Source organism: Periplaneta americana, chromosome 17, assembly GCF_040183065.1.
Source record: "Periplaneta americana isolate PAMFEO1 chromosome 17, P.americana_PAMFEO1_priV1, whole genome shotgun sequence".
NCBI classification, from domain to species: domain Eukaryota; kingdom Metazoa; phylum Arthropoda; class Insecta; order Blattodea; family Blattidae; genus Periplaneta; species Periplaneta americana.
Genome location: NC_091133.1, coordinates 77,863,913 through 78,440,628, shown reverse-complemented (window position 1 = coordinate 78,440,628; position 576,716 = coordinate 77,863,913). Strand labels below are relative to the sequence as shown.

Here is a 576,716-nt window from a genome sequence, read left to right as displayed (position 1 = left end):
GCCTGGAGAGAAATAAAAAATAGGTTGCAGCTGCCAAATTATTCTTCAAGGAACGACCACTCATATAAATTGAGGGAAAGAAGGCAGAGGACGGACACTGGAAAGTTTTCTTTTCTCAATCGTACTATCAGGGCCTGGAATGCTTTACCTGCAGACTTACTAAAGGCTTTACCAACAACCAAAAATGCATTTAAAAATAGTCTTAAGGACCTTACTAATAGACGGTAATTATACACAGTATTTAAAGGGTGTAAACGATATGTTGTTATTGATGTGTTGTGTCAGTGAAGTGTGTTGTATCAGTGAAGAAGTATGTCGTGTCAGTGAAGTGTGCTGTGTAAGTGAAACGTGTTCCTGTCAGTGAAGCTTTACAGTTTATAGCGGCAGTGCAAAGAATTTGAACAGTGAAATGTTTTTGAAGTGTTAGTGAAATCAGGATAGAATCAGTGAAATGTGTCGTAGTTCCAGTGCAGTGAGTGAGTTGACAGCGAAATGAGTGTAATGTTGAAAGGTACTTGTGCAGATATGAACATATATTCGTGGGTTTTAGTTCGATCTTAGTTTTAAGATACAAATTAGAATATTTCAAATGTTATTTTAAGTGATCGTTTCATTTAATTTAGTATATTCCCTGTTGTTGTTGTTATTATTATTATTATTATTATTATTAATTATTAGTATTATTATTAATTGTATTTTTAATTAATAAGTTTATTATTGTCATTATTGAGTGTAATTAGTTACCACTGCCACCGGGTATATACCTATTGCAGTGTGAATAAATACATACATACATACATAAATGTTATAAATTTTCCTGTTTCATTACAATGAGATTATTACTCTTCATGATGATATTATGAAATTTAGCACGGCCAAAATGATTATAGCTTTTTATTACTAATTTTTCGAGAAATTGAACACCATTATGAACTTCAGCTGGTCAGAAGAGGAAGAATAAATCAAGTTTTATTTATCATTGGGATCCACTTCGATTTCGTGACCAACTTACAAATTATTTAAAATTACATTAAATTTTCTGCTTCGAACAAACCTGATCTACGAATTCAGTTTGGTAGTAGGGAAGCATGTGGTCATTTAGCGTTCAAAATATTACTGTTTTTACATTACATACTAGTCGTACGTGCTTGTTCCATCATACTAGTCTTGCGTACATGTTACAAAGTACCACTATGCACTTGTGTACCGTTATTTCGGAACTGTTATTTGGAAGCTAGTATTTTCAATGAAGTGGAAGAGTTGGAATTGTTTCGAGAAATAAATCCATATTTTAAATAACTGTAAAATCACTTACTTCTTCTTCTTCTTCTTCATCATCATCATCATCATCATTATCATCACGAGTTCTACTCTTTCAGGGGCGAGCTAATATTTTTCTGTATATATTATATTTTATGTTACAATTATTAGCAAAATAAATAAATAAATAAATAAATAAATAAAATAAATCATCATAATCAACCATTCAAGTAGTAGGCCTACGACCTGTTACGGTCTCCTTCCATCTTTTTAAGGGCCGACCAAAAAATCTTTTCCCTCGAGGTACAATACGTATCTGAGGATCTGTCTAAGCAATCTGGAACTGTCCATCCTGTTGACATGCTGGAGCCAATTCTGTCTGTAATTTTTGAAGTTTTCGTGAATGGAGGCTAAGTTTAATTCTTGTTATTAGGTCATTTATTTTATGATCTGGAAGAGTGTAGCCGGCAGTTCTTAAAAATTCCATTTCAGCTGTTGTTAGGCATTGCATATCTTCATTTCCGATCATCCAAGTCTCACTGCTGTACATAATTGTGGGTCTTGCCAACACTTTATATGCTTTCAGTGTGGTATGTTTCTGTACTTTATATTTTGTTATTAAAATCATTTATTATTTACCGATTTACTGTATGTAGACTCCTCACTTCATTTTGTTACAAATGTTTTCATTTTTCGTTGAAAATTTACGAAAAATAATTCACAAATAATTTTTCTGAGAGAGGTCGCACTAACTAAACGGCGACATCTCAGCACTGAAATTAAAGATTGGGAAATTTCGATTAAAGTTCACGTCGCAATCTCGAAAACAATTCTCTGACTCCTGTTCCGCCTCTTTTACAACAAGCACGGGTAAAGAGGCTGCGAAAGGAATTTTCAAAATTTTAATGTGTCAAGAACTTTGTGGGTGTGGTGTGTGCGACAAGTCGAAACTCACACTCATCGATCTCTTCAAATAATTCCATTTCAAGACGTAGTTTTTAAGACAATTAAGCAGTTGGAACTAGCCGCTCATATTATTATTATTATTATTATTATTATTATTATTATTATTATTATTGTTGTTTTCCAATTAGTCGCGAGGTAATAGCCTAAATAATTTTTTACGTTCGACTAAAAAGTTATACAAACACTGATCACAGTATCTTTTGTGAAACCTGGTGCCAGGAAGATGTTTTATCAACCACTTTATACTTGTTCTCCCTGATGTTTAAACTTAGGTTTCTGCCGTGTAAATGCCATGCATAATCAGTTTTAGTAACATAGTGTCCACCTTTCCTCACACCAACTAAAAAAACTGGACGAATATCAGTATGGGGTTGATAGGACTAGAAGTGGTGGTAACAGGAAGGTAATATTGAATGCGTTACCGATTGTAGATATGCACATGTGGTGGTGTTCGAATGTAAAGCAAAAGTCGGATATGATTAATAACGCCATCCATCATTCTCTGAAAGCGATCGTATTTGCTGTGAAATCCCTCTCGTGTTCCTCCCTACGTCACACCGTCAGCAGAGCTGAGCTGTGTTTGTTTATCGACGTTATATTAATGACACAGATTCATAAGGTCGATTCCAGTTACTGAAGGGCGAGCCGCGTATAAAATTTCTATTGTGAAATTTATTTAAGATTAGACCAGTTGCTATGTCTTTCATCAGTTCGTCACATTATTTTAAAGTTTTGTATTCAGTGTGTAAAAGCTAGGCTTTAACGTAGCCCGGAAGCCACAGTGGACAGTTGGAAACTCGCGTTGTGGGCCTGTATGGATGTTTTGAGATTTGCGACACTAACAGTATTGAGTTGTGAACGAAATTTTTTTATCTTAACGTACAATATTTCCTTGTTCATACTGCGTATTCTCAGATGTGTTAACGAAATTAGACGAGATTAGAAACTACTGGTCTGAGGGAAATAATAGAGATAACAAAATAAACCAAAATTGCACTTTAGACCAGCGGTGACCAAAACGGGTGTCGTGATTATATCGTGTAATCACAGACATTCAGACGGGTATGAGGAGTTTCCTGTACATTGCTGTGTGTTTCATTCACTTAATGAAGGCAAACATTGGCGGTACCATATTGCTCTACAAACTCTGTCTCTACAAGCAGTAAGAGGTGGTTTCGTAAAGAATGAGGAGGAGAACTTTTTTGTTGTTCTGTTGGACAAACTGTAATACGTTTACTTTACTCAACGGTTCAATTAGAAACATTAATTGCCATGCTGAATAATGTATTATTATTATTATTATTATTATTACTACTATTGCTGCTACTGGTAATGCTATTAGTATTGTTATTATTATTATTATTATTGATTTAATAATAATAATAATAATAATAATAATAATAACAACAATAACAATACTGATAGCATTACCAGTAGCAGCATTGTAGTAGTAGTAGTGATAATAGTAATAATAATAATAATAATAATAATAATAATAATAATAATAATAATAATAATAATAATATAGAGAAGCTGATTGAATATTACGTGCTGGTGTAGTAATGAAACGAGTTATTCAACTCCAAGAGCTGAAATCAACCATAAATGATCGTCATGAAGAGAAAGATGACATAAGTAAAATGTAGGGAAGCCAGCTATCTAGTGGCGAACGAAATACTTTAGCTCGTTTTCTTAAGCCTTCCAACGGAGGAGATTTTTTAAAAGCGTAATGATCAAGGTGGCTGAAATAATTTGTCCAATGAAAGTTGTTAATTAATTTTGGAAAACTGCGCTTTCTCGACTAAATATCCAGAAGAGAATTCAGGAGATTTCCGATTGTGTTCGTGAGGAATATTAAAAAAAAAAACACAAGAAAAAAAATATTTTATTGGCTCTTGATGACAATAGTGACATTACTAATACAGCATAGCTTGCGATTTTTATTAGCGGGTTGATGAAGAACTCAATGCTAGTGCACGAACCACCACTGGTTGTAGTTTTCATGCCAAGTACCTCTCCCCCGTACCTTTACTTCTTAGACTGTCTCTCGCGTGTAATCACTGCCGTTCTAGTTTTGGTCACCGCTGCTATAGACGAATGTTTCTCACACGCGCGGTCTTAGCGATGAGTTAGCGCTGTAGAAGTGTTGTAGATACGGTAGAGGTGGCAAGACTGTCGTGTGACCTTATCGTTTGTCCTCGCCTGTATCACGAATGGTATGGAAAAGGAAGATAGGTTTTAGTCTGAGATGAATTTACGTGCCGGTGTAGCTCGCGCAAGAACGATTACCGAAAAACAGTGGTGGCGTTACTGTCTGTTTTGACTTGTGTATGTAGGCACGCCGAGGGGGCGAGAAGAGCGAGCCGATGAAAGTATTGCCTGTTCCAAGAAGATGAACAGATGGGGACATTGCCTGTGGAAATTAAGAACGTAGCAAAAGAAAAATACGAAGCGAATTAAACGTGCAACAGTATGTTTACGAATAAAATAATGATACACTGCGAGGGGAACTCTCCATAGCTACATAATAAAATAAACTCACTTGGAACTGCGCATGCACTGAAATTGAAACTAAAACCGTAATGTAACTATCACAATGCAATACTGACTCTATCGATGTCGTTTCTGTCCCGACTGTACTCTTGAATATCATTCAAGTTATCTCATGACCTTTCCTGTCGCCTGCTCTTCCTTATCGAATTGTTTCGTTCGCATTCCAGTCGTCGGTAATCCCTGCTTGCGAGGCCTATAGAATCTTGTAATATTTACCATCATAAAGCATACTCTCTTTCTGATAGTTAATTCTTTCCTTTAACGCACAGCTCACATGCCAAGTGTTGCATCCTCTCCTGTAGCAATAGTAAAGAGGGAGAAAAGGTTGCGTCACACGTCAGTAAACGGCAGTAACTTCTTAACGACACGGCTTACAACTTTCGTTTTGTCACACGGATGCACAAAGTTTTCTTTTCCTTTTTATTTTAAGAAAACTTTAATCATGTACTTAATAACTATGATTAAATGAAAAATAAAATTATTAAGTAAGACAAAATTGTAGGCCTATCCTTAAAGTGAAGAATCGGTAGAACTGAGATAAATTCTCTCCGGCATCGGGACTCGAACAAGGGTTTCCACCTTTACGTGCTGGCGCTTAATCCAGTAAGCCGCACCGGATTCAAGCTCCGATGCCGGATTGAATCCCTTTGTTGACCTACCCTCGTGTACCGTGCCACAGTATACGTGACAGACACCGTTCTGCCGATTCTTCACCATTATGGAAACGCAGAATTACTGCAGTGAAACTCCATATTATGTACTTCGGTACATCATAGTAATATAAAGATAAAGCATAAGTAATCACTTTGTGATTCAAGACGGCGCCATGTTCCGTCGGACCCCGACTATTCAGTCACTCGTAATGAGTGCACCTCTGTACTTGTGGTTGGACATTGTGTCTTCTGTCGCATATACTGTGACACGGTACACGAGGGTAGGTCAACAAAGGGGAACACAGTAGGTAGAACTTAAAAATGGGAGGGATTCAATCCAGTCTCGGAACTTGAATCCGGTGTGGCTTAGTGGATAAAGCACCACCACGTGTAGCTGGAAACCCGGGTTCTAGTCCCGGTGCCGGAGAGAATTTTTCTCCGTTCTACCGATTATTCACCATATGGAAATTCAGAGTTACTGCACTGAATCTCCATATGTACAGTACTTCGATACATCGTAAAGATAAACGGCAATAAAATTAAGATATATTCACGCTGTTATCGGGATATTGTGGTTATGCAGTCATTTTTTTAGCCGTAACTTTTCGTTAATCGTAATAGAGTTAGTTAAAGTGTTTTGCGTAACCGATTACTAGGGTTGTAATGTTGAATATCGATAGGCTGCATTACGGTGGTTTCAAGTTGACTATCCGTTCACCAGTCAGTACTCTAGCATGATAAACAGTGTACCTGCAGAATACTCCGTTCGCCAATCACTACTGTAGCATGCGTAAACAGTGTACTGCTGAATAATAATGCCGAAGGTTGAAGGTTCTCAGGCGCATATTTTTGCAGCGGAATTTGGTGAGTGTTTTGAAGTGAATAACGGGAACATTACATGTAAATTATGTAATACAAACATACAAGTGACAAGCGATATTATATCCAGATACATTGTAACGCAAGAAAAGAAAGGAGGAAACTCAAACCCAAGAATAATTGTATGATAATTCTTCTGCGCATAACGAGAGGTACATAAAAATATATCTTTGTAATGCTGTATAGCGTATACAGAATTTACTTTTAGAGCTGTCCATATTCATGTGCACCTTGTTATTCGCGTAATTGATCCCAAATCCAAGTCGATGTCCTCGTACTTGCTCAGGTACCCAGCCTATGTACCATGCTGCGTCTAGTTGTGTAAACGGTGCCCAACATTTTAAGCCTACTCATTACTATTAACCGTACTCTACATGTGTGTAACGCACGGTAGAACCAATGACAATATGGTTGTCAATGACAAAGATGTGACAGTAAATTATTTCGTTCTTTTTTATGCTCATCACTCTCTAAACGAGGACTGATCGTAAAGAAAGGAAGAGGAAATTCTTTTTGACTAACTTCTCTACAACGACAGAGAATTCTATAGAATCACTCTATCGAAGGATACGTGATTAGATCTCTGTAGTTACTGCAATGTATGTGGCCGAAAAAATTCATCCAGTGCTTATCATCATCTAGTGTTTTGTTTTTATCTTAACATCCGAATACAAAATTTGAACAGTAATCATAGCCTATCTAACTTACATTTAAGTTATTCTTAGCAGTTTCCGTAGCTTGAATAAAAGTTGAAGAAAAGGAAAAGTTTGTCTGTGGAATAAACGTCGACCACAGAACATAAAGTATTACAACAGTTTATATTCTTTGAAACATTGTCTATAATAACTAGTCCGTTATCTTCATTAACTTGGTAACTTCATATCTCATCATCATTTGCTTTTTACTTGCAATTGTTTTATCTCGCGCGTACATGACACTTCTCTAAATATCCGGAGGATATGAATTGGAAAAATTATCTCTACGTAGTTATATGTCGTCCCCCAGACCATTTCCTTTCCTTTTGTTGAACTAATTTTGTCGTGAGAAGTATAAAAATGACTGAAATAATAAAAAAGAAGTAGCGCCAGCCGACACAGCAAAATTGTCACAGAGAGAAAGCAAAAAAGGATGAAAAAAGCAATCACTGCTTCAGAATGAAAGGGGACGGGAGAGAGAGCGAGCTGGAGAAAGAAAACTTGTTGGTCACGCAATTAGAAGAAAAATGAAAGAAAAGGAAACCAGAGAAAAAAGAATTGAGAGTGGAATAATACAGAAATAGAGATAGAAAGGCAAGAGTAAAGAAGCGGCATTGAATTGAGAGTGAAAAGAAATTAAAACGAAGAGAAAAAACATCGAGAAAAATAGCAAAGAGAATAAAAAATATGTTAAGAAAGAGGCAAAGAAGGAAAATACAAAAAATTGAGATAAAAGATGTATATGAAGAAAATAGAAACAGGGAAGTTTAGAAGGAGTGAGAAAATTAAAATTAATATCTGGAATCGATAAGGAAAGAAATGGAAAGAGGAGAAAGATTATGACAAAGAACAGGAAAAATATTAGTGAATGGAGTAATGCTAGAGTCAGAAATAGATTAAAATAAAGTATAAGAGAAAAAATAACCTATTAATAAAGATGAAATATGTAACAACAATAAAAATGTTAAAAGAGAAAGAAGTACAAAATAGGCAATAATTTAATAGGAAAAGACCGAGAAGTAATGAAGGAAGGACACGAATGAAAAGGATTTGTAATAAACGAAAGAAGAAAACTTAAAAGTCAATGAAGAGGAAGCTAAAGGAAAGGAACTTGAGGGAAAAAATGAGAAAGTCTTCACTTTGCAAACAGTACACAATCGTGGAGCGCTAAAGTATACGACAGAATATGAGGAAATGACGTCGTTGTTATGTTTCCATGGTTACCAAGTATCTTTGCGGTTATGTTTATGTTTCCATCGTGAATGTTCTTGATTTTACCGTAATGTTTACATTTTTAAGTTAACGCTTACTTTATGTTTAATTTTAATTGTGAATGAGCCTTAATTCACAGTCAAAGTTACGGATAATAAATCCAGACGTAGGTAATTTTAATTTCGATAAATTTATGAATAAAATTAAACGGACTGTTTAGTACTCATGTCCTTTTCCTTTTTTCTTCATATCATTTTCATTCATTCAGATTTATATTCAGTTCTTGATTTTACTTTGTTTTTTTTTTATCTTAGTAGTTACTGTTTCATAATTATTGTATTAAACTGTGTGTAATTGTACAGGGTGCGTCAGAAAGAACGGATGGATTTCACAGGGCAAGAAAATTGTAAGGATTCATGAAATCAAAATTTTATTGTTATCAACGGACTCACCAATACATGCAGTTTATTTGTGAAATACAACATCATCCATATGATGTCCTTGGCTTCCGATATAGGCATCGAGGCGTTTTCTGAAGTTCGCCATCACTTTCACAGTCATAGCTGGTGGGATTTCCGCGATTTCTTTGCGAATCTCCGTCTTTAGTTCGTCCAGTGTATGTGGTCGATGTTTAAAAACTCCCGCCTTCCAATGGCCCAGGGCGCGAGATCTGGCGAACATGCAGGCCAAGAAATGTCGCCACGATGCGAGATGTGCCCCGAAAAGAGCTCTTGTAGGAGATTTATTGTTTGACGCGCGGTGAAACCAAATATCCTCAGCATCAACAGTAAGCTTGTTCAAACTTGGTTGCAGAAAAATTTTTAACGTATCGAGCACCTGTAATGGTTACTGTACGATCGTCGTCATCCTAAAAAAGTAAGGCCCCCAAACACTAAATTATGCTACAGCACACCAAACCATTACTCCCTCACTGTGACGAGATTTTTCATGCAATTCATTAGGATTGGTTCCTGCCCAATAACGGAAATTCTGTTTATTGACACAGAAGGAGAGGTGAAAATGGGCTTAGTCACTGGTCAACAGAACGGTGGTAGGAGTCACGTTCGATGATACGCAAACAATAATCAACACCGTTCTTCCAATCTCCTGCATTAAATTGTTGCACAGTTGTCATCTTTAAAAATTGTGAAAATTAAGGTCTAGATGCAAATGCGTCTTACCGTAGTATCGAACAATCTCAGTGCAATAGCATGTTTGCGAGTTGATCGTTGAGGTGACCGGACAACCGACTGTCTTACTGTCTCCACATTTGCAGGTGTACACTCGCCCCGTGCTCGTCTAGGTGATTTATTCTTTAATGTTGAATCTGTGGTACGAAATGAATGCGCTCACTTCAAAATTGTATTCCGAGTTGGAATCCTAGTGTAATGTTCTGAGTGGCGGTCACAGACTCTCCATTTAAAAAAAAAATGTCTCTGTGATGAACGCATGTCGTACGCAAGACCACTCCATGTTCTCAACTGAAATTGCATTCTCTTGCTGACCTAATAGTCGCGTCCCGTCCATTCTATCCCTCCCATCGCTGAGTATCGATAGTTTTAAATCCATCCGTTCTTTCTGACGCACCCTTTATTACATTTTTGTTACTTTTTGGTGTAAAAATGTTATGTATAGCAAATGCCCGCAGACACGAGCTTAGACTAGTGTGCGCTATGTTTATTTCTTGTATTCATTTTGTATTGTAGTATGTAACAATAAAACAATAACAAATAAATAATCATTTGTATAAATTTAAGCATTACTTAACGTTGAGTTCATATTCGTTACAGTGTTTCAGCATCCAATTTACATTCATATATAATAAATTACATTTTGTCTACTATTCAATACGTTCAACGTATGGATGAAACATGTGCCTTTCTCTCCTAAGAGGATAATAAGAAGATGTATTTTCAGCTGTAAAGAGAAATGACTGCGTCTCTAATTGGATCGCCGCGCAGGTCGAAATGAAAGCAATGTAGCGGCAGTTTTTTATTCGCTGCCACCAGAGTCTTGGAGCGATGTTACTTTTTTGTACTTAATCCTCCAATTTCACGGCTTGTCCAGGGCTCCATCTTCTCAACGGACCCTTCCAATTTGTTGTGTATTTTTTGTACGTGTAGTTAGCTCCGGGTAGACCATGGACCCGGTTATCTTCCACGGGCGGGCTATCATTCTGAAATGTTAATGAAGTGTAGAGAGGGACTGGGAATTAACAACATCCACACAATGACGTGTAAAGTGAGATTAAAATATAACAGCAGTCTAAAAGATAGTAAAAAATGTAAAAAAAATAGAAATGAAGATACGGATCCTCTTTAGTCAATGTTGCATAAATTACTTTTGTTTCCAACAATTTCACAACAAAAGTTTCTTTTTAACACACTCAGAGTATGATGTATATTATGCTATATTTTTTTCTGGTGTATAAACATTAATGCAATACAAAGAACATACACTTTTTGTATAATGCAACAACAATATAGTCCTATGTATGGTCTCGGTACGCATAATCTAAATTTTTACAGTTTTATGGCTAAGTCAAACAAATGACTTTATCAATAATTACCTCTAAATATATTTAAATAAAGAAATTTTGAAATTCACTATGTTAATATTGAACTAGGCTATGATGGCATTTTACCGTAATGGGATAGTTTCGACGTGGTTTACGTCATAATTTGAAATGTAGTGAGGTCCCGCTCTTTCGTCCGTTTTCCTGTTGGTAATTGTGGTTTGTATTTATTTGAAATATTGCGTTGAAGAAATTGTTTTGTTTTAGAATTCATTTGAGGGCCGGAGGGACATAGAAAAAAATGCAGTCAATTAAAAATATTTTACAATTAATGTAATTTTAACTGTAATGAGTTGCAATTTTGCATACTAATTAAAAATGGTTATATCCTACATACTGAATTCTTTCCGGTCACTTTTTCAACATAAAGAGTACTTTTGATGTTGTTACATTTTGTTATACACATAAGTCAGGCATAATTTCTCCAAAATTTTTTAAGGTAGATACTTGAATTATTTTATACTAATTCCCCTTCTATATATATATATATATAATACTTAGAAGGTCGAAATACAACAGTGTTTATAAGTTAAGATTTAAAATAATGGAGATAATTATTACAGTTGTCTGAACACTATTTATTAATAAAATAAATAAATTGGTTAGGACTGTCAGTCATCTTTAAGATTACGACACGCGGTAGAACATCTATACCGTAGTCGTGGTACAACCACTGATGATGGGGGAGCACAGCCCCCGAAACATGTATGGTTTCTAATCAATTTATTTATTTTATTATTTTATCAATAAATAGTGTTCAGAAAACTGTAATAATTATCTCCATTATTTTAAATATATATATTTCTGGAAAATAGTTTTTAACGACTACTGCCTACACCGTTAACCAACCTACATTGAAACCTATTTTTGAAACACTCAAATTCAGTGTCTGCTGCATTGAAATATGGAGTCTTCTTATTGTAAAGGAGAAATTATATAGGTATACGTTAAATTTAATTGAATTTACTTTAAATTTTTCTGTGAAACACGAATAATTTGTTTCGACAGTAATCAGCATATTTACAGATTTTCCTCTTCTTTTAGTGAAATAAATACAATTCCATTAGAACTTGAATTTATTTCTAAAACAAAACATTGTCATGTGATTATTATTTTTTCGTTGGATAAAGCCATTGTGAATATATGCTACATTTGATAATTGATGTAACATACTAGGTAAAAGCTTTCTGTTTAAAAGCAAAATAATGCAATTTATATATATCTTGTATCAAAATCGTATCTACTCTGAAGTGAATTCAATCAGTCACATATGTTCGTGTTTGATATAAACATTGGTCATTAATTGAGATACATTACTCTGTAAAACGTAAATTCTAACAATATTGATGTCAGTACATATGCCGATTGACTGGTAGCTATTGGATTAAATATAAATATTCTTTAAACTCTCTTTTATAGACAGATGTGTATTTCCACATGCAATGAAATCAGTTTCAGCATGTTAACATACTCATATATCTTTTTACCCAGAATATACTCTTGTTTCCGAATTAGCTGGACGTCGGTAGTTGAGTTCATACTTAACAACTAAACGATATTAAATTTAACATTCCGTGCCATATTTCAAATATAAACTGAAAAACGAATAACCTATGTGATATTCCTATTGCATTTTTTGCAAATTATATCATGATTTACAAAAAAAAAAATGAAATTTATTTGTTATGTCACCTATATTAAGGATTGGAAAAAAGTATTTACAGGAACTCACGTTATCAATTTAGCAAGTGCATTATGGACTTGTTCCAGGTATAAGTTTGGCATCCTGTTTCCGACAGGAGTATACGAGCATATTTATTTTCCAAAACGACGTTCCGGTGTGTTTCGGCACAACTAAACCTTTGATCTTCACACTTCAAAGTTATGATACTATGGGCGGAAAATGTTTAAACATTGGCGAATTGCTATAAACTTTGAAAAATCTAACCCTGTAACTTTCCCCAGAGAAAGGAAACCGAAGGATTTTATTCAACATCGCAATATTCCACATTCAAACATTGTGAAATACTTATACATGAATTTAGATCGCAAAATAAATTGAAGGCAACACATTTATTATGTCACTGACAAAACACTTGAAGCCGTTCAAATCATATTCGCTAATACAATCACATTTTCTTAGTTTGCAGTAAAAAGTAATTCTATACAAATTGATTAACTTATTTTAACACATATATTCTGCTATATGCAATCCAAGCGTAGATTTGATTCTAAAACGAATATTATGAAACTTCTGATTCAACAAATTAATGTAGCTTGTTTTATTTCAGCAGTGATATCCTGTTAGTAATGTTCAGATATCTTGTGGACTTGAACTTTCCACCAGTAATACAAATAGTCCAGTAGTTGGCTAGAGAGACAATTAATGCGCGCTCAAGTAAAATTGCTCTCATTCATGACAGTGTTCTTTCCTCATTCATGAAGAGAATTCTCAGCCTTAAGAGAACATATATCTAATATAAGACCATCCTTCACACCGAGGACTTCAAATTAAATCAATATTCAATTTTCGACATCTTTAAGTTTACAAATTGTTGTATGAGGCACTCAGCGCACAAATGGCCCAGCCCACAAAATTATATTTTCACTTTACCTCTTTGTAACAGTGAGCGAAATGCGATACACAAACGAAAACTGTGTTGAAATCTCATGGAAAAACTTGGAATGAGGATTAGTTCGATTTATACTTTGAAGGGAATAATATGAGGAGGCTTTTAAAGCAATAAATTTAATATGCAAATTTTGTAAGTTGAGACATTTGTGCGCTGAGCGCCTAATATTTCAGAGTGAATAGGAAGTAATATTAATTATTTTGGTGGATGGTAATTATTTTGATTAAAAAAGTTAATATTATAGGCTAAACATATGTCCAAATTTGAATAGATACGGAATGTTTGAATGTTAGGCATAATAAACGTTACAATTGACAAGAAGGAAGGACAAATTTTATTTATTTATTTTGCTAATAATTGTAACGTAAAATATAATATATACAGAAAAACTTTCGCTCGTCCCTGAAAGAGTAGAACTCGTGCTCGGGCGGATACCTGAATTGAAATTAAGAAGTATATAATACAATTTGTCTTATGTCTACTACGCAATAAGAATATATAAATCTAAATGTACGATTTTTCAATTTTTTTTTAAAATCCATACATAACTTTTTAAATTTAATACTAGTACTATTAGAATTGAAAAGATTAGGATATTTAAATATAAATTTGTTTTATATTGTTGGACCTAAATTACTGCTATGATTAAATACTATACCAGTGTTACATTTTGGTTCAAACAATCTCAATGATTACATTCATTGCTTAAATACATAGTATCAATGTATTTCAACAGTTCAGAATAAAGATTCAAATATTCCACCACCAGCTTCCATGCACTTTTCTACTCTGTTGACGACAGGAAGTGTTGTACTTCTTCTGAGATCATCTTGTCATTCTCAGCGCTATTCATAATGCAGGCGACCAATCTTTGTACCTTGTCTTTAATTTGTTATGTAAAGTTCGCCTTTCATCCGTTCTAACAGACAAAAATATGAGTAGATAGGAATAAAATTTGGGGACATTGGTGAACATTGCTCTTGACCACAGTGACTGATCCATCTTTTCGAAATGTGAGATTTAGATGATGTGTCGCCTGACTGCCAAAAATGCACAGAGGCTCTGTCATGTTGGAAGAACATGCACGTACAAAGATGTGCGGCATTGTTTGGGAACTATTTTGTAATATCTAACAGAGTAAGAAGACAACAGAAGTGACATGTTATTCAGAGTGCTGAGTGCTTGTCATCTGTTTCAGCGACACGTAATGCTACTTTGTAGATAATAATACCTAGTCATTTGAATTTCCTTCTTGCCACTTACAATGCTTGTTATCCTTAACATTCTCCATACCCCTTGAAAACTGGAAACTAGAATAATTTCAAGGGAAAAATAGTTCCGGGGCCGGGTATCCAACCCGGGGCCTTTGACTGAACGCGCCAACGTCCTACCGACTGACCTACCCAGGAACTGTACCATACACCAGCTCAATTTTTCTCTTTATGTCCACATACTTCATGTGGGCTGACAAGACGTCACACAAACTCAGTGTGGCTTGGTTCCTGTGTAGCTCAGTCAGTAGAGTATTGGCGTGTTCGATACACGGCCCCGAAACAATTTTTCTCTTGAAATTATTCAAGTTAGCTTCACAGGGAACTATATCCGAAAGCTAGATTTGCGTCATATATGTCACTATTCATTAACAGAAAACCACAATTCAAGTCAGAAAGAGTTTGTCTGCACTCAGTGTAGGGCTTTTACGTCTTGTCAGCCCACTTGAGATATGTGGGTATAAAGGGAAAAAATTCAGACTGTGTCTGGCACAGTTCCTGGGAAGCTCAGTCGGTAGAGCTTTGACGCACCCACCCAAAGGCCCCGGGTTCGATACCCGGCCAGGGAACGGTTTTCCTCTTGAATTTATTGAAGTCAGGTTCAAAAGAAACCAGATTTGCACTACTGGAAGCTTGTTTATATAATTTTCTTTTTACTTAGAATAGACTATACTACCACTCCCTGAAATATTTACTATTCCTTCTAAATCATCCTGTATGTATCTCTTTTATTCTGGTTTCAGAGAAGTAAGGCAAGACTCACGAAGGCCATTGTAACACTATTCAAATTCTACATAGGCGAAAAGGCATGAGTCTCACATCTATGTACAAGGTCATACAGTGAAAGGAAAAACAACATTCATACTTTTCCATGCCGAATCCTCCAACTCTCTTTTCATAAATTTCACCTCGCTATAACCAATTCCATCGATATTAAATAACCTCGAAGTAGATGGATTCATTGAATAACTAATTACAAAATTTATTGTCACTTTTAGCTAAAAGGAGTTTTAAGTTAGTGGCAGAAATAAATTCGAACTGCGAGGAAAATTCTTCTTAAGCAATAAGTGTAAAAGTTTGTGAAAAATCGACTTTATATGAGACCGCATTACAAGTACAAATATCATATTAGTAATTAATGATTTTATGAATTCTATGCTTTTTTATTTCAGGTCCTAATATGAAACTACTTCGCAGCTGTGTCCATCAAAGAAAGTCTGAAAATTCCATTTGTAAAATTTTAAGATTTTAAATATTTTCTACAGCTACTGTATCACCTCCTGTTGCCTCGAATTTCAACGGAAATTCTTCAGCTTCTTAGCTTCCATAAATATTTCGTAGTAGACGACATGATATCTCAATACTCAAGATGCGAGATGGTGATAGCTTCAATGAATTAAGTGTAAAAATATATGAATGTTAATTTTTTTAAATATGAAAAGTGTCACATCTGTAAATTTTCTGTAAACAATAAGAAACGGCTATCGAAACCGAATCGGATATTTTATTCCAACTAAGAAAATTTTGTGAATGAAAGAAATTTATTTACGTACTTGAATATATTCCTCAAAATTACGTACATAATACTGTAAAATTACTGTTTTCATATTTATATATTTAGACGGAATATGAATATTATTATTTATTATTTTTTTTTCGAAATTATTGTATATTTGCTTAGTCTTGGCCACAATAATTTAAAGATTGTAATGGCAATCGATATTCACAAATAGTGGTATTCCTCCGCAATATTATCGTCATTTAACTTAAAACCACACAGAATAATCTCAATACTACTGTATTTCAAAATTTAAAGGATTATAAATATTCACTTCCTACCGGGATCAGAACATGGCTCCAGTAGATTTGTAGCCGAAAAAACAGCGAAAGTTTATTTCTTTCAGTTTTTTTTGTGCGTGGGAGGGTTTAGGGTTACCAGGTTTTTTTCTGCAAGACCGATAATTACTGTGTTCTTTGCAGTAACAAAAGTAAACAGCATTTTCTGGCGTTACACAATATTTCCAAGGGATAACAATGACGATGTCATTACGCGCGTCTCTGGAGATAATGTTGAAACACAATCCCTTCATGCTGCTTAAATTCCAGCAGTCAGTGCCATGCCTTTTTGTGCTCTTCACATGAATCACACTAAAATACAAAAGAAGAGAAAATAACAGTGCACGTTACCATCTTTTATTCTAGTATTGCTGCCCTCACTTCTCAAATATGTCGGCGGTGTTTATATCTCACACATTATGAATGTTATCAGCTAACCCCACACACAAGCAAACTGAATGTTCCCATATGCACCTTCCTATCTTTGTGAAAGAAAAGCTCAACCCCTATATTTGGATTACTCAATAAAATTACTTCAAGGGGACACTCCATTAAAAATGACAACCGTTTTCCTAATTATTTTAAACCAAATTTTAAGAGCATGTTTACTATGTAAAGGACTAATAAAATTCAAACTTTGAACTCCCAAATGTTTTTGGCTTTTGATTTTTTTCTATTATTTTTAGAAATATTTACAAACCCTAGTTTTTAGTAGATCATCTCAATTTCTAAGCTTCGTCTTTTTTTTTGTTACATTCACACAAGGCATAGAGAAATATTTCTATGCATTAATTTTGTGAAATATATTATTTATTCAATTTGAAAAAAATGTTTTGAAATTTAAAAAAAGTTATTATTTCTATAATTAATGGAAAAAAAAAGTTAACAAAATAAACTAGCAGCATTTCTCACAAACTAAATGCATAGAAACATGCAGATACCTGATAAATACTTGCAGGAAACATTTAATCAAGATTAATAAATATTTGGCATAAAAAGTTTGTGTTGAATCAAGAAAAATAAACCTAGGAAAAATGGATTTGAAAGTAAAATGAATATTGAAGTAAATTACAATTCTCCACCGCAACATTCACCTAGTAACTTCAGGGAGTCAACTTTATAACGAAAGTTACTAGATTTGTAATCAGAAATTTGTAAGGAAGAATTCTTTGATGAAAAAAATAATTTTGACAGCTCATTAAATGTCAAGTTCCATTCCAGCCTTAGTTAAAAAAAAAAAAAACTTTAAACATATTTGTAATCAGAATTGACCTAAATCGATTTGGGGCATGAAAATATACATTCTAAAGAAGTGAAAAGTCAATATATTTTTTGAAAAAAAAAATTATTTTCAGTGGAGTTTTCCCATTCATTGCTTTTTAACTCTTATTTATAGAATAAATTATATGCCTTCATTTGTGTTCCGTTTGTTTAAAGTTTTGTATATGAACTAAAATTAAGAGGATGCCGTTTTCACAATATCACTCAAATCCATGTTCTTGTATTTGATCTTGTTTCTATAGTTTGATAAGTAAAGTCTTAATTTTATTAGTTTACTTCTTAATCCTTTCTGGCTTCTGTTAATTTGTTCAGAATTATTTAATTATCAGTATTGTGAGTATTATAATTCTCATCCTTTCCTTGCCGTTTCGGCTAATTTATATTTCATTTTTTATTTCATTTCTTTGTGCATTCTCTAATTAATTTCGTACTGTTTCTTAATTGTACTTTTACTTCTTATTTAGTACAAGTATGCAACTATTATATTTATTTTATCGCCTAAATATTTTCATTTCCTTCTTTCTTACTTTGTTTATTCTTAATTTTTTAAGAGATTACGTCTTTACCCAATTAACTATTGTGAACGTTCACATTTAAATACATTTATTTTAACATTATTTCCGTTCTCGTTTTCATTGCCGTTTCCGCTCCCAGTTTATTGTGAACCAGCCTTTATTCCTCAAACATTATTATTCCACAGCATATTTGTTATGTCATAACAATCTTTCGTTTGTCAGTAAGGCGTATCAGTATTGAACGTCATTGGTCAATTATACACATATAACGTTAGAATACGTAATATCGACTTTACATATCGTTATTGACATACATATCGATATGCATAGCCTTTTCCGTTCTCGGTTTATTGCGAATAAAAAATCTTCACTTTCACGTCCTCCGTTTCCAATTGTCTTTCTGGTTCTGGCTCGCGGTTTATTATGGATCAGCCTTAACTCGTTCCTAAACATGTCTGCCGCGGTATCGAAATTCCAACCTATGTCTCAACAGCAGCGAACTCGCAAGGTTCTTGTCTGTGCCCCAAGTTTTCTTGTCTATACCCCATGGGAGCGAATTTTCGAGTGTCAATGTCTAAGAATATACGTAACAAGAAAACTACTTCCCATCTCCTCGTGTACCCATGATTCTTTGCTGCTTTGACGTATGGAAATATCAGGAGTGCCAAGTGAAAAAGTTGGCGCTGACAGACGGAGCGCAACTTCGCCGACGGAGCCGGCGTACACGGCTCACCATCCACCCTGTATGTTATATAATAGTAATTTGTGTTATTATACTCATTTAATTACATGTTTATTCTCGAAGTAGTTGTAGAACTAATACGACATTTTAATTTTCCAGCTATAAATAAAATTTATTTGCTACCAAAATATCTCTTAAGTTTTTCGGTGAAATTAAAACCCTTGGTGGTATTACTTCTGATATAACTGTTTTCACAAAAATAAAAATGGTAAATAGCATCAAAATATATTTTTAATGACATGACACGTAACTCTTTTCGCTTTTATTTTTCTTGCTATTGTTTTGATTTCCCTATTTATTTCCTGTTTGAGTGTTATTTCTACTTGTTTCGTCATTGACAGAACAATTAGAAAATATGTGTATATATGAGATAGACATGTATTCTACTCTTCATTCCCACCAATTTGCGAAAGCATTGGATTTTTTTCCACTAATTGAACTAATTTAGTGATGTGTCCATCATTGGCTGTGGTAACGGTACTTTTCACTGGATAATTAATGGATCTCTCTCTGCCTGAACACAGTAAATATAATCTCCCGTGTTTTTAATGTCCGTATAGCTCTATCTGTAATTATAACCAACGTAAAGTTCCAGAACAGAATTTTGCTATTCCCGAAGTTTCAGTAATTAGTCATCGTACGTGTCTAGGTGACAGCATAGAAGACAAAATCGCATCGCTTTTAGGGAATGACAAATCAATGTAGCCCTCAATTCAAACGTACAGAGTTGTAATTTAGATGTATCTGCAAAAATGCAGATGAAACTCAGAGTTGTGTTATTTGACCACCTTTCACAAAAGGTGACGAATAATTCGTTCCACACATTCCAGGACAGCAGACAACAGGAATAAAATGAAGAATTGATAATTGAAACCTCTGTAATCCCGAGCTCATGTTCTGTCCATTATCATAATAAATAGCCTACCTATGGATATAAAAGATCAAATTCAAAACATAAGATTATTTAGGACCGAATTAAAGAAGTACCGAATTTCTCACGCCTTCTATTCTGTAGGTGATTTATGACATGCAACAACGCATTTCAGTGACCTTTAAGAAGTATATTCATATGTTTTTATTAATTCTCTATTCTCCATTCACTAAAAAGATTGTATCATTATCCATCTAAATTAAAACAGACGCTGGTACAGATACTCATCCTATCTCACTTCGATTATTGCGACGTTGTGATTCCGCTCAGAAACTACAGCGTGCTCATAACGCGTGCGTCCGCTTCATTTGTAATGTTCGATACTATGATCATGTCTCACCTTCGAGAAGTTATCATGGCTTAGGTTACATGAGAGGAGAAATCTGTACTCACTTTCTCTCTTATATCGAATTATGCACACTTCATCCCCCTATTATTTATTCGCTCGTTTTCATACTCTCTCTCGCTATCATAATATTAATACTCGATCACAACGCGATAACACGCTAGAAATTCATTGGCCGAATATGGAATGACGTCATACAAACGAAATAGTCATAGTAAAACTCTCTTTTAAATAGACTGAGAATGTTGGGAATTCAATCAATGGCTTTCCCAGAACACGCTATAATAATGTGATAAGTAGGCGTCGAATTTTTAGGTATTAAAAGCTAATATTCCAACTAGCTATATAGGCATACCTATAAAAGTGCAAGCTATACTCCTACTCTCGGTAAAAAAAAATAATAATAATATCGCTGGGTTTTAAAACAGTCGCGTATTGTAGAGAATGATGAACCTTCGTGTTCGCAATTTAATTTACGTAGTTCACGCCATTACAAACAAGTGGCTACAAGTTCCGTCCACATACATTTGTACATAACTTCAATAGGTGGTGCTCGCTTTTCAAATGAAAGTTAAATTGAATGTTCTCAGTCGTTTAAAAATAGCAAGCTAGCTTCTCTAGATTCATTCTCCAGTCTTTGTGACTCAACTCTCCTTTGTTAAATTTCAGAGTGTTATGAACAAGGCTTCGTACAGGTTATAACCTACTCCATGTATACTCGGTGTCATTTTGACATTTTATTGTTTAAAAATTTGGTCCCTAATAAGTACGTTTACATTTCTCATAGATCGTGTTCGATAACTTGTTTGTTCATAATGGAATTTCTGGTATATAATGCAGACGTTTCGGATGGATATTTTTGGGCTTTCCTATTTCCATTTTCCATTATACCAACACTTTCCACCTCTCCCTCACTTCATCTATCATCTGCAATATTATGCTGGGGTTAAGTTTTGGTGTATTACGATTCTCTGATGCTGATATACGATTTAAAGAGACTTGAAGTTAAAGCTCTGGGGCTTAAACAGGTACTAGTCTCATCATGAAGCCTGGACGGTCAGGGCTGAGTCAGGATGGCTTTCCAGCAGCATCGGATTTCCGAATACCAACAAGGTCACCTGTCGGACATGGAACAGTTATTTTCGCATATAGAGCACACAGTGGCCCAATGTGAGTCTAAGTGGATTGATCCATCCCGGTTCCAGCCCTTCAAAAGCTAGCCATTTTTGTACAATAATTTTGAGATATAATTAATTAATTTGGAAAGTCAGTTTTTCACAAGTTTTCTCAAGATAATACCACAGTCTAATATATACAGTCACGAAGCTCAATACATAGGGAATATGTATCCATACATAGTTGCTAACCACTAGGATCGCTGCTGTCGCCTCATCACAGAAAATAGGGGAGACCCGGGCAAAAAGAATAACCCGGGCAAAGAGAATAAAGCCTATTTCTTTCAAACGCCAACAGATAGCGCTTTCTGCCACGTTGGGGAAGAATCCCAACCAGATTTTACTGCTGGAAGTAACTTGTCGTCATTCTAGCTAGTGAGAGAAGGAGTCAGCGTGCGTTTGAAGAAAATTGACTGTTTTCTTAAAATATTTCAAGGTAAGATAAATGTAAGTACAACATACAACGCTGCAGAAACTCTTTGTTATGTGATATTAATATATAGGCGATACGATTACTTCTAAAGTGCTGTACTTACGAAGAAGGTTATTGACGTTTATGTTTGTATAACCTTAAATGAAAAGCGAAATGGCGTCTGCGGGCAAAGTGAATAGGACTTATCCGCTTTGCCCTGCCACCTTTATTTGACTACATAAGTGTTAACTGTATTTTTATATGTATTTCTCTATTGTAATAAAGCGTGTTAGATCATTTTACATAGTGGAGGCATTACTTCACACTAATTAAATTATAAATCAGCAACATTGATCTTAATTTTTACTTGAAAAGGTCGTAATGTGTTTTTAGATGGTTCAGTTTTTCAAACGGAAGACGGAACAAGCCAAATGGTCTGAAGAAGCCATGAAGAAAGCACTTGAAGAAATAGAATGTTCCAATCATTGGTTCTGCTATCTGGCCATACAACCATAATGTGTTTGTTGATGAAGATTTTGCTCCAGATCAACTTACAGATCGTACACTTGACACAGAAATAAGCGAAACGACAGTTGGCTGAGATTTAACAAATTCTGCGATGCCAGCTTCTTCAGCGGCTGAAGACACAGTTAATGCTCACCTCTGTGATGTCGGCATCTTCAGAGATTGAAGAAATATTCAATACATCAATTACACTCAGATTTTCCGGGCAAAGCGAATAATTAACTGTATTTTCTTTTTCATATCATATCACTGTCCGTAGGTACGGGAAACGAATTGCTGTTTTTTAGATATTTGGACAACATGTGTCACAACCATTGTCATGAAGTTTTTAGTTCGGGAGCACCAAAATATAGCCTGTGACATTGTTTATTCTTAACTTATCCGCTTTTCCCGGGTTTCCCCTACGAAATAGTACCGCCACAGTCTATTGTTTCTAGTACCCTCATAACTCAAGCTTCGTGGCTGCATATACTAGACTGTGATATTACCACAGTCTAGTATATACAGTCACGAAGCTCAATACGTACGGAATATGCATCCATAGATAGTTGCTAACCACTAGGATCGCCACTATCGCCTCATCACATACAATGTGAAACATTACCGGCACAGTCCATTGTTCCTAGTACCCTCATCAACTCTAGTTTCGTGACTGTATATAATAGACTGTGGTAATACTGTACCTCTTGTTATCATTTCACTATTATTCTACTTAACACGAACCATAATATAAGACTGATGGATGCTATAAAGATTCTTTTATGCGCTGTTTCATTCTCAAAATAGAAAATAATGCGCAAAATTGCATTTTTTAGAAATCCTTTAAGTCACAAAATATAAAGCTTTGGGAAACACAAAGAAATGTATGAGTTAACAATTGGAATATTTGAAGTTGGAAATGTTGGTAAACACATAACGAATATTTTTGTATGCATAATAAGATTTTTAAATAGAATGTGACTCTATTCATGTTTGAAAATGTTTTGACTTTTTTTTTTATCAACATCTGGTAATGATTTAACAAAGTGCTTTCTTTATTTAATGAAATAATTGAAAATTTGGTTAAAAATAATATGAGTTTGATTCTCAAAACCCGTATTCAGAAGTAGGCTTCTTAATTTTTTATCCATGAGAATAAATTTTACTCTAACCTGTGTAAATGTCAGTAAGGACATAATAATAAAGTTTTGCATGAAATAACCTAATTATTCTAACAAAAGCAAACTTCGGACACAAAATAATTAATTTGCCAAACATAAAAGCTTAGGGTATAATTTTGTTCATTTTGTTTCAGCGTTGTCACTGACTTATGGGCCTTCTCCACAAAACCTAATTTTTCAAGAGCACATGCCACAACGTTTTATTTGTGGTATTTTCCTTAAAGAAATTATATATCTATCCCTATAGAACAAGTATTGGCAATAAACTCAATTTTGTTAAAATTTTACTTGTGGGTTTTCTAAAAAAATCGATTCAATTGTACCATGTGTCAGAATTTTCTTTTCTTTTATTCTGTTCAAAGTTTATATTATTTGGTCGTGCCACCTTATGTCATATGATACTTATTTTTAAGTAAATTGTTTGATGTGAAGGTAAAGGAAAGGTGAAATGAATAGTGTTGTTTGAGTGACATTTCCAAAGCATGGGAAGCTGAAAAACTCTGTCTTTAGATTTTGTCCATCGAACCCATGTACAGTATTGGCAAAAAAACCGGACCGACCCATGTAGCTGATTTCAGAGCCTTGTTCACTCCAAAGCACGATAGACTGGTAACTAAGACTTTCGTGGTTCGAATCCTGCCTACGAAGGAAACTTTTTTTGTTCCTTATTCAAATTTATTCCCAATACTTTTAGATTGCTGGTAAATTCATGTTCTGGGAATAATAAGTTAATTAAGTAGTAAAATATCGCTGCAATTAAAAGTATTGGGAATAAATTTGAATAAGGAACAAAAAAAAGTTTCCTTCCCAGGCAGGATTCGAACCACGAAAGTCTTAGTTACCAGTCTATCGTGCTCTGGAGTGAACAAGGCTCTAGAATCAGCTACAAGGGTCGGTCCGTTTTTTTTTTTTTTTGCCACTGCTGTACAAGAAATGATGTCTTATGACGTAATACAGAACAATGGAAGGTACTTAGGTTTAATATATTTTTATATCACTTGATGAATAAAAAGTTTAATAAAAAATAAATACATATTAATACATCTTCTAAAATGTCTGGAAATTTTCGTCAAGTTTTTCTCTTTTAACTGATATCTTACCACAGCTGCGGTAACATTCCTCTTATCTAACGTAGATAGTTGTCCCCAACAGCTTCTGTATTTCCTTAAATTTCTCCTTGAATTAATTTTATGTCACAGACATTTCACTTTATTTCCTGCGACACTACAATAAATTTCCCGGTTGAGAATGGCGTCACTCCCACTTTGCAGTGTGACATCTATACAAACAGTTGAAAGAGGATTATTTCCATTGTGTGCCTAATCAAACAAGCTGATTTTGTAGTTCGTACGTTTTTAATTGAATAACAAAATCAAGTAAAGGTACATTAAGTGTAAGTGTAAATCTAATTCAAATTGAAACTGTTACCAAAAGGCTATTGATAATACAGACATAATGGATAAATGACAGAATAACAGTGGTATAAGATATCGAGGCACTGTGAGAAACTTACCTCACACTCGCTTTAGTAGGTTTAGTATTACTGCTAGGTACGTGTCAGATTCAGAGCAACTGTCTAGAGTTAATTTCTGGAATTTGGAAATCGACTAGAGTCTGTGCACGAAACTCACGTTGAGGAATGTGGCTTCAGTGTAATTTATCTCCTAAGTACGTGAGACTATTAGCACATTAGACTGCCAGGTGACTGCGTATTTGTACCAAAATAACTTTGACTTGTATTAATATTATTCGGTTTTCAAGGTCGAAAGCTGTTCATTATTTTTGTAGTAGCAATATTTCATTAACTAATATGTAATTAAGCCATTAACATAATCCTAAATTGGTAACTTAAGTCAAAATTGAATACCTCAGAATGATAAGTAGATAAATACCAATGCAGTAGTTTTGAGATAATCGAGAAAAACTATTTTCATAATTTTTTTTCGTCATTCAGTAAATGTCTTAATAGTCGTTGAAAAATGTCCGATATTGTTTAACTTTATATACAATTAAAGTAAATATTAGTGGAATCTCCAATGAATTATTAATAATAAATGACAATGAATTATCCAGTTCTCACGCTCAATAAAAATTCTGAATTTCTTTCAATACAAAATGATTAAAATATGAACTTAAAATACTATCTGCCTTAATAACTTTACTCGAAATGTGTTTTAGCATAAAGAAAATAATCATTTCATGGCATTATGTTATTAAAATTAACAAATTCCCTTTATATTATTTTTAACAAATATAAGCAATAAACGTATCTAGTTCTCACACTCAAAGAAAGAACTCAAATTACTTCAAGACAACATGTATATAAAAATATAAATCGTCGTTGTTCCTGCAATAACTCCTATGTGCAAAATATAAAATTTTTCACTAGGAAGAAAACACACATTTAGTATTCATCCTATGGCAGCCGTACATAGGAGACTGTGAATTCTTACATTTTCGAAACAAAGAAATATAATTACATATAGGAGATTTTATTATTTGCTGTATCACTATTTAAGTTATTTAATAGAGCAAAAATCTGAAAATCAAAAAATATGTTACATAGGAGTTATTGCAGTAACAACGACGAAATACTATTTACCAAAATATTAATATCTGCTGTGAGGAAACATATCATATTCATATGCTACTATTGTCACTCTGAGTCCATATCTATGTCTTTTTCTTCACTATCTACACTTACTTCACAAATATGAACATACCATTGCTTATACACTGGAGGAATAAACTTCTCAAGCTTAAAAATATCACCCAGTTTATTCTGACTTATTGGCAATAGCGTACCGCACAGATTTCCAGCTAAATCAAAATTAATTTCATCAACATGCACTCCTTTCTTCACAGCAACAAAAGTATCAGACACCAGCATGTGTGTGTCACGCTGAGAGTGAGATTAGGATAAGTCTGGTGTTTGTCCACTTATCCTTCTCAACAAAAGTGAAAATATAAAAAATCATAACATTCAGAGTTATCTAGTTCTCTTTTTATGAAGCATTTGACTACTATTTCACACCGATAGATGGAGTAAGAGCTATAGTTGCGTTTCACATTAAAATCTCAATTTCATAAAAATGGCCTTTATCCACTTATCATTCTCAGGCCTTCAATTGTAACTTCTAAGGCTTTGGAATATTTTACTCCATCGTTCTTTAGTTATCAAAAGTGTGTACTTTGTACAGTAAAAGGTGTATTTTACATTAGTGATATACAGGGTGTTTCCGGGCTGGTGTTACAAACTTTCAGGGATGATGGGTAAGGGCACATGTATCAATTTGAGATAAGGAACCCTGGTCCGGAAATGACTGAGTCGAAAATTATAAGCAAAAATAGTTGTTTGGAAATGAAATTGTAATTTCGCATACGTGCCCTCCTTCTCTTAATCTTTGGAACAGTCGTGGAAAGATGGTATGGGGCGGATGTCTCCTACGTGGGTACTTGCCCTGATACAATATGTGAGCTTGTCTACTGTTCCCATTGGCTCATCCGTATTCGAAAATCAGGTCTGCTTATTCCGCTCCATTTCACTAGGACTGATCGACTGGACACTGCAACTTGTACACACACACTGCTGTCTACAGACGTGCATATCAGGACCGACCATGTCCGTTACACATTACGCTATTTGCATTGCTTTAGTGTAGTTTCCTGTCCCGACCCCTCAGACAGAGCACTGAACGGAATACTGTAAGTAGGCAACGTAAACAACGTCAGATGAATACAGTATGTGTAAGATGTACAGATAAAAACACATAAATAAGGTATAGAGAGGAATAAAATTATTTCATTTCCACACAACTATTTTTGCTTGTAACTCAGTAATTTCCGAACCAGGGCTCCTTAACTCAAATTGATACATGTGCCCTTCCCCATCATCCGTGAAAGTTTTTAACACTAGCCCGGAAACACTCTGTATAGTATAATTTCTTATAATCAAAAGCGAATACATTCGTTCGCAAATATACCAAAACTGCATTTTCATTTGCGTCAAATGTTCCTTATGCGCCCTCTTATTCTCAAAATACAAAAGAATGTGTAAATTATACAACGTACCAGAATTTAATTTTCATATTTTCTCTCCAAAAAATTATATTATTTGGTCGCTTCTATGCTAACGAACTGGCATATCATGATAATTTTTAATTTATTTCCCTGGTCTAATATCGTAAATAAACTCGGTTTGTGTGTATGAGAACTTGATGTCGATATTCCGTCATTCTCAACATATCAGTATGTCAGTTCATTTGATACATTTATATTTACTTTCTGTTATTGACATTGTATATTAGTCTTCTATAAAATCCGTGTTCCTCTTTGGGTATCTAAGATTGTAGCCTTTTAATATCGTATTATTGTTATGTACTGAATTACATATGATATGCGTAAATAATCACTTAGTGATTTAAAACGGCGCTCATTCCGTCGGATCCCGGCCACTTAGTCATTCGTAATTAGTGTACCTCTTCACATTGAACATTGTGCCACTGCCACACATCTGTGACACAGTGCATGAGGGATGGCACTATAGGGAAACTAAAAGGTGGAACTTAAACTGAGAGGATTCAATCCGGCATAGGAATTGGATTCCGGTGTGGCTTAGTGGATAAAGCGTCAGCACGTAGAGCTGAAAACCCAGGTTCGAGTCCCGGTGTCGGAGAGAATTTTTCTCCGCTCTAACCATCCTTCCTCTTAATATCGGCGTATTGGCCTATCACTATACAGTTTTACCACCGTGTGTGAGGTCTGGTAGCAGCACCATTTTATATAATTTCTTTTGGAAGTACCACAAATATTATGAAGTATATTGGTATTGATATTAATATGCTTTATCTTCAGTATGCTAATTTAATACTAAAAGATTTAAACTTGACACTTCTTCAATATTATGCTCATCTACCATGATTTTGCATTTTACTTAAACAATTTTTTAATATTGACATCATTCCTTACATAATAATTTTTTTAGTCGGTTATTTAACGATGCTGTCAACTACGAATACCATTTTGAACGGCAACCCACAGGCAAATCTCCTCGTTTATGGGCGAAAAGTATTTATAAAGAGCCCTTTTATGCACTTGTTTTGTATCGCGCCACATACGACTGCTAAGTGTCGTACATTCTTTAAATTAACTGGAATAAATGGACCAGTTTATGCATTCTCGGGCGTCCAAGTTGTTTTGTTCTGAAATATGTGCCGTCGTTCCTAGAGAACGCCAGCGGTAAAAAAATCGCGGCAACCTTTCTAAATACATGGCATTTTATTGGTCAGTTGCGCCACTTGTCTTCCGGCCGCTGCCTAGACATCAGCGCTGCCATCAGTGTTGCCAATTTAGCGGTATTCCCGCTAGATTCGTCGTTTTTCTATGTTTAGCCGGTAAAATTTATGAAAATTATATTGCTGATATAGGGATTTAGCGGGTATTTTAGCACTCACAGCGGTAAAGTGATTCCACTTTATATTTACAATATAACAATTTAGCAGTTTCTTCAGTGTTTCATAGCGTGTTTTTAAGAATCTATTTTGCAACACTGGCTGCCATTCACTCTGTCGAATCATTTCAATCCAGTCGCATGAAATTTCTATTCAAGTGGGATTGTTGTGTGGGTTGAAGTTTATTTATTACATACACATCTTTGGCGCCGTCCCTAGTTTAATTATTATCAGTAATTAATATTCCACTGTTTCATAGTTAAAATTTATCAATACAGTAATTTAAACTTCATATTAAATTTGAAAGAAATTTATAAAATTGATATAAAGTTACAGAAATCAAAGTAATAGCCCTTATGATAGGAGCCAGAGGATCTGTTCCTCATTTTGTAAAATTATTTTGTCAACACACATAATCTAAAAATCCATATATTGAAATTTATTGTGTTATTAGCATCTAAGGATTCATATCAGTTCTAAGAAACCGTTATAACTTACAGCTGCAAATGTCTATATTTCTGTATTTGTATATTGTAAAAATCCTTGTAACGCTCTTTTATTAGTTTTACGAGTAGATAAGCTTATATGAAGGGTTCAGAACCATAGTGGGCCAAGCGCCATTTACTAAAACCGTAGAAAACAAGGGTTAAAATGAAGTTATTACCATAATTCAATGGAAACATATAGCAAGCAATATAAAGTATACACATTAAAACTAAATTATATATCAATCTTCATTAAACTATGGTATTCACTTAAATTTAACTCTTGCTTTCTCCGTTTTTAATAAATGGCGCTTGGCCCACTATGGCTCTGAACCCTTCATATAATGTAATATTAATTTTCTTCTATACAATCAAATAAACTGCTAGAGTACACTTTGTCCTCGTGACAATTCTCTAATGAGACAAGTCTCTAATAAAGAAAAAAAGAATGTAGGGTGCATTGTCTTTCAGCTGTACCAGTTTTAATAAAAAATATATAGAACAGGTAACCAGAACAGAAGCGATGCTCTTGATCCCACATTGCATACCAATTAAAATAATGAAGCGATTTATGTTTAGAAAAAGTAAAAAAGTAAATGCACAATTATTAATGATGCTATATATACTGTACATTAAAAATATCCATTTGTATCACATAAGAGGGTTTGTCTTATAAATAATATAATATTGAAATCTGAGATAAATTTATCTTTCTTTGGTACATCGTCTCTACATAACTCTGGCAAACCATTCAGCTAAAATTTTAGTCAATTAAGTCACCGCAGTAACTTCGATAAAATTGGTGAACGACTTTAACTTGGTAAAGCGGTATGCCTAGCTGCTCACTGATTTCATCAACGTTGCCTGAAAAGAAATGCAAATGGAATTACATAAAGTGAATTTTAAAAGACAAGCGACAGCCCATTTTCTCGTTTGACTGTAGAAGTTTCTGAATATACATTCTTAAATTCGCACCTTTGTTTCTTTCTAAGAAGATTATGGACAGCTATTGAAATATTAAACGGAATTTTATATTTAAATTATTAAAACAGATATTTCTTTTAATTTACAAGACAGGAACACTTTTCCGATTTTATTAGTATCTATGAATCATCGATATCTCAGAAAATTGTCGTCGTGAAGATTATCCAAATTTTCAATATATATATATATATATATATATATATATATATATTTCTTCTACTTTATTCTGAATTTTAATGTTTCAAGGAACTCTTTTTAATTAATAGTAATTCATTTACAAAATTTTGGCTGAGAATTGATCAGTACTTATGCATTTTCCTGTTTGAATAACTTCAAGGAAAAATTGTTCCGGGGCCGGGTATCGATCCCGGGACCCTTCGCTTAGCGCGCGAACGCTCTACCGACTGAGCTACCCCAGGAACTATACACGACCCCGTCACAATTTTTCCTTTGTATCCACACAACTCAAATGAGCTGACAAGACGCCAGAACTGAACTATGAGCGCATACAATACTGTGCGACTTAAATTGTGGCTTTCTATTAACGTACCTCCAGTAACGAATCTATTATGCAAATCTGGCTTTCAGGTAGTAGCTCCCTGTAAAGCAGGTTTGAATAATTTCAAGGAAAAATTGTTCCGGGGCCGGGTATCGATCCCGGGAGGTACGGTGTCGTGTATAGTTCCTGGGGTAGCTCAGTCGGGAGAGCGTTCGCACGCTAAGCGAAGGGTCCCGGGATCGATACCCGGCCCCGGAACAATTTTTCCTTGAAATTATTCAAACCTGCTTTACAGGGAGCTACTACCTGAAAGCCAGATTTGCATAACATTTTCCTGTTATTTTCTAATTATTATTCTTGCCTAAAATATTTGTAATGTTTTCGTGAACACAGAGATAAAAAAGTTTTTTACTTGCCTCTTGGAAAAATATTTCTCTTCAATTATTTTTATAATGAAATTATTATTTAAAAATTTTACGACCAATTTAATTAAAATAAAAAAAATACTAGAACAAAAATTGGAGTGTATCTAGTTAAGATGTTAAAGATAACTAAGCAAGTAAAATGTGACTGATATATCTCAAAATGTATCAAGTTGTTATAAAAAATAATACGGTTTTTAAAGTTTAGGAAAACGAGCGACAAAGAGGAAATTTAAAGAATAGAATATATATATATATATATATATATATATATATATATATATATATATATATATATATATATATGTTTTATTTAACGACGCTCGCAACTGCAGAGGTTATATCAGCGTCGCCGGATGTGCCGGAATTTTGTCCCGCAGGAGTTCTTTTACATGCCAGTAAATCTACTGACATGAGCCTGTCACATTTAAGTACACTTAAATGCCATCGACCTGGCCCGGGATCGAACCCGCAACCTTGGGCATAGAAGGCCAGCGCTATACCAACTCGCCAACCAGGTTGACTAAAGAATAGAGAAGTGATATTTGCGATAATTGAAGAGCATATCTCAAATACTATTAGTGATGTCCAAGATATCTATCACCACCGGAAAGGGAAAAGTTTCTGTCTAAAGAAACAATTTAACTGAAAAATAACCTCTTTCACCTTGGATAGATGGATCTTCTCCTCAAGCATTTTAGTACAAAAACTGTGACACACACTGATTGTTACTGTTATGCTGCACAGTTTGTGTTTTGTACAATTTAAACAAAGCAACGTCAAACGATATAGACAATCACGTTTATTGTGATAATGTGCATGGATATTTTACTCGTACAAATATGAACAGTTCGTTTCACAAAATGTTGGAAAACAAAACCTAACACTGGAAATTTTTACTTCCCGGTGCATAATTAGGAGGCAGGGGAAAAATAAACACCTTTACATATAGTTGCAATGAATGAATTCTATTGGGAACAGTGGAAACAACCGTTCTTGGGTAAAACGTTTAATACACTCTTAAATAAACTGTAATTTTGTGTGGAAATGACAGGAGAGATTTTTCAAGAACAAAAAGTGGCATAATAAACGAGAGTCAGTACATACGGGTATTGGAAAGGAAGTGCATAAATCTATCCATGTACAGACATGACTCTGAATTTGTAGAATGAATTTTTTACACAAATCTTGTTACAAAGATAATATGTTTTATTGATTGTGTAATAGTAATAATAATAATAATAATAATAATAATAATAATAATAATAATAATAATAATATAAATTAATAATAATAATAATAATAATAATAATAATATATCCTCAGATTGAGGTTCTGGCTGATGTGTACATGTATTATCAGGCAGTACATCTCACTTGACGGTACGTGGCAGAGAAGAACAATTGTTTGTATGCATTGTCAGTCTTATTAGTGTAATATGTAGCTAATCGGAGATGTATGCAATGGAGAGGGAAAGGAGCTGGCTACACTACCCAATTATCTCCTAGCCTAGTTGCCTCATAAATGGTACCTTCTTGGTGTCATTTGTGGGGTTCAGACCTGTCTTCGGACAGTTGACTAAACAACAGCAATAATATAATATAAGCATAAATAAGAACTTATTAGAAAATATTGATGCAAAGTAGACATCTTCTTCTCAGTGGAAGAGATACAATGTAATGTAATTTAATGCTTTATATCCCAGTACCTTTGAGTCTTGATAAAATGAAATTTGGCTGACTTACAATACATCTCTTTTCCTCTAGTCTGCATTTTAAATATTTGAAAGACATTTTTCTAAGTAACAGTAATCTATTTCCAGATGTTTGTATGGATATTGTGCAATCATCATAAAATATTTCCATACTATTTTCCGCATGTGTATGAATATTTCAATCATTCTCATTTAAAAATGTTCATAGAACCTATACTAAGAGAATCATATAAAATCTTCTAATTATCTTTTTAAGTTTTTATGAATTTTTGTATTACAGTTGGTTAATACTTTAAACATTTTCAAAGTAAATATTGTCTCTTAAGAGTAATAGAGAGAAAGTGCTAGAATAATTATTTTAATTCGTGTTTTATTTTATTTTATTGGATTATTTTACGACGCTGTATCAACATCTAGGTTATTTAGCGTCTGAATGATATGAAGGTGATAATGCCGGTGAAATGAGTCCGGGGTCCAGCACCTAAAGTTACCCAGCAAATTCGTGTTTTTAAAAGTCAAGAACACATAAACTAGTAAAGTTTCATTAAAATATCTCAGAAACGTTTAGTTACCAGGCAAAAATGAACTGTAAAATTAAAAATTTCGGTGAAAAAGAATTTAATTTCACACACGACTAACGATATTCGTATATATGTTAAATGACATACCTCAGACACTAAGCCACCGGCGTGGCTCAGTCGGTTAAGGCGCTTGCCTGCCGGTCTGAAGTTGCGTTCGGGCGCGGGTTTGATCCCCGCTTGGGCTGATTGTCTGGTTGGATTTTTTTCCGAGGTTTTCCCCAACCGTAATTTGAATGCAAGGTAATCTATGACGAATCCTCGGCCTCATTTCGCCAAAATATAATCTCGCTATCACCAATCTCATCGACGCTAAATAACCTAGTAGTTGATACAGCGTCGTTAAATAACCAACTAAAGTAAAAAAAAACTCAGACACTATCAGAGATATATGATAAATTGTTTCACCTCAAGAAAGATAACAATTTAAATTATAAATTGAAATGATATTATTTTCTGACTCACGAAAGTTTATAACCTTCCTTAAGTTTGCAAGTTACAAAATCAACTCCTGTAATTGTGTCATAATATCCACTTCGATAATGTGATCTTACTCTTCTTCCTCCATTTTCCTTTTCCTGGTATCCATCTCTTTCCAATCTTGTACTTTACTACTCGTACGTTTTTTCTCGACTTTCTGTATTTCTATCGAAGTTTTTACACTCTTTTTCTTACTCCTGTTCTACCTTCAATCCATTTGATCTTTTCTTTTTCTTGTTCCTCATCTATTTCTTCTCGCCTTACTTTCTTGTCTCTTAATAAAATATATTCAGTGATTTCAAGTATATTTTAGGAGACTTTTACGCGAACACATTGAAATAATAATAAATTTGCTAATATTTATACTCCAAATGCAAACATTTTGCAAATTTAACATAATTCATTAATTAACATCAATTTAAAAGATATTTGTATTTAATTTCACAGTTAAAATCACGTGAAATTGATTCACATGCATTAGCTTTTAACGCTGCATCTTTGTATGACTTCAGTTTCTTGTCATACAAACAGGGATGTGTATGGTAAATAGCAACAAATCGACGCCATTGTGTAACTGAGAATAGCAGTGCGTTCTGATTGGCTGATTTCTTATGTTTCGCATAACCGTAAACGCAGGAGCTTGTAGCTTTCAAAGTTTATGTTTATGTTTACGTGTTTCATTGTGAACGGTTCTATTACATTAAATAGCGTCTAGCTTTTATGTTCACGTTACGTTTAATTTTCATTGTGAATTTCTCTTTACGGCCAGATAACCTCTAGCACAAGAGTTAGTTGTGTTGCATATTCATAAAATTTGGCTATATAATCTCAAAAGGGATTATTTTGAAAACTGTTTGTACCTCTGCACCATTGACCTAGATGTGTCGGAATCTACGCTCCTAAATCTACAACTTGGAATGAGTTTCATTCAAGCACCGCGTTCTGAGATCCAGACCTCTTGTTAGAGGCCCCGGCTTCATCATAACGTACTGTATTTCATTGTAATGACGGAAAGGTGTAAACACTATCTCTGCAGATTATCATAATGACTGCAGTGACAGCGACGAAGTTGATGACAGGGATGATTGAGAAGGACTGTGCTTGTGATATTACAATCGTCTGATCCTCTTGTGCAGGTCCACCCACCCCTGGGCGCTACGTATCGTGTAATGAAGTGGAAGAAGCAAATTACCTCGATGCAAATCGTGCGGTCAGGGTGCAGGAGGGTGGGAAATGGGGGATGGATACGCTCGGCCCATTAGCAAAGGGGTACAAATCCCTCCCCCATATTGTCGGTTATCAAGAGGGATCACGAGGGTAAGCCAGAAACCGGACTGAGTAGGCTTTACGTTTGCTGCGAGGGTAATTTCCACCCTCCCTCCAGTCCGCGGTTCTTCAATGGAGTAGTCCATTGTCGACTAACATTCCAGGGAGAAAAAAGTACATTTGTGATCTATATAAGTAACGAAGATCGTATGAGTTTTATTATGTTTGTTTTAATTTGTATGTATATATTTACGTAGGCTTATGTTGGATCATCCTACTGCCCCCATGCTTACTAGTAGAGTCTAGTATAACATGATTAAACACAGTAAATAAATATGGCTGTGGAGAATGAGTACTAAGCATTATTCCACCCTGCATCAAAGAGAAGTTGGTTGTTTTTTTATGTTCCGTACACTTGGCAGCCTTAAGGCGGCTTCACAATTGCCCGGGAATGGCAACTAGAACGAGAAGGGAAAGCCGAGGAATGAGAACGGGAATACTAATATTCACAACTGAACGGAAAGCTGAAGCGTCTGCGTTATTCTAATGTTTCAAGATGGACGACGACGAGTTAGTCACATATTTTGTACTTATTTTAATATGTGTTTCAGTCGCTCAGAGCACTAAAAGAAGGTAAATATTACTCCCTATAATAAAATAAAAAGTCATTTAATGTCTTACACAAATTTAATACGTATGAAAGTGGAAAATGAGAACTTCATTGTACTACGTTTCTTAATAAGGTTATGTGCTACTATCTAGTTGACATCATGATGTTCGTTACATTGTATTCCTTATTTTCAGATGGTGGGTTCGACCAATGAACCAACAAAGAAATGAGCGTGGAGCATTTGTGAATATATTCAAATATATAAAGGTACATGATCATGAGGCGTTTTATAAATATACAAGAATGGAACCCCAGCATTTCGAAAAAAATATTATCATTAGTGAAACACAAGCTACTCAAGAGGAGTAGGCGAGAATGTTTGAGCCCAGAAATTCGGTTGGCAATGACTCTAAAGTATCTGGCTCATGGTGGTTCATTTTTAAATCTGAGTTGGGAATTCAGGGTTGGGCATTCTACCGTTTCGAAAGTGATCGCTGAAACCTGTGATGTGTTATGGGAAGTACTTTATCCTTTATATTTTCCGTTTCCCACCAAAGAAGAGTGGTATAATATAAGCGAACGTTTCCTAGAGAGGTGGGACTTTCCCAATACTCTAGGTGCCATTGATGGGAAACATGTCCAAATCCAGTGCCCTTTAAGATCCGGTAGTATATTACAATTATAAACACACTTTCAGTTTAATATTAATGGCATGCTGCGATGCAGACTATAAGTTTATATGGGCTGACATTGGAGCATATGGCGCTGAAAGCGATGGTGGTGTATTTAGAAGAAGTAAAATAGGAAAAAAATTGGAGAATGGATCTGCAGAACTACCCGAACCTCGCACTCTACCAGGCAGTAATATTTTAATGCCATATTTCTTTGTAGCAGATGAGGCTTTTCCTCTAAAGCAGTATATTATGCGACCTTATCCTGGTAAATATTTAGGAGAGAAAAAAACTATTTTTAATTTTAGACTGTCTAGGGCTAGGAGAAATATCGAAAACAGTTTCGGTATACTCGCAAGTAGATGGAGAGTTTACAGACAACCATTGTTATGTTCAGTGAAGACTGCAGAATCAATAATTAAAGCCACATTATGTTTACATAACTATTTGAGAACAGAAGCTTGCAGCCAGCACCCATCTCAAAATTTGGGAAACTGGAGAGAAATCACAAGAAATGACACAAATTTCAGATCAGTTGGTCGAATGGGATCTAATATTGCTGCTCAGGCAATTTATAAATTACGGGATAATTTAGCGGATTATTTGGTTTCAGATGCTGGAGCAATATCCTACCAACATGGATATGTAAACAATGGGAGATAGAAGTATGTCAATGTTACTATATTTCAATTGAATTATGGAAAGTATTTATTGAACACAAAAATAGGAACACAGAGTATTTGATTATTTACAAGTATCCAATAAAATATTACAGAAATTTGTATTTTTTTAAATTTATGAATACACTTATACCAACATCTAAAATAACTTGTCTCAGTTTATGGAATATATTTTTCTAACAGGTCCAACACCTCCTCCTTAAATTTAAATTTATCTTTGTGTGGGATCATTTTCATGTCTTCAAGTACAGATTTCATGAAATTGAGGTCACTTGGTCCTGAATATTCCCTCGTTGCCACAAAAGACGTAAAAGAATCAACAACTTTAGAGAGGGTATCGTGCAGGTTGGCTCTCTTAGGGCGAAATTCCTCTTGGAAACTTCCACCTAAGGAACTTTCCTGCATGGGAGCTGGTGATTCTGTACTCGTACTGGCTTCATCGGAAAGGTGCATTGCTTCTGATGTAGCCTCAACACTTGTGCTCGGGGTGACATCTAGTGAGCTTACAGTTGAAGTCATTCTAAGCAAACAACAACGTCATAAGTTACAGACATATTATCCGTAAAATATACATAAGATTATAAAAATTTCAGTGAATTTTTTTAGTACAATAATAATGTAATCCAACATGTGTTGGAAAAAGGTTAATAGAATTATCAGTTAACAATGAAGATTAATTAATTTTAATTTGAGTGGCATTTAATAATTTAGATTTTCAATTGTAATAAATTGTAAATTGTTTAACAGACACTTAAAACAGATTGTTAATTGCTGATTGTAATTTCTAATGAATTCAGCAATTAATAATGAATAGAAACCAGATTGTATATTAGGAAAACATTTTTAAAAGCAAAATCAGAATGAACACATGTTTAATCCAACTTATCTTTTCAGATAGTAATAAAATATTATCTGCTTCAAATTGGAATTGACCTATAGATTGTAAAGATACTGTCAATAATATTTCCAACATTGTTTAGATCATATAGGCCTAAATGCAGCTCAGAAGTCAGAACTCTAAAAATGTGGAGAAATAGCATTCTTTTGTATTTCTTTTGTGCATTGAACATTTTTTCTCCTTTATTGTGATTCTCTTTTAAGTATCTTGATACTTTTAAATTACAGTCCTTCCTTGTTGTTGTTGTTGGGCAATTGGTTACACCCTCTCTGATCTATCAAATCTATCTGGAAATGAACAAATGCCAGAATCTGAAATACCTCCCAAAGTGCAAGATGTACATTATAGCTGTTACTACAGGGTATGTCTGTACCCTCAAAATCAAATCTAATCAATAACTAACACTTGAGATTAATGATATTACTTACTGACGGTTCACTCTGTATGTATGAGTGTACAAACACACACAATCTATTACAAACTATAGTTATATACAGAATGAACAGTAAGTAATGTCATTACTTTCAAGGGATTATTCTTTGATAAATTTCAAAGAAAAACGTTTAATACATTTTTGCTCCTTTTTTAGCTTCCTTTTCGAGAAAAAAATTATTTTATATGAATCATTTCATAGCATATTTTGTGAAAGCTACTGAATTAATTCCCTATATGCTCAGTCAATTTAAGAGAGCAATGTATTATGGTCATAAATGACTGAAATAATTTTAGTTTGTCCTCTGAATGTGCAGAAATTTGATCCGAACAAATGTATGTTTTCGTTCTGAGAAGTAATTTTAATACGTAGTGCAGTGTGAGAACGTTGTGAAGGTTATTGCTGCCTGCAGAGAGGCAAATATATGTTGTCGTAGGCCAGGTACCTGAACAGCTGGCGTGTTCGAGACGACGGTTGAGAAGCGAAAAATATAAACATATCACATACGATTGATTTTAAAGACGTCTCGGGAAATTTGATTTGTTGTATAAGTTCACCAGTTATTACTTTAAAATGAAAGTGGGAGGGAACTATAATTTCTAATTGCCGGAAGAAAATGTTTGCGTATAACAAATTGAGTTTCTTTTTTAATAAGTTGATTTGTGTAACTTAAAAATAAGCTTTTCGTATTGCCTGTGTTCACCGATAGTATAGTTAAAATTAAATTGAAAGAGTTTACAAATGAATATTATTTTAAATTTATTTTCGTTTAATGTAAAATAGCATAATATCGTATTTTTATCTTTGCCTGTGGAGTTTTAAATGTTTCAAAATCTTGTTTTTATAATGTGAACTAAGCATCATTATTGTTTTAGTTCTTTAGCTTATTTAATTGAAATGAGAGTGTAGAAATATTTCTTAATGTTTTAAATTTATTTTGAAATAAGCGTATCTTATGGACTATATTCTCTGAATATTTCGTTAAAATTAGGTTGTAGAATTTATTTCCAATTTTTCAAGTTTTGTTTAACATGAAGTGAGCAGTGTTCATTCTCCGTTCTCTAATACAGTAGGTATAACATCAGCTGTATTTTTTATGAGTTAAAACCAAGGTACGTGACAGTGACCTTCAACTTCAGAACAAGCCAGGTGAAGGGGTTGTTCAGAACAACAGAGACTTATGTGCACTCCCCACTGATTACACAGCGTTGCACAATCTCGTAAAATCGTAAACCATGTATTTTGAAATGCACATTTTTCTGGAAAACTATTCACAACACAGCAAAATGGTATTTGACTTTTTTGTTGCTCTTTACTAAAGAAATCATACACTAGAATTAATGACATTACTTACGGTTCACAAACTATACTACATAGGAAATTAACAATGCCATAAGAAATGCATGTATAAAAAATTTAAAGTGGAATTTAATGTAATGTGTAGGCCTAATAATTTAGTAGGCCATGTGGAAAAGAAGACTATTTACATGATCCTTTGTTAACGTAAGATTTAAGTTAGGTTTTATTGGTCATGGTATCAATATTAATGCCATCAAACAGAAATTTAGTTGGAACTATAGTTTGAAATACATAGCTTACTGATATATATATATATATATATATATATATATATATATATACATACATACGAGAATCTTAAATTTAATTCGCTTTCAGCTAGAATAGTGGGTGCCAAAAATATTCATACTTACTTCCTCTTCCTAATCTAAGGTGCCAACCACAACATAGAATTATAAAGGGAGAAATTATTTTTCTTCTGTTGAGCCCCAGAACCAGAAGGGGGGATAGCTGTAGAATCCGTCAAGGCTGTCACAAATCTGTCCCTGAGGCTGTCCCACTTCTTCTTAACAGTTTCGGCTAAAAATAATGCAATATATTAATATTTTCTCGCCTTTCCGAAAGTAAAATATATAACTAGAATTAATTTATCATCAAATTAACATTAAACGTTGAGTGTATGCATTTTATATGAACATTGATAAATAATATCAACATATAAAATGAAATGAAAGGAAATGTACAGTTTCACAAAATCAGAAGAAAAATGTTGTAATATTGCCAACTTACCATCACTATTCAGGATCTCTGCGATTGTACACCAAGCATTTTCTTTTATTCTTACATTTTTGAATTGAACATTTGTCTTGTCATATAAGAATTCTTTTTCTTGCACATACAAAATTAATAATTCTTCAAACTCCGTAGCTGCCATGATAATCTCGACGAACAATCGACAATCGGAATTGAATAAATTACTGATTTGACATGCGCAGAAGAATCCCGGGAATGGAAATGTTAAAACTTCGTGAAGTTTTGTTTCTCATTCCAGGGCCTACCGTTCCCAGAAAGCAATTGTGTATCCATACATTAAAAAATAAAGCTTCCAAGATTTTTCTCGATTCCGTTCTCGTTCTAGTTGCCATTCCCGGGCAATTGTGAAGCCGCCTTTAAGCCTTATTCTGCTTGTCGGTGATAGACTGCATTTGGTGAAATAAATCCAAGGATTTGCCATAGAATTACCCGACACACGCCTTACATTTATGAGAAGAAATGGAATGGTTGCCTGGAATAACGTTGTAAATCAGTTTTTACAGTTTGTCAGGAAATTGAAAATAGGTTTATTGCGTGCTAACGTTATTAAATATTACAAAATTATGACAGTGTGAGGTCTGTATTAATACTTCAGTAAGTTCTCACACTATTTATATGTATGTATTGCCTTTATCTTCCAAATTACACAACTTTTCGAACATTTACTGTAGAAAAACGTTGTATGTCAATCCAGGGGAACAACGTTGTAAAGCAAAGAAATTTAAATACTTTCCATATTTCCTGGTAAATTCGTTATAGTTGTTACATTTGAGTACATTAAGTAAATAATAATAATAATAATCATCATCATCATGACAAATTAATATCATAAGTACTTGAAACAAATTACACAACTTAAATTATATGTTTAGGCACACAATAGCAATATTACACACACAAGAATCCTTTTTTTCTTTATTCTGTTATTAGGCCATGGTAGAATTCAGAGTAACCATGACCAAAAGGAAGATAACTTGACATTGCAATCAGATCATTTTTTTCTCTTTTGTGATTGGAATAGGGCCATGATAAAGACGAGGGGAGTTATCATGTGAAATATGATTTACTATTTTTTTTTTTTAGAGAATACATTGTCCATGGTAACATTATATCTTGGAATTTCCTCTATTTCAGAGACATGGAATCATCAGAACTGAACTGAAACCAAGCAGCTGTTGTTGTCTTGAGGTCTGGATCCCTCTTTATTGTTTGCTCTGTTAGCCCTATATCCCTGAAGTATTCCTGTTGCATATGAACAACCTCAAATGGTTTGCTTGGCCTTGCTTTGGCAATAACCTCTATCGGTGTGACACGCTACAAGTATGATTGTCCGCCATTTTATTTGCGTTACAACGTTATTCAGCTCAGCAACACAATCAAAATACTACAGCTCTCGAAGTAGTGTGAATATCAGCAAGATTCAAGATGTGCTATACAGCATTTTCAGCCGAAAACTCAGTTTGGTCAAAAACGGACTTAGAACGTTATTCTAGGCAGCCATTCAATTGAAAAAAAAAATCATTCAAATAAACAGTCCAAGTGGGATTGGAACTCACGCTCGAGAGCAGGTTCAGATATCTACAGATATCCAATCCGACTCAAACCATCAGGTGACCAAAACTTGGAACTCATATCGCCCGCTTTCATATTCTCTCTCACTACCATCACATCAATACTCATGACGAGATAAAACGCACCAACGGAATTAAGCACCAACCTAAATACTAAGCCCTATGTATTTTATTACGTCCTTGAGGACTGGCTCGTTCTCTGTTAGAGACAATAGAGTGTGACGGTAAAGAGATGTGAGAATTATTATTTATTACTACGCGTCGCTCTCTTGTCACTTTCATATCTCGTCGCTATGATACGGGCCGATATACATTCACTGAATATTTTATAAGCCACCCCATCTGTCGAGAATAACAAATGAGCGCAGAATTCCGCAGCCTCTACAGAAATGCTTCAAGAAACAGTTCTTTATTAAAAGAAGCGTTTAATCTTTGAAGTGGCAAAGATCAGATACTTCCGTATATATTATTTCTCACCACTTTTCGTTGACAAATGCGCACATCATCATGCAACCGCTTGTTTAATTTGTATATAAACATGAAAATTTGTTTAAGTTATTCCCATGTAAGCGTTTTTATGCATGTATCCTCCATTTATATGTATACTTGATTTATTGTCTCTACGAAAGGAATCCCGAAAATAAAAGGCGATGATATACTGTAGAGTAGACCATGCCTGCACAAGGTTTGCGATCTCCGAGCCGGCTCACAGCTCATGAGCGGAATGCAGATATTAGCTGCGCTTTTCAATTTTCGACGACCAAAAGTCGTCTCATTCCTTTTTTGGGGAACTGTACGTAGAGACTGGCATTTAACAGGTATTTTTTTCTAACATAAAGATTAGTTACTTACATAGGCTAACTAATGCTACATAATAATCCTAATTAACCTTCTGAAGGTTCATATACTCTAAAATATGGAATTGGAGTTCTTTCTGTATGTATATCCCAATATTACAAAGTGCTGTGCGTAAGTTTATAAGGTAAAAGCACATTACCAGTGTTACGTGTTAAACATTAGATGGCGCTTAAATTGTAGTTCACTGTGTTGAGTCTTAAACGAGAGTACAAAGCCATTGTTAATTGTGTGCTTGGGAGCTTTATGGGTAATTAGTAGAAGAACATTATCTTGCGTCTTTACTGAAGAAAACGGGTAAGCCAGTAAGCCGCTAGCAATCCTTCTTGATTTCAAAGAAACCGTATCAATCTTACCTACAATAAACACTTGTGGTACAACATAATGAATTTCCACAAATAATAGCAAATGTATCGCTTTAAACCGAGACTTAAAATAATTGTTTTATATTTATTACAGTGGAAAATAATTCTTTTTAACGTGATTTGTGTAATATAATTTCTTTGCATTTTCTCAGATAGAAATTCAATCGCATTGTAAATTTTACTACTCATATCCTGTCTAGTAAAAATAATGACATTTCCCTACTTTTCACAAATCTGAATACTATTTCTCACGAGGTTTCCTTCAACGTCAGCTTTTTAATACGAATAATGTGTAAGAAAGCTTCTTTTCTTCATTCTTTACGTGTTTCGTTTTCAGTTAAATTTCTTTGCTGACAATCGGACAACTTCTAAATGTTTATTCAACACGTATACCTGCCTAGAGAATTCCGATAATATCGATGTTTGCAGAGCAATCTGTCAATTTGTAACTACTTTCTATCAAGTTTTCTTTTTGAGACAGGTAGAGGTAGAGAGACTCTCTGATACACATCTGACAGTTTTCATACAATAGCTGAAATAAGTGACTCATTATGGCAAATAAGACAGCCATTTGTACAGTAGGTATTCACGCGACAGATTTCATTTAGAACAATTTTCAGTAAAATAGCTCTTCCCATCTTCATTATCGTTGTCGTTAGTAATATCATTAGAAATTGTTAGCTATTATAATTTAAATGTCGGTACGATGAATTTTGTTTTTTGCTTCCTTAGGTGACTTTTTTTACTTTATTTTCATTTGGAAATTCTTTTGTAAGTATATAGGTATTTATCTATATTAATTAAATTATGATTTTTTACTTTCTATCTTAGCAGTTACAGTAATTTCTTTGTTGTTAATGTCTATCATACAATTTATTTCTTCTTGCACATTTTCTGCTTACAAAGTGTGTGTATTAAGATTTTAATATATTTTATTGTTTCATGTTTACTAAAATTTATAAAATATTTATCTTGTTTTTCTTGGAGAATTTTGTTTTATTTTACACAAATTCCCCTATTAAAGTTTGAGCCAAGATGGCAAAATATAGAAAAGACTAGTAATAACATACAAGTTAATAACAAGTATAAATATTAATGAAGAAAATGTAAGGAAAAATTACAATTATTAACTCACTATGACAAGAAACGAATAAGATGTAACTAAGATATTGAGGTATAGAATTATAAAATAGGCAAACAAATAAAAACTTAATAACTAAAAACAATTAATGACGAGGATATATAAAACAATTTGGAATGTATTATTAACGCATAATAACAGGAAACAGTTAACAAGACATGAAAAATATATTTAAAAATTACAAATATTAACAACTTAAAACACCGTAATATAAAACTTAATTAATTGTTAATAAAATCCTCATATCAATGAAATTAATTAATGGCTATATAAATCGTTTCGTAAAATTGAATAGAACCTCTAAGGGAGGCTGTCGTCATATCTTTCACAATATGTTTCTTAAGGCCAATGGAAGTCCAAAAATTAAAAAACAGTGTGAGCCTCACAACATAGTGTCGTATTCATTTGATGGTCTAAAGGCAATTAAATCATTTCTTCTGGTAATATCATTGGTCACCAAGCCACACACCTTCCCAAACAACGTGAAACCTGTCTCACTGACTGCCTGAGCAATGTTCTTCCTGATATTATGGTGATTGCTGATTCTAAGCAATTCTCAGAATGCACAGAAGCCCAATACGTGTCCAAGAGCTTCCTTTTCTCTGTGACAGCACCGACAGAGATTGTAGTCCTAGGATGTGCGCGGTTCGAATCTAAAAACTAAGACGTTGGCTATCATTTTGATGTCGTCCTTCCACTCCGAACACGAAAAAAGAATAGTTTCTACCCAAGGACAAGTCCTTCACTTCGAATCGAGCATTATTAAATCTTCTCTCTTTTCCGTCTTCCTAGTTCTAATCACGTCAGGATTTATTTAAGTGTTTAAGGATCAAAAGCGTCCTAAGCTAAATCCAGTGATGTTGAATCTCATTTTGAAATAGTTCTAACTGAAGTTCTGTACACGTCTCAATGACCCTGTATAGGCCCGCACTTTAAAGGTGACGTAACTTTTAATTCCTGAATTATATCAAATTATCCACCCTCTTGTTTTCATACAGGATGTCACGTTGTCTTCATAGATTTTTTCATACGCGATTGGTCTCCTAGTCTTCACTATTAGCCTATATGTCAATATAGTCCTTCCAGTGTTCAGTGAGTGCTTCTCTTTCGTCATTTTTGATTTATTTATAATCTTAGCCGAAGAACATGCAAACAATTTAAAACCACTATGCAGGTATTAAATAAAATATAATAAAATCTCTAATTTAAATGTTCCCGGTGAAAATAAGATGAAGCTTATTTTCATTAGAGAGATATTCCTACAAAAATTGTTGTTTTCCTCAACTTTCCGAAGATCTTCGCGTCCTGTCCTAGGGTATTTGCTATTGAGAATGCACTGTTTACTTCATAGGAAGAAAGTTAAACTTATTCCCAGTCCTGGGATATATTTTTCACCGATGGAGTTGCAGGAAGTGAGGTTAATATGAAATTCTAGTCCATTAATCATACAGGCTTCTCTCATTGTAATTTGCATAATCTGCGATAAGGCGTGGCAAAGGAGCGGAACGTCCCATTTTTATGACAAAGTGAAGTTTTCCCTTCTTTGTGTGCTCATTTTCAAGTGTCTGCTAGATATACGCTCCTCCGTTTCGAACCCTGATCCCGCGAACTCGAATTTCGATGTATTCAATTATTTATCAATAGCAAATATGACACCGATGTGTAAGCATGGCATAAACTTTATATGCGTGCACATTTAAGACATAATATGTAGCAATATAAGAACCAAAAATATACATAAATACGAAATTAAATGAGTATGTTGTTATAGAACAGCACATCTATTGTATAAAGTATTAGGCTATATAAATACATTATATCGAATGAAACATGAAGACAGAATAAATGTGACACAAAGAAAAGAAAATAATTTGCAATTATATTTTCAGAGCAGTTATGTTTTGAACATAAGCAGATTTAGCAACAAGTTTATTAGATCAGTCAGAAGTAAATATAAGACAGAATTGAATTTCGGAGAGAAGTAAAGCATTGCAGAAGAAGAGGCATTTATAAAAACGATATTTCATCAGAGTTATATTAGTCACTATAAGAAGAAAAGCAGTAGGCTAGAAATGAGTTTTCCCTCGAAATTCTTACGAAAGAGGGCCTATTGGCGTAGCTTAGAGATTACCGCCTTTGACCCTGAACTAACTCGTTGAATTCGGACGTGGGTTCGAATCTCGTACGTACGGAGTAAAATATATTTCAAAATTAGACGAAAATAGTGCTCGTTTTACTTATGGGATTAAAAGTAGTCGGGCGGAAAGAATCGCCGTAACTGCTGTTCATTTTGTGTGAGAGTTCAATCAATGTAGATAAGGAAAATATATAATTTCTATAGGTTTAATAACGAACAACTGCAGCACACTCTTTAATCTATTCACACTGTGATATTATTATTGTGTTGTCGAACATTTCGCATAAGGCACGAAAATATCTCTTGGAAGGCATGTAAGGATGTTTTCTACACAAGTGTCGTAAATAAATATTCGATGAGCTACAGACAGAGGAAAATGTATCAAACAAACACTAAAACAAAACAGAAATGCGTACAAAATCGGATATTATTGTTAGCTAGTGTGAGTCAGTTCAGCCGAAGTTGAAGACGCCTGGAAAGCAGTTCAACTACTTTCCACTGATTTGTATTAACTTAGCCAGTGGACACACAATAGATTTATATCACAGTCTACTATATACAGTCACGAAGCTTGAGTTTTGAGGGTGCAAGAAACAATAGACTGTGACGGTTCTATTTTGCATTGCCTGTAATGAGGCGATATTAGCGATCCTAGTGGTGAGCAACTATCTAATGTTTACATATTTACTACGTATTGAGCTTCGCGACTGTAATTACTAGACTGTGTTTATATTTTGTAAATGAGAAAGGCGAATGAAGTGATATGAATTTCAAAATGTCTTTATATGATTTTTTACTATATGTCGTCTACAAACCTCTACAAAATTGCACTCAAATAAATGAAGCAATATTTACAGAAGCTCAAGAACTGAAGAAAAGATCTGCAGTTTATGTATTACCAGATGTAGAACTTACTGATATAACAATAACGGGGTAGCAACAAGGATTGACGAGTTCCCAGACAAATTCCAGAAGTTGTCTCGATTATTTCTCTTTCAGCCTTAATAATCTACGACCTTTACTAAGATTTCTTCATCCACAGCTGTATGGCGTCCTTCATCACAACCCATAAAAAAAATCGACCTGCGTCAAAATAATGTGGCTAGCCACAAGCATGTTTCATAAATGCTTCTTTAAAAGTGATGCATGACGACAAATGTCATAAATTGTTGACTAAGACTAAAAGCTGTAATACTTATCATTTTATTATGATTATATAATTTTGCTTTGTTCGACACAATTTCCAACTTTAACTTTCATAAAAAGTGTCTTTGAAGCCGGGTTTTCCTGACGTTTGTCTTCTTGTAGATTGTGTTGCTAGTTCCAGTAGCCTTTCTTTTCCCAAATTAGATTTTAAGAAATGTGCTACTTATTTATTCCAAAACTGTAATGATGATGTTTTCCGAATGAAGACTGGGAAATAATATTTGAAAAATATATTTAGCTCTGGGAATTTATTTGTATATTGCTATAAAATTTTAATGGCTTCCTCTCAATCCACGTACATGGCTGAACGTGTTTCAGAGGATGACGTCGTTTGAAAGTAATTATAAAATTAATCAAGGCATATTTCATTACGTGACAAGAGCGGAATTTGCTGGAGGAGAGAGCTTCAAGACGACAAGAAGTGGAGTTTTACTTCGCAGACAAATGAGGGCGTGAGGCAGAGATAAGTTCAATTCAGCTTCTGTAAGAGACCCTCTCCATGCACTTCACGTAAACTGCAGACAAAACGACGAACGCCAGGGAATTCCCAACCACAATACAATCACGTGACATCACACACGAAATAAAGTTCTTATGTGCCTGGGATGGTAAGAGAATCTATTTATCACGGACTGTATAGGGATAGCAACCGTCACTAACAAATCGGACTGGGTCAAAAGCTTTTACGATATCAAATAATATTTTAAGATGTTTATTATAGAATTATTTGTGTATTATTTGTACGTTTCCGCACATAATATGTCGCACCCAATTGTTTAATATCAACAATTTATTGTTTTTATACACAGAAATATAAGTTAAAAGTCAGGATTTTAATATCTCAAATAGACTGATGGAAGTGTACCCGATTCTCTGTGGAAAGTTTGTTTTTAACATAATGTTTTGAAGTGTTAATAATTGATTTGAATATTAGCGATTACGCTGCGATGAACCTCTGCATCGTAGTATGCCAAGAATATCACTATAATATTAAATGTAGGCCTACATGAAACTATGGAAAGTTTCGAATAAGATGAAACAATGAATCGGAAAAATGGAAAAGAAAACATAGATACTGATAAATGTGTTCACAAAAATAAAGTAATAAAAGCGGAGGAAACAAGACACGAATGTAAGTGGATATAAGAATTGGAGTGGAAGTCAAAGGAAACATAACCATTATGAACAAAGGAAAAGAAAATATAGGTAGACTACAAAAAAGTGGCTAAAAGAAAGGAATTCGGTATTGTAAGATACAGAATTTAAGAAGTATTATAAAAAAGGTAGGTAAGAAAGAATCAATAAATAAGGTAATGTAATTCAAGTGAAGAAGATTACAAACATGCAGAATTAGTTTGGGATGACATTAAACAAAGTGCAAGATTTAGAGAGGATGAAAATACACTGCTTCGCCGATTTAGTGGATTGCGTTTGAGTCTAAAGAAAGCAGAAAATAGTACTACATGGTCTGTTGTGACAAGAATCCACACAGATTAATATGAAAATGGTACAAAACCTAACATACAAAGACGCATAAAAGTGTATAATTCAAAAGTCAGTTCGTATCATAAACTTCAACAGCTGATGTTCTAAGCACGCTGTCTCGCTTTCAAGAGGAACAATCCAGTCTTTTGTTCTCATTCTCTATTCCGTATGAGGTCAAAACATGCAAGCGAACCCCTATTCCGACTTAGTATCAAGGGTGATGGATACAATTGAAAAAATAAATGAAGTATATGAGATAGGGAAGAAGTAAACTCAAGAGTTTAAAAGTAAATGAACCGCAGAGAACAAGAAGAGAAACCTAGACAATAATGAAATAAATAGGAAAGTGATAATCTTAAAAGAGAAGAAGACTAAAGAGGAACTGTAAAATAAAAGGTGGAGTTACTCTACGGAAGCGAATCATGCGCAGTTACAAATAAACTGAAAAGCAGAATACAAGGTTACGACAATAATATCAGAAGATTGTATCAGATCAGATCTTATATTAAATTAGGACATAAGAACGGAATGAAATATTTATCCTATAAATGACAAAATAAAAGAATACTAAAATCAGTGGTTACAACATATACAAATAATGGTTTATTATTATTATTATTATTATTATTATTATTATTATTATTATTATTATTATTATTGGGTTATTTTACGACGATGTATCAAGTCTCAGATTATTTAGCGTCTGAATGAATTGAAGGTGATAATGCCGGTGAAATGCGCCCAGGGTCCAGCATCGAAAGTTCCCCAGCATTTTCTAGTATTGGGTTGAGGGAAAACCCCGTAAAAACCTCAACCAGGTAACTTGCCCCAACCTGGACCACCTGGTTTCGCGGTCTTACTCGCTAACCGTTATTCCAAAGACGTGGACCAAATATGGATTAGAACGAGAGTACCCAAAGCACCATTCCACTACAAACAACGAGGAAATAGAGACTTGGGAAGGCCAAAATGATATGAAGAGAGCAACTGTGACATAGAACCGGCATACTGCCTACTTCCATGAAGTGAAGAAGAAGAAGAAGCAGTAGAAGAAGAAATGTTAGAAAGAGAAAAGTACAAGTCAATAAGGATGCATAACAAGGAATACAAGGAAAGAAAGAAAAGAAAAAAAAACATGATTTTCACTATTTTAAAGAGATTACAACTGTAGGCCTACATTATGTTATTGAGATAAGAGGCTGTAATTATTCTGAATTCTGGCATAAATTTTATTTGGTGTGCATTCAGTTTGCTTTTGTTGGGGCTACACTCATTTTTTGTGTCGAGACTTTTAAGAGAGATAGCAACGTTGCGAAGCAAAAGAACTCGGTAGCTGTCATACAGGCCGCCATTTCGCTCAACAGACTTTTATTTAAATTGAATCAACATGTTAACAAAACGCCATAATCTTAATTTACAGCTCACATGTAATTTCGCCCTCATCTATGTGACGTGAACTTTTCCGCATTAATGTAATCTTTAAATATTTTAAGCAAGATGAAAAGTTTCCTTTAAATGGGTCTGATTTCAGTATTTGTAGCACCATTAATCGAAGGGTTACAACGTCGGATTCCCACGTCGATGGTCCGAGTTAAAATCCCGATTAGTCCAAGTGCAATTATTACAAGCTCACTATAAGAATTCTTGACTTTTGTCACTGTACCATAATTCAATTCACCATATTCCGTTCTGTCGTACTGACGCAGTGATGTGATTGAATATGATAGATCGGTAGTAGATAAAACGATTAGTGGGTAGAGGTGGGAGAGAAACTCATGTTTCATTACGGTCCGCCTTCCACAAAGAAAAATATTCCATGTAATGTAAGGTAAGAAGATATTTACATTTAACATTTTCTTCACAAGAATCTTATTTTCAGAAAAATGCCGAGTTATATATACTACCGGTCAAAAGTTTTCGATCACCTATCATAACTATGAATGTATGGTTCAAACAGGGATTTCGTTTTGAATATTCTATCATATCATAATGCTAGAGAGAGAAAAGATTTATTTTCTTGGTTTATTTAGTTTTTCAATATGTGTTTGTATATTGAAATAAAGTATAAAGTTGTTTTCATTGCTGATCAAAAACTTTTGACCGGTATATTGTTGTTGTTATTGTTTAGTCAATTGTCCGAAGACAGGTCTGAACTTCACAAGTGATACCAACTAGGCACCACTTATGAGGCAACTACGCAAGAAAACAATGGGGTACGATGACCAGTTCCTTTCTCCCTCCATTGCACACTTCGCAAATTAGCTACATATTATATTAATCATAATCAGACTTCAGATGCATACAAACAATTTGTTCTTCCTCTGACACATCGGTATTTTTTAATTGGGTCATTTTACGACGCTGTGTCAACATCTAGGTTATTTAGCGTCTGAATGAAATGAAAGTGATAATGTCGTGAAATGAGTCCGGGGCCCAGAACCGAAAGTTACCCAGCATTTGCTGGTATTGGGTTGAGGGAAAACCCCGGAAAAAACCTCAACCAGGTAACTTGCCCCGACCGGGATTCGAACCCGGGGCATCGGTATTATATTATATTAAATATAATATATATAAATATACATTAAATATAATATATAAACATTATATTTAATATATATGTATATATTTATATAACAACAATATGTGTCAGAGAAAGAACAATTATTTGTATGCATATATATATATAATTATATGTTAACTTAATTTTTCTTTCCCTTGTTAAAAACACTGAACCTATTAATTTTAATCTTAATCTTCAAATTTGTTGCAAACTTATTATATTATATTATTGCGTTCTGGATCCTTGTGGTGGAGGACAGACGGTTTTTTTTTTAATTTCTCTCTCTCTCTCTGTGTGCGCTTGCGTGTGAAACCTTCCGATGTTAGAGAAAACGGTCGAATTGTGATAATGAAAATGACGATGACATAGCGATAATGATCATGATGGTAATGATGGTGAGGACGAAGAATATTTTATGGGATTGTACCATTCGTAGATGTTCTTTGAAATCGTTGCAGACGGAAACTGTAGGTAATAGAAAAAGAGTAAATAAAATAGAAATTTATTGACCGAGAGTTTATTGCGGAAATAAAAGTCTCGTTTGTTTTACTAGGATTGCGTCCCGGTATTCTCTCTCTCCACGCTGACAGCTATTGATTCCAGGTCTGAAGTTGTGTATCATTCACTTAGCTGCATAAATGTTTTTCCAACGACGTTCACTTCTCCAGGTTTCTCGACTCGGTATCTCCGCTGTGTTTGCCTCCAAGAGTAACAAATATTTGAAAGTTTCCAGGCCTCCTTCAGTGACAACTCCACAGTAACCTGCGATCCCCGCTCTTCCTCTGTCGGAATAATCTCGGATGTAGACACAAGAGATCGCTGCAGTCGTCGGGGGTTTACATAAGTATACATAGAAAGAAGCCTTGTTCCTCAGGTTGTGGGTTGAGAGCTTCTTAACCTTTCTGCATAGTCTGCACAACTGATAACGAGGCAGAATGTTTAATCTAACTTGGTTTATGTGAACATACCACGTTGAGGATACCTTACCCTCGCCAAATTACACTAACTCGGAGTGTTTTAATTGGTCAAGTTTCATCCACGGTATGTCAGTTCTTTAGTTTTTATGTAGAAAGAGAAAGAAACGGAAGACTGGAAAAGGTGAAAAAAGAAAGTAGAGAGCATGATATGAATGGAGAACAATAAAAAGGGAATGGAAGGGAATGAAGGGAAAAGCATATTAAAATATAATTCCAAACATTGAAAGACAGAAAATTATAGGAAAACCAAATGTAAATGTGAATAAAATCTAAACAATAGAAAACTTAAGTAAATATAGGTAATAGACACAAACAGAGGAAACAAATTAAGGGGTTAGGTACAGCTTACAGCAGTAAAATGTTTGGATATATTCAACATTTTTTTCCTCCATTACTGTATCTTGTACAACAATAAAAATTAGTATGTGTAAAACACTGTCCTTCTGCTGTATGAAAAGAAATATATATTTTTATGATTTAAAAAAATTATATATATATATATTTTTTTTTTTCAAAATTCATAACGGTGGTAGTTCACTGTGCAGTGATGAAGTTTTTCCCTCATAACTCATAAAAGTGTTAAATTTTTCATGTTCTCTTTAATGAATTTATTTTCTATCAAACAATCTATGAAAGGTAGAGAAGTGATCTTGCAGCATATTGTAGATATGACATGCATAAATACACACACAAAATTTCATCACAGAATGTTGGATAGTTTTTGAGTTATGTGGGAAAAGCTTCAACCCTGCACAGTGAACTGAATTTTGAAAAAAAAAAAAAAAAAAAAAATGTAAATAATTTTTTTAAATCGTGAAAATATTTTTTTCATATAGCAGAAGGACTGTGTTTTACACATACTATTTTTTATTATTGTACAAGATACAGTAATGGAGGAAAAAGATGTTGAATATTTACAAAATTTTTCTGCTTTAAGCTGTACCTAACCCCTTAAAGTAGAAAAGGAAGAAATAACAGGTAAGTAAAGTGTGGATAGGTAGCAAAATAACAGGAAATGAAGTGATAAATGAATCACGGGAAGAAGATAACGAATGAAAGGAATTAAGATAAAAAAATATTAAAAGAGAAAACATTTTAATATTTTTATGATCTATAATATCATAAAGTTCAAATGCAATTTATCAGTCTTTATTGTGATTTTAATCCTTTTGTAATTATAATACAGGGTGATCCGTTTGGGAAGAAATAAAATAAAAATGTGATAAAATGATAACTGTTACTATTTATCGTTAAATAATATGTAAATGCATTCTAGATAAATGAGAGTTTGTCCTAATTAGACCTCAACATGCCCACCATTGCGAACATGACACAGTTAATATCTTGACGCTAATTCCTCTCGTGTGATCTAACATCTCAAGGGTAACTTCCTCAAAAGTTGAGAATATCTTTGGTCTGAGATCATGAATAAATATCGCTGGGTCGCTGTGCATACATATTATTAATCACGGAACCCCAGAGAAAGAAATCGAATGGTGTCAGGTTTGAGGAATTTTGAAGTCACATAATTGGCTCTCCTCGACCACACAAGTTGTTACCAAATGTGTCATCCAGATAACCATGGACGTCTGTTGCCCAATGAGGTGGTGCACCATGCTGTTGAAACACGATATCCATGTTGTATTTCTGTTGCAATTGTGGTTCGAAAAAGTTTTTCAGCTTGTCCAAGTATGGTCCTGATCGAACTGTTTCTTCTGAAATACAGATTATAGTAACTTATTGCTCACAAAACATTAACTTTATGACTAGCCCGTTCAAGTTCATATGATACAATCGGATTTTCACATTCCCGTATGGTTTCTTTATGGATATTCACTCGCCCACTGACATAGAAGGTTGCTTAGTCAGAAAATAAGCATCTATTCAAGAAGCATTTTGTTTATTCGGTTGTTGCTGAGTAACTTCTTTTGTTTCTTATGCAGTAACAATGATGATACAAAACTCCCGTGCTTCAGTATCACATTGAAACTGAAATGAATTCTACAGCATCCCATTATAAATTTTATAATCATTTACCTTCATGTCTCAGACTGTATTATAAAGTTCAAATGTAATTTTTAGAATGTTTAATATTAATAATGTGTATTTACAATTAAATGTTAAAGTCTTAAAACAGTCTTCCGAACACATCAGTTCTGAAGATTGCTGGTAAGCTGAATCTATTCAACTAGGTATTTGTAAACTTAGTTCAAAATTAACACATGAAAGTGGTCACCATGAATTATATTCTTAACTTCAAATTCATATGTTTAAGATCTAAGCCAATATTCCAAAATTCTCGGTTTCCTTTATCAGGATTCCAAAATCTCATAGCCCTAACTTATCAAGATAGGTCCACTGACATAGTGAATTATTTTGATCCTTAATTTTGAATTCTATAAGATATTATACAATATGTCCTACTTGTGACTTTTTGTTTAGATAAGTACCTATTTATTTGTCACAATTTTAAATGCCCGTCTGATTTTTAGGTTAGGTTCATCTACGACAAGAACACAGCGTTTCGAAACACTATTTATTATATACCAGGCGTTCACAGTTGATATGTTGATAACGTAAGAGAGTAGAAAATATATAGCCTACACACACACACACACACACACACACACACACACACACACACGTCAGTGGACCTATCTTGATTCACGAGGATTTACCGTCCGTTACGGAGTTTATTTCCGAAGACAATCTGAGCAAAAAATTTCATATAAACATGGGTCCTATTTTCAATATTTACAGAGTTACGTTTCGTTATTGGAACGCATTGCTGTGATCGCGTGATCTTGGTCAGCCTGCAGTCAGCAGCCAACGCGAGAGCTACGGAAATCAAAGATAGCCGTATGCAGTTACATAGCGCGACGAGTGCCGTTCACAATCGTGCGGCCAAGTCTACTCAAGCGGACGGCGACGTTTTTTAAAATGTGCTGTAAACTCTCCAAGACTGTAAATTAGGATGCAAAATTGAACTGCAAATAATGACGTCGGTGGAAGTGGTGTGATTTTTAATAATTGTTGCGATAAGTGCGTAAGAATAATGTAATTTTCTAGTTAAAAATAGAAAAAGATGTCTGTACGAAGCAACTAAAGAGTTCACAGCACATGTTTAGCTTCATAATACTTGCCAATTAAAGAAATGACACTTCTGAATGGTTCATTCACTATTTGTATTATTCTTTTACCTTCAGACTAAAGAAAAAACGTATTTTACAAACAATTTTAAATTAGTGTAACTCTGATCATATTGAGAATAGGAACTATGTTTATATAACATTTTTTGGTCAAAATGTCTTCAGAAATTGCTCCTCGTGAATCACTCAATATATATATATATATATATATATATATAAAGTCCTTCATAACATTTATACTCTTTAAAATAGAAAACAGAAAACTTCCTTCTGTAAGTAGAGAGATCTGTCATACTTGATGTCGATCATATAGCTTAATGTGACACCTGTGCAATTTTAATTAAAATGACAATTGACAGAGATAAATACCAAAGTTTGTAATAAACTGCCAGTTCCTTTATAACAATTTAAATTGAAGGTAACAAATGAACAGTGTTTCGATTTGGTTTACTTTTAATGTCCAAACGCTGTACGGTTGATTGTCGTGGTGCAGTGACAAGGTACACAGTAATGCTCATTAAATGTGCTCGATGTTGTAATTGAGTTTTGATGTTAATGCGGCCTAATACTCCACGATTGCTGGTATTTGGCATTCTATTATTATAAACCATGTGATATTACCCGGGGTAAGGAAGCTGGAATGGAGCGCAGAATTGATTTATGTTATGCCTGTTTTCCGATATATTCATTAGCGTGCTTATTTAGTATTACATGCCTGCGTGCCAAATGTATTTATAAAGTGGATACGGTAACTTATTTATTCATTAAACAAACACGACAGTGGTCTGGGAGTCCATAATTTAATATTGGCTATTAAAAATGCTGACGTCACAATACAGGTAGAGGCCAAAAGTTTTGAGGAACATTCAAGAACACGAGTTATAATTGGAGTTTTTTTAGTTTAATTTTTAAATTACTGTGTTTATTAACGTAGTTATATTAAGGCGATTTTTATTTGTGTTATTTAAGTCTGGATAGGAGAAATATTAGGTGGAAGTGGAATATTATGGACAGGAGTTACGACAAGAACGTCATTTATCACCTACCATGTTCGACATCTAACTTACAGGACTAAGTGAAGACATGTTTTCAGAGCATGGGAGAGGTAATAGTACCTGTAAGAATATAGTGCATAATATTTTCTGATGATAATATCGTCGTTTTACAAGCAAAATACATTAAGTCAAAAATATAATTTCTGAGAAAAACGCGCATATAATGTATCCTACATAATGAATGTGTATAAGCTTAGAATTTGAAAATAAAATATACATTAAAAGAAACAACTTGCTAAAAATAATATTTTTATGTTTCAGTTTTGTCAAGAACATTGAAGCGTCTTTTTCTCAGAAGTAATATATTTGACTTAATATCTTTTCTTTGTAATGTATTGTCAGCAGAAAGGGAGATGGTACTTAAGGGATGTGCAAATGGAACTAAATGACAGCTGTGAGCAGTATGCGATGAAAATAAGTGCACACAAGATGTAGACCATGGTTATCGGAAGAGAAATAAAGAAGGTAAACATATGAATTCGAAATGGGTCAGTACAACATGGGGACAGTTTTCTACTTGCGGTGTACTAAAAGCACTAACATGAGCTATTGCGAGGAAATCAAAAGGATGATAGCAACGGCAAAGGAAGTTTCTAGTAGAAAAAAGAGCATCTTTTGCAGAATTCTGGAAAAGAACTAAGGAAGAGACTAGTGAAGTGATTTGTGTAGAGTGTGGCATTGTATGGTGCATAAATATGGACATTACGTCGAAATGAAGAGAAATTACTTGAAGCATTTGAGATGTGGGTATGGAGAAAAATGGAACATGTGAAATGAACAGGCAGAATAAGGAACAAAGCTGTACTAGAAAGAGTGTGTGAAGAGAACATGTGGGCGAGCTTAGTGAATTATTAGGCTACGTAATAGGTCCGTATCTTCTTCGACACCGCTTAACTATTGCGGTGTGCACTGTGTTTTTGAGACAAAGACATACTCCGTGAGTTTTTGGGATAAGTTCCAATTTGATGTTTGTCGATGCATGTGGGTTCAACATGATGGGGCCCCAGATCATTTTGCAAATGGTGTTCGTGAATACCTTAATCAGGCTTAATCAGAAGTAGATAGGAAAAAAGTTTCTGTTTCTTGACTAGCTCGTTCGCCTCTTCTGACTCCAATTGATTTTTCTTGTGGGGTCAAGTAAAATATCTGGTCTATGTGAGACTTATGGACAATGAAGACGACCTCCTGAAAGGAGTCAGATCTGCCTGTGATATGACCGGAGGCGACAGAGCTTATTCCGACATTATCGTGCCTGCATCAAAGCTGCGGGACGCCAGTTTGAAATGTTGCAAATGTGTAATCTTGGTAGCTTGAGAATAATGCAATTATTTAATATACAAATATACAGGGTGTTTCCGAGGTGGTGATACAAACTTTCAGGGATGATGGCGAAGGGCACATGTATCAATTTGAGATAAGGAACCCTGGTCCGGAAATGATTGAGTCGAAAGTTTAATAGCAAAAATAGTTGTGTGGAAATGAAATAATTTTATTCCTCTGTACACCTTATTTATGTGTATTTATCTGTACATCTTACACATAATGTATTCATCTGACGTTGTTTACGTTGTCTACTTACAGTATTCCATTCAGTGCGCTGTCTGAGGGGTGGGGACAGGACACTACACTAAAGCAATGCAGATAGCGTAATGTGTAACGAACATGGTCGGTCCTGATATGCACGTCTGTAGACAGCAATGTATGTGTACATGTTACAGTGTCCAGTCGATCAGTCCTAGTGAAATGGAGGAGTACACGAGAAGGGAATAAGCAAACCTGATTTTCGAATAAGGATGAGCCAATGGGAACAGTAGACAAGCTCACAGATTGTATCGGGTCAAGTACCCTCGTAGCAGACATCCGGCTCATACTATTTTTCCACGACTGTTCCAAAGGTTAAGGGAAGGAGGACACGTGGTGCGAAATTACAATTCCATTTCCACACAACTATTTCGCTTATAACTTTCGACTTGGTCATTTCCGGACCATGATTCCTTATCTCAAATTGATACATGTGCTCTTCGCCATCATCCCTGAATGTTTGTAACACCACCTCGGAAACACCCTGTATATCATGTTTCCTTATTCCACTTACATGGGCATCCCAAAACGGTTTTGTTTTATAATTACTTTCGACTGAGCCGTTTCCGGACCGGAATTCGTTATCTCAAATTGATTCTTTACCATTCTCCATCACTTCTGAAAGTTTGTAACATCACCATGGAAACATTCTGTACTATGTAACGAAAGGTATTTAAGTAAGTTTGCCTACATTACAGTCGAGAAAACATTACTCTATTGGATTCAATTCTCTGGTTTTCTCTTTCAACGCACTAGCAAACTTTTTCCGGTCTCTCGCGACAGATTTTACATTCTTCAATTTATTTACATTTGTTTTACCCTGTAATGGAAATGACTTTTAAATGAATTAACGTTTTACAATATTTTTTCCTACATTCTAGTAGGCAGTTCTTTCCATTCAAAGTTCAGTTTTTCTCTTTGAATTGTGTTATTTTCTTTTGTTTCCTTGTTTGCAATGCGTTGAAACAATTTAGATCCGGTACTACGATTTCTACTTTTCAGAAAGATAATCAATATTGAGAGAACACTGAACAAATGTGAACCCCAAATAATTAAAATACTTTCCTGCCTTGATTAATTTAAAAACTGGATGGAGGCAGTTTTATATTGAAATTAATCAATTAATTGAAAGAAAAGTAGTTCTTTGTAAATATCTGTAATAAATTTATAAAATCATGACGTACTTACTGGCTTTTAAGAAACCCGGAGGTTCATTACCGCCCTCACATAAGCCCGCCATTGGTCCCTATCCTGAGCAAGATTAATCCAGTCTCTATCATCATATCCCACCTCCCTCAAATCCATTTTAATATTATCTTCCCATCAACGTCTCGGCCTCCCTAAAGGTATTTTTCCCTCCGGCCTCCCAACTAACACTCTATATGCATTTCTGGGTTCGCCCATACGTGCTACATGCCCTGCCCATCTCAAAAGTCTGGATTTAATGTTCCGAATGATGTTACGTGAAGAACACAATGCATGCAGTTCTGTGTTGTGTAACTTTCTCCATTTTCCTGAAACTTCATCCCTCTTAGCCCCAAATATTTTCCTAAGAACCTTATTCTCAAACACCTCTAATCTCTCTTCCGTTCTCAAAGTGAGAGTCCGAGTTTCACAACCATACAAAAGAACCGGTAATGTAACTATTTTATAAATTCTAACTTTCAGTCTTTTTGACAGCAAACTAGATGACAAAAGCTTCTCAACCGAATAATAACAGTCATTCCCCATAATTATTCTCAGTTTAATTTTGTCTCGAGTGTAATTTATATTTGTTACTGTTGCTCCAAGATATTTTAATTTTTCCACCTCTTCGAAGGATAAATCTCTAATTATGTGAGGGCGGCAATGAACCTGCGGGTTCTTTAAAAGGCATTTGTAAGTAAGTAAGTAAATCTGTAATGGAATACAATTTTCATAGGAGGTGTGCTTAATTGCGTACAAACCACACTACGTATAATTGGATTCTATTTTACTGCGAAATATTCTTTAAGCCACGCACAAAATGTTTTGCTTTCATTTGTGGAACAGCTTGTGGACTCCATAATCTGACGTCAATAATGTATGCCACTAAATTGCTAATGCGAAACTGACGAGTATATAAGAAACAAAAGAAGGTAATTTGACCACGTGCAGTCAGCCGCCTGATCGCATCATTGGGGTGCAAGTCACGTTTCACAGTCGGAATTAATCCCTTCTGCAGCGGGATAAAATGACTGGACGCCCACCCTCGCTTCTTCCAGGTGAAGCAGAGATGAGTAGCGGCGGCCTGCCTGTAGGGGAATGCGCCTCAGATTTCCTCCGTTGCCATGGGAGGGGGCAAACCATTAGACTGACGGACGATTCTGGAGTCTGTACATTAAATGTGTGACAGAAAAGCTTCATGCAGGCCAGCGTTATCTGCATCTAACGTATTTAAAATAAGAAATAATCATGAATTCTGGAGAACTCCATGAATAAAGTGAATGCAGCATACGAGGTATTATATGAGAGTCCATTAGATTCTCCGACTCACTTTTCTTCAAATTTGTGGTTTATACTCATTTTTTTTTTCATTTTTCATTCATTCATCATCTTTTCTTTGCTGTCTTCCCCTCTCTACGTCTTTTGTCTTTCCTCAGTTATTGTATATTTTCTCTGTATCATTATCTTCTCTCTCGAAACTCCCTTTGATAATTATGCTTACTTTTCTTGCCTTTATTTCCCCTGTCTATGCTGCATTCTTAAAACATTATTCATTTTTAATTATTATAATCTATTCTTCTGCAATTAGTGTATGAGAGCGGCACATTGACTAATATTTATTTTTTTATTTTATTGGGTTATTTTACGACGCTGTATCAACATCTAGGTTATTTAGCGTCTGAATGATATGAAGGTGATAATGCCGGTGAAATGAGTCCGGGGTCCAACACCGAAAGTTACCCAGTATTTGCTCGTATTGGGTTGAAGGAAAACTCCGAAAAAAACCTCAACCAGATAACTTGCTCCGACCGGGATTCGAACCCGGGCCACCTGGTTTCGCGGCCAGACGCGCTGACCGTTACTCCACAGATGTGGACCCATTGACTAATAAGGAGAGATGTTATTTATATTTTATTTTTTTTTATTTCTTTGTTTACTTATTTATTTGTGTACTACAATAGTCGGCATTTCATGACTCGCGATTCAACCCCTTAATACACAAGCAGTTCTGAGCGTTAAGGCTATGGATCTATGAAATGTCTAACTTCTACATTTTTACACCAATTAATCTGAAACCTTACCACATACTGTATTTCTTACAATATGGACATGCAAGACAAAAATTTTCACTTTTATATCCCAATTAGTTTACTTATAATTTTTTTGTTTATTTTTTAAATACCAAATTAGAACTTTCTCAAATTTTAAAGTTTACATAGTTGTTTTTTAATTTTATATTTGATTTATTTCTGATAGATATATGTAAAATATGACACATGCCCTTCAAAGTTTTACAATTACGTTTTGAGAAAAAAAATGTATTTATCCTTTTAGCTGTTAATTATTTAAAACGTACCACATGCTTAACACATGGTGATTTAAATACTTTCAACAGCACAAGAAAACGCATGTGACAGTTTACGTCACTTGCTTTTGTGGACTTCTGTGCAAACTTCTACATTTTTATACCAAATAATCTGAAACCTTACCAGATACTGTATTTGTTACAATGTGGACCTGCAGTACAAAAAATTTTCACTTTTATATTCCAATTAGTTTACTTATAATTTTTTTTATATTTTTAATACCAAATTATAACTTTCTCACATTTTAAAGTTTACATAATTATTTTTTAAATTTATATTTAATTTATTCCTGAAAGATATATGTAATATATGACACATGCCCTTCAAAGTTTTCCAATTACTTTTTGAGAAAAAATGTATTTACCCTTTTAGCTGTTAATTATTTAAAACTTACCACATGCTCAACACATGGTGATTTAAATACTTTCAATAGCACAAGAAAACGCATGTGTCAGTTTACTTCACTTGCTTCTGTTGACTTCTGTGCAGTATTTCACTGACGTTGGAGAAAAACTGCATTCATTAGAGCATTTAAAATGTTAAAAATGTTGAAAATTGGAAAATCGGAAAGCGAGTATCAAAGTACAGCATGTATATGATACACTATCGACATTCTTCCTTGCCATACAGGTATACCACACACATTTTTCTCCTACATAACACCGGGAAATATGGTCAGAATGAAAAGTAAAATTAGTTAAAATGAAGAATGAAGTCTGTCAGAATGACAGCTGAGTATCAGTTTAAAGGACTGCAGCTCCACGCACGCGCTGTTCTCTTTAAATTTGTCCTGAGGGGTTTTAAATTTTTATACGCCAAAGTAAGCACAGATTTAGAAAACTGAAACATTATTTTATTTTTAGAGTTAAAAACAAATTTTCCATTTCGTAACTGGTTTTTTTTTTACCGATCCATATCCTTAAGGCATGATTTCTCTCTCCTTAGCCATCACTTGTTCATTCAACGTTAAGCAGTCTGGATATCCTCCATCTTTCTACCTTTCCCTTTGCTGTGTATTGCAGGCTGCATTTTATATTACGTAATCTTTGCCGACCATTAGTGTACAGCAAAGCAAAGGCCTAATTAAAATATACAAGAAAAATTATGTTTACTTGTACCATGAAGATGAAAAAGAAATAAAAATTGAAAAAAGATATGTATAAATATAGATACAGATAAGATATATAAACATAAAAAGGAAAATTAAAGAGTAACAAATAGGTAACACTATTAGTTTAAACCGACTATGCTCAGTATTTTAATAATGAAGAATTTACAGTTGTTATAAGGTTTGCTCAGATAGAAATTCCATGTTATACAGGACTAATTAGATTTAGAACACGTTAATAACAATGATGAACTTTTATGTGATCAGGTGTTTCGTGTTTTGTAGTGTAATAATTGGCGTTTCCTTTAATTTGATGTTTGAGCGTTAATTTGGATTTGTGACAATTGCACTATTATCTATTAGACGGCTGAATATTTTACAGAATAAATGTTTCTCAGCAAGTAATCTGTGGTTGACAAGAGACGTTAAATTAAAATCATTAATTACGCTGTTGTACGAAATTTTGTTTTCGAAAGCGGAATATTGGTATTATTTTAAGTGAATGTTTTTCAAAAGCGTTCTGTTCTTAAATTTTTAAAATTTTATTTATGTGTAATTTAAAATGGAGGGTAAAGGAGCTGGCTACCCTACCCCATTTTCTCCTGCCTAGTTGCCTCATGAGTGGTGCCTTCTTGGTGTCACATGTGGGTCCAGACCTGTCTTCGGACAGTTAACTAAACAACAAAACAACTACTAATAAAGTAGGAATGAAGAAACATGAGCAAGTGGGATAGAAATACGCGTGAAAAAATCTATCTCACCTCCGTTGTGTGCTACAAATATCTTAGTATTCGTATTTTACGAGAACTGATCTATTTATTTGGTAGGGAGTTTGAAGCTAACTTGAGCTACAACTGAGAAGAATATTATGAATATTCTGTAGATTGGTTTTATCCTGTTATATGACATTTTAATTTAATTACTGATAATTAATTTTTATGTAACATTCATTAGTCTCGTCAGTGTATTCTTATGAGTAAATTTTGTTATTTAATTTTAGAATGAATGCAAAATATTGGTCGGAAATAAAATCGCCTACACTACATATTCACTTATATTCAGACAATTAAATCTCTCTTAAAATTTAATTTTCAATCAGACTGCTTTTTATGCTCACGAAAAGGATTTTTTTTTTATTTCTTCAAAAGAAGGTGAGAATTTAATATTATCAACGCACATTCAATTTGACGACTTTTTCTGAAGAGTAATTGGATTATTGTAGAACACACGCAGAAGCTAATCCTAACCCTCCTTTGCCCTGTATAAATAATACAGAAACAAGACTGGCGAAAGCTTTCCTAACAGGTTTACTGTGAACTAGAAGTCAAGAAGTGAATTTTCCCCTGGAAGTAGATGACCGGTAATGCTTCTCTCTTTCCTGAAAAAAGAGCTCCGAATTCACTTATCGTTTTTCACTAAGAGAGGGGAAAAAGAACAGAGAGAGAGAGAGAGAACGACTGGTATACCTTACTTGACCTTGCGTGGATATATGATGCTTGCTCGCAGTTAAACAACTTTCATGTTGCTCTTTCCGTATTGCAGAAACAGTTTCCAAGCTAGTAGCTGATAAGTTAATGGTGGCCAAATATAATTACACGTATTAAATGCTCGTGAGGAAAGAAGATAAGTACTTATTACAACAGCAAACACAATATCACATCACCTTATAATACTTTCTAATGGATTGCAATATGTTATGATAATGATAATAATAATGATAATAATAATGATGATAATAATAATAGTAATAATAATAGTAATAGTAATAATAAAGAGACTGTAATATGGTTATAAAACAGTAGTAATAGTACTAAGAATAAAGATACCATAATATGGTTATATAACAGTAGTAATAGTAATAACAATAAAGGTACCGCAATATGGTTATATAGCAGTAGTAATAACAATAAAGATACCGTAATATGGTTATATAACAGTAGTATTAGTAATAATAATAAAGAAACCGTAATATGGTAATAATAACAATAATAATAATAAATTAAGTACTATTTATTAACTACATACGGATTTCAACCCTAGAGGGAAAATAACGATATAATAAAGACCAGATATTTTGACAGAAAAAGTAAAGAATTACAGAGTATAAATAGGAAGAAAAGAAGTCGACGGCAGCAAATAATAATATAACGAACAAGAGAATAAATAATTAAAAGCTTAAAAAGACACAGTCTATTCTGTTGCACTATTATAGAGAGTAAACTGTAATGTCATTATTTTGAGGGTTGTATTCTTTGAGATATTTCAAACAAAAACGTTTCATAAAATGTTGCTAGATTTTACTTGCTTTTCATTATAAAAATTGTTTTATTTTAAATATTTCATAGCGTGTTTTGGGAAAGCCACAGATTTAATTCTCAATATGCTCAGTCAGTTTAAGAGAGCAGTGTATTATGATAATATATGATTGAAATAATTTTAGTTTTGTCCTTAAAATGTACAGAAATTTGATCCGAACAAATGTAACATTTAAATTTTTTTCAGAATGAAAAGTTTTTGAGGGAGTGTCTAACGACAAAAATTACGAAATAGCGACCAACCACTTTTCTGGAGTTTTTATTAATCATTTGGCCACAAATTTAGCGATTTTCACGTTTTGTCATTTTAATTGTTTTTAATAAAATGTGTTTTGAAACATTTTTAATTTGACAATATTTTGTCCTTTTTAATATTACTAATATAGAGAAAATATTTTCCTTCGTACATTTTCGAAACTTTATAAGAACAACTCTGCACAACCTATCATGACGTCTAGAGTAATCCCCGCATTATCTCTCCTTTGGCGAATTTTTGGCGTTATTAAATAGTGCAGTATAAATTGTTGGGTTGAGGTGTACCAGTTTAAATATTCTGCTGGGGATAACTCAAGTTTCTATGTTCGCTATGGCCGTACTTCCTTTTTTCTATTCTGAATGCTGAGGTAGAACGCTGTTCAGCCAATCTAACTTAGTGAAACCAAATCTATGCAACAGAATTCATATAAAAGCAACTAGTAGTATACCTCACGCCAGGAAAAGCTTGAGGATTTCGGGAAAAACGAGTTATAAATACCAAATTTCCTGAAAGAGTTCTGCGGGAGACTCGAAATACTGATGCGTATGTAAAATATACGATCCACTTCCGGTCTATATGAATCCTTGTTTTCCACGTCAGCAGCTAAATAGAAGAGAAGGATATTGATGATTTATATCTCCAAAAGTTAGGATACATTTTTACTATTGTTTATCTTACCCGTTTCTTTAAATACTTTTTTTTTTACTTGTAAATTGAATTTAGTGACTTTTTAGCGACTTTTGACATGTTAGGCTATTTGACGAATTTGAGGTGACGAATGTTGGCAAAACTGATTAGTATACATTATCTGCACTCATTACTCTATCACTTGAAATTACTGAACTTGCTCTGTAGCTGACTGAAATTTCATTACAAAAACAAGACATATACAGTACATTATAACTCATTGCACTTACAGTCCTAATAGACTTGCTAAGCGCTGCGCATTCACTATAACTCTCGCTTTCATAACTCATTACTTGGACAATATAATTTACTAAACTGGCTCTGTAGCTCACTGCACTTTCACTACAACACGCTGTAATACATTATAACTCATTGCACTGCGTACTCACTATAACTCAACTGCTTTCTCCATAAATTTAACAAATTGCGAGCATATTATACTACCGTATACTAGTTAAGTTCTTTACAATATTTTTGAAAACATTTGTGGGTATTGGTGAAGTTTGCAGGTACAGAATTCCAGTCTCTGGTTGTACGGTTGAGAAAAGAATGTCCTTCCGTCCTCTGAATGAATGAAAGGGGCAAAATGGGAAGAGAAACTTCAAAATATACGCGAAAACGCATCCTTACAAGGAAGTTTGGGTTGAGAAAAACTGGATATGTGAGCTCCAAACCTGTAGGCCACCTGTCTCACTCCGAGTTTCGCTGCTCCACTGAAGGAGCTCTAGAAAATTTTGAAGACGAAATTATCGAAAACGGACTAACCTAATAGCTACCACTTAAAGGAGGGAGATGGGAAGCAGTGGAGAAGCTGACTACAGGATCAGAAGAAGAAACGCCGAAAGGTGCAAGCCTGCACATTGAAAAGTACTTTGTCCTTTCGCAGTGCAAGTGGAGTAGAGTAAACTCGCTCATGTAACAGATGTGATGTTCGAATGCTAAGCCAAGGTCGCCGGAAAAAAACACCGGGAGTTTAAGTCTACACATAAAATTGTGAATAGTTAACATTTATTTACTAAATTCGTAAGTTAATATTGATATAATTATTTCATATATTCTTAGAAATTGAATCAAAAACTTTGTTAAAAGTATTTAGCGGCGACTCAGCACTTCAGCTTTTCACATTATCATCGCGTTGCGACTTATTACATATAATTTATTGGCTTACCTTATAGTAAGTGTTAAAACTGACGACTCCTATAAATGTAACACGATGCTTTCTGTACGATTTCTCCGTAAGGTACATACCATTAATGAAAATTCGCTGTTGTAACATGTAGTCTACTGCATTGCCAAGAACGAAACTAAAATTCACCGAATGTAAGTCAGCTGTATACCAATGGTCTTAAAATTAACTACCCTTCGACCTGTGTTATTTGTACACACTACTCAATATAAAACCTTTCCACACTCGATCCAGGGAAATGTATGTCGCGTTCGATCTACAACAAGGCCAGAGGCACTTACATGAACCAAACCTGATTTCCGGCCAACGTTCTGTATTACAGCATATGCATATTACCCAGGTATACAGCTGAGAAATGATACGAAGATTACACTTTCATATAGGAAGGCAATGCACTGCTGTTTTTGTCGGTAATGTAAAATTTGGTGGGACATTCTGAAGTTTCCAGTACAAAGCCAACGAGATAGCATAGAATTTTAGATTGATAAGTGTAGCTAAATTACAACAAATGATATTCCAGAGTGAATGTGAAGTTACATTTTTTTCCCTGTGTCTTATATTGCTGCTATTCATTAACCATTGAGTACACCACGGTCAGTTCATTGCCTTAATGTTTTCGAATGAACTGTAAAAAGTTTGCTTAAATTAAAATAACTTTCTCCCTTGAGAACTTTATCAATTGTCCCCAATCTCCGGGAAGTTGTCTGGACCTCCTTAATTAGATGGCTTTTCTTCCTTCCTTTCGATTACTGACCAGAATTTTTTGTACTAAGACTATAGTGCCCATTAAGCACAATTTCACATCTTCAAAGAAAAGCCAGTACTGTAGTCTGTGCGAAATGAATTGCTGGGGAAGAGAAAGAGAAGGAAATTTATCTTGTGTCTCGGGGAATATTGCCAAGGTCTGGTCGACTCTCTCTACTGCTATTGGAGCACACACAACACAAATCCCCCGCCATATTTCCTCGCCCGCTTCTCGAAAACGAAGGTCATTAATTCTACATTAAATTGGTGACATTGTAAGGCAATTTTTGTTGGGATATAAACTGTCACTGCCTCCGTCTGTAAGCAAGTAAGTAAATATATCATAAAGTGTATAACGATAGTATTTTATATGGAAAAACCGATAATTTTTTAGAACAAAGGAAATTTAACATCTCCAATATAGTTCTCCATTTCGTAATTTACATATAAGTTTTAGTTTATAAAAAACAGTGCACGTAATTATTAAATTAATTGAAGAATAATACGAGTACCTAGTTAATATGTAGTAAAAATAAAATTTATTTTAAAAATTCCTACAACTGTTTACTTTATGTATTAGATTCACAGTGAAATAGATTCGTATTATTATTATTATTATTATTATTATTATTATTATTATTATTATTATTATTATTATTATTATTATTATTAAGGTACCTAGAGGTATTAAGGCCCAACATGTTACAAGGCCCACTACCTAGTTTTGCTATTAGTTATACACTTTTGCAAAAGAGAGCAACAATTCTTAAGACCTATTTCTTCTTGCATTGGAGTGAGGTATAAAGAAATTAGATTCTCGTTCTTTTTGTAGGTGACTGGTGGTAACAAGTTATGTGTGATTATTTCTGCGTTCATTATAAAATTTTGCAAAATTTAAGTTGATATTTAATCGTTTTACTGTGTGTTATTAATGTAATATTAAATGCACGTTACTGTGTAAATATTAAGAAGTTTGGGGCTACCGTGAAACTTTCGCTAATGAGCTATGAGCACTCCATAAATTAAAATTGACGTGTACTAACAGAGCAGGAAGTAAGGCCTATGAAATAAATACGTGGAAACGCCCACAAGTTCATAGAATTCCCTGAACTATAAAGTTCAAACTCTGAAGCACAATCTTTTTTGCAAGAAATGAAACAAACGAAAGACTGACAATTCCTAATGCAGAAATAGCATTGGATGAACCATCAACTTCAAGATTTGTAAACATCCAGGGGACGCGGGTGTGTTCTGTCTGCGAAGAGAATTGTTGTAGATATACATGTGTGTGTCTTGTGAATGTTGGGTGAACGATGAATGTGTTAAGTCTCACTAAGGAAAAAACTGAAGACTTTGTATGCCCAAATTGTGTTCAATACTTATATTCTTTATTGCGGGCCTTATTATCTGTCACAGCAGGATATAAGGCCCAGTGCCATGATGTTAATTTTCATTGCTCACAGCATTTATGTGTCTGTTTGAATATTTACTTGAAGTAAAATATTATAGGATAACTGTAAAAGTAAGCTATTCCTTAGGTGGGCCTTATTACCCCCGGTTACCTTATTATTGTTATTATTATTATTATTATTATTATTATTATTATTATTATTATATTATTATTCCAAGCAATAAAAGTAATTAATTTACCATAATTAATCAATTTTTTGCATTTCGAGTCGGGGGACGTGTAAAGTAGCATACTATATTTTTCGTATTTTTTACTCATTTAAATGCATTGCTTTATAGTTTTCTGTCCAAAGGCAGATCTTTCACTGCAAACATAGCATTCTCCAATCTTTCCTATTTTCTGTCTTTGAGTCTCCGCATACGAATCACGTATTTTAATGTTATCTATTATCTGACATCGTCCTCTGTCCCAAACTTCTCTCTCATTCATTCCTTCCAGTGCAACCTTCAGTAGGCAGTTTCTTCTCAGCCAGTAACCCAGCTAATTTTTTTTTACTATACATATGTAAAATATGTTAAGCCACACGTTCTGCTTATTTGAAAGTTCATTAAGTATCAAAGTTATTTGTGTAACATTTTGTAATTTTACTCATATTTACATTAATACATAAAATCCAATAAAATAAGTTATAAATTCCTTACGATCAGTTTTTCTTAAGACTGATTGTAGGCTATGTGAGTTACCATCTTACACACCAGAATCCTTAAATGGTGACTAAACTTTGAGGTGAATGCGCAGAATTCGAATTCAATAAAAGACGTGTTGATCTCAAGCACGATATAATTATCGAAGCTTCTGCTCAAGAAACAGGTGGCCGGGAGGGATTGTTTATTATGGCAGGGTATATTGGAATATGCCTCCTCTATTCAGGGATTATCAGAAATTCTTGTCTTCGGCAGAATGCGAGAAGACTAGAATCTGAGTCAGATAGCAGATAGAAGAGGCAGTTTTGTAGAAAAGAGCATAGCAACACTCTGAATGGTGAATTATTCTATAGACTAAGTGTAAAGGTATTAAAGCTGGCCTCCTCCATTTCCAGTAATTTCGTGAAGTCTTGGATACTGTTTTGAAATAAGATACAATTTGAAAGAATATGAGGATGTGGCAATCGACGAATGTTCTATGTGGTGTATGTGTTATAGACCTTAGACAGTGCATGCGGTTGCCTTACTCATGGAAATATTAAGTAATTTCAAATTACTTTTAAGAAAAACATCTAGCGAAGAAGATTTAAAGGGCTATTTTTGTTTTTACGTGGCTTATTACTATCACGGATTCCGAGGTGGTTTTAATTCCAGAAAGGTTAATATTCTTTGCAGATTTGTTATACTTCAAAAGTTATCGGATGAGAGTTCATCGTCATTTATTGCTAGAAAGTCTCTGAATGTAGGGAAATCAATCTATTTTTCGATTGATAACTCAACGAGAACACAAGTTTCATTTTGATATCATTGCGTATATCTTATCCTGAAGAATTAACATAGCTCATGTTAGAATTAAAAGTATAATTAAAAATATCGGATCGGTATGCAACATTTGCAAGTCAAAAAAAGTCCCCCATTGGAATTAATTCCTTTTAAACTCTGTCTAAAACGTCTGAGATAAACAAAACATGCTCCAACACGATGATAAAAATCACAGAAGGTAATGAAGTTAAGCTTAGTTAAAATACAATTTGAAAAAAAAAAAACCTTGGTTTCTCGGACCTCTTTCTAAATACTCGCGGATTCCTGGGCTCCAGAAGTTAATATCCACCGTATGTATGATGAAATCTGAACACATGAGGGAGTCGCCCTGAGTGGCGCAGTCGGTATAGTACTGACCTCCTGTGTCCGAGGTTGCGAGTTCAATCCCGGCGCAAGTCGGTGGTATTTATAAGTGCGACAGGTCCATGTCAGCAGATTTAGTGTGATATAAAAGAACTCTTGCGGGATAAAATTCCGGCACACCGGCGACGCTGATATAACCTCGGCAGTTGCAACCGTCGTTAAATAAAACTTAATTTACAATTATAAACACATGGTGGAAAGCCCAAGTCTCTCTTTCTGGTATTATTCTTTAATTATTTTTTTTTTCAACAGTAGTCTCACTAGAGGTTTTGATTTTATCGATAAATTTGCGAGTGAAACACGAGCAGATTTATCTAAAGAAAATCAAAAGTCGAGTGGGATTTAATTGACTATTACACGATTAGAAGCAAGTATACAGTATAATAGAGAGAGAGATTAGAAGAAATAAAGTACTGTAATACAATAAAATATTAATTGACTTACTAAAATTCTATTTCATTAATGTTAGCTTGACCAAAACTTTTGAAGGGAGCCGCCATTTTTAGTTGACTATCTATGCGGGAAGGCATGTTTTATAGTACCGTGAAGAATTTGCAGTTTGAAATATTAGCAAACAAAGAAACAAATGGTAGGGAGGTGTTAAAAGCAAGCATGCTAGGGAAGTGATACAAATAAACAAATGCTAGGAAGTGATAAAATTGTAGCGATAAACAGCCATGATTGGTTGAAAGAAAATCTTTCGTACCGTTTTATAGGTCAGAAGTATTATGACGTAGTAAAATTAGTGTAATAGTCGCCTTAAATTTTACCTCTCTCACCTGATATAATTATTTTTTGACGAAAGGTATATATAATACACATAAGCTATTTAGGTATTTTTGTATTGTAGATATATAAAATATAGTTAATTATTCTTTTGTTACTTTTTGCTATTATTTAGTAATTTTCGCTTTTATTTTCTTTATTCTACTTATATTAAATTTGTTATGTTCGCATTTTTTAAACAATTTACTGACATAATCTATGGCAAGATTGCTTCAAACACAGCGTCTTCATGGGAACTGTTGGAGCAGTTTTCAAGTTCAAGTTGGGGTTCCGATTGTGATGTATGAGGGCACACTTAAATCTTGGGAATACTCGTCATATTGTCTGGCGCGCTTTGCGCGGCGTGTAGCCTACCTCGTACATTATCAGGGACTGCAGTTGGCGATGACACGGCGGTAAGACGCGACATGGATCCCCACCCCGCCCACTAAGTCGCGAGTAATGAGGAATCCGAAAATCAGAGAGCCGCAGTTCACAAGATAACTCGCCTGTATTCAACTATAGCAGCTAGCTGGATATAAGGGAGCAATGGTAGAATTAATACTGCAGAATCAGTTTACATTATAATGAAAATATACCTTACATCTAATATTTTATATAGGGTGTATCTTAATTAGACGGACAACTTTGAGAATGGTTAGAGATGTTATTTTTATGCAGCTTTTGTTAAAGAATCCACGGATTCTGACTTTTGTTTTAAAGCAATCTGATATCATGTAAATATTTATGTTAGTCGAATTAACAGGAAGGGATTAAGATTGTCATTTATTTGAAAATAAATTAGCTCCGCTCGCGTAGTCTGTGATAATTCTGGCAAAGATAGAGTCGTGAGTATCCTGCCACTTTGCAAATAGTCCTATTAAACCATTTGAGTCCCATGAACAGAACCAAATGCTTCTTATATCATGTATCTATCCACTAACTTGTTCAATCTGGAACGTTCCATGATGAATTTCAGTATACGTCCATGTGACCATAGTGCTTGAAATAATGATAACATACATAGGGAGTGAAGTAAGAGGGAAAAGAGCATGATGTCTAAAGTTCTAAGTTTCTGTATGAAAACGAGCAGCCAGCTCCCATCGTTCTGTACCAAAAAGTGTCTAGAAATATTTTCTATTCGATTCCAAAATTTTCCGACCTGATTAAGACAAATCTTACGCAACTATACAGAAACTCTGACAAATTAACGTGGCCACTAGAGTGTGATGCTGAAATAATAATGCCCTAAAAATTCACAACATGCCCTAGAAAGCCAGAATGCTGTGGGTATGAATCCCATAAATTGATCAAAATTTAATGAGGAAATTTCTTCCCTTATGAGGGCTCGAACCAGCTCATATTCCGTATAGCTATTTCAAGGCATAACGCTGCAGACTTGTAATGGGTAGATTCCTGTACTGAGTGTAGGAATGAATCGATGTAGCATACATATCTCATGCATGTGAAACCGGTTCTCAGCCGAAGCAGTATCATAACCAGAGCTAGGAAGTTGGTACCAAAACTTTTAAGTTATGTGAGCTTGAACTATATCCCTACCGAATGAAAAGTAATAGCGCATCTGTCAATGGGTAGTAAGAATAAAGCTTAAGCTCTTTCTCAAGGTTTATACTTATGAGTATGAACACTTCCTGTGATTATATATTCGTAACCACTAGAACATATTCATTTTCGTAAGAATAAAGACATTCTACCTAACGCGAATATATACTCATCTCTACAGCCTTCTTGATCGTTTAAAAGTTAGTATATACTCATGTTACTTATCCTCTTTGACCACATTGCACCGTGATGCTCAGTTTTAATATAGACTTTCACATGCTATCTGCATGTTGTAGTGGTTTATGTTTTGGTTTTTTGTAAATTTTAATAATGGATAAATAAATAAATAATTAATTAAGTAAATAAATAAAATGAATAATAAAATAAATTAATTAAATAATAAAATAAATTTAATAAATTAATAAAATAAATAAATAAAATAAATGTATTTAATTAATTAATTAAATAAATAAGTATATAAGTAATTAAATAAATTAATTACATAATTAAGTAAATAATAAAATAAAATAAATTAATTAAATAAATGAATAAGTAAATAAACATGAAAGAGAGAGTGAATCAGATAAGTGACGTTAATAAAGCAGGAAACAAGAAAATACTACTGGGAAATCGTCATTAAGGGATGTTGGGTAGAGAATACAATCCATTTCTAGAATTCCAGTTATTATGGAGCACTTATATATAATTTTAAAGTTACAAGTAATTGCATTTTGCAATTCAAATTTTACAAAATAAACTGTCATTGTTAATTATATTTAACAATACAATCTAACCTTATAATTTGATAGCCATTCATATTCTTATAGGTTATGTTTTTTATAAATAACAAATACGCGTTTAACCAATTTCACATTCACTTTTGTGAAGCGTTAAAGGCTTCTGAAGTTCGTCTTTTTCTATATTTTTCCATGAGGCACTAAATCGTTAATAAATTATGCAATTTCTTTTTAATTTAACTTTAAACTGAACACAAATCAACAAATACTCAGAATTGAGCCTGCTACAAACCATACTCAGAATAACATGAGAACGAACTTATAAATATGAGAATATACTAGCTTTTATTCTTATCAAGCATGAGTATATATTCTGTACAAGATGGACGCTTGAGTATATTCTACTATGCTTCCATGTTATGAGTATATAATCAAAAATGAGTAGGTACTCAAATGTTTTTATTCTTACTAACAAGAGTATTTACTAAAAAGTCCAGTATATTCTATGTACTCATGTTTATTCTTACCACCGAATGTTAGTGAACCAGAACTTCAAATATGTACAGCCGGGTGATAACCAGGCTTAGAGACTTTAGACCCGATAGAAGAAAACAGTGCGATTTCAAGTTGGAAATCAGGACGGCAGTGGGTGGGGGCAGTGAGGGTAGCGACCTACCTGTCGTCCCATGTGCTATATTTACTCAGTCATACTCGTAAGGCAGGGAGAGGAGGTACTGTTCTGATACTAAAAACAGTCCTGTATGTCTAGGTTACTTTTTCAGGAGAGAGGACAGGAGATAGTAGTCTAGTTTTGATCTATGCATGTGGTTATCTATTTGATTAGTCGTAAGAATATAATTAACAGTAAGTATGCTAAACGTGAAAGACTCTAAGACGCATTTATTTGTGCAGAAGTTCGGAAATGATTATTTTGAAGTTAATGTGGATCATGTTACATATAAATTGTGTCATGTCAAACTAAGGGGAGACAAAAAACGATACCTTGAGACCCACTGTAACTCCCGAAAACACATTTCACAGATAAACATTTTGTCTCTTTAAGGGGGAAGAAATTCCACCTGTGTCAGATTCACTTACAAATAAAGCATCCGAGTTATTCCTAGATCTATGTGAAATGATGAAGGAGAGGGATGAAGTTACAGGAGAATGGAGAAAGTTACATAACACAGAACTGCACGCATTGTATTATTCACCTGACATAATTAGGAACATTAAATCCAGACGTTTGAGATGGGCAGGGCATGTAGCACGTATGGGCGAATCCAGAAATGCATATAGAGTGATAGTTGGGAGGCCGGAGGGAAAAAGACTTTTGGGGAGGCCGAGACGTAGATGGGAAGACAATATTAAAATGGATTTGAGGGAGGTGGGATATGATGATAGAGACTGGATTAATCGCTCAGGATAGGGAGCGATGGCGGGCTTATGTGAGGGCGGGAATGTACCTCCGGGTTCCTTAAAAGCCAGTAAGTAAGTATTGCACATGTGCTTATGAAAGAAGCCGAAAGGAAATGCATATTAATTTATTTTGAAAATTTCACATTATAGGTTTTTATTTCATTCTACGTATAGATTTTTTTTGGTCCTACAGAATTTTTCTCCTCTAACATTAATTTCATTTTAATGTTTGATAAATTAGTTGTCTTTCTTTGGAACGTCACTGTGCAGCACCAGCAGACTGGACTGAACTTGGTTTCGTACACATGTCTCTCCTGCCGACTCCCATCCACCTCAAACACAGTGACAAAGCTGCCTATAGTATGGACTTAGTAAACTTATTCTATCGGGTCTAAAAATCTCGATGTCTGGTGATAACCAAACATATATGACTAAGCTTTACTTCAAATATAAACGCTTATAAATACACATACATAAGTTTATTTTATTCTGTTATTTTATGTAGTCTACGTCAGAAAACACGTAAATAATTTATTTTAGTTATTTTGCAAAGAGGGGAGATTCCGCTAAGAAGACTTCTGTATACCCAATGGTATTTTCTAAACTCCCAACGCTTTATAAACATATTGTCACTGACACTAAAAATCTCTGTTTATACGTGTATAGCCTACAACATTGATTATTTACGTAATTTAGTTCGCTTTGTAAGTGCTGCTATTGACATTTGTCGGCTACAGACTTCAGTCAGACGACGATAAGAGCACATACATATTTGACAACCTTCAAAACAATATGCACGAGTACAAATCACTCGGTGCACGCGGTGCAGATGAACACGAATACGCATAAATGCTTTAGATCAAGCGGTTTCTGCGCGGGATGAGCTACCTACATTAGAAGAGGGGGGAATTCCCATTTTCCTCCTAGTCAATCAATCCCTGGATTACCATGCTTATAATATCACGTATAACTCCACTTATCCTCCACAGTCTGAAGACACAGATGAATTACAAAAGAGCTAGTATTAATATATGAGATACTTCCTGCTCTTCAGATTTGTGATGTGATGTGTTATCCCTGGTGACTACGCGGTGCGTTACGTAGACAAAATAGGAAGTCCTGACGTTAATACGCATCCTGACTAGCTGAATTAATGATTAATCTGTCATTCTCTTGCGAAGAGTGCGTTCTTCCTGTTTGCCAATGAAAACATAGTTCTCACTTCTTCGAAAACATCTCGAGCTAAGTGACAAAACAGTTACACAACTGTCTTCTCTGCGTTATCTTCCTCAGTATTTTAGTAGTAGTAGTAGTAGTAGTAGTAGTAGTAGTAGTAATCATTACCATCATTATCATCATCGTCACTAACACCTTAATTATCACTGTATTCAACATACCCATAACAATCACCTTGATTATCGTCATCAATAGAATTACAATAGTCTCTATATAGCCTACTTCTTACTAATGGTTTTAGAGAACCCGGAGGTCCATTGCCGCCCTCCATCGGTCCCTATCCTCAGCAAGATTAATCCAGTCTCTACTATTATATCCCACACCCTCAAATCCATTTTAATATTATTCTCCTATCTATGTCTCGGCTTTTCCAAAAGGTCATTTTCCCTCCGGAATCCCAGCTAACACTCTATATGCATTTCTGTATTCACCCATACGTGGTCCACACTTGTGGAGTAAAGGTTAGCGCGTCTGGCCGCGAAACTAGGTGGCCCGGGTTCGATTCCTGGTTGGGGCAAGTTACCTGGTTGAGGTTTTCCCGGGGTTTTCCCTCAGCCCATTATGAGCAAATGGTGGGGAACTATCGGTGCTGGACCCCAGACTCATTTCACCGGCATTATCACCTTCATCTCATTCAGACGCTAAATAACCTAAGATGATGATAAAGCGTCGTAAAATAACCTACTAAAATAAACCCATACGTGCTACATGCCCTGCTCATCTCAAACGTCTTGATTTAATGTTCCTAATTATGTCAGGTGAAGAATACGATGCATGCAGTTCTGCATTTATATAGCCTATTATTAAATATATTTCATCTCTAGGACCCAATGCATTAAATTCAGTAACAATATAATCAATGCGTCCCACTTTTTATGTTAAACGACGTATTGAATTATTTAATTTTGGTTATAGCTCTTTTTTTTTCTCTCTTGCTGTGTCTGTATTTCTATGCGTCTCTCTACCGCTCAGACCTTTTGTGTACGGTATTTTCTGTCGCTCTGTTTTTGTTTCTGTCCATACATACTGTATGCTTTTCTGTTACTCTGTCTCGTTGTCTATCTGACAATGTGTGTCAAAGAGAGCTCCCGAGATAACTGGTGATAGGAATGCTTGACGCAACACTAGTAGTCGAACGTTACTGTCATGTGTGAGTACTATGCGTCCCGAAAATATCGATCATTTCACATATTACACAGAAGGTTGAGTGTAAGTGGCTTTTAACAGTTGAACTGTAAAGTAACTAATATTTATCACTACGAGAATCAGTTTTATGTTATTTTCAAACCTTTTTCATAATTCTAATTAATTTTCTTATAGTAGAATACTTATCTACACGCAAAAGTAATGTAGAATAATATATGGCATTATATATTATGCACCGGTATAAACAGTTATACGAAAATTCGGTTGCCTTTTATTTTAAGCACGTTTTTCTTCCCGCGAGTCCTCATAATACGCAAATATCTTTGTAAATATTTCTCGGGCTTAACTGTGCATCATTTATCATCTTTTCTCTTTGGCTCCATTGTTCTATACATTAAATATGAACTACACTTAATTATAATTATTAAAACACAAATATTTATGAACACTTTTGTGATATAAAATACGATATTACGCTTACAAATAACTTGTAGACAACGTTACAAAACGACTACAAGACGTTTTATGAATGATAAATACAGTTGAGTTATAATTATAGCAATGTATGTTAATACACAATATTTATGAACACTTGGTAAAATTAAAACGCAATCTTAGAACAATAGAAATATATAAGCATTTTTAAAAAATGACTCAAAATGGACCTTCTTTCTCTTCAAATTTGGTTGCTGCTGCTCGGTTATTGTTATATTACACCTTATGTAATAGGATGTTCTTAAAATATTTTGCTTGAAGAAATAGAAACCCGTCATTTTCAGATATTTATAGGAAAATACATTAAATTAAATATCCCTTGTGGAGTAACATTACGCTCTGCTATGAAATTGTTTTAACTAAAATAAATTATGATATAGTAGATATAAAATACGGGTTTCTCTTGATGAAACAACAGATGTTACTGACGCGGAAAAATTGCCACCTAATACAGTAGTATGAAAATAGAGGTATCTGATATTGTACATTTTCAGTTTCTACCAGTAACTTCTTGGAGAATGATTGACTTTTTACGACATACAAATATTGCGTCAAAAAATATTTCGTTCGAAACATTAAGATTTAACATATTTATTTAGCAATGCCATTCAATATGATTGTCAAGTTAATATAATTATAATTCAGTTTTTTTTTGTGACTTATAATTCTACAGAATTACTTACGAGGTTTAAATTTAATTTTAATTTCGATTTGTTATATATATTTTCATTGAAGCAATTTCCTTATAATTATATCCTACTGTATAGACTATAATAAAATATTTGGTATATCTAGCATTTAATGAAAGCATTATTTACAGTTTCACACAATTTACTGTGTCACCCGACTGTAGGCCTACCTGCATATGTGATACCGGTACACAAGAGAGGCGAAAGTACCTAGACTCACCTTCCGATTCTTTCCATATTCTTGGGTATATAGGCCTGGCCACAGCTTACCTAACTTGTGTTGCTTATGACCATACACTGTACTTTAATCATCACAATGTTACTGGTGATGATGTTACGTCTGGGGCCTGTTTCACAATGTTTACAATCTTTGTAAATTGTAAATTGTAAATTTCTGTTTCACAACCTTTGTTTGTAATGTTGAACTTTACAAAGGAAATCAAATCTTTACAAATTAAATTTTGCTCACTTTACAAGTATTCTGTTTCACAATGAAGAGTAATTTTACAAACGTGTAAATTTTACTTGTAAAATTAGCACATTTTCTACAATACCTCTGAGATGTGTAAAGTTTGATATCGCAACAAATGATGAATAAATACAATAAAGAAATACTTATTAAATTCATTTTTGAGTAACTGGATAATATTAAGAATTAAACTAAAGCAGTTGTTGATGTTATTAAGGAGTTATAATGACTCAGACGAATATATTGAATTTAGGCCTAATCAAACGAAGACGTATACGTAATTCTCCGGTTAAGAATTAATAACACGTTCGTATCATTGTATGAATTTAATGAAATGTTTCGAATGAGTCCCGCCCTATACTTAAGAATACCACGTAAGTATTTATATACGAAGACTGTATTTAATAAATACTCGCACTTAATAAAGAAGTTCCCTGCACCAAAAATAAATAATTCAATAATGCAATAGCGAGACTACTTACGTGGTATTCTGAAGTCGTTTCGAGTCCCGTTTCGCTGGAACCTCTCCTACAAGATATGGGACATCATATCCAACATCCAAAAGAGAAAAGTGATGCCCTAGCCCCTAACCTCAAAGCGAGAACTGCATTGTTTTGCATTGGATGCATACTAGCTGTCAGTTCCGTGGGTTAGCAGATAAGCACGGTTTTTTCTAAGATATCAGTGTGCAAAAGTGCCCACAGGGTAGTTGATGTTAAAAGAGTTAAATTCGGGGCAAGTTTTTGATCACCAAAATTTTATTTACTGTAGCACAGAATTTTTATGCTGCTGATGGGATCGCTAATGTTTATGAGGTTATGGATGCAACATTAATAAATACAGATGGATCAACACAAAAAAATTAACCTGATTTTGTGGTTAGACATCGTAATTATTTTATCAATTGCATATTTGTACGTGGACCAAATCTGTTATTTACTTATTTGACTGAATTTTGTGCTAACTTTGGTCATTTAAGTAATAGACGTATTGGTATACTCGACCGATCACATCACATGAAACTCCATTGTCGCCAATATATAAAAATCTAAATACTTTTAATTTTTTTTAACAATACTTTATATTTTCTGTTGTTGAAATATGAATCAGCAAGCTTAGAATAATCTATTTTAGTACAAAATATAAACATATGTATCGATAGTAGTAAAAATACAGCGACTTTATCTCTGATCCTTAGCGATTTTTGTAAACTGTCGTTGGCGATCGTGTGTAACCAATAATGCGTATTTGTAAATTTCTTTAGCTGATCTTGTAAAGTTCGTCAGACTTTACAAACTAATAAAATAGCATTGTGAAACACAATTTAGAAGCATTTGTAATCTTTTACTTGTTATTTGTAAAATGTTAATTAGTAATTTGTAAGGATTGTGAAACGGGCCCCTGGTGTAGGACATTGCGGTAGAGAGACTAGAAGGGATAACCTAGCAGCAGATTAATTATTCGTCCTACTGATTATAATGTCGTTGATATTGTCTCTGTTTAATTCCCGGCTAGAGACAGAAAAATAAATGAGCGATAAACCTAGCCAAAACAAGAGTTACAGATACAGACACTCGTTTGAACTAAGTTACAAGAACTAAGTGTCAAGTGACTTCAAATAATGGCCGACTTATATTATGAAAGTTTTACATTTGAAGCATTATTGAAGTCGTGTGTTTCGGTACAAATAACAGTTCAATAACTGTCTCAGAGCAGATGCTGCAGGGAGGGGCGGGATGTCACAGTAGCTGTTGCCAAAACAATAAACCAACGCAAAGAGGTTCATGTTCTGCGTGGGCGCCGCGATCCGGGACAAGTAATTGCGACGCAAAAAGTGGGCGGTTTAATCACCATCAAGCTGTGCTTTACTGCTCTGTTGAATATTGACTCCAGCAAAAAAACACACACTCATACGCCTCCAAGCCTACAGGCTCCTTTACGAAACAGACCTGTTACTTCACTACATGGAAGCATTATTCTCTGCTTGTGTTTACAAATTCAGAATTCCGTAAAATTTTCCAAATCTAAACGAGAGTTAGCTTGCATTTTCTTCGCCTTATTCTCCCATTTCATGCATTATTTATAGAGGTAGTTAATTCTGTGTTGTTTGGATAAAGGGAGATGTCATAAAAATGAATTTGGAGTTAAATGAAAATTAAATTTCGGATCCTTACTGCAAATAATTTTCCACACAAATAAAACACATCAACTGCAAGTATTCCTTTCATTTTTGCACACTCACTTGTATAATTTAACTTGTGTGTTCATCTGGGAGAGAAAATTCCTTCTGCACAAAAAATGGTTTATCCCCCTTTACCCAAACACTACAGAATTATCGCGGAAATCCGAAATTAACTCAAATGACGTCAAAATGACTAATTTTGTGCTTAAATCTTGTTAAGTATCATTAGTAATTCAGGGCCGTATTCATAGACATTTTTAGCGCGGGCTTCCGGTGGATGATCAGCGTTTTTCGTATTCATAAACCAGTCTTAGCGATAGGATATGATTTAAATTCTGTACTAGTAACCAGTGGATAGCCGGGGCTAGCTTAGTACGCTCGTAGCGCGTGCTGCGAAATGTCTATGAATACCACCCTAAGGCCCAATTGTATAAAACTCCCTGTCTAAAGATCAACTTTGATCGAAGATCGAAAAGTGAACCGAGTTCAGGCACTACTTCTATTGTATAAAACTTTTCTGTGATCAAATTACCTTGGTTCAAATGCAATCTAAGTTTACGTGAAAAGGAATTGGCAACATCTCATAAACAGGTGAAATACGTGATGCGCGGACAGGTTTGTTCAGTGTTGCCAATCTAGCAACTTTAACTTTTTTTCAACAACAATTTCTTTTAACTTTTATATTGTTTAAATAGGGATTTAGTGACCTTTTTAGCACCCCATAGTGACAAAATTTAATCTTTCTTTGTTGATAATGAGAAATCTAGCGACTTTACAACTACTTTTTGGCGACTTTCCGTACACTCTGTTGGAGACACTGGTTTTTTGTGCAATGTAAATAATGGCGGACAATAAGAAGGTTGACTGTTCTCCGAGTTATCATGTTATGGTGTTTGATACTGCTAAACATAATAAAGCTTTATAAAACGACAATTTTTGTTTAGTAATACAATTAATTGAAAATTTATGAATGTACCTATCATATCCATTAATAATTAATGGTTGTTATAAACATAATATAATTATAGGTTATGTTATTTGATACTGCTGAACACGATAGAGCCTTATAAAATATAAGAATGTTTGTGTATTAAGGCAAGAAATTGAAAGAAATATACATAAATGTACCTATCATATCTATTAATATTAATAATAATGGATATTTTATTTGCACAATCTGTCACTCATATATTTCAAACAGAAAAGAAATAACTGAACTTGGAAAATCTAACTTAATCGGAGAAATTTCTTCAGTCAAAGTTGACTTTAGTTTGAGACAAATTAATCTCAGATTAGACTTTATACAACACAAAATTCCAAGTTCAGCTGAAACAAGGATCAATTTAACCTCTGATCTAAGATTAAATGGTTTATACAATCGGGCCTTAGTGTTCTGCCCAAGTGCAGGTATTTCACTGCAAACCCAGCTTTCTCCAATCTTTCCTATTTTCTGCCTTCCTCCTTATCTCCTCATATGATCCATATACGTATCGTAATGTTTTATATCATCTGATATCTTCTTCTACTCCGAACTCTTCTCTCGTTCACCATTCCTTCCAGTAAATTATTCAGTAGGCAGTTTCTTCTCAATTTAATACCCATGTTGGATCCGATAAGCTGTGTTGATTTATCAATGTTTTTCACAAAGGGCCATCATAAACTCATCTAGTTTTTGACGTCATAGTACAATACTTTTATTTCATTTCATGACATTTAAACAGTCCCACTTCTTGCATAGTCGTACATTGATTTCAAAATTGTTCTCAATAGCAATCTTTAATACAACAAAAGTTTTACGTAATTTTCAGATTATAAGACCACGTGCCTCCAGGCGTTACGTACAGCTATAAGCATGATGCTGCATACATATTCTTCACATTTTCACACATTTATAACTGCATATTAACTTGTGGCTTGTAAATGCAGACATTATGACATTTATTATGTACAATAATTATAAGATACCTTTTCATATACTTGCAAAGAAGCGCATGCTGTATACTCCACATAATTATTTTCATATTAGACCTACCGCTTAATTTTAACATTTTAAAAATTTTAAATTTGTATATACATTTAATGTTTTATAATATCATTCCTTTGCATGATTTTACACTTTTAATATGATTTTGTTTTATGTAACCCATTGTCTCAGAATAAATATGGGAAATGAGTGTTATTATTCGGTTGAGAAGCTTTTGTCATCTAGTCTGCTGTCACAAAATTTGAAAGTTAGAATTTATAAAACAGTTATATTACCGGTTGTTCTTTATGGTTGTGAAACTTGGACTCTTATTTTCAGATAGGAACAGACATTAAGGGTGTTTGAGAATAAGGTGCTTAGGAAAATATTTGGGGCTAAGAGGGATGAAGTTACAGGAGAACGGAGAAAGTTACACAACGCAGAACTTCACGCATTGTATTCTTCACCTGACATAATTAGGAACATTAAATCCAGACGTTTGAGATGGGCAGGATATGTAGCACATATGTGCGAATCCAGAAATGCATATAGAGTATTAATTGGGAGGCTGGAGGGAAAAAGACCTTTGGGGAGGCCGAGACGTAGATGGGAGGATAATATTAAAATGGATTTGAGGGAGATGGGATATGATGATAGAGAGTCGATTAATCTTGCACAGGATAGGGACCGATGGCGGGCTTATGTGAGGGCGGCAATGAACCTTCGGGTTTCTTTTTGTAAGTAAATAAGCACGTAACCCATTGTCGTTCAATGTTTAGGCGTATATTGTAACTGTTCAACTTAAGAGTTAATGATGATCTAAGGATGGTTTAAAAAGAAAACGAAAAAGTTTATCATGAAATGAAATAAAAATATTGTACTATTACATCAAAACTAGATAAGTTTATGACGGACTTTTATGAAAAACATTGATAAAGTTTCTTCTCAGCTAGTGACCTAAGCAGTTCCTTTTCCTCTTCCCGATCAATTTCAGCATCATTCTTTCTTCATCCAATCTTTCCAACACAGCTTTGTATCTTATTCTGTCTGTCCACTTCACACGTTCCATTCTTCTCCATACCTACCTTTCAAATGCTTCTATTCGCTTTGTCGTAATGTCCATGTTTCTGCCCCATTCAATGCCATAGTCCAAGTTAAGTATATCACTGTATTTTTGAAATCCGCGATAAAATGAAAATTTGAGTACGAAATGCGAAATATTTGTGTTTCTGCGAAAAAAAAGATTGATATTACATTTTATGAGGTATGTCTGTTATTTGTAAGAAAAGAATCAAGATCTCGGCCATTTGCAACCCATTGTGTGCCGCGAATGATCAACTGTTGTGCCGTGAAAAAAATGAAAATAGTAAAGGTTGTCCTAGCAAAATTAGAAAAATAAAAGTGGAAACAGTAGTAAAAAAAGTGAGTCCACAAGAGTCAACTTCCAGCAACGCGGCAAAAGTCAACATTCAGTGAACACTGTACGTGTGTTAGTGGCAGAGAAGACAATGACTGTTATGCAGTCAGGGTTGCCAGATCGGTAACGATATAATATCGTACCAACCTTGAATTCAACTGAATTGAATTTTAACTTAAGGCAGGTGGCCATACGTCCCATGTGTCACCATCTGGCATTGCATGGGGAATTCTGTGAAATGATGACGGAATGGAGAAATGGTGACGGATGAATGTAGATGGAGAAAGTGGAGAACCCCGAATAACCCCCCCCCCCCCCACAACTGCGATCTTTTCCGCCATGAGTGTTACTATGCCACTATGAACAAAACGCTAAACATAATGAATTTTACTTGTTTCTACATAATATTGCTGATCCCTGTTTTTTCCGCTGTGGCCTCCGCTACCGCCTCCGTCTTCCCGGTTGCCGCCGCCGCTTCCTTCGCCGTTGTCTCCTCGATGCCTCCTCGTCATTTCTAGCTTCCACTGTCCTCTGCTGAAGACGCCACCCTTGCGAAGAGAGCCCCCCTTGCTGCCGCTCCTCGCTGGTTGAGATGTACGCCATCTCTGTTTTTTTATTATCCAATTTAATAAACCCTATTTCACCCTGAGGTATATTAGGGTTATAGTTGGCATCAAAATACATATTTTATAACCAATAAACAGTGGTAAAGTTATAATATAAAATAATGGTCACAGTTACATTTCACACGAATTATGTAGAAGAATGCACCTTAATGAAAAATGGATCCTGTTAAAGATTAATACAAAAGATGTACAAGAATGTCTATCCGTTTCAGAGTAAATACACGACCTAAAAAAATAATCAGTAGTAGATTAATATAACAAAGTTTGACTTTCACTTTCAAATTAATACTTAATTCATGAACAATGGAACAGTTAAGAGTAATAAAGGGATATTACAAGCAATGAATTACGGTTACAAGTTACATACATGATTCAGGAACAAGTACAATAATTAAAATAATAAGACAAGTAATGACTTACAATTAACGAATAATGAAATTCTTGAAGGGAAATATATAATAGTAGGGGTAATACAAAAGATTTAAAAACAAATGTAAACAGTAAAGGATTAGTAGAAAAATTGACTTAAAATTACAAGTTAAACACATTCTTTTTAAAGCAATAGGTAACAACAAAGAGATACTAATAACAATATACTGACTGTAGTTACAGATTTAACACATTATTTTAAAAGCAAACACACAAAGGATCAATAGCTATTTTCAGACACGGACCATGACTTTAATTCACATCTTCTTGACGATACTTCGTATATTATACGCCATCTCTTCCAAAGTCCTTGTTGTCCAGCCATGAGTTGGGATCCACAAATCGTGTACCTAGCCGTTCCGCCACCCATTCAAATGCCTCGTTCGCTAGCCCCACTTTCTTCCAACTCACATCCCATCGCCTGATAATTCCGCTGATGATCATCACCGCCGTTGGATACATATTTTTTGTTGCCGATACCAAGTCATGCATCACTTTCTTTCCGATTTCGTATCACTTTAATCTTTCCTTACTTTGCATGGTCTTTCTTCTTTTGTATCGCATTGTCTTGTTACGAATTGCTCTGCGTGATACTACAGTACAAATAATTCACTTTAAAACTTTACATTGATTTCGTCTGAACATAATGCACTCATGCTGAAACTATGACCACTTCGTAAGTTGTAAAGTTTTTATATTAAATAGTTATATTAATTTATAAACAACTACAGAAACCTTTGTCGTTGAGCAGGTTTGAATTCAAAATACTTGTAATTCCCCGACACATCCTGTTAAATTGGAGATCGTTTTTCCTGCTTTCGGGGCTGGCATGGGTTTATCTTTGACTGGAACGTGTATTTACACGTGCTTGCGCTTTTTACTGTAATTTCTATACGTCTTCAAACTTGTTAGCGTTTGTTTTGTTTCGAGTTCGCACCTCGATCCCCTGCAACAACTGAAGCGTTAATGCACACTTAGCTTTCTTGAAATGCGTTATAACCGGCGGGATTTTCGTTCCAGTGTTTTGAGCTCGGGTGTAAATACGCAGCGGAATTACGTGCTGCAAATATTAGGAGATAAGAGCGGAGTTGTAATGCGGCCTTATCCGAGTGTGAATAAGAGGTTACGTTAGCGGGGTCTGAACTCTGTATCGAGCGACACAAGTTAACATTCTGCGCTCTCAGAAAATTAAGCAAGGCTGATTTGGAAATAGAGTAACGTTAACGCTTTGAAATTGTGACCTCGTTTCGAAATCCACCTTGTATCTCCGGGGGCTTTCCTGCTTTTTAGAAGATTAAGCTATATTTCTATCAGCTCGAGGCTTTCGCAAAGAGACTGGGATTCGATACCTGGCAGATCCGGTAATATTTCTTGCAAAGAGATTGTATTTTGATACTTTTTGCCCTTGTATTTACACAGTAAATTATTCTTATACGAGTAATTCTCATTCCTTTATCGCTAGTTCGTCTTACTTACTCCTAAATAGCATCCACACTCGGAAAGAGGCGTTAAATAAACATTTACCAACCCTTCATTTTGGAGATATCAAATTGACAAGGGAAGCTTTACTGAGCTTATCTCGGAATATAGTCTCAAACTATACCTTGACCAAAACTACTTCCGGCTTGACAGCTTACAGAGAAGGGGGAGCAGTGTTGTCACGTTGCCCATCTTTCGTGTAAGCGAGCGCGCTGTCGATAGAGTGCAGTAATGAACGGCTGACATGAACACATACATTTCCCAACCAATTTGTTGAACACTAGGCATTAAAATTTGTGTACATTATTTTTTATTAGTCTATAATAATAATAATAATAATAATAATAATAATAATAATAATAATAATAATATAATAATAATAATAATAATTATTATTATTATTATTATTATTATTATTATTATTATTAGTCAATGTAATACCGTTAGAAAATGTCGAAAGGATTGTAAGCTGTAAAAGTAGGTTTAAATTTAATACGAAGCCATTACTTTTTTGAGTGCCGGTATTCTTCAATGTAATATTTTAGAAAGGCGTTGAAAAAATTGTAAACTGTAAAAATATTCATGATTAAAAATCTACACGGCCTTTTTATTTTCCAATATCTTTCATAGTGCTCTTATTAATTTTAACATTAGCAGCAGTTCTCGTTACGACTTGCGCCAAAGGTAAAAGAGGCCCGCCATTATCTTTTTGCCTTTGAAAATACTCTCTTACGTTACACACCATCTTCTTTAACGGGGCACCAGGTACTAATTCTTGTACAATATTCTTTGTTCTCCTCCTGTCTTTCCTGCCTTCCGACATTGCACCATTCACCTGTTTGTAAAATCTCGCAGAAACTAGAAGACACACACTAGTCATACACTCCACCAATAACAACGAAGATAATACGTCTAATATAATTTAAACACAATAATTATCGATACACTAAAACAATAATACAACTAAATATCTTTAATTCACAGAAAGCACGCGCTAACCAGCCAATTCAAAGTCATTACGGGCACTGTATTTACTACTAGGTCGTGGTATTCACGTGTAACTTGTAAATACAGACACGGCAACACCGTCCCATTACCATGGTTACGCGTCTCTCGTGATTGGTTGATTTCAATGGTTGCCATGGTAACATGCTAAAGGCGTCATTTGTCAGGTCGGAAGTAGTTTTGGACAGACCATAGGCGCATAGTAGATAGATAAATGTAAAAATAGAATAATAATAATAATAATAATAATAATAATAATAACAATAATAATGATAATAATAATAATAATAATTTATTTATTTAATCTGGCAGAGCTAAGGCCAGTAGGCCTTCTCTTCCGCCCAGCCAGACTCTAATTCTAATTAAATACATTTGCTTACATAGTTATTACATTTATATCTAGATCATAAAACAACATGAAAATAAATAATGAAAATTGGATAACTAATGTTAGTGTGACAATAATAAACATTGATAAGAAATAGTTATAATAATAATAATAATAATAATAATAATAATAATAATAATAATAATAGTAATAATAATAATGATGATGATGATAATTATAATAATAGTAATAATAATAGTAGTAATAATAATAATAGTAGTAATAATAATAATAATAGTAGTAATAATAATAATAGTAATAATAATAATAATGAGATAATTTAGATATTTATCTGTGATATATATAACCATTGAACATTGAGAAACCTAAAACAGCTATTATTGTTAACAAGAATTGTTAGAAAAATATCTCGTTAGCCTATTCTTAAATTGGTTTGATGTCTGACAGTCCCTGACATTACTCGGTAGGGAATTCCAACGTCGAGGAACACCCACAGTGAAAGAAGATGAATATGAGGATGTTCGGTGGGAGGGAATGGATAATATTGAGGAGTGTTCTGATCGTGTGTCGAGGTTATGATGGGTGGATAAATTTTGAAAACGAGACGCAAGATAGACAGGAGTGGAGAAATGCAATATGTGAAAGAGAAGGGAAAGACAGTGGATTTTCCTACGATCTTCTAGACGGAGCCAGGACAACATGTCGAGGGATGGTGTTACGTGATCAGCCCGGCGAATATTGCAGACGAAACGAACGCACATATTATGAACACGTTGTAGTCTCTGCGCCGAAGTAACGCTTAGGTCAGTAAGCAGAATATCACAGTAATCGAAGTGGGGCATCACGAGTGTTTGCACTAACATTTTTTTCATGGAAAAGGGTATAAAATTCTTCAATCGTCTAAACGAGTGGATTAATGAGAATACTTTTTTGCAGGTTTCTGCAACTTGAATGTTCCAATTTAAACTTTTATCCATATAAATACCTAGATTCTTTACTGATTCACTGAACGGAATTTCGGTGCCGTGTATTTTAATCGGGGACAAATTTGGTATGGTAATAGTGCTTAACAAACGTGAATGGCCCACAATGATTGACTGTGATTTTTCTGGATTTAGTTTAAGTCGGAATTTCCGTGTCCATGTCCAGATTGAGTCCAGATCGTCATTAATTTTAGTTATTGCATCATTTATTTCGTCAGTATGGAATAATAATAATAATAATAATAATAATAATAGTAATCCGTAGCGCTTCAGCTCTTTTATGGGGCCAGACCGATCAGCCGGCTGCTGGCCTCAGTCCCACATGCCGAAGGAGAAGTGGATGATCATTCTGTCAGAATGGAGCTATCATATGGTTAGTACGACGATCTCCCTCAGCCGTTATAGAAGGCTTTCGTAACCGGATTTCGATATAGAGAATTGTGAAGAGAGAGGAAGAAGAGAAGAAAATGTGAAGGGATTTAAAAATGGTGGAAGGAAAGAAAGAAGGATATAGCGAAAGAAAAGAGGTGAAGAATATGACAGGAGGGAAAAGAGAGGGCCTGGAAGTTAGAGAAGGAAAAGTGGAAGAAGAGGAAGATTTGAAGATGTGAAAGGATAGGCAGGAAAGATAGGAAAGGAATTAAGGAATGGAAAGATATATTACTCGTATATAATTGAAAGCGAGATGAAAGAAGCGAAGAAAGAATGACAAGTTTGAAAGGAAACGACGCTATATGAGTGAGCATTAAAACCAAACAACCCTCAGCAGTTGTCTTATCTGGTGCGTGCTCTGTGACGAGCAGGAGAGTTCTAAAGCTGGCTATCAGCTGTCAGTTTCTTCCTATATCCTTAAGAAAGAGCGGAGAAGAGATACAAGTGTTTGCGCATTGTCATCATCTTAATGTCTACTCCTTCCGCCTACCGCTCTGCTGCAGTAGTCGACTTGTTTAACGGTTGATCAAGCGATCGGATCCCTAGGGGCGCGCGCTCACTGTCAGTGTACTCACAAGTCCCTAGGGACTGCCTGTTCTGTTTGTTCGAGTTCCAGATAAAGTTACATCGAGAATCCACTCTTAGAACCACTGTCTGACGTCACAAGGGTCCACACGTCGCCCCGGGCCAACGACAAGTCTTGTGATCTGCCATCTGCACAATGGAAAGTGGGCTCAGAGAGCGCACACCTGTAGAGACAGGCCTTTGTATTTTATGAGCCGGGAAATTTACTACTTTTGTTTGGGCCGTTTGGTCTATAATCTGGTCTTGGAAAAGCTTTCTATGTGAAATTAAGTCACTGGAAGTATTAAATCCGTAGTTCGAAGATTCAAACTCGACTCAGAATATTCATTTTTTTTTAGAACCATACAAAATCATTAAGCTCAAGAATTGGATTTACGGATCCCATGTAGTGGCTGTGTATGCAATGAAACATTATGTGTAAATGAGACATAAATTTACTCTCATATTTCTGAGATCACCGCTTTGTAAATACATATTGAACCGTAAGTATATCACAAAAAAAATTAATTTCAGGGGGTTATTCTTTGAGATATTTCAAATAAAAAAGTTTAATACAATTTGAACCTTTTTGCTTCTTTTCGAGATAAATATTTTATATGAAATATTTCATAGCATATTTTGCGAAAGCCATTGATATAATTCCAAAACATGAGAACTCAGTTTAAGAGAGCAATGTATTATGATAACAAATGAATGAACAAATTTTTGTTTTGTTATTTAAATGTGCAGAAATTTGATCCGAGCAAATGTAACATTGTAAAATTCTTTTCAGAACGACAAGTTACATTTAGGATCAAATTTCTGCATATTAAAGAACAAAACTAATTTTTTTTCAATCACCTAGACTATTATCATATTACACTTTCTCTTAAATTGGCTGAACATATTGGGAATTAAATGAATGGGTTTCCCAAAATTCACTATTAAATATTTCATATAAAATAAACTTTATCTCGAAAAGAAAGCAAAAGTGAGCAAACAAAATTGTATTGAGGTCTGTGGAGAAACTTCGGGGCTTATACCGCATTGTCTTGGTGTTGGTGGCTGACGTTTCGACCGCTATATTGTGATCATCATCAGAGCAGTTTGATAAGGAAATAGTCTGTGAGCTTGTATATATACAGACCATGTACACCAGCTGCGGATGCCTACGTGAACAAAATTGTATTAAACTTTTTGTTTTGAAATGTCGGAAAGAATAACCCTCTGAAATTAATTATATTAATTTCGGTTCACTCTGTATATAGGGTCTATGTCTACATGACAGTTACATTGCATTTCTAATACTGCAATAATTACAGCATATAATACCGTAGTATTCTTGCAACCTTCTTATGGAGTAAGGACCAATCTACAATACTATAGATAAGAATAATCTAAGCTTACAAATAATATTATAAATACATATATATATATATATCTAACTCCTGATGTAATATGACTAATAATGTTCCCTTTAACCATTTACGATTTAAAGGAACTGGAATATTAATAATTATATTAATTATAACACTTTAATAGTACATTATGCAACGATCCTATAATGATAGTAATTAAGAAGCGAGTATGGATGTTTATGAAACGAGCGAAAGCGAGTTTCATAATTTTCATACGAGCTTCTTAATTACCATTATAGGCGAGTTTCATACGACTTTTTATGCTCGACCATATTTCTAACTTGAAATTATTCATTTTATTTGTATGTAACTTACCTTGAGCAATACCTCGTAAATTGTGAGATGTGCGCAGACGCGAAAGTATTGATTTTTTCCGAGGAACAGATGTCCACATTGACCTTGTAAAAGAACCTACAGAGTAAACTAAATATTAACTTTGATATAACGTTGAAATTAAATTAAACATTGAAAAACGAGATGACAAATTGAATTTATTTGAATATTATTTACAATTAACGCTAATTATTATAGTAACAGAACATAATCTTCTGCGACAGTACTGGATTTCCAGCCTCCGTGACTTTTCGCTAATTCTCTTTCGATTGCATATCCGAGAATAATCGATACTTGCGGTTTTATAACGGTACAAAGCTGACTTGTCATTGGCTGAACACCTGTAAGCTGACTTGTCATTGGCTGAACAGCTGTACCTTAATGAGTAGGTGTACTTTAATGACATGCATTAAAGGACTGCTACCAGGTGTATAATTACTACATTTCGGCATGGTCGAGCATAAAATATTTTATTGTGTTATATATTCCGTAGACCCATTATTTATATAGCACCCCTAGAATAATACTATCGTAACTTTCAAAACTGAATTTTGAGGTACTACAGGTAGTTTTGTAATCTTTATTTTAATCCTCTATCAAATAGTAGGACTGTCGTATCTCTAAGTCCAAGTACAAAGTCTGCAGGACTCATACTGATACTTGGTAGTCCTGATTTTTCATACGACTTTGAAATGTTTATCTTGAATTTACTTACAATTTACTTTTGATAGTTACGACAGTATTATTTTATGATTTGCAACATGTAAGCTTTACTTTTCAATTTTAAAACTCATATTTAGCTTTTAAGCACACACATATTTAAGATAAAATTATCAGATTCTGAGAAATACGGTATATAGTTGATTGTTACAGACTTTATTACCGATGTTAAACTAAATCTCGAAATAAATAATATTATGAAGAACTAATAAGATTACTTACTAGAAGTGAGTAAAACACAGAACGTTTCCATCAACATCAAAATTGAAAACGATAAAATATGACAATCACTTGTGTTACCTTGGAGCTTTCATTACGAATACATGTAATACCGGTACTAAGAGGAGAGGACAGTCGAAATTAAAAGAATTTCTTTGCCTGAACAAGCATTGATATGGAATGTTGCAAAATATGAATAAGTAATAAAGTTATAAAAGCCTAGTTTGTTTAATTGGGTTTGTTTTATGTTGGATCCTTACCCTCACCGCGGTCCCTCAACCCCGGACCCGTGAGTTACCATGAGTCGAGTGGAGACCCACGGTGCTACTACCACATATCCACGGGGTCCAAGTTTGGAGAGCGACTCTACACCGGAGCAAGCCCGAAATCTAAGAAAGAAACGGAAATAATGATGAAAATGGGAAGTGTAATTATGATGGCGAAATGAATCCGACCTCCAACGTCGAAAGCTACCCAGCAATTCTGTTTCGTTAGGTTTAGGGAAAACCTAGGATAAAACCTCAAGCAGTTAACTTGCCGCAACCAGGATTTAAATCCGGGCCTGCTCGTTTCACGGTCAAACGTTCTAACAGTTAAAGCTCATTCACAATGAAAATCAAACATAACATAAGCGTTAACTTAAAAATGTAAACGTTACGGTAAAATCAAGATGTCATACCATCATTCACGATGGGAACATAAACATAACCGCAGAGATACTTGGTAACCATGGAAACATAACTACGACATTTCCTCATATTCTGTCGTATACTTCAGTGCTCCACGATTGTGTTCTGTTTGCAGATCATGTAAGCATAAGCATGAAAGTTTGGAGTTCGCAAACTTTCATGGTAACATCTAACGGTAATGTTAATATCAGTGTTTATGTGAATCATTGTGAATGATCCCATTTGGTAGCCTGGGCGCAAACTTCTGTGTTTATGTTACGGTTGTGTTTAATTTTCATTGTGAATGGGCCTTTAGTCCACAGAGGTGGATATGTCTAACCTAAAATCAATTCAGCCCTATAAATGACTAAAGTGACTTTATAGAGAGGTCACTGCAACACTGTATACAGAGCCGTTGTTGTATTTATGAATGTTAAAGGTCACGGAACTGACAGGAAAGCTATACCTGACACTGACACGGAGATCAGTATGCCACAGTGTCGTCCTCAAGTGAAATACCATAAATTTATTAGGCCCATTTGAACTGAGTCATATTGTCGGAAAGCACGAGGCCGCATAATCTGCTCATCGTATAGCCGGTCATATTGGCCGTGCAGCCACCGTTGTGACATGGTATATGTACGAGTGGGTAGATGGAGATTATATGTCACTTCGGCCACCTGATGCACTACAGTTAGAGAACATTCGACTTGTAGTGTCACGAGGATCATCCATCAATGTTTGAATGAGATCGGACCACAGGTATCACGTACTCTCCGCCGTTTGTCTTTGACCCCTTAGCATCATTTGGCACGAATTCAGTGGTACAATGAACGTCACTTTTGAAGGCAGGAGTGTTAACAAATTTCTTTCTGATAAATCCCTATTTTTTCTGACCAGTCCCGCTTTAACTGTAGTGCTTATTATAGTCACGTCAGAATTTGGCACCACAGAGGACAACGCAACAATCCAGGATTTATTCGTTAGAGCTGTATTTCCCGAACAGCAGGTTTTATGATTTTGGTTGTCATCAGTTATTACTTCTGATTACGTCTCGTGATTGTTGAAGGGTCAGACACGGCACAGCAATATGTCAATTAGATTATGTCCACATGCCCTGTCATTTCTTCGAAGTATTCGCAGTGTCAGTTTGCTTTCAAATATTGCTCGTACCCATGCATCTTGCATCATCCAACAGGCTCTACGAGTTTGAAGGTAATATGAAATATATAGGTCAAACTAAAAGGAATTTTTTAACCAGGTTCAAAAAACACAAATCTGATTTCTTCAATAACAGAAACAAATCTAAATTTGCTACACATTTGATTAATACAGAACACGAACTTAACAATATTCATAACACGTTGAAAATTTTGAAAATAGTGAATGACCCGCAACTTATTAATACAGCAGAAGGGTATTTCATCGCTAACAAAATACACAATTACCTAATGAAGAGATTCCGAACTTTCAAAACGCCCTATAGGCCTAACGCATCATAGAATAACCTTTCATGGAGTAGTTTTGCCAAGCTACTTCCTTTCGCTTCCTGTCCACATCACATAAGACACACGTGATCAGTCACATTTGTAACGCAGCGATGAGATGGCATCAACATCTGGATACATCAGCCTCTTACGTGTTGCGAGTATTAATATAAACATTTCTTTCAAATTACAGCACATACAAACATCTTTTTGATTAATTTCAGATATTTTTGCAACTCATCGCTACGAGCGACTGTAAACATACGTACAATATCCACATCTCAAAGACTTTGCCTTTTTGAACATTGCATTACATATGGATACATTCCGTCGTTTTAAACTTTTAGATATTTAAAATTAATTTTAAATATTGGTACATAGTTTGTTATTAGTCACACAACATTTATGGAATTAATCCGAGTGCGTTCTTTTTTTACAAGGATTATTTTAACTCATTATATTGTATGCTGTTGTGGCTTAGAGCCACACCTATGCTCTTTCATAATGAGCATGTATGTTTTTTGTAATGCATATGTGTGTTCACTTATTGTATAGCCATCACCTGTGTTCAATTCTGTTTGCTTTTATTGTGTCACCTGAAGATGAGTTTTTATATAAATCGAAAATATTCGTGAAATATAACTTAATGTGATGTGTGAAATATATAATTCTGTGTGATGTGACAGAATTAATTCTGTACTTACACTTCGATAAGTTGCTGACTGAAATCATATAACTTTTTCTATTAGGCTCTACGAGGTTTTGCCACTCTTTCCTTAACCTGTGAGGCCGCCGATTTTTCTTCTGGAGGGCATGCTTTGGATTGGAAAGGACATCGTAGTCTTCGGCGTCAACTAAATACAGTAACAGTAGAGGTATCTTGGCGATCCGGGTTCGATAGCCGGTCAGTTCTGGGTGGAATCTGTAGTGGAAAAAATAGACGTTGCGGGAGTTCTCTTTGGTACTCCAGTTTCCTGTGTCATCGCACCAATTTTCCCTCATGTCGGTGGAATGTGATTTGAAGATTTTTCATTTCGTCGCTGGTACCGTCTTTGACTTTAGTTCCAAAATCACAGCTCCGAGATATCGCCATCTTTGACCCGATATGCGTCTCACAGCGATGGTCACTGCGGTACGTATGTGTGTCAGCTCCTGAGTCCAAACAACAGCAAGTCAGAAGATTAGAGGCTGGTTCACAATAAACCGGGAACGGAAACGACAACGAAAACGGAAATAATGTTGAAATAAATGTATTTAAATGTGAGCATTTACAATAGTTAATTGTGAATGCTCATATTTAAAAACATGTGTTTTAACAATATTTCCGTTCTCGTTCTCGTTCTCGTTCTCGTTGCCGTTTCCAATCCCGGTTTATTGTGAACCAGCCTTAACTGAAGAACAACATAACTGGGATCTATTTAATTATCGTCCCACTCAAAAAGTTAACGTCGCCAACTTTTTGATACGCTACGATGCACTCGGTATATTCCTCCACAAAAGATTCACCTGATCATTATTAAATATTCTTTGGGGGATATACGTAACCGCAAACAGTGATAAACAGAGCTCAGAGCGTGTTTGTTTTATACTTGTCGCGTTAATTTGTGTTGCTATAAAACATGGCTCCAATATATCAATCCGCAGAAAAGAGATAAACATAAACATCTGTCGGTTCTTGACGAGAAACATTCACAATTGCCAAGAATCATGGAAACACAAAACTCACACTGTGAGAGGAAGCGCTGTTATTTGTTACAGCGATTTCCGCAACTGTCACAGTTCGGAACTGTGATGAGGAAACGCAGTCCTTTACTCATTTCATCTATCATCTGTAATAGTGAAAATAGGCTGGGGTGATGTCTAGGAGTAGTTCCGGTTTACAATGCTGATCTCGGTTCTAAGGACTTGGGGCTCCGGTCTCTGAGTTCGGGCTCGTCAGTAGATGATGGGATCTTACCTGCAAGGCTCAGGAAAGCTGTACCGCCTGTTAGCGTCGGAATGCCACCCGCATCATTCACCGGACATAGTCAATAATCACGTCCAATGAGTCTAAACGCCTAAGTGTAAGGATCCATCCTGAATTCCGGATCCAGCCCTCGTGGAATCAATGAAATTAATCAACATAGGGGATGTTTTGCGTATGAATTTACCGAAGAAATGGTGCAGTATACCACGGGATATCATAAGAAATCTCTACGATGGAATGTCTCGTCGCATGGCTTCCTGTATGAAGGCCCATAGCCACAGAAGAGGATCCAATATGATTTTATATTCATATTTCGTATACTTACTTCTGAATGTCTATACAAAGCGGAAAGTTATTAATGACTTCTATTTAATACTAGCTGTACCCGTGCGCTCCGCTGCACCTGTTAGAAATAAATATAAAGTAATTACATAATTAAAATAGGACGTTTGATCCAGGGAACAACTTTTACAACAGCGCAAGATAATCTACTTCGCTCATTACCCAATTTTTTTGCATTGCATTTATTGCATATATATTTTATGTATTTTAACACGATTCAATTGAGCATAGTTAAAATTTGAATTATAAAATAATGGATTGCTAAGCTAACGTACTATTACTGCATACTAAATCAATACACTCTCGTTGTTCGTTGATTCTCCGAGATTAAAATGAGTGTACATAAATATTATTTTAAGAAATACAGAAAACGAATGTACAAAATAGCCTATCAAATTTTCTGTGAATAAGAAACTATTTTAATCTTACCTGTCCTCGATTTACCCAGACGTTACTGTAATAACATTATAGCATTATGTCCATCTAGAGAAACTACACTTTCCAATGGTGAAATAATAATTAATTATACAAATCGGTTAATTTAGCTTCTGATATTACTTCATACAAACAGAAACATTCTCTGTAGGCTATGTATAATAGCTTTCGATTGTTGATGTCCAAGGCCCCTGTTTCGATTGTTGTTGTCCAAGGCCCCTTATAGACGAAGTCATTTGTTCTTAATTCATTGCACCGTCTTAGATGGCGTTATTTTAATTTTAAAACTCATTTATCATATTAAATATCAGTCCTATCAAAATTTTGTAAAGAATAAAACTTATCGGAAATCATATTTAAAGAAACTTTTGTTATGTAACATTTTTCACTAAAATCAATAATAAGCGAGATATTTCGATTTATTTAATTCAGGCCCTCTTATAACCCCCCTTTTAAATAAAGTATTTTGAATGCCATATAGCCTAAAATCTAAGTTATAACGAACTTAATTTATATTCCAATTTTCATATAAATCGGTTCAGTCATTATCGCGTGAAAAGGTAACAAACATACAGACAGACATACAAACAAAAATTTCAAAAATGCGATTTTCGGTTTCAGGGTGGTTAATTATATATGTTAGGACCAATTATTTTTGGAAAATCGAAAATTACCAGAAAAATTTCGGCTACAGATTTATTATTAGTATAGATAAACTATTTATTATTAGTATAGATAAACTATCATTCTATAATGTTTTCATGGAGTTTATAGTCCTGATTTAAGTGTGGCAATTCTCGTATCCAGCGGTATATTAAATTTAAGACAGTGGTCTCTGTTATTGATAAGTTTAATTTCTGTAACGGAGATACAATAGGGAATGGCAGAAAGTTTTATGAGAAGATTTTATTTTTAAGAATTACACCTTTAATAATCCTTAGTAACTGTTCGCAGATGACCATGATATATTTGCAATTTCAGAAGATAATTTACAAAAGACAACCATTGAATTATACGGTTTTGTAGCGCATTTCAATCTTAAAATTTCTGATGAAAAACCAAAGTAGTGATCGTTACATGCACTTCACATATATGAACGAAAATAAAAAGACGGAAAAAATACCAACGATTTTTTTTTATTTTAGTAGGTTATTTTACAACGCTTTATCAACATCTTAGGTTATTTAGCGTTTGAATGAGATAAAGGTGATAATGCCGGTGAAATGAGTCCGGGGTCCAACACCGAAAGTTACCCAGCATTTTCTCATATTGGGTTGAGGGAAAACCCTGGAAAAACCTCGACCAGGTAACTTGCCCCGACCGAGAATCGAACCCGAGCCACCTGGTTTCGCGGCTAGACGCGCTAACCGTTACTTCACAGATGTGGACAATACCAAAGAATACATACATACATACATACATACATACATACATAGTATTCTGCCAAATGGCAGGCCCTTCACTGCAAATCCAGCATTCTCCAATCTTGCCTATTTTCTGCGTTCCTCTTTGTCTCCGCATATGATCCATATTGTCTTATTGTCATCTATAGCCTATATGGGTCTGAAATTCAGAAATTTAACAAGAAGCAAATGCAATAAATAGAAGCAGCAGAGATAAGATTACACCGACCTATAGCGGAAAGTAAACACATAAGAAACGATCTAGCAGTGAATAATACAATAGATGAAGTCGTACAATATAGTCCCAAGTAGTGTATACATTTCATATTATTAGAGTAAAACAATTTACAATAATACCAATACAAATGTGTAACATTATTATAAACCTGCTGAAAACATATTGGAAGAGTATAAAAAACGCTGGAGAGGAGAACTTTAAAATCACACAGAACTTTGTTACCGGAAATGTTACGGAGACCTAATTCGTGTAATTATTGATAATTATGATGTGTGAGTATTTAAATACGATACATAAATATTTATAATTTTAATGTATAGTTTGATTTAACTTACTAATCCTATTCAATTTGATATGGGTTGTATTACTGTTTCATTAAATATCATGATATATATAATACCATACATGTTAATTTATTGCGGAGTAGAAATGTTGTATATGTGACAAACTTAGCAATATTATACTTGTTTATTTACATGATTGGAATTCAGTAATCGTTTTAACTTTTAGGTGGTTTTACAAATCGTATTTAAAACCTCGTGTTTTTTTCTAATAATGAAAATATGGGTTTGTAATAATTTTAATAATACGGGAACACGTGTTATCTGTTAATTAATGAGGGACTCCGAATCAAATTGTTTAAATTGTACGCGCTGTAGCTATAAATGAAACTGTAATCTGTTACGATTTAGCATTACAGTGCATTAGGGTAACCGTAAATAAAAATAATCCTATTGTTTGTTAAAATGTTTGTAATAGATTGGGATTGCATCACGTATCGCCATTAATATGGCACAATGTCATGCACATGTTTTTTTTTTTCACAGCAGAAACTTTTTGTTAGCCGTTTACAAATGCAAATGGTGAGTTAACCTATGCTAATTCAATCAGTTTCAATTTCATTACATCAAAATATGAACACAATAATCCCATTTATGAAAGTTGAATAACGCAGGCACCTCATTCAGTGTACATTATTAAAACAAGGCATTTCATTTACTTGTGTGACCTGACCAGACAGTATTTGTTCGTCAACAATGAAAGTGCAACATCCGTTACGTCCTGTTTCAAAAGTATGTTAAAACCAGTAAGAGTAACCGGTCGTCAAAACGTTGACATATACAAAGGAAGCTAGTTAAAAACCCGCATTGTGATCATCGTAATCATTATAAGAGTTTCATATAGACATAGGCTATTACCGAAATACAAAATACGTATGGTACATATTTAAGAAATGAGAAGTTATAACTAGTCGTAGGAATTCGTAAGGTACACGTACCAAATAACGCTACCTTAACACCTCAGTCACTTCTGCTCTGGAAATAAGTTGTGTACAAACACGAAAATTATGAAATAGAAACTGTAATCTTATCTTTACAAAATAGCACAATGAAAATGGATATATTATATACCGATCAAGAATTAGAACTGAAATAGGAAAACTTTGTAAACTGGCGTTATTAGAAACAGGTTGTCCAATTAACGCCACCTATTTTCTAGTAACGTATACACTTATAATTATTAATGAATTATTTTTCCTAAGCAACACCAATTGAACTAAGCAACTAAATTTGAGTTTCTGCTAATAAAAGATACAAAATCACTCAATACTAATTAAAGATTATTGATCTGAAAGTGAAATACCAGATGGATTAGGAAAATATGTTTTCTAGTGACTCCTTACTTAAATAAAAAAAAAAAAGACAGTGTGACACAGAATGTTATTAAACACAAAAGCATTTACCTTCATTTAATATAAATATCTTCCAATAGGCTTAAGTAAAACAAAAAATTTAAGTTATGTAAAATAAAAAAAAATAATAGTTCGATAAGCAATTGAACCAATATCATCACTGCACTTTCTGAACATTTGTAAGTTAAAAGCTTAGTGATTTTCCTATGTTCTCACACTTATCATGTAAATACCGCGCACAATATGGACATAATGACATGTTCTCAACGCGATCTTCTTCACATATAAAACACACCCAACTAGTGCTTGCACTTTATCTATGGGTTGCAGCTAATGTGTTGTATTACTGGAAAGGCAATACAGTGTGATTCCGTAATTATCAGTGGCACTTGTAATATTTTCGTCCAGATGAGATGATGCTCCATCAAATATCAACACCAACTCTCCTGCCACATTATATCGGGCGAATTGATCAAGCCAACGGACGAATACAGCAGTTGTCATAGAGCCTTTGGCACTCGTGACAGTCTCTGTTCCAAGAGGCATATCTGTCTTCCACTCCGGCTACAAACGCTGGCTTTTGAAGATAACCATACGTGTACAAAGAGCATTAGCGCATGTAACAATAAATTTATTGTGGCATTTTCTGCGTGCTCAGATGCAACCAGATGCTCTTTCTTGCACTTTTCCTAGCCAGAACAGTCTGCTGATGCTGTACTGTCAGCCTTAGTACTAACATAACCTAAATATTTGCCACATGGCGTTAAAACGCTACTGAGTACTTGATAACATGACATGCCTGTTTCTCTAATATTTTCACATTTTATAGATAGCAAACACTTTCTATACATAGGAGAATGTTTAAGGATCACGAAAATATATAGTTTAATATAGTTATTATTTGCTGAACACACAAAATAAAATATTCCCTCTTACCTTGATATAAGAAGAGCCATTCACTATCAACACACAACACGAAAATGATGGAATATCATGTCACTCGTAAATGTCAGCGGACAGCTAGTAACTCATTTCATCACTAGATTGCAAGCGAATGCAGGCTACAGTAGTGCACTACCGAAAACTTGTGTCGTTAACAAAAATTAATAATGTGGCGTTAAAGGTGGCGTTATTTGGCTCAGGGACCTTAGTCCCTTAACTCAAAATGAAGGGAAATGGAGTTGTGCCGTACGGGTTGTGAAAGATGACGTCACAGAGTTCAGTGCACAAATTAATTAGAAAAATAGTGAAATTAGATTAGTAAATGAAGAATTAATCTTATTATATTCTAATCTAAAAAATGTTAAACAGAAAAATGAGAGTTACTTATACGAGATCGGACAATAAAGTAATGAAACTGATTTTTTCTCACTTGATGAGTCAACCCTGCAGCCTTCTACCAGAGATATGTTTGATCTTGGTCCTTCCTCCACCCGAACTCCAACTGGCACCACTCTGCAAGTCGTAAATTTGGAGTAATTGCTTGATTAGTGGAGTTGTGTGTTTGCTTCGCGTCAATACAATGAAATCGCATATTATATTACATCAGTATTCCATCTTGTTTTGTGTGTAACTCGGTCAAAATACCACTACAACAAATGGAGAGCTTCAGAAGACTTTTGGAAATGAAGAGATATAAAGAGGACAAGATGACATAAAATGTTTCCCGAAGAGAGGAACAACGTTGAAGGCAATGAAAATCCTAATTTCATTTATTACTTCAAATTTTTTACTAGATCATGAAAATGCAATGTTAATACAACACACCAAATTGTTTTGCTGTATAATACACCATTCTACGATATTAATTTTTAATTACATTTAATCGCTAATTTTATATTTCATCAATATGCACCATGCGATAAATTTAATATTTTTTCACAAGACCAATATAAACAAACTGATTTGAGGTTTTTAAGAAACTGTTGTTACTTTTCTATTAAACAATTTTTTAATATTGATATGATTTTCCTTTTCGCGTTTTATATTATCTGCCACAGATTTTTTAAAAATTATATGATCGTCATTAATAGTTGGAAAAAAAAGCCCAAATCAGATTTTTAGTTCAATATTTATACACAATTCCTAAAAATTTCAAGACAATTGCATGAAAACTTTATCGCGTAGTGGATTTTGAATACAGAATAAAAAGAAAAAGAAAAAAAAATGGAGAATAATTAATTTTAAAATTCAAATATGAAAAACTGTACATGACCATCATCCTGTTGCTCTAGAACTTTCTAGAGGAAAGCACCATGTTAAAATGGAAAGTTTATTAATAATAAAATACAGAAAAACTGAAGAAACATATTTTTACAACTTTTACCAAAATTTCTCTGATATATTGCCTAAAGATGAACACCAGCAACTGCAAGGACAGAAAACAACATTGCCAGGATGCGTGAATTTGTACGAAATGATAACGATTAACAGCTATAATGATAGTATAAAAATTAATCATGAATCGGTAAAATGTTCGCTTCATTCTAACTGAAGGTTTGGGCATGAGAAAAATTTGTACAAAAATGGTTCCAAAAAATCTCATCGGGAAACAGTGAGATGAACGGAGAAATGTGGCTGCTGATCTATTTCAACACTACCGCAGCCTTCATATTCATCCGGCCTTGCTCCATGCGACTTCTTATTTTTAAAATGAAAATCAGTTGTGCAAGTAGGCCATTTTCAAACAAGAGAAGACATTCGAAAGGCAGTAACCAAGACATTGAACAGTGTCTCAAAAGATGAGTTCCGAGCTGCTACCAGCAGTGACAGCAACGTTGAAAAAAGTGTACTACTTTGAAGATGATGATATTGTAGTTGATTAAAAATGTAAGTGAAAGTGCTTTTTTAACCAGTCTCATTACTTTATTCTCCGACCTCGTATATTGTCGTACTTATTATTAAGTTGTAATCATTGTATGGCGGCTGATGTCGGATAAAAAACTGGACTACATCTAATCCGCCATGACGTGAGTACAGAATGGTGCAGTAAATAAATAAATAACTGAAAAAGGAATAAATTAAAAAATCAACACATGAATATATAAACTAATTATTAAATAAACATCGACATTTCTATGTGGGCCTATTTATCAAGAAGACTGCGAGACACTATAAAATATATATGACATCTTGCAAAAGACAGCAAAGTTTTTACGAGAAACGTAGTCTACAAAATGTATTTTCTCCTTGAGGGAAGTTAGGGTAAATATTGTATCTATCTTTGCATAAGTTTGTTGGTTTCTTTATATAATAGATTTATGTCCAATATTCCGTTGATAGTCAACTGGCTACTTACTAATAACAAGAAGTTATAAATGCAGGGAAGAGAAATATATGAAGTCCAATAAAGAGATGGTATTCTTTACTTTTGAAGCCAAAACAGGCTATGGAGGTCTAATCCTTGACCTTGATGACGACGACGACGACGATGATGATGATGATGATGATGATGATGATACGTTTTCTGATTTGACCGGCACAGACCTTTGAAACCTGAATGTCTTTGCGAAAAATTAAAACCCGAAGAGAACTGACCGGAAAATTTCGCTTACTTCTGTCAATATTCGAAATATACTTTCTAAATACCGTAAACTTGGGACTTCTTTACTTCCCTTCTGGAAGAAGTCATGTTGAATCTTGTGTCAACTTCAAAAATCCATCGCTCTCAACAGAAAACCTCGTGCATTAGCAAATAATTGGTAACCACTTTGCCGCCGATGACGAGTAAAGCAATAATATTCCTCACATTCTGGCTGTACAACAGTCAGAGATAGGACTCTTGTGGTTCTCACGAGATCCAAGCTCCAGTTAATTCATCATGAAGCCAGAACCGCAAATCCCGTTCTGCGTGGGCTGTGATTAATTCATCTTCGATTCCGGCATTGCCTCTGTTGTGGTTATGACTTGCTACGCATTGAACAATACTGTCAGCACAACGCTGCCCGTGATACAGCTCTGAAGTTGCCATCAAGTATAAAGAGAAGGTTATGTTACTACTGCTTCACAAAAGTCGATTTCAAGATTTTGGTTGCAACACTCGTTTTCAGAAAGACTAATAGGTAATAAGTTGTTTTGGCCATGCTGTTGATTAGTCTGTCCGTTCGTCTGTGTACAGCAATTTCTCCAAAACTATAACAAGGACTTTGTTCATATCCAGTATCTAGGAGTAATAATGTATCCGGGAGTGACACGAATTAGTATGGTGTTGTTTGTAGTTCTTTAGTGTAATCTTTCTTATCCTGATTACGAGTAGCTGGGAGCTAAGTTGTCCGAATTAGGGACTTACACAAACCTTCGAGGGTAAAAAATAAATGTTTTATTTTTATTTATCAACTAGCTGAAAGCACCCGGCGTTGCTCGGGTTGTCCTTTTTGCTTTTTTTTTTTAAATTAAACTGGTTGTTAGACTTTTCGGAAGTCTCAGAAACTCAACTGTACAGTAGGCAACTAAAACGCATTTTATTTAATAAGCTTTCCTCGTCCATAAAAATGAATCTTTACATAGCGTCACTTACATGAATTAATGAACTTCTTAGCCAAATGTCTGAAAGAATTAACTCAATTTAAAAACAACTGCAGATCAGGCAACGAAAGAAACATTTGATCACGTGCCTTACTTTCAAATGTTTTTTTTTTTTAATTTGGATGTATGTATATGTATATATATGTACTATATATATATGTGTTTATTTATTTATTCTGGTATAGTTAAGGAAATCAGGCCTTCTCTTCCATATTACCAGAAATACAAATACAATTATAAAAAAACTCAAACTATAAATAAAGTAAAACCAAACATATATATGTTTCACACAAACTTTAAATGAATTGGCATTGTCTTGAAGTTCAGCAAAACAAAAACACACCCCTCGGTCCCTGTAGGCCTACTTAGCATGGTATCAATGTTATAAAGAACATACATTTTATCTCTGTCGGTGAGTGACTGTTAAGTTTCGAGTGGTTTATCTTAGTCTTAGGAGTCAACGTATTAAAAATCATTACAACCTTTCTCCCGTCTCCGTTCCTTCCCCACAAATATGACGTTGCCTAGAGGCAGAGATAAAATAATTATAAGATCTGTACATTGATCTGAAGCTGTACATTTCACGTAATTTCATGTCTGTGTTTGCTTTCACTTGAATTTCAGAGACAGCTGACGATAAACAGGGAATTCCCTTGTTCCTAGTCTAACCAGTTGGGGTGTCATCGAGAGCTAAACTTTATCTCTCCATCGGTCGTACCAAAGAATCAATATATACTACATTAGCAATATGACAAAAGTGTCATTGAATTGCTTCTTGACGTGTGTAAAATCTTGTTTTTTTCCTACTTTTTTGTATAAAATGTAGTCGAGAACGTGAGAAACACGGAGTTTTTAAGTTAATGTCTGCAACTTTGAGCGACTGTCCTTCAGATTAATTTTAATATGGCCATTACAAATGCTAGTCATACTGAAATAGCTGTTACTTAAAATCGAAAGGCATGTTAGTGGGTATCATAGAATGCATGGGATAAAAACATCTTCTCTTTTCGTTTTGACAGTTAATATTGTCACTTCTATTACTACGTTCTGAATGAGTTTTTCCACACCATTTCTTGTTACATTGCATAATTTTGGTACGTCACTATTTCACAATAGTACTATTGGTTACTCAATATTAAGTATTAAATTATATGGTAGCAATCCTTGTGGTTTCAAATAATTCAAGAATTTAGTTGGATAAAACACAGTCTGCTAACTGTGTACAACTGCATCGAGAAATTCATAATACGTTCCTAGACTGTATAAAGATATTTATTACATGAATTATCTAGTTTTAGTCTTCATGATGTGTATTAATAATGTTATTTTAATTTCGTGTTATAATTTCCATGGCCTCATGAAAGTCGATGTTGACTCAGAGCCTTCTTTAGTTACAAGCCGGAGCCATACGTCGGCAACACTGTAATTAACTGTCACCCGGAGGCCGACCATACAGGACAATTGTTTGTGCTAATGCCGATTTTCAATGTAAATTAATGTTACAATATAAGTGTGTGTCGATGGAATTATGTTCGCGGTCGTATCAAACATTAATTGTTGATGTATTATAAACTAAATGCGCGTTGGTGATAAAAGATAAGACAATAAATGAAAATAAAATGGTTGCAGTCTTTGAGAATTTTTACGGTTATTGATGACAAAGTAATTGACTATTCTACTAAATATTAAATATTGTATAACTACATTTTTATAGTCTTATTTGTGGTTTGTGCGTATCAGAATTCTAGTCAAATTGTTGGGTCTCGCCTGCTATATCAATAAAGTTACGTGGTTTTCAAATTCATTGTAAACAGCTTTTTTTTTGTGATCCCATAAATGTTGCAGTGTTGTTGAAGATTCGGAATGCCTGCTATACGTCAGAACTACCTATAATTTGTAGATGCATATAATCACTTTGTTGGTTTTCAAGATTTGTTTATTAATATTATTTATTTTGTAATAAATTAGTTATAAACATATTTCTTTTCACTTCGTATTTTTTTTTAGAGAATTTTAAGTTCACTGAGTTTTCGCTAATTGACACATGTACTTAATAGATAATGTTGCGTTTTGTAATGTATTATGTTGAAGGTATGTTTTTTCATTTTTTCATAGATTTTTTTACTTGGCTTAACTGTATTTACATCCTCACGCTTTCATTATAATAGGTATGTCAATAGTTTCTTCTGTTTACATTTTATTTTAGGCCTATTTACATAATTTACATTCTTAGCTTGTTTTCTGTAGTTATATTTATTTAAAATTATATTTTAAAAAGTTCATAACAAATAATTTAGGATAACAGTATTGTTATGGTGACTGGCCAGGTTCAAACTAAAACTGGCTTCCTGGACATCTGAAATATTTATAGAAAAGCACGACATAATCACATGAAATTAAAATGCATATGATATCCTACACCTTTCACGTCAGAGGTGAAACAACATTAAGCGGAAAAATATTGTCAATTTACTAGCCACAAATTTGTTAACTGGATGGAACTTAAGAATACTGCGTAGGAACTTACGTCTTTATTGCATTATTGATTTTATTATTTTCGGTGCAAGGAATATCTTATTTATTTATTTATTTATTTATTTATTTATTTATTTATTTATTTATTTATTTATTTATTTATTTACTTCGTACTATCAATAAAAGCATGATTTTTGTAATTACTTTAAGTGGCTGCCTTTGTATGTAAGTAGCCTACTTACGCCGTATTCTGAAGTGTAACTAATTGATATGCAATAAAACACTATTTTCGAACCCGTAATAATTTACATCACTACTCTGAATCTTGATCTTACCTTTGTGCATGAAGTAATATTGAAAAAATACGCGTTACGTATAACGAAAGCAATGAGCGAACACAATATCACTCTAAAATCTCCCGCCTCCACTCTGCGTTGCCAAACCTACCCATGCTCCGGCTTGTAACTAAAGAGGGTTCTGTGTTGACTACAACAGACAATAATAAAAAACAGTTGACTATAGAAGATTGCATTTTAATATTATACATGAATATTTGATTTTATTTATTTATATTTTTCATTTTTTAATCAATTTAACGTCCATTTGCACAATTTTAATGTAGCCTATGTTCTTCTCTGGGTTACAAAGGTTAAATGTGCAAACTTTGCCAAATATCGGTCAAAGAGTGTAGATTTGTATTGAGTAGATGCATACATACATACATACATACATACATACATACATACATACATACATACATACATACATACATACATACATACATACATACATACATACATACATACATACATACATAGCCACATTGACTTTTATATATAAGATTTATTATGAAGCCTTAGCTACATGTCTGCATATCAAATTTAAAATATCTATAAAATTAACATGGACTAAATTTTCTTCAATGTAAATACAATATCAACCAATAATATATATCCCTCACTCTTTCGAACATAAAACATAACACTTTCGAGAGTAAAAAAAAAAGAGAAGTGATTTCTCATATCTCTCATAAACATTTAGCAGGACCTTTTAGCTTTATACCTCTACAAGAAATTTTAAGATATCTATAAAACTGACCAACAAGCTGTAGCTCTGTATTTAACCAATCTTTATTACAAATTAAATACAGAAAAATGTAACATTCCTTAAAGATGTAAATACAGTATGTGATAAAAAACGTTTCTAACTCTTGCAATATAATTAATATTCTAACCCTTGAGCTAGGACTTGTAAGAATGAATATTATCTTTAAGAAAAAAGGAATTAGGCTACTGGAAATATTTGAAATCTTGAGAGTAACTTTTAAATAGAACTACCTGTTTGGTACAAATAATAAAATGAAAATTTAAAAAAATTTACAATTCTGAAACTTTTTATGTAGAAAAATGTTTTTCTATTAGAAAGAAGATAAATTTTCGGAAATGAAGCATATAAAATTTTATCAAAATATAGCTTAAGAATATGAAGGAAAAAAATGCATAAAACATACTCATTTTTAAAGATTGAAAGTTTGTGTAACCCTTAATAATCTAAAAGAACAAGAGAAGTGCATTATAACCATATTTAGAGCAAAAAAAAACTTATGTTTGGTGATGGTCTGCTCTACGTCAGAGATCGACCTAAATCTTAGGCCTATACTTTATCTCTCTGGTTTCGGAGATTCCGTTCCTCTATAGATCTCTAGTCTTTGAAATCCTACCAATATTGCCATATACCAACCAAGCTTTGGACGAACCACGAGGAACATTTGCGAAGGAGTACGGTCAACACAATCTCGAAAATACAAGTCGGTGCCCTATTTTCTCGAAACCGACATAATAGTCAAAAGAGAACTGTGGAGAATATTCGTGGATTGAAGAAGGGAAAAATGGGAAGATAGTGCATTTATTTATTCTTAATAAATACAAAGATATGTACCTACACAACAGACTTCGCACGAGCCTGTACGACCATTCGTGCTATACCGAGGAACTATACGTATAAACCACATCGTCGTTGTTTCTGCAATAACTCCTACGTGCAAAATATACAATTTTTCATTAAGAGGAAAAAACATATTTATTCATCCTATGGCAGCCGTACATAGGGGAATGTGACTTCTCACATTTTCTAAGTTATTTAATGGAACAAAACTCAGAAAATCGATAAATGTGTCATAAAGAAGTTACTTCAGGAACAGCGACGACATCTAGTTCTTTCTTGATTTTCGTGGCAAACGAAATTTAATTAAAGAGCGAAAAAGATAAAGGTATTAGTTATTTTTTATTTTCAGATAAATTTCAAGAGACAAGTGTTAGAATTCAGAAATATTTTCCAGGATATCAATGAAAATTTTGAACCATCCTTATTTTAAACATATTCAATGCACATCAAATAATAATTAGGAAAACTTATAATGTGTACGCATTCTCAATTAAGGTTAGTGGTAACAGTACTCACAATAGTAGGGAATACGAGTATAATAACAATAACAAACTGTAATGAGTAAAATATCGCGCTTAAGACACGTGATATAAATCAATAGTTCTCTGTTAATTAGTAAGAATTAAAGTTACTTCTCATACATTCTTTCTGAAGTATTTGACATGAATAGAGATCGGCACAATTAAAAAATTTGGCCAAAATATTACATTCATTTTGGGAAGAATATGAAAATATAACATTAATATACATTTATATACATAATTGTTTACGATATAAGTCTTTAGAGTTTAATAGTTTTGTCTATATCTAATATGCTACGAAATAAGATACAATGAATCTGCATAATATAACAGTATGTTAGCATAATCAAATGCAAGAAGAAAATAACACAATTTTTACACTAAAGAGAATAAAAAAATCTTACGTAGCTTGGACTCAAGACTGGTTACAATACAACGACAAGAAACTTTTCTATATCATCTAAAAAAAAAAAGATTACACCTTCTGACAATTAGTAATTATTTTTGTAAAAAGAGAAGTTGATTAAACAGAAAAATTGATGGTGAAAAAAATGTTAAAACACTAATTTACACGTATAAAAATAGACATGACAACATAGAAAAACTTTGACTGGATTCGAAGGAATGAGAAAATTTTTAATAGGAGCTACTTATTTTGTTTCGGCTTCTCAAACTCATTCATAGTACAAGCTCAGTTACTTTAAAGGGCAATTTGAAGATTTCTCTTGCCATTGGGAACCTTCCTAATGTTGGTGGAGTGGGTGGTTTATGTTTTTCAAGTGTTTCCTGAAAATAATTTGTATTGTCTCCTTATAATATCTGGACACCCCGGTTCAGTAGTGGTCACGGAAATATTAACAGCAGAGGAAAATAGTAAAAAATATATAAAATTTGAAGAATTGTATGAAATATGAACATTTTTTTAAATTTTATGATAGCCTATATGATTTCTGGCGCTAAATGCTTTCTACATATCATGAATCGTGAAAATATGTTGTCATACCGCCAGCAGGAATGGTTTAGAATATGCAAATTCATATTTTGCGTGTCTCCAAACAAATTATATTTAGTACACAGATTTATAACAAGAAAAGGGAGCGTAAGAATCAAAGCCAATAAGGAAAACTAGATGTTCATGGGGAAATTCTTTAAGATACGTGTTGTAATTTAATTCCTATGTCGTGAAACAGTTAAGTAACTAAGATACAGTAATTCACATCCTCGGATTTCTTCATGTGGGATTATGTAAGATCGTAAGATTGTAACATAGGCCTACATCACCTGAAAGAGATCGCCGACGGGATAGCTATCTTTAGGCTTGTCATTGAAGGAGAACCACGTACTATGGCAATGATATAATGTATGTAGAACTGCAAATGTTATTAAGAAAACTGAACGTCAAGAGTTTAGTACGAATTTTGTTTTTTAATTTCTTTTACATTATTTAGCAAGTTATTTGAGCACCAAATTTTGAAGATTCTGCATTATATACGGCTTCGTAGAATTTTTACGCTAGTCTTCTTCTGGGTGGTTAGTAGTCTGTAGACAGGAATTATTAATTCCCTACCCCTCTTTAAAGAAATAAGTATTCCATTGTTAAACCATGATTCTAACGCTGGTGTGATTTTACACACAAGACGTGAACCAGTAACGCCGACGTAATACCTAACGAGTTTCGCAGTATTAGCAAGTTGATGTAAATAAAAAGCGGTAGAAGTGCAGCAAAAAATTCTTGACTGTATTGTTATCCTCTTTTTGTGCCTGCGAGCATTACCTTTGTATGGTGGGCCTGCGAGTGATGTACACCTTCCTCTCTTCCTTTTACTGCAATGCTCTGGAGTGACTTTGTTGTGCCTGGATTCTTCATCCCATTCTCTTTTGATCTCCTCCTCTCCTTGCTTGTTTCCTACTCCAGCCGACATCCTTCTTTGTTAATGAGAAGACTGGGGTAGAGGTTTACGCCTCAAGCTCTATATTTATCCTTTCAGTAAAATGTTGCCCCTCCCCACTTCTTAGTTCTGCACTTTCGTCAAATTTTCACGACCCAAAGTGGCAATGTAGGAGTCAGCTATACTCTTTTGTTTACCAACAAGTCTTTCTTGGTATTAAAACTCGCACAGAGATAAAAATTACATCTTAAAATGTTGGTCTTGCTAAATGTGTGGTATATTTTGGATAGATAACAATTCAGAAACATAGTTCAACAAATTTTTCTGCATATTTTTTCAAGAATGACACCTATTTTTTCTTTTTTAATATTTCAACATTTTGTCGGTGTTCATAACAATGTATTCAGTACTCTCTTGTGATTCCTGGAATTATACTTAGGAAATACCACGGTACCCAAGTTTTCAGACCTCTTGGAATACCTCAGTTGACAGGCACGCTTGTATGCTGATTCTTAGAGCTGCACTAGAGCATGGGTTTAATTCCTTCTTGGGTTTTAACCGACGGACTTATCTCGCCATATTCTTTCCAGCCATCTCTTAATATCATTTCCACCGACGTGACGCCAATAAACATAGCATTTGATATAGCGTCGTTAAATTTCCAACTACAAGTTTTGAGCACATGTAATATCGAAAAAGTCGTCACAATGTAGTCCGTTTGACTACTAACGACTTTACTTTTGAATTATAATGTGTATTATATGGCTACCAAATGTTACGCTTACATACAGGGTGATTCGCGAGGATTTACCGTCACTTACGGAGCTTATTTCCTAAGACATTCTGAGCAAAAATGTCATATAAGCATTTGTCTTAATCTCAGTATTTTCAGAGTTACACTAATTTGAAATTGTTTGTAAAATACAATTTTTCTTTAGTTTTAAATGTAAAAGAATATTACAGATAAAGAATGGAACTATTCAGAAGTACCATTTTTTGAATTGACTAGTGTTCTGAAGCTAACAGTATTTCGTGAATTCCATAGTTGCTTAGTGCAGAAATTTTTTCGATTTTTAACTACAAAATTACATTTTTTACGCATTTACCACAAAAATTATTACAAATCATGCCACTCCTGTAAATTCTTCAAGATTGAACATTAGGATGCATAATTAAACCATAAAGAATCAAGTTCCTAAAGTTGTATGATTTGTAACAATTTATTTGATAAGTGCGTTAGAAGAATGTAATTTTTAGTTAAAAATTGAAAAAAAAAAATCTGTACAAAGCAATTAACATATTTTGCTTCAGAACACTTCTGAATAGTTCACTCTCTATTTATAACATTCTTTTATCCTTAAAACTAAAGAAAAAAGGTATTTTACTAACAAGTTAAAATTAATGTAACCCTGAAACTATTGCGATGAGGACAAATGCTTACATGACCTTTTTTGCTCAGAATGTCTTCGGAAATAAGCTCCGTAAGTGGCGATAAATCCTAGTGAATCACTCTGTATATATTTCAGAATAATAGGTACATACTAGCGATTTCCTTTCTTATCAAAGTTTGGAATGAAATTTACGGAGGGGGCACTATGGCCCAGATCTAATGCGCTAACCCTCTACTGGTGCATTCACAAACCCAAACCCGCTGACCACACTAAGGTTCTCTATGTACCCAAATCTCGAGCAGGCATCCTCACTCGTCCCTAGGTCACTACCCTCCTTGCTTTGCCAGCCGGCGATCGGGGAATGCTACGGAATTATAGCGAAATGGAGAAAATGTGACGGAATGATGTAAATGCCTAATGTGGGGAAAAACGGGAGAATCCCGAGAAAAACCCCAACTGCGATCTTGTCCGCCAGTTATCAAAGTTTAGTTGTGCTTTTGTTGCGTAATAGTTTCTTCTAAATGATTTTCGAGTATATTTAGCCGTTTTCGGATATTTGTGTTTCTGTTTTTGTCTAAACGGGTAACACCAGCTACTGCTCTCAAAAATATATAATTTCCGTACTTTCTATTCTTTTATCCTCTTTTTATTGTCCAGTTCCTCAGCTATACACCAGCATCGGAGCTGCTAAGACTTTATAGAATTTAATTTATATACTTTTTGTGTTTTTGTGTTAAAGATTATCTAATAGTCCTACATATTCTTCTAAATTTGTTTAGTTGAATATCTACATCTACACCGCAGTTTTGTGACATAGGCTATTGAAGCCTAAGTAGTTAAAATTCGAACCCTGTTCAATTGATTTATCATTAATAACTAATTTCCACCAGATAAGAGTTTTCCCCTGAAAGGCCATAACCTTAGTTTTAGTCGTTTAAAATTTTAGATTATATTCAGCCATAACCTTTTCAATATTGTATGTGTTTAGTTGTAGACTGTCTACTGATATTCCAAATGCCTCCTGATCATCGGAAAATAAAATTGTTTTTAAGATATTGTTATTAAGTAAAGGTATCCCATTTATAAAATTATATTTCCATTTATCTAGGTCTTCATCAATATAAATACAAATCAGAGCAGGGGAAATTAAACACTCATACTTAACTTCTACATTTATTAGTTCTTTGGTGTCACCTATTCATTGTCTACTACTATTTTTGTTTCCTTATAGGCTACATAGATTTTATCACATTTATTATATGACTGGGTATCGCTTTTTTCTCATTATGTCCCATAGTATGCTCTTTAGAAAACGATAAAATGCTTTTTCATAATCTACGAATAATATATATGTGGACAAATTAAATTCACTTCTCTTCTGTATAACTTTATCATAAATATGCAATCAGAACAAGATCTAACTTTTCTACAATCCCTCTGTTCTTCCCCTAATAATGGCCCACTTATGACATTTAATCCATAACTGTGTAGTAACGGTTAGCGCGTCTGGCCGCGAAACCAGGTGACTCGGGTTCGAATCCCGGTTGGGAAAAGTTACCTGGTTCAGGTTTTTTTTCCTGGTTTTCCCTCAATCCAATATGAGCAAATGCTGGGTAACTATCACTGCTGGACCCTAACCTTAGATGTTGATACGGAAAATAACCTACTAAAATGATATTTATTCTTCGGGTAATTATTTTTGCATACATTTTATATGGGGATAGTCAAGTATTCGAACATAGCCTACATTAATTAATGTTAAAACTCTATAAAATTTTATTTCTGCTGGCGCATATTATTTTATTAATTCTGAATTAATTCTACCACTTCCCGGGGACTTTTTATTTATTATTTTTTTAATTTCAAGTTCCGACATTTCTATATGACCTACATTCTCTATTGTAGTAATTAATTGAGCAATAGTTGCTATTTATATGGCGTATATACCTCCGTGAAATTTGTTCTCTAAGATCTGTGCTCTCCTTGAGCCAGATGGTCGGTTGCTAATATTATACCCCTTTACTCTGAGGCTTATTTGCAGCTCCGTGGAGTGGAAAAGATGTTAACATCGCAGCTGCTTTCAAAAGGGAGATGTAATGACAAAACTATACGGTTCGCAGAACCTTCAACAGGGAGAGAGAGACACATTTATATTGTATTGTAAACTGCTGTAGTGTATTCATCTTGTGAGAACGAAGCGACATCTTTGAGGTGATTGTGAGCTTAATATTCTCTTATTGGAAGTCTTTGTACGATGCGCAATTTGGAGGGCATATGTAAATAACTTTCCTTCCTCTCCGACTGTAGTTGTTATGATAACATACAAGGTATTAATTTGGTGCTAAGTTTTTCATTTAATCTGTCACTTGTTTATTTGTAACTGTTTAATATTTTTCTCTCTCCTTGTATTCTTTCTGCCTGCTTTTACGTAAATAAAATATTTTACCCTCATTGGGCTGGATAATGGTAACCCGTAACATAATATTTTAAATTCTGGGTTATTTTCGTTACAGCTCATTTCCCTAGATATCTCTGATATCCTGTGTATAAAAATCGGGTGTTGACGATCGCAAAGCAGTACCGTAAAGAATTTTCAGTTTGAAATTTTGGCAGAGAAAGAAACAAATGGCAGGAAGGTGATAAGAAAGTGTATAAAGATTAGAAGAAATAAAGTACTGTAATACAATGAAATAGACATTAATTGACTTATTAAAATTCTATTTCACTAATGTTACCTTCACCAAAACGTTTGAACGGAGCTGTCATTTTCAGTCAATGTCTATGAGGGAAACAAATGACGATCACAAAGCATTTTATATTATAATACCGTAAAGAATTGTTGGCAAACAAAGGAACAAATGCTAGGGAATTGATAAAAATAAACAAATGGTAGGGAAGCTATAAAATAAACAAATGCTAGGGGAGTGATTAAATTGTGCCATAAGCAGCCATAATTGGTTGAAAGGCGTCCTTTCGTACCATTTTATTGGTCAAAAGTAGTATGACGTAGTAAAAGTGTAATAGTCAACAATATTCTCACTAGAGGTTTTGATATATCTAGAGAAAATTAGAACTCGAGTGAGATTTAATTGACTGTTACGCGATTAGAAGAAAGTATATAAAGATTAGAAGAAATAATATACTCTAATAAAATAAAATTTTAATTGACATACTAAAATTCTATTTCAATAATGTTAGCTTCACCAAAACGTTTGAACGGAGGCACCATTTTCAGTTGACTGCCTATGCGGTAAACAAATGACTATCACAAAGCATGTTTTACAGTACCGTAAATAATTTGCAGTTTGTAACGTTTGCAAACAAAGAAGGAGGTGATAAAAACGTGATAAAAAGGAACAAATGCTAGGAAAGTGATAAAATTGTAACGATAAACAGCCATGATTGGTTTAAACACGTCCTTTCGTACCGTTTTATTGGTCATAAGTAATATCACGTAGTAAAAGTGTAATAGTCTTTAATAATTACTTTGCCGTTTATAAATGTTGTATTTCCTTGCTTTATCTTCTTTAGGCTGTACTTACATATTATCACCTTTTACCACACAAATCTTTTTGCTTCTAATGTTTATACATGTATTTGCCGTGAAATTCTCTGTGCCTGCTTCATTTGCCTAGATGAACAGAATTCGGTGCCAGTTTCCAGGAATTGAGTTACACTGGAACAAGGGCATACTCCATTCCGGGAATCTTCGTCTAATCTTTAGAACGTAGGTGGTGTTTAACGGCGTGTATAATGCAGTTGCAAGAGTTTTGATCCCGACTCTTTAACTGTTATTAGCTTGCAATGCCTGTTTTAAGTGCATTTCTTTCATGTAGCTGATTACACCAGTTCCCTTTTATCCATCTCCCTCTTAATCCTATAATCCCCTTTAATGAAGCCTATTTTTATCTTATTGATTTCAATTCCAGATGTAATCCCTTTGAAATTGCATGAATCAAAGACCGGGACAATGGCGTGTGTGAGTTTTTACATGCTACTAAATCCCGTGTACAAGCACTTCTATCTTCTATCCACGTTGAATTCGTTTCAGTATTGAAAAGTACGCAGTAGTGCAATCCAGTTGAACTATGTTAGAGCATTGCGGTCCATGAAAGTAATCAAGCTGGCACTTTCCACCGCTGTTAAGTAGTAACATCGAAGCTTCAGTATTTGCTCTCTCTCTCTCCCTTCTCTCTGTCTGCTTGCCTGCATGTCCGACCAGGGTTGCCAGATAGAGGAATCGAAACCGTCGTATTAACTTATGAAAATTGTCGTACTTCAGCATAAAATTGTCGTACATTTCGCAACTTCCTAATATATTTCTAGTCTACCGCTGCGTAGTAAAATCAAATCTTGGATGAGACGAGTTATCTGGTTGAGATTGTTTACGGGTTTTGCCTCAACCCATAAAGAGCAAATGATGGGTAACTTTCGGCGCTGGAGTCATTTCGCTGGCATTATCACCTTCATGTCATTACGCAGTTGATAAAGAATCGCAAAATATGTAGACTATATATACTGTATAATTTATGTCTACCAATAAATTTTAGTTCCAATTAAAAATACTAATTATTGTTCTCATCCACAATGACATTCAGTATTGAAAAAAATCACCACCCATTTCATCATCAACACTGTCATTGCAGTAAGGCGAGCACGATGACGCTTGGTTAGAAGCAACTTTGTTATATATGATATGATATAAAATGATCTTTGGCCGGCGCGGCGGCAGATAGGCCTATTTTAGTATCAGTAAATGCGGCGGCTGAAAATTATATCAAATTAATTCATCTATAGTCGACTCAAACCCGACATCTCTATAATGTCGGCGCGTTAGGATTTCTTAATGCTACTGCGGTACTATTTAATTGATAAAAGATTTTCTTTATCAAACAAACAAGGAAGTTAATAAAATTAAACTCGTATTACTTTGATATAACTGCGCCGTATACGTGAAACCTAGAGCTCAATATAACAAATTATGATTTGCATGGGAAGCATAGTTATCAGATCGATTTTCAAAGCATTTTCCCACCTTAAAAGCATGTTTTTTTTTCATATTAATCCAAGACATACTAAATGAAGAAAACTTGTCTAAAAGGGACGAATTAACCATCAATTTTGTTAATTATAAACCAACATTATAAATTCCCAATTATTTTTTCCCTTCGGTAAAATAGTCGTACAAAATTGAGTACGACATAGAGTGCGGTCGTACCTCGTACAATTGGTCAAAATAGTCGCAACCCTGTGTCCGACTCTGTATGTCTGTCTATCCGTCTCTCCGTCAGTCGTCTGCCTGGCCGGCTCTGACGTCGTGTATCACTGTGTCTGATTGTCCGTATGTTCGTCCGTCCTTCCCTCTTTGTGTACTTGTTGTATCTCATTGTTTTACTTGATTTTTTTTTTTCAAATATGATTCTACCTCTATTTCGCAAGCTGTTTCCTCTTTATCTACATTATACTCTTTTCTTGTTTTTGCTACAATAATCTTTTATATTTTATTTCATTCTCTCGTTTCATAATATTTAGTTCCTCATAATACATTCCTTCAAATTTTCATTACCCCCATATTTAAAAAAAAAATGTTCTCCCTTACTACCTTATATACTACAATCACATTCGGCTATGTATCGTTTTTCTTTCGAATTTATTCTCTCCTTCTGTTTTTTTTCTTTCTACTCGCAAAGTTTTATGTTCGACTTCTTTCATTTCATCAAATGTCTTCCTTCCCAAATTCGCTTTCTTTCGAAATTCATTCTTGTTATTTCTCAGCTTGACTGATTAATTTTGTAAGTTTCGATATCTAAGAATTTCTTTCGCTATCTAAGAATTTTTTTTGCTCTCTACGAGTTTATTTTTTTATTTGCGGGTTTATTTAGCCGTTTACGAGTTTATTTAGCCTTTTACGAGTTTATTTTAACTTTTACGAGTTTATTTTGCCTTTTATGAGTTTCTTTTGCCTTTTAAGAGTTTCTTGTACGAGTTTCTTTTGTCGTTTACGAATTCATTTTACCGTTTACGAGTTTATTTTGCCGTTTATGAGTTCCTTTTACGTTTACGAGTTTTTGCCTTGTACGAGTTTCTTTTGTCGTTTACGAGTTCATTTTACCGTTTACGAATTTATTCTGCCGTTTACGAATTTCTTTTGGCGTTTGAGAGTTTCTTTCGAGTTTGCGAGTTTCTTTCCCAGTTTACAAGCCTCTTGTCCCTTTTACTAGTTTGTTTTTCCTTTTACTAGTTTGTTTTTCCTTTTACTAGTTTCGTTTTCCTTTTATTAGTTTATTTTTCCGTTTACTAATTTATTTAGTAGTTTACGAAATTTTTTAGCCTATTACTGGTTTCTATCGCCGTTGACGAGTTTTTTTATAGCTATTTCCGAGCTTATTTCGACGTATACGAGATGCTTTCCATAGTTGCGAGTTTATTTTCCATTTTACGATTTTTTTCGCTTTTTACGAATATATTTCATTACATAAGAATTTATTTCACTATTTACAAGTTTCGTTTAGAATATTATTTAGACTTTCATTCGCTATTTACTAGTTTCATTAGCTATTTTGCAATTTATTTCGCTATTAATCAGTTTCTTTCGATATTTACGAGCATCCGCCGCTATTTAAGGTTAATTGCGCTATTTGAGTGATTCCTTCTTTATTTAAGATTTTATTTCACTCATCACGAATTTCTTTATCAGTTTAAGATTTACTGAGTTTCTTTCCCTATTTACGAGTTTTTTTTTCTCTCTTTAACATTTTATTTCTCCGTTTATGAGTTTTTTTTTTCTGTTTAAGAGTTTATTTCTCTGTTTAAGAGTTTCTTTCTTTCTTTATGAGTTTTTTCTGTGTTTACGAGTTCCTTTCCATGTTTACGAGTTTCTCCCTCTTTTTACTAGCTTCCTTGTCTGTTTATGGGTTTCTTTCTTTCTTTCTTTCTTTCTTTATGTTAATCATTCATTTGTTCTTTCTTCCTTATTTGTTCGTTTTATAATCTCTCTTTTCATATTCTACACTTTCCATTCATTTTAAATTTTTATTTCTGTTTCCTATTTTGTTCCTTGTTCGTTCATTTGAAATTTTATTTTTACTCATTATTATTATTATTACTATTATTATTATTATTATTATTATTATTATTATTATTATTATTATTATTATTCATGTTTTATATTTCATGTTCTGTGTTTAGATCTTTATTTCCGTCCTTATTTACTTCTCATTTATCTCTTCTTTTTATTACAGTATTATCATCTTTTCTTACTATTTCATGTCTTCATTTTAATTTTATTTATTTATTTATTTATTTATTTATTTATTTACATTCCTTTTGTGATTTCTTTCTATTCTTCGTTTTATATGTTCATTCGTGGTATGTATTTTTTTCTCACTCTTCAATCTTTCACGTCTTTCTTTCTTGTGTCTTCAATTCTTCCATTATTCCTTTGAGTATCGACGTTTTAAACATATGGTTATATACGGACCTTTTATTTACTTGTTCAATAACGTAGATTTCTCCATATCAAATATTTTTCAAACTTCCATTCTAGGATTCCGTATTATTGTGGTCTACAATTCTCATTTGTGTAGCTCTGGCATAAAAACTCATTTACTCACTTAACTGTTAAGAATGGCACAACAGCACAGTTACGTCATTAGGGACCACAGATCCGTTTAAATTCGAGGCAAAGAAAATAAAAAGCAAAACTTCTACTGCATAAAAATCACTGTGCTTTGCAACCACTTTCGTTGCCCATGCTCACTCTAATATTCTTCCAGAGTCCCAAATGAGAGTTGAACATTCGCTTATACAGTAGTTGCCATAACGACGTTCAGTATAGCAAGTCCTCTACCGTCATTTGTCTGGTAACGCAGAATGCTTACTTTCATGGGGTCGAGAGAGATGCTTGTTTGTTTCCGGTTTGTAATGAAAGCCCTGGGATTAATTATTGTACACAACTGTGGAGCACAACTGCATTAGACCTTGACCTGTTCTAACGAACACGCACTGAACTAAGTAGAGGATTTTTATAAACGTATTTACCTTCTCGGCAGTGTGTCTAGTGATTAACGTCTGATTTTGTAATCATAGAAGGAATAGGAGGATATTTTTTTCATTTGTTTTACTTACGCGATGCTATGATTAATCAATAATATTTCATTTTAAAAATTCCGAAACCATTGCTGTCATACGAAATCTGACTATAGATACCCGAGCATTTGCAGACGATGTAGTCAAACATTTTCCAATAACAGTGAAGTGCTTCAAAATTTGAATCAACAGGGTTATTTCCGATCTCTGATAACGAATTTGAATGACGTCATGTGCGTCAGGAATCATACCGACAGCTGAATTGCGGCGAGAGGTGACAGACCAGTAGTGAGTGATTTCATAATCAGAGTGCACGGTGTATCACAGCAGCAATGCCCAAGAAATTCGAGCCTTTTTGAGAAGGTTACATAACTCTTTTCGATGCCAAGTGCAGTTACATGAAAATCATAGGAGCCCTCAAAACACGTGGTTTCGTTATTTCGAAGAAATGCATCTTGTGTGTACCTAATAAGACTGGCAAAACTCGGATAGGATTAATTCCAGAGTGAGAAAAGCAAGCAAATCCACCCCCCGTCACAAGTCGCCGCACCTCACGAGATGATACAAATTAATTCCATTCGAGCTTTACCAATCTTATTAAGTACACAGAAGATACCTTTGTTGGAAATAACGAAACCTCGTTTATTGCAGGCTTCTTTTATTTTCACTTAACTGTACTTGGCATCGAAAAGGGTTGTTATGTTCTCCTCCCAAAAAGGTTCGATTTTCTTGGGAATTTCTGCTGAGAGTCGCCATGCACTTTGAGATCAGTCACTACTGGTTTGTCACCTCGCGCCACAGTTCAGCTGTCGTGTGACTCCTGACGCACATGATGCCATTCAAATTCGTTATCAGAGATCGGAAACAATACTGTACATTCATACAAAGGTGAACAAATGGGTGAATATATTACATTTGTTTCCGTCGTTACAAGGTCCTAAGTCTCCATGAGAGCTAGACGACTGACAGGATGAGGTCATGCAGTATAATGAAAAATAATTAGATTATTTCAAGATAATAAGTTCATGTTAAAGATAAATAACTCGATTTTTTAGTTCAACCTTGCACTCTGTTAAACGTACACATCTATCCACTATGTTATACAGATTGAATCTAAATTCAACCGGAAAACTTCCAGGAGTTGTACAGGACATCCAACTAAACAATTATAGATGAGAAACCAGTGAAGAGAAAACGATTGTTTACAAGGTACAGGGTGCTAATTATTTTTAATTGCAAATTCTTCCAAAATATCTATAGATACCAAAATAATAGGACCAAAAAATAAAGTTAGAAGACCTAAGCTACGTTGGCTTGATGATGTTCACGATGACATTATGGAACTCAAGGTTAAGAGATGGAGAATTAAAGCACGTGATCGGACAGAATGGAAGGCGAGGCCAAGGTTATACTCAAAGGACCATAGTGCCACAGAAGAAGAAGAAGAAGAAGAATCACCCTAAATCTTAAAGATTTCCTGCACATTATAGAATTTCATTTTTATCACTCAGATGATCTTAATTAAGAAAACACCATATACTGTACTAATTTTAAATAAAATCTTTTATTTATAACTGGTCAACAATGAAAATGTTTCTTGCTCAAAAATAGCAATTTCTTATGTATTTCCACCTGCTGAATTCAAAAATCACCATAAAAATGACAGATTAGCTCTTGCTTTGGAGATAAAGTGACATTTCAGTTTTTAGAGTCAACATTTTCAGTTTGGGGGAAATTTGGGGGAAATTTTGTTTTGCGAGTTGGCACACCTGTCAAATAACAAAAAAACAAATGTTCTTCAGCTGTTTGTAAGTTACAAACATAGATATTGTTGCTGTGACTGTGAATTTCATATTATTTCTGCTGTAATTAAGGCAGAATTTCTGGTTTGCAAGTGTTTTTAAAGTGTAAAATTTGTAAAAATGCCACGAAAATTATGTGTTTGAAGTAGAAAATGAAGACAGTGTGGAACAAGAAGAAGAACCCAACAAGCCTTCCACATCCCAAGACCCTGATTTTGAGGAAAAAAGATGATAAACCGCACAGACTGAGTCAAGCGGAATTGAGTGATATCATTAGAGACCTTGACCTGTCAAAGGAGAACGCAGAAATTCTAGGGTCTAGACTACAGCAATGGAATATTCTCGAACGTGATGTCAGGGTCTCACAGTACAGACAACGTCACAGGAATCTGCTTCCCCCCCCCTTTTTTTTTTTTTGAAGAAAAACAATCTTGTTTGCTGCGACATTAATGGCTTGATGAAATGTTTGAATTTGAAACCATGATCCAACTGAATGGAGGCTATTCATAGACTCCTCCAAGCTTAGTTTGAAAGCTGTATTACTTCACATTGGCAACCGTCTTCCTTCTATTCCTGTTGATCATGGAGTTCACATGAAGGAGACTTATGCAAATATGACAGCCCTCTTCGACTCAATCAAATATCATGAACACAAGTGAAAAATCTGTGGTGATCTAAAAGTCATTGCTGTACACTTAGGAATGCAACTGGGGTACACAAAATATTGCTGCTTTTTATGTATGTGGGACAGCAGGGATAGGAAATCACATTATATTCAAGCAGACTGGCCTGCAAGAAATCTTAACCCTAGTGAGAAAAATGTCGTTGCCGAGCCTCTTGTGGACCCAAAAGATATTCTTCTTCCACCCCTGCATATTAAGCTGGTTTTGATAAAAAAAATTTTGTCACAGGTATAAACCAAGAAGGACAGAGAGAAATTTCCGAAATTAAGTGATGCGAAAGTTAAGGAAGGTATTTTTGTCGGGCCACAAATTCGAGAAATTGTAAAGGATCCTGCATTTCACCAAGTTTTGGAGGGGAAAGGAAAGGAAGTTTGGGAAGCCTTACAAGAGAGTTATTCATGGATTTTTAGGCAACAAAAGAGATGATAACTACACTCGGTTGGTGACAGTGCTCCTGCAAAAATACCATCAGCTCGGATGCAACACGTCCCTTAAAATCCATTTCCTCCACTCCCACCTAGACTTTTTGCCTCCTAGTTGTGGAGCTTTCAGTGATGAACACGGAGGAAGGTTCCATCACGATATTTCTGTTATGGAACAAAGATATCAGGGCCGCTGGAATGAAACAATGCTTGTGGATTACTGCTCGTCTTTGCGTAGGGATGCTCCGGAACTCACTTACAAGAGGCAAGCTAAAAGACGACGATCTCATGAAGCCACACATGATTCTCTTCAGACCCAACCATCTGCCAGGTATTCTTCCATGAATTTAGAACTCATAGAATGTAACTGTCATTAAAAAAATGTAAATCTACTTTAAATGTTGTTGGGATATGCAATTGAAATGTATCATTTTCTCTTAATCCGTTAAACTGAAATACTTCCACCAATTGTGTATCACAGAAACTAGAGCTAAGAAATTTTTTTTGTCATAATCGTTTTTCTCAACCCAAAATTAGTAAGAATTGACTCATGGAGTGCAAGGAACATTCAAAAAAAAATTTTTTTTGTTGCCCAGTGATAATCTAATTTTAAGTTTATATTTTAAGATCTTATTTTACGAGTATAATTGATATGAACGGTGCTTAATTATTACAATTTATTTTAAGGAGAATATTCATCTTCAATATATTTATTATTTTTGCTATTACTTTTCGGATCCTCGTGGTCATCCTTAATTGTAAGACCGATTTTCTTTAACCTCTTCCCTTACTATATATTTTACCAGTTTTGTGAAAAAAGTGTCATATTTTTTTATTTTCGTAAAGAGGCCATTTAATATTGCAGAATCACTGTAAATCACTAATTTTCGTACGTACCTAAAAATCACTATGAAATAGACATACATTCATACCTGAATTATTGTCCCGAGTTATCTCGTGCACCTTGATTCCGGCTCTGGTAGTTGTCCCACTTTGATTTTCTCCTGAACTATTTACCAACTTGTGTTTTTTTTAATGGATTAATTTATGAGGTACAATACCAGTGCTGTTATCAAGGCGTTAAATGTTACTTGTCGTGTGATAGACTCGAAAGCAGGGTATTACGCACAGTGGCACAATGCATTCCGGACAGTAGTATCTGCTGTCCTATGTGAGAGCGTTTTGGGAAGAATGGTGTAGCAGTCATTGAATAGCCTATTTGTACCAGCACATCTGTTCTTCAGGTTTGTGAATAATGTTATGCAGTATCACTATGCCCGAAAGTACAAGTACTTCAGAGTCTGTAGTAGGCCGCCAGGAATTATTTTCAGCATTCTGTGAACACTTATTAGCATGCCAAATCGTCTCCTCGAATATAATGTTGATGAGGTCATTATTAAAGAATAATTTAAAAAATTGAGAATTATCGTTATCAGAAACAATCTTAAAATTTCAGGGAATGGGAACCTCGGTGCAGAAGAAATGGTGTCAGATGTCTTCTATTCAAACCACTGTCGAAAAGATGCGATATCAACTGATCTGAATTTGTTTGTTGGTCTATAACTTCGTCTTCTGATACCGATGTTTCATTTCCTAATCTTCTACAGGAATAAATTCCTGATCAAAAGTTTCGGAATCACTAACTTGATCCATCTATACACAAAACAGCACAAAAAACCACTAAACACAAACAGAAACCGCCAATACTAGCATCTACTCACTACTGTGTGTGAATGCTATATGAGCACAGAATTCCACTCGCAGGGAAGAAGTACAATATCGCTAACTTCTGTAGCCATCTAGTGAGGAAAAGGTTAATGAAAGAATGGAAACGTATATATACGGGATATAATCCTTAGCAGCGAAAATGGGACTCAAACGAGTTAACTCGGGTTAATAAATTTTGACACAAGTTGGGAGCCCGAGTTAACTCGGGTTAATCAGGGAAGTGGTTAAGTCTCTCTCTCTCTCTCTCTCTCTCTCTCTCTCTCTCTCTTGCAAAGTATGATCCTCCTGATTCGATAGAAGCTCCGTACCTCATAATCACTATCTCCTGACCATCGCAAACATATGAGAAATTTCTCGTCATGTCCTGCAGCAACGACTCATACCACAAGATCTTCGGCTGAAGCGACTGGAATACGATAAATTTCGGTCTTCATATGATCACACAAAAAAAAAGTCCAAAGAGCTTATATCAAGTTACCTAACAGACTAGGGACACCACGACCAATCCATGTATTAGGAAAATCATTGTCAAGGTATTCCAAGTACTGTTTGGGTAGGCGATTTGTAAACAGAGTGCCTTACGTCGCGGTCTGAGTTGAGGGACAGTGAGAACGAATACCTCCTACAGGAAGGAATTTTATTATTAAGATTCTTTTCTGAACGCTTTCGCGCCCTGTTGCTGAGAAATAAAAGGTTTCTGGAGTGTGGTTTACTACCTCAAAATACAAAACAATGATGCATCTTATTAGTCATCACAGTTTGTTGTTTAATTTAGATTCACTCTGTAGATATGGAAATGTTCAAAGTATCCTTATCTTTGGATAAATTTACTGTTTTAGACAGTAGCTCTTGGTAAGGTTTCTACCCCTGAAGGAGCCAGCAATTAAAAGAAAAAGGGAAATAGACTAACATATATATTTACATGTGTTGTTTTACTTGTTTTCAGATCCTCTGATGGACCTACCCTTGGGAAGAACACTATGTATGTATCTATCCATGCTCTAAATGTACCTCACGTATTAGTTAACACTCTGTATGTAGTTATTTCAAAGACCTGAGTAGTATCGAAGCCAGTACGTTTACTCAGAAATCTACCTGTGATACAAAAAACTGAGGACGGTAGAGGAAAGTGCTCTGAGAAAACATGTCCCACAGCCTCTTTGTTAATCACAAGTATCTTCAATTTACGTAAGAAACTTCTGCTAACTATTCTGAGACTCCTCTCAGAAAAGCGCAGGAAGTCTTCGGGCGTGTGATTTTGGTGTATCGCATCTCATCCATCATCCGGTTGCATTCCATTCCGCGCTTCTTATTGCAAGTGAGATGTCGTCTCCAGCACTCCACGTCAGTGCCAACTCTTGATTAATGTACCAGCAGCTGCGAGAAGTCTTGCTTTGTTTGGAAATCAGAGTAATTCGAGATGTTAAGACAAGCCTTCAGTCACAAGCCGACTCCGTTTTCATGCCAAGGTGATACAATGACAAGTAGTTCTCTCCATTCATTTTATTCTAACCGTTCTGTATTACAGTCGTGCAAAATTTTAACTGTTCTCCATCTCCATCCAATCACTTAAATCTACACAATGGTACGTTCGTTCTTACAATCACGCATACACCCACACTCGTACTGTTGTATATTATAGGTCGCTGGAGCTCATTATAATGATTTGTATCAGTGTTGTCTACTAGCAAGCCCTGATCATGCCATAATTCTACCTTTTAAACACAAACCTAGTAATATTATAGATATATTAATTTGTCCTACAGAATTTATCTGTAATATTGACAGTTAATATTTTAGGAGAAAAATTCGCTCCGGCGCAGGGGAACGAACCCAGGTCCTTGGTTCTACGTACCAAGCGCTCTGACCACTGAGCTACGCCGAATTCAATCCACAGCACCGGATCGAACTTTCCTCCTTCGATCTTTCCCTTTGTGGCCTGACTCCAATTTAGGCATATATACTGTTCTCCAACCAGGAGATCAACCGTGAAAGGAATGTGCTTAATATTGCGTCATCTATTGGAGCGAACTAGATAGATAATATTATCGTTATAACGTCAGTTTAAAAACCATGCGCCCTCCTGCATATGTTATTTCCTATATGGAGGGATTAGAAGACCAGGAGATTAATAGTGATCTAATTTTGTAACTAGGGTAGTATAAATATGTGTGTAACAATGTTATTGTTTGTGCTATGAGAGCGAGCCAATAGAGATACGAGTACCCACGTGTGTAACCTTATGACATCAACATTCATTCACAGCATTACCCCGCTCCGTTTCATTCCGGAAAGACTTTCTCGTGGTTGGAGCACAGTATGTTGACGTGTATCCAATGTCAACTGCCTCCTCGAAGGAGGAAAGTTCGATCCAGTGCTGTGGATTGAATTCGGCGTAGCTCAGTGGTCAGATTGCTTGGTACGTAGAACCAAGGACCCGGGTTCGATCCCCGGCGCCGGAGCGTGTTTTTCTCCTAAAATATTAATTACAAATCTAGTAAGCTCAGATCATGCGCTGTATGTTATAACTCGAACTTGGAAAATTCAGGTGGCCCAAAATTTGTTTCTGTCTCTCTACAAACTAGGACTTGAATTTAATAATAATATGAACAAAGTATTTTGTTTAAATGTTGCTTATTCTTAATGGAAGATCATTTCTACCAGGAACAGACAAAACTAAAAATATTTCAGGAGCCAGCCACATTATTTTTGGGAGCCAGCACATTTTGTCCATACATACAATGAGAAAACCATTGAAGATAAGAGAAATATACTTTTACTGAATATGTTAAACAATATTAAATATATAAGCAATATAACCACACGCTCTCAGAGGCGCTTTGGAGATATGTAGGATAATATATTGCGTTGCGCAACAAATGTAACAGTATTAATCTAATAAGCACATTCGAATTTCTTACTACAACCACTTTTGTTAACATTACGTATTAGTCGTAGTGACGTAGGAGAAATCGAAATCATAAAAAAAAATTGAACCCAATAAATAATTCAGACACTATAAAAATTTTTAGTCGCCATGACTACATACTGACCAGAATTTGCCTACTCCTGACTTTTTCAATCAGTAAAACACATTACGATACTTTCGATTTAATTAAAGTTTGGAATTAACAAAATATAAAAAAAAAAACAAAAAAAAAAAACAAAAAAAAAACATAAATGTCAGCACAAAAAAAAATCATGACTCCGTGCTTTATAGGTCTCTACACATTACAGTGAATGACTGTAAACAATTTAAGTGTTTCAAATGAAAAATATCTTCTTGTCAAAATACATGTTCTTCTTTCCCAATGAAGTTCTGGCTATCAAATTGTTCTATTATAGCACTAATCTCCAAGCTCTTGCTTTAGTTTTCGCATGTTCACTGAACTGTGTAATAGAGTTGGATGATGCCGATCTATACTCCATACATATAGCCTGCGTCACCGTTTTTGGCATATGAAATAAGTAATGAGAACCTTTAGTGCGAGTGTCTTACGTTTGTAGCAGTCTATGGGAGATAAAGCTGACAACTGTGATTGGCAGATTGTTGATGTGTCGTGTATTTAGGAGGAGGTACCGTTCTCAGTTGCAGTGGCAACAGAAACTCACTGACTGGACACTGTACTTAAGGAACGCTAGCGTAGGGAAATTGTCGCAGTTTTGGCAGTAAGACTGATAGTGTGGTTGGCATATGCTGACGTGACGTGTATAGGAGGTGGTACCATTCTCAGATACAGTATCAACAGATGCTCGCAGACTCAAAGACACTCGTCAGAGACGCTGGCGTCAGCAATACTTACACTGCTGCGGGTCGCTTGAAGGCTTAGGTAATCAAATGCAGGACTCTAGTTATACTAGCTATATCCAGTGGCGGCTGGTGCTTCAAAATTTTGGTCGTTTACTTTCTTACTACAAAATATTAAGCCTACCACGATACAGTTATAAAAATTTGCAAAACCTCACCTTTTAACTTTGTCGAGTTTTCGTGTTTTTAGAGCGATCCTGGAGATGCTGGAAACCACTAACACCGTTCTTTGTATACGCCTCTTTTCCGAACAAAACACAAGGCAAAGAGAATCAAAGATTTTCTTCTTTCACAGCCACATAACCACTGAAACTTCTCGTACGCGTTGCAAATACCGGCATAAATACTACTATTAATTTATTAAAACAACTTCTTACGCGCCACCACGTGCTCTCAACCAACTCAACTCAAGTAACTGCAGTGGACACGGAAAGCAAAAACGTCAATAAAATACCAGCTCACCCTCTAAAAAAACTTGTTTTTGCACCAAACTGCAGTCACGGGGCGGGCATGTTCTACCTCTCTTGACTCATTCGTTGCCACTCATCAGTAGCTCTGCCATCTGTTTCAATTTTTCAAAGCTCGTTTACCTCCTTGTTCGTTTATCAAGAACTTAAAATTCACACTGGACAACACCTCTCTCATCCCCTCGCCCCGAAGAGATACCCAAGATCAAGCCAGTCGCCATAAGAAGCACGGTCGTTTACTGTGGCAAGTCAACGATGAGGCTCCTACAAACGATTCTGGTTGGATGAGAAACTTACTACAGCTGATCATACCAATCGTGTACTTATAGACCACAATAATTTAACTTGTGAATTGTGTTAGGTGTAGCGCAAATTTGCTACAATCTTAAGGAGCCGCGCCTGGCTATATCATATATCATACCACACCATATAAAATTTGCATTGAATAGTCTTCGAAAATTATTGTAATGCAAAGAGTTGATAAGATTGTAATTTCCTATCGCACACTCCGTTGAAAGTTATGGCTAAATGAACTCACTGTACACTGATTGCAGTTAAAATACTCTAGGTCGATAAAATTTATGAATCGAGATTTTGTGTTTTATATATATATAGAGTTTTATTAGCGTTTGTAACTATATTTTCTGGATACAAATTTTAATGTTACAAACTAGTAGTTACTTTAATTTAATGAAAAGTAATTGTTCTGGCGAGTTTGGTGAAGGGAGAAAAGAAAAGCAGTCATATAGCTCTAATTGCCTTGAGTGAGGTTGTCACTTCGACAAGACATGAAGCCAAATTCCGCACTCAGCAACGTGCTGTGTTCTCTAAATGAACTGAATATTTATGGAGCTAGTTCCCCCAGTTTGCATATTCAAGGGGAGCTTTTGGAATCTATTTGAATGCGTTTATCAGACATAGTAATGTAGACAGGTGGTAGCCGGGTTTGCAGTAGTGTCTCTTTTTTCCTCTCCTCTCTCTCTTTGTCTTTCTCTGCCTTCCTCTCTCGACGCTTCAGTAATAGACTTCTGTTATTATGTGTTTTATTTGACGTGTCGTATCAAACTCCGGAACTCAAGAAAGATGACAGTTCAATTAAGTGAAACTTTGTACAGAATTTTATCCGTTCCTACCACGTAACGTGTTTTCGAAATGATCGAATTTTTTATAACACAGTTACCGAGATATTAATACCACTGTTGCCGAGATATGGCATTCTATAGTAGACCGGTATGTACAAAATGTAAGTCACGCAGCAGTTCGTGTTTACTCATTGTACAGGGACATCATTTTATTTTTACTTCAATTTTTATTGTACCTGAGTTTTTGAATGTACTTCACTCCCACCCCGTATCCTATTAAATTCCACCTGTCCTTCACATAGAACCAAGGCCGCGTATGTAGTCAAAATCGTTTTATGATAATAGTAAACAGTACTGAGTTAGTGAGTATAGTACGTTCCAGAATTATGTTCGCGTTTTCCAGTGACGAAAGTCCATTCAATATTGAATCATATTTTCGCACAGGTACTGTCGTCCGTTTACCTACGTCGCGTCTCGGTTTTCTCCACCCGCTTCTGCTTGCCCCTCTGTAAAGGCTAGTGGTTGGTTGTCTTAGCACTTTTCTGAAAATATTAATTTCTGTTAGAAATTGGACGCCTAAGTAATATTATACAACTGTTTAAAATAAATGAAATAAAAGGGCCTCGTTTAGTAATTAACAGTCACGTGATTTCCCCCCTTTTTACGACCCTGCGACATAACCACATGGACGGACAGTAGATAGCATTTCTGAGTAATTTTATCTTTTCCTGGTCTGGCAGAAGTGAATATTGAATTTACAGTACGTAAGGTACTCTGTTATAGAGTAGGTACAAAATTATATTAACATGAGTTACTAGTACGAAGGACGAAACTGATAAATGGAATTAGGTACAATAGTCTATAGTGCGATAATATTCACAAAAGAACTGAAGCCTGTATCGAAATCAACAGCCACCATTTAAAAAAAAAATGTGTTTAAATATCGATATTATGGTTATTTTTAAATTTAACATCTTTCTCTATATTGTACGCTAATGTGATGTAGACAGTATAATACTGTATACACTGCATAATAAATACGTCCGAATGGCTAACTCAGTTCGTGAGTAAAAACACTTATTGTTAATACATTACTGTATTTTGATTAAACTAAAACCTAATGAAAATTATGAAACTCGAAATTGCGACATTTTCTAGTTTACGTAAATTGATGAACCACTTTTCTTCCCTCCTATACCTAGTAAAGTGATTTGTTTGTATTTTACGCCAGTATCATCGAATTCCAGTCGTGGAAGGGGGTAACAAACGATGTTTCCAGTTCTCAACAGTTAATCCAAAGGTATAGCCAGGTTAATATTAAAAATATTACTTAATTACTCACTTACTGCCTTTTAAGGAACCCGGAGGTTCATTGCCGCCCTCACATAAGCCCGCCATTGGTCCCTATCCTGAGCAAGAATAATCCATTCTCTATCATCATATCCCATCTCCCTCAAATCCATTTTAATATTATCTTCCCACCTACGTCTCGGCCTCCATAAAGGTCTTTTTTCCTCCGGCCTCCAAACTAACACTCTATATGCATTTCTGGATTCGCCCATACGTGCTACATGCCCTGCCCATTTCAAACGTCTGGATTTAATGTTCCTAATTATCCCAGGTGAAGAATACAATGCGTTCAGTTCTGTGTTGTGTAACTTCCTCCATTCTCCTGTAACTTAATCCCTCTTAGCCCCAAATATTTTCCTAAGAATCTTATTCTCAAACACCCTTAATCCGTGTTCCTCTCTCAAAGTGAGAGTCCAAGTTTCACAACCAAACAGAACAACCGGTAATATAACTATTTTATAAATTCTAAGTTTCAGATTTTTCGACAGCAGACTTGATGATAAATGTTTCTCAACCGAATAATAACAGACTTTTCCCGTATTTACTCTGTGTTTAATTTCCTCCCGAATATAATTTATATTTCTTACTGTTGCTCCCAGATATTTGAACTTCTCCACCTCTTCAACTGATAAATTTCCAATTTTTATATTTCCATTTCGTACAATATTCCCGTCTGCCCTACTATACCTAGTAAAATGATTTGTTTGGATTTTACGCCAGTAGCATAGAATTTCAGTCGTGGAAGGAGGTAACAAACGATGTTTCCGGTTCTCAACCGTTAATCCAAAGGCATAGCGAGGTTAATATTAAAAATATTAGTAAAAATAAAATGATGTTCCTGTATAAGGAGTACATTTAAAGTGCGCTTGTAATGCACTGAATATATGTAGGGATTAGAGACCTAGACTCACACCTTGATGCTTAACTAGAGTACCCTCGAATTGGACATTGAGTAATTTCTAGTAGGTTGGACTTACAAAACATGAGCCTTAGTACAAATTCCTGTTAATTCATCGTGAATTTATAGCGAGTGTTGGGCGCGCCTATGATGCAGGCAACACTGGGTTTTTCTCTGGGTACTCGGATTACTTTGTAGCATTCCAGTAAGCTGTAAGCCGTTTCTTAAAGCTGGATTAGATCAACAGAGTGACTATATTGAAAATAACAATGGTGTTTATTAGGCGTGAATGAAGGAACATAAATTGTTATAACGTATGGCTATGACTTTTACCCAGAAACGATGTGCGAAAATACAGAATGCTAATCCAAAAACTGACGGAAAGAAAGAAGAAAAACTTTTTCATAAATACGAAAGGAAACTAATACCGATTTGACTCTACATTGCTAAGATGTCATTCACCAGCAACAGCTACACCACTTGCTGTAACTGTAACTGGAGCGTGTAGAGAGACAGTTCTCGAATGACTATAGGAACAAATTAATTGTTCGTGTAAGATCCGAACAACGCGAACCAGGCGCTTGGTTTTAGTGCACGATAAAGTGCCAACCAACTGAATAGAATCTCTGCAGGAGTTTATGGTCCGAGAGTAAGTCTCTGCACTAGCCAACATACCGTATTATCCAGATTTGGCGTCCTACAATTGCTTCCTATGTTCAGACGACGTCATGTCCATCAAAGACATCTTTAGATCTGTCTGATATGTTCCAAAATAAAAGTATCTCCACATATATTCTTTTCTTGTTTAATCCTATCAGTCGTTGTATTAAGGTCATTCATTTATTTATTGTTCTGCCCAAGGGCAGGTCTTTTACTGCAAACTCAGCTTTCTCCAAACTTCCTTTTTTTCTGCCTTCCTCTTTGTCTCCTCTTATAATCCATATATATTAATGTTGTCTAACATCTGATATCTCCCTCTGCCCCGAACTCTTTTCCGTTCACCATTCCTTCCAGTGCACCCTTCAGTAGGCAGTGACCCAACCAATTCCTTTTTTCTCTTCCTGATCAGTTTCAGCATCGTTCTTTCTTCACCCATTCTTTCCATCACAGCTTCATTTCTTATTCTGTCTGTCCACTTCACTCGTTCCATTCTTCTCCATATCCACAATTCAATTCTCTTCTCTTTACTTCGTCGTAATATCCATATTTCTGCCCAAAATAATGGCACACTCTATACAAAGCACTTTACTAGTCTCTTCTTTAGTTCCTTTTCCAGAGGTCCGCAGTAGATGCTACTTTTTCTATTAAAAGCTTCTTTGACCATTGCTATTCTCCTTTTGACTTCCTGGCAGCAGCTCATATTACTGTTTATAGTACATCCCAAGTATTTGAAGCTGTCCACTTGCTCTACTGCCTCATTAGAATTCGAAAATTTGTCTTCTGTGTTTTTCTTCCCATTGGGAGACTTACAAGAGATGGTTGGATACTGTAATAGACCGCTAGACCTACTACTTGAAAGGATTCCGAGGCACGACAGTCCATGAAGGACCATGACCGATCAGCCGGCTTATAGCCTCACGTTCACATGTCGAAGCAGAGGTGGAAGATCATCCAACCAGAACGGAGGTATCGTGTGGTTAGCACAATGATCCCCCTAGCAGTTATAGCTGGCTTTCGCACCCGGATTTCGCTACCTATCGTACCTCCCCAAATGCATCACTACGCTGGGTGGGCACCGGTCTCATACACTGGCTGAAATTTCATGAGAAAATTTCTTCCTCCATGAGGAATCAAACTAGCGCGCATTCCGTAAAGCTAGTCCTAGGCAGGATGCCTTAGACCATGACGCCACGGCGCGGGACACTTGAAAGGATTATATATATATATATATATATATATATATAACCTTTATTAAACGTTACTGGTAGCTTCTTCTTTCTATTATGTTCCACAGTTTATTACTTACAACTGTATCAAAGGCTTTTACGTAATCTATAAATAAAATGTGGTTTTCTGGAACAAATTTTCGTCCTTTTTCAATTATCTGTATTACAGAGCTTACACAGTCAAAACGTTAACGGAATTCCGTAAATGCATGTTGTTCTTGTAGTAGTACTTTACTTATTCTATCCACAAGTCAGTCGATTTTGTTGGATAGCTTGTTCACATGGTCGTAATTGGTGTTGAGTATACTTATAATAATTTATTTAAGATTGCTCCAAAAGTACGAATCAAATTGATTGGCGTCCGACAAGTGTGGACTGCAGAAAACAGATCCCCAACGACAAATCAAACATTTTGCTGTTGAAATGGTTATAAATGATTTGTTAGTAACCGAACAGACATAAAGAGGAGTGCAGTAGTGAATAAATAACATGCTGGAATTACGTCACTTGATACTTCGTCCTGCACCTCGTTTAAAATTTCCCTGAAATATGCAATATGATTCTCTCGTGAATTTCCAGGTAACAAGAAGTGTACAGAATGTATTGTCGATAATAATAAATTAATCCTACCTTAAGGAGGCTAGAGTCTGAAGTATGAAAATCCTACAAATTTAGTAAGTATGCTTTAAAAATGGTACCAGACACTAACAAAAGTATTTATATAATTATTAGTTTAATTTCTGTATTTATTTGTTTATATATATATATATATCCCCATAACATGGCAAAGTCGCAATTAAAGTAGAGAGTTAATTATGCCTTAAAACGAAAAAGAAAAAAGGACAAAAAGTTAAATACAGATTTAAATATAAGATAAGTCTGAGAGGAAGAACAGTTTATTATTTATATACATCTGAAGTCTGATTAGTGTAAGTAGGAAGTCGACATTGTATGCAATGGAGGTGGGAAAGGAACTGGCCACATACCCCGTTATCTCCTGGCTTAGTTGCATTATAATAGTTGCCTTGTTATAATACCTATCTTTTGTAAATATGTGAAATTTCTTTTAGTGAGAATGGTCGACAGTTTCAGCAAGTACTATAAGGATAGGAAATAAATTACTTCAGTAAAGTAATGTTATAAATTGGGAGATTTTGTTTCCGAGAGCTAAACGATGAATCACAGCCAAGCACGCTGTTACTTTCCCTTGTAAGCTTTCGAATAGAATCCAACTACGCAAATATATTTCCACGCTTACACATGCTAGAAGCCAATTACGAAAGACAAAGTCCGTTTATATTACAATATTATATTGAAATTCCGATTTCATAAGCGAATGTAACATAAGAAAAGTTTAATCAACATGGAACGCATACTGTAGTGAAGCTTTACAGTTTTTAAATTAATGAAGGGGTTTTGTGTAAAGTCAGTAATCGGAAATGTACCTGATTCTCTTGATGCATAATAAACTACTTCGTGGCTTATTTATGCATATCTTTTTAATGATGGTCAAAAAAGAAGCATAAAGAGTACGTAGTATTGGATCGAAATGATAAAGGAATTGGATTGAGTAAAGTAAATAATGTTGTTTATTTATTCAACAGTCCGAATACGGGTTCGAACCTCATAAGTGACACTAATAAGGCGTCACTCATGAGGCACCTAAGCCAGAAGATAATGAGTAGGCTGGCCAGTTCCTTTCTCCCTAAGCGAATAATAAGAAACTATAATATGTCATTGGCATGACACTCATTTCTAATAGGGACTGTGAAGAATAAATAATTAATAGCATATGTACAGAAAACGCAGTTTTATGCGATCTTTATTACTTTCTGTTTTATATCCGTACGCACACGGTATATGAACCACCAACTGAAAACTCTTTATTTGCTATCTCCTACCTGGACTTCAGTTGTGAAGTAGTGGAACCCTAGGGATCAGCTGAAAGATTCGAGGTGTATCATAATTTATTCGTAAGATAATATTTATTATGGGAAATTGGAATTACTTTAAATTCAAATTAGACTCCGTTCTTATAAACGTAAGGTACCCATAACTCATCTCTTAACTGATAGCAGAGAACAGAAAGAACCACGGAATCGAAAGTGCTGCCTGGAACAACGAACAGAACAGAATTCAAATACTCACAAATGCTGTTCTTTATACGATGATGATGATGTTGATGATATAGGTGAATAATAATAATAATAATAATAATAATAATGTTAATAATAATAATAATAATAATAATAATATACTAATAATTTTCTTCACAAGGACCTTAATTATATTTACTCTGTTCATCTACTGTATATCTCCCTCTTTAATCTATACACGATTTTTCGTTCCTCTACAATACATGTACTAAATTAATATATTTTTTTAATTATTTAACAACACTCTATCAACTACTAGGTTAATGAGAGTCTATGGAATTGGTGACAGCGAGATTGTATTTTCCGAGATGGGGCCGAGGATTCAATATAGATTACTTGAAAGTCGCCTTTTATTTGGGGAAAACCTCGAAATAAACCAACTAAGTAATCAGCCCAAGTGAGAATCGAACCCACGTCCAAACACAACTCCAGATCACCAAGTATAGGCGCTACCGTCTGAGATATAACGGCGGCCACGTGCACATTACTTAATACTAAATGTTAATAGAGGAACTTTTATATCCTGTACTTTCTTCTACCTTAGTATATCCCACCTTCAGTTTTATTCATTTCTCCCCGTCCATTGTGAACGATAAAATTTATTTCCGATACAAGTGTTAAGAATGACTGTATTTTGTGATTAGGGACGTTTGTCAAAAGAGGCCGGCAGGCCCTACGAACAAAATAAAGCCCTTTTTAGTGTTTTTATCATAAACTGTTGTTTAGACAACAGAGTTTCCTGCTTGAGTACAACTAATTTTCACAACTTCTCACCCACTGTAATAGTAAAGCTTCAACACAATACAACCAAGCGATGATATAACTCACTGGTAGGGCATTGGACCGCAGATCGAGTGGTGGGTAGGTGACCAGATCAAACTCGGTTGCCGTCTAATAGGCTATTCTATAAATACATTTAATTCTTAATTTCTTACCAATAAAATAGTTATGCAAAATTATTTAATTTGTGTACATTTTTTAACCAAAAACGGTTATTTTTAAAAGTTGGCCTGTAATTGGTTGAACCTCTTTATTAATAGCTGCCGTGTGACGTATTGTGGGAAAAATTGACGATTGGCGAAATTGGTTGAAACTCAGTGTTAAAAGTAGCTGCTTTACACATGATGTTGCATGCTTACCTAAAAAAATACTTAAATTCAATCAGTTACACATTTTTCCTAACCATTTTTATTTTCCTCCTATTTTAGAGCCGACAAGATGTATCTACTTAATTCCTTGTTATCATATTTTTTCTTTTTTTTTCCTCCTTGTGCTATTTCATCTTCTGTTTCATATCAGTTTCTCTTTCAGTGAAAGATAAGTATTTTCAGTGTCTGTCCTTGTTCTTTTTTCGGAAACATTTACGTCTGTTGGACTGTAATAGTAAAATATCTAATCAGCATTGCAATAAGTTTGTTTCGTGAATTTTTAAGTAAACATGTATGAAATATGTTTGAAAAATTATTAAATTATGTTTAATTTAACGACGCTTGCAACTGCAGAGGCTATATTAGCGTCGCCGGTGTTCCGCAATTTTGTCCCATAGGAGTTCTTTTACATGCCAGTAAATCCACTGACATGAGCCTGTCGCACACTTAAATGCCATCGACCTAGGCCGGGATCGAACCCGCAATCTCGAGCAGAGAAGGCCAGCGTTATACCAACTACGCTATCGGGGCGGACTATGTATTTATGTATGTGCATATGTGTACATGTATGTATTATGTAATAGCCTATACATAGGTAGATCAATGCATGCTGTAGGCTATGTATTTGTCTTAATTGAGGTACTACTGTATATTTCGAAAGTTCGCGTATTCATACGCAACTCTCTTCACATATACGAATTTTTACCTTTAGAATTTGCGAAGATTCACAATTTAGCAGCTCCTAAACTATTAATCACAGGAAATTCATTGTTTAATTGCTTATTTTACAACTCTTTATCAACTGTGAAAGTTACCTAACGTCTAAATGAAATGAAGGTGATAATGCCAGCGAAATGAGTCCAGTGTCCAACACCGAAAGTTGTCCAGCACTAATTGATTTTAATTAGTTGAGGGAAAGCTGAAAACATTTAGAACTACACCGTAGTTTGTATGTCCTTCAGTGCAGCTACAGACCAGTTCAGACATTATTCCGACGCACCATAATTTGGCGCCCTGTGCCTGACCATTACTTGCGAACAACGATTTTGATTCACCAATATATTGAAGAAACGTTAAAGATGTAGAACTGAATTTACGAAATTGGGAGCTTCTAATTTGGCTAATATACATTATTTGTTATTTAGCTAAGTTATCTTGTTATAATTAGTAGCTTTGAAATGAAGACTTTGTGGTACAATAAGAACATGTTCTCTTTTTTCTTCCGTACAGTTGGTCCGATCATGTAAACAATATTTAGTTCCTTGTTGTACATAAAATATGGTGCTTTATACTTCCTTCATTTTGCTAAAAGGAAGACTCAATATTTCACCAAATACTTACATGTGTGTTTTTGTAATACGTTGTTCAGAAAGCTCTTCACAAAGATCAAAACATTTCTCATATCACAGACATTTCTGGAGAGTAATAGTCTTAGCATTGGCTTTGCTTGTAGATGGTACTTATACTTTTCTCTTTTCCTAGAAGCTTAAGTCTAGTGCTCGCTTTTCGTAAACTATCAAACATATAAAATAAGGTTGCTTACATAGAGAATACTTGATGTGATTTCAGAGAAATATTTAAAGGAAGTTTTGTAAATAAGTATTCTAGTGATCTTCGTATTCCATTAGGAAAGGTTAAGAAATAATTAAGATATGAAGAGAGGAGAGGTTGCTTTCTCTTACACTATAAATATATTATACTTACTTACAAATGGCTTTTAAGGAGCCCGTAGGTTCATTGCCCACTACAAATAAGCCCGCCTTCGATCCCTATCCTGTGAAAGATTAATTCAGTCTCTATCGTCATCCCACTTTCCTCAAATCCATTTTAATTTTATCCTCACATCTACGTCTCGGCCTTTCCAAAGGTCTTTTTCCTTCCGGCCTCCCAACTAAAACTCTATATGCATTTCTAGATTCGTCCATACGTACTACATGCCTTGCCCATCTCAAACGTCTGGATTTAATGTTCCTAATTATGTCAGGTGAAGAATAAAATGCGTGCAGTTCTGCGTTGTGTAACTTTCTCCATTCTCCTGTAACTTCATCCTTCTTAGCCTCAAATATTTTCCTAAGCACCTTATTCTCAAACATCCTTAATCTCTATTCCTCTCTTAAATTGAGAGTCCAAGTTTTACAACCATATAGAACAACCGCTAATATAACTGTTTTATAAGCTCTAAATTTCAGATTTTTTGACAGCAGACTAAATGACAAAAGCTTCTCAACCGAATAATAACAGGCATTTCGCATATTCATTCTGCGTTTAATTTCCTCCCGAGTGTCATTTATATTTATTACTGTTGCTCCAAAATATTTGAATTTATCCACCTGTTTGAAGGATAAATCTTCTATTTGTGTGTGTGCATTTCGTACAATATTCTGATCACGAGATATAAGCTTATACGAGTACTTCGTCTTACTTCCAAACCTATCATTTTTACTTGCTTCAAGTAAAATTTGTGTGTTTTCCCTAATTGTTTGTGGATTTTCTCCTAACATATTCACGTTATACGCATAGACAAGAAGCTGATGTAACCCGTTCAATTCCAAACCTTATCTGTTATCCTGACCTTTCCTAATGACATATTCTAGAGTGAAGTTAAAAAGTAAAGGTGATAGTGCATCTCCTTGCTTTATCCCGCAGTGAATTGGAAAAGCGTCAGATAGAATCCGGCCTATACGGATAATGCTGTAAGTTTCACTAAGACACATTTTAATTAATCGAACTAGTTTCTTGGGAATACCAAATGCAATAAGAATATTATATAAAGCTTCTCTCTTAACCGAGTCATATGCCTTTATGAAATCTGTGAATAACTTATGTACTGTACCTTTATACTCCCATTTTTTTTTCCAATATCTGTCGAATACAAAAAATCTGATCAACTATGGATCTATTACGCGTAAAAACGCACTGATGATCCCCAATAATTTTATCCACATATAGAGTTAATTTTCTCAAAAGAATATTGGACAAAATTTTGTACGACGTCAACAAAAGTGATATTCCTCAAACGTTACTACAGTTAGTCTTGTCCCTCTTCTTAAAAATAGGTACAATTATGGACTCCTTCCATATAGGGAACGAAATTGGCACGTAATGCTGATACATACGAGGCGCATCCATAAAGTAAGTTTCTCGATTTTTTCCCCTTGAAAGTAAACGTAATTAGCCGTGTCAATTGCGCATGCGTAACAGATCTATGACGTATCAATCATATGCCAGCCAGACAGGTCCCGCCTGGTGCCAGTAGCGTGGCAGCTGTGGTCCGAAATGGAAGCTCTTATTCCTTCTCCCGCCGCCTGCGAGGTTCGGTCGGTGATAAAGTTCTTTAATGCACAAAGCAGTGCGCCAATTGAAATTCATCTGCAGGTCTATCAGGTCTATGGGCCGAACATCATGAGTAAGCAGATGGTGCGTCGCTGGTGTAGGCAGTTTTCCGAAGGTCGTTAAAGTGTCCACGATGAAGAGCGCAGTGGGCGACCGTCCCTCATCAATGATGATCGTGTTGAGCTGGTGCGGCAGTGCATCATGGAGAATCGTCGCTTCACGATTACGAAGCTGAGCAGCCATTTTCCGCAGATATCGCGATCCTTGTTGCATGAGATTGTCACTAAGCACCTGCTGTTCAAAAAAGTGTGCGCCATGTGGGTGCCGAAAAACCTGACACCCGAACACAAAATGCAACGTTTAGGAGCATCACTGACATTTCTGCAACGGTATCACGATGACGGCGACGAGTTCCTCGACAGGATCGTCACGGGCGATGAGACTTGGATTTCGCACTTCACCCCGGAAACTAAGCAGCAATCAATGCATTGGCGGAATAGTGGATCTTCGGTCAGGACGAAATTCAAACAGACGCTGTCGGTACGGAAAGTGATGTACACGGTGTTCTGGGACAGGAAGGGCATTCTGCTAATTGACTTCCTTCCAAGAGGTGAAACAGTGAACGCTGACCGTTACTGTGAAACACTGCGAAAATTGCGACGTGCCATTCAAAACAAGAGGCGTGGAATGCTTACTGCAGGTGTTGTGCTCCTCCACGACAATGCTCGTCCACATACGGCTCGGCGCAAAGCAGCTGTTTTGACGGAATTTGGCTGGGAGTTGTTTCATCAACCACCCTACAGTCCTGATCTTGCTCCCAGCGATTTTCACGTTTTCTTGCACCTCAAGAAATTCCTGTCCTCCGGTGAGCGTTTCAGCAACGACGAAGAGCTGAAGACGTCTGTCACACGCTGGTTCCATTCACAGGCGGCAGAGTTCTACGACAGAGGGTTACAAAAGTTGATCCCACGATACAACAAGTGTCTCAATTCTGATGGTGGCTATGTTGAAAAATAGCTGAAACATTGCTGTACCTGTTGCCAATAAGTGTTTTCCTGAAAGTGTGTGTTCTTTTTTTTAAAATAGGGAAACTTACTTTCTGGATGCGCCTCGTGTTTATCTAATTTATATTTTGCATTGGACTATGCCAGTTGATGTGAGACAATGTAAATTGACTGGACTACCGTCTTTTAGATTTGCAGATTCGGATTCACATCCTTTCAAGACAAGTGAAGTACTATACACTGTTTACAAACACGGAGTCGAATACGATAATAAGAGCAGGTCTAATCTCCATTCCCTGGACATAATTCCATGACTATTCAATTTCAAAAATGAAATTGTTCCTATCACCGGTATAGAAACCAACTAGGCACGCTATTGCATGAAATGCAGTGCGTTTGCGTCACGCTTGATCCGAAGAACGTGGGCGGGAGCAAACCTGTAGGGCGCGAGGTGAAACGTGGCATTTTAGATCCTTAATCTCTGGCGTATTGCACTCATGTAACTATCGTTAATTAATGGAGTTTGGGTTATTTGTATAGATTCTCTTTTTAGGGAACCCCCACAAATAATAATTTCACGCGGTAAGAACAGTGGAACGTGCGTGTCAGAACCTTGTAGAAATAATAATTGTCATCAAAAACCGCCCTTATAGCCTCCAAAGAAGCACCTACAGTATGGGTTGTGATAGAATCTTGTTGAAAATATGTTGTGCATGTTCTCTCATTATGAGACAAATGTTTAAAAAAAAACTGTGCAATTATTTGCGTACGATATCTCTCTGAATTCATAGTACGTAACTTAAATATATATATATATATATATATATATATATATATATATATATATATATATATCGGTCCTATTACTCGGTTTACTTTTATAGCACGCCACACAATAATCCTTTCATCATGCTGTGGAACTTCGTGAATTAATCGCGGATTTTCTGTGAAGGCTATTATAATCTATTATTCTGTGAACATATAAAACCATGTCTCATCAGAGAAAATGATTAAATGTGTATCAAAAACACAGAAATTCATTCTACTTTTCGTTGTCATGCGGCCGTATTTCTTGGACTACAGTAACTCCTTAAGGCTTCAATTTTAAAAGTTTAGAAGCCGTATGAGCTAAAGTTTTTGATACGTCTACTTCTTGTGGATCACGAGTAAAGATTTATTAGGAGAACGTTCAAGTGATACACCAATATCAACAAGTTTTGTTTCTGTTAGAACCTTTCGTTTCGGCCTACGAATTTTAGAGTTCAGCTATCACTTTTCTCTTAATCTAATAACAAGGTTTCGGACTGTACCTCTATTTGGAGGTCAAATATCGGGGAATTTCTCTACAAATAGCCTACACACATGTCGGCTTGAATCTCTTTTAACATAAGTTCCGTACATAAATATTTGCTGTTGTAGAGTAAACATTTCAGCCGGAATTAGCATTAAGTAAACAACCAATATAATGCACAGCATACACACTTCAAGACACACAGCATCTTAGACTGTACTAGGCCTAAGCTGTGACAACTACCGGAAACATTCAGGCCCGCGTAGCCATGAAGCATGAAGCAATCAGCGATTGGGATCAATCAGCGATTGGGATCTTTCCGCGTTCTTCGGATCAAGCGTGATGTTAACGCGCTGTATGTTCCACATAGCTCGCAGAACTTAAAAATTAAAAATACAATTTTGAATTCCGAATTGGCAGCTAATGATAGAGGTGAAATCTAGATATACAGAGTGAAATAATTATTTAACTGTGCAGATTTCAACAGCTTGTTCCTTGGTTAGATTACAAGAAAAAATCTAATACTATTTTAATCAAAAATGAATAATTATCTCACAAAAATAAATAGGCTATATATAATATATGTGTGTGTAGATATATACTGTGTATATATATTACAAGTTATTTAAAATAATGGAAGATAAAGCATATCTCAAGCTTTTGATCAAAGTGGTCCAGAATTTGTATAAAAGCACAAAACCTTTCCTAATCGACAGTGGAATGAGGCTCAGAAACAAGGCAGAAGAAACAAACTAAGGTGTTACAAAGGGATGTCCCTTGTCGGCAGCCTTATTTGGCGTGGGTCAGTACTATGGCGAAGGTATTGAACAGTAAAAGAAATGGCTTTAAAGAAGGAATTTTGTTAAATTAACATCTAATGATAACTGTCTTATTTGTGACAAGGTGATTTTTTAAGAAACAGAAGGCGGGCTTCAAATAGCAGCCGGCAACACCAAAGTAGTAATGTAGGCATTTAATTTGAAGATGAAATTTCAACTGATAAAATAAAATCCTTGGAAATAAAAGGGAAAATCTCAATAGATATAAGATACCGGTAGTTATAAACAAATAATTTTAAAAATATCTGGAAATATTTATGTAGGTTTTAATTTATCATACTATGATTTAGAAGATTTAAATATAAATTTGAACAAATTTAGATAAAAGAATGGGTTAATAAGAAGAACATAAAAAACCAAGACAATCAAAACAGCGCAAACGAAATTTTACAGAGTCATGTCAGTACCAATGACAAACATAAATGCGTGAATTGGGTTCTGAATAGAACTAATGAAAGGCAAATATAGTTCTCTGAAATGAGAATCTTGAGATCGGTAGCTGCATTTAATCTCTTGGATCAAAAGAGATCCATAGACCCGTAAGGAACTAAATATATAACATTCTAATACTTTATATATTTGCTGAATAAAAGTCAGTTGGTATCAACATATTATATTAAGAATGAAAGAAGAACGCCTACTCAAAATGTAATTTGAATTGTGACATTTTCGCACATGTTACATTTTTTTCAACTATAATGCTCTTTACTCTTTCCTATAACACACTATTGTTAAGAATCATGAAGCAAGTCACATATTTCATCTATGGAAATCAATAAGAAACGGATTTTGATTTTTATTAATGTAATAAATGCCACAGAAATAGTTTGCTCAGAACTGTCATTAGTGGCAAAAAAACCGGACCGACGCTTGTAGCTGATTTCAGAGCCTTGTTCACTCCAGAGCACGATAGACTGGTAACTAAGACTTTCCTGGTTCGAACCTGCCTGGGAAGGAAACTTTTTTTTGTTCCTTCTTCAAATTTATTCCCAATACTTTTCGATTGCAGCGACATTTTACGGCTTAATTATCTTATTATTCCCAGAACATGAATTTTACCAGCAATCGAAAAGTATTGGGAATAAATTTGAATAATGAACAAAAAAAAGTTTCCTTCCCAGGCAGGATTCGAACCACGAAAGTCTTAGTTACCAGTCTATCATGCTCTGGGTGAACAGGGCTCTGAAATCAGCTACAAGGGTCGGTCCGGCTTTTTTGCCACTACTGCACATGTTTACTTACTTAGTTACCTACTTACTTACTTACTGGCTTTTAAGGAACCCGGAGGTTCATTGCCGCCCTCACATAAGCCGGCCATTGGTTCCTATCCTGAGCAAGATGAATCCAGTCTCTATCATCATATCCCACCTCCCTCAAATCCATTTTAATATTATCTTCCCATCTACGTCTCGGCCTCCCCAAAGGTCTTTTCCCCTCTGGCCTCCCAACTAACACTCTATATGCATTTCTGGATTCGCCCATACGTGCTACATGCCCTGCCCATCTCAAACGTTTGGATTTAATGTTCCTAATTATGTCAGGTGAAGGATATAATGCGTGCAGCTCTGCGCTGTGTAACTTTCTCCATTCTCCTGTAACTTCATCCCTCTTAGCCCCAAATATTTTCCTAAGAACCTTATTCTCAAAAACCCTCAATCTCTGTTCCTCTCTCAAAGTGAGAGTCCAAGTTTCATAGCCATACAGAACAACCGATAATATAACTGCTTTATAAATTCTAACTTTCAGATTTTTTGACAGCAGACTAGATGATAAAAGCTTTACGTTTTCGAAATAACCGATTCAATTTAACTGTAGACGTATAGGACACAGAAGTGTAGGCAGAGTGAAAAGAATATGACAAGACACTTTCACATGAAGAAGGAACAGGCCATTGGACCTAATCCCCGACGAAAAGAGAGAGGGAGAGTTTTGTATGTAATGTTGGTTTCACAGATTAAAAATATTGCTTTGTATACATAGATGTAATGGCGAAATTTTGCCCGCTCTGTGTGTAGATAATATTTGGAAGTATTACGAAGAGCAGGAACATGGGCATTCAGTGTACATGTAAATAAATGTTATTCTTTCTGCTAACGTTCTTCTTCTTTAAGAACTTTGAACTAAGGCGTCTCATGTTGCTTTCAAAACAACTTAATTATTCAAATGTTTCACAAAGTGACTGGGGAAGTAAAATCACAAGGAATATTCATAAGTGTTTTGAGAGCACAAAGAGGAATTCCTTTGTCACATAGCCGGGAGAAGAATTATAATTTTATTATTTATAATTAAACTTCAGACTCCCTGTACAAACTCAATATTTAGCGGGAACTTCTGTGCAACTAGGGCATAGTTCATAATATACCGTCCACAATACATATGACTTGAGAATAACCACATAATCTTATTCATTAAGAAGGACGTCCACTGAATTTAACTGCAGAAACTTTTCGGTTATAAAATATTTCATTAGTCCAATCAGTAAGTTAAATTGTCAAGAAAGAAATCTACATTACTTTTTATATTTGTCATTATTTCATTTATTATTAGTAATATTATATCATAGGAAAAGGAGCATCTTCTGGCGACCTCTGGAAAAATAACTGATGAAGACACTAGTGAAGTGCTTTGTGTGGAGTGTGGTATTGTATGGGCAGAAAAATCGATGTGATGACAAAGTGAAAAGAAGCGAATAGAAGAATTTAAAATGTGGATATGAAAGATAATGGTGTGTATGCAATTGATAGATAGAATCAGATATTAAGATGTGTTGCAATGAATTTGTGAAGAAAGAATGATGTTGAAACTGATCAGGAAGAGAAAAAGGAATTGGTTGGGTCATTACCTAAGAAGATTCTGTCTACTGAAGGATGCACTGGAAGGAATGGTGAACAGGAAAAGAATTCGGGACAGAAGAAAAGAAAATATCAGAAAATTGACGATATTAAGACATGTGGATCATATGCGGAGACTAAAACGAAGGCAGAACATAGGAAAGCTTGAAGAAATCTATGTTTGTAGTGACATACCTGCTCAACATAATATAACATAATATAACATTAGTATAATATAATATAATATAATATAATATAATATAATATAATATAATATAATATAATATGTTGAGAGGCTCAGAATATCTTTAAGGAAATATAAAAATTATTTACATGTAAAAATATTTTCTAGAATATTCTAGAGTAGTACTCCTATTGATGGAAACTTTTTGTACGCGGGAATGCGTCCTTGCAAGGAGAATTGCAAGTCTATATGTGAGCTCCAAGTTTGTTGGCTACTTTCCTCATTCTAATTTTCACCGTTTCAATGAAGGAACATTAGAGATTTGTTTAAAAAGAAAGCCGAAAATGGACGTAACCTAATAGCCAACACATGAGGAAGAAAGAAGAACGACAGAACTGCAACAGGTCAGGCTCGCTGATAATGTTAAAAGCCTGCACATCAAGTAAGACGCCGCAGTCCTTGCAACAGAAACGATCTGAGTCCTTGTATAGTAACTGTGAGGCTTCCGTATTTGTTTTAGCACCTTGAAAAAACACAGAATAATACACGCAAAACCACAAGGCACATTAAATACAGAATAGAACAGTTGAAACTCTTCCTGTCAAATGTTAAAATTTCCTCGTACCTTGAACATAGATGATTCATGTCAAAAAGTTTGTTTTGCTTTTTTCGAAAGATCAACATTATTTTCTTAATATGAGCTACTTGGTTAAAATTTATATTCGATATCTCTGTAAGTCCTAAGCATGTCCACCGCTGTGGAGTAACGGTTAGCTTTCTTGAGGAATTGGTCTCAGATTAAAATCCTGGTTGGAACAAATTACCTGGTTGGGTTTTCCTTCAACCACTTGAAGCAGAATTTCTGGGTAACTTTCTGTGTTGAACCTCGGACTCATTTCATATATAATTTGAAAATTTAGAGGTCTACCAGAGGATCGTGGCACACGTGGTTTCAGGATTCGCCTATAGGTGCCGTTTGTCGAGGGAAATTACACTGATCCTAGAGAACCATAGGGACTTCATGAGTGGACTACGGCAGACCGGAGAGTGTAGATCCCTCGGATAGATGGCTCCTCGGTGAGTCCCGGAGTCTGCGATGGCACGGCACTCTTATCAAAAGAGACAGCAGAGCGCAAGCACATGAGTTGCGAACAGATGTCATCTATCTAAGGAGACGGCATACTAACAGGGAAGACGGAGGGGCGTTACTGTTCACGCGGACTTCGTCAAAACTGGACGCAATAACCGAATCGAGAAAACAGCAACAAGCAGTGAATCAGCGGTTCTAAGGACTTCAAAATCATCCCAAATAAGGAGGTTGTACAATATGCCTAAGACTTCTGTGCATGCCTATGGACCGTCTTCCGAGGAAAAAAAGTCTTAAGCATTAAATATTATAGATAAAAATAACTTAGTTGTGCTGTATTTCTCATTGTACATTTGAAATTTTTTTCAAAATAATAATAAAATTTATTAATATTAAATTTTGTAACGTAGGATATATGATTGGACTACATCAGCTGCTTGTCTGTACGGATGGCGTGAATTTGTTAGGAGATAATCCACAAACGATTAGGGAAAACACGGGAATTTGACTTGAAGCAAATAAAGAGATAGGCCTGTGTTTGGAAGTAAATCCCGAAAAGACAAAGCATATGACTATGTCTCGTTAGCAGAATATTGTACGAAATATAAAAATTGGACATTTATCCTTCGAAGAGCTGAAAAACGTGAAATATCTTGGAGCAACAATACCAAATGTAAATACAGTCGGGAGGAAATTAAATACCGAATAAATATGGGAAATGTCTGTTATTATTCGGTTGAGAAACTTTTATCATCCAGTCTGCTCTCAAAAAACCTGGAAGTTAGAATTTATAAAACAGTTATATTACCAGGTTGTTCTATAAGGTTGTGAAACTTGGACTCTCAATTTGAGAAAGGAACAGAGATTAAGGATGTTTGAGAATAAGATGCATAGGAAAATGGGTCTAAGACAGCGTTGTCAGACAGAGCCTAAACGGAGCGGAGCGCTCCACTATAACTCGTTGGGAGCTCCGGTGGTTCGACAGACATAAGCAAGTTCACGCTCCGAATATACGTCTCTAGCACCACAACCGGTTTCGGAGCTTACAACTCTGACACTACTGGTCTAAGAGAATGAAGTTACAGAAGAATGGAGAAAGTAATGCAACGCAGAACTACACACATTGTATTCTTCACCTGACATAATTAGAAACATTAAATTCAGACGTTTGAGATGGCCAGGCCATGTAGCACGTATGGATGAATCCAGAAATGCGTATAGAGTGTTATTTGGGAGCCCGAAAGGGAAGAGACCTTTTGGGAGGCCGAGACGTAGATGTGAGGATAATGTTAAAATGGATTTGAGGGAGGTGGGATATGATTGTAGCACAGTCTAGTATATACAGTCACGAAACACAATATGTAGTAAATATGCAAACATTAGATAGTTTCTCACCACTAGGATCGCTAATATCGCCTCATTACAGAGAATGCGAAATAGTACCCGCACAGTCTATTGTTTCTAGCACCCTCAAAACTAAAGCTTCGTGACTGTATATAGTAGACTGTGATTGTAGATTAATCGTTCTAAGGATGGAGACCGATGGCGGGCTTATGTGAGGTGAGCAATGAACCTCTGGGTTCCTTAAAAGCTGTAAGTAAGAAAGTAAATAAGGATATATGATTGCTGTTAACTTTACAATAAGTGAGTATTAGCAGAATTCTGTGGAAGCGAGGATAAAACGCGACACCCTCCAATGTAAAGTTTAAGTTGAATGTAACCAGAATGCCTGGAGAAGTGTGCTATACGCTCGGTTGCATTCATTAGGGTGCCGACATCAGATATTTAAATGGACTTGTAGTTTAAGATAGAACTTGCACGCATACTCCCATCAGTCGCCCCGAGCAACGGGAATACGTCAGGAGTTTTACTTGGCTTATGTAAATCAAGGATAACTTTAAAACCTCTCATTACGCATCCATTAGATGAATCATAAAACTTTAAACTTTTAGTACATAACAACATGTAACAAAAAAGAAACTTGAGGAAAGCTAAAATTGTTCGACTTCTGATACAACTTGAGATCTTACGTGTAGGCCTATAGGACGATAAGGAAAGATTGAAACAATCTAGAATATTAAAAATGGAGCTATCAATCGTAGGTGTGGTTGAACTATCTGTCTATCTGTAAGTATTTTAAACTCGACCATGCCGAAATGTAGTAATTATACACCTGGTAGCAGACCTTTAATGCATGTCATTAAAGTACACCTACTCATTAAAGGTCAGGTCTTTCAGCCAATGACGTCTCAGGTTACAACTGTTCAGCCAATGACAGGTCAGCTTTCTACCGTTATAAAACCGCAAGTATCGATTATTCTCGGATATGCAATCGAAAGAGAATTAGCGAAAAGTCACGGAGGCTGGAAATTCAATACTGTCGCAGAAGGTTATGTTCTGTTACTATAATAATTAGCGTTAATTGTAAATAATATTCAAATAAATTCAATTTGTCATCTCGTTTTTCAATGTCTAATTTAATTTCAATGTTATCTCTGTAGGTTCTTATGGCCTAGCAAGGTCAATGTGAACATCTTTTCCTCGGAAAAAGTCAATAATTTCGAATCTGCCAATATCTCACAACATACGAGACATTGTTCAAGGTCAGATACAAAGAAAATTAATAATATCAAGTTAGAAATATGGTCGAGCATAAAAAGTCGTATGAAACTCGCCTATAATGGTAATTAAGAAGCTCGTATTAAAATTATGAAACTCGCTTGCGCTCGTTTCATAAATATCCATACTCGCTTCTTAATTACCTTCATTATAGGCTCGTTGCATAATGTACTATTAACTACCTATTTTGTATGTGCCTATCTAATCCACCTAATCTATCTCATCTAACTATTCCTTCCGTAACTATCTCATCTAACTATTCTGTCTATACCCCTCTAATCTACCAATTCTGTCTATACCTATGTACTCTACATCTTCTCTCTAATCTATATAATCTACATATTCTGTGAGTACCTTTTTAATCAAACTATTCTGTTTGTATATGACATACTACTTATATGTCAACCTAATCTAATTTATATGTCTGCACCCATTTAATCTGTCTATTCTATCTGTACCTGTCTAAACTGCCTAATCTATCTCTACCTATTTAATGTACCTATTCTGTTTGTACAATCGCATACCTATTTTATGTACCTATGTAATCTGCCTACTTTATACCCATCTAATCTACCTTATCTGTCTCTACCTGTTTAGTCCATCTATTCTACATCTACCTATTTTTCCTGAACTACCTAGTGCACTTATTTTTTGTAACTATCTAATATACCAATTCTCTCTGTCTCATCTATTCTGACTGTACCAATCGAATCTATCTTTCGTTATTTATCTGTCTAATCCATGTACTTACTGCGTATACCTATTCAATTTACTTACCTCTCTGTGCCTAACTAATCAACCATCTCTGTCTAATCCATCCATATGACGTGTAACTGTCTAATCTAACCTATCTATCTTTATATACCTCTTCCAGCTATTCATATTTATCTATCACCTACTTACGAGTGTTTATATAATCCACTAGTTTATAACACTTGTCTGCCTGTCTACCTAATCTACTTGTCTGACTTTCTAATGCATTTGTCAAACTAAATTTTCTAATCAACCTATTTATGTAATCTCCCTCTCTGTATGTATTACGTGTTTACGTATTTTCTCTGATCGTCTACTTCATCCTACCTGATAGATGATAAAATTAAATGTATCTCAAACAGCTATTTGCTTACATGACCAGGTCTATGTGTAAGTAAAGTAATTGCTTGTGTACATTCAAGTATAATTATGTATGCCTACTGAATTACTTCTTACCTTTTTATCTGCCTGTCAGACCATTCATTTGTCCGCCCTTCGTCTTAAAAGAAGACGCAACCCCTTTTCCATTCTTCTATTATCAACCCATTTGCATCTAGTCTCAATGGAAATTGGAGCAATGGCATAATGAGAAGGACAGTGAAAACAGATTAATTCTGTTGATATGTTCTCTGTGGCTACAAATCCCATCGGATTTTCAGAGCATCGAACACAAGTCCTCTTGGAAACATCTATCACTTTACTATAGCTTGACAAACACGTCCTCCCTGACTGTGTGCAGGAGGGACGAAGAAAGGTGCTGTAATCTGTCTTCATTGTGAAACGCTTTGCATGTATGCTATTGTTGACGTCACGTAAGTACACAATGCCCCCCCCCCTCGCTACTTATCATCCAATATGCAGGTGCATTTGTGTCTGTTCTCTTCTCCTTCTGCGAAATCTTGATATAAACAAGCACATATATTTTTAAGCCTTGTGTTACTTCTCAGAATGTTGAATCTTATATTCTGAAAACTGTAAAATACCTAGAAGTGGAAGTTATTCTGATCTTCTCTTTCTTAATGCATTAACTTTCCCAGCTTAAGACTTGAATTTGTACTGGACAAAGACTGTGTTAGGGTCGGTATTCTCGGCTTGTTTCCTTTTAACTGTTGCCATTTCAGTCCATCTCTCTGGCGTATTCGATATTCTAGGAATTAACTGAGTTTCAAGGGCGCAAAATCTGCCGAGACGATAGATTGTGAAGAGTGATAAAATTTCATAGAAAGCTGAATACGGGAGAAAATAAATCTCGAATCTTCTTGTAAAATTTGGACCGTAAAAGGAATCAGCTTCTGAATGAGAAATCTCTGGAAAAATTTTACTGTCCATTTTTGCCTACGACAGAGTTAAGTTCTCAAAGTAGAACAATTGAGTCCACCGATATGAAGAAACGTTTAACATATCTGATCGCGAAACGAGCGGACCTGTGTTTAAATCCTGATTGAGATTTTTTCCGACGTTTTCCCTTAACCAATTGAGCAGAATTCCAGGGTAACGTTCCGTGTTGGACCTCGAGCTCGTTTCGATTTTATAATACACTTCCCTTCTTCATCAACATCACCGTTTCTTTTTCATATTTCCGGCTTTCTCCGATGTAGAGTTGGCTGCGGGAGCCACCGAACTTGGGCCTCATGGTATGTGGTCATTAATTTTTGGTGGTAGTACTATTGTTCCGTAGACTCTCCCCTGGTATCATGGTAGCTCGTGGGACCCGAAGTTGAAGGGCCGCAGTAATGACTACGCTGAAAGATAAAAGATTTTATAGACTGTAGGAGAGTTCGGGGGCACCCGCAGGGAAACCTCTAGCGCAGGATCTTTAGGGCATGCACATCATTCCATCCCGAGTAGTACAATGGACCCACCCAAAGGTATACGTGCGAGGGCAGTACCTCCCCTAATGGGGCTAATAGATAAATATACAGAGAGACAACACATTATTTAACTGTATATGAGTGCCATAATCGAGCATGTTTTCTCATATTTCACTTAATCCATCCATCAATCCTTCCACTCTATCTCAATCTATAATTTGAGGATTTTGGGTAGTACAGAAGATAAAAAATTACGGATTCAGTTTTTGGCTTTAAAGTTCGGAATTTCTTTATAGATACAACTATATGTTTTACGAGTATTTTATGCCCCTAAATGCCTTTGAACTAGGTCACGCGTCATTAATTTTTGGTGGTAGTAGGCCTTCTATTGTACCGTAGACTATCCCCTGGTATCATGGTAGCTCGTGGGATACAAAGTTAAAGAGCCGCAGTAATGACTACGCTGAAAGGTAAAAGATTTTCTAAACTGTAGGAGAGTTCGGGGGCGCCCGCAGGGAAACCTCTATCGCATGACCTTTAGGGCATGCACATCATTCCATCCCGAGTAGTACAATGGACCCGCTCAACGGTCTACGTACGAGGGCAGTATCCAGGCTGGGCTCCTCCCCTAAGGGGACTAATACATAGATATACAGAGAGACATCTCATTATTGAACTGTGTATGAGTGGCACAATCGAGCATGGTTACTCATCTTTCACTTCATCCATCCATCCATCAATCCTTCCACTCTATCTCAATCTATAATTTCAGGTATTTAAGAAGTACAGAAGATAAAAAATTACGGATTCAATTTTTGGCTTTAGAAGTTCAGAATTTCTTTAAAGATACAACTATATGTTTTACGAGTATTTTATGCCCCTAAATGCCTTTGAACTAGATCACGCATCTATTTAAATACCATTAGTACATTATGCAACGAGCCTATAATGATGGTAATTAAGAATCGAGTATGGATATTTATGAAACGAGCGCAAGCGAGTTTCATAATTTTCATACGAGCTTCTTAATTACCATTATAGGCGACTTTCATACGATTTTTAAGCTCGACCATATTTCTAACTTGAAATTACCGGTATTCAGATGTGTACATTTTATTTGTAACTGACAAGATCGGAAGTGACCTTGTTCTAGGTCGTGAATTGTGAGATGTGCGCAGACGCGAAAGTATTGATTTTTTTTCCGAGGAACAATAATATCATTGACCTTGACGTAGTCCCGTTAAACTTGATAATATTATAACCTTGATTATTGAATTCGACATTGAAAAACGAGATGACAAATTGAATTTATTTGAATATTATTTACAATTGACGCTAATTATTATAGTAACAGAACATAACCTTCTGCGACGGTATTGGATTTCCAGCCTCCGTGACTTTTCGCTAATTCTCTTTCGATTGCATATCCGAGAATAATCGATACTTGCGGTTTTATAACTGTACAAAGCTGACTTGTCATTGGCTGAACACATGTAAGCTGAGTTATCATTGGCTGAAGACCTGTACTTTAATGAGTATGTGTACTTTAATGATATGCATTAAAGGACTGCTACCAGATGTATAATTTCGGCGTGGTCGAGCATAAAATAAATTTTGAAGTATTTTATACATTATCCATGTATGGTGGATTCCTATCATCACAGCATGGCGCGTCCTCAGGTTGCGGTTACAGCAGACGGCCTCCAGAAATGGAGGTTAGCTGCGAATATGTTGAATAAGCAGTCGCGGATAGCCGATAAGGGGTGGTCCTCCAGCTTGGGGGTTGGGCGAAAAGCTAAAAACCCATCGCCGTAAAAAACAGCTTGCTACGAAACCACAACATAAGCCAGTGTTAGTTGTGAGGCCGAGGGAAAAAGATCTTTGCGGAGGATGAGACGTAGATGAAAGAAAAATAAAAAATGCATTTGAGGGAGATGGGATATGATGGTATAGACTGGATTAATCTTGCTCAGGATAGAGACCGATGGCGAGCTTATGTGAGGGCGGCAGTGAACCTCCGGATTCCTTAAAATCCATTTGTAAGTAAGTATTTTATACATAACATATCAGTATAGAAACGGTTTAAGTTAGAGTTCTCAACATTTTCACACGTTATTTCTATTAATATTAAGTACTAGGTAGGCTCAAATATTTATTCACATATTGTATTGGTATGTAAGCATTCTGTTATTTTTATTCTTCACAAAACTATTTTTATTCAAACTACTTACACTTAATAAACCAGTTCTTATCAGTAGAGCTAAGGACAATGAAAGAAATGTTTGTGAACCATCGTCAGAGATATAGTAAGATTTTAAAATGTATTACTTACTTTAAGAATTAAAAGTATCAGCAGTAGTCATTGTAGTCTTAAAATTTTTATACATAAATTTCATTGTCTTACGACGACATTAAACAAAAAACACAACAATCCATACAGGCTTGATGAGATAGGGCTATGATTAATTTACAAAAATCAGACTGGTTATGGTTCATGTATCCAATCACTGGCATCAACTTTGTCAATAGTCTTCTGAAAATATGTTCTGTACCATTAGTTGTAATTGAATAATTCGTATGAGTAAACCGACAATAATACACACGTAAATATTTTGTTTATATTAAGCATATAAAATACCCAGATATTGACTTAATTACTTAAAATTTCAGTTGCTATTTTAGACTTTCGCGTCAGCGTCGTCATGGTGATGAGTGGTTCATTTCCAAGCCTGCCAAGCTCTTGTGTATCCTTGAAGAAGTTTGTAGGTAGCGTAACGAAGGTTTTGAAAGCCACTTTAAATTGAATTACTAATTACAGATCAGGGCGGAATGTAACCTAGCCTTCCATCACATAACAGGCTAATTAAATGGAACTCCGTCGTTCAGGAGAAACACTTCCAGAGCAAATTTCAAGTCTTCCTTCCACTCTTTAACGTCGTGCACAGTTTGACGGCCCTCAATGCCACATTTTGTGTCTTCTTTTCTCTTTCACGTTTACGCCCTGATGAGAAATATTTAACATAACAATCTCGTAAGTTATAAATACTCTTAGAATATATATACAGAGCGTTAAAAAATGTTTCCAATAATTTAGGAGGTGATAGTATACATAAAAACACGAAAATAACGTCCAATAAACATGGATTCTACAACACATACTTTCTGAGATCTGAACACTTGTTTATAGGTGATGCTCAATGTGACGCCCATTCATAGCAATGCATTCCTCTGCCCTTCGGCGTAAGGAATCACGCACTCTTTGAAATTTGTTTTAACATGTTAATATTAAAGTCCTGATAACGATCCCCAGTTAATCTCTGTGGTAATACGTATGGCCCTATTAATCTGTCACCAAGAACGTCTGACCATAATTTGTTGAGAATCTGTGCTTATGCCTTATTTCTTCAACTGCATGGGGATTTTCATCAGCCCACACATGCTGATTACGAAAATTCACAACACCATCTCTGCTGAACCCGCTCATATCCGCAACTAGACTTTTGTTCTCAGTAATCCTTGCGACGTATCATTATTCCATGCCATGGGTGTCAACGATTATCTGGTAGTCTGCTTTATTTAGGGCAGAGAAATGCATTGCCATAAATGCACGTCATATTGAGCACCTCCTATGAACAAGTGTTCAAATCTCAGAAAGTGTGTGTTATAGAACCCATGATTATTAGACATTATTTTCTTGTTTTGATGCATTCTATCACCTCCTAAAATATTGGATACTTTTTAACACCCTGTATAAAGTTATTAATATACCAATAAAGTGTTACAGAAATGTATGTAATTAAACCAGAATTTGTTTTCAGCACAATTTATAAAAACGTGACTTTCTGTGGAGTGCCACAGCTTTTGTTTTCTAAGTCCTTTTTCATATTAAAGTAAGTCTAGTGAAATTGGTGCATGTTGAGCGCGAGCATTTCTAGCCTTTGAACAAGGTACAACAGTGACGTAGAACATATTTTAAGCGTGTGACTGCATCCGATTCTAAGATTCTAGGTCACTATTGCAGTTCGTTTAAAAGCTAGAAATGCCCGCACTGAACATGCCTGTTGTAGGTAATATAACTACATTCTGACGGGTAATGCGAGCTCCATATACGACTATCAATTTCAATTGATATTTCTGTTTAGGAAAAACAATCTCACAATATTGAAGTAGCAGTATCAAAACATTAATGCATGATGATAAACAAAGAACGTTTCAGATGCAAACTGAGGTTAGACGGTGAAGTTGTTGAACAAGTTTCAACCCAACCAGGTATGCAGCCCCGCTTGGGCTGATTACCTGGTTGGGTTTTTTTCCGAGGTTTTCCCCAACTGTAAGGTGAATACCAGATAATCTATGGCGAATCCTCGGCCTCATCTCGCCAAGTACCATCTCGCTATCATCAATCTCATCGACGCTAAATAACCTAGTAGTTGACACAACGTCGTTAAATAATCAACTAAAAAAAACAATTATCAAGCTTTAAATATGTAGTTAACATTTCCATGTATGGGAATTTAAAGTGAGAAGTAATATGTCAAGCAGCAAATGCAAATGAAATATCACTGTACTTGAATGAAAAGTTTTTTACAGAAATATCTTGACAAAAATGGAAAACATTGTTTTCACAAAAATGTTGTCAGATCGATTATGTTGTATGCTGCGAAACTAGACCAGACACCAAATGAACTGAACAGATATTGGAGACAGGGAATGAAAACACTACTTAAAATTATTAACAATAGAGTAAAGACCACATAAGAAAAGTACAGGGTGAGTTTTAAGTTCACCGACAAACTGCAGGGGGTGATTGCTGTCTGTAAATGGAGCATAAAAGTTCATATCACCTTGTGTCCGGAAATGCATAGTTTCCACAGTATATGGCATTGACATTCTCTCATAACTTGCAGTGTGCGTTTTGTGTGTTGCAGATAGCGTGATTTAAGCAACGTAGAAGCACAATGTTCCGGTATTCATTCCAGGAACAAGCCGAGATGGCGTTCGTGTATGGCCAAGCAGCTGGAAACGGTCGAGAGGCAGCACGGTTGTACCGAGCCAAATACCCTGACAGACAGCACCACCAACATCACACAACATTTGGAGCCGTTTTTCGGCGTTTGTGTGAGCATGGGTCCTTTGAGACAGTCGAACGTGCAAGGCGGCCGTAAACGCCGAAAAACGGCTCCAAATGTTGTGTGATGTGGGCGGTGCTGTCTGTCAGGTACATCCGTGCTGCCTCTCGACCTTTTCCACCTGCTTAGCCATACACGAACACCATCTCGGCTGGAATGAATACCGGACCATTGTGCTTCTATGTTGCTTAAAGGACACTATCTGCAACACACAAAACGCACACTGCAAATTATGAGAGAATGTTATCAGTGCCATCTACCGCATAAACTATGCATTTCTGACACAAGGGTTATTTTTTACGACGCTTTATCAACATCTAGGTTATTTAGCGTCTGAATGATATGAAGGTGATAATGCCGGTGAAATGAGTCCGGGATCCAGCACCGAAAGTTACCCAGCATTTGCTCGTATTGGGTTGAGGGAAAACCCCCGAAAAAAACTTCAACCAGGTAACTTGCCCCGACCGAGATTCGAACCCGGGCCACCTGGTTTCGCAGCCAGACGCGCTGACCGCCGACACAAGGTGATATGAACTTTTGTGCTCCATTTTCAATCAGTAATCACTCCCTGAAGTTTGTCGGTGAACTTAAAACTCACCCTGTATATGTTAGACAAAAGAGTAAATTATAAGCAATCCAAAATTTTACTGCAGTATACAATGTATAAGAGTCTCATTTTAAGATTTCTCGCGATAAATCACCACAAGGATTGAGAAACGTAGGGAAAACCACAAGCGTAAGAAAAAACACAGATCCTAAGTATCTAATGAAGACGAGAAAGAAGGGAAAACATTTGAAGAAGTCTGTATCCTTAATTCATTGTAATTACAATGCAGAATAATATATGAGAACAGCAAATAATTTGTATATATGGAGAACACTAAAAAACCATTAGAAATGAATTAATTTTTTTTTTGAAAGGGCGTAAGTTATCATTTTTTACTTTATTCTTGTTTGGTAGTGAACTTAAGAATAATAGTAACAAATATTCACAGTCTATAATAATCACTAGGGTACATTATTGACAATGATAAACATGTGGGTAAGGAAACATGAAACAACGCAGAGTTTGGTTGAAGTAAAAATAACATTAAGGACTTAAAATATAAAATGTGACTAATGAAAATAAATAAGTTATAAAAATAATAACGGAATTTCATACATTTGCAAGATATTTTTTCTTTCTTTTTTTTTCCATATTACAGAATTTGGTGTTGAAAAATAAAATATTTACCTTCTCTTTCGTTTCCAGTCAAGTTTTTTCTGTACCTGCTCGTACTTGTTATTTGAGCTAAACGAGTTCGTACAGACCCCATTTCTTCACATTATTATTTAAACAAATATTTCTTCGTGCTTTCCTAATGGAATTTTCTTAAAATAGCTATCATAATTAATTTTAAATGACAACCAGTGCTAGACAGAGGAAAATAAATATTTTACGTGAAATAATGTTAGCATTTTTCTTCATTTGATTCCCTGAGTTTTCATTATAAATTTAATCTACTAACGCAACGTATAATTATTCTTTAGGTACTGCATGGTAAATGTCTCCTTATAGGCATCTTCAATTTATAATTGTATGAAACTTACGTAACTGCAATCTTGTTTGCATGACAGAAAGATGCAACGTGATGTAGGCATCCTTGACCTCCCTGGCGTCTAATTTTCTCCTCTTATTATTTATTAGTCGAGTGATTTTATAGCTATTGTGGTCATTTTACCATGTGAAACGTCTTGCGTTTTAAAATGTTACTTAGGCCTACTCTTTTCATTAATTTTTTTCTAGTCTCCGAAATAGTTACGCATATTAATTTCATCTTCCTGCTAGTCTTCCTAAATTACCATTCTCTCTATTCACATTGTTTATATTTTACTTTGTAAGTCCACTTTTTTATCTCTCTCTTTCTCGCTCTCATTCAACTTGCGCTTCTTCTTCTTTTTTTTTTTTTCCTCTTTAAAATTTTAATTTCTCTCTCCATATCTTTTCCGCTTCACTCGCTTTCATCCTCTATTCCCCATACTTAATTTCATGGTACAACGTATATCTTTTAAGATTGAATCGTTTTAACTGATTCAGAGTGTTCTAAAAATAAAAATCGCAGTAAAATCGAAAACGGTGGAGGTTGGTACAAACCCTATGCCCATAATATTGCAGATAATATGTACTGCAACGATAATTCTACTCAGAACCATTGGATACCGCCAACGTCTATTGTACCGCTATGGAAACATATTTTCCATTTCTCTTTTGCTTCTTATACTGGCCTTCCTTGCTGATATACTCGTATATTTAATTTCATTTTATTTTTGGATTCACAATCAGAATTTGATTACCAATGAGGCAGCTCTAAGGTTCAGTTTCCGTATTTCTATGCAGATAGCTAACACTAAACTAATAGATTATAATAGATTACATTATTCATGTTTGAGAATAGAACGCTTGCATAACACAATTCACAACGTGTCTGATTACTGCAGTGCAGCCTATACGCCACTGATGCTGCATGCAGCCCGTTCATTACGCGGCCGTTCTTCACTGCTCTCGCTTCGTTAGGAGCAACAGTACGAACTTACGGGCAAAACCTGCACGGGTAGCTAGCATAGTATTGTTGGACTTTAGCCCATGATGTACCTGATGCTCAGTGTAAAAGTAAATGGAGAAAAATAAAGCTTTAATCTTCTGAACAATGAGTATTTAACGTTATTGTCATTATATAAAGCAGTATTTTGAATAGATAAAAAATTCAAATTTTCTAAAAATAAAACCATAACCAACAACTGTTTTTATTGTCATATTCGTATTCAGGGGTTTCAAATTATAGAGAAAACGTGCATCACATGTCCAGCACAAAAGAAAAGTTAAAATTTGTTACGCAGTGTAATTAGCCCAAGCGGGAACCGAACCCACACCCTAACGCAGCACCGAGTCATGAGGCAAGCGCTTCTGCCAAGTTAACAATACAGCACAAAATAACACAACTATATTAGCTATCGTCGAGAAGTTCCGTTGTACGGAATCAGTTTTATGTCGACTTGCATGTTATAATGGACTTATCTTGATTTCCTGAGTATGTTTGTAATTTCAGTACTCCTTATGACCGGAAATAATGCTCGACAATAAACACCTTCTCCTCTATTGTGAGAACCATAATTGCAGAAATAAACACAACACTGAATTTACATTATGTCAAACTATTGTATACAATAAATAAATACTTGGATGCGAGGGAAACGTGGACTGCAGATGAGCGATAATTTTAGTAGGGTTGGTTTTGGCGCATACTGTATAAGGGGAACGCTACTAGAGTATACTACATAATATCAACATCCTTAGAATGAGGAATCACGACACAAGAAATCATGTTTAAGCACTATGTACATAACTGCAAGACAATTAATTACTTGGATCCTTTAACGATCGTGTCAACTTCCCAGCAATATGGCCTCTACGATCTCCAGATCTCAATCCGGCCGACTTCTGGTTATGGGGTTACACCAAAGAAAGAGTTTTTGTGGCATACCCAACAATACTACAACAAGGATGCTATCTCAGAAGAAATTTGGAATACCTATTCGAAGACATTTTTGTGTGCATGGTGTAACAGATAGAGTGACTGCAAGAGACTGCAAGCAAGATATCGGAGGACATATTTCCAATGAATTGTAAAACCAAATCTCATCGTTTACTGAAACAGTGAAGTTTTTAATTCTTTTTTTCTACCTAAAATATTGTAGGCTTAATATTTAAAATGCTTTAGGGTGCTATGCATAGATATTTCGCTAGCCCGCGCTACGAGCGTGCTAAACTAGCCCCGGCTATCGACTGATTACTTGTACAGGATTCATATCATATCATATCGCTAACACTGGTTTATGAATATGAAAAACGTTAGTTCGTTGATCATCCACCGGAAGCCCGCGCTAAGAATGTCTATGAATATGGCCCTTAAAGTTTAAAGTGACTTTTGAACGACCTTATATAATTCTTACTTTATATAGTAATATTTCGAATCTTGTGCTCTGTCATCGGGCAGTCATGTGAAATAATAAGCTACTTGCAGTGACTTTAACAAGTAGGATGACGGTAAAATAACGACGTTTGCAGGCTAGAACGGAACCATCTCCTACGTACTGCAGAACACATAGGATTATTGTACAACAACGTAGAATGAATTGTATGTAATTCATGTGTCCCTGGTTCATCTGCTGATTCATACATCCCCCTAATCGCTTCTTCCTCTCCTGCATTCTATACCAGTGAAATATTCCCTGGCGACGGTTCTCCGTATCTTAATAGCTTGTATCGTCGAGTCACCCATGACATTCTCTTCCATTCCACATGATTTCAGAGACGTTTAGATCCGTAATCTTTGTTACTTACCTGTCTTTGGGTTTATCATCGTCGCGGCAGATAGACGTGTCAAAAGCAGACATTACAAAGAAAAAAAAACGCCGTATTTACAAACCGGGGATTGTAGGCCTATAGGATGCGGGTGAACTGATGGGGGAAAAGGGAGAAACCCGAGAAAAACCCTAGCAATCTTTGCTTTTTCTACACGTCGTGGATGTTATGTTCGACGGAGCCAGGGATTAAACCGAATCTTACGTTCATGACAGTATGACACGCTAGCTGTGATTCACCTGCTCACCTGAATGCTAGGGTAGGCCTAGTGTTAATCAATCTTTTCGATGATGAGACCATGTTCAAATTTTCATACAAATGTAACTAATAATAATAATAATAATAATAATAATAATAATAATAATAATAATAATAATAATAGGATTGTTGTTATAAATTATTGTTATTATTTCTACTATTATTTTTTTTTCGCAAACTCCCATTACCCAATAGCAACTCTTCGTATCCCTAGTAAGGAGTGCGTTATATAGCAGTAAAAATAGCCTAACTATCAATATAAAAAATGAAACTCAAAACATAAAATTATTTAGGGCCAAATTAAAGAAGTACCTAATTTCTCACGCCTTCTATTCTGTAGGTGAATTCATGACACTCAATAACACTTCATGAAACTTATACTAAAACTTTGTGTTGTACTAGTAGACTATATTGTAAATCTCGTCTGTATATATTTCATCTACACTGTGACTATAAATTAAGATTTTATAATAATATTAAGTTTTTTGACTTGTTCCATATTCTAGCTGTAAGCATGTGTGAACACCACGGAATGTTAATAAACACAGTACAATACAATACATTACAATACAATACAACCACGGTCCCCCTGTTTAAAATAACTTATCTAGGGTAGAAACAAACTTAAAAGCTTTGAGTTCTAGGCCTACGCGTATACAGAGTTGTTCAGTTAAAACAGGGCTGGGCAGCAAGAGCGGATTCTACTCTCTCACGGGGAGCCATATGATTTCTCTTCATCCCCTTCCTCCCCGCCGAACACCGCGCAGCCTTGATTCAGTATTGGATGAATATTAAGCTTCCCCGTTTAGAGTCTGTATCCACTCCCGACGCTCAGCCCTGAGGTAAAGCTTACAAATTTAAACAGGAAGTAGAGGATGCTCTACAAAAAATGTTAAGTTGAACTTGAGATCATGCGATGTCAGATTAAGGAGATATGGACTTTCCTTCTTCTTCTTCTTCTTCTTCTTCTTCTTCTTCTTCTTCTTCTTCTGCTTTAAAGTGTATATTTAAACTACAACACGGAAGTACATTTGGCTCATTATGCATCCCATGAACTCGAAATAAAATCAGAAGATCGAAATGCTGCACCAGCCTTGCTGGGTTTAATTTCCTGAAATACCTCGAGAGAGAATATATTTTTCTCGAGACAACGATGCCTGATTAGGCTTAGAACTGGGAAATCCAGCAAAATGTTAGGTGATGACACAACCTCTATCCAACATTTCCTACAAGTAGGGTCTTTACTAAGGCCCAATATGTGTAGCTGCTTATATAGATGGCAATGTCCAGTCAAAAACCGGGTTACCCTTTTTTAGAATTCTCCTTTCCAAGGCCACGGTTGTTTAGTTGGGTCAGTTGGCTCTCCAAAAAGAAGTTTAGCCTGAAGATAAGAACTCAAACATCTCCATCTCTTTCTCTTACTATTCTCCACATTACTGAAGTTATTTTTTTTTTTTTACATTTAAGTTTACTATTGACATTTATTTAGGTTTACTATTTTCATTTATTTATATGAATTATTTATATAATATAGTTATATAATTACATAATTTTCATAACATTTACCAATCTGAGTTGTGGTACCATTTTGTACCTCGCAATAGGTGCTTCAAATGACAGTCACCAACATTTAGTATTTTATTTCCATGTAGGAACTGCATTATGTGTTGTTTGTTGCTTTATGTTCCACAAGGTAATTCTGTATATCGCATTTAATTGTCACATTACAAAACATGATATGAGTCGGATACAGATCATTTGATACCATTCGAAGTTGATCACACAAGGTGCCGTGCATTACAGGCGCTATGCTCGGTTCAAGTTTGTCGAGTATGGCCTATGTTCGTTCTGCAGGAGGCGGCCTCTCGTGTTTGTTGCACTTTTTTATAAAAATATTCTCTGTTCTCCACTTCCATCTCTTCATGTTTTAACCTCTTAAGGATTTTAGCACAGATGTCGTGATTTGTTTTTTTATATTAAATAAGACGAAGTTTTTAATATCTTGGTTGCCTCTCTCATGTTTGAACTAGTATGTACATTCTTAGAAAAACGTTTTGTCGCACAGATTCTTTATAAGTTCCAGAAATGAGGCAGTGCACGTGATCTGAGGAGGAGTGACCTGGTTCACAAGAGAGGGACTAGTTGAGGTAATACATTTAGTTTTATTTCGTTGTACGAGGGGGATCCAGGAAATAACCACCGTTCGCGCATACCCGCCGCGCAGCTGACTCCCCTTCCTTGTTTGAAGGTCAACTGGCTTCCTTAACATGTATTCTCATAATGTTGTGAGTACTGGTTGCAACAAGTCGCCATTGTGCATTTTGTGTTACTTCAAAATGAACGACGTGATTGATAATCCCGCCGACTGTGAGGTGAGGAGTGTGATTCGATTTTTGAATGCCCGACATTTGAAACCTGCAGAAATTTACCGGCAATTGAAAGAAGTGTATGGTGATACTGTAATGAATGAAAGAAATGTGAGAAAATGGTGCGAAATGTTCAACAATGGGCGAACAAATGTCCACGATGAAACTCGACCCGGACGCCCATCACTCATCACAGAAGACCTGAAGCCTAAAGTGAACGACAGAATCTTGCAAGACAGGCGCACATCACTCGACGAATTGCATATTGCCTTTCCTGATATTTCTCGTTCTTTGCTTGGTGAAATTGTGTCGCAACATCTTGGCTACCACAAGATCTGTGCCCGCCCGCACACTGCTGCTTCAACTCGAGAATTGCTGGATCAATTCGGTTGGGAAATCTTTGATCATCCGCCCTATTGTCCAGACCTTGCTCCTAGCGATTTTCACCTTTTCACTAAGCTGAAAGACTTTCTGGGTGGTACGCGTTTTGGAAGTGATGAAGAGTTGAAGAAGACAGTGAACACCTGGCTTAATGAACTGGCGGCAGAGGAGTATAACACGGGAATTCTAAAGCTAGTGAACAGATACGACAAATGTTTAAATGTAGATGGTGATTATGTAGAGAAGTAAAGGAAGCTTCAGTTATGTAACAGACTTTGTTTTTTCAAATAAATATCTTTTTTTTTAATTATTACAACAAAACGATCGTTATTTCCTGGATCCCCCTCGTATGTATGATCATGCGCTCTGCCTCCTTTCTGAGACTTATAAAACATCTGTGCGACAATTTTTTTTCAAAACTGTACAGTATGTTGTTAAATCAGATTTGTATATGATAAAAATAATTTACAAATATAGATAACATGTAAATAAATGTAAATAGTAAATGTAGATATTATAACAGTAGCCGATAGCGATAAATATGTTTAAGCTCATATCTCCTTAATCTCCCTTCATAGACAAGTTTCTCAACTCAAAGTGTTCAGTAAAACATCCTCTATTTCCTGTTTAATTATTGCACGCTTTTACTGAATCACCCAGTATAGCAATTGAAAAATTCAAAGCTACAACTCATCTGTGAAGAAGTATTTTCCTTTAATTTGGTGTGGTAAATGGAAAGGATTATATTGCAATAAAAATGGGCTTATTATGGGAAGTAGGGGAGAGTTGTGGTATAAAATCAATAATACAATTCATATTATTCAGAATTTGACCATGGAATCTTTACCCGCACGATTTTATTGATAATGACAAATATAATTATTTTATTATCAGACATAATTGATATACAACATTAGTATAGCAGTTTGAAATATCCAAGGTATTGAAGTAACCTTCTCTTTCTTTTTGAAAAGATGGGGGTTGAATTGGGAATGCCACTTGACAGCAATATAATATAAATTTTATTTACTTCTTCCTGTAAATAACAAGAAACACAAATCCTAAGAAAGTGTCCCCCATTTCCTTGTAGAAGTACTTTTACTGAACTTCTTAGCCACGAATTCACTCTGAATTTAAAAAACTGAACTTATCTGTATATAAAAGTAGGGTGAAGATCTTTTCGCAGTTAATATTACTGCATTAAAGTTCAAATTATCAGTCTTACCTCCGTACATCGGTTACCTCTGGCTTTAAAAGTTGAGCCACATAGAGTAAAATGTCTTAATTGTATTTATAAGTCAAGATCTGTTGCTACGTACACAACGCATCCTGGAAGAATTGTACACAAAGGGAAAAAATATCTATTCATAGCTCACAAGTACGGAGTCTCCAATCTTCATGTCCAAGCGTTATCACTAATATATGGATGGCACATGATCATCACCTGGTTAGCACATTTCTTCCTGTCATTGTTGTTGTTCTGTTAAATACTTCGTCGATATCTTTGTAAAGACAACTTACATTCATTTTAAGAGAAATTATTTTTGTACTATCAATGTCCATGATTTAATTCAGAGATCAACTCCTTGGTTCAACACATTCATGTATGTGAGCTCAGAAACCAAATCTACATATTATGGAAGTGGTACAATGAAAAGTAGTCCAAAAATATATGGCGAACTAAAGTTCCAATACCTTCTGTGACAAAGGTAGATGATAATTGTAATTTGTATGGGAAATGTATGCACTTGGCTTAAGGAGGTGTGAATATCAAACTTTGCGCGGCAAACAGAGTGTTTCCAGCCGTCACGCCCGGTCGCACACTTACGGATAAACGTTTATTTGAAAACTGTATATAAGGTCGGAAATGATGTAACTGTGCAGATTGATGAGGGAAATAGAATACATTAAAATTAATAGAGGTCCTACTACACGTTTTGCAAATTAAGCATGTGTAATTAGAAATTAGGCTGAATGTCTGCGTAGTGTGGTAACTGCGTATCGTCGGCTCACCTACGGATACACACGAACTTTACTGAGGTATGAAAATCAGCATTCCGTCCATTAGTCACTACAGCAGTATTTCCAAACTTCTTAATGTCAAAGAATAACGATAATTGTTAATATTTTAAATCAGTGTGAAAGAAAACCGTCTATTTAATTTAAAAGCTGCGAAGGGATAAATTGTTCCTCAACAGTTTATATAATTATTAGACTATAATTGCAAAATCACAATCGTACAAAGAATACTTGTGAAGTAAAACAGGGGAAAATTATGTTTTCTCAAAAAATTATTGATTTGGAACTAATATGGTATTTGAATTTTTATTGTACTTTATCCAAGGAATATCTGCACAGTTATTATACTTCCAACCTGTAGTAGATATCATATTGTTCATTTAATATTTTATATCTGAGAGACAACTATCAGTCTGAATACTTTTACAGTATGTATTGGAAATATCATAAAATATATAATTCGAGCCGCAATAATATGTTGAATATATGATACGAAATTAATATGAATAGTTTAATTTATTATTAAAAGTTGTAACGATTAAATAAAAATATTTTATGTGACTAAATTAATTTATGAACGGAACTCGTATACTTAAGGGTTTATATTATTATGTAGTATGCCTCTTAAAACAAGCACTATCTATTAGAGTTTAAAAATGCATGTGTATTTACTTTCTTACATTGAAATGCTGACAATGATAAATTATATTTTATTTTAATGTCTCATTGTAATTGGAAAATATTCATTGTGGAATTTTCACCAAATATAAGTTTTCATTATCCCTGATACTGGAATATTGATTCTGGGCGTAGAGTCTTTCAGAACACAGCGATTTCTCCTGAATTGTTGGTCAGATTTTGGCCATATTCAGCCTGTACGTGTGACATGAGCACTGTTCATTCTGTTCTCAAAATTATTAAATATTATTATATCCTTTTTTTTGCTTGTGTGTTTTTATTTTATTCTATTTGCATTACTTTCGTCGGTATTTTTGTATTTACTCGTATGTATAGTTATCTTTTGTATATAGTATTTACAGAATTTAAACTTGTATTTACACAATGTAAATACCCATTTTAAAAATTTATACGGAATTGAAACACGGAACATATGGACATAATAACTTTTACCACAAAATTCTCAATACTGCCCAATCAGAAAAATAATTATTATTTTCTGTATATTTACTTATTGAGAAAAAAAAACGTAAAATTAGCGCATTACCTAGAATCGACGGGAGAAATTTTGAAGACGATTTAATTTATATAGAAGGAACAATGCGTATTTTCGTTTGCGAGTTATTTATAAATTCAGCGGTGAGTATCTGTAAGAGACCTAGATAATTCCTATTCTTGACAACTCTTAAACCTGGGTGAACCATTGAATGGAAGATGTTGGGAGTTTAGAATGAAAATTGAAACGAAAAAGAAATTGTTCCCAGTTTTTGTACGATTGAAACACCCCAAACATTTATTATTATTTTGTTATTAAATGCTGATTTCGTAAATAGTCGTCGGTCTCTCTAGTTTCTGTATATCGTAGGTACATTGCGGTTAGCTACAATTTTGAAAAACATATAGCCTATTTATTTATGACTCTATGGATAAGCATAAAAAATACACAGTTTGAAAAGGAAGTTCAATAAACAATAAATTTCATTGATTGAAATAAGAGATGTATCCTTTGATAAATCAATTAGCGGAGGATTATAGCCTGAGAGATCACCCGATTGTTTGTTTCTGTGGGGAACGATGAAGAGGAAAGCGTACAAAAATAATCAGCATACAATAGAAATACTGTATACATAGTATTAAAATATACATATAGCCTACATATTTTATGTATGTATTTTCCAGGAAGTATTTAATACTTCAATCGTATAATTTATAAATTAATGAAGTTACTAACTTATTGTATTGATTTTGGAATTATGTAAAATGAGTTGTCATTGTAATTCAGAAAAAAGTTGTCATCGTGGTATTCCGATACACATTATATTACTTCATTGGAGTTGTATAAGAAGTGTTAAAGCATAAAGAGAATAAAATTCTGAGAATAAGGGCGATTAATCATTAATGTCGCAGGTAATTTATTCATTTGCTTTTAAAAACTTTGCGACTTAAAAACTTTCAAATCTATTAATATATTATTCGAAAAGTTAATTTTAATGATTTATGATATACCGGGTGAGGCATTTAAAATAGGGCTACCTGAATAGCACGGTCAATTGTAGAGATAGATTTTTAGAACCTGAATATGAAGGTAGGAGAGAACTTACTGAATGAATTTTGCGTTGTTCACAATACGAGTACTGTCATCCACTAGTTTCCACCAGCGGAATCTGCTTGCTTTCTTAACTCCGTGCTTAACGTCGGCATACGGCTAATTCGGGCGACTTATAAACAAGGATTTTTGTGCAAAACTATAAGTAAAATAATGTTATGAGATTGACTTAATTAATGCACACTGCATATTATATCAGTAACATAATTTGAAAGTACACTAAATTGGAAATTCGCAAACAAAGTTTGTGACTTCTTGAAATAAATTATGGAATAGATTAAAGTATTAGTGATTTGTAATGTTCTCGGCTTTTCGTATGAGTAGCTGAAGTAGTGGTGAAATTAATGAAATTGTTAACATAACTTAAGGGGAGAGGATGGTATTTTTGATGAAAAATGACTAAATTTTCAAAAAAAAAATATATATTCTTTAAAATACTCTGTGATATGTGTGGATCGCCATTTTTAAACTTCCTGCGTTATGGATTTTTAAATCACTCGCCCACTTTTATTGTTGTTTCTGGCAAATTAAATTTTCAAATTTTTTTTCTTTAAAATACCCTTTGATATGTGTGGAATGCATTGCATAACATTTTGTGGGTGTTTGTGCCCTTATCGGATGTAGAGACGTCATTTTTAAACTTCCTGCGCTATGGATTTTTAAATCACACTCCCGCTTTTATCGGTTTCCAGTAACTTCATTTTTTTGTTACATTGCAAGACAAAATGGATATAATTTCTGAACTATTGAAGATACATGCATGAAATTTAGAACACACATTCTTTAGACTATTAAGAAACTGTTCTCTGTAACAAAAGTTTAATTGATTTCATTTTAAAAATACGTCCGTTTGTTTGCAAAAAAGAAAATCAGAAATTTGTTACTCAATTTTAATTGTTTATTTTACAAACGTAGGGACTAATATCAAAATTCTGTTACAGACAGTTTATAGAACATACTTTTTCAAATACATTGCAAAAACTGTTTGAATCTACCTTTAAAAACGGTTTAGATATATCGGTTTTAGTACAATCCTGCACTGGGTATATTCTTTTCAAATTTGGGCCGCCAAATAATTTTTTTTTTCAAAATATTTTTATTTGGTTGAGTTGCCACAGCTATGAGCTCTCTACATACAAAAAATTAATAATTTACACCAGATAGGAAAAAAGTTTTAAAAAATACCATCCTCTCCCCTTAAAAAGTGCACACTGTATGCAAAATACCAATCTAAACTTAATGCACTTAGAACGATAAGCAATCAAAAGATGTTAGCTTTAGTACAGATTTCCAATGATTCACACTCTTCGATCTAAACACTATACAGTAAAACCCCTATTATCCGTCTCTCTATTAACTGATTGGCGGATTATCCGACAGTCCTTCTTTCGCGGGGACTTTTTTTTGTGATACAGAAATATATGAAGTGCTATACATTATTAGCATGTAATTTTTTTTTTCTAGAGAAAGCTATTACAAGACTTTACCTTTAATGCTCTAATGTTCGAGTTGTCGTACTGTACAACTTTTATATAAAATGTCTTCTTGGAATATCAAAATAAATCGTCTTATTCTAAGAATAAAAAGTGCAAATAACTGAGTGGTTTGGGGAATGAGAAACTATGGCTCATCTTAGAATACGAAATTGGAGTCACAACTGTGTGCAATATGTAGCTAATCTGCGATATGTGCAACCCTGGCCACCCTACCCATTATCTCTTGGCTTAGTTGCTTCATGAGTGATGCCTTATTGGTGTCACTTATGAGGTTCAAACTGCCTTCGGACAGTTGACTAAACAACTGTGTGCAATTTAATAAAAATCAAGGATAAAGTGTACTAAACAACACGAGACCTCCACTATCTTACCACAGACAGCCGTTACATGGAGTTTCCTTGTCCCTTTTAACAACCAGACTTAAATCAGTGAGCTCTGATCCACTACCTAGTTTGTTGAATACAAGACCGTAGAGGAAATACGAAAAAGTAAGCATTATTCACTAAATTTACGAAAATCTTTTATGGTGTGGATTATCCGATTTTTTCGATTAACCGTTCAGCCTACCTCCTTTATTACCACGAATAATAGAGATTCTACTGTAGGCTATTTAGATGTGCATATCTTGGGACAAGACGGTATATGACACTCACACTTATTATCTTGGTAACTATTCAACTTTTATATGCAGTAGATATAGGCTACTGCGTTGTGTTCACTTCTGCTGGTATGTAACACTTTGGCTTTGGGACAAACTTTGATTTCTCATACCTGCAAGGTGCTATTCATATTCAAACCCGCTATTAGACTGCCACTCATATAATCCTAGTGTTCAAATTGTAATATCGAAGGATTTATACTATTTGATTGAAAAACATGACCACCTCGCAACCTACGCGTGAGAACACAAGTTTGCCAGTTTCGTGGTCGAGAGATAATTCTTTCATCCAATAATTCACATCGATCTTCAGACACGATTTCGTACTCAAAACTTTATCCCCTTTTCCTTTCCCTCCTACATACTTCAACAATATGTAATAGGTGAATATTTTTACACAGTATACGGAGTGTTTCGAACACAAGTGCACAAACTTTCGGGGGTAATGTGGAGGTCAAGCCAGAACGATTTTGTGAGACAACACGGGATCTGCGTCTCGACGCTCTTCCGCTACGCTACAACAAATTTATCCGAGTAGTGTCTGGAAGTGAGCAACCATACTTGCGCTGGACATTTTGACGATCATCATCTAGTTGGTACACTTGTGTCTGAATCAGTGATTGGTCAAATCTTTCTACTACCGCACTTGAACGTTGTCATTTAACTACACTTTCACTAGAAAACGGTTCCTCCCTTGCTTGAGGATGTGCCTTTCTCAGTGAGACGACGGATGTGGTTACAGCACGATGGTTGTGCACCGCATTTGCACGTCAATTTTCGCCAGGTTTCGTTGCCACCTGCCATGCTGGATCAGTTGCTTGGCTACCAGACCTTACTTGTTTAGATTTCCTTTCGTGGGGTCACATGGGTATTTTGGTTTCTGTCATTGCACTGAAAGTTAATATGAGTAAAACCGAATACCTGGTGATAGGTGGAGATGGACGAAATATAAAGTTGCCCCAAGGAATAATTAAAATAGTGCAAGGAGTTTAAATATTTGGGGTCAGTTTTGCATGAGACTGGAAATTGTAAAGCGGATATAGATTATAGGATAATGCAGAGTAGAGGAGCAATAAAGATGTTGAATGGAGTGCTATGGAGCAGGACAATAACAATTCAAACAAAAAAGAGAATTCTTCAGGTTATAGTGGAAAGTATATTGACATATAGGGCTGAAGGTTGGAATCTATCGGAAGGCCAAAAAAGTAAGATACAGGCAGTTGAAATGGACGGCATAAGGAGAGGTGCTAGAATATCCAGGCTGGAAAAGAGAAGAAACGAGGATGTTAGAAGGATAATGAACATGGAAGAATCGGTGATTGCAAGAATTGAGAGTAGACAACTTCAGTGGTATGGTCATGTAAGGAGGATGGATGAGGGGAGATAGCCAAACGTGTTACTTCAGTGGTCTCCAGCTGGTAGAAAGAAACGACGAAGGCCTAGAAATTCATGGAGGGCTGGAATATTGAGAATGATGAATGATAAGGGACTAAATGAGCAGGATTGGAATGACAGACGCAGATGGAAAATGGGAATAAAGGGTAACCACTAAAAAGTGGAGAGGCCCTCAAAAGTAAAAAAGTAAGTAGTCATTGCACTAATAGTCCGTGATACTCCAGAGATTTTGGAAATTCGAGACGACAACCCATTGTGCGCCACACTTGATTTGCTATCAAGTGAACGGAGAACATTTTAAACAATGTTCGTTGTTTAAGAAACAGTAAAGTAGTTGTTTTCTTACCAGTTTCTTAATTTGAACATCGCGTAGAGGAATAACAACGAGTCGCCGACTGCATCTTGTGTGGCAAGAAAATGTTTGCCTTGGTGTCCCCAATTACCCCTTTCAGTTTGTATAATCCTATTGGATCTGAAGCATTCTGTATACTACACTTAAGACCTTACGTTTTCCACAATTTCTTCGTAAGTTGGAGAGAAAGAATTCGCATAGGCCCTTTTTACTAAGCATACTTTGCATTGACATTTCTTTATTAGAAATATGTTTATTAAATATTTAGTTTAAAATTCTTATATGTCATTTGCATCACAGAACAGCATACATATTTTAAATATTTTCTATTGATCTATTTGAACGCAGAATTTTTTTCGATAAGTCCTCCTAAATTCAACTGTACAATTCCTGATATTTGTTGTGAAATTTTCATTTGAATTTGTCCACGTTGTCTATTTCGTCTATCATCCCCATTTCACCATTGCTCCTTTATTATTATTATTATTATTATTATTATTATTATTATTATACACGCACGTATTATTAAATTTTACCGAATTAACGCTCTCCGTAATTTGAAAGTTATATATGTACAATGTTAATAGTTACATTACAATAGCCCTGAGCATAAGAGGGGAACTGAAAGGGGTGAAGAAAACCCTGTCCATGTCCTTTTTGCTTACATTGCCTTATAAACAAACGCGCAGTAAGGCTCTGTGCATCAGTGGTGGATTTTAGGCGACAAGCAAGAGCCTAAAGTTCGTGAAAGCTGCGATGTCCATCTGATACAACCCGTAACTGACCTTCCTGCCTGCTCGTAATGCAACAAAACATTATTCTCTCAGCAGGGGAAGGTGAAGTGGGGAGTTAAGGGATGGTCTACATCAAGTCAATAGAGTTAATAACGCCCAGGCCGCTATTACAGATTTAGACCAACAAACATTCTGCAAAATACTTTTTGTTAAGCAACAACTGAAGCTGCGACGTTTAGTTTCAGTGCAACAAAGGTCTGTATCAATAATTGCGGTATCTTGCATGACGAGATGCATATAATCAGTTATTTGAAAATTAGTTAATGAATTTAATATACAAATCATTAAAGTTACAGGAATGCATTCAACCCATAAATACAGAAAAGCACACAAATAAAAGAAAGAAAAAAAACAATTCCTGTAATATTAAAATAGAAGTCAGAAAATACACTGCATTCCTACTTTTTCTTTAATAAAAAGTGTTCTAAAATGTTAACTATCCGAGCCCTAAGTTTGTCGTACTAATTTAGAGACATCCTGTATATCTTCTTTTTAACTCAATTATTTTACGTACCATTTTAGTACCTGTCGTTCTTTGTCCTCAAGGCAATTTCAATTTCAATTGGGGTTAGCATGATTCCATGTTTACAAATCATTACTTTATTCTTCGTATAACAATGCATTACAAATACAATATCAGGAAGAAAGTGAATATAGTAAAAATTGCGTTGAACTGTCGTTGGTTTAAAAGAGGATAAAACTTACATCTTTTTCAAATAAAGGATATGTAATTTGGTTTCTGAGATCATCATAAAACTACTAAAATAGAAATGTTGAACATTATTTCCCTTTTCATAATATATTAGGCCTGTTATTTTATCAAATCTCTGAATGTCTTAGTTCACAAATAATTTTACTTGCTGCCTTTAAGAGGTAACCATATAATACAGAGCTATTCCGTCTTGGTATAAAGATGTCAGACACACTTCCCAATTTGTTGCTATAGTTACAAGACGCAGATTGTATCCATTAATTTATCATATTTAAAATGGCTGTCAATCCGATAGGAACTTTGTCAGGCAAGTCTTGATTACCTCATATCAACTTACAAGAAATTTGAAGTACTGCTTCTTTGAAATAATCCCTCTCTCTCTCATGAAAATAACCACTTTATTGAGATTTCTTTAACGTCAAATTCACTAAGAACTCTGAATACATTACATAGATAGAAAACAAAAGTTGATTTATCTTGCTCTTCAATCTATTGTATTATATTGTTAGTGTGGTCCATATTTTGGCAACGATAAGTTTATAGATGACATTAAAGCAGGCGATTTAAGATACAACGAGGATTCCTCGACTTTTTAAATCACGCTTTATACTTACCTTTCTCCAAATTTTACACTTAAACTTAAAACTGTGTAAAATCTGAACTCATTCTGAAAAAAGTATATAAAACCATGAAGATATATAAAGTTACGGAAGTATTATCTCTTTTGAAGACTCAAACCAGTCAGTTGTCGAGGTCTGAAAGACAAAAGACTATTCTGGGACGAAACACACCCGACATGGGAAATGTTGTTGACGAGGTATTACCACTGAAAGTTTAAACAACAAAGCTGTGTTCCGTCGCACTCGCCGTACAGTCCTGATCTGATTCGGCTCATCATCTGACGGTTCTCACGGGCAAGGTGATACAGGGTGCGTGAGAGTTAGCTTTGGTTAGTGTAGACCATACAATCACCACCATCATACAGAAGGGTAACGCTGAGGGGGTGAGAGACAATGCTGAATTTCTACTACCGTGTTGCATTGCCGCTGGTTTTTCACCTGAAACAAACAATAATAAATTAGCAAAAACCGCAATAATAGCAATAATATTGAGAAGGTGGTACTATGAATCGTACACTTAGGAATGAAAAGAGAGATTACTTGAAGGAAAAACTGAATGAGGTAAAAACAAATAGTAAAAATAAAAACATTAGAGATTTATATAAGGGCATAAAGGAATTCAAGAATGGGTATCAGGCAAGAGTAAATGTGATCAAGGATGAGAATGGTGACTTGCTTGCAGACTCTCATTCAATCCTGAACAGATGGAAAAACTATTTTGGACAACTACTAAATATACATAGGCCAAATAGAATTGATCCGGACGAAATTCAAATACAAACTGCTGAGCCATTTATACCCGAAACCACAATTTCTGAAGTCGAAATTGCGATAGAAAATCTGAAAAATTATAAGTCTCCAGGTTTGATCAAATTCCATGTAACGCAATTTATAAGCTTGTACTTGCTATTTGGGAAAAAGGAATTGTAGCAGAACAATGGAAGGAGTCCATAACCGTACCTATCTTTAAGAAGAGGGACAAGACTAACTGTAGTAACTTTCGAGGGATATCACTTTTGTTGACGTCGTACAAAATTTTGCCCAATATTCTTTTGAGAAGATTAACTCCATATGTAGATGAAATTATCGGGGATCATCAGTGTGGTTTTAGGCGTAATAGATCAACTATTGATCAGATATTTTGTATTCGACAGATAATGGAGAAAAAATGGGAGTATAAGGGAAACGAAGTTCCATAACCTATTTATATTTCAGTCCCCTAAGTGAATTATATTTTTGCTAAAACAGTTGTGAAATTCTTGCCGAATTGTACAAATATTTTTCTATGAAGTCAAATTTGACGTCATATCTTTAAGCGCTTGGTAGAAATCACATTCAGAATTTATTAAACAAAGGGTAGCTTTAAACATTTAAAATAATGTTTGATATATGTTTCTCCCATTATTTTTATTCTCTTTCGTTGCTTATTATCTTCTCTTCATGCTTCATAAAAAGAGGGTAGAAGATATGCAATGTATACGCTCTCCCTACTTTTATATTCTATTGTTAGGAATGTTGTTGACTTTCAAATGATAGAAAATATAGGGATGTGAGTATATTGTACGTATCTCCCCATCCGTGATGTTTGGCTGGGGTGTTTACTGCCTCGTACCATCAGTCGAGTATAATACAGTGGAGTTCTGTCATTGAACTGTTCGAGTGCGAAAAATATCGTATAGGTATCGAAAAAATAACACCAAGTCATGAGCTATTTTGGCCGCTATTCAGTAAATCTCTTTTTAATTTATTTTACTACGCTTTATCAACTGTTATGGTTATTTAGCGTCTGAATGGGATGACGGTGATAATACCAGCGAAACGAGTTCAGGGTCCAGCGGCGAACGTTACGCAGCATTTGCTCTTAATGGAATGAGGGAAAATCCTGGCAGAAAACTCAACCAGGTAACTTATCCGAACCAGAATTTTGAACACGAGCCCGCTCGTTTCATAATCAGGCACGCTACCGTTACTCCACAGCGGTGGGCGAGTCAATCTTTATAATAATAATAATAATAATAATAATAATAATAATAATAATGATAATGATAATGATAATGATAATGATAATGATAATGAAAATGATGATAATGATAATAATAAAATAGTGAAGTACAGACCATACAATGAATACAATATTTTTAGGTACACACAGTAAGAAAAATTATGATTATATATATATAGCTGAAGATATCACATTATAGATATACTATTATCGGAAAATATGAAAACAAAAAGACAAAATAAGTTAAATATCACTAGAACATTAAAAAATGTGAATACGTGGAAACATGCAATAGTAAGTTAGTTTGGCAACTCGTCATAAGATAATTTTCTAACTTGAACTTGAAAGATTTCAATGTTCGGCAGCCCTTGACTTCAGGTGACACAGAGTTCCAGTGACGAGAGGTAGCAACAGTGAAAGATGAGGAATACAGAGATGATGTGTGAAGTGGAAATTGGTAGTTACATTAAATGTTTAATGTAAAGGATGCTTTTCATTCTTCGCTATAATACATATCCTATGTACTGCATACATCAATAGATTGTTGAAAAATTGGGATTATTATGATGTGATGCAATGTGTTGTTTCAATTGTTTATTTTCTGTATACAAGTATAATTAATTTTTAACTGTAGGCCTACATAAATAATTGTTATGACTTTGAGCTTAACAACTTTGATGTTGCTGAAATATTTACAGGCTGAATAATCGTATTTAAATTTCTCAAAATATGTTAGGTTTATCTGTAATAGGGATGAAACGCTACTGTTTTTAGTTATAGAAGACACGATAATCTCCCACCTCACTCTCAAAAAATACCAACCCATCCCCAATCCTCACTTCAATTTTCGACTAAGTTTATTCTCCTTTCGTATGGTGCGAAGTTTAGAGGCAGGAACTGAGATACAGTATCTTTCATGGCTCCTTTCCTCAACTTCATGCTATGTGAAAATGGATGAAACACATATGCTGCTGTTATATATACAGGGTGATTCACGAGGATTTACCATCCCTTACGGAGCTTCTTTCCGAAGACATTCTGAGCAAAATATGTCATATAAACATGTGTTCTAATCTCAATATTTTCAGAGTTAAACTAATTTGAAGTTGTTAGTAAAATGCCTTTTTTCTTTAGTTTTGAAGGTAAAATAAATATTACAAATAGAGAATGCACTATTCAGAAGTGTCATTTCTTTAATTCGCTATTGTTCTGAAGATAAAAATGTCTTGTTTGTTGCTTTGTACAGATTTTGTTTTCCAATTTTTAACTAAAAATTACATCATTCTTACACACTTATAAAAAATTGTTACAAATCATACGACTTCAGAAACTTGATTCTTTGTAGTTTAATTATGCATTCTAATGTACAACAGTGGCGTGATTTGTAACAATTGTTGTGAAACTTGCGTAAGAAAATGTAATTTTGTAGTTAAAAATCGAAAAGAAAGGTTCTGTACGAAGCAACTATGGAATTCACAACATATTTATAGCTTCAGAATATTAGTCAATTAAAGAAATGATACTCCTGAATAGTTAATTGTTTATCTGTAATATTCTTTACTCTTAAAACTCAAGAATAATAGTATTTCACAAACAATTTCATATTAGTGGAATTCTGAAAATATTGAGATTAGGGCAAATGTTTATATGACATTTTTTGCTCAGAATGTCTTCGAAAATAAGCTCCGTAATGGACGGTAAATCCTCGTGAATCATTATAAAACTTAAATGTAACTGAATACTGACAGAAAATCTGTTATAATTTCGTAGTCAAATGCTGTGCTCTAGAAATCGATTATCAGACATAATCAGGCATGAAAAGTGTTGGGTTGTCTTAAACCTACATGAGAAATTAATAATATAAACGAGAGGTCTGACTACCCTAAATGGCAGAAAAATGTATTTCCTTCTCAACTGCGTTATATGAAACACCCTGCTGATTTGATACAAAATATGTTTTCTACAATAATTGTTCTATAGTGACTTTTGAAGGTATTAATTATAGTCGGAATTGTCTTCTTGTTTAATTTGTTCGTAATAAAGCTGCTTTCTCATTTCTATTTTTTACTAACAGAACTCAACCATCGACCAGCATCACGATCTCATCTGTCGAGAGGTACGAATTATGAACCAGAGAGAGTCTAACGACTTCCGTTTTGGCATGTCTCTGCCGTAATTTTGAAAAAATAACTCTTTACATATATATCCAACACTTTTCTGTGCATTCTTCTAGAATAATCTGTATCAAATTCATTCACGCTTCTAATTGCCAAGCGTTTTGGTCATCTCCGTTGCTCCCGTAGCTTTCACACGGAAAGATTTTTTTTTTAACAGAACGCCTCAATGAACATGCTTCAATTCTGCAGCGCAATGGTGCTTAAATTAGGTTATTAGATCTCTCTATTCTCTCTGAAATTTTTCCCAGCCGTTACGTTACTGATAATAGATCCCTTACATATCTTTCCTCTTTGGATTCACAGACGGAAATGTATAACAGACATGGTTCTGTACGCCATATGGCAGAAAGGACCGTTACTTTTATGCTGTTCCATTTCCGATGAGAAAAATGAATTTGTTTTAACGTTATACTCTCTCTGAAAATAAAAATGTACACTTACTTACTTACTGGCGTTTAAGGAACCCGGAGGTTCATTGTCGCCCTCGCATAAGCCCGCCATCGGCCCCTATCCTGAACAAGATTAATCCATTCTCTATCATCATATCCCACCTCCCTTAAATCCATTTTAATATTATCTTCCCATCTACGTCTCGGCCTCCCTAAAGGTCTTTTTCCCTCCGGCCTCCCAACTAACACTCTATATGCATTTCTGGATTCGCCCATATGTGCTACATGCCCTGCCCATCTCAAACGTCTACATTTAATGTTCCTAATTATGTCAGGTGAAGAATACAATGCGTGCAGTTCTGTGTTGTGTAACTTTCTCCCTCTTAGCCCCAAATATTTTCCTGAGAACCTTATTCTCAAACACCCTTAACCTATGTTCCTCTCTCAAAGTGAGAGTCCAAGTTTCACAACCATAAAGAACAACAGGTAATATAACTGTTTTATAAATTCTAACTTTCAGATTTTTTGACAGCAGACTGGATGATAAAAGCTTCTCAATCGAATAATAACAGGCATTTCCCAGATTTATTCTGTATTTAATTTCCTCCCGAGTATCATTTATATTTGTTACTGTTGCTCCAAGATATTTGAACTTATCCACCTCTTCGAAAGACAAATTTCCAATTTTTATATTTCCATTTCGTACAATATTCTCGTCACGAGACATAATCATATACTTTGTCTTTTCAGGATTTACTTCCAAACCTATCTCTTTACTTGCTTCCAGTAAAATCCCCGTGTTTTCCCCAATCGTTTGTGGATAAAAATGTACACAGTAAATTAAAATAAAATTTAATATATAAATTAAAACAAAGATAGTATATCGCAAGCACCTTAATTATAATTTATACAATATAAAAAATTATACCTCTGGCTGAAGTTCTGGCTGATGTGTTGTCTACATCTGTTATCTATCGGGCAGTACATCTCACTTGACGATAATTGTCAGGGGAAAAATAATTATTTGTATGCATCTGAAGTCTGATTAGTGTAATATGTAGCTAATCGGTGATGTATGTAATGGAGGGGAAAAGGAACTGGCCACTGTACCCCATTATTTCCTGGCCTAGTTGCCTCATAACTAGTGTCATGTTAGTATAATTTGTGATATTCAGACCTGTCTTCTGGCAGTTGACTAAACAACAAAAGAAAATTATTTATATAATACGAACAAAATTATTTATCATTCAAATTCTTTGATATATGGGGAAATAATATTTTCTTCTATTCTAGTCGTATGAAGAAATTATTTTTTTTTCAGACAAGGCGATTGTCTCTGGATAACTGTTGTAGTTAAAAATAGATGTTAAGCAAATAATTTCCGTAGGATTATAATCAATAAAGCTATCTGACATTTCTGTGTTAAAGACGTCTCATTACCAGCGTCGAGATTCCTTAATTGATAAGTTATCAATACAATCGAAAACAATATTAATATCTTATTATTATTGTCATACATTTTCTGCGTAGGCTACTCAGAAAAATTCTAAACAATAAAACAAGAAGTGAAACAAGGATTACATTTTATTATATAATATTATGGTAGTTTCTAGAGCTACTCTGTGTATGTGAAAACAAGGTACCAACACAAATAAAACCAATTACCAAAAATATGCAGTTGCGAAATAAAATTCTTGAGAACTAAAGAATGCTTCGGAGAAGGTATGATCTGAAATGAGGATATATGGAAAGAAATTCTAGTATAAACAATCGATTCAAGAATGCAGTGGTACAGAAATGGCTAAAATATATTGAAAGCTTGAAGAAACCTGACTTCCAAAAGTAACTTTCCATTATGCACACAGAAGAAGCAGAAGTTTGGGATTGTCTAGGAAAAATAGAAGACGTAACAGGCAGTAGTCTAAACAGAATCACATTTTTTTATTAATTAACATCAAAAGTTCCTTATTCATCACTAGGGCAAGGCATTTAATGACCTATAAATTGGTAAAAAATGCAAAATAAAAAATGCATTTATGACCTAAAAAGTACAAAAAAATGACCTAAGAAAACAAAAAAAGGACCAATAAAAAGTAAAGCATTGCCAATGAAAATACTTTTAATTACGTTAAGTACTCACTTGATTACTGAACTACATAAAATTTAAAATAATACATGTTACAGTACCTTGTATTGCAGAAAATTCATTTCAAGTTCACTTTTACAACAATTTTGAATTGCAGTTAACAATCAAAACTTGGCGGAGATTTTCAAACAAAAATGATTGTCTATTATCTGCTAGTACCGACTTATAAATGGAAAAGCTTCTCTCTGCTTTAACGGAAACAACTGGAGCAAACTGAAAGCAAGCAATATCTCCTGGATTTAACTCACAGTCAGGAAGAAAAAAAAATTCACCAGACAAAGCTCTGCCAATTGAACACAATGTTGTGTATCCCCTGTTCTTGCCTAGACAGTTTTTCATTTTCATTGACACTGCATCACCCACTTTACCACATGCACGGCTCAAATCATTCACCACTTTATCCACTATTTGTAGCTGTTCCACTAATGTCACTTGGGATTTTTCCAGTGCAGTTATGACATCAGGAAGGAATCCAAAATTAGTATTTATGTAAGAAAGTTTACCAGCAATTTCTTTATCAGCTAACAGTTCTTGCGCCTTTTTTATTGACACTGACTCACCATTATCAAAAGCATCAACCACTTTCTTCACAACATCGAAATTCTTGCAATAATAACTGCAAGCTTGGATCCATGTTCCCCATCTAGTCAAAACAGGTGAAAAAGGCAATTGGATTTCTGGAGCTTCTGTTTTGAATGCTGAAATTCGAGAGGGGGCTTTCAAGTATACTTTCTTCACGCATCCAATTAATTTATCCACTTCAGGAAAATTTGCACGTACTTCTTCCGCGACCCGGTGTAATGCATGCGCTAAACACGTCACATGTACCATTTTTGGGTACAGTGCACTTAAAGAAACAGCTGCTTTCATCATGTAGGGTGCTGCATCTGTTATAAAAAGCAATACATTGGAATTTCGAATCCCATCAGGCCAAAGTATTCTCAATGCATGGTCAAATACTAAGCTGATCGTTGAATAGTTGACTTTGTCCAGCTGCTCACAATGTAGTAGAAATTGTTCTCCAGGGCTGTGTGCTTCTAACAATAACATTAGCTACATAACGGCCCATAGAGTCTGTTGTCTCGTCAATGGATACGAATACATTTCTTTCTCCAATCATTTCTCTTATTTTTTTCAAAGTTTTGTCATAGCACCGAGCTATGTATGTTCTTCTCAATGTTCTGCGATCTGGAATTAATTTTCCGGTCTCCTCTTCTAAGAAAGTTCGCAGCTTAGGATGATTCAGTTTGTGAAGTGGAATATCAGCCGATAGAAAAGCTTCACATAGTTTCTCACAAAATGGCGAAAACGTTGAACACGTATCCCCCAGAAGCATTTGCTGTAAGTTTACACTGGATTTAATTTCAAGTCTCTGCAGGCCACGTTTATGTTTCTCCCGTGACATGTATTGTTCTATCTTAAACTTTTTTTCAGCAGCCACTCTCACATCGCAGATCTTGCAGAATAAAATACGACCGTCCGTTGAAAAAATATTTTCTCCATATTTTGAAACAAATGCCTTTAATTTAACACTAGCACTTTCCTTTACTTTAGGCATTTTGCTCTTGACCTGTTCACACAGACGACTAGAAACAACTGACCACCTCAATTAACAGCATAACAATGCCAGTTTACCTGGAGAAAGGAATCTCTGTGGGAGTGTGGGTAAATTCCTAGAAGTGGGCAAGTTCATTATGCCTTGAAAAATAGGGGTACAAGCTAGCATACGCTCTAAGAATTTGAATAAAATTCCTAGAAGTGGGCAAGTTCATTATGCACATACCTTGAAAAATAGGGGTAGAAGGTAGCAAACATCTACTTAATTCCAAGAAATTGTATTGACAAGGAAAATAATGAGTTACAATAATAATCTCAAATCAAATACAAATAATGTCACAGCCTTCCTTAAAAGTGTAAAAATGCTCAAAATGACCTAAAAATTGTAAAAAAAATGACATATCCGTAAAAAAGTTAAGAAAATGCAAAAAAAAAATGCCCTAACGAATTGCTTTTATTTAACCCGGTTTTTAATGTCATACATTTCCATATATGCTAGCAATGTTTAAACCTTCATAAGAAAAAGATGCAAAATCATTAATTGCCTTGCCCTATTCATCACTATTTCTTCTTTATTGTCATCAACTTCACTAACAACTTCTTAATCATCAACATCATCTTTCCTTCTAGCATCATATGCATCATTAAATAATGTCATCCTTCTGTTCTCTGTTACAGCCTTTTTTATTACTTTCGTTACCATCTTCTTCATTATCACCATATCCTGTATTACTATCGTTTTATTTTTCATCGCCGAGTTATTATTCTTTATTTTAATCGTCGTCTTCATTACAGAAGACTTCCATTTCATTACGACGATCTTTCTTTACATTACCACCATCTTATTCATTATCACACACTTTACTACCATTTTCCTCCTAACTATTGCTCACTACTGCCATTTTCCTCTTATCTACTGTCACCCTTTTCATTACTGCCATGTCCTTAATTAATGTCATATATTTAATCATAGCCACATTCCTCTAAGTCATTACCATCTATTTTAATTAATGTCTTCTTTCTCTTCATTACTGCCACATTTCTCTTAATTAGTTCATCTTTCTATTTATTACGGGCTTTTTGGGTACCATCTTCATTAGCTTACAAGGTATTTGTTCTTTAATTATAATTTCAATATTTTTATTACCGCCTTCATCTTCTTTATTATTGTCTTCTTCATCACTGTCATTTTCTATTTTTTTGTTACTACCTTCTTCATCACTATTCTCATTTTCGTAATATTATTAATCACGTTGGTAATTTTCATAGCATTAGCACAATTACGTTCTTAGTTATTACATATTATGTCATCACGTCCATGGGCTGAATCTCTTTTTGTACAATCCATCGTTTGAAGAATTTATTAAAGTATTACATGAAGAACACAAAGTATTTTGCTTATTGATTTTATGAAGCCATTTTGTCAGTACACACTTAAGCTGCATTTACCCGCTAACGAATTCATTATTGAATTAACAAATGAACAACACATATTTATTACCACGTCTATTAAGATAATGTATGAGAAACTTGAATATTTTACAAATCTGCGTATCGAAAGTATGAAGCCATTATCTTAGTCCAAACATAAGCTGAATTTACCGCTATACGAATTCATTGTTGAATGAACAAATGAACAACACATATTTGCTGCCATGTCTATTAAGATAATGTATGAGAAATTTGAATAATTTACATTTTGCCTATGGACATTATGAAGCCATTTTGTGAGTTGAAACTTAAGTTGCATTTACTCGCTATAATTACGATTTTACTGTTGAATTAACAAACGAACTCAACTTATTTACTACCACGTCTATTAAGAGAATATTTGAGAAACATTAAGGGAAACTTCATACTCATACCAGCGCAATCCTATATATCTTTCTCTTTCATAGCAGAGCATTAAGTTTTCTGGAGAATTGCGAATAGCTTGGCTAGGTGCCCTCTGGATGGGCCGAAAAGATTTTACGTAAGATATTGCAGCTATAGCCAGTTTGTCATCATTTCATATGCGCTTGTAATGTGTTATCTCTTACTTTTAGTACGAAAGACGAAGTGTACAAATATGCGAAAATAAAGGAATAGAAATAAACGTACATCTTTAAAGAGAATCGCGTAATTCAACCATCCACATTGAAGGTAATAAATGGTGTTTACGTTGCATGCTATGGCCTGCATATGTTGAATGCCATTATAAATATTTGACCCCAAAATATTTATGGTAGTAAACAAACTTTTTTCAAGAGGTTTAACATATGTACTAAGTCCTAAGTACACAACGACATTGCCATGTGGAATATACGGTATTGATTCGAATTCAGCCACCAGTTCAAATGTTACTCCCTTGATATAGTCGCCTTGGTAGCTACGTAGGTAGAGCGATGGTTTACGACAAAGCATTGCCTTAAAATGTCAGTGGAGCCAGATTGGAAACCCTGTGATGGAGGAGTCGTATTTGTAGTGGACAAAGTCAATGTTCCTAAAGACTTTTTTCGGGATTCTCCTTTTCCCTTCATTCCACCGTCATTCCATTTAATTATCAATGATTATCATTTCAGTAGTATCTACCCAAAATGGCGCGGCATGATATAGTATTGTCATTGTGCGTATAGGTGGCATCAGTGTGAAAAGAAGTAGGGAGCCGAAGAAGTAAGGAGAAGTGTTATTTATTAGTCTTGCAATGAGTAGTATAGCACTGAACGCAAATATGTTAATTAGTTGATAATGTTTTTGTCTTACATTTATATTTACTATTTGGATTGTTTATTGTAATTCTGATAAGGAATTTAATTGAATTGTTTATGCATATTATATATATATATATATATTTCACTGTTTTTTTCATATCGTACATTTTATTATTAGTGTTTTTTTCTGAAATTTCGTATGAAATTGATTAGTTATAATTGTGATAATGTTAATTGATGATAACAATAACATTAATTTAAGTTTCGTACGCTCCAGAGATGTGATACCTCGGTTTTGGATGCGTTTTTACTAACCAAACTGGTACTTTACTTGAAACGCGAACAGGTTTGTTGCAATTTTCGCAAAAATGGCGCTTACGATTTTCTTTAAATTTTTGACATGAACTACACGTACCAATATCTAAAACATTTATTTGAAACTATTTTTTGTACTTACACTAATAACGGAGATGTCTTATGTCGCGCGAATTTTGAATCATTCTGCATATGACCTTTATATAATACTAAATTATAAAGAATTCCTAAGCGACAGGAGGCCAAGCTACAAGTACAAGGGGTATCCTATTCGTATTAAAAGAAAACAGGTAACCACATCTAAACGAGATTCCATCTTCATTATTGTGTACAGTACAGCCAGAGTGACGTAAATATCCTAGGATGACAATAATGGTAAATATTTACATCTCTCATTTTACTCAGTTTTTGTGCAACTCATGATGAATATTCTCTGCTCAATTTGCCAGTGGGGACACAACCATTTTATTAGCAGAGCGAAAGTTGGAAAACCCATATTTTTTGTGACGTTCTTTGTGTTCACAAGTTTACGACATGTGTATTTCATACTGTCCACACTGCAGTGTTGGCCCTGAGCAAATAAACTGGAACTTTTTTTTTCCAAACTTTGTACATTAATGGGCGAGTGTAGATTATTCTAGGCAGCATTCGAAAGGACGAATAAAGAATATAATGTTATTTAATTTTGCTTCATTGGAAATCGCTGTGAGACATATAATAATATTGTCGTCAGAGTTGAAGACGGAAATTCCTGGTACGATTTATTATTATTATTATTATTATTATTATTATTAGTAGTAGTAGTAGTAGTAGTAGTAGTAGTAGTAGTAGTAGTAGTAGATAAAAATAACATGAATAAAATTAAGGAAGTCTACGAAGGTCACGTGCTCACTCAATATGGAACTTCTTGGCCGTCACAGCTATATGGATATAATTGATAAGTAATTAAGAGCTAGTATTATATTAGATGAATAAATAAGAGGAGATATAATATTATAAAGTGTGGTATAATTATGCACGCTTAAATAAGAGCGAACATAATATATTGGCATATGAGAGAGACTATATTAAGATATAGGTAAATAAGCGCTGCTATAATAATACAGGAAGTTAAAAAAAATGTATCCAATAATTTTGGAGGTGATAGTATGCATCAAAACAAGAAAAACTGTCTAATAAACATGGGTCCTACAACACATACTTTCTGAGATCTGAATACTTGTTCATAGGAGGTGCTCAATGTGATGTCATTTATGGCAAAGCATTCCTCTGCCCTACAATACAGCAGACTACCAGATAATCATACCGTAGTTGTCACCCCTGGCATGGAATACTGATACGTCGCAAGGAATACTGAAAACAAAAGTCTGGTTGCGGATATGAGCGGGGTTCAACAGAGATGGCGTTGTGAATTTTCGTAATCAGCATGTGTGGGCTGATTAAAATCCTCATGCAGTTGAAGAAACTAGGCATCGGCACCGATTCTCAATCAACTTATGGGCAGGCGTTCTTGGTGACAGATTAAGAGCCATACGTGCTACCACAAAGATTAACCGTGGCTCATTATCATGGCTTCCTTATTAACGTATTGCCTACCTTCCTGGAGTATGTGCCGTGTCGGCAAAGACTACAGATGTGGTTCATGCATGATGACACACCAGCACATTTTTTCCGCAATGAGCGTGAACACCGGTCGCTGACATTTCAGGATCGCTGGAATGATTGGAGGGGCCCCACACCTTGGCTGTTCGTTCCCCAAACATAAATCCCCTAAACTTTTAGTTATAAAGAACAACCAGGTCAATTTCAAACAGCGCGTGATTCCTTACGCCGAAAGGCAGAGGAATGCACTGCCATGAATGGATGTCACATCGAGCACCTGCTATGAACAAGCGTTCAGATCTCAGAAAGTATAAGTTGTAAGACTCATGTTTATTAGACATTATTTTCTTGTTTTGATGCATACTAGCACCTTCTAAAACATTGAATACTTTTTAACACCCTGTATATGGTTCAATAAGAGCTTGTATAATGATATCTGAGTAAATACGACAGGATATAACGATATTTGGCAAATCAGAGCGGGTGTATTGATATGTGGGTAAATAACGGGTATAAAATGTGATTACCGATGTTTAATAACGGGTATAAAAGTACGTGAGTAAATAAGAGCGCACATAATAATTCATAATAAGCTAACGTTGGCATATCAAGTGATGAGTACACAGGATGGAAGGTAACAACTGTAACAAAATGAAACTGGTTTTTAGATCATGAGGATAAGTTTTAAAAATCTAAATAAGTTTTTTTCTAACATTCATCGTTTTAAAGAAAATCGTTAAGTTTATACGTAGCATTTGTCAACGTAACAGCTACTGCAATAATTTTAGGAGGCTCGATTACCCATCCCTTACCTTCCCCTCTCCCCCTGTTGTATTCAGTCACGCGCAATCGACAATGTGCTACGTTGTAAGATTTATTTTAACGATTTTCGCAATTATTCAATTTAAATTCATGGATAAACGGTTCAATTCCCCCCCCACCCAAAAGAAGAACTCGAGATACGATTCAGATTACTTGCACCTATCTGCTGTTATAGCAATCAGCCATTTCTATCGGGCCGTTACCCCAATAGAGCGCTGCAAACATTGGGAAAAGTTTTTTTTTCTGCTTAACTGTGCTTCATCGAAAGAAAAGTGTAATAAAAGTTTTGTTATATCACATCTTAAATTTTGGTGCATCGGTCCCCTTCTACTTTGTGTAAAATCATTATAATATTTATGAGTAAATAAGAGCGAATATTACAGCTGGTAAGTAAAGAAGTGCGTAATTAATAATGTATGAATAATTAAGAACAAGTATAATAAATGGATTAAATAACAGATGGTACAATAATGTAGACATAAATATGAACAAGTATAATAACTAAGAAGTAATAATTATAAGTTCAATAATAGCTAAGCACGTAATTGCGAATATAAAAATGTGTTTGCAAATAACTGACTTTGTAATTTATAGGTAATGAAATTGGAAGTGCAATAATAGTTATCTAAATAACAGCAAATGCCACAATTGATGCATACATATAACCGTAAGCAAATGTAAGAGAGATGCAAACATGAGCAAGTGGAATTTATACCAGCAAGAATAACAATAGTAGTAATAGCTAATTGGAAAAAATAATAGAGTAATAATTGGCTTATTACTAACAGAACTCTATATACTAATTGAAAGTGACAGAAAACTGATGCAAAGAACAGGAGTAACGTAGGCCTCTTTATGAAATTTTAATGCGAGTAAAAATTAATGGACAACTAAACAAAAATTAATATATATGAAAATAAATAGTTAAATTTTTGTATGTATAAAATCAATAAACACACTCATTAACAGATAAACCATTGTAAGGTCATATAACTAATTAAATAAAATGCGTAGAGTTTCACTGAGTATAGAGCAAATAAATGTATGAATGTGAAAATTAATAAATTACTGAAAACCGCTTCCTGTGTTATAATTTTATAATATTGGTGAATTTATTGTTGAGTTTTGCGAATATTTGAAAGTTTAAGAAAACATAAATATTTATATATTAGTAAATTGAATTCCTTTTGTTGTTTGAATGATTTATTAATTACAAATTCCACCAATTTTCCGCGATAGGCTACATTTAAAAGGATGTATTACAAAAGAATATGCTCTGGCTACATTTTGCTGTGTTTCGTTTGTTCATTTTAGAAACTCACAGTAAGGGATTAAATTGTCGTTTCGCTCTTGTTTTCTTGGAGTACAGTAGTCGTCTTATTCAATTTACAAAATCCCCCGTTCTATACCAGCGTGAAACGCGTTACTTCAGACGTACTTATAGAGGCTTAATGTTGTTTCAGACTTGAAAAAGAGACATTAAAAAGGATATGTAGGAGTTAAACAAGTTGAGAAAGAATAAATAATTGGTATATTACTGTCCATAGAGTTGTAAATGCTGCTTTTTTCGGAGAAACGACAGTTGCTCTGGATATAAAACGAGGGGAATGTAACTAAAGAGAAATAAATATGAAGATATCAGTGTATAGTACAACAGTAATTTATTTTCAGTGTTTTTGGTTGCTTCAATAATAATGCACCTGAATTAACCGCTTTAAATGATCGGGAATTCTTTTCTTTTACCTTGTGAAATTGTATTCTAATCATAGACATAAAATTTAGGAGGAATTCTTGATCAAGTAATCATACTGGTTCAGGCTACAGTTTTAAATACTATTGCAGAGAAGAAAGAAAATATATCTGCTTTCATTTCATGAGCCAAGTTCGGTCCATTGGATTCATAGCCATCATCACTATCCCCAGATATTGCCGAGAAATGAAATTGACACTGAAGAAATTGAAGAACAGATTTAAATTAAACAAAGAAACAAGGGGACTATACGCATCAATTTAACCGAGTAAAGATCTGTGGGGCGTTGTTTCTTATTACTTATTTGCTGGCAAGGAAAAAACTGAGAAAATTCGCATAATTAATCTATTTTACATATCATTTTTAGCGATTATAATAGATAGAAAGGCACCGGCGTAGCTCGGTCGGATAAGGCTCTTGCCTGCCGATCCAGAGTTATGCTCGGGCGCGGATTCGATCCCCGCTTGGGCTGATTACCTGGTTGAGTTTTTTCTGATGTTTCCCCAACCGTAAGGCGAATGTCAGGTAATCTATAACGAATCTTAGGCCTCGTCTCGCCAAATACCATCTCGTCATCACTAATCCCATCGCCGCCAAATAACCTAGTAATTGATACAGCGTCGTTAAATAACCAAGCAAAAAAAAAGTGAGAGCACCTTTGTTTGTAGCCTTTCATTGGCCGGGAACGGCCATAAGAAAATTATTTTTATGCCTAATCATAATATACACGGGATTAAATTGGTATGTGTAAAACACTGTACTTCTGCTATATGAAAAACTACAAATTTGTTTGTTTCCAAATAAAATTACACCTAATAGTAATAAGAATAACAGTATAATAAATAACAACTACAATAACATAAAGTCCATCGCACTGGAGTAACGGTTGGCATGTCTTACCGTGAAACGAGCGATCCCGGGTTAAAATCCTGGTTGTAACAAAGTACCTGGTTGAGAATTTTTCCGACTTTTTCTCCCTCAACCCATTAAGAGCAAATGCTGCATCACTTTTGGCTTTGGACCTTGGATTCATTTCGCTGTCATTATCACCATTTCACTCAAGTGCTAGATAACCATCGCATTTGGTGAAGTGTCGTAAAATGAAGTAATTAGAAACATTAAGCATAAAGTAGGAATGAATTTAGTTGAAAGGAATACATTTTAAATACCACGACATCAAGAAAAACAATAATAAAGCTAAGAGAAACGTAAGCATGATCAGGCGTATAAGAAGTTATGTTAACTGTAGTAATCAAATCAAGAGTAAAAACAGATTATTAAAAAAAATGAGACAATTGGGAAGAAATAATGACGTTAATCATAAGAAAACTATCTTGACATGGATAAAATCGTAATTTTACAGCAATGAAATAAGAGCCGTAAAATGAGCAACAGTATATGTATGAGGATCATCATCATAATCATGAGGGACAAAATTTTAAACGGAAAAATAGTATAAACTTGAAATTGAATTCAATGGTCTCAGTGACTCTGGGGGAATTTGTATTCTTAACTATTATGACTGTAGTTGAATATCGGTAATTAGTTCGCAGTTTATAGCTTTTGCAGTAATAACACGAACATTCAATTCTCAATTCGGTAGTGTTTTATTGTGAAAACTTATTGAAAGATAAATTACTTGATTCACACACAACGGGCATTTACAAGAGAATTCGGTATGCGCAGTGTTTCAACTAGACCAATAATTTTATCGATGACAAGAAAGCTGAAGACAACTGGCTCGCTCCTCAGCGACAGTGGAAAACACAGACCTGCAATGAGTCAAAATTGTGTTGATGATTTTCGAGGACGTTTAATGAACTCACCGAAGAAATCATTGCTCCTATTGAGCCAGGAGTTAGGCTACTCATGTCATACGTCTAACTATCCATGAAAATTATAACCAGCTTCTTCGGTGATCTCCTAATCTAAAAAAATCTGCGGTCCCCCAGATCACCTCACCTAACATTTCCGGACTTCTTGTCATGGGGCTACCTTATGGATAGAGTATGCAAGAATAGACTGCGGTCACTTCCAACTCCGTGAGGCCATTAGGAATGAAATCAGGAACATTAACGAGAATACACTCCGGAGAACGTCACGGAATATGGTGCGACGAAGTTGAATGGTGAATTTTCAAAACGACTTAAGTCCACATTTCGGGGGTTTTGAGTTGAGAGCATGATTATGTTACTGTGTGCAAGAGGCATCGTTTAGTAGCAGAATGGCTTTAACACATGACTTTTGCGTAGTTTTTATTAGCAGCAGGATGTTTGGTTATGGGGTAAAACGACTTTAGTCCTGGACTTAAGTTGAAGAAACTTACATAATATGTAATTTTAATCATACACTCACCTAACAAATTGTTTTTTGTCTGTTGTCATTGGTAATTCTTTCCGACTTATCTCAAGTTTACCATTCCTTCCAGTGCAACCTTCAGTAGGCAGTTCTATTCAGACAGTGACACAACCAATTCCCTTTCTACTTCTTGATCATTTCCAGCATCATTCTTTCTCCACACTTTCCAACACATTGGTTTATCCCCGATCAAATAAACCAAAATTCAAGATATTCGTAAAATGGCTAAGTACATTCGTGATGAAGACGTGAATATATTTCACATTATATCATGGGAGACAACAAAGAATTTAAAGATGAAATTAAGCTGTGGTCTCGTTATAACACTCCTAAGAATTGTCTGTGCTCTTGTGATTAACATATTGTTAAAAATAATGTTGTTCAACAATTGCAATAAGGTTATTTTATGATTTTGGTATAAATACATTTAGTTAAACATGTTTATGTGTCAGTAACCTAATTATGATGCAGGATTGAAGTTAATTTGCAGAACAACTTAAGTCCTGAAGATAATTAAAATTTTTACGACCTGAAGAAGAATACAAAAGTATAAATTTTTATAATAAAACTATTTCTCTTACATATCTCTTACGTACAAAAAATTATATTGTAACAATATATGGTTGAGCGATGCTAAAAACAGTTTTCTTTAATTTTCTCTAGGGACTTAAGTCGTTTTGCAAAATCACCATTCAGTTGTGTATGGATGCAGGTAGAAGACATTTTTAACATTTACTCTAAGGAATCTTCTGTAGTTACTCCGTAATTCAGAACAGATTGCACACGTTTTCTATTATTGGTTCAGAAGCTATGTCATTAAAATTGTAATGGTTTATATTAATTGGTAATTGAATTTTTGCGTAGTGCGTAAATTGTTTGAGGAAACAAGTCAACTTTTTAATGTTTTTGTGATAATATTGTCGACAAGAACTTTCGAGAGGTTGAATGTTTCTACAAATGACATATTCCAAAGACTAATTTAACTAGAGAAAATTGAACGCGATGGAAATCTTAAATTGCATTTATTTAATTATTTCGGGAGGACTGAATTACAGATGCCTCAATGCTGTGTGACGTCACGCAATAATTTCCCTACACACGTTCCGCGCGCCGGCTGCTTACCGTTGAGCACGTGAACATTGATGCTGGCGGGCCTTGCGTTGGAGGGCACGCACGAATAATTGCCGGAGTCCCTCTTCTGAGCCTCGGCTATGACCAGCACGCTGCTGGAGCGGTCGCTGTGGACGGCCACCCCTCGCTCCTTGTCGTAGTTGATCATGCGGTCCTCGTGGTACCAGAACACGTACACTGGCGGCTCCGTGCTCTGCTTCAACGTGCACACCAGGCGCAGCGTGCTGCCGCTCTTGATGTGCAGGTCCGGCGCGCCTAGGATCTCCGCCGCAGCCTCTGCAACACACGAGAGGTAGTTAGCACGTACAGATGCAGGAATGGGAGTCAACTGAGCATGTTGTGAAATAGTTCTACAAATGGAGCAACTTCAGACGGAGAGACTAGGTACGACAAAAAATAACTCTACAGCTCTATGAGTGCAGCATGTTCAGAGGAAACGATTAGATATAGGGAAAATAATTGGTCAGTTCTTTTTAATTGGTTATTTTATGATGCATTATACATTATTTCTTCATTTATACACCGACGGGTCCTTGATCTCCAGACAACAATGTGCCGGTGCAGGTGTTACGTGCTATCTCTTCTCACTTTATAGATCTCCTGGATATGGAACAACAAGTTTTTATGGAGAAATCATTGCAATAAGTGAATGTCTCAGGAATCTTCTATGCCACATCAATAAATTTAAGAATGCAGTTATATTGTCAGACTCCAAAGCAGCTTTCCTATCAAAAGTCTCTAAACACACACCTTCATCTCAAACAGCAGAAATAACTAAAATGCTCTCTCAATTAATATCACTCAATAAAAGAATTGTATTCCAATGGATATCATCCCATTGTGGAATCCTGGGAAACGAGAATGCAGATGCTTTATCAAAGAAGGGCAGCACTGCTACTTACAGACCTGTTACTAAATCTACGTAGGCCTATTACTCTGTCAAAAGATTTATTAAATCTAGATACTTAGACTTCAACAAACAAATTTGATAACACAATCCCAAGGGAAAAAATGGAACTCTCTGCATCATAATCCAAAGTTAATTCCCAATTTACCACGAAAATCGTCTTTAGCTGCATTTAGATTGGCAACAGGCCATGATTGTTTGGCCAAACACCTACATAGAATTGGAATATATCAGTCCCCTAACTGCCCATTGTGCAACTGAAACCAAGAAATGGATTCGGAACACCTCAAAATCTGTGCTTCAGTGCAAGAGGTGAAATGGCTTTATTGTCAAACGTTTGGCATTAGAAAACAACAACAACATTATTTCTTCAAAATAATGTCAGAACGCTGTTTTGAAATTGTTGCAACTTAGTTTTTATTTCGCTTACAGGTCATAATGTCCATTACATGAATGTCCAGTCGATATTTGGTCCACTGACAAAAATGTCCACACTAAATATAGGTCCAAAGACAAGAATGTCCACACTAAATATAGGTCCAAAGACAAAAATGTCCACACTAAAATATGTCCAGTTTCCTTGTGCCAAAATGTCCACGCAATAATGTCCATCAATGTCCATCTGTTGAATGAAACTAGATATTAAGATTAAATTATTAGAAAATTAAATTATTTTAATAGCAGTTGCGACACAAATTTATTATTGAAAATGAATACTAAATGTGTGCAAGTAAGTGAGGAGCCACAGAATTTGCAGATTAGATAGCGATATGAAAATTACACCATTGAGTAGGTGAGGAGTTGCAGAATTTACACGATTTCATCAAATTAAGAAAATTACATCATTCCTGCTCAAGAGGAAAGGCTTCCCTGTTATCGTGTTTTCATACAATGCAACTGTTTCCAGTTCCCTCAAGCTGAAACCATTTCGAGGTCATTTCCGGTTGAACTGTCTATTCATCATTCCGATTACATTATTTCTATCCGGTAAACCAGTACTACATCACGAATTATTCGAATTGGTGCATCGTATGCTCGCATAGTAGCTGCATTTTAATCATGTTCAAGGTCAAGCAAATGTTTTTTTTTATTTCCTCTGTTATTTCTTCTGACGTTAATGATTTAAATTTTGTTATTTGTAAACTCTCTTCATTTTTACTCTTTGAGTGGAAATTATACATATAACCGTCTAACACTAGAATTTGCTTCCCTTTTTGTGATGTCATAACTTCAGCCATGACTGAACATTTTTCAGAATTCCAGTTACTGTAGTTACGTTGTGTTAATTACTTTTCCGCCTCATTATTATGTCTACCGTTGCAGCAGTTTCCTTGATCACAGTATTATACTGACATTGCATTACTACGTAGACATTTTGACCATGTGGACATTTTGGTAAGGGCCAGTTGCTTTGTGGACGTTTCTGGCGATGGACCTTTTGGGTTGGACGATATAGTGCAGGACAATATGGTGTGGACATTTTTGTGCATAGGACATTCTACGATGGACATTATGTCTGCTCATCTTTATTTCAACCTGTTACTTAGGGACGCTGAATGAAATACGTGGATATCTACCATCGGTAGGCCTAATATTTTTGATAGCAAACGACTTACCTAGCCAATTTGTCTTCCCGAAACAAACCTAATCATTCGGCAATATCATTAGTATTTAAGTGACAAGCTAGCTGCAACCAGAAACTCACATGACCCGTTTCTGGTCTACAAAACAATCTACTACTGAGTGTTCAGTTCAAAGTGTGTCATGCCTCGCTGTATGCCGTCATATGGTTAGTCGATGAGCCTAGAGAATTCAATCTTTCTACACTTCCGCAGAGGTGTATTACCTATGTGTCAGAGAAGTTGCATAGCAAGTACCGCGTTCATTCAGAAGAGTGCTTACTGATATATACGGCAACGCCGGTAGTGGCAGGAATGTGAACTGTTTGGAAACATGTACTGAGGTGGTTTTTTTTTCTGTCAGATATGGGGAGAGGGTTAAGACGATTTCTTACGTATTTGTTGACATTAACTTGTACGGTCAACATGGACACGGAGCATTTGATTTGTGTTGTGGAATGTTGCAGTACGCAACCGATAAAAAATACCCTGCGTACGACTTGGCCGCACAAAACAGAGTTCGAAAGAGGTTATGGTAGCACACAGACCGCCATCTGTTGCTAAGACGTTCAAGTTGTACCGTACACGTTCTCAAGTTCAGATTGAACGCCTTGATTAATAGGCAACTTCTCTGACATAAAAATTGAACCTCGCTTCAAATCGCTGACTCACTACAGTGACGTCATGACACACTTTGAAATGAACACCCAGTAGTTATAAACTCTGTACATTGTATAAGTTTTTAGGCTTTCAAGGTGATTGTGATTGGAATTACGCTTTTGGGTAATCCACCGTGTCCTAAAATTTAATGTTTTCAAAATTTCGGAACTATATACATTGTGGGGCGGAAACTCACAGTAATATTAGAAAATATGAATGGCGACCTATCTGGTCTTACTCTAATGATGGAACCTGTATGTAGGCTTCTTCTGAAATGTTGGAAATGTCAAGTTTCAGGACATGGTGGATTACCCAAAAGCCTAATTCCAATCTTTCCATTGAGTGTTATCTATTTCATATTAGTACTGAAAAATTATTCATCTAATCTGAAATATTAAGCATAATTTCTTTTACAATAATTTGGTCCTCCACGGTGGTCTTACCGCTCCCGTGCCTCCCTCTGGGTAATAAAATCGTCAGAATGGCTTTTTTGAGAAGGGAATTAAAGCTGAGAGCCCCGTGTCGTAGGTATATCATACGTTAAAATAAATCTGTTCTAATAGAGGTCTCCAGACAAATTTTGTTGGCCATTTTTCGCCCACGTTAATATCACAGTCTAGTATATGCAGTCACGAAGCTTGAGTTGTGAGGGTACTAGGAACGATAGACTGTGCAGGTACTATTTTGCATTGTCCGTGATGAAGCGATAGTAGCGATCCTAGTGGTTAGCAACTATCTATGGATGCATATTTACTACGTATTGAACGTCGTGACTGTATATGAGGAGCATCGTTTCAAAACGTATAATGTCCCCCAGTGGACGAAATTAAATTTGTTACTTTCTATTTATTTATCTTTCATGCTGTGAAGTCTGATGGTTCCAAGTCATCATATTTGTAAACTCTGAAACCAGTACGTAAAAAGTGGTTTCGTGTAGTTTTTTAAAACTTGTTCTGTTTACGAATAATCCAGTTTTTCGTCGTTCGTGTAAAAGAAATTGTATGTTGCACATAATACGTTTTGAAACGATGCTCCTCATATACTAGACTGTATTAATATTCTATGTTCAATCAGATCTATAGTAGGAGCGTCGTCGTTAATTAAATTACTACTATAACTGCTACCACTAACACCAGCATCAGCAGTAGTAACAGGAATGTTACTACTACTACTACTACTACTACTACTGAATGAATTCATATTAACTCTAGCATCAGCAGTAGTAAGTAGTAACAGATATGCTACTGCTGCTGCTGCTACTGCGACTACCACCACCACCACCACCACCACCACTACCACCACTACTGCATTAGTCATATTCTAATTTTTATTAATATCATTATACATAGTTATTTGGTCAATTTACACCGATTCAATCATCACCATTTAGAGACAATCCCGAATTGGAAAGCCTAGATATGTAGTAAACGATTGTGACCTTAGAAAGAAGAAGACTTGCTGACAGTTCACGGGTATTGGCAAGAGGCTGCTTTTAATGTTTGGTGGATATAATTTGATTCTCTAGAATAGGAATCTTCCTGAGCGAGATTTATCTTCATGTTTTGGATATCTATAATTGAACTGTCTAAATTACTGTAGTTTATTGTTATTATGCTAATGACTTCTCCTTCACATATTTTTCAGCTGCCGATTTTGCATCTGAGCTTTTATTTCCAACCAAAAGAAATTGAAAACCGTTTTTGACGTCGTACATTTCCAATAACCAATATATACCACAAATAAATATATGATAATATATCAAAATTATGTTACGTATTGACGGACAATGTAGCGTATAACATAGACGTAAATACCAAAAAGACGTACTTGTTCGAAATAGTTTATTTCACAGATCAATAAGATAGAGTGAAACTGGAATTTAACAAATTTAATAACAAGATTTTAGGGAAATCTGCATTTAATATGTACGCATAGGGAATCCGCAACTGTAATTATGAAACCATACTCGTCTTCGATTTTTTTTTCAATTTGCGAACAGAAATTACAAAGTAATTACTAAAATGCAGTAACGGAAGCAATAAGCTAATTAAATACGCTGTAGCCCATAGGAATTCCGACGCAATCCCCTCGTTTACCTAGCCTACTTATTGTAGGATCATTTTATTTCGAAACAAACAACTTCGTAGTTTTAATTTAAAATATGAATTTCATAAAGATGTACTTATCGATACTATGTCTACGTCCAGTGATTACCGTTACCATTATTATTATTATTATTATTATTATTATTATTATTATTATTATTATTATTATTATTAGTCCCGCGCCGTGGCTTCGTGGTCTAAAGTATCCTGCCTAGGACTCGCGTTACGGAATGCGCGCTGGTTCGAGTCCTCATGGCGAAAGAAATTTTCTCATGAGATTTCGGCCACTGTATGGGACCGGTCCCCACCCAGCATCATGATGCACTTGGGGAGCTACGATAGGTAGCGAAATCCGGTTACGAAAGCCAGCTACAACTACTGGGGGGATAATTGTGCTAACCACATGATACCTTCAATCTGGTTGGATGATCGTGCACCTCTGCTTCTGTATGTGGACGTGAGGCCAGCAGCCGGCTGGTCGGTCATGGTCCTTCATAGCTGTCGTGCCTTGGATTATTATTATCATTATTACTTACTTACTTACTTACTGGCTTTTAAGGAACCCGGAGGTTCATTGCCGCCCTCACATAAGCCCGCCATTGGTCCCTATCCTGAGCAAGATTAATCCATTTATTATTATTATTATTATTATTACTATTATTATTATTATTATTATTATTATTATTATTATTAGAGTTAGATATTACTCCTAATATTTTCTCGTCTTAATCTCGACCCAAACTCTAATCTGTTGGTTGTGTTTTGAAGATTCACTCTAGGTTGCTTAAGAAATTGTAGGCGTCAAGGGCCAACAATTTCAAGGATATCTCTGAACAAGAGTTTGCGAAGAAAATTATTAGATAGAGAATTTCTCTGCTTAAGTTTAAAAATATTTGTTAGACTATAGAAATTTGACCTATACAACTTTTCTTTACTATTACACAAGTGAAATAAGTGAGAGATTAGATCTGGAAATGGAGTGAATAAAAGTTTCCTTTTCATTAACTTTCCATTAAAGGTGTCACTTACTCTCCGAAGATGATGTGAACTTCTATAGGTCCTACATGTCTCACATTATGTTCCTTGCAAGTGCGTTAGCGTTTCTTGCTACAAATACACATATTTCTTCCTAATACTGTAGTTGCTGATGTGTATTTCTCGTATTGCAATTGTAGCATGTTTAATAGCGATGAACTAGTATATTGCTATCTACACGAATACCTACTTGGTTCACAACCTTAAGAGAAGTGAACTAACGTGTCCAATTCTTAAATGTGATGTTGACAGATACTTTTCTTCTTATAAATATTTGTGTTCGTCGGTTGTGGTTATAAAAAAAACGGAATTTTAAAACTCTTACTAAGATATTTCAAGACTTTTGCAACATTTATTCTGTTAGTAATTTATAAATCTCATCTCAGGTTATGTGAGCCTCTTAGCAAACAGATACTGGAAATAATCCTCCCTTTCATTTGTCACATAGGTGTCACTTTGACAGATATAAATTAGAGGCGTGGTTGACATTCTCGAATTTCTCTTCTGACATTTCTGAGAAATCTTCTCATACTTCATCTAATTTAGCATAAACAGACATTTCAATCACACGAAATATGATATCGAATTTGCGAAAAGTACAGTCACGTCAAATGAATTTAGACGGCTATTCCTTCAAGTTCGACACTTATACTACAACTTCAGCATAAGTTACTATAACGTAGTCATATACAAATGAGAAATAGTTCGTTCTGACCTCTTTTACCATAATAGTAGTCTAAGTATTCTTCTAGATTATTGTAATTTATCCATGACATCGTCTAAGTATATATTAAAAAGCAATGCCAAAAGTATGCAGATACTAATTATATTTCAGGATTTTCCATATATTTAGGCCTATAACCTTATGATATGCCTTCTCGTAATCCACAAAGAATATATAAATTTCTTGGTTATAATTATGGTCTTCTTTCATCAATCAGTGAGGATGGATAATATGTTGCTGTCTTGCCTTTTCTAAATCCATGCTGTTCATTGATGCAGTTTACTGTAATACTATTTTCATATGTCTAATTCAAGCCTTGACACTAATAACTCAATTGAGGTACTGCAGATTTGCCCTTAACACCTCACTCCATCTTTCACGGCTCAGACGAATACACAGGAACCTAAACATTGCTCACTGACGAATTGTCTTTTACGAAATTTCGGCTCTCGCTAGTCGCCTGAAATCCATCACTGATGCACATTGCCTACTGTATGTTCGTTTATAAGGCGGTGTAAGCGAAAAGGTCATGGACGGGGGCTTCTGGGTTCCATTTCATTTCCCCGTTATGCCCAGGGCTTGTCCAATTACTATTTTAGCATAAATATTGCTACAAATTTGTCACCCTTCAAAAATTATCCCCTCGAACATGTTCGAACTCCAGAGACTCTGATTAATAACAATTGTGGAAACCATGTGAATGCTGTAGGCCTACACATGGAGATATAAATGCTAGGGATCCTATTTTTTTGGTGAAAAAAAAGTTAAATGTTGATACAAGATGTGCTTTATTTCAGTGTTGTTTCTAACAATAATTACATAAATCGTTTGTAATTTCACATTCAAAAATATTAATTTCTGACTACCGTTGTGCAATACACATTACTGCATATTCCTACAAAAATTAGAGGTCTATATCATCAAGGGAATCTTAAGGTTCTTTGTATAAGTTTTCTATCGGCACTTACATGTTGTGTGCGGAAATTTGGAAATAGATATCAATAAATAATACATCTTTTTGTTTGCGGGCCTTTCGTCCCCTACCTTTTGTCCACATTTTGTTTCGTCAATTACCTTTCGTCCACTCACTTTCGTCCAAGTTCTTTTGTCCACAACCGATTGGTCCATACAATTTACGTCCATCCGTACATTTTGTCCACAACTTTTATGTCATAACCTTTCGTCTATGTTAGACTACATATTTGTGTTTCCCATCTACAATAAATTACAACAAAAGATATTTTCATCATTGTCGTGTGTTTGTTAGATACGTTTCATTTGACTTTGTATATTAAAAGTATGAATATACTATATATCTTTTCAATTTTGAATGCAACAAATTATAGCAGAGGTTATATATATATACACGTCGGAGGCAACCAATGTTACATTATAATACTCAATTGTAGGAAGGACACACGCGAGTCTATGCACCATTAAGTCAGACATATGTCAATAAATATGAACGCATCAGGGAGGTGGTTACACGTTATGAAGACTACAAGAACGACGGCAGGCTAGAAACATATCTGAGAGTAATTTCATATAGATTAAAAATTAATTAACCCTGATGAAGAAAAATCATCAGGAAGAAGAAAATGATAACTAATCATGTTTATAATACAAACAGCATGTACGTCAACAATATATATATAAATTTAAATAAATTACATTTTCACCAAATGAAATATGTTTCATGTCATTTTTTTTTTTGCCATAGTGGACGAAATAATCAGTGGACGAAAACATAATGGACGAAGCATGAAAATGGACTAAATGGCCAGTGGACAAAATTTAATGGACGAATCATGAAATGTACAAATGTGTCGGTGAACGAAAGAAAAATTGGACGAAACGTAGTGGACCAAAGGACCTATAACATTTTTTACTTTGATCAGCTAAAACATGTATTTCACGAATTCATGAGTAGCTTAAAAAAGATAATCCAAATTTATACCCAAGGACCTGTATACAGACAGGGAACCCATATCCACTGATAATACTTTACTGCTGTAGATTGTAGAGCGATAAGTTGTATATTTTATAAGACAACGGCCTGTCAAGCTCGCCAGGAGAACAGTGGGCTTATTGCTGCTTCTTTGCTGATTATGCAGTATATGTGCAATACGTACATCTCAGTCCTCTGTGGAATAGTAATATAAAAGTTGGGATAATCTCGTGTAAATAGGTCATTTCGTAATAAAATTCACTACGCTAATGAATAATGCATGGTTTACGTAGACAGAGATGACAGATATGCATTTCGCCTGTAGTGCAGCGTGGGAAAATGCCAGCGACGCGTCTGATGTTTATGCTGATCTTCACAAAGCAAGATACGTGCAACATCACAATACCTCTCGTACCACGCATCAGCGACTACGGGAATCTTAATCTTTGGAAAAAAAAAAAAGTGTATGTATTTCTATTTGGGTGAAAGAACAGAGAAATCTGCAATATTTGGAAATCAAGTTCTTGAATGTATAGGTGAATCTTCATCTGAAAACTCCAGAGTGAAAACTACGGACATGAATATAATCCGGATCAGCTTACTTAATACCCTGAGAGTGAAATCTAACTATTTTTCTTCCATTACTATATATGCTAGTGGATAATAGTGATTTTATAGTTTGCAGGTTGAATTTTCTTTTTCCAACTTCATTTCGAATTTCGGTACTGAGAAATAGGCCTACTGCAACTGGTAGAGATTTTTTAACTGTTATGTTGACAGCAGTAACAGCCGTTTACAGTAGTGAAATTTTATAAGATTGAAATTGTTCTAGATTTCTGAGCCGATTACTGGAAGCTAGTGAAATTTGAACATACTAATAATTCATTAATATCAGTATTAATATTAATACATAATAGTTATTTTGTGTCTTGCGTTGCGGTTACAATTCAAGATTATAGTCGGATAAGTGTAAATACATATAACATACGGTGTGATACATGCATTTGGGTGATTGATAGAAATGTCATTTCACATGTTAATTGATTTCTTTCGTGTTTAGATTTTTATTACGATAATGACAAAGAGAGGAAATAGTATGGCAGTCACTCCTCGAAAAAAGAAAGCGTGTGTCATTCAGAGTACCCTTCGGGAATCTATAGTTCATATTATGTATAATGAACTGACGAAATACGATAATGAAGAAAGATTTATGTGCGCAGAGACAGCACTTAATATAACTAGAATACCAAAATGATTAGGAGTAAGTATTCTTAAGCATACATTTCAAAGTGGTATTCCGTTTTCGGAGTTTGTAGCCTACTAATCATTTCACGTGATCAAACAAAATACATTTTTAGGTTAGGTATCGTGAATCGTAAACTGTTTAGTCAAAGCCATAAATTTCATATTGTCAGATAAAATAGATTTTAATATTAGATAATATTAATCTACTGATTACCAACATAATGTACGAGAGGTTCAAGAGAAAAATATAGGCCTACTCTTTCACAAATTATTGAACCATTTAGAAAACACCTCCCAACATAAAGGCGAGGTGTGGTAAATAAGTAAATAAGCAAGACATTGTTATTGTTAATACTATATTATTATTATTATTATTATTATTGTTATTATTATTATTATTTTTGTATATGCCATTATGATTTTACCCTCTTTGGTGGTATCTGGTATTAGTTGGCATCACTGAAGAGACTGCCAAATCAGCCTTTTAGGAACTGTTCTTATGTGAACCTCACTATACATGACACATACTTACTTGAACAAGAGCTACGTTCACAACGTCTAAGACAGCTTGCAGAACTGGGCGACAATTGTGACGTTCGTCACTCATCGGATACGTCACTCACCCCTTCCTTCCACCCCCGCGTCATTGACTTGGTAGGGGAGGAGATTTGTATTCAGTGTCTGTCTTACGTGATTACGTACGGGCCACAGATACTTCATTCAACGCCGGTGGATTGTGGACGGGGAACCAAAACGCTTTCCCCATGCTTTCTACCCCTCTCGCCAGTTCTGTATCCCTGGTCTAAGAGGTCGATTCTGTAGTCCAACGCTTAGCCGCGGAGGTATTTCAAAGTTTTCCTTAGTAACCCAAACTTTCTGTATGTGAAGCGGCGTCACAGTGGGTTTGTTTAGGCCTACATTACGCAATTAGAATTTAAATTTGATCAGTTTTGAAATTAACTGGACAAATCGATCTTACCGTTATTGTCTGATATTTTGTATTATGTAATTTTGGTTGGGTTAAATGACAAACAATATTTAGACATTCTTCCTCTTCTTTAAGTAGATTGTTGTTGTCTATTTATTAACTTTCAGCGCCTTAAGGCCTTTAAACACATCATCCCTATCTAAGTTCTTTTCTTTCATGTACATTTATCAATAACAAATTACAATTACAAATTTTCTTAAACAGTTTGTCATCTGTCACTGTATTAACATGACTAAACCAATTTATTCTTTGAGATTTTATAAAATTAATGATGATTTTATTACTTGTATGATTACGTCAAATTAACTGTTTTTGTACTTCCCTTGTGTTATTTAGTTCTTTTGTCAGTCCATATATTTTTCTTAAAATTCTACTTTAAAAATAATTACTTTTGTTTCATAATTTCTTTTTTGGTCCAGGTTTAACAACCATGACTGATGTATACATTTTCTTCTCGGCTTGTTTAGATTGTAATTTCATTTTGAGTAATGAGAGGCTTGTATAATAGGCTTTATTTCCTAGGCTATTCTCCTTTTTATTTTATCTTCTATTATATTGTTACCTTTTACTCTAGAACCAAGTTAGTTGAAAGAGGTAATATGTTTTGTGTTCCGTAAAAACGGTTAGGTCTTCTATAGAGTGCGTAATTTTATAGTTTATATTGAATTACATATTTTTTTATCTAAATTAATTATATTCCACGTTTTTCTGTTCTTTCAATTGTTGAAATGCATCCATTAAAAATATTTAGTCCTTACTGCAATATAATGCCATCTGCTTATATCTGCGATTCCCAATAGGTGACCCACAGGCCACTTGTGGCCCATCACAGTTTAATTCTGGCTCATATAGTAAACATTATGTTGGATGATACGGTTTCCCGAAATGGGATTTTCTCTGGGGACTCTGATTCTTATGTGGGATCCGAACAAAAACTCCATCATTATCTCATCTCATCGTGGGTGTAGTGTAGGCAAGCCTCCTATGGTGCACCCTGAGTAACGACTCTGTCGGTAAATTGGTCTGCAAAACCGGCTTTATATAGGTGAATGACGAGAAGTCAAGTACTGACCAATAGTAAAAAAATATATATTTCCCAATAAGAGATTTCAGCTTCATAATATACAAACTACAGAAAACTTCAATATCTCTTAATTTTGAAATTAGCTGGTTTCCACGGCAACTCGATGTCCCTCTGTGAAACGAACGACACACGACACGCGAGAGTATGAATAACGATACAAGGCATGTGACAGAGTGGCTTTGAAAGGGTTGTACGCGGTATATACTCTTAAATGGATTTGGGAATAATGCCAAGAAACACAATCAAGTTCGCTGACCCCAAAACCAGTTCCGCAAATATCCTACATGCTCGGATCAATAAGGGATGTGGGGGAGTAACCATCATGTTTTAGTAAGGCAGATGTAACCCCAATTCACTTCAGCATATATACAATAAATAATAGAAGAATTGGGAATGGATTCTGTCCAATGTAGAATCCCTTACATGCGGTATAACGGTGAAGGAAAATAACGAGGACCTGCAAACTCAAGCGAAAGCCTTTGCTTCAGGTACCGGTATTCCTATTATTATTTGTCCCTTAGAGCGTTCGCAGTATGAATACCACATTTTTTCCCTCCCTTTCTGTACAGTGATGAGGATGATTCTGAATCCTACAGAAATGTCTTAGTGATAACAGGAAATTCAAGATGATTTCCCGAATAGTATTTGCAGTAGAGAGCACATGAACTTGTCCCTCGGAGAAAATATTCTTTCTGGGCAAGTTTTCCGCCGCCCTATGTACATTCATAAATATCATTTTGAATTGTGAATAAATGCTCCTGTAGTAGCATAAAAATCTGTATGATGTCCGTGTTGAATCACTATGCAGAGATCGCATGAAGTTTATCTTCTGGAGGAGATGGTAGAGTGCAGTGAATTTCCTGCGCTTTTTGTATGATGATTACTTACAAATGATGAAATATTGACAGAAACATAGTGTTATTGAAAATTAATGTTTACTCTCTATATTCCATATAGGTTTTCTTCCATTAGAAGATGGTAAAATGCAGTAGATTTCTTTCTCTCCCTGTGTGGTAATTATAAAAGAAATTGTGTACTGCTGTAGTGAAAATGGGATGAAACTCCTTTGAACATTGTTTAGTAGTTTACCGTTTCATTCTTAGGCCTAACAATAATTTGAATTACTTATAAATTGCTGAAGGAACTGAAATAAAAACCCGCGGAACGTTTGCGTTACAAATCTTGAGTTAGTCTCCTGAAGAAGATGGCAAGATACAGTGGCATTTCATCGCTTTCTGTACTATATTTTCAAGAAATAATGCAAATTTAGCAACAAATTCTTGAAGACCCATTTGAACTCTTTCTGTGGAGAATCCATAATATTTGACGCCTTGAGAAGAAGGCTAGGTGAAATAGTTCTTTGCTGATACCTGTGTCGTAATTTAGACAAGTTATGGGATCGTATGAGTAAAATCGACATGAGAACTCCATAGATAATTCGTTATGATAATCGCATAGAGGTTATCTTTGATAAATTTGGATCTTTGTGGTAGTTTGTCGACATCTTATCAACTGTTGAAAGAATACAGTTTATAAATTGAGAAAACATTGAGATGTATTAGCAAAAATATGAAGATGATCTTTGAAAATTTTGCTGTAAATGTCACACAGAGTCTATTTCTAACTTAATCTACCCATTGCTTTTTCATCGGCGAAGAGGACGATTATTGATTAAGAATTTAGTGAATGAAGTCAAGAGATTAAATGGAAGAGAGAGGGAGTGAATGGGGGACCAAGAAACTGGATTAGGAGCGATTAAGTAGTTGAGGGACGGAAGAATGAATGAAGTAAAGAACAAGTGAGTGTTTGGATAAAGGTACAAATTTGTAATTGCATTAAGGGAAAGTGAGTTAGCGAATTGAAGTGATAGTGGGTGGATTAGGGTCCAAGTGAGGGATTAGATTAACGAAAAAGTGAGAGAATGGAATAAAATACAAGTGAGTGGATTAAGATTCAAGTGAGTGGATTAAGATTCAAGTGAGCGAGTGGATAAAGGAACTAGTGGTAAAGTGCCGGAACTTGTGAGTAGGTTAATGGAGAAATGAGTGAATGAGAGAAAAGAGGAAAATGAGTGAATTGAAAATGGAATCAATTTGTGGATGAGCCAATGAGCAGTTAGTGAAAGAATGAACGATTGAAAGAGGAAAAATAACTGAATATAGGAAGGAGTGAATCTATGGATGAACGAATGAATAGTGAGTGAATGAATGGACAATTGAAAGAGGAAAAATAACTGAATATGGGAAGAAATGAGTCTATGGATGAACGAATGAATTGTGAGTGAATGAATGAACAATTGAAAGAGGAAAAATAAGTGAATATAAGAAGGAATGAGTGTGTGGAGGAGCGAATGAGTAGTGAATGAGTGAATGAACGATTTAAAGAGGAAAAATAACTGAATATAGGAGGGAGTGAGTCAGTGGATGAGCGATTATGTAGTGAGTGAATGAACGACATAAAGGGGGAAAATAACTGAATATTGGAAGGAATGAGTCTGTGGATGAGAGAATGTGTAGTGAGTGAATGAATAAACGATTTAAAGAGGAAAAATAACTGAATATAGGAAGGCGTGAATCTGTAAATGAGCGAATGAGTAATGAGTCAATGAATGAATGAATGAATGAATGAATGAATAAACTCTTTAAAGAGGAAAAATAACTTAATATAGGAAGGAATGATTGTGTGGAAAAACGAATGATTAGTGAGTGAGTGAATGACCGATTGAAAGAGTAGTGAGTGAGTGAATGAACAATTGAAAGAGGAAAAATAACTGAATATAGGACGGCGTGAGTCTGTAAATGAGCGAATGAGTAATGAGTCAATGAATGCATGAATGAATGAATGAATGAATAAACTCTTTAAAGAGGAAAAATAACTTAATATAGGAAGGAATGAGTGTGTGGAAAAACGAATGATTAGTGAGTGAGTGAGTGACCGATTGAAAGAGTAGTGAGTGAGTGAATGAACAATTGAAAGAGGAAAAATAACTGAATATAGGAAGGAATAAATCTGAATCGGTAAGTGGAGAAAGAGGTGAGTAAGCAAGTGGAATAATTGACTCGTAGAAGACATGAATAAATGGATGAAGGTGTGAGTGAGTGATTGAGTGATTGAGTGAGTGAGTGAGTGAGTGAGTGAGTGAATATTGGAGCGTGTCACGGAATGAATGTGTGAATTAAAAATGAAATAAATGAATGAAATATAAGAAACGAATAAATTGAACTCGACTGATGAAATGAATGAATAAAGTAGTCAGAGTGGGAGTACGAATGAGTGAGTAATGGAGGATCAAGTAAATTAATTAATGACAGTGAGATAATAAATGAAACAACTATTACTGTTTTCAAGTTTGACACATTTTGTGATACGAGGAGACTGTTTCTTTCCGGCCTTGTTCCTTTAACAAAATTTACGGCGTCAATTTCTGCCAAATGAGATGGAGAGAATTGGAACCTTAATTTTCCTCACTTCCTTTTGACTCCTGTCAGGTTTTACTGTACACTTCTCTCCCAGAACGATGTCCTAGAATTTTACGAGAAGGAAGTCACTGCCGCTTAACACTTGAAAGTAACTGTTCTTCTAACACTCTAACGAAATCCAATCTAACTGTTCCAGTCAGTCCATTCACGTATTGTGTTGCACCAGACAATAATGTGGAAGTTGGTGGCACCAGTCGCGAAAGTAATGGACATGGCATGTCATTCAGCAAATGTATTTATTCCGCTTCCTTTAATATGAAGTCTTTTGTAATATTGCTATGACAACTGAGGATTTATTGTCAGAGATTTTACAATTTCTGTGTGACTTAGCGGTCGTTGTCACTTATTGGCTTTCTAATAAAATTCCGGTCTCAGACAATCAATTGATTTTCAAAGGAATTCTAACCGTAACGGTAATTTTCTTCAAGTTCACATCGCTGTAAAATGTAGTGTTGATACGACACAAGTTGTATTTTCAAATCCGTTTCAAATTTAAAAATTCTTGAATAGTAATGAAATGCTAAGTAATTTGACAAAAAAGTATAAAAAGTTAAAATAAATTAAGAGACACAAATATAAGTACACAAATAAATTAAGAGGTACAAAAATAAGTACACAATAAATTAATTAAAACTAGGTGAGATTTAAAAGTGAGATATGAAAGCAAGGGGGTAAAAGCATTAAAAACAAAAACTACGGGATAAAACACAAATAAACACAGAAAGATTACACTGAACAAAAATCTAAAAATCGGAGCCATATTGAAAACTAAAACATTAAACTTAAAGTAACTGGAATAAATCCAACAGAATTGAAATAATGTTACAAAAAGTAAATTAGAAACGGAAATTTAAAAATTAATTTAGGAAAAGGAATGTGAATATGGATGAAATGAAGAGAAACGGTAAACAATAGGCTACAGGAATAGGAATAACACATTGATGTAATTTTAAAAAATTAACATTATGAGTAATATTTTGCCATACGTATGATACAGATTCTTTAATTATCATAATTTAAGAGAAAATGAAAGTATAGCTATTTTTGAAAAAAGTCTGTTCAAGTTTCCAACTCCGTGTTTCACTACCCTTAACTTCTAGATATCTCGCAGATTCCGATTTCATGCTTGAGGTCGAAGAGCTGGTCTTTCGACTAGGAGAATTTTAAATACCTTTTAGTTTGCATGAACTGGCAGTTGAAAAGTAGCTTCCCGGAAGTTTAGCGCTGCAGCTTTCTACTTCCTTTTGGTATTCGCTCACTTCTTATTTTATTGGCAATTATCATTAACAGAACTGAATACCTTAGGCAAACAAAGAACAGAGACCGTGTTTAACTTTAGAATTAATCACAGCTCCTGCAATAACAGGAAAGACGGGAATTTCATAGAACTGTGTTTCTTACTTATCTCAACTCCTCCTTCAACTTTTATGACTTTTAAATGTTCTTTTCAAACAGTAAGGTTTAGTGTATGTTTACAGGTCTCCGTGGAGATATTCAAACACATTTCTCTACACTTCTGTAATACCAAAACAAACGACAAGGTTAAGATAAAGTTACAGTCTAACTTTTATGAGGTTTACAGTTAGAAATTTCAGTATATATTTCTTTAAGCTACCGTGATCCACCTGGTGTATAAGTGTCGACTTAGAACTGAGTGGCAGTCACCTATTGTGGGATCAAATGACGGAGGGGATATGAAAGTGTATTCGTTGTCTGTGTTCTATTTGTGTTTTCTAAACTGAAGTCCCGGCGTCGTGCCAACCTCAGAAATTTCTGTGGCATTTGAGTGCACTAAGAGGACGGGATTTCTCCCTATGATCTCAATCCATCTATTCCTTTCTCGGAGTGTTTTCATGTCACTGTTTCTCAATCATAAAAATAAATATATTTACCAAATTTGAGATGTACCTGTAGGTAACTTTCGGATCTCCATCTAGATGTGAATTTATTTTGTCAGAATATTTAGTATTATTTTACTTATTCATTTATTTATTTAAATTAAATAATTAATTTTATCCGATTGAGATTCTGGCTGTTATTTATTTCTATTATTATCAGGCAGTACATCTCACTTGATATGGTTCAGAGGAGAAACACTAGTTTGAATACGCCTATATCTGAAGTAGCTAGGCACCGATGTATGCAATGGAGGGAGAAAGAAACTGGGCTCCCTACCCTATTATCCCGTGACAGTTGTCTCATGAGCGTTGCCTCATGATGTCACTTATGAGATTCAGTACATCAGGCAGTACATCTCACTAGACGATATGGTTCAGACGAAAAACAATAGTTTGTAAACATCTGAAGTCTGATTAGTATAATATGTATAGGTCTCGCAAGCAGGGAATACCGACGGCAGGAATGTGAACGAAACAATGCGATAAGGAAGCGCAGGCGATAGGAAAGGTCACGAGATAGCTTGAATGATATTCAAGAGTACATTCGGAAGAGAAACGACATCTATAGAATCACTCTTGCGTTGTGATAGTTACATTACTGTTTTATTCAGTTCCATTGCATGTGAATATGCTTGTTGTTCCAAGTGCGTTTATTTTATTATAATATGTAGTGATGGAGAGTTTCCCACGCAGGTTATTATTATTATTTTATTAGTAAACATATGTTGCGCGTTTAATTCGCTTCGGATTGTTCTCTTGCTACGCTCTTTATTTCCACAGACGATGTTTCGATCTGTTCATCTTCTTGGAAGAGGCAGTATTTCTATTGCCCCGCACATCTCGCTCCCTCGGCGTGTCTACATACACACGTCAAAACAAACACTAACGCCACCATTACTTTTCGGTAATCATTCCTTGCGCGAGCTTATAGCTAGGCAGCGATGTATACAATGAAAGGGGAAAGGAACTGGCCACCCTACCCTATTATCTCGTGACTTAGTTGCCTCATTAGTGTTACCTTATGGTGTCACTTATGAGGTTCATATCTTCGAACATTTTGACTAAACAACGGTGAATGAATTAATTCATTCATATATTCCAGTTCATTAAACAATGTTGCATCAATTCATGAATTCCATTCATCTTACAAAATAAACATTCATACATGCAAAGGAACTACCAAACAACCATTCAACCAAATACATATCCAACAAACCAAAAAAAAAAAAAAAAGTTCGTTCATTCATTCAACCAACCTGCCAACGAATAAAAGAACAAAACAATCAACCAAACAAAATAATGTAATCTAACCTAACCTAATCTAAGCTAACCATACAACCAACTCTCTTATTTTGTATCCTTGCATCCAAGAAAAAGACAAACTTTTACTGTGTATCAAAGAAATATCGAATCAGACAACTTAATCTAACCTAACCTAACCTGATCTAACCTAAGTCAATCGACCGACCGACCAATCAAAACAAACCATAACATACAGTACTAAACCAACTCTACAATAATTTATCCTTACATGCAACAATATGTGCATCTATATATAAATCAACCAATCAATCAGTGGATCAACCAACGAACGATCCTACGCAATAGGCCTATCTTATATTCATACACTCAGTAATGTACCGATACAAATCTGACGGAAGTGGCAAACGCTAATTGAAAAACCTATCCAACAAATCGAATAATTCAATTCATTAATCCAACTGCAGAATTTGTTCACGGTCCAAGTTCAACTTCATAAATTTTATTTCGAACCCCATATCAGAGTCACATATCTTTAACTTTCCACAAATCTACGACACGGGCTTCCAAGTTACACTTCCCTCCCCAAGGAACCCACGATAAAAACTTGATCTTCCTTGGAAGTCCTAAGGATTATGGATTCAATGGCCGGCATGGTGGCATAATAACAATTTTGATTTTACTGTAATGTAAATATTCGGGGGTTTCCTGTATTTACTCGTTACTATCTTGCTGATTACTGATATAAACTTTTGTTTCTACGTAGTGTGTGACCTTCTGAAGCCATATTACAACACATTTTTTTTTATTTTAAAATATTTAACTCTGAACTTTACTTTAAATTTTTCGAGTATATTTCTCACCTCTCCTTTCTCAATTTCTCTTATTGCGAAGTATAAAGAGAAAGTTACTTGTAGTCTAGAAAATGGACTCAACAGAGTATCCAAGGATTATAGTAAAATTTCTTTCAACATAACTTATACGGAACAAGTTATTTATGATAATTCTATTCTATAAATCTCTTCCGCATATAGCGATCTCTTCTGCACTCTCATTCTTTTTTTTTTTTTTAACTTTCAGTATATAAAACTCGATTTATTTGGGAATTATCAACATAAAATATGACAATATAATGGTATAAAATGTACGAGTATTTGTTTAAGATAATATACAAAGCTTTCATTTCAAAACTGAAAACAAAACTACGCCTACAAAAGGGGACAAAACAAAATGAAATGAAGAGGACAAGAATGTTCAATACACACCGTAGTTGCAAATTATTGAACGATTTCAGCAGGTTATATTTTCACCATTATTGAATATAAATACAACCAATCCATCGACATGGCAGGTGTTTATTTAGGTACCTCTGGACCTCCGTATGCCAATGTGGAGGGCCTCCGTCTTGTTTGAAAATGAATCCCTGTCCGTGAGTTGTGGCATTAAAAAATTTTCCTAAATATACACCTACCAGCTCGATGGATTGGTCATACAACGGAGGCAGACAGCACATTTTTCACATGGCCACCCCGTTCACCGGATTTCACAGTGTGATTTCTTTCTGTGGGGTTTCGTCAAGGACAATGTTTACATACCTATACTTCCGGAGACGTCAGCCGAATTGAGAAGGGGCATTAACGGCAATCAGGAATGCCACACTAGATATGCTTGAGAAGGTTTGGCAAGAACGGCATCACCGCCTGCACGTCTGCCGTATTACACGTGGGGCTTACATCGAGTGCATCTAAGATCAGTATAAAACTTCAAACTTCACGCTTTCAAGTGGTGGTAAGATCAAGTATTTATATTCAATATTGGTGAAAATATAGCATGTTGAAATTGTCCAATAATTTGTAATCACGATGTAGGCTATTCACCTCCATGGTTATTCTCTTAAATCTTGGTTGATTTTTTGGAGACACAGATAGCTAATAATTATATGCATTTAAGTAACAGTACTTTAAGTATACAATAGAACCAACCATATCCTGTGGAATATGTTCCTTACAGGAAGACATTATTTGCCATAGTCCACGCCTGTGGATTAACGGTCAGCGCGTCTGGCCGAGAAACCAGGTGGCCTGGGTTCGATTCCTGGTCGGGGCAAGTTACCTGGTTGAGGTATTTTCCGGGGTTTTCCCTCAACCCAATATGAGCAAATGCTGGGTAACTTTTGGTGCTGGACCCAGGACCCATTTCACCGGTATTACCACCTTCAACTCATTCAGACGCTGAATAACCTAAGATGTTGATAAAGCGTCGTAAAATAACCTATTAAAATTATTCGCCGTTACTATCTAAGGGATGTTCAAACTATCAACATTGCAAAAGGATGTTCATTCCTTTATCAGAATCTGAAACTAGTCTGTCGCAAAAAATAAAATATGTGTGAATGATACATGCATGAGAGATAGGGGAACAAGTGGTCTAACAAATTCCCATATGCACAAACTATCAGTTAAAGAGTTCGATGTTAAAATTAATATAAATTTGTTATTAAATAGGCAATGTTCGAAATAAATAAAATATTTCACATACATTAACATATGTTACAAATAGGCCTATCGTATAAGGACATTTTTAATATGATTCGCCGACAATTTTGTTTTCCTGTTATAGTTGCATTAGGACTAGAATATATAATTACATAAAATCCGGGCTCTAAATTAATAACATATGAAAACATCAAATTGAGCGATGCTCTTGAAATGTTCAATGAGAAAGTAAGCATGATATAGAGTGCATGAATGTTTTTTTACATTTTTTGTCTCCCTTTCCTTTTTTCTTATATCTTTTGATATCGAAACATGTGAAGGTCTGGGTGAAGGTTTCAGCTTACAAGCTACAATTTAAGATCGTCCTTTGTCTGGTTGCTATGGGGATATACGAGTTCATTTGTTTTAGTTCGCATGTAAGCTGCATAGTTACGTCAGACTGCGTGTGAGCTACCGCACAGAACGTCCCTCTTCATTATTCTGCTAGCAATCCCCTGAGTACGGTTTGACTTAACCCGGGATGGTGATTATAAAGTAGTGTTACTCTTCGTCTGCCCTGCAGCAGTAAACTCTCGACAGATGTGAACAAGAGCGTCTGTCAGAAAATAGGCCCCAGCTGGATAGTCGACAGCATTCACAGTCAAATGTTAATGGGTAATACTTCATTAATTTCCCTTTACTGTTACACATACTACTTAGGGATAATGATCCGATGTTACAACGACAACAAATAATTTTTGGAATGAGAGTGTATTGGAAATTGAAGCACTGAGTTAAAACCTTTGGAACATTTTTTATCACAAATATTGTACGAACCGCTAGATTTACTGCCAACTTATAGTTCTAGTAAATTCTTAATTGAAATGCCTGTACAGATGATTTTCTCTTGTACCGATAACAGGTTGACTGTTTAATGACAAATGGATTGAGTTATGTAAGAACAGAGAAACTAGAAATTCTGTAAAAAATCAGTATCACTTGAGGAAATTAGTTGAAACTTACTTACTTACTTACTTACTTACTTACTGGCTTTTAAGGAACCCGGAGGTTCATTGCCGTCCTCACATAAGCCCGCCATTGGTCCCTATCCTGAGCAAGATTAATCCAGTCTCTATCATCATATCCCACCTCCCTCAAATCCATTTTAATATTATCTTCCCATCTACGTCTCGGCCTCCCCAAAGATCTTTTTCCCTCAGGCCTCCCAACTAATACTCTAGATGCATTTCTGGATTCGTCCATACGAATTAGTTGAAACTATAAAAAAAAATACATAAATGGTTTCTCATTTTCCATTCACAACATTGAATTTTAGTATCTGACGAGACGTTTTTGTTTACATTCTCATCTCGCAAGTCTTACGGAGTGGATAATTGCAGTTACACTCACCTCCACTGCGGAACAATGACGTCAAGGAGAAATGCTACTTTTTGCAGCGTTACAACAGGTTACATTTATTATTCTTAATCTATTGGACGTATCAAAAAACTTATTTGACAAAACTTATTCGCATGGACTTCTTCTGTTACTTCTGTGACTAAATGTAATAGGTTTCCTTCTAACCTGTATAATATTGCATTATGTCTTTCTGATCTATTTTGTAATATTCCATTTTGTTCTAAGCTATAAAACATTGTTACTCATATTCTGTTCTATACTATTCTCTCCTTTTACTCTGCTGTACTAATCTACACTGTTATAGTCGGTTCTGTACTATTTCAGGTAATTATAGATTTAATAATATTTCGTTATATTAATGCAATATATTTTTAATTTGTTCCGCTATACCAGATAGAATGGGACTAAACAAGGCATTTTGGACAAATGAATCAAGACGGGATGTGAAACAAAAAAGTATAATAGACTTAAGATGGTATTCGATCAGAGGTCTGCATCGGACGTTTTCGCTCGAGCGCCAAGTAGTTCATAGCATAATCCGATAGGTAGCGGACATGCATGATGGGTAAAATTGTCACAAGCGATAAATCCTCGAACGGTATAAGCCGAGCGTTAGACATTCGTTCTTGTTACAGTGATGAACTGTGTAGTAACATCATAGATGTTTAACATTTCAAAACTTTGCAGTCTTTAACTAACCTCTCCATAGTATAACTGCAATACTTGCTTTAAAATGTAATATAAATGTTGTAGGTAAATGATTTTTTTTACCACACAGGAGTGATTTTGTTTAATTTGCCACATCTGATAGATGTCGTTGGATGTAAATGTAATTATTATAAACGGAGAACACAATCACGATAATGCAAGAACTGTATCAAGTTTTCTAGTAGTAATAATATTAATAATCTCTAATAATTAGTGTATCAATCTTTGCGTCTGTAACATTTGTGCAGCATGATTATTCGTTTTACGAGTATTATATTTTCTGTGCCGTTATCTCTGTACTAATATTGTTATTAATCTACTGCTATATCAATAATATTTTGTAAAATGTTTCTACATTGTCACAGTATATAGGCGGAACACTATGTATGGACCTATCATATTATATATGTGGTAAATCAAATATTGAATAATTATATTAGCAATAATAATTGTATATCGAAGTTTTTCATACTATTTTATTTATAATTTCATGTTCCTGTTTTGGTACGTTCCATTGACTGTTCCATTAAACGTTTGTCATAAACGCAGAAAATAAAAGCCTTATTTTTACCGTGTGAGCAAAACATATGTCTATCTTATCTGTCGCCTTCCATACAAGATAAGACATGTCGGTGAGATGACCTTGTACTGTTCTTCTATTTATTACGAGCGTATCACGACCGATCGTATCTCACTCGAGGGTACGACATTCCGAGTTCAAGCGAGCGATTTAACTCCAATGCAGCACTCTGTAGTCGATTGTGAAATTTTTTTAGTTATTCATACAAATAAAAGCGGATATACAACAACATTACAACACATGTTTACGTAACAGTCGCGAGATTACGTAGGTCTACGTAGCTGTACGAAAGGGACAGTAACATAATGTATATCAGAGGGATATTGGTAGCTGTGCATTTCCTTCTTCCCGCTCTAGTTTTGTTTCCGACTTGTTTCTACCGTCACTGAATGCACGGTTGCTGCATCTTCCCTTCGCACATTTTGTTCATCCATTCATTCACAGTTCTCTGCCCAAGGACATGTCTTTCACTGCAAACCTAGCATTTTCTAATCTTTCCTATTTTCTGCCTTGCTCTTAGTGTCCGCATATGATTCATATACTTGATGGTGTCTATTATCTGATATATTCTTCCGCCCCGAACTCTTCTCCCGTTCACCATTCCTTCCAGTGCATCTTTCAGTAGACAGTTTTTTCTCAGTCAGTGATCAAACCAATTTATTTTTCTCTTCCTGATCAGTTTCAGCATCATTCTTTCTTCACTCAGTATTTCCAAGACAGCTTTATTCCTTATTCAGTCTGTCCATTTCACACGTTTCATTCTTATCCATATCCGCATTTCATATTCTTCTTGTCGCTTCTCTTCACTTCGTCTTAATGTCCATGTTCCTGCCCCATATAATGCCACATTCCACACTAGGCACATCACCAAACTCTTCCTTAGTTCTTTTTTCATAAGTCCGCAGAATATGCTCCTTTCTCTATTAAAAGCTTCCTTTGCCATTAGTATCCTCCTTTTGACTTCCTGGCAGCAGCTCATATTACTGCTTATAATACACGCAAAATTTTTGAAGCCGTCCACTTACTCTACTGCCTCATTTTGAATTCACAAGTTTACCTTTTATATTTTTCTTCCGATAACCATGGTCTTCGTCTTGTTTGCATTTACCTTCAACACTTTGTTGTCGGTCTTCATTTAAATTATTGCAAAACCCCCAACATTATGCAACAAACCAATAAATTACACATTGCATTTGTTGGTACTTATTTTCTTTACAAAATCCCCCAACATCACTACTCCAACGTTTCCCATTTTCTTGGAATACGCATAGGAAAATCATTAACCTAAAATTCTACTTTTCTTAAAACCCAGAAAGACCACCACAACAATATAGACTTACTTTTGTTTTATTCTCTGTCCTGATTCACCTCCCAAATAGATATTTGAAATTCTCCTTCTATTCTGTATAATTATTATAATCCATTCTCCTTATGTGTACTGTATGCTCTTGCACTATATTCAGCTCTTATCTAATCTGATTTGTTGTAATATTGTACTTTATTTCATCCTATTGCTTTCAAATTTTATCATGTCTATTCAAAGAGTTTTATTGCGATTAGCTTTGTTTTCCTTGCCAAGTTTATTATATTTCCTTACACACTGAGACTAGCTTACGCTGTTTAAAGCTATCTCTGAACAAAGACTTCAGGGTTCAGGGGGTGCTCTACTCACCTATAACTTTGAGCTCTACAAATATGCTGGTGGGCGGGTGCGTCGACACTTGGCACTCGTACAACCCCGCGTCACGGGGCTGTACGTATTTGATTTGTAGTCCCCAGTTCTGTAAAAAAGAGAGATACATAAATCATACATCTTTAAGCCATTAATGTCACCAATGCATAATAACTGTGTCATCTTTGTACATCACGTGTGATAGAGATTCCGGCTAGAATACTAGAGGCAGCATAAACAGGGCGGCTGATTTATGACAAGTTTATATAATATGTATATATGCAACGTGTACAATGTAATTTACATTTTATGCAGAACGATTTCATTTGGATATATACAAACCTGTAACACAAGAACTCGTGACTTTTGTGTTTGTGCTCAGAACAGAACAAGATGAGGAGGGTATAAGAAAAAAAATGGATAATTAAAATAAAGAAGAGAAAATAAAACAAGAGGAAGTGAAAGACAAGAGGAAGAAGAGGAAGTGAAAGAAGAAGAACAAGTGAATGTAAAACAACGAGAGGAAGAAGAGGAAGTGAAAGAAAAAGACAAAGAGAAGAAGTGAAAGAACAACAGGAAGTAGAGAAAGTGAAAAGAAAAAAGGAAGAGAGGAAGTAAAAGAACAAGAGAAAGTGTGGAAATGAAAGAACAAGAAGAATAAGAGAAAGTAAAAGAACAAGATGAAGAAGACGATGTGAAATAACAAGAAGAATAAGAAATGTAAAAGAACAAGAGGAAGAAGAAGTGCAATAACAAGAAGAATAAGAAATGTGAAATAACAAGAGGAAGAAGAGGAAGTGAAAGAACAAGAAGAATACAAGAAAGTAAAAGACAAGATGAAGAAGACGAAGTGAAATAACAAGAAGAATAAGAAATGTGAAAGAACAAGATGAAGAAGACGAAGTGAAATAACAAGAAGAATAAGAAATGTAAAAGAACAAGAGGAAGAAGAAGTGCAATAACAAGAAGAATAAGAAATGTGAAAGAACAAGATGAAGAAGACGAAGTGAAATAACAAGAAGAATAAGAAATGTAAAAGAACAAGAGTAAGAAGAAGTCCAATAACAAGAAGAATAAGAAATGTGAAAGAACAAGAAGAAGAAGAGGAAATGAAAAACAAGAAGAAGAGGAAGTGAAAGAACAAGAGGAATAAGAGCAAGTGAAAGGACAAGAGGAAGAGAGGAAGTGAAAGAACAAGAAGAATGAGAGCAAGTGAAAGGACAAGAGGAATAAGAGGAAGTGAAAGAACAAGAAGAATGAGAGCAAGTGAAAGGGCAAGAGGAAGAGAGGAAGTGAAAGAACAAGAAGAATGAGAGCAAGTAGTAGAAAAAGAAGAATAAGAGGAAGTGAAAGAACAAAAGAAAGAGAGGAAGTGAAAGAATAAGAAGTATGAGAGCAAGTGAAAGAACAAGAGGAATAAGAGGAAGTGAAAGAACAAAAGATAGAGAGGAAGTGAAAGAATAAGAAGTATGAGAGCAAGTGAAAGAACAAGAGGAATAAGAGGAAGTGAAAGAACAAAAGAAAGAGAGGAAGTGAAAGAATAAGAAGTATGAGAGCAAGTGAAAGAACAAGAGGAATAAGAGGAAATGAAAGAACAAGAGGAATGAGAGCAAGTAGTAGAAAAAGAAGAATAAGAGGAAGTGAAAGAACAAAAGAAAGAGAGGAAGTGAAAGAATAAGAAGTATGAGAGAAAGTGAAATAACAAGAGGAAGGGAGAAAGTGAAAGAACAAGAAGATTTATAGAAAGTAAAAGAACAAGAGGAAGAAGAGGAAGTAAAAGGACAAAAAGTGAAACAGGAGGAAGATGAAGACGTGAAAGGACAAGAGAAAATGAAGGAACAAGAGGAAGAGTGGAAGTGAAAGAAAAAGAGAAAAAATAATTATACAAGGGGAAGAAGAGGACGTGAAAGAAGAAGAGGAAAGAGTGAAAGTGAGACAAGAAAAGTAAGAAGTGGACGTGAAAGAACAGGAGCTTATTATGTTGAACTGTTTTGATATTAAATAAAAGTTAAAGTAATTTATTGTACGATTAACTAATATGATCCTCATCAAGCTATGATTATTTTAAACAAAGATTCTCTAAGATTACACCTTTTAAGGATTATTTCGTATACATCATAACAAACTCATACAATCACATAACCACCAACCATTTAAACGTTTCATGCAGTTGTAGTGATCCTGCGAATCCCCTGCCATTCTTTTGTATAGCTATAAAGATTATTTTGTGGGTAATAGTGATTACTGGCGAAGAGTTGGCGTTGTTTAGAGTAATAGAGTTTGTAATAATTTTGTGATCATGTGCGTTACAATATGTTTATAGAGGTAACTATGATAAGGGCGGGGACGATTTCTTTGATGTTTTGTACGATAAAATTCTGGTGAAGGTTTTGATAAGAACTGTTATTACAGCAATTATTATACGATAAAGATCTTGCCACGAAGACAGAGCACAGATGGCTGAACTGGACGACTCCATAACAAATTCACCAGTTGAAAGTTACCAACATTCGGACTCCATTGCGATGTGTGTGTCGCTTGACCTCTGTATGCGAGATTTATTACACAACATGCCAGACGTTTAATTTTGCGTTAGCTACAACTAACGATCTGTCGCAGGACAGACGGCAATTAGCAGCTGTTCCTGACTTGTAGGCCTCACGCACTGCAGTCTATGTCTTCTGTCAGGTATCCGGTAATTAAGTCTCGTGGTTTGCTAAATATATGAACGCACGGAGAATATTTCTGAACGGCAGAACAGAATGTGTCCTTTTGTATTTACAGGTTTGTTATTTAATTAGTTATGTGATTAACAAAATTAATTAATTAAATTTTCACCTAAATTGTTCCCTTTTTATTTAAATTTAATGAATTTTAAAGAAGGAAATTTCGTCTAAAGGGCTTGATTCGGGAAGAGTACCTAAAACGCTCATTGCATTTCTGAGTTGAATAGCTGTATTAAAGCATTGACGAAAATAATTAGTGCAACGGCGATCACCAGTAATGGAGATCAAAATTTGGCCGATTTGAGATACCAAAATTTTAGCGTCATGACTCCAAGGACGAAGGTCTTCACAGCAAAGAGGATAAAGGTTGTTCCTTTGTTTATTATTTTCAATCAACTGTCTTGTCTGAAGACAGATTTCAACCTCATAAGTGATAGCAATAAGGCATGACTCATGAGGCAACTAAGCCAGGAAATATGAGGTAGGGTAGCCAGTTCCTTTTCCCTCCATTGCATACATCTCTGACTAGTAACATATTACAGTACTAATCAGAATTCAAATATGTATAAACAGTTGTCCTTCCTCTGACACATATCGTCAAGTGGGATGTACTGCCTGATAATAGGTGTACATATCAGCCAGAACATCAATCAGAGATAAATTATTTAATTAATATTAATATTCCTTTGTGCTTAATAATCCTTTTTTTCTGACTTACACATCATTGAGGGTAGGAAGGGAGATTCATTGGATCATACACTAGACATCTCACAAATGAGGGCCCTCCGGTAATGGATGATGCAGGGCCATCGCTGGTACATTACAGCACAATGACAAGACAACATACCATGGTTGGAAGAAAAATTTATTTAATAACCCATTCTGCAAGTTGAACTTCGGACCGTTTGTCCCACATACGCAAAGGATAAATATTTTTTGAAATATTGGACGTAGTTATGCAAAAGAATCCAACCGACAAAAGATAGGAACTGACATTTTCAAGTTCAAATTTTCCTTTTGTTCAAAAATTAATTTACCTAAATTTGAAGCAGATTTTTCGTACAGCAATATCAGAAGATGAGTTATGTCACTTTTATATCGTATACAGGTTGTTTCAAAAATACGGTGCATAACTTCAGGTATGTATTTCCCACATGTAGACAATCAAAATAGTCCATTACAACATTGTCCGGAAATGCTTCATTTCCGAGTTATGGCCTTCACAACATTGAAATTCACCGGAACGTTTTTCTTTCCGCAGATCATTGTCATTACAGAAGATGTTCAAAATGTCCACCTCCTGCTTGAATACAGACCTCACATCGATGTCTCATTGACCTGCGAACACGATCCCAAATTTCAGGAGTATTGCGTATGTCCTCAGAACATGCCACAATTCGATTCCGAAAGGATTCCAAATCAGGCACCGTAGACGAATAAACCAATGATTTTAAATGGCCCCACAAGTAGAAATCGAGAGGGTTCAGATCAGGTGAGCGTGGAGGCCAAGCAATTGGGCCACCTACCTATCTACCTATCCATCGATCAGGAAACCTTCGATCCAAGTACCGCCGAGCCGTACGACTGAAGCGCCATCATGCAAGAAGTGAATGTGTTGACGATTGTTCAGTGGAGTGTCTTCTAAAACATGAGGTATGGTGTTTTCCAGGAAGTTTGTGTACGCCTGCCCGTAAGTCTGTTTACAAGTACTATACATGGGGTCCAACTAATCGATCACCAATGATACCGGCCCACATGTTGAGGGAGAACCGCACCTGGTGATGAGATGGAACAGTTGCACGTGGGTTTTCATACGCCCATACATGCTGATTGTGAAAATTTGTTATACCATCTCGTGTGAACTGTGCTTCATCTGTAAATAATACTAAGCCAGGAAAGTTCGGATTTACACCACACTGCTGCAAGAACCACTGACAGAACCTAACTCGTGCAGGGTAATCTGCTGGTGACAGGGCCTGTACACGTTGAAAATGATAAGGATACAATTGATACTCTTTCAACAGTCTCTAGACAGTCGTATGAGGAACATTGACTTGCAACGCTACTCTTCGTGTGCTGATAGAAGGAGTCATGTTCACAGCCTCCAGAATCTCCTCCTGTACTTCTGGAGTTGTAGATCTTGGTCGTCCCCTTCCCAAACCAGGACAGTTAAATTTTCCATACTCGCACAGACTGTAATGGGGACGTACAAATGTCTTCCGATCTGAACATTGTCGCTGTGGGTACCTCTCCTGGTACAAACGACGAGCCAGCGCAGCATTGCCATCCGCCTTACCGTACATGAAGTGTATCTCTGCCAGCTCTTGATTTGAATACATGTCGCACAGTCTAACGCCTACACAACACTGAATGTAACCTTCGTCTCGGAATGAACTGTCAGAGTGCCCTATTAATGTCTCCTTTGACGGCAACGACTTGCGGAAAGGAAAACGTTCCGGTTAATTTCAATGTTGTGAAGGCCATAACTTGGAAATTAAGCATTTCCGGACACATGTTGTAGTGAACTATTTTGATTGTCTACATGTGGCAAATACATACCTGAAATTATGCCCCATATTTTTTAAACACCCTGTATATCCTGTGTTTCGTGGTAACATTATTTAAAAATTCATGATTTTCTGACTTGGTTGCCTTTTGCATAACTGCATCCAATTAGGCCTATTGACATACTTCACCGTTTTTTATTTATGTGTATTGTTAGTTTAGAAGACTTCCTATGTATTTATGTAAGTGGCTAAGTAAATATAAATTATAAACCAGTACTTTGGAATTGAATGAGTTACATCAGCTTCTTGTCTATGCGGATACCGTGAATATGTTAGGAGAAAATCCTCAAACGATTAGGGAAAACACGGAAATTTTACTTGAAGCAAGCAAAACGATAGGTTTGGAAGTAAATCCCGAAAAGACAAAGTATTATGATTATGTCTCGTGACGAGAATATTGTACTAAATGGAAACATAAAAATTGGAGATTTATCCATCGAAAAGGCGGAAAAATTCAAATATCTTGGAGCAACAGTAACAAATATAAATGACACTCGGGAGGAAATTCAACACAGAATAATATGGGAAATGCGTGTTATTATTCGGTTGAGAAGCTTTTGTCATCTAGTCTGCTGTCAAAAATTCTGAAAGTTAGAATTTATAAAACACTGTGTTTTATATTACCTGTTGCTCTGTATGGTTGTAAAACTTGGACTCTCAGCTTGAGAGAGGAACAGAGATTAAGGGTGTTTGAGAATAAGGCGCTTAGGAAAATATCTGGGGCTAAGAGGGATGAAGTTACAGGATAATGGAGAAAGTTATACAACGCAGAACTGCACGCATTGCATTCTTCACCTGACATAATTAGGAACATTAAATCCAGACGCAGGGCATGTAGCACGTATGAGCGAATTCAGAAATGCATATAGAGTGTTAGTTGGGAGACCGGAGGGAAAAAGACCTTTGGAGAGGCAGAGACGTAGATGGGAGGATAATATTAAAATGGATTTGAGGGAGGTGGGATATGATGATAGAGAGTGGAGTAAACTTGCACAGGATAGGAACCAATGCCGGCCTATGTGAAGGCGACAATGAACCTCCGGTTTCCATAAAAGCCATTTGTAAGTAAGTACATAAAATGAGTCAATAGTTTATTATTAAGTACATAAATATAATATACAAACTATTTACCATAAATTAGTCTTTTGTATAGATCAGGCCTGGGCACCGGGAGCGAATCCAAACTCTAAACAGAGACGATTAATATTCATCCGTTATGGCATCAACGCTGCTCGGTGTTCGGTAAAAAAGGAAGGGGTTGAAGAGAACTCATATGGCTCACAGTGAGAGAGTAGAATTCGCTCTTGTTGCCCAGCCCTCATATAGACTCAATGGATAAGATCATAGAAGATCGAAAGTAGAGTAACATAACCTGATCTTTTTTGTTTTATGTAAAGGGGTTGGTGCTCCAGAACTCTTCAAATTTAAAAATCGAATGTTATGTATTATACCGATAACTCATAAATGATGTCCAAACATATTATAAAGTTTACACATGGAATATTAAGCTACTATTGAAAGGTTATGTAACAGGCTGTAAGCGATGGTCACCTTTGACAAAGAAATTGGTAGCTGTTCAGAGACTAAGTCCCACCTCGGAATAGCTCGGGAATCATCGTGGACCTGTGTTCACTCGCGTGCGTTTTTATAAGAGAGATTTTAACCAAAACAAAACAAGACCTCTGTCTCTAAGTCATAAAGACTTCGTATGGGATATGTCGTTTCGTGACATATCAATTTGTTGCAGCTACGACTTGATTTTATTCTTGATGCTTAATTTTTTATAGTGAATCGCGCGTTACGGTGAGAGAAGTACACGCTACAGGAGAGCAATCATCTGTGTCGAATGATGAACAGTCAAATTTTTACATGCGATACAACACAGTTTACTGAAGAAAATTAATAAAATTACTTTTCAAAACTTAATTTTAATGTAATAAAGTATAAATGTTATTATTTTTTATAGTAGGTACTAGCCACTGAGTAGAATTCCGGACTCATTTTAATGTCTAAGGAACAACACAAATTGACCGGCCAGGAAGATTACTTCGCGGAAATCGTTCTTCGTAAATTTGAAGCGCTGTCTTCGCGACACATTTAATCCGTCGATGTTTTTAAGAAGTCTATGAATTCACGTGCATGCTACCGTCTTTTTCAAAGTGGCCCTTTCCTAAATCAAAAATATTAGATACCAGCTATTTTAACATACATAATTTTGACTGAACCAGTGCTACACAACTAAAGGACACAATTCAATTCCTATACACTGAATTGTAAACACCCTGTATTTGTTTTATTCTGTTTTACAATTAAATTTAATGAGTCAGAATATTGAAAATTATTTAACTATCCACATGTCGTGTTTATTCCTGCATACAAACAGTTCCAAATGTTGTACACGTATTAAATTGACATTTATACAATTAAATGTTCTACACTCCTGTAACATTACATGTACATACAATTATATAGGGAGAAATACTGTCTACAATTTGTTGTGGCAACGAACTCTAATGGAATTTGGTAATTAACATGTTTCACATCGTTCAACCCCGATTGAAATTCGTTGTAAATTGATTTGCTTATGTCATACTGGTCACTGCACACTAGCGGATGATTTGAAATAGTAAAGAAATACTTTTCCCATTATATTTAAATTATTGTTACACTTCTTCGAAAAAAAAAAGTCTAGTTATGGAACCTCACATTAGAATTTTAATTCTTCACTTCGGTAGAAATACGTATTAATGGTTGTGAGAAGCATGATGTGCACAAAAATCTATATGCGACTTTATCACAATGATAAAATGATTTCCGCATAGCATAAGTATGTTTGCTGGTGCATTACGCATGCGATGTCCTTTATTATCTTACTTATTACTTAAACTTAATCGGTAGCGCGACATCCCAAGAAGGGCAAGACCAACCGGACGACTGCTGGCCTCATGTTCACATGCCTCAGCAGAGGTGAACGATCATCCAACTTGTGAACGTAACTTACGTTTAGTACAATGATCCCTAGCCGTTATAGTTGGTTTTCGGAACAGGATTTCGCTTTGTAGGTCTCATCTAATTCATTGCGATGCTCGGTGGGCACCGGTCCCATGTTTCATTTCATATTACCAAAATTTGCCTATCACACATCACTGGGTTGTCATTACGTAAGAATTTTTAGCCGCAAACTCTGACTAAAATGCATTCAACAAAGAATGAAATAAAGTGGGATAGATGACAATAGAATGATAGAGAAAAATGGCGACAACGGATTAATAATCGAAAGAATGAGTTTTTCGGTACCGGATATATATATATATATATATATATATATATATATATATATATATATATAATATGTACAGTTTTCACTTCATTTCAGAACTAGGGATCACAACTAATATCTAATTGAAGTAAAATTGATTAAAACGAAAGACATGTCGATTTAAATATGGAGCGGAAGTTGGAAACCAATACTGATCACATGTTAGATATTATCCTCTCAGCCCCAGTCTCCATCACTTTGAAATTTGAAATGGCACCCCTTATTATATTTTATTTTAAATTTGGAATATGTCCTCAACTACTAAATTAAAAAAAGTATATTCCGTCTATCCGTTTACAGCTAAGGTAAAAAATTGCAAAATAAAGCCACAAACTATTTATTTTCATTAATATTACAAAGCTTATACTTATGGAAAGACGTGTTTTTCCCCTTTTTATTTTTCCAGGTGAATTATTTTGGGTAACCTTCCTTGTGGCATTTTCTTAACATGTGTATACCAGTAAAGTTGTTTTTAGTGAACATAACCTGGCTACCAATCGTTCCCATTTTCCCCGAATAACTGTATTTCTAATTTTATCTTTTCTTGATGCCTTTGATGATCCCAGCCAAAAACTCCATCTGTGTGTCCAACACAGCAGGACCTCACTATTTAGGACTACCTGGCGGAAAATTTAATCTTAATTAGTGAAAGTTCGAATTATAGGGAATGTGCTTGGAAAGTTCATGGCAAAATAGGTTTTGCTCATTACTTTGTCCGACAGTTCCATCAGTCATCGAATTCAAGATTTAGAAGAGGATCTTCTTGAATAAATTAGGTAAAATGGAGGTTAGGGATTTTGGTTTGCAGCTTGATGAGGTCATTGATAGCAATGGAGATGAACATTTAATTTGATATGTGCGATTTGTTGATAAAAAATAACAAAATTGTGGAAGATCTTCTTTTCTGTAAGGAAGTAAATGCAGGTACGACAGACAACGATTTGTTTGAAATTTTGGACAACTTCATGACACAATAAAACAGATTGGGCTCAATTGGTATGTGCAGCGATAGTGAGCGTTCCATGCGGGACGTTACAGTGGCCTACAAACACTTATTCCTGGTAAAGATCCTGATGCCATTTTGGCCCATTGTATTATCCATAGAGAAGCACTTGCTTCACAGCATTTGAGTGTTGATCTGAATCTAGTTCTACAAGAATTATCGAAAATTCCAAACTAGCGAATTTCGAATTAGCGGAATTTCATTCTAATATTGGATAACTTTCTGCTTTCAAGTTCCAAGTTTCTAGACCAGATCGCGGATCTAATACAATGACTAGGTAACTCGATATTTTTACGGTTTTGAGTTAACTATTTCAGTAGATTATTTAAGTAGTAGGCTTAGAGATTCATTATTGTTTTTTAAACTAAAACTGGTACACAGCATTACTACAAACGGAAACAATAGAATCGATGCACAAAAGCTATTTCCTAATTTTCTCAAAACACTACATTTCAAGTTATCTAGTTATAGCACTATACCCGCGATATGTAATTATTATGGCTCGGAAATTGATGAAATATTTATTTACTTATTTATTTTATTTATTTATTTATTTATTTATTTATTTATTTATTTATTTATTTATTTATTTATTTATTTATTTATTTATTTAACCTGGTAGAGATAAGGCCGTCACGCCTTCTCTGCCCCTGTACCAGGAGATTCCAACTACAATATTAACAATAAAATTACAATTAGTATTAAATTTATAATTACAATTACAAATAACATTACAATTAGTATTAAATTTACAATTACAATTACAATAAAATCAAAGTACGAAAAGATTACCTGAATAATTAAAGCTAGATAATTTATCATAGAGAAACAAAGAATATTTTATATTTACTAAATTAAAAATTAAATCTAGAATAACAAAATTGTATAGTGATGAAATTACTGAATATTTAAATATTTTGTGATAGATTAAAGAAACTATTTACAAGAAATCAATTACTGACCTAGTGCCTAGTAAGTTTTCGTTTGAATTCAATTTTATTTCGACAGTCCCTGATGCTAGCAGGTAGCGAATTCCAGAGTCTTGGCAGGGCTATTGTGAAAGAAGATGAGTATGAGGAGGTGCGATGGGATGGTATTGTTAGTATTGTTTCATAACGAGAGCGTGTGTTCAGATTATGGTGGGAAGAAAGGTAAGTGAAGCGAGACGACAGATACGAAGGAATAGAAGAGTTCAAGATTTCGAAGAGAAAGAGAAGTGAATGTAAATTTATTTTCTTATCTAGTTTAAGCCAACCTATTGCTTCCAGGGATGGGGTAATATGATCATATTTACGAACATTGCTTACAAAACGTACACACAAATTATGAGCACGTTGAAGTTTCATTTTGTTGTCGCTGGAGAGGTCAGTCAGTAAAATGTCCGCATAGTCGAAATAGGGAAATACAGGTGTCTGCACAAGGGACTTTTTTAAGCAAGAGGGGAGATGAACATTTATCCTTTTTAGCACATGGATAATAGAATATACTTTTCTGCAGGTTTCTGTGATTTGCATGTCCCAATTGAGATTATTATCCATGTGAATGCCAAGATTTTTTACTGAAGAACTGAAACGGATATGCACTGTACTTACTTTAAGGAGGGAAATGTCGAGGTGTTTTACAGCGTCGGTTTGCCGTTTGTGTCCTAATATAATTACTTGTGTCTTTCCAGGATTGATTTTAAGACGGAGTTTCTTTGTCCATGTCACAATCGAGTCAATGTCTTCGTTCAATTTATCTATAGCGTCATTTACTCGATCTAAGCGGGAAGAGATGTAGCATTGAAGGTCGTCAGCATACAAGTGATAGTTACAATGCCTTACAAGAGATGTAATATCATTGACATATATTGTGAACAACAATGGTCCGAGTACCGACCCCTTTCGTATACCTGATGTTATGTCAAGCCAGGAGGAGCTTCGATTCCCGGATACAACACATTGCTGTCTTTCCCGTAAGTAGGATTCGAACCAACACACAGCAGAATCTGACAAATACATATTTCTCAATTTACGGGTGAGCAGGTCAAAATTTACAGAGTTGAAAGCTTTGCTAAGGTCAAGAAGTGTTAGTATTGTTACTTTATTAGAGTCGATTGCTTCACGAATGTCTTTTGTCACTTTAAGTAGAGCAGTGCTTGTATTGTGTCCAGCTCTGAAACATAACTGATACTCGTCGAATAGTTTGTGTTCGTTCATGTAGTTAGTAATTTGTCTGTGTACGAATCTTTCCAGTGCTTTTGAAATGGCTGGCAGGATACTTATTGGTCTATAGTCGTTCCGGTCGGTGGGAACTTTGACTTTTGGAAGAGGAAGAACGAAAGCTTGCTTCCATATTTTAGGGAAAGTTGAAGTGATTAGGGAACTATTGAATATATGTGCAATCGTAGGTATTACCATCTCTTGTATTTTCTGTATAAGTATTATGCTAATGTTGTCCGGCCCTTGGGCTTTTGTCTTGATGCGTCGGATGGCTTTCCTCTTTCCTCAGCGATCACAGACGATGCAAACTGGTTTCACTTCAACACGAGCTAATATAACCTACTTTTATTTTTCAGTTTTTTTTTTGCATTTTTTTGGTCTTTTATTGTCTAGTGGTCATTTTTTACGAAATGTTATACTTTTTGTTACATTTTTGCTCTTTTCTACTTATGGACGGACATTTCTTACGGTGCAGTAGCAGACTATATTCGAAAACCTATTCCAGATTGCTTACGCAATTCGATTATGTCTTACAAGAATTTTCCTTATGGTTGCATCAGAGCGTATTCCGAATCTCAGCTCTGGGCAATCTGATGGCATCACGGTGTTCCGAATTTCAACAATGTCGTCACTGATGTTCCACCGGTGTCGCACCGGTTCCATCAACTTGCAGAGGTGGTGGCAGTCTCCATCAGCCGCCATCAGTGAATCTGATTGATTCTTGTATAGGGCGGGAATTAGCAGACGAATGACATCGTGCACTGTTGTGTCATGGCGGTGTGTTCTGCTTTGGTTCTGTTGTAATGTTTGTAATGAGCACAACGTAAAAACAGTATGTTAATGGCTCATGAGCGAACATGTCAACGGACCAATTATTACTACTGGTTCAAGAAATAAATTGTTTATGCTCTCTTTTCTTTGAACGAAATGACAGTACGGTAATTTCGCAAAATCTTGCTAGCGTAGCACAGACAACAACTTGTACAGCCGCCATGATAGCCATCGAACCTTCCAGCAGTATTGTTCCTGTTTCTCTGCAGCTTGACGTAATTGTTGTCCACCGGTCCGGTGTGATTCGGAATACGCTGTCAGCCCTGACTCCTGACCACGTGGGTTAGTGCTCCCCCCATTCAACGCAATAGATAAAATACTGCAGCCGCAGTGCCCGCAGTCAGTGATATTGTATCTCACAAGTGAATACGAAAAAATACCGAAAGTATTGAGTTTGGTGACAATTATTTTCCACAGATGGAAGTTACTATTTTGTTTGTATTTTACTATTAAAATCCTGGTCTTTTTTAATTTTAATGTCATATTTTGAGAAATTCAAGATCATTTCATAGGTTGTCTTCCTGAGATGTTTAAATCAACAATTTACGATCCCTTGTAATTATACTTCTATGAATTTTGCCAATATGGTACATTTTAGTTTCCCTAATAATACATTTGTCCGAGAGGATACTGTTAGAAAGTAGCTATGTATCTGTATAATATGAATGTGCATATGCACTGAACATATGTTCCGAGAGTGGAATTCGTGATTATGAATAAATAACGAGCAAAGGCAAGGGTATCAAAGTAACACACTAAATCTTAGCAAGTCTACACTAAAATTAATATTATATTATAATTAATGAAATTTATTACCATATACTTCAAATGTGTGTACATTAAAAGAGAAATAAAGGAACAGTGCGTTATTACACCTCCCTACCTCGCGTCTCTCTCCAAACAATACTTTTAGATTCTTAGCTAGAAGCTCGCATGAACTCCTCTATGCACTGCCGTGCGGTATAAATTATGCATAAGCGGGCTGCCGTGCGTATGAAACATTTGCCTGCCTGGATGCCGGAGTGCGTCAACACACTGAAACGAGCGTTTTAAGCTTACACCGTTCTTCTCTTACCAGCTCGAAACTCTGAATGAAGGCTGTATTATCATTAAAGAGGCTTTCTGCGCATCATGGTCAACCGACACGCTGAACGTTCATTTCATACAGACCCATTCGCTGTCAGATGTTTAACTGTTTCTGAATATAATTTTTGTTTACCAGCACCGTTATTCGTAATTTCTGACAACATTGAAAGCCAGCATCATATTTTTAAGATAGGATTTTCACGAGGATTATCCGGCGCTCTAGAAAACAATATTGTAAAACCGTATTATGTCTGATACTGTAGACGACAACCAGAACATTAACACATGCGATTTAAACGAGATCAGATGCAGAGGAAAGTAAGTAAATAACAGAAACAAACTAAATGAAATTACAGTAATATTTAGTTATTAAATGGTTTGTTTTCAAAACCTGCCGTTTCATTTTAATTTATTTTTACAGGAAGGAGAAAAAATTGCTGCCTTTGAAATGTACGAATCTATTTTTAAAATGCATATTTATCTTACAGCTGATATTTTATACCATACTATATATATTCGTACTAAATGTATTAATACCGTATACTTCATAGTTTACCAACAATTTCTAATATTATTATGATGTACCGAAGTGCATATGATATTTCCGTGTAGATATTCTGCGTCATCATATGATGAAAGATGAGTGGAACGGAGAAAAATTCTCTCCGGCACCGGGATTTGAACACGGGTTTTCAGCTCTACGTGCTGACGCTTTATCCACTAAGCGACACCGGATTCCCATCCCGATGTCAGATCGAATCCTCTCAGTTTAAGTTCCATCTCTTGGGTTCCCTCTAGTGGCCTACCCTCATGCACTACGTCATAGAGGTATGACAGTGGGACAATGTCCACCCAAGAGGTGGAACTTAAACTGAGAGGATTCAATCCGACATCGGGATGGGAATCTGGTGTGGCTTGGTGAATAGAGCGTCAGCACGTAGAGCTGAAAACCCGTGTTCAAATCCCGGTGCCGGAGAGAATTTTTCTCCGTTCCACTCATCTTTCAGCAAACAATTTCTAAATTGAAATATAAGATAGCAAGTTTTGGCAGTGTTTTGGAAAATAAATCATTCTCTAAAATACTATTTCTAAGTGAAAATAGCAGAAATTGCAAAAAAAAAAAAACAATAAGCATTGAATTCAAAATTTAAGAAATATAATTATTTCGTTATTGGTTCAAAATATGTTTTCAGCAAAGTAGCAGGTTTTGGAAACAAACCATTCAATTGTAACGGAGTCGAAGAATAACTAAAAGTCTTCAGTTAGAATTAAATTAATTGAAATGTAATTACAGTTTAGAAAGATTAGAATTCGTATACGAAACTGCTGGTTCAGGAAATCCCAATGACTGCGAGAAAATGTCTATACTCTACAGTAGCGCTAAAACATAATTTGTCTGGGAAGGGAGTAAGAATTTTGTCATGTGGAATTCTCATTTACTTATTGTAAAAAATTTTATCATTTTGAAAAGTAGATGTATGGTATTCTACACAAATAAATTGATGAACGCACGAAACAGTGCAATGTAGAAACTGTTTCTGAATTCAGTGTGTTAATGTTTTAAACCACAGAGAAAAAAAAAACATTCGCTTCGTGTGATTGCCACAATGGTTCGAATTTTATTATTTTTCTTATTATAATTAAGTGATTTTAAAGTTTTTTTTATATAATTAGAATAAATAATCAATTTTATTCACTACTAAGGATATATAGACCTACCTCTCTAATATTTCCTTCTTTTTCTTAATCCGCCCCTCTAGTACCTCCCGGTTTGTATGAAGTTAAAATACTATATTATTTACTCCTCTGAATTTTAGGGGGTAAATCTTACCCTCTTACAAGTCCAGTTATAGCGCCATTGAATCTCTAAACAATATAATAAACTACAATAATATGTAGGCCTACTATCCTTAACACTGGAGAGATTTCTTTTATTCCTTTTAGTTGGTTATTTAACGACACTATATAAACTACTAGGATATCTAGCGTGGATGGAATTGGTAATAGTGAGATAGTATTTTGGCGAGATGAGGCTGAGAATTTCCCATAGATTTCCTAACATTTGCACAACTCCGGACCGGCAGGCAAGCGCCTTAGCCGACTGAGCTACGCCGGTGGCTATATTTTTATGTGTACACAACACAATCCATATAGCCAATATTTCCATGGCGATTGTGCGGAAAAAGTCGAGACCATTAAATAGAGAATGACGCGAGAGGGTTTTGTTTTTCTCTTGTGGATAACCACAATATACAAAGTTGATCTTACACATCTCTTTCCTTGAAAGCACGAGTGACGTCAGAGCGATGTCAGAACATTACCAGTTTTCTCATTTTTACCTCGAACACAGTTATTTCACTTCAGAAGCTTAATCTGAATTTAAGGTTATTCTGAGACTTTTAAATCTATAACCTCCAAAAAAACGTAAAAAAGTATAACTGGTATATAATATCGGAATTCATTATTTCAAAAGGAGGTCGAAATTGACACTGATTGAAAAAACATAAGTAATAACATTTTACAATTTCTTAATACTGTAATTAATAATAATCATTCATTTGCATTGAAGAAAGCTTTTTAAAGTCCAAGAGTCTATACTTTTCTTTAACTTCCAAATGAGTTATTAAGGAGTTCATGTCGAAACCATCACTCAAACTGCGTACACAGATCTTCGCAGCAGGACTGCAATGAGCCTTTAAACACATGTATTACATAGGCTATTTTATACTACCATAGCGCTACCAAATATCTACACTGTAGGCATTCTCTGATGAAAACTAAAACAGCATACAAAATATTTTTTCTAACGTATTTCTTGTTCAAGATCGTGGTACCTGGATCCCTATCTCAAAATGACCTAATCAGACACTTCTTCTGTTACCTGTATTATTTTGACCCAAGACGTTTCAGAGTCTGTATTACGAGTTGTTTTGATTCTGATTAAAAACATACTTTGGGTGGAATATAATATCCACGTTTATTATATGTTACAGAGAAATTTTGGACAACCAAAGGAAGATTGTTTGTAAACATTTAATTTTAAAATATCACATGAGACTGAAACAAGTCCCAAAGTCATAGTCTTTTGTGTATAGTAGTAGTAGTAGTAGTAGTAGTAGTAGTAGTAGTAGTAGTAGTAGTAGTAGTAGTAGTAGTAGTAGTAGTAGCAGTAGCAGTAGTAGTAGTAGTAGTAGGTTTATTTTGCCTGGCAGAGTTAAGGCCATGGGCAAAGTTAAGGCCATGTATGTATAGTGATGAATATGATGATATAATGCCAATACTGCTACTACTACAAATATTAATAATAATAATAATAATAATAATAATAATAATAATAATAATAATAATAATGATTGTATTGTCAAGTTTCCTATCAGTTTCTCTTTATGCGGAAAAAATAATATTAAAAAACACACATTGCTTACGTGCACATAGAAGGGAATATTAATAAAGATATCTTCCTGTCTTCATACTCCACTATGCAGAGCCTCTGGATACTGGATGAATTTTAAGTAAATGAAGATCATGGAAGCAGGCTTTGCGATACTCGAGGTAAGGTGCGAAGGCGTTAGTCTCATGTTTTATTGATTATCTTACGAACGTCCTGGTCTTTGTCCCCATTAGGACATAGATTAATTGAAGTTCAGACGAAGTTGGTACAAGTTTTCCGTAGTAAAAGAAAGGAATCGTGGATGTGTTAATTACATTGATGTTTTATTTTCTCTTGTGTTCTTATTTCTCTTTTATCTTTAAGAAAAATGAAAGAAGTGTTATTTTTGACGTTGTAATCACTTGTTTCAGTGTGGTTAAATGGACTGAAATTTATATACAGTGTAATTTTTTTATTGATATATGTATTATATTGCTATTTGGGGCTTAATCACATTTCTTTACTTAATTCCAAACTAATAGAACTGATTATGCTTTAATGTTATATAAAGTACTGGGGTCGCCGCTTCGGTTCTGTGAATAGTTCGCGAATTCCATACATAAATAGTCTGTGGTTCGATTCCTGTTGTGAACAATAAAAGATATTTATCTACCTTAAAAGAAAAAGGGTAATTTTCAGTTGCCATGTGGTGGTTTGTGTTGTCTCGCAAGCAAACATTCTGATGGGCGCAGATAAAAAAGTTATTTTTTTTTCTTTCACCATGTTAATAATATCAAAAGAAGTACTTATAACAATTTTGGCCACTCGACCGCAATTACAAGACCATCCAGAAAGTGATTTTCCCAGGGGCCGTTTACAGAAAAAAACACAATTGCATTTAAAGTTTTATTGAAACATATACAGCAATTGTTGCGCTATTTGTCAACATTTCCCCACTGGAATTGAGACCAATTTTTGGGACCAATTTTTGTGTCCTTGTGTCGTAAAAGTCAGCCGTCTGGGATCGGAACCAGCGTTTGACAGCAGTCTGCACCTCTCTGTCGATCACATGATATGACAACTGTCTCAATTCCGATGGGGAATATGTTGAAAAACAGCTTAACAATTGCTGTGTCTGTTCCAATAAATTTTTCTAATGAAATTGTGTTTTCTTTCTGTTAACGGCCCCTGGCGAACTTTTTTTTACAGCCATCGTAATTGTAGTTGAGTTCCAAAATTTGTATGAGCACTTCTTTCGACATTATTAAGATGGTGGAAGAAAAAAATAACATTTTTATCTACCCCCATCAGAATGTTTGCTTGCCACCTGTGGTCTCTTTCCGTAATGGCCACACGACCAGTGGGGCCCGTAATGTAAGCTCGTCTTCGTTGTTGATAAAATATATACTCTGTCCTATATTAGACTGGATTGTAAATCTGTTTAAGTTAAGGTAAAATAGACGAAGAAACAAAATATAAAAGAGACCTGCTGTATCTAGATTTCGCTGTTGTAACACATAAATTGTCATATTTTGTTTCAAGTCGAATCTGAATTTCTGATATATTAAATTAAATATTGAAACTTAGCAATTGTTATGAATTGCATCTTCATATTTATTTCCCTTGGTTAAGTTGTAATATTGCGAAACTTCTTTCTCTAAGTTCTACAACGCTAATTTTACACCAGTATACTATATTGAGTTCTTTAAATGTTTTAATGTGTAATATTGTTTCAAGAAATTTTCTACCGAAGACATAGTAGTCTACTTAAGTAATAATAACGATAAATAATTATGTTAAACCAAACTTATTATTTTATTATTGTAATGTTCAAAAAAGTAGTTTATTTTATAATAAAAATAAATCCATGGCGCAACAACCAATTAAGAGCCACGGCCGACCAGCGGACCGCTGCCCTCACGTCCACATGCTTCCGCAGAGGTGTACGATCATCCAACCACATCGGAGGTATCGTGCGGTTAGCATGATGGTCCCCCCAACCGTTATAGTTGGTTGTCGTAACCATATTTCATTACCTATCGTAGCTTCCCAAATGCATTAGAATTCTGGTTGGTCACCGGTCCCATACACTGGCCGAAGTTTCATGTGAAAATTTCTTCTCCCATGAGGACTGGAACCAGCCGCATTCCGTTATGCAAATCCTAGGCATGCTGCCTTAGACCACGGCGTACTATTTATTTTCTTCTTCTTCTTCTTTTCCTCCTCCTTCTGCAAAAGGTACAACAACTCTATATTAAGAGTTTTGATCTTCTCAACAACTTTCTTCCATTCCTTTCGATGTTGTATAATATTCTTCCAATAAGTTATTTTCATCAATTTCAAATCGTATATTTTCTCATCTGTATTTTTGGGCTCCCCAATTTTCTAGCATCAATCTGTTTCCATTTATAAAGTTTTTAAAATTAATTTCTGTTCTTGCATTCTGTTGATATTACCAACCCATCCTAGTCTTACGGATTTTATGTGATTTATAATATTTTTATTATTTATTAGTTTATTTAATTCGTTGTTAGTGTTAATTCACAATGTACAAACACTATTTTTGTTGGACCAAATGTTCTTTTAAAAAATTAATAGCATTTGCTTACTACATTCTTTAAGCACCCAAATCTCACTAGATATTGGTAACAACAGTTCTGATTGTTGTCCAATATAAATTTAACGTAGCTTTCTTTGAGGATAATTTACTTTTGAAAAGTGGTAAATAAGCGTAGAATGCTGAATTACCAGTATGATTATTTCTGTAATCTCTTCTTCTATGTTGTTATTACTATTAACAGTTGAGGCAAGATATTTAGAATTTATTATTTCTTGTAATTTAAAATTATTAATATCCAGGTTTTCTAATGTTACATTTTAAAAATTTGGTTTGTATTTCGTTGATGATTAATCGAAATTTTATTGACTGTTTTTTCTTTTTAATTGTTGAATATTTGAATCAAAGCTGTTTTTATTCTTGCAGTTAGCATTCTTTTCTTCAATATAGAATCTATACCAAGACAAAATAGTGTGGCAGATAATAGGTCATCCTGTTTAACACCACATTGTGTTTTAAAGTTTTCACTTAATGTATTGTTATTGATTTTAATTTTGTTTGTTATGATTAACGTTATGAATCGCATTTTTTAGACTTATTTTATATTAATTTTTATAATTTAATATAAATTTGTAAATCTCGAATTGGCTCTTAATTTTATCGTAGATTCTCAAAATTCAATGTAAGATTTTCAAATGCGCTAATGCTATTCATTATTTTGTATATTCCATATGAATACTTTTGTGATTTAATTATTGGCTTGTAGATATTTATTGTGAATAAATTCTGCCCAGGTATTTATCAGAGAGCTTTTCTCTTTCCCAAGATTCTATGGTGCTCTTATTTTCTCTTCCCTTCTTACGTCCAAAGCTATCTTCTTCGACTTCGTTCAGTTAGAGACGCTAGAATCCGTCACGGTCCACCTACGAAGAAAGATCAAATCAGCGACTTATTTTGTTTCCAGTATTAACCTGTTGAAGCGATGAGTGTTCTGTAACAGTTTTTCCAGCTAAGAGGTTTAGGCAGTGATGTCACGAAATCAGCACAGCAACTGATGATTTTGAAGTTACTTGGATATGCCGCATGCTCGCTGTATTAGACTGAATATAACTGTACGATTAATCAGTGCTCAGGCTGGGATGTAGAAAATGTTTTTTTAGTAGATTATTTTACGACGCTTTATCAACATCTAAGGTTATTTAGCGTCTGAATGTGATGAAGGTGATAATGCCGGTGAAATGAGTCCGGGGTCCAACACCGAAAGTTACCCAGCATTTGCTCATATTGGGTTGAGGGAAAACCCCGGAAAAACCTCAACCTGGTAACTTGCCCCGACCGGCAATCGAACCCGGGCCACCTGGTTTCGCGGCCAGACACGCTGATGTAGAAAATGTTACAGTAAGGAATGGATTGTAGTTGTAAGAGAATTCACAGTCATACAAATGAGACAATTTATGTTTTAAGTGCTCGAGATACGCCATGCACAATAATAATCATCAGAAGTAAATAAATTGTAATGAATTTATGCAACAATTTCTACAAAAGACAAAGGAATAAGGCGCAAACATTATTTGAAAAAATGAAATATTTTTATATACAGGATAATTAGGATTTTATGATTACTTATTTATAGATTAATAGTACTTCACGTTAAAATATACAGTATATTCTCCTAATGAAAAACAATATGTACTATACTTGAATTATATTGCGTCATGAAGCATTGGAAGAAAGAAACAAATACTGATACACAAACTGAAAAGAAAGTAATTATTTTCTAAGCTTTCATTTCATTGCTCATCTGTTGCAATTGCTGTTGTTGTTGTTGTTTAGTCAATTGTCGAAGACAGGTCTGAACGTCTCAAGTGATATCACCAAGACATCACTCATGATGCAACTAAGGCAGGATATAATGTGGTAGGATGGTGGTTCCTTCCTCCCCTCCATCGCATACACGGAAATAGTTGGAGAGCTGTACAATAGAATGATAATGGAATAGAGATATAACAGAATGACGTCCGTTCGATCTCTATTCCATTATCATTACACAGCATTGCTCGAACGCAGGCTAGCAATGCATGGAGGAGACGCATATAAGGATGAGTGGAATTGTGTGCTCGAAAACTGGGCACTCAGCGCAACTTAGCGTAGTCAGCTGATGTAGTTTTGGAAGGGAGTTTCTGTTAAAGCTTCTCTAAAAAGGATTATATTAAAGAGAGAAAAATTCTCTCCGGCGCCGGGGATCGAACCAGGGTCATTGGTTCTACGTACAAAGTGCTCTAATCACAGAGCTACGCCGAAGTTGAATCCACAGCACCAGATCGAATCCCTCTCCTCTAGTGTTTTTTCCATTGTGGCCAGACTCCAAGATCGACATATTGTCATTATACAAGGAGCGCACTCAATTGGTGGCCGGAATTCCACAGTTAATATCCACTGTTAGACGAAGAATCTATGTAAATATTAATTTTTGGTCCTACAGAATATATCTGTTATGGTAAAAATGATTATTAGAGGAGAAAATTTCTCTTTGGCGCCGGGGATCGAACCTGGTCCTTGCTTCTACGCACCATGTGCTCTAACCACTGAGCTATGCCGAAGTTCAATCCACAGCACCGGATCGAATCCCTCTCCTTTAGTGTTTTTCCCTTTGTGGCCTGACTACAAGTTCGATATATATATATATATATATATATATATATATATATATATAGTAACTTTTTTCATACTGAACAACAATGTAATTTTATTCCAACTCAACAATAGGATTTGCTCTCCACACAGTAACACAGTATTCGTTAGTGCACTCCACAGACGACAATGACAATTTACTTGGACTATTACGAACAACAATGAACTGTTAATCTTAACTAATATTTACAAAGCACTATTTACAACACAGAACGGTCAGTTCTCAGTTCACAGCTCGTTTGTCTTGGCTAGTTCTTCTAGCTCAGTCACTCGCGTTCACAGTATCTCGAACCCCAGACCTTCAGAGACGATCCGCTGAACTTCGAACTCAGGTCCCCTAACTGCGGTCCACTGCACTCGAACTCCGGGCTTCAGGCTCCACATTTACGGACACAACTCAAGTCGCGCTCTGGTCTCGAAGCTGGCTTCACTGCTGCACAAGACTGTCTGGCTTGCTCTCCACTGACTTTAACAACACTGGCTTACTGACGGACTGAATCACTCACGTTCACTTGCGCGTTGTATTTATAACTAAGCCATAGTTTCTGGAAAGTACGAGTTCTCGATATTTCGACTTCGACGGACTTCTCGGCCTCTCTAGGCAAACAGAAGATGCACGCGCAACCTCCCCTCGCCGCATCGCCCTTTTCCCTCTCTGCCGAGGAACAGCGTGTAGCAACCGAGCCCCTACAGCCGAGGCTGCGCAGAAGTTTAGAGTACGGACAAATTGAAGCTTGCGTCCGTCGCCATGTTTTGGGGGAAGCGCGGATAGCAGAAGGGTGTGCTATGCAATGTTGAATGTTTAATTCATATGTCTGTGTATCTTATAAATCAATCTGAATGGATAAATGAAAAAATCCTATTATCATTTAAAGCAACCATGTTATGGACATAATCAAGTTTACAGTAGTTACGTTAGTTTGACAAGAAAGAAAAGAAGACTGGAACAATTTGATACTGTAACCAAAGACGTTGTATAGTTATTTGACAACATATATAGCGAACAGAAATACAAATGCATATTGTAGTAATTAGTTCAGATGAAAAGAAAATTATCAGTATTATTAACAAAACACTGCCAGCTATGTAAGGCATTACATTAGGCCTATATTGTAAACACAGGTTTGCTTTCATGTGAACGAGAAACGAACAATTATTATTTATCTGCTTTCATTTCACATAATAGACACCTGTAAAATAAAAACAAGTGCATAATGTTTAGTTTGAAATATAAGTAGGCCTACCATACATTAGCCTATTATCACAGCTATAGTAGGAAATAAACGTCACATGCATGAATCAGTCATATAAGCCTAATAGAACTCAGGTGTAGTTTACAGAACATCTTGCCTATTGATTCATTATTATTATTATTATTATTATTATTATTATTATTATTATTATTATTATTATTATTATTGATTTCGTTAAATGTTGTCTTTGAACTCTTTTTATGTAAAGACGTGTTGTACTAGTAACTTTAAGCTATGTGGTGACACCTGCTCTTTATGTAGTACTTTCTTTCAGTTGGTTATTTAACAACGCTATATCAACTATTAGATTATTTAGAATTGATGGTATTGATGATAGCAAGATGGTATTTCGCGAGATGAGGCCAAGGATTAGCCAAAGATTACCTGACATTAGCCTTACGGTAATCAGCCCAAGCGGGAATCGAACCCGCGCCCGAGCGCAACTTCGGATCGGCAGGCCTTAGTCGATTGAGCTACGCTGACAACTCTTCATGTAAGCCTACTTCTATGGTCAGTTTAATAAGTTTAAAATGTGATTCTCGGGGGGAATCTGGGAACCCATTTTCTAAAATATGTTCCTATAGTTGTAGAAAGATTGTATAAGTTTTCTATTATTATCACATTGTTTTTCACACGATGTAAGAGAGACCCTTGGATGGTAATCTGCCATATTCTCTCTCAACATCTGTATAATCGCTCTTTCACTTAAGCGCCATATTTCTATAATCTCAAATGATGATATGATAAGACTCCGATTATTCTTTCGTTAAAGAAAAAGAAAAGAGATTTTGTTTACTGCTAATATGTACCATAAATTGAATCTCTAGATTTATTACACCATATTTTCTTAATGTTAAGAACAAAGCCAGCAATGCAAATAATCACATTTTCACAATATTCTGTCATTGAGAATGATGTAAGAATGAGGGAACTGTAATGAATGTCTGCAGTTGAAAGTGCTAAAGAGACATATAGCCTCTGATCCTCAAAACACTGAGGATTATTGTTAAAGTGCCTTATGTGTTTGGAAAATAGCATTGAGTATATAGCCATCTTTTTAGCGGACATCCCCTCTTTGTAATATAACTTAAATAAGTTATTTACGTATTTCCTAACGTATATAAAATAACATAAGTAAAAACATCCCATGTTTTCGGTCATTGGAAATAGAAATAAACTAATAAGTCTATTTATAAGCAATATAAAGCTTTTATGTTTAAAGCAATGCTTAGTTACAGTATTTATATTTACTTATTATACATTAGAAAATACGTAAATAAGTTTAGTTATATTACAGTGCAGTGGGATGTCCGTTAAGAAAACGCCTATATACTCAATGGTATTTTCTAAATTCCGAATGATATATAGAAACAATCATTTGTGCTCCCCAAACATGGCGTCGCGCGAACCTGCGCGAGAGGTTTCAAATTTGTACACGACACCAGCGCCAGTTGTGTGTCTAGATATATAACTACAACGTCTTTGGTCGCAACCTCCTCTCTCCTCTCCCCGCCGCGCGCCGTCCCCCAGTGCTCCGTGGAGCCCGTGTCGACTCACGCGCGACCTGCTCTCTTGCGGGACGCTGGTCGTGAGTTCGAATCTCACGTCGCTGTCACAACATATATATATATATATGTTGACATATACTTATTAAGTGAACTGTCGTTATAAAGAGCGCACTCAGTTGAGTGACTTGGTGACTATATGTCGAACTTGGAGTCAGGCCACAAAGGGAAAAATACTAGAGGAGAGTGATTCGATCCGGTGCTGAGGATTGAACTACGGCGTAGCTCAGTGGTTAGAGCACTTGGTACGTATAACCAACGACCCCGATTCGATTCCAGGCGCCGAAGCGAATTTTTCTCCTCTAATAATCATTGTTACCATGACTGATATATATTCTGTAGGACCAAAAATTAATCTCCATGTAGATTCTCTAAGAAGCATGAAGCGCTTGTATTCGCTCTGCTTCTTCCAGACAGCATTAAATAATATGCTATTTACATGTACAGTTGTCAAAAGAAAAAGTGGCCGCTCTCCAGAAGCAAAGTTCCCTTCGGGTATCTTCGCTACAGTTCGGAGACAGGCGATGCTACATGTTGTTGTATCACGTTGCCTGATATCTACAGTTATAATGAAAGTATTATTTGTGTTACTTGATAGCGTAATGGAAGCGTTCTGGCCTCTTATTCGTGAGGTCCTGCGTTCGAATACAACCTCGTGCTCTTTATGTTATTTTTGTGTTTTTTTAAGAGAGAGATACAAAATATACATAATTGCTCCTTTCCCTTTTAAGATTATTTTAGTAATTAACATCAGGTTCATGAATGTATTATGCCATGCCTTTATCATTACTTATTATGACATTATGGCTGCAAATGGAAAGAAAAAAAGATTTTATTCTCAACAAAAATATCTTTCGTGGCATAAACAAGAGAAACTTACTGGCGTCTGCCTTAGAACATTCAAACAATTAATCGTTCAAAAAACAAAACAAAAAGCTACGATTCAATATATTTAATCTATCTTTCCCACATCTCGATCACATCTTGCATTCGATTATTTTTTTACGACGCTTTATCAACATCTTGGTTATTTAGTGTCTGAATGAGGTGAAGGTAATAATAGCGGTGAAATGAGTCCGGGGTCCAGCGCCGAAAGTTACCCAGCATTCTTGTAGTCGAGTAGGCATGCAATCGATTAGAGTCTTTTCAAATAACTACTATTCTCAGCCACGACATTCCAAGCATCCTGGACATACATAAGCGTTCTGCCCATGGGGAGGTCTTTCACTGCAAACCCAGAATTCTCCAATCTTTCCTATTTTCTGCCTTCCTCTTAGTCTCCGCACATGATCCACATATCTTAATGTCGTCTACTATTTGATATCTTCTTCTGCCTCGAACTCTTCTCCCGTTCACCATTCCTTCCAGTAGGCAGTTTCTTCTCAATCAGTGACCCAACCAATTCCTTTTTCTCTTTCTCATCAGTTTCACCATCATATTTTCTTCATCCACTTTTTCCAACACAACTTCATTTCTTATTCTGTCTGTCCAGTTCACACATTCCATTTTTCTCCACATTTACATTTCAAATGCTTCTATATGTTTCTCTTCATTTCATCGTAATGTCCATGTTTTTTCTGCATACAGTGCTACACAAAACACTTCACTAGTCTGTTTCTTAGTTCTTTTTCCAGAGGTCGCAGAAAATGCTTCTTTTTCTGTTAAAAGCTTCCTTTCCTCATCTTTGCAGTTTTTCTTGGTAAGGATAAATGCGTTAACTTCCTGTTGCTTTCCGCACACCACTGTCTCTTTCGAATCTTAATACATTCTAGGGGGCCCAAGCGTGTCGGTGAAGAGAGTGGATTTGACTAATTGGGCCCTCCGGACTTCACCGAAATTCACCGCAAGGGTTAAATATTAGTTCTATCAGGATTTTTGGCCCGATCAGATACCGGGAAATCCCAACTAGCCTTTGTCCCCCACATCCTGGACGAACTTCTACAAATCATCAGAAAATCTTGGAGGGGAATTGGGCCAATTTTTCCGCATATGTTTCTTTACTTGTGCCCTCGTAGTTCAGTCGGAAGAACGTCGGAATTTTGATGTAAACGTCTCAGGTTCAATTCCTCGTCACTCCTTTTCATTTTATTGTGTTTGAAGATAATATAATATAATAATGTAAAAAGAAAAAAGTAACACCAATATTATGCAACCTTATTGTTCCAAACCTAATATTAAATTTATGTTATTTATGTCGCTAAAGAACGATAACAGAACATAAATGATAACATGAATATTATTTATATCGCTAACAACGATAACAGAATATAAATAACTTCAATATTATTTATACAGGATCACTAAAGAACGATAATATAATATAAATGATAAATATCGGTTTGTTTAATTAATATAAGATATTATATAATATATAATTAATTATTTAAATAAAATTACCTATTTTACAAAGAAAAATGGTTATTTATATTACAATAATTTCTTATATAAATTCAGAGTATTTATATCGCGAAAGAACGATAACAGAATATTAATGGTAACTTGAATATTATTTATAACGCGAAAGAACGGTAATAGAATACAAATTATAATTCGAATATTATTTACATCGCTAAAGAACGATTAAAAAAATAAAATGAAAACTTGAACAAGGCCCGAACTCCCGATCTTTAAATAATTAAACGAGCACTCTACCACTGGTCTACGAGACGCAGATATGAAATAATTCCATAGTTCCAGAACTGCTTCTACAAGGACATGCATCGTGTAACATCGCCGTGACCCGAAGTTGACACAGAAACTTTTCGCTGTTCACGAGTGCGGCCACTTTTTTTTTTTTTTTACAACTGTACGTTGCTAATTACATCTAACAGAATAACGTTAATTTTGTTTGTAACTAAAGTAGCAAGTATAGAAGAATAAAATGCAGGTGTACAAGGAACGTTTGGAGATTTTATTCCTGAAATTAAATGCTAAAAATACATTTCGGCTTAAGGAGTAACGAAATCGACTTTATAGGGAATCAATGTTTTTCGGTGCTTGGTATTTTGTTAGCTGGTAGACTGAAAGAGAAGGCTCTATGGCCTTAACTTTGCCAGTATACATAAATAATAAATAAAATATGTGGAGACAGAAAAGAGAAGCCCTGCACTTTCCATTTGTCCGTTTTCATATTTAAAGCACACCCTTAGGGTATATAATACTGCAGTTGCATTTCCTCTGCAGATTTCCAACGAAGAACTTAGAAACTTTAGTTTCCCATGAGAGTGAAGACAGCGCTAAGTATACTGCATCTGCAATATCATATTCCACGTCTTTGGTGCAGTTTTAACCAACCATAATGCAGTGGTTACTAAACTCGAAACTACACTACGACACTACTTACGAAATGATAGTGGTATGTATGCTATAATGTTGCTTAGGGAAGAAGATTCGAACATTCCTACGCATACTTAAATCAATACTATATGTCTCTTTTGCTGAATCCATGTTACGATGTGAGAGAGAAATGACCAACCAACTTTGCCTGATGCTGTATCGGAAAACTGATTATTTTAAGTGGTGTAACCTATGATACGACACTACCAACTTTACTTTCCTGCTAAGGGAAGCTATGTTAAACTTATCGCCCTTTAAAATTTGTCATCATTGGCCGGATTTGAACCCGGACCCAAGACCTAATCCCCATTATTACTGAGGATGGAACTACCACGTAAAATTTGTAAAAATTATAAGAGTTCAGGACACTAAACGATTTATTTAATATGGGTAATCATAAGTGAATAATAAATATTGGAATTTTAACCAAAAATGCCATAATTATATACACAAACAAAACAAATTATTAATATAAAAATATTTATTAACAAACGAATATATAATACACCTAGAAAATTATAAACATAAAATACACCAACTAATAAAGGAAGAGATGCCAATAATGTATAAAATTACATTCAATGTTTTCAATTGCAAAAATACTATCTAAAACGAACGATCCAATCCAGATTATTGCTTACCTAAGTCCTTGTAATAAGTATGGAGACATGTTCCTAAGCTGAGCCTGCGAACGGGTTCGAATCCCATTTGAACTGGTTACCTGATTTTTTTTTTCGAGAAATTCCCCAGAAGGAATTACTTGCCGTTTTCAGACAGCTTCGGTTAAGGGGAGGTTATATGTATTTTTTATCTCAAAAGCCGCACATTTTGGATGCAACTTTGAAATTTTTAATGTAAAGGGGATCATGTATGTACTCAAAATCATGTAAAACTTTCTGAAAAAAAAAAAAAAGCAATGGTACAATGTGTTTTGAGATATCTCTAATCGGTTTCAAGTTATTTAAAGAAAATGTCATTAGGTCTAGTTACTGCACCTACAGATACTTTTTTTTAACATCGTACAGTATTAAGGAGGCTTTGGAAATAGTACATTATGCAACGAGTCTATAATGGTAGTAATTAAGACGCAAGTTATGATTGTTTATGAAACGAGCGCAAGCGAGTTTCATAATTTTCATACAAGCGTCTTAATTACCATTATAGGCAAGTTTCATACGACTTTTTATGCTCGACCATATTTCTAACTTAAAAGTAATCAAAATTATGGTTATGTGCGAACTGACCTGAATTGTGAGATGTGCGCAGACACGAAAGTATTGATTTTTTCCGAGGCCGAACTTCATTGACCTTGGCACAGAATAAGATGAACATTACTCTGATATAACCTGAAAATTGATTTAGAATTGAAAAAAGAGATGAAAAATTGAATTTATTTGAATATTATTTACAATTAACTCTAATTATTATAGCAACAGAACATAACTTTCTGCGACAGTATTGGATTTCCAGCCTCCGTGACTTTTCGCTAATTCTCTTTCGATTGCATATCCGAGAATAATCGATACTTACGGTTTTATAACGGTACAAAGCTGACTTGTCATTGGCTGAACACCTGTAAGCTGACTTGTCATTGGCTGAACACCTGTACTTTGAGTAGGTGTACTTTAATGACATGCATTAAAGGACTGCTACCAGGTGTATAATTACTACATTTCGGCATGGTCGAGCATAAAGGTATTTTTAGGCAATTCTGGTAATTAACTTTATAACACTACAAGATTCGTAAGGTGTTAACAACAACCCTGTCATTCAAATGTCGCAGTGAGAGTGAACATGTGGCAATAAAATAGACCTAACGGTTTCAGCACCAACAATGATCCTTCTCAAGGAGGTAATAAGCCCGCTAGAAGTGTAGACAACATTATTTTCAGAATCACTGGTTATATTTTAGTAGCTGGGATGTTGTGGCCACCTCACATACCTAGTTAAAGGTTAAGGAAAATAACGTCACAATGAATACATTTTTTATATTAACTTTAATTTAATCAATAATCATTATCCGTATAAAAACGCGCTATGATTAACAAATGCGGGGAAGTATAACTTTTTGTTAATTTAAGAAATTGTGCAAATCTAGTCTTTCAGGTGAAGCTCCCTGTAAAGCAGATTTGAATAATTTCAAGGGAAAAATTGTTCCGGGGCCGGGTATCGATCTCGGGACCTCTGGTTGAACGTACCAGCGCTCTACCACTGAGCTACCCGGGAACTCCACCCGACACCGTCTCAACTTTTCCCTTTATATCCACACAACTCGCGTGGGCTGACGAAACGCCAGAGACCCAGAACGAGTGCACACAATGTCTGTGTGACTTGGAATTGTGGTTTTCTGTTAACGTACACAGTAACGTATGTATTATGCAAATCTAGTCTTTCAGGTGAAGCTCCCTGTAAAGCAGATTAGAATAATTTCAAGGGAAAAATTGTAATTCTGAAATACTTAGCTGTGATATTAATTTCCAAAAAAAATGTAATTCCTTGCAATGATATATTATTAATTACTCTTTGAAACATCTCATTGGCGTCATATTGATGTGACTCATTCGACTGGCATTTACGTTGTAGTCACGATACCACGTTTCATAGAATGGGGAAGCAATTACGAAGTAATTAACGAGAACGCTTCGTCTTTGTTATATTTAAATATGGTGTGTACAAAGCCAGAAATACAAACAATATCAAAATTTCATTTCAAATTCCAAACATTCTTACAATCCCAACAGTGCTCACAATAATAATCACGAATAGCACAGAAGATTCACGCAATTATTAGGATTCGACGAATCTTCTGTAACTTAAAAAATAATACATACATATTGAAATATTATGATGTGGAGGCCTATGTTTACTTTATGACCTATTATGTGCAGTTCATATTATACTGTAATATTGTTTATTTGTTTACAATGTTAGATTGTCTATTCTGATATCGAACTCAGGACGCTATGTCAACAGTACAATTCTACGATGTAGCCTGCGAAGTGAAAAAAAGTGAAATTTAGTCCCCGCTTTTATAGATTATCTTGTTGTATGTGCATTTTATGATGCGTGTAAAATTGGAAAGGAAATGGAGGAAAAATAACACTTTGTACGCTACATTGAATGAGACATTTTTACGTTTTCTAAACTTGTGGCACTTTTTTTTTCCAGAAACTGGGACATAATGCAGCAAGTAGAGACATCTGAAGGAACTCGCAGTAACTGGAGACATGTGAGTGCTGTTTTGAATATAATATGTTGCTTTTTTTTTTCTACTTTGATCAGCGTCTTGAACAAGTTTGTTTGCCAGTTTCTACTCTCGATTCCAGTCGCGTTTGCACAAGGTATAAACTCGCATCCTTTCATGAATAACCTCTGCGGGAGGGTAGGGGGGAGAGGTTAAAAGTTCCATGCTGAAAATGTGACATTTTCTTACTGGTGAAATTCCGCTCGAGATCAATATTCCTATAACATGCGTTCCCAAGAAATGAACATCAGCAATAGATGAGGTGAGAGTGGAATGCATGGCACTTTCAAGCGAGGAAAAAGAGATAAGCTTTTACCAATTTTAAGTTTTATGTAAGGCCATGAATTTCAGGAAGTAAAAGGCACGTGTTAAAGGAGAACTGTATAATATATTACGAAAAAAGTAAACAAATTTAATGTCACAAATTAGTGATGTAGCCTGTGTGGTGTGGAACAATTATCATTAAAATGAAAGTATAATAAGAATACGTGCATTAAGTAATTAAAATTAACTAATGAAATTCATATAAATAAAACGGTTAAAAGCGACTCACATATTGGTTACAATGAAATATAACCTAAATAAGCGATATAAAATGCGCATATAATTCCACTGAAAGATTTAATTCCCTTTAGTGATATTATCTTATTATAAAGTAAATAAATACTGGACAACAGCATGTACAATTTTCATAGATATTATATTAATGATTTGTATAAATAATATAAATTTGTAAGTTTATAGTGGGCTGCTGAATAATTTTGAAATTTTTCTTATCTAGGTTATGAGATAAGGATAGGCTATGAAACAAGTCACCTACAGTAGACCAATGGTCTAGCAGTAAAGCGCTCCCCTCTAGACCCAAGGCAAAAATCCAGACCGCAAGTCTTCCGAAAGGAGTATTAAGTCGTGTGTCAGGGTTTGCTGTACGTAAAAAACCTCCAAATCTAAATTTGAGCCTCTCGAACAAATTTCTCCTCTCTCGCGTCCTTGTAATACCACAGTCTAGTATATACAGTCACGAAGCTCAATACGTAGGGAATATGCATCCACAGATAGTTGCTAACCACTAGGATCGCTACTGTCGGCTCATCTCAGACAATGCGAAATAGTACTGGCACAGTCTATTGTTCCTTAGTACTCTCATCAACTTAAGCTTCGTGACTGTATATACTAGACTATGGTAATACCTTAGTTGCATACTAAATCAAGTAATTAAGTACATTACTCATAATCAATTTCGAAGTGAATGGTCGGAATTAAATACCATAATGCATGCATATTTAAGTAATAAACTATGATGAAATGAAATAAATGAACTACATTAATTATAATAATTTCCAAAATGAATTTTGTTATCGGAATTAAATAACACAGAAAAGGTATAATAAATATCAAAATGAATTATACCGAAATTAATTAGCACAGGAATGTATGTTTACTTTAGATAAACATCAAAATAAGTAAACAGTTGCTTTGGTTATAATCAATTGCAAAATGAATTGACGGAATTAAATAGCACACGAATGTACTTTGTGTATAATCATTAGGCTATGAATCATAATTAAACTGACAATAAGTGAATAAATTACATTAGTTATAAGAAATTTCAAAACGAAGTAACGGGAATAAGTAATATACGTATGTATGTATATTTAAGTTAATTCATAAAAAAACGAAGTAAACTAATTGTATTATTTTTTTAACAATTAAAGAACAACTTATTTATACATATTATAAATATGCATTAAGAAACTATTATATCGTGCTCTGGAGTGAACAAGGTCTGAAATCGGCTACAAGGGTCGGTCCGGTTTTTTTTGCCACTACTGTACATTAAATTAATTCTAAGTTACCTATAGTTACATTTTAGTAGATATATTAGTTGACTACACTAAATCAAGTTAACTTGGTTAAATCATTTACATTTCCTGTAAAGTCCAGCTACATATTATGCAGAGAAACCGAAAAAAATTACCGGAGAGTGAGTAAAAATTGTTGTGTGTATGTGCGTGTGAGTTCGTCATTTCTTAAGGAATGGCTTTGCGCCAAGGTATTAATGCGTCCTTACACAAGTGAAAGTTTAATAACGGGATAAGGTATGCAGTCCTTGAAGATTAAATGTTAACTACTCGTATATGTTCCAATTAATATTTTACCATAAGAATTAAATTAAATTTCTGTGTAGACATAAATATTAATTTAAATTATTCACTTGGACTCAGCAGTTTCATCTTTGTAATAAATTGTAAGATAGAATGTTATTATTATTGTAGGTTTCATGCTCGCACAGCGGACTGTATATTAACACACTAAATTTGAATTTTGTAAAACTTGTACCGTGGAGGACTAGGAACTCCAAACTTTTACGCAGCCGAGTCAACTTTTATTTTCGTGAGAGTTGGCGGTGTTCCAGTTCATACTGAAGACTAATTAAGGGTCTGTTGAATTAACTCGCACAAGTATAGCCAAGTTTACGGAATCGAAGGGAAGAGAATAACTCGAAAATCCAAGTGTTTCAATTCGCATTTAAACGTAATGTTACGGCGGAGGGAATTCACGATTATATTAATATGTTCTTAATCCGATATCCAACATTAATTTGTATCCTTGTTCTAAACGCATTGTAAAAATTTGGACTAAACTTGTCGTTGGAATTAATAGATTTGTCTCTGTAGCGGGTTTGCGACGGTGTTACAGCTGTTTGAAAACTATTACATAGTCAACTATGATCAATTATGATCAGTGTGAACATAATTTCAAAACATCACTGAAAAGGTACTCATTACTGTAAAATAATTTATTAGTGATCATATATATTGAAGACGTAATTAATTTCGCGGTATATTTCAATAACGAATATACAGTGGGTGAGCATGTTATTAGGGCCACTTGATGAACATCAGAAAATTCATCTTCCGATTGTTGTATTGACAATAGTAGGCCTATTATGCTATGTTGTTTTTTCATATTGGATATCATTAAGTACACATTTCAGTAATAAAATATATCGCTTTCAACAATCGGAAACAAGCCGCCGCGATAGTTTAGCAGCTAGAGCGATGGACTTATAATCCTGTGGATCCGGGTTCGATCCCTGGTGTACTCCCGATTTATAACTTGTGTTGGACAATCTCGTAGTCCAGGTAAGAGAGAGGGTTTCTCCGGAAGCTCCGGTTCCCAAAAATATTCATTTAATCTCATCTCATCTCATCGACGTAACGTACGTTAAGTTGCTATTTCAGAAAACACCTCAATTATAAACGAATTTAATGAATTTTTACAACTTTCTTAACTCCATCCTCGAAGAAATCAATACGACTATTTCTTCTTACATCTACAAGTTAAAGTACATGTTAGCACCCTCATTAACAAGAAAAGCAGTCGAGATTTCTAAACAGGCTTCTGTACTAATCTTTAAGTAACATACATACATACGTGCATGCATACATACATACATACATACGTACATGCATACATACATACATACATACATACATACATACATACATACATACATACATACATACATACATACATACATACATACATACATACATACATATGTTCTGCCCATGGGCAGGTCTTTCACTGCAAACTTAGCATTCACCAATCTTTTCTGTTTTCTGACTTCTTCTTTGTCTTCTCGTATGATCCATATATCTTAATGTCGTCTATCATTTGATATATTGTTCTGCCCCGAACTCTTCTCCTATTCACCATTCATTCCAGTGCATCCTTCAGAAGGCATTTTCTTCTCACCCAGTGACCCAACCAATTTATTTTTCTCTTTCTGATCAGTTTCAGAATAATTATTTCTTCATCCACTCTTTCCAACACGGCTTCATTTCTTATTCTGCCTGTCCACTTCACTCGCTCCATTCTTCTCCTTGTCCACATTTCAAATGCTTCTATTCATTCTCTTCACTTCGCCTAATGTCCACGTTTCTGCCCCATGCAATGCCACACCCCACACAAAGCACTTCATTAGTCTCTTCCTTAGTTCATTTTCCAGAGGTCCGCAGAAGATGCTCCTTTTTCCATTGAAAGCTTCCTGTAACATTGCTATTCTACTTTTGACTTCCTGGCAGCAGCTCATGTTACTGCTTACGTTTAAGAACAAAAAACCTTTAATCCTTTTATCCCTGAAAATAACACCGCCTACAGTTATCTGCTAATAATCTTCGAATAACTGTAGGATTTTGAGTAATTTCCTTATCTCAAAGCCGCACTTATTAATTACAGATTATTTCCACTGATTTTTGCATGTACTGAGTGTGATTGGATCCTCCCTGCATAGCCTACTGCAGCTCATGTAGGCTTTCCATGCACCCGTTGTGGAATGAATTCCTTTACCCATTGTGCTGATCGTCTAAGCCGGAGGCGACTAGACGAGGTCATATCTTATTTTATGAATTTGATGCGATTGATACGACCTGTGTGATTTTTTGTGTTGAAATTCTTCTCCTGCATTACACCAAGACTTTCTTTCCTAGTGTGAGAGCAGGTACAATGTGAAGGTCGTCCTGCATAAGGATTTCTTGCCTTTCCCTTCGCGGTTTCTAAGTGAGATGCGACATATACCACAGAAGAAGCAAACAAATATGTTTTAAGCGCAGTCTCATATAAAGCAAAGGTGGCACAACCGTAACGTCATGAACTTCATTATGTTCGTTCCCATCACTCTGTCATAATCTTTCCTGAATCCTTTCATTTGTCATCCAGAATTTATTAATTCTTTGAGTTCATATGAAAACACATTTTTCATCTTGTGTTCAGAGGAATTTAGGTGATGTCAGTCAAGATGGTATTCGAACACGCAACTTTCCGCTCAGTTGACCGGTTTCTGACCTGTATGACATAATGCCTCTCGGTGTCGTAAACACGTCAAACTCTTTCAATTTATTTTGGGAAGCGATATGGTAGCAAGGTTGTGCATTCGAGTCCCTACAAGCTGTCAAATTTCCGCAGTAAATATTTCACTGAAGGAATTTCCCATATTCTCCACTGCTGTGATTCAAATCGTAACAGCGGGAAAGGAGTATAGCGGATCCGATTCAGTTCTCAGCGAAAATGTGAAGATTTATCTTCTTTCTATTCTTTGATCATTCTTTTATGTATAATGATATTGTGTCATGTTGACTTCCTGATTGAAAAAGTCAGTTTTCAATATCTACTATTGACTCAAAAAATTTCAAGAATAAGGAATAAGAGACCGAAGATTACTTGAATTAGTTAATTATTATTATTATTATTATTATTATTATTATTATTATTATTACTGTTATTATAAAAAATAATTTTCATTTTCCATGCAGTGAGGCCTCCATACTACATGAGTAAATTTTATGTAACACTGATAATATATACAAAACCTTAGTGATGAAACATGAAAAATTTAAACTTATTTTCAAAGTATACTTTTCACTTATAAAAGTTATGCCAAGAAGTCTAATGTTTTTAAACTGCACTGTTTACTTATTAATCCAGTTTTGGGTTCTTCAGATCTCAAAACGTACAAAATTATACAGGGACATCATTTTATTTTTACTAACATTTCTAATATTAACCTGGCTATACCTTTGGATCAACGGTTGATACCCCCTTCCACTACTAGAGTTCGATGATACTGGCGTAATATACAAACAAATCACTTTACTAGGTATAGGAGGGAAGAAAAGTAGTTCATCCATTTACGTAAACTAGGAAATATGACGCTTTCGACTTTGATAATTTTCATTAGGTTTTTGTTTAATCAAAATACAGTACAGTATTAACAATAAGTGCTTTTACTCACGAACTGAGCTGTCCATGCGGACGTATTCATTACGCAGTGTATATTATACTGTCTACAACACATTAGCGTACAATATAGAGAATGAAGTTAAATTGAAAAATAATCATAATAAGGAAATTTAAACTCATTTTCAAGATGGTGGCCGTTCATTTCGATACAGGCTTCAGTTCGAATGTGTGTACTTCCAATTACCAGTTTCGTCCTTAATACTAGTAACTCATGTTTAAATAATTCTGTACCTACTCTGTAAAAAAGTATCTTATGTACTCTAAATTCAATCTTCACTTCTGCTCGATCCGAAAAGATAAAATTACTCAGACATGCTATCTAATGTCCGTCCAAGTGGTTATGTCGCAGGATCGTAGAAAGGGGGGAAATCACGTGACAATTACTTAAGGAGGCCCTTTTATTTAAGTTATTTTAAACAGTTGTATGGGTATAATATTACGTAGACGTCCAATTCTTAACAGAAATTAATGTTCTCTGAAAAGAGCCAAGACAGCCCAGCCACTAGCCTTTACAGAGAGGCGAATAGAAGCAGTTGGGGCAAAACGGAATGCGAAGTAGGCAAATGGATGACAGTATCTGTGCGAAAATGATGCAATATTGAAAACTCTTTCGTCACTGGAAAACGTGAACATATTTTTGGAACGTACTGTTTACTATGACCGTAAGACTACTATGACTGTATATGCGGTCTTGGATCTGTGTGGAGGACAGTTGAACTTCATTAGTAGAAGGGGTGGGAGTGAAGTACATTCAAAAACTCAGGTACAATAAAAATTGAAGTAAAAATAAAATGATGTCCCAGTACTTGAACCATTTATAAATCATATATTTATTAAATTATCTCAAATGTATAATTTGAATTCAATTGATGTGTAATTGACAAAGGAAATATTTCAATATTTTAATTTCTTACTACGGAGAATAAGGAGGCCATGAATTAACTAATCATAGACAAAGACTAATCAGTACAGCTGAGTAACAAGATTATGAATTTCTGAGTAATTGTCTAACTTTGAGAACTAGATTTTTCTGGCTTTGTGATATGGTTTGTTTGACCAATATGAATAATTACTGTAAGACATACTGATATAAATTGTTATAATTTACAGTCCGATTTGTTAGATTTTCCTATCCGAATTGTCTGACTCTCCGATCTGAATTGCCTGACTTCGCGATGGAAAGCATCTGGCATTCTTACGTTAATTATCTGCCTTTCTGATCTGAATGTCTAACTTCCAGACTAGAGTGTCCTATTTCAGAAATAACTTCATAAATTCTGATATGAACAACCATCCTGTCCTAACTTTGACTTCAAAGTCTGACATTCCGACCTTTTAATCTGACACTCCTCACCAGAATATCTGACTTTCTCACCTGTTTCCCACACTTTTTGAAATGTCTGTGTCCATATCCGATGTCTGGCTTCCTCGCCTGCCTCTCTAACTTTCCTACCTGTTTGACAGTCGCATCTTCCTGATTTTCTGATCTGACTCTTTAGTTTCCTGACTTTCTCTGACTTTCTGATATAGCTCTCTGACTTTTGACCTTAAGGTTTGACGTTCTGACATCAAAGCTTTAAGTTATGACCCAAATGTTACTTTGTGACTAGACTTAATTTAGATTTAAAGCTTGACTTTCCTTTCAGATCTGGCTGACTTTTCGGAACTCAATGTAAATTTCCGCCTTTTGGCCAGAATCTCTGTTTACCTGGTCTAAATTTCTGACTTTATGACCTGACAATTTTATAATTCACTGTGTGACTCTGTGACCCGACAGCTTTACTTTGCGGTACGACTATGTGGCATCCCGATTTTGCTACCGACCGACTATATTTTGAAAGATCTGGCTCTGTTTTTTTTACTTTGTTATTTGACGACGCTGTATCAACTACGAGGTTATTTAGCATCGATGAGATTGGTGATAGTGAGATGATATTTGGCAAGATGAGGCCGAGGATTCGCCATAGGTTACCTGGCATTTGCCTTACGGTTGGGGAAAACCTGGAAAAAAACCAAACCAGATAATCAGTCCAAACGGGAATCTAACCCGCACCCGAGCACAACTCCCGATCGGTAGGCAAGCGCCTTAACCGACAGAGCTACGCCGATGGCTCTGGTTCTTTTTTATAGGCTAATGAATCTATTGATTTGTAGTCCGACCAACTTGTTTAATCAATATTCATTATTTGTATAATTGAATTTAACTGATTGACTAACCGCCAGATATATTGTCTAGATGAGACATGATCAGCGCGAGCATTTGTAGCCTTTAAACGAGGTATCAGAGTGATGTAGAACATCTTTTAAGCCTTGGTTTTTCTGAACCGACGCATGCGACGTGCGAGGTGCGAGTCCCGTCTCGCACAAATCCGGACTACACGAGAGATAGTGAGTGGTTTCTATAACTGCGAGATGCTAGGTCTGCGCACCTCGCAACTATAGAAATCATTCACTATCTCTCGTATAGTCCGGATTTGTGCGAGGCGGGCCTCTCACCTCGCACGTCGAATGCGTCGGTTCAGAAAAACCAAAGCTTAAAGCGTGTGCCTGCATGCGATTCTGAGATTCTACGTTACTGTTGCACCTCGTTTAAAGACTAGAAATCCCGCGCTGAACATTCGTGATCTAGATGGCCAACTGACGACGTGATTTATTGTGGCCCCAGGGAGTTTGATGTTTATTTTCAAAATCGTAACTTTTACTGTTATACTGACAGAGTATTCAGTTTTTATTAGGACGCTTCTCACGTTTACTGTGTTTATCAGTAGACTGTGTACGTTATCACAGTGTTGGATATTCTCTTTTGAAGCTTCAACTTGCCCTCTAATAACATTGGACTTGCGTTGAAGTTCCCGAAAGAGCAAAATAAGCCCCCTAGAACTCTAAGGCGATGAATTGATGAAACTGAAACGACAGACCGAAAGGATTTACATATAACAGCATCAAAATAGCAGTGATCGCTCCCAGAAAGTTGACTTGCGGGAGATGAGGTAATTATTGTTTCTTAACATTTTGGTTTCTGTGAGGGATTCTTTTATATTGAATAAAGACACAAATTACAATGCTTAGTATTTCTTCAAATGCTGTTTATTTTTAATTGACTATTTAACGACGTTGTATCTAATACTATGTTATTTAGCGTCGATGGAATTGGTGACAGCGAAATTTTATTTGGCGAGTTGAGGCCGAGGATTCGCCATAGATTACTTTCACATTGCCGTGTTATCACATATTCTTCGAGTGGCATCCTCACATTTATAAGTGCATTTTAAATCACTGGTTTTCCATATATTCAGAAACCACCACATTATTATTATTATTATTATTATTATTATTATTATTATTATTATTATTATTATTATTATTATTATTGAATACCTCGTGTACAAGTATTTCAATTATTTAAGGAATCACCGTAAAAATTACATTCCATGCAGAAACATGGACATTACGACAATGAAGAGAAGCGAATAGAAGCATTTGAAATGTGGATATGGAGAAAGGATGGAGCGTATGAAATGGACAGACAGAGTAGAAAACGAAGCTGTGTTGGAAAGAGTGGATGAAGAAAGAATGATGCTGAAACTGATCAGAAAGTAGAAAAGGAATTGGCTGGTTCACTGGTTAAGAAGAAACTGCCTTCTGAAGGATTCACTGGAGGGAATGGTGAACTGGAAAAGAGTTTGTGGCAGAAGAAGATATCTGATGATAAACGACATTAAGGTATATGAATTATATGCGGAGACAAAGATGAAGGCAGAAAATAGGAAAGACTGGAGAATGCTGACATTGCAGTGAAAGACCTGTCTTTGGGCAGAACACTATGAATTACTGAATGAAGATTTTTATGCTCCTTTCTGTTCAAGGAGGAAGTGTTTTTCCTGTGACTATTCTGTGGTGTATAATGACAAAGTTCCAGTCATCTGACTTCTTTTATTATAGTACGTTATATGTATTATAACTTGTATTTTTCCTCCCGCATGAATAAAACTAGACTTAAGACATGATTTGGCTCCCGGTGAAGTTGCCTAAATTAAATTTAGCCCTCGAGAGGTACTAAGTTGACCAACTTGATCTAGATTGTCTGTTGCTGGTTAATAATTTACAGGCGCTTTACCTGAAAAATTGACTGTATTAAATGACGAGACTAAATAATTGACAAATTTGCTGCTTCTCTGAAGTCATAATAGCGATAATTATGAACTTATTGTTTTAATTACTGACTGACTGACTGACCTCATCGACTGTCCCAGTTGCCTTCTTTGATTACCTAGGCGTCCTGATTGACATCACTGACTAAAACCTTGGTTTTTCTGAACCGACGCATGCGACGTGCGAGGTCCGCGTCGCACAAATCCGGACTACACGAGAGATAGTGCGAGATGCGAGGTCTGTGCACCTCGCAGTTATAGAAACCATTCACTATCTCTCGGGTAGTCCGGATTTATGCGAGGCGTGCCTCGCATCTCGCACGTCGCATGCGTCGGTTCAGAAAAACCAAGTTTTATTGTCTGACCGACGTCACTGATGGATTGACTGTTCGTCTGATTCCCAAATTGACAATTCGAACATAATATCTATCCTTCGCACATGTGAATGCTGTGGTAATGTAAATAAAAATGTGAACTAATCCTAGCATATATAGAGAGTTTGTGTAACAGTCGGTGCACAGTACCTGCAGGTGCCTTGCGTGTTCCACCAGGAAGCGGTCGTCGCTGCTGTAAGTGGCCAGGCCGACAGTCAGCAAGTGGTAGTCTTTCCGTCGTATCCAAGACACCTGCAAACAAAATCACTCAATTTAACGACTCCCTGGTAAATAAATATTAACATACTAGCCTACTCAAGCCCAAGATTAAATTCACTGTATGTAATTTAGCTATTCTTGCGTTATACTTTCCTATAATAGTCTATTTTTATATTTATCAAAATCAGCGTTCAAAGTTCATAGGGATATCACATTTTTTTTGTGATTTATAATAATGTGTTCATGCAGTCTATTCTCTAAGCGAATGCACACTTTTTCTTCAATTCTTTCCAATCATGCAAATTCGTTATACAACAATGTTTAGATGTTGATATTCGTTCAATAATTGATAGCAAATGGGAAGTATTTAAGAATATTTTTATGACTTTCTTAAATAATTATCTTATAAAAATACCGAATAGAAAGAAAGACTAAACTTAGATACATAACTTTCTTTACGTAACGATTTACCACTACTTTCTCTGCAATAGTATTTAAACAAGGTTGGTCAAAAGTCGCTTTCCCCAATATTCGTTTTTTGGTTTCATACTTGTACACATATACAGATGTCATAACTTGAATAAACGGATACCTAGTTGGCCTATAATAAGTGGTGTGTTGACAACCATATTCGTGCGTCATCTGTTTCTCCGATGTCATGTCTATTATTGCTGTTATTTTGTTTTATTGTGTTGGGTTGCGTCTGTATGCAGCAAATGCTTCTTTCTTGCAATGAATCGCAAATTAACCACAGAATAACGTGTTCTTTTGCTAGAACGTTTGTGAAAGTACAGTAAGAACACGTTGTGTATCAAGAAACAGGGTCTCCATTTTGAACAAAATCTTTGAAGGAATGTGTAGTCAAATGTAAATTGAATGTAATTAAATGTAAGGAAGTGTTTGGGGAAAGTGACTTTTCACCAACCTGTATATTGAATTACAAATATTTATAATTTTGTCTACGTATAGGAAGAGATAGTTAGAAAAAATAAATCTATATTTTGTATCATTGAGTGATAGTCAGTAAAATTGATTACCATTAATGCGAATTATTCCAGGATTAATACTGAATCGCGATATTTGAATCCCGATATTTTAAGGGGGAAACAATATAGATGGGTAGTCAAAAAACACTATTTCTCTTTCATGTTAGGAATGCTTCATATTTTCATATAAATATCGAAATGTGTGCTTTCAAGCATTAAATTTTTCTCTTAATATTTCACATAGTCTAATGATAAAGAAAGTAAATTATACTTAGAAATTGTTAGTGTTTATCCCACAGGAATGTCTTAAATATTACAAGAAAATTGTGACATAACAGAGGAACGCAATTCAATTTATTAATTCATTAAAAATACATGTAATGGGCTTCGTCAATACAATCGTACATAGGATACATAAAAAACTATTCTGCCATGAAAGCTAAGAAAGTATAACTGAATTTATTAATTAAAAAGCAATTTCGCTCGAATTTGTGTTCAGAAATTCTCCAACAGAGTAAACAGAATTTTAATTAACCTATTAAAATCTTGTTTTAAAACTTTTAACAGGTAAATTGTAATAGATCCATTGTAATATGCAGAGTGTAAGATCATTAAATATCTTAACTTTAAGTTGTGACATACGACTGTTTTGAGGATGAAATGTTAACTTATTTCGTTCCACTTTTATATTTAATTTCACACACAAAAAATTAACACGTATTTGTATTTTCATCAAATCAGCGTATTCGCTTTCGAGAAACTTTATTACAGAAATTAGGTAAGCATTAGATTCTTAACGGTAGATAGGCACACATAGATCAAGTGAAATGAATAAAAAGAGAACTGATATAAATATAAAGTGTGGCATACAAATTAATTAACAATGTAATAATGTAATGTGATAAATAGGGAGCGGATTTTTGTGTGCTAAAAATGTAAATATATTTATTTTTTATGTGTTAAAAAGTACGAAAATATTTGCTAAACACAAAAAAAAAAAAATATATATTTTTTTGAATATGACAAAAATACCTTACTTAGCTTGAAAAAAAAAAATGTTACTAGGTACTCACCAACCACACTTGAGTGCTAGTAGTTGGCCGAGAATTGCAGTGAACAACAAAGGTCATCTCCAAATTCTCCATCACAAATGCATGCCGATTATCTCTGAACGACAACTTATACTGTGAAAACGATCTTTCCACATCACAGGACGTCAGACGTGCATATTTAAAGAGAGGAATGTCACAAACACATACACCGTCAATTTCACCTACAGGCACATCCTCCAATACTTGAGCAAGTTTACACATTTTTTTATATCCACTGTTTTTCCCAAACACATTCTGGAATTTGTCCCTTAGTAATTGAGCTTTCTGAACTTGGTAGCGAGTCTAGTTTAATTTCCACGGCACGCACCTCCTTTTTTCAGACAACAGGTTTTTGGATATTTCGAGTTTTTTTATGGTATCACACAAAAAGATTAAATTTGCTAATAGGAAAGCCAAACCGTTTTTTAAATAACCATCTTTCAGTATATCTTGAAGGATATCGATTGACGAAGCTCGATAACAGGGAATCACAACAAGATGTATTGCCTTACTTGATAGGCATGAGCGAGAGACGAGAGATTTCTTTAAATTAAACAGCCTAATATTATGCAGGAGCTCTTATCTGTTGTGTTTGATAAACAAAGCGTGGAATGAAAACATCTTCAGCAACAATAAACATTCCTAATTATGTATTGCACCATATTTCCTCCTTGTCCATGCTAATTTATTCTCTAATAATAACACTGATATCCTGCCTAGCAGTTCTCAGAACTTGAGGTGATACTATTGCGAAAATGGATCACGTATACACAACACAGCGCTTAGAAACACGAAGCAACCAAGAATTCTTAAAAAAAGATAACGCACTTCTGAGTGATATAATTGATTTAGTTTTAAAATATTTAAAAGTTCTTGTAAAATAATATTTAAGTAAAAAAACTCCAAGATTTATATGTTTATAATAGATGTCCTGAAAATATGTATTTACATATTTTTTGTGAAAATATGTGTTTTTACGTGAAATAAGATGCGGGTTTTAAACTTGAAACTTCATGTTCGGAATTCTTAACTTTGTTAATTGTGTTTTATCACACGCAAAAAGAATATTTAATTATATAGGAATCTGCTCCTTACTGATAAATTTTGTAATACTTGGAGAAGCTTTATATGACAAATTAAGATAAGTCAAGGATTCAGTCTTTATAATCCATATGGAATAGAGTATATTTCCAGTATGTTGATAAGCTAGTGGCTTTGTGAAACATAACATAGAAACCATTGACCCGTCGATGGATGGCGAGAAGACGAAGTATGAAAAACTCTGCCAACAGATGGTCGGTTGAATATTGGACTCAAACAATGGGATACATAGTGAATCGTGCAGTCGGAACTGACACAAGAAGAGTGTCTGACCCGAGTGATAAAACCTCTTCTTTTCTTCTTCTTTCCCTTTGAGTCTCTTTCTCTAATGCATTTTGTCTCTGAGAGGCCAGATTTTTTTCTCTTTCTTTTGGCTGAATTTTCGCTTTTAGCGGGCGAGTTTTGGCCTTGGAAACTCCACAAATCAATGCTTTCCCTTGCTGCCGACATGACGTTCATTTTCTCTCTCTTTCTCTTCCTCCCCCCTCTCTCTGTCTATACTCTCATCACTCCTCGCAGAGTCAAATCTCCCCAGCTACCCCTGCCAGACACTTGCAAACTGTGTCCAAGGCTTGGGTTACATTTTGGCAAAATTTCAAACGATTTTTTGTCTTTCTCCTTTCTTTTCTTCGACTTTTTTTCCTTCTGTTATATTGCCTACTTGTGTTACAGACAGAATTTTGTTCAATTTTGCACTTGGAAAGTATACGTCCCTGTATTCTCAATTTGACAGTATGATCTTTTGTTCTTTTGAAATGCCAAGAAATGAAATTTCTTAGAAATCCAGGCTGTCTATATATATGTAACAGCGTTTATATTAACGTATTTCCAACTGATTGATAATTTATCTCTTATTTAAGGACAGTTTCCTATTATCAGTCCTGCGCCGTGGTGTCGTGGTCTGAGACAACCTGTCTAGGACTCGCGTTACGGAATGCGCGCTGGTTCGAGTCCTCATGAAGGAAAAAATTAAGGCGGTAGCCGGAAAAAGGGCCCATAAGCAAAAGTTATGTTTCAAGAAAACAAAAATTGAAAGATTTATTTTTATGCAATTGCAATTTGAATGCACTTTTATCAAAATAACAATTTGTATACTGTTACAACAATTTTTGTCTGCTAGATTTTTGTTAAATAATGAATTCCGACTTTATAGGCCCTTTTTCCAGAGAAAAGTTTACTTTATCAAAATACTTTCAATATGATAATATTCTAGCACAAATTATACATCAGCATTGAACGGCGCACATTACAGAGGTTTACAAGTTCAAAATCATTTTAGTGAAATTATATTTCTTACGTATATCTCCTAGTTGCGTCATACATTGCACCGAAAACGTAAAAATCAAGAATATCTGTTGGGTATAGAATACAGATTACAGGTTATTTACTATTAATCTAGAATATTTATATATTTTTTCCATATGTTTCATACTGGTACTTTAATTATATTGATGGTGGCTCTTTTTAATGCAGTCATTGGCGCTTTCGTAATGCGGTCTTTAGCCCTTATACAATCTTTCCTCCAATAAATTGACGCTTATGAACCACAGGCGTGTCTAGGAAGGTAAGTCGACCAATACTTCAACAAGGACAAAATGGTTACGGAGACACCACTTTGTGCACAAATGAAAAAGCTATGAGCAAGGTTACTATATAAAACGTAATATTACTGTAGCTTTACTATTTTGCCTGTAGCTTAAAAACTGGCTTACTTTCATTGTTATTTAATATTTTCTGTTCTGAAAACAAAATAATTCTAAAAATTTGTAAAGAAATTAGATTTCATTATACTGTTATCGTAATCTGATAGAGTATAATAATAATAATAATAATAATAATAATAATAATAATAATAATAATAATAGTTTTATTTTCCCTGGCAGAGTTAAGGCCATCAGGCCTTCTCTTCCACTCAAACAGGATCAAATCACATACAGAAAAATACATACCGGTATATAAATATTAACTTAAAAATTATAATAAACATAATAAAGTAAAAAAGAGAGATTGAATACATATACACAATCAGTATTAACTTTAAAATAATAATAATAAGAAATATACATATAATAAAAAAGAGACTGAATACATAATCACACACAGGAAAATACATTCTAGTATACAAGTGTTAACTTAAAAAAAAGAAGAGAAAGCTCTATGGCCTTAACTCTGCCAGTATAAATAAATAAATAAATAAATAAATAAATAAATAATGAGTAAATAAATAAATGAGTGAGTGAAAAAATAAATAAATACATAAATAAATAAATATTATTATTACTATTATTATTATTATTATTATTATTATTATTATTATTATTATTATTATTATTATTATTATTATTATTATTATTATTATTGAAACCAATTTCAGCCATTTTCTAACATCTTATTTCAAGTTTGATACTTACACTTTCTATCTTTTAGATTAGGAAGCCATCTAACACCAATGAAGAGGGATGACAAAGAAAGGAAATTTCACATTTTTAGACATAGTCCTATATATTAACTCACCGCGGATCGTGTGATAGTTTTCTAGAGAAGGACAGTTCTCTCTTCCTTAATGGGAAAATTTGCTGGGAAGCTATGGGTATAAATTAAGACCAACAGTTCTTGCTCCAATCACAATCAACCCCACTTCTAGCCAGTTGCTTAACCGCCTTCTAGCGGTCGATACGTTGTGGTTGTGTTAGTTGTTTCCCCCAACTTATTGCTGTTCTTCTTCAATCCAGTCTAATTATTTTGTGTCTGTCTCGGTTGTAATTCTAATTCGCCTTCAAGAGTTTCTCAAGTTCTGAATTTGTAATGGCTTAATTCACAGTCTGCAATAATGTAAGGGGCCGAGGAATAGAAGTATTTCGTCAGCAGGAATTAATTTTAAACGTGCTTGTAGACATATTTCGAAATATTTGTCAATGATCAACTTTCATTGACTGTTGTGTAACACTCATTTCGTATACAGTATATTACCGTATTAATAGATTAATATATTATAATTATTGTTCTTGTTTTTATTCGCAATGAAGTCAAAGTTTGCCAATTATCAATTGCAAATCGCAGAGATTTGTGATGTGAAATAAGTGTTAGAACGTTTTAAGGAGCCTGAAAATAGCGGATAAAATGTAAATTTAAGTAAACAAAGTACTGACCTACCGAGTTGTGTACGACCCGCAAAATTTGATTTTGGAGGAAGGGTTATTTATTGAACATTTTGTGAAACTTAAGTAGTTACGAATTTTTATTACAATAGATGTAAATGATAATACAGAAATGTATTAATAATAATAATAATAATATTATTATTATTATTATTATTATTATTATTGTTGTTATTCGCATTGAAGTCAAAATTTCTCAATGATGAATCGCAAAGATTTGTGATTTAAAATAGATCTATGTGATAAAACGTTTGAAGGACTGTGGAGATAGCGGGTTAAATATAAACTTAAGTAAACAAAGTATACACCTATGGCAGTTGGGAAGACCCGTTAAAATGTATTATTATTATTATTATTATTATTATTATTATTATTATTATTATTATTATTATTATTTAGAACTCAAATTTTGCCGATGACCCTTTCATAATGGCGTAAGATTATTTGTTGTCTAGTTTACTACCCGAAGACAAGTTGGAACCTCATAAGCAACATCAATACAATTGAAATGCCGTAGATTATGTTAGAACGTTTGGAGGCGCATGAAAATTGGGGCTTAAATTTAAAATGAAAAAACGAAACAGTGTATGGCAATTTTATTGGAGACGACCGGCAAAGTTTAATCATGGAAGAAGACCAATATTTGAAGAATTCGAGCAATTTAGGTTCCGGTATTAGAAATATTATATATATATATATATATATATATATATATATATATGACAATAGGTGGGTATTATATAACAGAAATCAATGGTCATATGAGAGAATGGCATTTTAAACATTAAATTTTACTTATAGGTGGTTCAGAAACGTTATATTTCAAAAACGTTTTCTAAACCATTTTCAACCGGAATGTATTTTTAGCGGCAAACAACATGAATATCCAGGATAGATAGAATTAGGTACAATGTGAGTAGCGAATTAATAAAGGTTGTCATTCCATTATATGTTTATATAAAAACACGACAGTTATAATGGCATATACATCAGAAAAGTGCAGAATAAGAGATTACCTTACCTAAAATAATACAGCAGAGAAGAAAAAACATGGAAGAATAACATGGCGGCATGGAATTTGATCGACTATGAGAATGTAGGCTGCAGCATTAACAGTGGTCCCGTGTTAGGAAAGTGCACCAACAAAACACCATGCATATCCTAGAACACTGTCACAAGCACTTTCTTAACAGAGTGCATCACTTTGAATTTTTTCTTGGAAGCAGCATGTTTCCACTCCACTACTTTGTTTCGGGCGTGAATTGTTATGCCCAGGACTCATCACCTGTGACAATTCCTTTCAGAAAGTCATGCCCTTCTGCAGCGAAACGCCTTAAGTGGTCCAAGCACGTCATCATTCGCAGGCCCTTGTGGTCGTTTGTCAGGTTATTAGGCACCCAGCAGGCACTAACTTTATGAAATTTCAACGTGTCATGCACGATATCGTACACCGCACCGTATGAAATGTTGAATTGCTGAGATAAGGTTCGCAGTTGGATCCGCCGGTCGTTCAAATTGCCGCCCCACTGCCTGTGACATTCCGCTGGGATGCAGCTATTACTGGCCGCCCGAAACGTGGCGAATGACAAAAGTTCTCACGGTCATCTGCGAAGAATTCACACCACCTGGAGATGTTGCTACGGTCCATACAGTCTTCCCCGTACGCGCCACACGTCCCTGTGAATTTCACTCGGGTTACGTCCTTTATCCCACAAAAGTCGCCCAACACTTCGCTGCTCTTCACAAGTTGACGACAGTAGCATGCGCGTCATCTTTGTTGCGTAGTTCACGCTTCTCTCGCTAGAGTTACACGTAGAAAACAAATTGTGTATATAGTGAAAACTTCAAACTATATCTCGGTGAAATGTCAACATCCCAGCCTCAATACCAACGCAGAAAAAAATTGTGCGTTACTTTCCGATCCACGCTCGGATTTCATTTCTATTTGCATTACATTACCTGGAATTGGTACATCGATAATCTGATATTATAATCTCGGATTTTATCTAGTTTATCATTGTTTGTTTCTGTTGCTTTCTATTGTGAGAATTCACAATGAAACCGTCATCAATGTATGTCATGACACGTTTTGGATAATGGATATAATACTTTTCAACAGTCGTTTCTGTTTTATTGCACATTGTATAATGTGTACAGGATGGAAGTAATATAATTCCGTAGATTGAAAGGCGCAATAGAATACATTAAAATAAGCAAAGAACCTAGTATGGGGTTTATAATATTAAGTGCATAGTTAATTAGGAAATTAGACTGACAGTCTGCGAAATTTGGCATTAGCGCATCGCCGGTTCACCTATGAATACACATACCAACTCATGTCTGAAGAGCACAATTCCGTTCGTCGTCACTGCAGTAGAGTTGCAAGATGCGAGATTTTCTAACGGCAGAAAATTACGGTACGTCTCAATATTTTTATTTGTTCTGCAAGAAAACAATTCATTTTATTGTAAAACTGCAAAGGAATAAATAATTTCGTATCATTTTCTATAATGAAAAGAATAAAGATCAGAATCGTACGAATAGTACTTATCGAGGAAAAAAAGTGTTAATAATGAAGAGAATTTTTTTCTGACTATTACACTTTTACTACGCCACACTACTTTTGACAAATAAAACGGTACGAAAGGACGTCTTTCAACCAATCATGGCTGCTTATCGCACAATTTTATCGCGTCCCTAGCATTTGTTTAATTTTATCGCTTCCCTAGCATTTGTTTTTTTGTTTGCCAAGATTTCAAACTGCACTGGTCTGGACGTCAAAAAAACAGAAAATTACAAATCACTCAGTCTCCCCTGAAACCCTACTTACAAATAAATGAAGAGCACCATTCGGAAATCCTGAATAAGTTGAGGAATAAATCATGTACATAATCGAGTTACACTTCTTTTACGCACACGGCCAATATAAACATCAACTCAACGACCAACCATTAAAACATTCAAATTTGAAAATTGTAATTTCAATAATTGTTCCTTTTAAAATTATTCAGTTTATTTTTTATTTCATCATCCTTAATTAAAACGTTTGTTGTTTATTTCATCATCCCTACTTGAAACTTTTCTAACACTTGTTTAAATTATTTAGGTTATGTTATAGCTTCTGCTATATGATATTATGAATAGTCACGTATCAGAGATTGTTTAATAGTAAGATTTATTGAAAATCATCTTTCAAGTGACGTTGATTACTGGGATCGGGATAATTGAAGTGGAATGCAACTGTTTTAATAAAAATGAAACTGAATCAACAAAGCCTTCTTGACCAGTAACCGTCCACAGAGCTCAATGAAGATTCCATAGTTGGCACAACTGATAAGAAAACAGCTAATCATAACACACTACTGCCATCTACTAGCGTAATATTTATAATGTTGAGATGGTAAAAATTTGAAGACAGATTTGTATTTTCGTAAGTCAATTAATATTTTATTGTATTGGAGTACTTCGTTACTTCTAATCTTTACATACTTTCTTCTAATCGTGTAATAGTCAATTAAATCCCTTTCGAGTTTTAATTTTCTCTAGATAAATCAAAACCTCTAGTGAGATTACTGTTGATAAAAGTATTAATTTGTAACTAATATGGTGTTAGATTTTTTGTACTCTACCCAGGAAATAAGAGGTTACAGTCTTCACAGTTATATTACTTCCCTACTCTATGACTCGTGTTGAAGGGCACTCTGTGATCCCATATAATTATTTTTTCTTCAAATTCTTGGCATATTGTACTCCGGACATGTCGAATCTTTTGCCTTGTTTAAGATATCGTGCTGTTGCAGAAAGAACACAGCTACCAGTATTATAATTAATTATTATCTCAAGTAATATTTATTATTGCCTCTTGAAGATAATAGTGTAATATTTATTCAAGACCATAAGGAATCAGTGACGTGCTAAATCAGAAATGTACACTGGTCAAAAAAAGGGTTTTGCATATTGCCTTAGAATCCATATAAGGTCCACATAACAGGAAAAAAGTATTGTATCTTTCCATTTTATGATCTTTGAAACAAGTTTCATGTGTTTACCAACGAATAGGGATTACAAAGAATGGACACAGAGCGAATGTTCCTGTGTTTTGTTTCTCTGTGCGCCGGCGTGTAGTTCCACTTTCAAGCGCTAGAGATTAGTGTAATCGAGCACACGCTAAGATAATAATTGAGTATAAGAGTTGAGACACGGAATCCAAACATCGCCTACCTTATTGCATAATCCAGTAACGCTTTGCTTCAAATAAATTCAAGTTAACACTTTTTCCTCATTTCTCAGTGACAAACTAGTTGTAATAATATTGTTTTATGTTTTATATATAATAAATTATATTACAAAAAATATAAACATTATAAAATTATGTATTAAATTCGTTTAATATTACTATACAATATAATACAGGTATATGGTTTTGTGCGAGATCGTGCATATTTGCTTGGTTTCCGCACAAAACCAATCCGCGGAAAGTTTAAAATTCCACATTCAGTATTCCCAACCTAACACACATAACAATTTTCCTCTTCTTACCGCTTAAGTGACATATTGATTTTACTGCTTTAGGCTTTTAACATATTATTTTTAGAGACGTTCAATATAGTAATATTTATAAATTGGAAACTTACCACTGCAATTTCACCTAAATTGCACTGTTAATTATTGTTTTTAAATATTTGCAAAAATTAAGCAAGCTCTACAACTACGCTAAAGTTACTGATTCGTGATGCAAGTAACATTAAGGAAGCCGTGCAAAAATCAACAAGACTGGCAAAATTAAACTTGCCGATATTAATACTGCAATATGTTATATAAATAATATTGTTAAAATATTAAAATGAAAAATATATATATACATAACCTTACCGTTTGCTTTAAGTTCGCATTTATAGACTGGGGGATAAAAAGACAGACGTATATCATGGCCTGCTGGAGTATAGTAAACACAGAAAACATTTTAATGCAACAATGTTGAAGATAGATATTTTTATTTTGCAAATTTGCCGTCATTGAACAGAAACCAAGATGGAAATTTCATTGCAACTAATTAGAAATTCCTCTTTCAGGTATGTAATAAACGATCTTCGCACAAAATAATGTACGATACACGAGCGGTATGCTTTCTTTCAATTCTCGGAAATTAAAAAAGCTCAACTACGTTTCGCTTTTTCAAACTTTTCCTCGAACATGAAAACTTCAACATACCGCTCTTGTAACGCATATTACTATTACTTCTCATAGGAGTTTTGTTTTTCCATTTTCAGCGCTGTCAAATCATTACATATTTTAATTGTTGTCAACGTCTCAATTCTCTTTACAAAGGAAGTCCTAAAGTCTAGACATTACAGTTAATGACGGATTTATTATTTCATCGAACCAATTTATTTTGAGTGCATAATTTGAATATTAATTGTATGTGTGGGTTAAAGTGCTTAGTAATAGCCATCGAGTGACCTCTTCTGAAGTGTAATGTAACTGGCAGATTTTTTACTTTAGGCTCGAATTATGTCTATGGAAGAATGAAAGTGATTCCTTTCCATTCGGTATAATACTCCAGGTGGCACATGTAGAGAACTGTGCTGGTATTTTTAACAAGAGTTAGTGATGCAGCATTCCGATAGAAGGGGCGTTGAAGCTTGTAAGTCCAATATCTTTGACGTTCCTTCCACTTTGTGACGTCTCGCTTGGCTGCAGTTAAAAGTTCCATGAAAATCGCCGTAAGTTACAATGTTGACTATGGATTCTGAGACCGTATATCAGAACCTCTGCAGAGCTTTATGACTTCTTGAAGTATTGTGCCTCTCTCATGCTTTCGTTAAAACAAGAATCAAAAACGAATTAGTGAGAATTTATGCAAATTCACTTCAGCCTGAACTGTAGTATTATTTAGTAAATTGTTGTAGAAATTGCATAAGTGTCACTAAAAATTCTATGTACCTTTCCTATTAGTGTCATCAGTGTTTAGTAGAACCTACACAGGACACCCGGCAACGATTCTTAACATAGTAATAAATGTATGATGAATGAATTTTTATTCGAACATAAATATGAAACATAAACCTTTAACATAATATAAAAAATAAATATTAGTGCCTTTGGGAAATGCATATATCCTACTCGTAAACTGCATTATCTATTTGTTATTATTTTGTTACGTTCTACTTGAAAGTTCTGCAAAATAATGTTAAATTTATTACGAAAGAAATCTTTATTTGTTGGTCCTACAAGGTATTTCGCCTGACCGTACCTATAGGAAAACGAGCAGTTCCTCAGAAACTAATTGCGAATATGTTCTGTTTTATTTCAAGTTTAAATAATTATACTTTTGAGTAAACAGTAGCGAGTGGGGTAATAAAATTCGAGCTCTATGAGTAGAAGTAAGGAATAGTAGAAGTATGAATGGAATAGGAGTAGGAGTGGAAGGAGTAGGAGTGGTTGTAGCCGCAGTAGGAGTAGTTCCAAATTTATAAATCCTATTTCACATTAGGGCTACATTTTACACTAATCATAACAAAAAATAAACACTTAGGGCCGTATTCATTGACATTTTTAGCGCGGGCTTCCGGTGGATGATCAGCGTTTTTCGTATTTATAAACCAGTGTTAGCGATAGGATATGATTTGAATTCTGTACTAGTAACCAGTGGATAGCCGGGGCTAGCTTAGTACGCTCGTAGCGCGTGCTGCGAAATGCCTATGAATACGGCCCTTATAGACTAATCATAACAACAAATAAATACTTAGGGCCATATTCATAGACATTCTTAGCACGGGCTTCCGGTGGATGATCAGCGAACTAACGTTTTTCGTATTCATAAACCAGTGTTAGCAATATGATATATGAGTAGTTTAATATCAAAGCCGGACAGCTGTCATCTCCATAGTTTTGATCTAGAGGCACTTTTTTGTTTCACAGTGTTCTTTGTAGTATTTTAAAACAATTTATTTTTATAAATGTCGTGTTAGAGTTTGTATATAGTTTCACCATAACTTAAAAAAGCATGGAAAAATGTATAAGAATCCACATGATCTAAATTTCATCTGAAGGTCAAATGTCCGCCTTTGATATTAAGCTACTCATATGATATGAATCCTGTACAAGTAATCAGTCGATAGCCGGGGTTAGTTTAGCGCGGGCTAGCGAAATGTTTATCCATAGCACCCAGACTAATCATAACAAATACACACTTATAGACTAATCATAACAACAAATAAATATTTATAGACTAATCATAACAACAAATAAATACTTATAACTAATCATAACAACACATAAATACTTATAGACTAATCATAACAAATAAACACTTACAGACTAATCATAACAACAAATAAATACTTATAAATAATCATAACAACATATAAATACTTATAGAGTAATCATAACAACAAATAAACACTTACAGACTAATCATAGCAACAAATGCACACTTACATACAACAATAGTCTTAAATGTATGAGGTGTATGAACTTAATGAAGCATTTATAGTAACAGTTCTTATGAAAATGAGTACATATTGGTTATTCATAGGTGATTTTACAATTTACAGCATACGCAACTGCCGAGGTTATATCAGCTCCCCGGTGTGTCGGAATTTTGTCCCGCATTAGACCTTTTACATGGCAGTAAATCTACTGACATGAGCCTATCGCATTGAAGCACATTTAAATGCCATCGAAATATAGCACATTCAAACAGTAGTGTTCAACAGAATGAATACCTTCATACAATCACATCGATTCTTCTGCAGCCTTAATTTTGTATCGTTCAAAATATTCTCCAAATTTTGCCATGACCAGATATAAATTGCGCAATAATTAAGCTTTGAGAGTACCGGTACTATAAGAGGTGGGACATGAATAAAGTATGTCTTTCGCCAGTTCATCTGCTCGTTCATTATCTAAACTGCCTGTGAGTCGTCTAACCCAGGATAGGTACAGTGACATCAAAAACTTTTTCCTTACATTTTTATTGTACCTTATTTATTGACTATACCATGTAGGCTCTGCTTAATCGTAAGTTTTAGTTGCCATGGTAATAATTTACAGTGTATAGGTAAAATCAGGACAGTTAAAATACAAGGAAAAAGTTTTTATGTCACTTTTATATTAGAGTTTAATAGTCTTGAAATTCAGATCTATTTCCAAAGCAATAGGGTGAAGATTCTTATTTTTTCTAACTGACTGAAGTGCTGCTTGAGAATCAGACTGTAAGCTCTTTAGAGTAAATGATTATATTGTGTTGCAAGTTAGAGAACATAAAAACAATTTGTGTAACCGCATATTGGTAATGAGTCGGATTTCATCTGTCACTATGTCATTATTCTTTTATTTCTCTCAACAGTGTGAGTGCAAGGCAACGTTCATAAACAAACTTGGTGGAGGAGTGTGGATGAAGGCTTAAAAAGAATAGGAAATTATATGCCAAGCCCAGCTATTATAATCAGAAAGCATGCTTCACGAACTTTGAGTTTAATACGGGACGCGAAGGGATGAGGGAATTCTCTGATGCTCTAATTTCCATACTCGGAGGCTGCAAAAGAAAACTTCCTTTATTCACACCGCAACATAACTCAATTCTCACGGTTTTCTGTAAACAAAGAATTAGTCTAGACATCTTTGTGTCTTTTTTATGAAGTCTAAAAATTCCTCTCTTTCTCCCCTCTTCATTTAGTGATTAATAATTGTATGCAAATGGTAGCTGACATATCGATAACATAAATTAACTGGTAGATTAGATTCAGATAAAGCGGTTCGCGATAATATTGCCCCCATGGCTCCAGACTTAATTGGGCAATTGTCAGCGGCAGGGACGACCATTACGGCCCTGATTAATGGGGGTGCTGGCGTAATGAAGAAAAGGCGGGGGTAAAAGGAGACGACGTCTTGGAAGAACAATTTACTAAACTCCTTTCTCTGTAGCGGATTCCTCAAGATGCCATTAACATCTCCGAGTCATAACGCGTGCCAAATATTGGGGACAAGATATTTATCTGTATTACAGACGCAAAGTCGAACGGCAGAGCGTTCCATACTGAAGCCCTGAGGTCGATACATAGTAGAATTATTTATGATGGAAAGAGCTAGCTAAGTAAAAGTTTCCTTTGAACAGTCCATTTTCACTTGTGATACTGCTATTTTCCATAATTCACACTAAAAACAATGTCTATATAATATAATGAAAGTATGTAATATTTAAAAGATCTATGCTTAATTTTGCCGTGGTCATTCTCTTCTGTATCATTATGATCAGAGACCGAAAATTTGGCAGAATGCCTTTTTAAATGTGTTAAATCCATCTTCATTTTGAAAGCGAATCTGTACGAATTATACCTTTGTGATTGATACGTCGCAGTTTTATGTTGCCCTTTTCTGCCTTTTTAAATATAAATGCCTAATTTACAAAATAAATGCTTTTTTGCCTTTATTTGATTATGTATCTATTATTTAATAATTTATAATTAAAAATTATCTACAGGTATATTTTAATTTATTTCTATAACCGCTACAATGAAAGTGACTTCACTCAATGTATATTATTGTCTTTCAGTCATATTCTCTTTGCAACAATGAGTGCTGCCGTGCAAAAATGTATAACAGTAAGAGTTTTACAGTCCCGTCGCTCTAATTTCCGGCAGCCAATCGCGTTGCAGATCGGCTGCATTTAAACCTGTGGGTCTTGTGATTCGCTTATGAAGACGTTATTCATTTCTTAAGGCTCGATAAATACTTAATATAATCGCCTGCCATTTTGATTCTTTCGTTGGCGTCCGCAAAAAGCACACGAAGACGTTATTTCCCGCTCAATTATTTGCTGAATTTCAGTGCGTTTGATTTATTATCGTAGGAGCTACAACATGATAATGCAAATAGATCCCTCGTATGGTAGCTTGGCAACGAAAGAACAAAAATGGCGAACGATACTACCTACCTAGACTTTATAGAGCCTTCACTTCCTAACACGTAAGCAAAGAGGAGTAGTCACGCTGGGAATAACAGCATCGCGACTATAATTATCTCTTGTGTTTATTTGACTAGGCAACAATGAGTGCGGGTCTAACGTTATTTTTAGCGGTTATTTTTCTTTCAGTTTTCATTGCGACGTTGTTGTAGCTAGCAGCAAGATCCCGAAATTCAGTCTTCCTTTACGCTTTAAATTGTAAAGTTACGTTAATACTTTTGGATCCGACGTATTTTACACTGACGGTAAAGTATTTACATGCAAAATATGTAGCAGTCGGTGAACTACGAAAATAAATATTTCACATCGCAACATATTAGCACAACCAAACACAAAAATACACTTTCCAAGGCTACTGGGAAGAAGATTTCTTTGCTTCCAGCAGTAATTGCAATATCGAGTCGAAAATCTCAATTTGCATTCGACTTATGTAAACCTTTTCTTGCTGCCGAAATCCCTTCGTGGAAAGTGTAAGGTTGTGGGTCTAGTGCAAGGTTTTTGTAATTGCCTTTTATTGCGTATTTTAGCAATTTATAATGCCTTTTTGCCTGCCTGTTTTAGCTATTTATGATGCCTTTTTGCCAGCCTATTTTAATGATTCATAATGCCTCAACTGTTACTTGGGAGGCCGGAGGGAAAAAGACCTTTGGGGAGGCCGAGATGTAGATGGGAAGATAATAGTAAAATGGATTTGAGGGAGGTGGAATTTGATGGTAGAGACTGGATTAATCTTGCTCACGATAGAGACCAATGGCGGGCTTATGTGAGGGCGGCAATGAACCTCCGGGTTCCTTAAAAGCCAGTAAGAAGTAACGCCTAAACTTCCGGTCTCTGATTATGATCATTAACATCTTATTCTATTTATTCAAGTGTTAAACTCACAGTCTCTTTGATTTTATAATTGAAAGCTTATTATCCTGTCTCGCGTTGTCTGCTGACAGCTGTCTGATGTCTGCTGACTATTGTGTCGCCTTCTGTGATAAAAACACGTTTTTCGGAGTGTCCGGATATTTTTCATCACACAGTGTACATCATAGGCTAATTTCACGTATGTCTCTGCCAGGAACTGCGTTGCTTCACGCGTGATAAACATAAGCCATGGAAATCAAAGATATACTTCTCTCCTAGAAGAAGTCTTCCTGAGTATTTTTTCGCCTTTTAAATCTAATTTTTTCGTCTGATATGAATCTCCAAACCTCGGACCCAAATTCCAACGCTGTAAGTATAACACCACTGATGACATCAGCTGCACAATAGCAATATGCGTTACAAGAGCGGTATGTTGAAGTTTTCATGTTCGAGGAAAAGTTTGAAAAAGCGAAACGTAGTTGAGCTTTTTTAATTTCCGAGAATTGAAAGAAAACATACCGCTCGTGTATCGTACATTATTTTGTGCGAAGATCGTTTATTACATACTTGAAAGAGGAATTTCTAATTAGTTGCAATGAAATCTCCATCTTGGTTTTTGTTCAATGACGGCAAAGTTGCAAAAACAGAAATATCTATCTTCAACATTGTTGCTTTAAAATGTTTTCTGTGTTTACTATACTCCAGCAGGCCGTGATATACGTCTGTCTTTTTTTTCCCCCAGTCTATGATGAGTCTGGAATCTTGTTGATTTGTTCACGGCTTCCTTAATGTTACTTGCATCACGAATGCAGTAACTTTAGTGGAGTTGTAGAGTTTATTTAATTTTTGCAAATATGTAAAAACAATAATTAAGAGTGCAATTTAGGTGAAATTGCAGTGGTAAGTTTCCAATGTATAATTATTACTATATTGAACGTCTCTAAATATAATATGTTAAAAGCCTAAAGCAGTAAAATCAATATGTCACTTAAGCGGTAAGAAGAGGGAAATTGTTATGTGTGTTATGTTCCACTGAATGTGGAATTTTAGACTTTCCGCGGATTGGTTTTGTACGGAAACCAAGCAAATACGCACGATCTCGCACAAAAATATGTTTATATCGTGTGATAATATCTAATTTTCGTTCACTTCCTGATTTAACTGTCTCAGCCACACAATGCATTATGCATGCGGAGCATTGTTGAGTTACCGAATGAAGTGACAAGCAGCATTTGGTACTAAAACCGGAACCTAAGCAACAGTCCACTAAGAAACTTTAAACCACCCAACTTTGCGAAACTTGCTGTGTGTTAACTAGTCTTGAAACTTTACATAACTGGCCATGTGAATAGTCTGAAGCCTCCATCATAGCAACTGACGGACTTTACCACACAGACATACGATGGTAGCTAAACCCACAACGCGCTTATATAAACAACTTGATCTCACTACGAAGATTATATACCAAAATCCTTGCTTGATTGAACTTGTTTCTAAGAATTTTTCGTCCCATATTAAAGTTTAAGTAGTTAGAAATGGGGCGGGGAAATATGCCTATTTGTGTTTTTAAAGAGTAAATTTTGAGCAGTTTTGTGTATATTTGTTTTTCGAAGTTTAGTAAATCCCTTCAGTATGCTTCTTGCTTAATATTTGCATAGGCTACTATAAGTATGGTAAATAAATAGAGAAGAAGTTAAATTCAGTTTTAAACGAAGTAGGAAAAATTACACAAGATTGAGTTAGGTCTTGTCTTTTTCCTCTTGTGTTAGAATATACGGCCTTTACTTTTTTTCATCAGTGATATTGTTAATTAAATTTCTTTTTCAATTTTTCTTTTATTTGCAGATGACTTTAAAATATTTAAATCAATTCATAGTTTAGATAATTGTATTGAACTGCAAAGGGATTCAAATAAATTAAATACATGGAGAAAAATTATTCAATTTAACGTTTAATATGAATAAAATGTAAGGAATTAACATTCTCCACAAGCACAAAAGAATTTTGTATCAGTATTGTATCAGAGGCATTGAGCTGAATCATATTTCAGAAATTAGAGACTTGTATTTATTATTTACCAAGGACATAAACTTCTCCAAGCATATTACCAGTATTGTTTGTAGTGCACATAAAATGCTAGGTTTTACCTTTTGTAACTCCAAATATATCTACCATACGAAAAACTTTTTTTATGCGTTACTTCGGTCAAAATTAGAATACTGTTGGATGATTTGGAATCCAATGACAATTAAACATAGAAATTTGCTTGAACAAGTCCAAAATAAATTTATAAATTATTTGTATTTTATTATTAATTTTTTAACGTTTCAACCATAACACATAGAAGAGAATGCAATGCTTTACTGTTTTACATACATTAATAAATTATAAAATAAGTGATATTAGCATACATGATAATATATCTTATTATGTCCCATACAATGCTTCTTACAAATATAATATTTTTTATCCCAAAAGTAAATATAAATTCATATCATTTATCATTCATTAATTAATTCATTCATTTACTGTTCTACCCAAGGGCAGGTCTTTCACTGCAAACTCAGCTTTCTCCAATCTTTCCTATTTTCTGCCTTCCTCTTCGTTTCCTCAAATCATACATATATCTTAATGTAGTCTATGGTCTGATATCTTCTTCTACCCCGAACTCTTCTCCCGTTCACCATTCCTTCCAGTGCATCCTTCAGTAGGCAGTTTCTTCTGAGCCAGTGACCCAACCAATTCCTCTTCCTCTTCCTGATCAGTTTCAGTATCATTCTTTCTTCCATATTATTATTGTCCTATTTATAGAGTTCTTCGCACTTATAACAGATTTCGTTCACACTTGTGGAGTAACGGTCAGCGCGTCTGGCCGCGAAACCAGGTGGCCCGGGTTCGAATCTCGATCGGGGCAAGTTACCTGGTTGAGGTTTTTTTCTGGGGTCTTCCCTCAACTCAATACGAGCAAATGCTGGGTAACTTTCGGTGCTGGACCCCGGACGCATTTCACAGTCATTATCACCTTCATTTCATTCAGACGCCAAATAACCTAGATGTTGAGTCAGCGTCATAAAATAACCCAATAAAATAAAAAATAAATAATAGATTTCATAGCTTAGGAGAAATATATAGTGTATATTTATGAATCTTAACCTCTTCCCTTACTAAATATTTTACCAGTTTTGTGAAAAAAAGTGTCATATTTTTTTATTTTCGTAAAGAGGCCATTTAATATTGCAGAATCACTGTACATCACTAATTTTCGTACGTACCTAAAAATCGCTATGGAATAGACATACATTCATACCTGAATTATTATCCCGAGTTATCTAGTGCACCTTGATTCCGGCTCTGGTAGTTGTCCCACATCGATTTTCTCCTGAACTATTTACCAACATGTGTCTTTTTTTAATGGATTAATTTATGAGGTACAATACCAGTGCTGTTATCAAGGCGTTAAATGTTGCTTGTCGTGTGATAGACTCGAAAGCAGGGTATTACGCACAGTGGCACAATGCATTCCGGACAGTAGTATCTGCTGTCCTATGTGAGAGCGTTTTGGGAAGAATGGTGTAGCAGTCATTGAATAGTCTATTTGTACCAGCACATCTGTTCTTCAGGTTTGTGAATAATGTTATGCAGTATCACTATGCCCGAAAGTACACGTACTTCAGAGTCTGTAGTAGGCCGCCACGAATTATTTTCAGCATTCTGTGAACACTTATTAGCATGCCAAATCGTCTCCTCGAATATAATGTTGATGAGGTCATTATTAAAGAATAATTTAAAAAATTGAGAATTATCGTTATCAAAAACAATGTTAAAATTTCAGGGAATGGGGACCTCGGAGGTGCAGAAGAAATGGTGCCAGATGTCTTCTATTCAAACCACTGTTGAAAAGACGCGACATCAACTGATCTGTATTTGTTTGTTGGTCTATAAATTCGTCTTCTGATACCGATGTTTCATTTCCTATTCTTCTACAGGAATATATTCCTGATAAAAAGTTTCGGAATCAATAACTTGATCCATCTTTACACAAACAGCACAAAAATCACTAAACACAAACAGAAACCGCCAAAACTAGCATCTACTCACTACTGTGTGTGAATGCTATATGAGCATAGAAGTCCACTCGCAAGGAAGAAGTACAAAAAACACCACCAGATATAGCAATATCACTAACTTCTGTAGCCATCTAGTGAGGAAAAGGTTAATGAAAGAATGGAAACGTATATATTCGGGATATAATCCTTAGCAGCGAAAACGGGACTCAAACGAATTAACTCGGTTTAATGAATTTTGACACAAGTTAGCAAACGAGTTAACTCGGGTTAATCAGGGAAGTGGTTAAACAGTTCAAATACACTTGTAATAAATGTTTCAAAATTATAGGCCTGTATCTTATATTACATTCTGTTTTGCCTTGTATTAAGATTATTCTTGTATCAAGATTATTATTGTATTTATTTATTTATTTATTTATTTACTTTCTTTTTATGATTTATAAATACTTCCTGTTTACTTTGATGTTTCAACTTAAGTTCCTGTACGTCTTTCTATGTTTATGTTTCTTATATTTATATCATTAGATCGTCTTTGTCCTCATAACTTTATATGTATGTATACCTGTAATTTTTATATCAAACATAAATGAATATTGTAGTTATAAGTGAACATTGTGATTGGGTTATCCTGCAGTCTCAAAAACGTAGGGCAGAAGGATACGTTACAATTATGAATATCATTTTGTGCATGTTTTATGATGTTGAAGAATAAGTGCCCATATCTCGGAAGATATTAATTTTAGGGCCCATACCTATTAAACTTCGTTTTCTTGTTTCGATGAATACTACCACCTATCAAAATATTGAATCATTCTTTTCAATAATCTATATATTTTACGTAAAAATAATTTCAAACAATTGAATAATATATCGGTATTTGAGAAATATTGTATTCTTATTTGAAAAAATTGTCTTCAAATCGACAAGATCTGAGAAGAACACATTTTGAGGGCATAGTGTGGAACTAACGTAACTACAAATATTGACAGTTTTAGAATTTTACGCCAGTCGATAATAATTCGTTTTTCTCCTTGGTTACAATAAATCAACTCATTTCCGAATAGTCTTTTATATATATATATATATATATATATATATACACACACACACACACACACACACACAATACAATTCGTAATTACGAGTACAAGACATGATGGTATAGCTCATGTGAAAAACGTATTTCCTGTTAAGAATTTTGTTGTGAATGAAAGATCGATCGTAGTTACGTTAGTTTAACATAAAACCCTCGATTTATAAATGAATATGTAGGCCGATATTGATTTTTACAAATATTTAATCTGTACTAAACTTTGTTTACTTAGAAGAAAATTTGGTCAGAGTGTGTCAATTTTAAACGGAAGAAGTATTAGTTTTATATCACGCCCTTCTTAAAGCGTTTACCTGATAAGTATCAACAAAATGTTGTATAAAATATAAACTTGACGATTTTACATAAGATTACCGAAGTGGGACATATTACAGTACAGCCAAATAAATTTCCAGTCTGTCATAAAAATGTTCCATTGTATTTCTCATATTCCATATTTGTTTACTTTCTATATATTTCTTTGAATGTGACGTGATAGAAACATTTTTGTTTTTATGATGGTACGGTTATGAATCTTAGGGATTTCTACTACAGCCTCGTAGTTCCTTGGCCACCACTTGCGACTTTCTTGCTGTTGTAAGTTCTTTAAATAAAGGCGTAAAATCAATCAATATTAGGGGAGAGTTGATTAGTATCGGACATCGGGTAATATCGGACAGTGCGTTTCTTTCATTTACCACAGATGGTAGTACCTGAATGTCATGGTTATTTAACTGTATGCGACATCACAGAAACCTAACCATGTCATTCAAGTACTATCATCTGGTTGTAGATGAAAGAATCTCACTTTCCGATACTACCCGATGTCCGATACTACCCAACTCTCCCCTATCCTTTCATAGCCTTTGAATATTTTATATACGCTAATACAGTATTTATATTTCTTAAGGAACTTCAAGAAATAATTTCTACTCATATTCTGTCGATTTATAAGTAAATAGGAATTATATTTCTCAACCAGACTGTAGGTAAAACGAATCTCTTGTAAGAGAAGACAAAGTTGATGCGTTTCTGCATTTGCTCTTAAGTACTGGGTGTTGACATGGCACGAAGAATATCCCGCTCGTGGAAACAGAACCTGTCAACTCCTCCAATTGCTGTCATCTTGAGAAGATCTAGTTTAATTAAATTTTTAACGCTTTCAACGAACGCGGGAACTAAGACAACAGATATAGGATACTCCGCTTCCCCATGTCATTAGAGTGCTATTTAAGACGAATAATTCTACAGTTTTCTGAGTCATAGCCTGTGCTTCTGACCCGCATAACGACTTATAAGAATCTATTGACGTATAAGGTTGTGTGAAGTTATTCGTACGTAGGTCTAAATGTTCAACATATAAGTTGCTAGATTTTTGTTCTATTTATCGCTATAATATTCTCTTAAACAAGAAAAATCTATTATTTATTGTATGGTAACAAACTTTCCTAAGTACAGAACTTTAATATATCTCTACCGCTGATTGATCGTTGAGCTTGAAGTGGCTAATCTTCATCATGAGTGTCGTAGAGTACTAAAAAGCAAAACAAAAGATAATTCTGATTGCCTTTAGTCCGGTGTTGGTCACTGCTTGTTTAAGTGTAAACTGAGCGCTTTGATATACTTCTTCTCAAAGATTACTCAGATTAGTGCAAACTTTTGCTATAATCTCTTTCCTTCTCCGTAAACTGTGACGTTCCAGAGAAACGGAGATATAATTCGTAGTGATAAGGAAGTGCTTTGGAACAAAGCCGTAATGAAGAGATGCTCTTAACTAAGTGTATAGACTACCTGGCTCGACTTGGAGAATACCGGTGGTTTTTGGGACTTATAAAACTCAGGTGAAAATAATAAATACTTTTATATAAAATGTATTTCGCCGAAATATGCGAAACTGTGGACATGTAATTAAATTTTTTCACAGACATAATTCAAATAGAAGTTATCAAAAGCAGATCTCGAATAAATTCCCCTTCAAAATGATGTGTATAAAGATAGGGGGTGTAAGTTAATTTGAAATTGAAAAGTGATGGAGGCGATAAAGGAGTAGAACATAAAATTAAATCACCAGTGGTTTTGAACGTTCCCTTCGACGTATTTTTCCTTAAAATCACATCTCCTGCAAATGTAAAAATTTAAGGTTGGAAGGTTTGAAATAAACACACAGTATAGGGCTAATGAAAAAATGAAGATGAAATGAATTTAATTTTTACTTAAATTGAAACCTCTATAGCCGGTTTCTCTAAGCATTATTAGAACATTTAACGAATGTTAAACCCTAAAAAGTTTGTTAAATATAGTTATTTCGTGTCTTCAACACTAGTTTGGCTTCACAGATTGTTAAGTGTTTGTTAACTTTAAATGTAGGAATTTAGGCAGTTAACTCATTTGAAGATAGTTAAATATGGCAGATGACACCACAGCTGTTCAAAACGAAGTTGTGAAAATAATATTTTATGTCTCTGTTTAAGGAATGTTTTGTGAATGACTGATAACATAACATTTTAAAGACACTTTGGAAAGCTAATATAGGGAAAAAATCTTCAAAAGTGAACTGATTATCATAATGGCCGCTTATTTTGATACTGAGCTATTATTGAATATTTAGAAAATGTGGTATCTCAACATGGTAAGAAACCTAGGAATGATGATTTATATATTATGCATGATATCGGTACTCAATTTGTGACAATATAGATTTTCAAAACAAGTAGGCCTCAAAATGTTACAAGAAATTTAAACCAGATTTGAATATCCTACAAACAGAAATACAAACTTACTCAAATTCAGCATCTACTATTTACTCTTGATTCTATCTACTGGTTCTTTTCAACTAGCTGTAGCCAATGTCAATAGTGTTTCAAAATACACAGTGAGTATTATATTAAAAAGGTTTCAGCAAAAATCCCTTCTTTGAGAAGTCATGTGTTAGCATTAGTACTATAACCTTACTCCGTGATTCAAAATGAAAGAGCAGATTTTAATTTTGTATTGTAGACAAACTATCAAAGATAGAAACACATTACACATATCACTGGATAGAGGAAGGTTCAAAGTTTGGACACAGCTGCGCTGTTGTTTGTTTATAGCAACATGACTACTACACCACAGGAAAAATCATTTTGTGGTTGGAATTCGCGAGATGTCCCAAGTAAAGTTAATCGCCATAATGTTCGAATTTGGGGGACAGAAAATCCTGGCATATTTGTCGAAAGAGACTCACCGAAAATGAATGTGTTTTGTGCCATTTCCGTTCACAAAGTTTATGGACCTTTCTTCTTTGCAGAGCAAACTGTGACAGGAATGTCACACCTGGACATACTGCAAAACTGGTTGTTTCCTCAAGTTCATGATGATTCCAATGACTTCATTGTAATGCAAAATTGCGCCCTGCCTCACTTTCACCTTCATGTGTGGCGCTATCTGTACAACACTATTCCATAACATTAAATTGGAAGAGGTGGACAACAAGATCTTGTTCATTGTTTTTGGCCTCCCATGTCACCAGACCTTACTCCCTGTGATTTTTATCTGTGGGGGGGTACATAAAAGACACAGTGTTTGTCCCACCTTTCGCAGCTACTCTTGAAGATGTGAGAAATCGAATTGTTGAAGTTGTCAATTCTATAAACAAGGATGTGTGTGTGTGGAATGAACTGGACTACAGTCCCGATGTTTCTCGTGCAACACATGGTGCTCATGTTGAGTGTATAGTGCAGGTTAAAACTTTGAACCTTCCTCTATCCAGTGACATGCGCAATGTGTTTCTATCTTTGATAGTTTGTCTGTAATACAAAATTGAAATCTGCTCTTTCATTTTTAATCACGGTGTATTATTATTCAATAGTAGTCACCTGCAACTTTCATTTGTCTTCTTTTTTTAGCGATCATGGCCTACTGTAACAGGTTATGATATTATACGTACATGTTTCGTGACATACTCTACAATGCATAATTGAAAGAATAATATCAGGCAATAAAAAATTGTCTTACATGTGCATAATCATTACCAACGGCTGTTGAGTGGTTAAAATAGTGTTAACGACTGTTAAGTTTCTGTTGTTGCAGAAATGGAAGATACGTTAACCAAACGTTAAAAATAAACAGACTGTTAATTTAATACTAGTTCAGCTAAATTAAATATTTCTTGGAGAAACTAGCCACTAATGTTGTATTCCATTGGATTGTTATCTTCACATAGAGTCCTAATGTTAACTACAACATAGACGCCATCATTGAACTGTTTGATTCTATTCAATAAAACACTGAACATGTTTCTTCAACCTTCTTTTTGGTCTTCCATGTCATCCGTTAGCTTTAATATAGAGCAGCTTTCAGTATTAGGTTATTTTTCATCCTGTCAATGTACTAGAGGCAGTAAAATTACTCTAGTGAAGATATTTGTGAGAAACCAGCATACTTGTATTTGGAAACACAGTGTATTTCTGTCACATAAGTGGAAGAGGTTTCGAGCAGTTTTCGGCAAGATAAGAACGTTCTTTGCCAGCTGTTGCTGTTCTTATAGATCTCAGCCGTCTCTGGCAATTCTTTCCGTAATCGTTTTCCTTCCTGCCCTATCTCCCACACAACATTTACCAACTGGTCAGGGGGTTGCGAGGGGGTGTCGGGTGAGGTATGTTACATGATCCTGGTCGCCTATCGCAGTCCAAGTTGCAAGTGGACAGTTTCGACTAGGACCACTTCCCGTTTGCTCTTTTTTTGCTCCAGTTTTATCTGAACCATACACAGAACCCACAGAGAGATCTCAATAGAGGTTCATACAGTCCTTCCATACATCCTTTGAATGACACCCACTTCCTGCAGTGTGTCCTTCTTACTCTAGGTTTTCGAGTTATACTGCATAATACAGAATGGTGCAGTTCACTTTGAGAACCCTTATATTCAACTTATTGACCAATACTTTAAAATACCGTTTTCATAGAGATTTTATTACTTTTAAGGCGCGTGCGAAATAAAATATGAAGCTTTGAAATATAGACAGCTCACTTTACGTTTATCAACTGCTTCAAACACAGAGAACTAAGAGATCTTTGTGCAATAGAAGAAGACTGTTGTAAACGAAAAACTCCCGGGAGAAAGGACTAGTGACATTTGTGTCTATTTCTTTATCTGAAATTACGAGAAATGTTTAGAAGCGGAGAGTGGGTCTTTAAGCTGTACTATACGTTTAAAACATGTTTGTTGATCTAATTTATTTATTTGTTTATTTAATAGAATATTCTATGAATTTATTATACGGGATGAGCAGTGACAAAACAGAATGGCTGACGGCAGACTCCACTTTTCGTTGGAGAGCTAATAATAATAATAATAATAATAATAATAATAATAATAATAATAATAATAATAATAATAATAATCCTTAAGTAATAAGGTTTAAATATATAAATCCCAACACTCAGTTAATATAATTAAAATAAACGTAAATCTCCTTCATATAATTGGAAAATTATAAGTATATTATATTGAAATATAAAAAGACTATGGACTATAATGAACATTTAATACATAATATTGTTATAACACAGTAATATAGCTATTAATTAAAATATAACCAAAGACATCTTTTATTTGGTAGATAAAATTAAATAATTTGTAAAATCAACGTACCTTAATATGTTGCTAATTTAAGAGGATTTTTTTTTCTGAAATGCTTTATTTTATGTAGAGTATATAGGCTTATCTCCATTATTTATACACTCTCTGACAATTGAAACATCGGTTTAGACAATGAGGACTGTAACATAGTGCTACAAATATATAGTCCCGTCGCTCTTATTTCCGGCAGCCAATCACTTGCAGGTCGGCTACATTTAAACGTGTGCACCTTGTGATTCGCCGGTGACGACGTTATGCATTTCCTAAGGCACGATAAATACTTAATATAATCGCCCGCCATTGTGACTCTTTCTTCGGCGTTCGCAGAAAATACATGAGGACGTTATTTGCCGCTCAATTATTTGCTGAATTACAGTGCGTTTGATTTATTATCATAGGAGCTACGACATGATAATGTTTAACGGTGTGGTAAATAGATTCCTTGTCTGGTAGCTCGGCAACGAAAGAACAAAAATGGCGAACGATACTACCTACATAGAATTTATAGAGCCTTCACTTCTTAAGACGTAAGCAAAGAGGAGTCACCCCGGGAATAACAGCGTCACGACTATAATTAACGCAACAGGAAAATTATCTAACATCTTAGGAACATTTAAGAGAAGCCGTTTTGTTAAACATAGTCAGACTGATTGTTTAAAATATAAACCTAAAATTTACAGGTCGAAGCCCATGGTTAAAGGTCCCAACTTTGCAGAGAGTCGACATTAGTAACAGTAGGGATATCAGCTCTAGGTGCTTACCATCCGCCCTCTTTTTTTCTCTTATACGGAGAAGGGACCCGAAGCCTTACACTATAGCCTGTGCTGCCACTCCTATTTTGTGAATGATTGGGTAGTCGAACGGCCGCACTCTTGTACAAGTACAGCACGCAGAACCGTGAACTTAACCTGGGGTTTGGTATGAATGATGGTGATATGTGAATTAATTATGGCGAAATAAACCAGATATCCAACGCCGAAAGTTACGCATCAATTCTGCTTCACTTGGTTGAGGGAAAACCCCGGAATGAACCCAAACCTGGTAACTTTTCCCAAACAAAAATTTGAATCCGAGTACACTCGCTTCACGGTCAGACGCACTAACCGTTACTCCACAGTGGTGGACTTCCCACCCGCCCTTAAAGAACAAAAATAATCCAGGTGCAGTCAGACGCTGAAAATTAAAAACAAATATTTCAGAAAAGAATACTGTAGGTATACGTACGGGCAGATAGCATTTCTAACACCACATTTTCTTTATGAGGAATATTAATTCTGAAAATACTTATATTACTTATTTTACTTCTCACAATTGAGGCCTTTTCAAATAAAGTATAGAAAACAATAGAAAAATACGTAAAATGTAAAGTATACATACACAGATCAGTCGACCATTAAATCATTATTTATAAACTGCTAAGAATTGTATAAATTACTCTCTGTGATGTGAGTGGAGTATTTCAGATCAAGGAGAGAAATACGTATCAGATCGATTTGTTCTACCGGTTCCATTATATTACTTTTTTCCTTACACTTCACAGAAAGGAAGAATAAAAATTTTCATAGTTTAAAAGCAATAAAATATTAATTAATGAAATTAATTTAAGTACCGATATCTAACACATTTCTGCAAACTAATATATTACAGTGAAAGTTAAAAAATGTGTATAAATTTCACATATGATTAACATTCATAAAATAATGTATGAAGTAAAGTGTTAAAATACATTTCTGCCTTGCTAAGGTTAAGAAATATTGGGGTCACTGGCTTCACTTATGGATAAGGAGTTAGAATCGTGTATAAGTGAGTGCTTTGGGCATTGGTTCTAAACCTTCTTGTATTGATTACTTTTTTTGGGATTTTTTCCATGTTTATATCTACTGTAAAGAACATATCAAATAATCTCGTGTCCAATTCCGGAACTCATCCCGCCAAAATACCATCTCACTAACACCAGTTCTATCAACGCTAGACAATGTCGTTAACGTTAATTTACAAATTAAAAATGTCGTATTATTAAGTTACATTGAATTTTGTATAATGCATAGAAGTTCTCTTGAAAATAACCTATTCGTTGCTCTCTAAGTTAGATGAAATTCTCTACATTGGATTTGTTGTTTCATTTGCTATTCAAAGTACATTTTTTTCTCGGAGTACGTACATTTCCTCTGTTTTCACTTCACCATTCCTCCATTACTACTTAACCATTATTTTATTTTCCCTGAATAGCAATTATAATTGGAAAGAAACATCAGATAAAGACTCTAACCGGTTCCTTTCTTTGCGAGTTTGATTAACAAATGTTGTTACTAATGAACAGCTGTACTAGATGGGCATTTCTTTCAACCATGATAGGGCAACTTCCGAAGTAATGTGTCTGAACTCCCCCATCCTCCTTCTTTTCTACTCACTCTCTGTTATTTGAAGCCACTTCTGGTTTGCGAATCGAGTTGTAAGACACTGAAGAAAATCGTTCGACCAGTTGCCCGCTAATGACGTTGTTTATCTTTTCCTTCCGTCCATCCATTTTTCCTAACGAGATAAAAACTCTTCCCTACCACAGTACTGACCAAAAGTTTTTGGTCGGCAGGAGGAGTTTCAAGCTCTGAAAGAGTTAAAAACAAGAGCGCATTAAAATAAAAATATAATACTTATAACAGGATGCAATAGGCCTATTATAAAACTTGTTAAATGTACGCGGAAATAAGGGTTAAAGTAACCAAAACATTTTAAGGTAGTAATGTTGCGTTTAGTTTATGTTGTCTGAAATCTATTCCTAACGCCTCCAGCTTTGGTGATTTAGGCCATCCTCGAAAGTATGAAAAAATAAATTTATGAACACCGGTCGCCTGTAAGACGCAATTCATTGGTATCGATGATGGATACTGGGTGAGGATGCCGATTAAAACAGTTACACATAGCGCGAATGAAGCCATAATATCATTCATGAACAGACCTTATTTATAGTCCGGATCACCTTACTTAATACCCTAAGGGTCAAACTCAACCATTTTTCCACTATTACTAAATATGCTAGTGGATTATAGTGATTTTCTAGCTCTCAGGTTGAATCTTCTTTTACCAACTTCGTTCCGAATTCCGGGTACTGACAAATACTACAACTGGCAGTTATTTTCTAACTTATGTTGGTAGCAATGATTTTGGTTTACAGTAAAGCAAACTGATGAATATGCAAGTAATAGTAATATGCGTTACAAGAGCGGTATGTTGAAGTTTTCATGTTCGAGGAAAAGTATTTGAGCTTTTTTAATTTCCGGAAATTCTAAGAAAACATACCGCTCGTGTATCGTACATTATTTTGTGCGAAGATCGTTTATTACATACCTGAAAAAGGAATTTCTAATTAGTTGCAATGAAATCTCCATCTTGGTTTCTGTTCATTGACGGCAAATTTGCAAAACAAAAATATCTATCTTCAACATTGTTGCTTTAAAATCTTTTCTGTGTTTACCATACTCCAGCAGGCCGTGTCTGTCTTTTTTTTCCCCCAGTCTATGATGAGTCTGGAATCTTGTTGATTTTTTCACGGCTTCCATAATGTTACTTGCATCATGAATGCAGTAACTTGAGTGGAGTTGTAGAGTTTACTTAATTTTTGGAAATATTTAAAAACAATAATTAACAGTGCAATTTAGGTGAAATTGCAGTGGTAAGTTTCCAATGTATAATTATTACTATATTGAACGCCTCTAAAAAATAATATGTTAAAAGCCTAAAGCAGTAAAATCAATATGTCACTTAAGCGGTAAGAAGAGGGAAATTGTTATGTGTGTTAGGTTGGGAATACTGAATGTGGAATTTTGGACTTTGCGCTGATTGGTTTTGTGCGGAAACCAGGCAAATACGCACGATCTCGCACAAATGCATTTTTAGATTGGGTCTCATGAATCGTAAACTCTTTAGTCAAAGCAATAAATTTCATGTTGCCTGACAAAATAAATTTTAATATTAGATCATACTAATCCTAATTACCAACATAATATGCGAGATGTCAGAAGGAAAATATATTTCATAAATGAATTATTGAACCATTTAGTAAACGCCTCGCAACATAAAGATGAGATGTGGTAAATAAGCAAGACATTGTTATTCTTAACACTATATTATTTTTGTTGTTTTTATTATTATTTCAGTACGTAGCATTGTGATTTTACCCTCTTTGATGATATCTGATATTAGTTGGCAACAGTGAAGAGACGGCCAAATTAGTCTTTTAGGAACTGCTCTTACGTGATCCTAATTATAAATACGGTACTGTAAATCTACAACACTGAAATCTCTCCAGAAGGAAAGTTATACCACAGTCTTGTATATACAGTCACGAAGCTCAATACATAGTAAATATGCATCAATAGATAGTTGCTAACCACTAGGATCGCTAATATCGCCTCATTACAGACAATGCGAAATAGTACCGGCACAGTCTATTGTTCCCAGCACACTCGCAACTCAAGCTTCGTGATTGAATATACTAGACTGTGGTTATACTGTCGCCATTAAAATTTCTTTGCATTCTATCTGAATTTTATGCTGGTGGTAGGCCTATCGTTTCATAGATATGCTCACATTGAAGAACCTTGTCCCTGATAAAGAATTTCTCGTTCATGTTGAATGTCGATGCTGGAAAACATTGAAAGCTTTGATAAATAAAATACTACCACTATTAGTGCTCTTTTAAGTAGTTTCCGGCCTTCCATTATACGGATAAAAGTTAAACCTCCAGCGATTTGAGGCGGAACGGGGTCAGGTTCAATCTCAGTAACATTTTACGCCTCCAACCGACCGATGTTTAGCAGGCAATATGTAGGATTCGAAATCACAATCCTGAAAGCTACGCATCTCACGAGCATGACGCAGCTTTTATTTTGTAAATATGACAAATGAAACGCACAGGGAAAGCTCTGAATCACCTTTTAATCTAATTTCGCATGTTGACAATTCCGCAAAATGAAGGTAACCTCTTCTGCGTCCTGCAATCAGGTAATGGCCGCCAGTTTCACAGCAACTGTCGCTCCGCATTCAAGTGATGAGACTTCAGCCTCAATTAAATCTCGGCTGCATTCACAGTCCAAGTTTATTGCTGCTGATTACAATATTTGATTCCATTGAATTACATTTCAAACCAGGAATCCCCTTTCGAAACCACATGTATCATCACTGCGTTACACAGTGTGTACAATTTAATTATAATAGACACTAATAAACTGTACCACGTGAGCTATGACTGAAATGCTAGTATTTTCGGCTATGAATCTAGCGGAAAAGAGTTCGATTTCAGAGAGGAAATTTGAGATTAAATTTCTTCTCACATGGAAATCGACTTAAATCCCTTATCTTCCGTTTGCTTTAAGACAGTGATTCCCAACTTTTGAGTGTCACGGATCCCTTAAATTTTCTACTTCATGTTCGGGGACACGCAAATATATTTTGCATAATTTAGACCCATAAATATGTTCTACTTGTTACATATATTTGCATAATGTAGTAAATGAAGTATCCTTAATGGATTGGTAGCGATATTAAATTTTAGTTTTAGCTTTTGGATACAACTTCAACCTGAAAACACACAAACAAAAAGATGTCACGTTGTACGTTCTTCAGATCGAAACATAAGGACACTAACATGCGTGAAAGATATTCACAGTTCTGCCTATGATAATTTTTGAGAAAATGTATATTACAATCTGATGCTTTGAATAAAAATATTATTTCCAAAGAACTTATCAATATAGCTAAAACTTTAACCCAAACAGAATTAAATTGATGTGGCATATACAAGACACAAATATAGAGATTAAAAAAGAATGGTCATTATTGGTTGAATAGTTTCCAAGATAAAAGAATTTAAATGGTAATCTAATAGTTTATTTCATATTATGTCTCATTTCACTACATTATGGTCTTAAAAATGGCAGACAAAGAGAACATACAGTGCAATGTACTGTAATGTCCACGAAAGGAACGTCACTATCGCCAATATATAAATAAATCATGGCGAACTTAATTATTAAAATCAGAACTAAACAAATGAAGGTATTGAATAGCAATTATACAGACTATTTCGTTTATATGACGTCATTCCATTTTCGACCAATGAAGTGTAATGAAATTTTGAATTCCAACCAATCATAGTCACACTTTCCGATAATTTTTGCAGCTAGATTTATCGCTATCAATTTATCGCATGGTCGTTCTTTTGTTTAGTCGTCGCCAACTGTTTCCCCATAGATTGATGATTATTAATACATTAAGATGCAACTACACGGTTAAACTTTTCTTTAAACTTTAAAACAATGAATGCAATATTGATATTTAATATTAATTAATATATTTACGCAGTGAAGACAACGTTCAAAACGGCTACCTTGTAGACACAAAATCTTCATGCATTTTAATTGAACGTACCTTTTAAACTTCATTCTTTCAATATTCTTCCCAGATTGCATGCATTCGCGATTGGAATATTGAACTGTGTAGATGCAGCTTTAGTTCTGTTACACACTACAGCGAGAATGCGTTTGTCGAGCTATAAAAATGCTTTCGTGTAGCACTGATTGTAAGTAACGGTCGAAATAAGGACAGCTGACATTGGTCCTGCTCCCACAGGTAACTTAACCTACAATTGTAGCCTATAAAATTTGTATTTTGTGAATGAAATGAAACAATTAATAGAAAGCCAGATGTTCAAATTTATGTAACATCATCGCATATCAAACCCAAAGACCTTGCATAGTAGTAATAAGGTCTTTGATCAAACTGCCTTCCGTATGGCGTAATAAAATTAGTGTTTTAATTAGGCCTATCTATACAGAGATGGCTTCACTGTATAGCAACAAGTCTCGCTGTGAGTACATAAGTATTGGTATATAACTGTCCCCACTGTTACTGTTAAATTAAATTATGATTTCAGCAGATAATGAAAATGTATTTATGTTATAATAATAAGAGAAAAGTGCAGTACATGTAATTAACACTGTTAAACATGTATTTCGCTTTTCGCAATTGATATTACTGATTAATAACATCGAATTTCTTTATTGCAGTAATCGATATTCGTCTACGAGTATTTCAACTTCACAATGTCTGAATAGGTTAAGTATTCGTTAATATGCAATTATTAACATTTTGTGATCGAATTTTAGGGATATATTATTTACACTTTTATTTTATGCACGAAATAGTCCTAATAAATGTCACTTGAGGTCTGAGATTTCCAAGATAAATCTCAGACCTGTCGTGACATTACTACAGACAAATCTTTCTTATTTACTTTCAAATTATTTTATGACATTTCAGAAGTTGGTACACTTCGGGCCAATCCATGATAATAAACTTGAGCTATTACAATAATAATAATAATAATAATAATAATAATAATAATAATAATAATAATAATAATAATAATAATAATAATAATAATAATGTAGCGATTTGTGAGATTTCCATGTTTCACTCAAGCTATTATGAAATGTTTGATGGATATGGAACCGCGCCGTAATCCACTGTACATCAACGTTGGAGTATTAATGTAATCTGCATAGCAGTACATAAACGTGGACAGGGCGGTCAGTTCCGATTTGTTTGCCTCGTAACGAGGGACACATAAATAACCTATTTGCTATGAACGTCACATGTCGCTAACATTAGTTCGTTCTGTTTTTGTTAAAAAAATACTTCCCTTAATGACAGCATTGGCTTTCAGTAAGTTACTAAGCTTTCACTGCTGCATTTCGTTGGAAATATTCAAAGCAAATGTGTATACCGGTACTAAAAATATGCAACATTTTGTCAAAATGATGTAATTTGTAATGTTACAGTGAGACCCAAAATTGTGAACAATCTTTACATTTCAGTTATAAATTATTTATTTTTATAATTCTACTTCTTTACCTTAGGGAACTTCTATCTTAAATTGTTTAAAAAATCGTCTTCTTTATATCTGAAGTTTCATTAAGCATTCGATTCTAAAACGCTTCTTATAAAGTCTGTGGGTATACCGTAACTTTTGCTGTCATTTTTGGTTGCTTATTTAACGATGAAAGAGTAATGGAACGGAGAAAAATTCTCTCCGGCGCCGGGATTTGAACCCGGGTTTTCAGCTCTACGTGCTGATGCTTTATCCACTAAGCCACACCGGATAATTTTTCTCCTTTCCATTACTCTTTCATCGTATGATGACGCAGAATATCTGCATGGAAATATCATATGTACTTCGGTACATTAAAATAATATATATGATATGCGTAAATCACTTCGTGATTTAAGACGGCTCTTATTCCGTCGGATCCCGGCCAACTAGTCACTCATAACGAGTGCACCTCAGCACATGTGTGGACTTCAGTCCTACGTTCGTAGACATCTATGACGTAGTGCAGAGGGCGGCCATTAGAGGGAACCCAAGAGTTAGAACTTAAATTGAGACGATTCTGTCCGACGCCGGGGTGGGTATCCGGTGTGGCTTTTAGTGGATAAAGCATCAGCACGTAGAGCTGAAAACCCGGGTTCAAATCTCGGCGCCGGAGAGAATGTTTCTCCGTTCCATTAGTCTTCCATCGTATGATGACGCAGAATATCTAAATGGAAATATCGTATGTAACTTCGGTACATTAAAATAATATATATGCTTATTTAAGGTTTTACATTCAGACTTGCTCATTTAAAAGTTTTTCTCTAAAACTACATGTTTAATATTAATGTATAATAATGTTAATTGTATTCACCCCTCGACGGAGCTGCCAGCCACAGTCAGCCAGGTAATTGTGCGCGTGTACTAGCCTATGTCAATATTACATATATTTACCTAGTTTACATTTCCTTCTCGCAACATTTCTCAGTATTAATGACGCTATCTTTCCGTATGTTTTCTCATTGAAACAATAGGAATTGGTAAAAACGTTTCCTATGAAAGTTATTTGTTTTGAAGAGCTCTGTCAAATGTACCATATTTAACCCCTTTTAAAGTAATACGCCACTGACCCTACTTCCTGTTAAGGCTGATTGATCAAATCAAGCTCAAGTGAAAGTTCACATGTGCTTTAGTTACAAATATTTTAATGCACTAGTTTCCGAAATAAATGACTTACGGGTAGTCTGAATCACCCATTGCCTTTTCGTACTTTTTCTCATTGAAAGAGTAGGAATTAATAAAAACGTTTCCTATGAATGTTGTTTGTTTTGAAGAGCTCTATCAAATGGTACCATATTTGACCACGACTCCCATTTCAAATTTTAAAGTAATACGCCACTGACCCTACTTCCTGTTAAGGCTGATTGATCAAATCAAGCTCAAGTGAAAGTTCGCATGTGCTTTAGTTACAAATATTTTTGTATTGAAAATTTTAATGCACTAGTTTCCGAAATAAATGACTTACGAGTGGTCTGAATCACCTATTGCCTTTTCGTACTTTTTCTCATTGAAAGAGTAAGAATTAATAAACACGTTTCCTATGAATGTTGTTTGTTTTGAAGAGCTCTATCAAATGGTACCATATTTGGCCACGACTCCCATTTAAAATCTTAAAGTAATACGCCACTGACCCTACTTCCTGTTAAGGCTGATTGATCAAATCAAGCTCAAGTGAAAGTTCACATGTGCTTTAGTTACAAATATTTTTGTCTTGAAAATTTTAATGCACTAGTTTCCGAAATAACTGTAAATGACTGTTACGGGTGGTCTGAATCACCCTGTATAACTATAACTTTGACCGTTTTAACAATTAATCCACTGAGTATAATCATAGTATAATTTCTCATTACAAACTCTGATAGTCACATAAATTTAAATCTTTGTCTGCTACCACTCTTTTTTCTATATTCTTCTATCATGTTATCACTGTTATTTCTGTTTGTTATTTATTTTATGTAACATTAGTTCTGAGGTACTTCTGTAGATTATTTAAGTAATAAGCTCACAGATCCATTTAGAGGTTTTTAAACTAAAGTTATTAAAAAACTAGGGTAGGCTCTATCGCAATCTTACGCTTGAATACATCTCCCGAGATGGGTTGTTGGGTGTAAGGTGTTTGTTGTTTAATACACCCTCTCCCATTTGCGCTGAATGTGAATACTACAAAACTTTTAATTTCACATTATGAGTCACATGAATTATTTCATCATTCATTACCGGTATTAAGTACTTGTTATATGATTTCATATTTTCACACTGAAGTTCTCTGAGTAGAGGTTTATGGTTTATTTTTGTATCTTTTGTCCCTACCCAGTCTCTAACCAAAATATATATTTTTTCTTTGATTTGTTATTTAGTTTAATCCAATAACCATTACTATATTTGCAGTTGCAACGTGCATAGAACTGTTGTGCATCGAATGAAGTCTTAGAATATCCTGAATATCTATTCATAGAAGTCGGTGCAAGCAACAAAAAGTGCCTCCTTGGAGTTGTATACAAACCCCCTAAATCAGGATTCTTAAGTGATCTTGAAACACCTTTGCTTAATCTTGTGCCTCACTATGACCATACTGTTATTTTAGGCGATTTCAATACAAACTTATTAAATTCAAGTAATTACGTTACAGTTCAACTTAAGAACATGTTTGAGTCTTACAATATGTCCATCCTTCCTTCCGCAGCTACCCACCACACCCAGGAATCGGAGACACTTCTTGACATTATTGCCACGACTAATCCTCAGCTAGTATTAACGAATGGACAACTACCAGCGCCGGGTATCTCAGCTCACGACATAATCTTTCTAGAATATTCCTTGTATTGTACAAAACATAAACCTCACATCACATCATACCGTGACTTAAAGCATATTGAGCATGATGAATTAATCAATGACGCACTTAGCCTACCTAGGACTGAAGTGCGGAATTTACCAGACATTGACGACAAAATCGAAAAATTTAACGACCTAGTAATTCAGTTATACGATAAACACGCACCCTTGAAAACCAGACGAGTTGGTAGACGCCCTGCGCCTGGGATGTGCGATGCCATAAAATTACTCATGACAGACAGAGACACTGTTTATCGTAAATACAGACGGAGCAAGGACGAATTACATTTTAATACTTACAAAGTTTTACGAAATAAATGTAATCAAGCAGTAAGAAATGCTAAATTCGCCATGCGCATTCTCTTATTCTACCTTCGGTGAGTGCGAAAGAATTGTGGCGTAACCTTAATAACCTGGGTCTAACAAAAGCAAAGCCTCGGGTGGATAACAACAACTTGTCCTCAATAGTCTAAATGAACATTTCGTCACTGCTCCACCTGAACCATTACGTAAACAAGAGACTCTTGAATTTCTCAGATCTTACCCCCAACCTGTATGGGATAAATTCTTCTTTAAATACATTAACCCGACTGACGTAATGAAGACGCTGCGACGTATGAAATCTAAAGCCCAAGATATAGACAATATAAATATCACTCTCCTGTATAAAATAATAGATGTGATCCTGCCGACCGTCACCCATATATTCAATGCATCTATTATGACTGGGTCCTACCCCTCACTCTGGAAAATGACATTAGTGAAACCTTTACCTAAATCTAACACACCTTCTACAGTAAACCAATACAGACCGATATCAATTCTTCCCACTCTTTCAAAAGCATTAGAACATATTGTACACGGGCAACTTACGAACTATCTCGACGAACACAAACTCCTTGATGACTATCAATCGGGTTTTAGGCATGGACACAGCACTACTACAGCACTACTTAAAGTGACTGAGGACATCCGTGAAGCTATGGATAGGGGTGAAGTAACGGCACTAACTCTTCTCGATTTCAGCAATGCCTTTAGTTCTGTTGATATCGATTTGCTTCTTGCAAAGATGAAGACTTTGCACCTGTCAGACAATACCTTGAGCTGGATGGACTCCTACCTACGGGACCGCCAACAGTGTGTTTCACTTGATAATCAATTCTCCCAATGGCGATGCACAAAGGCGGTAATGCCGCAGGGTTCCGTATTAGGACCACTACTCTTCTCTATCTACATTAATGACGTATCAAAGAACTTACAGTATTGCCGATATCACCTCTATGCCGACGACCTACAACTTTACATATATTCCAGACCCAATACAATCAATGAATCGATTGAAAAGTTAAATTGTGACCTAGCCACTGTCTCCATTTGGGCGGCCAATTTCGGACTCGCACTTAACCCAAGTAAGACTCAAGCTATAATTATTGAACATAAGCGTTTAGTTAACTCCCTTAATAACAGTAATCTTTCAGTTGTTACCCTTAACAACACGCTAATCCCTTATTCATCTGTCGTAAAAAATTTTGGCTTCTTTTTTGATAATAATCTAAGTTGGAATTTTCAAGTTAAAGAAACGATAAAAAAATCTGTTCCTCCATTCACTGTTTGAGTCGCTTGAGAAACTTCTTGCCCCAGCAACTAAAACTTACCCTAGTACAAACCCTAGTAATGCCGCACTTCGATTATTGTGACGTTTTGTTAAGTGACCTAAGTTCTGAATTGTCAGTCAAGTTACATCGAGCTCAGAATATGTGCGTCAGATACGTGTGCAACATCCGACGATATGATCACATATCACCGTCCTTCGCAAGTCTTTTGTGGCTCCGACTTAAAGAACGCAGAACTTTACACTCTTTGTCTTTACTCTATCGAATTCTGCACACCTCAACACCAAATTACCTTTCGTCTCGTTTCTCCTATCTATACTCTAACCACGACGTAAATACCAGATCACTTATCTGTGCCACGCTAAGTATACCTCTTCATAGAACATCTTGTTATTCATCATATTTTACAATATCCACCTCGCGTCAATGGAATTCCTTGTCACAAAGTATTAGGGGCTGCAAGACAATAAACACCTTTAAAAACAGCTTAAAAGATAACCTTATTAGCATTTCACTCCAATCTTACTGATTTAAACTATCACTGACTACATTGTTACTTCATTCTTTAGACATCATCCTGATAGTTCTGTATTTTCAAAATTGTCTCATAATAATCTCTTTCTATTATCTAATATTATTTGAAATATATTAACATTCTACGTATTTTAGCAACATTCTACGTATTTTAGCATAATTCTGCTACACAGTTTATTTCAGTGTCTAATTAATAGTCCATAGTATTTTGTTGTTGAATTCGTATATAACTCTTGCATACATGTAACTCTCACTTAATCAAATTGTTGAATTCTTTGTAAGTTCATGCATATGTATATACACTTTTTGCTGGTCGAGTGGAAGAGAAGGCCTTACGGCCTTAAGTCTGCCAGCTAAAATAAATCATTATTATTATTAATATTATTATTATTATTATTATTATTATTATTATTATTATTATTATTATTAGAACTGTGATGAAAGATATGATAAAAGCTTTGACATAGTGTAATAGGGTAAAGGTTTGTAATATTGTGATAGTTCTTTTTGAGAATCTATTACAATTTTACTGAGCGAGAGAAGAAACGGTTTTGTGCAGCAACTTGACCACGAACATTCCCTTAATATATTGACGCAAAAAACCGATCCTCCTCTCGCTCAGTGTAAAAAAAAAGAATTAAGAAAAAAACTATCACAATATTACTCGTATTACAGTAATACCAACCTTTATCCTATATTCAAAATCTTACATTTTATCATATATATTTGATCAAAAGTTTTATATTCTGTGGCACAGAAATTTGATAGTGTAATATAGGCCTATGCTTAAGGACCTGATACGGTACAGCCCTCGAAAAGCAGAGGCAAGCATGATAGAGCGCGCGATAAATGAATTATGTGGGTCTTTTATTTTTGCCAGTGAGTCCTGAGTTGAAAAAACGGTATGATAAAATGTCAGAAATGTATTCAAACAGGGAATATGTCGACATACATCTTGTGCTCATACAGCTTAGTTTGTCTATCGCTAAACACGTGTAGAAATAAGGAGAGCATTTTGTGGTTCACACGCATGTGGACAAATACATTGAACAGAAGTTTGAGTATGAAATAACATGTACAGCAAATGCGATTTCATTAATAGAGCAATAAAATTTGGAAGCATTTGCTTTGTGTGTTGCTTCATTTGTTTCCATTTATGTATTAATATTTCTCAAATGTTAAATTATTAGGTATATCACAATTTAATATTGAGAATCGGGCACATATTCATTAAAATTTTCTTTTAAAATAAGATGAAGTAGTTCATGTAGTTCATTAAGGCTAATACAAATCCTTGACTCATCCTGTAGATTGAACTATGCATTAAATCTTACAAGGCAGTCACATGAACTTCTAGACTGTTTTATACCAAAAAGACTAAGAATTGCAGACTCAGTTAAATATCTTAAAGTCTACTGTATTTTGTTTCCTCTACTTGTCTAGTACTTTTAGTGCATACACACTCACTGTTATACTTCTTATCTAAGCGAGTGTATCCTCTTGAGTTTCCTTCAACTCTTACAGGAGACAAGTAGGAGAGCTCTAGTGGGATGGTGGAAAAATATTGGAATGGCGCTCGGCACTTGTTCTCTCTTTTTCTTTGTTATTGGTGCCAACTTAACAAGCACGCGAGGTGCTTGCTTTTTCCTTCCCAATTTCCCCCGTCATATGAACAAAGAATGGGAATCGAAAAGCAGATACAGTACGATGAAAAGAACAATTTACACTTGCTGCACATTACGGTTCATAATTCCTTTCGAAGTGTCATAAGATAGAAAGAAACAGACCGTTGAAGCTACAGTGGCTTCACTTCACTTGCTCTGAGAAATTTAGGAATATTATTTCCATATATTTTTATACTTGCACTTCTTTATTTGGATTCCTACATGGATTTACTATATTTGTGGCTGTGAAATTATCTCTTCAATTGTTTTATTTTATTTTTTTTTTAGTTGGTTATTTAACGACGCTGTATCAACTACTAGGTTATTTAGCGTCGATGAGATTGGTGATAGCGAGATGATATTTGGCGAGATGAGGCCGAGGATTCGCCATAGATTACCTTGCATTCATATTACGGTTGGGGAAAACCTCGGAAAAAACCCAACCAGGTAATCAGCCCAAGCGGGGATCGAACCCGCGCCCGAACGCAACTTCAGACCGGCAGGCAAGCGCCTTAACCTACTGAGCCACGCCGGTGGCTTCTTCAATTGTTGCAGGTTCACAATTTTTGATGACTATTTTATGATTAATAGCCACGGTGTATACGACGACTAACTAGAATTGGACCATAGTCTTTCTGTGTATGTCACTGGTGGGTTCGAATACCGGTTGGGCACAGATGTCTGTCCGTCGTCATTGTAATGTCCTATATTTTTTTTCTTGGGTGACGAAACGGCGCGACATCGCCTTTTGGCTGCACTTGACAGAAGTTCCAGCTGCAGTGTTAGGTTAGAATATGCAATTAAGAACAACCAGTGAAAGTAGAGGTTAATGAAAGGAAAATTACTGAATTTAAATAAGAGTTGTCGTGTAATGCTATACTATGGTGATGATATTTGTATGCCAGGACGGGAAACTATCCCTCTTCGGAGCAATGTCTATTCATTCTATTCTATTCTGTATTATATAGTGTCAGTGAAATGTGTCATAGTGCCAGTACAGTGAATGAGATGAGAGTAAAGTGAAAGATTATTATCAGTACCAATGTGAAACTTATGTAGGGCCTGTACATATGTAGGTTGTAATGTAAAATTAGGTTCACATATTAATTAGGTTATTTTATGTATTATTGTATCCTGTATTCTATGTATTGTGTTATTTAATTGTATTGTGTGTTGTAATTTTATCGTGTATTTTTTATATTGTGTGTACCACTGCCACCGGGTGCTTGCCCACTTGCAGTGTAAATACATACATACATACATACATACATACATGCATACATACATACATACATACACGCATACATGCATACATACATACACATACATACATACATACATACATACATACATACATACATACATACATACATACATACATACATACATACATACGTACACACGTACATACTTACATACGTACATACGTATCAGTCGACCACATAATTATGTATGTGAGAAACTAAAAACACAAAGGGAAACATTAAAAGCTTGTGTAATTATGAGTGGAGGGAAGTGGCCTGTTGAAAAGAACGTATTGGGAGTAACCTATGTAAAACATTTAGAAAAATTTGCCAATAGTATAGACTTAGACTCTCTACAATAAGGATTTAACTTTAGAATAATTTGAATAATTTAAATTAATGAAAGGTACTAAGTAAGTAACTTTAGGATACGAAACTAAATAAGTAGTCATATTAGCACAAACAATAGCAGGGTAAGGATAATCATTTTGTGACAAAGGTCAACTTACGCATGTAGTATTACTTATAGTAGTAATGGAACATGCAGTTCAAAAAAAATACGTACATACGTACATGCATACATACATACATACATACATACATATATACATACATACATACATACATACATACATACATACATACATACATACATACATACATACATACATACATACATACATACATACATAACATACATATACCACTGTACATACATCCTAGTTGTGTTAGTCTTGAAGATCAGATATCTCGGTACCAGTATGTCTTCGTCAAAATATTACAATAAGTTTACGTTACATGGTACAATAAGAAAGTGAAGTTCACACCGAAGTAATTGTTACTCGTCTGACGTGTGCTATGGTCGCGTGACGGGCATCACGAACTAGTCGCGGCATGCCACTTCGTGTGCCGGGAACCAGATCGAAGCCCGGCACGGAAAAAGTGAAAGTTTAGAATCAGACGTAAACACGACTAGATAAATTGGACAAGTTATCTGACATTGAATTAGACACTGAATGTTGGAGATGTGGTTTCGAAGCATTTATTTATTCTTGAATATGTCCCAGATTGCTACATTTCTAGCTACAGTTTCAGCACTTCCTAGTTTTATTCCCGAGGATATATCTCATTTCTTACATCTTTATACATGCACTGGATGTGGCTCTTTTGTATGTGTTTATATTTTGACTTGATTTTACAACCTGCTCATCAGGTGGCCAATGAGCCCTCATGTGTCGGTCTATTCTCTATTATAAATTGAGGGTTCAACTAGAAAGAAATGTAGTCATTTTAATAGCTTAATTAATATAGCAAGAACTAGAAAAATTGGACACAGCATCTGATATTGATTTAGACACTAAGAGTGGGAGAACTGAGTTTGAGCTAGCTGAGTATCTATTCGACCTATAGGCTTATATGTCTTCCCGGTTACTAAACCTATATTTCCAACTACAATGCCAGCACATCCCATTTTGATTTCTTAGGAGGCTGGGACCTACCTCTGTCAGGGCTGAGACAGGATGACTCTCCTGTCATCATCGGATTCGTCCAGGCCATATATCGAACTTCGACAAACATCGCCGCAAAATTTCCACTTTAGCACAAGCAACTAGAGGTACGGAACCCAAGGTCTGTAGATTCAAATTCTATGCTAGGCCTATTGTATGAAATCCCATGAGTTTATATATACGACTGACGTTTAACATTTGTAACTGTACGTAATAGTAGCGAAACTTGTTTGCAATGATGTCCTTAATAATATAGTATACATACCTTCATTAGACGAGTTACATTTGAATCTGGTGCACCTAAGTAACTTTTTTAAACACAATAGACATGGTATTAAAGTAGGATGGAAGAGATGTGTGTATTTTGTTTGAGTCTCATTACCGATTTTTATAACTATTAAGCCTATATACGTGGTAAAATAATTAAATATGAATTTTGTGCGAGATCGTGCGTATTTGCTTAGTTTCCGCACAAAACCAATCCGCGGAAAGTCTAAAATTCCACATTCAGTATTCCCAACTTAACACACATAACAATTTCCCTCTTCTTACCGCTTAAGTGACATATTGATTTTACTGCTTTAGGCTTTTAACATATTATTTTTAGAGACGTTCAATATAGTAATAATTATAAATTGGAAACTTACTACTGCAATTTCACCTAAATTGCACTGTTAATTATTGTTTTTAAATATTTGCAAAAATTAAGTAAACTCTATAAGTCCACTAAAGTTACTGCATTCATGATGCAAATAACATTAAGGAAGCCGTGAAAAAATCAACAAGATTCCAGACTCATCATAGATTGGGGGGGGGGGAAGACAGACGTATATCACGGCCTGCTGGAGTATAGTAAACACAGAAAACATTTTAAAGCAACAATGTTGAAGGTAGATATTTTTGTTTTGCAAATTTGCCGTCATTCAACAGAAACCAAGATGGAGATTTCATTGCAACTAATTAGAAATTCCTCTTTCAGGTGTTTAATAAACGATCTTCGCACAAAACAATGTACGATACACGAGCGGTGTGTTTTCTTTCAATTCTCGGAAATAAAAATAGCTCAACTACGTTTCGCTTTTTCAAACTTTTCCTCGAACATGAAAACTTCAACATACCGCTCTTGTAACGCATATTACCTTTTCCTTGTAAATGCTTCAAAAACACTCCAGCGAAACTTATACAGTTACATTTTCAAGGCAAGAAACTTAATGTGGAATATAGTGAAATTCCGTTAACAAAGGTATGAAAGAAACATTAAACTGAAATAAACAGATTTTAGAAAGCTTTTACTGGAACTGACAACCTCCAGCAGCTGTTAAAGTATCTCCATAAATAAAATACATATCGGAAAGGGCAGAGAAAGCGTAACTATTTTCTATTTATTTAACTTGAAATTTATTTACACCCGTTGTAATGTCTTATAGGCCTAAGCTACAAAACAATGAACTGTTACATAAATTGAGATATTTTGCAACACTAGGAGAAAAGCTGTATTGCAACAATTGCTAACAAAATAATGAATTCCGATTAGAACACTAACGCAGTGGCGTGGAAACATGATAAATGTAATTTGTAAAATGCTGCAGATTATGACGACCTAAATTAAGGAAACGTTGATTTGCTATTAATAATCATGTTCTTCTCCAGCATTTACGGAGACGTGAAGTTATTCATTTACAATTCAAACCCAGCATTCTCTAATCTTCCCTTTTTCCACTATCTTCTTAGTCACATTTGGGTCTAATAAGCGTAGCTTTTTAATTTTTTTTACTGAATGAAGAAACGTCTTGTTATTGGATTACCCTATAACAGTGGTTCTCAAACGTTTAGAAAGCGCGACCCACTTTTGGGTAAGATATTTGTTAGCAACCCACAATACCGTACTGATAATTAACCTCATTCGAAAAAATACAGATCCCTATAAAATCGAAAACAACGTAATTTTACTCGAAACCAGTGGATACTACCCTGCTTCTAATGTACCAGTACCTGAAAAACGATAAATCGGAATATACAAACCAATTTTGCAATTCTCTTTGATTCTTAGACTAGTCTAACTTGTTGATATATTTTTCGGACATTTAAACACTTTTAATAGTCCTACATTAATTCTTAGGATTGAATAGTAGTTTGCAACGCCAAGATGTTAATACAATAATAGCCAATGATAAAATTAAGGAATTTATAACCAAACTCGATTTATAGTCTACATCACTTGACAAAAAGTAACTTCTGTCATTCCAGTGTATTAAAAAGTAGTGGAAAATGTAGTGCGATACTGAACATAGTTTCTTTTTGTGGATGTGCAATAAGTTTAACCCCTTGCAGCACAAATTAATTTTTATTTTCTTTCTTATCATGGCTCATAACAAGGCTTCGATCATTTTTTTTTTCAACATTTTAACTCGCACACAATTTCAAAACACACATGGCACTTCTATGTATACTCGAGGTGGTTCCTTGGTGGAATATCTGTGCCATAAAATTTAGGAAGAAAGAAAACTGTGATTCTTCTGAACAACCACTATGCTGCAAAGGGTTAAAGAACAGTTTTTTGAGTATTTTCTGGAAGAAATGGGAAACAATTACGATAGTCACGAATGGATACTGTATCCTATTTCAGACAATTGCGTTCAACTGGCTGTAATTTCATAAAATATTAAAGAAAGACTCACTGAAATATGTAGATATTGATGAAATATTGAAACTATACTACTTTTTTTTTGGTAAAGCGTAGAAAAGTTTTGGATCAAAAGAATGCAAGAATATGTCGAGCTTACGAAAGAAAAATTTAAATTTTTGTAGTATTTTGAAAATCCGAATTTATGCAAAAACAAGTTTGTGAATATAGAGTTCAGATTGGAGAAGCTACTTTATAAAAAAAAGGTACATTTATCGCATTAATGATTTTTTACTTTATAACTAATCACTAAAACATTTTTTATTTATATGTTTTTTTTTTTTTTGTAAATGATCTCGCTAACCCCTTTAGCCTTTTACACGATCCCTCTATGGTTCGGGACCCCCACTTTGAGAACCACTGTTCTAAAATGATTGTTTCTACTGCAGTGTAAGCCATAAATTAATTTTTATATTATTATTATTATTATTATTATTATTATTATTATTATTATTATTATTATTATTATTATTATTATTATTACACCACTCTATATTTATACATCTTTTCACTTTTTATATTTCTGATCGTAATGAAATGTTAACCATTTATTATCAGACAGCACTATTGCAGCTGTGCATTAACTTTTTAATATGTTCATTATTTTTAACTAGAGATGAAATGAATATTCGACGTCCAAAAATTACTTTTTCCCATCTATAAAAATGAACATAAATCATAACCCTATTGAGATATTTATAAGGGAGGAACTAAAGATTTTTAAATTAATTGACAGAATAAACCAATATAGAAACTATTGGAAACAACATTTACAAAAATTTAAAGCAGATCGCATACCAAAATAAGGATGAACCATAATCCAATAGGTAGAAGAAATGTTGGTACACCGAAAACAAGATGGGCTTAACAGTGTTAAAGAAAATGAGACCAGAACGAGCCTTATAAGGCTTAATCCATGATGATGATGATGATGATGATGATGATGATGATGATGATATTTAAAATAACTCTATGATATATGTATTAACACGCCCATGAAAATTTCAGAACCCTGCATTAAATAGTTTCTGAAGAAAACAGTATACCAATAAAATGGAAATGTAACTTTCTGAGAGAGAGATATCGAAATTAATTTCCGTCATACAGTGCAGTGAGTAATAACCGTTCAAGGTAGCATCCATTGTCAAAAGTTTCCTTATTCAGCACAAAAAACTACGATCATTAAAGCAGAATGTTATGGCAATCTGATTTCAAGTATTTTTTTTTCTGATTTTTTCAAACATCGTAACAACCATCTTCTCTTAAGCTCGGTTGTTCTGCTTTGTAATTAGCCACTAATTAACAGGCTATTTCTATATGGTGCTTTCAACATGGTAAGATGTAAATACTTTGTTCCCCTTACACAAAGAGGCTGTTATCTCATGCTAACACGCATCTCCCATAGTTTATTCATAACTAATTTCATGTTAAGCATGGCTGAATATGCGTACAGGTTTTCATTTAAATATGAAGTCAAAAAGATTACGTGCACCATTTCACGTAAATATACTGTGTTACTTTCTTCTTCATTCATAAGTTCAATATAATACAAAAAATTAATTCGTAAAATATTTCTGACACCACAACGAGAGAACAACAGACAGTTCATTAATTTTATTTTTCGCACCTCAAACGACAACGTAACGTTTAAGGCTGGTTCACAATAAACCGGAACGGAAACGAGAACGAGAACAGAAATAATTTTAAAATGAATGTATTTAAATGTGAGCATTTACAATTAACTATAGTGAATGCTCACATTTAAATACATTTATTTTAACATTATTTCCGTTCTCATTGTCGTTTCCGTTCCCAGTTTATTGTGAACCAGCCTTTAGCAGGTCTGGCTTTGACTACCAGCAGGAAGTTGCAAATTCATCTTCAGTCTGCAGAGAATGGATATATTGTTTTATTTTTTCTCTGTCCGCAATATAAAGAAAAATTACAGAGCTAGGAGTCTCGGTAGTGAAACATTGGAACAACATTCGTGAGGGCCCGAGTTCATATTGCACGAGAAGTGATAATCTAGATAAATTTTACATACCAAAACCTTGGTGCAATACTAATCTAACATAATACAGAGTTAGGCAGGTAAAGCCGGTCCGTCTCATTTCATTTGATTTGAAATTATGTTGGCAGATGTTCATTCTATATTCCTTATTGTTGGCAGCTATTTTCAACTTTCTGTTTTAGTCACTAAAAGTGCAGTACACATTAAATCGACGGTTCTTCCTTGTGAAGCAATACTGGATTACGAATTCAATTACAAATACTCAAAGGGCTAACAGAGAGAATTTGGTGTTCGTAATCCCCCCCCAAAACACAATACTGGGACTGGTAAACAAATTGGAAACAACTGGATTTCTTGTGAGTGAAAAAGGCAAACAACGTAACCCATAATCGTAAACATCTGCGGATCTTATGACAGAGAACCAAAACTCCTGCTTAATTTGATATAAAAAATTGGTCATTAAGTGAATTTCCAGCCGAATAAATAAAGAAGATTCAACATTTGCTATAGAGCATACCTGCACAAACAGCGCTCAAAGAGCGCGCGCGCTCCTTCGGAGCGGGAGAACCGTGTTTACCGCTCGCCGAAACGGAGAGAAAGATACGTCAGAATGACATAGACTTGCTATAGGTAGAGGAGAGGGAAACGACCACTCAATTATCTAGTGGAGTGCAGTGTGTAGGCCTATTCTCGGTAACTGTTTCACGTTGCTTACCTACTGCTACAGTACAGTATGGAAGAATGTAAAAGACGGAACATAACATTTAACATTAAACGATTTACAGCTCGAACTTATTCATCTTCAATGTGACCTAAGGGCTAAAAATCGTTTGAATAATACTACTAGCCTGGTTGTGTTTTACAAGACTAAACATTAGCAATAATATCCACGACTACACAAGCTGGCTGTGAAAATGATTGCTATGTTTTTCTCAACATTTATATTTGTGAGCAATTGTTTTCTATAATCAACTTTAATAAAGGCAGACATCGAACATCTGTAACTGATGTTCCATTACGTTCAGTAGGCTACTGTTCCTTTCATCTGCAACAGCATAAAACCTCGTTTTGATGTACTGATAAACAAAAATATAACAAAATGATATTGTACATTTAAGTATCTATAGAATTTATATTATTTCTGTAAAATAAATATTTTTTTATGAATTAATAATAGTCCAAGATAGTTTTGCAAATACTGAACGGAAATTTATTTCATAAACATTCGTAATAGTACTTCCTTTTGTGTATATTATGTACGAGATCACCCCTTCTTCTAGTCCATCCTTATACAGAGCGCAGCTATCTGCTTTCCGCTCATGAGCTGTGAGCCGGCTCGGAGAGCGCAAACCTTGTGCAGGCCTGCTATATAGGTTAGTAATCTCTCAAAGATACTCTACATTTGAATATAACAAATTGTGGCTAGTATTATTCGTTTTGAAAGAAAGAAAGGAAGAAATGTGTTAGTTCTGTATAAATCACTCTGCATATTCCATTGTGTGCTAGAACTTAACCTGTGAAAATGGAACCAAATTTTTGGATCACCTATATGAGAAGGAAACTCATCGTATCGATAATATAAAATGTTTCCCCGAAGATGAAACCAATAAGCAGTTCTGAAAGTGTTAATTATTACAGTACGCTACGGGAACTTTAATAAATTTAGTTCTGTAGATAATAATCACCGTGAAAAGCGAAAATCTCAGAGCATATTATATCATTTCATATGTTAAAACATAGTCTGTTTTCTCCGCAGAACGTTTTAGTGAAAGTAAGCTATTCTTTCTTGATTACTTAGCATTTATTTTTCGTAATTAAACGTTCACATAGAATCAACAGAACATTGCCAGTCTCTAAATAAAGAAAGCGTGAGGACTGCTCCATCTCGTTTGAAACAACGCAAAACTGAGTCATTCTCTTCTCTCTCGCTTTTTTCATCTCTAAGTTCCATCAAAGTTATCATTGCAATAAAACAGAAGATAAAAATTTAGCAAACAGTTTTACTGACTGTAACATCGAACAGTTTATAACACAATAAAGTTCACTTATCTTTCATCACAAAATAATGAAAAGTTACGTTTGTCGATATCGCCATAAAATCGGAATAGATATAAATCCTCCATCTCTTTATTGATTTATGTGCTATTTGTAGTTCCATCACTGCTGTTTTTAGGAACTTGTAAATTTTGCAATGAAACTTCTGCTACATAAACATTTGCATTTATCACTTAGTTTAACTTTCTGAATGAGTTTGTTGAATTCAAGTTCCGAATATAAACTGTAAGACCATCATATAACTAAATATGTTAGAACTTATTTTAAAATAAACTTCTCTGAAAATTTACATTATTTGTTATCCGAATATTACGAATGTCGGCTTTTAATTTCAGGTGCACTATTAATTTTCCTTCTAGTCTTGGACGCAGTTTATTTTGAACGAATTATTGCTTTTTATGAAGTTCTGCTATTATTGTCATTAAATAGTAATCAATAGCAATTCTTTATTTAGTGTAAACTGTCATAAACATAATTCTATAGGTTTCTATGCAAAGTGCTCTAAGTAATTTTCTTTGATGAATGTGGAAAACAATAGGGCCTATGGTAATAATAATAATAATAATAATAATAATAATAATAATAATAGAGTAATATTGAATAAGCAGTCTTGGACAGCCGATAAGGGGTGGTCCTCCAGCTTGGGGGTTGGGCAAAGGGCTAACAACCCATCACCGTAAAAAACAGCTTGTTACGAAACCTTACAATAAGCTTCGGAATGGGACTGATTCTCTGACACGACCACAGCAAAGAAAGACTGAATTAATCTTGCACAGGATAGGGACCGATGGCAGGCTTATGTGAGGGCGGCAACGAACCTGTGGGTTCCTTAAAAGCCATTTGTAAGTAAGTAAGTAATAGAGGAAGTGTTATAAATATGATATAGTGTGATATACGACTTGAGACCTGTTATACTTCAGTTGAAGCCGTCCAAATTACTACGCACTGATACTCTCTTTTGCGAGAAAATGTTAGTTTGCGGTTAGAAGCTGAACTGTTGAAACTTTAACATTGTTCCGTTTTCGAGGAAAGTAAAAATTTTGGTGGGAAGTTTTTTTCTTGAATATACATTGTCATTCCTCAATGTTAGAAATATTAGTTATAGTAAGTTTTGTAAATAGTAAAGTCAATGTTGAGAAAGTGTCAGGTGAATAGTGTAAATTGCAATCAGTGTTTGTCAAAGTGTCAGTGGCAGCATAATGTGTGTAGTGCAAGAAAAAAAAATGAACAAAGAACAGTGCTGAGACTAGTTAAAGTTGAACAGGGTTATTAACAATGTCACAAAAGTAGTATACACGACAAGCTCGCCTGGATTGGCTCACCAAGCGAGTACACTTGAGCCATCCCTGTCCAGGGGGTTCTAACCCCATCACAGGAGGCCTGTGCCTAACATGGGACATCATGGCTAACATTCATTCATTCATTCATTCATTCATTCATTCATTCATTCATTCATTCATTCATTCATTCATTCATTCATTCATTCATTCATTCATTCATTTCCTTAAAGAGAAATAATCCACGTTTATAGCAATGTTAATAGATTTCGTTTTTAAATAACGGTATGTTTTGAGATTATGACTTAAACTTACAACATCAGCGTGTCAAGAATTATTAGTATTTAATTTTTATACTCTGGTTTCCTGTTTCGTTACTAGTGTTAGCACCTGTAGGACGAGGGAAACTTAGAAAACAGTGGAATGAAAAGGTAATGCAAGAAGCCATAAAACAAGTTCAAGAAAAGACGTGAGAGACGATTCATCTGGATTCAGTATTACGGTTGGGAAAACACCTTCTAATGAAGATGCTGAATGCTTGTTCTGTGCTTTTCTTAGTACAGGCAATTTTGTTAATCTTCTAACTTGTTAATAGCATTTCATATTTCTATCTACATTTTTAAGAATGAAATATATTAGATTTTGAGAAAATTATTTTTTTTTCAAACATTTTATAACTTCTTACGAACTTCTAAGTCCTGTGTACCATTCACAGGAAAAATCAGCAATAAATAGGACGATACAACGCTTGAACGGTCTGCACAAGGATCTCTTGCCGACAGGATGGTAATTTAAAATTTGGTGTGGAATTCTAGAATGAGGCATTCTGATGACATGTGATCTCCAGTTTTGTCTGTATTTCTGTGGGTATTCCGTAATCGGTTCAATCTGCAGTTCTTTCATAATGTCAAAATTTCTAATTTGATCCATTCTCGTGTATCCCGCTGTATGACGCATAAATCTCAGTTCTGCCGCCGTTAATCTTTGTGAATCAATATTACGAATCGTCCAAGCTTCACTACCAAAACAGAGTATAGGTCTGGCCAATGAATAATAATAATAATAATAATAATAATAATAATAATAATAATAATAATAATAATAATAATAATAATAATCTGCATTTAAGTTACATTGGCATGCGAAGCACTTCTCTTCGGAATAGGTAATAAGCTGTTCTTCATTTGATCGTCTCTGATATCAGATGCTCTAATGTTATATTTCCTTCCACTCTACGATTATTGTGACAGTTGGAAAAGTTAAAACTGTGCTAACGATAACGGTTAGAGAGAAAATCTAAATAAAAGTGAAGAAAAGAGGCATACACAATCCGCGCTAGCACATTACTCAAACTTAACTGTTCAGACACTATAAATACATTGTCTATTTTGAACTGAAGGCCGACACTTACATTCTGCAGTATTATTAATTTGGGATACAGATGTCGCTCCTGTACAAGTAGCTTGAGCATTGATAAAGTTTGCCTGTACAGATAACGTGTGACATTTGTGACTTATTTGTACGGTTAGCCTTGCAGCAGCTCAATTATTGATCTATAAGAGTGCATAAGATTTATAATTGCTAGTTGATCATATATTGTGTAGAGTAGATAATTTTTATTTACTTTAAATTTTGGATATGTAACAAAAACATAGCATGTAGTATTGCAAATATTGTATGCAATGGAACATGCTGTTTTAGCACAATAAAGAAAAAAAAAGAGTGCATGTTTAAGTTTCCCGTGCTCTATTACAACGGAATTGGATTAGGTGCCAAGAGTAACTCACATTCCAGCCCCTCTCACTCAAAAAAATGATACACTTATACGGAGAGAATCAAACGTAGGGCAAAAATTCAGGTAAAATTATCTTAATTTTCTTCCACAAATAATTCAACTTATTATCTGCATTTCCGAGGCTTCGCGTGGTTCTCTGAGCAATGGTTATTACACTTTTGATGACTTGCTAAGCCGGTCTCAAGTGGGTGCAATTTTGGGGTTTTCCTTCCCCTAGATATTGACTTATGGAGCTGAAATACGAGCCACCACGAAAAATAAATCAGCTATATACAAATTACAGTAGAAATGAATACATTAAGATCGATAATGCGGAAGACGAGAAGAGAGAGGGTGAGAAATAAGGAAGTAAGAGACCAGTGTGAAATAATAGACATTAATAAATTTGTGAAAGGAAGAAAAAAGGAATGGAATAATCATGTTACAAGAATGAGGGATGATAGAATGGCAAAAATAGCCAGGGATATGAAACCCCTAAGAAGAAGAGGTATAGGAAGGCCGCAACAAAGATGGAAAGATGGTCTGCAATCAACATCTAGTGAATCTCCAGAATAAAGTGTGAAGAAAAACAGGTTACGACCTATATAAAAGAAGAAGAAGAAGAAGAAATAATTCAACAATTACGAGAAAGATCACTTACCATACTGTAGTATCGTGAGACGGCAAGAATGTTATCTGCAAGAGCTGACAATCTGCTTGCCAGAATGTAGTGCCAAGATAGTACAGGACTGTCGATCCCTTAGGTTTCACTTGTTCTGCTTTTATAGTAAACTTATTTATTCCCTTCTCACCAACTTCTAATTAATTATTACACAATTCGGATAAGTAACAAATAAGGAATTGTCATAAATTCATAACTTCAAGAATTACTAGGTTTGTAGAAACTTAGAGATACTTTAGCCTATATTAAATGCTTATTATATTTGGTCAAAATTAATTTAGTCATACAGATATAGATGAAATGGAGTTATAGACAGATACACAAAGTGGTTTATTTCCTTTTCGGAAACAAGAAGCACCGGCGTTATCTCTAGGTATTTTCTCTGCAGTCCGCAACGTCCTTAACTGCAGTTGGACGCGACACCGCTGTGTAAACTGACATCGAAGCGATGTGGGTCAAAGACACATCCAATTTAGCAGCGAGTGTTTGCCCATTACGACCGCAACGACGTCTGTTTGCTTACGTCACGTTCAATATTTTATTGAGCTCCTGTCATGCATTTATATGTAGTACTTGCCAATTGCACTTGTAAGTTTCATATGGCTACCATCGTTGTAACATTTTCTATGTAGATAGTTTACATTAATAAAAATAACTGTCAACTTTTTTTTTAATTTTTAACTACTACTTCACTTGCATGCATATACAATGCTTTGTCGATTTAGTAGAATTCGTTTATGTCTAAAGAAATTATAAAACAGTACAACGTGGTTTGTTGTTGTGACAAGAATCCAAGTCCCCGCATAACGGTAAGGCATCGTGCCAAGAAAGTTCACACATTATTAAGGATATTGCTGACGAATTTAAGATAATATTTATTTATTTAGTATTTATTTATTTATTTACTTATTTATTTATTTATTTATTTATTTATTTATTTATTTATTTATTTATTTATTTATTTATTTATTTATTTACGCTTTGATTTATGTTTCAATCTGTATGTTCTGGTATTCTATAAATAGATACATTCTATGAAAAAAATTATTTGAAGGCTATTAACGTTGTATCAGATTCACTTTTTATAATTAATTAACAGCTTTTCAATAACCATTGCCGTATGATCGATGTTTTCCTGTCCATAATATTCCTCAACGTTCATACTCTACATAGTTTGGTCTTGGCTCTACCTTAACACTTACAAAATGGCTTTTTAAAAAACTCGGAGATTCATTGCCGCCTTCACAGAGGCCAGCCATAGGTTCCTATCCTGAGCAAGATTAATCCAGTTCCTGCCATCATATACCACCTCCCTCAAATCCATTTTAATCTATCCTCCCATGTACGTCTCGGCTCCTCAAAGGTCTTTTTCTTTCCTGTCTCCCAACTAATACTCTATATGCATTTCTGGATTCGACTATACGTGCTAAATGTCCTGCCCATCACAAACGCCTGGATTTAATATTCCTAATTATGTTAGGTGAAGTTTTCAATCCGTGCAGTTCTGCGTTGTGTAACTTTCTTCATTCTCTTGTAACTTCATCCCTCTTAGTTCCAAATATTTTCCTAAGCACCATATTCTCAAACACCCTTCACCTCTGTTCCTCTCTCAAATTGAGAGTCCAAGTTTCATAACAATGCAGAACAACCGGTAATATAACTTTTATAAATTATAACTTTAAGTTTTTTTTTAAGCAAAGCAGATAACAAAATCTTCTCAACCGAATAATAACAGGCACTTCCCATATAATTCTGCGTTTAATTTCCTCTCGAGTTTCGTTTATATTTGTTACTGTTGCTCCAAGATATTTGAATTTTTCCACCTCTTCAAAAGATAAATTTAGAATTTTTGTAAGTTCTGTTTCGTACTGGATTATGTTCTGGTCATGAAACATAATATACTTTGTATTTTCGGGATTTACTTCCAAACCTATGTCTTTATTGCTTCATGTAAAATTCTCATGTTTTCCCCAATAGTTTGTGGATTTTATCCTAAATAATCACGTCATGCGCATAAACAAGCAGCTGATTTAGCCTGTTCAATTCAATTCCAAACTCTCTCTGGTATCCTGGACTTCCCTAATGGCATATTCTATAGTAAAGTTAAAATGCAAAAGTGATAGTGCATTCCTTGCTTTAGTCCGCAGTGCATTAGGAAAGCATCTAACAGAAACTGAGCTGTACGGACACTGCTATACGTTTTATCGGGACACATTTTAATTAATCGAACTAGTTTCTTGGAAATTCAATAAGAACGATAAACTTAAACAGACATTCAAAATTATCAAATATATTTTTAGAATGCATTTTGTTCAATACTAGGCCTAATTTGGTTTGAAACTTTTACTGTAAATAATTGATAATCATATCTTAGTACATTGATATATGTAGACCTATTATTGACACATACTTCAGCATTTCTAGACATTTTAACTGTATATCAGTAACGATACTATAGATATTCATATACGAAGGAGAGCTGGAATACTGAGGTCAATTGTTTCCAGTTCAAAGAGCTTGGTTGCCTGATGGGGGTATCTGCAACTGCTCTAGATGTATGGATTACTTGAGGCTTTATGATTATACAGTCAGCCTCCCACATGTGTTTGATTTCCTCTGCTAGTTCAGCTTTGTTGATTTTGTTTTCGCAAGTGGATTGTAGATTGTGTGTGTCTAAGTATTCGTACTGACGTTCATCATGCACCACTACGTTATTTGGTCCCCTAGTCCCTTACACGTAGGGGAGAGTCGGGTAGTATCGGACATCGGGTACTATCGCACAGTGCGTTTCTTTCATCTACCATCATATGGTAGTACCTGAATGACATGGTTACGTTTCTCTATGCGACATCACAGAAACGTAACCATGTCAATCAGGTACTAATATCGTGTGGTAGATGAAAGAAACTCACTGTCCAATATTACCCGATGTCCGATACTACCCGACTCTCCCCTACATCAGAGAGGTGGAAATGAGATGAGGGAATGAATCTAAGTGCGACATTTCTCTTACGGGGTCACCACGGACTCGAGAAACCAGGTTCTTAAGGATCACTAGATAACAGACATCATTTCCAGAACATCAGAAGTAATTTCAAAACTCTTACAAGCAAATATTCTCATAGGGCCAGATAAAAAAGTTATTTTCTTCCACCATGTTAATAATGTCAAAACAAAGCTGATACAAATTTTGGGCACTCGACCGCAATTCCGAGTGCCCCCCAGAAACTAAGGTTCCCTAGGCCGTTTACAGAAAGAAAACACAATTTCAATGAAAGATTTATTGGAACAGAAACATATTATATTATTCAAGTATTTTTCAACATATTCTTCACCGGAATAGGATCAATTTTTGTATCTCTGTTTCGTAGAAGTCTGTCGCCTGGGACCGGAACCAGTGTGTGACATCCGTCTCCACCTCTCTGTTGATCTCACAGTATGACGACTGTCTGAATTCCGGTGGGAAATATGTTGAAAAATAGCTGAACAATCGCTGTACCTGTATCTACTGTTTTAATTTTCAGTTTATTGTGTACGTAACAAATTTTCAGATAGTTCGTAAAAGTATATATTTGAAAGCAAAGCAAACGTTTAGAAATTGAACATTATACGGTAGCATGCGGAAACTATTTTTGTGTATAATTTTTTTTTTGTGTGTAACGCTCTTTAAGTTAACGGTTACCCAACAGGGCACAGCATACTTGAGATATAACATATACAGGGTGTTTAAAAAGTATCCAATATTTTAGAAGGTGATAGTATGCATCAAACAAGAAAACAATGTATAATAAACATGGGTCCTACAACACATACTTTCTGAGATCTGAACAATACTTCATAGGAGGTGCTCAATGTAACGTTCATTTATGACAATGCATAAGATTATTATTGCAACAATATGAAATTTGTATCGCTTTTTATTTATCTAATTTTACTGAAGTAATTAACTTATTATTTTTTTGTGTTTTGTTTAAGGACATAATTGATCACATTTAGCACTTAATGAAGTTCTTTCAACTATATTCTGGTTTGTTTACAGTTGATGCTGTTTGTTATTTTTTTATATTGTAAATAACCTCTCATTTTGTTTTCCAGACTAGTTTTCTGACTTTAAATTTTTATAAAGAGAATAACCGGAAAATAACCGGTTATTTTTGATCGGTTAATTTCCTTCAGATTAAATTAATTTTAAAATAATCGCTTAACCGATAACCGGTTATTTTCGAATAACCTCCCATCGCTAAACAGCACCTACTTACAGCTCGCTACACTGACCATGCTGCCCGCATAGTCAATGTGTTCCGTAATGACGGACGCTGATCTATAATATAGGATCTGATGGTCAATTGCAACAATATCAATACGTCTAGGACTGCCATTGACTTCAATGCAAGAAATCTCCTGATTAATACCAAATTTTGATGCAACATTATTGACGAAGATTTCTCTACCAGTGTCAAAATCGGTTTCAGTACAGTACTGTAACGAAATATGCGCTATTAGGTTTGCAGCCGGAAATGCTCCCGCTATGTGAAATTGGATGTATCTCAACGTAGGTGTGACGGATGGAGCGCTGGATGCTGTCGGAGCCACGGCCTTGACGGTCGAGCCTACAGTTGATACAACAATTTCCATTGTGAGGTTATGGCGCGCGCTCGTAAAATAACGGACATCCTTGTCAAAGCGGAGGCGAATTAATCTGCATGATTTACGCCATAAATTAACGCGTGTATCGCGATATTGCGCGCCCAATTATCGGCCTTCCAGCGCCGGTGCGTAAACCAGAAACTCTGTAATTTATGTCCCGACAGATCGCGAGGTTTATTTTTCAGATATTCTCCGTATTGATTGAGAGAGGCGCTGCAACAACAAAACCACATTCCATTGTTACTATGACGACAGGCGAGAAAATAATTGAAGGACGTCATATCTTAACGTGACCAATTTTGTTCTTTTACCAGTGGGGGTAATAATCCGTTAGAATTTTTAACCAATTGGAGGCATCTGTCATTATAATATTTTCTGTTATGACATAATGTAACTTTTGTCTTTCGCTGATGTTTAGCAATAATTCTTTCCTGCTTAGTAGACCACTTAAGCATATAGGAGACTGGAAATTTCAGTGTGTACTTAAAAAGGAACAACATAACCTAATTTATAAATAAAGTCAGAAATAATCAACACAACAAACTTCATCAGTATCAAGGTACAAACTTTAAATTTACTTTCACTGGATGTGACTTCCATAATTGAATCGTGAATTGTAGAAACCGCACAAGTCACTTTTCTTTTCTAAAATTCAGTTTTTCATATGGTTATAACATTTATACATATGCCTTGCAAGTGGTGTAGAAATCCCACAAGTCCAGTGCTTTGTGTACATTTCACAGAAAGAATATGTTACAGTGAATTTGCAGAAAATTGAATGAACACCATAAATCCAGGGAATGTGGAAGTTTTTATAAACTAGAAAAAAATTTCAGTTTGCTTTTCATTGTTTTTATAGGATTAAGAATTATTTATTTATCTAAACGATAACAACTTCCTGCAATAGGCAGTTGAAAGTATAAATAATATACATATGTTTAAGTTGAAGGGAGTCTTACAACAACGACAAAAAATGACTGAATAAATAAGTAGGTACTTATTAATTAGTTGAAGATCACTGTTGACCGTAGAGATACTGTTCACATATTTTAACATCTTTCTGTTTTTGTTCACTTTTCCGATTTCATCGCTTAAATATACATACATACTAGCGCCGTGGTAATTCCGGTGGTTTCGGAAGCGAAAATCATTTTAATTTAGAAGGTTCTTTTTATGGAGATGCAGTTGATCGTATATGCAATGGATAACAAAAGTCTTAACTAACTAACCTGCCACAAAATCGTATATGCAAGGTTTAGGCCTACAAGCGGAGTACGAAGGAAACTACCTCAACGTTAGTTTAGCCAAAGATTTTTTTTTTACAAGATAAATGAAATTGTTATTTTCCGTTTTCTTCACCTGATAGTTGTTTTATGGAAATAAAGTGAATGTTACTAATCGTGAATTGCTAAAACTCAACATGTCCAGGAAAATCAGATTTTTTTCTGAAAATACTAAAGAAAAAATTTAAACTTCATGTATGTCAAACACTATTATTATTATTATTATTATTATTATTATTATTATTATTATTATTATTATTATTATAATTATTATTACTACTACTATGCTTTAATAAAAATTTGGTCACTTCAAAATACTAAGCGCTTTTGAAGATGGTTTTCATGTTCTCCTGAAAAAAATAATTCATATGAACATATGGGGCTCCTGCAATTCAGATTCAATTGTATATTAAAAGGGACTTGTACGTTTACGCGATTTAAGATATCACAAGGTTGCTAATATTTAAACTGCAGATGCATAAGTTGAAGTCACAATTAAATGCAATTTTACAGCATTATAATGGGCCGTCTAGGAATATTTTAAGGTGTGAAACTTAACTTCTTTACTCTGTGTTACTTAACTGAGGAAATATTCTTGAATTTGCATGTAGAACGAACACCTCAAAATACACAACTTTTTGGAATTAGTCTATGAATTTTTTTGCTATCATTCAAATGTACGATAGACGAATGCTACATTTATTATAATGATGCAAGAATTTAGACCACTTATATGAAAATATGGATTTTAATTTAATTTTATTTTATTTAGATAATCAATTTTATCTTTCAACATGGCTAGCTAAGGAATAATATTATAGTTGCTTGTTTTAAATATTATTATATTAATAACTACCAGTAAAAATTAAACTTCTTGCATACTTTGTTTTGGAGATGTATGTACTCATACTTGGATATTCAAATTTATAAATGATATTTGCATAGTAACTGTATAATAGCGAGTGAACAAAACGTTCGTCGACATAAAAGTTATGCTTCATACCTTATAATATCCCTAAACCATCCATTATAACACTTTAAAGTTACATCAAATTATGAGTATTCCGGTTTTTTCGTCTGCAATTAAATATTAACATATTCATATGGATTATTCCATGCGTTCACGTAAAATTCTCTTAATTAGGTTTCCATCTTTTTATTTCACTACGCTTGTAATAGAAATGAATATACTCATTATTCTGTTGTTCCTGCCATTTACAGTTTGTATTTACAATTGTCAAATTAAAGTATTATAGTATTGTATTTAAATAACGGTGCGTCCATGTTATTATTCTCTATATTTTAATTAACGTTTATTTATTGTTCGATGAATTAATGAGCTTTCTTTTGATATTTTAGATTTAAACTTAGATACAGGCAAAACAATTACCACCCCACAATTCTTGTTCTTTAATCGGTTATTGTATAAACTCTATATCAATTACGAGGTTATATGACGACGATGGAATTGGTTATAGCGAAATGTTGGTTAACGAGATGTGGAGAACACGCAGTGAAATTAATTGAAGTTTGTTTTACATTTGGAGAAAACCACTCAAAATAATCAGCCCAAACGGACTTCGAATACACGCCCGGATGCAACCAAGGATTTTTGAATACCATTGTTATGTTAATTTTATTATTATTATTATTATTATTATTATTATTATTATTATTATTATTATTATTATTATTATTAGAAATTACTTCACAGAATAGGGAAAATTCCCTAATTGGATATCTGTATCAAATATCTTGTAATGAATATTGAATATTAATTGAATATAGATTCTTTCCTATGTTTTCCCTTAACCAATTGAAGCAGAATTTCAGGATAACTTTCGGCGTTGGACCTCGGACTTATTTCGCCATCATAATTACACTTCTTCTCTTTCGACATCATCTTTGCTTCTTCCCTAGGTTTCGGGCTTTCTCCGATGTAGAGTCAGCTGCGGGCCGCCATCGAACTAGGACCCGTGGATATGTGGTCATTCGTTGTTGGTGGTAGTGCTATTCACCATGGACTCTCCACTGAGCTCATGGTAACTCGTGGAACCTGGGGTTGAGGTCTATGCGAAAAGCTAAAGGGATTATGGGCTGTAGGGGAGTTTGGAGGCGGTGCGAAGGGGCATCTGTGGCGGGGGGCATGCACACTATTCCATCCCGGGTAGTACAATGGGCCCACCCCAGCGATGGGCTCTGAATGCGAGGACAGTCCCAGTCCGTGCCTTTCTCCGAAGGGGGAATAATATATAGAATTGGCGTGTTTCATTTACAATTGAAATTGGTCGAACAAACCCATTTTGGATCTTCCAGGTCTTTTTTATATCTCGGAAAGAAACATTTCTCTACTTCTAGCAGCCGATATTTTTCCATTCTCGATCAATTATTTTTCAAATGTTGTTTTCCAATTATACTTCCAATAGCTTCAAACATTACAACTACTCGTACTAAAGCTCAATTTAAATAAAAGATTGTTAAATACTAGACATACTACCAAAATATACATATTCAGTCTCGGTGTCCCATAGCTTCCATCTGTACGTTATCCGCCCACTCATGAATCCACCAAATAATTTTCCCCTCCATCCATCCTGAGCTGTTTCCCTTATTTTTAGAAACATCTTCCGGAATTCACTTGATATACCTCGTGATCGTTGATCCATGATATAAATTAAGACGAGAACGATGACATTTGCTTCATCTAGGAGTGAACTTTGTCCTTTTCTGTCGATAAACATTCTCTTTCAATGAAATTGCAGGGAAATGCTTTTCAAATCCGAACTGAATGTGATATATGAAAGCACATAACTAATCTCAATGTTACTGTAAATCTGTTCCATCCTATACTGATATCTCCCCTTTAATGAAACCGTACGGACTTCAGGGAGAGAGTGTCGAACATGGGCCACTGTATGTAGGAAGAGAACGGTTGGGTTATCTATACTATGAAATCCTTGATTAATGCATCTGCCGGGAGTTGAACCAAGGTACCATATTGTTCTCTAATTGAAGCATCACGGAATGGTAAAAGGCTGTCAGTTGTAATCAATGTACTAAATAACCCACAATTCCAGAATTACACTGTTCAAATCGGAAACTTCATACCTGGATTTCAGTACCACATTTGACACGTTGCGACGTATGGATACTTGGAATTCTCATTGTGAACTATCCTAGAAGTATAGTTGATATATTACCTAACATTAACCTTAAACTGAAAAATATTTTCATTGAGTATGATACGGTGATAAAGACATAACAGTGATTTATCAAATTAGGAGTTACTGCCCTGGCAATATCTATTGCAATTTTGTTCATTATACTTTTATAATGCCTCTGATTGTGATTCTCGCTGATACGTACATCTGTTACCAGGAAGTACATCTCACTTTACGATATGTGTCATAGGAAGAACAATTGTTTGTATTATGCAAATTAAGCTTTCAGGAATAACTCCCTGTAAAGTCAATTTGAATAATTTCGAGGGAAAAATTGTTCCGGGGCCGGGTATCGAACCCGGGAAAAATTGGATCGGTATCGGGTAGAGTTCCCGGGTAGCTCAGTGGGAGAGCGTTGGTACGTTAAACCAAAGGTCCCGGGTTCGATACCCGGCCCCGGAACAATTTTTCCCTCGAAATTATTCAATTGTTTGTATTGTATCTGAAGTCTCATTAGTGTAATATGTGTCTAGTCAGCGATGTATGCAATGAAGGTGGAAAGGAACTGACCATTCTATCCAGTTATCTCCTGGCCTAGTTGCCTCATGAGTGATGCCTTGTTGGTGTCACTTGTGGAGTCCAGACCTGTCCTCGGACAATTGACTAAACAACAATACTCTTATATAATTCTAACTTTCGAGTTAATATGAAACGATAGTGCAAACCCAAGTACTCACACAATACGTACTCTGAAAACTCTGTTTCTACAGTAAATCATACAGGATGTATTTAAATAATCTTCTGCATGACTGAGTAACAGTAGCGTCAAAATATCAGAGCTTAATATAATACCAGAAGGAACATGTTTCACTTCACAGAGTCGAAATGTTTTACGGCTGCTGGTATGAAACATTGTTTCGACTTTGCCTAAAACTGTATTGCAACAATTTCATTTCTAAATATCCTGGTTTAGAAAATATAAATATGGTGAAATTTCAACTTATAATTGAAAGAAAAATAAGAAAAGTAATATAGCGGAAGATAATGAACGACTAATTATTAACTTTTATTCACTTATGCATATTACTTATACAATTTATCAATTATTTCGTTATTTATTTTATTTTATAATATGATATAATATAATTTTATACAATATTAATTTAATGAATTTATTTTTTACTTTGTCTTCTCTCTTCATATCCACACTGCAATACTGAACAACCCCTCGAGCACGAGTGTTGTCCATATGGGGATGAATTTATTTGAATAATTATATTTAACATTAATTTTTTGTTGGAAGATTTAATGTGTTGAGTTATTTTTAATATATTTAATAATTTTTTACACGCCGTTATCTTGTTTTATTATAATTTGAGTATTGCATGTAATATTTTTTGTTGGTTGTCAAATATTATGTAAATTAAATACAAAATAAATATTGAAAAAAATTAAAAATTTATGACAAGGTCTACAGTACCATTCATTTATGCATGATCTGTAACTTGTTTGAGTTACCACAGGGCTAGATGCCCCACACAATCCAGTTAGGTTCGATTCATAGCTCTTTAGTATTAGTCCTCAATTAACCTGCCACAATATTAGAATCTCATAATATGCAAACGGGATATAACTCTGGTAGCACTGTCAAACTCGTGCTGTTAATATTAACACATCAGCTGTTAAGTTACGTTCCTAAAGTCATAAGCGGATCTTTATCGACACCTCTAATAGTATTAATCTGTTAGCTGAGTTACGACTGAGCCATAATCTCAACTGATCCTTCGGAGATGGTACAACGCTTTCTTTAGCAACGATATCGGTAGTCTGAGATACGATTTGGTTAGGATTTTAAGCCGAGTATTCATGAAGCGAGGCTGTCTCATGATGCTTGCTTCGCTCAGTGGATACCTCCCTTCGCAATATTGCGGGACGGCCTTGCTACGTTGCGAATTTTCCTCACCCGTGAGCCAATTCCAGTCCATTTTTGGATGCGATGAAAGGTGTCCTGCAGTGATTAACTCGCTCCGTGTGGACCTTTCGTTTGTAAAGATGCCATCACGCAACCCGATGTTACTGCCTCAATTGCCGCGCATTAACTGGTGGCTGACGCTGCTTTGCGTCTTGCCTCGCTACCAAAAGAACAAAACCGCGAGGCTAACAACAAGCGAGGCTGCCGCTAGAGAAGACTGCTCTTGACAGCCTCGCTTAGTGGATACACTGCTTTACAATAAATAAGGTCACTCTGGGTTTATTCCACCCGATACGTGAGCTACAGCTGCGTTAGAATGTTATACAACTTAACGGAAACTCATCTTGGCGGCTTAGTACTCGTATTAATCTCTCAACTGACTTAATTATGGCTGGATCATAATCTTATACCATCCAACGGGGATCAAAGTACAATCGTTTTATTGTTAATGGGAAATATAGGGTATTAAAAAAGTATTCAATATTTTTGCAGGTGATAGTATGCATCAAAACAAAGAAAAAATGTATAATAAACAAGGATCCTAAAATACATACTTTCTGAGATCTAAACACTTGTTCATAAGCGGTGCTCATTGTCACGTCCATAAGGCAATACATTTTTATGCCCTACAATACAGCAGACTACCAGATATCGTATCGTAGTTGACACCCCTGGTATGGAATAATGATAAGTCGCAAGAGATACTGAAAACAAAGTTTGCTTGCGGATATGAGCGGGGTTCAGCAGAGTTGGTGTTGTGAACTTTCATAATCACCATGTTTGGACTGATGAAAATTCCCATGCAGTTGAAGAAATAAGGCATCGTCACCGATTCTCAATCAACTATGGGCAGGCGTTATTGGCGATAGATTAAGGGCCATATATGCTACCACAGAGATTAAATGGGGCTCGTCATCAGGACTTTCTTATTAACGTATTGCCTACCTTGCTGGAGTATGTGCCTTGTCATCAAAGACTACAGATGTGGTTCATGTATTATGACACACCAGCACATTTTTTCTGCAATGTGCGTGAATACCTGACGCTGACACTTCAGGACCGCTGGATTGATTGGGGAATCCTCACACCTTGGCCTGCTCGTTCCCCATACCTAAATCCCATAGACGTTTGATTATCAAGAACAACCAGGTCAATTTCAAAGAGTGCGTGATCCCTTACCTCGAAGGGCAGAGGAACTGGCATAAATGGACGTCACATTGAGCACCACCTACGAACAAGTGTCCAGATCTTTTCTTGTTTTGATGCATACTAGCACCTCCTAAAATATTGGATACAATTTTTTTAACACTTTGTATACAGAGTGGAAGTGAAATAACTCTGCGTATTGAAAGGTACGGTAGATTACATTTCAAGGAATAGAAAACCCATATTACGTTTTATGATTGAATACATAGTTAATTAGAAAATTAAGTTGGAAGTTTCAGCACTCTGGCAACATTGCCGCTATCACAGCCGTCTTTCTTCTCGTAATATAGATGTAATAGGTCAACGAATTCAGGTCTGTCTCTATACGCGAGCCTCCCTCTCTCACACTTTGCTCACATAGTTCAGTGGCTTGAAATGAGTGACTTGTAAATTAAATTTACACGAAAATCATCCACGCTATTGAATTACGCCAGAGGGATAAATGATCCTCTTTCTAGATTTTCCATCGATATGGACAAAAATCACGATTCTACTCGCATTAGTTACCGAATAAGAGGGTGTTAAACATTTGGGAAATAATTTTTTTTTCTGAGAAAACTATGAACTTTCCACCAATATTGTGCATACACATAGTTTTTCTGAACATGGAAGTATTTCTTTTAATAAACTGAAAATGTACATTATTTAAGTTTCGTAACAAGTCAAGAGACGTATTATTATGTATTCGATTTGCTATTTTTACACGTATGCGTACATTATTTTAGAATAAAAATGACTTATTTTACTTGCTTATAGTGTTTCTTGTTCTGTGACCATGAATCAAAGACAAGATTGATTTATCACCCGACTGTACATATTTCTTGTGCTGATTTGTTGACGTTTTGAAATATAGTCCAAATTCACACAACTTATTCGTTCCTAGCTTTGATAATTATAACAGTAGCTTTCAGAAATGAAACCACTGCTCTTTTAGTATTATCCCGTAAGCTTCTGAATACGACTAAGTGTCTAAGACTGGAAAAGAATATAATTCATTGGAGAGCACTTCGTAGTCAGCAGCACGATTTCTTATTCGAACCCAGACAGGAAGGCACAATTTGCTGTACCCAAGGGGTATGTTACTATATTGTGGACCGGAGATCTGCATCGGAGGCAGGATAAACTTTGAAAACTAATTTCTCGGTGCATGTTTAAAGTGGAACGCTATTTGTCCCCTCAAATATTTCTTTCATCTCGTGACCTACATTACAGTACAGAGACAGAAAGAAACTTCGCAAAGAATTCTTTGTAGATTATACTTTGACCAGACACAAGAAAAATACCTTTCGGACATGTCTGTGAATTGTGCTCTACCCTACCGTAAAGTCTGGAGGATAGAATATGGTGAAGATAGTTTTGCAGTTCACTGATCGAGTCCGAGGAATAATTTATGAAAGTTCGTAATGCGCCGAGTATAGTTGACAAACTTTGGAAAAGCGGACGCGTTGTATAATTAATGGATTTTCAAAGGAATATGGTCAGGAGGGGTTGAGAAATTTTAATGTTTAATTCTCTTATGAAAACTGTTACTTCATGAATAAAACGCTCAGAAAGAGATATGATTTTTTTTTTTTTTTTGCGGATTCCATAAAATGAAAATTTTAATATCCATAGACATAAAAGGTCTAAAATATGTCCGTCCGTCCATATGTCCACTTCAATAAAACACAAATCTAATCGACATGAATATCGTACTCGAAAACAACAGAAGACTACTTTTCCATTAATTGAGCCTAAATGTCATACAAGTGTAGCTCTTAAACATGGTGCTAGTTTCGGCCCAAGACTTTATAATAAAATTACAAACCATTTTCCAAATTTGAAATATTTTTAAATTGAAGTTTTTAAAAAAGAAATTTGTAAAATTATCCATGATATAATATTAACAAATGTATTTTTTTACCTTTTATTTCTGTCGACTATATTCATGTTTTTATTGAATATCACTGGCTTCTGTCGGATTGTCAATTTATGTTAAATGTGTATTTTTCTCTCTTTTTCTCTTTCTTCTTTATTCTTTGTCTTGTGTTGTATTTATTGGATTGAATTAAGTTACTTACTGTATTTAGTAAACTGTCCTTGTAAATTTTATGTTATATTATTGACTAAGACCACACCGTACACGAGCCTGGCTCTTACGGTAGTGGTTAGAAACATTTTTGTTTTATAAATGTAATTTGTACTCACTAGCTAGCTAGTTAAATAAATAAAATAAGTGTTATAAATATTGATGGTAGTTGGTAAATCGTGGAGTTTAATAGCCTTGGAGAAATACACGTATAACATACGAATAAATATTCAAAATAAATATGGTCGGAAATTTAAAATTATGTTTTATTTAACGACGCTTGCAACTACCGAGGTTAAATCAGCGTCTCCTGTGTCCCGGAATTTTGTCCCACAGTACAAATGCCATCGACCTAGGCTGGGACCGAACCCGCAACCTCGGCCACAGAAGATCACCATTCTACCGACTGCGCCATTCAGGCCGAGTGTTCGGAGATATGTGAGAAATATCAATATTAATATTAATATTAACTACAACTTCTTGAAAATAAAGGATCCAAAAGGGTTGTGGGTTTCTTGCTCATTTTAGGGAATAAGTTTTTCTAAATTCTTAGCCGGTAATATGTCAATCGCTATTGAGTGGTGGTCACTAAGTCTGACTACAAAATTAATGTGCCCAGGAAAATAGCGACTCCTTTCATACGTTTTGGTGAAGCTAACATTCGTGAAAAAGAATTTTAGTACGCCTAAGTCAACTTTGTTATTGTATTAAGGTACTTTACTTCTTCTAAACTTTATATAATTTCTTCTATTTTTATCACCTATCTATCATTTGTTTCTTTGTTTGCCAACATTTTAAACTGAAAATTCTTTGCGGTACTATTAAACACGCTTTGCGATCGTCATTTATTCACCGCATATATAGTCAAATGAAAATGACAGCTCCGTTCAAACATTTTGGTGAAGCTAACATTAGTGAAATAGAATTTTAGTAAGTCAATGAATATTATCTTGTACTAGAGTACTTTATTTCTTCTAACCTTTATATACTTTCTTGTAATCGTGAAATAGTCATTTATATCCCACTCGAGTTTTGATTTTCTCTATATAATTCAAAGCCTCTAGTAAGATTATTGTCGATAATAATGACACATTTTTGTAGAAGTCTATACAGAAATCAATAAATGCATTAAAATTATGAAATAAAAATATGATTTAAATTTACATTGTAATTCCGATAGGTCAGATGAGCACTAAAATATTTATTGAGTTGCTCAGTCTTTGACTTATATAAGATAATGATGTTGATGGAAGTAAAAATAATAGAAGAACCATGATAAATATATTAAAGATTAACAATGATATTCATGATCACCATCATCATCATCATCATCATCATCATCATCATCATCATCAGCCAAACATCTATTAAGCCCAATAGACTTGTTCCGTTCTCATGAAGGAGTAATCTATTGAATCCAACGTTTTCATTAGGTATACCAATAGACCTAGCCCTTCTTTCTCTTTGCCTCTAAGTTAGTACAGAATTTTTTGTGCAATATGGGTGTCATTTATTCTATTCACATTATCCAGCCGATTGATTTTGTGTTCAGCTATTTTGTCCTCTAATTTAAATATTTTTGGTTCTGTATATTGTCTTCGTTTCTCTTTTTGTCTAATAGTCCGCTGTGTCTTCTAGAAATTTCATTTCCGCAGCTTCAATTCTTGATTTTTTTTCCCTTTGAATGTGCGGAATTCATAACCATACTGGAATATCGGAACAGCGATTACTTTATAAAGTTTTAATTGCGCTCCTTTTCTTGTTTTTTACTTAAATTCCTTCTGATTGTTCCACATATATAGCTAAATTTACTTATTTTATTGTTAATATATTTATCATTTCCAAAAGTAGATATATACAGTAACCTAGGTTTTATTTCTAAATTTGTTATTTAATTTTATTTCTAAAGAAAAAAAAGAAACAAACGTTCTATTGTACAATAAAATACAATACAATAACATTAACAAAATTTGAGAACCGAATGAGGAGCGCTCGTGTTCGGTCGCAATTCAGATTTATTATTAATGTAAGAGGAATATAGAAAATAAAATAAAATGGGAACTAAATTTAAAATTACAGCTGCAATGACATAATATAATATATAATATAATATAATGTAATATAATATAATATAATATAATATAATATAATATAATATAATATAATATAATATAATATAATATAATATAATATAATATAATATAATATAATATAATATAATATAATATAATATAATATAATATAATATAATATAATATAATATAATATAATATAATATAACATATATTATCAATATAAGAGGAATATAGAAAATAAAATAAAATATGAACTAAAATTAAAATTACAGCTATAATGAAATTATATAATATAATTGAAACTATTAACCTACTCTAGTATTCTCTCTTCAATTATTATTTTTGATGTGGTTGTATCTAGTCCTTTAAAAGCCAAAAATTTTGTTTTCTCTATCAAAATGTTCATATTGTACTTTATTCTTCTTTAATTCCATTTAAAAATACCTCATTTTGTAGTACCTTTTCAGTGAGCTTTATTAACTAACAGTGATATTAATGGTAAATATGTACAGTTTAAAAAAGTAAGTATTTTAAGTATAAGGCGAATCTATACAGTGAATGGATGGAATAATGTGCTGTACGTCTTTCCTTTTTCAATTCATCGATATATAATAATATTGCATTATAAACATATCAAATACTGATATTGGGATGGAAGCGGAGTAAATTTCGAAGGAGATGAAGACGGCGTCGACGACAACGATGAAGATTATGATTATGATTATGATGACGATGTAAAGTTTGATTGCTTTACCAAACGCTATTAAGTTGTAAATTAAAATAGCCTAGCATATAAATTAAATACTTCCTATTCTTATGAAATTCAAAATACCAGACTACCATATAAAGTAGGTAAGTCAATTATATTTATAGATATAATGTCACTCTATTGTGTATATAGATACATTGGAATAAATTTATTTATCATTGCTGTTGTAAATAATTACGCTTTTGCATAAGAACACCAATCATTCTTTATTCACCCTCCTCTTTCAATAGAAAACAGGTACAGTCACATGTCAGTAAAGCAACAAGGCTCTAAATTAATGCATACGCTTAAACATTCAAACACTCCTTTTTTCAAACACTTCTTGTTCTTCTGTCGTATTCCTGTAAGATAAATTTACAAAGAACGACCCAATTATAAGCCTCAGAAACAAACTATTTCAGCTGCAACTTAGCAGGATGTTTTGACGAGACAAAAATAAGATGAGGGCTGACACTTGCCACATGCCAAAGTGACATAAAAACATGTCACAGCCCCAGTATTCTTAGCCTCAAAACCCTTTCCTGTAACGTGGCACTACAAAAACACGAGTGTACCAAGCTCTTCCTCAGCTTTCACTACCATCATTGTTATGGTATAGGAAAGTCCATGGTTTTTATTGTTTGATTTTACAACGCTTTATCAACTGCGATGGTTATCTAGCTTTTCAGTGAGTTGTTGATCAGATAAATGTTTGATCATGGCATATGATATATTATCCGGACCAGGTGCTGATTTAGAGTTGCATTTTTTCAACATATTTCTGGCATAGACTGAATGAGATCTATGATACAATAAACAACGGGTGTTATCCATCTGAAGTGCAGGTCCAGATATATCCTCCAGTCGATCTGGTTGGCGAGTTGGTATAGCGCTGGCCTTCTATGCCCGAGGTTGCGGGTTCGATCCCGGGCCAGATCGATGGAATTTAAGTGTGCTTAAATGCGACAGGCTCATGTCAGTATATTTACTGGTATTTAAAAGAACTCCTGCGACACAAAATTCCGGCACACCGGGGACGCTGATATAACCTCTGCAGTTGCGAGTGTCTTTAAATAAAACATAACATTTTAACATTACATCGTCCAATGAGAGGGATTTAAGGAAGGTATCTTTAATGAAATACCAAACGTTATAGGTATAAGGTTTAACTGCATAGTTAGAACATAAAAATGGAAGTTGTGCGAGAAATATTTCTATAACTATGTTCTTCAAAAAATCGTAGAAACTTCTTCCAAGTTTGGTCGTCATCTCTACAGAGTGTTATTACATGCAATCAGTGTTCGTTCTTTTTTTATTTTAGTAGGCTATTTTACGACGCTTTATCAACAGCTTAGGTCATTTAGCGACTGAATGAGATGAAGGTGATAATGTCGGTGAAGTGAGTCCTGGGTCCAGCACCGAAAGTTACCCAGCATTTGCTCATATTGGGTTGATGGAAAATCCCGGAAAAAACCTCAACCAGGTAACTTGCTCCAACCGGGCCACCTGGTTTCGAGGCCAGACGCGCTAACCGTTACTCCACAGGTGTGGATTCAGTGTTGGTAACTCATATTCATGGAATACCTTAAGGAAACTGTGCTAACATCGTCAAATAGTCTACCTGTATCATCTATGATAAATATTATTTCTTTGTCTCGTGGGAGTTAAAAATCTATAAATTTCCATATTAACAATAGGAAACGTGTAATATTTTGAAGCTAAATTGAATTTCAAATTCACTAAGTTTGCAAGACTGCTCAAATCAAACCATCTAACTGCTAAATTTGAAGGGTTCTATTGAATACACAGCTTTTCAGAAATGGGCACAGATTTATCTATACCATAAAGTTATGGAACTGATAACTATGGAAAAGATATCTCGAATTGTATGCAACCGGGCATCAGTCTCGTATGCAACACTTTATAAGCAAGTGGACAGCTTCAAATGCTTGGGGTGTACTATAAGCGGTATCATGAGCTGCTGACAGGAAGTCAAAAGGAGAATAGCAATGGCAAAGGAAGCTTTTAATAGAAAAAGGAGCATTTTTTGCGGACCTTTGGAGAAACAACTAAAGAAGAGACTAGTGAAGTGCGCCCTCACTTTTCCGATATTCAGTTGATATGGCAGCAGGATGAAGCACCGAATCATTTTGGTGTAGGAGTGAGGGATTTCTTGTATCAGCAATTCCATGAACAGATTGGCCGTCGTGGCACAACAGAAGGGCCACCCAGATCATGCAACTTGACACCATGTGATTTTTTGCTGTGGGGTATCCTGAAAATTGATGTTTTGCTCAGAAACCGCAGGATGTTCATCAATTGCAACAGATGATCGAATTCATCGTGAAAATCGATAAAAGTCGTGAGTAATGTTCTGCCATCTGCAAATCAGTTCCTAAAAGTTGTGAATTGTGTATCGAGAAACAATACCTCCATTTTGAACAAATCTGTAAAGGAATATGTACTCAAATGTAAATTTTGTGTTTGGGGAAAGTGACTTTTCGCCCATTCTGTATTTCAGGTATAATGTGGATCCTTCTGGATATATAAGGTTTCCTTAAATGACTATTTTAAGAATGGGGATGAAGTGGGCTACTCCGACGCCCAAGGACAATTCCCATAAATTGAATTCTAATACCATTTTTAATCTATTCATTCTTTCCCCAGCAATCATACAAACATTTCCCTAAAATGGTATAGTCATCCTCATCAAGAATAAAACTGGAACTGCATTTTATCAGGCTCTCGTAAGCTGCGGTTTGTTTACGGCGATCATCGCCGGACGCACATCGCTGGCGATTGTCGCCTGGAGTTGCTAGCAGTTAAAATGAATTCGTACTGTTTCTTACAGCGATAATCGCCAACGTAGATCGTTGGACGCGACGCAGATCGCTAGAGGTTGCTCCTGAAGCAAATTCAGGACGCACATCGCCGCATACATGTTCAATAATCGATATTTAGAAAAGGCCATGTAGAAATATTGAATCGAGTTACGGCAGCAAAACAAATGAGAATTGACAGCGATGTACGCTGATAAAGAAACCACTTCCTGACGATCATCGCCAGCGTTTATAATCGCCGGCGATGATCACCGTAAACAAACCGTAGCTTTAGGAGGTCAGTGCCATATTATCCCTTCAGAAAATAATAATCCTACCTAGCAACTATTGAAACGTTTTAAGTTAACGCTCACGCCTGTGTATTGCAGTGTGATTACGTAATACACACAATTTCAGTACACCCATATTGTCATAATAATAATCCGTGGCGCTACAGCCCGTGAAGGGCCTACACCGACAGCCGGCTCCTGGCCTCACGCCCACATGCCGAAGCAGAGGTGGACGATCATCCAACCAGAATGAAGGTATCGTGTGGTTAACACAATGATCCTCCCAGCCGTTATAGCTGGTATTCTCAACCGGATTTCGCTGCCTATCGTAGCTCCCCAAGTGGGCACCGGTCCCATACACTGGCCGAAATTTCATGAGAAAATTTCTTCTCCCATGAGGACTCGAACCAGCGCTCATTCCGTAACGCGAATCCTAGGCAGAATGCCTTAGACCACGACGCCACGGCGCGGGCTCCCATATTGTCATAATGACTATATATTTATAAATATATTTTTCAGTACTGGCATTATATTGCATGTAGCCTATAAAACGAAGATGCTAATTTGTACAATGTAAGTCAGTGTTACGTGTTACGTACTGAAATTGAATTACTCTGTTAGAACTAGAAACACCATGAAATATCCTCTTATGAATATTTCATAATCTGTTATAAGATCAAAGATCTTTGCACGTAAAGTGTATTATTTATAAAGCTGAAATCCTCTGTTTTATTGTAGTGAAACAAAGATATCTTTGAAAGCAGAGGGTGATTCTTTCTCTGTAAAAAGCCTGTCTTCTTATAACGACTATATTTCTAGTCCAATGTCTCTGAAATTCTGTTCACGTTTTCTTTGAAAGCTTGGGCTTCCTTCGCAGACGATGCTATCTGGTTAGCTGTTGGATTCCTTTTCAGTGTCTACCAGTGCCTTTCTTCTACATCCCTTTTGCTGTTGTTTAATGTAGTGTATAAAATTCCTTAGCAGTAACAGGAGAAAATTTCTCCCGATTAACTGATGTGTATTGAAACGCAACGTATGTCGCTCAGGTGACTTCCAGAGAATTGAGTGGCTCAAATAGGAGGCAAAGTGGCTTTTGTTTAATCCCAACGAAAGATTAATGTTTCAAATATATTTGGCTCAGATGAATGACCAATTACAACATCACTTTCAGTAACCGACTTATTTATTAGTACAGGGACATCATTTTATTTTACTAACATTTTTAATATTAACCTGGCTATAAATTTCAATCAACAGTTGAGAACCGGAAATGCCGTTTTCTACCTCCTTCCACGACTGGAGTTCGATAATACTGGCGTAAAACACAATCAAATCACTTTACTAGTTATAGGAGGGAAGAAAAGTAGTTCATCCATTTACGTAAACTAGGAAATATTGCAATTTTGAGTTTGATAACTTTCATTAGCTTTTGTTTAATCAAAATACAGTACTGTATTAACAATGAGTGTTTTTGCTCAGGAACTGAGCTGTCATTATGCAGTGTATATTATACTGTCTACAGCACATTAGCGTACAATATAGAGAATGAAGTTAAATTGAAAAGTAATCATAATATGGATATTTAAACACATTTTTGAAAATGGTGGCCATTGATTTTGATACAGGTTTCAGTTCTAATGTGCATATTATCGCCCTATAGACGATTGTACCTAATTCCAATTAGCAGTTTCGTCCTTCGTACTAGTAACTCATGTTGAAATTATTCTGTACCTACTCTATAAAAAGTACCTTACGTACTGTAAACTCAATCTTCACTTCTACCCGATCCGAAAAGGTAAAATTACTCAGGCATGCTGTCTACTTCCGTCCAAGTTGTTATTTCGCAGGGTCGTAGAAAGAGGAGAAATCACGTGATAGTTAATTACTTTACGAGGCCCTTCTATTTAAATTATTTTAAACAGTTGTATAATATTACGTAGACGTCCAATTCCTAACAGAAATTAATGTTTTCAGAAAAGAGCTAAGACAGCCCAGCCACTAGTCATTATAGAGAGGCGAATAGTAACTGGTGGGGAAAACCGGGATACGACGTAGGCAAACGGACGACAGTACCTGTGAGAAAATGATTCACTATTGGAAGCTTTTCGTCACTGGAAAACGCGAACATATTTTTGGAACGAACTGTTTACTATGACCGTAAGGCTACTATGACTGTATATGCGGTCTTGGATCTGTGTGGAGGACGGTTGAACTTCATTAGTAGAAGGGGTGGGAGTGAAGTACATTCAGAAACTCAGGTACAATAAAAGTTGAAGTAAAAATAAAATGATGTCCCTGTATTTCAATACATGCCACAAAATTTTCCTCTTTGATTCGTGTAATATTACTGAAAGAATGTATACACATTTCAAGTATTAAAAAAAGTGATGAAATTTGCAATTTGGAGGGGTGTAATAATTCAAATCTCTTGTGAAAAGTGTGCATATAATAAAATTATGTTTGATGTTTTTGAACTAAAAGTAATACGTTTGGTTACATGTTCATATACTGTTGAAAACATGTTGTTTCATCGAAACGCTCTACTCGAGATACAGATGTAAGAGGTCAACGAACGAACTCGGTGAGTCTCCGTACGTAAGTTGCTGTCTACCGAGACGTTGCCACAAGATCGCTTCGTGCAATGCCTTCAATTAAGGGGGTTTTAAATTAAATTTACACCAAAACTGTTCACACTATTGAAATACGCCAGAGGGATAAATTATCCTTCATCAGATTTCCTATCGATATGGACAAAAATCACGATTCTACTCGCAATACCGAATAAGAGAGAGACTGTTGCCAAGTCTTCAGTAAATAGTACACAAACATTAATATTTCGCAGAACTATTGATTTCTTACAGTTACCAAATTCTGTTCGAAATTATTTACTGACATGGTGGACGGTTTGCTCAGTTGATAGAGCAGCTAGCTACGGATTGAAAGGTCCGGGTTCGATTCCGGGTGGTGACGAGATTTTATCGTCCCGAGGTCCACTCAGCCGCCTATCAAATTGAGTAACAGGTTCTTTTCCCAGGGGTAAAATGCGGCCGGAACGTAGTGCCGCCCACACCACCTCATTCTAGTGCCGAGGTCAAGAAATCATGGGGCTCTACCTCTTTGCCCGCCAAATATCTTCATGGTATGTGAAGGGGCTACCTTTACCTTTACTTTTATTTAGAGATGTTATTAAACGCGACACAAAGAATTTTAATTCAAGTGAAAGAATGCATTCTACTTTATTTATTGTCCTTCTTGGTTATTATTTTTGAGTAGGCCACCGAATCAGAGTTCTAATTATGTAAGTCACGGGGAAGTTACGACTTTGTGAATTTAATTTTGTGTTGTGTATGAAGAGTAATTGCCAAGTTGCTATTATTTCTTCCACAAGTAGTTCCAAAATGTTTAGAACACGGAGACTGCATCATAATATTGAGTTGTTAGGTGTAAGATTATCTCGCATTAATAATTTTAAAATGTTAGTAGATAGGATGCACTGGAGATAAAAAGAAACTCAATTGAAATAAATGCATGTGTTTACGATGTAGTTTTCTTCAATTACAGGGCGAATATGTATGCATAACATAATGGCTTTCAAGTCGTGATATCGGGGTCCTAATTACACAAGTCACGGAGAAGGCGGACTTATTTATAACAAAGGTTCTGCACCTCGCATGGCTGGCTTCAAGGAAGCGTTGACACATGAAATCTAGTTTATCTTTATTACTTCCCCTTTTCTAACTTTCTCTCTGCTGCCTAGCAACAGTTTATATCTATGAAACACACACGGCCGTAATTTGCACGTTTTATTTTCAAAGATTAGGACAAAAGTGGGTTGTTTCCGCATTTATTCTTACTGCCACGTTTCAAAATTAAAATTATGTTTCTGATATGTTTAAGAAACAAGTTTCGTTTTGCCGTCCATAGCAAAGTTATCCCGTAGCTTTTATGAAATGCTACCAAGTTTCTTCATTCAACAGATAACTCTTCGAATTTTAAACCGAATATATTACAGCCGATGAGTCTTAATACAGACGTAGAATACGTATTTCTCCTTAGTCCGTATATGGGGGTCACTAGGGAGTTGACAGTCACAGAAAAATGCAAACACCTCTCGTCCCTACAAGGAGAACACGGGGAATAAAAAAGGAGGGAAAGACAAGGAGAATGGAAAGATAAGGAAAAATAAAGAAAGACAAGAAGCACAAGGAGAATAAAAGGAAAATAGAGGGAACATAAGGAGAAAAAGAAGAAGATAAGGAGAACAACGGAATTACAAGAAGCACGAAAAGAACAGGGAGAATACAAGGAGAACAAGGGGAATGCATGATGAACAAAGGGAATACAAGGAAAAGAGGGGAAACATAAGGAGAAAAAGAGGAATATAAGGAGAACAACGGAATTACAAAAAGCCCGAGAAGAACAGGGAGAATACAAGGAGAACAACGAGAATGTATGAAGAAGAAGAGGAATACAAGGAAAAGAGGGGAAACACAAAGAGAAAAAGATAAATGTAAGGAGAACAACGGAATTACAAGAAGCACGAAAAGAACAGGGAGAATACAAGGAGAATAAGGGGAATGCATGATGAACAAAGGGAATACAAGGAAAAGAGGGGAAACATAAGGAGAAAAAGAGGAATATAAGGAGAACAACGGAATTACAAAAAGCCCGAGAAGAACAGGGAGAATACAAGGAGAACAACGAGAATGTATGAAGAAGAAGAGGAATACAAGGAAAAGAGGGGAAACCCAAAGAGAAAAAGATAAATATAAGGAGAACAACGGAATTACAAGAAGCACGAAAAGAACAGGGAGAATACAAGGAGAACAAGGGGAATGCATGAAGAACAAAGGGAATACAAGGAAAAGAGGGGAAACATAAGGAGAAAAAGAGGAAGATAAGGAGAACAACGGAATTACAAAAAGCACGAGAAGAACAGGGAGAATACAAGGAGAACAAGGGGAATGCATGAGAACAAGAGGAATACAAGAAAACGGAGATGCAGGGAGATCAAAGAAAAGACGGGGAGAAAATTGGAGAGACAAGAAGAAAGGGAGAAAGCAAGCAGAGAAGAAGGGAAAGACAAGAAGAGGAGGGGAAAGACAGGGGGATCAAGGGGACTACAGAAAGAATACATGGAGAATAAGAAGAAAATAAGGACTAGGGACATACAAGTATATGTAACAAGGGAAAAACAAGGATAACAAAGACAAGACGAGGAGAACAAGGGGAAGACAAGGGAAAATATGGAAAGAGATGGAGAACAAGTAGAATACGAGTACATGGAGAAGGCAAGGAAACAATCGGAAGATGGAAACAAGTTAAAGACGAGAATAACAAGGGAGAGACGGGACGGACAAGGGAAAGACAAGTAGAACAAGGGAAGTACAATAAAAACAATTGGAATACAATAAGACCAAGAGGAAAACAAGAAGAAGAAGGAGAACATGTGGAATACAAGCAGAAAAAATGGAATATAAAGAGAACTAGTGGACAACAAAGACTATAAGGGAAAGACAAGAATTACAACACGTAGTTCTATGTAAATATATAATAGTAAAGCTGTAGTTTTTACTATTTTTGATCAGAACGTTGTTGTGAAAGAATGACAAACTATGTTTTCTTATAAAGTACTGTCTGAGCGCCAGCTCTAAAACCGCGCCGTATGAGGAAGTGGGGAGCGGGGAGACGTGACTCAGCATGTATAGTACAGTCTACCGGGTTCCACGCTGCATTCCTGCCGGGGTTTCAGAGCTGGCGCTCAGACATTAGCCTATCCATCAGTGTACCATTGTTGTGAGACTTTTGGCTTCTACAGTGATTGTGGTCAGAAGTAGACTTTTGGACATTCCACCTTGCGCAGAAACTTAATACCTCCTATGTTTGGGAACTACATGCAGGTTACAAAATCAGGCGACTATTTAAGCGAGGGCTGGACACGGGGAGCGAATCCAAACTCTAAACGTGGACGCTTAATATTCATCCGTGACAGCATCAACACTGCGCGGTGTTCGGCGGGGAAGAAAGGGGTTGAAGAGAAGTCATATCGCTCCCCGTGAGAGAGTAGAATTCGCTCTTGGTGCTTGGACCTGATTTAAGCGATGGCAAATATGATATAAATTGTAAAAGAAATGTGTAAGCATAATTAAAACTCATACTACAAATCTAACAGATTTGTTTGTTAATTGTTTTTTTTTTCTATTGTCTAGTAAATTGAGCACGGCTGATTCGCTGGAATTGCTAATCCGTAAAATGATTGCTAAATGAAATACAAAACAATAAGAAAGAACCCCCATTCTGCTTAGAATTTTTCCATTACAATACTCAGAGGTCCTCTCTAGCTACAAATATTCATATAACTATTCCATGAATTGTATTGATTACGATAGAACAAGCGTGTAGTTCCAAAAACGTTGGGAATATTAATATCCAGGACATGACAGAAAATACAAGTTTTCTGAACCTTTACGGGTATGTAGCTATAAATTGTCGATCAAATTCTTTAAAAATTACCGTAAACAAGATGACAAAGGAATTACGGTGTAATGGAATTCCACTTTTTAAAATTATCCCTATATCGTCCTATTTAGCATAGACTTAGGTCAGTTAAATGAATTTTTCTTGCCACAGAGCATGGTCTCTGGATTGTACCTGTGGATTGAAAATAAATAAAACACTTAGGCCAAACTTACATATTGTACGTGAAGAAATGTGTAAGCGTTTGTTTCATTTGGCGATTTAAAATGATGGTAGAGCTTTTAAAATATTTTGCTGCGAATTTACGTCAAGTGAGAAATAGTATATTGGCAATGTCTGAAATAAATCCGATAAAGGGAAAAAGGGATTTTATGTTTAGAGAGATCAGTAAAGAGCACATAAGGATATAAAACTGTTGAAAAGATACGGAAGAGAGAAGAAAAGATAGGTCAATCTTTACATCTTCCTTCAATTTTTTTTTTATTCTTAAAGGAAGACTGAGTGATAAAAGAGAGTGTGGGAGAGGAACCAGAAGTTCCGGTAACAAATCCCCGAATGAAAATTCACATCTCAAAGTGTTATCTTACAGAATCAAAGAAAACATTTGCTGTAAAAGTAAAGTTACCGATTCGTACTAACACTCTTTGAAAATGCTCAATTTATTCTCTTTGAATTTAAACTGTGCGCATGGAACCAATGACTGAGCAAGGTGATACAGGATTTTCCGACCTTAAATTGGATTCGTTTTATAGAATTTTCTGTTTTAAATTATTTTTCTTGTACAGGGCGTATCAGATAAATATTTTAAAATTATAGAATTTGTATAAAGCCTTGTTTTTCTCAACCGACCCATAGAGCTACGACGTGCGAGGTGCGAGGCCCGCCTCGCACAAATCCGGACTACACGAGAGATAGTGAGTGGTTTCTATAACTGCTGGATGCGCAGACCTCGCATCTCGCAGTTATAGAAACCACTCACTATCTCTCGTGCGTCGGTATAGAAAAACCAAGGCTTAAGGATCAAAACAATATTCATTGAATAATAGATGCCCTGATAATATGCTTACGCATGGTTTTCCGTTTCGTCGCTCAAATTTGCAACGCCTGATCATGGACTAGTAGAGGATGTCTGTACAGAGATATCTTACATTATTTCCCCTTTGAAGAAAGATGAAAAAAAAAAAATAAAATAAGATTATACCCAATATAATCATTGTACGAGGTAGTCCACACCTGTGGAGTAACGGTCAGCGCGTCTAGCTGCGAAACCAGGTGGCCCGGGTTCGAATTCCGGTCGGGGCAAGTTACTTGGTTGAGGTTTTTTCCTGGGCTTTCCCTCAACCCAATACGAGCAAATGCTGGGTAACTTTCGGTGCTGGACACCGGACTCATTTCACCGGCATTATCACCTTCATATCATTCAGACGCTAAATAACCTAGATGTTGATACAGCGTCGTAAAATAACCCAATAAAATAAAAAAAAATTGTACGAGGATATATTCTCTTAGTAATACCCAGGTGAAGCCGAAAAGAAGACGTGTATTATCCGCACACTTGCTTCAAGACAAATTAATAAAAACCCAGGCCGTTCCGAGGAGTCTGCTTGTTCAATGGCCACTTGATCTGGAGCGGTGGCGCAGAGTCTGAAGGGTCAGGCAGAGAGCCTAAGGACTATGGCTACATAAACTTAACACCATTATTCGTTTCGGTTCATTGGTTTAGCAACAGTGAACGAAACTGATGACTGTACTGCATTCCACAATGTCTGACAGGCGACGTAAACATTGTCGGTAGAGGAAAGGAGAAAGGTACTTGCTAATCAACCAAAGACAGAGGTTACATTTCAGCCTTAAATTGAAGTTGAACGGTCTGAAGCGTTCTACATATGCCCAACTTCAAGATAAGCTTGAAATATGGCCTCTGCCATTGGCTGCCTCCTTTCCTCTACCGGCAATATTTGTGTCGTGTATGGAACGCAGTATAATAATAATAATAATAATAATAATAATAATAATAATAATAATAATAATAATAATAATAATAATAATGATAATAATAATAATAATAATAATAATAAAAGAATAAAATCAGCAGTAAAAAAGGTCGAATTTATCAGTGACAGGTTATCATATTTAGTACTTAAGGGTAGATGGTGCGACATCATAGTTATAAATGCTCACGCCCCTACAGAAGAGAAAGACGACCATATAAAGAATAGCTTCTATGAGGAATTGGAACATACTTTTGATCAGTTCCCTAGATATCACATGAAAATTTTATTGGGGGATTTCAATGCTAAAGTAGGACGGGAGGATATTTTTAGACCAACTATTGGAAAAGAGAGCCTACACGCAATTAGTAGTGACAATGGAGTTAGATTAGTCAACTTTGCCACATCGAAAAATTTAATTGTCAAAAGTACAACATTCCCCCATAAGGATATACATAAATATACTTGGACTTCTCCAGATGGATTGACACACAACCAAATAGATCACATCTTGATAGATAAACGGAGACATACTAGTATAGTAGATATTCGAACTTTCAGGGGTGCAGACTGTAATTCTGACCATTATTTGGTGATTGGAGAATTAAGAGAAAGATTATCAGTAGCCAAGCGAGTAGAGCAACAAGTTAATATTACTAAATTCAATATTTTGAAATTAAAGGACGAGGAAGCTAAGCAAAATTATCAGGTCGAAATTTCGAATAGGTTTGCCACTTTAGAAAGTTCCGACGAAGTTGAGAAAGAATTAGATGTTAATAGCGTGTGGGAAAATATCAGAGATAGTATCAAAATTGCAGCTGAGCAGAGCATAGGTTATTATGAAACTAAGAAAAAGAAACCGTGGTTTGATGAAGATTGTTGCATGGTAGTAGAAAGAAGGAAACAGGCAAAATTGAAATTCTTACAGGATCCAGTTGAGGAGAAGAGAGATAATTATTTCAATGAAAGACGGGAAGCAAGTCGTACACTTAGGAATAAAAAGAGAGGTTACTTGAAGGGAAAACTGACTGAGGTAGAAACAAATAGTAAGAATAAAAACATTCGAGATTTATATAAGGGTATAAAGGAATTTAAGAACGGATATCAGCCAAGGGTAAACGTGATCAAGGATGAGAATGGTGACTTGCTTGCAGACTCTCCATCAATCCTAAACAGATGGAAAAACTATTTTGCGCAACTATTAAATGTACATAGGCCAAATAGAAATGATCGGGACGAAATTGAAATACAAACTGCTGAGCCATTTATACCCGAACCCACGCTTTCAGAAGTCGAAATTGCGATAGAAAATCTGAAAAAGTACAAGTCTCCAGGTATCGATCAAATTCCAGCAGAATTAATACAAGAGGGTGAGAGTGCATTATATAGCGAAATTTATAAACTTGTACTTGCTATTTGGGAAAAGGAAATTGTACCAGAACAATGGAAGGAGTCCATAATTGTACCTATTTTTAAAAAGGGGGACAAAACCAACTGTGGTAACTTTCGAGGAATATCACTTTTGTTGACGTCGTACAAAATTTTGTCCAATATTCTTTTGAGAAGATTAACTCCGTACGTAGATGAAATTATTGGGGATCATCAGTGCGGTTTTCGGCGTAATAGATCGACTATTGATCAGATTTTTTGTATTCGACAGATAATGGAGAAAAAATGGGAGTATAAGGGTACAGTACATCAGTTATTCATAGATTTCAAAAAGGCTTATGACTCGGTTAAGAGGGAAGTATTATATGATATTCTTATTGAATTTGGTATTCCCAAGAAACTAGTTCGATTAATTAAAATGTGTCTCAGTGAAACATACAGCAGAGTCCGTATAGGTCAGTTCCTATCTGATGCTTTTCCAATTCACTGCGGATTAAAGCAGGGAGATGCACTATCACCTTTACTTTTTAACTTCGCGCTAGAATATGCCATTAGGAAAGTTCAGGATAACAGGCAGGGTTTGGAATTGAACGGGTTACATCAGCTTCTTGTCTATGCGGATGACGTGAATATGTTAGGAGAAAATACACAAACGATTAGGGAAAACACGGAAATTTTACTTGAAGCAAGTAGAGCGATCGGTTTGGAAGTAAATCCCGATAAGACAAAGTATATGATTATGTCTCGTGACCAGAATATTGTACGAAATGGAAATATTAAAATTGGAGATTTATCCTTCGAAGAGGTGGAAAAATTCAAATATCTTGGAGCAACAGTAACAAATATAAATGACACTCGGGAGGAAATTAAACGCAGAATAAATATGGGAAATGCGTGTTATTATTCGGTTGAGAAGCTCTTATCATCCAGTCTGCTGTCGAAAAATCTGAAAGTTAGAATTTATAAAACAGTTATATTACCGGTTGTTCTGTATGGTTGTGAAACTTGGACTCTCACTCTGAGAGAGGAACATAGGTTCAGGGTGTTTGAGAATAAGGTTCTAAGGAAAATATTTGGGGCTAAGCGGGATGAAGTTACAGGAGAATGGAGAAAGTTACACAACACAGAACTGCACGCATTGTATTCTTCACCTGACATAATTAGGAACATTAAATCCAGACGTTTGAGATGGGCAGGACATGTAGCACGTATGGGCGAATCCAGAAATGCACATAGAGTGTTAGTTGGGAGACCGGAGGGAAAAAGACCTTTAGGGAGGCCGAGACGTAGATGGGAGGATAATATTAAAATGGATTTGAGGGAGGTGGGGTATGATGATAGAGACTGGATTAATCTTGCACAGGATAGGGACCGCTGGCGGGCTTATGTGAGGGCGGCAATGAACCTTCGGGTTCCTTAAAAGCCATTTGTAAGTAAGTAAGTAATAATAATAATGTCCACATCTGTGGAGTAACGGTTAGCGCGTCTGGCCGCGAAACCAGGTAACCCGGGTTCGATTCCCGGTCGGGGCAAGTTACCTGGTTGAGGTTTTTTCCGGGGTTTTCCCTCAACTCAATATGAGTAAATGCTGGGTAACTTTCGGTGCTGGACCCCGGACTCATTTCACCGGCATTATCACATTCATTTCATTCAGACGCTAAATAACCTGAGATGTTGATAAAGCGTCGTAAAACAACCTAATAATAATAATAATAATAATAATAATAATAATAATAATAATAATAATAATCCGTGGCGTTACAGCCCGTAAAGGGCCTAGACCGACCAGCCAGCTGCTGGCCTCACGCCCACAAGCCGAAGCAGAGGTGGACGATCATCCAACCAGAATGGAGTTATCGTGTGGTTAGCACGATGATCTCCCCCGTTATAACGGGCTTTCGCAACCGGATTTCGCTACCTACCGTAGCTCCCCACGATGCTGGGTAGGCACCGGTCCCATACATTGACCGAAATTTCATGAGAAAATTTCTTCCCCCATGAGGATTCGAACCAGCGCGCATCCCGTAACACGGGTCCTAGGCAGGATGCCTTAGACCACGACGCCACGGCGCGGGACGCAATATAGTAATATCGTAACCAAAGGTTTACTACATGGCAAGCAGTTGTTGTTTAGTCAACTATCCGAAGATAGGTCTGGACCTCACAAGTGACACCAACAAGACATTACTCATGAGGCAACTAGGCCAGAAGATAATGGGTTAGGGGGGCCAGTTCCTTTACCCCTTCATTGCATACATCGCTGACTATATATGTATTACACTAATAAGACTTCAGATATATACAATTATTCCTTCCCTGACATATCGTCACGTGAGATGTACTGCCTGATAACAGATGTAGGCCTATATATCAATCAGAACCTCAATCAGAGGTAATGGCGTCCAATAATGGAATGATTTTAAAGATGTATTCACGTTAAAGAATACTGGCAGTACTGAAACAGCACTACTTCAAGAAAACGTAAGCAACGCTGTTTTTTTCCCTACAAATTGCACAGCAGCTAGCCAGGATTTCAGTTCAGGTATCCAACATGGAAAACCGATGCTACTGCAGCAGTTCACCTAACGGCACGCCTTAACACCTCTTAAGAGTTAAAATTTCCTCCCTCTGAGTGTATCCATTTCAGTGCTGAATCAATACCTGATACACACGTACAAAAGAGATTTTTCCTTGAACGAGAAATCGCTTAAGACTATCGAATTTCAATGTTTTACGGTTTCTTTATAGATGTAGGAAGCTCTTTATCCGATATCTTTTTATCATAGCCTGCAAATCGTTTTTCATAATCCTCAGTGCAATGCCCTAATGGAATTGCCCTGTTCTGCTGTCGACATCATGGGGTGATGTAATGTTATTCTACTCGTTTCAGCACTTAGTGGGTTCCTACCCCCCGCAATGACGATGATGATGACGTTCTGTATTCGTTTTTTGTTTTCATTCACTTCGTTGTTTGTTCTTATGCTCGTTATTAACTCCAAAGCTCTGTTTTGTACATGAAATTCTTAGCCATTAACATCTACGAGCAGTGTTCCATATACTATATACTCTCTATAAATCTGTTTTAATAGCAGGTAGTTACAATCGCTGTAGTTCGTACTAGATTTCACAACTTAGACCTACCATGATGATGATGGTGATGATGATGATGATGATGATGATGATGATGATGGCTGATATTTCTCTTTTTCTCGTTTAAGGCCATGAAGTAACCCACTACATTTATTTTTGTTTCTTCTTGTCCTCTTCACAACGTACATAATGGACAATAGGCCTATATGAAGGGTTCAGAACCATAACGGGCTAAGCCCCATTTACTAAAACCGTATAAAACAAGAGTTAAAATGAAGTTATCACCATAATTCTAAGAAAACATATAGGAAGTAATATAAAGTATACACATTCAAACTAAATGATATGTTAATCTTCATTAAACTATGGTATTCACTTAACTTTAACCCTTGCTTTCTCCGTTTTTTAATAAATGGCACTTGGCCCACTATGGCTCTGAACCAGAGGTCTGCATCGGACGTTTTCGCTCGAGCGCCAAGTAATTCATAGCATAATCCGATAGGTAGCGCACATGCATGATGGGTAAAATTGTCACGAGCGATAAACCTCGAACGGTATAAGCCGAGCGTTAGACATTCGTTCTTGTTACAGTGATGAACTGTGTAGTAACATCATAGATGTTTATCATTTCAAAACTTTGCAGTATTTAACTAACTTCTCCATAGTACAACTACAAAACTTGCTTTAAAATGTAATATAAATGCTGTAGGTAAATGATTTTTTTTCCACACAGGAGTGATTTTGTTTTTGCCACATCTGATAGATGTTATTGAATGTAAATGTAATTATTATAAACGGAGAACACAATCACGATAATGCAAGAACTGTATCAAGTTTTCTAGTAATAATAATAATAATAATAATAATAATAATAATAAACTAATAATTAATTAGTGTATCAATCTTTGCGTCTGTAACAGTTGTGCAGCATGATTATTCGTTTTATTATATTGTCTGTGACGTTATCTCTGTACTAATGTTGTTATTAATCTATTGCTATATCAACAATATTTTGTAAAACGTTTCTACATTGTCGCAGTATTTAGGCGGAACACTGTGTATGGACCTATCATATTATTTATGTGGTAAATCATATATTGAATAATTATTAATTAGCAATAATAACTGTATATCGAAGTTTTTCATACTATTTTATTTATAACTTCATGTTCCTGTTTTGGTACGTTCCATTGACTGTACCATTAAACGTTTGTCATAAACGCAGAAAATAAAGCCTTATTTTTATCGTGTGAGCAAAAAATATGTGTATCTTATCTGTCGCCTTCCATACAAGATAAGACATGTCGGTGAAATGGCCTTGTACTGTGCTTCTATTTATTACAAGAGTATCACGACCGATCGTATCCCACTCGAGGGTGCGACACTCGACCGAGTTCAAGCGAGCGATTTAACTCCAATGCAGCACTCTGCTCTGAACCCTTCATATTAACATTAAAGGAATTGAGAAACAAAAGAAGGGGATATGACGCAACCCAAGACGGCTAACACGTATAAAATATAAAAAATATACGTATAAATAAATAATTTTTCCGCCACAAATATTAAATTTGTCATACTGCAGCATTGCTCCGTAAAATAAAATAATTGAGCTTGGAGTGCATCATTTTTTGGACCTAGATTTTACTAAATAAATTTGACTTAACTGAGTACTGGTAATTAGTGTCATTTTTGGACATACTATAAAGAACTAAATGTTTTTATGTCCCAAATTATTTCTTATATCACTGTCCTTTTCACTTATACTTAATTCAGAGTTTGACTGTTCTATCATTGTTTGTATTGCACTATCATTCTTTTTGCATAAATCAATTCTTTCCTTTACCCTTTTATAAACAGTTTCTTTCATTTTCGGGAATCTTCCTCTTCTGACATTAACTTGCACTATTTAGAAAAGAACAAGTGTATCTGTCTTCAGTTTAGTCGCCATTGACAAAGGAATTACGATGTTATACGATATAAAGAAGTTTCCTGTAATAGACCGTTCTTGTGTCGTGTCCATATTTGTGGGGTAAGTACAGCTAAACTTTTGAAATTGATATTCTTTGTGTTTGGAAGTTTTATTTCAAACTTTGAAGAGTTTATTACTTTATAATTGAACATTCTTCTGAAACTCTGCTACCGGTACCTAGAAATTCAAGACTTGTGCATCAATTAATAGACGTCATTCTTATAACGTATTATCTTAACTTTCCACGTTACCTCCTTGGCAACAGAAAGTATAGATAGAAAGTGAATCTCTACCTATGCTGAAGGAGGAACAGTAAAGTTTCAAGATAGTGTTGTGTAATAGACATAACGGCGAAAATTTTGCACTTGCTTTATCCAGTCTTATTTCAAAAGTATCTAAGTATATCGGTCAAGGCCGGTATAATGACAACTTTCAATTGACTACACTTAAGATAAGACGAACTTACTTACTTACTTACTGGCTTTTAAGGAACCCGGAGGTTCATTGCCGCCCTCACATAAGCCCGCCATTGGTCCCTATCCTGAGCAAGATTAATCCAGTCTCTACCATCATATTTCACCTCCCTCAAATCCATTTTAATATTATCCTCCCATCTACGTCTCGGGCTCCCCAAAGGTCTTTTCCCCTCTGGCCTCCCAACTAACACTCTATATGCATTTCTGGATTCGCCCATACGTGCTACATGCCCTGCCCATCTCCAATGTCTGGTTTTAATGTTCCTAATTATGTCAGGTGAAGGATGCAATACGTTCAGCTCTGCGTTGTGTAACTTTCTCCATTCTCCTGTAACTTCATCCCTCTTAGCCCCAAATATTTTTCTAAGAACCTTATTCTCAAAAAACCTCAATCTCTGTTCCTCTCTCAAAGTGAGAGTCCAAGTTTCACAACCATACAGAACAACCGGTAATATAACTGTTTTATAAATTCTAACTTTCAGATTGTTTGACAGCAGACTAGATGACAAAAGCTTCTCAACCGAATAATAACACGCATTTCCCATATTTATTATGCGTTTAATTTCCTCCCGAGTGTCATTTATATTTGTTACTGTTGCTCCAAGATATTTGAATTTTTCCAACTCTTCGAAGGATAAATCTCCTACTTTTATAGTTCCATTTCGTACAATATTCTGATCACGCGACATAATCATATACTTCGTCATTTCGGGATTTACTTCCAACCCTATCTCTCTACTTGCTTCAAGCAGAATTTCCGCGTTTTCCCTAATCGTTTGTGGATTTTCTCCTAACGTATTAACGTCATCCGCATAGACAAGAAGCTGATGTAACCCGTTCAACTCCAAACCCTCTGTGTTATCCTGAACTTTCCTAATGGCATATTCTAAAGCGAAGTTAAAAGTAAAGGTGATAGTGCATCTCCCTGCTTTAGCCCGCAGTGAATTGGAAAAAGCATCAGATAGAAACTGGCCTATACAGACTCTGCTGTAAGTTAACTAAGACACATTTTAATTAATGGAATTAGTTTCTTGAGAATACCAAATTCAATAAGAATAGATAAGAGGAACTTAGCTATCTTTTCTAATTTAATGTGAATTCTGCTTTGTTTCTAAAAATAATTGGAACATTGCAGTAAATTCAGCAGCACCATGGGATCACCCTTATTCGTAGCAGTGAGAGAAAAAAATATGTAACTAAATACTTACTGCTGCACTCTCCACTCTGTAAAACGCTCTGTGCCCTGCGGTATTCTGGCCTTAAGGTGAAGAACGTGTATAGGACAACAACGTTATAAAACATCAATTATTTAAAGTCATTAGAAGATAATAGGATCAAAGCTATCATTTAAAATAATTATTTTTGGGAAATATAAGTGCAAATAAACAATATGAGAGAAGATCTTTCCCTTCAAATTTTTTTATACAACGATTTTCCCTTCAAACTGTTAAACTGGCAAACTTCATTTCTCACACTAGTTTATTAAACCTTGTCGGACTGTAAAGAAAACAACTATCGCAATGTCCATATTTTATATGTTGTACAATATTATAATGTTGTGAAATTTTAATTATCCTACTAATTTTTTCTATTGTTCTATTAAAATTATAGCATATAGCCTATTAACCTGTTGTATCCTATAGGATACTTCGTCAATATAAGGGTTAAAGGGACACATGTGATTTTTAAAGCTTTTACAATTTTCATCCAAAATTTATTAATTTTAAACTACATAAACGTACCTATATTACTATCATCTGTATTTAATTTGGTGCCATTAGGACTAATACGCGTAGTTCGGAAATTATATTTTTTAATATTTTATATTGACGTCACTAAAAAGTCTCCTTGTGACAAAGTTTAAACATTTTTAGCTCATATTGGCTCAAAAACGTGAAAATATTCATGGGAATATAAATTAATTTGCATTTTTAGCTCAGTTTATATAGACAGTCACTTTTTAAATGGATTTTCTTATTTTTTCACTATTATTTCACAATAGTTACTAATCTTCGAAGGGACTGTCTTTGAACACCTAGTATTCTGTAAAAAATTGTAACACGAAAAAAAAAGATTAGACTATGTAAAATGACAAAATTTGTGGATTTGGATAGTTGTAATACTGAAACATGAATTGAGAAAGAAGATGGAGAAAAATTTACCTTACCAAATAACTTTTTGTGTAAAATTAGAACCCACTTACATAATAAAAATTGCTGACTGTCTTGTACAGCTGTCAAAAGAAAAGGTGGCCGCTCTCCTGAAACAATGTTCCCTTCGGGTATCTTCGCTACAATTCAGAGACAGGCGATGTTACATGTTGTTGGACCACATTGCCTGATATCTACAGTTATAATTGAAGTATACTGTGTGTTATTCGATAGCATAATGGTAGCGTTCAGGCCTCTTATTCATGAGGTCCTGCGTTCGACTACAACCTCGTGCTTTTTATGTCCTTTTTTGTTCTGTTTTTGAGAGAGACAAACTAGACATAATGGCTCCTTTCTCTTTTATGATTATTTTAGTAATTAACATCAGGTTCATTAATATATTATGCCATGACTTTATCATTATCATTATGATATTGTGGCTGCAAATGGAAAGAAAAAAGATTTTATTCTCAATAAAATAACTTTCGTGGCATAAACATAACAAATTTACTGGCGTCGGCCTTAAAACATTCAAACAATTAAGCGTTCAAAAAACAAAACAAAAAGCCAGAGTTCAATATTTAGTCTATCTTCCTCTTATCTCGATCATCTTGCAGTCGAGTGGGCATGGAATTGACTAGTCTTTGCAAATAGCGACTGTTCTTAGACACGATATTCCAGGCATTCTGAACATACACACACAAATGTTCTGTCCATGGGCAGGTCTTTCATTGCAAACCCAGCAATCTCCAATCTTTCCTATTTTCTGCCTTCCTCTTAGTCTCCGCATATGATCCACATATCCTAATGTCGTCTATTATTCTTTTCAACCAGAGACCCAACCAATTCCTTTTTCTCTTTCTAATCAGTTTCAGCATCATTCTTTCTTCACTCACTTTTTCAAACACAATTTTATTTCTTATTCTGTCTGTCCACTTTACACGCACCGTTCTTCTCCACATCCACATTTCAAATGCTTCAATTCGTTTCTCTTCAATTCGTTTCGTAATGTCCATGTTCTTTCCCCATACAATGCCACACTCCACACAAAGCACTTCACTAGTCTCTTCCTCACTTCTTTTTCCAGAGGTCCGCAGAATATCCTTCTTCTTCTTCTATTAAAAGCTTCCTTTGTTCATGTTTGCAGTTTTTCTTGGGAAGGATAGGCCTAAATGCGGTAACATCCCGTTGCTTTCCGCACACCACTATCTCTTTCGCATCTTATTGAATTCCAGGGGGCCCAAGCGTGGAGATGAGGAGAGTGGATTTGACTAATTGGGCCCTCCGGACTTCACCGAAAGTCACGGCAAGGTTTAAATATTAATTCTACCAGGATGTTTGACCCGGTCAGAGACCGGGAAATCTCAATTAGCCTTTGCCCCCCGCATCCTGGACTAGCTTCTACGAATCATCAGAAAATCTTAGAGTGTGATTGGGCCAGTTTTTCCGAAAATGTTTCCACACTTTTGCTCTCGTAGCTCAGCGGACGAACGTCGGAATTTAGATGTCAACGTCTCAAGTTCAATTCCTCGTTACTCCTTTTCATTTTATTGTGGTTCAAGATAGTATAATGTAATAATACAAAAAGAAAAACTAATACCAGTATTATGCAACTGGATTTTTCCAAACCTAATATTAAATTTTATGTTATTTATATCGCTAAAGAACGATTACAATATAAATAACTTGAATATTATTTATACGGTATCACTAAAGAACGATAATAGAATATAAATGATAAATATCGGTTTGTTTAATTAATATATTGCGAAAGAACAATAACAATATAAATAACTTGAATATTGTTTTATAATGCTAATGAAGGAAAACAGAATATAAATGATAACTTGAATATTATTTATATCGCTAAAGAACGATAACAATATAAAAAACGTGAATATTATTCATATCGGAATTTCACAGATTTATTACAGATGTATTTAAGAAATTGTAGAAGAATAGTAATTAGTAACAGTGTCCTATTTATTCTTCTTGGAGCCAAATTTGTAACTTTTAAAAGTGTGGTTACTATGTTGAAGTGTATGTGTTGTAACGGATGCTTGATTTGTTATGTATGTGAGTCAGTTATGGGATGCTTGATGTCGTCGCAAGTTCGTAATTATAGTCTGATTGTGTTTGTGTGACTATTGTGTATTAATTTATGATGTATGGTACGGAAAGCTGCATATTTGTGTTATAGAAGTGTTACGTATGTGTGTTGTTAATGTTTTTGAATGTTTCAAATTGATACCTGATATTTATTTTGCAATCGCAATGCCTAATTTACGGATTGTTTATGTTTTGTTTACATCGCGTAAGCTAATTTAATTTTCTTTTCCATTTCTCTTTATGCTTATCTTCTTTGTGTATAAAACTATAGCCCTAACATACATATGTAAAATAGGGCTAACCCCTATTGGAGATACAATAATAATTATTATTCATATCGTTATAATACGATAACAGAATACAAATGATGACCTGAATTTTATTCATATCTCTAAAGAACGATAACAAAATATAAATAACGTGATATCCATAAAGAACGATAACTGGATATAAATGATAATTTGAATATAATTTACATCGCTAAAGAACGATTAAAAAATAAAATAAAAACTTGAAGAAGGACCAAACCCACGACCTTTGAATCATTAAACAAGCACTCTACCGCTGGTCTACGAGGCGCAGATATGGAACATTTTCATAGTTCCGGAACTGCTTCTACAAGCACATGCATCGTGTAGCATCGCCGCGACCCGAAGTGGACTTTGAAAATATTCGCTGTTCACGAGTGCGGCCACTTTTTTTTTTTGACAGCTGTACATTTCTTCTTTCATCTTTTAATCTCTTAGGTAAATATAATTCCTAGTGAGAAGAATTTGAAGATGGTGTAATAAATATTCGCAAATACTGGGATTACTAGGCCATATAGCCAGCATGCCATAAGACATTCATTCAAAAATATTTCATGATAACCACATGGAAAGTAGATACAATCACTATACATGAGAATTTAAACTACACAACCCTGTTGAACATCATCTCCGTTTACTGTGTATTTGTAACTAGAAATAATACGAATCGAGTCACAGCGAAGAACTTTTCAAATACGAGTATTTAACCAACTCTTATTTTTTTTTATTTATCTGACACGTTTGCCATTCCATTGAGATTAAAGAGCACAAATTTTACCCTGTGCTAAAGTGGACTAAATGCCTGTGGTGCACTTGTTGTCTGAAAGAGATCTTGAATGTCAAAAGTGAAATTCACGTAACTTTCTTGAAATAAAGCCATAGAAATAACGGACCTCTGCAAACATTATATTGCGCCTTAGGGCCTCATTTAGAAACTCGGCAACTTGGGCACACGCTTAGTATGGAACATACGCATCCTTGTAGAATGTGGCCCGGCTTCTAATCATTGTTAACGCCGACAGGCCCTCCCCCTTGTCCCGAGCATGTGTGAACAATAGAACATCGTAACACGAGTCTGACCCTTGCTGGAGATCACTAAAAGAATATTGTACAACATCTGGAACATAAAGCCGGCTTCATGTAGCTGCTGTTATACCTAAGAATAGCGGCATTTTTAGAGACCATTTTGGGCGGCTTGTAAAGGGTTTAGTACAAGCTAATATTTGAGCTTTATTTGTCTTGCTATTAGTTGTAAGAGTGGTAAGGATATAGACGTAGCCCAGTGAGATTAAAAATGTACTTATAACCAACAGCAACTGTGGAAAACAGAAAAAAAAAAGGTATGAAGAAAGACGAAAAATGAAGAAAGGGAGTGAAAAGAGGAAGAAATAAGTAACGGAAAATAAAGAAATCAGAGAAAGGAGAATAACAAAAGACATTGTTCAACATCAAGATGAATATAAGTTTTCGGCTGGAAAAAAAATATATGAAAGCAAGTGAACTCTTATTTATTTGTAATTCAACGACGCTATATCAACTGCAGCGTTATTCGGAGTAGCTGGAAATTCGGATATCTGGATAATATTAGGCGAGATGTGTCCAAAATTACGTCAGGGAACTACATGACATTCCTCTAGCTGTTCGGTAAAACTTTGGAGGAAACCCAACTTGCAGTCAGCCCAAGACATTTTCGAACAATATTTGGGCCGACATTAAAGAAGAAAAAGTGAAAGTGCACGGTATTCACATTATGCGTGTAATTACGCGAAACGTTCCAGTTCTCGGTTAGGTTTTATTGTGATATTTAAATTTTTAAGGATTTCTGTTATATATATGTAGTATTATAATTTGTAAATAAATAAGTGTAAAGTAGTTTGTGTGTTCTATTGTTAATAATTATTTATCCTTAACTTCTTTATTGAATATAAACATGACTGCCTCCAAGGTCTGGTGGTCAGCGTGTTGGCTTCCAGATCTAGGAATACCGGGTTTGACTCTCGAGCTTTCGGGAAATTTTTCCTTGAAGAAAAGTTAGCTGAGTATGAATGTGGGAGTGATTGTTAGTGTGTCGAGTTATTAATAAACAAATCATGAAAATATAAAATACAGGGCCTATGTCAGGACTGTCTTTGGACAGAATCCTGAACACAAGCTTCAAAATCACTTTACATTTTTGACGTATAACGCTGATAGCGTAATCAGAAAGCACTGTGAGGTTCTATAGAGTTAACAATGAATTTATACATAGAAATGTACCGTACAGAGTGGAAGGGGACCGATGCACCAAAATTTAAAAGGTGATTCTACATGTTAAATGTAACAAAACTTTTATTACATTTTTCCCTCGATGAAACACGGTTAAGCAGGAAAAAATTAATTTTTGTCCAAAGTTTGCAGCGCTCAATTTCGGAAATGGCCCTAGACGAATCGTTGATTGCTATAGAAGGATATAGGTAAAAATGATGTGTACGTTAATGTCTTGAATCTTTTTTTGCTTATCAAACCGTTTAGTTATGAATTTAAATTGAATAATTGCGAAAATCGTTAAAATAAATCTTGCATCGCAGCATACTGTCGCGCGTCACTGACTACCAAGAGGATAAGGGGAAGGTAAGGAGTGCAAGCCGCGCTTGGTAGAGTTATTGCAGTATCCGTTCATAGAAACATAACGGTTTCCTCTTAAACGGTGAATGTTAAAGAAAAATGTATTCAGGTTTTTTTTAGATCTCTTCTCATGAACTATTACCAGTTTCATTTTGGTGCACACCCTGCATACAGGGTGTTAAAAAAGTATCCAATATTTTAAGAGGTGATAGTATGCATCAAAACAAGAAAAAAAGTCTAATAAACATGGATCCTGTAACAAATACTTTCTGAGATCTGAAAATTTGTTTATAGGAAGTGCTCAATGTGACGTCCATTTATGGCGATGCATTTTTCTATCCTACAATAAAGCAGGCTACCAGATAATCATACCGTAGTTGACACCCCTGGCATAGAATACTGATACGTCGCAAGGAACATTGAAAACAAAAGTTTGGTTGCAGATATAAGCGGGGTTCAGCAGAGATAGTTGTGTGAATTTTCATAACCAGCATGTGTGGGCTGATGAAAATTGCCATGCAGTAGAAGATAAAAGGCATCAACGTATGGGCAGGAGTTCTTGGCGATAGATTAAGAGCCATACATGCTACCAGAGATTAACTGGGGCTCGTTATCAGGACTTTTTTATTAACGTATTGCCTACCTTGCTGGAGAATGTGCCATGTCAGAAAAGACTACAGATGTGGTTCATGCATGATGGCACACCTACACATTTTCTCCCCAATAAGCGTGAACACCTAACCTTTACATTTCAGGACCGCTGGATTGATTGGGAGGCGACAAACCTTGGTCTGCTCGTTCCTCAAGCCTAAATCCCCTAGACTTTTGGTTATCAAGAACAATCAGGTCAATTTCAAAGAATGCGTGATTATTTACGCCAAATGGCAGAGGAATGCACCCCCATGAATGGACATCATATTGAGCACCTCCTATGAACAAGTGTTCAGATCTTAGAAATTTTAACATCCTATATCTGTACAAGTATTTACAATAGAATTCTTGTTTATCATCTAAATCAGTGGTCGTCAGCACTCGCTGATATGTGTAAAGGGTAAGCGGAGCCGTCCCGTTTGCCACGTCACGTCGTGGAGCAGGAAGAGGTAGAGAGCATATCCTCTAGCAGGTACGAGTGCACCATGGTGCAGTATGTTCTCCGCGAGTAAGAGACGCTAGCCCCAGGGTGCTCTGTGCTGACGATCGCTGATCTAAATGATCCATTGCTGAGTGATGTAAAAATAGTGCGACGGAAGTATTGCAGTTGCTAAGCAGCTTCGTTAGGCGTTGAAATTTTCGTTAACACCGTATTCATTTAATACTCGAGAATAAATGTTTCACGTTAAAATGAAATGATTTAAAATTTACAATATAATGTGTATCAAATTTTATGAACAGACTGTATTTCAGGAGGTCACTTTGTGTTGCGGGAAGTGTACATGCACGGCGGTGCCCGTCTCTCTTGTGAGACGAATTTAGAAGCAAGTGAAAGGACTAGCTGGCTCATCGATCTGTTTTCAAAGAACAGAGACAGAGGCTCCCGCCTTGACCGCAGATCCGTGTACCGTATTGTTCATCGAAGGTTAAAATCTAATCACTTGAGCATAAGAGATGTGTCACTTCCAAGTCTGAATTGAATTCTCTGCACTTGCTTGATTGGATTTATTATGTCAGCAAGAAGCCCCTCTCGGAATTTGCTACGAAACTTTATTATAACTAGCATTTCTGGCTCACAAGTTATTTTCCCTGGCTTTGAAACTCTAGTCGAGGGCTTTGAAATCTCTGGAGCAATGAGAGAAAGAATAACTGTATATAGATTGGATCTATGGGAAGATAAATGAGAAGCAGCTCGGATGCGATGAAGGTGGCTTAGGTTAAAACCAGCTTTCACTTGAAATATCTTTGACTCGAAGTGTGTTAGAGCAGTCAGTTGTTTTATTCCATCTTTAAAAGTGTGAATACTTCCATTCTCCTTAAACGTCTGTTAAAAGTAGTCTTCAAATGTTTTTTTTTTTTGTGTCTGTAAAAGTGCGAGACTATTTTAAAACGGAATCGTTGCCATGGTTACTGCCATTTAATTTTATCGTTTCCAAGAGTTTTTAAAGATCTTACACTGACATAGTGAGGGTTTATAAGAAGCAGTCTGTATTTTATACTTTTCAATAAATATAAGAATCTAATTAGAATTTATCACCGTTTACAAAATATTAACTGCGCCACTGGAGTGAGTATTTAAAATGTTTTATAAGTCTTTTTAGCCCTATTGCTACCAATGTTTTACATAACTTACTACTACCAGGGGATGGGGTAGCATTGGTAATAATGTCCATAATAAATTTTGTGAAGTGTGTATTTTATATATTATTGGTTTTGTATTAAAAATTTCACATATTATGTTCATGAAATTCCAATGAGGTGTACAATATATGTATCATAAACACACAAATATAAGACACACAAACTTAAAAATAATAACACATGTAAAAGTTTATTATCTCTATATTTCTATTCTCTTGTAAACCTTATTCAACTTTACACTAAGACTAATTGCCAGCGTAGGTAGCTTCCACGAAATTCCCGTAGACTCTCGCCTAAAATCAGAAAAATAAATCCACTCTGTCATACGTAGGTCTATTTTGGTTTCATATTTCAAATGTTCCTACTTTTCGTTCTTTCAGTCGATAATTCGATATGCTTTAATTATCTCGGGGAATAGTAGAGAAATTGGGAGTGTTTTGATTTTGCAAAAAAAAAAAAATCCATTAGAATTCTGTGTCAATCAAACTATCTTGAACATTGTCGACCACTTTTCAAACAATCACAGATATTAACTGTCATATATGCAACCTAGTCCTTTACCCTCGACAAAATATAGACTTAATTATTCATTAGTAGCCAATATACATGATCATGAAATTAGAAATAGTGAACAAATTAATATTCCATACTGTAGATTACATAAAACTAGTACAAATTTTTCTGTCATCGGGATGAAATTATATAATAAGCTTCCCAGTGAATATTATAAGTTACTAACCAATAGTTTCAAAACTAGATTCTATAATTGACTTTTAATTAATCCTTTCTACTCTGTAGATGAGTTTCTTAACATAAATTCATGCGAAATTGTTTTCAATAAATAAAGTTATTTACATTTAGTTATAAATATTACATTAAGAGTGAAGTGTGTTCATTAATTTTTAGAGTTTTAAAATGTTTTGTGTTTTCATTCTAATTAAACTTTGCTGTTTTTAATTATATATATTGTGACGAAGCCTATCACTGCATGTTTAATGGCTTAATAAATTGAATTGAATTGAATTGAATTGAATTTAATTGAATATAAAGTGTGCCCAAAAATTCTTTTGGAGATTTAAATTGACATGATTCTTAAACAGGGTTAATTAAGAACGTGTGCCAGTCGTACTGTTAGTTGTAGTAAAACCTTTCGAAATTTTTACCATGACTTTGTTAGGCTCCGGACCAGGCATGGGCACAATGTTCCCCCGCGGGCACTGCATAGAAACACCCTTTCATTCCTACCTTCAAAAGTATTCTACCTATCTGCATACGCATAGAGAAAGCAGGGGTTGAACTCGTGTAACACAGCGTCTTAATCAGGGATATTTAAAGTGGTGGTATATGGCGAATCAATTGTATGTTTCGTTTTAATTTCCAAGGAACATGAAAAGAAGACTATTTTCTTACTATGAATAAAAGTAGAGTTCAATGCCTCAAAGCCACCGGCGCAGATCTGTCAGCTAGATGGCAGGACTGTGTCTCATTTTCAAGTTGCCCACCACTTCGGCGGGATACACTATGCATGAAATGTATCTGTGGAGAGTTATGTCGTGTAGGGTGAGTGTATGTATAAGTGTAGTGTAGGGAATGGTTGAGGATAATGAAAATTAGTAAGGGAGAAGGGGAAATCCGGTGCCAAGACGTAACCTACTGCTGTCGAATAGCACCAAGGGGGGTGCCAGGCTTAACGTCCCCGTCCGACGAACGTATCACTATCAACAGTGACAAATGCCTTCTCTTCATATGCACTGCGGAGAGATTTGGAATGTAACCCAGACTATTGGTGCACAATCTAGTGATTAGAAGTTGTGCACCACCACTTCTCCTAGTTCCGACGCAGAAATTTTACGTAGAAATGTTATGCGAAAATTTCTGATGCCGATGGGAGTCGAACCCGGCCGGGTAGTCTGGAGGTAGATACGCTACCATAGGACTAAATAGACTGACCCCATCTTGATGTAAGTGTATTGAAAAAAGTAATATGTGTGCCAAATAAGTGTGCCGTTTGTGCATTATTTTCGAAATTACTATCCTATTTACCGCCCCTGAGCACAAGTTCTCCTCTTTCAGGGGCGAGCTAAAGTTTTTTCTACATATAATATATGTTATGTTATAATTATTAGCAAAATAATAAATAAATATATAAAATATATTAACAAGAATGAAATAACTATTTTGTCCCTCCCTCCTTTGTAAAGAACATGATAAAGTACTCACGACTCCGTTGCCGAACTTCCTGACGCCGCAGGGCAGCGTGGTGGTGCTGGCCGTCTGCGCCGTTACCACGGTCGAATTCTCGGTGGTGAAGATGGACGGTGGAGCCCCTGCGCCGTGCACTGTGTTGGTGGCATCCGCCGCGCGGTGCTTCGAACCCCGGTGACTCTCGTAGCTGCGTTCTTCTCTCACCAGCACCCCCGACTTTTGTGAGTCTGCAACACAAGATATCGACACCAGTCATTCTCAAGTTTAAATTTAATTTAATTTTTATATTTATGATTCGTCATTAAACTCTCCTGTAGATAAATTCAAAATCTCTTTGACATTGTACTCCAAAAGCGCATTCTTTAAAATGTCGGGTGCATAATTTTGATAAAACTTATTGATTTTCGAAATTTTAAGATAAACTCTTACGTTTGAAGATTGAATTTTAGAGGTACTTTTATAGAAATATGGAGGGATATTTTTCAAATGTAACAAATTAACACATTTCTGTTCCAGGGAAATGTTTTCTAGTAGCCTAAAGAATGTTCTCCAAATACCTTTATTGCACGTAGAATAAATGGTTCCGAAGAAATGCAACTTTTTGTATGAGAATAAAGTACGACATTAAAGTTGCTAGGAACTGTAAACAGAGTTTAGCGTCATTTGAAAGCTCTGTGCACCACATCTACAGAGCCTACATAGTGTTCTGCCCAAGGGCAGGCTATTCACTTCAAACCAGCATTCTCCAATCTTTCCTATTTTCTGCCTTCCTCTTTGTCTCCGCATATGATCCATATATCTTAAAGTCGTCTATCAATTCTGATATCTTCTTCTGCCCCAAACATTTCTCTCGTTCCCCATTCCTTTCAGTGTATCACTCAGTATGCAGTTTCTTCTGAGCTGTGATCCAACCAATTTTGTTTTTCTCTTCGTGATCAGTTTCGGCATCATTCTTTCTTCACCTACTCTTTCCAACATACGATAGCTTTATTTCTTATTCTGTCTGTATATTTCACATGCTCCATTCTTCTCCATATCTACATTTCAAATGCTTTTGGTCGCTTCTCTTCACTTCGTCGTAATATCCATGTTTCTGCCCCATACAATGCCAAACTACATACACACAGCACTTCACTAGTCTCTTCCTTAGCATCGTAGCAGCTGACGTGAGCATAAATGCGTGTTAAAGTTTATATTATAAAATATTTTCCACTTATCAAAGTGTATTTTAAATACTTTTTTTTTAATTCACTGGATTTTCACCATATTAAAGGCATCCTCTCTCATTAACTGTCAGCCAGACGGGGTTCTTCGAGGTTTACACTAATATTTCAAGGATTTCCATATTCGAAAGTAGTTGGTGTAGTAGTAGCCTATTTAGTAATTCGTCACGTCTGTCTTTGAATATTAAATGTACAATTTCCAATTACCGCACTTAAACATGGGTCTGCATATAAATATTATACAAGTGTGTTCACATGATTGCTGTTAAATTTATAGCTTACAGCCACACTCACCCACACACAGAAAGTGTTTCATGTTCTTGGCTTTGTAGTGTAGTGCTGTAAATTTCCGTGCTAAACACGATTTGCTAAGTTTTCACAGCAACATAACGCAAGCCGAAGGTCGGCGGCAAAACTACACGGAACAAAGGAGGCCTTGATCTCGATATAAAACACGCAGCCATAGCAACGAGTGTAAAAATTGATAAGTTCATTTACAGACGCGAGAAACTGCCGCCATTTTAGCTTTATCTAACGTTAAAAGAAAAATAACATTTGTATGCAATATCCGGTCAACAGGAAGTTTTAGCAACAGTAAATCACAAAACATTTCAGTTATATATCACAAAACACGACATAATACTTTGTATTTTATTTACATTTAGTTAACAATATTTTCGTTCAGACACAAAGGCTAAGTATAAACTCAAGTGTTGCTAAATGTAATAAGAGGTATTCTTGAAATAATATGAATGGGTAAACAATTTCGTAGAGTGAGAAATTTATAAATAATTTTACTGAGTCTGTTAAAACCAAATATTAATTTTCTCTACAAAATTAGGAGTTTAAGCTGGTGTTCCATCCTGTTGTGATATCAAGTGCATATCAGCAAAATGAGGGTTGTTTTCAAGGCATGACATCAGAAAAACAGTTGACGCACGAACATAGTTGTCAACCCATCAGTTATTACACCAGCTATTAGTTTATTCAAGCTATGATATCTGTACATGTGTACAAGTATGAAAACTAAGAACAAATATTGGGGAAAGCGACTTTTGACCCACTTTATATATTAGTAAATAATAACAGTTGCAATGTTAATATTAATACTTAGGCCTAAATATACTGTAGTATAATATTATTATGTAGGAGTTTATTGAGCTTATATAAGCTATAATTTTAGTAGTGTGTTCGAGGTGTTGAATTTGTTGGTGGGGAGTGGTGTATTAGTGGTGTTAAATATGGTGCTGGTGTGTTAACTGTGATGGAATTCTTGGTGGAACTAGTGTGTTTAGGGTATTAGATTTGTTGGGGGTGGTATATTAGTGGTGTTAAATACGGTGGTGGTGTGTACCTTGTAATTTTTAGGCATTTTTCCAAACTCGAAGGCGATTGTTAGGCAATTTCGTAGAGAATAATCGGTCCCATTTCGTCTAAACAGCACAATGCGATAATCAGTTTAGGCTGTCATTGATTAATATAGCAATCGTTACAACGTCGTTAAAATTATCAATGAAAGTGCTTTAGTAACTTTTAAAATTCAGTGGAATAAATAAGTGAATTTGTAGTCTCTACGCGCATCAGAAATGAAACTTCTTAATCTATAAATGTGTAGTAATCTTTTAAATGACATGCTAGTATACTTTTATACTTAGTACTATTCAGAATTTTAAAAGAAATAGTTTATAATAGCTAAAATACAGGCCTATAAATCGATGTCTTTCGTCACAAATCCTTAATAGGAATATGGAGAAGGAAATTTTACCGTATTACGAATTTGTGACACTTGAATTGAGTAGCTATTTTAATTCTTTCACGTTTTCTCCATACCACACTGCAATAACTAAGAAAGGCAAAAACACATAAAATCTTGAGAGGAATATATAGTCATAAATAACAGAGGTAACTAATTGTATTCTCTCCGCCCAATTTTCTTTGTTACTGGTTATTCGCGTGATGTGAATGTTTCAATTAGAGAAGTCCGGATTATTTTTACTGGGATTCATAAATAGCGAAGCAGGACAAAATTATAGTCTCCCACCATGTTCGTGAGAGAAGTTTATAAATTTCCTTACCTCCTAATGCATAGAAACTCGGGTAACGATTAAGTGAATCGACAGAAATTTGAACTTTCTGGAAGAGATGTTCCTACTAGAATATAACGTAAGAATAAAGCAGCACTTAATAACGTGCCTTGTAAACTATTCCCACAAGTGAAATGAGTAATTACACGATTGAAAGAATAGTAAAAATCATATGTTTGAAGAAAGCGAAGTTTTCAGAGATTACTTTGAAAATTGGCCAATTTCTCTGCTAGCTAACATACAATTGGAACTCTATATGTACTTATGTATATATGGAATGTGTGTGTGTGGTATCAATATAATGCAATATTATGTACTTTAAATGTGTGCTCATATACAGGGTGTTAAAAATATCGAATATTTTAGGAGGTGCTAGTATACATCAAAACAAGAAAGTAATGTCTAATAAACATGGATCCTACAACACTTTCTGAGATCTGAACACTTGTTCAAAGGAGGTGATCAATGTGCCGTTCATTCATGGCAATGCATTCCTCTGCCTTTCGGCCTAAGGAATCACGCACTCTTTGAAATTTGTTTTAATACATTAATAAGCAATTCTGTGGTATGACCATAAGTTGATTGAGAATCGGTGATGATGCAATGTTTCTTCAACTGCATGGGGATTTTCATTAGCCTAAACATGATGATTACCAAAATTGATAACACCATCTTTGCTGAACCCCGTTCATATCCGCAACCAGACTTTTGTTTTCAGTATTCCTTGCGACGTATCAGTATTCCAGGACACGGGTGTCAACTACGATATGATTATCTGGTGGTCTGCTGTATTGTAGGGCAGAAAAATGCATAGCCATGAATGGATGTCACATTGAGCACCTCCTATTAACAAGTGTTCATATCTCAGAAAGAATGTGTCGTAAGACCTATGTTTATTAGACATTATTTTCTTGTTTTGATGCATACTATCACCTCGTAAAATAATGAATACTTTTTTAATACCCTGTATACGGAATGATTGCTTTACGTTCTGTTATGCTATGTTATGCCATATTAAATAAACTGGTGTGATGTGTGTATTTTAAATAAAGTAATGGTATGTATGTACTCGTATGTATGTATGTATGTATGTATGTATGTATGTATGTATGTATGTGCCTTTTTAGAAGATAGGTACTACGATCGTGTATTAGAGGCGATATGTTCGGTTCAAGTTTGCCGAGTATGGCTAAGTTCGATATTTGCCGACGTTCGCTTTGCAAAAGGAAAACTGTCGTGTTTCTTCCACCTTGTTGTAAACATATTCGCTATCCCTTACTCCTATCCCTTCATGTTTTAACCGCTTAAAGATATTAGCACAGATATTGCGATTAGATTTCTTAAAAAATAAGACGAAGTTTGTACTGTTTTGGTTGCGCTCTTATGTTCTTATGTTCCAACATTGCAAAAGACTACTAAGTACCAATGATGCATTGTAGACTATAGAGAAACATGTTATATTTTAATGAAACAAGTTTAATGATTATAATTCTGTTTTTTGTGACACATATTGTAGGGACTTTAAATGTATTGTAATTGTAATTTCAGGAAACATATTTCATACGTGTCTCCTGCCTTGACAAATATTTTCTTCCTTATTATGGTCATGTGTGCTTAATTGACCCTATCAGCCCTACATGATTGTACTCTATAATATGTCTAAACGTATATTAGGCCCCTAGGCCACAGTTATTGCAATAGTAGGACGAATGTACACCCAGTGCAATGGATAGTTAGATAATACAAATCCGCCGTAGCCTTATCTTCTCCATGGGCCAATCACAGGTAGAGAAGATATGACCTTGCGGTACTGTTCACATTTTCAAACTATCCACTGTGGCGAATGTACTGGAAGTTAAATCATTTAAATTTGCCCATGATTTTGATAGTGACGAAGACGTTAAGGAAGTACCTGGTAACTTTTAAATACGAAAGTGTTGTAATGATACTAATAAGTCCTTGATATATAAATATTGAAATAGTATTGTAATAATAATAATAATAATAATAATAATAATAATAATAATAATAATAATAATAGTAACTGACTAAACTTGGGAAATAAAAAACACATCGCCTTATTCAAACGTTAAATGTATTTATGTGGACGAGACCATTCGACAATTGAAAAAAAAGAAAATAATTTTGAATTCCGATGTGTGGTAAGTTATTGGAAAACTTAGTGTTTGTTTACTGGTGGATCAGATTATTGTCATAAAAATAAGAGTTAACTTGATAAAGTTGCTCCAAATTTGAGTAAGCCATTAAAGTTTGTGCACTAAAGTTTGTACAAGCAAATCTAAGTCTATGGCTTTTGAATTACGATTTTCTGTGAGAACGAATATCCTCACGAAAATAAAAATTGTTTCCCTGATCATACCCAGGCCACAAAATATCTAACTCCAATGAATAATAATGATGAAAGACTGGAAGAGAGAAAAATTCTCTCCGGAACCGGGACTTGAACCCGGGTTTTCAGCTCTACGTACTGAAGCTCCAACCACTAAGCCACACCGGATTCCCATCCCGATGCCGGATCGAATCCTCTCAGTTTAAGTTCCATCTCTTCGGTACATCGTAATTTAGACCTATATATGTGTGAATGTATGTATGAATAAGTCTTAGCTACAAAGTACAAAAAAATCTTGGAAAACATTGACGCAGAAGAGAACAAACAAAATTATCCCTTTTTTAGTTGGTTATTTAACGACGCTGTATCTAATACGAGGTGATTTAGCGTCGATGAGATTGGTGATAGCGAGATGGTATTTGGCGAAATGAGGCCGAGGATTCTCCATAGATTACCTAGGATTCACCTTATGGTTGGGAAAAACCTCGGAAAAAACTCGACCAGATAATCAGCTTAAGCGGGAATTGAATCCGCGCCCGAGTGCAACTTTAGACCGGCAGGCAAGCACATTAATCACAGAGCCACGCCGGTGGCTAAAATTATCCTTGCAGATGATAATGGTGAGCATTATATTAGAATTTTATTGTAAGTTTTATAAAATGAAGGATACCACATTGATTTTAATTCCTCTGATTAGACTTTTGTTGTTGGAGCGAAATTGTAATAGTTACAAGCTAGTGCTAGAACTACGTAACTCAGAATCGATTACCAGTCCCCTCTGGATTGCGGAGGACATCCACTGCCGCATAGTACATACGAGTAATCCGGGTTTGATATGTCGCTTTAATGAAGGAATCAATTCAGACATCCAGAACATCGGGTGGACGTTCCTCGAAGTGGTTACCAGAGAGAAGATTAAGACAACGAAGTAATAAACTACCAGACGGGTCTGGTGCCGTGTACTGACAGTTAAACTGCATTAGCAGCGTCACATTTCAAGCACTTGGAAATTGGGTACAGTCCTATCAATGTACTTGGCAGGGAAACTATACAGAAAAGACGACGGTTACATTTCAGCATTTGGATGCAGGGTGCAGTCCTAACATACATGCTGAAGTAACTGCATCAAACTTGAGAAGACGTAGCGGAAGTGTCATGTAATTTTCGAACAGGAAAGGGGATATCAAGTATTACAAACTTCACCCTAGCCTATATGCATCCAACAATATGTAGACGTGAAGCACGTAAACTAAAATAACCGAGTTCGCTTATTTATATTAATATCACTAAATTGGATCCTAGCAACAAAGTTCTCAAAATATTTAGTTAATGTTTGTTCAAAATCATGAAAATAGTCATGGATATAGACATTAATTAGCTTTTTGAGCCCATTCTAAATAGAGAGTTACAATAAATTTTAATTTTAATGAATTTAGCATTAGGGTATACTTTAATCTAAGTGCCATATGAATGTGCTCCGAAGGAACTTAATATTAATATTTGATACAAACGCAAACTAAATTGTTTTATAAACATTTAATTGGCTCCTGTCAGAAGTTACAGAACGATCTGATAATAACTGTTGTGCGAAGAGATTTCTTTATGAACTAAACTGCTTACAATTTTAAAGTCGAGAAAACAGTATTAAAAAATAAACAATCATTTCTCTCAACTCATTCACACACCGTATGTTAGGTCACATTTGATTACATGGCTAGATCATTTAAAAGAGTCTCAAATATAATTACAATTATAAAGACAAAAAAGGCGATTTTCTTAATTTTCAGTATTATTTTACCACATGTCCACTTAAGAGAACCCTATGTTCGGTTCATATTTGACGAGTCTCTGTGTAAATTTTCCCCTCATTTATGTTCTGTGCCTTTCTCCTTACTACCTTCCCTTCTGCCCCTTTATTCTTTAGGTTCATAAGGATGCCGGGCACATATATTGCGATGTTACGCTTAGTAATGTGTACAGGTAACTTTGTGGCCTATTGCGCACCCCGAATTATGGAATGAATGACAATGAGTGTACCAGCCCACCGGCCGCAAGAGACCCCTCACCCGCTCACCAAATGGGCCCCCTACACCCACGACTTAAGTTCATACCGCCAAAGTGGCCAAGCAGCACAGGATACATTCCGACAGCCTTCTAAGGTGTCGAAGCGCTCTCTGAAGTCCTCTTAAGGAATGAATCCTAGCAGAGTCATTGCGAAAGGCTTAGAACCCAGAGACTCTTTCGGAGAAGACGCCACTCCTGTAAGGGACGAAGACATACATCATGACCTGAATATGTCTCTAGATTGAGATGATGAAGATGAATGATATAATGTGAAATCTAAACTATTTTTTATACATGGAAGAAGAAGGGAAATGAGCCATAGTAATGAAATTCCCAATTGGGAATTTACTTAAATAAGTGTTAAAAAAATCTAGTCAGGTTAGTCGGTCGAGGGATTTGAACCGCGGACCTCCAAAATGCCACCCCATCTTAACGCATGAGCCACCTCGCTCGATTAAGCAAGCCTAAATGCAAAGATTCGTTCTGGGTCCGATCCTCTAAAAGGTAAGCGAAGCCAAACCAAGCCAAGTTTTTCGTTGTACTTACATTATACAATTTACTGTGAACTTGAATTGTTTTTTTTTTTATGTTTAACGTCAATAAAATTATCCCTGATATGAGATATAAATCACAAACTTGCAGTATAATTAAGCGATTAATTTTCCACAAATTCCCGCTATCATCCTTTCGGAATTACCCACATGGCTTATTACCAGTGTTGTTTCAGCGAAGACTAGGCAGACATATCGGGTCCAACAGATTGTGAGCAACAGATATAGTTCAGATGGTACGAGGATTTTCTGCCTCTTTCGGATCTGCGCTTCAATGTGGGTTTCATTCCGACCTAGGCTGATTACTTGGTTGGGATGTTTTGGAATTTTTCCCAGTTGTAAGGCGCACGTCAGGTTACTCCGTGGCGAATCTGGGGACCTTATCTCAAGTAAAATTATTAATTACTCTGGCTTGAAATAAGTAGTAGTTAACAAGGCGTCTTGAAATAACGACTGAATAAAGACATAGGAAAACCTTCAGGTCTTTAGTGACAAGGCCTGACGGTGGAAATTGGATGTATTTTCGTAACGTCGTTGTTATTAATAATAAACAACGGTTTAAAACATCGACTACTTAAGGCTATTAACTTGTAAGCTTAATATCTCATAACATTTTCTCTTCTTGCTTTTCTTCCGTTTGGAATTCGGTCCATTATGGGTTCTGTATATATAAATACCTTACATTTCTCTAACCTAAATATAGGAAAAATATTATATAGAAACTTTGAATTGGGAACTGACACGATATCACATCACCACTTAAACATACAGAATATCATTTGACAACAGACAAACTTTATTAATATTGGATTTCATTCAAATAGGATAACTGTGAAACACCATGTATATATCAATGACTTGAATACCCAAGCCACCTGGTTTCGCGGTCAGACGCGCTAACCGTTACTTCAAAGGTGTGGACTAAAAAAGGCTTTAAAAACTGTAAAATAGATTCTAAAAATTATATATTAGGTATTTAAAAATGTGTAATAACACATAATATCACTGTCATCAAGAGCATAATGAATGTAAGAAATATGAAATTAATAAAATAGATAAAGTTAATTAATCATAAAAATATATATAATTGGTAAAAGTTGTGTTAATGTAAGAGTTATGTGTAACCAAAACTTTAAATTTAATTATCTAAAAGTAATGAATTTTCAATCAATTAATTCTATTTCTCAGTGATTAAAGCTAGAGTCATGAAACTTGGTATACATATTTATTAACATTTCCGTTATACGTAAAACAGTATTAGGCCTATTATTTTTATAGATGTTTGAACATTGAAAAATTATATATTGTAACTTTTATTCTGTTTTAACCACCACACACCCAACAACAATGTGACTTTTATTCTTAATAATTCACCCTACAACAATGGGTATTCCACTCAACACAGCAACACAATAGTCATTATTGCACACCACACGACGACAATGGCAATACATGGCGTGTATTATTGAGAAGAACAGCAATGTACTCTTAATTTTAATTAATATTCACAATGCACTAAATACAGAACAAACCTGTCTGTTCTCAGTTCACAGTTCGCTTGCCTTGACTAATTCTTCTAGCTCACTGTTCAAGTTCACTGCACGTTGAACTCACGTCTTCTGGATGCATCACACTCACCTGGACACTGCCATAGTTACGGACTCACTCCTCCCCTTGCTCCATACCCCGCTACAGCTCCTATCCAAGCTCGAGTTTCCGTTTCCCCGCGCCTTCCTTCTCGCTAGATGCGCGCGCATACTCCTGAGGCAACCAGAACAATCCAGACTGGTGCCACAATATTTCTTATATAAATGAATAAATTAGAAGAGGGTATTACTAAAGCTCCATTGCACCTATGCAATGTTACCGTTAAGAAAAAATTATATTAACAATAACAATTCTTTTACAAAGAAAACTTTCACTAAGAAAATTAAAATTTGTTTTTAAAGTATTCATGAGAAAAGATTGAAGTCTATAATATCTGATTGTGATATAGATATGCGTATTCAGTAAAAATTTCAACTCTTTAGCTTAAAAAAAATAATTTTATAAATGTCTGTACTGCATCGCCTTAAGAGCATTGCTATATCAGTGAGTCATATGCTTAAATGTACCTACATGTTTCCTTCTTGTAACTGTATCTGATAAGTGACAATCCTTCCCTACTTCCCTGTCACCCGTAATATCCATAAAGTGGACGTACGCATAGAGTTATTTGAATTGTATTGCATCAGTTTGCTTAAGAAATCTCAAAGGATAATGTAATCAGAAACTTGAAAAAAGATGCCAAGTCTATTGTAGCTATTATTAAGACAGACCTAATCACAGAAAAAAACCGTATGTGGCACTTACCTGCAATTTTATGCTGAAATGCTATGCAATAGCTATGGGCCTATTAGAATGACTGTTAAAAAGTTGTTTCAAGGAAACAATCGATATTATTTTCTGTGTGATTATTAATGACGTCTACATAGGTCCGAAGTCCGGCGCCGAAAGTTAGCCAGCATTTGCTCTTTTTTTTACTTGGTTATTTAACGACGCTGTATCAACTGCGGTGTTATTTAGCGTCGATGAAATTGGTGATAGTGAGATAGTATTTGGAGAGATGAGGCCGAGGATTCGCCATAGATTACCTGACATTTGCCTTACAGTTGGAGAAAAGTTCGGAAAAAACCCAAACAGGTAATCAGCTCAAGCGGAAATCGAACCCGCGCCCTAGAGCAACTTTGGATCGGCAGGCACGCGCCTTAGCCGACTGGGCTACACCGGTGGCTAGCATTTGTTCTTAATGGGTTGAGGGAGAACCATGCAAAAACTTCAACCAGGCAAATTCTCCCAACCAGGATACAATTTCAGGCACTCTAATTCGCAATGAGACACACTGATCATTATTCCAAAATTGTGGAAGGGTTCTAATCTCTTTTTTATTATCTCTCGTAACAACAAGTAAAGAAATTGCTTGTTTGATATTATGGATCATATGTACAGGGTTGACGTTTCTTGTGTCTCTGATAGAAGCGTGTGAGTCCATTATGACCGTGCAGCGACGTGTTGAACCTGCAAGCGATTCAATGACTGACACCTCCCAAGGCGCACGCAGCTCCCGACCGTCATGCAACCCCACTCTACTCTCGCAAATCCGTACTGAACAGAACGAGTGTGAGGGTATTTCTAGGTATTGAGGTCGGTTTGTTGTTAAGAGTTGGCGAATTTGAGATCTTGAAGTACTTCGTCTGTTTTGCTTGCCCTAAAATTTCTTTTCAGAACCAAAAGTTACTTTTGTTCAAATCAAATTTCTGTTCATTTTAAGGACAGAACCAAAATTAGTATTAACATTATTATAACTATTACACTTCTACTACCTTATACTACTTTTTACGTGTTTCAACCAATCATGGCTGTTTATCGCCACAATTTTATCACATCTCTAGCATTTGTTTGTTTTTATCACTCGTTTTTTTCTTTCCCAGCATTTCAAACTGCAAATACGGCACTATAAAACATGCTTTGCGATCGTCATTTGTTTACCGCATAGATAGTCAACTGAAAATGACTGCTTCGTTCAAACGCTTTGCTAAAGCTGACATTAGTGAAATATAATTTTAGTAAGTCATTTAATATTTTATTGTATTACTTACTTACTTACTTATGGCTTTTAAGGAATCCGGAGGTTCATTGCCGCCCGCATATAAACCCATCATCGGTCCCTGTCCTGAGCAAGATTAATCTAGTCTCTATCATCATATCCCACCCCCCTTAAATCCAATTAATATGATCCTCCCATCTACGTCTTGGCCTCTGTAAAGGTCTTTTTCCCCCGGCCTCCCAACTAACACTCTGTATGCATTTCTGGATTCACTCATACGTGCTACATGCCCTGCCCATCTCAAACGTCGGGATTTAGTTTTCCTAATTATGTCAGGTGAACAATACAATGCTTTCAGTTCTGCGTTATGTAACTTTCTCCATTCTCCTGTAACTTCATCCCTCTTAGCCCCAAATATTTTCCTAAGAATCTTATTCTGAAACACCCTTAATCTCTGTTCCTCTCTCAAAGTGAAAGCCCAAGTTTCACAACATTTTATCGTATTAGGGTACTTTATTTCTTCTAATCTTTATGTAAATTCTTCTGTTTTATCACCTCCCTACCATTATTTTGTTTCTTCATTTCCCAAAATTTCAAACTGCAAATTCTTTACGTTACTAGAAAACATGCTTTGCGATCGTCATTTGATTACCGCACAGATAGTCAATGGCGGCTCCGTTCAAACGCCTTGGTGAACCTAACATTAGTGACATAGAATTTTAGTAAGTCAATTAAAATGTTATTTTATTAGAGTAGGCCCTACTTTATTTCTTCTGATCTTCATACACTTTCTTCTAATCGTGTAATAGTCAATTAAATCACACTCGAGTTTTGATTTTCTCTAGATAAATCAAAACCTTTAGTGAGATTGCTGTTGATAATATATTGCTCTCTTAAATTGTTTGAGCATATTGGGGGAGAGGTAATTCAGTAGCTTTCTGAAAATACTCTATTAAATGTATCATATAAAATATTTTTTTCTTTCGAAAAGGAAGCAAAAACGAGCAAATTTGTATAAAACTTTTTTTGTTTGTAATATCTCGAAGAATAACCCCTGAAATTAATTGAATCGGTAAATTACAAAAGAGATCAAGTCCATATTTTTTGCATACACTCCTCTTGAATTTCAGCATTGAAACGAACCAGGTTCTATAGAATGTACACACTTAAATTGTGTATCAACATGTTTGGACTGTTATACATCCAGATCCATATAAAAAGGTTTTGTGTTGTTTCCTTAAACTTTACTTTTTCGGACTTCGTCCCTTTTGCAAATTTCTTATTCAATTATATTACTTAGGATACACTCTGTAGACCTATATGTAAAATAATAGGGAGGAAAATAAATATAACAGTGAGGAAAAGATTATGAGTAATATGGTGGTGATGGCGATGATGATTATGATGAAAAAAAATATTATGAAATTCAGAAAGAAGAACACAAGGAGATTTTAAGTAAAAGTGGGGAAGGAAATTGAGTAGGAATGTGAACAAGGAGGAAGCAATAGAAGAAGGAAGAGAAAAACGTGAATGAAGTTTTCTTGAAGAATGATACCGAAAAAATATTAAAAGAGCAAGAAGTTACAGAGAAATGAATAGGAGAGAAAAGTAAAATGAAGGAAAAAGAGAACGGATAAAACAAAAGGCTACGGACAGTCGAATAAAAGAGAAGAGAACTATAGGAAGTATCAGGAAGATTAGAGAAAGAAAATATTACAGGATGAATATGAAAAATAAGCGTAAAAGAATTTAGGAAAAGGAAATGTTATACATAGAATAAAATGTGAGCGAATGTGGAAGGGAGAGGAGAAGAAGGGAAAAGTAGAGGAAGAAACAACGACAAAGAAGAGGAAATTACGGTGTTTGTGGTGTAGAAATCAAAGTAATATGCTAAAGTTGTTTTTTTGTTTTACATATTTGCAATGTAAATGCTGCTGGTGTTTCCTGCATACTAGCTTTCACCACTCTATTTGTTTGTACAGCTAGAGTATTACACATTATTAATATCTGAGTGTTTTATCAAGACTCGGGTCTCATACGATGGACACGAACATAGATGTAGTGAAATAAATTCCCAGCTAACGAACTTTTGCTTCCAGTGTATAATAAAGCATCAGATTGTTCTCAAATTAAAAGTATTACAGCTTCTAAAACTTGTGCACGACTGTTACATAAACGACTTGAAATAAAAAAATTGCAGACAGTTATTATTTTAATAATAATAATAATAATAATAATAATAATAATAATAATAATAATCATCATCATCATCATCATCATCTTCGTCAATATGGTCAAAACTTTAATTTTTATATTTTCATGTCTCAAGAAATAAGGGCATTCGTCTTTCTTAAATAAGTAAATTTAATAAATGAATTTATTTTAATCTTAAATATTTTCATTATTTAGATATTTTATTTGAATAATTTTTGCTTAACAAAGTCGAGAGATTAAGTATTGATTCTATTGAAATATATTAAATTGATCAGTTCTTTATTAAAATAAATATCAAATGTTTGTTTTATCTCATTATATTAATTTTTACTTACTCATATCAGTTTTTATTACTTTGTTAAACTACTAATTAATTAATTAATTAATTTCTGTTTATTAATTTTAGTTATGTAAGTTATACATTTTATGAAGTATTCATACTATTCTATTGTGTTAAAATAATCAGTTGTTTTATTAGAAAAATGTTATCAAATATTTACTATTATCTTATTATATTTTTTACATATTCATTCCAGTTTTTAATATTGAGCGATTTCATGAAAATGTCACACTGAAGTGAATTTTTTAAAAATAATGTGGAAATGATTTCATTGAAAAAAATATAGTTTAAGTTGCCTTACTCTATTAAGTAATGTTTCAAATACTCTTTGTTTTAATCTACATCTTGTTGTTGATCTTGCGGTTCCATAATATGGAATTGATAATAAAATTCAGAGATGTGAGTCAGTCACAGAAGGAGGTTAGGCACTTTTTCGGCCATAACTTCATTACTAATCGTGTTTCAGATGTCGTTTTTAATGTAGACAGAAGATTAAAACTTCTTCTACGAACAATATTTCGGAAAATTGTATTAGGAATGACATTTCAGAGAAATCTGTAGTGAGCCATGTTCACATGAAGAGAGAGTCAGTCAGTCGAACATACTTTCGAAGTAAATAAATAGTATATTCTTTCTTCGAAAGTCGTCGGTTTACACATTTCTTAATTGTACACTTTTCTCTATCAAACCATGCGGAGATGCATTCTAATTTCAACCTATTACCAAATTAACCAGATATTTTGCTGCCAAAATATACTACGGATGTCAGTCACTACAAAACTAATTATTTCATTTTCGTTTATTAATCTTAGTTAGGTAAGTTATAAATTCTAAATAAATGTATACTAAATTTATATATTCATTAAATCATTTTATTAACTGAATGTTATTTATTACTGCATAAAGCCACTATCTTTTAGGTTTCCAATAATTTGATTAAGAATCATATGCCTATATATTCAATTAATTAATTAATTAATTGATTTCTTCATTGGTTCAGTCATTTCTTCTATTTTTCCTTTTTACCTTCCCTGTTTTACCGACATATTAGACTATGCGATATAGGGGAGGGAAGGGTAATCTCTTTGAATCGATGCTAAACACATCCACAAATTGCGGTGATCTCTGAATGTGAGATTAGAACGCCGCAAAGCCACCGCAGATACATCACAGTATAATCAAAAGAACAAACGACAACCATTCAATAGATGGAAGAAACATTTCTTTCTATTACATTACTTGATCAGTTATCTATTAATGTAGGCTACGGTACTTAATTTTTGTGCTTGTTATTGAATTTTGCATTTTTATTATTCATCTACGCAATTCTATATAAATTGTTATTTTTATTAAACACATATATTTATTTTCTTATGTTTTTATTAAATTAATAATAATAATAATAATAATGATAATAATAATAATAATAATAATATAGTTGAAGGTATTTTTAATCTTGAAAATTCAATTTTCATGTATTCAGTTACTTGTTGTTTTTAATAAACTTCACCTATTCACTTTTTAATTGTCTTCTCGCTATATATATTTAAAAGCTCATATTTTATATTTTTAACAATCGTTTCAACCGTGAGGGTCAGTTTCCACAATGGAATGATAGTAAAACTGCATCGAGCTGTGTAATAGAGAGACAACTTGTAAATTTATGTTCACCTTTTTTAACTAGATGTGTGTTGGGAGTAGGAAGTGATATTTCTTGCCAAGAATGACGTCAAGCGCGGAAGATGCGTCTCAAAACAGCTTTAATTTCCTTGCTTAGTCTTGTATTTCCTGCTCCACGTGTAATTCCCTTCCTCCAATTTGAAGCAGGAAATAGTTTATTTCTGCTTCCACATATTTCACATGTCATTATGTCACTACGTCTACCCGAGCTCGGATAACTTCATTGTTGTGCAGTTGGGCGTCGGCCATTATCTTAATGACACCAGGAAATTCAACGTTTAGATATTACGACGTCAGATGCGCACAGTGTAATCTTTTATTTTCCAGTTTAAACTTTTTGGGAAAACCTTCATAATTTACAAGTAGTACTGTTAACACTTTTTGGTCAATATCCAGCCATCGGTCCATTTTACTCATTGCTGAAATTAAAAAATGTAGTCTATATTTTACTGAGTCAGATATAAACGTTAAAATAAACCTCCTGTCGAGCTATAAATATAGGAGTGCCGCAAAGTTCCATATTGGTCTCTGTTCTATTTCTAATTTTTGTGAATGATCTACCAACTGCCATATGTGATAAAATTGTTTCTTATGCAGTCGATAGGACTGTTTTCAAAGATATTGACATAAAGATAAATATGGTAAGCATACTACATAATTTATTTCAAGGGTTTAGTGCTAATGGACTGAGTCCGAAACTTAGTAAAACTTAATTTTTTGTAGTCTTTGTAATATTACGGTAAACATTTAGGTTTTATCTCAATAGCATACTTACCAGGCAGGAACATTCTCGGGCGTTGTATGTTAAATTGTCAAAGATAATTTACTTATTAGAATGATTAAAACAATTAGTTCTTACCAGTGCCTTATTGAAAGCCTTTCATAATTTTTTTAGTCTCATGTGGATTAAGGAATTTTATTGTGGGGAAATAGTGTCACCACGAAAGAAGGTTTTCGTTTTGTTTGTGGCCCAAGAGAACACTGTAAGTCCTAAGTTAATAAATTTTGAATTCTTGTTATTTCTTCATTGCATGCTTTTTTTAACATAATGTTCATATATGAACATTTGTTCCCTAAATGTCTATTAGCCAAGGTTTGTAATAGCCATTTTGTTGTGGGTGTGAAACTTTTTAATGAAATTTCTCTCAGCATTAAAAATATTATTAATAATAGAGATTTTAAAACTAAATTAAAGCCATGCACTTTAGCAAAATCTTTTATACAGTACAGGAATATTTTGAACGTAATTTCATTTAATTTATAATAGTTTTAATTCTGATTAAGCCGATTGACATTCAGCAACAAAGTCGGCACGAAACTCATTTCATCACGGGTGCACAAAAGCTTGTTTAGTCTGCTGTGCACAGGATTGATGTTCGTATATTTGTGAAGCATAGCTGTAACAGTGTTTTAACCTATGTAGTTCGTCCTTACAAGGGAACTGAAAACATTAAGAAGTCTGACGACTGTAATGGAGTGAATAAGTGACGGATCTCTGATGTTCAGTCCGAATGGGAGTGTGTTTTCTTACGTCAGCTGGCGACGCGCTGTTGCCAAACTATTCAGACTTTCAGCCTCATTTTCTAATTAGCAATACACTTAAATACAAAACGCAGGAACCTAATAGGTTTTATTTATTTTAATGTAGTCTATTTCCCCATTCTATCTGCACAGTTACGTCAGTTCAAGCCTGTATAGCGGTTATTTCAGTTGAACGTATTAGCATTAATAAAATACTATTAATTTATTACCAGACATTATCCGTGATTAGAATGGAAGCGATTTTGGTTTTCAAAAGCAGTGGACATAACTCAAGATTTGTATTTCTTCTCATTAATATTAGCATGTGTGTCCTTTCCTTGTATGTGCTCTTTGTTGGTTTATTCAATCAATTGGGCGATGTTATTGCCATGATTTATTGATTTATTGGCAAAAGCAGTCGTGGTATCACAGATACATAGACAAAGTCAAAAGAAAAACAAGATAAACTAAAATACTATATTGACACTAGTTTCCATAAATTCATTTATATCATAAAAAGAGTTTTTCATTAGCCAGTCACGAATAACACACCTAAATTTATTAAGATTAACAATATGTGCACTATAAGCAAGTTTGTTAAACATGTACAATGCACTTGATGTAAAATATTGTTTAGACTTGGCTAATCTAACCCTAGGAGTCACAAGGTGGTAATTATATCTTGTACCGTAGTGATGAATCTTGCTATGTGGATAATAACTGTTTAAATTTGACTTAATTTTAATGAAACAATGGAAAATATACAAATTCACAACAGTTAAAATTCTTTCAGAAATAAACAAAGGTGTGCAGTGAGCATCAAAATCAGAATCAGTCAAAATGCGTATTGCCTTTTTTTGCAAAAGAAGTACTTGATCAATTTTCTGACAATTTCCCCACAAATGAATACCATAAGTAATAATATTATTAAAAAAAGCAAAATACGAGGTTTCAAGGAATTTTTTGGGTACAAGGTATCTAAATTCCTTAACAAATAGATTACTCTTGACAATCTAATACACAGGTCATAAAATATGACCTTCCCATGTCAACTTAGAGTCGAGAACAACGCCCAAGAGTTTAACCTGTTGAAGAATATTATCACATACCTCCCTACGCAACGAAAATGAATTACTCTGAGTCTTGTTGTCATTAAGGCAAAGACCATTAGGCAAAAACCAAGAAGCAGCTTTATCAAAAGATTGAGTGATTGTTACTTTCAATTCATTCACATTCCTATGTAAGCCTGGAATTTGTGAGTAATACTGGTGTTAAAAATTCTCTCAAGTTTGACGGCGAAAGGAACCTGAAGTTCAAATCTTTAAACACATATAGGACCATTAATGACAGTAAGATGATGAACATGATGATGATGATATGGCTATAAAGATGGCGTGTCTGATAATGATGTGAATGTTTTCATTGAAATAAGAAAAGAAGCGTCGACATGTAGACTTGTAGACGTGAGTTTCTGTTATAATGTGACCCGTATGTCTGGCAGGATAACGAAATATCTCCCAGATATGACGGAGCTGTTTACTTCCTTTCAGGCCGCACTACAAGGATGAATTATTCAGAATAGCAACGACGACTCCGGGATTCCTCATTCTATGTTTGTGTAATAAGTACATTACTCCCAGGAAGCCATGTTGAATGAATAAATGAAGGATAGAATTTTACTTTCAAAACACATTTCCTTACTTCTCACAACAGCATCTCAGTACACGTTGCTTGAAATTTAGCTTTGGTGGAGTATAATAAAAACTATGCTCTGAAATTCTTTCATAGTTTAATGACACCTTAACGCCTAGGCTCAATTAATCATTATGATCCTCAAGGTACAAACTACACTATGGCTTATTATTTAACGAGAAATATAACTGTCTTACGTCATACTTATATTTAGGGGGCGGATGTTGATAAGATGACCTAAAAATCTACTCAAAATGATCATTAAAATGCCCTTAAACTAATGAAAAAATGACATAAATTTAAAATAAAGTGACATTTAGGGCCGTATTCATAGACATTTTTAGAGCGGGCTTCCGGTGGATGATCAGCGTTTTTCGTATTCATAAACCAGTGTTAGCAATAGGATATGATTTGAATTCTGTACTAGTAACCAGTAGATAGCCGGGGCTAGCTTAGTACTCTCGTAGCGCGTGCAGCGAAATGTCTATGAATAGCACCCTAAAGTGTTATTCACCGTACTCGCACCACAACGTCTTAAAAATTAGTCACCTTGTTTCAATGACTGTCCTGCAAATCTCGGACAGAGGAGACAACGTCCTGAAATTTAGCTAAGATAAAGGAAACGACCATGCTGCAAAATGAAGGTTTTAAGGGAAAACTATACATATTAATCAGGGTTCACAATGTGTTTCAATCAGGGGTGGTCCATGTCAGTGTCTTCAGTCTGTCTCCTCCTCCTTTCGCGCTTCACTTTTGTTACCAGATCTTCCAGATGAGGGAGTGTGAATGACAAAACAAATTGTGGGCGCAGCGTGCATTATTGCAATCTTTGTGTTAAAAATACTGTCTAGTACAGTAGACATCCCTACCGAACCATGTTGAGGACACAACGTCCTGTCCAGGACACGGCGAAGTTTCCCCCCTTCCAAACATAAATTCTAAAGACACTCTCTTATCAACAAAAGAACAGTAACGATCAAAGTCCTCACTTAAACTAAGCTGCTGTCAAGCATTTTATATTACTGTCTGTTCCAAACTATACAATTCAAACTTCACTGTTATTCACTTATTCAGTAGGTAATTACTACTGACCTATTTGGTTAGAAGATGATTTAACAGGCCTATCGATAAAGAAGAAAGTAAAATGCATTTCAAATGATCTAAAAGTTCTTCAAAGTATTAAAAATGACCAAAAAATGCCGAAAAAATATAAAAATGACCTATTAGTTAAAAAGACGTAAAAAAATTCAATGTAAGAAATTATTTTTTTGAGTTAATATTAACATAGAAAGGATTTCTATATTAGTAGGCATCGTCCTAATGTGAAAATTAAGAAGATGACTTTTCATCAACTTCCGCCCCCTACTTATATTATTGCATAACTGTGCTTCACTAATTTTTTTAACCTCCGTCGGTCAGGATATGTCTCAATCTTTCCGTCCCACAAATCGTAATTCGGTCTGTACATCTGTCTGTCTCTATGGTCTGTCTGTCAGTCTGTTTTCTATCTGTACATATATTTTGAGAGGGTATCAAAAATGCAATGCTACTGAAATATTTAATACCTAGAATCTTTTCATGTTTGAAAACAAACGTTGAGAATTACACTGAGCATGAAGAAAATAAAAAAATTTATCTTGTTATGTCGACAAGAATAGATGAAATTATTCTACATTTAAATGGTTCTAATGTAAAATTGCAGTTTTGTTGATAAGCCCCTTCTAGCATTATGTCTTCGATATATATCATACAGTACACATTCTAATACGCCTATGGGCGAAATAAATGCCTAAATACACACGTACATGCATACGTGCATACTGTTCATACATGCATACATACATACATACATACATACATACACACATACACAACAGTATATAATATGTACAGAAACAGAAATAAAATTTGGACAATCCTTATTGCATACGTTTCGCTTACTACACACTGCGCTTGTGGAGAAAACAAGAGCCTCTTTATATAGCCAATATTGTACTATGCTGACGATTTAGTATTTATAGTATAGGCTTTTCGAAAAGTGAAAGTGATCTACAAGGTCTATTTAAAAATTTCATTTGAGCCGCTTAAGCTGTGAAAAACAGCCGGAGGATTTCCTAATAAAAGAGTGAAAACAATTGACCTCTACAGTGAAACTGAAATTGGAAAATTTACTAATACAAAACATAATGCATTATTAATATTTAGACCCAGAATTCACAAGCACCGAAACATTGCAACATTAAATACAAAAAGATAATATGAAAGTACTAAGAATTGGATTATTTAAATGACTCGATATCCAGAAATAACTATTTACACCAGGAATCAAATGTAAGAATACATAAAATTGTTATTGGTCTCATTTTTAATTATGTGTTGAAACTATATGACACAGTCAAAAGTAAACCAATTTTCTAAACCACACAGATTAGAACGTTAGGAAAAGTAACATGTGTAAGGGGACTAGATAATGTATGAAAAAAATAGAGATTGGTGTGGTATATATCAAATAGAAGACTGTATTACTGAAGAAGGGGAGAGTGGAATGGACATTGTATTAAGAATATACGACTATAGGAATGTGAGAATTGCGAGGGATGGGCTGTCTCATGGAAGGAGATGCCCGGAAGGTATAGAAAAAGAATTAAGTGACTATATTCCAATAAATACTGTACAGGCTTATAGCCTAACATAAGAAGGAGAAAAAGATTAACGTTTAACCTAATCAAGTTAAATAAAACTGAAAATAACAGTTTGAAATGAATACCATTCCTCTGCAGCACCTACACAATGCCGCGTATAATTAACTAGTTAAAGTTCACCCCTGCACGATCATCCGTGTTTACCTCTTGCATTTAGTTCATTATTGACTTTCAACTGTTCCCCGTAGCAACTTAGATATGTCTGTTTCCAGTGGTTTAATTCCTAATTGCCATAGATTCCAGATTTATGTAGGCTAACTCTGTGGTCGCGCTGGTATTATACATCGAACAGGTTGGGTTGCAGACTGCCTGGGGGCAGCTCAACCTGTGGGTTTTGTACTAGGTACAATTTGGTTTCCCAGATGTATAACTCATTTCCCGTTGCCAGCTATAACTACATACATTTTCAATACGTGTTTGTGTAGCTTGTTTATTTGCTTTATGTTTCACATATGCCTATACAGTATAATCCATACTTTAATGGTGATACAATGAAAGAGATAAAATTGCTAAGTGATCTAATTTTGCGAGACATAATAGCAAAACTCAGAATTGTAACAAAAACATTCGCACTCCTCTGAGATTCAGAATATTCGTCACACATTAGTCACTCGTCACCACCCTAACACGCCATACATTGCCTATTGGTCATCACTCTCACTCGTCGCAATATTAATGTCTGTTCACATTTAAACACACATATAAAAAATTGAAATTCGTAAGCAAGAAAATAGGATAATTGCAACTGTATCATATGTTTTCATTGTAGTGCGCTGTCAATTCTTGATAATAATAATAAGGTTCATAAGAACCCAGTGGGGTCTATAAAAGTTATTATAGTTAATTTAGTCAGAAGGTATCAAAATTACAAAGATAACTGTAACATCCTGGCCAATTCTCGAGCAATCGCTTACAACCGTGCAGCAGTTAATTTCTTTTAAAATTGCATACTTCTGTTAAGTCACCACTATCATCAAAATATAGTTTTTCGTACAACCGATATCAAATCTACAAAATACATATATTTTTTTATCTCTATTTAAGAACCACCCCCTCTCCTCGACCACCGACCAGCCATTGATTAGCAGCTGTCTTAATTTTATTCCTTTTAAGAAACCATATTTCAAAATTAAAATACAGTATTATAGTTTTACAATCCAATAGTTGCTGCTTGAAATAAACTTTGACAACTTGATTAGAATACTGTGCTGTATCTTCCAAGGATAAAATGAAATTCGACAATGTTGTCAACTTTTCTTGCCGAATGTCCGATTTTTTTAATCCTTTACTACTACTAGTACTGTTTAAATGTGGAAACCAAATGGTTGCATTCCTTCTTAGCATTTTGTTTACTGCATTTCCGATACGATACTGTATACCCAATATTAAACTAGTAGAGATCTCTCATTTCAAAGTCCATGTTTCCTACAATATTTTATTTTAGAACAAATGTTTATTAGAATTTATTTCTTGTTTTGATGAAAATTGGTGATGTTGATGAACAAGTACTCTTATGTCGGAAGATACTGTATTAATTTTAGGGCATATATGTATATATATATATATATATATATATATATATATATATATATTAGACTTTGTTTCTTTTTTTGTGAATATTATCACCTCTCAAAATATTGGTTTTTAATACTTTGTATAAAGTAATACAATAATCTTAATCATATGTTTGAAAGTTACAATACCCACAAAACAGTAATTAGAAGTCAACACAATTGGACGTACTACAACGTGCGTTGAATTGCAGAATCAGCATAGAGAGAGCGATGCTTTAACCTAAAGTAAAAAAAGATCGTCGGGCAATAGCAACAGCAGTAGACGAAAGTAAAATGGGTGTGGATTTATACAGCAGCGCTCAGAAGTATTTTGTAGAAAACTTATGTCACAATTACATTAACATAAGTACTGAATAGAAAAAAATGCCAGTGGTTAATTGAAAAGTACCTATGTATTTCTAATCCATTTAGTACGAAAATAAATTTAGTTTAAACAGAGTTATCTTGTGTAAAAAATTATTGAAAATTCTTCTGAATCGAAAGTAATGTACAAGACCAAGTAAATAATAAAAAAACAAACATATTCTGGAAACTGAGAAAAAAAATCACTATTTCATTGCATACGCCCAAGTTAAGATCACTGCAACACATTTGTTTCGCATTGTATCCACAAGATTTTGCAATCGCTCGTTTGTAAGTTGTGACCATTCCTTCAATAAGGCAGCAAAGAACTCATTTTTGAGTAATTTCTTTATTAGGCCTAAAGTGTAATTTTTCTAATATATGATTTTTATTTTTAATATATAAATTTCTTATATTATTTTAATAATAAAATAACTTTGGTCCATATTGTTCCAGTATCATTTGACACTTAAAATTATATATAACTAAACTTGCTTAAATTTTGCTATTATTATTATTATTATTATTATTATTATTATTATTATTATTACTGGTTATATTTTGCTTCTGTATTGCTGTCATTTTCATATTTTCTATTGTTCTTATAGGCCTACTGGTTGAGTGGAAGAGAAGGCCTTTTCTCCTTAACTCTGCCAGTAGAAATAAATATATTAAATAAATAAGTAATTCAATATAATACACGCGTCAACAACTGTGCATCTTAAGCGCATGGTTTAATTAAATGGTGCAAACTCTCATAGTAAACCTGTCAGAAAAAGTATACTCATATGAACCTGGTGAATAAAACCATTTTCAAGGAGAGGAGTTAAATATCTTTTGTATACAGTAAAGAGAAGTGTGATTCACAGATTTATTAGCCAGAAACGTTACTTAAAATGACTTAGCATGATCAAAAAAGTATGGTATTAGACAACTGAAATAGGATATTTTAATCTAAAATGAAGGTGATATAAACGGGACAAATAATTTATGTAAAACAGTAAATATTCTCTGATCATGTAAGCTGATAAGTACCAGTGTATTGGAAGAGGATGCATATGATGTGAAAGGACAAATAGAAATATATATAACGTAGAAGATACCCACAGACAGTGTAAGTTTCTGTTGGAAGACGATGGTTTCTGATAGAAGATCTTTATTTGGAAGAAAAAAATTGGAATGTACATAACGTACTGGACTATTTTACAGCAATTCTGATGTAATTTATTTGACACAATTTCTTGAAGTTGTCAAAGTTGTCATTTCTATTATGGGAAAACTTTTCCTATAGAGTAGTTTAGAAAGATGAAATAAGCATTTATGTGCAGTATAAATATTACATAAGTGGACTTCCTTGTAGAGTTTTATCATCATACAACCAGAACACGAAAAGAGAAATGCAGTGCGTGATTGGTGGTATGTCATATTGTGAGCGTTGTAATACACAACTACAACATCAATTTAACTGGACACGTGTTAACTTTTTCCGTGCGTAGAGTTCAGGAGTGTTGCGGAAATGCCCAGAGGTATATCGTGTGTATTAAACCAGCGAGAACTCATTGTGTCACATGCTCAACGATTGCGTGAATGAATATCTTTTTTAAGAGGCCACGTGGCAGTAAACAGTGGAAAAATTACTTTATAACTGACGTCATATAAAAATGAATAATGTGATTCCAAGGGATGTTCACATACTGAATTATGCTTGTGAATTGAATTATTCTACGTAAATGACATGCACAATTTTATATAGCTCAACTAAAATATGTTTTTATATTGACTTAATCTGTTTATTATGTATTGTATTTTTTGTTTAGCATAACTGATGAATTGTATGTACTGTAAATTGAATAGTATACTGTATAAGTCAACTGATGAATTGCTTAAGCTTATAAATTGAAATAATCTACTTCATATGAATTGTATAGCATAACGAAAATAAGTTTGTAAATTGAACTAATTTGATTGTATATGTTTGTATAGTTTGGCTGATGAATTGTATATGTTCTTAAAATGATTACTAGTCTGTGTAGCTCTACTGATGAATTGTATATAGACCTAATGTAAATTGAATGGTAATATATATAGCTCAACTGATGAATTGTTTATGATTATAAATTGAATTAATCTACTTGATATTAATTGCACAAATTTGTATAGCTTAATGAAAGTATGCTACTTTGTATTGTATATATTTGTATAGTTTTGGCCGATGAATTGTATAATCTTTAAATTGAATAGTAATCTATATAGCTCTACTGATAAATTGTTGGTGTTTGTAATTTGAAGTAGTTTGCATGATATGTATTATTAATTTCTGTATATCACAACTGGTTGAATTGTTTATGCCTTAAATTTAATTAAATTGTTTTGTATTATAATATAGCTCAACTTATGAATGATCGTTTGCGTTTGTAAATTTAATAATCTGATTGGCTATGTATTGTATACTTTTAGTAGAGCCATCGATGTAGCTCAGTCGGCAGACTAGCTGGGCTGCTGATCCGGAGCAATTTGTAAAAATTGTAATTGTAATATTGTAAAATGTTGACATGTTCCACATCTTAAAGCTTCATTGCTCATGTAAGATCTATGGAATAAAATAAATGAATGAATGGATGAATTAATGAATGAATGAATGAATGAATGAATGAATAAGATAAGTTATTAATGAGAAGAATTATCGTACAATTTTCCTGGATTTCATGACAAGTAGACTATATAATATTAGACAAGAGTCAATGGCTTCTTTTAAAATGTGTAGAAACTCTATATTCTGTTCCCTAGCGTAGTAATTCCGATTGTGAGTAACATTCTTAGCTGTGTAGACATGAAGGAAACACTCCATATCCTTCCAAATACGCTCAATGGAGAAGAACGGATCACTGCCATCGTTTCGATGATCATATCTTTCTGATACTAGATGTTAAGAACTCTCTCCTCACAACCAGAACTTTTTCACGTCGCCATATGAAGAAATCGTTGGATGTGAGATAAAGGTATTTTGTAAGCTAACAAGCAAACATTCTGATGGGGGCAGATAGAAGAGTTAATTTCTTTTTTTCACCATGTTAATAATGTCAAAAGAAGTGCTTATACAAATTTTGGCTACTCGACCGCAATTACGAGGCCGTCCAGAAAGTGAATTTTCCTGGGGTCGTTTACAGAAAAAAACACAATTTCATGGAAAGATTTATTAAAACAAATACAGCAATTGTTGTGCTGTATGTCAACATATCCCCCACTGGAATTGAGACATTTGTCATAACATGGGATCAATTTTTGTATCTTCGTGTCGTAGAAGTCAGCCACCTGGGATTGGACAGCCGTCTGCACCTCTCTGTCGATCCCATAATATAACAAATATGTCTCAATTCCGGTGGGGAAAATGTTGAAAAATAGCTTAACAATTGCTGTGTCTGTTCCAATAAATTTTTCCATTGAAATTATGTTCCTTTCTGTTAACGGAACCTCGCGAACTTATTTTTTACGGCCCTCGTAATTGCGGTCGAGTGGCCAAAATTTGTATAGACATTTGTTTTGACATCATTAACATGATGGAAGAAAAATTTTAACTTTTTTATCTACCCCCATCAGAATGTTTGTATGTAAAACTAAATTGTAACGTGACATAAAAATTGAAGACCTTTCCAGAATTGGCGAATTTGCGAATCACGATAAATGAAACTTAAATTATGACTATTTAAAAGATAATTCTCATGGCAAAAATTTCTTTCCACAACTTTACTGTTTTATTGTTACAATTGTAAAATATGATTATCGCAGCAACCAAATCAGATTCATAGGAAAATCAGTGATTATTTATTTATTTATTTATTTATTTATTTATTTATTTATTTATTTATTTATTTATTTATTTATTTATTTATTTATTTATTTAAACATCTATGTAATTACAATATACTTCTGGAGTCAGAAATGAGGAAATGGGGAGAAAAAATCTCGCAAAAAAATCATGAAACGACGTACTCAGTATTTTAAATCCCCGTGCCATATTTCTAAATTTTTTTTTTAATAATGAGAGAGACGAAGTTGCCAAAATTAAATACAAGGATGTTGTAGCATATAGCGGATATTTAAGAGCAATATTTACAGAAAATAATTAATTCCACTAAATAACTTAGTATGTTTAGTCAGTGTTTATATGTTGGGGAAAATGTCGGGGAAAGGCAAGATCTTTGAATGTAATTTTAATGATGCCATTACCGATCTTGCAGTAATGATGTATAAATGGCAATATCAAATTTTATATTAAAAATCCAGTTCTTACGATTAACGCTGAAACTCTTGTAATAATTCTTCAACTTTTAGTCTAGCCTATTCTTATTAGCGACAAACGCTCTAATTGGTAATTATGCTGGACATATATCAACTAGTATGTAGTAATTCAATTGTTAAAATTAATTAGACAAACAAACACAAGGACTTTTTGTTGTGCTCCTTTAAGAAAGTAGGTTAAAGAAAAGTATTAAAGCGAGTTAATTCACAGCACATTGTCACCTTGAAGAAACTAAATTTTCCTGAAGTTTTGGTATAATCGACTCATTAAACTAGAAGTACACGTGCGTGCCTAGCATTGCGTGATCAATGCGTTGTGGAAACTGCGTTTACCACTGCGTGTGTTTCGTGGGTTGGGTCCTGAATGTCACACAAACACACATTCCTCATGTCTGTAGTAAACTCTATTGTTTGCGTTTCAATTTAATGTAAGAGTGATATAAGATTTACACTCGTAAATATGAAGAATGGCATTTATAATATGAGCCGTTCAGAGCAAAAGTGGTGTAAGTCAAAATAGGGTAATGAGGTTTAAAGTAAAAATTCTGTAAAATACAGCGCAAAGTAGCAATTAATACATCCTTCTTGTTATCCACTGACTACTAATAGTTTAAATAAATTGAATATTAATCGCTAGTTTGCGCTGTATTTTACAGAATGTTTACTTTAACCCTCATTACCCATTTTTGACTTACACCACTTCTGCTCTGAACGGCTCATATATTGAAGAAAAATTCAAGTCAATACAAGTTTAACTATAATTCGAATTTATTTCATAATTAAATTCACATATTGTATTCATTGCTGAAAAAGTTATACTAATATTAAAGCTAATTCTTACGAGTCTACTATTTTCATTTAACGTTATGTTATTGTGAATGTTTAAGATATTTATCGGCTGTAATTAGTCTTCACTCTCACTCGTATTTATGAGTAATATTTTATTACCAAACTGTTAAGATACTTATCCTCATACCGAATACTCTAACTTTTCTTAATTTTGGTGAAGCGTCGTTTGATAGCACGTTACAGTATGTTACCTTGGCTCTTCATGGGATAAAACCGAAACGGATCCTTTCTCTTTGATCCATTGTGCGCCCTATAATTAAATGAGATGAATCTCCACGTCCGACCGATGGCCGAGTGTCATTCCTGAAGCTGATTCTGACATGTGGCCCATCCTGCCTCATCCGAAAACGAATAGCCTGAGAAGGGCGGGAGCTCAAAGCCCTTCGTACAAGGCGCCTTTTTACAATGAGTACCGATAATTAAAAAAAAATAAATATTACATTATTTTCAAAATACTTTATTTTCAGTGGACTCTACATACGTCAAACCATTACACCACATAGCTTCCGCCGTTATTGAGGCACATATCATAACGGGGAACCAATGTTTGAATCCCTTCGTCATAGAACGGTGTCGACTATGATAAAAGCCATTCGAAACTGCTTCTTTTATATCAATAAATTCGTCAAATGTGTGCCACCATTGGATTTCTTCAGATGAGGAAACGGGTGAAAATCACTAGGGTCCAAGTCAGGGCTGTAGGAAGGATGGCCGAATAAAATTGTTCCAAACCAAGTAACGTAATGAGGTCTTGATGTATATTTGGCTTTGTATGGTCTTGCATTGTTATGAATCAAGAGCAGGTATGCTCATTCTCTGACTCGCGATTACGTTCTGTAATCACAACCTTCCAATGTAGAGCGTGCTGTTCCTCGTTCGAAGCTCGACCGATGACTGCGGAAGGCAGTTCAAGTACTTAGTAACGTACGAACAGTGCGGGACAATGACACAGTCGAAACCTTCTGTAAGCAAAGGATCATTCCATACAGTGTGGGAGGAAGACTATTTTTGTTGTGCGTTCGGTGAAAACGTAAAGTGTTTACTATGTTGTAAGGTACTGTCAGGAATACTTCTGAGCAGCATAAAACGACATTATAGGCACTGCACCCAGAACATGCCGAAGTAACAGGGAAGCTGTTTTCTGTAATATGTATTCATATACCAACGTTATTATTATTATTATTATTATTATTATTATTATTATTGTGGTGATTTTATTCCAGCAGAAATACATGTTTTGATAAAATAATTTTTCAGGGGTGCAACTTGCACTACAGCTTCAAGAATTTAAAGCATTTCATGAAAGGCTAAACATTGAATAGAGTCGAACAATTCAATCTATGTTTAGGATCAAGTTATGTAGTATGTTGGGAAGTAGCTAGGGCACTAAAACCCTTTACGGATGTGAACTTGTAAAGAGATACATGGTGCCTGAACAAAATATAGTTAATTATATATCCGTAACCCACTGGAACAGCTCAAATGTGAATTTACAGAACATAGATTTAGTGATTTTAGACGTATGGAGAGTGATATTAATCTTTTTGTTAATCGTTTCATAGTAAATTTAGTACAATCCGTGAGAGTGCAGTTCCAGGACGAGTTAATACAGAGAATATGACGTGACAGTCATAGAATTATTAAAAAAATGAACAAGACGAAATGTCCCAAAATGAACTTATTCGCTGCCACTATGTTGGCTACCTTCGCCTCGACATATGTGTGCGAACAATTTTATTTTCGAGAATGAAGGTTACTAAATCCAAACATAGATCACGATTAACAGATGAGCATCGTTTGAGTCAGCTGCGCATTGCAGTAAATTCGTTGGAAATAGATTTCCGATTACTTGCAGAAAAGAATGCAGATGTCGAATAGACTGCAATGTATGGTGGAATATGAAAATAACATTATCTATGATAAAATATAATATCATAACTATATTAAATATAATAATGTAATAACTGAATATTACAGTGTATATTCTTTCCTTTTTCAAATTCAGTTTATTATCCATATTTGTAAGAGTAAGAACTATGCCACGAGCGGTGCTGCAATGTAGTTGCGGAGCCCAGTCCTTACGCTCTGTATGTTATGCAGTGCAGCATCATCCGTGTAATCGGCGCTTTTACAATTTTGAGCATACCTGATCAAGAGAATTCCACGCGAAAGAGGCCTTATCGTGTAACTTGGTTGGGAACAAATTGATCACCTCCCTACAGCCCTGAGTTGGCAACAAATTATTTTCACCCATTGCTTTGCCTGAAGAAATTCCTTGGTGTCAAACATTTCGATGACGATGGTGATGTGAAAGACGTAGTGCAGACATGGATTTTGTCTCAGAGCGCATCGTTCTATATAAAAATTGATACACGGCCTATAAGTGAAAGAAAAACAGGGTTTTGTGCAATTTCTTTTAAAAAATTCTAGTAACAATTCCCATTATTGTTTCTGAAATGTATGTGAAGAAGTAAACGCATGGCTGACAGTCCAAGTGCAGCTACAGTACCTGACATGCTTCATAAGACGAAGCAAACAATTTCTATTCCTCAAACTTCTAATGCGCTTTGGCACATTTATGTACTATGGACTTACAGTACTTCAAATGTCAGAATTAATATTTTTCCCCATGGAGAATGCGATAACACTACTAACTCATTTTGATAATCATCGCTTGGTGACCAAACGGCCCATATTTTACTCGAACTTCCAATTTTATTGTGTATATCCTGCCGAAGATCTCAGTAATACAATTTCTGCAACACCTAAATATTCGTTCACGCCATTTGCTCATTATCTGTAATTGACAGTCATACAGAAACATCGGAACTGCCATGCTTTTGAAGAACTTTAAAAACATTTATAATTAGATGTCTAACAAGCAAACGTTCTGATAGGGGCAAATAAAAAAGTTAAATTTTTTTCTTCCACCATGTTAATAATGTCAAAAAAGTGCTTATACAAATTTTGGCCACTCGACCGCAATTACGAGGGCCGTAAAAAAATAAGTTCGTCTGGGGTCGTTGACAGAAAAAAAAAACACAATTTCATTGGACAAATTTATTGGAACAGACACGCATTTGTTGAACTATTTTTCAACATATTTTCCATCGGAATAGAGACATTTCTCATATCATTGGATCGACAGAGAGAGGTGCAGACGCAGTCAAACGCTGGTTCCAATCTGAGGCGGCTGACTTCTGTGACACAAAAATTGATCCCATGGTATGACAAATGTCTCAATTCCAGTGGGGGATATGTTTACAAATAGCGCAACAAGTGTTGTATCTGTTTCAATAAATATTTCTATGCAATTGTGCTTTTTTGTATAAACGGTCCCAGGGAAAATCACTTTATGGACGGCCTCGTAATTGCGGTCGAGTGGCTAAAATATAAGCACTTATTTTGATATTATTAACATGGTGGAAGAAAAAAAAATTAACTTTTGTATCTGCCCCCATCATAACGTTTGCTTGTAAGTTTTGAGTTTTTACAAATGTCTTACATTGTTACTTTAGTAATAATGAAATGGTCAGCATGCATGTATTTTCAATGTTTTCTCGACTATCATAAGATGGCACGAGTGTAAGTAGTGGCAGGCGTGTGATTTTTTTGCAGGGATTGGTATGGAGATTTTAACCACAAAGCAACACACATTAAAACACAGGAAATGAACTCACTTTATTATAATATAAAAATTAACATGAACAGAATTTATTTTATTTTAAATATCTGTTGTTGATTGTGCAGTTCGTGAAATTTATCTGGGGAATGGCTCCCAGTGGAATGTTTGAAGTTGGGTTAACGTTTGAGTGATTCGATCAATGTCACTTTCAAAAATTCGCGCCTGCCATTTTGGTTCGGTGCTCTCAAGTCGTGCGGGATGTTGCGCATACGATATGAATCAATATTGCATAGGCTTAGTTGGAAATCGATAGTTGCAATAACATAATGAATAGCAGTACTTTAATGTGTGTCATTAAGATACAGTTACATCATATGTGATGAGCGTATTATAGTATGGTTGAGCATAAAAACATTTCCTACCGTGCTCTATTTTAATTAATTTTGTTTCTTACAGATACAGTACTTAATGAATTGAAGGGGAGAATGATAAAGTCCTAAGTCAATACAGGAGAACGTATTGAAGGTTTAGAGTCCAATACTATTAGGTGAAGTATCTTAATTTCTTCGACGTATATTTAGGTCATTAGTTGATTAATTTTTATAATATTTTACTAGCAACTTCCTCATATATGTAGGAAGTAAACTAGCACAAAAATATTTTTTTTTAAGTGTGGCTTTGAACTATCTTTTTCTCACCCCTTTAGTTGTCCACAATTTATTTAAAATTTCTCCATTTTAATATGTGATTCATTAAAAGATATATTTAAATTTTGTATTTCGTTATAAATTTTATTCTAAATACATATCCTTGCTCTTCCTATTTGTATCACATCGTCTGAGAATACTTTTTTTTTTTTCATGATGGATAAAATTTCATTTTTGAATTATAGTTGCACTAAGGTGGCTTAAAACTGTTGAATACTTTGCATAACTTTCATTAATTTTCTGGAATTGCTAAAGTAGATATGCTTAAACGAATTAATGTTTGAAAAATGAGGAGAAGTGGATGTGTAGGGCAAACAACTACAGATATTCTTTACCTACATAGATTGGCTCGCATTTTCAGTGATCCACCTTATCATTTAAGTAGTCGCGTGGGTGTCATGTTAACTCCTAATGTTATATGTTGGTTTGTATTATTTTTACGCTGTTGTCTACATTATCCAGCTTATCAGTACCTTCCTGAAAGGGTGTCGGCAATATTACTACATGAAAACTTCCAGTTTATCACTGTCTTTGTTGCGTTAATTTAAATTTTATAGGCTGGGGGTTCTGTCATAAATTAGTCCACAAGTAGTATAGTGTTATTTTTGTGATTCTATACGTGAAATCTCTTACTCTAAAAGATTATGACAAGTAATGGTGCATATGAGTTAGAAGATTTACATAGCACCAGGATATTTCATATTTTAATTCGTTTCTTAAGTGGGGGTCACTCTACCCCCCACGCGACTACTAATGTTACAAATCAGTCCACAGGTATTACAGTGTTACTTTTGTGGAATATATACGTCCAAATTATTACTTAAGAACATTCTGGCAAGTAATGACCCATAAGAGTTAGAAAGTTTACGTGGAACTATGAATTTTATATTTTAATTCGTATTTTTGCTTGGTGGTCACCCCCACGCGAGAACTAATGTCACAGAATAGTTCGCGAGTTCTTAATATTAAATACAAATTAGTATTTTATATTTTTAATATTTTGTATTCAGATCTATCTCAGAAGTTTAGAGAAAACTTCACAACAATGTTATTATATAGCTCGGAGTTCGAAAGCAGGACATTTCAAATTCTAAACCATAAAGTTTCTGCATTTGATAGCCTACTGAGTTAGAACCGTTATTCTGGATGCTCCTTGAACTTAGTGGATATATCACAAGTTAACCAGGAAGCTTTAACTAAAACGTCTAGAGAACGATTTATAAGGTCTTCTTTCAGATAACTAGAAAGCTCACACATTTTGTGGATATATGGAACTCTTGTTCAGGCCTATATCTTCCTCTTCTTCCCTTGTACGAAACTGGTAATGGAGATAGAATTAAATGACCTACAAAGTAAAGGATAAAGGATAGTTACGCGATATTGTATTGATCCTCCTAGATAGGATCTCTCCAGGACACCGCATTGCGACCATATTCCAGCCTATCAGCCTCTTACACAGGTGGACCAGAGAGCAGGGGTTTAAAATTCCAGTACGACCTGTGTAGCCACCGACAGAAACAATTATATAGGATAGTGAATAAAGATAAAGGCACTATATAAACGGAGATTATAAGCTTAATCATAAAATTGAAAGTGTATTCAGTGTAATGTACTAGTATAAGTTGAAAAAAAAATACCATCGAAAGACGTGGGTAGATCATGAAAATGAAATGTCTGATTACAGAATTTCAGAAATGCTTTATGTGAAAATCTAATAGGAATAAGTCTTATGACCGTTCACTCTAAAATTAAAGGAGAATAATTATTTAACAGAAGTAATATATTTCATTTAATAAATTTCATAAGTTTAATATAAATGCCATGAGTTCATAATTTTTTAATTCTAATTTATGTTTAACTTGAAGCTACATAATTTTATCATCATCTTCAGCACTCGATGTTACCATTCGAAATTTTAAAAGCTAATACTACTACTACTACTACTACTACTACTACTACTACTACTACTACTGCTACTACTACTACTGCTACTGCTGCTGCTGCTACTACTGCTACTGCTACTACTACTACTACTACTGCTGCTGCTGCTACTGCTACTACTACTACTACTGCTGCTGCTGCTGCTACTGCTACTGCTACTGCTACTACTACTACTACTGCTGCTGCTGCTACTGCTACTACTACCACTACCACTACCACCACCACCACCACCACCACTAGTTACGATGGTGATGATTATTATTGTTGTTGTTTTGTTGTTTAGTCAATTGTCCGAAGACAGGTTTGAACCTCATAAGTAACACCCATAAGGCATCATGCATGAGGCAACAAGGCCAGAAGGTAATGGAGTAGGATGGCCAGTTCCTTTCCCCCTCCTATGCATACATCGCCGATTACCTACATATTCCACTAATCAGACTTCAGATGCATTCTTCCTCTAACACACATCGTCAAGTGAGATGTACTGCCTGATAATAGATATACATATCAGCCAGAATCTCAATCAGAGCTAAATTCTTCTCCTATAGAGTAATTTGAAAAAAGGAGCATCTTCTTAGGACCCCTGAAAAAAGAACTAAGGAAGAGACTAGTGAAGTGCTTTGTATGGAGTGTTGCATTGTATGGTGTAGAAACTGGATACTACGACTAAGTGAGGAGAAGCGAATAGAAGCATTTGAAATGTGGATATGGGGAAGAATGGAACGTGTGAAGTGGACAGACAGAATAAGAAATAAAGCTGTGTTGGAAAGAGTGGGTGAAGAAAGAATGATGCTGAAACTGATCAGGAAGTGGAAAGGAAATTGATTGGGTCACTGGCTGAGAAGAAACTGCCTACTGAAGGATGCACTGGAAGGAATGGTGAACGGGTGAAGAGTTCGGGAGAGAAGAAGATATCAGATGATAGACGACATTAAGTACGACACCACCAAGTACGATCAATTATAGCCACTGCCTTTAAAGATGCCGATTGCTACACCTTTGAAGAAGTACATGGTCTCTCCGTCACTGACAGTACACGGCGCATAGATATAATAGCTTTCAAGGAATCTACAAGACCTGGATACATAATTTATCTCACTGTGCGTTTCGAAACGAATGAGGAACAGCCAGCAGAAGTGGATAAGGGAAAAAAGAATATCTACAATCCTACTATTCCCTATTACCTTCAAAAGTACCGGCTAAAACAGCTTGAAGTAATCGGGCTTCCGGTTGGAGCAAGAGGTACCGCTACTCTCTTAATGAAAGATGTGTCTAAAAGGCTTGGAATACCTGCATGTATTATTCCGATTGTAACCTTAGCTGCATTGAAAGGATCAATTGCTCTCCTAAAGCATCACCTATATTCGAAATGAAACTACGTTTATTAGCATTCTTTACTTTTTGTAAATCTCACCTCTCTCTCTCTAAAACTAGGTATATTTCCACTTATATAAAAATGTATTTGCAGCTATGTACTTCTAGGAATTTCATTGTCAAAACAAAATAAATGGTTTAATGAACCTGTAAACATTTATATGGTAAGCACTCTCTGCCTCTTGCGGCAGCTCACGAATGGTGAGAAGATGTCTAAATTAAATTCTAGTAAAGAAACAAATAGGAAGGCAGAAAAAAGGAAAGATTGGAGAAAAATGGGTTTTGAGTGAAAGACCTTCCCTTGGGCAGAACACTAAATGAATGACTGCAGATTCATTTAAACCCTTTAGTCTTCAATCATGATCTTGGAGCAACAGTAACAAATATAAATGACACTCGGGAGGAAATTAAACGCAGAATAAATATGGGAAATGCGTGTTATTATTCGGTTGAGAAGCTTTTATCATCTAGTCTGCTGTCAAAAAATCTGAAAGTTAGAATTTATAAAACAGTTGTATTACCGGTTGTTCTGTATGGTTGTGAAACTTGGACTCTCACTCTGAGAGATGAACATAGGTTAAGGGTGTTTGAGAATAAGGTGCTTAGGAAAATATTTGGGGCTAAGCGGGATGAAGTTACAGGAGAATGGAGAAAGTTACACAACGCAGAACTGCACGCATTGTATTCTTCACCTGACATAATTAGGAACATTAAATCCAGACGTTTGAGATGGGCAGGGCATGTAGCACGTATGGGTAAATCCAGAAATGCATATAGAGTGTTAGTTGGGAGACCGGAGGGAAAAAGACCTTTGGGGAGACCGAGACGTAGTGGGAAGATAATATTAAAATGGATTTGAGGGAGGTGGGATATGAAGATAGAGACTGGATTAATCTTGCACAGGATAGGGACCGATGGCGGGCTAATGTGAGGGCGGCAATGAACCTTCGGGTTCCTTAAAAGCCATTTGTAACTAATTAAGTCTTCAATCATGTAAAGATTCAGAAGTAGTTGGACTTCCCGATCATATGTTGAGTATGATGAAAGAACAACGCTTAACACAACACAGACCAATCATAAGAAAAACAGAAATAATACCTAGTTCACGTGGAATATGTTAATTTCTTAATTACAATGAACGTCTCAGACAGGTACATTACTTTAAGTACTAGATAAACAATTTATTTCCCCACCGGAAAGCAACAGCCTTGGCTACAACAGCATTGTTCTGTTTAGCTTTGTCATTTTATAAATCAGGAAATAAATAGTGCGTCCGACGTGAACTGGTTTTAAATATCATTCGCGAGTGACAAGAATGCCCCCGGCATAGTAGACGAGCAGGCGAGGCGTTGGGTGTAATGGAGGACACACACGTCAACGCCTGCGAGCGATTAGCACGCAACTAGCATTACAGCATGTGTATAGGGTTCGGGAGTATCGGGCTGTTGACTTTCTGTATTCAGTTCATAAGCTCAAGGGCCACATGAATTCGAAGAATGATGCTATTATTGTCACCTGAAATCACAGGCGAATGTAATGAACAGCCCTAACCTGCAGGGATATAGTACAGTACGTAGTTTAACTCTTCTAGAAACAAAAGTGAATTATTCGTACTCGTAAAGGATAAATTAATTTCTTAATCCTGAACTTATAATCCTGTGGTCTCAGGTTAGATCCCCGGTGTACCTCCGATTTTTAACTTATGTCGAGCAAGTCCGTGGTCCAGGTAACACAAGGATTTTCTACGAGAGTTCTGGTTCACCATCCAAACAAATTTTCATCATCTCGTCGCTAGTGTAGCGTAGACAGAACATAATATTGATGTTTTTCATTCAGTTCGCTCCAAAGAAGATGGGTTACTGGGGTTGAAGGGAAGCTATAGCATCTCTCTTCAAAGATCGAATGTTTCCTCATCCCTCAGAATTAGGAACACTTACGCAATAAATGACCAGTTTTATTATTTTGATCATCGAATAATATTTTCGATTAATTTAATCAAGTGTGCAGAGAAATTCATGTCGTGCCTCATGTTGGTGTAAGAACGAGTTTTGTTAACGTTGTGTCAATTCAATTCAATTCAGTTCGATTTTTTAAGCCATTAAACATACAGTGATAGGCTTCGTCACAATACAGAAGGGAAAAAAATACATTTTAAAATACACATATAATTGAAAACAGTAAAGTTTAATTAGAATGAAAAGAAAATATTTTGAAACTCTAAAAATTAATGAACACACTTCACTCATAATGTAATATTTGTAACTAAATGTAAACAACTTTATTTATTAAAAAAACAATTTCATATAAATTTATGTTAAGAAACTCATCTACAGAGTAGAAAGGATTAATTACAAGCCAATTATAAAATCTAGTTTTGAAACTACTGGTTGGTAACTTATAATATTGACTGGGAAGCTCATTATATAATTTCATCCCCATGACAGAAACATTTGTACTAGTTTTATGTAATCTACAGTATCGAATATTAATTTGTTCACTATTTCTAATTTTATGATCATGTATATTGGCTACTAATGAGTAATTGTCTATATTTTGTCGAGTGTAAAGAACTAGGTCGTATATATATATATATATATATATATATATATATATATATATATATATATGACAGTTAATATCTGTGATTATTTGAAAAGTGGTCGACAATGTTCAAGATAGATTGATTGACATAGAATAATTCTAATGGCTTTCTTTTTCAAAATCAAGACACTCCCAATTTTGCTACCATTTCCCCAGAAAAATAAAACATACCGAATTATCGACTGAAAGAACGAAAAGTAGGCACATCTTAAATAATTTTGAGAAATGCTAGTCAGTAATTTCTTTAATAAATATATAACTCTTGATAACTTTGCGCATATATATATATATATATATATATATATATATATATATATATATATATATATTTTCCCATGTTAAACTGGAGTCTATAAAAAGTCCTAGAAATTAGGTATAGTTTTGTATGTTGTCCTTTTTTATTACGTGATTTAGGCTAAAAGTTATGTTGATAGTCTTTTCTTCATTAAGCAAAAAACCATTAGATCCAAACCATAAACCCATCTGTGATAGAATATCATTGGTTAGAGCATGTAATTCATTCAGATTAGAGCTAGAACATAAAAATGTACACGAATCAAACCCTGTATATTGAGATATAAACCACTTATGGTTATTATTGCATTGTTATTATTTGGTGATCATGTGGAGTTTTCTATGTGGCCTGCGTTTGGGGGCGCCACCTTTGAAAAGCTCTAGTGACCAGAACTCCTTGCGGCCAGATATTAGTGTCCAAAGCTCGTGTAATATTGTCATGGATTATAGGTGCTAAATGTTATACTTCAAAGAGAATTTTTGCAGAATTGTACAGAATCTTGCACTCTCCATGCTGCATGAAAGCTTCATTTTATACTACAAAGAAAATTTTTGCAGCATTGTACAGATTCTTGTACCTTCAGATTTCAAGGGCGGAAAATAATTCTTGAAAAAAAAATTAAGTTTTATTCCATATAACTTATTCACTAAATTCTCTACCTCTCCTTACCCTCTTACTCCTATCCTGTGATAGAGTAATTTCTTCGTTTCGAAAGAAACATAAAAGTTTGGATCTGGCAAGGAATGCAATACGAGAACGAAATATGAACATTTGCATTCATTGGGATGGTGTCTAGCTGTTATGTAGAAGCAAAATTTATTTTTTAAGCTTCAATGACACCCAAAGAAATTATCCTACATCGTGCTAACTACATAACCATGGTGACCCACCATTAGGAGATGTCCTAAATGAGAACGGAAGGTAGCGTGAGAATCGAAGCTTGAAAGCAGATGACGTTGGTTGTGGCCGTATTGAGGAATTAGGGAGGCTGGGAAGGAAGCTGTCTCGGCGCGGTTGAGAGAACTAATCACGTTGGGAGATGATTAAACTGTGGGTTTCCATAGAAACACAACTCCTTTGGGACATAAATACAAGATGTGAAATTTATTAAAACTTCACTAGTTTTGATGAAGCTTTCATGCAGCATGGAGAGTTATTCTTCAGCGTTCATCGTTTTTGTTATTAAAAACACGCGTTAATTAATCCACAGGCATTTCGGCTGATGAAGTGTTAAACATGCAGTGCCACTGAGTGGGTCGATATTGTGTGTTGCTTTTCGTGTGATATGGTGGGTACGTGAAAAAAATTTCTGCAGTAATGTTAGGATTAAACATTTGTTACCATAGCTACACAAACTTTCTCGTTATGAATTATCTCTAATTTTCAGTAATTATTGCACGTTGCCAATGTATTCCCACTTTAGATTTGCATTCAATTGTCATAACAAGGAAAATATATGTACTGTGAACCTAATTTAAAAAAGGCGCATTATATACAAAATTCACTCTCCGTAACCTCAAAAATTACATATCATAATGAATAGTTATGAATTATGAGTTTTTAATATAGGCATATATTACAGGAGGAACATGTACACCCACATATAATAAGAGCTACACAAAGTTTATATCAGAACTGTAAAATCCAAATTAAATTACCAGATGGACAAATAACAGAACCTATATACACAACCAAAGGTGTTCGACAAAGGTGTGGATTATCTCCACTTCTATTCAATATATGTCTTTTAATAGAATCGTTCAAGAACGGAAACAAACAGTAAGCCTGAACAGTGGAATTCCGATAACAAGGAATAAAATAGTCCAAACTAGGCTATATTTTATTCCAATGATCAAGTGTTACTATCAGATTCTGAAGACAACCTACAAATAGCAGCGTACCAACTATTTAAAATCGCTAGAAAATATGATATGAAAATCTCTACATCAAAATCCAAAACAATGGCAATGTGTGGAAAAAATATACAACGGGTGAAAATTGAAATTGATGGCAAAATTATAGAACAAGTGTCTGACTTTTCATGTTTAGGAAGTGTATTTGCAGAACATAAGAGTGATATTGATATTAAATTACAAAAATATAATAAATTGAACGGTATAACATACAGACATTTTAGTAAACAGATGATAACAGGCACTAAATTAGGATTACATAACATTACGTCAAAATCTGCTCTCAAATACAAAAGTGAAATTCGGATTTTAAATAATAGAAACTCTCATAAACTTGAAGTAGCCCAAATGCGTTTCTTGCGATCATTGTTAGGAGTCACTAGATTAGACCACCAAAGGAATATTTCAATCAGAGAAAAACTTGGAGTACCCAGTTTAACTGAGGAGATAACAAGATCCAACAAGAATGGAAACAGCATCTGCGGAGAATGGAAAGAACTAGACTCCCAAAATTAGCATTCCAGTACGCTCCAACAGGACATCGAGATCAAGGACGACCAAAACATCGGTGGAAAGACCAAGACCATCTTCGCTAGGTTCACCGTCACAGGCCATTTTGACGTAAAACGAAATTGTTCATGATGATGATGATGATGATGATGATGATGATGATGATGATGATGATGATGTGAAATATAGGGTAAAGAATGATAATACTGTGATACGAGTAATGTTGTGATAGTTCTGTTTGAGAATTTATTACAATTTTACTGAGCGAGAGAAGGACCGGTTTTGTGCAGTAACTTGTCCACGTACATTCCCTTAATAAGTTCACGCTAAAAAACCGATCTCCTTCTCGCTCAGTAAAATTGTAATATATTCTCAAAAATAACTATCACAATATTACTCATATCATAATATTACTAACCTATACCCTCTCTACATCCGTTCTCTGAAGTAAGTCCAATTTTCACTAATTTATAGCGCACAGTTTGGCAGACAACAATGATGAATCAGATGGCATGTATAAAACAGCCCTTCTGGTTTTGTTTTGATTTCATTGTATTTCCCTTGTTGACAGCAACAGTAAAACAGCGGCATTAATTAGCAGAGAAATTTTGTTGCTTTCTGCAATTTTTTCATGGGAGCCACATTCACAGACATATATTATTAGGCTATATCGACATGCTTAAATCATTGTTAATGCCGCAAATTGAATGAAGATTCTGGTGATTACCTGTACCAGCAAGATGAAGCACCTCTCCACTACCGCTATGAAGTTCATTACTCTCAAATTCGCCCCTTCAGAACATTTGGAGTGGATGAGTGGGAAATATAGGCAATGATTTCATGAAATTGCCTCCACTATCCCCTGATTTGACCTTATACAATTTTTTGGGTGGAGGGTTATTAAGGGACAGAGTAGATGTGCTGCCCCTATGACAAGCCTGCATTAACTCCGAATTAGAATTCAAGAAGCCGCAACCATGGTGACACCTGAGTTTATCAGAAGTGTCTGGTAGAAGTTGGATTATCGCGTCGATTTTTGCCGAGCCATACGGCGCGTACATGAGCCATTCTAAAGAAACAAAACCTGGGTACCTTTTGCATCAAAATTACCTAAGAAAAGTTGGCATATTCGTGAAAGAATTATTAAAATAGGACTTATCTTCAGGCAAATGGCGTGAGGTAATATATTATAGCGCTTGGATAAGAAGCCTGATATAGTTATGGATTTTCTCCATTGGTTTAGTCCTTTCGACAGCAGTATGACCCTGGGATTCACTCATAGTTTAACAGAATTGAATGCGAAAATATATGAGTAGCCTAGTTTCAAAGACGGCCAAGACCATTTTTTATTCGAAAGTGGGGTTAAGAGTTATTTTTGTGAAAAATTGTACGTGTAATCTGAATTTTCTATTATTTTCTGTCAAAATCTGACAGAAATGTGTTAAATTACGCTTTAAAAACAAGCATTCATTACAAAGCCGGCCACCTCCTAAGCGACGATAGCGACCAAATTCACGTAGAACCAATCAGAGATTTGAATTAGGTCATGTGACTGAGCAGGTGGTTATGGGATATTGGAGAGTATATTAATAATATTGATTCCTTTTTGTTCTGTGCAACAATATTGAAAAGCAATAACTTTACTTGTAAAGCGTAAGTGAATTCCTGCAGTGTTTTCTATAAATTATAATGTGAAATTACTTTCTATTAATAGTAATACACGTTACAAGAGCGGTATGTTAACGTTTTCATGTTCGAGGAAAAGATTGAAAAAGCGAAATGTAGTTGAGCTTTTTTAATTTCCGAGAACATGAAAATGAACATACCGCTCGTTTATCGTACATTATTTTGTGCGAAGATCGTTTATTACATACCTGAAAGACGAATTTCTAATTAGTTGCAATGAAATCTCCATGTTGGTTTCTGTTTAATGACGGCAACTTCGGAAAACCAAAATATCTTTCTTCAACATTGTTGCTATAAAATGTTTTCTGTGTTTACTATACTCCAGCAGGCCGTAATATACGTCTGTCTTTTTTTTCCCCCAGTCTATAAATGCGAACTTAAAACAAACGGTAAGGTTATGTAATGATTTATTTTTCATTTTAATATTTTAACAATATTATTTATATAACATATTGCAGTAATAACATCCGCATCTGGAATCTTGTTGATTTTTTCACGGCTTCCTTAATGTTACTTGTATCAGGAATGCAATAAGTTTCGTGGAGTAGTAGACTTTACTTAATTTTTGCAAATATTTAAAAACAATAATTAACAGTGCAATTTAGGTGAAATTGCAGTGGTAAGTTTCCAATTTATAATTATTACTATGTTAAACGTCTCTAAAAATAATAAGTTAAAAGCCTAAAGCAGTAAAATGAATGTCGCGCTTAAGCGGTAAGAAGAGGTAAATTGTTATGTGTGTTACGTTGGGAATAATGAATGTAGTATTTCACACTTACCGCATATTGGTTCTGTGCGGAAAACAAACAAATACGCACAATCTCGCACAAAAGTAATTTTATAACGTTGATTTCTTTTTATTCTGTGTAACAAATTTGTAAAGCAATAAATGAATTTATGAAGTGTTTTCTCTTTATTATGTTGGAATTTTTTTAAATTAATATCATGTGGTTGCACTAATATAATATACTTTTCTTACAATAAATACGTTTCAGATTATTCTTAGAGAGTTAAAAGATATTGAAATGTTTAAATCGCTCTGTCTCCCTATTGAAAACCATGGAGTGTACTGTTATTTATGTTACAAAAACAGCTACCGCTCATCCTTTGTTACAAAGCTGGCCAAGTGCAGTTTTATTTTTTAATGATCTCATTTATGAAAGATGAAATATTTAAATGAAGCAAATTATTTATTCTAAGTTGCCAACATATTGTATAGAAAAACTGAACTTCCTAAGTTGGCTTTAACTAAAACTGCTTTTGGCCTCTAATGAAAATATTTGACAAATGGATATGAACGTCTTTGTAACTAGGCTACTCATATATCGTTAGGAGTAAAAGTGGCAAGAAGTTACGAATAACATTCTTACTTCTACAACAGCCGATTATCTGGAAAGGAGGGAACCTGAACCTTCCGTTACTCTGTTCTACTCTATGGTGATGGGGACAACTTTACTTTTTAGAGAGTAAGCGGAGAATAGGAGACTGAGATCGATAACCGAATATGATGAAGTGAGGTGAGTAAAAAGTTAAGAAGGTAAACACAAACAAGTATCAGTAAGATGAAAACATGAGGAAGATAAGAAGAATTAAAGGAAAAGAAGGCAGAGAAAAATAAAAATTGACAGGATGAAGAGAATAAACAGAAAATTTAATAAGCTGGACTCAACGAACGAGAAATCTTGGAGAAAAATACGGATGAAAGAGAAATGAAGAAGAAACTACAAAATGTAAAGAAATAATAATTTAAGAAAATTGAATTAAAAATCAGAATAATCCTACTTCTTACTGACTTTTCTGCAGAAAATGTAAGTATCATTGGCTCAAAAGTATTTCGTCGTATCTCATTCACCAACAATTCTATGAAAGACTGACAATAAAATAAGCAAATAGCTCAAGGAACCAAAGAACCAGTAATCCTCCAGATGCCCGGAGTGTCTTTCCAACACCCTCTGAATCCATTGTGCTGCCATTAACAACACGTTCTCGACACTCCATATTCTGAATCTGGATTAGAAACATAGAATCACGGCCTGCTTTCCTTCATAATCTGCTTGAGCCGCGAGTTGTGTATAATTAATGTTGTGACGTATCGAGAGAAGTCGGGGTGGAGGGGTGGGGTGGGATCATCCATGCGTCAGGTTGGCAGCAGTGCTCATCCACGTGTGCAGTTTGCCGGGTCTAATTGGACCGCATCCTAATTAGTCAGTGACGCGTACATTGACTCTATTGTTGTTTGTGAGACAAATTAAATGCAAATTGTATTGTGGGGAGTTGTTGCTTTATTGGCACATATCAAAAATACACAAATGGTGCTTTAAAATTTTACAATAAAATTTCCAAATGTGTTTACAATCTAATTTCAGAAGAGAATGGAGGTTTGTAAGAGATAACATTTGTGTGCGAGGCTTCTCGAATTACAGAGTGAATTAATGAATGTGTGAATAGGGGATGGTTCAGTGGGTGTATGAGTTAATAAATGAGTTACAAAATACTTGTAAGAGAAGAAGTGAACTATTGAGGAAAATGTCGATTCCATGAGCGACAGGAGTATGTGAATAAATGAGCGAGAGAGTGACATTAAGTCAATAGGTGAGTGAGTGAGTGAGTGAGTGAGTGAGTGAGTGAGTGAGTGAGTGAGTGAGTGAGTGAGTGAGTGAGTGAGCGTATGAATGCTCACTAAGTAAACAAATGGATGAATGAATATATGAGCAAAAGAATGAATGAGTGAATAACTAAATGCATGTATGGCTGAAATATTAAGCGAAAGAATAAGTAAGTGACTTAGAATGAATAATTAACAAAATATTGAGCGACCGAATCTGTAAGCGAAAATTAAGTAAATCCGGAGAAGAGAGAGTGAATGAATAGCTGACGGAATAAGTAAAAGTGAATGGGTGATGAATGAGTTACTGGATGACTAAGAGCCAATGAATGATTGAGAAAGTAAACTAGTGGACAGTTCAAAAGTTTAATAAACAATTAATTTAATAATAGAACATTTTACTTAATGTGATAATGAATTAAAAATGCAGGGATCAGTTAGTGAATGAGTTAATAAATTATTGACTGAACAGTTGACTAAGATAAATGATCAAACTCGTTAATGAACAAGAGACTACAAAATTCAACAAGTCAACTTATTAATGAATATGAGACCATATCCATATATACTGTATTATTACTAAGTGAATTATAGATAGCAAGCGAAAAAGAAACTAAACGAGTGAATTTGTTAATCAATTAGTGATAGATCAAATGAATGAGAAACAAAATTAGTCAATTACTTAGTAAATTATTGAATCAGCAAGTTAATGAAAGATAAAATTATTGAATGAGTTAATAAATGTTTTAATGAAAGCTGAATCAGAGATTTAATTAATCAGTGAGTTAATAGTTTAATGAACAAGTATGTTTTCTTTCGTTCTTTCTTTCTTTCTTTCTTTCTTTCTTTCTTTCTTTCTTTCTTTCTTTCTTTCTTTCTTTCTTTCTTTACCTTAGTTTAACCTCTGCCTTTTTAGGTTCATTTATATACAAAGGTAGGACTTATTTTGAGTACAAAGCACGTACGGTCAGAAGACCCGTTTATTTTATTTATTTATTTATTTATTTAAATTTAAATATACAGAATAAAGAAATATAATTACAAAACAAACAAAGAGAAATACAAATAAAATAATACAAGCAATATAAAAAGAAGATACAGTAGTATTTACAAAATTTGAGACCGAATGAGCAGCGCTCGTGCTCGGTCGCAGTTCAGATATAATATTAAAATAAAAAGTAATAATAATAATAAATATAAATAAGTAAAATAAAATAGGAACTAAAATATAATTACAGCGGCAATGGAATTATATAATATAATATTAACACTAGAGAAGAATAATATCGCACGTGAAAAGTAGGACTAATATATATTTTAAAATTATAGAATACAAATAATATATAGGTTGATTAATTCATACACATAGGTTATAAATTTATTTAATCAAATTGAAGATATTAACACGTTTCTAATTTTCTTGTTATATGTTAGTGGGTTACATGTTAGAAGTTCTGGGTGTAATTTAGTTAAAGCATTGTACAACCGAGGGCCAAAATTTATGCTATGCTTTAGACCAGCAGATATGAGACATTTAGGTATTGGATTTTAGAGAAAATTATGATAATATAAAATCTGTATGTATAATATTACTCAATAAATCCATCTATCTATCTAATCCATATGACCCATGCCACATGGCCAAGAAATATGTAAGAGTCTAAATTATTAAACGAATTAATGAATGATTAATTTAACAAGTGAATGGTAGATCAAAATTATAAAGAGTTAATGGATGAATGATAAAGTGAATTCAAGACTAATTCACTAAATGAATGAATAAGTAATTGATTGATGAAATGAATGAGAAACATAATTAATGAACGAGTAAATAAATATTGAATGAACGAATGAATGAAAGACTAAATTATTGAATGACTTTTTAATGATTGGCTGAGCAATTAAATGAGAGAATAAATTATTGAATAAGTTAATGAATTATTAAATGAGCCAGTGAATGAGAGAATAACTTATTATTTGAGTAAATAAATAATTTAAAGATCAACGGAATGAGAGACAAAGCTAGTGATTTGGCTAATTAACTATTGGATGAACTGAATGGGAGACTAGTTATTAAATGAGTTAATGACTGAATGAGGTCCGCCTCCTTGGTCTTGAGGTAGCGTGCTGGACTCCTGATCAAGGTGGGCCGGGTTCTATTCTCGGTCGTGAAGACGAGGGGGATTTAATTCGAACTTCTTCACGGGCACTGGTTGTCTGTCCATTGTCCAAGTGTGTGTGGTGTCTCGTAGTAGCCTCCAGGTACCCTGACTCAGTAAACTCAGTGTGTTCAGTAGGGTTGTGAGTTTAGGCAAAATAAGTCTCAGGCTGCGATGGCGAAATTAGTAAAAAAAACCGTCTTATTTTCGAATAATCGTGTAAAGATGCTTACTATAAATTTAAATAAATCGTTAATATATCCTCTAATCTGCAGTATTGTACTACAAATTACACTCTGTATAAATGTACACTGAGCATCTACTAAGTCTCGAAGTATTTTGTTGAAATAGGCACGATATGTAGTAAATGACAAATTGATAAAATCACACAAGTATTTAATAAAGAAATCAATTTCATCCACTTATTATTATGAGGGAATGCAAAAGTCAGGTAATTGCATTATACATCACCTTACGTCTCTATATAGGCCCTATGAAATCAATTTGGTGTTTTTCGAATAGCATTTTACAATATCTGTGTAATTTTTGCCAAGGAGACCGTGAAATACGAGTTTTCACTATCATGAGTTATATTAGGTCGGGCTCTGGAAATTACTGAAGTACATCAACACAAATGGAGTGAGAATTCAGTGAAATATTAAGGACCATAGCTTTGTTTCTCCTTTCAAGACACGCATTCACCCAATGCAGTCTCTCTTATAATACGAAAGCGTGTGGTTTTTGTCATCCTCTGTAGCGGCTGAGTGGTCTAGACCAGCAACTGGACGCAAAGGAGGTTTGGGTTCGAGTTCCTTTCGCACGTGAAATTTTTTATTAAAATGTCTATAATAACAATTGTGACGGATAAAATAGCAGTTACAATGTTTCTCGGGTTTTTCTATTACCCCAATATGAACGTCGACATCATTCCATCATTTGTCCATTCTATAAACATTTAATGACTATATAACCTCACCGTGGCTGTCCAGAAGGCATGCGAGTTTGCCTGCTTAGATAAGCCTTGGTTTTTCTGAACCGATGCATGCGACGTGCGAGGTGCGAGGCCCGCCTCGCACAAATTCGAACTACACGTGAGATAGTGAGTGGTTTCTATAGTTGCGAGGTACGCAGACCTCGCATCTCGCAGTTATAGAAACCACTCACTATCTCTCGTGTAGTCCGGATTTGTGCGAGGCGGGCTTCGCACCTCGCACGTCGCATGCTTCGGTTTAGAAAGACCAAGATTTTACTTGGGTACACATGGATTTTAGCGCAGTGGATCGGTGTGATGAGATTATTCCTAGCTGGGGGTCAGTAAAATCGATGTATGGTTATGATGAATGCTCTCTAAGGATATGGGTTTTCAGTAGCTCATTGTGCAACAATTTTGCCCATAAATTTTTTCATTATTGTAGAAGTTCGTTTGATGATTTTGGTTCATTGAATAATAGATATAGACACTTATAATAGAAATCTACACTGACAATAAAATAAGTGTCAAAATAAATAATCGTATATCCGAAAGAAAATATGTTAATAATAGAGTTAGATAAGATTGCCCATTATCTCCAACACTATTTAATATTTACATCAATGAAATCATTTCTAAATGGAACCAAATGTATACATCAGGAATCATAATAACCAGTACCTTAACATTAAATACCCTGCTCTTTGCAGACGATCAAGTTATAATTTCCAATTCAGAGGACAACTTACAAACAGGACTATATACATTAAATAAAATATTGTCAGATTTTGGGATGTAGATTTCAGAACAAAAATCAAAAGTAATAGCATTTTTTGGATAAGATCCAATCAGAAGTATGATAATACACAATATCCAATGCCTAGAACAAGTACAAAATTTCAATTATCTGGGTTGTGAAATATTTTATCAAAATGAAAAAGATGTGAACAGGAAAATCACCAAATATACACAAATTTTAGGAATAATAAATAATACATTAAAAGTTAAATTAGTACAAAAATGAACAAGAATAAAAATACTCTAGCATTACCCGCCCTTTTATACGGAAGTGAGATTTGGACATTAAGGAAAAGAGATATGAGAAGAGTCAAAGCAACGGAAATGGAATTTCTCAGACGGACAGCAGGATATATTCTTTTAGATCGGAAAAGGAATGAAGAAATATTGGAACAATTAGAAGTAGAGCCAGTAGAAGAAAAAATAAACATATACAAACTAATTTGGCTACACCATGTAAACGAATGAACAATTCAAGAATCCCCAAAATGATGATGCAATATCAACCCAAAGGACATCGACGGTTAGAAAGACTCTTTAGAAGATTGATAGATGGGGGGCCGAAACAGGTCTACACAGGCCTAATTCGTGACGGATGATGATGATGATGACACTTATAGGCCTAATCGTTGGTGAAAGAAAATGATAATTGTTGGTCATTAGAAAACATGTTTGACTATATTTGACTATACTCGGTCCCTGCTTACTTCAATGTTCGTTTGTTTAAATAAATCGATAAGTTACTTTATGAAAATCTTGAACTTACGAGGCGAGGCGTAGCAGCACCGCCATTTGATTACGAAATTATTGACTTCATTATATATTTATAATTCTCTATAGACAAACCAAAGGATAAGCTCATGCAGTGTACTGTATGTTACACTCTTTCAACCTCTTTTCCAATATTTGCAAGCTCAATTCTAGAGCTGAAGTTGGCAGAAACGTTGCAACAAATTTCCGATATTAGTGTCAACCGCCCCGGGTGTAGCACCCCTAAGGTTGTTTGCTGCTGGGTTTACAATCCCCCTCGGGAGTGAGGGGTTGTGCTGTGGAGCCACAACAGAGAGGAATTGGCCGTTTGAGGCGCTGTCAGCCCTCTCCTCTATTTGGGGTGGTGGGTGGGATACAAACAGCAATTCAGTACGTTCCTATCCTACGGCTGACCCAATTACCACCACATGGATATGAATATAGATCGTTCGGACCGAAGACAAAGCATTCACACATATATACAGTACAGTAATGCACGCCCGGAAGGTCTCCATCTCTTAACGAGTTGGTAGCTGTCACGGTGTCAGTATAGGCTACTATATTTTACTTTCTAGTTTTACGAGCCACAAATAGAAGGTAATCACCATCATCATCAATATCGTCATCATCATCATCATCATCATCATCATCATCATCATCATCATCATCATCATCATCACCACCGTCACTTCAAGGCTTAGACATTATTGGCCTAACCGAGACCATTTCCTTCACCATCAAGCTCTTCATCCCTTAGCCATTGCTTTCAGAATGTCATTATACTAATCATCGTTGGCTTACTTATTTATTTGGTTATTTAACGGCGCTGTATCAACTCTCGGTTTATTTAGCGCTAATTGGATTGTTATAGCAAGATGGTATTTGACGAGATGAGGCGGAGAATTCGCTATAGATTAGGCCTACCTGATATTCGCCTTATGATTGGGGAAAACATCGGAAAGAACCCAACCAGGTAATCATCTCAAGCGGGAATCGAATTCGCGTCCTAGCGCAACTCTGGATCAGCAGACAAGGGCCTTAGCCGACTGAGCTGGGACTACTTGTAAAACCTTGGAACTACATTTGAGGAAATTGCACAGAAGAGAGAAATAACTTCTTATCCTTTATCCTCCTGAGTCCTGAGAGTATAGTTCGTTCATATGCCATTAAGATATTATTTTTTACGTTGCACTTATTACAAACAATAAAGCACAGAGTGAGTGTGCACTCAATGTTGGTTGCTTGACGGTTGTCAGCCCACTTTGAGGTCTGTGGATAGAGAGGGAAAAATTGGATCGGTGTCGGGTAGAGTTCCCAGGTAGCTCAGTTGGTAGAGCGTTGGTACGTTTAACCAAAGGTCACGGGTTCGATACCCGGCCCCGGAACAATTTTTCCCTCGAAATTATTCAATACAGCAGAACACACCGTCATGACACAACAGTGCACGATGTCATTCGTCTGCTAATTCCCTCCCTATACAAGAACCAATCAGATTCATTGATGGATACTGCCACCACCTCTACAAGCTGATGGAATCAGTGCGACAGCGGTGGAGCATCAGTGACGTCATTGTTGGAATTCGAAACATCGTCATGCCATCAGATTTCTCAGCGCTGAGATTCGGAATACACTCTAAGTTGACTTTCATATGGCTCTCCTAAATACCTAACACGAATCGAAGCTACATACTAGGTCAATCATCAGTGCAGACAAGACGTCTGTTGGACCCACCACTAAAGGTTGCTTTTAATTATGGTGGCAGTGGTGGTGGTGGTGGTGGTGGTGGTGGTGGTGGTGGTGGTGTTGGTGGTGATGGTGGTGGTGGTGGTGGTGGTGGTGGTGGCCATAGTGGTTTGGCGATGACGACGAGGATGGTGATGATAATGATGATACTACTGTTACTCTAGGAACAAGTTAAGGCGAAGCTACGTATTTCCTTTTGTCATGTTTCAGTGAACCGGGCTACCGTTTGGAAATTCCAGTTCAAAGTTACGGCGTCCGGGAATTGGTACAAGTAGTTACTGCAGGGGCTGTATTAACGTCGGCGCGCAGAAACTCCAGAAAAGACTTTGAGTCCCTGCAGGTCAACCTCAAAGCTTTGCGAGTTCCAATTACTACTTCTCAACGACCCGGGGCCCCGCAAAGAACATCTCGAGAGGTCACTCCCACAAACCCCTCCGGCGTCATATCTCTGTGCAAAGTGCTAACGGGTTCTGGGAATAAAGAGAAAACCCGTTCGTCTGATGTTTCCAAGGTCTCTTAAATAAATATCTGCTGCTTTAAATGCAATCGACTTTGCTAGGTAAAAATTTCCTTGCTATGAATGCTGTAAAAGAGAACTGAGGCCTTCCAGGAAAAGAGTGCGCTAACTCGTTTAAGAAGTACACGGAAAAGAAGATTTTATTTCCATTCCTAGGGCAATAATATATTCATACACGAGTTATATGATATTTTAAATTTAAAGCTTGCTCAGTATATACATAAACGAGCATATTTAGCTATGTTTGCAAGCCGAAATTGTGGGAAAATATACAATATGAAGTTAACATTTTAAAATTGGATTCTTACGAAGTTACACTGAAAAACAAGCGGAAAAAAAAATTAAATTTGTGTATAAGGCAAATAGTTGTACAAAAATAAATATGTTCAGGAATAATAAACAAATTGAATATTTGTTTATTCATTGGCAAAATATAACTACAGTAATTAAACTAGAATGGGCTTTGAGAATGAATATGACCATCGATCGGCGTAGCTTACGGACAAAAAACTGATTCGCGGTTGCGATCGATCATGGGTTGGGATCCCACTTCCTTTCATTACGTGGTTGTTTTCATTTTATTAATATAGGCTACTCGTACAAGTTTTATAGATTTTAAAACTATATGGCGAATCTTAGGTAATCCTCGATCTCATATCGAAAAGTGATCACCTCGCTGTCACAAATTCCATGAATGTTAGACAATCTCATAATTGATACTTACTTACTTACTTACTTACTTACTTACTTACTTACTTACTTACTGGCTTTTAAGGAACCCGGAGGTTCATTGCCCGCCATAAGCCCGCCATTGGTCCCTATCCTGAGCAAAACGTAATTGATATGGCGTAGTTAAATAACCAATTAAAAGTAGGAAGAATTAATGAGAATAAAGTATTCAGTATCGCACGACAATGTCAATTTCTTGGCACTTCTTACTGTACTTGAACACTGAAAGGAAAAGAAAGCCTATATTTGATGATGATGATGATAATGATGGTGATACTTTAGTTCTCTCAGACATGTGTAGAGGAAATATATTTGGAACGAGATAACATGTTATTATAAGGATAAAGAGAAGAGTAAACCTATCAGAGAGTTAGCCCACTCTCTCACTAAAATTCCACAATTTTGTAGTCTTATCTCTCCTTGTTAACTTGTACGGTAAAACAGAACGGAAGTCGGATGTACTTTATATTTGACCACGATTCTAGAGGGAAAGAAAGATTCTATGTGGAAACGAAAGCTAGGTTATTTATTACCGGCAATTATATGCTACAAGACATGAACTGAATTCATAGTGCTTAAAATCAGAATGTTAATCAATGCTAGAAGAAAAGTAATCCTGTTTATTCAAATTAACTGAATATTAGAATAAATTTTTCATAATTTCTATATTGTCGTGATGTTTGCAAGGGCGAAACAAAAAGGCCTGCTCGAAAGTCACTGAAAATCACTGCCATTGGCTTACGTGCATGTGTGACATGGATATTTGTTCCTAACGCTCTGTGTTTATTTATACGTAGAGTAATGCTTAGGTCTATATTTTTATGGATGTCTTCCAGTGTTTTGATACAAGAATAAGATTCCAAGGCTCAAGAAAGGAAGGGCAGTTATGAACACAATTTTTTTTCTAGTATTTTATGTGCCAAAATGAAATTAAGTTGCTCAGAGTTATGCTAAATCGTAATCCCAATTTTATTTAGAGTGTACGTTATGCTATTTCACATTAAACTCGCATTACGCATTGTTGTGTTCGTGATATTACTTTGCATCATGTTATTCTAATCAAAATAATTTGAGTTACTTTGTGCTGTTATGGAAAACGTGATATTATTAGGGGAGAGTCGGGTAGTATCGGACATCGGGTAATATCGGACAGTGAGTTTCTTTCATCTACCACACGATGATAGTACCTGATTGACATGGTTACGTTTCTGTGACGTCGCATAGAGAAACGTAACCATGTCATTCAGGTACTACAATATGGTGGTAGATTAAAGAAACGCACTGTCCGATACTACCCGATGTCCGATACTACCCGACTCTCCCCTACGTTATTGTATGCCAAGTGATATTAATTATAATACTTCTTCAATTCATGTTACTTTAAATTAACTTATTTAATTAGTTATTTTACGTCGTGTTCCTTTACCTGTTGTTATTTTACCCCGTGTTACTTTGCACTCTGCCGTTCGCTTTATTTATGTTGTTTTGCGTCACGTTACTTTATGTAGTGTTGATTGACTGTTCCCGAGATTCTGCAGGCAATAGCTCGATCCATCAGAAACATCAACAGAACAGGCGCTGCTATAGGGATACTACGACTTTCACATCGCTAGCAACGAGTTGTTGACAATGTTGATCACTACGTTGAAGGACTGTAGAAGCAAATCTGGCTTTCAGGTAGTAGCTCCCTGTAAAGCAGGTTTGAATAATTTCAAGGAAAAATTGTTCCGGGGCCGGGTATCGATCCCGGGATCCTTCGCTTAGCGCACCAATACTCTACCGGCTGAGCTACCCCAGGAATTATACACGACACCATCACACTTCTTCACACAGGTATCACTTTTGTATTAGTAATAAATAAATATTTGGTACTATTGATGTTCCAATCTTTGTGACAATGGAAACGGACTTTTTAAGAAGATCAGCGAGACATTCGAAATTAGAAAAAAATAGATATACAGTTTGGATTATGTGAGATATAAGCAGATGACCTGGTATGGGCATGAGAGAAGAATGCCAAAAGAAAGATTGCCTAAATGGTGCTGAATGGTGTCCGTCTGGTAAAAAAGGAAAGGGAGACCTCGAAATTCGTGGTTACAAGAGATCAGAACAGGGATGAGAGACTGCAGACTGAACGACATGGATTGGATGGATAAAGAAGAGTGGAAAACAAGAATAAAACTTTAAGACTTCAGGCACAGAAAGATGTGTAAACATTAGAAATCTATATATGAAGAAAAATATTATTATTGTTATAATAATAATTATTATTATTTATTATTATTGTTATTATTATTATTATTATTATTATTATTTTTATTATTATTGTTGTTATTATATTATAGACCTTCAGGATATTTTCCTATAAATGCTATCAATTATGACTTTTAACTGAGATTTCTAAATTATTCGTGAGTGTTACGTCATAATATAATTACTAGACATCGGATTTTTAGGCACTAAAAATTGCCGTTTTAGGCGCCTAAAATAAGCTCAGAATTTGTAAAATTAGGCTCTATTTTAATGAAAATAGGCATTTTAGGCACATCAAGGTATCATACTTATTTCTTTCACTGAAATTTTTAGTTATACACTAAAATACGCACAAAAAAGTATGTTTAAACATTAAAAAAGAATACTATATTATATTTATAAACAGAGCTGCACAAATTTAATATATTGAAACTAATGAAATAATGATCATTGATATCAAGATTACTCATTTTAAGTTATTGAAATTCAGTTCCATGCTCAGACTTTATTATAATTATCTGCACAATACACCACCAGAATTTTTTCTAAATTCTCCACAGTTAACCTTTGCCTTTTGTCACTGAGAATCATTTTGAAAGCAGAAAAACTTCTTTCAACCGAAACTGATGTGAGAGGCGCAAATTTTAAATTAGGTACAATAGAAACATCAATACCTACTGGAACATTTACACTTTCCCCCGATATCACTCTTGATACTTTTTCCAACAATGAAAATCCTACATTCTTATTTAATACGTTGTCCCACTTATTTTTAACTTTTTTCCCAGTTTCGCCCAAAGCAGAATGTATGTTCACTTGAGCTTCCTTTACTATTGCTATTTGGCTACAAAGAGATTGTTTTTCACGTTCTAATTGTTCAATGCTTGCAGGTATGAAAGAAAAGTTTGATGTTATGTAGGCAATATCGTTTTTCACTCGTGAGTCATTCAGACAATCTTTCACTGCTTTCACACACGCTGCACTATCAGTTTCAGGTAATTTATCAATAACTGTGATCACTTCTTTAAAATACTTAGAATAATACACCACTGACTGAATCCAGGTTCCCCATCGTGTAACAACCGGCTGAGGTGGGAGTGGAATATCTGGAAAGTTCTCTCTGAATATTGAAATCCTGGATGGGGCTTTACAAAAACATTTTTTTTTGTGTTAGAAATAAACGAATTGAGAAGAGGAAATTCATTCCGAATTGTTTCAGAAACCCTGTGAAGGCCATGTGCTAGACAGGTTACATGCATGAGGTTAGGATAAAATGTTTTAAGAAGTGGAGCTGCAGCAACCATGTATGAGGCAGCATCAGTACAAAACAACAGAACTTTAGAATCGTCTATATTACCTGAGTATAAAGACTGTAGGCCTTTATTTACAAAATAAGCAATGGCTTGGCTATTCACTTTCGAAAGTTCCTTAACACATACGAGGTGTGGAATCGAAGGTCCATCAGGACTAAGTTTTCCTACTACCATATTTGCTATATACCTATTCATAGGATCTGAGGTTTCATCCACAGAGACCCATATGTAAGAATCACCTATATCCTCCCGAATGGAAGCTAAAGTTTCATTGTATATTCTGTCTAAGTAATTTTTTCTTAGGGTCGACTCAGATGGGATATTTTGTTTGCAGTATTTTTGTAAAAACTGTCTTAAAACCGGATTTTCAATTGCATTCCAGGGAATGTTAGCAGCAACAAACGCTCTGGTTAAATCAGCATAGAAATTGCTGCTGAGATTGGATGAAGTAGGCTGTGTTAGTAAAGTTTGTTGCAGTTGATTTTTCTGCTGAGCTTTAGCCTTATGAGCCGCTCCTTGCACATGCTGCTTTAGGTGGCACTTCTTTTCTTGCGAAATCTAAAAATGTAAAGTAAACTGAATTGAAATAAAATCCTAATTGTTGTATTGCCGTATTTCTATCACAAAGTTAGTGGGTTCGAACAATCAAAATTTGAATGACCTGCAAATACTTTAACTATCGGAATTTAAAAGGTTAAAGTGTAGTGGTCTTAAAAAGAATTATACCTCAGGATAGCTCAGTCAATGTATAAATATTATAGGCCTACTCATTAAAATTAATAGAATTTATATATTTCAACTATTGTTACATACCTGTTTGCTACAAATCTTGCAGAATATTATTTTTCCATCATAAGTGAATTCTGAATATTCTGTTAGCCATTGCCGGATCAATGTAGATTTTGCACTTATATTTTTCGGCATTATCGCGTTAAACTTCACAGGAAAACGTCCTACCGCTCAAAACTTCTCAACACAAATAAGGTGAGGGAAAGAGCAACTGTTAACGAGCATTCAAATGAACCGTTGTTATTGAGATTCAATTGGACAAAAATACAAAGTTCTGCTTAATGTTGCATTTCCTGGTAGTGTTAACACTAGGAGGGCCATTCTTTTAAATATTTTGTAACGGTTTACCCTACTAATTCGCAATTTTACGACTTTTCATAAATATTTCAAAAACACTCTTTCTCCAAAAATTGTGATTTTATGACACTCTGAAGGGCAGTACAGCTAATCGGTTTCAGACCGAAAACAGTCATTTTTATAGTATAGTATATCTCTGAATCGGTAGCAGCACATGTTGTGATTGTTGCCTGCTTCAAAATTAAGGTTGGTTCTTTGTCGGCATTTATGCCTCCAAACATGTTAAATTCGGTGAAATCTATTGCGAGTGTCGTGAGATTCAAAACATTTTGTTTCCTTTATCAATGGTTTCATGGCCGGTGTGAAGCAAACTTTCCACTTTTTAAATGCCTTAAATTTCGCAGTGAATGCATGTATAAATTATAAAAAGTAAGAGGCAAATGCGAAACTTTACAGTGAGTTAGGCATTTATAGGCGAATATTAACAAATTAGGCTCTAATAACCGTTTTAGGGCATTTTAGGGCACTATAAAACTCTTTGAATACCTTTCAATTTCCATGAAACACAAATATTAATAATTATTTTTACTTTTCTCCTAAAGAAACAAAATAGGCATTTGCCCTAGAATCCGATGTCTGATAATTACTGAGTGACAAATTGAAGTTGATTCTCAGAATGTTACAAATTAACTTGAACTTCTGCAAGTTTTACTCTTTTTAAATTTGAAATTCCAATAGAAGTCCTTTAACTTCATGTTTGTTTGCAGTATGTTCCATGATATTTTGTTTCTTTATCTATGAAGATGCTAATAAATACTTACTTACTTACTTACCGCGTTTAAGGAATCCGGAGGTTTTGTTGCCGTCCTCACATAAGCCGGCAATTGGTCCCTATCTTGAGCAAGATTAATCCAATCCCTACCATCAGATCCCACCTTCCTCAAATATATTTTAATATTATCCTCTCATCTACGCCTCGGCCTCCCCAAAGGTCTTTTTCACTCGGATCTCCCAACTGGTACACTCTATATGCATTTCTGGATTCGCCCATACGTGCTACATGCCCTGCCTATCTACGTCTGGATTTAATGTTGCTAATTATGTTAGGTGAACAATACAATGCGCGCAGTTCTGCGTTGTGTAACTTTCTCCATTCTCCTGTAACTTTATTCCTCCTAGCCCCAAATATACTAATAAATATTACTTTACAATATTTTTGTTATAATTTCTTACGTTATTATTCATAATTTGGGTTCTTACCCAATGTCACATTATGTAATTTTAAATTGCTGTTTTTTCGTAATCTGTAAAAAGTTATTTTGTATTGTGTCACAGTAATTTATAATACAGATTGATATACTATGTTGTAATTAGCACATCTTGATGCTTCATATTGTACAATAAATTGTATCAGCAAGGAACCTTTACCAATACGTTATTGAGCTATAAGCGCTGCAGAAACATTTGATGTGTTCCAAAACAAATAGGCCTATATCGGAAGGAAATAACATCCAGTTCCTGGGGTAAAATACAATGTTTCCACGCGTTTCATGTACCAGTTGTATTCCATTAAATAACAATGTTACAATACCATTCTGTCTGTTCCCGTATCGTTTCTCACTTGTTTCGTTGATAAATTGCCGTAGTAACCGTTGTTTATTCATACTGAAGCGTACTGTTTTGTTCATTTTCAATAGGCTACGAATTCGTGTTTGGAAATTGCCGGATTTTATGGCGTACTACCTCATACGTATACGCCATAGCCTATATTGCAAGAAAGAAAACCCTTCGCGATGTTTTGTTATTACGGTTGTTAAGATAGCGTACTGAAATCAAACCTTCTTATCGGTCATTCATTCATTCATTCATTCATTCATTCATTCATTCATTCATTCATTCATTCATTCATTCATTCATTCATTCATTCATTCATTCATTCATTCACTCATTCATTCATTTATTCATTAGTAGTGTTCTGATCAAGCTCAGGACTTCCACTGCAAATCCCAAACCCAGATTTCTCTAGTCTTTCCAATTATCCGCCTACCTCTTAGTCTGCATAGGGGAAACTCAGCTAATTCCGCAGTACGGGTAATTCCGAAATAGTACATATATGATTTTACTGCGGCTTTATAATAGCTTGAACGTAAGTTTTGAGAGGCTGTCAACAGGAGGCATGTCCTCTGCAGTACTATAGAAAAAAATCAAGGATATTTGTCGACACCTCTGTCGGAAATATAGTGAAACATCGAAAGTTGGCTGTTTTTCGTGTTTTGCTACAAGGCTGCGAAGAAAGCGAGCATTGTTACATATAAATTGTTCCTTTTATGTTACTTTCATAATGTATTTAATAATTATTTACGACTGCGGAATTAGCCAAGTCTTATTGCGTTTTTATCCACACTATTGCGGAATTACCCGAGTTCTTTTTCAACTGTAATGTATATACAACTAAATATATTTTTGCGTTTTAATAGGTCTCTTTATCTCATTTGGCAATGAGATTTCGTCCATGTCTGCATACGTTGATAATATTTTTCAATAAACATTTTGATAAAAATGTGATAGATTGACTTCTTAATATTGCTTAATTGGCCGAGTCACCCCTATATGATCCATATAATGAAATCGATTAAGTTGTAAATTATTTACGTTAGTCATAAAAATTATATCTCAGGTATGAGGTGACTTTGATTCGAGAGTAACTTTCTGCCCATGAGGCACCGACTAAAGCCAAAAGGTATCATATTACTTAACACAGTTCGAATTAACATTTCAATAAATTATATGAAGAGTTCGTTTCCATACCTCACTGTCAGTTTTTCACAAAATTGAATTTTTTCTGTAATGCTGTTCGTAAGGCTGAGGGGTATCTACTGGGTCTGAAATATTCTAATCGAAAACCTAATATAGCATTGTAAAATATGGGATTACAAATCACAGTTTTTTTCCAACTGGCATTAATCTAATTTGTGATTTCTTTCCAACTCTGGGAACTGTAATACACATGCGTACACAGGGCCAGACATTTCATCTAAATTGTTATTTTGATTATTTTCTTACTAAATATCTAGGAATGAATAAAATTATCCAGCAATTACACACAAGAAAAATCTGGGAAACGTAAAATCCACATATCTACGTACCGCACATGACTGACTTCTTAAAGCTAATGTCTCGTGCGCATTAACCATGTCAATGTGTACTGAGAATAGTCCATACTACCATGTCCTAAAATATTTACTATTCCTTCTGAATCATCATGCATTAATATGATTTTTAAGATGTGAATATGAAGGTGATTGCTTATATTAGCTTTATATTAATGATTATATAGGAAGATTTCTGCTCTATATTTTAGTGATACGTTATGCATTTTAAATCTCAAGCTAATAAAAATATCCTTCTAATGGTTTTCTACTGAGGATTATTTCGAAACGTATTAGAGTCGTTACTACACCATAATCTGTTTAAAATTCCTGTTGAGTACTGACATATATTTACTTCAGAACTGATTTACGACTCTTTCAAAACAAGAATTGAAATTTTATGATAGAAGACAAGAGAGTATGCTGTATGTATGCCCGGCCATAATTTAACTATCCATTCACTGTACCGAGTTTGAACCCGTGTCGAGACTGTGAAATTTATATTCGGTAAAGCGGCTTAGATAATATTTTGATTTCCCTGCCGTCATTATTCGCGATCTGTCTTCAAAATATACGTAATGTAAACAAAATCATTCAATGAGATGTCGGGACTTCATATTACAATAAGTAATTTGCGAAATAATGTATTAAAATATTATATTCATCTCCAAAATGCGTATATTTTTTCAACTTAGGTTACGTATTTCAGAAGTCTCAAAGTGAGTATCATTCTTAGTCATGCAAACATCACAGCGATAGAACTTTTCCCTTCAAGTACTCAAACACTTAGGTCGGTTATGGTCTCTTTCAGGTGATACAGACTACCAAAGTTTTTATTTACATATTCTCACAAGGAGGAATACACAGGTGCGAATGACCGTAACACATGGTCATGCATCAATCCGCAACACACTCTCACTTTCAGAGCAACACGAACGTGCTGTCGAGTACCTTTACGTGGTATTTATTTATTCCCGTACACCAGTCATGTCAATTGATGCCCACAGGAGCAAGCGCGCGCTTTAGAGCTCAGAGGAGCCTGAGCGCTTTACAGCGGAAAGGAAAGGGACAGACGAAAGAGGTGGTATATACCGTTTGGTCGAGCTATATACAGGGATGGCCAGCACTGATTCAATGTATAAAGGGAAGAGAACTTATTAAAACTGTATCCAAAGGCCTATTAATTTTTAGATTTGCCTGAGAAGTATATTGCATTATAGGAATGTAAGTTTTAATTTTAATGATCATTATTCACAAGTTTGTTTTTTTATATTTGAAAGGGATATTTTCAACTTTTTTTTTATATAAAAGTGAAATTTCCAGATTTGTTTATTTAGTAGCCTTACAGTTAGGCCTACTGAAACAATGTTTTCAGTAAATCTAATATTTCATAAATACGTATTACTGAAGATAGTGTATTGAACATTTTGAAAATATTCGTATCGAAATTGTTTGTGAGGAAATGAATTAACAAAACACCTACTGTTACATCATAAACAAAAGATGTGTGCATATGTGTTGTAAAATTGTCAGCTCTATAGCTTCAGCGGATTTGGAAAATATAATTGAATATTCTTATGATAGGAAGTTGCGCACCAATATCACCTTTAAAGAATAATGCGATAAGAGTTATGTTATGTAATATTACTTACAGTTAAAACGTATACCTAGGTAACTTTTGCTTTGTACTGTAATATTGTTTTGATTGATTTGCTGATTACTTTTATAAGGATAAAGATACCATCAATATCAATTTAAACTTACCATTTCATAATCTATTTCTGTGGGATATCACTTTCTTTATGAATGATGTGTTTCATTCACTTAGTATAGAATACTTGTAGATAGGCTACTATGGAATTTACGTGAATATTCCTTCTTAACTCTTTATTATGTTATTAACGTTTAAAACACAACTGCAATATTAAGAAATTGGTGTTAGTAATTTTGTTTTATAGACAATATATATAATATCAAACAAAAAAAACCATATAAAAATAACAAAATAAAATTTCACGTTCCGTTTGAAGTTTGTACACCACTGTTTTGTTAATGCAACACGCCGCTTATTCACGTACTGTACATAACCCTTAGTCCTTCCATACTTAGAGCTTCATGCCCACGCACGACGTCAAGGTCAGAAAAATGCACTTGCTTTGACATCACTGCCGTACACTGAGATATACGTAAGTATTAACTTATGAGGAACATACAGTAGCTTCGCCAAGGGAAGGATCAATATTTTACGTAGCCTCCATCATTGTCGATTTTATTTATCACTTGATTTGAAAATTCAGCACGTCTGGAACGAATTCAAACTTTTGTTCCATACTTCAATTATTGTTACCAGTAGAGTCCTGCCTTTGGTTACTTTAAGCCAGGGTTCCCAACCAGTATGTCGCGACACTGGAGCGTCGCACAGCTCCATGGATTGTGTCGCGAAATTTTGGAATTGAAAAATAAATTTTATGCCACCCAGGAAGTTTCATTACAACGTATTTTGTATCCTTTTTTTATTTAAAACGAAGTCTTTGAAAGAACTAAAGAAAAGGCTAGTGAAGAGCATTGGGTGGAATCTAGTATTATATAGGGCAGAAACATAGACATTACGACGAAATGAAGAAAAGCGACTAGAAGTATTTCAAATGTGGTTATGGAGAAGGATGGAGCGTGTGAAGTGGACAGAGAGAATAAGAAACGAAGTTGTGTTGGAAAGAGTGGGTGAAGAAAGAATGATGCTGAAACTAATCAGAAAGAGGAAAAGGAATTGGCTGAGTCAGTGGTTGAAAATAAACTGTCTTCTGAAGGATACACTGAAAGGAATGGTGAACGGGAGAAGAGTTAGGGGCAGAAGAAGATATCAGATGATAGACGACATTAAGATACATGGATATATTAGGAGACAACGAGGAAGGCAGAAAATAGGAGAGACTAGAGAATATTGGGTTTGCAGTGAAACATCTGCCCTTGGGCAGAACACTAAATGAATGAATTAAAACTTTTCTATCAAATATCATATTTATATTATTTAGAATATTTGAATTATATTATAACTTTTGCTGTATGAGATTATGGATAGTCAGGTATCAGAGATTGTTTAATATATAGGGTGTTTAAAAAATACGGGGCATAATTTCAGGTATGCATTTCCCAATGTAGACAATCAAAATAGTTCATTACAACATGTGTCCGGAAATGCTTTATTTCCGAGTTATGGCCTTCACAACATTGAAATTCACCGGAACGTTTTTCTTTCCGCAGGTCGTTGCCGTCAAAGGAGACATTAAGAGGGCACTCTGACAGTTCATTCCGAGGCGAAGGTTACATTCAGTGTTGTACAGGCGTTAGACTGTGCGACATATATTCAAATCAAGAGCTGGCAGAAATACACTTCATGTACGGTAAGGCGGACGGCAATGCTGCGCTGGCTCGTCTTTGTACCAGGAGAGGTACCCACAGCGACAATGTCCAGATCGGAAGACATTTGTACGTCTCCATTACTGTCTGTGCGAGTGTGGAAAATTTAACTCTCCTGGTTTGGTTTGGGAATGGGACGACCAAGATCTACAACTCCAGAAGTACAGGAGGAGATTCTGGAGGCTGTGAACATGACTCCTTCTATCAGCACACGAAGGGTAGCGTTGCAAGTCAATGTTCCTCATACGACTGTCTGGAGACTGTTGAAAGAGTATCAATTGTATCCTTATCATTTGGAACGTGTACAGGCCCTGTCACCAGCAGATTACCCTGCACGAGTTAGGTTCTGTCAGTGGTTCTTGCAGCAGTGTGGTGTAAATCCGAACTTTCCTGCCTTAGTATTATTTACAGATGAAGCACAGTTCACACGAGATGGCATAACAAATTTCCACAATCAGCAAGTATGGGCGTATGAAAATCCACGTGCAATGTTCCATCTCATCACCAGATGCGGTTCTCCCTCAACATGTGGGCCGGTATCATTGGTGATCGATTAGTTGGACCCCATGTACTTGTAAACAGACTTACGGGGCAGGCGCACACAAACTTCCTGGAAAACACCATACCTCATGTTTTAGAAGGCACTCCACTGATCAATCGTCAACACATTCACTTCTTGCATGATGGCGCTCCTGCACACTTCAGTCGTACGGCTCGCCGGTACTTGGATCGAAGGTTTCCTGATCGATGGATAGGTAGAGGTGGCTCAATTGCTTGGCCTCCACGCTCACCTGATCTGAACCCTCTCGATTTCTACTTGTGGGGCCATTTAAAATCATTGGTTTATTCGTCTACGGTGCCTGATTTGGAATCCTTTCGGAATCGAATTGTGGCATGTTCTGAGGACATACGCAATACTCCTGGAATTTGGGATCGTGTTCGCAGGTCAATGAGACATCGATGTGAAGTCTGTATTCAAGCAGGAGGTGGACATTTTGAACATCTTCTGTAATGACAACGACCTGCGGAAAGAAAAACGTTCCGGTGAATTTCAATGTTGTGAAGGCCATAACTCGGAAATGAAGCATTTCCGGACACATGTTGTAATGAACTATTTTGATTGTCTACATGTGGGAAATACATACCTGAAATTATGCCCCGTATTTTTGAAACACCCTGTATATGGGTAATTGAAGTGGAATGCTTTACCAAAAGTGAAACAGAATCAACAAAGCCTTCTTGACTAACATTTGTCCATAGAGTTCAATGAAGATTGTATAGTTGGCAGAACTGGTAACAAGAGAATAGCTCATCATAACACACTACTGCCATTTAGTGGAATATTTGTAATGATGAGATAATACAATAATACATTTTCAAGACTTTTAGCATTTTAGTAAGCCAATTATTATTTTATTGTATTAGAGTACTTAATTTCTTCTAATGTTTTATATACTTTGTTCTAAAAGTGTAATAGTCAATTAAATCCCACTTGAGTTTTGATTTTCTCTAGATAAATCTAGAAGACCCGAGCCACTGCTCATTCCGTAACTCTAGCCGAAGGTATATCGCTGTAAATTACGCATATACGGCGCATTTAATATTTGGAAGAAAAGTATGTAATCACAAATGATAAATCATGGTAAAAGTTTCGATAGCCTATTATATTATAGAGTTTAGAAAATGGAAGATAATGAGATAGTTAATGTTTGTTATAATTATTTTGTTACTATAAAATAAATTTACCTATCTCTTTAAATATGAAATGGATAAATTTGAACTGGGAAAACTGTAGAGGAAATATCACGAGAATAAAATTAATGTGCTAAATATTATTAATCAAAGTTGTGACGATAGAGGAAAACTACAAAATGTTACGTGCGTGACAAAACTTCATTACAAAATTACAGGAAAATTAAAACTCTATGGAGTCAATAACCATGTATAACTAAATCAACCATTTTCAATCGACGTGCCGCCAGAAAATTAATATAGCGAACGGTGTAGCAAAAACTGGATAAATAAAAGTGAAATGAGTAGTGAAACAGTGAGTCCACAAGAGTCAACATTCAGCGAACGTGGCACAAGCCAGCATTGAGTAAACATATTCCCTCCTAAAACCCTCAAAATTCCCCCCTCCCGCATTTGGGAACCATTGGTTTGGATAGTATGAGTGTGTCGCGGTATTTTAAATTACACCTTTAGTGTGCCACATGTTGAAAAAGGTTGAAAAACGCTGAACTATCCTACAGTCCTATTCTGAAATCCAATAATTGGTTTTGTGTAAGTTAAGTTAGAAGTGTAAAAATTGAACGTGTTTAGGGATAATATAGAAAATGACAGTTTTATATGATGATATCATAGGTATATTGTTAACTTGTGATGAAATAGATTCAAATGAAGTAGTTGAATGAAAAAAAGAATCCATATTTCAGTAATGGAATTACAATACATTAGCCAAAATATTGAGTGGAATGATTTTACGATACTTTATCAACTGCTGTGATTATCTAACGTCTGAATGATATGAAGGCTAAATGTGTCCAGCTTCCAGCGCCGAAAGTTACACAGCATTTGCTCTTAATTGGTTGAGGGAAAACCTCGACAAAACTCAACCTGGTAACTTGTTCCAACTTGAATTTGAACCGGGCCTGCTTGTTCACGGTCAGGCATGCTAACCGTTACTATACAGCGGTGGACTTAAAATGTTAAGAATTGGACATGAACGGAGATGAATTCTTAGGAACATATATATATATATATATATTTTTTTTTTTAAATTACGGCAAAAACGAAGTAGGAAAACAAACAAATTAACATTTTTAAATATATATTTAACATTTTCAAATGTATATTTAATTTTTTTAAATATGTAAATAGGCTAAGGGCCGTATTCATAGACATTCTTAGCGCGGGCTTTCGGTGGACAATCAGCGAAATAACGTTTTTCGTATTCATAAACCAGTGTTAGCGATATGATATGATATGATATGATATGATATGATATGATATGATATGATATGATATGATATGATATGATATGATATGATATGATATGATATGATATGATATGATATGATATACGATATGATATGATATGATATGATACGATATGATATGATATGATATGATATGATATATGATATGATATGATATGATATGATATGATATGATATGATATGATATGATATGATATGATATGATATGATATATGAATCCCGTACAAGTAACCAGTCGATAGCCGGGCCTAGTTTAGCACGCTCGTAGCGCGGGCTAGCGAAATGTCTATGAATAGCACCTTAAGTGTTTAAAATATATATATATAGGCATATTTTATGCATGCACAAACCTGTTTGTTAATAGATGCATGAGAGTTAATTGACCGGATGCCTATGCTGTCAGTCAACATTGTAATGCATGAGAAAATGAATGAATGAATTAATTAATGAACGTATGAAATCCAGGGTGTGTGACCATGATGATCATGATTCATGATGATGGCAAATTCACTTTCGTTTCATTTACTTGCTGACATATCTTTATACTGTATTTAGTTATAAGTTGTTTAGTCAACTGTCCAAAGACGGTTCGATCCTCATAAGTGATGCCAATATGGCATCATAGATGAGGCTACTAAGCCAAAAGATAAAGGGATAGGGTTGCCAGCCCCTTCCCCTCCATTTCGTACATCGCTGACAAGTAACATATACTAATGCGACTTCAGTTGTATACAAACAATTTTTCTTCCTCTGACACATATCGACAAGTGAGACGTGTACTGCCTGATAATAGATATACATAGGAGCCAGAAACTCGATTAGAAATGTGTGTATGTACAGCATGAACCGGTATATATACTGTATAGTTATTTATTTAATTATGTACTATATTATTTCTCTGTTAAATATTTCACTTATTCTTTCTGCATTAGTCGTCATTGATTTAAGATGTACACCAACTTATGATGAGCATACCATACTCCACGCTATACGCGTAAAGTTCGTTGTGAACTTTATGACACAATAACGTGTATTTTACACTGCTTTTGTGTATGGTCCCAGCAACACGGACTGCGCCTTGGGAAAACTTTTCTCATCCAACTTTATACAAGTTGTCGTGCAGTTCTTTCAATCACCATAAAATTGTTCCTACCCGGACATCGATTTTAAGAACGTCTTCGGGTACACACCCTATTTCAAAAAATAGGACCTCACAAAATATGTCAGCATAAGCAACAGTCGTACATTTTTTAACTCTCAGCATTAATATTCACCTGTTGTAATATGTAACAAGCTTAGAAGTAATTTTAATGTTTTATGGGAGCCGTAGTCCTAATATCTGATACAATTGATATTATGAAGAACATTTGTACATTGTCGAAATTATTATTCCAGGACGTGTGATGATTCCCAATTCACATGAATCACGCAAAATGGGCGACTAAAATTATACGAAGTTGTGTATCCACATAAGAACTTAAACCAGCGCCTGTTATCGGGTTTTTATGCGATAGTTAAAGTAAAATTATACAGTGTGTATCTAGTCAAATATGACGATTAACTTGGTTCTCAATTTGTTAAAAAATTTGTCTCATATATCAATTCTTTCCTATAGATCTAGTTTATAAATTAGATATTACATGCATGATATGAATATCCTAAATAGTTACGATTATTATACGAAATATTACTTTATATTATTGCTAGTGTTACTACTGCTACCGTTATTACCACTTTACCACTACAAGTACGGCTAATATCAACTATAAATTCTAACGAATACAATTACTAGCGAAACTGTTGATGTTGCTAATGCAATTAGCACTCCAACTATAGGTTTTACTACAGCTACAGAGACTACTATGGCTACAGCTTGCACTATGATCTTATCTACTGATCAACAGCTGCTATGGAAATTGTTAAAATTACAATTTGGAACACGGCCAGTACTACGGCTAGAACTACCACTTAAGTTCACAACTATCACTATGGCGAAAGCAAGTACTACGGCTACTTCTACAAATAATTGGCATTATCATTGATAACACTACTGCCGAAATTACCTCTACAATCACAATTACCTCTAACAATTTATTATCACTATTTCAAGAACGATCACTGATGCCAGAAACATCACTATGGGTCTAATAACATTACCACGGCCACAACCACCCTAAAGCCTTGATTTTTTTGAACCGACGCATTAGACGCAGGCGGGCCTCGCACGTCGCATGCGTCGGTTCAGAAAAAACCAAGGCTTTAGGTAACAACTATTGCTAGATCACTTTTGTCACTGCCGGAATTACCACTAAGGTCTCAATTATCACTATTATCACAACTAATACTACGACCAGAAATTTTTTGCTAGTACTGGCACAGCTTATATTTTAGTACAGCCTAGTCCAGTTCTAGAATGTGTTATCTACAGGACATTAGGCGAATAGATTGTGGGACTTCATTGATGTGAAGTTATACACAATACCGAACCTCTACCTAAGGCAACTAAAACATCAGATTCACTTGGGACAGATATGTAATGTCTTAACCTAGATTGGAACACAAGACAATGAAATTGTGTTTAGAAATAAAAGTGTGGATTAGTACTTTCGTACACACGGACAGGATGAAATATGATGGTGGACACGAACAGAAGACTTTTATGTTATGGGATTCAAACTCATAGCTGCATTATAAATATTATTTTGCCTAGTTTGTCGTGTAAATTCCGAAATCTTATGGCTAAGATTTGTATGACGCTAAGAGAGGAGGCGTTCAATAATCTTTATATGAAGCAATGAGTCAAAGTCAGGATAGAAGAACAAATGCCTGAAGGAAGTGAAATAGGGAGAGGAGTACGTCAAGCATGCACTATATCATCTACTCTGTTCAACATCTACTTGGAGGATTTAGTGAAGAAATGTTTCCAAAACACGGGAAGAGTGATAGTAGGAGGAATAAGAATAAAGTACATAAGATTTGCTGATGATAATACGGCGTTTCTAGTAGAACAGGAGATGATACTGAAGGATATTCAATTGGAACTAAAAGATAGCTGTGAGCAGTATGGGATGAAGATAAATGCGAACAAGACGAAGATCATGGTCATAGGAAGAAAAGTAAAGAAGGGAAACTTGCGAATTCTGAATGAGACAGTAGAGCAAGTGGACAGCTTCAAATACATGGGGTGTACTACAAGCAGTAACCTGAGCTGCTGCTAGGAAGTCAAGAGGAGGATAGCAATGACATAGGAAGCTTTTAATAGAAAAGGGAGCATCTTCTGCGGACTTCTGGAAAAAGAATTAAGAAAGAGACTAGTGAAGTGCTTGGTGTGGAGTATGGCATTCTAGGGTCAGAAACATGGACATTACGACAAAGTGAAGAGAAGTGACTAGAATCTCTTGACATGTGAATATGGAGAAGAATGGAGCGTGTGAAATGGACAGACAGAATAAGAAACGAAGCTGTGTTGGAAAGAGTGAGTGAAGAGAGAATAATGGTGAAACTGATCAGAAAAAGGAAAAGGAATGGGCTGGGTAATGGCTGAGAACAAATTGTCTACTGAAAAATGCACTGGAAGGAATGGTGAAAGGAAGAAGAAGTGTTCGAGGCAGAAGAAGATATATAATAGACGACATTAAGATATATGGACTATATTCTGATACTAAGAGGTAGGCAGTAAATAGGAAAGACTGGAGACTGCTGAGTTTGCACTGAAAAACCTGCCATAGGGCAGAACACTACGAATGAAATTAATGAATCATTCATATTAGAATAAATACTCTTCTACATTAGATTCTAGCATGTTACCATTACTTAAATTGACTACTCATTCGTTGTATACGTACGGACATACCAATAAGTCTGAATTCTGTACAGCACGGTTGTTCACAATGACAACGAAAACTTTTATTTGCATTAGAATGGTTCAAACTCACGTCCTCGGTGACTTTGTCACTGTCATTTTATCAGATTTTATCTCTTGTTTGGAATTAGCTTTATTTCGTTAAACAAGTGAAACAGAACTTCATTTGCAGCAGCCAATTCTCTTACGAGTGCGATTATTTGTTGAGTGCACTCCTTTTTTTGTAGTAAGATCGTTTTAACTTTTTTGTGTGTATTTGAGTGTTAACTTCCCACCACTTGGAACCACTATATCGTCGTAACTGTGTTGACATTTCAGGAATTACATTGTCACAAACAGAACAAAACACGTGTTTCTATGGCACGACATCTGTTGCTAAGTACACTCATCTGCCCGGAACAGAAATGTTGCTAGGCAACAGCAGTAGACGCAAAATAGAGTTTATTGTACAGCTTGTAATTTTATGGTGTAAAGTAGAGTTAGCTTATGTTAGTCGAGTAGTTAGCGTGTCAGCTTTTGAAGATGAGCGGTGAGGTTCAAATCCAGGACAATTCTATTGGAATTTGTGGCAAATAAAGTTTTTGTACAAGTCAGCTTGAGCTCTGTTATCTCCCGGCGTAAATATATTTTTTGTATTGTTTGCCATAAGTTCTTATTTTTATATTCAGTTATGTACTGATTTATTGTGCATATCATAACGGTCATATATTTAAACACTTTTGTTACGTATCTTAATTCATTTTGCAGGATGACTCAGTGAATAAAGTGGAACTCAGGATGATTCAGCTTGCATGTTTGAATTTACTTAAACTATTATAATTTTCAATATGTTCCCACTCTATAATATATATATATATACAAATTTCCTATAGCTCTGCGAGCATTCTAATTCCTACAGGGAATAAATATGTTCTAATAATATCGTAGCTGTATGGAAATTTTGTTTTCACTCAGTCATTACAACAATTTGATATACTGACGTTTGGTCGTCTTTGTGGTTTGGTTCGTGTACAAACTTTGTAACTCCGCCAGAAGCCATTCTTAAAATGTTCGGTTTTTTTTTCTGTTGTACTTATGCTTAGCTATTTTATAATTTAAGCTAAACATCTCTAGCTGCTCTTTTACAAGGGATTTAAAAGAACACCACCCCAAGTTATTTCACATCCATCAGAGTGCTGCATTGGAGTTAAATCGCTCGCTTGAACTCGGTCGAGTGTCGCATTCTCGAGTGCGATACGATCGGTCGTGATACGCTCGTAATAAGTAGAAGCACAGTGCATGGTCATCTCACTGACATGTCTTATTTTGTATGGAAGGCAACAGATAAGATACACATATGTTGTTCTCACACGGTAAAAATAAGGCTTTATTTTCTGTGTTTATGACAAACGTTTAATAGAATAGTCAATGGAACGTACCAAAACAGGAACATGAAATTATAATTAAAATAGTATGAAAAACTTGATATACAGTTATTATTGCTAATTAATAATTATTCAATATTTGATTACCACATATATAATATGATAGGCCCATACATAGTGTTCCGCCTATATACTGCGACAATGTAGAAACGTTTTACAAAATATTATTGATAGAGCAGTAGATTAATAACAATATTAGTACAGAGATAACGTCACAGAAAATATAATAAAACGAATAATCATGCTGCACAACTGTTACAGACGCAAAAATTGATACACTAATTATTAGATTATTATTATTATTATTATTATTATTATTATTATTATTATTATTATTATTATTATTATTATTATTATTATTACTAGAAAACTTGATACAGTTCTTGCATTATCGTGATTGTGTTCTCAGTTTATAATAATTACATTTACATCCAATAACATCTATCAGATGTGGCAAAAACAAAATCACTCCTGTGTGGAAAAAAAAAAGAAAAAAAAAACATTTACCTACAATATTTATATTACATTTTAAAGCAAGTTTTGTAGTTGTACTATGGAGAGGTTAGTTAAAAACTGCAAAGATTTGAAATGATAAACATCTATGATGTTACTACACAGTTCATCACTGTAACAAGAACGAATGTCTAACGCTTGGCTTATACCGTTCGAGGATTTATCGCTCGTGACAATTTTACCCATCATGCATGTACGCTACCTATCGGATTATGCTATGAACTACTTGGCGCTCGAGCGAAAACGTCCGATGCAGACCTCTGACATCCACTGATTTATTTTTGTGCCGGTAACAGTACTAATACAATTGCGTTATCTGAGACCGCACGTCTGTATTGACGGCTCACATTACATATGTCTGTTGTTGAGGGTTAAGGAACAGATAATGCATTTAAAAACCAATTAATCCAAACATTATTAATTAAATAAGTATTGTACTTTTCTCTGACATTACATTCTGATTTATTACTTTACATATTATAAATTCTGCTCTAATTGTAAGCATTGTGTTTCGTTTCTGTATTGTTTTTTTCGTAAGATATTTATGTGAAGATGTTTCATGGACATGTCTACATATCCTCAAATAATATTGAATAAATAAGTAAATAAATAAATAAATAAAAACTCTATATTTTATTTTTAAGTTCTGTGAGCTGTACGCTGAAACAGGTACCGCCAGTGGTTTATAGAATTTCAGCATTATTTTTTTTTCTGTTTTGTCCTTAAATTCGATTAATGTTCTTCGAAATATTCACCAAGATATCCGTCGCGGGAAGTTGTGCAATAAAATAATTGTAATTATACTGTAAAATCACGTACGTACTTCGATCAGGAATCTTGTCCATAACAAATAGCAGTGGCTGATCGGGATTTGATTTCGTATCCCCGACATGGAAAACTTCTAGATGTAGTACTCTGCTGGTAGTGAACTTGTTAGAAAATGCCTCTAATATGATATACGTGTAGGCTACTAGTTTCTGAGGCGAAGTCCTGTATAGACATGCGTTGACAATGTTTTCTTCTGCCGTATCGCTGTCAAATTAAATGTGGCGGTGCAGCAAGATTGTGATCGATGCGATGCTTGTTCAGCAAAGCGCACTCGGCGTGTTGCCTACTCAGCGCCTGCATTGCCTTATCAACACGTGTGATGGATAGACCTGCGTCCCTTTCGAACTCCAATACATCTCAAGTCACATGCTAGGCTTTCCTACACATCTGTCTGCTTAGATCAGCTCTGAAACTGGATAATGTTATTAAGTTGGACTTCTTATATCCATTCCCGGGAGAGATCAAACCAAGTTTCTATACTTCGTAGTTACAGGATGAAAAAGAAATAGGGATTTTGAGAAGCGCCAAAGAATGATTTGTTATTTTATTGTAATACAAGTTTTCATAACCTCGAGGACCAGGTGGTTTGCAGCATGTAATCTGTCTACATTTGTGTCAGTTCAAACATATTATCCCAGATATGGGACAAATTTTATTGATATTTTTCTTTATGGATCAAGTAATCAATTGATGGTAAACAAGATGCTATAAATTATCTTTACAACACTGTAATAAGTAAGGCAGGCAATTTCATTGTTAATTATAATGCAACAAATGTTTGTTGGTCATTCAGAATATTAATTGTTAAATTCATTTCAAATTTTCAGGGAATGGTTTTAAATCTTCAATCAAGAATTGGTTTGGTGCAATGCTATTATATGTGTGTACGATGTTAGCTTATCATGCATTAATTAAGAAAGTTTACAGCGGTTTTCTGCGAAAGTCAGAATATAACTAGAGATATTCCATTACCATAAGCAATGCTACTGTATCAAGCAAACGCTTGAAAATGCCGTACAGCACTGTTTGGAAAAGTTCGCGTATACTTCTGAAAATGTTTCTTATAAACTGCAAAAGATGTTTATATTGACGAAAACTGATTATGACAAGAAACAAGAGGGATAAAAGATTTTCATTCTGTGTATTCACTCTTGGTTAGCTGGAATGCTGTAGACTGTTATTTATTTACTTATCTATTGATCTATTTATTTATTTGTTTGTTTGGTTTGTTGGTTAGTTGGTTGCTTGGTTGTTTGTTCTGACAGAGTTGAGGCCATCAGGCTTTCTCTTCCACTCAGCCAGGGTAGAGCAACGTACAAGGTAACGATTATTTACTTACAATAAATGGCTAAGAGTACCCGGAGGTTCATTGCCGCCCTCACATAAGCCCGCCATCAGTCCCTATCTTGAGCAAGATTAATCCAGTCCCTACCATCATATCCCACCTCCCTCAAATCCATTTTAATATTATCCTCCCATCTACGTTTCGGCCTCCCGAAAGATGTTTTTCCTTCCTGCCTTCCAACTAACACTCTATATGCATTTCTGGATTTAACCATATGTGCTACATGCCCTGCCCATCTCAAACGTCTGGATTTAATGTTCCTAATTATATCAGGTGAAGAATACAATGCATGCAGCTTTATGTTGTGTAACTTTCTCCATTCTCCTGTAATTTCATCCCTCTGAGCCCTAAATATTTTCCTAAGCACCTTGTTCTCAAATACCCTTAGCCTCTGTTCATCTCTCAAACTGAGAGTCCAAATTTCACAACCAATCAGATCAATTAATATTATAACTGTTTTATAAATTCTAACTTTTAATTTTCTGATAGAAGACCGAATGGCAAAAGATTTTCAACAGAATAATAACACGCATTTTCCATATACAAGATATTGATAAAAAATATAATATTACAAGTAAAGGCAATTATAAACTCATACTAAAATAGGTAAGACTACTTAAAAACTCACTAATAACATTATGAATAATCAAGGGCTAAGGAAACAATACTTGTAGGTACAAATCAAATATTACAAAATAAAATAAAATCTAAAGTAAATGATAATTACTTAATTTCCAAAGAATATTAGGCCTAAGCAGGAGGTTAGTAAGGAAAATTTTGTAACGGTAAAAATAAAAAAATACAAAGTAATATTGATCGTTAATGCATTCTATAGCCGCTTATTCCATTTTAATTACTCCATTTGTTTTACATTTATATTAAATTCAACTACATCAGTTACTTTATAATAAACAACCAAATATTATTAAGAAAAATTCCGAATCACAAAAGTGAAATAATTTCCATAAGATATTTAGAAGAATAATTTCGTAAAGAAATGAAACAAACATGCATATTGCAGTGCCGGGATTTTCATTTTCTAGAATAAAATACAAATAATGTAGGAATTACAACTTTGCATTAAGTGCACAAAAAGAAATATAGTTAATTGACTAATGTAAAAGGGAAAGCAAAATGAATAAAAGTAAACGTAAACAATGAAGTAAAAGAAAACATTTCCATTAGGAATTGTAAAAACAGTTTAATCAATTAAATAAATTGAAAATACAAACATAAATAAATGTGACATTATGGCATGAACGAACAGAAAAGCACTCTGTTCATCATTGTAATTCCATATACTTCTAAACAACGCATTTCAGGTAGCTAAAACAGCGATGATGTAGCTCATTCTGGGGGTAAAATTAAGTTTAATATTCTGACTTGAAAACAGATCCGACTTATTAGTAGTTGCATTTCTATAACAATATTAATGATAAATGATGTAATCTTATAGTACATCCGTTTCCCTAAATGAACATTATGAAACAAAACTGCCGTCCTTTCAAATATTTGGAAAATATTTCTGTTGTTACCAGTTAAGTCCTGAAATTCAATGTGTGTTAGAACGGTGTAAACTTTAACAGAGGGGAATGCGAAGGAGAGTTATTAAGTTATAAATAGGAGTAACAACGTACATTTAGGAGTTGTTTAAAGTGATGTTCATTAGAATTTACTTATTCCCGACATCTTTCGGTGAATTTTTTTGCTAATGGCGAGGACTTCACTGTCCGTCATTCACCCTATGAATCCATATGTGTAGACCAATTAGCGACAGAGTCGCTGCCCGCGGTACGTCATAGGAAACTGTTCTATGCTACACTCACGTTAAGATTTTTGGGATGCTACAGGAGAACCGTAGCTTCCGTAGAAAACTCCTATGTTACCAGGACGACGTGTTTACCCAGCACATAAATTGAGGTTCCGCAGGAATCGAACCCGGATCTACAGAATTATGAGTCCAGAGATGTATCCACTGAAGCACCGTGATAGCATTTTATTCATACGCAAAAGGTTTATACACTTCCGTAATGCCTTAAATTTCAATTTGTATAATATATTCTCTATTTCCGTTTGTAGTGTGGGGGTTATTTCTGTATAAACTATTGCGAAAACAGTAAAAGAAATAACGGTAAAATTTATTGCCAATATGATTATCGTCGTAATCAAATTCTGCCAAGGATTCTGGCCTGTTCCGCCTCAGGTGAGCTGCTGGTCTTTCCAGAAAAAGCGATCATATTAATTTAATTGCTTCAAATTGCACTTCATTTTTGTGCATTTGATTCAGATAAGAATATTATGTATCATTCTTTTATTTCATAAAATATAAAATAATAATCTGAGTTTTTTTTTTAATTCCGTTTCTGCTTCGACATGATTTGCGCGCGAACTTGAAGATATGTAAAAAAAACTGTTGTTGAGTATTTATTGTCAGAATAGGCAATTTAGAAGCGACTCTCTCTCTTAGAACCCTTTGACTACTCTCTCTCTCACACACACACACACACACACACACACACACACACACACATATATATATATATACATATATATATATGTGTGTGTGTGTGTCTCCAACTCTAACTCTTTATCTCTCTCCTTATCTACCCCCTCTCTCTCTCACTCTCATATTTATATGATTAATATGGTTTTAGTCACCTTCCACACTACTAAAAATATGTAGACATAAGCTATTTATTTTACTTTTAGTATAATATATTAGGCTATAAAATATTAGTAGAAATATTTACGTGCCTTGGAGTCGTAGTCTAAGGCCTCATGCCTAGGACTTGCGTTACGGATTGCGCGCTGTTATTTTCTCATGAAATTTCGGCTAGTGTACTGTATGGAACCGGTGCCCATCCAGCATCGTGACGCATTTAGGGAACTAGTATAGGCTGATATACTAAGGTTATGCTACTGGAGCTAAATGACAGGTGTGAGCAATATGCAAAGAGGATAAATGCCAACAAGACGAAGACCATGGTCATAGGAAGAAAAGTAAAGAAGGTAACCTTGTGAATTCTAAATGATATGATATGATATGATATGATATGATATGATATGATATGATATGATATGATATGATATGATATGATATGATATGATATGATATGATATGATATGATATGATATGATATGATATGATATGATATGATATGATATATTTATTTCTACAACTCTTATTTGGTAATGGGTCGCCACCACATCTCTATATTCGTGCTCCCCATTACCTTCTAATTACAATAACACATACAAACTTTCATTGACGTGTGCAGTCATCTTATTTTACCTTTGTTACCTCTATTACTATAATACATACTCTCAATTTGCTTTCTAACCTCTCACCTTAAAATTTTTTTCTTCTTTCTAATAAACACCTCACCACTTTTATTGTTTACTGATATTGAAGTACTTCCTATCTTCTAAAATTTCCCTAAATTTGAACTAACTTTTATTAACACTATTTAATCATACTCATTCACTTTCCTCTCTACTGTACAATCAGTTCTACCTCTCCTCACTTCTGTCATCACTCTTGTCCCCTATTTCTCCATTAGACATTGAATCACATGTTTATTTTGTTTAATTGTTCCCTTTGACCCCGATAAATTTTCCGTTTGGCACTATTTTTTGTACGTCAACTCAACCTTCATTTGGAAACTTACATTGAAATACTTGCTATCTTCCTATCTTTTCAATTTCTCTGATTGTACGCTAACTTAGTCAACACTCCAATATTAGTAACATTTCACTACCAATTACTATTAACAAACACTTCTAATTTTCTCTAGTCACTTTTTTTATCAACTATTGTTTCTCTGGACACTAATTCACTTATTCGTTCATACATTCTCCCTCCGATTATTTTGATAGTTACTCTTACTCCTTGAGCACTCACTTAATTGTTTCCATATCTTTTGCCACACTTTTATCACTCCACCCCCCTTAAACGCCAACTTCGTAGACTGTAGTTCTGCGGTTCCTTATTTCCTTCCTTTCCCTCGCAAGTAGATGGACTACCCAAATCTTCTTTACTTCCCCGCTTTGTCAAAAGGAGAATAGCAATGGCAAAGGAAGCTTTAAATAGAAAAAGGAGCATCTTCTGCGGCCCTTTGGGAAAATAACTAAGGAAAAGACTAGTGAAGTGCTTTGTGTGGAGTGTAACATAGCATGGGGCAGAAACATGGACAATACGACGAAGTGAAGAGAAGCGAATAGAAGCATTTGAAATGTGGATATGGAGAAGGATGGAGCGTGTGAAATGGACAGACAGAATAAGAAGCTGAGTTGAAAATAGTGGGTGAAGAAAGAATGATGATGAAACTGATCAGAAAGAGGAAAAGGAATTGGCTGGGTCACTGGTTGAGAAGAAATTGCCTACTGAAAGATGTACTGGAAGGAATGGTGAACTGGAGAAGATTTCATGGCAGAAGAAGATATCACATGATAGACGACATTAAGAGTTATGGTTCATATGCGGAAACAAAGAGGAAGGCAGAAAATAGGAAAGACTGGAGAATCCTGGGTTTTCAGTGAAATACCTGCTCTTGGGCAGAATACTATAAATGAATGAAAATAATATAGGTAAATAAATCCGGTTATAATATCCAACTATAACGGTTGAGGGATCATCGTGTTAATCACTTCTGTTCTGTTTGGATGATCATTTACCGCTGTGGAAGCATGTGGACGTGAGGCCATCAGTCGGCTGGTCGGCCCTGGCTGTTAAGGGGCTGTTGCACCGCCGACTTTATTTTTTATTGATAGAAATAAAAGTAGTAATATCTTAAATGTTGTGTTATAAACGGAGCATCTCTGGCTTTATGAGCAGAGTTAAGTATGAACTGAACTCCTATTCTTAAATATTTTATGATTTGTTCAAAACACAAAAAAGGATTATTGTTTCGTCATTCTTTCTTACGCTCACGTTAAATCCATGCAAACGAATCTTCAACGAAACTGAATCAAGTATCTGCGTGCGTGTTCCATTGTTATGCTAGGAATTTCCAGGTACATGCCACTCGCACGAATCTGATTATAATCGCGTGTTCTGCACGCTACACATTTCCCGCGCTGACCAAATTTAATGGCTGTTATTTGAAGCCACTGGAGAGCTAAGTGTCACATCTGTTACCTATTCATTGGCCATGCTTGATGCTCATATCCCAATATCCTATATAATATGATAATGCTGTGTAATTGTAGACAAACTACAAATTCTTTCTCAATTTGGTGTAATTGTAGAAATAAAAAATAATTCGAAATCAGGCACGTGTTTCAAACAAATTTAGGAACAAGCTCCCAATATGGCGACAAATTATCAACCGACAATTACCAATTATGAATATCGTCCTGCTCATTATAGTGCTAATCTTCTTTCTGTAGCCTTCTCAGCTATAGACGTGTGTTGACTTAAATTTGAATTTCGAAATATGGCACTGTATTAGACAAAAATGGTGGCTCATGTGGAGCAAACACGATGTCGCGTGTCGCTCCAACACAACAAAGGTCTTCTCTTGAGAAAGAAAAACAATCCTTGAGGCGAGATTCAATCGCATGCACTGTGCCTTTCAAGCACCGCTAAGCTTCATTCACAGTGGAAACTTACATTTAATCATAATGCAGTAGATAGATATAACGGTAACCTGAAGCAACACCTTTCCAAGTTATGCACGTTAATCATGGCTCAATCTGTATCTTCTCCTCTTATTTATTCGCTCATATATTTATTTAATATATCTATTGGTAAATCAATCCTTCCTTATTTTATTTTATTGATTTACTTATTCATTCTTTCAGCTTTCGTTCTTTTATTCATTTCTTCATTCATTTATGTATTTATTTATTCAAATGTTCGTTAAAATATTAATTTATTCACATCTATTCATCAATTCAATCATTTATGTATTCATACCACTATTCATTCATCGATATGTATATTTTCTATTTATTAATTCAGTTATTTATTTTTTAATGTAATTAATTAAATAATTATTTCTTTATTAATTATGTATTTATTCGTTCACTCTTTGATTATTGTTTACTTATTTATTCATGGCGCCATTCATGTATTAATAATTTTTTTATTTATCCATTCATCCATATATCCATTAACGTACTTAACCAATCATTTAATTAACCATTCATTCAGTTACTAATTTTTTGCCATTCATTCATTAATTCATTTATTAATTCACATATTTATTCATTTTAACGTATTTAATATATTCATTCATTCACCCAGCCATATATACATTCACATATTCATTCATTTGTCCGTTTATTCTAACAATAATTAATTTATAAATTTATTTACTCTTTCATTCATCTTTCATTTGTCACATACCGAAACATAGATTAAGTCAATGCTCAAAATCTTCTGCGTATACAATTAGTTTTGTTATTAATAAGCTAATTTCTCTTAAATATAAAACATTTAAATTTGTTCAAGAAGAGATTGAAACGTTATTTATATGAAAGGGTATATTATAGTTTTAATGAATTTTATTATTATTTTATTTAAATACATTTATTGTATCATTTGACTATGTCTATCTATATTATGCCTAGATGAAACACGTAATTAAAACTATGAACTTTGAACTATTTTTCATTCATAAATTCATCATTAACAATTCAATAAAATATTTATTTATTGACACAGTTATGTATTCACTTATTAATTCAAAATTTCATGCCTTCATTCATTATTTCATACTTTCATTTATAAATTCGTTCGTATAACATAACGTTTATTCTAATATTAATTAGTTCTTTCATTCACAGACTCATTAATTTTCATTTATATATGCAATATACCATTAATTAATTAATTCATTCATTCATTCATTCATTCATTAATTCTCTCATCATTTAAAGTAATGTTTCATTTACGTACAGTATGTATTCTTGTATACTTGAATTTATTCAATCGATGATTCTTTGATTATTTTCTTTATTAACTCGTTCATTCATTTTGATTCATTTTTTCAATTCTGTATTCATTGGTTCATTTAATAATACGTTTATTTCTTCACTCAGTCTTGTATTCACTCATTATTTCAATCTTTCATTTATTGATTCGTTCATATAACATTAAATTTATTCTTATGTTCATTTATTTCTCTTGTACCCTATACATTTACAAAATCTTTTAATTATTCATTCAATTATTCTTTCAGCATTTTTTTCATTTTCCTGTATATTCATGTATTCATTAATTTATTCATCCTTTATTTAATTAATTCATTCATTACTTGTGTTTCGTATATTCACTTAATCATTCATTATTTAATTTATTCATTCTTTCACTCATTTTTATTATATCATTATTTATTGAATAGAAATATGAAACTTCTAAAATTATTTTTAGACAATTGTTTCATAATGATGACCTTTCGATTCTCATTTTATTATCGGAAAGTCATTGATTTCCGCATACATAAATTAGTGTGCTTAAAAGTAAATTTCTGTGCTTAAAAGTACTTTTAAGCATGCTAATTAGAAATACAGAAAACATAAATCCAACTATTTATTTATTATAAATATTCACAAAAAATTATTTAAATTGGAAATTACAACATTTGGAAATTTGATACATACGTTATTCACTTACGAATCACTCGTTTTCCTAATTATATTTATGACTTTCGTTGTAATAATTGTATACTCCAAAATTACATAACAAGTAGAACTGCACTTAATCAACTCTCTAACAGTCAGCAAAACAATCATCATAGCCTACTACATATCCGAAGGCCATGAGATCTATCTTTTTCCATACGAACTTACTGTAATACTCTTTCGTCTTTAACGTCAGAAGTTCGCCATTGTGAGGGAAAGAATAAACTATTTTATTCTCTTTAAATTGTAAATGCTTTAGGGATTCTCAAGCGACTGTCTAAAAAATCTTGTATGAAACACGTGTTTTACCTCTATTTCGGGTCTGTGGATAATCTTCATTTTTCTTGCTTAAAAAGTGATCATTTCGCAACTTGTTGCATAAATAGCTATTTAAGTATAGGCTATAGAAATATTATGCACACACAAACACACACAGATACAGACAGACATATATAAATATATAAATTAATAGATACTCGGAATATACAAATTTTAAAATAGGATGCCTTTTAAAAATGCAGTTTACTGTCACATTCTGTATGCCTGAATAATTTTTTCGAACATTGATATCATATTGTATGGTTTACCTGCAACATAAAACTTTTTGTGTTCAATTAAAATTTAACAAGTTATTAGTCATATTACATATTTAATGAACACACTGTATGTAATATGTACCCAGGTATAAGAATAACATGAATTACAGGCAGATTATGGGATAAATCTAAAATTATTTACACCACTATCATAGACCTAGGGGAAACCCGGGCAAAGCGGATAAGCTAAGAACAAACAATGCCACAGGCTATATTTTTATGTTCCCGAAATAAAATCTTCTTGACATTGATTGTGACACATGTTGTCCACATATATAAAAAACAGCAATTCGTTTCTCTTACCTACGGATAGTGATATGATTTGAGAAAGAAAATATAGTATATTATTCGCTTTGCACGGGTACACGAGCAAAGCGAATAATTAACCCGGGCAAATTAAATAAAAACATAAACACGATGTTAATGAGTTATATTAGACGATAGGATATGTTATTTACAGCCCATTACAGCACATTAGATTAGTACAAAATACAAATTTGAACAAGTCGACGTTTCACTGGCACTGAAGACTTGGATTTCTTCTGTTTTTGCTCCTGCCCAACGTTTGTAATCGGTATAGATGTAAGAATTTCAGAGCGCTGACATTTTCTTCGTTGAACTCGTATCTTTCGAGCATCCACTTCTGGCACTGGTCTAAATAAAAAAAACTGACTTGGATTCTCTTGCTGACGATGTTGAGGGTTTTGGTGTAACCGAAACTCAAAATCTGAGTGTAATTGATGTATTGAATATTCCTTAAATCTCTGAAGATAACGACATCACAGAGGTGGTTGATTCTGAGTGAGCATTAACTGTTTCTTCAGCCGCTGAAGAAGCTGGCACCGCAGAATTTGTTCAATCTGAGCCAGCTGTCGTTTCGCTGATTTCTATCTCAAGTGGTCGATCTGTAAGTTGATCTGGAGCAAAATCTTCATCAACAAATACGTTATGGTTGTATGGCCAGATAGCAGAACCAATGATTGGAAGATTTTATTTCTTCAAGTGCTTTCTTCATGGCTTCTTCAGACCATTTGGCTTGTTCTGTCTTCCTCTTGAAAAATTAAACCATCTGAAAACACATTACGATTTTTTTAAGTAAAAATTAAGATCAGTGTTACTGATTTATAATTTAATTAGTGTGACTTAATGCCTCCACTATGTAAAATGATCTAACACGCTTTATTACAATAGACAAATACATACAAAAATACAGCTAACACTTACATAGTCAAATAAAGGTGGCAGGGCAAAGCGGATAAGTTATCCACTTTGCCAGCAGGCGCTACTTCGCTTTTCATTTAAGGTTATACAAACATAAACGTCAATAATCATCTTCGTAAGTACGGCACTTTAGAAGTAATCGTATCGCCTATATATTACTATCACATAACAAAAAGTTTCTGCAGTATTGTATGTTGTATATTTGTTTCTCTTACCTTGAAATATTTTAAGAAAACAGTCAATTTTCTTCAAACACACGCTGACTTCTTCTCTCACTTGCTAGAATGACGACAAGTCAGCTCCAGCAGCAAAATCTGATTGGGATTCTTCCCCAACATAGCAGAAAGCGCTACCTGTTCGCGTTTCTAAGAAATATGCGTTATTCTCTTTGCCCGGGTTTCCCCTACTTCGCTAAGTCCAGAAATTAGTTCGGAAGTGAACAAGAAATGGGCCATAATATTTTTCCGAGGCCTCTAATTCAGGAATTCAGGAATTTTTAACGTTCCCAATAACTATGGCTGGGACCCATAACTCTTCCAAAAAAGCCATGGCCAGTATTTAAAATCCATAAACCCTCAATGGGTTTAAGTCTACGAACCTAGGATTGAATAACTAACGATTGAATAATGTGATATTGCTGTAAATATCTTAAGATTAAGTTACATATCTTTTCTACACCTCATTAATGAAGTCCGAGAAAGAGACAGTAGCTACTGTTACGGAACACACTATACGAGCTTGAGTGGTGAAATAGCAAACGTCACTAAAACAGGAATTGTGTCATGCTCTTCGTTTCTGTGCTGTCAGACATAATTTTTTTACTTTTCCCTGCACGGCGATGTGGAAGTTAAAAACTTTCGCCTGTACCAAACCCTTCCGATCCTTTGTACTATTAAATAAAAAGGTGTTTATTTAATTTCTGAAAAGAGAACAGGTATAACCAGTTTATCCGTAGTTGTTGCAGAATATCGCGGGCGTCAAATAACTCATACAGTACTGAGCTAAATAAACTGCATCTAAACAGTGGCGCGATTTTGTATTTTGTACTGTAAACTAAATACTACTTCAGTTGACGTAACAGCATTTTATTAAAGGAGATCTCGGTTGTACCCCTCTGGATATACAGTGAGATTTTTAGTAGAGCAGGAATTTGAAGGGAATATTTTCTAAGAGTATTTGAACCGATTATTTTTTGAAGGTCACATGTCCACTTTTGTCAATTTTACAGGAGAAGCAAAAAACTGTTTATTTTGCTAATGGTACATTGTAATGTAATCAGATATTTTCTATTCGACAACAAAGGTGTTAAGTTATATATTTACATACATAAACTAATTTTAACATCACTAAAACTTAACTGTAAAAAATAATATTTATGATGGACTTATGCCCTCTCAATAATAATAATAATAATAATAATAATAATAATAATAATAATAATAATAATAATAAGTGAAACGTAGACCTAATGAAATGAATTTTTATGTTCTTAAATGTGCTTTAACTATTATTGACTAACAAATACTTAAGAATGTATCTGTTAAGAACATTATTTTACTATGGCAATATCCCTTATTTCTGAAATAAAGCAATTTAAAAGCATAAAGGCTTTTAAGTTTCTTCATTAAACACTTCTTCTGAAGTATTCAGTCATCTTCATTCTTTTTTTTCTTCTATCGGCTACTGGGGAATTTCTTCATAAAATTAAAGATATTCAGGAAGTACCATACTGCATAACGTGGCTGACATCTTCAACTTTCTTCTTATTTATTGGAACTTTTCCATAATATGATTTACTTTAAAGTAGTTTCAAGTCATTAGGATACATCGCATTACTTCTATGCAGTAACTTGAATGTGTATGTCATTACTCCATCAATATATTCATATGCAACCACTGTAGGCCTATCAGGGTACTTAGCATCAAAAAACCATAATTGAATACTGTGAAATTTAAAACTGTATTGTGATCTTTAGTCACTCTTTTTCCCAATGACCCAACTACTCGCCATTTTGTAACTGTTGTAAACAAAGAATGGAATCATGAGATTTTATATTGCATATCATGCAAAGAATGATGAGAAAAGAAGAGAGTTTGTTACTGATAGGCGACGTCCTGAACATGTACCCTTTCAATACTAAAAGGAAACTTCTTCATACTGTAACATTCGGTAGAGTGCACATACTTGTCCATTTTCTTCAGCAAACGGTGCACTACACTAAGAAGAATATAATGGTTGTCATAACTCAATTTGTCAAAAAAGTGGACATGTGACCTTTCAATAATAATCGATTCATTTACGTTTTGTCATTTTTATATCATAATTACTTCTATGATAACTTCAATGTCTATTGGATTGATTGCATTTTCGAATGACAAAGTTGTTGCTAACTATGGAGTAACTGTTAGAATGCTTGACCGTGAAACAAGCGGGTCCGGGTTCAAACCCCGGTTGGGACAAGTTACCTGGTTCAGATTTGTTCCGAGGTTTTCCCTCTACCAATTACGAGCAAAATGTTGGGTAACTTTCGGTCCTGGAACCTGGACTCATTTCACTGGCATTATTACCTTTACCTCGTTCAGACGCTAATTAACCATAGCAGTTGATAAAGTGTCGTAAAATAACAACATTAAAAACCTTCCAATTATGTCACCTCTGATAGCTTAGTGCTCAGGACTATATGCTATAAACCGAAGCTCATTGGTTCGATTTCCGTGTTATCTTGAGGTGAAGTGAGATTACATTAGCGCTTACTTACTATCTTTTAAGGAACCCGGAGGTTCATTGCCGCCCTCACATAAGCCTCCTATCATCGGTCCCTATCCTGAGCAAGATTAATCTAGTCCCTACTATCATATCCCACCTCCCTTAAATCCATTTAATATTATTCTCCCATCTACGTCTCGGCCTCCCCAAAGGTATTTTTCCCTCCAGCCTCCCAACTAACATTCTGTATGTATTTCTGGATTCACTCATACGTGATACATGCCCTGCCCATCTCAAATCTCTGGATTTAATATTCCTAATTATGTCAGGTGAAGAATGAATTGCGTGCAGTTCTGCGTTGTGTAACTTTCTCCATTCTCCTATAACTTCATCCCTCTTAGCCACAAATATTTTCCTAAGCACCTTATTCTCAAAGACCCTTAATCTCCGTTCCTCTCTCAAAATGAGAGTCCAAGTTTCAAAACCATACAGAACAACCGGTAATATAACTGTTTTACAAATTCTAACTTTCAGATTTTTTTGACAGCAGACTAGATGACAAAAGCTTCGCAACCAAATAATAACAGGCATAACCCATATTTATTTTGCGTTTAATTTCTTCCCGAGTGTCATTCATATTTGTTACTCTTGCTCCAAAATTTCCACCTAATCAAATGACAAATTCCCAATTTTTATATTTCCATTTCATACGATATTCTGGTCACGAGACATAATCATATACTTTGTCTTTTCGGGATTTACTTCCAAACCAATGTCTTCACTTTCTTCAAGTAAATTTTCCGTGTTTTCCTTAATCGTTTGTGGATTTGCTCCTAACCTCTTCACTGATGACTCTTGTTTCTGTTTTTGTTGTAAGCCTATTAAAATAATTCTGAACTAACACAAATTCACAAACAAAGTAAGAACGAATAATTAAAAAAATGCTAATTTTTTATTTCATCAATTTAAAATGGCGCATCAAAAATTGAAGTACTGTACTGGTAGGCCTAATTGAAACATTAATGTATTACGTATTCTATGAAATAATATGTTGCACATGCATTTATGCAATCCAGTAATTGAAAATTTCAGTGAAGTTTTTATTTCACTGGAAACAATGACAATCTACATTTTGTTATCGTCTTAAAGCTGGACTTCTGAAGTACTGATAAGAAGTTAAAATGTTTTAACTCTTTTCTTTTCTCACTCTCCTCTCACTCTGTTCCTCATTCTTGGCATAGAGGCAATTTTAAAGAACTGAGATTTTGCACGCTTGCGGGCCGAGAGCTGAACAATAGTAAGTAGTAGGGTGCAGTGAGCTCTACTTTCAGATAAAATCTATCTTGGCCATATTCTCAGTTTATAGGATTACTATGACCACCAACTGAAGCTTAGTTTTGATAGGAAAGTAAAATATTAATCAATGGAAAATCAGTAACTATGATTTGTACATTTTGAAGAATGCTTTTAAAGTCAATAGGAATTATAAAAAGTATTTTATGCTCGACCATGCCGAAATGTAGTAATTATACACCTCGTAGCAGACCTTTAATGCATGTCATTAAAGTACACCTACTCATTAAAGGTCAGGCCTTTCAGCCAATGACGACTCAGGTTACAACTGTTCAGCCAATGACAGGTCAGCTTTCTATCGTTATAAAACCGCAAGTTTCGATTATTCTCGGATGTGCAATCGAAAGAGAATTAGCGAAAAGTCACGGAGGCTGGAAATCCAATACTGTCGCAGAAGGTTATGTTCTGTTACTATAATAATTAGCGTTAATTGTAAATAATATTCAAATAAATTCAATTTGTCATCTCGTTTTTCAATGTCTAATTTTATTTCAATGTTATCTCTGTAGGTTCTTATGGCCTAGCAAGGTCACTGTGGACATCTGTTCCTCGGAAAAAATCAATACTTTCGCGTCTGCGCACATCTCACAACATACGGGACATTGCTCCAGGTCAGATACAATAAAATTAATAACATCAAGTTAGAAATATGGTCGAGCATGAAAAGTCGTATGAAACTCGCCTATAATGGTATTAAGAAGCTCGTATGAAAATTATGAAACTCGCTTGCGATCGTTTCATAAATATCCATACTCACTTCTTAATTACCTTCATTATAGGCTCGTTGCATAATGTACTATTATGCTCGACCATGCCGAAATGTAGTAATTATACACCTGGTAGCAGCCCTTTAATGGACCTAATTAAAGTACACCTATTCATTAAAGTTCAGGTTTGCACCAATCAGAAAGCAATATGAAAGCAAAAATATCGATTATTCTCGGATATGCAATCGAAAGACAACTAGCGAAACGTCACGGAGGCTGGAAATCCAATACTGTCGCAAAAGGTTATGGTCTGTTACTACAATAATTAGGGTTAATTGTAAATAATATTCAAATAAATTAAATTTGTCATCTCCTTTTTCAATGTATAATTCAATTTCAAGGTTATATGAAGATTAATGTTTATTTTACTCTCTAGATTATATCAAGGTCGTCGATATCTGTTTCTCGGAAAAAAATCAATACTTTCGCGTCTGCGCACATCTCACAATTTACGAAGTAGGCTATTTCACAAGGTCAGTTCCGCTACTCACTTAGATAACAATAACATGAATACTTATGAATAATTTCAAGTTAGAAATATGGTCGAGCATAAAGAGTCGTATGAAACTTGCCTATAATGGTAATTAAGACGCTCGTATGAAAATTATGAAACTCGCTTGCGCTCGTTTCATAAACATACTCGCGTCTTAATTACTACCATTATAGGCTCGTTGCATAATGTACTATTAATGACCAAAAAAAACGAAAAAAGAAACGTATAAAATGCCAAAAATGTAAAAATATAACATAAAAATTGCATATTTATTTCGTCATATCAAAAACTGAATTACTACATCGAAGGGCGTTGTTTATAAACATAAATATAATGGCATCTCATCAATATACGCCCCCCTAAGTGTATTTATCATGGCTCAATATTCACGAATAATACTTTAGATTTTGACACTACTACTGTTGCTGCTGCTATAAACAATACCACTATATCAACACTGTCCTATAAATCTCTTGTACACCAGGAATTCTTCTGCTGTTTTCTTTCATATATATCGCAGCCCAATATTTGTGGAGACTGCTTTGCTGAAACTCAATTTTGTTGAGCGGCCCTCAGGGGTCGTGTATGTATTGTTTATACAATCCCGGGATAATCTCAATTTCGCCACAGACCTGCGGTTTCCATCCACTCTAAAGACTTGTGTCGCTATTTTTATGAATCACAATTATTCAGAGTCCAATCACAGCGGCTGCAATTCGTAATTTAAAATTTAATTATGATTTCCATCCTGCTTTTCTTGGAATACCGGTGTTTGCTATATTTTTAAACGAAGAGTTTTAATTACAAAACCAAAACCTGGATCCTCTGGAAAATGAGTAGCATTTAATCCAATATCATTTTAGCTTAAATGTAATACAATGAAATACATATATGACGTTATATACACCGGCAATAACAAAAGAATTCAGTAATTTAAGGCACTCTATTTTTTTCCATATTCCGGATAGGGATCACGACCAATTGCAGATATGAATATTTGATGGACTCGTTTTTTAAGTGATTAACAAAAGAACATAAATTCACTGAATTTGTCTCACATAACAGAACTGAAAAATTCATAGAATTAGCTACATATTATATTTTTCTTTCGCCTCTAGTATATTTTCTCTTACTTTATTTCTACTTTCTCTTCTTTATCTATAGCCTAGTTAAGTTTTCCTTCCACATTAATATCTTCAAATAGACAAAGAGGTCAAGTTTATACAGTGTTCACAATGTAATCATAAAGTAGCTAATAGTTAATATTATAAAATAGTTAAATGTGAAATTTTTTTGAGCACCTTTTTTATGCGGAAATTTATAATCGGTCTGGTGGGAAGTTTTGTTCACTGGATTTACTGAAGTTAATGAATGTTTTTCTTCTATTTTGTGATTTTGAAGCGTCTTTTTAATTTCGTTGGTATTGATTTTTAGGGTCTCTCTTTAATGGTTCAATTTGTGTTCTAATATGAAGTTTTCTGTTTTCTTTATGTCATCTTTTTGTCTAATATTACAGGCGTTGTCATTATCAGGTATTTTTATAATCAAATTGTTATCAAATATTGTTTTACGAAAGTCCTTCATTAGTTGTTTTTTTTTCTGGTTTTGGGAGTTCGGCTTTTGGTACAGCTGATATTAGATTACGGGCCACTTCATGGCTAACTATGCTTTTTCGAGGTTCGTCAAGTTTGTGTAAAGCGATTTCTTAATCAATAATAGTTTGTCGAATCGCTTTGGTTTCGTTGACGTCATCTAGATCTGTTTCCATTCTTAAAGAATTCGATTACTTTTTTTTTCTAAGAGAGTATTTGATAAATTTACAATTATTTTGTGGAAATAATGTTTGAATGCGAATTTATTACTTGAATAGTTGAATGATATTTTGTTTGATTTTAAATTCCCTATTTCTCTTTTGAGCTTTTATTTCTTTAAACCTTAAATTTTGCTCATTTTTGGAGGAATGTGTGTTAAATAATTTGTCATTTTATAGAGTGTAGGATAAGATGTAAATATTTTCAAGTACAGCTGTATTACTTTATGAGTAAATTCAAATCATCATTCTGAATTACTTACATAGCTTGTAAATCATTTTGAATCCACATTTTTCTGAATTTTTCTCAAGTGCGTTGTAAGGCTGTAGAGTCTTTATTAGGTTTTATGTTGATGTATTTTTGTTTTCATGTTTATTTTCTTAATTAAAACTTCTTTTTTTAAACGTAAATCGTTACATTGTAGGCGAAAGCTTCTTCACTAGTCATATATTACTATAATGTTAAAATAGACAGAAGTTCACGTTTGTGCAGTGTATACAATTTAATCATAAATAAACATTGTTGTTGTTGTTTAGTCAAATGTGCAAAGAATTATTTTTACTGTTCTCCCTATTCTCATTAATAAATGATTAAGATTATTATTATTATTATTATTATTATTATTATTATTATTATTATTATTATTATGTATTTAATGCTCAACAGATTGGATAAACATCATTTGGTTTCTGGGAGACCAGTACAATGTCCCCTTAAAGGATTAAAAATTTGCAAGTTTTTTTTACAAAAATTTAAATGTTCCCAGTTCATAATAGAATTTTCCTCATTACAAATGACACACTGAGGTGATGGTAAAATACCCAGTTTATATAAATATTCCGCCAGGCAGTCGTGTCCTGTGGCAATCCTTATGGCAGCTACAGTCTCTTTACAGAGATGATCAGGAAGTATCTCTGACTTTTCAACAAGACCAACCCATTTCTTGCCACCACTCTTTATTTGAAGATTTGAGAGAAACTCATTCTCGAATGATCGGTTAACTAATCGTTTCAAGTTGTGATACGAAAGTTGGGAGGTCGTCCGTAACAATATTTCAGTCCCTTTTTTTGCTAGGGAGTCCGCAATCTCATTCCATGAAATACCAACATGCGAAGGTATCCACTGGAGGACAACGACGACTTCTAACGCTTTGAGTGAGGCAAGGGATTTTCTGATCTCGACAATTCTTGATGTTACAGATGAGGGAGAGATGCCACTGCCAAAATGGCAGATTGAGACAACATTACTGTGGCAAGTCGGTCTTCCAAGCAATTATTATTATTATTATTATTATTATTATTATTATTATTATTATTATTATTATTATTATTATTATCTTCATTGTCCCTCGGCATTAATTCTCTATTTAATTTTCACTACTTTCATTTATCCAAGAATAAAAATAAATATCTACAATAAGAGAATGCGCTACTGGCGTAGCTCCGGTGGTAGCGCATTTGCTTCATGGTCTGGAAAGAAACTCGAGCATTCTGCTTGCTTGGGATTTATTCGAGGTCTTCCCTAAATACAGTTTGAATTTCACATAATCCTATGGAAAATCCTCGACCTCAAGTTGAAAAAGATTAGTTATCAATTCTATCGATGATCAGCAATAGTTGATGCAGAGTCGTTAATTAATAAATAACTGACTAAGAATATTAAAAGATAAGACGGTTATTATCGCAAAACATTTGGTTTATAATTACAATACTCAAAATGACCTCTTATACTTCTAAATTATTACATCATCTCTTACAACTTAAGACTGGTTCACAATAAACCAGAAACGAGAATTGGAAACGGAGGACGTGAAAGTGAAGATTTTTGATTCACAATGAGCCGAGAATGGAAACGGCTATGCACATCGATATGTATGTCAATAACGAGATGTGAAGTCTATATTACTCATTCTGATGTTATATATGTATAGTTGACCAACGACGTTCTCTCATGAGAACAAACCAGCCAACATAAACATAGGTTAAGCAACTTCAATCTAGTCATATATACACGTAGCATTTATTGAAAGCCATTCTATTGAATTTCCGAATTAGTTACAAATGATGCATGAAGAAGGATTTATATCATGGCCTCCTTGCTACAAAATATATGACGATCAAATAGCTTTATCATGGCAACAGAATGAATCGAGTAGGCTATGATCGGAAACGAGAACGGCAAAATTGAAAAGGCTGGTTCACAATAAACCGGAAACGGAAACGAGAACGAGAATGGAAATAATGTTAAAATAAATGTATTTAAATATGAGCATTCACAATAGTTATTTCCGTTCTCGTTGTCGTTTCCGTTCCCAGTTTATTGTGAACCAGCCTAAACTTGGGCAACTTCACGTTCCCGTTCCCGTTACCGTTCCCGGACTCCGGAAAGATTCTCGTTAATTGTAAATGCTCACATTTTTTTCTGTTCTCATTCTCGTTCTGGTTTACGTTTCCGGTTTATTGTGAACCAGCCTTTGCTCTCTCCTTTCCTTTCAGTATTTTCTCACCAAAAATGAATTTTATTATATATAATTGAAGGATTGTTATTGTTTAGTCAACTCTTTGAAGACGGGTTGGAGCCTCATAAGTGACACCAGTAAGAAATCACTCAGGAAGCAACTAAGCTAGGAGATAATGGGATAGGATGTCCAGTCCTTTCCTCCTTTATTGTATACATTGCTGACTAGTAATTTCAATAATCAAACTTACGAAGTATACAAACTGTTGTTCTTCCTCTGAAACATGTCAAGTGAGATGTACTGCCTGATAATTGTTACATGAACGTACTGTACACATAAACCTGAACCCACAATACGAGGTAATTCAATGATTAGACAAGGTAAATATCCCATTGGAATCGCTGGAATCCGAAGTCCGGTCTCTGACTTTGAGATTCAATCGAGTGGCTATTCAGCCGGCAGCGCCACGTCACAAAATCGATTTGTATCTGTGTCAGTGACGTTTATAGGCTAGACCTGGAGGGGTGACGCCTGTAAATCACACTACCAGCACCTGCTGTCCTCGAGCATTATAGTAGAATATTGAGTTTTCTTCAGCTGGCCGTTCTTAATTAAAGCATAATGGAACTGTGCTGTGTATACAAACAAACAGGACAGCACAACGTGCAATAGTTTATTGGCATTGTAGAGATTTGTTGAATGATGTTTGTGTTCGGTCGCGGCTCAACAGCCGACGTCCGTCACAAAAGGAAACCAGGAATTGTAGCAATATTACAGAGGTAATGATAGAGCTACTGTACTGCAGTTAAGATCATGGTCTTCATCATCATCACCATCATCATTATCATCGTTTCTCGGGTTATACAGAGTGAACCGTAAGTAATGTAATTAATTACAAAGGGTTATTCTTTGAGATATTTCAAACAAAAAAGTTCATGTTTGTTTCCTTTTTGTGATAAAATTGTCGTATGCGGTGTATTTCATTGCGTGTTTTGTGAAAATAGTTGATTTAATTCCCAATGTACTCAGTCAATTTAAGACAGTAGTGTATTATGGTAATGAATAATTGAAATAATTTCAGTTCTGTCCTTTAAGTGTGCAGAAATTGGATCCAAACAAATGTAACGTTTCAAAATTCTTTTCCAGAACGAAAAGTTACATTTGTTCGGATCAAATTTCTGCATATTAAAGGATAAAACTAAAGTTCTTTAATATTTAACTATTAAGGACTTTATTAATAGACGGTAGTATATTATACACACTATTTAAAGGGTGTCATTGATATTTGTTATTGAAGTGCTGTATCAATGAAGAAGTGTGTTGTGTCAGTGAAGAGTGTAGTGTGTTGTCAGTGAAGTGTGTTGTGTAAGTGAAGTGTGTTTCTGTCAGTGAAGCTTTATAGTTTATAGTGGCAGTGCAAAGTATTTGAACAGTGAAATGTTTTTGAAGTGTTAGTGAAATCAGGATAGAATCAGTGAAATATGTCGTAGTTCCAGTGCAGTGAGTGAGTTATCAGCGAAATGAGTGTAGTGCTTAAGGTACTTGTGCAGGTATGAACATATCATACTCGTGGGCTTTAGTTCGAACTTAGGGTTAAAATACAAATTAGATTTACTTTAAATGTTATTTTGAGTGTTCGTGTTTTAATTTAATTTGGGATGCATTATTATTATTATTATTATTATTATTACTATTACTATTATTATTAGTAAGTTATTCTTATTAATTTATTATTAATTTTATTTTTTATTCATTGTTTATTATTAATTGTCATTATTGAGTATAATTAGTTACCACTGCACCGGGTATATATCCATTTGCAGTGTGAATAAATACATACATACATGATACTCTGCCCTCTTAATCATTTGATAGCTAAATCAGTGGCTATCCGAAAACACGCTATGAAATGTTTCATATAAAACAACTTTTATTTCGAAAAGGAAGGGAAAACGAGCAAAATTGTATTTAATTTTTTCTCTGAAATATCTCAAAGAATAACCGCTTGAAATTAATGACATTTTCAGGGACATCCAAAGTCCCTCTTTCTTTTAGTTTTATAGTTATAATATATGCTTTTTCTCATATTTTGCTTCCTCTATACCGCTTTTCAAATAATATTACTTCTATGTATGCTGTAAAATCTTGGTTTTTCTGAGCCGACACAAGCGAGGTGCGAGATCTGCCTCGCACCTTGCATGCGTCGGTTCTGAAAAATCAAGGTTTTAGTGTATTGTTTTACTGGGATCAACTATAATAATTAATATCTATAATGTAAATTAATGTTTGTATAAAGTAAGTACTAAAATAAATTAAAATTACTCCGGAAAAATTTATATGAATGACTAGTTTTGTATTACAGTGGCGGCTCGTGAGTTAAAATACAGGTGAAGCTACAAATATGTATAAGGAATATAATTGGGCGAATTTTTCAGTAATGTCATGCAATTCCTGCTTTACTATAAACTTGTGTACCAAGTCCTTATGTGTGGATATATTCGCTAGTGAAGATAATTATTCTTGTCCCGGAGACAAGTCTTTATGCAATTCAGTGTAGAAAATCTTCGCTCATCAGAATCACTCGTTCATGTTAATGTCGCGGCTAGGGAGAAGATACTATATATATTTCATGCGATAAATATTTGCTTTATTTAACAACGTGTAGTGTTTGTGTCAGAGGAACATTGCTTTGGTACTGATCATATGTGTAGAGAAGTTCAATCTCTGTATGCAAACGACTTATCTTAAATAAATTTGGGAAATAATTTCCCAGAAAGGATAGAGCATTCATAGGAGAGACCGTTGATTATTAGATAAATTTAAATACATGAACTAGAGAACTAAAATAAAGTTGGTCAGGATCATGTAATCTGGCATCAATTTTCATAAAAATTAAATCAATTATTTAAGAAAATAATTGCTTAAGTTTTTCAGAAAGTTGTTGTTGTGACACATTAATGTATATATCACTGACCGACTAATACGAACGACTGGATGATCCTAATGACTGACTGATCCGATGACTGACTGTTCCTAGCGACTGACCGATTCGAATAGAATTACTAATTGTTCAGATTGACTGACTAATACGAATGAGTAGCTGATCCAAATGACTGACTGATCCCACTGACTGACTAATACGAACGACTGGATGATCCTAATGACTGACTTATCCCAGTGACTGAATGATCCCATGGATTTAGTTATCTCAATGGCTGACTTATCCGAATGACTCACTTATTACAATGACTGATTGATCCCTATGATTCACTTAACAAAATGAGTCACTTATCCCAATGGCTGACTTATCTCAATGACTGAATGATTAATCTGAATGATGGCTGACATACCTAACCAGACGAATCTGATTGATTTACTAAATTGATCAGCCGACTCATTATTCCTGAATGATTGAACTGCTTAATGGAACTAACTAGTAACCGACCGATTGGCGAAGGAAGTGTAAGAATAGCTATTGCAGCATACTAAGTTGGCAAGATATCTCACACTGACCCACATTTAATACACATTTCGTATACAAGAATAAAGGATGTGGTCTGACAGCTACAGACTTCAATAATTACGCCACGCAGCTCTGATATTTCTAGCTTGTATTGAATAGATGCTGCAGAGGAAAATTTCAAATCTGTCAATTCGAGATTTTGCAAGCCTAATTAGAAGTTGGGCAGACAGGACTGTTTGTTGAAACTAATATTATCCCGCCAAAATCTGCTCGTCATAGTCTATTTGTACATGAAATCTTCATACTCTATAGCGAATAGCTGAAGAAAATTTTTCATTGTAATTCTACAGAGAGTTTAGTATTATTGCACTTAAATTATTGAAATGTTTGCGTCATTGATCTCTTGTACACCATCTAACATTTTTAACGAGTGATTTTCTTGCTATATAATACAACATAAACCTATAATGCTAGAGATACGAAGCTATAGTCGGAATGACTGTAAGGCAGTCACAAAGGAAATGACTAAAATATAATAGTCATTATGCCAAAAATGATTATGGTGAAGTTCATTAAAAGCTTACAGTGTAATTTAATAGAAAATATAGTACTAATGTAGGATAATAAAATTATTATTACTTGCTATATGGTATTACAATTTAACTTCCTATTACTATTACTATAATAAAGATAAAAGTAAAAACATCCCCCATTAGCCTATACGCCTGAAGGCGCATAAGGGGCATGGAGATAGAGAGTTCCTTGCTTTCCTGACCTCACCACTAGAATGAGGTTTTGTGGTCGACACCATGCTCCGAACGCTTTCTACCTCAGATAAGACCAGATATCTTGTTTGATAGGAGACTGAGTGAACCTTGATGCCATTCTGGAAGTTTTGGCAACGAGAAAATCTCGTCATCGCCCGGTATTGAACTCAGGAAATTACAGTTCATAAGCACTTACTTTAGCAATAGCAATAATAATAATAATAATAATAATAATAATAATAATAATTCGTTCATTTCATAGATTCTGATCAAGTGGTGGCAATGTTGTGTAAAGTTTTATAAAAGGAACTTAACATTTATTACCTTACAAGGAATCGAATCTTGTGCACGTGATTTGTAGCCATATACGATATCGCAGTTAAATTAGTGTCAATTTAGTGTGAATTTCTACTGTGTCAGTGGGTATTTGAAAGAATTTTTCTTTCAAACCTCCACAAATACCGTACTAGTTATATAATGAAAGGATCTAGCTTTTCTCTAATACTACGTACCTTCGTTCTTTGTTTGAAAAAGTTCGTACTCTCTCTTTCTCTCACCACAGCACTTGATATTTGCTCGTATTCATTCTCAGAACTTTGCATTTTTATTTTCCTTTCAGTCTCGAGAGCCTCAAGTATGGAAGCCTGCACACTTCTTCTCTTTCGCTGCTTTGTACACAAGATTGCCCGGTAATGTTTGAGTTTCATAGTTTTATTTCTTTTTAATTCAGCATTTATACGTTAGGGTGAAGAATAGAAAATATGAATGAAAAAAAATTTAATACACGCATCGCGGGAAAGATAAGACTTTTATTTCTCTCCTGGTTTCTTCACTTTCTTTGAGAAAGTCCACGTGTCAAGTCATATGAGTTTTCGAACACATATTTCTTATAATGTGCTATGTCTTCTGTGTTACTACGAGGCTCGTCCGTAAAGTAACTTTCCCACTCGTCCCACAGCTAACAGACCATATTTTTTGGGCGAAGCGACTGCGTGTACGTGATAGAGTAATGTCCTGGCATGGAGCATGCGCTAGCGGAGCTTTCCGAGTGCTCTCAGTAGCTTCTTTGTATTGGTTGAAAATGGACGTTCCTATTCCAGCTCCCGCCGCCTGTGAAGTGCGGTCAGTGATAAAGTTTTTGAATGCACAGGGCATAGCGGTGATTGAAATTTATCGTCAGCTGTGCCAGGTCTATGGGCCTAACGTCATGAGCAAGCAGATGTTGCGTTGCTCCACAAGGTCGTCTGTGATGATGGTTAGCCTCCCACTGCGCTCCTCGTCATGCACATACCATCTGCTTGCCCATAGACCTGACAGAGCTGACGATCAATTCAATCGGCGCTATGCCCTGTGCATTCAAAAACTTTATCACTTACCGCACTTCATACGTGGCAACCAATGCAACGAAGCTACTGAGAGCACTCGGGAAGTTCCGCTAGTGCATGCGCTATGCCAGTACATTACTCTATCACGTAAACGCAGTCGCTTCGCCCAACATATGGTTTGCTAGCTGTGGGACGAGTGGGAAAGTTACTTTACGGACGCGCCTCATAGATATCATTGCAGTTAGGTTGACTGGTTTTGAAGGACCAGATCTTGGGTGAATCCAAACACTCAGGAATTCAGTGGTCCAGGCTGCGCCACATATGCGATGATTGTTCCTGTTCATGTGATATTCGTGGTTCTAATACTGACAGGCGGGCCATATTGCCTCAGCCCTAACAAAGTCAGGTATCCTTCCCAGATGAGTACCGGTTAAACCCCAGGTCCCGAAGTATCCAGTTCCTTCAAATGCTCTAGATTTAACTTCAGTCTATTTCTACTAATCCGAATGGTAGATGAAAGAAGGAAGAGAGTGATAGTTAATTGAGAAAAGAAACCTGAACTGCCCTGAGAGAAACCTTTTACGATCTCTAATTTGTCTCACACAAATTACATCACTATTAGGTAGGGAGGTCGAATTCGGGCCTTCTGGATGAAAGGCCAACATATCACTCTGAGCAACAGGCATTACAGTTCCAATTGGTACAAATGTATTAATACAAGCATAATTGGATTTTACATAAGATAAATACTACAAACAGCGCGGTTTGTAACCTCGTATTTTTTTTCTCCCCGTAAGGTCAGTCCTAAAGCTCGGATGATTACTGGCGTTTTGTGACGGGGAAGTTTAATGGTTACGGGATTTTCTCTGGGTTCTTCTATTTTTCCAACGTTACACATTGTATTCGACGAACATTATCATTTAATGACATCAAAAATATCGTTTGACAATAAAAAGTACAAACTCCGGTGATGACGACAAGATAAAACCAGTTACTAATGAAACTAAAGTCTGCTTTTTAACAATTTCACACAGTTGAAATATCTATGTTAACTTGGTGCCAAAAATGTCTCCAACTGTGTGAGTGACAGAGCTATGGTAAAATGTACTCGTTCTAAATTTATGTAATAACAAATAGCATTAGGCCTATTCTTGTATAGTTAGATCACTGATGTTTTAGCCAGTCAAGGTTGGAGCCAGTGAGATGTATCGGTGCACGACAGAAGAAGCGCGGTTAGAACATATAACTTGAAGACAATAGGCCTAGTAGTTAGTATTTTTTGTCTTACGAGTTGAAACTATGTTTTGTGTTGGGATTGGTTAAAACGTAAACCTGTTATAATGTGCCTTGCAAGTGTATGTGTCGAAGTATTGATAGTGATAATACTTCCCCTTCCCGAAGAAGAAAAATACAGGTATCACAATAATTTAGCTTTAAATTATCTCTCTAAAGAGCAATTTTTAAGTGATTTTTTAAAATAAGGAGTATTAGCAAATTAGGCCTATATGTTTGGGAATTTTGCTATTATATATTTGAATTCTGAAACATTCTGTATACTAATCGTTTAATATATTTATTTCATATATGTTTTATTATTATTATTTTAAAGTTAATACTGATTGTGTATATGTATTCAATCTCTCTTTTTTTACATTAGTATGTTTATTATTATTTTTAAGTTAATATTTGTATACCGGTATGTATTTTTCTGTATGTGATTTGATCCTGGTTGAGTGGAAGAGAAGGCGTGATGGTCTTAACTCTGCCAGGGAAAATAAAACTATTATTACTATTATTAATACAAAATCATGAGGAACACCTTGTAATGTTTCATTTAATTCGATATCAGGCAAAGTAAAACGAATTTTTCTGTGTTTAAAGTTTCAAAATATTAATGTCTTCCATTTTAAACTAACTGTGAAGGAAAGTACAACATTTAAAACGTATATTGTATAGGACAGTGTATGATTATACGAAGTTCGAGGATAGTGGTTAAATGAACATAAATTTCCATACCAATTAGGTTGTTACATACTAATAAACAGTGAAAGAATTTGCATATTACATATTCTACTCCCGGTAATTTGTCTAGCAATTATTCCAAGTGTCTCATTTCTTTCTTGTTGTTCTGTTTTATCATACGATAGCATATAATTTTCACTCACTTCATCAGCTATAAAGTTTAGATGATATGGCGGAACATCATTATAACAACTCTAATATTACCTGAGGTGATTACGCTAATGTAGGCAACTAACACTGAGCAAATAGAATGTGAATTTCAGTTCTTTGACAGGCAAACAGCACGAGCTAGAGCAAGTTACATAATCAATAGGCGTAATGTCTCCATCCGTGTATTTACTAGCGGATAACGAAGGAAGGAAGGGAGAGCACGTTGCTAACCATTCGCACTCCACGCGAGAGGTCTAATTACAGAGCTCCACGCTTCTGTGGCGCTACTCACTTGGCTTTGATGTCTCAAAATCACGCTTTTGTTTTGCGTATTTCATTCAAACTAGTGGGTTTCTGTTGATTTTCCGACAAAACAAGCCTTATTTTAATTTTAATTTTATTTGTCTGCTGATGATAATGTAATAGAAGAAAATGAAAATTAACTTCAAAAGGAAATAAAACATTTATAAATAACATAATTATAAAATATCCATTGTAAAATAAAACTTTATTTTTACGGAAATGAAAGGATAAAAATGTCAAATAATAATAGAAAACCTTTTCATACAACATAAAAACAATTGTTTTAGACTTATATTTTCTTATATAGATTTTGGATCGTACACCAGAGTTCGTATAGGCCAGTTTCTGTCAGATGCGTTTCCAATTCACTGTGGGCTAAAGAAAGGAGATGCACTATCACCTTTACTTTTTAACTTCGCTCTAGAGTATGCCATTAGGAAAGTCCAGGATAACACAGAGGGTTTGGATTTGAACGGGTTACATCAGCTGCTTGTCTATGCGGATGACGTGAATATGTTAGGAGAAAATCCACAAACGATTAGGGAAAACACGGGAATTTTACTGGAAGCAAGTAAAGAGATAAGTTTGGAAGTAAATCCCGAAAAGACAAAGTATATGATTATGTCTCGTGACCAGAATATTGTACGAAATAGAAATATAAAAATTGGAGATTTATCTTTTGAGGAGGTGGAGAAGTTCAAATATCTGGAAGCAACAGTAACAAATATAAATGATACTCGAGAGGAAATTAAACACAAAATAAATATGGGAAATGCCTGTTATTATTCGGTTGAGAAGCATTTATCATCCAGTCTGCTGTCGAAAAATCTGAAAGTTAGAATTTATAAAACAGTTATATTACCGGTTCTTCTGTATGGTTGTGAAACTTGGACTCCACTTTGAGAGAGGAACATAGGTTAAGGGTGTTTGAGAATAAGGTTCTTAGGAAAATATTTGGGGCTAAGAGGGATGAAGTTACAGGAGAATGGAGAAAGTTACACAACGCAGAACTGCACGCATTGTATTCTTCACCTCACATAATTAGGAACATTAAATCCAAAGTTTGAGATGGGCAGGGCATGTAGCACGTATGGGCGAATCGAGAAATGCATATAGAGTGTTAGTTGGGAGGCCGAGTCGTAGATGGGAAGATAATATTAAAATGGATTTAAGGGAGGTGGGATATGATGATAGAGAATGGATTAATTTTGCTTAGGATAGGGACCAATGGCGGGCTTATGTGAGGGCGGCAATGAACCTCCGGGTTCCTTAAAAGCCAGTAAGTAAGTAAGTATATAGATTTTGGACAAACATTTCTATAATTTGATTGATATTAATAGAAAATATATAGAACAAGTGCTACAAATATGGAATATCGTTTTGGAACCTACATGTTTTCAATACTGAACGTAAAGTATCGTCCTGTTTGTTGCTGAGTGTCCCTGTGAATGGTACACCGGACTTAGATGTTCGTTAGATGTTATAAAATATTTGAAAAAACAATTTCCTTAAAATGTAACATATTTTCTTCATAATAATGGAGGTAAAAATATGGGATATTATAAACAATTACAAGATTAACAAAATTACAAGTAAAAATGGCCTCCACTAAGAGAAGTAAACAGCAAGCATTCAGAATCTTCATTTGAAGGTGCTTTCAACCGTAATACTGATGATTCGTCTCTCACGTCTTTCCTCTAACTTGTTTTATGGCTTCTTACATTGCCTTTTCATCCCACTGTTTTCCAAGTTTTTTGGAAATTGAGGTTTTCCCTCCTCTTACATGTGCCAAGATTAGTAACGAAACAGAAAACCAGGGTATAAAGATGGAATAAAATAATACCAGTATTTCATATTCCTGACACACTGACCTCAAAATACATAATTATTTAAAAACGAAATAAATTAAACATACATTGCTATAAACGTATATTTTTAACAATAAATATCATTAATATTTCTAACATTGAGGAATAATAATGTAGGCTAAATTCAAGAAAAGAACTTAACACCAAAATTTTCATTTTTCTCGAAAACGCAATAATGATAAACGTTTCAAGAGTTCAGCTTCTAATTGCAAACTAACATTTCCAGCGAAAGAGACTATCAGTGCATGGTAATTTTGAAAGCTTTCGCTAGAATACAACACGTCTCAGGTCGTATACCACACTTATTTCATATTTGTACTCTTTTTTCATATTTGTAAGACTTCCTCTAACAATAAAGTTCAGAAAGAAAATAATTAGAATACTTCACCCAGTTTTCGAAATGAAATTACTGTTACGTTGTTTTGAATGTTTCAGAGTACGGGTCAACGATAAGGGACGATAGAAAACAAAAGATGCGAAAACAAATAAATGAGGTGTATAAACAATTGAATACTATTTCATATTTAAGAATAAAAATACAGGAGTGCCATTTGAAATTTCAAAGTGGGGTAGCTGGGTGTGGCGAATGAAATTTAAAATGCAATTAAGCCTGGTTTCAGACTTCCCCCTCAGTATCTAATTTGATATTATATTTTTAATTAAATTCAATTTAAATAATTAGTTATTTAGATGGGAAGTTTTGAAATGAAAGCCCTGTATAATAATATTATCCTATTTTTTAATTGAACCCGAAAATAGTTATATTGCTGTTAATAATAGCAGATCTGTGATTGTGCTCTCTTTTACATTTAGGAATCGTCATTTAAATATACTGCATTCTTGTTCACCTTCATGAACTTTACCTCATTCAATAGCAAACTGGACATGAATCTGACCGAGTTCCCAGCAAAGGAAACCCGTACACGTACTGCCTTTCGCCCGTATGATTAATTTAATCCTGGACGGTAGAGTTTTGTCTTGGAGTCGTGTCATTGAATGGCACTGACTGTCAAGTTTGATTTATCGAAGCGCCCCCCCCCATTTAATTCTGAATGAAGCCTAGTAACGAGTGAATGGACTGCGCAATCGGAGAGAGAGTGACCCGTTCTGATAACACACAGGCCTAATGAAGTCAAAGTCCGCCGTCACTCCAGGCTAATGGCCGCAAATTGATCGCTCGTGTTAGCAGGTACAGAGATAATAAAATGACACGCCCCAATATATCAGTACGTAAATTTTTACATCCATTCTGTGTTGAAGTCATATCGGAAACTGAGTTTTATGCCGGCCATATCAATAGGTTTTATTGTTTCTCTGAACAATGTTATTTTAGCTCTTTCCCTTATGAAGCCGTTTTTAGAGACGATCACAACAATGTAAAATTAATGCCTGTATGTCATGCTCTTACACAGTGGATAAGTGGGAATGTTTCATTCCTACAGAAAGGATGGCATTGTACTTGTATGTGGTATGATGTGAATTACGTTTTGAGAATGAGAGGAGTTCACATCCATTTAAGTCATTTGTATCGGACCAATTTCCTACCTGAAAATTTGGATGCAAGCGAGAAATAGCTAACAGTGTTTTTTTGGCACCTCTCATCAAGGACAGAGTTCCATTACGTGTCGTAAATCTATGACATTTTCGAAATTGATAATGAAGAATGCTATGACAGATACAAATATTGACTCTGTAACAATAGAAAAATTGAATGAAACTGTCAGAAGTAGTAAGGACATGATTCACCTGCTTATGATGAAATAAATTTCTGTGGCTGGGAGGAAAAAGGTCTTAAGTAAAAATGTTATACTTTTTAGGAGAGCAGTAGAAAGATTGAAATTGGTGTCAATTACAGAGTTTTTTTTTAATTAAGAGGTTTTTCTTGGATATTATTTGTTTATATTTTTTCTATAATAGGTAATGTTGCTTATTTAAAAATTTTCTTGATTATTTCCAAGTCTTAAGCCCTTTTAAGACTAGAACCCAAACTGAGTAGAAGGGACTATTTAAACGTAAGATCTTTTTAATGTCAAAATAAATTAGAAATGTAAATTATTAGAAATGCAAAATGGGTCTTAAATAATTATAGGACTGTTTACCCTGGTGCTTAAAGTTTTAAAAGGAAAGGGCATCAGTATGTGTTAAAATATCTAAAATACAAGTTAGACCTTTTTGATAGGGAAGCATGCAAAGTAAACACGTGATATTTGTAAGGAATAAAGTATTAAATATTCTTAAGTCCTTTATTCTGTGTGTGCTTGATTCAAAAAGTACTTAAGATATTTGGTAACGCTGTATAAATCCAGTCAGGATTCTTATTTGACTCTAACTGTTCTACCAAATTGTAGAGAATTGTTTCCGCTTTCACGATATATAAATCTCATTTTCACAAAAAATTGACTTAATTTCTTTCTCCTCTCGGCCACAGATTTAGACTATGGTATGTGAAGGGGTTACCTTTATCTTTATTGGTATCTATTTCAACTCCTACTTCATCTCACAATTTCAAAATGAGATATAGGTTCTGATGGTCCGGATGAGTCTGATTCCTAACATTGTAAATATTTGGAATTAATCTTAATCTATCAATTATACGCGTGGAAATGTATAGCAGTAGACGTTTAGCACGTGGGGAAGTGTGTACGGACTCTCAGGACGCAAGCGCAGTAAAGGCATTTAGGTCGCTGGTAGTTTAAAAAAATGAGGGGATCCATTCTACCAGCAACCAGCGGCCTAACAGGCTAGATAGCAATCGATCGAATGGTCTTCGTCTTGCAGGTCTCCATTGCGTAACGTTTAGGCATTGCTTCCAGCAACTGCTGGATTATTTAGGGTCGATGGAGCTGGTGATAGCGATATGGTATTTGGCGAGATGAGGCCGTGGATTCGCTATAGATTATCTGACATTCGCCTTACGGTAGAGGAAAATCTCGAAGTTAACCCAACCAGGTAATTAGTCTAAACGGGATTCGAACCCGTTCCCAAGCGAAACTCGGCTTCAGCAGGCAAACGCACTACCGCCTGAGCTACGTCGGTAGCTAAAATAATATTATAATGGTGAATCGAGTACTGTGATTCATCTTCTGTGTTAGCGAGAAGGACTTGGTTGTTTGCATACAAGAGGGCACATATTATGGTAGTATTATTATTATTACTATAGAGATTAATGTTTCTATGAACAATTAGTCTCCAGTGTATAATTATGACATTAATGATAATGTGAAACAAGGGAGGTGATAAAGGGCAGCCCTGTCGTACTCCACAATTGATTGGTTTCCAATCAGAAATTTCTGTTCTTATACTACTGATATTGCATTAGATTTATTATTCGCAATATTAAAGTAATTATAAGAGAAATTGTAATATCTCTATATAATGTGTTAGAATGGACTTGTCTTCAAAGAATTTAATTTTGAATCGTCAGGATTAAAACCTAGAACCCCAGCATACCAGAACGGCTATTTAAAATTCAGTTAACAGTGTAGGTTAGTTCAATTTGCTCCTCGAACCGTCTGTCAGGGACGATGTTTTTTTATTCACCGTAAATTAAATACGTGTCTTAATGACTTATTTCCCTCGTTAGTAAGGAATTTATCGCTTTATAGAATCCTTCTCCTTCGGCCAGGTTTCAATCCGCGAACCTCAGATTAAACGTCTATCGCGGATTCTACAAGACAACCGAGATCGTCACTAACGGAATTAACTCTGCCTACAACACTACGTAATTTGAAATTATTTCGTTTGTTTTTTGCCATACCAAAGATGTTCTCATTTAAAAAAACCCACATTATTCGTTATAAGGAGATTTACAGTCTACAAAGTAAAAGACTAGATTCGAAATTAGACACAACAGAAATTTTACAGTCCTTCCTCTCTACAGTAAGTACGTTTGTTATTACTTTTTTCCTTCCCACTGCTGTCGGTTTCGATATCGGTTTTCGGATCGATAAGGGCGGACACTAAATTTAAGTTAAGTGTGATATGTGGTTGGCTTCAAACGGAAGTCAGGGGGTTGCCCTAGCGACATGTAAACAGATATTTACATGCCCTCTAGCGTCAGTGCATTAAATTACAAACATTAGGATCCGTGGCGATATGAACAGAGGCAATTTAATTATCGGACCTTCGACACCAAGAACAGGTAGCCAATTATTGTATTTCAGTCAGCTCCCTCCCCACGATATTGCTACTCTTTGTGTTCCTGTTTCTAGTACAAAAATACAATAAATATAATGTATAATACATATATGATATAATATATTGTAAAATTTGACGGTCTTCTACATATCCCGTTATATTTATATATATATATATATATATATATATATATATATATATATATATATAGTGTGCTTTTCGTTAGAGAAGGCAGTATACATGTAGTGCCGAAAAATAGGATGAAAGCTTCAGCTAATCGATATAACTGATTTTACTTTGTCACCATTTAATTTGTAAAATATAATATATCTTCCTCAACTTGTGAGGTTGGCAATATGACTAAGAATAATGCAAATAAGATTACAATGTAATAGAATATGATAAAAAGTCATGAATTTTACAATATAATGATCAATATAAAATTTAATATGGGAAAAGAATATAGAAAGTGTTACTAGAAAGATAGCTCAAGACGCAGAATAAAGACGACGCCGTAGGATGTAAATTGATAGATTCAATGACTCAATAGCTAATATTTAATGATTGCAGTTTATTTTATTTGAAAGCGTTTGCAGAAAGAAAGAAGACGAGTGCTGATGGTTCCTCTTGCATCAATAAACAGACCAATAACTTCTGTATCGCTAAGATGGTAAGTATTTCATAGTGTGGAATAGATTGATTTTTTTCCTAATCCGTCTCATCAGATTGGCTTCTGTGAGACTCAAACCTGATAATTTGATCTACTATAGGCGTATAGCCATTTGCAGTATCAGGTTTAAAGGCGATAATGTCGATTTGACATTCGCTACTGTTTTCAGCTAATTCGTGGACTTCTTCATATGCTGTGTACTCACTACGCTGTAGAGCTTTATCAAGTTTTGATCGGATTGTGGTGTCTGTGATTGCGAAGAGGACCCCAAGACATATGCAAGTGTTTCAATCTCGCTGTGGCATTGCCTGCAGCGCTTAGTCTTGGGATCTACCTGGTATGGCGCGTACTGAGGCTACATTAGCTGTCATCTTGATAGCATCCCTCCACTCAGAAGTTGAAAGACCTCTGTGATGCCTAACCCTACTATTGGCTGGAATGTAATCTTCATTTAAACAGACCCCTTTTCCTTTCTGTGGTAGTAAGCCCATATCTTGTATTCTTCCTGGCGTAAGATTTTTCGTATTTTACATGGATTAATTTTCCCCCTTTCATTCATCATATCGTTAACAGTGATGTTCAAGTGGGCAAGTGGCAACTGGGCTATTGCGGATTGAAGATCAGCGTCGAAATCGCGTATGTTATTAATATAGGAATTTACTGAGGAAGATCAGTTCACAAAGTGCAGTCGTAGAGAACGGTTGTGTAGTAAGCAACATATACAAGTAGGTTAGCGTGTGAAGAAGGTATGGGCGACGACCTAAATTCTTACTGGGCGCTAATCGGGAGCTACAATGCAGGGCAGTGTTGCAGATGTTCAAAAGGTGAAAATGCAATAGTGTCGGATAGAATCTACATATATAAGGCCGCGGCTGTTTTATCAATTCTACTGATTTGTGGAAATGTGGAGTTAAACCCTGGTCCTGGAGATACAGAAGGAAGAGTCTACAGTGATGAAGTGTTTCAAAGAGAATGGATAAACTACATGAAAGAAACGAGAGAAGAAAGACAAAAGGCAAGTGTTCTACTAAACAAAGTAGCAAATGATATTCTGAGGAAGATAATAGTAGGCAATTGATAACTTCGTGAAGATAGGCCTCAAAGAATGCACGGAATAAGCCAAGAATGTTGAACTTAGAATCAGATCACTACAATATGAAATTCCTGATTTCTTATCTTGTTCTATTCATGTTTTCTGAATCAAACACAGTTTCGAAAATAATTCATTTTTAGGTACCACTTTCATATAAAAATGAACCAATCCAATAAATAGGTAAAACCCCAGATCACATAGGCCCTATAGATCTCATTCCTTCGTTAAAATCGGTTGCACTTTGAAGAGAACAACCGCCAGGATCGCCACCCGTCCTCCGTAAACGAACACGAGGTGGCAGTACAGTCGCTAATGAAGTTCAAATGGGAGTTATGACATGACTTTTTATATAGGGGCATTCCATGTCAAATCAACACAAAAAAGTGGACTTTTCAACCCGACCACCTCAGATTTTCATTAAATTTGGTAGGATGGTAAAGAACCTTAAGTTAAGTAATTATGTAAAATTTTAGCCCTCAATAATGCACGATATCCCTACAGCAATTCTGTCAATACGAGAAAAAAATGTAAAAATGTCGCATACTATGTCAACAAAAAATAATTCATAACGTCTCTTCTAATTGAGGTAGAATCTTAAACTTGGGCTTATTTTAAAGCTAAGGGATCATACGTTTCAATACAAATAGGTTTACATCAAAGTAATGAATTATTTATTGAACAGTCACGTGAAACACATTTTAATATTGAATATCTATAAATGCGGGACATAAATTATTTCGCGAAAAATGTATGTTATAGAGGTAAGAGTATTCTCCCCTTGGTGTAAGTTTCATTTGGGAAACGTTTCAGGAATATCAGTAAAAAAATATATCAATGTATTGGTTTGTAGCACTTAACCCCGTCTTGCACTAACACTGCATGCGCACGAGTTCGTACTTGTCTGATAAGCTGCGTCATCGATCTGTCAGGCCGTCATGAGTGGCAGTTTATACAGTATTCAATTTATACAAAACGTGCAATCTGTTTCAAGTGCAGTGTCGTTAGTTTTCGTAGTATGTGGTAGTTTTGTGCGATGTAATGGAGTCGCGTTTTAAGTTATAGGCCTATGTTTGCTGCAATCCCTTCGAGAAATCAGGGCACTGTAATTAGAGGAAAAATTTAAGAATTGTTATATCGTGGATGCTTAATGTATTTCCTGATTTAAAACAGGAACAAAAGGTGTGCGCTATGTGTCGCAAAGAAATAAAAATATAATATGATGCTATTACGCAGAATCCTCATAATGACTCTAGTAATGAAGAATACGTCGACTCTACAGCAAATGTAAGTTCATTAAATACAAGTCTTTTTGACCAAGGTGTGTTCCTTATTAAACAAGAAAGGCTACAACAAGAGAAATATAAGAAACAGAAATTTGAAAATATTGTAAAAGACAAAGTCTTCGATATAAAGATGCCGAGGAACCAGGACTTTTCTGATTCTGAAATTTTGTCTCAGTTGCAGGAAAATTTTCAAAATTCAGGTAAAATTGAGAAAATCACCATTTTAACACCACTACCTAAAAGCTGGAGCGTAAATAATATAAAAAAGAGTTTCTTTCAGCTTTCGAATACATAATTCGGAAAGCCAAAGTCCTGGCAAAGGGAAAGGGAATTTTGTGTTCACCAAATCCGAAACCTGGAAAACCCTTGCTCGCGGCTGTTGCCGGTAAAGTTAAAGAATTCTGTTGTTCTGACGAGATAAGCAGAATGATGACTGGTAAGAAATATTTGTTGTGATTAAAGAATCAGGGAGTAAATCACATGAGCAGAAATTAATTATATGCAATGTTTAAAAATTCTAACCCTGACCAAGAAATTGTATTCTAGCTGGAGTTAGTGGACTATACTGTCTGTGTTTGTGTCCTATCAGAAAGTAAAACTCATGCCAGAAGCAATTTATTAAATTTTCAGGTCTACGTGGATTTCAAGAAAATTTTTCTTTATACTTTCCACCTTAACATTTCTTGGCTACTATGGTGTGCAATCCTCCTCATATAAATTGCTTGTTCAGGAAATGTACAGGATGTCCTGAACCATTCAAAATAAGAAAGGGTTTAGAGAAATGTTTCGTATAAAACTGCAGTGAATGAGTGACCTACAAGCAGTGGATGACGACTGACCGATCAACGCTTGAGACTATAATGAAACCCACAGACAAATTTTTAGACTGTCTCTTGGAGAAAGTTGGTGATTTACTGACTCACTCATTTATATCATCTGAACAAAGTAAGTTTCTACGTGATATGAAATCATTTCTACAGCCATGCCTGCTTGTTGTGTTATGCGACTTCGCTGAAAACTATTATTTCGTAATCCAAGATTAAATTCATTCATATCACAGGACTAATGTGCAGACAACCATTCATACTTCCGTAATATATGTATCATAACGAATCGTCATCCGATACAGTCTCTATTAAAAATCTGATAATAATTTCACACTGCCCGAAATATGACACTACAGCTGTACATCTGTTTAAAAAATATCTAATGGAGTCATTAAAACAAACATCTGTAATTCACCACAAAAATTATGTATTTCTCCGATGGATTCTCTGCTCAGTATAAAAATAGAAAAAAATTTCCTGAACCTCACATTACATGAAGAAGATTTTGGATTTCCAACAGAATTGCATTATTTTTGCATATCGCATGGCAAAAGAGCATGCGACGTTGTAGGTGGGACACTTAAAAGGTTTGCGGCTTGTGCTAGTTTGCAGAGACCATCCGATAAACAAATAACTACACCTAGGGAATTGTACGACTGGGCAAGGCATCATCTCCCAAACATTAATACCGTTTATGTGACTAAAAAAAGGCTATACCGAAGAGGAAAAAATGCTTGCTCTTCGATTTGCAAAATCCATTACAGTGCCTGGAACACAAGTTTCATACAGTCCTGCTGTTTAGGATTGGTATTATACTTGCTAAGCAGTTTTAAAATGCAGTTGAAACAATGCAGCATCCTGTCTGGAAAGATGATCAGGCTATTTCATCTCAGCAATGAAAGGTAAGCATTTCTTACAGAACTTCAGGTTTAACAAAATCCATGTGACAATAATTTATTTCAGATAATAAATTAAAAATTTCGAATTATGTACTACATGTTAAATTACATAGTGACATTCAAGAATATGATCAAATATAATTAAATACAACGAATGTGTGGGACATAATTATCGCGACTTATACGGTTAGCTTACGCTTGCTGTGACATAATAATTTTTATCTTTATAACCTATGAAGATTCCAAGTTGAAACTTATCAGTTCATTATATCACTAATTGAGGCGTACTATATATTTGTTTTTCATTAAAATAGAACCCCTGCATTTTGAAATATGAATATATGAAAATTGTTTCACCATGTTATTTTAGTATAATTGAATACATGCAGAAAACAATGTAAGTAATAAGAACTATCACATATTAAGAATGTATCACCCAATTTTTGTAAATTTATCTGGAGACGTTGTTGAGATATATAATTTTAATTGAAGCGGCGTGCTTACAAAAATGTGATTTTTCTTCATGTTTGAAACGCCACTGACAGAAAATGAAAAGCACAGGACATATGAAACTCGGCAGTTTTAGTTAGCGCGGCAGGTCAAACAAACCCTCAAAATTTGAAAGAAATCTGAGTCGGTCGGGTTGAGTGCCTTGTTGATTTGATATGGAATGACCCTATAACAACTAGATGGCAGCATAGTAAACCTGACAAAAGTTGTTACCGTCAAAACCTATAACGCAGAGCAATCTGGGCATATATGATCTAGGGTAAAACGTACACCAATTCAATAATAACTAAAAATCTTTCATATTTTATCGAGATCTATAAAATGAACTTCGAGATACATAGGTAGGTAGGTGAGTAGGTAGGTCGGTAGGTGGGTAGGCAGGTAGATAGATAGATAGATAGATAGATAGATAGATAGATAGATAGATAGATAGATAGATAGATAGATAGATAGATAGATAGATAGATAGATAGATAGATAGATAGATGGATGGATGGATGGATGGATGGATGGATGGATGGATGGATGGATGGATGGATGGATGGATGGATGGATGGATGGATGGATGGATGGATGGATGGATGGATGGATGGATGGATGGATGGATGGATGGGTTTAAAAAGGCGCGTCAGCTACTACGGCTATGTGCGTCCTTGAACTACAAGAAAAATGAATTAAATCATACTAAAAAAGTATACGGAGATTTAATGTTTGAAGTTTTCGCAATTCTATTGTAGCAACAATTCTTTAAGATGTTCTCCCAAACTGTAAGGTGAATGTCAGGTACTTCCATGCAAAATCCTCTCATTCGTTCCGTCAAATACAACCTCGCTACCACCAATTGAACTGGTGCCGATAACCTCGCCGTTGATACAGGGTCGTGAAATAAGCGATGAAAACACTATACCCATTCTTAGAACATTGGATACAGTGGATGGAGGTCAAACGTCGACCTCTCTGTCAGGAAACGAACACGTCTCCGCTGGATTGATAGGTCTATACAGTGCCATTGAGTCACAATAGAAAATTTATGACCTATACTGAAGACAATACTCATTTGTCTTATTTGATAACTTGTGCAATACATTGTTTAGATTGTCTATTTGTAAAGTAGATTGTACTTTACGAAACACTGCATTTGACGCATTATTATTGCGTGAAATTTTGATCCTAGCTTCTCCAGTTCTATGGACTTCGCAGACAAGTGGGAATTATATTCAGTCTGAAATACGTGATCTGAAAATGAGAGAGAGACAAAAGGTCATGCGTCACGTAGCAGATCATAGGCGGGAGATGAGGAGGGAATAGATTTCATTCTAGACTTGATGTATAGAGCAAGCCGAAATTCTCCAGGCTCTTGGCGTCTCTGTACGAAAATCTGCATGATACATATTTGGTATCTGTCACTCAATGAATCCCTTCTAATACCAGCGAGAGAATGCGAGTCGTTATCCACGTCATACGCAGAGCGTACTAGACTCCCTATCCTGTGAAATTAATCAGTCGAAAACCAAAGAGAAGTAGGTCAATTCTGCCGCCGGCACGATAGCATGCTTACGTCGAGTTCTGGTAATTGAAAATGCTTCCCACTGTTATAACTCCACAGCCAGACTGGGAACAAAAGTGTTATTGACGTGTTATGCATCGACGAAGACAGAATTTAACAAAAATATCAAACCAATTGACATTCTTTCCACCAAATAAACAAGCACGTAGCATTACATGCCAAATAAATTGTTTTATCAAGATATTGATGTCACGGAGAGACGCAAGCATAAAATAGGCCCAATAAATATAATTAATAATAATCATAACAATTCTCCACATTTTCAGTTATAAAATATCTAGTTCTTTCTCCTGCTTTCATTCTTTTTAAAGAATTTTGAACCACTACCGTGAGTCTGTTCCTCTAAAGTACAGAGAGTCCACACCTGTGGAGTAACGGTCAGCGCGTCTGGCCGCGAAACCAGGTGGCCCGGGTTCGAATCCCGGTTGGGGAAAGTTACCTGGTTGAGGTTTTTTTCGGGGTTTTCCCTCAACCCAATACGAGCAAATGCTGGGTAACTTCGGTGCTGGACCCCGGACTCATTTCACTGGCATTATCACCTTCATATCATTCAGACGCTAAATAACCTAGATGTTGATACAGCGTCGTAAAATAACCCAATAAAATAAAAATAAAAAATACAGAGAACCGATGTAAAAACCCATAAAACAAATATATTTTACCTCCATATAAGCACTGCCCCCTCCTCGATCATCAGTCAGCCATTGGATAGCCCTTTTCTTAATTTCATCCCTTTAAGAGTCCAGATTTCAAAATACGACAGTATTATAATTCTACGATGCAGTATTGTAATGTATGAAATAAAGAAATTTTGAGTACTTCAAAAGAATACGACATTTATTTAGCCTAGTATGATATAAAAAAATGTAAAGCTATGGTTTAAATACTTAAGAAAATATCTGTAGTGCTCGGGAAAAGTGACACAAGTCAGTTTCCACAAACCTTTTTTGATAATTTGACAACTTACGGAACATCTGTTCGCTTGGAAAAAAATACATAGGTATTCCTCCCATTACAATAATTCATACAGAAAAAATTCAAATCGACATAAACCAGTGTAAGTTGTCAATAAATTATCAAAAAAGGTTTGTGAAAACTGACTTATGTCACTTTTCCCAAGCACTGCAGATATTATGTGTACAAAAGATCAAATTAATAGTAATAATACTCGTCTTCCTATAAGGAAATTTAGGCCAAATGGCCTGTTCCGAACAATAATAATGATAATAACAATAATAATAATAATAATAATAATAATTATTATTATTATTATTATTATTATTATTATTATTATATAACTAACGCAAATGTCATAATGCAACAAATTAAGAGACTGTGAAAGAACACGTAAGTGACACAGTAAATTTAATTTAAAAATAAAGATTAAATCAAGAGTCCCAGGGTTATTATTATTATTATTATTATTATTATTACTATTATTGCTAATATTATTATTTAAAATCATATTGAGTGAAAATAAAAAATAAGCTATCCATGCATCAAATTATGTGTTAATTTTATATTATTGACAATTTTCATACGTTTGATACGGATTAACTTTCACCTATAAAATTCGTTAGTGGTTGCAATTAAATTCACTCAAACAATAATGAAATTAATAAAATTCTCAGGAAACGAAAAAAAGTCATCTTCGTTCGAGACAGGATCCGAAAGACAGACCTAGCTAAACGCGACAGGCAGATGTAAATTTCTTTTAAAAATTAATTAATAGGAGACGTTGCTACATATTTTTACAGAAAATTTCAAATTCACCGCCAATGTGTGTGCTTCGTGAGAAAATTGCCTAATTTTTAAAGTAGAAATAGATTACGTCACTGCTGGAAAGGAAGGTAATAAGTTTTTTTTTTCTTTCAAAATTGAATAATCTCGCATGAAACCGATTGGTGAAATGAAATCTCACTCTGTCGACAAAACCATCTCAGGAGAACACGATCATTTTAATGTGTATAAACTTTGTACTGGTTTAAAGGCCGTCTTTAATAAAAACTAATGTTGTATTTGAAAATAAAGGAGGAGTATTCTTTGTAATGTCAGAAAGTTTCTGCAACTTCTCTCACTCAGTCGCTCTGGAGACTGTATAAGTTCTGAAGAAATTGAATCCTTTTGTGAAACATATAATGCATTAAAAATTCTGTCTCTGGATATGTTTAAGATTGGATTTCGTATTCAGAAGCTTAGTTCCCATGAGTACAAGCTACTTGTAAGCAGAAATGAAATAAATTGTTAATGAATGTCTCTTTTTTTTTCACTTCCATAAATCAAGTTTTTTTATTGACACAAGTTTTCCTCTAACTACTGCAGCTCTTATATTATTGAAAAGTCTCTGCAGTGGAATATCCTATAACTAGTAACTCGAAAGATGCACACAGAAACTTTTTATTCGGATAAGTATGGAAGAAGTTGTACTTCCTTCTTGAAGTACTTTTATGTCGCACACATGTATATATTAGCTATACTATAATGTTATGTAACTATGATGAATGCAGGCATACGTATTGCAATAGCTTACAGAACTGATATCTTTCTACAAAATATAGAAAAATTTGCATACAAGCACAAAATCATACTATTCTTTGGAAAAAAAAAAAGGTAGTTGATATACTCTCTTTCATACTTTCAGATCATAAGATTGTAATGTCGGACGATGCTACAACGTGTACAGTCAAGGACAGAAGTAAAAACACAGATTTACAAATTTATATTTCATTCTATTATACATACTAGCCGTACCCGTGCGCTCCGCTGGACCCGTTACAAATAAATATAAATTAATTACATAATTAAAATAGGACTTCGGAATATGTATGATAAGAACGTTCTTGTGTTAAATATTTTAACGTACCTTGTTAACATGTTTCGATCTATTTTCGGTCACTTTCGGAACTGGTCGTTGTTGGTCTTGGCGCCTCTTGTTATGTGAAGTCTTTATGTATTTTCGGTGCATAGGACATTTGATCCAGGGAATATTTGTGTTTGTTAGAAGAATAAATAGTTTAATATGTTACTTAATTTAAATTGTATTAGAAAAATTAAAATGCGATCATTTTGATCCAGAGACCACTCATTTGGTGCAATGACAATTCCTTTAACGTGTTTCTTATTTGTTATTACATGCAACCATAGTTTAATGAAGATTGACATATCTTTTAGTTTTAATGTGTATACTTTATATTACTTGCTATATGTTTCCATTGAATTATGGTAATAACTTAATTTTAACCCTTGTTTTCTGCGTCTTCAGTAAATGTCGCTTGGCCGAATATGGTTTTGAACCCTTTAAATAACTTAAATAGTGATACAGCATAATATATAGTGATATGTAGTTATATTTCTTTCTTTCTTTCTTTCTTTCGAAAATGTAAGAATTCACGATCTCCTATGTACCATTGCCATGGAATGAATAAATGTGTTTTTTCTTCCTACTCAAAAATTTTATATTTTGCACAAAGGAGTTACTGCAGGAACAACAACGCTATAATCTGAGGCGGCGTTGAAAATGTATTGTATTGTTATTTTAAAAATCTTGTATATCCTTAAATATCAGTCCCATCAATATTTTGCATAGTAGAATAACACTTATGGAAAATAATTTTTAAATAAACCTTTGTTATGTAATATTTTTCACAAAAAGCAATAATAAGCGAGATATTTCGATTTATTTAATTCAGACCCCCTTATAACCCCCTTTTAAATAACGTATTTTGAATACAATATAGCCTAAAATGTAAGTTACAACGAACTTAATGTATATTCCAATTTTCATCGAAATCCGTCCAGCCATTATCGCGTGAAAAGGTAACAAACATCCACACAGACAGATATACAAAGGAAAATTTCAAAAAAGCGATTTTCTGTTTCAGGATGGTTAATTATACATGCTAACACCAATTATTTTTGTAAAATCGAAAATTACCAGAAAAATTTTGGCTACAGATTTATGATTAGTATAGATTATAGTACTGGAACTGAATTAAATTACTCAATAAATTACGCAAAGTCCCATTTATCGTTTCCACTTTTTCTTTTTCTACTTTTCTTCCTCTATCGCCATTTTTCGTTTTCTTTCTTCTCTTTTTATCTCTTCTATTATATTTTTCCCTTTCCCATTCCTCTTCTTGTTCTTATTCTTATTTTATTCCATATCTCTTCTTTCTCTTCTTTACTTTCTCCCCTTCTATTATGCTTCTTCTTGCATACGCCTACCTTTTTGCTTGATTGTTTTTGTGGTTTGTCTGTATTCACCTATCGTCACGAGTTTCATGTTCATTAGAGTTATCACTTTAAAGTTAATTTGCATAATTAAACGCTGTTATACTCAAGGCATAAAGGAATGCAATGTATTTCATTCTGCTTTGACACAATCAAAGCTCGCTTCAACTAATTATGAACCCCGATCTCTCTCTAAATTAAGAACTAATTACATTCTCATTAAGCATATGATCTAATAAGCGCGGACCATTACTTTGTTGATTAGTGGCATGCCTCCCACACAAGCTTACTGTGAACCTCTATAGTTCTATACCACACAAACACATGTTGCTACATTAAATTATCTTAAATGTGTGTCTGTATGAAATTTCGCGTATTACTAAAACATGAATCATTGGCCCTCTTCACAAATCACAAACACTAACTGTTGCTGAAATACGTGACGTCATGTCTGTAGGCAAGACAAGTCATATATTGTTCGGAATAACGAGACACCAAAAAAGGAAAGACTCGGCAGAACCGGCATTGAAGATCCAGAAGTATGTTATCTTTTACAGCAGGTTCTATTTTGCAGTAATAAATGGCATACAATTTTCAACTGATTTCATGTTGTTCCTTCTATAGTATTCACTCGTCTAGAGAGGAAAATTGATTTTATGATTGATTTTATGCAGGTCTTAAATATGGTGCTAGTTTCAGCCCAAGACTTTATAATAAAATTACAAACCATTTTCCAAATTTGAAATATTTTAAAATTGAAGCTTTTAAAAAAGAAATTTGTAAAATTATTCATGATATATAATATTAACGAATGTATTTTTTTACCTTTTATTTCCGTCGGCTATATTCATGTTTTTATTGAATATCACTGGCTTCTGTCGAATTGTCAATTTATATTAAATGTGTATTTGTATCTCTTTTTCTCTTTCTTCTTTATTCTTGCTCTTGTGTGTCATTTATTGGTTTAAATTAAGTTACTTACTGTATTTAGTAAACTGTCCTTGTAAATTTTATGTGATATTATTGACTAAGGCCACACCGTTCACGAGCATGGCTTTTACGATAGTGACTAGAAACAATTTTGTTTTATAAATGTAATTTGTACTCACTAGCTAGCTAGTTAAATAAATAAATTACTTCAAATTACTTTAAAATCTTTTAATCGGTCGTGCCTGTTACTGCTTTCATTTTGGCGGTATAGTGGAACATTACTTGGAAAAGTAATGGTACTTCTCATAATTATATAATGTCCCACGTTGTACCTGCATGGTCTAAGGAGTTATTCCTTGGACTAGAATTACGGAATGAACGCTAGTTCCAAGCCTTCTTGGAGGAAAACAATTCAGCTCTAACGGCTGAGGATTCATCGTGTTAACCACACGTCGGTTTGCCTCTTCAATAGCAGCATGTGGTTGTATGTCTACCAGTCGGCTGCTATGCTTTGCCTCTCTTTGGGGTGTCGCGCCACGGGTTCATTTGTTATTTATAACTGTACAGAGTGTTAACTAATATGTGGGAAGGCTGAGTGGATAGAGGACCTAAAAAAAGAAACAATAAAATGTTCATGTAAATACAGAGCCAATTCCGTTTTTTTTTTAATTAGAGGTATCGTTAGGCCTACTATCAAGTTTATGTACTTTTACTTAGTATAAATTTATTTTTACATCTGTGCAAGTCCATTCGCCTATATATATATATATATATATATATATATATATATATATATATATATATATATATATATATACTGTATAGTGCTCAAAATGGCTTCCGTGAGTTCTAATACAGACTTCTAAATACCACATCATGAACTGTGTAACTCTCTCACAGCTTACAGTGGGATCTTGTATCTGCTAATATTCTTCTTCTACACGCTGACGAAGAATTTCGATGTTCTCAATAGATTTTGAATGTGCAGTAATTATTTTAAAATGTCCCCATAATTAAAACTCCAACGGGAAACGAGCAAATGTGTAACAAATAAATTCTAATATTAAGAAGTCCATATTTTATCTGTAAAGGAACAATGTTCGGAATTTCAATATTTAAATTTTCTCGTACTTAGAAGTGTTAAACACGCTACATCCCGGATATTAATACGGCAGTGAAATTTACGTAGCACTAACTTAACGTTTAAGGAAAGAATATCCAGTGATTTGCCGTGATATTTGGTGCCAGTTTCTTTCAAAATGTTATATGTTCAATCCTTAAAAAATAAATTCAGATTTTTTTTTTTAAATAATGAGTACAATGTGGGAATACCGCGAAACATATTATGGTTCGAAAAGTGCAAAAGAGACATTGTTTCCTGTTTATCTTGATCAGGGACAAACATTTTTCGTTGCGTGTTTTGTGAAATTAATCAACAGCGTTATTTTCAGAAGTGAATGTAAGTGAAAGTTACTAACGTAAGTCATGCTAATTATTTTTTAAACAAATCTTAGGTTTTTACGCGTGGTATAATTACGAAGTCGACACAGTTTTCCAAAAAGAAAAAAAATACATATATAACATATTTTGCACCCAGTTTCACTGATCGTTGTCTTACAATTGTTTAAAATAGCGTAAACCTATTTTCTGTTATAATTGACATATACATTATTTTATAAAGGATTTCATGAAAATACATAACATACACAAACATACAACTTGATTCAGATGTATGAAAGTATATTTAAATAGTACATTATGCAACGAGCCTATAATGATAGTAATTAAGACGCGAGTAAGTTTGTTTATGAAACGAGCGCAAGCGAGTTTCATAATTTTCATACGAGCGTCTTAATTACCATTATAGGCAAGTTTCATACGACTTTTTATGCTCGACCATATTTCTAACTTGAAATTATTCAGAAGTATTCATTTTATTCGTATCTAACTGAAGAGTGGAAGTGACCTTGTGCATCGCTCGTAAATTGTGAGATGTGCGCAGACGCGAAAGTATTGATTTTTTTTCCGAGGAACAATAATGTCATTGATCTTGTTATAATCTACAGAATAACATGAACTAATTTTGATATAACCTGGAAATTGATTTAGAATTGAAAAACGAGATGACAAATTGAATTTATTTGAATATTATTTACAATTAACGCTAATTAATATAGTAACAGAACATAACCTTCTGCGACAGTATTGGATTTCCAGCATCCGTGACGTTTCCCTCGTCTTTCGATTGCATATCCGAGAATAATCGAAAACTTGAACTTTAATGAGTAGGTGTACTTTAATGACATGCATTACAGGACTGCTACCAGGTGTGTAATTACTACATTTCGGCATGGTCGAGCATGAAATATATTTTACTTCAGTAGAACATATAAGCAAATTAAGCACTTTGAAGGCTATCACAAAATTTAAAATAGCTCAAATTAGTACTCTAAATATCACACTAGTGCCAGTCGCTTTCTGCTTTTGTGCATGCGTTTATTTCAATTTCAATCAGTTCTACTGGATGAATACGTCCCCAGAGGAAGCGCATTATAATTCATTCTTTATGTACTAGATAGCATTTCAAAAGTTTCGCTGTCAAATCAAAGTCAACTCACATGCAAATTATGTACGTCCTACTTCCTCCGATGTACTGATAAAATGTATTTTGTACAATAAATTTAATTACAGATGTTTAATTTTGGCAGTATTATTGACTGAATTATAAGTGATTACTGATCACATAAAATGAAGCGCTCAATATTTTTCAGAAATGAGATTATTAGGGTCGTATTCTCAATAACAGTTTAAACTGCAATTAATTTAAACTTTAAACCATGGCTTAAAACATGGTCCATATTTTCAGCACTCTCTTGAAGGTAGATTAGTTTAAACTATCATTTAAACCTAAGTCTTCATATTCTGAGTTTAAACCAATCAGTGTGTTCCAGATTAATTATTCATTACTGAAATTATATTATGTTAGCTGTTGTTAATAAATCATTTGTATTGTCTTATTTTGTATTTAAGATCAATATTTTATTTAATATCTTAAAAATTAAATAATGTTAATTATATTAACATTATTGCATTATGATGATGCAGCAGTTAAAAATGGCTGAAATCAGGCGTTTGATTTCTTAGCTCATGGGAATAATGGCTGGTTTGAAATAAAATATATTCTAATAAATGAAAAAAAGCAAAAGTTGTAAACATTGCAGTGAAAGAAGGGCATTATACAATCAATTTCTCTAATACACAGAGGAAATCTTGCTTTTTGATAAAAGATCATGCTTCACATTCTTCATCTCTTCTCTTGTAGATGGAATTTTAATATAGCTTTGTGATAATCATGTGACAATTGGTATTTGGATATAATATACCGTAATGGTCTCCAGTATTTATTAGGGAATTTTCTAACTCATAATACCTTAAGGCTGTAAAAATTTGTGAACTGGAGAAAGAGCATAGTTTCCGTTTGTAGTTGATTTAAGTCTGTCTTCTATTTAATTTAACACCATGTCTTCAGTATCTTTATGGACCCTAAACCTATTAAAATTTCACTTTTATTCCATTATTGAAATTGACTTATTCTTGGTCTGAAAGTTCTTACTCTGGGTAAAATTCTTATAACTTCGTCTTCAATACCATTAAAAATTTCCATCAATTCATTCATCTCTCACAATTACTAGCAATATTTTTTCTATAATAAACAGTTTGTATTTAGGTTATAGTAAGAAGTTTAACCATCTCGTATAATTTAAACTATCGGGCTTTATACCTTAAACTAAACTAGTGTTTAAACCTAGAAAGGCAGTTAAACTTAACTGAAGAGTACGGTAAGTTAAAAGATAGCTTAAACTTCTATTGAGAATACGACCCTTAGTGTCTCGGGAAGAATGAAGGGACAGACAAATGAAAACATCCATGTTTATTTCTTTTGCTAATAGAATAAAGATAAATAAAATATACCGTCATTTCTCATAACTATGGTCCTGGAACACAACTATGGTCCATTCAAATTTTGTACTCCATAACATAGCACCTCGTTTATCTATATTTTTGCTATACTGTAGTTTGAAATCAAGTCACTGCAGCTATCTACGAACGGTGTCTATGTTACTTCTACAATGTTCTTTGAATAGTTGTATCGTGGACCATAGTTGTGTTCCAAGACCATAGTTATGGGAAATGACGGTATTGTATAAATCTAAGACTTGAATGTAAAGTTTGCTTCTTAACTGTTCGATTTGACATGGATTGACTCATATGGAATGACTTCTGCAAATTAATTTGAAATGTTTAGGTTAGTTTTACTTCTTTAGGTTAGTTTCATTTTTTGAACTTAATTTTTATTTCTTCAGGTTAGCTATAGTTTCTCTAGTATTTTCGCATCAGTTTCAACTTGCATAGATTACTTTATGTCCTATAGAATCTTGAGTTAGCCTAAGGAAAGAAAAAACTAATCTAAATACAATAAACGCAAAAAATCGTCCCCCCCCCAATGTTCTGTATAGTGAGTAAGGGCTGAGTAAAAGTATCATCAATTTCCAGTTTTATCTTCAGACTTATGCAGTCGACAAAAATGGATTAGAATAAGAGTAAATGTATTTTACATGTTAGACATTACACTAGTCTTGTCCATTTCGATGTTGTCGATTTTCCCTCAACTATTAAAGACTTAATATAATTACCATTTGCGGTAGAATTAGTCTGAAACAATAACTTCCACAGACACTTTAATATCGCATGTGGTGTAAATTAAAATATTCTACGAAGTAACCTGATATACCAAAACAAACCTGAATAAACTAAAATTAACATGAGTAATAAAAAAATAAAAATTAGTCCCGTGCCGTGGCGTCGCGGTCTAATGCATCCTGCCTAGGACTCGCGTTACGGAATGCGCGCTGGTTCGAGTCCTCATGGGGGAAGAAATTTTCTCATGAAATTTCGGCAAGCGTATGGCACCGGTGCCCACCCAGCATCGTGATGCACTTGGGGAGCTACGATAGGTAGCGAAAATACGGTTCAGCAAACCAGCTGTAACGGCTAGGGGGATCATCGTGCTAACCACACGATACCTCCATTCTGGTTGGATGATCGTCCACTTTTGCTTCGGCATGTGAACGTGAGGCCAGCAGCCGGCTGGTCGGTCTTGGCCCTTCAGGGCTGTAGCGCCATGGATTTATTTTTACTTTAATAAAAATTAACGTGAAACATACCAAATAACTAAAAAGACAAAAACTAAAATGAACCAAAGCTACATTAAATAATATAAAAAGGTAAAACATACCCAAATAAACTGAAACAACATGAGCAAACTGAAAGTAATTTGAGAAATGTAAAATAACAATAACAATCCAAAACTAACATAATCAAAGTACAAATAACATAATCAAACCAATATTATTCACAGAAACAAAGCAATCATTCCCAACTAAGTAATAAATAGCCTAAGGAATAAAACTGTCTGATCAATCCCAAATTAATCCAAATATATAAAAAATAATAACAAGAAACGCAAACAAGTTGAAACAGTTTCATCATGGAATTGAAATTCATTTCCGATTTCGACATATATTTATTTATTATTTATTTAATTATATAGTATATTTTAAAGTAGAGTCCAGGCCAGCAGGCCTTCTATTTCACTCAGCCAGTACAAAAATATGTAACAAATATAAATGATAACATAATGAAATAATAATAATAATAATAATAATAATAATAATAATAATAATAATAATAATAATAATATGTAGATAAGTTTAGTTACTTGAACAATTTATTACAATTTAGTGTTAAATAAGACAAATTGAATAAAAAAATTGTTAAAATAATGAAGGAAAATATACATGCAACTAGGGATTAGGATAAAAATAAAAGAATTGTACATTAGACTTTTACTTATTGCGATGTTACCAGATTTCCTCCCTACTATTGAAAAGTTAATTTAATTAATAGACTAATTTACAATGAAATTTGTCTGAAACCGTATGTTGTGCAAATTAAAGTAATTTACAAAATTCTACGAAAGTATTGTTAATATTTCATTACTTTCTCTGTAAATATAGTAAAATGCTTTTGAATTTAAAAAAAAAATTAAGAAAACTACCGAAAGAGAAAAAAATTAATATTATTATTATTATTATTATTATTATTATTATTATTATTATTATTATTAGTATTATTATTAGAGTTCTTATTCTACTAGTTCAAGAATTCGCTCCTGAAGACGAAAGCTCCACATTCAGTAGTACACTGCATAACACAAAGACTTAGGCTACAAATAAACATGATTAAAGAAGAAATACATTGTTATGGAATGTAAACTAGAGGATAATCCTTTTTATAATAAAACTCCTCGTTACCTGGTAAATGTTCCAAGACATGAGCAGGCTAGAGACTGAAACTTCGAACTGCATAATTAATGCAATTGTTATTGAGTGTTGAAGCAGAGATAACAAGCAGGTCTTTTCGTCTTCATATTTAATAACGATGTGAATGGGAACTCTTGCACAATGGATCCATTTGGAGTCCGCGGAGCGGAGAGTACATCTGAATAATACAATTCAATACAGTGGTATATAATACAACAATAAGGCAGAGGCTGCATAGCGCTCTGCATCATCGATCTTGCAAGGAAGAACCGCTCACAGCCGGGACACCAAGTGTAGCCATAGAAACTATGCCGCTGTGTTGTTTTATTGAAACTTTGGTATTGCACCCTGCACCGTGCCGATAAAGTTAGTTTCTATTAAATGTACTAATGGCACATTAAACTTTGAATTTAAAAATGAGAAAATTTATAAGTTCATATGTAGCAATGTGGTGCAAAGGATCGTGATTTAAACTCAGTAGAGAGCAATCGTATTACTTTGTTCCTTTACGCAAATAATTATAAATATTATGCAAATCTGGCTTTCAGGGAGTAGCTCCCTGTAAAGCAGGTTTGAATAATTTCAAAGAAAAATTGTTCCGGGACTGGGTATCGATCCCGGGACCCTTCGCCTAGCGCACGAATGCTCTCCCGACTGAGCTACCCCAGGAACCATACACGACACCGTCACAATTTTTTTATTTTATATCCACACAACTCAAATGGGCTGACGAGAAGCTAGAACCCAACTTTGAGTGCACACAAATTCTATGCGACTTATATTGTGGCTTTCTGTTAACGTACGTAAGTAACGTATATTCGTTACTGGAGGTACGTTAACAGGAAGCCACAATTTAAGTCACACAGTTCGGTTCTGGCGTCTCGTCAGCCCATTTGAGTTGTGTGGATATAAAGGAAAAATTGTGACGGTGTCGTGTATGGTTCCTGGGGTAGCTCTGTCGGGAGAGCATTCGTGCGCTAAGCGAAGGGTCCCGGGATCGATACCCGGCCCCCGAACAATTTTTCCTTGAAATTATTCAATTATAATCATTGACTTGTTACAACATTAGAGGACATCATATACACGATGGAAGTGAAATAATCCTACAGATTGAAAGGAGCTATAGAGTATACTTCAATGAATAGAAAACCTATATTACGTTTTGTGATTAAATGCACGGTTAATTAGAAAATTGAGTTGGAAGTTTCAGAAGTCTGGCAACATCTACGCTAACGCACTGCCCTTTCTTCTCGTAATACAGATGTAAGAGGTCAACGAACTCGAGTCTGCTTGCTTTAGTGAACTAACTCCCATTTCTCTTTCTGGCTACAATGTTGCAAGCTAGTCGCATTGGTCAGTGGCTTCAAAATAATGTTTCTTTTAATTAAATTTACATGAAAACCGTCCATACTACTGAAATATTCCAGAAGGATAAATGATTATTTATTACATTTTCTATCAATATTGACAAGAATATGGATCCTATTCGCAATAGTTACCGAATAAGTGTGTCTTAAACGTTTGGAAGGCAACCTTTTTTTTTTTTTTTTTTGGAAGACTATGAGCTATTCGCTCAGAAAATTTGCAGGTTATTTCACTTCTCATTTGAAGATTATTCATTCATTCATTATTTATTTATTTATTTATTTATTTATTTATTTATTTATTTATTTATTCATTTATTTAACAGGGCAAAGCCCAAATTACAATAGACAATACAGATTTGTTAAAAAAACACAGAATTGCATATAACATGAAAAAAGGGATAAAACAGAAACAAATGCAAGATACAAGTGTAATTACAAATTAAAAAAAAACAAATATATACTACTTAAATAAAAGAGACAGATATAGATATAAATGTAAAGTACCAAATAAAAATAAATTAAAAAGAGTTAAGTATAGTTAACTATTAATACGAAAGAATTTCATGGACTTTATTATTGCAAACATAGTAACTATTCGGTCACGAGGTGTGACTTATATGCATTAAAGTTTATTGTATGAATGAGAAGAGGTTCGCTGGTGAGAGGGAGACCAGATCTTCGCCGCACACAGCAGTTGTACCGCAGGTGTGCGTCTTGCTTATTAAGCACATGGACCGAGCAAAAACTCTCGTGTATTTCATGTCAACCATTAATAAAGAGATTACACCGGCGCAGTGCGGGATCATGAAACGCGCGAGTCTTTCACACGAAAAATTACGAGTGAGGGCTAAAAGGAGTTGCGCTTAATTGGAAAGCCTACCACGCGTACGAGGGAATTAAGTCACTCGCAATGCACTCACACCTACATGTACGGATAAAAGGATGGTCATTCCTGTATGACACATATTTCTCGGTTACACGTATTTCACAAGTAATGATGTAACTAGCGATTCTATTTTATGTTGAATAAAACTCTTAAATTTCGGTATAAAAATTTGCTTAACTTCGGTCTTATTTCGCACAAAAAAAATGTAAAAAATACGGTCTTAATATCACATTTAAAAAATATCACTTATTGACTCTCGTCGTGCAGAATTAGTCACAATTTTTTACAAATACTAAAAGTCTTATCATCAAGGGAATATTAAGTTTCTTTGTACATTTAGATATGCTATTAACCAAATTGCGGATATCGGTCTGTCTTTCGCTTGTATTTTTTAAGCAAAAAATGTACATTAGTACGTTTTTTAGAGACAGTTTTGTTACAATTTTTTATCTTCCACAGTATATAGTAAGAATGGTGCTGCTATCTTGTGGATGGTAGTGTTTTTGAAAAAAAAAATGCTTTCAAAGAAATGATCTCAAGAACTTCCACACAATTGCAGACCCATTCATCTCTTATCATACTGTTCGAGTAAGAAGAGTTGCGGAGTAGAGATTAGGGCGAGCAGTCGGTAAAGGCAAGCGAATGAATAAACCAAACACCCCTTGGCGTAACTAAATGGACTCGCCTGTCCCACGCGCACATCTCCGGCGACTGTCAGGACTAAATAATCGTACTGTACGTACGTTAACAGAAAGCCACAATATAAGTCGCATACAATTTGTGTGCACTCAAAGTTATGTTCTAGCGTCTCTTCAGCCCATTTGAGTTGTATGGATATAAAAGAAAACAATTGTGACGGTGTCGCGTATGGTTCCTGTGAGTCGGGAGAGCATTCGTGCGCTAAGCGAAGGGTCCCGGGATCGATATCCAGTCCCGGAACAATTTTCCTTGAAATTATTCAAACCTGCTTTACAGGGAGCTACTCCCTGAAAGCCAGATTTGCATAATGGCTGTAATTCTTTGCGTAAAAAGGAACAAAGAAATACGATTGCTCTCTACTGAGTTTAAAATCATGATCCTCTGCACCACATTGCTACATATGAACTTATAAATTACAGCCGTACTGTATAACCCACTGGTTCCCAACCTTTTACGACTGACGATACACTTTACTGAACGCCCACGATATCGCAATATGCTTGTTTTTATTAATAATAATAATATAATAATAATAATAATAATAATCATAATAATAGCAAGTGACTTCTATGTAGTATCGGACATCCAGTGTTGTAGATATGTCGATGTTAATACGCAATCGACAATTCTAAAAAAGCAAGCAGCAACTTGAGTGGCATTAGAAAAAAACAAAGATATGTGTCAAAAATCGCAACTTATCTATGCTGGATGTTCGATGAAAGCTTTTTTTTTTTAACATTTTTGAAAACTCACCTATTTGAATTAATGTGAAGTCTGCGCTTTGTGGATTGCACAGATTTTGTCTACTGTATATGTAGACTTATGGTTGACAGGTCAACATGTAAATAATTTTCAAGATGTAGCAGTCTGTTCCTTTGTTTAGATTTCACTATTTTTATGGTATAAAATGCTGTTTCACACAAGTATGACGTTGAAACCGGCAGTTCTAAATGCATTTTAGTCTATTCGGCACCATCGACAGAACTGTCCACACCTGTGGAGTAACGGTCAGCGCGCCTGGCCGCGAAACTAGGTGGCCCGGGTTCGAATCCCGGTCGGGATTGAGGTTTCTTCCGGGGTTTTCCCTCAACCCAATACGAGCAAATGCTGGGTACCTTTCGGTGCTGGACCCCGGACTCATTTCACCGGCATTATCGCCTTCATTTCATTCAGACGCTAAATAACCTAGATGGTACAGCTCGGAATTTTGTTTATATTCATCTCCACGTCATATAAAACCACATAGCAAGTATCCACCATTATATTTAGGAAACCCAGAAGAGAATATTTGCTCACATTAAATGAATTAGTACTGCTGTCATCTAACCCAAAACTTGATTCAGATTGTCGTTTTAGAATTAAAAATTTGTCCATGACAAAATCTAATTAAAGCACTTGTGATAAAATAGTCGCACTATTTCTCCCTCACACACAATCTTATTACAAGTACCCTATTTATCCTTCCCGAACTGTAAGGTGAATGCCAGGTAATTTATGGCTAATTCTCGGCCTCATCTCGCCAAATACCATCTCGCTATCACCAATCTCATTGATGCTAAATAACATTGTAGTTGTTACAACGCCGTTAAATAACCAACTAAAAAAATAAAATAAAAAAAAACTTGTGGTAAAATTACAAGTAACAAAACATTTAACAATTAGTCCTACACTGATATCTACAATTTATATTATTTTGAATAAGCTATTTTACACTATGTTAAGGAATGTAGGTTTACATTAATCAAACATTATTAATTATACTATTATATACATATTGTAATGGAAGGTATTTTATTTCTTAATACTATAATCTACTTATTTTTGTAAATAGTGTATAATAGTGTATCAAGGGGCTATCTGACATTGACTGCTTTAAAAGCCGATTGTTAAAAATACTGCTTTCTCTCTCTAGGATGATCTTTCTTCAAATATAACTTTTCTAGAATATAATTCTTATTTTTATTATATCAACTGTCCTTCATTATGTTTAGAACTTTTTGATCAAAATCAGCTTATTTCGCACTAAATTGTATTTGTTTAACTCTTAAAATTACATGTAACCAAAAACGTCTACATTTGCTGTTATTATTATTATTATTATTATTATTATTATTATTATTATTATTATTATTATTATTATTGTATCCGTTTGTTTTCTGTGTTGCTATTATTTATATTTCTTAAGTTTGTTTGTACTGGTTGGGTGGAAGAGAACGCCTTGTGGCCTTAACGCTGCGAATAAAAATAAATCAACTAAATAAATGAACAAATAATTTAAATTGTAGGAAAAGTAATAGTAATATCAGTCTTTATCACTAGAATGCATTGTAAATAGTTTATGAGGTCTAGTTACGAAACATGAATAGAACGTTAACTGCAGCACAAACAAGACGCAAACATGACGTCACGTCAATATAGTCTATGAGCAACTAACCTTGTCTCCGTACGTCCTAGGCCAGAATATGGTAGCCCTACTTATAATATCAAATTGTCTTCCACAGGCGTCAGAAGTTAATGTATTGTGATAAGTAGGGAGTGGATTTTTATGTGCTAAAAAATTTAAATATATTTATTTTTATGTGCAAAAAAGTGCAAAAATATTTGCTAAAAATAAAAAATATATATATATTTTTTTTAAATATGACAAAAATACCTTACTTAGCTTGGAAAAAAAATGTTACTAGGTACTCACCAACGACACTTGAGTGCTAGTAGTTGGCCGAGAATTGCAGTGAACAAGAAAGGTCATCTCCAAATTCTCCATCACAAATGCATGCCGATTATCTCTGAAGAACGACTTATACTGTGAAAACGATCTTTCCACATCACAGGAGTCAGACGTGCATATTTAAAGAGAGGAATGTCACAAACACAAACACCGTCAGTTTCACCTACAGGCACACCCTCCAATACTTGAGCAACTTTACACATTTTTTAAATCCCCTGTTTTTCCCAAACACATTCTGGAATTTGTCCCTTAGTACATGTGCTTCTGAACCTGTAGCGAGTGTAGTTTAATTTCCACGGCACGCACCTCCCTGTTTCAGACAACAGGTTTTTGGATGTTTCGAGTTTTTTATGGTGTCACACAAAAAGCTTAGATTTGCTAATATGAAAGCCAAATCGTTTTTTAAATAACCATCTTTCAGTATATCTTGAAGGATATCGATTGACGAAGCCCGATAACAGGGAATCACAACAAGACGTATTGCCTTACTTCATGGAGATGAGCGAGAGGCGAGAGATTTGTTTAAATTAAATAATGTTTTACCCGAGCTCTTATCTGTTGTGTTTCACAAACAAAGCTTGGAATGAAATCACCTTCAGCAACAATAAACATTCCTAATTTATTCACTAATAATAACATTGATATGCTGCCTAGGAGTTCTCAGAACTTGAGGCGATAATATTACAAAAATGGATCACGGATACACCACACAGCGCTTAGAAACACGAAGCAACCAAGAATTCTTAAAAAGATAACGTACTTCTGAGTGACATAATTGATTTGGTTTTAAAATGTTTAAAAGTTCTTGTGAAAAAATTATTTAAGCAAAAAAAAACTCCAAGATTTATGTGTTTATAATAGATTTCTTGAGAATATGTATTTACATATTTTTTTGTGAAAAATATGTGTTTTTATGTGAAATGAAATTCGTGTTTTAAACTTGAAACTTCATGTTCGGAATTTTCAACTTTGTTAATTGTGTTTTATCACACGCAAAAATGATATTTAATTACATAGAAATCCGCTCCTTAGTAATAAGTATCGAAAATAAAATGTGCAAATAATTTGGGAGGATTAGGAAAGGAAAAACTGTGGATCGTCTTGCATTATAATACGAGATTGGCCTTACAACTGTGCGTGATTTGATAAAAACAGGAATAATGTGTATGAAGTATGTAAATCTACAACACGAAAACTCTATTATTCCTATCTTTCCGCAGACTGCCATCACAAGGAGTATGCATGGCGTTTGAAAAGCTGTTGTTGACAACCAGATATCTGACCGCCTACCTAGCGTGTGGAACACAAGAGGAAATTACGAAGTTGTAAGTATTATGCATTTAATTTATGAACATATTTTATGGTACGGAGTGTAAAATATTTTATTAACCCTTCATTACTACGGGTAATAGTAATTCTACTGTACTTACAGTTTTCTATTGGCACTGACATGTTGTCTAGAGAAATTCGTGTAAAAGTTCTCATACCTTTGTGTGAATAATATAAACTAATAAGCACCATTAATATTTAAGCTATTTCTACTTTATTCTTAAAAATAAAGTCCGGTTTGAATATTACATTCAACATTCTGCATTGAATAGGTTTCAAATATTTAATTCAAAACTTTGTTTATAAATATGTATATTTTTGCAATTTAAATTGAAATTTCGTTTAAAAAAATTCTATTGAAAATACTGTACAATAGAGCATCGATTATCCGAATACCGTTCAACCGAAACATCGGTTAACCGAAAGCGTTCCAGTCGGCAAATTCAAATTTGCGCGCGCTTCATGTAGAAGTTTCGCTAGCGCTGTTTGCGAGATTTAGCGGCAAAAAAGAGTCTCAGCTCTGAAGCAAAAAGAATAAAAGTTTGGACTTCTTTTCCTAAACTGTACACCTACTTTAACGGCCGTTTTGAACTTGTCAAACTAGGCTAGTCAGTTTTCTGTGTTATTTGTAAGACGTCTGATACAAAATATATACTGTATGTACAGTTTCTTGTTTAATATCAGTGTTTATTTGATTCATACTGTTCCTATAACACCGGTACAAATTGTTTTCGTAAGTGATTGGTTATCCGAAAAATCAGTTATCCGAACACCCCCCGTCCTCAATTGTTTCGAATAATCGATGGTCTACTGTAATTACAAATAAATTCGTGCTAAAGGCAAAAGGAGTGTTAAGACACAATAAAACAAATGTAATTTGCTTGACAATCTTTCTACACATTTATTTACTCTCAACTCCCATACATTTTTTTATTATATTTATAATACCCTTTTCTTCTGCTCCCACGGCCTTAGTTATTTTTTGTTCAATTGCTGACGAATATAATCAACAATAGAAAAGTTGTCTAAGCATTTGTATATTTGATATGCAATGAGAAAAGGCAATGCTTTACATAATGTAGCCGCATTTGTACTTGTTATTTTTTACAATTCGATAAATAATAAAGATAAACATACTGTATATTTACGGAACAAAATGTAAAGAGTATTTATTATATTACCATTAAGTACGAGAAAATTTCGTACCGGCACCGGGAATCGAACCCAGGACCTCTCAGCTGTGCGCGCTGAGTGCTCTTAACCAACTGAGCCATGCCGGGACCCGACCCACGACGCCGGCCGAACTCCTCTCGTAGTATTATGTTACGGCCTTAATTCCTGCATTTAAGACGATACACGTCATATATATATATATATATATATATATATATATATACAGGAGCGCATATTACATGACTTTATGGCCATATTCAACAACAGTTTCTGAAAACTGTTAACATTATATGTGTATCGAATATGAATGAGGTCTCGCCCACCTCATTGCATATTACATGACTAGTCAGTTTGTTTTATTGCCATTAAGTACGAGAAAAATTCGTACCGGCACCGGGAATCGAACCCAGGACCTCTCAGCTGTGCGCGCTGAGTGCTCTTAACCAACTGAGCCATGCCGGGACCCGATCCACGACGCCGGCCGAACCCCTCTCGTAGTATTATGTTACGGCCTTAATTCCTGCATTTAAGACGATACACGTCATATATATACAGGAGCGCATATTACATGACTCAGTTGGTTAAGAGCACTCAGCGCGCACAGCTGAGAGGTCCTGGGTTCGATTCCCGGTGCCGGTACGAATTTTTCTCGTACTTAATGGTAATAAAACAAACTGACTAGTTCACACTAGTCATGTAATATGCAATGAGGTGGGCGAGACCTCATTCATATTCGATACATAGTATCATAATGCTTGTGTTCGTTTCATTTTTAACAGCCGTCGCTATGATCATGTCGCCGAGTATTTCTTTCAATTATCTTGGCTTCGTTTACGGGAGAGACGTTCAGTTCATTCACTCTGTTTGCTGTATCAGATTTTAAATAATTCCACACCTATTTACCTAGTTCCTCGCTTCACACTTTTAGCATCCCACCACAACCGTGATACACGTTCACAGCGTAACCATGTTCTATCAATTCCATTCCATCAAACATCTCTCTACTCTGCTTCCTTCACAATACACACAGCTCGTTCCAGGAATTCCTTGTCACAGGAAATCAGGAGCAGTCGGAGTCTAAAATCTTTTAAGTACACACTACTTAGAAATGCTTTTAATGAACAGAACTAGACTCTTGCGGAAGTTTCTAAGTAGTCTTAAATGACCAAGTTGTTATTTTTTTCTCCTCTCTCTTCTTCTTCTTTTTTTTCTCTTTTCTTTTTTTTTTATTATCTTGATATATTTCTTAATCATTTGTGTTTGTATGCCATTTAGTACGAATTTCCTAATCAACATTTTATGTCTTGTAACTCACATGTATTCTCCTATTAGTATATTAACTGTATAATATATCTCAAGTGAATTAATCGTCGTATTTATCTCGGGCATTTTAGGTCTAATAAATTGTGTTTGCGTGTGTGTGTGTGTGTGTGTGTATATATATATATATATATATATATATATATATATATATATATATATATATATATATATATATTCCCCTTTATGTTATGTAACTGATTTTGATTATGTGTAATTTTCTATTTTATTTTATATATTACATAACCGATCTTGACTATTTGTAATTTTATATTATGTAACTGATCTTTTCTATTGTAATTTTCTGCTATATTTTATGTAATCTCTAAGGTATTTTCTTTTGTGTTGTTTTGTAATCAAATTTTGTATTTCATGTATATCATTGAAACCTGGTTGAGTGGAAGAGAAGGCCTCATGGCCTTAACTCTGCCAGTCAAATTAAACCTATTACTACTATTTATTACTTTGAATCGAAATATTACCAAGTATTACATAGCAAAGCGCTTTACGAGCGATGTTTGTACCGCTTTTATCTCAGAGAAGGGGGTCATTACTATAATTGGAAAGAAAACTTCCACGTCGTTTATTTTCATACATTCCTTGCCTATCTACATCACAAAATTGAAGTCAGCTCAAATAGACAATAATGTGCTTGGCTTTGCCGAAGTGTCCGGGCAAGTACATACTGTATATGTACATTTGACTATAATACTAGGATGTTTTCCCTGTGTTTGAGCACTAAAACAAGGTCGTACATTCCAGTGAGCCTGCAGGAATTTACAAGTTATGTTGTTGGAATGCAGAAAGACCACTATGCGCATTGAATAGTAGAGCCTATTAACAATTTAGAATTGCTTTAGTTACGACATCAGGTCTTCTCAACAGCAAATTTTAATGTAGGGTATTTCAGGGAACGTGTAAAGAATTTCATAGGCCTATATGTGAAAATAGAAGACATAAGTGACAATTTATATGTTTACGTGTTACAACAGTATCGTGTTATCAACCATATGCCATCAATATTATAAGTTTTATTAAGTCTTCAAAGTCATTAAATACAGTATTTGCCTCTTATTTTGTAGTGACCCTATACTACACACAAATATGTCGTTTCTATTCAGCTGGATATATTTTGAGAAACCAAACTGTGTTTACTTTGTACATCGCCACACGGTCGAAATACACTAGAGTTACGCCACAGTTCATGTTTGTGTGACACTTTATCAAGTTGTCACATAAGAACGTAGCATTAAGGTAAATTTCTTAGCGTGATATAAATTATATGAATTCAACAGGTGGCTGTATTTCCTGCACCTCGTAGAATGCTAAATATATTTCCCTGTGAAATAGTGATATGATTTTATATATGTGACGGATAAAATTGAGAAAAATTATTTTATTTATGAGAATTGTTTGCGGATTTCTTATGGATTATTTTCTATTTCTTCTTGGTGGTAAAGTCTCGGCGTAAATTCACAATTTAATTTGACGTTTCCACAATAAATTTTATAATCATTATGACGTGTAGATTATTTTGAAAACAAGACTAGAAAAAAACAAACTTTATTGAGATTAACATAAAATTGAAGATTTATACAAATTAAGCATTAAAATGTTGTAACTATATCGCATAAAATTTTCTTAGATTCAATCGATGAAATAGTTGTTCAGGGCAAGAAAAACTACCTACAAAATGAGTAAGTTTAATGATTCAAAATGCTTAGAATAATATACAGTACCGGTAGATTAATAAATTGTAGAGATCTAACACTGACTTCTGATTTTAATTACCTACCCTGCAATGTAAGTTTTAATTATGCCAAAACAAATTAGATAAATTTCGAACAGAACGTGACACTATCCACAGAATGTTGAAACAATAAATTGAATGATGTGTCAGAAATGAAATAATGAAAATATAAAATTGAATCTCACCACGTCATAATGTATGACAGTGTAGCGTAAAAACAAAAACAAAAAAAAACATTCGATTTCTAGAAATTAAGTTTTCCGGCTGTGTTAAATGGTAGACGAGACATGATATGATTAGATATAAAAGTTTTAAGAGGGAATAGAGAAAAAAATAGAAACAAAATAATATAGAAAAGGATAAACTGAATAGACCGCTTGACAATATTATAAAAGAAGAAGGTTACTTATTAATTGTATTAAACTGCACACCTAAGAAACGACAATTTGGTTTATTCTTGAAAGTATAGATGATAATTTTGATGATGATGATGATGATGATGATGATGATGATGATGAATATACATATCTACAATTTTTAAATTTGCATATCTTTATATTCCCAAGACATAAAACTAATTGGGTAGGAGTAGTTTGGATCTTTCATTGCTGGAGATAAAAATAAATGATTTCACAAGATTTCACGTTCTTAAATTTTAGACAAACCATATAACAGAGCCCACACACAGAATTCTCATTTCAGGGAAATATAACACTGTGAGAAAACGTATTTAAAACAACATTTTCACATATTGCATTATTTGATTCACTTCCACAGTCGATATGCATTACCCTTTCACTTCCCTTAGACCAATATTTTAGTAGGCCTAACTCTATTCCATTAATCTCTTTTATAGCAACCCTAACGAAGAAACTGTCCTTCTTGTCCCTTCTCTTTTATTGATCTAGCAATGCATTTCCTTACGTATAATTCACAATTTTACTCTCCATCATTTACAACAAAATTAATTTCGGTTTTAGGTTCCTCTCTTAGTTCCCTTTTCCTTTTGGTTTCCTCACGTTACTTCTTTCTTTCTCAGTATTTATCTTCCTCCTAGTCTGTTTATTCAATTCCATGGTAACATCTGAAAACTCTACTAGAGACTGAAGGATGTGTTACAATACTAAGTAGCGAGACCGAACACTTCCTCATCGGATTACTACATTATAATACATTGTTGAGAAAGCATTCTTTAACCAGTGGTGTGTGTAAGAATCCTTTGAATTTCAAAGACTGAAACCCGTAAAGGATAACGCTAAATTATCGCAAACAAATTAATGCATCTAATCTTCAGTTGTTTTTTATCAGTTGTAACAGTCGTCGTCGCCCTCGGCTGCCAGCTCCGCAATATGGAAAGTATCTCGAGGATGGCACGTCGATATAAATAATTAATTATTTACACTGATTAATTTGGGCGCCAGCCTCCCCGAGATTACTCCGGTAGAGGATGAGGTTCCCAGGTCAGCTGCAAAACGGTCGGGACATGGGGTTTGGGAGACGTGCTCGTAGGTTGTAATGATGTAGGCGCGCACCAGAAGTTGTTGGTAAGAACTATGAAAGCGTTTATTATTACTATTAAGTGTTCGTTTCAGATTAGCAGAAATGCGCGTCCAAGTGTATAATATCTCGCTCTCACTTCCCGCAAGTTGGTATACTAATTTCTGAGTTCACGTAATTATATCTTTTGTACTATAAAACACCAGTAATATAACGGACAGTTGATAACGTGATGAGAGGAAAGAATTCAGACTTATGATAATAATGCAACACACGACTTCTTACTACACTCACTAAAAAATTCTAAGTCCGTAAATTGTTATACTTCCGAGTTAGGTTTGCCGAGAATATGTGGAGTTCGACCTCTCCGAACACTGTCTATCTGCCTTCTGTCTATCTGCCAAATCTATCCTCTACTTTCAACCACCAAACATAGAATTTCACCCTCCTATCTATATATCACGTGTCTCTATTAAGAATCCTGATTGGCCATGATTACACTTACGTCACTTAAGACGCGTTCTTCAAAAATTGTTCGTTAACTAGAACATCCCCCTACTTCCGGCGTCCTGACAATCCTCTGACATATACCAGATCATCTCTATTGGAACCTGGCTTGGCGTCATTTTACTGACCACCCGCAGGCAAAGTCCATACATTCCCTCATCAGTCAACTCCACGCCTGGACACATGTTTCCTGTCCCCCTAACTTGGGTTCGGCCTTCCTGTCCACCTGTTACTTCCGTCTCAGATTTTGAAACTAACTTACACGTCCATGCTTCTTACTATCCATATGAGAATATTAACACGAAATACTAATCTAATGAAAATCTCCTTATCCTATACGAGGAACCGTCTCAAATGCCCTCTCATAACAAAGAATATTCCCAAGGGAATATTTGTTGTTATGAGACGCCCCAAAATAATACCTTCGCTACTAGTCTCCGGTGTCCCCTAATTAGTCACACTTGGATACACCTTTTGCTATGCTTATTAACAATGTACAAATTTACACTTACAATTATTACATATTTACAACTATTCACATGTATGAATCTATATACACACCTCACGCCTGCTTACACCTCACACGTCAGTTTAACTGACTTCTACCTGACATATATACAGCATCCAATCGTAACATTCAGGGCACATCCGAATACAATGGCGCTCTCTCACTCACATTCATGATCGGTTCCTTGATACATACTTATACTTATAACATAGAAATAAGAATTATGAACCACAAAAAAAAATATACGCTAAATAATACATAATACATTTTAAAATACCAATTAACCCTTTATATCATACTTCACACATTAGCTGCAACCCTTGAAAACACATCCACCTTCATAAAACCGAAATAATTATTAACCAGAATCAAAATTAGACCAAACGATACATAATACTTCTGAAATACTGACTCTATTTATCATATCTCATACATGAGCTGCAACCTTGAATACACATCTCGAATAACGTCCCCTCAATATAGAGGACAACTTTATGTCTCGAACTAAAAATGATGGTCTGGCACTTAATATTGATTCTAAAAAATGGATACATATTCAAATCGAATCATTCAACCTCTACAAATGAATGAACATAAATGAAGTTAATTAAAAAATATTCTATCATTATTATTAATCATTATTAATTCTTATTAATATCATCTTTAAATTATTGCCACAGGGAATACTACTTATCGCATGATCTCATAAGAAAACACACAAAAACACTAATTCTGAAGGTGGCAAAAAGAAAACAAAAGTAACAAAAATTTTCACAAGGAAACATTTTCAGCACTGAAATCAGTTCTTGGTTCTAGTTGCTTATACCGCTCAAATATTACAGGCACAAAACAAACACATTCTTATTTTTCTTATAATTAAAAATCATATTATTTTCAACCTCACACAAATTCTCGTCTATTAACCTGGTACGTCGCCTGGATGTCTATCATGAATCGGATCGTCATTCTCCGAATGGGATCGTCTGCGGCCTTCCTCATATGTCATTGTGCCATTCTTAAATTGACAGTTTACACGTGGAGACACGCTACTCCTCACATTAAATCTACCAGCATGCTTCCACTTAACTTTTTCTCCTCCTGCAGAAAAATGAGGCCTCCAATAGCCCTTCCTATATTCACTCCTTTGATCGTTGCAGTACCGCTTTGTACCATTGTTAGAAAATCGGTCATTATTGTAGGGTTGTAAACCATGACCGCCAGCACTGTGTGGCCGATCCCTGCTCCAACCGTCATTATGGTCATTGCTTTTGTACCCTCTGTGGGGTGGGAAGGCTTCTTCTGCCCTCCGCCCCATGTTTGTGATGGTTTTAGCATTCTCTTTCACAAGTCCAGTATCGCTCCCAAACTCATAAAACTTTTCGATTACTCTATTTACTTGCTCCTTGAATGCTCCATAACTTTCTAACACCTGGCTCTCTAGACTGATACTATTCTCGGTTAACCTATACTCCAATTCATTATTATTCTCATCGAGATTATCGTCCAATCCATTAATATCCATATTTATATTACTTTCCACCTCATTATTATTTTCGGCTACCTTAATATTCAATTCCCCAATATTCTCATTAATATCCTCAGCTAATTTACTCTCCACTTCATTACTATTTCCTGCTTTCTTATTATTCACTCCATTAATATTCTCAGCTAACTTATCTTTCAGTTCAGTACTATTTTCATCTAGTTTCTCTTTCAACTCATTAATATTCACAGCTAATTTAATTTCCACTTCATTACAATTCTCAGCTAGTTTATTACTCAATTCATTGATATTCTTAGCTAACTTATCTTTCTGTTCAGTACTATTTTTAACTAGTTTCTCTTTCAACTCATTAATATTCACAGCTAATTCAATTTCCACTTCATTACTATTCTCGGCTACCATATTATTCAATTCATCAATATTCTCTTCTAATTTATTATCCAATTCATTACAATTCTCATCTAGATTATCTCCCAATTCATCAATATCCACAGCTAATTTACTGCCCACTTCATTACTATTCTCAGTTATCTTACTACCCAATTCATTAATATTCTCCACTAATTTGTTCATCACTTCATTACTATTCTCGGCTATCTTATTATTCAATTCACTAATATCCACAATTAATTTACTTTCCACTTCATTATTATTCTCGGCTATCTTATTATCCAATTCACTAGTATCCACAATTAATTTACTTTCAACTTCACTACTATTCTCGGCTATCTTATTATTCAATTCACTAATATCCTCAATTAATTTACTTTCCACTTCATTACTATTCTCGGCTACCTCATTATTCAATTCACTAATATCCTCAATTAATTTACTTTCCACTTCATTACTATTCTCGGCTACCTTATTATTCAATTCACTAATATCCTCAATCAATTTACTTTCCACTTCATTACTATTCTCGGCTACCTCATTATTCAATTCACCAATATCCTCAATCAATTTACTTTCCACTTCATTACTATTCTCGGCTACCTTATTATTCAATTCACTAATATCCTCAATCAATTTACTTTCCACTTCATTACTATTCTCGGCTACCTCATTATTCAATTCACTACAATTCCAGACCAGCATAGATTCCAATTTCCTATAATTCCCGGCTACTTCATTTCTCAAATTAACGAACTGGCTCTCTAGCCTGCTACTATGGCTCTCTAGCCTGCTACTATACTCAGCCATCTCACTCTTCAAATTACCCATCTCACTCTTCAAATTACCGAACTGGCTCTCTAGCCTGCTACTATTCTCAGCCATCTCACTCTTCAAATTATTACTAGTTTCTATCATTTCGTTCCTCATCTGATTCATCTGCTCCAATATCCGCTCTAACACATTATTCGACATGGCATTGTCCGAACCTCGCGAACTTTCTTTATCTTGGCTAGTACTCGTCCCTGCTGTAGTCTCCATTTTTCCACTTTTAGTTTGGCTCCTTAGCAACATGTAATATATAATATCCTCAAAAATTCCCCTTAAACTCAAAAACAAAATAAACCCTACCAAAATGAATTACACACATGTACATATATATATGGATACAACAATTGAAATGAAACCCTTTATGCTTACGTATCGACGTCTTCTAGGTTACGCCTGGTTGATCGTCTCCCCCACCGTCCATCATTGTTCTCAGCTGTTTGGGGTCTGCATGGTGTTGTGGCTGTCGGTCGTTGACACTGCGTGATACTGCAAGCTGCTCTACTAACGCTGCGTCGGCTGTCGGCTCTCGCGTCGATCCCCGCGGCGGTCAATGTTGCCATCAGCCGCATTAACCCTGCGTCGGCTGTCGGCTCTCGCGTCGATCCCCGCCGTGGTCATTGTTGCCATCTCGAGCCCGACGTTGGGACGCCAAATTTGATGCGGGTCGCCGTCGTTGTTGTTGGTCGTCGTCGCCCTCGGCTGCCAGCTCCGAAATATGGAGAATATCTCGCTCTCACTTCCCGCAAGTTGGTATACTAATTTCTGAGTTCACGTAATTATATCTTTTGTACTATAAAACACCAGTAATATAACGGACAGTTGATAACGTGATGAGAGGAAAGAATTCAGACTTATGATAATAATGCAACACACGACTTCTTACTACACTCACTAAAAAATTCTAAGTCCGTAAATTGTTATACTTCCGAGTTAGGTTTGCCGAGAATATGTGGAGTTCGACCTCTCCGAACACTGTCTATCTGCCTTCTGTCTATCTGCCAAATCTATCCTCTACTTTCAACCACCAAACATAGAATTTCACCCTCCTATCTATATATCACGTGTCTCTATTAAGAATCCTGATTGGCCATGATTACACTTACGTCACTTAAGACGCGTTCTTCAAAAATTGTTCGTTAACTAGAACATCCCCCTACTTCCGGCGTCCTGACAATCCTCTGACATATACCAGATCATCTCTATTGGAACCTGGCTTGGCGTCATTTTACTGACCACCCGCAGGCAAAGTCCATACATTCCCTCATCAGTCAACTCCACGCCTGGACACATGTTTCCTGTCCCCCTAACTTGGGTTCGGCCTTCCTGTCCACCTGTTACTTCCGTCTCAGATTTTGAAACTAACTTACACGTCCATGCTTCTTACTATCCATATGAGAATATTAACACGAAATACTAATCTAATGAAAATCTCCTTATCCTATACGAGGAACCGTCTCACAGTTGCAGGTACCTGACATAATTAGGGACATTAAATCCAGACGTTTGAAATGGGCAGAGCATGTAACATGTATGGGCGATTTCAGAAATGCATATGGAGCGTTAGTTGGGAGGCCGGAGACGTAGATGGGAGGATAATATCAGATTGGTTTTGAGGGAGGTGGGATATGAGAGTAGGAACTGGATAAATCTTGTACAGAATAGGGGCCGATGGCGGGTTTATGTGAGGACGGCAATGAACCTCCTGGTTCTCTAAAAGCCATAAGTAAGTAAGGTAACCAACAGCCATTTTACAGTAGTGTAACATGCTTAAAATTTGCAGTGGCTGACAAAACAGACACTGCTGACCGGTCGGGAGAAAATAAATAAAATATAATTACAAACAGAAAGCCTTGTGGTTTAAATGATCTATTGCTTATTCATGAATGTTTTAAAATCATTTGTTATTTGTGTATGAATATTTTTCTTGCGACCAGCCTCATGGTCTAGTGGTCAGAGCTTCTGGCTATAGTTCATGAGGTCCCGGGTTCGATTCCCGGTTAGAGCACAGGAATTTTTCCTTAAAGGGGATTATTCCTGTGTTCGTCCATGGTCTGGAATTTAGGTTAAGTTTAGTTTTAAGACCTCTCCTGGCACCACATTATCATAATCATCCTATCACATCATCGGGGTAATGTAACTCCGCCTTCCAGGCGCCCCAACCTCAGACGTGGGTTACAATTAAGCCATGGCCAGGAGAGAAGACCAGAAATGTCGAAAAGACAACCTGGTGGCATTGGATAAAAAAATATTTTTTTTTTTCTTGCAGTTGTGTTTCAATAGATTCTTTATATGAAGTATTGTTGTTAGATAACACATGTGAAATACAGATTTTTCTATCTGTACATGAGGTAGATCAGTTGTAGCCCACATCACATATAGATTGTTCATTCCTATGTTAAAATCTGTTACTTTGAAGAGAATAACTGCCAGGATCGCCACCCGTCCGCCGTAAACGAACACGAGATGACAGTACAGACGCTAATGCAATTCAAATGAGAGTTAAGACGTGACTCCTTATGTAACAAGTAGATGGAAGCATAGTAAACCTGACAATTTTAATATGCGTTACAAGAGCGGTATGTTTAAGTTTTCATGTTCGAGGAAAAGTTTGAAAAAGCGAAACGTAGTTGAGCTTTTTTAATTTCCGAGAATTGAAAGAAAACATACCGTTCGTGTATCGTACATTATTTTGTGCGAAGATCGTTTAATACATACCTGAAAGAGGAATTTCTAATTAGTTGCAATGAAATCTCCATCTTGTTTCTGTTCAATGACGGCAAATTTGCAATACAAAAATATCTGTCTTCAACATTGTTGCTTTAAAATGTTTTCTGTGTTTACTATACTCCAGCAGGCCGTGATATACGTCTGTCTTTTTTTCCCCCAGTCTATAAATGCGAACTTGAAACAAACGGTAAGGTTATGTAATTATATTATTTTTCACTTTAATATTTTAACAATATTATTTATATAACATATTGCAGTAATAACATCGGCATCTGGAATCTTGTTGATTTTTTTCACGGCTTCCTTAATGTTACTTGCATCACGAATGCAATAACTTTAGAGGAGTTGTAGAGTTTACTTAATTTTTGCAAATTAATTTTAGGTGAAATTGCAGTGGTAAGTTTCCAATTTATAATTATGACTATAGTGAACGTCTCTAAAAATAATATGTTAAAAGCCTAAAGCAGTAAAATCAATGTCACTTAAGCGGTAAGAAGAGGGAAATTGTTATGTGTGTTAGGTTGGGAATACTGAATGTGGAATTTTAGACTTTCCGCGGATTGGTTTTGTGCGGAAACCAAGCAAATACGGACGATCTCGCACAAAAGTTGTTACCGTCAAAACTTATAATGCCGAGCAATCTGGATGTATATGATCTAGGTTTGTAGTCAAGGTCCCAAGATGAGCTGCAGTTTGTAAGATAGAGTGTACGCTAGTCGAAGTGTCGAACACAACCGTCGCCGTCGTGATGAATTTTATTAATCACATTGTTAACTCCTATGGAATGTTTGGTATCTAAATATCTTCAATATCAGGATTTGAGAGTATAACACTTTCGACAGCGTCATTAGAACTCTTGGATGACGACAAACAAATTAGTGAGCAGCAGCAGAAGCATGTTAAGTTCGGAGATGATTAAGTTACATTCAAAAGGAAATGTGTGTAGAGAGAGATCATGAGTTTGTTATTGAATTGAATTTTAATACCAATTTTTTGTTACTTATATACCAAGTTTATTAATGTTATTATATATTATTATATTCATGAAATAGCCTAAAAAAATACAACTACTGCTATAATGTTACCGCAGAATGAACAGTATTCCTGTTGTTACAATGACTATTACACTCTTACTACGTCATACTACTTTTGACCAATAAAACGGTACGAAAGGACGGATTTCGACCAATCATGGCTGCTTATCGCACAATTTTATCGCGTCCCTAGCATTTGTTTCTTTGTTTTGCCAACATTTGAAACTGCGCTGGTCTGGACGTCAAAAAATAAAAGAACAAAAAAAAATATATATATATATATATATATATATATATATATATATAAACTTACAAACCACTCCAGTCGATGCACAGCAGTTTCAAATATGACTCGCATTGGCATTCAAGAACAAGAATTAATAAAAATCACTGATCATACCTAAGCATCTTCTGAAATCCGATTTACAAATAAATGAAGAGCACCATTCGGAAATCCTGAATAGGTTGAATACACCATGTAGGCCTAAATCAACGAGTTCCACTTCTATTACGCACACGTCCAATATAACATCAATTGAACCACCAACCACATTCAAATTTGAAAATTGTACATTTAATAATTATTCCTTTTAAAATTATTCATTCTGAAATCCTGAATAAGTTGAATACACCATGTAGGCCTAAATCAACGAGTTCCACTTCTATTACGCACACGTCCAATATAACATCAATTGAACCACCAACCACATTCAAATTTGAAAATTGTACATTTAATAATTATTCCTTTTAAAATTATTCATTCTGAAATCCTGAATAAGTTGAATACACCATGTAGGCCTAAATCAACGAGTTCCACTTCTATTACGCACACGTCCAATATAACATCAATTGAACCACCAACCACATTCAAATTTGAAAATTGTACATTTAATAATTATTCCTTTTAAAATTATTCATTCTGAAATCCTGAATAAGTTGAATACACCATGTAGGCCTAAATCAACGAGTTCCACTTCTATTACGCACACGTCCAATATAACATCAATTGAACCACCAACCACATTCAAATTTGAAAATTGTACATTTAATAATTATTCCTTTTAAAATTATTCATTCTGAAATCCTGAATAAGTTGAATACACCATGTAGGCCTAAATCAACGAGTTCCACTTCTATTACGCACACGTCCAATATAATATCAATTGAACCACCAACCACATTCAAATTTGAAAACTGTACATTCAATAATTATCCCTTTTAAAATTATTCATGTTTATTTTTTATGTTGTCGTCGTTAATTAAAACTTTTCTAACACTTGTGTATATTAGTTAGGTTATGTTATAGCTTCTGCTATATGATATTATGGATAGTCACGTATCAGAGATTGTTTAATATTAAGATTTATTGAAAATCATCTGTCAAGTGACGTTGATTACTGGGATTCGGATAATTGAAGTGGAATGCAACTGTCTTAATAAAAATGAAACTGAATCAACAAAGCTTTCTTGACTAGTAACCGTCTACAGAGTTCAATGAAGATTCCATAGTTGGATAAAATAATCCGGGAAATTTTCATCACAAGTGGTAGTGATATTGACGATTATGCTCTTGGTGGTGCTCCTGTTGTTGTTTTTGTTGTTGTTGTTGTTGATGATGATGATGATGATGATGATGATGATGAAAACGAGTATCTGAAGAAAATATTCCTCAGCATCCTTTTATTTACAATACAATAACTGGTTGAACTAATTGGAGTCAAAACTCGTTTTACTAGCATGAAGTTTCTCTCTGTATAATCGAAATATATCTAATGTGTACAATGAACTTGTAAGAATACAATGGGGAATTAGTACACACAATTTGTTTGTTATAATTAAAAATTGAATTGTCATGCAGGGCTTAGAATTTTATTTTTTAGCAGAAATAAATCTAGCTGCACTGAAAGCAGAAGCAATATATCTAACGTTTGGTCACTGGTTATTATATTAGGTGAACATAAAAAAGGAGTCCGGTTCATTGGATATTTGTTGCCATAGTAACACGCGATTCGACTTCATACAAATTGTACCTCCCCTGTGGCTATTCATCACGCTATATATGGGTCATAATTCGAGGGTATAGAGATAAAAAGTCTGAAAAGTTTTTTGCCGTTTTTTTCACGAAGTATGAATAGGCCAGCATCCTCTCACGTCTATCTTTTTCTCCAAAAGCTGGCGGGGAGGGGGGAGGGTATGCGGCATTCATTGAATATAACCACCGAGAGAGAAAGGAATACAAACCTCAATGCTTCGTTTTTGCTTTGTAAACTTTCTATTGTCTTTGTTGTTTACCGAATATATGAAAATTAATTGTGTTCACTACGTAAAAATAACGGAGCGCATTACACACAATGGCAAGGAAGGGCAGTTTAAATATTTTATGTCGAATCCGCAGTCCCGGGTTCCAATCAAAACCAGAACTAATATTGTTTGCCTCATCTATAGACCATGGAACTTCATGCAGTTGCAAGTTTTTATAGAGTTCGCATATTGAAAAAGTACATGTGGATCTTTGCCGATCATGATATTTACGTTGGAATGAAGGCAAATTTATTTTGCATAAATGCATATTTCGAGGGTTATTCCATTTAAATATGTTTATAAACATTTTTTTATCCATGTTGAATCTTTCGTACACTAATTTTAACACTTGAATATAAATAATTGCTTAAATGGCGATCTTACTCGTGTTAATTATGTAAGGATGTGCGGCTTACAGCTGTTTCGGTGCTACTTCACACCATCCTCAGAGCCTTCTATTTCTCGGCGTGATCTCAAATTCGCTGCCTGTTGTGTGGGTGCGTTCGTGTGATGAGTTGTGTCAATTTCAGAACACACACTATTTGACACAACTCTTCATCACACGAACGCACCCACACAACAGGCAGCGAAGTTCAGATGACGCCGAGACACAGAGGCTCTGAGGTTAGTGTGAAGTAGCACCGAAACAGCTGTAACCCGCACATACTTACATAATTAACACGATTAAGATCGCCACTTAATCAATTATTTATTTTATGTTTTCCCCGATTTAAGATCTAATTTAAAAATTTATCTGTGATAAAAATAAGCATTATATCCAAGAAATATTAAAAAATATGTGAGAAATAAAAGTAACAATTAGTTAATTACTGTTGAGGAATGAAATTGCTGCGACGACAATGGATACTTCTTTCTAATGTGGAAGTTAGGACGCTTTCGACTTTAATATGAGGCTTAGACACCTGCAAGAAAAAAGCAAAAAATTGTTGAGGTCATGAAATTGCTGCGACCACAATGCTGCTATTATTTGCAATGTGACAAAGGAGCGGAATTGTGACAAAACTCTTTAAAATTATGAGAAAGTATGTATTAACTTTGTGATACTCATAATATATATTTTTTTATATATATATTTTCCTCCACCTTCCAAAAGTTTCCCACTGATTAAGATACACACTATATTAGTATGTACAGTACTTACTTACTTACTGGCTTTAAGGAACTCTCAGGTTCATTGCCGCCCTCACATAAGCCCGCCATTGGTCCCTATCCTGAGCAAGGTTAATCCAGTCTCTATCATCATATCCCAGCTCCCTCAAATCGATTTTAATATTATCTTCCCATCTACTTCTCGGCCTCCCCAAAGGTCCTTTTCCCTCCGGCATTCCAACTAACACTCTATATGCATTTCTGGATTCGCTCATACGTGCTACATGTCCTGCCCATCTCAAACGTCTGGATTTAATGTTCATAATTATGTCAGGTGAAGAAATGTACAGTAGTGGCAAAAAAAACCTGACCGACGCTTGTAGCTGATTTCAGAGCCTTGTTCACTTCAGAGCACGATACACTGGTAACTAAGACTTTCGTGGTTCGAATCTTCCTTATTCAAATTTACTCCCAATAGTTTTCGATTGCTGGTAAAATTCATAAGTTAATTAAGTAAGAAAATATCGCTGCAATCGAAAAGTATTGGGAATAAATTTGAATAGGCCTAAGGAACAAAAAAAAAGTGTCCTTCTCAGGCAAGATTCGTACCACGAAAGTCTTAGTTACCAATCTATCGTGCTCTGAGTGAACAAGGCTCTGAAATCAGCTACAAGGTTCGGTCCAGTTTCTTTGTCACTTCTGTATAAAATATGTTCTACAAATACACAGTTTCATTTTTGTACACCTTTCTTCCTCTATCATCACGATCTATATAAAGCAGTGAACCATACTATCAATCGATGAACTTTTGTCACGTAATAGAACACTTCCAGTGAAGTGCATTGTAACATCTACTTTAAAGTGTAAGTTAAAACCTGCCATAGACAGAAGCAAAATCTATTCCCACACCCCCTCACATCCTTGCCTCTCCCCTTCCAGGGAGATTAAGTATCTAGGGTGAAGCCCTTCTGAATGACGAAAAGAGGGAAAGGGATGATTCTGTGTTAATGGCAGTTAAAGTCAGACCTGAGTAACAATTTCCAACACGATTTTCAGTTTAAGTTGGATTATCCCGTTCCTCACAGATGTGTTGCGGTTTTGGACGTTATGAAATCGATTCTTTATTGAAGCCCTAATGACTGCAGGGTTTGATATATTTTTAACTTGTTATTAATTAACAACTTGTGTCAATTGAGACGTCGTCTAATTTCGACGTAATTGACGATAGAGAGGTGGTATTATGCTGAATTAAGTCTGAGAAATCACCGGATTACCTGACTTTTGGCTTGCTGTTGGGGAAACCTTGGGGAAATTCCATTAGGCATTTAACAATTGGCTTGCAGAAGAAAATATGTCGTCCAGATTGTCTCCCAAATATCCGCGACCAATTACACCACAGTTTACCTGATTTTTTTTGTGATTATGTGCAAGAGGCTTACGCATCTCCACATTGACATTTCTCGCTTGAAGTTAGGGTTGAATTTCCGAATTCTATCTACCGTACAAATATTTGTTGTTGAGTTTTCCGTTCGAAATTTAATTCTCAGTTTTATTCCGCTCATCCATAAATTTTTTATTTTATTGATGTTTTCATTTGTAACTTACTCAAAATAATACGTGTATCAAACTGAATATTAAGAAGTAATATTGAAACAAATCACACCTTGAAAAGGAGAAATTTCTTTAAAGTATTGTCGAAGAATACAGAGAATTTGATATTGCATAATAATAATAATGATAATAACAATAATAATAATAATAATAATAATAATAACAATAATAATAATTTCAATTTCTTGAATAAAGATATAGGTCTCGCAATCAGGAAATACCGACTGAAGGAATGAGAATGAAACAATGCGATAAGGAAGAGCGGGCGACAGGAAAGGTCACGAGATAGGTTGAATGTTATTCAAGAGTACAATCGGAAGAGAAATGACATCGGTAGAATCAGTCTGTGATAGTTACATTACGACTTTAGTTTGTTCCATTGCATGTGAATACGTGTCTTGTATCGCACGGTATTATTATGTCATTCGTAAACATATTTTGCGCGTTTAATTAGCTTCGAATTTTTCTCTTGCTACGTTCTTTATTTCCACAGCGATGTCTTCATTTGTTCATCTTCTTGGAAGAGGCAGTACTTCCCTCGGCGTGTCTACATACACACGTCAAAACACACAGCAACGCCACCATTGCTTTTCGGTAATCGTTCCTTGCGCGAGCTATACATATTGTTTGTTTATATGTAAAAATCACTCTAGTACCTCCAGAAAGAGCACATACTCGTGCACAGGGGGCATTCCACAACATTTTAAAACGAGAAATGGATGATTAAAAAATCGAGTTTTAAGTTTTCCCCAAAAATGTAAATAAGACTCGGTTAATGACACTATAGCAATAACATTTTTTAACCAGATCCACCGGTACATAATGTAGACAGTTCTATGCTTCATTCCATAATGTCTAATAGGAGAAGTAACATTGCCGGCAGAGGAAGGGAGCAAGATAATATTGCTACTCAGCAAATGGCAGAGATCACATCCCACGCAGATCTTCAAGTTGTGAGGTCTGAAGCGTTCTACCTCCGTCCAACTTCAAGACAAGCCTCAAATGTGAACTCTACCATCGGTTGAATAGCAATTCTCTTTCGTCCCTTCCTCTGTCGGCAATGTTTACGTCGCCTGTCAGATATTATGGAATGCAGTAATATATAAAAGGTAAAAGATAAAGGTATCCCCGTAACATGCCATGAAGACACTTGGGGGGCAAGGAGGTAGAGCCCCATGCTTTCCATGACCTCGGCACTAGAATGAGGTGGTGTGGTCGGCACCACGCTCTGACCGCCTTTTACCCCCGGGAAGGACCCGGTACTCAATTTTATAGAAGGCTGAGTGAACCTTGGGGCCGTTCTGAAAGTTTGGCAACGAGAAAAAATCCTGTCACCACCTGGGATCGAACCCCGGACCTTTCAGTCCATAAGTTTGTTAAACTGGAAATGAGGAATGTTAATTTAGTATATTCTTTTCGGAGGCGGTTCGGATGTAACCCAGTAACCAATTCGGATATTTAAATGTTTATACTCTGGGAGCCATTTTGGAAAGTGGTAGCCAATTCGGATGTAGCCATAAGTTTAAACTATTATTTAAAACATGGAAAATTGTTCGGCACCATACACCAAAATGTATTAAGATACTACAAAAGTAAAGTAATTGCCTCATAGTCATTCGAACCGAGGTAACTTAGGAGCACGAGTACCGGTCGCTAACCAGTAGACCACGCTGATATTTGCAGGATAGACAATAATGAATTTTGTCATCGTTCACGACAGACCTGCCATTTCTCCAGTAAATAACGTACTAAATGATCTGTGTGGAGACCACACTGAATACGTGCAAAGTCAAGAAAGACAGGAATAATGGTAAAATTGCAACACATGAGTTCCCCGGAATTTTCTGAAGCGGAGAACTTACATGGCCGACAGTTTGTCAAGGAAGATGCTTGATGTTTAATCCTGTTAAATCTCTTGAGTAATATCCAAGACGTGAAGAATTGCCTAATATATTGTTTCCATTATGCCTGGGTAGTCGAGACAACGACCTTTTTATAAAATTCTCAATTTCTTTATTATTATATAGGCCCTACACTCGGGGATAAAGGGAGAAAATGAAATGAATTAATCAGTAGATGAATTGATCAATGAATAAGTAAATAATAAGAAAACAAACAAAAAAACAAATAAATAAATAATTTCCACGTTATTTGCACAAAAACCAACAATACTGAGAAAGCGAACTGTTCAAGTGAGGATAGTATAATTGTAAAATTATAATGCGTTTGGAAAATTATATGTTCTTAAAGGAAATTTTTCTCAAGACAGAATGAGCTAGTCCTAAAAAGTAACAATAAAATGCCTTACAAAACAGTATAGCAAAGACGTATTCACTTAGTCGTTGGGAACCTGTGAATCTTCTGTCACTTCTTTCTGGAATTATTGTAATTAGGTTTCGCTTTGGATAAAATGTAGTATCCAATAGAAGAAAATTACGTTTTCAAAAATTTCATGACCAATTTATTTTATGTTATTATCTGTAGGCCTATAATCATGTATGGTTCAAAATTCTGAGAAAGAAATAATTATATCCAGTAATGGGAAATTATTGATGTTAGGGTACAATGGCAGCTTTCAGATAAATCCTTTCCCAAAATCGTATTTGTATACTAAAAGTTGTATGCTGCCTGTCCGGGTCTTGAATACGATCTCCCACATCCAACTCTAACGCCCTACTTGTTCGACTAATGGTGTAATTGTAATCCTTGTACTGGCTATGTATTTATATATATTTAGTCTCTGTGCTAGACCTGGACACAACTTGCAAATTAGCGGTTAAATCTGTTTTAGTACGTTGTCTTTCTGATAGTGAGGATCACAGGGGATTTTGTATGTGGCGTAATCTGACGGACCGGAATGGAGCGCAAGTCACTTCTGATTTAATATGACCTGTTATGCTCACTGGAGCATTTAAGTGATTTACGGTAGCCGGAAGCTGCATTTAACACTTGTTACTCTGGTTTAACAGCGTTCCGTAGGAAAGCAGATACACTGTTATAATCCTTTGGAACGATAGAGGCTCTCTAAATGCTCTAATCTACTATCTGCTGTTGTAGATTTTATCTCTATGTTAGAAGAAGTGTATAACGAATATAATTTTCGAACTTTCCAAAACGAGATTTAATAACTACACACTTAGATAAATTTACGTAATAATATAATTCCTTCATTTATATTAAAAAATGGGAAAGTATCAAAGTGAACAGACTGATAAGTTATCGGTCTCCCATGCCGCAAGCCTGGGTTAAAATCTTATGAATACAAGTGGGACTTATTGCGAAGAAACTCCATGATAGTTAGGATTTATTTCACTTCTACTGTCAGAATTTCATTCATTTTCTGTCACTTTAAAATTTCCGACAAAGAATTGAAAGAAAGGAAATATAAGAGTAAAAAAGATTAACAACATTCAATATGCCGTATTATCTATGCCAAATATGGATGCAATGAAATTTTAAAAAATATCACACCAAAATACAAAAGTAATGGCATTTAAATGAACATATCTCGTACAGGTATCACACTTCATGCGACGTAAATTGAATCACTTATTTCAGAAACCAGTCAAGCGCCAAGTTAGCCAATTGTGGGGGGGAAAAAAAAACTGTCTAACATCAGACTAAATGGTTTGGTGGTAATTTTAATAATTTTTTGCTGAAAGTAGTATATATTCGAATACTTTTTATCTAAGGAAAATTATTTTGTGCGTTTTAACTTAGCTGTAAAAAAATACGATAATTATTTTCACTTAACTGGTTTCTGCAATAAACGAGTGGTACAAACGTATTTTTATGTCGTAATTCTCCAATTGTTTAGGATTTTGTTATAAAACCCACATTTCTTTTAAAGGAAATGTGTAATGCCTTTAGGGGTAGTATTTTCAAGCAATAACTGACAAATTCTGCCTAATCTGTCATGTGAAATACCATGGATTTTCATATACACACTCTTGCAAGCATGTTTCAGTACACCACCAGTCTTTAAATTATAATTGTAAGATTGAGATCTTTTAAAAGTGCTTTGATTAACATTTTCATTGTCTACCTCTTGCTCTGGACTTTGTTTTTTACGTATATGCTTAACTTCAGTAACCTCAACCAAAGTCTGAATACAGGTATCTTGAGAGTTTTTATTTTTAAGAAAATGAAAATACCTTCATGTTTCATTTATCACTACCTCATTAATGTTTAAATAATATTTCGCATTGCACTTACAAGTGAGAATGTCGGGCTTGGTTTTCTGAGGTACTTCCCTGGCAGAATAAGAAACATAGCCTTCTCCTTTTACCCTTGCATTGCGAATAGTATTAGTTTATACAGTTGCTCCCATTAATATTCGGTTTGACTGGCATGTAAGATTAAAATAAATACAGTAATTATTTTCAAAAAACTAATTAAAATAAAAATGTGCACTATAATAAACTTAAAAGTATACTCTCCGCTAAATTACATGGAATTACAACAAAATTAAAAACATCTTCTCTGTTACATAAATAAGAATTATAAACATTATTACATTATTCTGATAGAACATAGTGCTTCATTAATATTCGGTTTCTTCAATTCAATATTTTGTTGAATACACCTTTTGCCGCAAAACAGTCCTCCAACGCCTTGGCATGCTCCTGGATAACTCGTAGTAAACTGAGGACTAATGTTCCTCCATTCTTCCGTTAATCTCCGTTTCAGTTCTGTCTTGGAAGTGATAGGAATATGTCTGATCTTGCGATTAAGTTTCTCCCACAGATTCTCAATCGGATGTAAATGCGGTGATTCTGCTGGGGTTCGGACAGTTGTATAGAAGCCATAAATACGCTTTTTCAGCTGTATGTTTAGGATCATTATACTGATATAATACTTGAAACTGTCTTTAATCCCTGGACTCTCTGCACTTCATTTTAAATTACTTCTCATAATGTCCAAATACACACGCTGATCCATCCTTTTTTCTATAAAAACAAGTTCACTAACCCCACCTGCAGCCATACAACCCCATACCATGACGTTGCCCCCACCGTGTTTCACTCTTGGCAACATATATTTTTTTTCGAGTTCTTCATTTTTCTTACGCCACACGTACTGTTGTCCATTCGACCCGAAGACGTTAAATTGGCTTTCATTACCAAATATCACATCGTCCCACTAGCTTTCCTCTTTGTGGACATGTTCCCTTGCGAACTGAAGCGCCTCCTTTTATTTATTTCATTTATGTAAGGTGTCTCCTACACACTCTCCCATTAAACCCCTCTTTCTTCAAAACTCTTCGAATTGTTTCGGCACCTACCTGTTTGCTAAACTCCTTACGAAGACATGGTGCAAATTTCGTTGCACTTAGTCGCGGATTTTCTTTTATTTTCTTCAGGATGAAGCGTTCTTCACATTCTGTTAATTTTTTTGGCTGCCCTTTTTTTTGGTATGGGCACGATTCTGCCTTCGTTTCTGTATCTTCTTACTATATCCCCAACTGTACTGTTACTCACATGTAATATTTTGGCTATGTTTGTGTATTTTAGCCCCTTTTCGTCATGATAGATCACAAAAGTTGTGTTGTTTCCTTTGCGACCCATTTGACGACCTGTAGACTAATCCAACCTTGTCTGGGCTATGCACAACGTGTGGACAGAATGTTTGCGCGTTCGCTACTGAACCCTACAATTATGTTAACAAAAAACGTGCATTAGATTGAAAGGAAATAAATCAAAACCGAATATTAAAGAGAGTGAACTTTCATGTTACTTACCGATTGTTTGTTATTACATCGTAAATATTAAACTTTCAATGTAAATTCTTTAATGTTATGTACAAAGTGTTTGAATGATCTATCTGTAACGAAATGTAGGTTCGCTTGAACACAGAACAAAACAACAATAGAAAAATACTGTAAAATCAATCACGAACTGAATATTTATGGAAGCCACTGTAAGTGTTTTCATTTACCACTCCTCGTTTCCTTTTAGGTGCAGGTTCGTCTTCTGAACTTTGAGATATTTCACTAGATATAGGTCTATTGTTATTATTAAAAAACACTACGCTAAGCACAAGAAACTTTTTCAATCAGTTGGTCACAACACTATGAACACAAAATGTACCCGCAATTTACTGCAGAAACCAGCCAAGTACTGTCGCTGACTGACGTTTGGCGTTTGACTGGTTTCTGAAATAAGCTATTCAATTGTGAAAGAGAGAAAGATGTACGTAGATAATAAAATAATTTTCAAGTAATTTGTGGCACAGTCAACAAAAATTTGAAATACATAACTACAAGACAAATATTAGTGAAATTTTACAAAGTTATGGCCACACTGATCATAACTGACGGAAGTGAACTCTCACAAAGAAAGATAAACAAAAAATAGATTCTTGCAGAGATGAAGTTATTAAGAAAAAAGAAAGGTTGTACTCTAAGTTATCATATACAAGTAACAATATAAGAAATGAATTAAAGATATATCACTTAATAACAAAATTCACGAAAATAAAGACAAATGCATTCAACACATATTTATAGGGAGAAGCGGTAAATGTAGAGAATCTAGAGAATTGGTGAAGTGAAGAGAGGACAAACAGGAATACTCTAAGAATACCTGCCTTACTCCTGTCTTCATTCACAGAAAATCCACTTAAATTTTCCGTGTTTAAATTCCAGTGCGAAACTGTTCTGTTTAGGGTCCATCATCACATTTTCATCGGATGAATTTAGTGAATTCGGAGTTCACGTTTGATCATCGTGGAAATAATCATGGTCTTCATTTTGAAGGCAGGCAGGTAATCCATGTGTGCCTCCCTCAGAACTCGGTTTGCACTTCTTTGAATAACCCGATATCCTAAGTCGCAGTCCTTGGTTCCTGGCGGCATCCAAGAAGCTAATTATGCACCGGCAACATTCATTTGGTTTTGTCACTATGGCGACCGTGTCCCGGGTTGGAATTGCGCGGTTTCATTCAATTAGCAAATTTGTAAGATGAGGACGTGCTCGGTGTGTGGAAGTGCAGATCTAATCAGAATACAAAGATGTTTAGAGCAATTGCGAATTCTGAATGCTGTTTCCCTTCAGATAGAGACAAAGGCCTCTAACAAACCAACCACGGCTCTTCCTGGATGCACACTTGTGACAGCGGTGATAACTTATTTGCGTACGTCAGTACGGGGTTGAAAATAGTCAATGTTTATCTTCATGGCTGTTTTACACTTTTATTTTCTTTTTAATGTCCCATAATATGAAATAGGCTTATAAACGGAATTAAAATATACACCGTGTCCATAAATTATCTTTACAGACGTAAATAACTAAATAATAAAACGAGATCTCTCAGTTCTGTTTTTTTCATGTGAAAGAGAATCTCTCAAAGTTTTGTTTTTACCACCTCAATGCACTTCTATGTGTGCCCCCTTGTTGCCCTTAGGATATCAAGGCGATAATCAATTTCCTTTCATGTCCGCTGTAGTACCTCCACAGTAACTGATGCGATCGCGTCTTGAATTCTATGTCGTAGAACTTGAATATTGGGAATTGGCGTATGGTACATAATATCCTCTGCAAAACCCCACAAAAAGAAATCCAAGGGGGTTATGTCGGGTGATCGTGGTGGCCAAGGGAGTGGGCCATCTCCCAATCCATCGCCTAGGAAAATGATTATCTAAGGATATGCGTATCTCAGAGCCCAGTGAGGTGATGCACCATCCTGTTGGAGAAAAATACCTGGTTGGAGTTGCTCTAATTGCAGGAAAACAAATTCCTGTAGCATATCCAGGTAAGTATTGGTGTTAACAGTGTCTCTTCAGCTAAGAAAAAATGGACCAATGATTTTATTGTGCGTAAGACCGCACCACACATCAACCTTTGGACCATGGCGGTCAATATCTCGAATCTCGCGAATCCGACAGGATAGATTGGGAAGGATGGCACACTCCCTTGGTCACCACGATCACCCGACATAACCCCCTTGGATTTCTTTTTTTGGGGTTATGTAAAGGATATTGTGTACCATACGCCAATTCCCAGTAGTCAACTCCTACGACGAAGAATTCAAGACGCCATCGCATCAGTTACTGTGGAGGTACTACAGCGGACATGGCAGGAAATCGATTATCGTCTTGATATCCTAAGGGCGACATGGTGGGCACACATAGAAATGCATTGAGGTGGTAAAAACAAAACTTTGAGAGATTCTCCTTCACATAAAAAAACAGAACTAATATACCTCGTTTAGTTATTTACATTTGAAGTTGTAAAGATAATTTATGGACACGGTGTGTATATATATATATATATATATATATATATATATATATATATATATATATATATTAAAACTCCTAGAGAAATACAACAGCACACCTAAAAGTTGATCTTCGGCATGCCATTTTATACTGTCTTTGCTTCTTCAGGCAGAGTTTATATTCACGTTGTCTTTCTACCGCGGATTTCCCCATATTTTTTGTTCCACTTAACACAGTTCACGTGTAATTTCACCAAGGTCTCCGAAGCAACTGAGTAGATTGTGAGATGAACAGCATAACAGAGAACGCGACATATCTGTCAATCACGGTGATGCTGTGGAAAATGAAATCACTTTAGAAGAATATTTTTTAATTCTTATTTGTTGGCGATGTAGTGATAATGTGGGATCTGAGAGGAAATTTTAATCTGTCAGTTAATGTGTTGTGCAGAAGAGTTTTTGTATGTTTATTGTAACTGATTGATCTAACTCACAAATGATTGAAGTGTTTTAAGTTATTTAGAATCTCATGATAAACTAATTATTATTTTCATAGGTATTCACTTCAAGGAAATATTCAAAGATGATATACAAAGAAGAGGATTTCAAATAAAGCAAATATTCATGTTCATATTGTGATAGATCATATACGTTTCCTTACGATATTTTTAGGTGTTTGAAATATGGAAAAATCTACAACACGTTATAGACAAAAACAAGGACTATTTGGAATATTATTAATGAAATAAAGCTACTTTAACTATAAGGAATCATATTTCAACATAAACATTTCCACATTGATTCTAAAAAATTCACTTCGGTATGAAATTCTTACGGAATCTCTCATGAGCTTATGGCTGCAATTGTGAAGGGCTTGGAACGGTGGTCCCCTGGGACTTACCAGGCTATTCGCATGCGGGCGGGACCTGGCTCCATCATGGCACACCTGTCAGCGTCGGATTCACGAATGAAACCCAGGCCACCTGTCGGACTTAGACAATCATTGCATAAAAGGACGCACAAGGGGTAAACCTATGTGAAAGAAACCCAGGCAAGATCAGCAAATAAACTTTGAAACATCACACTGCTAAATATCCCAAAAGCCATGCATCAATATAGTTGTCAGTTCTCATTGATTTTGTGCTCATAACTTACATCACACTGGTACCAACACAACTTGGCATCATTATATTCCTGTGAAGTTACTCAGTAAGAGCAGAAATTAGCAGCGGCCGAGCGGGAGATGCGGGCTGCATTGTGAGCGTCGTATCAGTCACTCTGCTAACGCGGGAGGCGGGACTACGTGGTTACGGTAATGGATTCACGGACAGGCCGGCCGGTCTGTTTACCTTTGTCAGTCATTGGTTCAGTTACTCGGCACCAGGTGGCCAGCAAGAACCAGTGCGTACCATGCACACAACCAATCACGTTAATCCGACAACATAATTTTCGCTCTTCTTACAAACTCAAACATGATATTCGATGGAATTCTTAGAGTTAAGAATACAAATTGTCGATAAGTTCTTCTATATTTTTATACATTATATATTTTTACTAACATTTTTAATATTAACATGCCTATACCTCTGGATCAACGCCGTTTGCTATCCCCTTCCACGACTGGAGTTCGATGATACTGGCGTAATATACAAACAAATCACTTTACTAGGTATAGGAGGGAAGAAAAGTAGTTAATCCATTTACGTAAACTAGGAAATATTGCGCTTTTGAGTTTGATCATTTTCATTAGGTTTTTGTTTAATTAAAATACAGTATTAACAATGAGTGTTTTTACTCACGAACTGAGCTGCCCATGTGGACGTATTCATTATACAGTGTACCTATATTATACTGTCTACAGCACATTAGCGTACAATATAGAGAATGAAGTTAAATTGAAAAATAATCATAATATGGGTATTTAAACATTTTTTAAAATGGTGACCGTTCATTTCGATACAGGCTTCAGTTCTAATGTGCATATTATCGCACTATATGCCATTGTTCCTAATCCCAATTACCAGTTTCGTTCTTCGTGCTAGTAACTCATGTTGAAATAATTCTGTACCTACTCTATAAAAGAGTACTTTACGTACTGTAAATTCAATCTTCACTTCTGCCCGATCCGAAAAGATAAAATTACTCAGACATACTATCTACTGTCCGTCCAAGTGGTTATGTCGTAGGGTCGTAGAAAGGGAGGAAATCATGTGACAATTCATTACTTAACGAGGTCCTTTTATTTAAGTTATTTTAAACAGTTGTATAATATTACGTAGACGTCCAATTCCTAACAGAAATTAATGTTCTGAGAAAAGAGCTAAGACAGCCCAGTCACTAGCTGGCGAATAAAAGCTGGTGGGGGAAACCGAGATACGACGTAGGCAAATGGACAACAGTACCTGTGCGAAAATGATTCAATATTGAAAGCTCTTTCGTCACTGGAAAACGCGAACATATTTTTGGAACGTACTGTTTACTATGACCGTAAGGCTACTATGACTGTATATGCGGTCTTGGATCTGTGTGGAGGACGGTTGAACTTCATTAGTAGAAGGGGTGGGAGTGAAGTACATTCAAAAACTCATGTACAATAAAAATTGAAGTAAAAATAAAATGATGTCCCTGTACAATAACATTCGGAAGAGAAAAATATTGCTAAGAACATGTTTATTACTACAGTTCGGATTTCAGTGCCCTACTCGCTACTGTTAACTGCATGCCAAGCATACTTATACTTGAAAGAAATTTAAACAGAAATAAGGAAAATATAGCTAATATATAAAAAATAAATAAATATAAACACAATAAAAGAAAACTAATCATTGATTCACTTATTTAAACACATACAAAATGAGTTAAATGTGAATGCTCACATTTAAATATATTTATTTTAACAATATTTCCGTTCTCTTTTTCCGTTCCCTGTTTATTGTGAACCAGCCTTCACTTTCGACAAAGTCCTCGTTTAACGACTCTTCATCCCTCAGAGAGAACCGTGTTTAAAAGAAAGTAGTTTCGGATTCAGCCAGCCCTGACAGAGCATTAAGGAAATCAAATGAATGTATTGTGATTATTTTTTTTTACAGATTAACATTCAAAACATCATCATCATCATCATCACCATCACCATCATCATCATCAGGCCGATCCATTGATTTTTCGGTCTTCCCAAATTTCTTCGGCCTCTTGGAATATACCATAAGATCAGTTTTGGCAAGCGGTTGAAGGGCATCCTGGCAACATGTTATTTCCAGTTCAGTCTGTAATGTTCTATGTACTGGGTAGTCGCTATCGGTAGCGCTGGCCGTCTATGCTCGAGGTTGAGGGTTCGATCCCGGCCGAGGTCAGTGACATTTAAGTGTGTTTAAATGCGATAGGCTCATGTCAGGAGATTTACTGGCATGTAAAAGAACTCCTGCGGGACAAAAATTCCGGTACACCGGCGACGCTGCAGTTGCGAGCGTCGTTAAATGAACAATAATTTTTTTGTACTGGGTAATTGAATCTCTTTAAGAATGTCCTCCTTTCTTTTATGATCATGGAGATTGTAACCAGCAGTTCTTCTCATAATTCGCATTTCGGCTGTTGTACCGAAATGAAAATATAATGTTTACAAATTCAATAGTAAATAGCAATTCATGTTCAAACAGACCTCCATATCAATCAAACAGTAACCAAGTTTATTGTAAACTCACGTTTGACAGTTTGTAGCTGCATCTTTGATTTCTTGTTGTATACTGCTGTTGTCTCACATACTCTACAATTTCCAGGGTAATACCTTTTAATAATTTGAACTTTTTTCTCTCCTGGAATACATTTTCTCAGATTATTAAATGAACCATAATCAACAATAGCTTTGCATTGAATTATAGTGATCCGTGGAAAAGTATGATTACAGTGCATTGAAAATCAGCGCAGTGTATATGGTAAATGTAATGTTTTATTATTTTTTGTTAATTTATGGTAACTCCCACAGACAAAATCATTAATTTTAAAATTATGAATGTGCGCAGAATTTTTTCTCTACAAAAACTACTTGAACATTATCTTGTATGATAATTAGTAGAGCAAATATTTCTGTATAAAAATTTTTATATTGAAATGCTCATACGCGTATTCCAATTCATAACCCGGTATATCCTTCTATGGCAGTATGGTCCTCTTAGTTGAACCTTGACCTCCATAATGACAGCTCTCCATTCTTGGCCAGGCTAGGGTAATGGCTTTGTACCCGTAGATGCAAAGTTGTTAGCTTTGCGATTCAACCCTCAACCTGAAGAACCAGGGACTTCTCTGTCACGGTTACCATATCTTAGTCGAAGTGTGGGGTGGAAAGGACTGGCCACTCTACCCCATTATCTCCTGGCCTAGTTGCCTCACAAGTGGTGCCTTCTTGGTATCACTTGTGAGATTCAGATCTGTCTTTGGACAGTTGACTAAACAAAAACAACAGTCGAGGTGTCTCTGTTTTATGACGCAGGCAATTCGCCTTCAACCTTCTATGTGGTAGATAACACTAGCATTGGAAACTAAGGCATAACTTAAGTTTTGTTAGACACGCCATCAGTATATTTTTATTTTATAAACAGTGTACCATGGAAACAAATACTGACAAACGCTTTCTATAAGTTTAATTTCTAATTGTGTACATAGTTCCGTCAATATAGTAGAAAGCCAATGTTTACCTTGTTTACCTACTTAGATATATATAACACGTGGAACAAGTCCCCTGCAATCACCAAGCATCCTGGGTAGATAGAGCATGAAGGTCAAGGAATATTAAGGACAATACAAATCGATCATACGGGGAACAGATATTTATGAGTTCCTAATTAATCATGAAAAGTGAATCAGATACAACGTTCATACAAATTAATTTTATTCCCTAGAATATATTTATCTATAAAAGACAATAAGAAATGAATTAATGAACGGAAGAACGAAAAAATAAGGAATAAAATAAATAAATAATAAAATAAATACACAAATAAATTAATAAACAAAGAAACAAGAATGTAAACAAAATAAGTAATTAAATAATTAAATATTATCTTACTCTCTTAAACAATATACTTTATATTTGCACCAGTTTCAAGGCGTTGAATAATATTTACTTTACCAGAAATACTCAGACGTGAACGTGTTTGTGACATGATTCCTTACTGGTATGCGGAGGCTTGGATTCTCGTCACAACAACAGACCACGTTGTACTGTTTTGATGCTTTCTTTAGACTCAAATGCATTCTACTAATAGGCGGAACAGTGTATCTGCGCACTCGAAACTGAGATATTAGTTGTTTCTCAAAGAGAATAGTAACAACAGCGCTGTGAAACATGACATTAAAACAGTCTCGAAATTGCCAGTAGGAATACTTTTGAATTATACCGGTCTTTCCGGAGGGTGAAGATGGACTGAATGTTGTGCTGACCATATATCTCTTAATTTCGAGAACAAGAAAGCATGGGAACGTTATTTCATTGCTTTGTATGTGCCTCCATGTCATGCACACTGATATCTTAGAATTAGTAGTAGTTACATTAGCAATAGAAGTAGTAGATTTTTTTCTGACCTGTTGGGTTTCTAAAGACTCGTAGTTTAGGAATGGAGGATGCACTAGTATGTGGACGTGAGACAGAAATGACCATTGCAGCTTTCAAATCACGTATAGAAGAAGCCACTACGGAACAGATGCTACGACTTGTGTCTACGTGACATATCTGAATGGACCTGCAAGATATATTTTACATGTCCACGACTAACCCCTCCATCATGCTGACCTTGCAGCCGATCCATAGAATATGAAACGAAATGTCGTTCAAGGTAACAGCGTGACGAAATTTGAAACGTTTTGTAATTCTTACTGTTTCACTTGGAAAGTGTGCTATAGACTGCCGAATGTAAGATATTGCTCAAAATCCTATGGATATGGGTGAGAAGCTTGTATACTATAACTCGTTTCACTACAATGTTTCAAAATTACACAATTGATCCTCATTTACTTCAAGTATTCAATTCATTCCACTATCAGATGGATAGAATTATATAAATTCTCCCTAAAAATTTTATTATACCAAGAAGATAAGAATAAGTAATGGAGAATCCACTCATCCAGCACATACAGTCATTAACTATCATATACAGGGTGTTAAAAAAGTATCCAATATTTTGAGATTGATAGTATGCATAAAAATGTCTAATACACATGTGCCCTACAACACATACGTTCTGAGATCTGAACACTTGTTCATAGGAGGTGCTCAATGTGACGTCCATTTATGGCAATGCATTTTTTGCCCTAAATGCAGCAGGCTACCAAATAATCATACCGTAGTTAACACCCCTGGCACTGAGTACTGAATACGTCGCAAGGAATACTGAAAAGAAAAATTTGGTTGCGGGTGTGAGCTGGGTTCAGCAGAGATGGTGTTGTGAATTTTCGTAATCAGCATATGTGGGTTGATGAAAATTCCCATGCACTTGAAGAAAAAAGGCATCAGCACCGATTCTCAATCAACGTATGGACAGGCGTTCTTGGCGATAGATTAAGGGCCATACGTGCTACCACAGAGATAAACTGGGACTCGTTATTAGGATTTTCTAAGTAATGTATTGCCTACCTTGCTGAAGTATGTGCCATGTCAGCAAAGACTACAGATATGGTTCATGCATAATGGCACACCAGCACATTTTTTCCGCAATGAGCGTGAACATCTGACGCTGACATTTCAGGACCACTGGATTAATTGGGGAGGCCCCACACCTGGGCCTGCTAGTTCCTCAAATCTAAATTCCCTAGACGTTTGATTATCAAGAACAACCAGGTCAATATCAAAGTGTGCGTAATTCCTTATGCCGAAGGGCAGAGTAATACATTGTCATGAATGGACGTCACATTGAGTATCTCTTATGAACAAGTGTTCAGATTTCAGAAAGTATGTGTTGTAGGACCCATGTTTATTAGATACTTTTTTCTTGTTTTGACGCATATTAGCACCTACTAAAATATTGGATACTTCTTTCTTAACACCCTGTATAATTAATTGTGCAACATTTCCTTAAGCAACCTAACTTATAACGAGCATATCATTGTAAACACTGCAATCGCGCTGTGTACCAAACTATAAAATATTGGGGAGAAAGAGACCCAGTGCATGGAAAGTTATACTATCTAGTATATAGAGGAAATTTTTAGAGAGAAAGAATGATGACGTACCCCGAGGCACGTACGTCATCACACACATATGCATGAAAGTTCAAACACGCAAATGCAGGAACTTGAGCAAAAGACCTGAACACATACATATTTATAGCCGCTGGTAAAGTACACATTTCGCAATTTCTTCTCTTACTTCTGAGAAAATACTGAACAGGGCACGAGTTATAAACCTACCCAGTAAAGAAATGGATGTATTTCCATAACAAAGCTTTTCTGTACTTACTTACTTACAAATGGCTTTTAAGGAACCCGAAGGTTCATTGCCGCCCTCACATAAGCCCGCCAGTGGTCCCTATCCTGTGCAAGATTAATCCAGTCTCTATCATCATACCCCACCTCCCTCAAATCCATTTTTATATTATCCTCCCATCTACGTCTCGGCCTCCCTAAAGGTCTTTTTACCTCCGGTCTCCCAACTAACACTCTATATGAATTTCTGGATTCGCCCATACGTGCTACATGCCCTGCCCATCTCAAACGTCTGGATTTAATGTTCCTAATTATGTCAGGTGAAGAATACAATGCGTGCAGTTCTGTGTTGTGTAACTTTCTCCATTCTCCTGTAACTTCATCCCGCTTAGCCCCAAATATTTTCCTAAGCACCTTATTCTCAAACACCCTGAACCTATGTTCCTCTCTCAGAGTGAGAGTCCAAGTTTCACAACCATACAGAAGAACCGGTAATATAACTGTTTTATAAATTCTAACTTTCAGATTTTTGGACAGCAGACTGGATGATAAGAGCTTCTCAACCGAATAATAACACGCATTTCCCATATTTATTCTGCGTTTAATTTCCTCCCGAGTGTCATTTATATTTGTTACTGTTGCTCCAAGATATTTGAATTTTTCCACCTCTTCGAAGGATAAATCTCCAATTTTTATATTTCCATTTCGTACAATATTCTGGTCACGAGACATAATCATATACTTTGTCTTTTCGGGATTTACTTCCAAACCGATCGCTCTACTTGCTTCAAGTAAAATTTCCGTGTTTTCCCTAATCGTTTGTGTATTTTCTCCTAACATATTCACGTCATCCGCATAGACAAGAAGCTGATGTAACCCGTTCAATTCCAAACCCTGCCTGTTATCCTGAACTTTCCTAATGGCATATTCTAGAGCGAAGTTAAAAAGTAAAGGTGATAGTGCATCTCCCTGCTTTAGCCCGCAGTGAATTGGAAAAGCATCAGATAGAAACTGACCTATACGGACTCTGCTGTATGTTTCACTGAGACACATTTTAATTAATCGAACTAGTTTCTTGGGAATACCAAATTCAATAAGAATATCATATAATACTTCCCTCTTAACCGAGTCATACGCCTTTTTTAAATCTATGAATAACTGATGTACTGTACCCTTATACTCCAATTTTTTCTCCATTATCTGTCGAATACAAAAAATCTGATCAATAGTCGATCTATTACGCCGAAAACCGCACTGATGATCCCCAATAATTTCATCTACGTACGGAGTTAATCTTCTCAAAAGAATATTGGACAAAATTTTGTACGACGTCAACAAAAGTGATATTCTTCGAAAGTTACCACAGTTGGTTTTGTCCCCCTTTTTAAAAATAGGTACAATTATGGACTCCTTCCATTGTTCTGGTACAATTTCCTTTTCCCAAATAGCAAGTACAAGTTTATAAATTTCGCTTTCTGTACTAGAACAATAAAACTTCTGTTCTCTGTAATGAGTGATACTTTCTCTCCGTAATTATTTCTTAAACAGTACATATTTGAATTGGAATTTTATTAACAGTATATGTATACAATATGTGCAGTTGAAAAATTCAATAAGATATAGAACAAAAATTACAAACTGAAACAAGTAAGAGACTAAAAGATAAAATCGTAATAAATCACTATACAACAATACTATTAAAAACTCATTCATATCATAAGAAGGTGTGTTAAACGAAAAATAAGAGACAGTTCTGTTAAAAGACCACTTTCGAGATTAAAAACATAAGAAGGAATTTTATTGGGAAATTTTAAAGGCATAGTAATATAATATTCATCGTTGTTTTAGACAGCACATTTTGTGTAGGTCAAAAAGGTTAAGGTTTTTCTTATCATAAAGATGTACATCATTTCTAAGTGTCACTATATGTAAATTATTTTTAACAAAATTTAAAACTTGTGAAATATAATTTGATTTTACGGTCATTATTTCTTCACTCACAAATTACTGTTTGCTGTATGCTTTCATTTCTGAATGTTGTTATAATTGCATTAGTTTTTCTTTAAAGACCTTACCAATATGAGTACTATTACCTCATAACACTGGAACATAGGAAAGTATATCATGAAAGTAAGAAAAATAGGTAATTGCAATGTACTCCTTTGGTGGAGAAAGTTACACAACGCAGAACTGCACGCATTGTATTCTTCATCTGACATAATTAGGAACATGAAATCCAGACGTTTGAGATGGGCAGGGCATGTAGCACGTATGGGCGAATCCAGAAATGCATATAGAATGTTAGTTGGGAGACCGGAGGGAAAAAGACCTTTAGGGAGGCCGAGACGTAGATGGGAAGATAATATTAAAATGGATTTGAGGGAGGTGGGATATGATGATAGAGACTGGATTAATCTTGCACAGGATAGGGACCGATGGCTGGCTTATGTGAGGGCGGCAATGAACCTTCGGGTTCCTTAAAAGCCATTTGTAAGTAAGTAAGTAAGTAAGTAAGTAAGTAAGTAAGTAAGTAATGTACTCTTTTGGTACTAGATGAATTGTACCACAATCCATTAAGTTATCATTGAAAGGAGGTCGGAATTAAATTCTCAGCATACGTAGTAGTGAAGCAGATGCTTGAAATTGCCTTAAAATTTTCATTTGACGTCCCGTTATTACTATTCCTTAATAAGTTATCCTTATTCATACATACCTCAGAAATCTCAAGTTCGATCTCAAACATTTTCTACAATAGTTCTTCTGTAATACCTTGAGGTAATTTGTGTTATACAAATCACTTTCACAGAATGAATGGAATGTAATTATAGTCTCACAATAAAACATAATGAAGTTAATGAGGAAATAATAAATATCTCAGATTCGTTTCCACTAAGTTATAAATTTTAAGCCGAAAGCAATTTCCTATGCAACAGAGGCAAAAGAATGATCTAACAAAAAGGAAATTATCTATTCCAGAGAAATTGCATACTTCAAAATCTTAGTACAGATGGACAAATCATGACATGTGTTCATTTCATCATAAGATTTTAGAGTTATCGCTCATAAAATATGTCAAACAAATACAATATTTTCGTTAGCGTGATATTTATTAAGACAGTTTACAAACATCTCTGTCTTTACAATTATCATATGAAAGAATACTGCAACAGGGAAGTCATTTTTTTTCTTTTGCAGAAAGGATACATTATAAGTGAAATTGATAGTTTTATGCGGCATTAATGCTATGAAATTTGAAGTTTTCACGTCGATTTTTATTTTTTTTTTAATGAAAGTTTTTCGGATTTTTACCATGTCTCTGTACTTAAACGCATATCCCCAATTTTTCGGAACTACGTAAAAGCTGCATCCTCAGGAGGTTTCCTCAACAAATTTAAGAGCAAATGCTGGGTAACTCTCGGCACTGAACTCTGGACTCATTTCGCTGGCATTATCACCTTCATCTCATTCAGACGCTGGATAACTCTAGTTAATCTTAGCAGTTTATAAAGCGCCGTAAAATAACAGATTAAAAAAATATATATTCTATGTGAATTAAACAGTTCAGAAAATCCTATGATAGTTTTTTAAAGCGGTATATCTTTTATTACATTGCACTCTATTGTATTGTATTGTATTGTACTTAATTGTGATTAATAATTTTTAATTAACTTTTGTATTAAAATTGACGTTTGAGATGGGCAGGGCATGTAACATGTGTGAACGAAATCAGAAATGCATATACAGTGTTAGTTGGAAGGCCGGAGGGTAAAAGTCCTATGGGGAGGTGGAGAAATATATGGGAGGATAATATTAAAATGGATTTGAGGAAGGTAGGATATGATTATAGAGACTGGACTAATCCTATTCAAGATAGAGAACGATGGCGGGCTTATGTGAGGACGGCAATGAACGTCCAGGTTCTTTAACAGTCATAAGTAAGTATTAAAATTTATATCCAGTGCATTTTGACTTTGGTGATTCAACTTCCTTCCTTTATATATTTATATTTTTATGTATGTACTTATAATTAGATGGTCAAACGAGCAAACAATGATCGGGAAGAGCAAAGGACAAAGTTTTATGGAAAGTACTAGGAAAGGACATTTTAAATCAAGAACATAATCAGTGTTAAAATATTGTAAGTAGTAATGTCAGTGTTTGTGAAAATGTTACTTAAAAATTCTAAATAGTAATCTTAGTGTTTGTCAAAGTGCTATTACCTGGTTGAGGTTTTTTCCGGGGTTTTCCCTCAACCCAATATGAGCAAATGCTGGGTAACTTTCGGTGTTGGACCCCGGACTCATTTCACCGGAATTATCACCTTCACCTCATTCAGACGCTAAATAACCTTAGATGTTGATAAAGCGTCGTAAAATAACCTACTAAAAAAATCAAAGTGCTGGTTTTAATATTACGTGGGCAGTGCTTAAAGTGAACAAATAACAAAGTGCTGAGACTGGTTAAAGTTTAACAGTGTTAATAACCATGCCACGACAATATCCACGGCAATTATATCAGCTCACCTGGATAGACTTACCAATCGAGTACCCATGAGTCACTCCTGTAAAGAGTGTCCTACCCCTAGCACAGAAAGTCTTTGCCCAACATGGAACATCATGGCTAGCATTCATTCATTCATTCATTCATTCATTCATTCATTCATTCATTCATTCATTCATTCATTCATTCATTCATATTTGGTTTGTCTGCATTTATTGAATTTATATAACCAGGCTTCAACCTAGAGACACAGAGTAACCAGTATGAGGTTTAGAGTACACGGAGTATAAATGACGTCAGGACCCGTGTGGGGTGACTGCAACAGCACAGGTGGGTCCTTGATGTGCATTACCGTTGTGTGTAGGCCTATTGCTGCTTAGCTGCGATACGTGTAACCTATTTCGGCGTAGGGACACCTGATTGAAGGTTACAACTCACGTTAATACTTTAATGGTAGACATTTATTGTCTACACTAGGAATGTGCTGTATATACTGCATCTGTACAGGGTGAAATATATTTTGCGCCGTACTATGATGGACTGTTTACATGTTGAGACACGAAGTAACGACGCGCTCCATGTCCCAATCCACTCGACCAACACAAAACCATCGTTCGTGCGTTCTGAACTTTATGCGTTTCTGTGCCCAGGTCCGAAGCCTGATAATAACTTATATATTTATAAGTGTATATTTTGATTTATTGTATTGTTTTGTACTTGAACATTGTAATTGGGTTTATCATGTACAAGTTCACATCTAGAAATTAATTAATAAAATAAGTAAATGGGAGTGATGTTAAAAATGGTTAAACTACTACAAACATGTTATATTAGTGTTTTATATCTAACCGGGTACAGTACTTGACCTGATACAACGCATGAGAGTAAGAGATGCTGTTTAGTTTGAATCGAATGCGTGCAGAGAATTTGTAAAAATACAGAAACTCTTCCAGCAGTTTTATAAAATAAGAATTCTGTAGAGAAGATCGTCTCGTCTCTTCTATAGAAGCACATCTGTAATGCTTTGGCGGAACAATGGGATTCATTTCGCTTACTTAGGGCTTAATTGACGACAGAAAGCAAGAGTTCTTGACTACGTAAACATTTAATTTGGAGTACTGGTGGGAGGAGACATAAAATGAGTTGATGGTCTTCTTGGCGATTGAAGGAGAAATGTTTACTGGAGACGATTCAGAATTTTACCACGACTAGCGCTGTACTGCACAAAGGAATAGAGTAGCTCATTCATTTGAACATGCAAATATATACAGGGACATCATTTTATTTTTACTAACATTTCTAATATTAACCTGGCTATACCTTTGGCTTAAAGGTTGTGAACCGGAAACACATCTTCCACTGGAGTTCAATGATACTGGCGTAAGATACAAACAAATCACTTTACTAGGTATAGGAGGGATGAAAAGTAGTTCATCCATTTACGTAAACTAGGAAATATAGGGCTTTTGAGTTTGATAATTTTCATTAGGTTTTTCTTTAATCAAAGCACAGTAAAATATTAACAGTAAGTGTATTTACTCTCAAACTGAGCTGTCCGTTCGGACGTATTCATTATGCAGCGCATATTATACTATCTATAGCACATTAGCGTACAATATAGAGAATGAAGTTACATTGAAAAATAATCATAATATGGATATTTAAACACATATTTGAAAATGATGGCCGTTCATTTCTATACAGGTTTCAATTCTTTTTTGCATATTATCGCCCTGTATACAGTACTATTGTACCTAATTCCAATTACCAGTTTCGACTTTCGTACTACTAACTCATGTTCAAATAATTCTGTACCTACTCTATAAAAGAGTACCTTAAGTACAGTATATTCAATCTTCACTTCTGTCCGATCCGAAAAGATAAAATTATTCATACATGCTACAGTATTTATTATCCGTTCAAGTGGTTTTGTCGAGAGTCGTAGAAAGGAGGGAAATCACGTGACAGTTAATTACTTAACGAGGCCTTTATATTTAAGTTATTTTAAACAGTTGTATAATATTACGTAGACGTCCAATTCCCAACAGAAATTAATGTTTTCAGAAAAGAGCTAAGATAGCCCTGCCACAAAGGGACGGGCAGAAGTGGGTGGGGGAAACCGGGATGCGACACAGGCAAACGGACGACAGTACCTGTGTGAGAATATGATTCAATATTGAAAGCGAACATATTTCTGGAACGTACTATACTCACTAACTCAGTACTGTTTGTGTTTACTAAGACCGTAAGGCGACTTTGACTGTATACGCTTGGTTCTGTGTGGAGATCGGTTGCAAGTTCACTAGTAGAGGGGGTGGGAGTGAGGTACATTCAAAACCTCAGGTACAATAAAAATTGAAGTAAAAATAAAATGATGTCCCTGTATATAATAGCGTAGGAATAATTCTTAGAGATTCGCTCTTAAGGAAGGAACACGACTAAGAAAACAGCTTTGGTATATGCATAATATTAAGAAAGGTTTGGAATTATTAAGCCAGTTGTGGAATAATGTAACAGTTTAACGTTGTATTATTTCCTAGGAAACGAAAATATCCCTGTTTTTAATCTGATATTTATCTAAGTTGTATAAATAACTTGGATAGGCCTATTAAATATTTTCGAATTGGAGATGGCAAGATTATATTTCGACCAGACGAGTCTTTCGGAAAAACCCTACTAGTTAATGAGCCCAACCTGAATTAGGAGTCAGGCCTGAGCACGAGTCTCTCTTCAAAACCTAGATAGACTATGCCAATAACGATGTTAATAGTAATAACAATAACAATAATAATGATAATAACAATTGTAAGAATAATAATAATAATAACAATAATAATTACAATAATAATAATAATAATATAACGAAGATTCAAGCTACCGCTAAAAATCGATATTGTTACTCCAAAAGATATTGAAATTGAACTAGAAAGGCCTGTCTCTCTACCACACTAGGCATACCAGTACCATACCATACTCAAATTCAGTGAATGGAAGTCAGTTGTATACTAATGCTCAAACTATGTTATCTGTCTATACTAGTTATTTGTGTTACGTGTAATATTTAAGTAACGAAACCTCGAGATAATACATTAATTTCTTACTGAGTGAAGTTTGTACATCGTACATTCTTTGACAGTGCGTAAAATGATTACTTAGCTTTTTCACGCACTAGTGTTCTGAAAGTTCAATTTACACACTGATAACAGTGGATAAAATGAAACTTTACGCAGTATCGTAGAAAAAGGTACTCATTTATGAGTACAAGGATTGACGCTTTTGGGCATCTTGTCCAAAATACCCTCATTCAATTTTAATTACAATTATACGTTACCTATAAAAAGAATCTGTATATACATATGTACATTTACATGTATACGTGTACAAACACGGACACATTAATTTCCATGATACTTCTCGTAAGATAAGTTGACTGGTTGGTTTGAAATAACTTTACTCCATTTTTTGTGTAGTTTTGAACTGGAATTGTTTCCCTGCCTGATATGAAAGCAACGTAGTGCCAGTGCTGCCGTGCATGGTGTGTGGTTAGCAAACTGTAATTAATTTATGATTGAACACGATTTTGCTATTTAGACGGAATAGCATTCATTAACGAGAGGAGTTCAGAAAAAAGAGGATGTTATTATACGTTGGAGATCCAGGGTCTGTAATCTACAGTTGTTTTACTTTTTGCCTCCGTTGTTTAAAAAAGTATGACCAATTCACAACGGACCGTAATCTTCGTGACTGTGAGAATAATATTCTCCGTGTTTCTGCCTGGATCAGTAATTTGGATTTCCCCGTTCGGATTTAAAGTGGATATACTCTTACAGAACGGTCGATATGAAGAAGTTGGGGGCAAAACAGTAGGCTCTAAATTTTACATTATTTAACTTGTCATGGAAGAAGTTCAAGACGACTTAATAGAGCGCTCTGTCTCCTCAACACATTTCAGTTATACGTAATTTACATTAGGCCTGATACACATTATCTTTACATACTGTAATTGTAGTATTGTTGAAATTTTAAATATTATTTTAAAACGCAGAATATCATGTAACTTTGCCAATTTAATATATCACTTCACCATTTTGTGTACTGATTATATTTATTACAGAACTTTACATTTCTTTATGCTCGACCATGCCGAAATGTAGTAATTATACACCTCGTAGCAGTCCTTTAATGCATGTCATTAAAGTACACCTACTCATTAAAGTACAGGTGTTCAGCCAATGACAACTCAGCTTACAGGTGTTCAGCCAATGACAAGCCAGCTTTGTACCGTTATAAAACCGCAAGTATCGATTATTCTCGGATATGCAATCGAAAGAAAATTAGCGAAAAGTCACGGAGGCTGGAAATCCAATACTGTCGCAGAAGGTTATGTTCTGTCACTATAATAATTAGCGTTAATTGTAAATAATATTCAAATAAATTCAATTTGTCATCTCGTTTTTCAATGTTGAATTCAATAATCAAGGTTATATCAAGTTTAACGGGATTACATCAAGGTCAGTGACATTATTGTTCCTCGGAAAAAAATCAATACTTTCGCGTCTGCGCACATCTCACAATTCACGACCTAGAACAAGGTCACTTCCGATCTTGTCAGATACAAATAAAATGTATACATCTGAATAATTTCAAGTTAGAAATATGGTCGAGCATAAAAAGTCGTATGAAACTTGCCTGTAATGGTAATTAAGACGCTCGTATGAATATTATGAAACTATCTTGCGCTCGTTTCATAAATATCCATACTTGCGTCTTAATTACTATCATTATAGGCTCGTTGCATAATGTACTATTAAAAGTTTCTGTCAGTACGCTGGTCCCGGTTCCGGACAATTGGCCACAGAAAACTGGTAACTGGGACAATTGGCCACAGAAAATTGGTAATAGGGGCAATTCGCCACAGATAGACAATTTGCCACAAATAGACAATTCACCACAGAGAGACAATTCGCCACAGATAGACAATTCGCCACAGATAGACAATTCGCCACAGATAGACAATTCGCCACAGATAGACAATTCGCCACAAATAGACAATTTGCCACAGATAGACAATTTGCCACAGATAGACAATATTCCACACTGTGCTTCAAAGATAAATATCCGAATCAGATCACCTTCGACTGTTTCCTGAAGTTGGTCAAATGCTTCATGGACATTCTCTACTGGAACAAAAGCTAGCGAGACGATTGACTGGAACTGTGCCCTCAATTCTGAATTTTCTTCAACATTATATTACTGCACTAATCCTTCGGTCTGAAACCATCTCCAGAAAGACTGGGCTAAGTGAAAAAGACAGTCAGCTACCTTAACTCCGTCAACAGTTACTTCGTAAACAATAGATATGAATCTTGGGTTTAATTGATTTTCAAAACGTCGCCCTACTTCTCGTTTCAATACTCCAAAGAGTGTTTCATACGCCTCCCTGGTTTTCCGTTCCATCAGCGTCATTACTACAGGCATCCATCCATTCCCCTTGTACATTGACATGTATAGTGTAAAGTTGCAGCATGATTGAAGGAGCGGACATAAAGGTCCCGTTCATTATCAAAAAATGGAACCGTAACAATGTTTTTAAATGTGAATTAGTGTCAAGTATAACTTTCACGTTGTCCTCCGGTTGCAAATACAACAACCAACTTTTTCTTGTACGGTCTTAGTGTATCTGTCGGCTATAACGTTCAGTTCGTCAATATTCCTTGGTTCAGGTAGTAGGTGCAGCTTCCTGGCACGGCGCACAGTTCTTTTTAATAGATGGTTTCTTCGGTAGATTCACATTGGCTTCGCTTGCAATACGCTGTAATTCATTTTGAATAATGATAGACGTTGATTCTCGGGAATTCCCCGCCCTTGCCTTCATGTTCTCTACACATTCCTTTGTCTTAATCCTTCCCCAGTCTGCAGAATGATTCTTGTGTTCAGACTGTTCTTTGACGACACTGCTTCCATCTTCTGATAACGTAATTGTTGCATTACACCTGCCACGCATGTCACAGCGCCAAACAACTCCATTCTTATTTTCTCTAAGTCTCGTCTACATGTAGCCAAGATATTATTAATTTGTTAGGGCCTCTTTCTGATTTTGTGAAGCGAATTTCTTCCGCTAATATTTTGAATTAGTTTACAGCTTCTGGATTTCTCTTGTGTTACCATAGAAATATATTATAAATGGTTGCGAATTTGAGTATTGCCTTGAATTTTTATGTGTGGCTAATTGTCTTTCATACGAATTTCAATTATGTGGCGAATTGTCCTTGATACGAATTTCAATTATGTGGCGAGTTGCCTCTGTGACCAATTTTCTGTGCCGAGTTGTCCGCAATCCCGCTGGTCCAGGCATGATGCTTTACACGAGACCTATAAAATACAGTACATATACATCTATTTAATTCAATATACAGGACTTTCATTCCCAAACTTCCCACTATAAAATTATTTATTTTCATTAAAATTCATTTAAACAATTTAGATATTGAGGGGGAAGTTTAATTTTAGTTCATTATGAAGAAACATCTTTGGAGAAATTATTTACCACACTCGAAGATAAGTCGGAATAGGAGTTCACTTGCATGTCTTGACCTCTTGAGGAATAGAGAATGTCAACAAAAGACTGGATTGTTCCTCTTGAAGGCGAGATAGCTTAGAACATCATCTGTCGAGGTTTATGATACGAAATGACGAAAGGATAATGCTAACATTTTTATGCCTGTTTGTATGTTAGGTTAGGATATATGATATAATGTTTTTTGTTTGAATCATTTTCATATTAATCTGTGTGTTTTATGGGGAGTGGTTGGATTGAATCATAGGTGAGGGGGAGGGAACGAAACCGACAAAGTAGGACTTGTTTTATAAAGCACGTACTATTAAAAGACTCTTGCTCTGGATTTAAGCTCAAATTCTGATTGTGTAGTGCATTTGTATGTGTCATTGCTGAATAAATTCTTCTATTTATCTAGTTATAATATTATTAGGATACCAGTATTATGCAACTTTGGCGGTATTTCAATTTGAAAGAGTATTCAGTTTTTAAACATCAGTAATTTGTTCTCATATCTTTTGTTGGACCAAGGAGGCCGGGAAGAGCAGATCCGTAGTAAAGCAAAAAGCAGTTCTTGGGCTAAGTAATCTCGAAATAAAATTTCAAGATGGTATATGCTTTAAGATACAGTGAAATCAACTGGTCTAAGATGGACTCCTGTAAAATATTCCTGGTCCCCCAAGTCGGGGTTGATACATCAGACTAGTTTCTTGCATATTAGAAAAAAATCTCTGCTGAAAAGCATATGGGACTGAAGGAAAATGGAATTAAACGAAGACAAAAAGTTTACGTTTTTTTAATTACGTTTTTTATTTAACGACGCTCGCAACTGCAGAGGTTATATCAGCGTCGCCGGATGTGCCGGAATTTTGTCCCGCAGGAGTTCTTTTACATGCCAGTAAATCTACTGACATGAGCCTGTCGCATTTAAGCCCACTTAAATGCCATCAACCTGGCCCAGGAACGAACCGCAACCTTGGGCATAGAAGGCCAGCGCTAAACCAACTCGCCAACCAGTACAAAAACGTAGAACAATAATAAATATCATAGTAGTAGCAGTAGTAGCAGCAGTAGCAGCAGTAGTAGTAGTAGTAGCAGTAGCAGCAGCAGTAGTAGCAGCAGCAGCAGCAGCAGATTCTTGAAAGTTTTTCCATTTTGAAGAAACAAGAACTTTCGGAATCAATTAATTTTTAACCTTTATCGTTTAAATGCAGTGTTGTAATTATACCTACAATTTTAAAAAAACTACTATTTTTTGTTGTGGATAACCCAATTCTTTCCCTAATGTCACATTCATCTTTTACATAGGGTCTGAGTGGGGAAGAAAATAAGTCACAGAAAGTGGGGAAAGAATAACAGATGTATTGTAATCAGAGAACTGTTAGTTCTTGGCTGTGTCATTGATTATGTGATTGTAGAGGGGTCAATACATTAATAATTTAATTTGTTTCATCAGTATACGTTTTCAAACAAGGTTATACATTTTCAAAGAAAAACGTTGTTATTGGTTTCCCCCACATATTGAGAAACAAAGAAAGAGTTTTTTAAGGGTAGCTAGGAAGAATTAAACATTATTTGTGTTTAAATTTATGACCCATGAAACTAATATTGTCATAGATAATTAGGAAAAGCATATGTTTTCGTGTTCCCCACAGTTATTGTTTTCCATACATAATGAGAAACATAGAAAGTGTTTTATTTTCTTATATACTCCCATAGACCGTTGTTTCTATGCATTATATATTAAAGGAAATTGAAATATTTACGTTCATACTTGTTCACATTTTCCAAAAATATTTCAACTTTATATCAAAGTATGAGTTTTGTTATTTTCTTCCACACCCAGATCCTTACTCTATTCGTGGAATATCTCCTATACTGTGACTCTCCGTTAAGCTGTAAGTGTATTGGAATAAGCATTTATTCTTAATTCAGTTGGGTGAAATTTAAATTTGTGGACGGAATTTCAGAACACTTATCGAATGCATGATGAAAAAACTTGGCGGTGTCATAAATTAGAAACGTAATGCTATGAGACCCGTGAACAAATCTTCCTTGAAACCACTCAACTCCGTCTCAAATTGCAGTATTTCATCATCCTGCTTCTCTTGTGCTCTATTATCATCTTGTTCACTCTTCGTCTGTCTTTTTCCTCTCAATTTTTCCCCTCTATCTTCTTCCTATGAGAGTTTTTACCTCGTTCACAGTCATAATAGCCCTCTGTACTATGTATCATATTGCATTCTGAATTTTTAAAAAGAAAGAAATTCTACTTTCCCTCGCTTAATCTTCTCATATCGCACCGCTCAAAACTCTAAATAGCCCTTTCGGTGTCGTCTCAGGTGTTGGGACTCAAACCCAAAATAGCAAAGTGTATTACAGTGCTAGAGGTATAGTGGTTAGCTTTAGTGTTATTACGGGTTATTACAACCGCGTGTAAGACTAAACTATAAGCTCTAGAGCCTTGCGTGCAAGACAAGGCTGGTGCCGAGCCCTGAATGCTACGAGGAAGATTATTTTATTCCTACAATACTTTTCTTCTGTAACACATTTCGTTCTTAAAGCAACAAATACATACGTGCAGAAATTTTAAAGGAATTGTAGGCTATATAAATAGCTGTTTAGTGGTGTCGTGTTTTCAGATACCATGGCAACAAAGAATAAAAGACAGTCGATATGAAAATAAAAAACGTTCGATACTAAAAAAAGACTAACGAAACTAAAAATAAGAACGTGAATAATAAAAAGCAATGCTTATACGAGAAGGGAAGAGTGATAGAAATACAAGGCGATGTAGAGGTAAAAAGTACTTGTATGAAAAGTCTAGAGCATAAAGAATAAACAAAATCAGTACTAAAACGAACGAAGTCAAGGAGATTGTACATACTTTCTATTTATGCGCTTTACGCTTTTCGCAATGATTTGGTTATTTATCCTATAGTGTTCTCGAAAAGCACAACAACTTGATGAGGAGCAAGAAACAACCGACTGGAGAATTAAATTACCAACTGTACAAGAAATAAGGGATTTCCAGTACGAAATGAAAAGAAATATAAATAAGGGATTTAAAATGTGTTTAAATAAATTAAAATTTTCCGATCGGGTTCCAGAAACAAAAGGTTGCGGATAACAAAATTGGAAGACTGCTGACTTATGAAACGAAGTTCTCTCTCTCTCTCTTTTCCTAGGAAATAGCCTATCCATGAGAGAAATAAGAAAGGTTTTGGAAAGGAAATTAAATATGAATAATGTAGAGAGTGAAAACTTACTGAACCAGAAAATTACAGACTTAAACCATATGAAAATAAAAGGCTACCGGTGCGAGAAATAATAGAATAATGTGGCATAAAATTAGAGAAAAAAACACTGCCAATAAGGCAGCCGAATGTTTTACGGTAGGCCTACGAAATGCAAAATTATTTTAATAAGCGAAAATTAAAAATTATTTATGGACGCTTAAACAGCCATGCCATATTGCGACTGACTATCGGGTTTCCAATTTCGCTGCAATCTACCTGCAGACATGTCTACTCTGCACGACTTTGTTTTCTCTTCCATGCGAAATCATTATCTGTGTATTTATGTCATTGGAAACAGGAACCAATCCCATATATTCCTTTGAAATAATTTTTGGTTTTTAAACACTTAATATAATTTTCCACTTAACTGATGATGTTAGGAATGCTTGAATCTGTGTTATTAATAATCGTTTATTTGCAATAACATTTGTATGTAACAGTGTGTTGTACGGTACAAGTGTTTATTGGCATGACTTTCAACTTTATAATTAATGGTGTAATTGCATTGAATCAACACCAATGTGCGTTAAACGCTTGCAAAATGCTTATGATGGGAAAATGAGGTTTAGTATATTTATTTAACTGGAATCCCGTCATAACTTCATAAATAGTTTAAACTTTCAGAGTTTAAATGTGATGTACTATTTGCATTAGTTATCCAACCACTTGGTGTGAGAAATTGAATTCCACTTATTTAATATAAAATCCTTAACCATTTTAGTTGTGATAAGTTTACCAAATTGACGACACTCTAGGTGTTAAGCTTGATACGATTTTTAAATCTTAAAAAAAAAAAAATGTATTGAAAATTCCAGAGTAATCATAGGCAGACCGCTACAAAGAAGGAAAGACGAGGCACAATTACAAACGCCGTGAGGTTACGGTTATAGAGAATCCAATTCATAAACGTTCATGATGATGATGAGGATTTATTTTTAAATTTTTTTTTGAAAAGGTCAGTCTTAATGTCATAATAATTTTTTTTATTTGATAATTAGATTTCAGGTGAAAATGAAATTCGGATTCCCTGATGAAATACTGATAGCTTTATTATAAATATTTATTCTCAGCAACGGCAACTTAAATACAAATAAGAAAAAATATACCTTATTAAAAGAATTTCAAGTATATTGAGCATTTAACTAGTTAAAAATTCATAACAGACTTTCATTGCACTATGGATAAAAACAGAAAACGTTTTAATATTGAATGGTGATGACATAATTAACATAGATATTTTGTTTAAACAATTGAAACAAAAATTAAGTAATATAAATTTATTTTCAATTACCTTCTTTCACGACGTGTCCTCCGATTCATATTCAGAGGCGGTAGTAAAGACAGTCAGGGACCATGTTACGTTTGATGGTTGAACCATTACTACGACCATCAACATTCAAGGCTGAGTAAGGCATAACTGCTGTGCATGAACATTTTATACACAATCCATCAAAATCCATTCGCCAAGGCAACCCAAGGAAGCTGACTCACCCATTACGTCGTAACTGCGATGCTTAATAAGGAACTCTTATTCAGACCTTGGCAACCTCATTACATCCAACATAATTCCCTAAAGAGTATAATATAAGAATAGAATGCTTTTGTAAATGCAGTAGAAGTACGAAAGGCCTGAGACTTGAGTTGTTTGACAATTATTTTCTGTGAAATGATGAAGCAATTTCCAAACGCGGTAGCCGTTAACTGCCATTACTAAGAGCAAGAAAATCACTATACTAAAATGTATCTTTTCGTTTAACCCTTAAAGACAGACGTATTAGAAATTGTAGTACAGATTACACAGTTTTTTAATTTTGTTTCTTTGAATATACATGTAATCTCCACAAAAATAGTTACATACTCCTCCTGAACAACGCTTCTAACATAAATATGTATATGTATGTATACATATATATATATATATTTAATATTACGGCATTGTTTCTATTTCGTGTCAGTTGTATGGAATGGAAAACAATAATCTTAAAAACGTAATTTTATAAATTTATACATTTTAGTAAAACATTAGATTTGGTAATTACAGACATGAACAATATAAAGATCAAATAAACATTTTTAAATATTAAAAGTACAAAATTTGACCTTTGTTGCGAAAACAAATTCCTCTACCAAACTGTATTTCCTTGTCTGGAGCACGGTTTGCGGGCCTTTCGTCCATTACCTTTTGTCCACAATTTGTTTCGTCCACTCACTTTCGTCTACGTTCTCTTGTCCACAACCATTGGTCCATACAATTTACGTCCATCCATACATTCTGTCCAGACCTTTTATGTCCATAATCTTTCGTCCATCTTAGAATACATATTTGTATTTCCCACCTACATTTACAACACCGGAAACATGGTTATGGAATGTGTATGAAGCATGTTGAGTGGGGAACAGAGGATTAACAATACCGCCAAAGGTTGGCGTAGTAAATTAAAAAAAATAACTCATGGTTGTTCATTATCCCAGCATTTGAAAGTTTTTGGAGTCTTGCTGGATGAACAGGAATCAAATGAGCAGGAGATTACTCAATTTTTGGGAGGACACACGCGAGTCCGTGCACCATTAAGTCAAACATATGTATGTCAGTAATCATGAACGCATCAGGGAATTGGTTAGGTAGGCTATACGGTATGAAGACTACAAGAACGGCGGCAGAATGGAAACTTATCTGAGAGCAATTTCATGTAGTTTAAAAATTAACGCTGCTGAAGTTCTTTAGGAAGAAGAAAATGATAACTAATCATGTTTATAATACAAACAGTATGTACATTCAACAACACATTTAAATTTAAATAAATTACTTTTCACCAAATTAATTATGTTTCATGTCATGTATTTTTTTTGCCTTAGTTGACGAAAAAGTCAGTGGAAGAAAATATAGTGGACGAAGCATGAAAATGGACTAAATAGTCAGTGGACAAAACTTAATGGACGAATCATGAAATAGACAAATGTGTCAGTGGACCAAAAAAGTGGACGAAACGTAGTGTACCAAAGGCCCTATAATGTGGAGCACAGTCTTTCATACATTTTTACATTTTCAATTAAACATACGATTTGGCAATTGGTAGTCATAGAAATGAAACTGAAGGCTGAAATAAATAGTTTTGAATGTTTACAGTACAATGAAATTCAACAAATTTTGGAGGAAAATTCCTTATACACTGTAATTTCTTATGCACACTAAAGATAGATTGTTTGTGCAGAGCAGGCACTGGTGTGCAGCCATTCTGTGTTTAGTATTAGGGAAGATAGGTACATTTTTCTCTTTTTCAGCTGGTGAAACTTCAGAATTTGAATTTTGGTCACTTCCGTTTGGTGGTCACATTCTTCAGAACCTGATGAGTCTTCGTCTGGCTATTCAGAAACAACGCCATCAAATATCAAAATGTACGACTTCATCTTGAATCTTCTTTTGCTTTGACTGTCCAGATTCTGTGTCTTCAACCTGAATAATATGTTCCTTGGATGATCCAGGTTAAATGTCCATTTTATGTAGAAAAGAATGGACACAGTTTCATACCAACATACACAGTAGTACTAAATTTATAAAAAAAATCGTATTCACAGACGAATGGTCTATTCCAGAAAACAAATAACTACCGAATATTGTGCAACTTACCATTACTTGAAGATATTAGGAATAACACAGCTCAAACGATTAACGTTACAGGGCTACGAGCTTGGAAAAAATCTCGGTCGTCTCACACACGAGTGGTTTGTGTTTAAGGGTTAAAGAAATATATCAACAATACAAGCTTATATTGAAATTAAACTGTTAGAGAAAAAAAAACCCATAGTTCCACTGTACTTTCAGATCTGTATCTATAGTAGAAAACTTGTTTCGATAACCTATCAGCCATTCTGTATAATAATAATATAGTGAAGCGAATGTGAGAGCAGGTACAGATAAAGCAATATTAGTGGTAGGATTATTAAAATTAGGAGTACTAATTATTATAGTAGTAAGTAGTATGATCAGGAGTGGTGATAGTAGTATGATAGTAGAATTACCAGTTTCAGGAGTAATGTTAGTAGAAGTGGGATTAGGAATAAGATTGTAGTACCTTAGCACAGTGATGGAAGTATGATCGTTGTAGTAGAATGATTACTTACTTACTTACTTACTTACTTACTTACTTACTTACTTACTTACTTACTTACTTACTTACTTACTTACTGGCTTTTAAGGCTTTGCTAATACAACAAGCCTATTTGAAATTTCGACCTGATAATGTTGCTTAGTTTCCTCATCCTTTAATTTTGGAATATTGATTCTTCTAATATTAACTTGTTGCTGTACTCGCTTGGCTACTGATAGTCTTTGACTTAGTTCTCCAATTAGCAAATAATGATCAGAATTACAGTCTGCCCCCCTGAAGGTTTGAATGTCTACTATACTAGTGTGTCTTCTTTTATCTATCAAGATGTGATCTACCTGGTTATGTGTCAGTACATGTAGAATGATCAGTATCAGTATTATTAATTATAGAAGAAATAGGATTAGAGATAGTATAGTAGTAGTACAGTGAAAGGAATTATGATTAGAAGTATTATAAGCAGTAGTAATAATAAGTAGTATTGGAATGATTAGTATCAGGAGTAGTAGTTTTGGTAAGTAGGCTTATTTTATTTATTGTATTCCATAGATCTTATATCAGTATTAAAGCTTTGAATTGTAGAACAAGTCGAAAGGTAGTCATTTTAGTTGTTTATTTAACACGCTATATTTAGCGTCGAGTGTGATCTCAAAACACGTTAAGTTCATTTTTTATGAAATTACTGAGCACTGGGCTATTTTTTTATCCGCCGATCTACGGAGCGAGTTTTCAAGCGACATGCTCAATAACACAAACTTTTAGACAAGGATTGGCGCTGCTTTATAACAAACGAGCTTAAAATATAGGCCTAATAATAGAGATCCCAAACGTAACCGTATGTATAAATAATTAAAATGGTCAAATGGAGTTTTGGGATCACACTCTTCAATTGGTGATAGCGAGATGAGGCCGAGGTCACGCCATTGATTATCTGATATGTGCCTTACTTTTGGGAAAACGTTAAGAAAACCATACTAGATAATCAGTAGACATCGGATTTTTAGGCTCGAATAGGATAGTTTGCAACAATTTTGCGTAAAATGTCTTAAATGCATGCAACACGAGGAACTCTCGAGCGAGGATATTGCCTAAAACAAGGTAAATTAAAGAAAGTATATTTCAGTCTACGCTAAACGATCCTAAAAATCCGAGGTCTAATAATCAGCCATTTGGGAATTTGGGAATTGAGAGTCACATAAAAATACCAACTCTTGCCGCTATTACTCGCAAATGAAAAGACACAGAAAGATGTTCATATAACGTTAGACATAGAAAGTGACACCGCACCCACCGCACCAAACGAGGTATAAATGGCCGCTGCCGGTTAAACCTAAGCGAGATGGCAACGTTGCGAATAATACGCAACAATGTAAGACCACAATCTAGTATATTCAGTCGCGAAGCTCAATATGTAGGGAATATACATCCATAGATAGTTGCTAACCACTAGGTTCGCCACTATCGCCTCATCACATACAATGTGAAACAGTACCGGCACAGTCTATTGTTCCTAATACCCTCATCAACTTAAGCTTCGTAAGGTGTACCTATGCTTCTGGCGAGTTTTTAATTTCACGTAGGCTACAACGAAGATTGTCACAAGGGAAAAAATAATTATATTTGTGTCGAAAAACGTACTTGATCTTAAAAAAGTGCTAATATTCGTTATATTATTACGAATTTTAATTTCATTTATTGTAAATTACACGATGTTAAAAGACTGCAATATTAGAAAATGTGCAGTACCCTGTCGTATTAAAACATAACTATCTCTGAAACAAAGATCAGGAGACCAATCTCACAGTTCATTCTTATTGAGTTGTAGCAGATTTGGAAATTTAACACCTTTATCACGGGCTAAATCTAAAACTTGTGTGGAACTTCAGTGTCTGGAGATGACGTAGACATCTTTCGAGTATCCTCTTTTCTTTTGAAGCTTGTAAAAAGGTAAACTTTTAAAGTTCTTAATAGGTTTTCTTCATATTAAGATAAAATCAAATATTACACAGGCCTACAAAGCTTTCAGCTCGGCTCCGCGACAAGAACACGAGCATCAAGACGTGCTTGGATTGTCGATGTATGCTGCGGAATTATCGATTCATAACTTTCCACGTATTTTTACTCGTATAACTTCGATTACCGAGATATAGGCCGCTAGAGATCAGTTCGGTTTGCTGAAATGTAGTTACTTTGTTAGATTTCCTCAAAAGTGTAATGTTTAAGGAAACTGGGTCACTGCAATAAAATAACTTAACAGAAGTTATCACTCTCCAGTAGTCAAACCCGAGAATCAATAACAAAATTGAAGTTTGCGCAAAGGTAATTCAGAACACTATACTATTGAACTGTTACAGAAGTTTATCCCAGTTCTACTCTTATTTCCAGTTTGTTGAGAAAAATACTTCTACCATGGATTCTTATTCTCATCTCTTTGCATAACTTAAAAGAGAACCAGAAAGAGATTGAGATATGAAGTGAAGATGAGAAAACTTCCCGAGAGCATAATAGGTCTATAGCTGCTGATGGTGATTATAATGGTGGAAACATTGTTTTGATCTTATAAGCCTTTTATTAAAAATATCTCATTTACCTCAAGATTTGGGTGCCGGATGTGAGTGACGATACATCTGGCTCTTTAACTCAACATTTCCACAAAAACAATTGCATTCTTCGTTCTTGAAAACGTCACGTTGAGAATTACCAAGGTTGCAGTCTGATTCTTTCTTTCTTGTCTTTCCTGCAGATTTACCGACTCTGTGGAAGGGTGGATTTTAAAGCTCTGCAGAAAAGGAGATGAAAGAATCTTGTGCCACATATCCAGGCTCTTAAATTAAAAATATAAGGCAAGCAGAAACGAGGAAGTATGCTATATTGTGCCTGCTGTAGACGACATATTTGCTGCAGTGCCAGAGACTTTCTGCCTCTGAAAAAATTCATGGATGGAAAAGTTGTTTTGTGTTTGTGTTATTTATAACTCCAAGTATTGCAAATACGCTAGCAAATTTACGCAGTAGCTAACAAAAATAAATTAAACAGTTAAATATTTCATTATTGCAGTCAAAATATCAAAAGTGATACTAAAATTGCTCATAGTTTTCTGATAGTCTCATTGCAATTATTAACGGTTGTTACTTTTCATGATATATTTCGCATGAAAGGAAACATGTGTTTAAGTTAAATTATTTGAAATTTATTACACGGAGTGACATTCTGCTAGATAATTCCTACGCTAACAATTGGGGACCGTTTTTGCAAAACTTGCTAACTGAAAAAAAAAAATTTACGGGAAAGACAAAACACTGTAGTAAGCAAATTTTGCTGTAACTCTTACTTATAGGTGAAATCAAGTTTTGAAAAAACGATCACACTTTGACACACTATAATGAAGAGAAATAATCCAGTTTTACTAAGACGCCTTTTACATCATGTAGAGGCCTGCCTTATGTTAACGAATCCATCAAAATCTCAATTTTGCAAATTTTGCAGTTAGAAAGTTTTGCAAAAGCGGTCCTCAATTAATCTTATTGCATGGGTGCATTCATTATTTTTCTGTAATCGCAGATAATATAGATACCCACATACCCAAGCCTTCTGAAATGTGAAATTTAATAATAAATATTTGAGAAAATAAAGACCCTCATCTGCTTGCAATAAAACAAGTGAGATTAATTTATTATAACGCTTTGTTTTGAAGTCCATAAGTTATTATGCTTTATTTTGAATACTAAACATACATAAAACTTTATTTTGAACTACGTGTAATTATTGGAACATTGTACATGTTAATGAGAAATCATTGATTCGTAATTAATAGTAAATTTTTTATAAATAATGACAGTTTCATGTTGATCTTGTTTGCTTGAAATAAGCATTTGATTGCTAGCATTTCTTCTACAAATTTCATGATTATGGGAATAAAACAATTGAACTCATCAGTAAAGAAACTACCACTGTTAGTCACGAAAGCTAAAATTATCAATGTAGTACGAGTGTTATTGATCATTTGATTATCAGTAAGCTTAGTGAGTGGCTCAAAAACATTAGCTGAAATTAACATCGTTTTCGTTTCCATCATCATCATCATCATCATCATCATCATCATCATCATCATCATCATCATCATCATCATCACCATCATCAATCACCATTTTTAACCACCGTCGCAGCTCAAACGGTAAAGAGTTTTCCTGCTAATTTGAACTTGCGTGGGTTCGATTCTCACTTGGGCTGATTACTTGTTTAGGTTCTTTCCGAGGTTTTCCATGTCAGATTATTTATGGCAACGGTAGAAATAACACCATCAGGCCTTCTCTTCCACTGTACTGAGGGATTACAACTACATATAATATCAAGAATACAACTAAATTAAAATTAATATTAAATTTAGAATTTATTATAATTACTATAGAATTAAAGTACTGAAACATAATCTGATTAATAAGGGATAGATAATTTATTATAGAATAAAGAAAGAATTAGTTACTGAAGCCCAAATTAAATGTATAATAACTATATTATATAATTTTATTGAAACAAAAAGCGCATTGAATATAATAGTAATAACAGAATAATAATCATAATAAAAAATAATAATAATACTGCACGCATTGTATTCTTCACCTGAACATTAAATCCAGATTTTGAGATGGGGCATGTAGCACTTATGGGCGAATCCAGAAATGCATATAGAGTGTTAGTTGGGAGGCTGGAGGGAAAAAGACCTTTAGGGAGGCCGAGAAGTAGCTGGGAAGATAATATTAAAATGGATTTGAGGAAGGTGGGATATGATGATAGAGAATGGATTAATCTTGCTCAGGATAGGGGCCAATGGCGGGCTTATGTGAGGGCGGCAATGCACCTCCGGGTTTCTTAAAAGCCAGTAAGTAACTAAGTAATAATAATAATAATAATGCCTAATATTAATACAGTAATTATATTATTATCATTGAAGTAATAATAAATATTAAAGCGGACATTTTACGGATTTCCTCCAAGTGTAACGTTTACCACAAACATCTTCGAACTAATATTTGGAAGGGACTGTACCGCAGACACTAATTGCTGACAAATGAGCGCCGCTTAAGATATGTGTGTGTGTCTTGATTTACGCCTGGCCGAGGGAGGGCGATAAGGAGAGCTGCTGACGTGGCTCACAGCAGTGCTGGATGTGTGGACTAAGCACCAGGGGATTTGTGTAATGGAAGGAGCAAGAATCAACAGACTTAGTAACGGTTCTCCGGATGACTTGCTGAAACAAAAACAGTGATTTGTGGGATTCCTTTGCAGATAACGGCAGTGTAATGTTAAATCGACGCGCTGTTAGCGGAACGTCGAGAGCTTCGGTCTTCCATGTTGGAGACGCGAGTTCATACCTGGAAATTAGGAATGGAATTAGAGATAGAGTTTCTTGGCAGTGTTTCTTGGGATAGGTACTACAATTTCCACTAACTGAAAGCCAAAATTTACGTACAGTATTATTCAAAATTAATCTATTTTTATTCATATGCCACATCCATGGAAATTACCATAATTAATTAGTATTCCTATAACAAGAATGGATCGAAAGTACCATCTTCACCATTTCAGTCCACCATTATGGAGTAACAATTAGCATGCCTGACCCTGGAAACGAGCGGTCCCGGGTTAAAATCCTGATTGGGACAAGTTATATGGTTGATGTTTTTTCTGGGGTTTTCCCTCAACCCATTAAGAGGAAATGCTGGGTAACTTTCGGCGCTGGACCTTAGATTCATTTCGCTGGCATTATTACCATCTCATTCAGACGCTAGATAACCATAGTAGATAAAGCATCGTAAAGTAACCAATTTAAAAAAATCGCCTTTACACTTTTGCTAGTTTTTCTTCAGTGCTAGCACGGAAGTACACTTATAACTTTGACAAAACAATGAAATGGATTTAGCTTTTGATGATCCGCTATTCTATTACAATATAGTAAGTTTTAAAGCTTCGTAAACCCATTTATTTTGGTTTTGAAATAGAAGGAAACATATTACACTTCAAGAACTAGTTAAGTTATTGAAAATATTTCAGGATTGCAATTATGAACAAGATCTGCTAGTTGATTGAGGAAACCATAAACAAAACCCTCTACTTCCATTTTAACATACATATATCATGGGGAAGTTTATAAAAAAATATCCAGTGAGTGTAGGAATGAGAATGTGTTCTTTACAGTCACAAAAATTCGTAATTTGCTATTTTTTCAGTTTTCACTTGTATAATAGCTGGATAAGTTACCTTTTTTAAGTTCAGTTTTTATAACAAATTTTGCGAATGGATGAACGATTTTATTTCATTCACAATTATATTGTTGCCATCAAACTTAATAGTTTGTGTACTCTTATTTAAATAAAAAGTCATATTCGGTATAAGAACCGCAGCTCTTTAAATAATAGCCTCAAATCTGGGACGAAATAACTAACTTTGAATGTCGAAAGCATAGCTACAATGGCTCTTCGATGGATTTTCAGATAGTTTTGTCCTATGGTGATATGGCAAAATCTTAAGCCGATGAAGTAAGGGATGGAAGGTACTAATATTTCAAAATATTATTTTATAGATAATGGGTTTTGCATATGGGCTACTCATATGGACGTTGTTCTACTTTATGTATGTTGTCATCGTGTTCTCGAATACCACGGTTTTCATAAGATGTAGGTTCATTGAAGGACTAAGTCCCCAATTAATGTAGAAATACTCGTATTTACTGGAAGAAAAACAGAGTATAGATACAGAATGCGTAAATGATCAGGAAAGTTAAGCGAACATAAGACGATTCTCTCGTCTTATAAATACTTGGACCAGGTTAAAGTCCATTAATGACACAATGTCTTTCGATTGGTTAGTGATATCGTCATTGGAAGAACGTCATGAAGTCATGACGTCAGTGAGGGACTCCGACTGACTACTTGTAGTAAGTGTAGTTTGACTGTCCGGCCTATTATTTTAAATGTACATTAACCGTTCGATCTTTTGTCGTAAGTGGGGCTCTGAGTAAGCTAACTGTAGCCATCCACCGAGATAAGATACAAAGTAAAAAACGAATTTTAAAATTGATTTTCTTTACACAATAATTGAGTTATAACTAAAAATACGATCAGCTTTTGAATGAACGTGAAGGATATACAAGCTTGCCTTGAAACGGAAAGCTAATATTTCTTACTAAATTGAAGTACATTAACTTTTTAAAATAACAAACACTTGTGACAGTATCGAGGAATAAAGTACATGAAGGAGTAAAATAGTTTTGAGTTCGTTTTAAATAGTAAACAATTATAACACTTTAATAAATAATTATACACGCAGGAGTACATTGGATTTCAATATTTTAAAATAACAGCAATTATATCAGTTTCAATCTGTAACAAAGAAAACTTATTTCCCATGGTTTTGTAATAATTTTTATCATTTTTATCTCAATAGCTTTAATTGATCTATAACAGTTAGGGTCTTTCCGCTCTATTAAGTTTTTACCATACAGAAATTTCCATTGCTCTGAAATTTAAATCACTCTTTCTGCAATACGAAACAAAGATCAGAAAAGTGGCAAATTATATTCTGGCAAATACTTCAACTCCCATCTTAAATAATAAATTTGGTAATGATTTCAATAAATGAGCCGTTCAGAGCAGAAGTGGTGGAAGTTAATTTTGACTTACACCACTTCTGCTCTGAACTGCTCAAATACAGAACAACAAAAATAGTAATAATGGTGTATGGAATAATCATAAGATAATTCGATGGTGTTTGGATAAAGAGAGATGTCATCAAAAGATAATTTGTAGAAACAAAAGCCGCCCTAAATAAGGGTTCGATAGATCGGCCTACTAATCAATTCATAAAGAATAATAAGTAAATAAAACAAATTAAAATTAAAACACATCAATTGTTAGTATTATTTTGTTTGCATAACCACTTGTAGACATCAAAAACGTGTATTCACCTGGAGAACAAAACTCCATTTGCACAAAAAATAACTTAATCCCCTTTAACCGAACACCATCGAAATATATTTCAATATTTTAATTATAGGGAAAGATACATAATTATCATATAAGAGCTATATAGAGCTACTGTAAATAAAGAAGTGACAGGAGATTACACGATCTTTAATTGCGTAAAAAATTTAAGCGTAAGACTAAAAAAAGTAGTTTTTTTTTTATTTAATATGCAACCATCAATGACAGAATACGACTGAAAATATAACTGACTTTTCCAGTTTTTAAAAGGTTAATGTGTATTGCAGAGAGCATCGGCAAGCGGCTGCTAAGGTTAGGATGCGCATGGCAGACAGTGACGTCATCGTATTACAAGAAATTGGGACAATTTTGTCCATATAGGATGCCGCTTAAAGGTTACACGTGAAACTTAATAATTCCATTAAATTTTTTGCTCAAAATGCATGCATCCTTGAAAAATGTAATATGTACATAAATATGCACGGAGTAATGAGGTTCCTTGTTATGAATTTTTATTTACAGGTAACAATAGTCTGGAGTTAAATTTAGTAGTTGAGGACGTCACCCGAAATAAGGACGTAAAGAGCAAAATGTAGCTCTGATATAAACTAATTTCAATGTTTGTCAGCTGTCAGGTTTATCATAGTTGTGTCGAAAAAGTATAATTTAACAGTGAAGAAAAACTTTTTCGATACAACTGTGATGAACCTGACAGCTCACAAAATTGAAATTAGTTTATATCATAACTTCATTTTGCTCTATATGCCCTTATTCGGGTGATGTCCTCAATTATAAAAATAGCAATTACAGTATTATTCACTAATAATAACTGCAACTTTTTAAATTAACTTTTATACTTCACTGTGTTTACTTGTGAAATTTAGTAATTAGTTTCGACGGGATTTATCGCCATTTTCAAACTTCTGGTGAGGTTCCATCTTTCTTTGTGTCTTGTAGGGAGTGTGTGCAGGTGATGGTGGTGGTGGTGTGCTAGCGATTGGTAGTGTTGTATCGAAAAAGGAAAAGTATTTTTCTTTACGTTAGCATATTAGTGACAGTTTACTCAAATATATAATGAAACATAAAATGGTGGCTGTGGTAGATTTTGAATTCATACTTGGAATCAGTGGAGGAAAGTATATGAGAGAGCAGAAATTGTAATTTAACAAAATCACTGTTCACCAGTGTCATTTAAGAATTTCATTTCAGAAAACTTAGAAAATAAATAACTGAGTAAACCAATTAATCGGTACATTAATTAATTACGTACGTAATTGGACAGGAAAATAAATGAGTAAACACGGAGTGTACGGTTTTACCTTCTAGGTGGAAAATTTGTAGGTAAACATTTCACGGGATTTTTATTGCCGTCTTTTTCTGTAGTGTGATTTTCGCCGCAGTTTCCGGACTGAAATATAAATTGGTGCAATTTCTCAGAAACTTCATTCGTATTTCTTCTTCTCTCCCTTCCTTGCTATGTCTTAAAGAAGAATATAAACAAGAGAAAACATCTGCCAGCTTTCATCTTTTTGAATTTTGTTGCTGGCCGTTTGTCATTTACGACGCGACGGCTCTCCCTCCTCGCCTTCTTCTGTTTCTGCTGCGGTCCGACATCGTTTGCTCGGCGTTCCCACTCACCACCAACTTGTCTGCTTCTGTCGATTCCAGTTTCTTTGAGAAACTGTTTACAGAGCAAAGGAGGTGGGGGAAAGACCCTATAATCCTTCGCACATGTTCTAGACGAAAGCGCTGAAATATAAGTCTGTCCCACCCCCCGGTTCCAAAGTCTCCTACCCCTTTTCATACTTTCATTCCTTTGGACTATAAAAAAAAAGGATCGTGCTAAAAGTCCACTCCATGCGTAAGCCGTATTGACTCTGTTGGAATTCTTCTCTCTTCTTTTTTACGGTCTCTGCAAAAATTTTTATATGAAAGAAGTTTTTTTAGTAACATATTCATGGATCATAGGTGCTGCTGTGAAATATATAACCTATGTGGAGGACTTTCGTCTGCGCTATTGTGTAAGGTAAGAGACATAGTGCCTTCAAATTTTTAGAGGAAACTTTTCTAAACGTTTTACTTGTGCGATTCTATAAAAGAACACAACTTCTTGAACCTTTCAGTTATTTTACTTTCTACTACCAAACGATACTTTATTTCACTATTACCTATATTAAGGGGTTAGGTACAGAATGTTTGGAAATATTCAACATTTTTTTCCTCCGTTACTGTATCTTGTACAATAATGAAAATTGGTATGTGTAAAACACTGACCTTCTGCTATACGAAAAAAAATATATATATTTCTACGACTTAAAAAATTATATATATACATATATATACTGTATATATATATATATATATATATATATATATATATATATATTTGTTTTTCAAAATTCAAAATGGTGGCAGTTTACTCTACAGTGTTGAAGCTTTTTTCTCATAACTCATATACTTGTTAACTTTTTCATGTTCCTTCTCTTTTATTTTATTGCTGAAACTCACGTTTACAATATCATGCTCTTTCAGCTACATTTCTTAATAAATTATATATATATATTAATTTGTGTTAGAAGAAAATACTGATATTTGACCATCTCTTTAAATGAAATTATTTTTTATCAGATAATCTATCAAAAGTAGAGAAGTGATCTTGCATCATATGACATGCATAAATACAAAGACAGGGAATATCTCAAACGCCATATGTTCGAGTCCCGGCGTCAGGGGTGTCATGTTGTCATCCAATACGACAAGCTCGTCATTAACGGCAAGCTGTGGTCCAGATTCGAACTGGAGACAGTGGACAGCTTGGAGGAAGATTGGGCGAATTCAGGAGATAGTAACGTAGAGATCAGCCGAAAGGATACCGTGGTGGCGTCAGAAGGGAGAAATCCGGGGTCGGAGAACAATGGGAAGGAAAACAGCCCAACTGTTAGTGCCGGAAACGCCTCAAAAACGAACACCGCAGACCGGAAGAGGGAAGACAAGCAGCCCAGTGGCAGTCCAAAGAAAGGGGTGACAAACAACAAATTTCATCACAGAATGTTGGATAGTTTTTGAATTATGTGGGAAAAGCTTCATCACTTTACAGTGAACTGAATTTTGAAAAACAATATGTGAGTAATTTTTTTAAATCGTAAGACTATTTTTTTTTTCATATAGCAGAAGGACATTTTTTCACACATACTAATTTTCATTATTGTACAAGATACAGTAATGGAGGAAAAAATGTTGAATATTTCCAAAATTTTACTGCTGTAAGCTGTACCCAACCCCTTAAGAGAACCTCTTCTCTTTGTTTTATGTCTTATTGTTGTTTGGAATGTTGTAATGGGTGACTTTCAATTACGAGGAAACTCCTAGGTTCAGCTTGAAAAAAGGCACAACAGATATACCTTTCTTTTTAGTATCGCATTTGAAGAATTTCACTTTCTAATTATTTCAGAGAACAAATTAATCGGATGGTTAGAGAATCTGATTTTCATGTTGGATATACGAGTTGTAATTCTGGAGAAACTAATAATAATTATTTTGGACAAAGACAGTGATATCTGGCAGTACTTCCTTGGCTCCCTATGATTATAGCGTTATTTTATAACTTTGAATAACGTTATTATTTGAATCCACCTCTGTGGAGTAACAGTTAGTTGTATGACCGTAAAACTAGCAGACTCGGGTTCAAATCTTTGTAGAGAAACCTTTTCCCGTGGTTTCTTTCAACCAATTGAAGCAGAATTGCTGACTAACTATCGGCGTTGGACCTCTGAATCATTTCGCTATCTTAATTAGACTTACCTTCTGTCATCATCATATCAGTCTCTTCTCCTTATTTCTGGTTTGGGTTCGTTGTAGAGTCGGTTGCTGGCCGCCACCGAACTTGGACCCCGTGGAATGTCGTCAGTAGTTGCTGGTGGTAATGCTATGCACCCAGGAGCTTATGGTAGCTCATGGGTCAGGGATTAAAGACTGCCGTGATGCCTACATGGAAAGGTAAAATAGATTCAGAAAGCTATAGGAGAGTTCGGAGGCTGCCTGCAGGTGAATCTATAGCGCGAAAAACCTTAGGGCATGTCTGGCATTTCATTACGGATTGTAAAATGAAACCAACCAAACTATCTACTTGCGAAGTTAATCCCCAGCCAGTGACTGAGAATAAAATAGAATAGAATAGAGAACGTCATGTGATAGTCACTAGGATGAAACACATATATTTTCGAATAACACTGATGCAACTCTATTCTTGGACGCTAATAAGTTAATACCTATAGCGTATTTATAGGAATGTATTTTATATGTTACTGAAGGAATAAATACTGATCTAATAAAATATGTTGTTTATTTTATTCCCAAAATAAAATAGTGCAGTAGTGGCAAAAAAACCAGACCGACCCTTGTAGCTGATTTCAGAGTCTTGTTCACTCCAGAGCACGATAGACTGGTAACTAAGACTTCCGTGGTTCGAATCCTGCCTGGGAAGGAAACTCTTTTTTGTTCCTTATTCAAATTTCTTCCCAATACTTTTCGATTGCTGGTAAAATTCATGTTCTGGGAATAATAAGTTAATTAAGTAGTAAAATATCGCTGCAATCGAAAAGTATTGGGAATAAATTTCAATAAGGGACAAAAGAAAGTTTCCTTCCCAGCCAGGATTCGAACCACGAAAATCTTAGTTACCAGTCTATCGTGCTCTGGAGTGAACAAGGCTCTGAAATCAGCTACAAGGGTCGGTTCGGTTTTTTTGCCACTACTGTACATTGATTAAAGCGTAGCAGTAAAACATGCGATTTTTTTCTTAATTTTATAGATTTCAGACCGTAAAAGATGCATTTGAATGGTACCCGGACGTTTCGTCCACATGAGTTCCATCCGTTAACTTTTTGTGTAGCCTACTTCTGTACAGAACTATATGCAAGTATATTCTCACATCTTTTGTTCACTTCCATTTCACCCATCTATATAGAGTGAAAGAGGTATAACTGCATTAGTTTGAATTAGTAATAGATATCAATAAAACTAGTAGGTACCTTCCAATGACCGTTTCTGTATCTATAATTATTATGGAAAAAATCGAGTTTCTGTTGAGACACTGGAAGTGGATACGTTGCAACAGCGCAATGTTTTGTTTACAGCCGCGGTAATGCAATATTAATAAGCAAATAATTCACTTCTGCTTGCATCGAAGGAGAGGCTTTTCAGTAGGAAGCGATCGATAACAGCTGATTTGTAGGTGATTGTGTTTTCTAAAGACGAAAATTCATACATGAGTTGTTATTTTATTAATAAAGTAAACAGAGCGGTATACTAAAAAGATAGCCTTGCGAAACATAATGAGCAAATATAAGTAGACTAATTCTCAACATCAGTAAGGCTATTTTATTAAAATATTATGAATAACAAAAAACAGTATAATTTATTAACGTATACTTACTTTCAGTGGAATTGCACATCAAGAAGTAAATAGTCTACAAATTGCATTTGAACTTGGGTAGTAGGCCTATTCAATTCTGTGCAGAACAAGATAAGAAAATAAAATAAAGTTTATAACACATAAAGGTAGGCTAGTAACCGCGACCTTTCATTTGTATAAGCTGGAACCTAAATAAATAATTGCTAAACAAATAAATAAGCAAATAAACAAGTAACTGTAAAGTTGCTTTACTATGGCGTCATCAAAGGTTTGTAATTTTCGGTACAGAAAAAGATGAAAATAAACTTTTTTGTTTATTACGTCCATCTGCGGTTGTTGTATGGGAAATGAATTATCTTGCCCATCTTATGTCTATCTGCAAAAATAAACAAAAACAATTCCCAAAGAAGAGAAGGCATTCTTTTAAACTCCTTACTCTAAGTGTGTTATTTGTTTATTCCGCAAAATAGCAAAGCATATTTCTTTCTTCCTTCCTTTTTGACGTTACCAAAAGATTTATTGCAGTCGTATATGAAAAGAAGCCTTCGCTATTGTTTTGTCTGTTTTAGTTCGTAATTTAAAACTCGGCAACTCGTGATGTTGGAGAGCATTTTCCTTTTCTGAAAAGCGACATGAATAACTGGTCAGAACGCGTGAGAAATGTCTTCCTTTCATGTTGTGTCTCGAAATATCAAGTATCAATATATCAGTATATTATTGTACCAATAATATTAACTGAAAAATTTATGCCAATCTTTATTTTTAAGAACGTTTGTACTTATTTGCAAATATCGGCATTAATGTTTCTTTTTATTTGCCATAAAGTTGCTTAAAATGTATATAACTGTAAGGACGGCAGCATAATGCATCGGACATTGTGTCTCGGACAGGACGGTTTTGTCTTAGAGCGTTCGATGTGAATGTGATTATGATTGCACACATTATTACGAGGCTGCAGCATACTGCAACGAACGAAAGTCCTGTGCAGCGTGCTGCAGCCTCATAACAATGCATGGATTCACCGTCACATCGAACTGTCTAAGACAAAACCGTCCTGTCCGAGACAGAATGTCCGATGCAGTATACTGCCGGCCTAACTATATTAGAAAATCTGTTCGGAATGTATCCAGGCATTTAATATTTGAAATAATTATTAGCTTCTCTAGATCAGTGGCATCTTAATCCACTAAGTACTTCCTTCGAGACCTTTTATACTTACCTCAGCGTTCCTACCACTTTTAAAAGGTCCACACCTGTGGAGTAACGGTTAGCGCGTCTAGCCGCGAAACCAGGTGGCTCGGGTTCGATTCCCGGTCGGGACAAGATACCTGGTTGAGGTTTTTTCCGGGGTTTTCCCTCAACCCAATATGAGCAAATGCAGGGTAACTTTCAGTATTAGACCCCGGACTCATTTCACCGGCATTATCACCTTCATCTCATTCAGACGCTAAATAACCTAAGATGTTGATAAAGCGTCGTAAAATAACCAACTAAAATAAAAAAAACTTTTAAAAGTATACTATTTGCCATTTTATTTCATACACGTATAGATCAGGCATTTCCAACTGCTGACTCTGTGACGTCACAAGTCTGTGCTCTCGAGCTCCTTGAGAGAGAAAGCATACAACGTATTCCGAATCTCAGCGGACCGGTGGACAACAATGACGTCACTCTGCAGCGAAATATGAAGAAAACAGTTGGAAGGTTCGATGGCTGTCATGGCGGCTCTACGAGTTGTTGTCTGTGCTACGCTAGCAAGATTTTGCGAAATTTCCGTACTGTCATCTCGTTCAAAGAAAAGAGTGCATAAACAATTTATTTCTTGAACCAGTAGCAATAACTGATCCGTTGACATGTTCGTTCATAAGCCATTAACATATTGCTTTTACGTTTTGCTCATTACAAACAATACAGCAGAACACACCGCCATGACACAACAGTGCACGATGTCATTCGTCTGCTAATTCCCACCCTATACAAGAACGAATCAGATTCACTGATGGCGGCAGATGGAGACTGCCACCACCTCTGCAAGCTGGTGGAACTGGTGCGACATCGGTGGAGCATCAGTGACGTCATCGTTGAAATTCAGAACACCGTGATGCCATCAGATTGCTCAGAGCTGAGATTCGGAATACGCTCATAGGGAAAGGAGCAAAGTAGGAGGAGTGGCAGTGGAATAGATGAAGATATTTAAATAGCGGAGACACAACATTACCCTCCTTCATGTGCTCTACCAGCTCTGCTCCGAGAGGGAAAAAGCGCTCCGACGTCACAGATTGGACATTTGGAAATGTTCGGTATACATGAACCCGTGCTGCACTTGCGTGGTCTAAAGCATCATGCCTGAGTTGATACCTCATAGAGAAAGAAATTTTCTCTGATATTTTATCTAGTCTATGGAACCGGTGCCCACTTAGAATTACAGTTTTTTTTTAATATACTCATGTTTTTTTCTCGAGAGTCTTATTTGACTTCAGCAGGTGGTCAATTTAAACCGTTACTAAATCGTCCGGATTAGGCTGGCGTAACGAGCCCAACAGATTAGGCGATCCCTATTGTCTTACCTATCTGCTTTGATAATAGAACCGGTAAATAATTCCGAAAAGTTTGAAATGTCAAGTTCCAAAACACGGTGGATTACACAGAAGCCTAAATCTGATCACAGTCACAGTGAAAGGGAAGATCGAAAAGAAGTTGGCCTGAGAGAATCCTGGACGCTATGGAAAGCGAACCCTTCAAGAAGGACAGTGGAAGTACAGAGAAGAAGAGGCTTTGGACAGGCTTTGGACATTGGAAGATGACGTCAGTAGTCATAAACCGATTATATATATTTATATATATAACCAAAACTCTTTGGAGGAACGACATAATTCTCAGATGACAGAAATAGGCCTACCATGCAGCATAAATCCTTTTGAGGAGAGAAAGAAGAATAAAAATGAAGAACGAAATAATGGAGAGTCTTTGAATTGAAGGAATTGAGAAGTTGTCACGTTTCGATATTTCCACAGAAATTAATTCAGTCAAAACTGTTATTTAAACTACATTTCATTGAATCATAAACTAGTTCTTTAGCATCAAGTTAGCTAAGAAATGTCTGTTTATTACGCCATTTCCATTTACTAGTTTTCGTTTCTTCTACTGTTTAAAGTTTTAATGCACACGTAATAATCATCATAATGAATCTTCAAATGTAGTCCCCTTTATTACGACCATTTTAAACCATCATTAAACATTCTCAACTACCGGTACTTTCTGGTTATGAACTGAGGGTTTTGTAAGGTATTATAGCACACGACAGTTACAAGATATGGATCCATAACAAATACGTGTGGGAGAAAATGTCATTCAACCATATGGAGAAGAAATTTGCAGTGGTTGCATTCTCAAATTTCATTTATTGAAGACTACCTATCTGCGTTTTAATATGAAAATCCATGATACGAAGACGACTGCATCCTCAATTCTCCGAAGTATCAATTCTCCAAACGACTTCCTAACACGCTACCATTATGCAAATAAACTGAACGATCCTACCCGTGAAGATTTCATTTTAGCACTGGAGTCTATGGATGTTTGGGATTTATTTTATTTCACGTGCCGGATATCTGAGAGAGAGGGAGAATTCCCGCTGTGCAAGTGCTGCAGAGAATTCTATTCTCTATTCCATTCCTCCTGTAAAATAAGAAAGACGAAAAACCCCCTCTTACAAAAACGAGACGGAAGACAGTTTGGTTGTATGACAAATGTCTTGAGGGACTCAGCATTTCCATGCATTTGATGTCCACATAATACAAGTGTATGTAAGTCCACGAATCTTCCTCTTGTACAGAATAAAAGGAAAGGAATATGGCGACCACTCAGTCTGCGTGATGTAAAGCGGTGATTTGTTTTCATGCAGGATCTCACCATCAACTTCAGAAGTCGATTTCTCCTCTTCCCCTAACCCACAAGTGAAAACATTCCCCGGTGCTCCGTGTATCACCTTATATATCCTGCCTGCAGTTTGAATAGAATTCATCATTCAGCGCAATGTAGAGAAACCCTTGAGCTTCACTTTTCATGCATATCTCTTCGTTGTCACAGTCTCTTTCTCATCTTCCCCGCATAACCAAACCCCTGCAACTCAACTGAATATGAATATTTCAAGCATTTTATTTTTCATTCTGAACTCTTTTCTGCAAGTTCATTGTTACTGAAAACTACGCTCAGGTTTTTATAATTCTTCTGAGTTTACAAAGTCATTAAATGTTTTGAAAAGTATTCACATATAAAAATTGTCAAGAGATTCAAGAAACACTCAGTTATTTATGAAAAGTATATATTCATATTGCAGTAATAAAACATAATAAGCACTTTATTGAACAATTACAGATTTATTATATATTATCAAACATATTCAAATATTAAGATATAATTATGCTGAAGGCAATCCCAGTCTCAATACACGCTTATCTTGAAGTTGGCCGGTGGTAAAACGCTTCAGATCGCCCTACTTCAAGTCAAGCGTGGAATGAGATCTCTGTTATTCGTTGAATAGCAATTATACCTTCTTTCCTCCTCTGTCGGCAATGTTTACATTTCCTGTCAGTAATTATGGAACGAAGTATAATATACACATAAATTTTCAGCTCACAAGAAAACATTCTGATGAGTGCAGATAAAGTTAAATTTTTTTCTTCCATCATGTTAATAACATCAAAAGAAGTGATTATACAAATTTTGGCCACTCCACCTCAATTACGAAGCCGTCCAGAAAGTGATTTTCCCTGGGGTCGTTTACAGAAAAAAGCATAACTTCATGGAAAGATTTATTGAAACAGATACAGCAATTGTTCCGCTATTTGTAAACATATCCCGCACTGGAATTGAGACATTTGTCATACCGAGAGATAAATTTTTGTATCCTTGTGTCGTAAAACCAGGGGTCGGGACCAGCGTTTGACAGCCGTCTGCACCTCTCTGTCGATCCCATAATTTGACAAATGTCTCAATTCCGGTGAGGAATATGTTGAAAAATAGCTCAACAATTGCTTTGTCTGTTTGAATAAATCTTTCCATTGAAATTGTGTTTTATTTCTGTTAAACGGCCCGTGGCGAACTTATTTTTTTACGGCCCTCGTAATTAAGGACGAGTGGCCAAAATTTGTATAAGCACTTCTTTTGACATTATTAACATGGTGAAAGAAAAAAAAAATAACTTTTTTATCTGCCCCCATAAGAATGTTTGCTTGTCAGTTGGTTAATATTTTATACAATCTTTGACATGTTTCATAAAAATAAGTTTATTTCTTTTATATCATTATTATTCTTTTTAACTTAAATTTTACTCTTATGGTCAGTATACAGTTACTAATAATAATTGGCACTACAACGTTAAGTGTTCCCATTAGTTTTGATTAAAAAAATACATTTCTACAACTCAATGTGAAATAAAATTCTATATAATACAAATTACTTTTTTAATAAATTTGAAATCCAATTGAGGTATCCAAGGCATTTTTCTTACAGAATAGATTGAGGTAGAAGTGGTAAACCTGTTATTTGATACAGCTAGCTCAAAATTCGTGAAAGGTAATGGGTTGTGAACATGGGCAAAAATGCAAAATTTAAAAATCGAAAAAAAAAAATGGAGTTAAATAGCACAGTATTTAGGGAATTTAAAGCGCAAATTAATGCATTTATGAAACAAAGTACATTAATTTTTTTGGTCCAGAAGATGAATCGAACAACTTCTATTTATGTTTTCCTCCTTCTAAGTAGATACAACAGTAGATCAATGCTACGATTTCGTCACGTCTCGAATGAGAGCAGCATTGAATGGGGAAACCAGCTATCTATCCAGTGGCGAAATTCAGTTCGAGACAGTCCTAGTAGACATACTTGAAAGTCTTTGTCCGATATCGAACGGTTCAAGACGAAATTGTCCCGTCCGAGATAGGATGTTCGATGCAGTATGCTGACAGCTTCACAGGATAAATTTCGTCATTATCGTGTAACTACTGTAGAAGATCTAAGTATTTTCTTACATCAATACACTGTAGGTATCTTCTCCCATAATTTGTTTCTGATGTTTGCATCACACGTCCAATCCATCTGATTTCTATTTTGTACACTGTATTTATTTTTTGTACGACTAATAAATTTCATTTTTTAATTCTCGCTCTTTTTGGTCCCTTTCTAAGAAAAAAAACTTATTTCCTAGCAAAATTACGTAAAATTATCATAATTCATTTCTCCTTTTCTTTCATGTGTCTGGTGCATAATTAATAACAACTAAACATCGGTTTCGTATAAATTACTTGTTAATACAGTGAAACCCCGCTAATT

General features: G+C 34.9%; 1 protein-coding gene and 1 non-coding gene across 2 annotated transcripts; both read right to left on the bottom strand.

The window, feature by feature from the left end:
* Positions 1 to 30,885: 30,885 nt before the first annotated feature.
* TRNAS-GCU (transfer RNA serine (anticodon GCU)) lies at positions 30,886 to 30,959 on the bottom strand. The gene has a single exon. It is a non-coding gene; the product is annotated as a tRNA-Ser (tRNA).
* A 148,145-nt stretch (positions 30,960 to 179,104) lies between these two features.
* LOC138692753 (lachesin-like) lies at positions 179,105 to 412,129 on the bottom strand. Its single transcript, XM_069815947.1, has 6 exons — positions 412,042 to 412,129; positions 370,003 to 370,214; positions 266,855 to 266,956; positions 224,626 to 224,734; positions 198,812 to 199,096; positions 179,105 to 180,319 (listed from the first exon to the last, which is right to left on the bottom strand). Exons 1-6 carry the CDS (start codon positions 412,127 to 412,129, stop codon positions 180,156 to 180,158), a joined length of 960 nt encoding a protein of 319 aa, XP_069672048.1. The 3' UTR covers positions 179,105 to 180,155.
* Between the last annotated feature and the right edge of the window lie 164,587 nt (positions 412,130 to 576,716).

What these genes read in the sequence shown, in the direction of transcription:
- LOC138692753 (XM_069815947.1), bottom strand. Translation starts at nt 412,129, where the DNA reads ATGGCCTGTGACGGTGAACCTAGCGAAGATGGTCTTGGTCTTTCCACC. An exon ending in TGTAGAGCTCAAAGTTATAG is followed by an intron (nt 199,097 to 224,625) that starts GTGAGTAGAGCA and finishes CGTGTGTTGCAG; the next exon opens with AGGCTGCGGCGGAGATCCTA. An exon ending in CAATGTTCACGTGCTCAACG is followed by an intron (nt 180,320 to 198,811) that starts GTAAGCAGCCGG and finishes TGTTTGTTTCAG; the next exon opens with GTGAAAAACCAGCGGCAATG.